General features: G+C 37.7%; 1 protein-coding gene across 1 annotated transcript; it reads left to right on the forward strand.

The window, feature by feature from the left end:
• Window positions 1–101,286: 101,286 nt before the first annotated feature.
• Window positions 101,287–476,787, forward strand: ZNF385D (zinc finger protein 385D; the record flags this gene model as incomplete). Its single annotated transcript, XM_083376165.1, has 9 exons — window positions 101,287–101,320; window positions 174,435–174,707; window positions 335,729–335,871; window positions 381,146–381,256; window positions 419,952–420,114; window positions 466,537–466,770; window positions 470,299–470,477; window positions 474,296–474,397; window positions 476,554–476,787. The coding sequence occupies exons 2-9, from the start codon at window positions 174,440–174,442 to the stop codon at window positions 476,785–476,787; spliced, it is 1,434 nt and encodes a 477-aa protein (XP_083232291.1). The 5' UTR covers window positions 101,287–101,320; window positions 174,435–174,439.
• Between the last annotated feature and the right edge of the window lie 67,880 nt (window positions 476,788–544,667).

The raw sequence follows: 544,667 nt of genomic DNA on the forward strand, positions 1-544,667 counted from the left end.
GAAGCTTGTTGGCTCCTTGGCAGCTCCTTGGCCAGTAGCAATTGCCAGTTGGATGTGAGCCCAGAGCATCCAATAAGCCATGCTTGGCTCCGCCTCATGTGGACTGCACTCGTGCACCTCGGTGCCCTGCAGCCAGGCTATCCCAGCTCTGCCATTTGCCCCCGTGCCGGTGGCATTGGCAGCAGCAACAGCAACCCTGTGCAGCAGGAGCCCCACTGCCCCTCTCCTCTCATCCAGCCTGGGAAGCTCACAAGCCTGGAAGGCAAGCCAGATGAAGCAGCTGCCTCAGAGCAACACCCACAAGCCTCATTCCCTGCCACCCTCCCACACCCACCATGAGCAACCAGGCCAAGGAGAGTGAGCACAGCAGTAGAAGCCTCAAGGAGGTAAATGTGGCTGGGTAACCCCTTGGGGAAGCAGGGCTTGGCTGGCTGCACCTACCTGGACATGCCCACCTAGCCGTGATATGTGGGCCACGCCCACCCAGCCATACCTACCTAATTACAGTGACACAGCCACGCCCACCCAGCCACACCACTCACTAGGCGACTGGGAATTCTAAGCCTTTGCGGGCAACCATAACCCTGATATGGCCCTTTAGTGAAATTGAGTTTGACACCCTTGATTTAGAGCATTCCACACTAAACCAAGTTTAATATACATTGTTAATACATATCTAAATCATTTAGCCAAGATATTATCAACTTATCATAGTTCATTAATCAGTTAATTGAAAGCAAATTAACTTTCTGAAACCATCTCAGTCTGCAGAGATGATGTTGGCTCAATTATGAAAAATTATGCTATTCTACTCAGGTACATGCTAAATGAATACAAGTCATAAGACAAGTATGGAGTACAAGGCAGATGGAAGTACTTTGATAACCACCCAATGTAATGTTTACATCAGAGAATTCCCCCCTCCCCCACCCACCTATTTCTTCAGAAACAAGATTTTAGGAAGGATCTGGGGATTCAGGTAGCCTAGCTGGAAATATTGAGTTATCGTCTTCTAACCATAACAATTCTTATTTTTTGAAATTTTTGGGATTTATTAAACTATTCTCATAACATGAATAAATAAAGATTGTACTTAATTCTTTACTTAGTTTATTTGTTCCTCCAAATGGTCTTCCCAAACATCTTTTTCATGGAGAAAAGGGAAAATAGAAGGAATATCATATCTGGTATTATCTGTTTCTCCAGTCAAAAAGGACACATTTATAGTATTTAAGGTTTTATTTAACTACATTAGGTAGTGCTAATAATAAGAAAAACATCCCCTTGGCAAAAAATATTCAGTATAGTATTTTGGATACTAATCACATAATGCTATAGCAATAAATGCTAAATTTTTAATAAGTTTTTTTTCCTGATGGATCTTTATAAATTTGCCAAATTATATAATATGAATTGTTCAGTTACATAATATACCCTTTGTCTTGGAACATACTTCCAAACAGTTAAAATGACTCTTTGGCCTGTCTAAAATAGCTACTGCTCCAATTTGCTCAGTTCACAAACAGATACATACATGTACAGATAAATATATGTTATATTAAACCTGAAAAATCTGTGTTCTGTAATATGCCTCAAGGTTAAGATAAACAATATCTCCTCTTGTCTGTGTTGATCTGGGCATGGGATGGTAGTTCTGTATATTGAGTAGTGGGCTTCAGTAGGCAAGAAGCAGACCAGCATAGTTACAACATTATTGACTCAAGTTGACTCAAACTAGAACTGGAGAACTGCAGGCAATTGCCTATAATTTATACTTTGAGCCCACAGGGCCTTAACCAATCACAATAATAATAATAATAATAATAATAATAATAATAATAATAATAATAATAATAATAATAATAATAATAATAATAATAATAATAATAATAATAATAATAAAAATAAGTTGGAAAGGACCTTGGAGGTCATCTAGTCCAACCCCCTGCTCAGGCAGGAAACCCTATACCATTTCGGACAAATGTCTGTCCAGTCTCTTCTTAAAAACTTCCACTGTTGGAGCATTCACAGCTTCTGGAGGCAGGTTGTTCCACTGATTAATTGTTTTAACTCTCAGGTATTTTCTCCTTAGTTCTAGGTTGCTTCTCTCCTTGATTAGTTTCCATCCATTGCTTCTTGACCTGCCTTCAGGTGCTTTGGAGAATAGCTTGAGTCCCTCCTCTTTGTGGCAGCCCCTGAGATATTGGAACACTGCTATCATGTCCCCCCTCGTCCTTCTCTTCATTAAACTAGACATACCCAATTCCAGCAGCTGTTCCTTATATGTTTTAGCCTCCAGTCCCCTAATCATCTTTGTTGCTCTTCTCTGTACTCTTTCTAGAGTCTCAACATCTTTTTTACATTGTGGTGACCAAAACTGAATGCATGTATTCCAGGTGTGGCCTTACCAAAGCATTGTAAAGTGGTATTAATTCTTCATGTGATCTTGATTCTATCCCTCTGTTAATGCAGCCTAGCACTGTGTTGGCTTTTTTGGCAGCTGCAGCACACTGTTGGCTCATATTTAAGTGATTGTCCACTAGGACTCCGAGATCCCTCTCACAGTTACTACTATTGAGCAAGGTACCCCCTTATACTATACCTGTACGTTTGGTTTTTCTTGTCTAAATGTAGAACCTTACTTTTTTCACCATTGAATTTCATTTTGTTAGATAGCACCCAGTGTTCAAGTCTGTCCAGATCCTCCTGTATCTTAAGCCTGTCTTCTGGAGTGTTGGCTGTTCCTGAATGTTCAAAGTTTCCTTCCAAAACTCCAAGTTGGAGTTAACAGTCAGGGTCATCTAGGTTAGTTTCATTTTAGCTTCACAAGAAGTTGGAGTTAAGTTAGTTTCACTTTAGCAGGGATTAACACAACTTTATATATATTCAATACATAACACTGTAAATCATTCCAATGTGAATTATGCAAAAAGAAAACAGTATTGCAATAACATTTTTAGAGGGTGAAATGTATAATTTACATTGTAATCCTGCTCATGAATGAACACAGTTACCTCAGAATACATGCATAAGTCTATATTGTACTGATGCTGATTAGAATTATTTATGCATCCAGTATGTTCTATATTTTAATTATTACTTCCTTTACATTCTCATTTGAATCAAAGTGCAGAATATACAACCTCTGTAAGATTGGTTAGAACTGTAGCAAAACAGACCTTCAATACTGGTAAAAAAGAAGCAAACTATTATTTCCAACAGCTCTGCTATAGCTGCAGGGAAAGAAGACATTATCCCTTTATTTATTTGCAGTTTTATATTCTTTTTTTTCTTGAAAAATCGATCTATGATAGTCATCCTTCTTTTTATTTCTGCCACAAGCTTGTGAAATATATTAGGTAAGAGACAATGACTAGCACAAATTCATCTCGTGAGAATAGATTTAGGTTCTGCTTCCCTATTAATCATGAGACCATCCTTGTTTTTTTGTTTTTTTAGGGATAATTACTTCCTTTGCTTCTGTGAAAGGCGCAGCAGCATTTGAATAAAAACATTGAAAAATTGACTGCCTCTGAATAATAGTATGAACTTTAATGTAATGTAATTTTGCTGAGTTATTTCATTTAAGTATAGTAATTTTAAAGATTTATTTAAAAACCCCCAAAGCTAAGAAATAAAGGTTTGACTGTTTGATATTGGTGTATCGAACCTTTTCTAATCATAATATTACAGAAGGGATTTCTTCAAAAAATAGCCTCACTGTTTACAGTAATTACATTAAACAATCATTATGAATAAACAAGCATACAGAAAACATCATATTGAAATAATTTAACAAGCTTTTGATATTATGGGTTACTATTTATTTCACATGCAGATGTTCAGTATAGTAGATAAGCGTATTTCCTATATTATTAATAATATTTTATGTTTTTGTAATAAAATACTACTATATTGCAATATAATTATACTGGAATATTTAAGTAAGATAATGAAATTTAAGAGCTGGTTAACAAAAAAGGCAGACACGCTATAAAATTTATCTCTTAAGATACTGTAATCTATTATTTATATATTTTTTAAAATACTTGTGCCATTAGCAATATAACAAACAAGCCCATTTTAGGTGATCTCTAATATGGATTCAGCAGCATTAAAAGGGAAGGGAAGTTTGTTATTAATTTAAGATGAATTGAGGTCTGTTTTAGAAAATGTTTAAAGCCAGAACAGGTACAAAATAATAATAATCCAAAATGATTAGGAGGCTGAAGCGCTTTCCAAATAAGGAAAGACTAAAACAGAGTGATTTTTAGCTTAGCAAATTAAAGTATCATCCAGTGAATCTAAATTGGGGATATTCAAAATCAATAAAAGAAAAAACTTCTGTTAACTAGTTATGGGTAATCTACTTTAGGGATGAGTAGATTGTAGTTCAGGCCTAGATCCCTAGGCATTGACTAAATTTCTTATATATGACCAAAGATCTACTATATATATAAATATGTAGATCTTTGGTCATTTGGGTTTTTTCCCACGTAGAATTGAAGGTATAAGAGCAACGTTTTGACGAAATCTCATCCGTCATCCTCAGGCTGGTGGCTTCAGCTTCGTTCTTCTGGGAGAAGAACAAACAGCCACTACCACACACTTCTCAAAGAAGAAAGAAGCTGAAGCCACCAGCCTGAGGATGACGGATGAGATTTCGTCAAAACGTTGCTCTTATACCTTCAATTCTATGTGGGAAAAAACCCAAATGACCAAAGATCTACATACAAACACCCGTGAAAACCTCAGAAAACATTCGCAACAGAGATATATTGTGGAGTGGAAAAAATGGATTGATTATATCCAGAATAAATATGGGACTAAAAAGTTTCACTTAGCATTTGAATAAGTATTGATGTGATACCTATATTGCTTGTAGTTATTTTATAAGAGTTAAAGTGCGATATATTTAATAGTTTATTGTTGTTTGCATATGGTAGACTATGATTGTTTGTACTTTTATACCTTGTATTTAGCTCTGGGAAGTCGGGGAGGGGGGAGGGGGAGGGAGGGAGGTGTTGGGGAGGGTTGGGAAGAGGGGATGGGGATGGGAGGGGTTTTGTTTTGTTGTGTTAAAAATAAAATGTACTGTAAAACTCTTCAATAAAAAAAGAGACATGCACAATTGTAGAAGTGTTTATTTTAATCATAGAAAAAATTAGAAATTTCATATACAGTACATTCATCTTCTTTAATCACACTGAAATAGTAGCAAATGAAACTTACCAGGTGATTATTCCATTATGCAGCAAGCTGCCCTGCCAATGGATGAAGTTTGAAATAGCATAGAGACAGGCACTTTATTGAATACTGACACAAACCCTTCATTCTAAGAGGAAATAAACAGATGCATTTTTTCACACCATATATTGTTAACACAAGAAGCTTAGCCAGACGTATGAAAAAGCAGATTTAAAGGCTCCTTCAAAAAATTCACATCTCCAAGACCCATGGATACACGAATCCTTGGAACTCTGAAACTGCCAACTTAAGTGTCTTGAGATACAGAAGACTTTTGCAGACACTATTCATACACTTTACACCTTGATTGTTCAATTTTTACCATGATTATATAATCTGGATATAATCTGAATATTTCTTAATATACAGATAGTGCTCAGGTTGTGGCCATTTGTTCAGTGACAATTTGAAGTTATGGTAACACTGAACAAATGGTAGTTATGCCCAGTCCCCAAAGTTCAGGTACCTGACCTGCCTGTTCTATGGCTGAAGGGGCAATTCAACTTCTCCCACCTGCCTATTCGCTTCCTCCTTATATCCTTTTAACTACCATACTGGTCCTGCCAGCCTGTTGGTCTTGCTGCCTTTGCCACCCTGGCTCTGCTGCTTTTGCTAGCCTTCCTGCCCTCAATTGACTTTCATCATCATCTTCCTGCCACAGCTGTGTCCTGGATCTTCGTGAGGCAACTTCTGGCCTTGTCAGGCCTTCTTCCCAAAGATTCTTCTCCAACTGTTCATGGTTTTGTTTAGACACATGCAACTTCATTTGGGCCTCTCAAGGATGCCAGGGCCAGTGAGTACAGGGCAGCAAAGCTGGCTGAATCGGCAGAGTGCAAGCCAGCCAAAAGGGTAAAGATGATGGGGAGAGATAGGCAGGTGGGGTAATTGAAGAAGAGGCAGTATCAATCTGTTACAAAACTTGGGGCTGGGAGAACCAAGCCAGGAGTGGCTTGGACAAGAGGGGTTCCTTAACTAATGATTAATAGGATTCAGTTACTCTCAAGATTGCTGTCACCAAGCAAAGTAGTCACATAATGTTATTTTTATGGCTGCATTGCTTAGTGATGAAACTTTCGGTTCAAAATGCCATTCAAGGACTACTTGTAAATAAACGATTACATTAAGTAGATATTACTTAAAATAGCTATATAATTGCAGTGTGATGCAATGTAGTATTTTTTCAGTTTGGTGGTACATTCACTCATCTTTAATTAATATGGCAAGTGGCTCTGGGCGGTGTCTTACAAAATATTGTAAACATGCTCAAAATTCATTGTTAGTTTTTATGATAGAATTATGGCAGTGTCCTAAAAATATTACACCTGACTGCTGGTTCACTATTAGATTTCATAAAATTAAAAATCGCAGTATTAGTCCACCTAGATATAGTACTGTGTGATCTAAAGCTAATTATACTGTACAAGCTAAAACTGATTGTTAAACAATAAGTGTTTCCAGGAAGGCTGCAGTATGCAATTAAGTGTTTCTAATTCTGCCAGGTGTGACCCTATGTTGCCAGTTCTCAGAATGAACTTAATTTGGTTTATAAAACATCTGTATTCAAGGCATTCAAGGACCCTGCAATCATGCCTAATAATCCCAAGAAGGTTTCTCTTACTTTGCTCCAGTCTTAAGGAGGAATATAGAAAACCAACAGATAAAAGTCAAATTTTGTATCCATCTGAATTGATGTTAATTATGATAGTTTTAATTTAAGATAATAAGATTTTTTTAACATGGATTTTAAACTTGGCCAAAGTCTTCTTACTGATTTATTTTCATCTGGGTACAATTATTATCCAATCACATGTCTAGAGATGCTGCCAAAGCTTCTGTGGCTGTATAGAAATCTGTTGACACTTCAGTGACAAATATGAATATTTATTGATGCCTGAAATATCAGATGATATTCCACAACTAGGCCCAAACTCCTGGTATCCACCTTGTGCCAAAAATCCCATAACCTGCTGAACTTGAATCCTGAGCAATGCATATCAGAGAAACCAATTTCACTCCTTAGGCTGGAGGAACAGGTTCAAATATCTTTCCATTTATGGATTTAAAGTAATAACTGGGTGCTGACACCTACTTACATGCCATGTGATCACAGCAGTAAAACAAGTAAAAAATATTCTTGTTTCTCAATCTGGCACTATGAAAACAAATAGGAATGTCTGTTGTTTAAAGCAACATGTCTTTTTTTTTTCTTCCTATTCTTTGCTTGCTGACCACACTTAATCATTGGTTTCTTTCAATATAATAAGCAGACTGTATTTCCATAGAATGTCTATGACTCTATATCCTAATATGGAAAAAGCCTAGGGAAACATGGATTTGATCAGTAGAATCAGATTTGTCTTTTCTTGGAAGGAACCTGGGTCATCTGTTGAATGTGGGATCCACTCTACTGTCTTTGAGAGATGATTTCCCCAGTGATATCCAGAAACACAATCAGCCTGACTAGTCCTTGCACCTTTGGTAGTTAATTCTCTTTCTTGCTGCTGACTTATAATGGCCTGTCATTCAGCTACTAAATCCTTGGTGGCCTATTTCAGCATGACATAATCTACGAAATGATGTGACAGAATATCAAATAATGTCTCCTTCCCTGCACTCTTTTATACTCTCAGTGCATTGATTTCTTTATGTCCTCCAGCAAGGAGTATTGCTTAATTGCTGCTGATGCTTTAGGCAGTGGAATCATCAAGAATTCTGAAGAGACTCCATCCACAATCACATAAATGCCAAAACTAAGACACCATACTCTTTATGTTATACATATCTGCCCACATACCATGGGATCCTTATTTTACTGCCAACCACATAAGTATATCTTTTCCCCCTTCATTCAGAACCTGAAAGAATCCGTTCTAAGTGTTTTCATAGGTTGGAATCTAGCAAAATTATTTGCCTTTTCTTCAGTTAAAACTTAAAGGTATGTGTGAGATCCAATTATTATTAAATATTGCAAATTTAAATTTATTCATGTTTTTAGTATTTATATTTATATTCTGTTTGGGATTTTAATTCATGTAAATTGTTGATTGTGAGTTTTCTTTTCTTGGGTTACATTTGCTCTTCAATAATGCAAAATTCTCAGAATGAACCTCAGTAAGAATCTGGTGTGGTGGTTAAGGTGCTACGAGACCCTTGAATTCTACTCCTTTATACACAGAAGTCTGGGTGACTTGTACCCAGTCAATTCTTTTTCAGTCCAACCCACTTTAATGAGTTATTGTGTGAAAAATAAGAGAGACAGTGTTATATGTTTTTTGACTTGTACAAAATAAATGTAATGAATCAAAAGATTTTATAATGAATCAAAAGATCTTATAATGAATCAAATGATTAATATCTGCTTGCATATTTAGAGATAATGGGAACTGTAATCCAAAATATTTGGGAGCTTACTTTGGGGATGATATACATTACAGGTAGTCCTCTGCTTATGATCACAAATTGAGCCCAACATTTATGTTGTTAAGTGAGACATTTGTTAAGTGAGTTTTTCCCATTTTATGACCTTTCTAGCCACAATTGTTAAGTGAATCATTGCAGTTGTTAAGTTAGTAACAGTTGTTAAATGAATCTGGCTTTCCCTTTGATTTTGCTTGTCAGAAGGTTGCAAATGCTGTTTACATGACCTCAGGACACTGCACTGAAATTGAAAGATAAAAAGGACAAGTATAAATATAGGAAAGAGGAGCACATAACTAAGGCAGAATATCAGCAAATAGCCCGTGCCTGCAGAGATGAAGTGAGGGAAGCTAAGGCTCAAAACAAACTAAGGCTTGCGACCAAAGTCAAAAATAACAAAAAATGCTTCTTTCAACATATAAAAAACAAGAAAAAAGTTAAGGAAATGATCGGTCCATTAGTGGGGGAAAGTGGCAAGAAGGTGACAAGCAATAGGGAGAAAGCAGAACTATTTAACTCATTTTTTGCATCTGTCTTTACACAAAGGGAAAAAACAGTCCAACCTACCAAAACCAGTGCCATAAAAAACAGAATAGAAATGCAAGTTAAAATAGGCAAAAAATGGTAAGTGAACACCTGTCCAGCCTAGACGAGTTCAAATCACCAGGACCAGATGGATTACACCCCAAAGTTCTCAAGGAACTGGCAGACATGATCTCAGAACCACTGAACTACATTTTTCAAACATCCTGGAGCAGTGGGGAACTACCAGAGGACTGGAAGAGAGCTGATGTAGTTCCCATCTTTAAAAAAGGGGAAAAAATAGATCCTGGAAACTACAGACCTATCAGCCTGACCTCAATACCTGGGAAGATTCTGGAAAAGATAATCAAACAACAAATCAGCGAACACCTAGATGCAAACAAAGTCATCACTAAAAGTCAACATGAGTTTGTCAAAAACAGATCATGCCAGACAAATCTTATCACATTCTTTGACCAAGTGACAAAATTAGTGGACCAGAGGAATGCTGTAGATATAATTTACTTGGACTTCTGTAAGGCATTTGATAAAGTAGATCACAACCTACTACTTGATAAGATAGAAAAATGTGGGTTAGATAGCATCACCACCAGATGGATTCGTAGCTGGCTGACAGGCCGTACTCAGCGTGTGGTCCTCAATGGAACTGCATCTACATGGAAGGAAGTATGTAGTGGGGTGCTCCAGGGCTCTGTTCTGGGCCCAGTGCTCTTCAATATCTTCATTAACGATTTGGATGAGGGGATAGATGGGGAACTCATCAAATTTGCAGATGACACCAAGCTGGCAGGAATAGCCAATACTCCAGAAGATAGGCTTAAAATACAGGAGGATCTGGACAGACTCGAACACTGGGCACTATCTAACAAAATGAAATTCAATGGTGAAAAAAGTAAGGTTCTACATTTAGGCAGGAAAAATCAAATGCACAGGTATAATATAGGTGGTACCTTGCTCAATAGTAGTAACTGTGAGGGATCTCGGAGTCCTAGTAGACAATCACTTCAATATGAGCCAGCAGTGTTGCCAAAAAAGCCAACACAGTGCTAGGCTGCATTAACAGAGGGATAGAATCAAGATCAAGTGAAGTACTAATACTACTTTACAATGCTTTGGTAAGGCCACACCTGCAATACTGCATCCAGTTTTGGTCACCACGATGTAAAAAAGATGTCAAGACTCTAGAGAGGGTACAGAGAAGAGCAACAAAGATGATTGGGGGACTGGAGGCTAAAACATATAGGGAACGGTTGCTGGAATTGGGTATGTGTAGTTTAACGAAGAGAAGAGTGAGGGGTGACATAATAGCAGTGTTCCAATATCTCAGGGGCTGCCACAAAGAAGAGGGAGTCAAGCTATTCTCCAAAGCACCTGAAAGCAGGACAAGAAGCAATGGATGGAAACTAGTCAAGGAGAGAAGCAACCTAGAACTAAGGAGAAACTTCCTGACAGCTAGAACAATTAACCAGTGGAACAACCTGCCTCCAGTGGTGGTGAATGCTCCAACACTGGAGGTTTTTAAGAAGAGACTGGACAGCCATTTGCCTGAAATGGTATAGGGTTTCCTGCCTGAGCAGGGGGTTGGACTAGATGACCTCCAAGGTCCCTTCCAAATTCTTCTTCTTCTTCTTCTTCTTCTTCTTCTTCTTCTTCTTCTTCTTCTTCTTCTTCTTCTTCTTCTTCTTCTTATTATTATTATTATTATTATTATTATTATTATTATTATTATTATTATTATTATTATTATCTCTCATAAATATGAACCAGTTATCAAGCATCCAAATGTTGTTCACATGACCATGGGGATGTTGCAATGGTCGTAAGTGTGAAAAATGGTCATAAATCACTTTTTTTCATTGCCATTGTAACTTTGAACCCTCACTAAATACCACTGAACAAACTCTTGTAAATTGAGGACTACCTGTATATGGTGATACTTGATATTACCCAAGATCTTTTGTGCTGTAAAAGGAGTTATATGTGCAGGCTAATTTTGAACAGACTAATTATTTTTTTTCCTATGCACGTGACATTTAAACTGCAAATTAAAATTCATGCAAAAGGAAAAATAAGTATAAGAAATAATAAAAAGAATGATAACGTAATAATAATAGTTAGTAGTACCTAAGCATGCCACAGTTGTGAGGAAATCAGTTACCACTGAAAAATCCAGTTGAATAAGCTTGACTCTTCAGGACCTACTTTTTAATTCTCTGAGACTTGCGTTGGTAGACTTACTCTGCTTTTTTCTTTCCATATGCAGCTCCATGGAATGCTTTATCTTATTGTCAGATTAATTATCCCCTTCCTGACTGCCTTGCACTGATTTAAGGAAATGCAATTTTATTTCAAGTAAATCATCCTCAGAGAATACAAGCATACTTTGAAATGTAGCTTTGAAAAGGTATTATTTTAATTTTTACCTTTTCAGCTATAAAATCATGTTGGCAATCTTGAATGCCTCATTCTTCAGGCAGCTTTTAATTTGAGGAAATGGGTAAAGAAATTTCATGATGCAACAATCAGTATAACAACTTGACATTTTTGAAGAACAATTCTAGAAGATCTGGGTTAACTCAAAATAAATTTGCCAATTTCACACCTGACTCAGCAGAATATCTGTATGCTGACATGGAACCAGGGTGACCCATGCATCAGATGCAACCCACCAGAAACTCCAGGAATAGGTGGAAAACCAACTTTTTTGCCAATTAATTATATTTTACTTTGTTGGCAATACAGTTCTTAAAGGAACAAAATCTGACTACTTAAACCTTGAAGTTTTAAAGTATTATCTATATACTTTAACCTAGACCTTTGAATGAATATACCTACTGGTGGGACATTTTAGGTGGCCAAGATGTTGCATTCCAGATTATTATATGCATAATTACAGGTAATCCTTGGTTAATTACAGTAATTGGAGCTGCTTATCAATGGAAATCTTGGCAGTCCCAGTTGTTGTCATTAACTATATTCCACTAGTTAGGTTGGGGAACCACCATGATCCAAGTTATTACCTGCTTGGTTCCATCCAGCTTGAGCCCCAGTAAGGTATGGGACTACCTCTGCTGCCTCTCTTTAACTCCCCTGACCTATCTATCTTCCCTCCATCTTTGTGCTTTTGGATGCCCACTGCCTGCTGCTACCAACTGCCTCACCTTTCAGCCCTACCCAATGCTGCTGTGGCCACTGCATAATGTGCCATTACTGTATTGGTTAGACCCTTCTTTTCACACTATCTTCTATCATCAAAAAAGGCCCTGGATGGGTATAAATGAAACTTTAGAAGGCAGGCAAACAAAGGCCCTAGCTGTCACAGGAACAAAGGAACTAACTGGACCATGAATGGAGACCATCGATAGTGTATGAGAGAAGTCCTAGCTGCATTGGCACAAAATAAGGTGATACAAAAGAAGGCTTCAATTATTACAGTAGTGGCTTGCAGTGTGGGGGGTATGATGGTAGTGGGCTGGGCACATGAGCCAGCTGGTAATAGTGGTTAGGTGGGGGTCCAAAAGGCAGTCATAAATGTGGATAAATCTGATGGCTCCTGAATTTTGTTAATGTGACTCTGGGGGCAGTGCAATGGCCAGAACTTTGAGGACGAGTGGTAAGTCCCTTCTTCAGGGCCCTCATAACTTTGAATGGTTGCTGAACAAGGGAGGACTACCCTATTCTGCCCTATTTGCACTTTCTTTTAGCTGCAATGTTTTTTCCTTATCAGCAGAGGGAGCTCTAACACTGAAAAAATGGTATGTTTTATTGTCACTGATAAAGGAAAAGACTGCAGATAATTTTATACAGCATTAATTTTGTTAGCAACCCCTACTAATAAAATAAAATAAATAAAACAGAAAAAACTCCAAACATTAGGTAAAAGGAAAGAATGAAAAGAAAATAAGGAAATGGAAAAGAAAGAAAATACAGATACAGTATCATATATATATATATATATATATATATATATATATATATATATATATATATATATATATATATATATATGTGTGTGTGTGTGTGTGTGTGTGTGTGTGTGTGTGTGTGTGTGTGTGTGTATGTATGTATGTATGTATGTATGTATGTATGTAAGTATGTATGTATGTATGTATGTATGTGTATATATTTTATTGGTATTTTTAACAACATAAATCAGTTGATTTCTATAATCTATATTCCATATGTTAATTTAATTTGATTTCCCCTTTCCCCAAAGTATCTTTCTCTGCAAAACATTAGATTAAGACAATTCTCATTATTTTGATAAACAACAATTAAGTATATAGTTTTTCCAATAATCCTATTTGTCATTTTAGTTGCCTGATCGTAAATCCTGTTACCGTGCTTATTTCAGCTTATTTCTCCCCCCAAATTCTAAATATTCTTACTAGTGACAATTTTCTCAACAATTAACTACATTTACATTGGTGGATTTAATTCTATTTTCTCCATATAAACCCTCTCATACTTTTATATTTCTTAATCAATAAGTAAAAAGGTAGAAAGAAAAAGAAAAAGAGGAGAGAGACAAAAAAGAGGAAAAAAAGAAGAAAGAAAAAAGAAAAGAGAAAAAAGACAAAAGCACTGAGATAAAAAAAATAACATACGACTTAAAATATGTATCCCTTCTAATTTAATATATATTTATTCCCTCAATTTCTTATTCTTTTTGATCATAGCTGAGAATGTATTTAATGTATTTAAACTTTAAGCATTCCATGCAGTAGATCTAATCATCTAATCCTTTAACTCTCATTCAAAACACATTTTTATGCTTTTCTTATTGTTATTCTTATTATTTAAATAACTAAAATGTTTGCTTTGTTTAAATCATTTCAAATTTTTTTACAGAAAGGAAAAAGGAAAAAAATATTGCATTAATTTTTAAAAAATCATCCCTCTAATAGGAATATATTCCAAAGTTTTTCCATTTCTTTAACCGTATTCAAACAAATGTTTCTTATTGTATTAGTTAACAAAAAAATTCATCTCTCTAAGAGTAATATATTCCATTTTTTCCATTTTTTAGCCATATTCAAACAAATGTTTCTTTTTTAAAGTATTCTCTCTGATAAGTCCCATCATCTATTTTCTTAATTTCCATTTTAATCTTTTTTCTCTGGCCATTGCCTTTCTTAATCAGTATGTTTTGCTGCATCATTTGTTTCCCTGTAAAGTATTTTTTCCTCATTCTTTTCCTTATCTTCAAAGTTGCTTGGACGTGTTGAAATATTTCCCATTTGAATTAAATCATGATGTTTTATTTTATACGGTCCTATCTTTAAGTCTCTATCCTCAGAATTATGTTCAGTCATCTCTACTGTATTTTCCTGGTAAATTTCTTGGAGTGAAATTAAGTTGGAAATAAGTTGATTCATACTCTCAAGGTTGTTCTGTATTTCTTTGTGGTTTAAAATCATTGTCCTTTGAAATTGTTGCCACTTATCATATGTTTCCTTTTGTAAAGTATTCATTGCTTCAGATTTGTTACTCTCACTTCGTTTACACAGTTGCATTTTTTAAGAACTTTGAGGGTCAGAGAAAAAAAATCCTCACCCACCAGGAGGTGTCAGCGTTTGCTCATTTTTCAGGTCTTTCTAGTCTTTTTTCTCTCTCTCTAAAGGGTAAGTTTTGCCGCTTCCGTTTCCGGTAACCAAAAGGAGGGAGTAAAATCCCCCTCCTTTTCCCCCCCAGAGATCTCTTATTTTGGGGACTTTCTTCTTCAGGAAAATAGGTAGGATAGAGAAAATCAATATTCTTACCCAGATTCAAGCATACTGTTTAAGATCTGCTTAGTTTAAAAGCTTATGGCTTCCGTTGTTTTCAGCTATGGCTGGACATGAAGTTAGCCAGCCTTTTCTTCTGTTGGTTTCTGGGAGGCTTCTCCTGGACCATTTGGAGAGACCGCCATATCTCCTAAGTCCCTGGGATTTCCTTCCTTCATTCCTCCCCTTCATGGTGAGTTCTGGCCCCTTAGGGTCCCCAACAAAAAGAAATTTCAGCCGAAGGGTTCGGCATTCCGAATCTTCTGACTGCTCTGCTGAAAAACAGGAACTGGAAACCAATAATTAAAATATTATAAAGCCATAGATATACTGGGACATTATATGCATATAAACAAGAGTCGGTTTTGATTGCTTGCCTACCATTTTGAAGCCACAACCAATCCTGTACACTTCTATATAGATTATTTTTTCAACAATAGGCCTACATTTAAACTTTAATATTTTTTCCTAATAGAAATGGAATAGGGTATTTGCTACAATGGTGATATTAAAATCCCCCTTTAACAAAGAGATTTATATATCTTGAAATATTTATATTGCTTATTATTAAATCAATTATATATCATTCTAAATATTTAAAAGCTTTATATTTTTTAATAAAAATTACATTTAATTAGAAACTGAGTTCTCTTATAATTATTATGAGTAGATATATACTAGAAATGTTGCAAGATTATAAAGTTATGGAGACTTTAATAAGTTTTTAATAATAGTTTTATCAAATATTATAATTAAACAGATAAAAACTACAAAATAATAAAAAATAGCGCAGAAAGGAGAAAATATTGGTAGAAAAAAATAAATATAAAATAATATAGCAAAGAAAAAGAAGTTACAAGGCAGTAACGTCCATCTCTATTATAAATCTAAATTTAACATTGTATTACCTTCTCATAAAATACAACAAATAATCTTTTCATCCCATATCTAATCTTTTATCTATAAACATATTTTAAACCTGATCAAGGTAAAATTGGTAATCACATGCCATTTTCTGGTTGGCCTAGTCTCCATGGATAAAGGAGGGATCATGAGATTATCCATTTGCATTCCATATAACTGCTCCTCATGAATAAACTGCATGAAATGGGATTTCTTCAGTCATGTTGTGTAATGTAATGTGAGAATGTCCTTCAAAGACCAAGGAAGGAGCAATGATGCTACCTAGGAAATGATTAGACGGACAAAGGGGGAGAAGCCAACAACTCAATAAAAGGCAGAGAAATTTTTTTTAGACAGAATCATCCCTATTTTATCTGGCTGTAAAAAGATATTAAGCCAGATATTTCTATTTTCAGATTTGCAAGGCTTTATTAATGTAGCTTTACAATAAAGTGTAATTTCCTGCCTGGTCTACTATGAGGCTGATAACTTGTGAATTAAGCAACTGACAATCAAGAATTTCTACCAATCTCATACCTGCACTGTAGCCTTATAGACATAAAGTTCTACTGGTCTTAATTTCTTAATCTTAATTTTGGAAATTGCTTGAATGGTTTTCATCTACTAAGAACCTTTCTATCAATATGTTTCATAGAAAGCACCAGGTGACTTTCTTTTAATACATAATAGTTATTCTGCATGAGAATATTTGGCATAAGAAATAGAAAGCCATACAATTTTCAGAGGTGCTTCATCATATAAATGCCATTTTGGAAAGTTTTCAAAGCGAGAAAGTTAGTGAGTTTTGATAATATACTCCTTGTTGAAAAGTACAAAAGAGCCTGAAGACCATATGGGTTAGCCTTTCTCAGCTGGAGTTCCATGAAAGGTTGTTGGGAATTTCACAAGAGATTGTTTATGCATTTATGTATGTCTGCTACTTGTTATTGCTGTAAATGTAAAATGTGGATTGTGAAAGTTAGAAGTGAATTATATTGTGAAGGTCTCATTATTGTGAAGGTCTCAAACTGCTATTTTTATGCTAAGGTTTTTGAGATGCAAATATTTATCTGTTCTTCCAAATAAAAAGATTGAAAAAGATTAATATAAGTGTTAGGCATATGATTAAGCGTACCTGGTTGGGTTGGAAATATATAAGCCATGATGTATGATATCACTTTAAATATGATGATTGGCCAAGGGTGTGTTTGCCTCCCAACGGCCATAAGAGGGAGCTAGGGACGTAGTTTCTCTCTCTCTCTGCTCTTGCTGTTTTTTCACTGTTAGTTACTCTGTTACTGCTATTGTTGGTTTGCTACTGTGTTAAACCTGAACAACTGTGTTTTGACCTTTGGACCGGTAAGAAGACTTTGTATTTGGAATACTCCTTGGACTGTTACTATAGTTTATCTGTTCTTTACACGTGTATGACCTGGACTGTTTATTCTTGACTTGTGCTACTCCTAAAAGTAAAGTATTCTGTTTTTCACACCTCAGTGTATCTGTGTGGTTACTGTGTGAACTTTGCTGCTCTCAGTACCCTTTTTGTCTGTGCAACTTCTTGTTAGTTCAAGGAGATCTCTGCACAATTCCTGACATTGTCAAAGATTTAGGTAATTTGAAGAGAAATCAGAATTTCAAGACTATTTGGGCAATTCTTTTCTTTGAGTCGAAGCTTTGTTTTGCAGTACGACTTTGATTCTTAGATAAACAGTACTAAATATTCTTTATAAGTCTTTCTCTTGAAAAGACTCTTTTTTTGTAAAGACTCTTTCATGACAGTAGTAGATAAATTGGAAGGTTGGGGGGGCGGGGGAGAGAAAAAAAGTAACATAAAAAAGGAGGATGGAATAAAGAAAAAAAAAGGAAAAAGCTCAGTTTTAATTCTTCTCATTACTGACTTTTTATTTCTGCAGATCTTCAAGGAATGCAGTCCTTGAAAGAAAAAAAAACCTGCATCTTTGTTACAAAAACATAAAAATAAATATTTAATATATAAAGGTAAAGGTTCCCCTGCACATGCATGCTAGTCGTTTCCAACTCTAGGGGCCGGTGCTCATCTCCGTTTTAAAGCTGAAGAGCCAGTGCTTGTCCGAGGACATCTCCGTGGTCATGTGGCCGGCATGACTAGATGCCAAAGGCGCACGGAACACTGTTACCTTCCCACCGTAGTGGTCCCTATTTTTCTACTTGCATTTTTACATGCTTTCGAACTGCTAGGTTGGCAGAAGCTGGGAAGAGTAACAGGTGCTCACTCTGTTACGCGGCACTCGGGATTCAACCCGCCAAACTGCCAACCATCTGATCGACAAGCTCAGCGTCCTAACCCACTGAGCCACCGCGTCCCTTTGTAATAGCTCTACTTGTATGCAAATAGACATACTGTAACAATAGCAAGCTGATTAAATATAATTCTTATTAAATTCACATCTCAATAAGTTGCTTTTGTTTTTATAGTTGTTTCTATGTTTAGCAAAGGGAAATTGGTTATTTGTTCTTTCTTTGCCAACTTTTATGGGCAAATGACTATACTGCTAAAACCCAGATGCTTGCAGTTTGACACCAGATAGTCTTTAATGCAATTAGTTGGATTGGGATTTAGCTTTCCACTAGAATTAATATTCTGGAACATTAGTTTGCTGCATGTTTGGGAAGTTTTGTGTTGCATATTCTTTTTGAATATAGCCATTTTTACACAAGCTTAGATTTAAAATGTAATTTTGTGAGTAAGTGATAGTGTGGGTAATCAACTGATAACAGCCCAAGATTAATGCCTAAAGAAAAAATACATATGTAGTATTTAAGCTTCATTAATATTCATAAAGCTTCCTGCAGTTATTTTGTATTAAAGGCTTTGAAGTTTTTTAGTGGAATCTAGTCTGGGGTGCTTTACTCCCCAGATTCAATAATTTATTTTCAGTTCTGAACAAACAATCCAAATTATTAGGATTTCTGCTTTCTTATTTTTTCAGACATATATGAAAAGTTTTCCTGGAACTGAAAATTTAATTTAATTTAATTAATTTTAAACAAATATCTAGATAACTGATTAGATTTTGTGGGTAGATAGATAAAACATTTGAATACCAGTACTGTTGCCTAGAAAAGTAAACAGGCATACCTAGGAGGTCATCAGGAACTGAACTTAGTTGAAATATTTTACTTTAGCTATAAGACATCTAAATTTTTCTTTACTTTTTAAATGTAAAACTTTACATTTTTAATGTAAAGGAATATTTTAATTAATGATGTCTAGGTAAGCTAATCTAGAACTATCTGAGCACAATACAATTTTCAAACATCTTCAGGGTTAAGATTTATTCTACTAATATTGTATACTTCTCCCTAAGTCACTTCAAATTTAGTCTCAGTATTTATAGCCACATTTCAATCCCTAGAATACAGATTTACTTGCATTTTTAATCTTATTGCCAATAATTCTTTTTTAAAAATTATTTCCCACGGAGTCTGGCAAAATGTGCTTATTAAAAATATGGTGAAATTGTATTGAATATTAAGCCTTTGGCAGCAAAAATACATCATTTTTAATTCTTAAGTTGTGCCTTAAGTACTTTTACATATAGAAATACTGTAATAAATGGCTTGACCTTGACATCTTCACAGTCTTACATCAATCTTTATTAACTTGGCATTCAAAAGATGAGTTACAATGTAAACTTTGGAATTGTCTCAGTTAAGATTGTTTTATCTAACCTGCTTAAATTGAAGAAATACCTGTGGATAATCTTTCTATACTTGCTTCTTTTAATAATACTCATTTTAAAATGACATAATAGTATTTTTCTCCACTCTTGTCAAACTTGATGGCAACTACAATAAAAAAAGGCAGTCCCACAAATCGCCCAGCCCTATGCCATTAATGACTTTGTATGATTATCAACAATGCCTACCGTGTTTCCCTGAAAATAAGGCCCGGTCCTATATTTTTTTGCCTCCAAAAGAGGCACCAGGTCTTATTTTCAGGTGTGTGTGTGTGTGTGTGTGTGTGTGTGTGGTGTCTTTTCCACTCACCTTACAGCGGCAGCACCAACAGCCCAGATGGCTCACTTCTTCTGCAGCTGAAAGAGTAGCTTCATTTTGCAGCTGAGAATGGAGCTTGGGCCTGCATTTCGCCATCAGAGGCCTTTCCAGAAGGCCTGTGCAGCCAAGAACCAAGCTATGGATTGAATCCATAGCTTAGTTCTCAGCTGTACAGGCCTTTGGGTAAGGCCTCTAACTGCAAAATGCGGGCCTGAGCTCCATTCTCAGCTGCAGAATGAAGCTGCTCCTTTGGCTGCAGAAGTGGGTCGGTGTGGCAAGTGTCAATTGATGGGAAGCCTGGCTGCAATATAATTTAGGCTTATATTAGGCCCACCCTCAAATAATTAGGCTTATATTAGGCCCACCCCCAAATATCAAGCTAGGGCTTATTTTCTTGGTAGGTCTTACTTTAGGGAAAACACAGTAGAATTGCACCTGGAAGCTTATAGGAAGCCAATGTTAGCTTACAAAAGGGTGGTATTACCTGGGTATATTGAATCAAATTCAGGTTTTGGATCCTCTTCAGGGCAGTGAAGAATGTATAGAATACTGTAGCAGTTTAAATGAAAAGTGACCAAGTCTTGTGTAACTTTTGACCTCAGAATGGAGGTCAAAACTCTTGTTAATTTATCCAGTGTTTCCATTCTGACATTTCTGGTCAAATCATTTCATCAGGGAGCAAGGTGAACAGAACAGAAAGAGGTGGATTTTGAAGCCTGCAGGAACTCTTTCAATAAGGTTGGCATGATAAGTGGAGAACCATTCGGACTTACTATCAATCAGTTCCATGTTTGTTTTTTTCTAAAGTTTTTGTCCTCTGTGTTTTGGTATGGATGTAGGCTCTTTAGTACTATGGAATTTAAACAGAAAAAAAAAATAAACTTTCGCTCCTAGAGAAAAGAAAAAGAGAAAGAGAAAAGAAAATGTATGCTGGAAAAGTAGCACCACAAAACTCACAGAGTAATTTTATACTTGCTAAGTATTCCCATAAAAGTACTGGAGCAAAGAAGATAATTTTTTTTGAATAGGAAGTAGTCAAGTGGAAAAAAGTAATCCTTTTGTAAATCAATAGTGTAATATCTAGAATTCAGCATGCAGAAAAATATGATATTAAAGCTCCACCAGAAATAGCCACAGTGACCTTGAACATGGGCACATGGAAGGTGAAAATATATTCCATACCAGTCAGCGACTTTGCAGCTGTTAGTGAAGATATCCTTTAGCTTTATAATGTACTTAGAAGCTAATCAATAAAGCTGACTTTGGGAAATACAATCCCTTTTCTCTCCCTAAAGAAGAAAAATGATAACAGTGTTATAGAAATTTAGATTTAACAGAGGAGATAGCCTGTTTTTCAAATGCTGTATCAATAAAAAGTACAGCAAAATGCATCTGTCTAGATAAAAGGGAACTATATTCTCTCATAATAATATATTTTTTTATTTATCTATCCATCTTTTTATTTGGCCTTCTGTCATTCAATAATCTTCTGCCAACCTAGCAGTTCGAAAGCACGTAAAAATGCAAGTAGGAAATTAGGGACCACTACGGTGGGAAGGTAACAGCGTTCTGTGCGCCTTTGGCGTCTAGTCATGCCGGCCACATGACCACGGAGACGTCCTCGGACAAGCGCTGGCTCTTCGGCTTTGAAACGGAGATGAGCACCGGCCCCTAGAGTTGGAAACGACTAGCACGCATGTGCGGGGGAACCTTTACCTTTACCTTTACCATTCAATAATAAATTGCTCAAAACTTAGGATTTGTAAACAAGGAAAAAGAATGTGTATATATGTATTTAAAAAAACTGACAGACAAATCTGTTAGTTTAAGGGAATGGTTAAAATTATAGTTATGTCTATATCTATGAAATTATCTCTATAAATGGATAACTTCATATTAAATGCTTTCATCTTTGTTTAAACATATGTGAAAGTTTGTTTCTCAAAATTTTCAAATTGAGTAATTCATATTTCATGTGAATCAATCATAAGGCTTTTAATTCCACCATTTTCTGATCTATAAAATCAGGATTTTACTTCATTTTCAAAGTGCTCTGTCCTTCTTCATTCACTGTGGTTTTATCTGTTTGAATTTGGCTATTCTCAAAATCTGTGTCTTTAAAATGATAAGCAACTCTATGTACCTATCTTTTTCAGTTCTTTGCTACTTTTTTCTAAGAGTCAGAATAAATTCAGCCAAAGATTAAGCTTTCAGTGGTTCTTCATCTTTGAAAAATTGCCTTCCTCCAAATTGGTAGAAGCTGGGCTCTTTTTTCAGTTTTTTTTGAAATTACACCCATATTTAAAATTCCTTTAAGGAGTTTTGCGGGGAGGGGTGAGGTGGGGTGGGGTGGGGTGGAGGAAGCAGTTTGCGAAGCAGCCAAAATGGGGGTATATAGAGGATGGGAGGTTCCCACCGAGAGAGCCAGCAGAGTTGTTGTCGAAGCGCGTCACACGCCTTTCCAACCACCAGAGAAGGGAGGAATAAGAAACACACACACACACACACACACACACACACCAGGAAATCGAGGAAGCTTGCGTAAGATCTGAAGGAGACACGATCGTGGGAAAGGCACCGAGCGTGCCGTGGAAAAAAAAGAAAGGGTGGACTTGGGCTCGGCTGGTTTCGCAACGGGAAATGGGAAATCCCCGCAAAAGATGCCGGGGTCGACAGCGTTTTTTCTACCCGGAACAAGCAAACACGCAGGCAACCCTGCACTATTCAGCTCAGTGAAGTTACGCTTGGTTAAAAAACAGATTTAATAATAATAATAATAAGAAGAAGTTGGGCTGATCAAATGTTTCAATAATGACTGAAGGAGAGCTGCTTATACCTTGGTCTTTGTGCTGGTGTCTTGACATGCCAGTGTTTTTATTTATTCCATTTATTCCATTTGATCAGCCCAAAGTACAAAAAAACAAACAAAAACAAGGTCTAGTTTCATGGTGATGAACGACCGGACTGCCAATCAATTAGTTACCAGACTTCATCAGTTCCAAAATCAAGATCACACCTGCAAGCTTTGTCAGTTGTCACTCGCGGCAGTACAAATACACTAGTACGGAAAGCTGCCGTTCACTTTCGGGGGGAGGAAAAAAAACACAACAACACCGCACGCTTTAAAAGATTGGAGTTTTGCAGCCTTTTTTCTCGGGCCCGTCCGCCACCTTTAACTTAAGGCGGCGCTCTCAATTTCCTGGTGTGTGTGTGTGTGTTTCTTTCTTATTCCTCCCTTCTCTGGTGGTTGGAAAGGCGTGTGACGCGCTTCGACAACAACTCTGCTGGCTCTCTCGGTGGGAACCTCCCATCCTCTATATACCCCCATTTCGGCTGCTTCGCAAACTGCTTCCTCCACCCCACCCCACCCCACCTCACCCCCCTTTTTCCAAACATTTTGTTTGCACCTCTGGGCCAAGCACGCAACTCCGAAAACGATCCCACCACTGGCAACTCCCTAGCACCGTAGGCAAAAACTAAAGTCGAAGCCACACCTGACAATCGGGGAGGGGAGGGGAGGGGGGAGGAAGGAGGAAGAAACCAGCGCACCCTTCGCCCTTTTATTGTCGCAATCGAAGAGGCAGGAGAATGCGGGGTGGGGACGGGAGAGAGAGAGAGAGAGAGAGTAGAAATCCCAATTTTCAGAGCCGAGAAGAGAAGCGCGGCTACAGCAGTCGCTAGAGTTCCCCCCAAGGGGGCGGAGAAAGAAGAACTCTCGGAGCGTTTCTTTCGTAAATACGCGCGCAGGCACACACTCGCCCAGCCGCGCACTTCGCCCAGCTTCTCGCGGGGAGTTTGCAAGCCCTTCGTTTCTCTTCAGGGCCGTCAGAAGGGCGAGCAAGTCTCTGCCCTGCCCTGCCCTGCTGTGGGGGTGGGGAGCCAAGCGGGCTTGACGTTCCTGGAAACGAGAAGGGCCTGCGGAGACTGACACCAACCCGAGTGCCCAAGCGGGTCTTCTCAGCATCAGGCAAAGTAGCTCACATGCAAAACAAGCCCGGCAGAGGAGCCGGAGCGGCTCCGTTGCTGGGGGTGCATCTCGGCCGGGGCCTTGGAGGATCAAGGCGGGCGTCTTTGCTCGCTGCTCCGGCTCCTCTGCCGGGCTTGTTTCGCATGTGATTCCGGGCCAGGTGCTGCTAAGGGCGAGCAGAGGCACCCGGGCCGGATCCTGCAAGGCCCCGGCCGAGACGCGACCCCAGCAGCGTCAGGCAAAGTAGCTCACATGCAAAACAAGCCCGGCAGGGGAGCCGGAGCAGCTCCGCTGCTGGGGGCGTGTCTCGGCCGGGCCTTGCAGGATCTGGGCCGGGCGCCTCTGCTCGCCACTCCGGCTCCTCTGCCGGGCTTTTTTCGCATGTGATTCCGGGCCAGGTGCTGCTGAGGGCGAGCAGAGGCGCCCGGGCGACCCCAGCAGCGTCAGGCAAAGTAGCTCGGCCGCGCGCAAGTCCTCGGTAAGTTCTTTTTTTTTGTTCACTGGAGTATAAGCCAAAGTGGATTTTTTCAGCCCAAAAGTGGGCTGAAAAATTCGGCTTATACTCAAGTATATACGGTATGTCTATAAAATGGCACAAAATGTTTTAAAACTGAAAATATTGAAGAAAGTGGAATGGAATCAGAAGTTAGCATAAACAATGTCAACAATGATGTTTGCTTCTACAATTAAATGGTGTCCAAAAGATGCCATAAAAGAAAGAGCAAGTGAGAAATGACTTTTATTTGACAAGATAAGATGACATAAAGAATAGATCTACAAATGATGGGCTATGAGAATGATATGGAAAAGGATATCTCACTAGACATACAAAAGAAATCAGAAGATGTTTTAAAAATCAAAATGAAAATGCAAACATAAATGAAGAGTAAACTGGAGAATTCTTTGCTGGTGATGACCTATAAAGCCCTAAATGGCTTGGGTCCGGGATATCTGAGGGAACACCTGCTGCTGGCATCAAGCTCCCTTCGTCCTGTGTGCTCCCACAGGGAGGGCCTTCTCAGGGTGCCGCCGGTAAAAGATTGCTGGCGGATAACACCCAGGGAGAGGGCCTTCTCTGTGGGTGCGCCTGCCCTCTGGAACCAGCTGCCTGCGGAGCTTAGGACTGCCCCCGACCTCCGTTCATTTCACTGGGACCTGAAGACCTGGCTCTTTGAGCTTTCCGGTCCAGGCTGAGAGTTTTAATCGGGGTTTTTTATATTTTTTCAGGGATTTAATTTAATCTTTTTAATCATTTTTAATTTTTGTATCAATGTTTTGTATCAATGTAAACCGCCCTGAGTCCTTCGGGAAAGGGCGGTATATAAATTCAATAATAATAAATTCAATAATAAAAAAAATCACTTAACAAATGTCTCTCTTAGTAACAGAAATTTTGGGCTTAATTGTGGTCATTAGGTAGAGGTTTATCTATATAATTTTTATTAAAACTTTTAAACAAGACAATAAAAACTAACATAAACTAATATAAAATAAGGAAGAAAAAATACCAATAAACAAAAAGTAAAACATGCAAGAAAAAAATTGAAAAAAGAAAGATATAAAAAAGTGGTTTGCAATGTTATTTGCAGCAATTATAAGTACAAATATATTTAACTTTTGTGCCTAAAATTAGATCCCATTGTACTTCTTTCTATAATCTATTATGTCAAATCATGAAAACTATGGATCACAAATTCATTTTTTTTCACTTTTGTATAAAATCCCCTAAAGCTTCCAGTCACCAGTACCTGGAGATAACATCTTTTATCTTATAAAAGAAGTCAATTTATTTATTTCATCAAAATTCATCAATTTAGCTAGAATAATTTGTAAAGAAAATATAACTAATGCATTATTTTGTCTCTTGCAGTATATATGAAAAATCCATCTTTACATCTTAATCATTCTTAGTGTCTGATATAGACCTGATAACCTGCAATAGTGTTATAGTACAAAATATGATGAAAATATCTCCAATAGCTTACAAGAGATTCTTAATTGTTTTTCAGTGCCAATAGTTAAATTTGTCTGGCAGTTATTGCTCTGAAAGGACAATTGTGTGGGATTGTATATTGAATATCACCTTCCCCATTTTGCTCTTCAGTTAAAGTAAATATATAAAGTAGCACGGATTATCTAAGGGAGCACCTGCTGCCAGCGTCAATTTTCCATCGTCCTGTGCGCTCCCACAGGGAGGGCCTCCTCAGGGTACCACCGGTCAAGGATTCCTGATGAGCGATCCCCAGGGGGAGGGCGTTCTCTGTGGGTGCGCCTGCCCTATGGAATCAACTGCCAACGGAACTCCGGACTGCCCCCGACCTTTGTTCATTTCACCGGGACCTAAAAACCTGGCTCTTTGAGCTATCTGGTCTGGACTGAGGGGTTTAATGTTTTTAAATTGTGATTTTAATTTTTGCGGCTAGACTTAATTTAATTTAATTTTAATTTTATATTGTATTGTTTTTAAATTTTGCCTTGTAAACCACCCTGAGTCCTTTGGGAGTAGGGCGGTATATAAACCGAATAAATAAATAAATAAATAAATAAATAAATAAATAAATAAATAAATAAATAAATAAATAAATAATGTTCTTTCTTCCAGTACTGCATACATTTCCTTGAATTTTTTCTTACTTTTTCCAAGTTGCCTTATATTTCTACTTTAGCTTATTTTTTTTCCAAATATTTAGTGCTGTTGAATGACAAGTCCATTATGGTAATACTTATATCTGCTAGAAGAGTATGAATAGGGGGCAGAAATTGAATTTCTTGCAGTTTTAAGGTAAAAATCAACTGAATCCATCAAATATTTTGACAGCCTGTTTTTTAAATGTTAAGTAGGCACATAGTCTGTCCAATTGTTACCCTAGTTTATTAGTAGGGATTATGTCTCAATTTACAGTAGTTATTATTTTTCCTGGCAGTACAATAGTCATAGAGATTCCTTAAATATTCTTTTTTTTATTATTTCACTTTGAATTGTCAAACTTTTATAAAACAATTCAGTGCTATTTATAGATGCCTACAGATGCCTTAACCATCCAAGCTACAGAAGAAAACATGATTTGTCATAAACTTAGCACTGATTTGGGATGATTTTCCACTTTCTCTAAACAAGGCACTTTGTATTCTTTGATTTGCTGTGTTCATTTTCATTTAAAGGCAAAGTTTTTGAGACAAACTACAATTAACAGGCTTAACTTTAGCAAGCAAATTAACAGGGAAAAATATTCAAATAAATAATCAAAATTAAATCTAGATGTATACACATTTCCCTTTAGATTTGAGTTTATTCTCATTTAGAAACAGTATGGAGCAAACAATCTGCATGCCATGTAAAATTGGCTTTTTATTTATTTTAAAATTGGCTATTTATTTATTTTAAAAGAATTTTAAAAGAATTTTCACAATATAGTTTATAAAATAAACAAAATATTATGACTTTCCCTCATTACAAATATATGGAGTGTAAATATTGAGGTCTTTTATTTAATAGAGTTTTAGTGCAATAGATTGATCAATTAACCTAATCAAAATTGTCATTCAGAGTCCAAACACCTTGAAAATAATTGTTACATGAATGAGCATATAGAAAAAGTAATAAATTTCTCACAATAAAGATATTAAAAGTTTATATTTGAGTAGTTTTTATATCCCCAATAAGCAGCAACCTAATAAACTTAAAAAGTAGCTAATATTCCCAACTGTAATATTTCACATTATGACTTACAAATTCTGGAATTTTAAGATGAGATATATGAGGATTAATTGATAAAAATGCTTATGGTGAGGATTAATGATAATTTAGACTGTATTTTGCTATCAATATTTCTACTGTACTATTGTGTCTACTTCTCTGAGAAAGGAAGTCCTTCTCAAAGCACATTGTTTAATATTCTCTACCTTTTTCACACAGTCAATCCTTAGAAGTTATTTAATAAGTCTTATTATTAAGTCTTTTTTGTTTTTGCTTTGGCAAGTCAAACATGTCTTACTTTGATATATGACATATAAGCCTGAACTAGGGTGAGGCCCTATCATGGGACAGCAATGAGGTGCTTATGATCAGATAGTGGTGATGAAATGTTTCAGAATGTACTGTGCGTGCAATTAATTCTGCAAATGTCTTGCTTTTAACAGTGTTGATTGTAGACAGGCTAGTTAGCTTCTTTATGTGAAATTCAGGAAGGAGATATTTTATTTTAATATTAGCTGGTGATGTGGCTATTTTTCTTCTTGATTGCTTTTAAGCTTCAGGACTTGCAAAGCTTCCTTTTTTAAAGCAATTCTGTACGTATTATTACTGACTATTGGTTTTTTTTGATAGACATACAATGTTTTCCTCTCAGTGTTTATAAGACAGTTCTTATGCCCCCTTTGCCTTATTCTGAGCACTTTTCAAACTGCTTGAAAAAAAATTCCAATCCGTTTCCTGTCTATTGGGGTATGATCACGTGAAGTACTAATACCACTCTACAACACTTTGGTAAGGCTACACCTGGAATACTGCATCCAGTTTTGGTCACCACGATGTAAAAAAGATGTCGAGACTCTAGAAAGGGTACAGAGAAGAGCAACAAAGATGATTAGGGGGCTGAAGGCTAAAACATATAGGGAACGGTTGCTGGAATTGGGTATGTGTAGTTTAATGAAGAGAAGGACGAGGGGGGACATGATAGCAGTGTTCCAATATCTCAGGGGCTGCCCCAAAGAAGAGGGAGCCAAGCTATTCTCCAAAGCACCTGAAAGCAGGACAAGAAGCAACAGATGGAAACTAGTCAAGGAGAGAAGCAACCTAGAACTAAGGAGAAACTTCCTGACAGTTAGAACAATTAACCAGTGGAACAACCTGCCTCCAGAGGTGGTGAATGCTCCAACACTGGAGGTTTTTAAGAAGAGACTGGACAGCCATTTGCCTGAAGTGGTATAAGGTTTCCTGCCTGAGCAAGGGGTTGGACTACATGACCTCCAAGGTCCCTTCCAACATTATTATTATTATTATTATTATTATTATTATTATTATTATTATTATTATTATTGTTGTTGTTGTTGTTGTTGTTATTATTATTATGTTTATGTTTATGTTTATGTTTATAACTCTGCATTGGTTTTTAGTTATTTCCCTCCCCTCTCTCCAAAACAGTAGAGAAGCAAAAAAATCCAAGAGATAGATCAAGCACCAGTGGAGAACTTAGTCCCTTGAGTATACAATAGTATCTAGCATCAAAAGATGACTTATTCTATCTACTGTTTTACATAATCAACCAATATCAGAATTAAAAAGAACTGCTGACTCTTTTTATTATGCAGCATGTTGCTATGATTATCTCTTGACAGTCAGGCTCTAAGTGAGAATTTCATGCTGTCAAGAATAGAAAAATTCAGTCCTACTGAATTTTTTCTATGTGATTCTCTCTTTTTCTTTCAGATCAAACAAAAATAAAGCATTTTATCATTTTCTGAATAAATGGGATATATATGTTTAATGGTTTGCAAACTGCAATAAGCTGTCCTGCTCTTTGTATAGTTTTGTCATAGCACATTGCACAAACTGCTGTTTATTGCTGGAAAAACTCTGCCAATATGCAGTAATCTGGGTGGTATTTTAAGAAATAATTCTGTATTTAGATAGACCATTTGAAAATGTACTGTTTACTCAAATTAAATTAGGACCTTTTCTCAAGTAAATGAGTGGGCTCCCATATTGTGCTAAATCTTATTTTTATTCCTGGGTTATGGAATAAATTCATTTGTTTAAAATGTATATGGATATGTATATACACACATACAATACCGCCCCCCAACACACGCAGAGTGAACCAGGATTTACAAATCATAGTGGTTGGGTTCATACCCAGTGTTAAATAGTAACCAAAGAAAACAATGCCACATGTGAATAAAAACAATAAATCTTCTTTAGGACTTGAAGATTTCAGATGAGAATTGATGGCACATTAGTTAGAATGCAGTATTGCAGGCTAACTCTGCCTACAGTCTGGAGCTTGATCCTGATGAGCTCAAGTTTGGCTCAGTTTTCCATCCTTCTGAGGTTGGTAAAATGAGGACCCAGATTGTTGGAGGAAATATGCTGACACTGTAAACCACTTAGAGAGGGCTGTTATATAAATCTAAGTGCTGTTGCTATTGCTATTCAAGGTATGTAAATTAAGAAATTAGTAATGGCCCCTAGGATTAAGTTCAGTCTTAACAAATAAGTTAACAAATGTCTGAAATTTGAATGTTTCTAGTTTAGACAGCATTAAAAAAGGATAAAACATCTTTATAGATAAATTTATCAGTAGCTAATAATTAATTGATCTTTTATGTAAGAAGTAGTCATCTTCAGAATACCATAGTCTGAAGATAAGCAAGATAGTTTGTCACCATATTACCCAATTATGAAAAATAGATTTATTTCTTCTTATGGTGGAAACAAAATTTCTAATAAAGGGACCCTTTGGTCTGTTTTAGCAAATCTCATTATATTTTTAATGTACTTTCTAAACAACTGATTCTGGGGGGCTGACTTTATAGTACAATGATTTGTTATCAGAACTAGATATCTGAGCAGAAATGCAGGCCCAACAAACTGTACAATCTAAACAGTGCAAAGTTGGCTTCTCACCAATTTAAAGTATCCCCTCTCTTGCTAAATTTTCAAATCATTGACATTTCAGCAGCCATTTCCTTTAATCCTCCAACTTTAAATTCAAAATGAATGTGCGCATCTTCTCTGCTTGAAAGGTATATATCTAAAATATATTGCTACTGATTTTTTTTCAGTAGTGTAGCTCCAACTATAACTTGAGCCAGAATATTTCTGTTGGCATCACCAAATACCATTATACTTTCTTCACATATAGTTGTCTACTCTACAACAAGCCTGGCTGCAGCCACCTTGCTCGTTCTAAGCTGCCATAGAATTGGTGGGGGTTATGGAAGATTTCTGCTAGTCTAAACATTTCACTGTCCTGTGGGAACCAAGGTTATTTCTGTTGGTTAGATGGGGTGCTTGAGCATTTGGTGGAAAGCCCGCCAAACTGTTATATTGGGGATTGTAGCTGATTGCATAGCAATGGGGTGGGACGTTTATCTTTGTAATAGTGTATCTCTTTGAAGGGGATTTCAGACTTGGTTTCACTTTTGATCGTGCTGATACTATGTAGCCAATAAACATGTTCTATGAGGAAACCTCTAGCCTCAGAGTTCTGATGTTTTGGTCTCGTCTATCAGAAACTTGAGGTTAATATTTTAAATTGTTGGAATCATAAGCTCTTTCAATTATACCATATTTGCTTGGTCAGAAGTTTTAAATAAATTATGCTTCCTTGAAATTTCTTTTCAAATGACATTTAGAAAACATTAACAATACATTTAAAAATGGCATAGGAATCTTATCTTCCAGAAAAGTCAGGTTTTAAAGTTAAAAAAAACCTAAACTGTTTTTGAAATGTTCCTCTAAGATACTCATCTGGGTAGCTCAGTAGGTGCAGAAGGGAGAAAGTGGCAGAGACTTATCAGCGATTCAGTTGGAGTGCTTTCATCTCTTGGCATTTTAGTTCAATGAGGCTCTGCGTTCAGCAGATGGATTGGTATTTAAGCTCCCAGTGCACCACAGAATATTGCTCTTTTTGTTGTGTTCAGTAAAAAATCCTGCGAGTTCCTCTTCAGAATGGCTCACTGGGACATGGCATCTAAAGAATGATCCAGTAATAAATGTTTAGAGTTCAGTATACAAAAGAAGCCACTTTTATTCACCTAATCTTCACTATTGTCTTAGTTTCCAGTCAGAAAAGACATCCAGTTTTGCTTTCTTTCTTTGCCAGGCTGTTGAGTGATATTTTGCTTGTACTGTTGCAATGGGAGTTTTGAAATGGATGCTAATGTGGTACAACTTTAGAATAAACAGAAAAAACATATATTGTCTGTATAACTTTTAATAAACTCATTACAAGTAGATGATTTACAAAAAATCACATCAATTCTGCAAAGAGAAAGACTATGTTACACTTCCAATCTTAATTATTATTATTCAATTATTAAGTAATTGAAGTAGGAAATGGACAATACTTTTTATTGCTGGATGCAGAATGCCAGATTATATTGATGTACAGAACTAGATTGTCAGTTGGACATATCTTCAACATATCTTCAACAGTGAGACTTTGCTTTTCATTATTCCTGAAGGGAGAAAACCAACTAAGAATGCATTTTGCATGTGTGCACGTGCACACACACACACACACACACACACACTATACTGTATATCTTTTTTCCTAATACTAAAGTGCACACACATATTAGTAATTAGTAACACTATCTACTAGAATCTGTTGTCTGATTCACTTTCCCATTGATAGGATGGCCTTGCAGAACAAATCAAGAAAAGTCTGCACTGAGACAGAAGAACTGAAGAAAGCAATTGTGTGGCATATAAACAATATTCTAAATTATAAACTTTCTATGCTTCAGTTTGTTTTTCAAAATTATGTTGGCATAATAGCTATTTTATGATGTGAGGGGGTAGACAGCCCAGAGAATAGCCGGTACTAGTACTGCTGTTGTCCTTTCTCTTTTAGCCTGGCACAGCAATATTGGTTACAAACGTTGAGCTGATACACAGCTAGGAGTGTTGGAACTGGTGTGTGGAAGACAGGGAAAAAGGTGTGTGTTTGTGTGCAGAAATAAAGTTACTAGAAGTAGCCTAAAGCAGCTAGAAAAAGATACTTTTCTCTCATAGTAGAATCACAAGGAGTAGTAGTTGGAAGAGCAATAGCTTGGAGGTGTAGCAGCATGAGGAAGGTTATCATTAGGGTGAGCAGTCAGTACTAGACTTTGAATGCTTGTATGTGTATTGCCTAGGGACATTGTTGTTGTTGGTTCACTTGTGTTTTGGAGCCCACTGACCTGGGCAGGAGTGGGCAATTAATTTTCCCAAGGGACCACATGAGAAACTGGCCTTTTATGGAGGACCGAACCAATAGCTCCCGGCTAAACTCTGCCTGCTGACCTGCACAGTGGCGTAGCGTGGGTTGTCAGCACCCGGGGCAAGGCAAGTAATTTGCGCCCCCTAACCCATGGATTTTAACACTCGAGTCTCTTCCACTAGATTAGTTAAAGAAACCCTTACCCCCTAAGCACATGTATTGTTTGTTATGAAAATACTGATGTAATTAAAGTAAAATGCATCTAATGCGCCCCTCCAGATGTTGCGTCCGGCCCCCCCTGCACCCCCCCATGCTACACCACTGGCTTAAAGGAATGCCAGGGACGACTATTGCTCCCCTTGTCGTGTGTTCATCAAAACCCTAAATAAAAAAAATTGGCGTGTGATGCACGCCTCCCTGAATAAAGGTGGGTCGGGGCGAATGAATCTCTGCCCCCCCACTTCCATTTGGATTGGTGCTTTGAGAGGGCTACCTTCGGGTCAGCGATTTTCAGAGTTCAGCCGCAAATACTCAAGGCTTTTGATGTGCGCAAAGTAGCTTCAGATTCCCTGGGGAAAAAGAAGCGAGCGGGGTGGGGTGGAGGGAAATAAAAAAAGGCGAGTAACTCATCCCTCGAAAACTTAACCCGCCGTTCCTTTTCCCCCGCCATGGCAGCCGCAGGTGCAGCGGGGATTAACCACGACGCGGAGCCACGTGGACACTGCGGCGTCCCACTCCGCCCCTCCCGCGAGTGGGTGGCTGATCTTCCGCGAGGCTCGTAAGCCGAGCCTTTGCCGGCTGCCTCCATCCCCAGCTTGGCTTCGCGCGCGATCGCGGAGCCGAAGCGGCAGAGCCCACTCGGGCCTTCCGAAGCGCCGTTGTTTTTTTTTTTTTGGCCCCGGGTGCGAATCCGGCACGGAAAGGGCAGCAGCGGCGCTGCTCTTCTCTTTGCCCTGTCCCAACGCGCCTTGGCCTGATCCCAACGGGGCATCGGCGGACAGAGAGGTGCCGGTGCCGGCGGCGGGATTGGACGCATTGCCGGGCTTGACCGGCTGCCGTCCCCCCACTACCACCGACCCTCGGCAAAGTGGAATCGTCCCCCTCCGGCGAGCTTAATGGGCGCCCCCCCAGATGTTGCGCCCAGTGCGGCCAGCCCCCCCTGCACCCCCCACGCTACGCCACTGGACCTGCAAGGCTTTCACATGGTCACTTTCTCATCAAAGGGTTTCTCTCCTTGCCCTCCTGTGGGTGCCAGCTATCTACTTGGAAGGAGTACATGGCAACTGCACAGAGCTGGGCCAGACTCAGCTTCTTCTCTCTCTCCCTGCAGCTAGCTTATTTATATTTGATTTCTAATTTCAAATTCACCTCATGTGGACCGGATAGGGAAAGTTAAAAGGACCAGATATGGCTCGAGGCCATAAACTGTCCAGGTCTAGACTTGGGTATACCTAAAAGATCCCATAACTGATGTTTTCAGGGATTTTGGAAAATTTAATCATACAAATCTGGATTTAGGCTAATTTAATATTTATTTACTTGCACAGTTAAAAAAACTATCTATTTCCATAGGAGTCAAAGCAATAAGATACATCTAATGAAAATAATACCAACAGCATATAACTAAAAGGCAATCCATACAATATTAGGCTTAAAAGGCTTGAAAGAAAAGCCAGGCTTAAGTGATTTAAGAAAGGTAATCAGATTTGGGTAGTTCTCAGCACCCCTGAATGAATGCAAAGCATAATTTGCAATTTTTAAACTATGTTTTCATATTTCATATAGCCAGCTGTACTAACAGGCTGAAGAACAGCTTTTATCCATGGGCTGTCAGGCTCTTGAATGGGAAATAATTTTATAATTTTATGTATGATTGACTTGCGAGGCTGGTGTGTTGTGCAATTAGCTCACATGGTGTAACAAGATGGTGGGTTTGTTGTCACTGTGAATTGTGGTGGGAGCACAAAGGGAGGCTCAGCCAATCTCAATGTATACATGGTTGTACTTTGACAATAAAGGTTCATTCATTGAAAAAATAGTTCTTGCTGGAGAATGGCTGGAGGATAATGAATCCTTTGCTAGAAGTTGATTCCTGCAACCTCTGGTTGTTCTGTAGCATGTACTATAACTGGATTTGTCACAAATACTACAGTACATTTCTTGCTATAGGAAGGTATCTACTTGGAGAGAATACATAAAACACTGTAATGTACTCTGGGCTTTTTTTAATGGGAAGGGATATGCAAATCTTTTTTACAAATTAATGAAACAATCAGCTTTATTACAGGGATTGTTGTTTGTTTATAATTTTTTTAAAAAGCAGCACAGCTGGTTATGTAAATAATATCCTGGACATTTGTTTGTATTCATTTGATAATTATATAATCGTCAGTGAATAGAAGAGCATCCTAATTTAAGACAGAAGTGAGAATTGTAAATTTTAGCTATAATTTTGATAAAATTAAAATGGTGTAATTAGATCATGTCTTTGAAATCATGCTTTAAAATAAAACACATTAAAGTGTAGAAGCTTAATTATTTCTAACTACATAGAAAGATATGTTTCTAAAACTACTGCTGTGCATTCCTAGGTAGATGATCACAGTATATATTGTGACAAACCATTACAAATAATTATATACTGAAAGAAAATTTAGCAGTAGACAAATGGCTGTCTAACAAGCCAGATTCTTCCTCCTTTCCCATCATCCTTCATATGGAATAAAAGTATACTGCATTTAGTAATTTGGGGAAATGGTTTTAATAGGCCATATTGCTATTATTCTATCTTCTGCTTTAGTGCATATGACTGAAAAATGGATTTAGGAGTTGTACTGCATTCATGAGAAATGGGAGTATATGTGGATTGGCTAAAGAAATCATGGAATGTACTTGTATAGATAGAACAGAAAAGCACATGCATGTGTGTGTTGATGAGAATATAATGTTATGCAGTAAAAAGGAAAAAAAAATCAAACACAATAAGGTAATATAAATAAATTATGTAGAAAATTAAGCACATCAGTGGGGCAGGAATGATACCTAATGAATGCAGTCTATCTTGGAGAAATCTGGCAGATTGCAAAGTAAACATGTCAATCATATAGTCATTGCTCACAATAGTTAATTCTGGACAGTAGGTCAGCTACAGGAACCCTTTGAATGTAAAGGCTTAGTAGGGCATGCTATTTCATCCAAAACCAGGTGGCTTTTGTTTTAGGTCAGTTATTGGAAGCATAAATATCTGATCTTGAGAAAATTAACAGCTTGTTTAAATATTTACCGTATTTTCCGGCGTATAAGACGACTTTTTAACCCCTGAAAATCACCTCAAAAGTTGGGGGGTCGTCTTATACGCCCAGTCGTCTTATACGCCGGAAAATCAGTGGGTGGCGTGTGGCGGGAGCCGGCAGGGCAGTCCTGCGCACGCACGCACTCCCCGGCTGCTCCTTAGCAGCTGGGGAGTGCGCGCTGTGCAGGACTGCCCTGCCTGCTCCCGCCCGACGCTCTTCCCTCTTGAGGCAGCATCGCTCCCCGGCTCCTAAGGAGTGCTCGGGGATGCTGCCTCAAGAGGGAAGAGCGTCGGACGGGAGCCGGCAGGGAAGTCCTGCACACACACGCGCACCAAAGGTATCCCAAAAAAATGCACCAAAGGTATCCCAAAAAATCCGCTTTTGGGATTTCCTTTTTTAAATCAATGTCATTAGGAATGCTAATGGCCCATCTGCCGCCTTTTTTTCTTGTGAATTCTTCTTTGTGGGCAACCCCGCTGGCTTTAGTTGCCCTGTCGAAACGCACATACACCAAGAAAGGAGCAGCAACCTCAGTGGCTCGCTGAGCAAACCGATGGATCTCGCCCAGTTATACTTTCCGCACTAGAAGCAGGTAAAGAGACGGCTCGTTCGTACGACCGTTACGCCTCTCGCGTGTCTTACGTGGGATCTTTCTTGCCCTCCTGTAGCAGGTCAGCCGTACAAACCCTCCGCTCCAGATTGCATCAGAAACATAACTCTACGGCCCGGTTCTGTCCCTAGACTTACGTACAGGCGGACCGGAAGCTGCGCCAAATGGCTGGCTCAACGGCGCCTGCGCGCTGTCACTTTTCGCACCCGGCTTTGCCTTGCATAGAGGGAGAGGCGCCTGTGCGCGCCTTGGGCCAAAGAAGGATTTTGGTACCGTGTAGGCCGGCTCTTTAGCCGGCCGCAGCAGCAGGTACTGGGGCTGGTGGTAGGTCAGCTTTGCGTGCCTGATTCGAGGGGCCGGCCTCGCCTAAGAGAGTGCGGCCGCTGGGCTGCCCCACCCTGCACCGAATGGGAGAAGTTCAAGGCCTGGGGGGGGAAGCAGGAGGGGCGCCGGCCATGGCGGGGTGGCGGCTGCCCTCTGGCGCTGCCTGCCGCCCGGGAAACGCTGCACCTCAGGGGCCGGCAGAAGCGTGGGAGCAGCGGGAGGGCCGGCGGGGCCAGTCGGGCCTTCGCTTCCTCTGCGACGGACAGGGAGGGCAGGGCATGTAAGTATTTTCCGGCGTATAAGACAAAAAACCTTGAAAAACTTCTTAAAAGTAGGGGGTCGTCTTATACGCTGGGTCGTCTTATACGCCGGAAAATACGGTATTGATGGCATTTATCTTCAATATATTATAGCAGAAATAAGCTCTTTGTTATACCCACATGGTCAGTCTTTGCCAACTTGTAAGGGCCACTCTTTAAATATGAGTTGTGTAGTCAGAGTTGTCAAAGGCCATGCTGGCTGAAAAATCCTGCAGTTTTCCATATCTGGAAGGCAGTCAAGTTGGAAAAATTTTGAATGATAACTCACAATTGGTTAGGCTGCTGGGAGTAAAATTCAAAAACATCAGCAGGACACAGACTTGTCTACCTGTTCACCAGAGCTATTGCGTCAATAGAGTCTTTTTAATTTACTGATGTACTTTTTAATTTACTGATATTGAAAAGCATTGTTATAACAGAAGAAATGAAGTCTTGTCATTCAGGCCATAGTTTTGGACTATGGTGAAAGTGATATAGTTATTTGGTTTATCATTGTACATTCTTTTGTGAAGACTGTTGAGAAGTATTTTGAGTTTCATATGGCAGAATGACTTCACCAGCATCTTACAGTCAGAAACTATTTCTCCCCTCCGAGCAAAAGACTGTTTATTCCAATACTTGATTTAAAAGTGAAACAAATCAGGAGAAAATGTCATTTATTTATATCAGATGTTAAATGGAATAAGCAACCTTCATAAAAATAGAAAGAAAATTCCTGGGTGATTTAATGGCCTTGGCTTGGAAACTACTTGGCAAAGAAAGAAAGCAACAGTTAGATTTAAAAAATAGAAGATTTGACCTATTAGAGGAAGCATCATATGTTTAAGTACTTGTTTGAATATGGTTAAAAATGGATGATATAATTAGACTCTTATAATGAAAGATATGATTTAGAATGAAAATAGCATTTTTTTCTCTTTTTTGATATGGGAAATATGAAAATAAGAGGATTGGTATGAAAATTTTTTAGCTACATAAATGTAATTAATATTAAGAAAATCATAACTGACAAAGATACTTTAAATATTGATGGGAAATTAAACATTAACAAGAGCACAAAAACAGGACATTGATTTATGAATTGATATTATTGTTATTTTGTATAATATTAGCAAAATATGATGAAGATGTTTATATCTAACTCTGTATATATCAATAGTACCAAGAATTTTAATTGTGTAATGAGGGGAAAGTGGAAAAAATATGGGGAAGAAAGGAGGATCAGGGAAAAAATACTGGATTGTGCAGTACTGAATAGACTTATTTTGAAGAAGTCAATGTTAAATATGTGAACCCAGACAACATGTTGTTTACTAAGCTCCAAAGGTTGTAATTCTTAAAAAATAATAAAACTTTTTTTAAAAAAATCCAGATACAGTAACAGACATGGAAGAGAATAATAAAAAGAGTGTAAGACAGTGGTAATGGCTTAGTTCATTGATTTTATTAATCTCTTTAGTACTTAGTCATGATTTGTTTAACTACAATAGTATTGATCTATAAACTTAATACTTAAATTAAACTCCAAGGTATAAGGGTGAGTTCCCACAATTTGAAAAACAGAACCAAAGAAGTCATATTATTATGTGCAAATCCAGTTGGAATGTTGCTTTTATGGTTTACATTGCTAATTGCATTATTAAAAATATAGCCTTAAAAAGTGACTTTTAGGAACCACATTAAGTTTCATGAGTGAAGTCATTAAAGCAGGCTGCTTCATTAATAGGAGCAATTGTTTCATGAAACCTTCTGAATTTTGAAGTCTGCACAACTCTGAAAATTTTATTTTCTTTTCATAACACAACTCACAGAAAAAGATAATTAATATTGAAAGAGCAAAATTCAGAAACCACAAAGCACAAAGAAGTATTTGTTGTGGTTCCCACAATAGAATGGCTTAATTATTTATTTAATAAATATTTTAATATCTGTATTTATCCAACATACTACATAAATATTCATAGTGGTCACATTTGCAAGAAACAGTGGATATATCATGGGTTTTATTGTGCATGCATTTTAAATTATTAAATAATACTTGAGGTATATGTGAAGGGATTATTTTGGGAAATAGTACAGACCAGCAATAAACAGACTGGTTTGTTGTTCTATCCTTGTACTTTTTAAAGGAGACTTTTATTAAAATAATAAAAAGTTACTTATTTTCTATTGCCCCTTTTAGTAAGCCTATGCTGCTTCATCCCCTTCATGGATTACTGCCTTGTGGTGGTGAAGGGGCTTGCATAATTCAATGAAGCTATGAGCTATGCTGTGCAGGGCCACCCAAGATGGACAGGTCATAGCAGAGAGTTCTGACAAAACGTGATCCACTGGAGAAAGAAATGGCAACCCACTCCAGTATCTTTGCCATGAAAATCCTATGGACAGTACCAAAAGGCAAAACGATATGATGGTGGAAGATGAGCCCCTCAGGTCAGAAGGCATCCAATATGCTACTGGGGAAGAGCAGAGGGCTAGTACTAGTAGTGCCAGAAAGAATGAAGCGGCTGGGCCAAAGCCGAAAGGACACTCAGCTGTGGATGTATCTGGTGGTGAAAGGAAGGTCCGATGCTATGTGGTCAAACAAGAGATGACAAGACTGAACATCGACATCTTAGAAATCAGCAAACTAAAACACTCTTTTTCAACAACCCAAGAGACGGCTCTACACATGGGCATCAGCAGACGGTCAACACAGAAATCAGATTGACTATGTGCTCTGCAGCCAAAGATGGAGAAGCTCTATACAGTCAGTAAAAACAAGACAAGGAGCTGACTGTGGCTCAGAACATGAGCTTCTTGTTGCAAAATTTAGGTTTAAACTGAAGAAAGTAGGGAAAAGCACTAGGCCACTCAGGTATGAACTAAAACATATCCCTGTTGGATATACAGTAGAGGTGACAAATAGATTTAAGGAATTAGATCTGACAGATAGAGTGCCTGAAGAACTATGGACAGAGGTTCGCAACATTGTACAACAGGTAGCAACCAAAACCATCCCAAAGAAAAAGAAATGCAAGAAAGCAAAATGGCTGTCTAAGGAAGCTTTACAAATAGCTGAGGAAAGGAGGGGAGTGAAAGGCAAGGGAGAAAAAGAAAGATACACCCAATTGAATGCAGAATTCCAGAGAATAGCTAGAAGAGATAAGAATGCCTTCTTAAATGAACAGTGCAAAGAAATAGAAGAAAATAATAGAATAGGGAGGACTAGAGATCTCTTCAAGAAAATTGGAGAGATGAAGGGAATGTTTCATGCAAAAATGGGCATGATACAGGACCAAAATGGCAGGGACCTAACAGAGGCAGAAGAGATTAAGAAGTGGCAAAATTACACAGAAGAACTATACAAGAATGAGCTTAATGTCCCTGATAACCACGATGAGGTGGTCACTGACCTCGAGCCAGACATCCTAGAACGTGAAATGAAGTGGGCCTGAGGAATGTTGAGCAACAACAAAACTAGTGGAGGTGACAGTATTCCAGCTGAGCTATTCAAAATCTTTAAAGACGATGCAGTAAAAGTGCTATACTCAATTTGCCAGCAAATTTGGAAAACTCATCAGTGGCCACAGGATTTGGAAAAGATTAGTTTACATTCCAATTCCAAAGAAAGGCAGTGCCAAAGAATATTCAAACTATCGCACCATTGCACTCATTTCACATGCTAGTAAAGTTATGCTTAAAAACCTACAAGCTAGACTCCAGCAGTATGTGGATCGAGAACTACCAGAAGTACAGGCAGGATTTCAAAGAGGCAGAGGAACTAGAGATCAAATTGCCAACATAAGCTGGATCATGGAAAAGCTAGGGAGTTCCAGAAAACATCTCCCGTATTTTTCGGACCATAAGATGCACCTGACCATAAGACGCACCCAGTTTTTAGAGCAGGAAAACAAGAAAAAAAATATTCTGAACCAAATAGTACCAGTATACTAAAATATTTATTATAATAAAGCAAAATACCATAATGTTTAACAGCGTAAACTCAACAGTGGTGTTAAGAACCATCATCATTTCCATTAACAAATGAGGAAAGACCTAGAGGCTCAAGCACTTTTCTAGTTTTCTGGAAACCCTAAAAACTCATCATCACTAGTGTCAGAATTTATGAAGCTCTGTTGCTCACAATCACCTATATCGCTTTCTTTGCTATTTTCATATATGACATTATCTTCAATTCCATCTAAGGCATTGCTAATGCCACATTTTTTGAGAGAGAGAGTGAAAGGAAGGAAGGAAGGAAGGAAGGAAGGAAGGAAGGAAGGAAGGAAGGGAGGGAGAGAAAGAGAGAGAGTGAAAGGAAGGAAGGAAGAAAGAAAGGAAGGAAGGAAGGAAGAGAGAGAAAGAGAGAGTGAAAGGAAGGAAGAAAGGAAGGAAGGAAGAGAGAGAGAGTGAAAGGAAGGAAGGAAGAAAGGAAGGAAGGAAGAGAGAGAGAATGAAAGGAAGGAAGGAAGGAAGGAAGGAAGAGAGAGAGTGAAAGGAAGGAAGGAAGGAAGGAAGAGAGAGAGAGAGAGAGTGGAAGGAAGAAAGGAAGGAAGGAAGGAAGGAAGGAAGAGAGAGTGAAAGGAAGAAAGGAAGGAAGGAAGGGAGAGAGAGAGAGTGAAAGGAAGAAAGAAAGAAAGAAAGAAAGAAAGAAAGAAAGAAAGAAAGAAAGAAAGAATCCGTCCTGCTCTTTTCCGCTGGGAGCCTGCAAACGTGTGAATTACCAGTAGCTCTCCTTGAACGCACACTTCTCCCGCGGTACGAGAACAACCCTCACAATTCTTTCTCTACACACCCTGCCCTTGCCGCATCGGGAACCTGTATTTCTATTGGCTGGTGGGCAGCTCAGCGTGCCGGCTTCCCCACCCTCACCCTCCACCCAGTGGGTTGCGTGTCTCGGTGCACGTGTATACGCAGCAGGGCTGCGTTGAGAGCCGAGGAAGGAGAGCCGAGGAATGTGGGGGGGGCGCGTAGTGCTCGGGGGAAAGGAAGAAAAGATACATTAGAAACAAAGAACTTATTTGCCGCCCTTCCCCCACCCCGCCAGGATGAGAAGTTGCTTTCTTGCAGGGGTTTTGAATGCACTTCAGCTGCTGGCCAAAATTTAAGGTACCAATAGTTTCTTTTCCCTGAATAGGTTTTCTAAGACGCCAAAGCAATTTCAAACAATTATTACTCTTGCAAATGGGAAATCACTTCTGATAAACTTCGCCGAGAAACCTGCAGGGACAAATCCTCACGGCTTTGCTGGGCAAGTCGCCAGCAATACGAAACTGGAGAATTATTGGGATTTGGCCTATGAGGTTTGGTTTAGCAAAAACTATTTCTTTAGCAGCGAAGTAAAAGGAAGAAAATGGGCATTCGTGGAGAGGGGCGGAGAATTCTGCATCTTCATTCAATCACATCTCCCCAATGGAGCTGATGGACGGCGTTGACTGAACGGGAGACAAGAGTTTTCGCTTACCTTTGGACCATAAGATGCACCTCGTTTCCCCCCCCACTTTTTTTGGGGAAAAAGTGCATCTTATGGTCCGAAAAATACGGTACTTCTTCTTCATTGACTATGCTAAAGCATTTGATTATGTGGACCACAACAAACTGGGGCAAGTTCTTAAAGAGATGGGCGTACCAGACCATCTTATTTGTCTCTTGAGAAACCTATATGCGGGTCAAGAAGCAACAGTGAGAACTGGACACGGAACCACTGATTGGTTCAAAAATGGGAAAGGAGTCCGGCAAGGCTGTATACTGTCGTTCTGCCTATTTAACTTATATGCAGAGCACATCATGAGAAAGGCAGGGCTAGGTGAATCAAAAGTTGGAATTAAGATTGCCAGGAGAAATATCAACAACCTAAGATATGCAGATGATACCACTCTAATGGCAGAAAGTGAAGAGGAACTAAAGAGCCTCTTGTTGCAGGTGAAGAAGGAGAATACAAAAGTTGGGTTGAAACTTAACATTAATAAAACCAAGATCATGGCATCCGGCCCTCTCAATTCCTGGCAAATAGATGGGGAAGAAATGGAAGTAGTGACAGATGTTATTTTCCTGGGCTCCAAGATCACCGCAGACAGGGACTGCAGCCAAGAAATTAAAAGACGCTTGCTCCTTGGGAGGAAAGCCATGGCAAATCTAGACAGCACACTAAAAAGCAGAGACATCACCCTGCCAACAAAAGTGCATATAGTCAAGGCTATGGTCTTCCCAGTTGCAATGTATGGCTGTGAAAGTTGGACCATTAGAAAGGCTGAGCACCAAAGAATTGAAGCCTTTGAACTATGGTGCTGGAGAAGACTCCTGCAAGTCCCTTGGACTGCAAGGCATTCAAACCGGTCAGTCCTAGAAGAGATCAACCCTGACTGCTCTTTAGAAGACCAGATCCTGAAGTTGAAACTCAAATACTTTGGCCACCTAATGAGAAAGAAGGACTCACTGGAGAAGAGCCTAATGCTGGGAAAGGTTGAGGGCAATAGAAGAAGGGGATGACAGAGAATAAGGTGGCTGGATGGAGTCACTGAAGCAGTAGACGTGAGTTTAAATGGACTCCAGAATATGGTAGAGGACAGGAAGGCCTGGAGGAACGTTGTGCATGGGGTTGCGATGGGTTGGACACGACTTTGCAACTAACAACAACAACAACAAATGCTGTCTTACATCTATAACATCTATGCACATTTTTTATTCCTAAATTCTCTACTCTTTTTTGTTGAGCTTACACTAGTCTTCAACTCTCATCCAGCCATCCTCAGGTGGGCTTCTGTTGCTGTCATTCTTCTGCTGTTCTAAACTGCTGCTAAACATTGGCTTGGCAGGTTGTTACTCTTTGCTAAGTTGAGAAAAGGAAGGAGCATTACCAGCTGCCGATCGGTTGTAGAGCTTCTCAGCGTTGCTGCTAGAGTGGTAAATGCTGGGCTCTGCTTTTCCTTTAAGCTGCTGATTTGATGAAGCCCACTGTAAGTCCTTCCTTTTTATTCTTTTGCACAACACAAATCTGCCAAAACAGTGTACACATCCCCACTCTGCTACTCAGCATTTCCTTTTTATAATTGGAAACCATGTGTGGCACAACAGAATAGAGGAATAGAATAGAATAATAACTTTATTGTCACTTTGAATGTACGCTAATCGGCATATATTAAAATGAAATTTTGTTGCATTCAGCTATCAAAGGGTCACCACCACTGATATACACTCTGCAGGCTGCCTTAAAAGAGCCTTGGTGGAGCAGTAGGCTAATGCCTCCTTAAGTAACACCAGCTGCCTGCAATTAGTGCAGGTTCGAGTCCCACCAGGCTCAAGGTTGACTCAGCCTTCCATCCTTCTGAGGTAGGTAAAATGAGGACCCAGATTGTTGGGGGCAATTAAGCTGACTTTGTAATAATGCCGCTTGGGGGGTGGGGGGTGAAAGCCCTAATAAGCAGGCATATACATAGAATGAAGGCTACTGCTAAGCTTGTAAGCCGCCCTGAGTCTTCGGAGAAGGGCAGGATATAAATGGAATTTTAAAAAAAAATCCCAGAGGAGATAAAGATAAGGGATGGAAGATCTTCTGTTGGCCACTGCAAGGCTTGCCCTCCACAGTAAACTGGCAGAAGAATAGGAAAAACAATATGACTATAGAATTTTCTGGACTCCAGGTTCTTTATAATTTGATGTTGGATGAACTAGCTAGAAGAAATTTTTAAAAAGAGGAATCTTATGAGCAGGTGAGAACGGAGCTGTTTGGGCTAGTGGGTAAGGTACCAAGCTAGAAAGAAAGAGACCCATGTTAGCATGAAAGCTGGCTTGGTGGCCTTGGGCCAATCACTGTCTCCCAGCCCAAAGAAAGCATGTTGAATATGTTCACTATCTTGACTTATTTGTAAAAAATAATAAAGATGGGATATAAACAAATAAATATAAAATAAACCAAGGGCCTAACTTCAGATCCAACAGCCCAAGATATAAAAGCTGTACAGGTTAGTGACCATTAATTGGGAGGAAGAGACCATCCCTGTGGAATGAAACATGCTAGGCAAAACTCAGAATGTTAAACAGTATTTTTTTTAAATGAAGTTGCAAACCATGGCCATGAAGGAATTGGATGGAAGACAATATCATTTGTTCTCATATTCAGGAAAGGATGGAGGGTCTGTACTGCCAACTGGGAATCAGGATCAAGAAAAACATTATTTCCTCAGGTAAGAAGTAATGAAAAAATTGCCTATAAGCAAAATTGTTCCAAAATGATTATCTTTGGCAAACAGTGCATTAAAATAGATTTCTATCATGCCTTATTTTCTGCAGATCAGTCGCTGACTATATAAGTGGAAAATCACTTCTAAAAGGAAATTGTGGCCAGAAAAGGCTTTTATGAAACATGGTTCTGAAAAGAAGATAGGCCTGTGATTTCTAAGCTAATGTTTCCTTTTATATCCCCTAAATATTGAAACATAAAAGTAGGTCAACAAGGTTATTTATATACTTCGCTCTTTAGGGTAATTTAAAATTTAAATTAATGTTTGTGACAAATGTTTGACATGCTATGATTTGGGTTTTTCCTTTTATAGTGAGCTAGTTAAATTTAGAATTGTTTAAATAAGCTGTTATACTAGCCTCGGGGCAAGTATTAGAACTTTTAGTCAGTATTTTTTATTCCTCTGCTCTTTGACTTGACATAGATACTTTATCACAAACAGGAGCACTGCAGTGTGAATTCCTGTTTCATTTACAGGATAGAATTAAACTTAAAATTTTTAAAATTTCCTTTTCATCTTTTTAATTCTCTATATGACTTATTCCCATTCTCGGAAACCATGGAAATATTAGAAAAAACTAGAAAAAATATCCTATTAATTGTAAACTAACGAAACTGCTACAACCACATGTGGTTGGCCGTGCTGGCTAGGAATACTGAGTTTGTTTTCTAGTCCATCTGGATAGCATCAAGATTTATTAGTATCTCTAAACCAGGGAACAAATTCAAACATTAGTTCTATAGTACATCCATCTCAAGGATACAAAAAAAAGTATTTGTTTCATTGATTGTACAAAGGCCTTTGATTGTCTTGATCATGTTAAGTTGTGGAAAGTGCTCAGAAAAAATGGGAATCCCAGAATCTCTTATTGTCCTTGTGAGAAAAATATACGTAGGTCAGGAAACCACAGTATGGACAGACTACAGTGAAACAGACTGGATCCAGATTGGCAAAGGAATGTGATAAGGTTGCATAATCTCCCAAAGTGCTATTAAGGGAAGCTGGATTGGAAAAAGGTGGATATAGTTTTAAAATTAGAGGAAGAAACCAAAATATTTTACACTATGCTGACAACACTGCTATGGTAATTGAAAAATTCAAAGACCTATAAGTCCCAGTACAAAAAGCATAGGGCACAGTGAAACAAATGGGACTAAAGCTAAATATAAAGAATACCAAACCAATGGCAACTAGTAGAACATCCAGGCTTAGAATTGACAATGAAGATATCAAAGTGTTGGATAGTTGATCCCTTCAGACATTCAAGACTCTGTTAATATAATGTTACAGTAGAGTTAGAGCTAGTACACCTGTTTGTGCTTTTTGACTGGGCTGCCTTGCACGGCTAATATCAATCTTGCAAGACTAAATGCAGTCTTTCCTTACTTTACTTTAACTCTCCCCAAAACCCGGGAGGTTTCCTTCCGAGATGCTTCTTCCTTTGAGTCAGTCTTGACTCCTGGTGACCACCTAGACAAGTCCGGGCAGTTTTCTTGGCAACATTTCAGAAGTATTTTGCCATTACCTTTTTCTTAAGACAAGACTGAACGATTGGTCCAAAGTCACTCACCTGACTTTAAGCCCAAGACAGAACTAAAACTTGGTTTACGGCTTTTAAGTCTGATGCCTCTAACCACTTTATCAAAAGTAGGTCTAAAATGAATAATACTTCAGTTGATATTGATATTTAGTAAAAAATATATTTTAAAGTTAGAGTTAATAATAAATTCATTTTGGATGGCAGCTTGCTGGAAACTTATTGAAATGTCATATTTTGCATTTTCACTTTGTTCCTTTTATTAACTTGTGAAGTTAACACTATTGCTTTTATGTACAGTATGTTGGAAAAAAGCTGTTTTATCCCTACCAGCCAGTTGATTTCCACCACTTCTTTTGCTGTGTATTAAATTTGAATATGCCATTTTTGATAATGATCACAATGCTTAATATGCTATTTCTCATGCCGCTTCAAATTATTAGCACCACATCAGATTATGAGTCCCAGGTAGCTTTTTGAAATAAACACATATAAAACAAAAGCAATGAAAATTTAATTTGAATGTAACTATGATTCTTTAAACATCTTCTTGTTTTGTTTAGAGTATTTTTTTAAATAGCAGGACTAACACACTTACAAATAAACATATGGGTGTATGCTATGCACAAATACAGGTATGCATAAGCTTATAAATGAAATCTCTAATGTGAAAGTGGCTGAGTACAAAGAAACATGTATTTTCCCCATCTTCATGAAGTTTTGCAAATAGGCTCTGGAGTTTCCAGTTAAATGCACAAGAAATAATAAACAATTATATTTTCTAAGATGATTTTCCCCATTTTTAGGAAGATGCACCTTTGGGGACTTTTGAAATCTGCAGTGTTTCCATGCAGAATTGCAATTTTTGAGGTGTGGGGAAAGTATATCTCAAATTAGGCCTTATCTGCTCTGCCAGGTAACCCCATCTCCACTCAGGGCCAGCAACTGCTTTTGGAGACTAGGAATGAATGATGCTGCCATAAACTCACCTGCCATGACTTCACATATATTTCTATGATAAAATTTAGAAAGCGTTGTTGACTCTATTTTATCATTAGGGTACCGTCAGCTAGACAATGTCGGCTGGCGAACCCCAGGGGAAGGGCCTTCTCTGTGGGAGCGCCAGTCCTATGGAATCAGCTCCCCCCTGAGCTTCGGATGACCCAAGATCTCCGGTCCTTTCGCCGCAGCCTCAAAACACTCCTTTTCCACCTGGCTGACCTGGACTGACAGGCATTTTAATTATGTTTACAATTTTTAATTTATTTTTAATTTTTAATTTTAATTTATTGCACAGATGACTTTAATTTTAATTTTATCTTAATTTCTGTTATATGTTATTGTTGTTAGCCGCCCTGAGTCCTTCGGGAGATAGGGCGGGATATAAGTCCCATTAATAAAAAATAAATTTATTTATTTATTTTATTTTATTTTTATTACATTTATATCCCGCCCTTCTCTGAAGACTCAGGGCGGCTTACAAGCTTAGCAGTAGCCTTCATTCTATGTATATGCCTGCTTATTAGGGCTTTCACACACACCCCAAGCGGCATTATTACAAAGTCAGCTTAATTGCCCCCAACAATCTGGGTCCTCATTTTACCTACCTCGGAAGGATGGAAGGCTGAGTCAACCTTGAGCCTGGTGGGATGCGAACCTGCACTAATTGCAGGCAGCATTAGCCCACTGCTCCACCAAGGATGGATAATAAATTAGCATGTCTATGGATATTCCCAGTCATCCAGGTCATGGTTTCCACAAAAGTGCTTTTTCGAAAGGAAACTGGACTTTGTTCTGACTGTCAGAACGGAAGAATCTTCTTGGATGAGAAGCGAAACATCTTCAATAAAAAACAAAGTATAGTTGCCTTTTGAAAAAGCACCTTTGAGATTATTATTAGCATATATTCTTGAAAATAAAGAATTATTGTAAAAATATTTTGATTGAAAACCAGTCTTTGTGATGCTGGAAAAAGTAATTTTATATACATGTAGGTCTAAATACATTTTTTTTGCTATTTTTTTCCCACCAAAAGAAAGTTTAATCACTTAGTTTTCCCCCATTTGTCTTCTCTTTTCAATTGGCCATACCTTCTTTTGTGCTTTTCCTGCTTTAGTTTACATTATTCAGGAAAGCAGTGTAAATTAAAGACACTTTTAATTTTTAAAACTAATGTTTCTGTATATATGTGTTTTTATTTTTGATGTAATCATACGGAAAGAGTTGGCAATATTTACACTGGAGAAACAGTAGATGAAGATAATGGAATTTGCTGAGATGGATAAATTGTTTTTGTTTATATTATAGAAAAGATAGTATCTACATCCTTAAAAAACTTTTAATTTAAAACAGAAAAAATATGAAATATTATAGAAATAAGAAAGTAATCAATTCATTCAATCATGGAATATGAAATACATTTATAATTGTATATATAACTGCTATAAAGAAGATTTGAACCCCACTTATTTGTATCTTTTTTCTTGCTTTACTATTTTTCTTTTTTTTCTTGTAAATTTTGGTCTTTTTGAGATCTTTCTTTTTATTTTTTCTACCTTATTGTATGCAATATAAGTTTGTATTCATTCTTAATTTTGCTCTTAAAACTTTTAATAAAATCATATATTGTGCTAAGCTTGTAAGCCGCCCTGAGTCTTCGGAGAAGGGCGGGATATGGAATTTAAAAAAATATATAGTATATGGAAGCTTTTGAGCAAGTCACTATGTATCCTATACTGGGAAATTGAAAAACATACATCTATCAGCCCACACTGGACCAGCATGGTAGACAGTATTTGTTTATACCACTTTAGAATGAAGTCAACATGAATACAAGACAGAATCAACTTCATGTGATATATATACGCCTTTAGAAAGAGACTAAAGACACTGGAAAGGGTGATTTGTATTTTAAAGTAATTAGAAAAGTTATGGTGATATGACTTGTTTAAAAGAGCTATTTTTAAAATGTATATTTTTTCTATCATTGTAACTTTTTTACAGATATTTTACTGGTTTTTAACTATAACAATCTCCAGTGCCTGGTGTACAGCGTGTTGTCTTGGTTTATATTTTAACAAGAAAAAAAGGCCAGTAATAATTAATTAACAGTCAATAATGATTAAATTTGATAATTCCATAACTAATATATTAATTAATAATACATTTCTTTGGTCTTCCTCTCCCATTTGTATTTTCCTTTTTCAACCTTAGCCAAAATATAATTCTTAATATTTTCAATATATAAATGATTAGGTACAGGCATTTTTAATATTTATACAAATAATAATAATCTCTCTATATAACATTTTTTCAAGCTTATATTATTCTCATAACCATCATCTCATTAGTTCAGCATACATCCTATTTTTATAATTTTTCTTTGCTTAGATTCCCTTATATTCAATCCAATTCTTATCAGTCATAATTTCTTCATTTTAGTCATCTCACTGTCTAAATTTTCCCATTTAGGTACATCATTCCAATATTTTATGTCATGCATTATAAAAATACTATACTTTTTATCTGTCTTATAATATCTATATATAACATCCTTTTTAATCAGTTTATATTTTATTTATATATTAATAAAAGTTACATCAACCTACTATTTTAACATTTAATATATTATAGAACATACTGTATTACTTAAATCTCATTATCCTTCTTGTTATAAGGCCCCTTTGTGTTAGAAATTCTGTTCTTTTAGCCATATTCAAACAAATGTTTATTCACGTAATAATCCATCTGGTAGAGGGCAAGTCAAATCTCTTGAATCTGTCTCTGATCTTCTTTTGTTAAGTAATTTTCCAAATTGATCTAATCTGTTTACCCAACAGTTCCTGTATTTTTACAAATGTTGTTGAGGATAAAAAAGATAAGATAAATTCTTTCTGTCCCCCAAACTTTAATAGTTCTCCTAATAATTCCATTTTTCTTATTGTATCAGAATCTTTTTTTTAATCCCATTTATATCCCGCCCTTCTCCGAAGACTCAGGGCGACTTACAATCTAAAGCACAAATCAATGTGCTTAGCAATAGCCTTCATTCTATGTTTATGCCTGCTTATTAGGGCTTTCGGCCCCCCTCCAAGTGGCATTATTACAAAGTCAGCTTATTGCCCCCAACAACCTGAGTCCTCATTTTACCTACCTCGGAAGGATGGAAGGCTGAGTCAACCTTGAGCCTGGTGGGACTCGAACCTGCACTAATTGCAGGCAGCTGGTGTTACTTAAGGAGGCAAATTCTAATTCTTTTCCTTTATTATTTCATCAATCTGATCATTCTCTTCTAGTTTGTAATCTGCTGTCTGATTTGTTTGTTCCTTTGTAGTTATTTCCTGGGTATCTTTTATTTATTTATTTATTTTTATTTTAATTCCATTTATATCCCGCCCTTCTCCGAACACTCAGGGCGGCTTACAAGCTTAGCAGTAGCCTTCATTCTAATTGTAGATTTAGAAATATGTTTATTTAAATCCTCAAAGTTGTTTCGAATTTCATCGTGGTTTGAATCTATTGTCATTCGTATTTGTCCTAACATTATGTATATTTCCTCTGGGAAAGTATTTATCTTGCCTTGAAGTATTGCTTCTGTAGGCCCTTGATTTTCCAAGCTAAGTCCTTCAGGAGAAAATATTGAATGTAGCATCCTGTCATTTTTTTTGAAATGTATGTGATATCCATGTTGCCTCCCCCCTTCAAATGATCTTTCATCAATGTTTTAATTCAAAAGTCAATTTATCAGTCAGTCACAATTACAGATTTAATATATTAAGCCACTTTAAATCCTTCCTGCAAATTCTCCTCTTGTAGATTAGCCAAAAAGCCAAGGTTTTTTTTCCATAAAAAATTCTTAGGGTTAAGCAACAGTCCAGGTGTTTTTTGGTTGTTTTTTCCCCTTTCAAATGCTTTTTAATATTATAGCTGGCACTTCCTTTGTTCCCAGCTGTCTTTAAGATTATTTGCAACTCAAAGGAACAACTTTTTCTTTGTTTCTGGGCATTCTGCCAATTTCTGGGTCCTTATTGTTAGTGTTCTATTCTCTGATTCTCCACTAGATGTCAGCAGTTATTTCTTTTTTCAGTTTTTCCTTCAATCAAAAAGTTATTTTTGTTATAGATATTTATAACTCTATCAGAAAATTTTTAGGGTATAATCTTGACAGTTTTTTAGTTCCTAGATTTGTCCAGACTGAAATATTTTAAATCAAATTTTAGGATATCTCTTTGCACCTTTTATGTTAATTCGCTGCTTCTATCTATAATGGAATGGGGATATAGTTCCCTCCCTTCACTTCTGGAGGTTTTCTTGCTTTGGGAATCGTTTCAAGGATTTAAATAGTAGATAGAAGAAAAAAGATCAGTACTCTCAACAATTCTAAGCACGCTGTTCACCGATGTTTAGGTTTGTGCTCTCAAGCAGCTTGGGCTAGATACCGATCTCATGCTAGCCTTCATCCTGTCAAGTTCAGAGGGCTTTCCCCAGATCAAATGAAGTGATTGCCATTGCTACGTGATCGACGGGGGCCCCCCTCCTTCACAGTAACCTTTCCAGGGCAACTTCGAATCCATCTAGGGTCTCCCAAGCAGGAAGAAACTACGCTGTGAGGAGCAGAGGACTGCTCTCGCATGGCCATGTGTTGCAGATGCAAAAACTGGAAGCCCTGTCATTGCAAATTTAAACTGCAAACATTTTTTGCTTCTAGTAAAAGGAATGTGAGAATATGCAATAAAAAGAACATTCATCCTTATAAATATCTCATTGATATATTCAGTGTTTCCCAATTATATTTTCATTCTATGCTTCTGAAAAATTCTCTGCCTGGTCACACTTGTTTCTAAGTAAATGGGATAGACTGGAGCTTTAGATAGCCAAGGCATCAATAATAATGATGTGAAATTCTTATATCCATCTTCTAGCAGCTTTTTTATCAATAGATAAAAAAATCCTAAGAGGAAATAAAGGATAAATGTCAGAAAGTTGAACAAATCTTTCTTCAGGTTCTGTAATAAATGGGAAACAGAATCAGCCCTTCGAGTCATAGGTGGTTATCCTGAATTATAAAGGCATTATCTTCATTACCGTCAAACTGTTTGGGGATTTTGGTTGGGTGTTAATATGAGTATTTTAAACTTCATTTGAGTGAAACAATTTCTGACTTGCACGATTCTGTTAATCTAGCCATACAATAAATAGAATTAGTTCATCTTGTCAGGCTTCCATCTGGTTTTACCTGGGAGGGATGTCAGGAAGTTAAAAGTGGAGGCAGGATTGATTTATAATATAATTTGCCAAGTTATTCTTTTTAAAATTATTATTTATTATTATATGCCACCAAATAATAAATAGTGATCTAATTTTCCTATTAATTTTATAATATAAAAATATACTAAAATTAATGAAATTCATCAGAAAACAGGCAGATCACTAAGGACCAATGGGATGGAGACATAAGCAACCACTAGAAATCAACAAGATCTGTTCCTCACATACAAAATGAAATATATGATATAATTTACACTTGCTCTCTTCACCTAGCAGGTGCCCTTTGGCTGAAGGAGGCATCCAACACAGTTACTATTTCTTTAAGGGACAAGTAAATACTATTCTGTCCCAGCCTATGTGAGTCCTTGTTAACTCACAAGGACAAACCCCTCTTTTAACAAGTAGGCTGGAACTGCAGGAAAACAAACCCCTTTTATTATTATTTACAGACCTGCAAACTGTCCCAAAAGCAAAGGCAAACAAAATACGATTCAAACGGAGAATTGTCCAAAGGCAAACAGAACACAATTCAAACAGAGAATTGTCCACAGGCAAGCCAGACAGAACATGATTCCAGGAAACTTGATTCCCTCACAACGGTTGCCTTCAGCAACCAGCACTGCCTTCAACTTTCCTTTTTATTATGCAGCCCCAAGGCATGGCTTCTTAATGCCTTCTCTTCTGTCTTTGGAACTGCCCCATTTGCCTCCCTCTGTCCAACTCTCATTGTCTGTCAGCGTTTGCGAATGTCTATGATGTCTTCCAGCTGTGAGTCCTCAGAGTCTGACTCAGCTTCCCAGCACAGCTGGGTCTCAGCCTGAGCACGAGTGGAGGGGCCAGGCTTGTCAGATTGTAAGCCCTGGAGCTCATCACAGCCTTCCTCTGACTCTGATGGCTCTGCAGGCCCCTCCTCTCCTCTGATTGCCCAGACTCAGCTACCGAGTCCACTGACTGGCAAGGAATCACAACAGATACATACATAAGGGCACAATGCTTAGTATATGCATATTTTCAAGCAAAAAACTATCCTGTTGGTGTTTTCTACTGCAGTTCTATTGCCACCAACAGCAGATGCCTAGGGCTGAAGGAGGCATCCAACACAGTTACTATTTCTCCAAGGGATAAGTGCCTGTTCCCAAAGCCATTCTATGAGCTTTGTGCTAAGGATTAACCTGTCATAGGTTCATTTTAATTGAAGGAACCATTGCTTGTTTTGCATGCAGCTGAATGAAAAAATAAAGTGTCAGGTCCCCAAACCCTTATTCTTTACCCTTCGTATGCATTCTACTTTTGGGGCCTGACATTCTGTTGTGGGAGAGGCAGCTTTGCACTAGCTTGGGGCAACTTTCGCTTTCTACTTTCTTGCCTCCATCCCTTTGAGAAAGGAATGTGTCTCCCTTATCTGGGAGATGGTTACAAAGAAATGAAACTGGAGAAGACCTTGAGATGCGTGCCAACTGTGCCAGTTGCCCGTTCTTCATACCACCTGTGGGCTGGCTGGATTTCAAATGGTCATTATGACTTTGGTGGGAGGAAGACTATTGCTTGTTTAACTATACCGTTTCAGTGGGCATTTCCTCAGATCTCACCTTGACTTCCCTACTGTCACTGACCCCTAATAAAAAGTATCCTTTTGAGACAATGCCAGTTTCAAGAGTTCTGCTTTCTTGGGTGGTTAGTTGAAATGGGTTCTTACATAAAGCTTATCTCTATATATTGATGGCGCTACACAACCATACTTTAGAATATGTTATGCTTAATTGTATAGAATGATAATATAAACAGTTGAATAATTGAATATACATTAGAATTTTAGGACTTGTTTGATTGTGATAAGCAAATAGCAAGGAGGAGACACAGTGTATTAATTTGTGTTCTTAGTTAATCTTTCAAGCAATCCAGATTAATGATACTTGTCTCAGTGGTATAAAGGTACTCTGTAATTATCTATATTAATCTTCTTCCATCTAACTCATCCTTTCTTCCCTCTCTCTCAATTAAAAAATTGCAACATTTCATTTGTTAAAGTCTCTGAAACAATGATGAAAGAAGTAAATTACTAAGTTCTCACTGATGCATATTCATAAGATATTTTTTTTGGGTGGTGGTGGTGGTGAATTGGTCCTAAAGATGTAATTATTCTTTTTGTAACAGAACACAATTCTAAATAAATATACAGAGAATGTATTCATTCACTTTTTAATGCTGCAGATCAGGAATATTTGCTGTAAGAAAATACTCCATTAACATTTCTGTTTTATTATTAAACAGTGGCCTTTCAAATTTTCTTCTAAATTAGAATAGTACAAACTAAATTTAAACAAAGCATGAAGATATTAACAATGTACATTATGTCCTTCTTTATTGTGTAATAGTCATCCTCCCACATATACATAGATATACACCAATGAATAATTCTTCTAAAAATGGAAAACAGAACTTCCAAATAAATACACAAAACTTCCTATTATTAAAAACTAGAGGCATAATCTCAAATCTCAAAGGTTCAGAATCTATCTCTGTATAAAGGATGCCATGATGGTTCATCTGTTAAAACACTGGGCTTTTCGGCTGGAAACCTGACATCCCAGTTTTGAAACTCAAGTGTCATACAGCACAGTGATTGTCCATCTCTGCCTAGCTTCTGCCTACCTAGCAGTTTGAAAGCAGGCAAATGCAAATAGATAAATATGTACCACTTTGGGGAGAGGAAACAGCATTCTGCAATATGTTGGCCATATGCAGTGCTTTTTTTGTGAAAGAAAAAGGTGCCGGAACTCACACATGTCATACAACCCACCTTTCCTACTATACAAGGTTCTATCCAAAAAAGGTGCCTGAACTCTGTTCTGAGCGTTCTATGAGAAAAAAAGCCCTGGCCATATGACCATGTAAGTGTCATTAGACAGCATGGGCTTCTAAACAGAGATGATCATTTCCCCCTATGGTTGATAACAACTAGTGGAGTAAAATCTGCACAGATGCCTTGCCTTACCTTGCCTTGCTTTGCCTTGCCTCTATAAATATGAATGAAAGTTTTTTACATACCCACTTCTAGATTAAGCTTAAAACCATGTTCATTAATATTTTTAATTTTTTGACCACTAGTAGACATAAATGGTTGAGTTCACATATAGCACTATGCACAAATCACAATTTACAAGCTATAGTTGTTAAATTTCTGTCATATGACAAGCTAAAACAACCAAAAGCTAATGCTTAGTATGTCTTGCAAACTAAGGTAAAGTTATTCTGAAATCATATTATCAGTATTAGATCAGTTTAAAGTTCATCTCTTTATTCATAGATGATTTTTTCCCCTCAGTTTGTCCAAATTCATTTTCAAGAGATTTGAAAACAAAAAACAACAAATCCAAGTAATTTTTCCCTACTATTATTTATAGCTAATATGTTTTTTTTTAATGGTGAACTTTTCAGATGGAACTGCTGAACATTTCAGCTGAATCATGTGCAGTATAAATCTCCTTTAGTATACATGATCTAGATCAGGGGTGTCAAACTGCCGGCCCATGGGCCGGACGTGTCATTAGGAAATCACGCCCACTCCATTGCTGGCAGTGGCGAAAAAGCTCCTATATGTTGCGCGACGTCATGTGACGTCGCGAGTTTGACATGTCTGATCTAGATAGTTAAAGGAGGAGATCCCTCATTTACATTTGTGAGCTTTTGAGTCAGATGAATAACAGAATAACAGAGTTGGAAGGGACCTTGGAGGTCATCTAGTCCAACCCTCTGGTCAGACAGGAAACCCTATACTATTTCAAACAAATGGTTGTCCAGTCTCTTCTTAAAAACTTCCAGTGTTGGAGCATTCACCACTTCTGGAGGCAGGTTGTTCCACTGGTTAATTGTTCTAACTGTCAGGAAGTTTCTCCTTAGTTCTAGGTTGCTTCTATCTTTGGTTAGTTTCCATCTGTTGCTTCTTGTCCTGCCTTCAAGTTTCTTGTCTTGCTTTCAGAACAAGAAACCTTCAGATCTAATGATAAATAGCCCAATATTTGAAATGGGTCAATGAAAAGAATAGATTAATGTTGTGTTTAGTACAAATAATTAATAAAAACATCAGTCAGTTGCATTTATCAATATTATATGATCTATCAATAAACAAATCTGACTTTAAACCATTTTATTTAAGATAATCTTTCAACATAGTTTTTTTTAATTACAGGGGAAGGGTGGAAAACTTGCGGCTATCATATTTATCAGGCAAACTTGAATTCCAGTCAGTATGCTGGCAAAGGCTCCTGGGAATTGTAATTCAGATTACTCCATCTCTTGCCATGGGGGGTGAGCTATTACCCCCCGTAGATAGGGCACGCAACTTGGGGGTCCTCCTAGACTCACAGCTCTCTTTAGAAGAGCATATTGGAGCTGTGACTAGGGGGGCCTTTGCCCAGGTTCGCCTGGTGCGCCAGTTGCGGCCCTATCTGGACTGGGATGCCTTGCATACAGTCACTCATGCACTCGTGACCTCTCATCTGGACTACTGTAATGCTCTCTACATGGGGCTGCCCTTGAAGACCACTTGGAGGCTCCAACTGGTGCAGAATGCAGCCGCGCGAGTTGTGTTGGGAGTCTCCCGATACTCCCATGTTACACCTTTGCTCGGCGAGCTGCATTGGCTGCCCGTTGCCCTCCGGGTGAGATTCAAGGTGTTGGTAATGACTTACAAAGCCCTACATGGCATGGGTCCGGATTACCTACAGCAACACCTGCGGCCGGCGTCAACTTCCCTCCGTCCAGTGCGCTCCCACAGAGAGGGCCTCCTCAGGGTGCCTCCGATCAAAGAATGTCGATTGGTGGCCCCTAGGGGGAGGGCGTTCTCTGTGGGCACGCCAGATCTGTGGAACCGCTTGCCGGTCGAGCTCCGGATGGCCCCCGACCTTCGCTCCTTCCGGCGGGATCTAAAAACTTATTTATTTGAGCAATCCGGCCTGGTTTGATGGGTTAAGGGTTGGGGTTTTAACATGGTTTTTAATTACTGTTTATATCGGGCACAATATTTAATTGTTTTTTAACTTTTGTACTTCGTCTTTTATATTTATTGCCCTGTACACCGCCCTGAGTCCTTCGGGAGAAGGGCGGTATAAAAATTTAATAAATATAAATAGATAAATATAAATATGGCATAATCTTAGATGATAGCAGGTTTCCTGCTTTAAACTCTTTAGAGCAATGCCATTAGATTTCCTCAACCTAGTTTCTTTCTAATGACCATGCTGGGCAGGAATTCTAGTAGCCACAATCAAAGTGATTGGATGGCTTCAGGTGGCTGAAGTTTTCAAAAGACAATATTATTATGCATTTTATAAAGCGGAATATAACTTCCAGAGAGATCTCCAATTTTTATTCTTCTCCTGGAGAATAAATTGTTCATAGTCTTATGAGAATTAGATGAATTGAGCAGCTTCTTTTGGAGTCCTCAACACAATAAGAAGCAACTCAGAATTCTAAATGGCATCTTTTTGGCTCTGCATAGTTACTAGTTCTAACCAAAGGAACACAAATCTAATTCATTTTTGTTTGCCAGAATTCGGACAAAAATCATATTGGGAATATCATGTATATGATATATATCAATCCACTTTGGGGGGAAAAAGAAACTGACCAAGATTTGAAATAGTGTGCATTATTAATACTAGCCTTATTTGCTTTAGGCCTAGAAGAAAACATCCTTGTAAAATTTAAGCAGAGATTATGGGACCTACATATTTATGGCCATAGAGATGAATTGCTCTCTCTCCTCCTAGACGCTCTCCTACTACTTATAGAAGATTCTGTATATACCACATAGAAGACTCTTATCTCTAGGTCATATAGATTTTCTCCTTGCTAGTATGACATTTGGCCAATATACCAATCTTCCCTACGTTCAGGAATGCTTTCGCTTGAATACAGAGGTAGAATCTATTTCACACATTTTTTTAAATGCCCAATCTATGTATGCTTGTGGTCAGAGCTCCCTCATTATTCTGATTAATTCCACTCATAATGAAGCAATTGAGATATTTTTATTCAATGACCAGTTTTGCTATCCCTTCCTTCTTAGGGCTGAGAGAAAGTGACTAGTACATGATCATCCAGCTAGCTTTTGCCTAAGACGTGACTAGAACTCACAGTCCCCTGAATTCTAGTTTGGTGTCCTAAACAATACAGCAAATTGGCTCTCAAATAAATGCTGCCCTCTTTTAAAAATTATCTCATAACTATTTCCTCCTGCAGGACTTCTGCAGTATATGGAAGAATAGTAATGCAAGAATGACTATCTGGAATATTAGCAAGGACAGCAAATTCAACCAGACTGATATTTATGTACATCTATATCTATAAGAAAGACTTTGTTTTGAAAAAAACAACAATACTTAAAAAAAAATCTTGTTAGGAGTCATCATTATGTGAGGAAAATATATGACACATTCTGCAAGAACATTCAAATTCCTTGACATTTTAAATAACAATAAATTGTTTACAGTCTATTTAAACTTATATTGCCTCTGTAAATAGCACATATTTCTTGCATAATTATGAAAATATGTCACAGGTAATTCTAGCAAGTATGGATTTTCATTTTCTTTTGTTGAAATCTTCAACAGTGACACAATTATAGACGATGCTTTCTGCTGCTGCATTTAGCATCCAAGGACAAACTGTCAGTTCAAATTGCCCATGTTGTCTGTAGAACAATAATAAGATGAAAAGGCTACTTGGATTCAAAATGTTTAAGTACACAGAATAAGTGCAGTTAAAGCTAAAGTTATAGATTAAAAGACAGTTGTTCTCTTTTTCTTTCTCCAAATTATGAAAGTTAATGAATTACTAGAAATGTATAAGGCAGTTAATTTAGATATAAATGCTGATCTCCCAGTCTTTCCTAATGCAACTACATGGATCTGTTTGTTAGAGAATTTTGGATAATTTAGGTTGAAGTGGATTTGTGGAATTGAAAAGTGGATTCAAAACAATTATTTTATATTTTGAGTTAAGACTTCAGATGGATTTTAATAATAATAATAATAATAATAATAATAATAATAATAATAATAATAATAATAATAAGTTGGAATGGACCTTGGAGGTCATCTAGTCCAACCCCCTGCTCAGGCAGGAAACCCTATACCATTTCAGGCAAATGGCTGTCCAGTCTTTTCTTAAAAACTTCCACTGTTGGAGCATTCACCACTTCTGGAAGCAGGTTGTTCCACTGGTTAGTTGTTCTAACTGTCAGGAAGTTTCTCCTTAGTTCTAGGTTGCTTCTCTCCTTGACTAGTTACCATCTGTTGCTTCTTGTCCTGCTTTCAGGTGCTTTGGAGAATAGCTTCACTCCCTCTTCTCTGTGGCAGCCCCTGAGATATTGGAACACTGCTATCATGTCACCCCTCACCCTTCTCTTCATTAAACTACACATACCCAATTCCAGCAACTGTTCCTTATATGTTTTAGCCTCCAGTCCCCCAATCATCTTTGTTGTTCTTCTCTGTACCCTTTCTAGAGTCTCAACATCTTTTTTACATTGTGGTGATGTATTTTGGGCAATATGGCTGCATATAGAAGCAATGAGATTTACTTATTTTATTTAGCATATGGCATATAATACCATGGAAATCTACAAATGCTAGACACAATGCAGTTTTTAAGGGGCGAATTAGCTTTATATGAGTTAACTAGAGGTGCTAGGCTCTTCTGGGCTCCTCTGCTAGTCACATCTTGCTTTGCCTTGTTTCACATTGCCTCACGTCCAGCTAGGTCCAGCCCCAGCTTCTGATCTCTGCACACACAAACACAGCTAGGTTTCCCCCACCAAAGTGGTACCCATATACTGTATCTATTTGCAATATTGCATGTTTTCAAACTGCTGGGTGGGCAGGAGCTAGGAAACAGGAGTGACAGGAGTTTACTCCGTCTTGCGAGACAGGCTTGAATCATTGGAGTGCAGACCACTTGTGGCCAAAATTCCAGCGTAATTAAGCTATGACGCCACCACGTTCCTGAAGCAATGAGAAGTTTCATGCTTCAATTTTGCTGTTTGTTCCTTTAAAAAAAATAAAAAAATAACATTCATTTTGTTCTAAGATCCTAACTAGTTTTCCATAAACCTTGTTCTGATTTGCTTTTAGCTTCCCTTGTCATCCTGATAATACTATTTTACAAACTTATTTTGATCCCAGGAAAATAAGTTTCTGCTTTTTATCTCTTTCTCAGAAGGTTTCAGAACTTGTTTCACATAATGTTTGCTTTTTATCTCACTGAACTCACTTTACTTTTACAAGGTGACAGATAGTGATATTCTTTTGTTGTTGTGTTTTTTCCTGTTTCATAGTTCTCTTCTTTTCTGCAGCCTCCCATAACTGTCTCTGCCAAGTCCCTTGTAATATTGGTCTTCTTTTGAGCTTCATGCTGGGTAATCTTTGACTCTCCAGATACTCCTGATATCTCAGTGAAATGAACCCTATCTGTAGGGAAACTTGCTCTTTCAGTCTTTTGATAAAAGCTTCTTTGTTTTGCAGTTGTCCACCTTGGAGCAGACTACCTTGAGAAGGGATTGATTCTCCACTGAAGGTATTTTTAAAAAGTCATGAAGGTGGGGTAATAGTTGATTCTATAATAATTATTTTCTGCTGCCAGTACTAATTTGTATTAAGCTCTCTCTCTCTCTCTCTGTATACATCAGCCTGATTAAATTTACTGCAAGTTCAACCCCTCAATTAAGGTAATGAACCTTAATCTACCAGATGAGCCCAGTGCATTTTGATAGATTATTTTGACTTTCCAGTCTAAGGCTGAGAGAGTAACTGGTGCAAATTCACCCTGTTGGCTTCTGTCCCTAACATAGCACTAAAATCTCTCTCTTTATAGATATGCTCTTAGTTCAATATTTTTCTCAGGCTCACTCTATAAGTGTGTGTGTATTTGTGTACATACATAAATACAGACATATGAAAGAACAGCTCTCTAATGAGTTCAGGCCACTTATGGAAGAAAACATTTTATTTGGGGTTGATTATTGTCTTAACTGCAGATTTCATGTGCTAATGCTGTAAGAACTATTCAGCTTTATCTATTATATCCATTTTTCATCTTGCTTTATTGACTTAATTTTGCCTTGGACTTATGTTTGTAGTAAAAGACAAGGCAATCTTGGAAAACATAAGGTTCACATTTTTGTACCTTTTTTTTTTAACCTGATCCAGCCTAACACTTCTGTGACAGTAAAAAAAAAAAGTTCTGTTTGTGCAAATCTTCTTTTGGAAAAGAGTTGCTGACCTGACTATATCCAGCTCTCTTTTCAGCAGATAGTGTTATCCTTGTTTTGGTCAGCATATTTTCAATAATATCTTATTCTGTAGAAATAACTAAATATCAGCCTGTTTCTAATTCCCAATCACTTGCAAAATATAAAATTTCAGGTCTTGGTTACAAATGCTATTTTAAAAAACTGATTGCTTAATACATACTTTTTTCTTCTATTTTTAACTCTCTAAGCCTCTTGCTTCTTCACATTTTAATGAAGGATCGTTTGAAAAAATGCTAACTCAGCCAATGTTAGAAAGTATACCAATAGCAACAAAAAGACTAAAAGTAAAGGACTACAAAGAAAGATTTGAAAAAATAAAATGAGAACTGAAGCTGGAATGAACAAACACAAGGGCCAAAGCAGATTTATTCACTTTCTTCTCAGTATAAAATACCATTAACTATTTATTTTAATTTTTACAAATAACTCAAGGCAGTGAACATATCCAACACACCATTCTCCTATTTTCCCCAAAATAACAACCTTGGTAATGAACTGGTTTTGTTCAATGATGCTACGCTATTAAAAGATTACTTACACACATTAGTGTCACGAAGTGCTTGGATTCAGTAAGACCTGTATGATCCATGACCTTTAAAAAAAAATTACATATGCCTCTTTTCTAAAACCATATTTCATGCAATATGTGCATTGTTTTCCTTGGGTTATAACCAAAGGTAAATTCTGCAGCATTGTCTTCTTAGTAAATATTATTCCATGATAACAATCTGCCAAGGAATCTGTCAATCATATCTTCCATGGAAACAAAATGAAAAGTCAATTAGTGCAAAAATGGCATAATTTCTGAGACATTTGTGGATTTATCTGATGTAGTGGCTTTTCTCTGGATAAGTATAAAATCTAAACCTATAGAATGTGAGTGAAATATCCCATAACAGGAAAGACTGTTTTCTTAAAAACAGTGAAGAAAATGACACAATTCATTGGGATAAGCTGAAGGATATAATCTTTACTTTCCAGTCACAAATATAAAAATTTATTTATTTATTTATTTATTTATTTATTTATTTATTTATTTATTTATTTATTTATTTATTTATTTTAATTCCATTTATATCCCGCCCTTCTCCGAAGACTCAGGGCGGCTTACAAGCTTAGCAGTAGCCTTCATTCTATGGATATGCCTGCTTGTTAGGGCTTTCACACACACCCCAAGCGGCATTATTACAAAGTCAGCTTAATTGCCCCCAACAATCTGGGTCCTCATTTTACCTACCTCGGAAGGATGGAAGGCTGAGTCAACCTTGAGCCTGGTGGGATGCGAACCTGCACTAATTGCAGGCAGCTGGTGTTACTTAAGGAGGCATTAGCCCACTGCTCCACCAAGGCTCTTGAGAAAGCTAAGCTTTAGTTAAAAAGCTATGTTTATGCAAAAATGTATGGATAAGCTTATAAGAAATACATTTAAGAAAAAAATGTGAAGTATTTGATTTCTAAAACTATGGGTGAAGAATTTATGAGTGTTGAAAAATACTAATGGAATAACTTCGTATATTAATTCACAATTAAAACCAAATTTATTATTGACATATGAACATGACAGATGTATACAGCTGAAGATGAAATACAGGGGAACTAAATTTATAATCCTTGGTCTTCATGTTGCAAATGAGGATAAAATGAAATTATTTAACCGTATAGACCAACTGACTATGTTTTCATATGAGAATTGGTGTTTGATGCGGGATTGTAACAGAATAGTTACCCCACAATTTGACAGAATGTCAGTCAAAAATTAACCAAGACAAATTACCAAACTCATCCTTTCATTTAATAGACTATTTCTCCCTAGTAAATATTTGGAAACAAATGTATAATATGTCTAGATAATATATCTATTTTTAAGAAAGACATAAATTATTTTCAAGAATAAAAAAGATTTTAAAAAAGATTTTAAAAGTTTAAAAGGTTTTAAGGTTTTACCTAAGACTTTTTCTGACCATCATCATCCTGTAAGTTTGCAAATTAAAAGAAAATTTACAACTTTTAGATGGAGATTAAATAAAGGGTTATTACATAAATCCTTGGTGATAGATGACTGTAAAAAAAATTAACTAAGTTTTTATGACAGTACTGTATTTTCCAGCGTACAAGATGACTTTTTAACCCATGAAAATCATCTCAAAAGTTGGGGGGTCATCTTATACGCCCAGTCGTCTTATATGCCGGAAAATAGTACATAAATCAATCGAGTGCCCCCGTTCTTGCAAAGCAACTTCAAGCCTCCTTAGTCCAGTCCCCCCTCCAACATGACTCTCCCTTCCCACCCCCAAGAGCCTCTCAGCCCCTTCCCCTCCCCCTTGCAAACGCCAGACCCCAGGAGCTCTTGCGTTTATTCCAAAGGGTGGGTGGAAGGAAAAGCCCCTTTCGGCTCCGGCTTGGCTGCAAGTCAGCGAGCCCGGGAAGGCACGCCCTCCCCTCTCACTGTGGAGGAAGCAGGGCAGGCTGGCATCTGGCGAGAGCCGGCAGGGCAGTCCTGCACACACGCACGCTCCCCCGGCTGCTAAGGAGCACTCCTTATCATGGTCCAAGATGAAAAACTTCTTTTCGACTGGGAGAAGTGCGAATCTGGTATTACACACCAGTCATGCAAGAACAGAAAGGCATCCAAAAAGAGAAGCCACCATCTGGTTGGTGATTCAATTATAAGGGATGTAAATTTAGGAAAGGACACAGAGAATTCAAAAGAGGTCAGGTGTCTTCCAGATGCTACTGCCAGTAGGGAGAAGAAGCGTATTTCTAAAATAATCAAGAATGCCAGCAAGGACTGTGATGTGGAGGTTATTGTACATCTTGGCACTAATGATCTGTCCCAAAAAGATGTACTGACAGACGTGATCTCAGAACCACTGAACTATATTTTTCAAAGATCCTGGAGCACTGGGGAACTACCAGAGGACTGGAAGAGAGCTGATATAATTCCCATCTTCAAAAAAGGAAAAAAAAAAGATCCTGGAAACTACAGACCTATCAGCCTGACCTCAATACCTGGGAAGATTCTGGAAAAGATAATCAAACAACAAATCAGCGAACACCTTGATGCAAACAAAGTCATCACTAAAAGTCAACATGGGTTTGTCAAAAACAAATCATGCCAGACAAATCTTATTGTATTCTTTGACCAAGTGACAAAATTAGTGGACCAGAGGAATGCTGTAGATATAATTTATTTGGACTTCTGTAAGGCATTTGATAAAGTAGATCACAACCTACTACTTGATAAGATAGAAAAATGTGGGTTAGTTATCATCACTGCCAGATGGATTCGTAGCTGGCTGACAGGCCATACTCAGCGTGTGGTCCTCAATGGAACTGCATCTACATGGAAGGAAGTGTGTAGTGGGGTGCCCCAGGGCTCTGTTCTGGGCTCAGTGCTCTTCAACATCTTCATCAATGATTTGGATGAGGGGATAGATGGGGAACTCATCAAATTTGCAGATGACACCAAGCTGGCAGGAATAGCCAATACTCCAGAAGATAGGCTTAAAATACAGGAGGATCTGGACAGACTCGAACACTGGGCGCTATCTAACAAAATGAAATTCAATGGTGAAAAAAGTAAGGTTCTATATTTAGGCAGAAAAAATCAAATGCATAGGTATAATATAGGTGGTACCTTGCTCAATAGTAGTAACTGTGAGAGGGATCTCGGAGTCCTAGTAGTCAATTACTTCAATATGAGCCAGCAGTGTGCTGCAGCTGCCAAAAAAGCCAACACAGTGCTAGGCTGCATTAACAGAGGGATAGAATCAAGATCACGTGAAGTATTAATATCACTTTAAAATGCCTTGGTAAGGCCACACTTGGAATACTGCATCCAGTTTTGTTCACCACGATGTAAAAAAGATGTTGAGACTCTAGAAAGGGTACAGAGAAGAACAACAAAGATGATTGGGGGACTGGAGGCTAAAACATATAGGGAACGGTTGCTGGATATGGGTATGTGTAGTTTAACGAAGAGAAGGGTGAGGGGTGACATGATAGCAGTGTTCCAGTATCTCAGGGGCTGCCACAAAGAAGAGGGAGTCAAGCTATTCTCCAAAGCACCTGAAAGCAGGACAAGAAGCAACGGATGGAAACTAGTCAAGGAGAGAAACAACCTAGAACTAAGGAAAAACTTCCTGACAGTTAGAACAATTAACTAGTGGAAAAACCTGCCTCCAGAAGTGGTGGATGCTCCAACACTGGAAGTTTTTAAGAAGAGACTGGACAGTCATTTGCCTGAAATGATATAGGGTTTCCTGCCTGAGCAGGGGGTTGGACTAGATGACCTCCAAGATCCCTTCCAACTTCTTCTTCTTCTTCTTCTTCTTCTTCTTCTTCTTCTTCTTCTTCTTCTTCTTCTTCTTCTTATTATTATTATTATTATTATTATTATTATTATTATTATTATTATTATTATTATTATTATTATTATATATTTAAATGCACTAAAAATAAGTTACAGAGGCACAAAGGCATAAAGTAACGTTACCTTGTAGGCTAATAATAACAGCTTATGTTTTTTCACTCCAAACTCTATCTGATTTGAAATTATTCAGTGTCAAAATTCATTGAACTGAAAGTTTAATAAATAAGATCAGAAAGCTGACCCATAATTTCTTTGTACTTTAAAATAATGCAAGCTATGGTCTTAATGTAGAAAAGAATCTGTTGAATTCAATGGGGCTTATAGCTGAGTAATTTCTGCTCAGCTATGCAACTCATCTCTTTGTCTACATGTCTTTGCTCTAGCATCTATTACTGTATGTTCAGTAAAAAAAACAGAAAAAAACACAACAGCCAAGCCAAAAGACTGGAGCATTGTTAGGAGCAGGAATTCTGTCCTGAATAGGCACCTCATTCTTGAGGCCTTTCCCCCCAAACATTAGTTAATTAATGTGGTAAGCATACATCCTGCACTGAATTGTTTAAAAGACTTGCTAATTGATAACTGTAGCTGTGTTCAAATATCTTAGGGCAGTGGTCCCCAATCTTTTGGGCACCAGGGACTGGTTCTATGGAGGGCATGATTTTGTGCACTGCCTGGATTCTGCACATGCGCAGATGGGGCTTTGCTTGCTTGTGTGGCCCAATTATGGGCAGGCTGCGGATGGGTACTGGTCTCGAGGTTGAGGGACTCCTATTTACGCTGAGCAATTTCTTTTTTCAGCCCTCAGTTACACTATTTTTGTTTCTTCCAAAACAGGAAAGCAATGAACACGGAAGGTTTGAGGATATATTTTTCATACCTTTTATTTTTATTAAAAATATTTTTAGGTGTATTCACAGTTTTCAGGGTAGAGGGGGACTTGAATACAAACAGATATGTTAGTAGAGGCTTATAAACCTATGTGGCACCTTTTATTCAAAATCAGTTCATTAGAAGAAATAGAACAAGGACATCATAATTTCTGAGAAGCAAATGTTCTTTTCCCCCATTATTAGGGGGGAAAAAGGGCAACAAATTTTTGAAAAGGAGGAATTTATCTGTGCTAGTTGCAGAGCAGAGATTCCATCCCAATATATGGAGGGATGGTGCCTGCATGATTGTCTGTAAAATCCAGTTTTCCATTCAGAGATCAGAGGAGAAACTGAACATGTAGAGATGGTGCTAGGATATCTTCCAAAGCATCTTAAGTTTGCAGTCTTTCTATAACTAGAAGAAATTTAGTTATTTTTAATCCTGTTTTCTCAGTACCCCATTTGACAAGTTCCTGCTATTTCAGTTCTCTGTATCTTAAATTATTTCAGACATACTGAAGTTAGCACCTAAAGGAAGTGAGGAAATGTTAATGTCCTTTAAATGTGTTGTTTTAGCTGTACACACAGAATGTGCATCTGTGTTTTGTTTCTTTCATTTCCAATTTTTCTTTATCTTTTAATTGAATGAATGCCTTCTTAAGCTAGAAAAAACTGCATAGTTATCCTACAGGAAATATTTATGTTTTCCATCAAATTTTTGTTTCTATGTTCTCACCATCATGCATAATGTTTTCTAACTTTAGACAAGTTCTTTAAAAGAAGGGCAAGTGGGGAGGAGTGCACATAAGGCTAAATATTTCTAACTATATTAAGCCAGTAATTATGTCTTACTTCCTCTGAAACAAGTTTTCAAAATAGTGTATAATAATTTACTTGAAAATATACTTTAGGTAATAAAAGGAAAGTGCAATTTTAAAATTAGCATATGTTTCCTAGCCACTCTGGTCTAATTTTTCATCGAAACTGTTGTGTATGTAAATAGTTGCAAACAGGGAAGATTGCAGATTGCAAAAGTAGTTGGGTTTTGAGCGGGAGATTCTGTTGCAATCATTGGTTGCGATAAACAAGAAGCGGGAAAATAGTCTCCAACGATTGGTTACAGTTCAAACAGTTCCACTATAAAAGGTTGCAACATTTGACAGTTGACAGTCGACTTTGTGTATTCAATAAACTCGTTCATTGTTAAATTACTCTGAGTCCTCGTCTATCAGAACCAAGCAATTGGCGACGAAGGTGGGATAGACAGAAGACCAGAGAATTGGCGGAATTGTCGCACAAAGGCGGCAAATTCGAAAACGTGTCAAAGTCAACCGAGCGGCCGCGGCAGAATAAGAAAAATTCTCCGAATGGCGCAGATTGGGTCATTGAAGGAATTCGACCCAAACTTCCCCGAAGATTGGGAAGAATACGTCGGACAAGTTGAAGGGTTCCTGCTAGTGAACGGAATCACAGACGACCGGAAAAAAGCGGCAGCATTACTGACGATTTGCGGCACACCGGTCTATCGAGTCGCTGTCGGACTGTGTCAACCGCAACCGGTCTCAAGCGTGCCGTATGCCGATCTCCTAGCCAAACTAAAGGTCCACTTTACACCTAGGAGATCCGAACTATTCTGGCGGCGCATCTTTGAGAAAAGAAACCAGAGGCCGGGAGAATCCATACAAAAATTTGTCGCTGCCGTCAGGGAAGCCGCAGTACGATGTAAATACGATAATCTTGAAATAAGAATTCGTGACCGTGTAGTACTGGGCTTGCGGGACGAGCAGCTACAAAACAGAATTATATCCAAACCCACTGGCGATTTGCAGGAGGTGATCGATGAACTTTTAACGTACGAATCAACCGGGTATCGCGACCCCCCCCGCAGTAGCATGGCAGCTTCGTCCGAGATCAACCAAGAGGGCTATGTGGACTGCGGGGAGGTGGACCAGCAGTGGGAAGAAGATATCGCTGAAGTCTCCAGGCGATTCGGAAAATTGGCGCCAAGACCACCCAGAAGCGAAGGGCCTGAACCTAACCGCCGTCAACAACCCGCAACTCCGCAAAGACAAGCGACAGGGCCACAACGACCATGGAGGGACACCGCAACCAGACCGCGCGACAATGAACCCCAGAACCGGTGCGGCAGCTGCGGCGGCAACCATCCCCGCGCATCTTGCCGATTCTGTACCGCAAAGTGCAGGGCGTGTGGGAAGACCGGCCACATCCAGGCCATCTGCAGGAGCCGTGCTCGTGACAACCGCCTTCACGAAGTCGATGTGTGGCCCGAAGGTAAGGTAACCCCTAACGTTAGTGGCAAGGAGACCCCTAAACCCTGGGTAAAAATTCCAAATTTAGGGGAGGTGGCGCGAGTCAACCGCAGGAAAATTGGGAAAAATAGCAATTTTCCAGAAGGAAAATTAAAAATCATAGTCCATCTGCAAGGGGTTCCTTGCAGAATGGAAATTGACTCAGGGGCTTCAGTGTCAATAATTTCCAGTGAAACCCTTGATAGGATTGAACAAATAAGTGGAAGAAAAATTCCACTTAGTTCAACAAAAATTCAATTAACTGATTTCCAAAAAAGCCCAATTAAAATAAAAGGGAAAATCAGTCTTCGCGTAGAATTTAAGGGATTTAAGGGGATTTTAGATTTAATAGTAACCGAGGGTCATAGGACTAGCCTAATTGGCATTAACTGGTTCCCTGCCCTGGGCATTTGGATCGGGGGAATAAATTCAATAATTAAAAATAAGACCCTCGAATCAGTCTGCAATGAATTTGCAGACGTATTCGACGGATCCCTTGGTAAATACAAAGGGCCCCCAATTAAATTTAATCTAGACCCCTCAGTAAAACCTATCAGGCTTAAGGCCCGCAGGGTGCCTTTCGCCCTGAAGGAAAAAATCGAGGCCAAGCTCGAGAGGCTTGTAGGCCAAGGCGTGTTAGAACCTGTTGAGGGTGGTTTGTGGGAAACGCTGATTGTCACACCCCTCAAACCCAATGGGGATGTGAGAATCTGCGCTGACTACAAAGCCACCCTGAACATTGGAATGAAAAAACATGCTTACCCGGTCCCGACGGTGAAGCAGGTCCTCGCCACGATCCAGGACGGCGCCATGTTTGCCAAGCTAGACTTGGCGCATGCGTACTTACAGTTGACTGTTTCTGAAGAGGCTGAAGAAGCACAGACAATTGTTACCCACAAGGGGGCGTTCCAAGTCCACAGACTGCAATTTGGCATTGCAGCAGCTCCAGGCATCTTTCAAGAAGTGATGGAGAGGACCTTAAAGGGCATACCAGGTGTATGCCCTTACTTTGATGATGTCTTGATAGCTGGAAAAAATGAAGAAATGCTAGTGGAGCGGCTGGAACAGGTATTGGGAAGATTTAGAAGGGCTGGTTTAAAACTAAAAAGGGAAAAATGTTGCACTGGGGTTAAGTCCACTGATTTCTTGGGGTTCAGGATAGACAAAAATGGAATCCATCCAACCCCTGAAAAAATAAAAGCAATTAAATTGGCTCCTGAGCCTAGGAACAAGGCTGAACTACAAGCCTTTCTTGGCTTAGTAAACTTCTACCATACATTTGTGCCCCACAAGGCTGCCATCGCAGAACCTCTCCATAGACTCTTAGATAAAAAGACTCCTTGGCAGTGGCAGAATAAACATAGAGTTAGTTTCCAAACTTTAAAGGACATTCTTTCCAGCCAATCAACTGTAACTCACTTCATAGAAAATAAACCAATTTACCTAGCGTGTGATGCTTCACCTTATGGTGTAGGGGCCGTGATCAGCCATTTAGACAACCAAGGAATACAAAGACCAATAGCATATTATTCCAGGACACTAACAAAGGCAGAGCGGAACTATGCTCAGATAGACAGGGAAGCATTAGCGATTGTGGCTGGAGTTAAAAAGTTCCACGACTACCTTTATGGTAGGAACTTTACCATACTGACTGACCACAAACCCCTGTTGGGACTGTTTACCACAGATAAACAGACTCCCCAAATCATGTCACCTAGGATGCTGAGATGGTCCATTTTCTTCTCAGCATACTCATTCTCTCTCCAATACAGACCGGGCAAGGACATGGGGCATGCAGATGCCCTTAGCAGACTGCCCTTAAACATCACTGAAAGTGACCCTGCCCCAGTGGGACAAATAATGTCCCTACAGGACATTCCTGACTTGCCTCTAACTGCTAAAGACATAGCTGTGGCAACAAATAATGACCACACTTTAAAGAGAGTAATGGCCTGGGTCCTGAGTGGGTGGCCAAACGCCAACCCGGATGAAAAATACATTCCCTATTTTAGAAGAAAAGATGAACTATCAGTTCATTTGGGATGCTTACTGTGGGGAAATCGTGTGGTTATTCCTGGAATCCACAGATCAGCTATTTTATTAGAATTACATGAAGGACACCCAGGAATAGTACGGATGAAGGTGTTGGCTAGGAGTCACTTGTGGTGGCCAGGACTGGACAACGACATTGAGGAATGTGTTGCCAATTGCCATTTATGCCAACGTTCTAGGCCAGAACAACAACACATCCGTACGCATAAGTGGGAGTTAGCTAGAAATCCTTGGTCCAGGATCCATATTGACTTTGCTGGACCTTTCCAAGGGTTAACATTTCTGGTGGTGGTTGATAGTTTCTCTAGATGGCTAGAGGTAGTACCAGTTAGTTCAGTAACTTCAGGAAGAACAATACAGGTATTAAGGGGCCTCTTTGCCACTCATGGGTTACCGGATGTCATCGTGTCTGATAATGGGCCACAATTCACATCTATTGAATTCCAGGATTTCCGCAAGGCCAACTCGATTAAGCACAAGACATCAGCACCCTTCCACCCATCCACCAACGGCTTGGCTGAACGAAATGTGAGGACCACGAAAGACGCCTTAAAAAGAATCATTCGGGGTGACTGGCATCAAAGACTGGCCGAATTTTTGCTGGCCCAACATACGACCCCATGCGCTGCTACAGGCAAAAGTCCAGCTGAAATGAGGTGGGGAAGGAGATTAACCACCAAATTGGACAGATTACACCCTGACAGACTTATACCAAGCGCTGAATTGGACATGCCAAATAGAACATTTAAAGTGGGGGATTTAATCTGGGCCAGGAACTATACCCAAGGGGACAAATGGATTCCAGGGGTGGTTACTGAAATCTTAGGTCCCCTGTCGTACATTATTGAGGGGGAAGGGAATAGGATCATTAAAAGACATCTAGATCAGCTGAGGAAGAGATCTAGTGGATGCTTGCCAGAAGATGGGGACCAAAGTATATTGGGGGGAAACAGTACATCCAGGTTCAGTAATAACAACATGCCAGAGAGTGAGGTAGAGGAAAGGCAAAATAATTCACCCCCTGGTACCCAACAACAACCATTTAGTCAATTTGACTGGGTAGTACCCCTGCGAGGTAGGCCAGTGACCACTGATCTTCAAGCACAAACAAATACACAAAACAGCAACAGGGAAACATCAGAGTCGGGTAGCCAAGAGCCCAGGTCCAACAGAGACAATCAGCCAAGCATAAATTCAGGAAAAGGGGTCCCTTGCAGCCAGAGCAATAGATACCCTTCTAGAATCCATAAGCCACCAAAATATCTAAAGGATTTTGTTCAGAAATAACAACAACTGGGGGGTAAGGGGTGTTGTGTATGTAAATAGTTGCAAACAGGGAAGATTGCAGATTGCAAAAGTAGTTGGGTTTTGAGCGGGAGATTCTGTTGCAATCATTGGTTGCGATAAACAAGAAGCGGGAAAATAGTCTCCAACGATTGGTTACAGTTCAAACAGTTCCACTATAAAAGGTTGCAACATTTGACAGTTGACAGTCGACTTTGTGTATTCAATAAACTCATTCATTGTTAAATTACTCTGAGTCCTCGTCTATCAGAACCAAACAGAAACAGTGTTCCATATATCAGACCATCTGAAAATATATGTTTATATTCAGTTACAAAATGTGTGTCTAGAGCTAGAGTTTATATCAAAAGCTCCTGTATGATTTGTAAAGCTATCTCCAGTGCATCTTTGCTTCTTCATCTGAAAGGAACGTGCTGAGTTACTAATTCAAGAAGAACCAAGTAATAAAACAATATATTCCCTCTGGGGAATTATCTCTGTCACTGTAACATAATATACTTGTGTGGTCATACTGCATTAACTAGCATCATCACTGTATTTAGTGATTATTGTGTAAATAAATTATTAGTTAACTCTAAGCAGAATATTAAGACCATTACATCGGATGGTGGGTTGTTAAAACTAGCATGCTGTTATGTAATTAAATGATGTAAAATAGTATTTGTTCTTTTCTTAACTTGGAGATATTAAATTCCAAAATAATGAATTAAAACAAAATAATTGGACAAAGTGAAAAAGTACAAATCTGTAATTTATTTTCACTTGTTGCTTACACAGAAATGTTCATGATATAATAATTGGAATCCTTAAAACTTAAAATTATTCTACTATCCACTTTGCAAATTACCTATTCTTAAAGAAATAAAATTGACTGAGAGAGCAATATATTTTTCTTAATCTCCTTGTTATGATAAGGCTGCCTCCAATTCTCTGTGCTTGATAATACTCCCGAGGTAGATACATTTTTTTTTCTAGCATGAATCTCTCCACACTTTCCCACAATGATTTGAGGAATACAACCTTCTTGCTTAACAATGGAAATTCTGGCCCCAATTGTGGTCATAAGTTGAGAAATACTTGTATTCTGCATGGCTTACATTGTTTCTTAGTTCAAGGTAAGCATACAGTTATGATTTTTCTGTGAAACAGATTAATATGCCCATTGTGTTACAATAGTATAATCTGAGGCATTTGTTTCAGGTGAGATAATTTAGACTCCATGGAAAATGTTATTTTTCACATGTCTATACTTCATTTTATTTTAACATGGTGGAACATGGCCTGCAAAGGCTAGGAGGCTTTTAGATGTTTGTTTCAGTTTCTAGACTCTATATTCATTATTTCTATATCTCTGTTTAAGAATTCACTGCCATGGGACTAGCCTAGGTTCAGACAAAATTGCTTATAATGGTTCTCACTGATGTTGTCCCATTGATTTAATTTGATCTCAAACATACCAAGCTTATCATATAGTAACCACCTTATGGCCCACATCAGCAACATCTGCAGGGAGGAAAATCAAATCAGCAAGATGGCAAGAAAAAAGCATCACCTATACGTTTAAAAGGGGAGGGTGATTGAATTGCAATCCACTCTCCATTTAGTCAATTTTGATTTTTCTGTTGCAAATACAATTGTTCACTGACCTCTCCTCAAAAAGCAAGACTGGCTGGAAAAAAGCTAAAATCCATGGCTGTTTCAGTCTACTGGAACAGATTTAATTCCTTTTATTTCAAGCAACTGTCGTAGTTTACCTTGACTGCATGCAACAAACATCATAATTACATAAATGCTTCAAATGCTTTTATGTATCATAATATCTGATGCAAGTACCTAAGTTGTGGTGCAGGTAACCTTAGTTTATGACGGCAACTGGTATTGGAATTGCCATCACTAAATGCCATAGTGATAAAATGCTATGTCATGAAACCATGTCCTTCAGTCCTGGCTGCTGTTGGTATGTAAGAACAAAATCAGTTGTTAAGCAAGGTCTGCATAGGATTTCTGACTTCCTGCTGGCTTCCCCATTGATTTTGATTGTGAGTGTCTGGCAGAAATCACAAGCACTTGACCAGAGGTACATTGTAATGACTAAAACCTGAAGGTTTGGTTGTAAGCACCACTTATTCAGTGCAAATTGTAAGTATGAATGGTCATTGATTGAATGACTGATAAACCACTTGTAATTGCACAATAAGGGAAGATCATCAAATTGAAGATATATTGAAATCTCCTATTCTTATTCTTGCTTTGTGTAAATTAACTTGTGATTACAGGCAATTATCTGGTTAAAATGGCAATTGAAATAATGAAAAATCAATGTCACGCAATGGAAATCATGCAGGATGATATGAAAAAGGTGAGAGGCAAGTAGGCCAGCAGGAGCTGCAGACAGGCAGTATATTGTGCAGGTGGGCAAAAAAGTAGTGGAAGCAGGAGTGACTTCTGGCTTTCCCATTGGTTTTGTTTGTGGGAAGCTGGTAGTAAACATTAGCAATTGCACAGTAATTTCAAGCTGGGCAGTAATCGCAATCATGTGGCAGTTACAACAGCTGTAATTTTGTGCATTGGTCATAAGTGCACTCATTCAGCATGTCATCTCTTTGAATATTCACCGAAAGAGTGAAGGACAACCTATTCCATTTTCAATATTACATATTAGGCTATATCCTAAGCAATGGGCTAAAAATAAAGACCAAATTATTAGGGCTGGGTAACTTTTCTGACTGAAAACAAAATTTTTTGTAGAGTACAGGAGAACTGAACCAAGTACCTCTCTCCAATCCTCTTAAAGTATACACATCCAAGAAAAGGTGGGCTACTTTAATGAATTGCAGACTGATACTACAGTCAGGTGTGATTCATCAGTGTTCATCATTCAGAGCCAACGTAAGTTTTAATTTTATTGCATGGCATTCATGCAGTCATTCATTATGTAGCCCAAGAAATTGTAATGGAAGTATTTTTATTAACTCTTCAACTGTTTTTTGTTATTAAATGTTACTTTTCATCATTTCTAAACTTTTTGATCCTCCATAGTGCTGTTTTGTTAATTTAATTTTCAGATTTTTAATTCCTCTGTAAATTATTAGCAACTATTGTTTGTCCAAATGTGCTAGGCTTAATAAAACTGCATAATTTTTCCTAAGAGTGCATTTCTGAGACAGTGCAATTCATACAGACACAATTATAAACCCAGTAAACACTTTCTCATTGCTGTCTATCATAAATGATTTTGTTTATTTCTGCTAGAAACTGACAAACTTCCACAACATCATTGTGGAAATGGAATAAAAACAGTATGTGAACAAGAACATGCAGTGCATATTTTTAGCACTATTTTAAATGTAGAGCAGGTATGGAAGAGCAACAGGAAGATGTATCGTGGCAATGTGCATTGTTTTTCAACTTTTTTTCCCCAGTTACAAGGGGTAAGACTATCCTAATGTAGTCCTTCGATTACCAGGTACAACTCTGCATCTTTATTAGCATGGGCTGGCAAGATCTTGTATGTGATATTCATCATCCCCATCCATTAATTTAGTTTTGTCTTTTTTCCATGAAAAATATTGTAGTTCGGTTCTCTGTTACTCCCTTTGAATTGCTTCATGATAAATGGGTTTATCACTCTGTTGTACAATACACTGTGCTGCCGAAATAGACCTACAAAAGTGGCATAATATAACTATCTTTCTAAAATAAAGCCAGCTGTATTTTATACGTGGGAAGAACCATGTAATAAATAACAATAACAAAAGAAGGTGCATTTGAAATCTGCATGAGGTTTTTATTTTCAGGGAACAAGAAGAAAAAAGTGAAACCTGAGCCAAGATGCTGCAATGATGGAAAGTATTTTACACACAAGATCAGAAGTAGATATGTGGTCAAAACCAGATGTCTTCTGACAGATCTATTTCATGTCATGCCTCTGTGGGCTCGACACTGACAGGTGGGGGGATGGGGACAAGGACAGTGGCTGGGGGCACCCAGATACAGCAGAAGAGGCCAGCAACAAAACCAATGGCAAAAGCCCTTCCCTCCCCCATTACCAGGATCGTCGAAGAAGAACCTGGCAGAACATGGTGGTGTGGCTGTTAGCACTGCAGTTGTCCTGCCAAACAGCTGATCAGCTCCACAGCCGGCCTGCTGGACAGCTGTTCGGCACAGGGAAGCACCAGGAAGCCAGAAGCGTCCCAATGAACAGATGATTGGTGCAAGGAACTTACGTGGAGCCGGAAGCCTGTAGTGCATCCTGCCTAGCTGCTCTTATCAACTCGCACACTGGATGCTGGTTAGGTGGGTGGGGGGCAATTGGGAAACTCATATGTAAGGCGCTGGGAGGCAATTGCTCCCAGCACTAACTTTGTTTTCTGTTTCTGTGACTAAACGCATACCAGAACCTTCCGTGATTAAAGCCAGCCACCCGTGAACGCAACGGCTTGTTTCTTGTTGGAGCGAGGGGTGTGGTAAGGACTTCTGACAAACAGCTCTCTGGCATTTTGCCATTTCTGTGGGGATTTTAAGAGTTAAATTGTCTCCTTGCACACCAGATCTAGAATAGTCTCTAATGCAGGTTTTTGAACTTGTTAACTTTCCTGTCTATATGCATGGCAAATCTGTTTACATTTTTTTTTTCATAGGGAGAAGGGTTCTGGAGAATATTCCTAAGGCAAAAGAAGAAAAGTGACTTAAATAATAAAAAAAGGATGGAACTGAAAAGTTATCTTTCTCTCATAACCATCCTTGACAGACTGGGTGATGTCAGGAGGACACGGATGGGATGAATAATACTTTGCGGCAGACAATTGAAAAGATATATAGAGATTAAATTTTGGAGGAATGATTACCAATTATATAATAAAATTATAATTTTCAAATTCCTCCCTCAAAATATCTTCTACTATTTTGCATTTGATTTTACTCTTACACTCTTTTTGAAGTAAACATAGAAATTAAATCTAGAAGGTGGCAATACAAGTGATCAGAGGTATAGAAAGTAAGTTCAATTCAATAATAAAATGAAAATCAATGCTGTTTTCAGATAATTAAAAACTGTTGTTAGCATATTTGGAATGTATAAAGTTAGTGAAGATTAATGTAGACACTCCCCCTGATTTCTTTTCTTGACATATTTTCCTTGGGGCCAGTGCAAAGTATTTTGTTGCTCCATAAAACATTTCTTGGAAAGGTCATCAGAAGATATTCTATAAACCTTGAGAAGAAATAGAGATACTGCTCTGGTACAAATTTCCATGAAAATGACATGAGCATAGGAAAAAAAATGAGTACAGATACACAAACTTTCAGTTATCACCTGGTAAAGTTTGAAAAGTTAATATTTTTCACAGAAGAAAAGAAAACATGATTTAAAAAAATATTTTGAAGGAGAGTTAAAGAGCAAAAAAGGATTCCTTAAATCTTGCAGAGATTTAAGTTATTCTACTCTCCTTAGGCGTGTTTTATATTTTCTGTTGATGGGTTGAATGCATAGGACAGGAGTAGAAAAATGGGTATCCTTTTAAAAGTTAGAAAAATTTAATGAAATTTAAAAAAATACTATATTACTGTTGGACAGTTTGATAGAAGTGATTTTGTTGAAAGGAAGATGAAAAAGTATAAGACAGAAAAAATGTTCTTTCCCTTCATTATTGTATGTTATTGTGATTTGTATTCAATTTAAAATATTATGTAGCTCATATTTCTACTTTGGCAGAAGCAATATGCTAAATTAGTGGCACTAATCTGTAACTATAATAAAATATATTAGTTGAAAAAAGCAATATTTTGACAGATACTGAATCTTTTACTACTTAGGTAACCACTTCTGATCTGTAAGCAGGTTTACTAGAGCTACACTTCTTTGGCTTAAGCATTCTGCTATCGTCTTCCATAGAGAAATTACATTTTTAGTGCTTCATGTACTCTTAGTAAGGGCACTTCAAATATTGCTTGTTGGTTTCCAGAGGTTCATTTCCACTCTTCTTTTCCTTTTAGGAAATATTAAAAGCCGTTTTTTTTTTAAAAAAGGGTAGATGCAGATGTAGGTCAGGCAACTGAAAAATCTGTAACATTAAAAAAGGAATAGGCTTTGAAAATTATTTCTGATTCTTTGGTTCTAGTTGCTCTCCATGGTCCTGAAACTTCAGCTTCTGCTGTATCAGAGAGAGTGGTTCTGAACCTGTTTTCTTTTTAATCCCATTTATATCCCGCCCTTCTCCGAAGACTCAGGGCGGCTTACAATCTAAGAAGCACAAATCAATGTGCTTAGCAATAGCCTTCATTCTATGTATATTCCTGCTTATTAGGGCTTTCGCCCCCCCCCCAGCGGCATTTTTAAAAAGTCAGTTTATTGTCCCCAACAATCTGGGTCCTCATTTTACCTACCTCAGAAGGATGGAAGGCTGAGTCAACCTTGAGCCTGGTGGGATGCGAACCTGCACTAATTGCAGGCAGCTGGTGTTACTTAAGGAGGCATTAGCCCACTGCTCCACCAAGGCTCTTGCAGCATTGAAGTTCATTGAATCTGAAGGGGCTCTGAGATTATTTTTTTTTTTTAAAGCTTGATTTTTTAAAATAGTATTACTGATATGGCTAGAAATTCCCAGAATGTTCCAAGCTTCATTTTTTTTGTGTTTTCATGCTTTGGAACTCTTGGAAAGGCATGGTAAGGGCAGGAAATTCATTACTGAGAACACCTTAAGGCTTGATTCATATAGCAGAATGCTGCAAAAACACGTCCGACCTTGAAGTGCTTGCTTCTAGGAATAAATAAATGTTTAGGGGACAAATGGGTTTTGCAAAATAGGTCTTTACTTTTATTCTGTGTGACATCATCCATTTAGGAGAAAAGGCAGAGGAGGGCTATGATTTTACATTGTATGGTATTGGCCACAGATGAGTCAGATAGAATAATGATCTGATTCACTGTCTAGTATCCTGAACTGTGCTTAATCATAAACCAAGGAGAGCAAGGGTGGGGGAGTCTCATAATTTTTTTTAGAAAATAGACTTGTCCTTCCAGAGATTTTGGGAATATGGTTGTTAAATGATGACATTTCTTAAGAGTGTGAATATACCATTTTCAACACTATTCCCACCCCTCATTTTAGGGCTGTAGGAAAGTGAAATTGAAGGGCAATAAGTATGTTAATTCTCCTGAAAAGTTAATATATCTATTTTCAGCCTTTGAAGTAAATAGACAAATAAAAAGAATGAAAAATTGTGCTTTTAAAATTTTACTTTTTCTCTTTTGTTGCTAAAATTTAGTGAATGGCATCAGGTACAGTCTAACTGCAGCAGAGTCTCCCATCAGTCACAGTTTACAGCCACAATGATTGTTAAGTTTGTTCACGTAAGTTGTCATTCATTCATTCATTCAAATTTCTGCACTGGTTATTTCACCTAGGTGATTCTGTGTGGTTTAAAATAAAAACAAAGATAAAAACAGAATGAAGAATAAGATCAAAATGAAGATGTTAAAATTAAAAGAGGCAGAAGAGCTGCCCTCAGTCCACCAGCCACTACCCAGGATTGCATTATCATTCTTGTCAATTGGCAGAGCCAGGTTTTAAAGTTCTTTTGGAAAGCCAGAAAAGTTGGGACCCTACCTCAGTTCTGGGCTATGATAAGGCAGGGACAACCTCAAGGAAAGCTTACTTTCTGGATCCTGTCAGTTGAAATTCTTTAATCTTAGGATTTCCAACACACCTTCCCCTCCGTGGTTAGGTAGACACATCATAGTTTAGGTGTACAAATGCAACCTTTTAATAGTTCTTCTTTCAGTAATGGCAGTTTTTCTTTTCAATAATACACTGTCAAATTCCCATACCTGTAGTTGTATTTATATGTAATGGCAGCTGTTTTTAATGTGGCCCAAACAAACCAATTTATTTAGTGAAAATAGTTGCATTGTTATGCTTTAAGGATATTTTTAGAAGACCATTGGGAATGAAAGTATGCTAGAAATTACCCTCATAATGTGCAATCTGCAACTGCTGAGTGACCCCAGCAAAAAATATAATTATTTTAAGATGTGGCAGATGAATATGTATGTTTATGCACTCCCACATACTCTAAAGTTCTTCTGGGAGATAAAATTGCAAATACAGCCATAACTGAGTAATCAAATCTCAAATATTTCCATAAGGGTCTATGTGCTTTGAAACTTATTTTTTAAACTACATTTTAAACTACATGCAAGAACAGCATGATCCTGCTATTCATCAAAGCTTTGATAGGTTGTTTCATTAAACTTAATACAATTCTTAAAGATTATTGTACTGTATATATGTAATCAAGTTGGTGCTGGCTCTTAGTGATGTAATAGATAGATCTCCATAAAATTATTTTAAAACCTGGATTTTTTTTAAAGATCAGTTACTTTAACAAATAAAAAAGGTACTTGTATAAAATCTGAATCACTTTTTTGAAATGAATTTCACATTTTAAATAAGTATATTTAAATAAATATATTATATTTATTTAAACCTTAATAAATATATTTCTTTAGTTTTTATATTATACTAACAAGGAAACTTATGCTATTTGTGCAAACCTTGGTATAAAAATAAAACAAATTTTTCCTTTGAATTTAATTTAATTTAATTTCTCTGAATCTGTTTTAACTAGTAAAAATTTTCAATATCTGCTCATTTTCTCAATCCATCCTAACTTTGTATTTGGATGGCTTCTCAGTAAGATATTGCATTTTAGATGTTTGTGGCTTTTTATAAAGTAAAATACCTAAAGATATTTTGTTAACTTAGCTGTTTTGTTTATTTCTAAGAAGCCTAATAAAAAGAAACATCTCACCAGGGCAAATAAATGGCTTTTTTATCGTTAATATCAGCATGCAAAACATATTCATTCAATTTTTTTCTTTCAAAGGGATTAATTTCTAGACAAATATAAAAAATGGAACCCTTATTGCTCAATCAGGATATTATCAAATATTAAAATTGACTTGTTTGATTAGAGATAAAGCAGTAAGTACTTTCACAGAAAACTGACTTATTGAATAGGAATATTTCTTTAAAGACTGGAAACTTCTTATTAACTGTGTTCTCACTAATTATTTTTGATGGGTATCATAAATGAAAATCTTTTGATATTTTGATGGAATGTATTTGTGGATTGCTTCTCTACATCCACCTTTTTTCTTTTTAAAAAAGATTTCTATTAGTTTCCATTCACCATTACAATTAAATAGATTTCTAGTGCTCCTATTTATCCTTAAATGCTACCTTATATTTAATTAGTTCTCAGTTCTTTTTTCTTTATAATAATGGGGAAATAATATCTGCCTTTTAATTCTACATTCTTTTAAAAAGTCCTTTCTGTGAAGCTCTGGGTTTCTGAGATACATTGAAGTTTTATGACGCTTATAATATATTAATGTATGCTTCTGAATAAAAGCAGACCAAACAATATTGATTTAGAAATGTCTTTGTATAGGATTTTCTTTTTCAGAGTAAAGAGTAAAGTTTCAGATTTTGAAACAAAGAATGAAGATTTATACTGGTTATGAGCCAACTGAATCAGTAGGAGAAGTTGTCCCAAGTTCGTTTGAGCAGATACACGTTATTTTTAAGTTAATAACTTCATCAGTCAATAAATACTTAATATTTTACAAAAGATTTCAGTGTTTATATCACATAATTGAAAATAATTGTATTGAAATCTATATATCCATTAGCCCCTTAAACACTTTCTTTTACCATGTGATTTGGAAACACTGAGAAGCTAATTTCCTTTTCCATTTAGTCTGGCACAAAGCTCTTGTAAGTGTGATTCTGCAACTTAGTCAAAAATAGAACTTTAATCTGCCAGCAAATTGTTAGTTTATTAATCAAATTATTGCATTACTCAAAGCTTACAATTTATATGTCAGTCATGCCCTTTATTTTGGTCACTGGCCAGTTTATATAACTTAAGAGAATAATAAAATAAAGTAAGATTCAATAAAATGGAACAAAAAAGATAAATTGAAGTCAACTGGCATAGACAAAATTGTCTTGGTTCATGTAATCCAAACTGAAGCTATCAACCCTAGATTTTAGTGAAAAGCTCTTCAAATGTAGTTACAATAACATGGAGATTAATAAATATTTGGTGACACTATAAGATAAGATAATGTGTTACTCTTGACAGCTAAAACACATTTACAATTTTAAAAGGCAGCATAGCCTGGAAATTGAGTTAATAAAAATGCAATAAATCTGTGCAATAGATCTGAGAAGGATTAACAGGGAAGAGATATCTAGTTGTTCTTTCAATGACTTCTAACTTACTGTAACAAAAATTTGAAGATATTTATTTATCCATTTTCTAGCAACAAATTTAAGTAATCGTAGTCCCACAAAAAATGCTCTTATAATATGTTAGTTCAAAACATGTTCTTTTTATTCATTTATATTAAGAAAATTAAAAAATATATAAGGGAATCTCTAAATAACTGAAACAACATTGTAATTCTTCTATTAATTTTTTAAATTACTAGAAAAAGTAACTGTTTAAACAAGATTGAAATATAAAGAAGAAAGTTATGTGTACCAGAAAGCAGCAAGTAAATATTGATATTCAAGAAAAAAAAACCCAACAACACTGGCAGCACAACATATGCCTTTAAACCTTTATCTGGTCTGAAGTCTTTAGTCTGATTAGTTAATATGAAAGAATAAAATTAATCTGAAGTATAATGCAGCAACAAAATTTAAATTGTACAATATCCATTTTTTTAGAAAGTTTAACTTTTGCTTAGATTCACTGAAGTATTCTATTATAAATCAACGTGTCAGGAGGGTTGATTATATCCATTCCCAGAATCGAAATGGAACTGTCAATTTGAATCAATAGGCAAGAACAATAATTCATACATTTCGCTTATAATGAATTAGATTCAAGCTCTCTTCAGAACACTGAAATAATTAGGACTATAGCTCATCTGATTTCAATGGGTGCTGTTTAATATGACTAACAGGGATCTAGTCATATAACTAAAGAATTGAGTGGTTTTAGTGATATATGATACTCAAAAAAGTGTGTCATTTCTTCCATTTGTGTTTTCAGACAAACATCCCTGGAATGTTTTAATATGGATGACGAACGCTTGGTGCTATCTGAGTTGGGTTGGGGTTTTTTGCATACATTTTATTATCCAAACTGTGTAATAGCATCAGTGCTAGCTAATATAGATTCTTGCATGAAAAGGGTTAGATTTCATGTCCAATATAGCCTCTTCCAAATCCATAACCTTGTAATTTCTCATCATACTTTTTTGACTGGAATTAATGTAGGAATTGTACTTGCTAATACATATGCTTTTTTTCCAATAGATTTTTTTTGTACAATATGTCTCAAGGTTAACTTGAACAGTTTTTCTTGGAAATGAATTTATCTATTTTAGTAAATGAAAAACAAATATATACTGATTTTTAAGATACAGAAGTAATACATTTTTTCCCTGTCTTGCTTTGTTTTGGGTGGTAGGAATGGAGAAGCTATATAGGCATATAGATCAAATAAATGCAAAAACCCTTTGTAGACAAGTAGGAAGAATACATGAGGATTTTGTTCTTCTTTAACTCCACTGGTTTTCTCCCTCCACCCCAATGTTAAGAGGCAAATGAGTAACATGGATATATTTACAACTCAATAGTCAGGGAATGACAAATGATAGTATAAATTTAAACGGCCTTTCTTCAAATATTTTTCACACATTTAACATTAGGAAAGATCGACATTTGTACTTTTGCAAACCAATGTATTTTCCAGAAAAGGGCTTAGAATGCAGAAATATATTTTGCTACCTGTGTGAAGGATTACGCTCTATAACAAATGATTCTTCAGATTGCTGAAGAATGAGATAGGCAGTATCTAAATAGATAGATAAATAAAATAAATTGTTTTAAAATACACTGATGTCAAATAACAAAAAAACAAAAAATGCCTTCTAAAATAACATAAAAACAAACAAGAAACTAAGTCAGTCTAAAACATATTAAACAGAAACAAAATTAAATGTAATGAAAAGAAGGATTAGGGGATGACATAATGGCAGCGGTCCAATATTGGAGGGGCTGCCACAGAGAAGAGAGATCAATTTATTCTCCAAAGCAGAATAAGAAGCAATGAATGGAAACTAATCAAGGGGAGAACTAATCTAGAACTAAGGAGAAATTTCCTGACAATTAGAAGAATTAATCAATGGAGTGACTTACCACTAGAAATTGTGGGTGCTCCAACAATTGAGATTTTAAAGAAGAGATTGGGCAAACATTTTTCTGTAATAGTATAGGGTTTCCTGCAATAAGCAATCTATCCTAGCAGAATTGAGTCCTTGAAATACTATTATTTAATTTTATTATGTTATTTATTTATTTATTAAATTTATTTGCTGCCTATCTCACTGTGGGGCTACTGTAGGTGGCTTATAATAATAAAAAGAAAGAAAATGAAAGGAATCTATAAAGAACGGAAGTAAAATAATAGAACAGTAAAATAAGCAATGAAAAAGCAACACAATGACAGTATGTTAATATAATAACCAAAATAACCAAACCAGAGCCTTGGTGGAGCAGTGGGCAAATGCCTCCTTAAGTAACACCAGCTGCCTGCAATTAGTGCAGGTTCGCATCCCACCAGGCTCAAGGTTGACTCAGCCTTCCATCCTTCCGAGGTAGGTAAAATGAGGACCCAGATTGTTGGGGGCAATTAAGCTGACTTTGTAATAATGCCGCTTGGGGGTGTGTGTGAAAGCCCTAATAAGCAGGCATATACATAGAATGAAGGCTACTGCTAAGCTTGTAAGCCGCCCTGAGTCTTCGGAGAAGGGCGGGATATAAATGGAATTAAAATAAAAAAAAAAGATGGATAGGTGGAGAGCAAACAGCAAGGGATGGGAGATTGAGTCTGCCATCAATCCAGCAGCCAGCTCAGTGTAGAACCCCGCCCCCCAAATAAATAAATAAATAAAAAATTGGTCTGTAGGCCAATTCCTCAATGTAGGGTTGAGTTTCTGGACTAAAAATGATTTGTAACCAATAATGTCTGGAAATCTGACAGCATCTACATGAGGTGGAAGTAAGTTTAGATGCAAGGATATATTGATGCATTAATAAAGACCCATTAGGCTTTCCTTATTTTTTAAAAGATATACTTCTACTTTCATTTTGTAAGCAACACCTGATTATTTTTTACTGAAGAACTGTGGCCATCATGCTTTCTGTTACAAATAATGGTTTAGAAAAATATAGACATGGGGATTATAAATAACTATTTTGCAAAAACAGGTTTCTATATATTTATATATACAGTTGAATTTGAATAAAGTTCAGCTGTGCTCATTCTAGAAAAATATAACCACAGCTAAAATTCTGTTGTATTCCAACAATCTGATTCAAAACTAATTGAAATGTTCTATATGAAATCCACTTAAAAAATTACCCATACTATAGTTTGTTTATTTTACATAATCTTGCCCTTCTCCCAAACATTTATGGGCTAATTACAAATAGTATTATGACTTATTTCATTAGTAATTCAAATTGTTGCCATGATATATTAAGAAAAATATATTTCCCAATTAGTTCAGGCACCATGTAGTTAGCAATTTAATAATACTAACAAAGCTATATTGTTTATTTCCGAATTTCTAAATTGCCAGAAGCATGGATGATGAATTAAATTATAAAATGTTAAAATATAAAGAAAGGAAGTGCATTTTAATAAGACTGTAACTCTCATTTTTAGTTTTATCCTTAGTTGGTCTTTAGATTAAAATATTGTACATGTAGTTTTTGGTTAAATATGCCTATAAGAGGAGACCCCTGTTTGCTGCTTTTATAGACCTTACAGCAGCATTTGATATGGTAAATAGAGACGTACTATGGAGTAAATTGACATCTCTTAAAATAGAACCCAGACTTCTGGCTTTGATTAAAGCCCTTTATACAAGTACCTGTTTGAGGGTGCGGTATGGGGTTAATGGGGCCCTGACTAACAGGATTCACACAAATAAAGGGATAAGGCAAGGGTGTATCCTGGCCCCATTATTATTTAATTTATACATCAATGACTTGCCAGGGTTAATGAAGGATACCATGGTACACATGCCGATGATCCTAAATACTTACTGTAACAGCTTGCTTTATGCTGATGATATGATTTTATTATCATACTCACAAGTAGGATTACGTAGGCTATTAAGAAGATTCAGCTCTTATTGCCAGGATAACTCCCTAATTATTAGCAAATCCAAATCGAAAATAATGGTGTTTGGAAGAAACCATCAGAGACATAAGTGGCAATTAGATGGTGAGCCAATTGAGCAGGTTAACACCTTTGTATATTTGGGAGTAACTTTTTCCAAGACTGGATCTTGGGCCTGCCATCATCAACGAAGTACATTTAGAGCAAAAGCCTGTTTGAATTTATTGCTTAAACTAAAGAACCATAGTTACCCAGGGTCCCTAGCTCCACTACTCAAAGTTTATAAGGCTAAGGTTACGACAATGCTCTTGTATGGAGCAGAAATTTGGGGTCTTTATTCAACCACAGCTTTAGAACAAACACAGTCCCAGCATCTGAGATGTATTTTGGGTGTAGACCCAAGAACATCTGCTGCAGCAGTTAGAGCTGAATTGGGAATTCATACAATTCAGGCATTATCTAAAATTAGAGCTTATAACTACTGGTGCAAAGTTAATGAAATGGAGACTGATAGACTCCCCAAATTATGCCTACTAGAGCAAATAAAACTGCAATCACAAATCTCCTGGATCACCAAACTAACAAATTTTGTAAGAAGCTGTGGCCTTCCTGTTTCTTGCATAACAGAAGAACAATCTAAAAAAAGAGTTGCCCAAAGAATTAAGGATATAGAAGCACAAACTGATATAGCTATCCTTAGTAAGGTGGGTAACTTGAAATGGCTGAGTAAATACAAATGTACTTTTCAAGTGGACAGTTATTTGAAGTTACAACTCCCAAAACATCTTAGGGAGATATTTACGAGAGCGAGATTCGAACAGCTTGATACAATGGTCAGATATGGGAGATTTCATGCTATACCGTACAATGAGCGTCTCTGCATTTGCGGAGCGGCAGAGGTAGAGGACCTGGCTCACATCCTATTTGACTGTTGTTTGTATAAGAGGGTGACAGACAGGTATCTTGGTCTATATACCAAACGAATGACCCATTGGGATCCCCATATCAAAATAACTTACCTTATGTCCGGCCAGAACTTGAAAAGAACATTCAACGTAGCACAGTATTTAAACAAAATGATCCAGTTAAGATCTGCATATGTGGGACTGATTGGGGTAGATTGTAAGGGCGACTCCGAAATATAATGTTACCATATTTTATCTATATCTTAAATTTGTATTTTATTACTATTTTACCTTAAATTGTATTTTAATTCCATTTTAAATTGTATTTTATCAAATTCCATTTCGGATTGTTTTTATCTAGTTTCGGTGACGGTTTGTTGCTGGAACTTTGTACTTTGATATGGCCCAAGGGCTAATCAATAAAGTTGTTGTTGTAGTTCTTGGTTTATTAAGGGCAGAATTGCCTTCCCCAAAGGCCATAAAGCATGATTTTACATGATCACGTTACTTAGCAACAGCAATCCGGGTAGTCTCAGTTGTGGATATGTGGATTGTTGAGCAAAAAGTGGCAAGGGACCAGCTAAGAAGTGGCCTGAGGGGGAGGGGGAGGCCAGGGAAGGTCTGCATGTGGATTGGGGAGCCAGTGGGGAGCCAGTGGGGAGCTGGTATAAGCCACACTTGAGTCACAGCCATGGAGAACTGGCATGAGGTGTCAGCCTTCCTAGGTAAACCAAAAATGAAATGTAACTAAATATACTTCACTGTAAGATTATATTAGCAGAAATTTACAAGTCTAAAGATACAAATTTCCCACCCTCCACTTTTAACTGCTTCTCCCTTTCTTCACGGTCAACCCTGCATGTAGCTCTGGATAAATTAGATTATTAGACTATAAAGCAATGTGATTTGAAAGCAGCAGATTTGTTGATACCTGAAAAAAAGACTGTTTGGTAATATACAATCTTTAGTTGAAAGCTTGATGAAATGATAATGGCTGTAGAAAATATGCAGATACACGTAGCTCTGGATAAATTAGATTCACAAAATGAATGTGATTTGAAAATAGCAGATCTCTTGGAAAGAAACAGGTTGCACAGATTTAGAACTAACTGAATTGATTTCATACTCCTCCCTGAAGGACAAGCCTGCATTCTTTTGCAATAGCAGAAACCTGATCAAGTGTAGAAGTGAAAAATTAGTTTTCCCTAGGATGATTAAAAGGGATGCTGTGGCTCAGTGGGTTAGGACACTGAGCTTGTCGATCAGAAGGTTGGCAGTTTGGCGGGTCGAATCCCAAGTACCGCGTAACAGAGTGAGCTCCTGTTACTTGTCCCAGCTTCTGCCAACCAAGCAGTTCGAAAGCACGTAAAAATGCAAGTAGAAAAATAGGGACCACTATGGTGGGAAGGTAACAGCGTTCTGTGCGCCTTTGGCATCTAGTCATGATGGCCACATGACCACAGAGATGTCCTCGGATAAGTGCTGCCTCTTTGGCTTTGAAACGGAGATGAGCACTGGCCCCTAGAGTTGGAAATGACTAGCACGCATGTGCGGGGGAACCTTTACCTTTACCTTTTAAGGATGATTAAAGATGTTGGGAAATGGATTTATCACACTTAATTTCATCTAGAGGGTTTTTTGTGGGAAAGATAAACCAGCTTTGGAAATTGAATTTATTACATTTAACCAAACAATAATTGATAATAGGTGGTATTAAGAAACAAACATGGATATTTAATCCAGGATGAAATGATATGAACTCTTGGGATGATTTGGGATAGATAAGATGCCGTGTTAAATTTCCTACAAGTTGATTACAGTAATAGAGGGCTTTGAAATTTTAATCTTGTTCTTTTTATTATTACTGTTCTTGTTATTTATTTATTTATTTATTTATTTAAATTCCATTTATATCCCGCCCTTCTCTGAAGACTCAGGGCAGCTTACAAACTTAGCAGTAGCCTTCATTCTATGTATATGCCTGCTTATTAGGGCTTATTACAAAGTCAGCTTAATTGCCCCCAACAATCTGTTAACTATTTTCTCATTAATAAAATATATAGATGATGGATTAATGATTTTCAAACACATTTAGTAGTTTAAAAGTTTTGGGGAACCTGTTTTTCAAGGAGTGTGAAAGTAATATTGTAGTAAAGTATTAATCAGCATTCAGCTGGGAGGTAATATGTGCATATGTGTCATTTTTTTCTTTTTTTAATGCACTTTTTCATGTCTTGTTTTTTTTTCAAAAATTTTTTTTTGAAGTTTTATATTTTAACTTTTTTTGAATAAAAATAGAACCAGAAAGCCTACCCAAATGTTTTAAATCAGGGGTCCCCAACCTATGGGCCACAGCCCGGGACTGGGCCATGGGCTCTTGGCCAGCAGGCTGCAGAAATGGCTGGCCGGTACATGCACACATGGGTGCACATTTCCCCCACTTGCGTTAGTGTCCACGGCCCTCTTTGTGCATGTGTGTGTAGCCCTGGGCATGCATTCACACGCACCAATTGTGAAGCTGCTCTCCTTCCCTCCAGTCCGGAACGGTTGGAAAGCTCTGTTTTAAATTATAAGTATTAATCTAATAAGCTAATAATAATATGCTAAGTTAATCTAATAAGCATTACAATTTTCTGTTGATTAGATATTGGTTATTTGTAAACTATTGTAGCATTGTAGCATTTGAAAGATGCAGGAATTAGAATACACTCTAAAAATAGTAAATATTAGACCTTTCATATATGCTATTCAATAACCTTGTTAATTTATACACAATATTACTTAGTATTGTGTGTAGCAGAAAGTTATTTCTGAATTAAAGTAAAGGTAAAGGTTCCCTCGCATATGCATGCTAGTCGTTCTGACTCTAGGGGCCAGTGCTCATCTCCATTTTAAAACCGAAGAGCCAGTGCTTGTCCGAGGACGTCTCCGTGGTCATGTGGCCGGCATGACTAGATGCCAAAGGCACACGGAATGCTGTTACCTTCCCACCGTAGTGGTCCCTATTTTTCTACTTGCATTTTTATGTGCTTTCGAACTGCTAGGTTGGCAGAAGCTGGGACGAGTAACAGGCACTCACTCTGTTACGCGGCACTTGGGATTCGACCTGCCAAACTGCCGACCTTCTGATCGACAAGCTCAGCGTCCTAACCCACTGAGCCACCATGTCCCTCCATTTCTGAATTAGTGAAATAGAAATGAAATAGGCAAGCCTATATTATACAGCTAGAATTACCTTTGTGCATACACAACAACTTTTGGAACAGATGTATAACTAATTTGAACAGGCTGCAAAATATTGCAGAATTTAAATAAGTTTGCTCGTGAAATCTATATCAATCTTCTACACTTTTGCATATATTAAACACAATTTTTCCTTAAGAATCTATATAGAATAAAATAGAACAGAACAGAACAGAATATTTTTTATTGGACAAATGTGAATGGACACACAAGGAATTTGGCTCTGGTGCATATTATTGTATGATACCAATAGGAGAAGGTAATAGGAAAGATGAGAAGGATAATAGTAATACAGCTGTACTATATGGGTAAATATTCTTAGAGATAAGAAAGTGATTTGGGAATTAGGTGTACAGCAAAGTGATAGCATAAGGCAGGATGTCAAACTAGCAACATCACGTGACCATGACGTGATGTATCACAACTTTTTTTCCATTGCTGGCAATGGGGTGGGCGCGGTTTTGGCATGACGCATCTGGCCCACTGGCCAGCAGTTTAACACCCCTGGCATAAGGGAACATACTTTCTCTGTGTCTGCTTTTTTTGGATTCAATGCCTTATAATAGTGCCCTGAAGAGTTGAAAGAATTTATGTCAAGGATGTAAGGAGTTTATTTTTAGTTTATGTTTTAATTTTAGTTTAGTTTATGTCTGGGATGTGAGGGGTCTGTAGAATCTATTTATTTATGCATTTAAGTCTTTGTCTTTCTACTCAAACAAGTAGTAGAAACTCTATTGACTGGCATCATATGTTGTGTGAATTCAGGCACTGTAATCCAAAAGATATGATTTACCAAGTTTGAGAAACACTGCTTTTCCTTCAAATATTTAACATAGAAAGGGGTTTGTGTGTGTGTGTGTGTGAAGCTGCTATTATCACAGAAAATCACTCTTACAATTTTAAAAAATATATGAAAGAACTAGCATTGGATTCCTAATCAGTGTTTTACATTCTACTGTATATGATTATCTTTCCATGTAGGCTCACATCACTGAAGCTATGTATTGCCTTCTAAGCAAAAATAAAATGAGGAAATCTGAAGGAATGTCACTGGAATTGAGTCTGATTACATCACCAAGGTATTCCAGCTTTGTATTTCCATGATTTTCTCATAATAGTGACAAACACATCAAACATTAGTAATCTCAGCAGGAGAAATTTGGATTTCTTTATCATCTTTGCAACTTTTTCTAATTTCATGTTTTGTAACGAGATACCATGAATTTCCAAAATATGTTTATGCTACATCTTTCCTTTTACAAAGCTTTCGTTAGATCACATTATAGACTAGATGAATTTCAGCAATGGCTCACATTTAAAAATTTGCCTTTATTTTAATGCAACCTATGTAGTTGTAAAGTTCTTCCTGATTCTTGAATGGGAGTAAACTGTGTACATATTTCACACTTTTAAATACAATTGAAACATTGTCCAAAACTTTAGACATCATTCTTGCATGTATTTTATAAGCCTAAGGATAAATTGCCAATTTACATTTCCTTCAAACGCTAAATGCTAACCTAGGAGTTTGCAAAACATTCCTCCTTATAGACTCTCATATTTTGTTTCCTCATACAGACTCTCATATTTTCAAAGAAATATTGAGTTTTGAAATGGTTTACAAATACACTGAGAACTTTTAATAGTCAACTTGTCGCTGTGGTGGGTTATTTGTAGCTGTATTCCCAGTAAGAATTTCATGCATTTCAAGGCTTCCTTTTAAAAAAAAAGGGCTAAAGTTAGAAACAGATAACATTCTCTTACATTAAGAGAAAATAAATCACAAACACAGGATGGATCCCTTTGAAATAGAAACTGATGAAGTGAAAGAACAATTTTTTGAAAAAGTTGTGAGGAACTGGAATATTAAAACTCTGAAATTAATCAAAGGTGATTTGCTATCAATGTTGTATATAATATACAAAGATGAATATAGTAGTAAAGTTCATATAAAATAATCATGTGTTAAAGATCACTAATTTGCAACGTGATTGAAAATAATATAAAATATAAACATATTTTCCTTCAAAGTATGCATCATAAGAAAATAAATTCATAAAATTCATAAGATTCATATTTTATGTTTCTATAATAATGGAGGTAGAAAAACATGGATTCAATCTGATATGAATTCTCTTAGTACTATTTATATGATTTTTTTTCCAAACAGGTGCTTTCTTTAGGGCAGTTTTATCCATAATATACCTTCACTTATTTATGGTAGTGGCAAAGGTGCGTTAGGCTATAAATAATGGCAGATGTAGTTCAATGCTCTTGAAAGACAGCAGTAGAGAGACTGAGGAAGGCTGCTCGCAGTGTTATAATTACACACTGAGTACTTTATTTGTAACATAAAGCAGAAGACTACTGTTTCCCTAGCCATAACATTTCATAATGTTGCCTGAAATTTCATTTCCATTTTACTGGCACACTTCTTTCTATATTTGAAAGAGTTCATGCTGCATCACGTGGGTGACTCCCACTTGAAAAATAAACATGATATGGCAAGGATAATACTATCTGCCATTTGATCTTATTTTGTCTCACACAATAATCCATATTGGTGATTAGGTTAGTCAGGATGATTTATCATGAAAATAATAACACACATGGGATTTTAAAAGAGTCGGTTTGGTGTAGCATTAGGCTACAAAACCAGAAGATGATTAGTTCTAATATTGACTGAGGCACAAAGTCAGGTGGAAGATTTTGGGTCAGTTGCTGTCTCTTATCTACAGGAAGAAGGAAAATCACTTCTGAAATCTTACCAAGAAAACTGCAAGGACTTGTTCAATGATCCTGAGTCAACACTGACTTCAAGGAGCCCTCACACATCCCCCTCACACACACACACAAAATCTTTCCACAATCTCTTCCAGATGAGGTTACTACTAACATAATCCCCAGCCAATATGCCATCAGATTGGAAAATGCTGATAAAAAAAATAATGTGGTTTTTTTCTTCTATTTTCTTTTACTCTGAGTACAACAAAGGCCAGGTTCAAAGAAGTAAGTTCATTCAAAGATGAAAATCTGCTCTCTATATATGACTGCAAACAACATAATTTTGTATTCTTTGTATGGATGCAATTTAATGCCAATTTCCTTCCTGAGCAGAAGAAACAATAACAATTTTTGGCAATATGAATGTACTGAAATAACAGTCAACCATACAAGCAGAAAACGTAATAATAAAGAAAATTATCAACTATGTCCATGTGCTTGCCACTTTGTTTTGATAGCATGCTACATTAAAATTAGGTATAATGTTTTACAGCTATTAGAAATGTGTTTATTTTACCAATATTAGTGTATTTTAAAAAAATTCCAATTTTAAAAATTAAAGTCACTGATGATCAATTAAGCTGATCTCAAAATATAGTTGAGTTATAAGCTGATTTAGAGGCAAGGGGATAAAATATTAATAGCATTTAAAGTAACCCTTCTATTCATTTCTTCTGTAAGTGCATCAAGTGGGGACAAAAATTCCCATAGATTAATGACACAATTTTCTGAAGATAAGGTATCAAGCCCCACATAGGGGGGCAAATCTAGGAAGCGAAATCATATGGATTTCAGAAAGACTTTTTTAATGGTAGTCTGAGGTAAAAAAACATAATCTTGAACATTGTAAGAGTGAGTGACTTATTAAGACAAAGTCTGTGAAATATTTCCTTCCTACAACTTTCATATTTGAGCTGTGTTGTTTCTCTGCCCCTAAATGCACCCTTTCTCCTTGTCTCCTTACAATCTCTTTTGCTATTGCATCGATAATATTATTGCATTTTCTAATATTATTTTATATATCATATTGTTGTTCAGATTTTATCTGTAAACCATTTAGAGCTAGACGGATTGGACCAGCATGAAAGCATGGGAAATAAACAATAAGGAAACAACATTTGACCTTTATTTCCCAACTTTATTAATAGCCATTAGAATAAAAAATAATACATTAGAAAAAAATAATAGCTTAGAAAATAGAAATACCTGACCTTCAAGTATCATACATTTTATGACTCAACTCCCTTTACTTATAGCAGGAATATTCAGTTAAACAAGAAATAAAGCAAATTCCAGGACCATTTGCATTCTCTCATATGTTTACAACTGGATGCTAAAAAAAATATCAAACCGCAATAAAAATATTTCTCATTTATGAATATTTATTACAAACACCAGCATTGAAAAGGAAGAGTCAAACAAAAAAACACACATTGAATTATTAAAACTTCCCATAAATGATATTTGCTTTTTAATAAAATTTATTATTTTGGGGGAATTTAATATTTGCTGCAATATTTTACTTCATATGTATTCTTCTCCCCTCCTCCATTTAGCTAGAGGTTGATTGTAGTGCTCATCATAACAGTAAATCAGAACTGACAATCATGTAGCCCTTGAAATTTTGTTGAACTCCCACGATCACTACCAATTGTCCGTGGCGCATGGCACTATTGGACTATAAATCATCTGGAGAAACTACAGTTCTATGCCCTGTTTTTATTTTATTTATTTTCACATTTCTGAACCACCTCTCTCCCTAAAGGACCCTGTTCTAGATAAAAAGACCCCATCAGAAGAAATCCTACACAGAATAATGGTTCCATGTTCTATGTCTCTCCTGTAAGAGACAGACAAGTAAAATTTTTATGAGATGAAAATATTTGAAAAGAAAAATGATAGCAAAACAGGTCAGTAAGAAGCTTCATTGATTTTTGTTTAAAATTCAGAATGATTCCACCAAAGGATATGCTGAACATAGTTTCACAAAAATAGTAATATGTAATTATATAAAATATATAATTTATAATATATGAAATGTAATATAAAAATAATACAACTTATTAATCTGTGTAGAAAAGGATTATTTAGGACATTTTGTTGGAGGTGTAAGAAAGGTAATGTTTCCTTAAAACATATGTTTTTATAATATCCTACATATTTTAAGTTTTGGGAGAAAGTAATGTAATATATATATACCTAGAACAGTGATGGTGAACCTTTTAGAGACCGAGTGCCCAAACTGCAATATGGATACAATGAAATATGGGACTCATTTTTTCAAAATATAGTAGATTAAAACATGTTATAGAACTGTATTAGAATCCCATCTTTATTATTTTTACAAATAACCTTAAAGCTGCGAACATATCCAACACACCTTCTCCTCCCATTTTCCCCACAACAACCCTGTGAAGTGGGTTGGGCTGAGAGAAAGAATGACTGATCCAAAGTCACCCAGCTGGCTTTTGTGGATAAGATAGGACTTGAACTTCTGATCTCCCACTTTCTAGTCTGGCACTCTAACCATTCAACCAAACTACTATTTTTATATGCATTATCTAAATATCCTTAACTTTATCTCTAAATAAAATTCTTTCTCTTTACACACACACACACACACACACACACACACACACAGAGAGAGAGAGAGAGAGAGAGAGAGAGAGAGAGAGAGAGAGAGAGAGAGAAAATGTATGAATATATATGTGTGTGTATATGTATTTGTGTATATCTATATTCACAATATACAGGTATATATTAAAATCATTTATTGTGTTATACATTATATTTTTTGTTAGGTTTTTTCACTCATTTTCAAGCACATACATTTTAAATTATGCATTATTTTTATGTTTTTATACTTTTTCTTTTATTATTTTAAAAGCAATACAAAATTATTTTTAAAAATGTAATTTTTTGTTTGGGATGAATTCTCAACTTCTAAACCTAAATTCTTATTTCCTCAGCTTGCATAAACCATTATTTTTCATCCTACTTTTTAACCGTCCTTCAAAATATCCAGCATTAACTGGATAAAAAGACTGACTTGCTATTTTTCCCCCCTTAGAATATTTATAACTTGTCTTCCAGTAGAAGCGTTTCCACAGTGCCAAGACTACATAGCTCAATAGGGTGATGGTTCTGCCAATTTGTGCCTAATATACTTTCCCTGACAGTAGCACAGCTTGATGTTAAATAACAGATGATATAGGAAAATCACATTAGGTTTATTGAAAATTTTATTTCATCCATGCATCCATTCTAAAATGTGGCTGCCTTTGAAGATGGTCCACAAACATTAGTTACTATGTGGCATCTAAAACTGAAATGAACTTTATTAGAATTAGTATTATGTCTTCTCCACTTCCAGTTTGTCCAGTTCATTACTAGTTACAATTCTAGTCTCTCTCCTCCGTTGCTTCTTGGTTTATTCCCAACACCACCGTTAGTTACAAAATTATCCATATCTTTGGATCTAGCAGCATATACTGTATAAGCCTTCTTAGATAATTAGACTGCTTAAACATAGTTATTTGGCTTCAGATTTAACTGTGTGCAGTTAGATTAAGTAAACATCCATAATTCTTTGTCCTGTGGCAGCTTATCCAGGTGTATCATGTTATAGAGGTGTTGGCTTTCCAGTAGATGGTGTGAGATACCGAGAAGAAAACAGATTATTTCCCCCAAAGTGAAGCTTCACAAATATTTCTATGCAGTTATAGGTGGTCAACATTTCTAATTATCCCCTTTTCCCTTCCCTTTCTACTTTCTGCCCTCACAATTGTATATTTTATCCCCTCTCACAGGAACCTTACCCAAACTTTTATGTTCTTAATAAAGATAGCCTTGAACCACAACACAATAATAAAGTCAACTATATTTAAAGTGCCACTGGACTCTTGGCTCTGTTCATGCAACGTGCTTAACCTACTCAGTCTTAATCTAGCCCAGACATGTCAAACACAAGGCCTGGGGGCCGGATCCGGCCCGTGAAGTGGTTTCATGTGTCCCATGAAGCCATCCTGGAAACAGTGAGGGAACGGCCCCCACTGCCTTGGCCCTGGCCCAGAGACCCTCCTTCTGCCAGAGACCCTCAGATCTGTCCCACTCCTGCCCAGGCCCCCATAGGCACCCTTGATGCGAACGATGTAGAGTTGGCCATGCCCACCCACTAGGCCATATGCACTTTACCCACGCCCACTCAGTAGGCCATGCCCACCCAGTAGGCCACACCCACCCGGCCCCCTGAGGGCAACCGCAATGCTGATGCGGCCCACAATGAAATTGAGTTTGACACCCCTGATCTAGCCAAATCTCTTTTTCTTTGGCAACACATAATCATACTGATTTTGGCAACACACATATCCTGTCTTTTTGCTCTAGGAAATAGTTAATATCTCATGAACCTTCATGTCAGTGTGAGTATTGGCAGATCTTTGTGATATTGTTAGTCTTTTCCCACTGGCCAGGGATGCAACAGTCAATGTTTCAGTGGTTTCTTCTTTACTGTCAAGCCTTGGCAATTAAATTTTGTCATGGAGACATTTGCTTTTCCAGCCATGTTTTTTTTCTCTCTCTAAGTCTTTTCTTACAAGACTATGTATAAAAACAGGTGAATTTATGTGGTAGAATAACGTCAATCAAATGCTTGACTGTATCTGTTAAGGGATAATTTTACCTCCTAGGAAGTGTGGTCAGCTGATCCAGCTGATGACTTCATCAGTTAACAGCAGTTTAACAAGCAAATACTGACTGTATCAAGCTAAATTGTGTTCCTTTAAAAAAACCCACTCCAAATAACCCAATTAGTCTATAGTCAGAAACTTCTTTTAAGGAAACATGCAATTAAATTATAGGAGTCTGTACGTCAATGATAGAAACTGCCTTTTAAAATCTTTTCTTCAATTATGCCATCTTTCTAAAATCTGCAGAGAGCCTCTATAATGTCTAGAAAAAAGTAAGAAAGTGCTAATGGAACGTTTTAGAAATTGATATTCTGGCAAATCATAAAGAACTAAAAGTTTGGCAAGGCAGGCTTAACTAGTAAAAGAGGTATAGCGTCTAAACGGATCTGCAATCTTTTGCTCATCTACTGTGTGATTAAATCTAGGACATTATATTTTTGATGATAATTTGCTTAGCAGAAACTGCATCTTTTCTCTGTAAAGCATAATTTCATGCTTTATTAGGCATGATTTTTTTAACTTTAAAATATAAACGATAGATTTGATTTTTTTTTAAATTAATAGGTTTTTTTAAAAAAGCTTTCACTAAGCAATTTAACTTTAGATGTATATTACCTGCAGGATGAACCACAATATCCAATGTACCATAAATGTGAAATTTAACAGTTCCTATACAGAGTCTTAAGCCTGGCTTGATATATCAGTAACTTTATGAATGCCTTTCCATATGCTATAAGAAAGGCTCACCAATATACCCTTGAATACATGGGATCACCCCTTGCCAAAAAATAAAGCTGAATAAAAGATAAGTGGGTCCTATGCATTTCAATGACTTAAGCTGAGAAATCCCAGCCCAACTGGAATGCATGAGCCTATCTGCTGAGAAATCTTGGTTTGTGGTGCCTACATTTTTTTGAGAAAGCCAGCTTTCAGAACAGTGAGCTGGGTCCTAATTCTTTTGGAAGATATAAAGTTTGAGTTTTGTTTCTGTATGTTACCCTGTAAGATAAGTGTGTCCTATGCATGGCAATGATTTAGGCTCATGCATTCCATTGGGAACTGGCCCCCAATTTGTGTGTGGGGAGAAAGGCAAGAAAGCCAAGATGGCAGCCATGAATGAAAGTCTCACTCCTTTTTACCTGCTGATAAACCTGCCCTCTTTATAAATACTTCTCAGAAGCTTTGTTTGGTAATTTGCATAACAAAATAATACTATCTCAAAGCAAGACAAGCAATTGGATGGGGAGAGCAAAAAGAATTGAAGTCCAACATATTTGAACGATGCAGATTTGGGAAGTCTCTCTTGCGCCAAATTCTGCGTTTCCAGAAGCGTTTCCTTATTTACTGACTAGTCGCCACGTCCTGTCCACATTAGCCAGTCCTCCGCGCGCTCTCTTTCTCTCTCGTGGCGAGGTGACATTCATTAGTTTCCCTTCCAGCCCCCGCCACGCGCCCGCTTTCCCTTGGCACGACACTGAATCTCTCTATTTTAGGCGGTGTTGCCTGGTTATTACTGCTTACTCGCACACGGCATCTCTTCCTGAGGGGTAGAAGAATCACTGCCCGCCAAAAAAAAATTTGGCGTGGGCGGCTGCCCCGCGACGGCGCTAGAAGAAAAAGAAAACATTTATCTTACTGAGGAGAAGCTGCAGAGCGGAGAAACTAGGGCTCTTCTCACCAGCCCGCCGTTTCTTGTCCAAGGTAGTTGGCTTTCTGTTCTCCCCTTAGACCCAGCCCGGCAGCTCGCTCTGTTTCTCTCGCGGTCGGCCGATGGCTGGCTAAGAGCGGCTGATTGGGCGCGCAGGGAGAGCCTCCGGTAGGATGAAGAACTCTCTTGGTAAGCTGGAGGGAGAAACTACTCGGAGCCAAATTTCAGGTTAGGAGTGGTAAGCAAGGGAGCCCCGGGGCTCCACTGATTCATTTCTCCCGGGGTTTGAAGCGGGAAACTGCTTCCTTCTCCTGCATGGAGAAGGACAGCCGTCAATAAGCAGACGTATTCAAGCAGCGTTTTACAGACTGTAGCCCCCTCTTGGAAAGGCGCAGAGGGGAATGGCGAGGGATACGGCGCTAGATTGGCCCGGTCAGATCAAAGTTTCCGAAACCAGGATCCCCTTTTGGAGTTGTTGCTGACTGACACGCATCTGCCCGGTTGGCAAGGCAAGAGGCAAAGTAACGAACCTTCGTTTTTCAAAGTCAGAAAGATTTATGAAAGCCACCAGTGGAGCGGCTCTCTGCTCCATTAAAAGGGTTACTTGCTGAAAGATTCCTTCTTTCCAGATGTTTAGGGGGACCTCCTTGAAATCAAAGACTTCCCGGAGCCATCCTGCTTATAAATCAATGTATTATAAATGTTTCATTGTGTTCACTTTTCTTTTTCTTTGAATTCCTCTCTCTTTGACTATTTACATCTCAAAACACTTCATATCCAATATGAAAGCTAATATATTTCATATTAGATAAAAATACACACACACACACACATACATACATACATACATACATACATACATACATACAGGACTCATATTTAACTGTCTAGCGTGTTCTGAAATGATTGGAAAACATTTTCTCTTTCCCATATTGTAAGGAGTAAGAAATATTCCACCATATTTTGCTATGGATTGAAGGTAAATTTCATTGGCAAGTGAAAAAAAAAATGCTGCAGAACCTGAGTCTGTAGCAGGAAAATATAACATTACGAATGGAATAACTAATTTTAATCTTTTTGTGAATTGCTGAACTATAGTTAATGACAGGAAAGGGTATCAGAGTTAAGTAACACTTTCCCATTTGTTCTTACACTCTTAAGGCAGGGTCAAGGTATATAAAATCTGTTAGTCTTTATCACCAGTTATTTGAGAGGAAAACCAGTTGACTGGCAGTCAGTTCAAATACAAATATCCTGTATCTAAAAACTATGAAGAGGTAACCTGTGTAGGGAGGAATTCCCCCGTTCAGGCTCTTCCAGTCGGGATTCTCACAAGCAGCGCAGAGGAGAACAAATAAGAAAGTGAAGCCAGCTCCTGGAAAGAGAGGTTTAATCAAGGAGATTAAAGCTGAGTGACAATTCAGCATGAATCCCCGGCTAGCTAGACAGAATGGTCTTCAAATGTAAGTTCTTATACCCTTTCACGGTTTCCAAAATTGTCATTTCTGATTTGTGAGTTTATAATTTGTCTTTTTTGATTTGTTGGTCAGTGTCTATTGCTGGGTTAATTTCTTTATCAATTATGTCTAAAAAAGTGTTAATCTTTGCTCCAGGAGGGATCCGGTGTGATTATTTTATTGTTGTGTATCTTTTAGTGTTTCTATTCTAATCCTGTCAATCCTAATTGCTGTTAGCCGGTTCTGCATTCCTGTGGTTTAGACTTGATACTTGGTAGCCAGTGTGTGTTAAGAGTTTGTTTGTTTAGCCTCAGGCTGCCCCTGAGTCAGACTATATACCTGTATTTGCCAAGGTATTTTCTCTTTGGGGTGAGGAGGTGGTGTCCTTTTCTCATCACCTGCATGTCTTATTTGGAACAGGGCTTTTTATTATTAACAAATAAAAAGCAAACAAATATTACTGTTTTTAAAAAAAGAAACAAGGAAAACATGGAGGATAAAATTTCCTGAATTCTTATCAATTCTGTAAAAATAGCCTTACTGTAGACTCAATGGCTAAGAAGAAAGTGGGTTGGGAGGAAACATTTAAAATGGAGGAGTTAGTAACTTTCCACATGCTGTCCAACTGCTCCTCCCACAGGGATACAGCAGGAAATTTATTTATTTATTTGGATTATTTTTCCTCTACAGCTCCTAGACCAGGGGTGTCAAACTGCCGGCCTGTGGGCCAGACGTGTCATGTGGAAGCTGCGCCCACCCCATTGCTGGCAATGGCAAAAATGTCCTGATACGTTGCGTGATGTTGCAAGTTTGACATGTCTGTCCTAGACAGATCTGGTCTATTTCCAAATCAAAACTTTCTTTTGTGGAGTCTTCTACTATACCAGACATGTCAAACTCACAACATCACATGATGTCATGCAACATATTGGAGCTTTTCTCTCCATTGCCGGCAATGGGGTGGTTGCGGTTTTGGGATGACGCATCCAGCCTGTGGGCCGGCAGTTTGACACCCCTGTACTGTACCATATATGATTCTATTCTGGTCAATTCTTGGTCACTTATCCTGCTGACATCAATGAACAGAGTCCTACTCCCTTTTCCTAATTCTTCCCAGAACTTCAATGATAGACTGAGGAATTCTAAAACAAAGGATATAACCCAAAATTTCATAATATCATTATGTTATAACATTTTATTATTTTATATTCTTTGTTTTAGAACGACACTTGTTTGGAGAGCCAGTTTGATGTAGTGGTAAAGGTATGGACAAGAAACCAGAAGATTGTGACTTCTAGTCATCCTTTAGGCAGAAAGCTGGATGAGTGATCTTGAGCCAGTCATTTTCTCTCAGCCCTAAGAGGTAGTGATAAACCACTTCTGAAATCTTGTCAAGTAAACTACAAGGACTAATCTAGGCAGTTACTGCCAAGAATCAAGACTGAATTAAAGGAACCAACCCCCCCACTCCTTATTAAAGTAGAAATAGAAAAAATACATTTTTTTTAAACTTTATAGCTGTATGTGACTTAAATCCTACTTTTTCTTCCAGAGAGCAAAGTAATGTGCATATCAGTTCAGGCTTTCATAGCTAGTATGAATTGGGAAGTTTTGGGCTCCAGGGCTCAATGACATTCTTAATGTTTTGCTGTCATTAAATCCTGGACCCAACACAATCAATTATACGAATCATTCATTGGTCCAGTTTTTCCCAGAACAGCCTTGGAGGCTGAGTTTAGAAAGAATAACTGTCCATAGTTAACCAGCCATGGCTAATGGTGGACTTAAATCTAAATATCTTTTAGATTCTAATTCTGTATCTCTCAGATTAATTTATCTCTTCCTCCTCCCCCTCCTCCTCTGCCTCCTCCTCCCTCAAGCTACTTTTTTCAAGCTATTTCTCCATCTGCCTCCTATCTGTAGTTATGGGATTCTTCCATAATGCTATCAGTGTGTATAAAACTATATATATATGGTGTTTTCCAGCACACACACACACACTAGAATAAAGACACATATCATCTTTCTTTATTGTTACTTATCAAAAGACTAAGGATTATTTTCATACAGATAATTACATTTTAATATTTATGTTATAAACATTCACATTTATGCTATGAAACTGCACTAAGTTTTAGGATGGATCGGGTTTCATATATAGCCAAATCACAGTTGTGGACTGGAAGCGATAGATCTCTCATATTTACAGAAACAGTGGTTTTACATTTGTTTTTCTCTCTTTTTGTAATACTCAGAAAAGATATCCTTTTGGCATAAACTGTTCCTTATTAATACAAATGCTACTGCTTAATAGGATTTGCATGAAGTCCTGGCTCTTTGAGCTTTCCGGCCCAGGCTGAGAGTTTTTAATTGGGGGTTTTATATTTTTCAGGGATCAAGTTTAATTATTTTTAATTGTTTTTAACTTTTGTATTGTATTGAGGTTTTTAAATACCTTGTAAACCGCCCTGAGTCCTACGGGAAAAGGGCGGTATATAAATTCAATAAACTTAATTTAACTTAACATTCTAGTGACTGTATGCAAGATTCTAACCAGGAGGGTATTGTTGGTTATAATGTGTGGATTCACTACCAAAAGATGAATACACAAGGGCAATTAAAATAAATCAGGATTCATTTATTAAATCCAGATATTTACTAGGTTGGAAGATTATCTCTCCACTTACCTCCCCCATTGCTTAGTTTAGGCATCATTAAGGGAAGATTATATATTAGAGAAAATGAGCTACATTTTTAAGTGATTTCAAGGATTGGGTGACTACTTAAGGCAAAAGCAGGAAATAATTATCAAACTGGGATCAGTGCAGCAAATTTGTTACCTTGCAGCTTATGCAAAGGAATAAAGCAGCATGCTAGTTTGGAAGATGAATAGGGCTAGCTTATCTAAGCAATATTTCTTCCTTGTCTTAATTAAAAAACTTACACTATCATAGAACAGTGTACAAACTTTTTGGTCCCAGGGACCCTACTGCTGGCTGCCTAGGTTGCAAATATGCACATTCATTCGTGTTTTCCCCTCCCTCCCTAAATTTCAGCAGGGCTTCTAGGCAACAGAGGAATAAGGCTTTTCCCTTCAACTTTGTAACACTAGTATCTCCTTGCAAAAGTAAAAGAAATCATAAACTGTTCCTGCAGCAATCATTCAGAGAATACATGGAAGATATAAATCTTCAGTAGGGTCTTACAATAGTGCGGATGATCTGTATTTTTCTAGGCACTTATGAACTTCAGTGGTGTTGGAAGAAAAGTCTTCATCATGGTTCCGTCCAAGCTGGGAATAAACATGGTGACTGCTTTAGGAAGAAGGTTGTAGTTTATTGAAGAGGAGAGCCAGACAAGAAGATGGTCTGGCAGAAGAGAGAGAGAGAAAAAGGGCTGAGCACATGTAGGGAGTGGGTTTTTATACCCTCTTGAGCCTTTTGTTTGGAGTGATTTCCTGTTTCTGTTTGAGGCTATTTCCTGTGTCATGTATTCTGAGCTGAATCTGGGTTTGCCCTTTGGCATCTGTGGGTTAATCCTATTATGTCCTGTCTTAGAGTTTGGGTGGGGTATGTAGATTTTAGATGTCTTTGTCTTCCTAAGCTTCTAGCTCCAACTTTCCTGGATTTACATCTGCATCTCTATAGAGCTGGTGCCTGCTGGGGGAGGGAAACCTGGGGCTATTAAGAAAACTGGGCATGCTTTCCTGCCTCTTCAAGATCCATTGAGGAAATATATTTTCATGCCCTTTTTAATATTTCCTTCTCTGGGGGCTGACTTCCCACAGTGGGAAAGTATTCCAGATGGCAGGTGCCAAAGGAAAAAAAAATACCTATGGATCTTGACCTATTCTGTAATATAAATGTTGCTGATCTCAGTGTGATACTAAAACCACTTTCTCAGGCATCCTTGTATGAAGTTGGTTAGCTTTTTAAATCAAAACCAAAACCAGGACATGGTGGATAATTGCCTCCATACTTAATTGATTGTCATCCCAGTTGTTTCAGCTATAAATTACTATGTACATAATCAGGTGCTCCACTCAACAGTTTGTTATACAGAGAGAACAAGTGATAGTAATTTAAATGTTTAATTTCTTAATTTAGGATTATTATTGTGTGGACAATTATTGGTAGGTTATCAACATGCTGTTAGAAGGAAATTCCATTTTCCAAGCTGGGTCATAAAACTTGTAGCTGGGCTTTTAGTTGCAGATCTTTTTGAGTATCTCCCATTAATGTTTAGCATATTTCCCATTAGCTTCTCTTGCCATATTATACGACTTATATGGATGATACTTGATCCTAAAATTTATGACTCTTCAAGAATAGGCAAACCTCTGCCTTGTAAAGAATAACATTTCTACTTCATCATGCAGACATGCTCTTTATACAAATTCCTTTTTTAAAAAAAATCCAAAATGGGGTACATTCGAGAAAATCATGATGTTAGACAGATAGCTTCATATGAATTGTTATGTAGTGTCATAATTTTCAGAAAACTATTAACAGGTTAAATATGTTTTATCACATTAGGTCTTTTGTTCAGCCATTTATCAAACAACCGTATCTATAATCCATCTTCCTATTACCAGATATACTGTAAGGGCAAATCTTCTTTAAGTTAAGCTCAGTGTCTGGTAACATCATAAACATTTAGTACTAAGTTACTTCAAGCATACTTAGTTTTGCAGTCCAGGGAATTCTGCCAATGTTTAAGGATAATTTCAATTGGATACCTCTGGATCTCATTATACTAACTCTCTGTTCCACTTAGTTTTAAGTACATAGAAAATGTAAACATTATTTGTTACTATTGCTACAGAAAGATATTACTATTAATGAAGACTTGTGCTCATGGCAGGTAATTTTTTTTCAACCAGAAGTCATCTAAGAAGGAATAATTACACAGTATAAAATTTTTATCTCTGCAATTGCAATATAAACAATAATACCAGAAATATGAAATACCATAAAATTGATTTCAATATGTTTCAGCAAGGAACTTCTGAGATATTAAAATTAAGTTGCATGCCTGTCAGTAAAATCATAGGCATGCTTACTTCAAAGCATTTTTCACTGGGCCAAATATAGCTTACTCCCTAGTCAGTTTATATTTGTTATTTGCTAAAGTAAATATAAAAATACTAGTAAGTGGAGATATATTATTTATTTCAAACATTCTTTGCATTAACCTGGCAAGATCTGACCTTAAAAAAGTATCTCTTAATATTTGTTTGTATAAACCTGAGTATTCAGAAGATGACTTCCTTGTGTGCCATTATTTTGTTGCTCTATTTAAGTTTCTCTCCTAGACTTTCTTCCAGTTACTTTTCCTTATCTTGCAGGCCTTTGTGACAAGATAATGAAAGGAAGGGAAGAAATTATTTACTTCTTGTCCTCTATCAATTTGACATCCAGGCTAATACTATAACATGACAGATATAAGTTGTTACAAGGTGGGTGTGGGGGAGGGACAATTTGTCTGATCTGCTGCTTTTGTACCTTACCACTGTTTCTGACACTGCCACCTGCAAGACTGAAATCGTGGTCAAATTTATTTGGCAGCTGAAGGTTGGCAGAAGAGGCTTAGAGGGTTCAATCATTTGCAAGGACAGTTATGGAGAGCAGCTACAAATACTTATAGTATCTGGCCTGTTTTTATATTTTTGAGGTAATATTGGTAATGCTGGTCTTTGTGAAACTAACAGAAAGATAATGTTTGTTTTTGTGAACTAAGAAGCTTAAAAGCTTTCCAGTAATGAACCCCTGGTATTTATTTACAAGCCAAATATTGTGTGTAATAAAATCAGAGCTATTCCTTCCTCAGCCCAACTTCTCTCTCCTATGTGAATTAAGCTCCTATGTGTCTTTGATCAAAGGAATTTCTGGTCTTTGCTACATAAAAGTTAGGCTTTCACAATATACCATAAATGTCTTATCCAATGTGATACTTGGTCCTGTCAATTAATATATTTTTGGAAATAAATCCATTTTTTTCAATAAATAAGAGTGGAGTGTTATTTCCGAGCAGGGCTTTTTTTCATCTTGTTAATCTTTTATTTATATAATTTTATTTATATATTTATTTATATAATTAAACTGAACACTCCAGAAGGTAGAGGTCAACTAGTAATTTATTGTGATCTAATGTGCTGGGCAGCAGCTCTTTGTGGTTGAGTAACAGGCTGTCTGAGGAACGGAAGGGTGGGACGATGGAAAGGGATCAACCCGCACTGCTGAGCAAGGCAAGAACTAGTTTGTTTTTCACTGACTTCTTGACCTTGGAAAGTAGAAATTGGACCCACATTCTGCGGCTCGCTTGCTGCCAGCTGCTCCAGCCAAGGGACCTCTAGAGGCTCTCTAGTCGGGCCCTCCCCAACAGGCGGGAAGATGATGGCGGGCTTCTACACACTGGAGGTGCCCACCAGTGGTTGGGGGGTGGGCCTGTTCCTGCCAGCCACAGCCCTGCTGCCGCCGCCCTGGACAGCTCGGCTGGAGAAGATGAAGTAACCCATGAATGCTTTCATGGTCTGTTGTACACACAGCAGCAGCGGATCACGCAAGAGCAGCCCCAGATGCACAACTCAGAGCTTTCCAAGTGGCTGGGTGCCACCTGGCAGCACCTCAATGCCACCCAGAAGCAGCCCTTCATTGACGACTCCAAGCGGCTCTGGATGCACCACATGCTCAATTACCCAGACTACAAGTAGCAGCCAGGGCGGAAGAGCCAGGCTGGCTGGGAGCCCAGAAGATACTCCCCTGCTTGCCTGCCAGGGCTGTTGGCACCCCTCGGATAGATGCCTGCCTGCGCCGGCTAGGCCAATGCACTCCACGGGACCACCAGCTGGGTGGGGCTGGCCCCGGGCAGTGGCTGCATGATGGGAGCTGTGGCAGCACCCTGCAGCAGCCTGGTTCTACAGCATGCCAAGCCCCCTGCCTTTGCCACCATGCCAAGGAAGCTGGACACTGGCCTTCAGCACCTGCTGGAGGACTTCCCAGACATTGTGGCTATTTATGGGCTGCAGGGCTGTGAGGTGTCTGACACAGCTACCCCAGGCTGCCTCCCTGAGCTCCCCTCCAGCCACCAGGTTTCAGCTGCACTGCCCACTTGGCCCCCTCTAGCAATGATGCCAGCTGCAGCTCCATGTCTGGGTTTCATCACACAAGGAAGGCACAGCCAGGAAAGACCAGTGTGGACATAGTTCGGAGATGCACACTAACCACCCTCCAGGTCCAGCACTGGGTAGGCCACCAGCCTGGCTGACAGGTGAGCACAAGGAAAGAGTGCACATGCACTCTGCAGAACCCACCTCCCACTCCTTGCCCTCTCTTACTTACCTAGTTGAGATGGTGTAGTTGGACAGCAGGGAGAGGTGCAAAGTTCCTGACAAGTAGCCTTCACTGCAGACAACTTGCCTGTGCAAAGTTTGCTGGCCGGGTCTTTTGGTGGGCTCAGCAGAAATTCATATTGGCTTTCAAAAGCCAATAGGAATTGCTGCACAGCTTGTTTAAAAGCTTTCCCCCCCAAAAAAAGATGCCAGAATGCCGTTCTGAGTGTTCTATGATAAAAAAAGCCCTGCTGACTTCTGGTTCCTGTTTTCCACCAAGCAGTCTCAAGATTCGGAATGCCGAACTCTTCAGCTGAAATTTCTTTTTGTTGGGGACCCTAAGGGGCTAGAACCCACCCTGAAGGGGTGGAATGAATGAAGGAAATCCCAGGGACTTAGGAGAGACATCAGTCTCCCTGAACAGTCCAGGAGAAGCCTCCCAGAAACCAACAGAAGAAAAGGCTGGCTAACTCCATATCCAGTCATAGTTGGAGACAACGGAAGTCATAAGCTTTTAAACTATAAGTGGATTTAAAACAGCATGCTTGAATCTGGGTAAGAATATTGATTTTCTCTATCCTACCTATTTTCCTGAAGAAGAAAGTCCCCAAAATAAGAGATCTCTGAAAAAAAGGAAGGGGATTTTACTTCCTCCTTTTGGTTACCAGAAGTGGTGAAACTTACCCTTTAGAGAGAGAGAAAAGACTAGAATGACCTGAAAAATGAGCAAACGCTGACACCTACTAGTGGGTGAGGATTCTTTTTTTCTCTGACCCTCAAAGTTCTTAGAAAATGCAGCTGTGTAAACAAAGTGAGAGCAACAAATCTGAAGCAATGAATACTTCACAAAAGGAAACATATGATAAGCAGCAACAATTTCAAAGGACAATAATTTTAAACTACAAAGAATACAGAACAACCTTGAGAGTATGAATCAACTTATCTCCAACTTGATTTCACTCCAAGAAATTTCCCAGGAAAATACAGTAGAGATGACTGAACTTAATTCTGAGGATAGAGACTTAAAGATAGAACCGTATAAAAAAAATGATTTAATTCAAATGGGAAATATTTCAACACATCCAAGCAACTTTGAAGGTAAGGAAAAGAATGAGAAAAAATACTTTACAGGGAAATGAATGATGCAGCAAAACATACTGATTAAGAAAGGCAATGGCCAGAGAAAAAAGATTAAAATGGAAATTAAGAAAATAGATGATGGGACTTATCAGAGAGAATACTTAAAAAAGAAACATTTGTTTGAATATGGCTAAAAATGGAAAAGCTTTGGAATATATTACTCTTAGAGAGATGAATTTTTTTCTCTTCTTTTTGTTAACAAATACAATAAGAAACATTTGTTTGAATACAGCTAAAGAAATGGAAAAACTTTGAAATATATTACTCTTAGAGGGATGAATTTTTTTAAAATTACTACAATATGTTTTTTTTCTTTTCCTTTCTGTAAAAAAAATAAGTTGAAATGATTTAAATAAAGCAAATGTTTTAGTTATTTAAATGTGACAATAATAAAAGCATAAAAATGTATTTTGAATGAGAGTTAAAGGATTAGATGATTAGATCTACTGAATGGAATGCTTAAAGTTTAAATAAATTAAATACATTCTCAGCTATGGTAAAAAAGAATAAGAAATTGAGGGAATAAATATATATTAAATTAGGAAGGATACATATTTTAAGTTATATGTTATTTTTGTATCTCAGTGCTTTTGTCTTTTTGTCTTTTTTCTTCTTTTTTCCTCTTTTTTGTCTCTCTCCTCTTTTTCTTTTTCTTTCTACCTTTTTACTTATTGATTAAGAAATATAAAAGTATGAGAGGGCTTATATGGGAAAAATAGAATTAAATCTACCAATGTAAATGTAGTTAATTGTTGAGAAAATTGTCACTAGTAAGAATATTTAGAATTTGGGGGGAGAAATAAGCTGAAATAAGCACGGTAACAGGATTTACGATAATGCAACTAAAATGACAAATAGGATTATTGGAAAAACTATATAATTAATCAAAATAATGAGAATTGTCTTAATCTAATGTTTTGCAAAGAAAGATACTTTGGGGAAAGGGGAAATCAAATGAAATTAACATATGGAATATAGATTATAGAAATCAATTGTTAAAGATTGTCTTATAAATGTTACCCAGACAACATACTGTTTACAAATTACTGAATGATTTTATGTTATGTTAAAAAATACCAATAAAATATATACAAAAAAAGCCCTGCTTCCAAGTAAGAATTCCAAGGATTAGTACATGAAATGCAAACTTTAAAATGTTTATTCTAAGATTATTAGATTCTACTTCATGACCACCACCAGCAAATACATACAGAAAATTGTAATTTGGTCATCTAGTGTCCAGTTTTTTTATATTTTGGTAATTCACACTTAAATCAAAACAAGTGTTATCATAAAGAATAATTAAAATTTTTAAAAATAATGCTTATCAATTAATTAGTGTCCTTTGGCTAACTAAAATTGTTGAAGTATAGTAAGTAATAACAGCAAATCTATTTTGTTCAAGATATAAGTGGAGATATACCGCTATTTTTTGTCTCCTTGTGGTCTTGAATAGTCCTTCAAAAACATATTTTAACATATTTTCAACTATGAAAATATTTTTCATATATTAATTTACATAGTTAAATTTAGATATATAGAATCCAATTTTAAATTCCTTAATAAGCTCTTTTACCTTTGTTACACTCAGGTAGTTTCAGATTCTGAACAATGGCAAGCTGGACATTATAGAAGTTTATTAATAAAAAATAAAATAAAAACTTATGAGATTCCCTTTACTCCAAAAAATGTGGCTACACACATCTCCAGTTTAAAACAATTTGTTCTACCTCTAGGACTGTGTGGTTTATATCCCTTTCTAAATTTATGATATGTAACATTTAGCACCAAAACCTCCCAATCCTGATAATATAGAAAGGGTCTGAAATGCTATTTTGCATTATTTATTTATTTATTTATTATTTATTTATTGATGGGATTTATATCCCGCCCTATCTCCCGAAGGACTCAGGGCAGCTAACAACAAAACATATAATAAGTACAGAAATTAAGATAAAAATAAAATTAAAATCATAAATTATAAAGTTCTTCCATAGATCTGTCATGATTGCAGGTTTTACTTTATCTGATAAGCATTTTTATTTAAAAATAAGCATCACCGTAACTTCTTAATTGGAATAAAAGTATACTGTAAGGTTTTTTTTAAAAGCAATTAAATGCCTATCTGCTTCCTAACTATAATGGTTTAGCTTTCTAATTAAAATTGAAGTTGCAGCAAACAGCATCAGCCACAGATGCTGTAATTCAACCAGTCTGGTGCTACACTATTCGTTTGAGTAGCCACTACTCTGAATTCTAAGGCCTATGATTAGATGAACGCCTGCACTAAAGCTGAATTTCGATACACTAAATCATAAACTCACTCATCTGATTTTGCCCTACATGTTCTTTCAATGCAGCCATCAATATTTGAATATTATAGTAATCATGGTAAACTATGAATAAAATGACCTAGCATGAAGGACGAAAGGAGTCAGTGCTTTCAACCTCACTTATCTGATTGAATTTTTTATGAATAAAATGTTACTTTTGAGGAAAGCCATGCTAATCCATTTACTAATCAAAGAATAATATGAATGCTTTTGCATTAGGCAATGAACTAAAAATAAAAAGTGCACTGTTATTATTTTTAGTTTATTATTTTTAATGTTAAACTTCAGGTAAGCATTTCAATTTTAATACAGCTCAAAATAAAAGTTGGCTTTGGTTAAGAATGCTTTCTTAGCATTCATTATTTCAAACATACTTGTTGGCCTACAGCAGGGGGTCAAACTGCCGGCCCACAGGCTGGATGCGTCATGTGGAAGCTGCACCATCCCCATTGCCGGCAATGGCAAAACTGTCCTGATACGATATGTCTGGCCTACAGAGAAAAAAAATGATGCCTATTTGTCCTATAATTAAATAATAATTGTTCTGGAAGCATTAAAAATAAAGCTATAAACAGAATTGTTTATTCAAGGGGTTATGGTTTATTGAAGGATAAAGTGAAATATGAAATGATGTATGTAGATGTATGTAGGGACGCAGTGGCTCAGTGGGTTAGGACGCTGAACTTGGCGATCAGAAGGTCGGCAGTTTGGCGAGTCGAATCCCGAGTGCCGCGTAACAGAGTGAGCGCCTGTTACTCGTCCCAGCTTCTGCCAACCTAGCAGTTTGAAAGCACTTTAAAATGCAAGTAGAAAAATAGGGACCGCTCCGGTGGGAAGGTAACAGCGTTCCGTGCACCTTTGGCATCTAGTCATGCCGGCCACATGACCACGGAGACGTCCTTGGACAAGTGCTGGCTCTTCGGCTTTGAAACGGAGATGAGCACCGGCCCCTAGAGTTGGAAATGACTAGCATGCATGTGCGGGGGAACCTTTACCTTTACCTTATGTTTAAAGCCAGAAAAGTAAGAAGAAAAAATGAGAGTGGGAAATTGCATATTTCTACATTTATTTTAGCACCAACATGTGCAATATTACTCTTTTGATTCTGAAGCAATAGCTCTTAGCGGAGTCTTTTCCTTCTTTACTACTATTAATTAATCTTCTTAATTGTGTTGTTCTTTTATATTGAACCTCACAAGAATCTTATTTTCTTTAAAATAAAGATATTATGCATTTTTCTGATATACCTGCTGGTCAGTACAATTTCAATGTTTATATGCCTACATATACTATTCATCCATCAGTTTTCTTTGCTGTTCAATGTCTGCATTATACAGTTAATATATTTCACTTGTTGTAAGTATTCAAAAAGATATAACAATTCCTTTTGGCTTGCTTTTGGGAAATTGAACTTTCCTGTATAGAATATAGGGTCTATAGCAGGGGTGTCAAACTCAATTTCATTGAGGGCCGCATCAGCATTGCGGTTGCCCTCAGGGGGCCGGGTGGGTATGGCCAGGGTGGGTGTGGCCTACTGGGTGGGCGTGGCTAGAGTGCGTATGGCCTACTGGGTGGGCATGGCCAGCTCTACATCGTTCGCATCAAGGGTGCCTATGGGGGCCTGGGCAGGAGTGGGACAGATCTGAGGGTCTCTGGCAGAAGGAGGGTCTCTGGGCCAGGGCCAAGGCAGAGGGGGCCGTTCCCTCACTGTTTCCAGGATGGCTTTGCGGGCCACATGAAACCACTTCGCGGGCCAGATCTGGCCCCCGGGCCTTGTGTTTGACATGTCTGGTCTATAGTATCTCAGAAAATAAAATAAAAAAGATTGTTCTCTTCATCCATTTCAGAAGAAAACAAAATAATATACTAATGAATATATATTATTTTATATCCATATATCCTTATATGAATACATTTTATATTTATTTATTTTATTTATTTTAATTCCATTTATATCCTGCCCTTCTCCGAAGACTCAGGGCGGCTTACAAGCTTAGCAGTAATATAAAGAACTCATAATATTTATCTTAAATTTTTGAAAGACTACTAACTGATATAAGATTATTTATGGCCAACAAATATTTATTTTACAAAATACTTTCTGATAGGGCCATATTTTCATAAGTAAACAGACTTGCTTTTTCTCTCTCTCTCTCTCTCTCTCTCTCTCTCTCTCTCTCTCTCTCTCTCTCTCTGTGTGTGTGTGTGTGTGTGTGTGTGTGTGCATTCAAATTTCTTTTTGCTGACAAAGAACTAAATTTGAATACACAAAATATTGCAGTAGCAACTTGAGCCCTGCTTAACACTCCTAGATTGGAGCTGCAAGGCAAAAGAAATCATAATAATAGAACTGCAGTATAGTTCTGACTGAAAAAAACTTACACACACACACACACACACACACACACACACACACACAGAATCTGTACGTATTTTGCAATATCCAATCTGGGTTGGTCACCGGGACCAGTGGTTTTGTCTTCTGAGCTTTCAGACTCATGGTGGAGCCTCTCTCTCTCTAGCAGAGTGTGTGCTATTCTGTGTGTGGTATTTATAGTGCCTGTTGTAAGTGTTGTGAACAGGCACTATAAATATCACACACAGAACAGCACACACTCTGCTAGAGAGAAATTCCCTGAAGATGGGCTCCAGCACAAGTCTGAAAACTCAGAAGACATAAACCCCTCTGTTTCCGGTCGTCAACCGAGATTGGATCCTGCAACATTGTCATGGGACACATATATTTGCCTTCCTTCATGTACTTGTTTTGTAAAAACAAGTATTAGGCTGAATTACCCATGTCAACTATATTTTGTGGATATACTATAGATGTCTTGGTTACATTTAGAATTAATGTACATATTGTTTGAAAGTATGCCCTGTGAGTAGAAGCTGGCCACCACCATCAAGAGTACTTTCCAGAAACATGCAGGAAAAAGGAAAACCAAACCTCTAACCAAACATGTCAAGGAAGCTTGAATAGGTGGCCAACTTGATCAGATGTCCATTGCAGAACACAATATTCTACAGAAAGACTTCAACTATAACACAGATGATGCCAATTAACTGGAATTCTTTGCAATGTTAAAAGGAGCATCTAAAATCACAGAGAGATCCAAGAAAATACCAGATAAACCATCATATCACAGACCGAAAAAGACCAGAACTCACAGCTGGGAACAGAACAGCCCTCAGAAACCTAAAAATAGAAAAAAAATTCAGACTATCTTCATCCTACCAACAGTCAAAGGCTGAACCATTGTTATCATGGACAGATCACAATAGAGAAAGAATTTTATTTTTTATTTTTATTTATTCATTATTAAATATATTTGATGCATCTCGCAACAAATAACTGTGCACCTTGAGAAGAATTACTAGAAGACCAAGAAACTTACATCCCAGTGAACATCAACTCAACAAAGAAACTAGACAACCAAATCAGGAAAATCAAGAAAGACCACCAAGAAGGACCAAATTACCAAGGAGAAACCGTGACAGATGAGAAGCAGTATACTCATCCTCTCACACTTCTATGGACACCACAAAATACACAAGCCTGACATGAGCACCAAATTGCAGTCAGAAGACATGATGAAAACTCTTTAATTTCACAATATACGAACAGACTTAAGTATAGTTTCAACTGGGAAACTGTTACTGCCCTAGACCAAGCCAAGCCCCCAAATGCTAGAGAATTCCTGGAAGTCTGGCACTCTGGGAAATTGGTCATCAATAGACATATAGACACAACCAACATCTACATACCATGCAAAAGAGACAATCAAAACCCCAAAAGAGGGAACGAAAACACAAAACAGCTCTCCACCTGTAATCAACACCTGGATGAGCACAAATTAATACCAAAATTAATACCAGACCAACACTCAAGAAGTAAACAATATTCCAATGAAGGAATTGCCATTCCAACCAAAAAACCATCAAGTCCATTCCCACCATCACTTGCAGGGCAAACCACTGGAATATAAATCGAGAGCAGACCCTACTGCCTACTAGCACTGATGATGTTACCTAGTTTGGTTAATGAAACATATGCAACCAAACAACCAGGTTCAGAGAACACCATTGACTCTTCAAGTGTACATAAGGTTTTTCAGAAGTGATTTGGCCTTGCCTCCTTCCAAAGGTTGAATAGAAAGTGACTAGTCCATTATCCAAATGACTTTAGGTCAAGGTGGGATTAACATTTGTAGGCTCTTGGCTTCTAACCTGAGAAGAGAGCCTATACCAAACCGGCTCTCCATGCTTACTTGTTATTAGATTTGTATCCCATCTTTCATTCAGGAGTTCAGGATGGCATACATAGTGTCCTTATCTCCATTCCTCTCTTCCCACAGCAATTCTCTGAAGTAGTTTGAACTGAGAAAGATTGATTGTTCCAAAGTCACCTGTGAAATTATGTACTTGAAAGTGGAGATGAACCAAAAGTGGAGATGAACCTTAAGCACTGCACCACACTTAACCTCTTTCAATATGCCATATCCTATAATAAAATTAATTTCTTTGTCTATCTTCTATCTTTGAATACAGTAGTGCTCCTACAATCATATATCAAACTATGCAGATTATGCAGATTTATGATTTATGAATGACACTAGCTGTGACTAGGGGGGCGTTCGCCCAGGTTTGCCTGGTGTGCCAGTTGCGGCCCTATCTAGACCGGGATGCCTTGCGTACGGTCACTCATGCGCTCGTGACCTCTCGTCTTGATTACTGCAATGCTCTCTACATGGGGCTACCCTTGAAGACCACTCGGAGGCTCCAACTGGTACAGAATGCAGCCGCGAGAGTTGTATTGGGAGTTTCCCGATACTCCCGTGTCACACCTTTGCTCCGCGAGCTGCATTGGTTACCAGTTGTCTTCCGGGTGAGGTTCAAGGTGTTGGTAATGACCTACAAAGCCCTTCATGGCATGGGTCCAGAATACCTTGGGGAGCACCTGCAGCCGGCGTCAACTTCCCTCCGCCCAGTACGCTCCCACAGAGAGGGCCTCCTCAGGGTGCCGCCGGTCAAAGAGTGCTGACTGGTGGCCCCCAGGGGGAGAGCGTTCTCTGTGGGTGCACCGGATTTATGGAACCATCTTCCGGTTGAGCTCCGGATGGCGCCCGATCTCCGCTCCTTCCGGCGCGACCTTAAAACCTATCTCTTTAAACAAGCGGGCCTGGCCTGATGGGACGGGTTGGGATTTTTATTAATAACTTCAATTTTAAATTTGTATTATTTATGGGCATTGTTTAATCATGTTTTAATAATCTTAATTTTAATTTTTGTATTTAACTTTTATGTATTGCCCTGTTCACCGCCCTGAGTCTCTTGAGAGAAGGGCGGTATATAAATTAAATTAATAAATAAATAAATAAATAATCTTTCCAACACCACTCAAATAAAAAACTAATAGTTTGGTTAATCCCCAGATTTTTTTAAAAAAATGTTTTAGGATGAATAATTTTAGTAATAATTTAGAAATCCATGATTTCCACAATAACCACATCATTAATATGAGTAGAAAATTAACAGGTTTGAAATTATGGAAATATAGCTTCAGTGGGAAATATAATGAAGTCTAAATTTTTGTAATAAATGATTAGTTCATTTTTCAATATTTTGCTGGAATATGTTTTTCAATTTTGAGTATTTTTACTCGGTAACATTTTCAATCTATCTTGGAATGCTCCAGGATTGAAATCCCTTTCCTAATGTCAGGCTTTATCTTTCATTCAGGCTTGCTATGTTATAAAAATGAATCAAGTTATCCATTAACTGAATTTAGAATGTCTGCACAAGTATTATATTTATTTCATCATGTAGCTAACATAATCGATTGGAATCTTGGTAATGTTAACCACTTTCTCAGATATATTTAATTTAGACTTTTCTTTGTGTTGTTTGGAATCACTGAAGGAAAACTTTACATTTGGATAAAATTTCATTTTTTACATTTTTGGCAAGAATAATTCCTCACTTGAATCTGGAGTAATTTCTCTTTTCTGGCAGGCTTTCCACAGTTGCATCTGGAAAAAGAAAGTGAGAGCCTTTGAAGAAAATAGCTGGACCAAAGTGTTTTAAAGTTGAGGAAGTTGTATCTATAGAAAATGAAAATGATCAAAGACATTCAGTACCTTGGAGAGATCCAAGAGAAATGCATATTATTGGAAAACAATGCCTACAAAAACCTTATATAAGCATTCGTCTTAACTGTCCACATTAAATTCTCTATCTTTCTTGGGAAATAGAGATACTTAAATGGACTCTTGGCATGGAATATGATATTCCATTTTTTCTTCATTATTGTTTCTTGGGTATGTTAAATATGATAGTGAATAAATACAACACAAAATATCTTCAAGGGGACAATGATGCTTTAATTCACAATTAAGTTAAAAGCAAAAGGAGAAGAAAGAGGAACGTTATTCTGGTTGTAAAAAATTGAATTATTCAGAGTGAGATCCTCCTATCATCAGATAACGAAGGTTAAAAGTAAAGGCCAAAAAGATAATAGTACAGTCCATACAACTATAGCTTTCTAAGAGACTATTACGATATATATACATGAGATTTCTATGTGAATAATTAAAAATAACTTGCATAGAAGTTGGTAAATGTTCATATCTGCAAATCAAATCATGCCAAAATTTAAAATGTAGGCCATTGGAATAGTTATACAAATATTTGGTATATATTTGTCAAGAATGTTATTTCAGTTTAATGACAACTCTCTTATTGGCAATGTTACTAGTATCAAAGAATAGAAAATATTGTGGAATAGCATGTCTTGCTTTTAATAAAGCTATCAAAACAAATATGTCTCATATTTTTGTCAGTTAAGCTGGTAAGTGTTGTTACTGTTATGTAGATGACTGATGGTTCATACAAAGAATATATATTTCTTCAATTATTCTTGCCTGCATTGTGATGAATTCTAGTATGACATTGTCATTCTTTTCCACTGTTTCTACAACTTTCACTTCTTCAACCACTTCATCCCTATTGGGCGTATCAAGTCCAGTATAGCTGATCCTCTAGTTCCTCCTCCATTTTTGTGGTGATAAAAGTTGTCAGCTACACAGGTCCAGAGCCTATTCAATCTCCTACTTGCTGCAGAGTTTGTTTTCCAGTTGATCTCATGGTAGTTAAAATACCCTATTACTACAGTGATATGTTTCCTGGACACCTCAGCTAACTGGTTTACAAAAAAGTCATCTATTTCCCCTATTTGATTGGGTAGCCAAATGTGAACCAATTGCCATGAGTCCATATTTTGATCATGTGGCCATGGGGATGCAGCAATGGTCATAAGTGTGAAAAATGTTCACTTTTTTCAGAGCTGTGTAACTAAATAAATAAATAAATACTGCTTGTAAGTTGAGGACAACTTGTATTCTTGCCTCCCCATTTACTTACATTGATTGCAGTGCACAAATTCCAAAGGGTTGGGGCTTAGCCATTATTGTGCCCATTTACAAAAAGGGCACCTGAGATGTGCCCGCTAATTATAGGCCTATCAGCATTACATATAATAAGTAAGCTCTTTGCTAGACAACAAACTAGTTGATTCCATTGACTTAGAGCATATATTGACAAATAATAAGAAAGTGAGCTTCAGGTCTGGACATTCTATTTATGAATACACCCTTATTTTTCAACATCTGGCTGAAAAATGTATATCCAAAACAATTTCATCACAATATATTGCATTCATTGATTTTTAGGTCTGCATTTGTTCTAATTTCCAAAGAAAGGCTATATACTGCTATTGATAGATGCTTAGTATTGATTATGCACAAACTTTATAAGAACTCCAGAAATTCAATGCAGTATGCAAAGCCACTACACCAATGTGATTCTACCCTACAGAGGAGTAAGGCAGCAATGTATTTTAGCTCCTCTGCTCTTTAATCTTTCTTTAAATCCACTTGTGGCCAAATTAAACCAATTAAAACATCATGCTCCAAAATTAGTTGACAGACATCTTTGTATGCAGATAATATAGTACTTTACCACAAATGAAAATTAGACTTAGATGAGCTCTAAATTGTCTGGTTAATTATTGATCCAAAGAAACTTTTAAAATCAACTATAGTAAAAGTAAGATCATGATTTTTGCAAAAAAGACCTAAATTGCATATTTGGAAGATAAATGGCCAGAACACCATGTAAGTTAAATCCATAGTTCTACTAAACACAGTGCACATGAAACTATACTATTCAAAACACTCAAAAAACAGTGGTTGCAATTCAATTCTTTTATTTCTCCGGAGGAACACACTATATTCCAGAAGTAGTGAAGCCATATTTAGCTAAGGCTTGTGCACAACTACACTTTGATGCTCAGCTGGGACCTCATTCTTCTGACTTCTGATGAAAAACTGATTAAGAAATTGTATAACTTTTTATTGAATTTGAAAATGGAAGACAAACAAGTAAAAGAAACAATTATAATATGGATATAATATAGAATTAGAGGAATGGCAAAAAATGGAAAGAAACTGTAAATTGACAATGGCAACTTTGTATAAAGAAAACTTATATAAAATGATTTACAGATGGCATCTTTCACCTGTCAGATTAGCAAAAATGTTTTAAAATATGTCTAGTAAATGTTGGAAATGTAATCATAATCCTGGTACATATTATCACTTGTGGTGGACATTTGTTAAAGCAAAAAAAAATTTGGACAAAAATACATACTTGGTTAGGAAAGATGTTAGGGAAATGCATAGACTTTACCTGAACTTTTTTTATTAAGTATAATTCCAGAAAAAAATGATAAAGTGCATATTTAACATTACATGTATTTACAACAGTAAGGATTGTATTTGCTCAGCACTGGAAAAATGAAAAAACACCATTGGACGAAGAGATAATAATAAAAACTGAACTGTGCTGAAATGAATAGACTTACATTGAGAATCAAAGAAAAAAAAAGATACAGAATATTTTCAAACATGGAACTTATTTTATCAATGGCTGGAAAAGTAGAATAGAGAGTAAGAACTTAACTTGTATTACTAAGCATAATAAATCAAATCAGACAACACATTGTTCATTAAGCACTAATGAATTGAATAATGGAAAATTAATAAAATACTATAAAAATAATAGCTGCTTTGAACCAAGATGGATGGCAAATAAATTAAATAAATAAAAAATAAATAAATATGGAACTTGTTGCAATGTTAATTTTTTAATGTACACCATCCAGAATAAATAAATTTAATTGTATGTTTAATTTTATGATTTATATTGTGCTGGCCATATTCACTTTCAACTTCAGTTTGATAGGCCTTTTTAATGTGATGGTGTACAATATATTAATATATTTAGAAGTAATTATAATATATTAGATAGCTACAGTCTCCATGCTATTTTTAAATCCTTGTTTTATTTATCTGTCTTATCTTAATTCTTTTTTCATGTTTTGTTTTGTATTAGTTTATATATATATATTGAAATATCCAATAAAAATAATTCAAAAGAATGATCTAATTTGATCATTACGTTTCTATCAAATTTTTGAGAAAGAACAATCCATTTTAGCAATTAATAATATAATATTCATTATATTAATTAATTATTACATATACACTGAGCGGTGGCTCAGTGGGTTAGGACGCTGAGCTTGTCGATCGGAAGGTCGGCAGTTTGGCGGGTCGAATCCCGAGTGCCGCGTAACAGAGTGAGCGCCTGTTACTCGTCCCAGCTTCTGCCAACCTAACAGTTCGAAAGCACGTAAAAATGCAAGTAGAAAAATAGGGACCACTCCGGTGGGAAGGTAACAGCGTTCCGTGCGCCTTTGGCGTCTAGTCATGCCGGCCACATGACCACGGAGATGTCCTCGGACAAGCGCTGGCTCTTCGGCTTTGAAACGGAGATGAGCACCGGCCCCTAGAGTTGGAAACGACTAGCACACGTGTGCGGGGGAACCTTTACCTTTACCTTTATATAATTAATATATATAAGATTAATATTATTTTATATATAATTACTATAATTACTATAGCTAATATATAATATAATTAATATTAATATAACTGTAAATTACTTTAGAATATTCTTATGTATGTATGAATAATAAAATATGGTGTAAAATTAATGTTATTCAACTGAAAATACCATTATTATGTATCTATTACCATGTTTAAATCTGCACTGTCTTAATTATACAATCCTTAACATTTCACTTCTTAGTCATATTTCACCAATAATTTATAAATAAAGCTTAGCAGGTGTTTTAAATTTAGTCACATATCTAAGCATTTGTTGGTGTTTCTCCATAGTTATTTTAATACTATATTAGTAACCTGAAGATATTGAAACCAGTCAGGTGGACTAAGCCACTGGGAAATAAGTCTTAAAATAGTTATATTTCTCATATTAATAATAAACTATCACAATCTATTTCAATTGTCTTTACGAGTATATTACTTGTTCCCTCATTGTGAAGACAAACATTTATTAGTGAAATAAGATGATAGATAGATAGATAGATAGATAGATGATAGACAGACAGACAGACAGACAGACACAGACAGACAGACATAAACCTGATCTACAGATATTTTCTTTTGAGATTAAAGAAGAAAAGGGATCTATTTTAACCATTTCCTTTGCACTATGGTTTTGCCTCATTATCTCTGCAGTGCTCATCCTGTGAGGTTCTGTAGTATTTTGGAATCTTCATTAACTAGTTCACATAAAATATTGATTTTACTTTTCATAGAAAAGACCGGACCGTTTGTTTCCATTTTCGGCTTGACAAACACCTCCAACACGTTCAGGTGATACATCATTACCCTTTAGATAATAATTACCTTTATTCTGCAATAAACAATCTCAATCTACATCTTAAGTTGACTTAGATATTCATCATCCCTAGTATTAGTGCTTCTATTTAATTGTATTTTATTTTTGTGAACAAATAGGCAACCACACATGCATATCTAAATATCTTATCAGAATTTTATATAAAAATATATCTAAAATATCTCTTCATCCTGGTTTTTAGTTAAGTTATCAAAACCCATTATAAAATTCTATTTTGCCTGTAGAGTTCTTTTTAATCAACTTAAGTTGTTCAAATTTTCATTTTAGACCACTGAACAATAAATTCACTAAGCATGACAAGCTAAACAATGTTTTATTTGTATTCATGATACTAAATGATCTGTAGTCTTTCTGAGCCCGATTTCTAATTGCCCTAGTTTAATTTTTAATTTTTATAAATCAGAAGGTACTAAGACTTGGTGTCATAAAATAATAATAATTTATTAAAAGTGTGTGCTACCCAAATCCCAATGACTTTTATAATATCAATAATACCTGTACCTCTGTAGAACAATGCAAATATACAATGGCATGTACAGCAACTAGCAATGATCAGTCAGAGTATGTGTGTGATGATACAATATATGCTGCAATTATATTCTTGCATCAGAATTTCTGATATCAATATATAAGTCATAGTCTTCCTGTGATTTCACCATCATGCATATGTTATCATTTGTCTCCTTGACCTTTCATGAATGCCATAGTTTTCATTGCAGTACTTGCAATGAAACAATACTTACAAACTTACAAACAATACTTGCTGGGGATGGTGTTATAAAATATGTGTATGCTTCTTGAAACCAAAAATATTTGCCATTAATCCCTTACTTAAAAGAAGTAATAATAATGCAATAAAAATATGATTAAAAATAATGCTTTTGCCATGCACGCTGACAATCTGATGATGATATGGCTTTCAATTTTTTTTGAAAAGTTTAATGCTTTTTGTTTACTCAATTATACTAATGTGAACTTTAAAATGTTTTGAAATACATATATATCTTTTCTCAACATATATGCATTATCTATCAAGCACATATGTAAAATTGTTCCAGACCCTGCTGTTTTCATTCTCTATCTGAATCGTTCTATTTCTATTTCTTCTATTTGAAAATGTTTTTACAAATTTATTATTTTGAAACATAAAATGTAATATGAATATAATATGCACATAGAGTTTTATAATTTTTTTAAAAAATAAATAATATCAGTATTTCATTTTTTTAAAGTATGAAGTATATTAGAAACTGATGCTTTAAGTAGGATGAACATTAGAAACAGGTTTCACCATTTTACTATGTCTTTTGCCTTTATGTTGTATGCTGCTGTCTGGGATTGTCTTGAACTATTAAAGGAATATAAATAAATATAAATAGAGAATAATATACTGCTCAAAAAAATAAAGGGAACACAAGATAAGACATCCTACTATTAAATACAGTACATTGTGTTGTTTAAGTGTTCCCTTTATTTTTTTGAGCAGTATATATTAAGTGACAAGCAATGTACCGTGGAGTTACCCATGCAAGAGATGTCTGTTCCCTATTCACAATTAGGATTGTTGGCAGGCATTGTCTACTCTTACTGTTCTTGCCAAATCCTATTTTTGTGGGGTGTTTCTATACAGTTCCATTTATATTACATTGCTTAACATATCCAAAGAAGTAGCTCTAAGTGGAATGGAGCTGCAAATGAAATAATGAAATGTGCCCTATCTACTCATAAAGGATTGATCACACTCTTAAGAAACCTATTTTGCAAACAGAAATTTGATCCTTATAAAAAATGGTTACAATAATGGACAATAATTTCTGCAATATCTGACAAAGTATAGTCAATAATGAGGTAAATCAAAGACCATTAGTTTTAAAAATCCAAATGTCAAAAGAATAGATATTTCCTTAAGTAATGAAGTATTTGTGATAGTGCTTGAAGAAACTGTTATAATTAATAAGCACTAGTGCATGAGGCTTATTTTGTTAAGTATAATATTCTCTTTATAGGAGTTATTGCATGTAATAATTAACTTGATTACAGGATTCTGAAGAGGGGAAAAGTTCCAAAGTAATCAAAGCATCCTCTGCAACTCATAAGCTTTAATCATTATTTTTTCACTTACAAATTACAGGTGCTTTATTCTGAAAATACCTAAGTTTGATTAATATTTAGAAGTGTTCTTTAATTTCATTCAAACCACTCACCAGATCTTTATTATAAAATTATTATACAATTTGTTATGCATTTTTTTCTTTTTGATTAGTGACATAGTTATCACCAAATTGAATGAAGCACTCCATTTATACTGTATTCACTACTAGCATATATTCCCTTTGTCTTTTTCCCTGTAATTCCTATCCTGCTTCTCTCCCATCAGCCCATATCTCAGGTATTTTTTCTTCACCCACATCCCCATGATCAAGGCTTTCAGACTGGTAGAACTAGCAGATTGGTCAGCTGCAGTAGAAGCCCATTGGCCTTTTATCTTGAAAGGAAAAAAAGTCATTGGCTTAAAATGATTATTTTCACTGACAATAGCAACAAACCATAAGTTTCAATTTCCTTCTCTTGTCTTTTAAACTTCAAATATCACACTCTGTGCGTGCATTTAAATGTCCAGATCTGTGAGGAATGTGTGCATGTATACATAGATGTCAATAAAAAAATAGTGGTTCAAGATATTGGGCACAATGGCTCCACACATTAGGTATACTCTTGGGATCCAAAAGGCTGCGATTTCAGTAGAGAAACTTGATAGATCTTCCTAACTTTGGAACATAAATTGTATACTATACTGTGCATTTATGCAGGTATGTTAACGTTATTTATCTGAAACTTGGTGCCTTACCATATCTTGTTCAAATTACTTGAAATAAAGAATAAGACTATTGCCTTAGATGGTTCATGTGCATATATATTAAATTAAATCAAGGAAGCACAGTATATTTATTTTGATGCTTATTTATATGTTGATAATCATATTAGAAAAATATTTGAGTGGGAGACAAGGAGAAATTCTATTTTAAAGAAGTTGCTTTACAGTCTAGTTTTTGAACATCCAAATATATTTTTAAAAATATTTTCACAATCAACATAGTTCCACCCTATTAGACACTCTAAATTAATGATGCTACTGATTAATCTGCTATAATCAATATTATATCATATCTAATATAATAATATAGTACTACACAATACAATACAATACAATATAATATGCCATTAAACCATGGTAATTTAAAGTATAGAAAGCCCCCCACATTTTATTAATACGGTGAGTTCCATCATAATAAAAATGACTCATTTCCATTCTACCAAAGAGTCAGAACCATAAATTTACTTTGAAATAATGATAATGGCAAGCCAAGTGATGTTAACATTAATTTGGTAGGGTTCTGCTGTTATTGATATAGCAACAGTTACTGTTTAATTCTAATGCAGAAAAATTGCCTGCAGTTAAATAATACATTTCTGTTAGCAATTATTTAACACAACCCTGAATTACAAATACATTTACATAATTATTTGTATCTTGTAGAGGGTACTTACAGAGAATGTAATTGGAAGTAGGAAAAAAATGAATTAAAATAAATGAAATGTTTGTATTATAGGAGCATTGATATTTTAAAATCTTTATATGCACATATAAATGTAGAAGCTGCTGTTTTAAATATAAAGTGAATATATGTAACTTTAGCAATATTGTTTTGGAGCTTTCTATTGCATGAAAATAAACATGTGAAGATATTTTTAAGAGTGATCAATACTAAGGAAACACAGTCTTTAGATTTCAGCAGGGTTACCTTGCTTGGTAAGCTATAGTTGTTAAAACAATAACAGTTCTTTTGCAATTATTAAGGGTAAAAGAACCCTGTTTTCATTCATCTAAGTTTACTTAATGTAAGTTGGAACATTTTTTTAATTGATTACATTGGTTTTGCCAGAACCTAGCTAACTATCTTTAGTTTAGAAACTATCTAAACTGAAGTAAGAATAAAAGACTTATTTAGTGCTTTTTATAATTATTTCATTTTTATGCTAAGATTTATATTTCATGAGGTCTGTGCAACTAGCTGAAAATTGATAAATTCAGGTATTATGTTATATGATAAGAAGGCACAAAGGCTCAGCAGTTAAAGATCCTGAACTTATTAGTTGGAAAGCTGCCAGATTAATAGATGCAACTTTGGGTTCTCAACCCAAGTGGTGTGTATAGGGTAAGCTCCCATTCTTGCCTCAGGTCCTGCCCATCTAGCAGTTTGAAAACATGCAAATGCAAGTAGATTAATAGGAACAGCATTCTGTGTGCGCCTTTCCTATATAGCTAGGCTGGCCACATGTCCTCAGAAAATGTCTTTGGACAACGCTGGAGTTACTCAACCAAGAAATGGAGAAGAACACTGAGCCTTAGGGTTGGACATGACTAGATAGGGAAGTCTTTACCTTTATTATATGTTATCAGTAATCAGAAAATCTTCAGATTTGATTATAGAGAAAGAAAATAATTGGTAGCTTTCTTCCATTAGAATAATTCACCTGATGATCTTCTTGAATCTTAGGTTCCTTATGCAAGATGGGAGGTTCAACACAATAAAAAATGATTATTATATGGGAAAAATAAGGTCAGAATCAGTATTTGATATTAGGAATAAACCTGCCACATCTTTGCTGCAAAAATCCAGATACAGAAAACTATGCTGTTTGTAAACTTGGCAGTAAATGAAACAATGTTTACAAAACAAATAAATAAAATTATGTATATATAGTGAAAGCAAGCATTCAGTTATTACAATGGTTGAATGTTCTGTTACTGAGATTTATTGTTACATTTCAGTTTATTTTCTGAATGCCTTAATAATCCCTTATAATAAAATATGATATGTGTTCAGTAAAAATTATAGTACATGAATTTAAATAGATTTATTTCCAAGAATCATTTAAACCTGTTGCTGCCTTATCTGGGTTGCAAAAGTCTGAATAGCTATCGGATAACAAAAAATAGTGGGAAAAAGGTAATTATCTCTTTATTGTCTGAATTTTTCAAATTCAGATAAGGTAGTCATAATTTACTAATAATCCTTATTCCAATCCTTATTCCTTATTCCAAATCATGTCACCTATATCAGCTTTTCTCAATATCCTCTCCTGGCTATTTTGGAGTATTATCATAATTTCCACGCCATGCTTCATTGAGTAAATCTAATGTACAATAATAATTTGGGAGGTTCCCTGCAAAAACTGAAACATTTTATCTAGCCAGTCTAAGTGAATTTAACATATCAAAATTTATTATTTAGATCAGACATGTCAAACTCGTGACGTCACATGACGTCGTGCAGCGTATCAGGATAGTTTTGCCATTGCCAGCAATGGGGTGGGTGTGGCTTCTGGATAATGTGTCCAGCCTGCAGGCCGGCAGTTTGACACCTCTGATTTAGATGTTTGTAACCAAAGTTATAAATTAATATCGTAACTATAAAATCACATATATCTTTCTACTATTATTCTTGACTTCTTTGATCTAAATTAACACTATTAATATTAAAGGTCATGTCAATCTCCTTAGGCCAATATCATGAAATTCTAATCTTTCCCTGACATTGCTGATTGTTTCAGTACATCATGCAACATTTTTATAATTAATGTTTCTTGTGGATAAATTTTGCAATTTTGTGGTTATGTGTGGAGCTAGGGTAAAATTTTACACCTGTATTTCATATTTTGGGAAGGTTAAGATCAGAATAGTGATAGGGGAGTTTATAAATAGAATTGGGTTTTGTCTTACAGACATTTAACATATCAATATCTGTTCTTATTTTTTTTTCTCCTAAGTATAGCAGAAAAGTAAAATCTGTCATGTTGTTTCCAAATGTTGGTAGTACATGCACCCTATACTTCCTATTTTGTGACTGTTAAAAATTAAGACAATGCTTAAAAATCAATTTTATGACCAGTCCTTGCAGTTAGAAGCATTGTAGCATCTCCACTGTTATGTGATCAAAATTTGAACAATTTGCAGTCAGCTTCCAACAATTCAATAGAGTCAATAGAGAAGCCAGTAGTAAAACCACAAATTGTGGTCACAAATTGTGTGTCTTGTTTAATCACTGTGAATGACCATGAAGGGAATGAGGTCATATGTTCATCCCAGTCATGAGATGTCTTGCTTAATTACCATGTTGCTTAGTAATGGAGTTACAAGTCTCAACTGTGGTGGTTAAATTAGGACTACCTGTATTGTAGATCTTTTAAAATTTCCAACAAGATCATTGTTATTAGTATTCTGTCTAGTAATTCTGTCTTCCTGAGCAATGTTAGCAAATAGAACTTGAGAATTTTTTTGTTATTAAATATATAATCTTACTTTTAAGAGACTATACCAAAGCTTCTATCTGGATCTTTCTCTCAAGACAATAATAGTATTATGGTAAGATGAAATACTGTTGTCATAACTAGAATTCAAAGCTTCTATTGCAATAAAAAATGCAAAATAAAAGAAACTCACAATTGCAAATTTTTTTGAGCTAAGCTATTTTAGTTACCAGCTAATTATACTGGAAATAAAAGGTAGACATTTAAATCTATGCAGCAGACCAATGACTATATTTCCGTTTTGCTTATTCCACAAAGCTATTGTAAAGATAAAATGAGAAGGGAAATAACAAAGAACTCTCTTAAGGTTCTTGGAGAAAAATAAAATATATCTTTTAATTAGGTTGCATTGATACAGCATACTTGAGGGTCTTTTCCCATGTCTGTCATAACCGTTTGTTTTGTTGCTATTGCCTGTAAAATTTGTTTTATGGCAAATGCAGTCATAATAGAAGTTCCTTGTCATGTATCATTTGTCTGTATAATGTACTGTTGTCAGGTTTGTTTTGGCAACTGGCTGGAATGTTTATTTCAGAATATATATGCGCACTCCCTCCCTACCAAGAAGCCCTTCAAAATTGTCTTTTGAATGCAAGGCGTTGTTTTCCTCTCCAAGTTCCAAAAGAACTTACACACCCTGAAGTCTCCTTAGAATGTTTAATATGAAAACAGATCTGGCAATTTTCCCTCAGAGCATTTGTTATTTCATGCTGACACTTTAAGCTTTCATACATTTTCAGATTAGCGCACTAAACTAAAATACGAATTGCAAACATTTCTGACTTTGTGCTATCAATTTGTGTGACTAGCAGAATCAAGAAGATGATATGAATGAAATGGGTTTTTTTTCATTTTAAGTATTTTTATAGAAATCTCTGCTAGCTGTCAAATTGTGATTGAGGCGATTGTCTTCCAAGGTCATAGCTATATTTTATGCCTGTCAGAATGTTATAGTGGCAGAAAAAACAGATTTGTATACATGGGGTAAAGTGGGAAACAATGCTTGGTTAGTACAGGTTGTGATTAAGCACTCATAAATACGCTTCAACTTGTGTATGTTATGTTTCCACCAATGAACTAGAAACTAAATATGGTTTATTTTTATGTAACAGGATTGGAAATAAGTAAGAAATAAGTAAGTAAGTAAGTTTCAACCACAGACCATATTAATATACTATAAAATAATAAAACAACAGTAGAACAGTAAGGTTATAAAATGAAGAACTTTAATTACAATTGTTAGATGTTAATAAAACCAGAGGTACATCTAAGAATTTAAGTATTTTTTCTGAGTTTAAATGTATGTATCTGCATACAGGAGTTTCAAGGAAACTTATGACAGTTGGAGACTTATGCTTTATCTGGGAACAACTACAGCTTAGACCTGGTATTGTCCTATATACATTTATAAAAGCTCAGCTGTATTCCATTCTATCGCAGTGACCTGTCAATACCAGTTATTATTGCATATAGTAATGATATAATCATTCACAGAGTGGAGAACAAAACTTTCCCATATGATCTCAACTGAATTGTATTAGGTTTTCAGTTAAAAGAAGAACCTGAATAAAAAAGTATATTCTTCTCTGATTGAGAAACCAGAACATTTATTTATAATAATTGCCTCAAATCTCCCGTTTAGTTCATTGTAGGTATCAGGTAAGATTAAGGATTTTTCAGCACGTTGTCCCAGCTATGATATTGGGAGGTTTATGATTACTCTTTCACACTTAAAAGGGCTTGACAACAAAGAAAACTATTTTCTCATTTGTCAACTAAATGAATAAAGATTTATTTTCAAGCTAAAAGGAATTTTTAACATTAGCAACTATATCAGACAAATCCTGACTGAAGTAACTTAAAAGCAGATAGTGTGGACATTAGTATCAGGTTTGAGTCTGTGATCCAAAATAGCTACCACTGATTCTTTTCTGTGGAATTAATTAATTAAGTAATTGCCTTAATTAATTAATGTGCCTTTTGTTGCCTGAAATAGACAAGACCTTACATGGTTAAATGCTGAAACATTTGCCTCATAATCACATTCCTGTGATTGAAAAATTAGTCTTTCTGATGCTGGAAAAAGTAAGTTTATATACATTTTATATAAAAATGGCCTAAGTACACCTTTGGCACTTTTCACTGTAGTTTTTGTTGTGGATTTCCAGATTAACAGTTGGTGTGTCCTCCTTACCAATTGTCTTTGTTCTCCTTTGCTTGTTGAAATAGTTGGTGACCCCATATTTTCTATCACTTGTGCGGAAATAAGAATGCTGGTGTGGCATCTGGATGCTTTCCATATGGAGAAAAAAAACAAGAAATAAGATAGGAAAGATAGGAAAGCACTGAAGCTGCAAATTTCTCCAGTTTAATTTAGTCACCATTGTAGATGTCTTTTTTATTTTTGAAACATATTGCAGACTCATGGATCTTTCAGTATCCGATTGGTTTGAATCCAGGAGGACATTCTAATCTGAAAAATATTTACGAAAGCTTAAACAAACATCATTTGATTACAGATATAACAAATGCAGAATAAAAAGAGGTGTTGTCCCCAAAACTCGGTCTTAGCTTGGTGTTGAAGCCAACTGATCACCAAATACCAGAAGTGGAACAAAAAGACTTTTTTTTTTAATACCAAGGTGAAAGTAGCCCTGTCTTTGAAAGCTACCAAGTTTTACAGCAGTTTTTATAATCAAAGGTGATCCACATACACCCCTTCACCCTCCCAACATACCCCTTTGACCTCCCCCTAATAATACATGCATAACATATAATATTGGTTGGTTACCTGGATTGCAGCCTCCTAAAGCTTTCTTGCTTGCTATGCAAAATAGCTAATTGTCATGCCAACTACTGCCCACTTCAGGTCACGTGTATCTTGCAAAGCTTCTAGTTTCCTGTGCCAGCTATGTGGTTTTGGGTTTTCTTGTAAGTGAGCTATTCATGTACCCAATATCCTGGCTAAATGGTTTCTGACAGGTGAACCTGTGAATCTGCCTCGCTTCATTGCTCCTGTAGCCCTCCTAACTCCCCTTCCCACTCCCCCCACCCCCACAGCCCACCTCATAATGCTATTAACTGTTAGCAAGCTTGTGCTGCAAATCCCCTATGAGCAGAAAGAAAAAGTTGTTTAATTGTCTAAGAATAAATGCTTCGCTCACAATTCATCTTCCCCACTCTCATATCCATCACACCCACACCTGGGTCCTATTTCCATATATGATCCTTCTTCTGATCCACAGTGCCTCATCTGCACATATATTATTTCATCTGACCCTTCAAGGAGTGTGATTTTTCTTTTAGTTCCCCCACTAGTCTTGAAACTAGACAATGTAGATGCTGCCAACAGGTATTCAGTAAATCCAAGACTGGTTTTATCAACTACAGGATCAGAGAGAAATTAGTTGAAGTTATTTCTGAATAGCATGATTTTTTATATGAATGTATATAGTTGTCTTATAATACTAAATAGTTATTTCATCCAGCTCAGCCTTCACGAACTTAGTGACTCCAAACTTTATTTCCTCTAATTCAGAATTAACATAGTATTTGGACTTGTTATTTGGAGTTTTTGAGAACTGAAGTTCAATACTTTTATATTTCCATACTAGATAATTGTATATTAAATTTGGATAGTCAGGATAGAACCTGAAAATCATATGGTGTCTACGTGAGTTGTAATCCTTACCATAATTCTCTTCCTCCTCCTCCTTTTTAAACTCTTACTTGCTTTTTATGTTTACACTATTCAACCATACAGGAGAGGATATACTATTGCTATAGAATAAACAATCCCTCCCATGTTTGATATACCGTTAATCTGTGCATCAATTCAAATATATTACTTTTTCATGGCATTCATACATAAATTTTATTCTATTGGCAATGTCCATATAATGCAGGGGTGTCAAACTCAATTTCACTGAGGGCCGCATCAGCATTGCGGTTGCCCTCAAGGGGCCGGGTGGGTGTAGCCTGGGTGGGCGTGGCCTACTGGGTGGGCGTGGCCAGAGTGCATATGGCCTACTGGGTGGGCGTGGCCAGCTTTACATCAAGGGTGCCTATGGGGGCCTGGGCAGGAGTGGGACAGATCTGAGGGTCTCTGGCAGAAGGAGGGTCTCTGGGCCAGGGCCAAGGCAGTGGGGGCCGTTCCCTCACTGTTTCCAGGATGGCTTCACGGGCCGCATGAAACCACTTCGCGGGCCGGATCCGGCCCCCGGGCCTTGTGTTTGACATGTCTGATATAATGTATGCAGCATTCTCACAAACCTGCATCATTCTGGCATTTTCCCTCTTGAAAACAGAGGACTAATTAATTGCAGGATTAATTAGCAGCAAGAATATTCCACAAGAGCCACCTATGTCTACAGAGGGAAAAGAATTTTTTTTGCTAAAGAATTTTTTTTAGCCACAAATACAAGGTCAGTATAAAATAAGGCCGACATGCCCTTATCTGCAAATCTTGCAGCAATTTTATATTTTGTGTTCAGTTGAATTTAGTAATTTTAATTCATTCAAGTATGTTTGAAACTTTGCTGAGACCTTCTGAAGATTACATTAAATCGATCTTCTAGCTCTCCCTAAATTGCATTTTTATTGATTTTATGAAATAACTTTTAAGTTGCTGAATACTTGAGGAAACAGTATCTCTAGACTTTTCTATATTGTTATGAGTTTCTACAAGTGCAACTATTAGAGTATACTTTACTATACTATAGCATTATAGTAAAGCCAGCGAGTGAATTATGTAGTTTGTAACAGGCATTATGTAAATAAAAGCTCCTTGAATCTTTTTTTGGTTAAAGTGTCACAATTATTCAAAGATATTTGTTTAGTTGTAAAGAAACAGAAAATTCTGTTCAAGTTGAATAGATTAGGAAGCAGCAAGAAAGATGAAACTTTTTCTAATGAATGAGACAAATGTAATTTTAACACTATAAAATTTTAATTTATTGGGCTCTTTTTTGAAAGAGTGAGATTTTGTTTTATCATTTATTTGTTGTTGAAGGAAAAGTCTTCATCGTGGTTCAGTCCAAGCCTGGAATAAACAACATGGTGACTGCTTTAGAAAGAAGGTTACAGTTTATTGAAGAGAAGAGCCAGATAGAAAGATCGCTCTGGAAGAAAAGAGAGAGAGCACATGTAGGAAGTGGGTTTTTATACCCTCTGGAGCCTTTTGTTTGGAGTTGTTCCTGTGGCATGCACTTTGACCTGAGTCTGAGTGTGCCTTTCTGGTATTCTGATGGTGGTGGGTTAATCCTATTATGTCTCAAAGGTCATATCCTGCTTCCCTGGGGCTGTGGCTGCTGACTCTTAGATTTTTGGTGTTGATTCTAGGGATCTTTCTTCCTAATCCCAGTTTCCTGACTCCAGTCTTTCTGACAAGATTATCATCTGCATTTCTACAGAGGGAGAGGGAGACCTGGGGCTATTAAGAAAACTGGGCATGCTTTTCTGCCTCTTTAAGTTCCTTTGAGGATTGGGCGGGGGTGACTTCCCACATTTTATACGTCCTTGAGCACTAGATATAAAAATTCATGTCATGTACCAGGGAAGTCATGCGATAGTGGTGAAGCTTCTTTAGTGAAACTTCTTTTATAGTTTGATGTTTTTGCTCCGAGATCTTCAGATCAAAGCTTCATAAACAGAAAAGATTATAGGAGAGATATATGCATTTTGTTCTCTTTCTCTTTCAATGGGCAAGTCCATTTTGAACATTGCTAGGGTGTTTGCAGATTTTGGGGAAAAAAAGTCAAGATGGAAGCTACAGAGTGATTTAAATAAATGAAACTACATTTACTATAAAAACTGTGGCTTGAAATGGTTTAGAATTAGTGCCTTTTTATGCCAGTGCTACAAATTGAACAGTTTTGGCCAATTACCAGTTCCCTATTTGATCAGTATGTACTCTGCTGATCACTTATAAAGCCAAAAGTACACCTTGTAATATAAATGGATTTAGCTTTGGCTATAAGCCACATTTGCTTTCACTACAGAATTTCATTGAAAAACTTGTAAATCTATGTAATTATTACTGAAAGAAGAGCTCATGGAATTCATTATTTGGTTAAAAATGTTTTAATGGCATATTATGTTGCCAACTATTGAATCCTTACCAAATGTTAAATTGTTCTAGTTGGCCCTGAGTCTTCGGAGAAGGGCGGGATATAAATGGAATTAAATAAATAAAATAAATAAAATAAAATAAAATTAAGAAAAATAATGATTGTTTAAAATAGCATTCATTTCTACAAACAACATGCAAGATGTTATCCCTTCCTATGTGTGAAGTATATCTTCCTTTAGCTTTGTTATATCCTGTTCCTTCTTATCTATTACATCCATCAAAAGGTAGAACTGTTCAAATATTTGGCAAATTCATGTAAGGAAAACTTCCAAGTACTTCCAACTTACTTGGTATGAAAACTATTTCCCACACTGATAAGGAGATTGGCAAAGATTAAAATCATGAGCAGATGCAGTTTGTTTTCCTCCTGCTCCCCCCCCCTCTGCCCCACATTCACAGGCACACCAAGCTTCCATTTCTTTTCTAGAGCACTAAAAAGATTTTGCTGGAATGTATATTACCAGTCCTTTTGAAAATAAAGCCGTTCCTGGAATTCTTGTGTTGTACAATGATTTATCTTTTAAATATAAAACATATCTAATGGGTTTGTTTAGGTTTTTTTGGATAATTATTTGCTAAAGGGATTGGAAGAAGGAATAGTCCCGACACTTGCATTTTATAGATGCTAGAAAAGAATATTATGATACGATTTATATCTGAATCCTTGGCTTGCAGAAATTATATTGTGATTCAAAATAGCAATAGCATTTAGGCTTATATATTGTCCCACAGTGCTTTATAGCACTCTCTGGGCAGGTTACTAACCTCGGAAGGCTAAGTCAATCCTGAGCTCCTTCAGGATCCAGGCTATGGACAGAATTTGCCTGCAACCCTGCACTTTAACCATTGTGCCACCAGAGCTCCACTGAGGTGTATATTCTTGGAACTAACAAAACTGTTGGAATCCTCTGTAAAAGACTGCAGATGCATTGCATTCATATGGCAAAATGTATTCCTGGCAAAAGATTGGCAGCTAATCTTTGGCAGAAATATTGAAAGACATTACTAATCCTCTTCAAATTGTTCAGGCCTATGATTTACAGTTTTTAAGGAGATTTTACTTTATATGGGCATATTAAATAGTGATCTAGGACAGGGCTTTTCAACCTTTTACCCATTGTACCACTTTTAGGATAAGGCAATATCCGAGTACCACCATTCGCCCAGCAAGGTGTCAAAAACCTGACACCCCCCCCCCCTAAAAAAAGGAAAAAAAAATGATAAAATACAGGTAGGCCTCGACTTACAACAATTTGCTTAGTGACTGTTTTAAGTGACAGCGGCACTAAAAAAAAGTGACTTATAACCATTTTTCACACCTATGACTGTTGCAGCATCCCCAGGGTCATGTGATTTACATTCGGATGCTTGGCAACTGATTCATACTTATGATGGGCACAATGTCCCAGGTTCATGTGATCACCTTTTGCAACTATTTGACAAGCGAAGTCAATGGCCGGGGGGGGGGCAGCTCATCACTCAGGTTGCAGGGTGGCTGTGTGGGGGAATCCATGGGTCTCTGGTGGAGGAGGGTGGGACTGGGGTGGGTTCCTTCCTTCCCTCCCTCTCTCCCATTGTCCTTTCCTTCCTTCTTTCCTTCCTTTCTTCCCTCCCTCTTTGTCCCTTCCTTCCTTCCCTCCCACTGTCCATACCTTTCTTCTTTCTTTCCTTTCTTCTTCCTTCCCTCCCTCTTTGTCCCTTCCTTCCATCCTCCCTCCCTCCCTCCCTTTCCTTCCTTCCTTCCCTCTTTGTCCCTTCCTTCCTTCCCTCCCATTGTCCCTACCTTTCTTCTTTCCTTCCTTTCTTCCTTCCTTCCCTCCCTCTTTGTCCCTTCCTTTTGCAAGCACGAAATCTTGCACGGGAATTGCAGCCAGAGATTTCTCCCCCCCCCACACACACTCTTTCCCTGGCTTGCCCCGCATCTGGAGTTTCCTCATTTCTTCTTTCCTTCCTTCCTTTCTTCCTTCCTTCCCTCCCTCTTTCTCCCTTCCTTCCTTCCTTCCTTCCCTCTTTGTCCCTTCCTTCCTCCCGCCGGAAGCTATCTGTGGACTGGACCCTGTTGGTGGCTGGCTTTTTGGAGTTGCCAGCTGATCAGCAGCCTTGACTGTGGCCTCCCGGGCACACAGTGTTGCGCCCGTGCACCTGTCTTGCTGCGTTGACCCGCTGGGAGCTCTCCGTGGACTGGAGCCCATCATTGGAGGTCGGGGCCAGTTGTACAGAGTTGCCAAAAGTGGGGGGGAGAGGGAGTCAGGCAGGTGGCTTGTGGTGGGTGGCTTCGTTCCGATGGCTTCGCCTGGCGTGCATCAGCAAAACAAATGTGGGCCTCGATTCCCACCTACTGCCGTGGGATGAGTCCTCAGGGAAGGCATGTGCCATCTGCCTGGAGCATTGGCGCTCATGGCCATGAAGCGAGCAGTCTCAAACAACTAACTGCTGAAGGCTCTGTCCCCTTCAGGCTCGTGGTTGCTTCTGAAGTTAGAAGAGGGGGGGTAGATGACATGGATCCCTCATGAGAAGAATTCAATCCGGTTGATGCACAATGAGTCCCTGGGGAGGACGGGGCTTTGCTGTGTGCCTGTGCTCTTCGCGCACCCTCGGTAGGGTTCCTGCAGGCCACTGCCAAGCACCATGTTTTCCGGCAGCAAGTGAGCTGGGAAGGAGTGGAGCAGGGGGGAGGGGGGGAGGAAGGCGATGCCGCGTACCACCAGCCAGGTGCTTGCGTACCATCAGTGGTACGCGTACCACTGGTTGAAAAGCCCTGATCTAGGATATATAACTAAATCATAACATACAATCACATTTGTTCCAGTTCCTCAAGGATATTTATCAGGCACAGTGTTATTATGGCATCTTGCTGTTTTCATTAAAATGAAGAAAGGTTTTCTTTCACAAAATCTTTGATGCCCAGGATCTAACCAGTGAATTGGTGGAAGCTGAACACACCTTTCTAAAGATTTTGGAAATGAAAGATAAATATACTGACTAGATTTCTCAGATATGCCATACATAAATATGGGAACCAGATTAACTAGGTCCTTCTGTGGATAAAATCCAGACAGAGCATTATCTGGGCTTTGTTGATTAACCCCACTGCAATCTGAGCTGTTATTGTTTACAGTTGGTTTGAAGAACAGCTGCAAGCAGCACAGGAGAGAAAAAGTTTATGCACTGTGGGAAATTGCTGTTATATACCTGAGTCAAGAAATTAAAAAAATATTTTTTCAAATATAGAAAACTTTCTGTATTTTAATTAAGTTGATTAACACATTTGTTTCATATTAATAATGGAATCAGGTCCCTTTTGCTTAAGGTATTTTTTCTAGCAAGCTTGTCTATAAATGCTTTTTTAAAGAGTTGGTCAAATAAATTAAGAAATGTATAATCTTTTATATCTACAGGGCGTGTAAATGTAGATGCATATCAATTAAAAATAAATGTTTATTCTAATGCAGAATTACTACAAAAAGAGCAAATGAATCCACCCCAATTTATATTTAATCTTCAGTTAGGCTTTTTTTTCTTTTATATTTTTTTTCGTGAACCTGGAAAAGTCAACCATTACTTTTACATCACTTATATTAGGAAAAGTTTTTAAAATAAATGTGAATTTATGACCATTTTTTTAACCAATGTAGAAATAATGCATACCTTATGTATATTGAGAATTGACCTGGACTAGAAGCAGACTTATATTTCCATTTCTAATAAAAACTCACTGTATTTTTCTTTGCTCTGATTCTGATGTCACTCAAGTTTTGCTTCTGTTGCAGATGGATTTTTCTATAGTTGAAATGACAAAAGGAAATACCCCAACCAAATATTGGGAAGTAAAGGGAAAAAAGGCACGAGAAAGCACATGCTGTGACATTTGATATAATGCTGAATGCTTTCTTTGGGACACAAACACTTTCTTTCTTTTATATTTCCAAACTTCATTTCACAACCTCCTGTCATAAATTTTAAAGAAATTTAGAGAAAAGGTTAGATTGATGCAGGACAATAATTTTTTTTTTAAAAAATCAAGTAATATAACATCCTGTGTTTCTAATATATTATCAAAAATACTGTTGTTTTTCTGTTAATCTATTGATGTCACACCTAGACTATTCTCATATTCAGATTATTACTAATTTTAATATCAGTTCCAGCAGAAACTAAAACATGTTTGAATTTAAATTGCTCTCATTTTTTCTGTTGTTTAAAATATGAGGATATTTATGTCATCCTTAAAATTATGTGATTCAATTCTGATATAATAAAATAGGTATAATAAGTCATAAAGACTAAGTCTAAAGTTTAGGCACTGTATAAATCTACCAGTTCCTTAAGAAGCATTCCTAAATTGCCCCAAATATAAAAAATGGAAGCATGTGTTTTCCATATGGAATCAGATATTTTAAAAATAGCTAGAGGAAATGTAAAAATAATGATGAAAATTAAGCTTTAGGCCAGATGTTCAAAAATATTTTTCTGTTCTCAGTGGCCTTTAGTATCTCAATCATTTTTTTTAGCCTACATTTACAAGCGATGTGTTGTACTGTACAAGACACAGTTGGGAACTCAAGCTTCATGGAAACTGATGCTGCAAGAAATGTTGCATTTTTGAAAGAAACCTAGCAATACTAATTGTTTGACTAGTTATAACAGTTCAGTATTGTTGTGCTTCCCTCAAAAATTTAAAACATTCCATTACATCTTAGTAAGTTTACTTGAAGCCAACTGTTCCTATCATTAATAGTCTAAAAATCTACCTTATACCTTCAGATATTTGGCTGATGGTATTAGGTTTTACATAGCATGTTACATATCATCTTGAATTTGCTCAAAATATGGTAATAGAGAAATGTTAAAAATGATAATAGAGAATTGTCAAGTATCAAAAGGTGGTAGTGCAAAATATTAAAGCAAATGGCTAAGGTGAAGTAGGAGAGGAGAATCATTTTTAAAGGTATTAGGACAAGGAGAAGAAGGCCAGCACCACAACTTTTTCACTCTTCACCTGCAAAAATAAAATGAGCGAAATGCATTGCTTTCTTAACAATAGAGATTTTAAACCATTGTACTGACCCAGACTTAAGAGAGACATAAAAGCACTTGACTCTGGAAAGTGGTTTCTTTATATCTCCCTATAAGGATTGACAATACCAGAGAGTAATTGGAACAATTTCTTTTTGCTAGACTTACAAAAAAAAAGCTGTTTAAAGAACTGAAGAAACTTACTAGAACTGGATCAATAACCGTTTGAATAGATTAAAGAGCAAGACTGTTGTATGTAAAAAGAAGAAACACATAATCAGTTTATTTAGCCAGGGTTAAAATGGGACATGTTAATATTTTGGGTGGTTTTTTAAGATTTGCTGATATCTGGATTTGAAAAAAAAATGTGTATTGAATTTGTTTAAATTTAATATGGTGCATAAGCTTTCCCCCTTACACTTTCCCCTAATATATCCTAATGTGATCCTAAACTTTTAAATTGGCTTGGTATTGATTGGTCTTTTTATTTAAAGTACTATACAGAAGTTTTGTGAACTTGTTCTTTTTAAAATATTCCTCTTTGTTATGTTAAATTTTACTTTTTTGTTTATGCTAAGATACTGGGATTTCTTTATATTTGCTGAATGTGATTTGTTTATAGTGAAGAGTTGGGATATGAAATATTTAGCTGAAAAGGATATGTTACTGTTTGGATGGTTTTTTTTGAATTGTTCACATTTGGAATGGAAAAATATGTAGTGCATTTGTTAATGTGGTGTTTGAAGCCTTGAAGTAAGTGATATTTGTGTGCCTGTCTTTTTAAAGGACAAATGGGGCTTCTTTATTATGTTAAATTTTAACTAGAATATATTAAATGGGGTTTTGCTTATAGCTAAGAGTTGAGATGTGGAATGTTGAGTTTTATATATGTTAATTAATGTTATTATATTTAGAATTCAATTTGGAGGTTTTGCTGATAACCAGATTAGAGAAAATGTATTTATTGGATTTGCCTATGGCTTAAACGATGAGTTATGGGATGAAGAATTTTATATGTTAATTAAAAGTGGGTAAAGATATGCAATTGTTTATACTTGTCATAACGAGGGTAGGAAGTTACTTTCTTAAGGAGATGGGATTTCTCTCCTTTTTTTCTTTTTTTAAATTATCTTTTCTTAAAAAGTGACTAAGGAGCCTCTTGTCTGAGATGTTTTCTGAAGTTACACTTCTGCCACAGACACAGCCCTCTGACTACTGAAATTTTGATAGGAGTTCTTCCCGCTATCTCTCATTCCCCACTACCTGCACAGATAAGGATCAAAAGCCCAATTTAATATCCCTCCTTATTTTCAAAGCAATCTAGTGAAGTAAAGCAATCCTCTTTCATCTAATGCTAAAGATCTCCAGCAATCTTTATTTTAGAGTAGGACAGGGGTGTCAAACTCAATTTCATTGAGGGCCGCATCAGCATTGCGGTTGCCCTCAGGGGGCTGGGTGGGTATGGCTAGGGTGGGCGTGGCCTACTGGGTAGGCATGGCTAGAGTGAGTATGGCCTACGGGGTGGGCGTGGCCAGCTCTACATCATTGGCATAAAGCGTGCCTATGGGGGCCCGGGCAGGAGTGGGACAGATTTGAGGGTCTCTGGCAGAAGGAGGGTCTCTGGGCCAGGGCCAAGGCAGTGGGGGCTGTTCCCTCACTGTTTCCAGGATGGCTTCACGGGCCGCATGAAACCACTTCGCGGGCCGGATGTTCCCCCCCGGGCCTTGTGTTTGACATGTCTGGAGTAGGACATCAAACCATGCAGAAATGCTCACTATTCTTCACCAAACAAAATTGCTGAAGCCTGATCCTTTCTTCTGTACTTTCTTGAAAAGCTTGCATATTTTTTTTCCAAAAATAGGAAATGAGAAACTGCTGAATATGAAAGCAACTTTGTTACAAACCACTAAATGAAAGAACAGTTTCTCAGTGAAAAACTTGGGGAGACTTATTTAGTGGCCAGAGGTAAAGGAACATGCCTAAATCTGCAAACATGCCCAAACTATATTTCTGGTCACATCTTCAGAAGGTAACATTTGTTGCTGAAGTCCTGTTGAGGAAGTCTTTACCACATACACATAGACATGTTCTCTCTCTCCCTCTCCCTCTCATAACACCACCAGTTCTTGAATATATTTATAACCATCTTCCGGTTGAGCTCCGGATGTCGCCCGACCTCTGCTCCTTCCGGCGTGATCTAAAGACTCTTCGAACAAGCTGGCCTGGCCTGATGGGATGGGGTTGGGTTTTATTAATGTGTTTTAACCTATTTTAATGTGTTTTAACTAATTGTAAGAATTGTGGGCATTCTGTTTAATTCTCTTTTAATTTTTGTATTTTTGTATTTTGTATTTTGACTTTTAACAAGTACTGCCCTGTTCACCGCCCTGAGTCCTTCGGGAGAAGGCGGTATACAAATAAAATTAATAAATAATAAATAAATAAATTTACTATATTATACAGTATTCCTTTTAGATAAACTGGATACAGAATCCTTTAAAGTACCCATTACTTTTTGAGGCAGAATATAATAAAATGTATAGAAAAAATGTATCTCTTTATGATGAACATGGGGCAAATTTTAAGCAGACACTTGAGGAGTTTCTGTGTAAAATAACAGGACTGGAAGAAAGAAGAATTACGTTACAATCAACTAACTGGGGTTGATATACAAATGTAGAAAGAAGCTTAAGATATTAACTTGTTTATATTTTCTATAATAAAAAATATAGTCTTATTTCAGTAAAGCAGAACTAAGTTTCTTCAAAGGATCATTATTGAATAGTGAACTGTGTCAATGGTCAAACTCTTATTTGTCCTAATATGCAAACTTAAAATTCTTGTCATTTAATTTGCATTCTATACCTTAGAAACTGTTTTTATTTATTTATTTATTTATTTGATTTATATACCGCCCTTCTCCCGAAGGACTCAGGGCAGTGTACAGGGCAATAAAAATAAGAATACAGGATACAAGATTTAAAGTTAAATGATTGTGCCCAATGTAGTAGGTTAGTTAAAATAATGTTAAAACCCAAACCCATCAGGCCAGGCCGGCTTGTTCGAATAGATAAGTTTTTAGATCATGCCAGAAGGAGCGAAGGTCGGGGGCCACCTTGGAAACTGAAACACGTTTTTTAAATGTCCTGGTACATTGTGATACCTACTTTTCTTAAAAATAGGCCACAAAGTTCTTGCATATCACTGAGTAATGTTTAATGAGCACTTCAACACTTTTTTTTTAAAAAAAGTAATCTTAAGGAAGACATCAAAATGGCCAAAATGTAGGAGCATTTTTGTAATAGAATATTGTTCTTTGTCTTCAAATACAATGTTTACATTTGTATAATGTTCAAAATACATAAATACATAAAGAGTAGCAATCCTGGATCTCCAGCAGAGTCCTTGATAGAAGAAAAATGCCTAGTGAAATAAAGTCCTTGTTTTTGGTTTACAAGACTAGTTCTAAATTTCTTGCATTTGTCTCTGATTTATTGTTTAAATAATGCAGAAAGACAACTAAGAAAATCTATTTTATGTGTCTTATTCTGAAACTCCTATATTATCATTATTTTTGTACTGAAAAAATACTATTCTAACCATTTTTTTGCCCTCAGTCAAGGACAAAACACATAATACATAGTTTGGGCACATTTCATGGGATGAATATTCTGGCAATAGTTTTTTTTTTAATTTTAATTCCATTTATATCCCGCCCTTCTCCGAAGGCTCAGGGCGGCTTACAAGCTTAGCAGTAGCCTTCATTCTATGTATATGCCTGCTTATTAGGGCTTTCACACACACCCCAAGCGGCATTATTACAAAGTCAGCTTAATTGCCCCCAACAATCTGGGTCCTCATTTTACCTACCTCGGAAGGATGGAAGGCTGAGTCAAACTTGAGCCTGGTGGGATGCGAACCTGCACTAATTGCAGGCAGCTGGTGTTACTTAAGGAGGCATTAGCCCACTGTTCCACCAAGGCTGATGACTGACAGTTCAAGGGCTTCCTAAAGCTTAACAGGGACAGACAAGGTGAATCCTGGGGGGGGAGGGGAGATTTTTTACTGACCTTGGAAGAATGGAAGGCTGAGCCAACCTTGAGCCGGCTCCTAATGTAAACAACATGCCCAAGATGGAGGAGGCGCTCGGCTGAGCTCTGCGAGCTCCAGCTGACAGGCGTCCCCTGGGAGCCCCTCACAAGCCTTATGGCTTGCTGAGATGGGATTGGGGTTTGCCGAGGGGCAGTGTGGCAACGCGGAGGCCAGCAGCGGTCTTTTTGGATTTGTGCTGTTTGAGCGACCGGCTGCTGGCTGCTGGCCCTGCTACCTACCGGCTGCTTCCTCCCGCTGTTTTCTACTCTCTCCGGAGCGTTCGGGCTGCTCATATCTGGCGTGGCGCTCCCTGCTGCTTTCGGGCCGTCCGGGCCACTTTGGTTGTTTTCGGGCCAGCTCGGGCTGATGAGGAGGACGGCCGGCGGTGAGGAGTGTGCCTGTGAGGCCCGTTGGGCTGTCCGGTCGGCGGCGGTGATGATGGCGGCGGCGGCGTGGGCGTCGGCCTTGACGCGGGTAGCAGCCTGCGCGACGGTTTTTTGGGCCGCGCTCGGCGGTGATGGCGATGGCGACGGCGGCCCGGATTTGGCGGCGACGGTGACGACGATATGCTCCGGACGCTCGGGAATTCACCAGCTGGCTTTAGGGCCATTTTTGTTTGTGCCGGCGTTTCTGAGATTGTCGCCCCGTTCGCGGGGGCCGGCTGCTGACTCTGGTGCCTTTGGGCTTTTGATCTTTTCGCCGGCGGCGGGACTCCCATGTGGCCCCAAGCTGCCTTGGCCCGCTTTGGTGGTGGTGTCGCCCTCGGGCCGTTTTGGCGGTGGAGAGGGCGACTATTATTACTCACCTTGGCGACGATGGTTGACCTATACCCTTGCTTCAGGCCGCCTCTTATGGCGACGGCGTCTTCGGACCGCTTGGGTGGCGAAGAGGACGACCGGGAGTTATCTTACCGGAGCAAGGACAACATGGGGCTCCTGCATCGTGTATCATCTTTGGACTGCTCTTGCAGTGACGCCGGTGATTCAGACTATTTTTATTCTGGCCTGCCTACCCTCCTTGCCTTGGACACACTTTTTACCATCTGCCTGCCTATCCTCTCCCCTCTCCCTTTGGACTTTCGACATACCTGGATATCGGCCACGGTGGGAGAGTGGCTGGACTTCTACATTTGCAAACTCATAGAGGTGGGAGCTCTATGGGGTTTGCCTACCCAGAGGATACCTGGTCCACCCCCAGGAACGGAGTCTCTACCCGTTGTGAGAGAACGGGCTGCAGCCTGTCTTGGGGGCCACCCAACTGAGTGGCAGTGAAGTTGGGTGGGGATCCAGACTTCTGTCATGTTCAATCCTCCCATGGACAACTAAGGGATGCCTATCCTGGACTGTTTGGACTTTTTTTTTATACTTATGCGGCAATATACGAGCACGCGTTTGTACGCCCTCAGGGGTGCCCCCCTCTCCTGGGTGCGACCTGCCTCCTTAAACGTTGATAACCTTGATGACGGGCCCGAGTTTTGGGTCTCTGAGAGATGGCTGGGCAGGGGCAGGGGCTGTCCATGTAAATCTAGAAAGCCTCTGATTATTTTTTTATCCAAATTTTTTATAGGGCTAGGGAGCGGGGTGGGAGATAGCGGTTGTTTGGCTATGGGGGGTGGCCGATCTACCATGGTTCAGACCAGCTTTGGGTCTGATAGCACGGGGGGAGAACGGGGTGGCGTTGTCGCCGGGGCTCATGAGCGGGTTGTGGGATTATCAATTCCCACGACGGGGAATGGCAGCAGGCGGATAGACAGGGGGCCGTATCGCTACCGGGAGGGCCGTCCCCGCTATTTGCAAGCGGTGAGGCGCTCCGACCCTCTGCTTCTTCCCCGAGATCCCGGGAGCGAGGATGTGCAGCCTCCTGAGCTCCGGCTGGTGTACCTGAATGCCAGGTCCGTGGTTAATAAAGCTCCCCTCGTTAGGGATTTAGTTGAGGGTGAGCATGCGGACCTGGCTTGCATCACGGAGACTTGGTTGGGCCTAGAGGATGGGGTCCCTTTGGTTGACCTCTGCCCACCAGGCTTCCGGGTGCTACACCGGCCACGAGCTCATGGTAGGGGTGGGGGAGTGGCGGTTACCATTAGGGAGACCTTATGTCCGCGGGAGACCACCGTTTCTCAGATAGTCGGGTGTGAGTCTCTCTTTATGAGATTTGGTCCTGGGGCGCAGTTGGGCTTGCTGCTGGTGTACATTTCGCCTAGTCGCACAGCGGCAGCCCTGCCCGAGCTGCTCGATATCCTCTCAGGCTTGGTGGTTGAGTTTCCCAAACTTATAGTTTTGGGAGACTTCAACCTACCATCCCTGGGAGGTTCATCTGAGCTAGCTCGGGAGTTCATGGCTTCCATGGCGGCCATGGACCTGACGCAAGTAATTTCAGAGCCAACTCATGAGGGAGGCCACACCCTTGACCTGATTTTTTTATCTTGACGGTGGTTGGATGATCTAGGTGGGGGCTCTCCATTTATTATGCCCCTGTCATGGACCGATCATCATCTCCTGCGGCTGGTCTTCCGTTTTGCCACCCCCCGCCGTGGGGGCACGGAGCCAATTAGATGGTACCGCCCCAGACGCTTAATGGATCCTGATAGATTCCAGGCAGCGCTGGGGTCCCCACCTGCCTCCATTGCTCACAGCTCGGCGGATGCCTTAGTGGAAGCCTGGGAAAGGGCAGCCACTGAGGCACTTGACTGGGTTGTACCCTTGCGGCCCCTGACCTGGCGCAGATCCCAGCGAGCTCCATGGTTTTCCGTGGAGCTCTGGGAGATGAAGCGTCGGAAACGGGGCCTAGAGAGCTGCTGGAGGTCTAGCCAATACGAACCCGACCGGTTGTGGTTAAGAACCTATATTAGGTCTTATCTCGCAGCGATGAGGGTGGCGAGGTGCAATTACTTCTCCACCCTCATCGCGTCCGCAGATAATCGCCCGGCCGCCTTGTTTAGGGTGACTCGCTCACTTCTTAATCAGGAGGTGAGGGAGGATCCCTTGCAGGGTCGTGCCGAGGAATTTAGTCAACATCTGTCGGATAAAATCGCTCGGATTCGGACCGGTTTGGACTCCAGCTGGGCAGAGTCAGGCGATCAGGACGCGGGCGGTCTTGTCAATGTTACCTGGGAAGAGTTTGATTCTGTGACCCCTGATGAAGTGGACAGGATTATGGGGAGGCTGAGCTCCTCCACATGTTTGTTGGACCCGTGCCCTTCCTGGCTGGTTTATGCAGCTAGGGAGAGGACACGAGGCTGGCTCCAGGCGGTTATATCTGCTTCTTTGAGTGAGGGTTATTTCCCCACCGTCTTGAAGGAGGCGGTGGTGAGACCTCTCCTCAAGAAGCCTGCCTTGGACCCAGCTGTTTTGAACAACTTTCGTCCAGTCTCCAACCTTCGCTTTCTTGCGAAGGTTGTCGAGAGTGTGGTGGCGCATCAGCTCCCTCTGGTCCTGGATGAAGCGGATTATCTGGACCCCTACCAATCGGGTTTCAGGCCCGGGTACAGCACGGAGACGGCATTGGTCGCTCTGGTGAATGATCTCTGGAGGGCTCGGGATAGGGGATATTCCTCTGTCCTAGTCCTATTAGACCTCTCGGCGGCTTTCGATACCATCGACCATGGTATCCTGCTGCGGCGTCTCAGGGGATTGGGAGTGGGAGGCACAGTTCTTCAGTGGTTCTCCTCCTATCTCCTGGGACGCTCGCAGTCGGTGTTGGCAGGGGGGCAGAGATCGGCCCCTAGGTCTCTCGTTTGTGGAGTTCCTCAGGGGTCGGTTCTCTCGCCTCTCCTGTTCAACATCTACATGAAACCGCTGGGTGAGATCATTCGTGGTTTTGGAGTTGGGTATCATCAATATGCTGATGATACCCAACTTTTCTTTTCGACCCCAAACCACCCCAGTGATGCCCTCGCTGTGATGTCCCGTTGCCTGGAGGCGGTTCGGGTCTGGATGGGGAGGAACAGACTTCAACTCAACCCTGACAAGACTGAGTGGCTGTACATTCCGGCATCCCGGGACATTCAAAATGTTCCATCTCTTTCTATGGGGGGTGAGCTCTTACCCCCCGTGGATAGGGCTCGCAACTTGGGAGTCCTCCTAGATTCACGGCTTACCCTGGAAGATCATATAGTGGCCGTGACTAGGGGGGCTTTCGCCCAGGTTCGCCTGGTGCGCCAGTTGCGGCCCTATCTGAACCGGGATGCCCTGTGTACGGTCACTCATGCGCTCGTGACCTCTTGCCTTGACTACTGTAATGCTCTCTACATGGGGCTTCCCTTGAAGACCACTCGGAGGCTCCAACTGGTACAGAATGCGGCCGCGAGAGTTGTCTTGGGAGTTTCCCGGTACTCCCATGTTACACCTTTGCTCCACGAGCTGCATTGGTTACCAGTTGTCTTTCGGGTGAGGTTCAAGGTTTTGGTTATGATCTTTAAGTCCCTACATGGCATGGGTCCGGGATACCTCAGGGACCACCTGCTGCCGGCATCAACTCCCCTCCGCCCTGTGCGTTCCCACAGAGAGGGCCTCCTCAGGGTGCCGCCAGTCAAGGAATGCCGACTGGTGGCCCCCAGGGGGAGGGCCTTCTCTGTGGGCGCTCCGGCATTATGGAACCAACTGCCGGTGGAGCTCCGGACGGCATCAGACCTCCGAACTTTCCGTCGTGGCCTGAAGACCCACCTATTTGAAATAGCTGGTCTGGCCTGACGGGGGATTATGGGTTTTAATTTGTCGTTTTAGATTTGTATTACTGTTTTTAACTGGGCATGGGTTTAATCTTTTTTAATTTTTGTATTGTCTTTTTTATATATGCCCTGTGAACCGCCCTGAGTCCCTACCAAGGAGAAGGGCGGTATACAAATTAAATAAAACTTGAAACTTGAAACTTGAGATCATTCCTCAAGAGAGATGACATCACAGAGAAGGCACACTTCTTAGGTCTCATCAGATGACATTGTTTTGTCCCACTCTTCTGGCAAGTGTGGGACAGGCTGAAACCATTGAATATAGGTAGTATTTTTGTCATTAATTTCTTCAACACTGTTTTTCACATGTGTCAGAATATTAGTATTGGTTGCATAAAAATGATTTATGATGGCAGAGCCATTGTAGGAATATTCTCCAAATTGATTTTTATCTTAAGCAAATGAGGCAAGGGAAAGCCTGATATGTTACAGTCACACTGATGTGTTCTCTGGAGTCTTATTCTCACACCTCTTATTTTAATTTAGACTGCCCTCTATACATTCCTTGAGCAAGGAACAACTTGTGTGGTCTTTTTCTCTCTTTCCTGATGAGGCCTTTCAAGAGTTACAATATTTGAATTTTTAAACTATGATATCCCTTGATCTCCCTATAAGTAATCAATGAGTTCTTTTTTTTCGGTGACTTTGTTTTTGGGGTGACTCTAATTTTTGGTGACCCTATACCAGTTGGTTGGATTCATAACTCATGTCAAATTAAAACAGTTATTTCAACACTGCTTGCAGAAATATGATCACTGTTGTTTAAAAATAATAGTTTATGGTTTAGCATTACTTCAAAATTTAGGCACTTTTATTTAACAAGCCCCAGATAAAACTGAATTATGGGAATACCATGATATGAAAAGCTAGATCATAAGTAGATGCATTGTTTTATGTAGATGTGCAGCAGGCAGATGGTATAAGACATGAATAAATAACAAATGTTCTTGATTAATATTAACCCATTTTGCTCCTGCTATCAGGAAAACAGTATGGACATGAATGTGAACTCAGTTATCTGGTGATCTTTATTTTCCTACAAAAGACATATATATATAAACCAGTTGTATATATCTGTCTGTCTGGAACAGTATAGGTGGAAGATGGAACAGTTCTGCTTCATCCAGTTTTGGTCACCACATTACAAAAAAAATGTTGACACTGATGGATCTGGGCTGCTGAAAATTTTCTCTGCAACAAAACAAAAATCTTAAATTATCCATATGTACTCTGGACAGCTGTGATGTTTTTGTGAATAGATGGCAGAAACTGATATATTTGCAGTCTCTTCTCTTGCAAACAGCTGGGAGCCACAGGATTATCCTGAGCTGAGAGTTATTAATTAAGCATTTTATAGTCTCAAAATTTTATCACACCTCATTTTTTTACTCACTGGAGTTTACTTTAAAAAAAAACACCCAAACCCCTTCTTGTTAAAGATTGAAATACTTGAGAACTGCAACTCTAGTTGCATTTTCTAGGTGAATTCTTTAATCTATTAAGAAAGGAAAATACAAGTTTAAAATTTTGTAAGAATTTTCTTTTTGGAATATACAGCAAAGGAATGATTTCAAATGATTACTGTTGGCTTTAGAAAGTTTTAAATAAATTAAGAGTTCATGTGGATTTGATTTAAGACTCTGAACATAATGGGAATTATCCTTTGCCTTCTGAAAATTCTCTTGTTTATATTTGGAAACTAATAAGATGACTTTGAAGGTTGGGCATTAGAAGGCAGCAGATGCCTAATTTAAAAAGAAATATTTACTAAATGGATGCAGAAAGTCTTGGAGTTATTAACTCTATACTGGCATTAGAAGGTGTTATTGAAGAGGAACAAACTCCAACTGATAATGTTATGCACAGGAATCTTCTCAACTAACCTGGATAAGGTTACAAAAAGTCAGTGGAAGGTGTGTGTGCATGAATTTGCTTAATTGTTTTATGATTATGTAAGGACTCTAAACTGATGCCTCATTTAATTCCTTTCCCTGATTCTCCTATACAAGTGGATCTAAAAATAAAAAAATAACATACAAATTATAAAGACTAATGTGGATGATTTTTTTATTGGATTTACATAAGGAATTTGCTAGAAATGCTATACTGGAATTTGCTAGAATTGCTATAATGGAACTACAAAAGAGGTCTGACAAAGGTGACAAGAATTTTGATAAAAGAGATAAAGAGAGTATGAGAAAGCAAATGTTAGAACTTGCCTTAAGGAATTTAAAGACTGTTGGGAGAATTAAGAAAGAATATAAAATCTGATTATTTGATCAAGATTAAAATAATGGCTTGCTAGTAATGTTTCATTGTTTTTCTCTGGACTGGCAATTTGAAGACAGGAAATATGAAGAATTTGTTTAAGTAGAAATGGAGATATAAATTTTAAAAAGAATTCAAAATGTGTTTGGTAAATAAATTCTGTAATACTTACGTTGTTATTTCTGATAATACTTATTGAACTTCTGCTGATTAATATGGAGATATGAGATTTTAGAGATGGGCTTATAAAAATGGGATGAAGTATGGGATGAAGAGGTGATTGATTGTATTTTAAGATAAGTTGTTAATGTTGATTATACTTGTTGGGATTGAAGAAGGTGTCTTTTTCTATTTGTCTGTTTTCTTTTTCTGCATTTTTAATTTTTTTTAAAGAAGTATTTCTTAAAAGGTAATTCTGTAGTCTTATAAAAAAAATAAAAAGGAAGGTAGCAAAGGGTATATTTAACTCACTGATTACAAACATGGTTTATCAAAAACATGCAGAATCTTGAAAGGTTCAATTAGAAGAATCAATAAGGAAAAGTTTATCACAACCTTAATCATTGTGAGCCGATGTTCCTTATATTTTGTACTCTTCTATGAATTTAAGTTACGGTGTCATGTCACTTCTTTTATTGTATTGTTCTCATAAGATGACTTTTTAATTATCTCTAGATAAACAAGCATTTAGTTTCCAAAGAATTAATACAGCCATAATTTATACTAATGCTTAGATATCCAGGATTCAAAGAAACACATACCTGGATATTCTAAACAAGGAATTATATTTATGCTGAAATCTTGAGTACAGGTAGTCCTCAACTTACAACTATTTATTTAATAGCTATTCAAAGTTACAGTGGCACTGAAAAAAGGTGATTTATAGCAAGTATTCACAGTATCTGATGGTCACAAGATCAAAATTTGCTTGGCAATTGGCATGCATTTCCAATGGTTGAAGTGACCTAGGGTAATGTGATCACATTTCCAACTTTCCCAGCCAACTTTCAACAAGAAAAATCAATGATGCAGATTGTATTCATTTAACAACTGTGTGATTTATTTTATAACTGTGGCAATTCACTTAACAATGGCAAAAAAGGTATAAAATCAGGTGCAACACCCTTACCAACTGCTTTGTTTATCAATGGAAAATCTGGCCTCAATTGTGAGAGACTGTGGCTGCTAAATTTTACAGACATGTACATATAAAAAACTGAAATATGAATGAATCAATATAATAGCCTTGAGCTACATAATTTTTACCTAAAGGCTACTAATAATTAGTGGTAATAGTTGTTCTACTATGACTACGTTTGTCTCCTCCACCAGTTCTTCTTTTGAACACTGGTTTGCTTCCTCATAATTTTTGTCTTTAAAATTTAAAAATGTCAAGTGTTGACTTCAAATTTTAAAGGTTTTAGAAAGATGAATAGATGGAAAATACATTTGGTTTGTCTTGAGAAATCTTGCTTGTTTTATTTTGGGGTATACCTCAGCCTTTATCTCAATCACTTTAACATGATCGGAAGAAACTAACCCATCTCTTTCAAAAAATAATAATAGTTTTTTTAGTGGCAAGAGAAATTAATTCCACATCATCCAAGTACCATATCAGATTTTTTCATAGTCTGCTTCTCAGTTGAAACCCAGCTGCAATTGTCATACTGAGATATTGTGCATTTCAGTATTTTTATCATTGCTAAATGTTCCCTTATGATTTACACATCCAGCTGTGTGAAAAGCATGTGCTATTAGGAGACAGGAAGTGGAGGAGGGTTTCTTAAAATAATATAGTGGGAACGAGAGGGAATGAGAAAAATATTTTTAAAAAGGGAAGAAAGATGTAATTGTTGGTATGCAACTCCTAATGTATTCAGTTCCATGTTTAATAATTGTTTCAACACTTTTTCAGTTTAATTCTTATGTAAAATCATAGAGAGATATAATTTTAGCCTTCTTTTGCAACTTGACGTAGATTGTTGTTTTTTTTAATTTTCACAAGCAGACTAAGTATGTGAAAATAGTTACCCTGATAACTTTGATGCTGAATCAATAGAGACTGCTCAGGAATATACACTGAGAATACAATGAAATATATAATTATTCATAAAATGAACCAAAGTACTTCTTTTAAAAATAAATAGTTTTATGTATGTATAAACATTGGTCTGTTTCAGCCACACGCAAATACAGCTTTGCGGGGTGAAGTAACTACTGCAAATTATAAACCACCATATTATATAAACCAAGTTGGAGTGGGATTGGGGAAGAGAGGTGGGTGATGCTGCAGCATCTCTGCAATCAGTTATAATAATAATAATAATAATAATAATAATAATAATAATAATAATAATAATAATAAGAAGAAGAAGAAGAAGAAGAAGAAGAAGAAGAAGAAGAAGAAGAAGAAGAAGAAGAAGAAGAAGAAGAAGAAGAAGTTGGAAGGGACCTTGGAGGTCATCTAGTCCAACCCCCTGCTAAGGCAGGAAACCCTATACCATTTCAGACAAATGGCTGTCCAGTCTCTTCTTAAAAACCTCCAGTGTTGGAGCATTCACCACCTCTGGAGGCACGTTGTTCCACTGGTTAGTTGTTCTAACTGTCAGGAAGTTTCTCCTTAGTTCTAGGTTGCTTTTCTCCTTGACTAGTTTCCACCTGTTGCTTCTTGTCCTGCTTTCAGATGCCTTGGAGAATAGCTTGGCTCCCTCTTCTTTGTGGCAGCCCCTGAGATATTGGGACACTGCTATCATGTCACCCCTCACCCTTCTCTTCATTAAACTACACATACCCAATTCCAGCAACCCGTTCCCTATATGTTTTAGCCTCCAGTCCCCCAATCATGTTTGTTGCTCTTCTCTGTACTCTTTCTAGAGTCTCAACATCTTTTTTACATCGTGGTGACCAAAACTGGATGCAGTATTCCAGGTGTGGCCTTACCAAGGCATTGTAAAGTGGTATTAGTACTTCATGTGATCTTGATTCTATCCCTCTGTTAATGCAACATAGCACTGTGTTGGCTTTTTTGGCAGCTGCAGCACACTGCTGGCTCATATTGAAGTGATTGTCTACTAGGACTCCGAGATCCCTCTCACAGTTACTACTATCGAGCAAGGTACCACCTATACTATACCTGTGCATTTGATTTTTCCTGCCTAAATGCAAAACCTTACTTTTTTCACCATTGAATTTCATTTTGTTAGATAGTGCCCAGTGTTTGAGTCTGTCCAGATCCTCCTGTATCTTAACCCTATCTTCTGGAGTATTGGCTATTCCTGGCAGCTTGGTGTCATCTGCAAATTTGATGAGTTCCCCATCTATCCCCTCATCCAAATCATTGATGAAGATGTTGAAGAGCACTGGGCCCAGAACAGAGCCCTGGGGCACCCCACTACACACTTCCTTCCATGTAGATGCAGTTCCATTGAGGACCACATGCTGAGTACGGCCTGTCAGCCAGCTACGAATCCATCTGGTGGTGATGCTATCTAACCCACATTTTTCTATCTTATCAAGTAGTAGGTTGTGATCTACTTTATCAAATGCCTTACCGAAATCCAAGTAAATTAAATCTGCAGCATTCCTCTGGTCCACTAGTTTTGTCACTTGGTCAAAGAATACAATAAGGTTTGTCTTGCACGATCTGTTTTTGACAAACCCATGTTGGCTTTTAGTGATAACTTTGTTCTCATCAAGGTGTTCACTGATTTGTTGTTTGATTATCTTTTCCAGAATCTTCCCAGGTATTGAGGTCAGGCTGATAGGTCTGTAATTTCATGGATCTATTTTTTTCCTTTTTTGAAGATGGGAACTACATAAGCTCTTTTCCAGTCCTCTGGTAGTTCCCCAGTGCTCCAGGATCTTTGAAAAATATAGTTCAGTGGTTCTGAGATCACGTCTGCCAGTTCCTTGAGTACTTTGGGGTGTAATCCATCTGGTCCTGGTGATTTGAACTCGTCTAGGCTGGACAAGTGCTCACTTACCATTTTCTTGCCTATCTTAACTTGCGTTTCTATTCTGTTTTTGATGGCACTGGTTTTGGTAGGTTGGACTGTTTTTTTCCCTTTGTGTAAAGACAGATGCAAAAAACGAGTTAAATAGTTCTGCTTTCTCCCTGTTGCTTGTCACCTTCTTGCCACTTTCCCCCACTAATGGACCAATCATTTCCTTAACTTTTTTATTGTTTCTTATATGTTGAAAGAAGCTTTTTTTGTTATTTTTGACTTTGGTCGCAAGCCTTAGTTCACTTTGAGCCTTAGCTTCCCTCACTTCATCTTTGCAGGCACGGGCTGTTTGCTGATATTCTGCCTTAGTTATGTGCCCCTCTTTCCACTTCCTATACTTGTCCTTTTTATCTTTCAGTTTATCAGAGAGTTCTTTATGCAGCCATGCTGGTTTCTTTTGAGAGCTTTTATTTTTCTTCTTTGTTGGTATTGTGCTAGACTGGACCTTTATTATCTCACTTTTCAAAATTTCCCAAGCTTCTTGAGTTGTTTTCCCCTTTAGGATTCTCATCCATGGAATTCTTCCCAAGGTCTCTCTAAGTTTATTGAAATTAGCTCTTTTAAAGTCCAAGACTCTAGTTTGGCTGTATTCTATTGCTTGTGCTTCCATAATGTTGAATTCCAATATTGCATGATCACTTCCCCCCCAAGGTTCCTGTGGCTTTGACACCTTCTATCATTTCATCTCTGTTAGTGAGAATTAAATCCAATATGGCTAATCCCCTAGTTCCCTTCTCTACTTTTTGGGAGAGAAAGTTGTCTGCTTGGTTTGTGAGGAATCTGTTAGATCTTCCACTTGGTGCAGAATTTGTCTCCCAGTTGATATCAGGGTAATTAAAGTCCCCCATTACTATTGTGATGCGCTTCCTACATACCTTAGTTAACTGACTAGCAAAAAGTTCATATATTTCCTCTGTTTGGTTGGGCGGTCTATAGTATACACCTATGGCAATGTCATTTTTCCCCCTTTTATATTGCTGCCAGACTAGAACTCTCAGTTTAACTTATTTTTGTAATTTGGTATTTAGTAAATTTGAGTGTTCCATACATTCAATATAGAGATTCTGGGAATTCACTTATCTTCTGTTAGAATTTGAAGACTGAATAAAGTGTGTTGGGAAGGTGGGGAATGCTAGAAAACAAGGAGTCTTAGTATCTATCTTGGGCAACTCATGGCTTATAAGCAAGCCTTGTTTACCAAAAAAAGAATGACCTGAATAGAAATAAAATAATATAAATTTGGCATAGAAAGAATGATCTGCAATGAGTGACCAGGTAAGAATTGGAAATTTGATTGTTACACTGGGAAAATAGTGATTTTGAGCAGAATCACTGGGAGAGAAGAGGATTTGTCTTTTACACCTCTTCATCTATAAAAGAATAACAATAATAAAATTGGAAGGGACTGTGGATGTCTTCTAGTCCAATCCCTGCTCAGGCAGGAAACCTTATTCCATTTCAGACAAATGGTTGTCCAGTCTCTTCTTAAAAATTGTTCTTGGAGCATTCACAGTTTCTGGAGGCAAGTTGTTCCACTGATTAATTGTTCTAACTGTCAGGAAATTTCTCCTTAGTTCTAGTTTGTTTCTCTCCTTGATTAGTTTTCATCATTGCTTTTCGTCCTGCCTTCAAGTGCTTTAGAGAATATGTTGTCTCCCTCTTGAGAGATATTGGAACACTGCTATTGGAATATTGCTATTATGTCAACCGTGATCCTTCTTTTCCTTAATTTAGACATATCCAATTCCAGCAACCATTCTTTATGTATTTTAGCCTCCAGGCCCCTAATCATCTTTGTTGCTCTTCTCTGCACACTTTCTACAGTCTCGATATCTGTGAGAACCCATACCTATAGACCCCATATTCTCTTTCTATTTCTTTCGTGACCAAATTCTCACTCTTTTCTCTTCCTGGGTTCTGCCATACTCCTGGAGGGGAGGGGGGAGTGCTTGCAGGTTATTGCCTTGACTTCCTCTATTGCTGCAATGTAACACTTTGCTTTCCTGCATCATTTCTCTCTGAACTTTCTTCTCCCTTGATGTCAGCTAGTAGAGGCGGGAGGAAGAAAGGAATGTAACCTCTGGCAACTGGTTTATCTCTGCGCTCACCACATGAACATCGCTGCTAGAAACCGGAGCCGGCCTGATGTTATCTCCCATTTCCCATGACAGACCTAACACCTGGGGATTGGCCGATTTGAATTGACCGGATGAACTATGGGGAAGGGTTTTGCTTGGGGCATTTTAACCTATCGATCTGCACGGGAAACCTTCACATCCTGTCTAGTATGCCTGCTATCACCTTCTCCTAATAAAAGTTCCTTTTGGAAGAATCTGCTTTCAGCAGTTCTGCTTTCTTGGGATGAGGTTTTGAAGTGGGCCCTGACAATATCTTTCTTATGCTGTGGTAATCAAAGCTGGATGCAATATTCCAAGTGTGGTCTTACCAAGGCATTAAGGGGTATTAACATTTCATGTAATCTTGATTCTATCCCTCTGTTAATGCAACCTAGGACGGCATTGGCTTTTCTGGCAGCAGTAGCACACTGCTGGCTCATATTTAGAATGGAATAGAGCTGGAAGGTACCTTGGAGGTCTTCTAGTCTAGCCCCCTGCTCAAGCAGGAGAACCTATACCACCTCAGACAAGTGACTGTCCAGTTTCTTTTTAAAAACCTCCAGTGATGGAGCATCCATGATTTCTGAAGGCCAGCTGTTCCACTGGTTAATTGTCCTCACTGTTAGGAACTTTCTTCTTAATTCCAGGTTGCTCCTCTCTTCAATCTGTTTCCAACTATTGTTTCTTGTCCTGCCCTCTGATGCTTTGTAGAATAATTTGACCCCTTCGTCTTTGTGGCAGCCTCTCAAATATTGGGCGGGAGCCGGCAGGGCAGTCCCTCTTCCCTCTTGAGGCAGCATCGCTCCCCGGCTCCTAAGGAGTCCTCAGGGATGCTGCCTCAAGAGGGAAGAGCATCGGGCAGGAGCCGTGCAGGACTGCCCTGCCGGCTCCCGCCCGACGCTCTTCCCTCTTGAGGCAGCATCCCCGAGGACTCCTTAGGAGCCGGGGAGCGATGCTGCCTCAAGAGGGAAGAGCGTCGGGCGGGAGCCGGCAGGGCAGTCCTGCACACACGCGCACTCCCCGGCTGCTAAGGAGTGGTCCTTAACAGCCAGGGAGCGCGCGTGTGCGCAGGACTGCCCTGCCAGCTCCCGCCAGACGCCAGCCTGCCCTGCTTCCTCCACAGTGAGAGGGGAGGGCGTGCCTTCCCGGGCTCGCTGATTTTCCGGCATATAAGACGACTGGGCATATAAGACGACCCCCCAACTTTTGAGATGATTTTCATGGGTTAAAAAGTCATCTTATACGCCGGAAAATACGGTATACCTACAGTAAAGCACAAGGCTTCTGCAAACTTAATACTACATCCAAGCCAAGAGAACATTTTAAAATGCTGATTTTAGAGAACATTTGCCTTTTTTCAGACAAACTAATATCCTTTGGCAAGCACATCTAGTTGGAAAAGGAGAGCAAGATGAAGATTAGAGTGCTTTGTATTGTCTCTTCCGGGACTACTACAGCGACAGAGGATAAACTTGATATTATAATTTTATTTATTTTTATTTTAATTCCATTTATATCCCGCCCTTCTCCGAAGACTCAGGGCGGCTTACAAGCTTAGCAGTAGGGAACAAAGGGTGATCATTCCTAAGATTGTGCATTCAACTCTTCCCATTTTGTCAGCCTCTGGATGTAGGCCAGAACAGGAAACAGAAGCCACAGGTTTGGCCAAATTATTATTTTAATTATTATATTAATGTAACAGAATCTTGAAAATACTTTAAGGGTTTCCCCTTTTCCCCCTTTTCTGTTCTCTAATACTTTTTTCTGTTTCCCAGGCTTAAAGAATGCTGCTTAAGCTGCTTAATTTCTCCAAGATAATCTCTATAATGATTACATAACATTGCAGAGCCATGGAGTAAAACTGTGCTATTCCTTAATTAGCAATGTGGTTAATCTGTGTTTCAATAACTCATCAATGTTTCATTGGAATATCTTTTCAGAAACAATCAAAAGTAATTTTTGTACAGGTCCAATTAAGTTGTCATTGTCCTCTATACCATTAACTTCAAGTATTAGTTATTGAATTTATTAATTTATTATTAATTATAGCTTCATTTTTGGATTTCTGAAATACAGGAACCTGATACCTTGAAAATGTCAATTTGCAATGCTATTAGCCCCTTGAAAAAACTCAATTTGCAATGCTATGTTCTGCATATCTAGTAAGTATAGTACAATTATGGTTTAGTATGTTCTATAAAGCTAAGCAGTTGAGTTAATTCAAGCCATAATTAACTGGATTGCTTACAAGTAGGAAATGAAAAAAATGATTATTTCCTATCATGTATTTATTAGATTTGTATCCTGCCTTTCATTTAGGACAGGGGTAGGCAACCTTGGCTCTTTTTATGACTCGTGGACTTCAACTCCCAGTAAAAGAGCCAAGGTTGCCTACCCCTGATTTAGGAAGTCAAGGCATGCTTAATATTTGGCACTCCCATATTTTCCCAACAACAAACAGGGTGTGAGATAGATTGGTCTGGGACAAAACAGAACAGAAGTTACCTAGTGAGCGTCTGTGCTAATCTGTTTCAGTTCAAGTCCAGTGCTTTCACCACTATGCCACACCATTGTTAATTGCAACAGATTTATGGAGATAACACTGAATATTCAAAACTAATATCTTGTGAGGCATCATGATTGATGCTAAATTGTTGCAATTTTAACTTTTGTACATTGCTCAGAGTTACTTTTGGAAAATGCCCAATCATACTCATTGAGTCCATCATCCTGGGGGTGGGATGTTGAAGAAGTTTTCTCTCTCTAGTTCTCTCTCTACCTTGGTTTCAAGAAAATGAACTGGTTCACGAGAGGAATTCACTTCCACACAAGATCTTTCCTACTGTCTTAAAACCAGTTCACATGGTATCAATAGGCTTTGAGAATTGAGATTTTATTCCTCCTAACTTTGCTTCTGTTTATTTGCAATTACATCAAAACTGGGGAAAGGAGATTTTTCCTGTTTTGAAATGATGCAGTTCTGCATAGTCTGGTTAGCTGTTTCTTTTTGATGGTGTCCTTTGCTTCACACTGCTTCCTGGATTCAAAACAATTATTGTATTTTGTCTCTCACTGTCACTATCAATTTCCTTACCCTGAAAACTCTTGCTGATCTGTAGACATTGTCTGGCATTTTCTCCCCCCCCCATGGTTAGAGCTGTTAATATCTGATTTCAAAAATTTAAAGAAACTGCCATGAAAATTTCCTGGGGCAGAATGAAGCTCTCTTTCTTAGTAATCACTCAGATTTCCTGGACCATCTAGGAATGAGGTTATTCTGGTAATTCCAGAAGATAGCATCTTAGGGAATGTGCATAGTGTGCCCTTTTTCAGTCTACTAGATAGCAAAATGACATACAGATTGGTGATCTGTGCATATTCTTAAGCATTTCAAAGTCAGAAGAAATGAAAATAATTACAGGTCCTCACTGTTTTGTGAGGAAAGGTGACATGTAAAAGTGCTCCAAATATCCCTGATGGACAAAAATTGGTAATGACAGCTTAGTTGCAGAACAATTTCTCAGAAAGATAGAACTGACTTCATCTTTATGGTCCTTTGGATAAAGGTGAAGACTTCTTTATTCCCTTTATTAAAAAATATGCTTTGTGATTTGGGCCTTTGAATTTACATTTTGTTCTTGTATTTTTATGTTTTATTTGCTTTATGAACCAAAGAGTTGTGTTAAAACATCAAACGACAATAAATTTATTTACTTGATTTCTAACCTGCCTTTGGCACAGGAACTCAGAAACATGTATTATGGACTGCTCTAAATTTCCTCATAAGAGCAACCCAGTGTGAGCAAAAGAGGCTGTCCCCAAGCCACTTAATGAACTTCCATGTCTCCCACATCTCCCTCATGTTAGTTCAACACCACAACAATTGATTTGCTTCTCTGAGCTGCAGTTCTCTAATTATTTTCTCACTCTGAGAGCAATATTTGCTTCAGTCAATATTTCAGGGAAACATTTTAAAAGCTACTTGCCATGAATTCACCATTTGTTATTCTCACGAAGCTTGAATCATAATGTTTAATTCTATCAAATTCAGGGAATTGTTTCTCAGTTTCTTACTCATGAGGCAACTCTTTACTTTTCCACAGAGTGCAAGCTTAGTGAGGCATACTGGAAGAGTTTACTGATTCGGCTAGATGAGGCATAGCAGCTTGAAAGAATGTGCGCACTCAGCAGGACCAGCCTTAGCACTCCACAGAGTGTAAGCATGGAATAACACTTCATTATAGCAATAGCTTCGAGGCATTTCTTCATGTTTTTGTTTCTGTTCACTAGGAAAAAGCAGACTGTAAAATCTTCAGAAGAGTAGCAAATAACTATGATTTCTATTTTTAGATACATAAAAAGAAAGGAAAACATTTTTCATTATTTTTTCCATAATTTTAAACATTGTTAATTTAAAGCACACATAACTGAAGTTATACTATTTTCATTTATAATCCTTGTAAGCAGTGCTTTTTTTGTAAAAGAAAAAGGTGCCGGAACTCACACATGTCATACAACCCGCCTTGCCTACCCTACAAGGTTCCATCCCAAAAAGGTGCCGGAACTCCGTTCTGAGCGTTCTATGACAAAAAAAGCCCTGCTTGTAAGGAGGATCATAGTCAGTGGATGTTCAAGTAATGGAATAATTAGGACTTGGGAATATATTTTTAGGAAGAAGAAAAAATGTTCTTAAACTTTACTGAAAAAATACCAAAAATTGGTTGTGGAAATTCTCTATTATGTATGAAGCACTTTATGATGCCGATGCTAAATAAAGCAGTATCATGTGCTTCACCCTAACCAAAATCTATCACATTGAATTTGTAATGGCTATATTTATAACATTTAGGGCCTAACATTTTTTTGGTGTTATTCATCAAATTAGCTCTTTCTTCTCAGATACAATAAAGGTCATATAACAAAAAAATGTAATCAAATGGATTGAATTTTCTATTTTCACTACGTATTGAGACAAAAATTAAATAACTGATGGATTTTCTTAATCAAAAATTAAAGTTATGCTGGCGTATTGCAATTATTAAATGTTATATATCCTTTGATTTCTAAAAAAATCCTTAGATGTAAGACTATTCCAAACTACTGCTTTATTGTTGTTATACCAAATTGACAAATAGGTATGTATTACTAACTAATATGTAGTGTTGACTGGTCTTAGTTCTTGCTACAGAACTCATTTATGTTTTTATACCATTATTACAATAGGGCTTCATTTTTCATAATGATGAATAAATTGTTGAACCATGGACTGTATAGGTTTAAAATACTTGGTAATTAGTAAAAGGCAAAACATTATTAAAATGAATTAATAATTCATTGTTGATGATTTAATGGCCTGTTACAAGACATACAGTAAAAAGTTTTTAAAAAGAACAAAAAATTTTCTATTATTTGTACCAGTGTAGGTAATATATAAGTTAGTATGTAGCAATAGTTATTTATGACATGATATTTCAATAGTTGTGAAAGAATAATTACTAGTAATTTTTTGCTATTGGTTGATTTCCCCCCCAATAGAATAACCCACTGAACATAATGTCACTTGTTATGAGAAACATACAGAGTTAGTCCATGAATCTATTTAAATGCACATTTTAAAATATCAGTGTATTCTTAATACATATCTAGGGAATAATTTAGCAAAAGCTCATGTTTATGATAAAGACAAGCTTCTTAAAAGGTTGTCTAGATAAGTATGTGCATGCATGCATATCTGTGTGTATATGTGTGTATATGTGTGTTATTCATTAATATAATTAATTACATTAATCGTTAGATAGTTATTGATAGTATAATCAATTCTGAACAAAAGTAGTTATTGTGTACTATCCTTCTGGAATTGTGGCTTTTTTCTTTGACAAATGGAAATTTAGCAGTAAAGATTTTTTCCAAAATTGATTATTAAAGTGGTAAGCTTTTCTTCATGATTATATCTTGAAAAGCTTCATAATTTATTTTTTCATACCTTACTGCTTTTAAGGGCATCAGAACTGAGGCAATGAAATGTTCACAGTCTTAGAAGGAAATTGACTTTGAATGCAAAAAGAAAACAGACTTTTAAACATTGTTCTTGTTTAATTATTTCAGAAGTAGGTTTACAGTTTACAGTGTAAATAATCATATTAAATGATAAACAAATTTGAAGTATTTTATTACATTCATTGGACTTCAGCTTAATGCATAGTTTATTGAGATTTCAGTTCTAGTTTCTAGATTTCAGCCTGGACATTTCAAAATTTTGGAAAAAAAACTTTGCCTTGGGGCTTTGCAGGCAATAAGCGAGACGGAAGGTTGCAAACAGGAACATGCAAACAGGAGCAGAACTGAAACAGTGGCTGCTGTGCAGCTACTTATACAGTTTTCCACTAGGCGGCAGCCAATAGGTTTAAAGGAACCCATTTCTGCCCCAAATCAACCAATGATCTTCTTGGAGACAGCAAATCTGGCTTAATCATTGACCATTACACAGACACACCATTGAGCAACCTTTAAGCAGCATTCAAACAGACACATTAATCAGTACAAGTAAAAATCCCAATACATTGCAGTCAGTTTTCCTTCTTTTCAATACAAGAAGCACATAACTAAATGGAAAGAATGAGTTCATCTATCATTGTGGATTTACTGGCCTAGAATTGACTTAATTCACCTCCTTAATGACAGTGGCTGCTAAGTTTATTTCACTAAGCAGCTGCAATAATTAATTGACTCTGAGGATTATTTTCCAATTCTACAATACATAAACAAGACTGAAAAGCAAAAATAGTTGACAAGTCAAAAAGCAAAAAAAAATTACATAAGAAAATATTCCTGAGCAAAAAAAAATGTAAAATCTAAATGCTCCTAGACATGAAGCATCCCTTTCAAAGTCACATATCCCTCAATCCTTCATTGAGAAAATAACAGGACTGTATTGCTTTCCTAAATGCTATTTAATTGTTGGGTTTTTCAATTCTCATTCATTTTCTTGGACGGATATATACTTTTATGCTCTTTCTTTTTGTACTGGCATTTATATGTGTATGTGTTAATGAAGATGCAGATGTGTATATGTATGAATATGTATACATATACCCACACATACACATTCTTATAGAAATTCATTTTTCTATTTAAGACTCTTCTAGTATACAATCTGTTCATTGATCTAAACATTCCAACTACTATTATAAACATCTGTTTTGCACAGCAAATGTAATACAAAGCTTTTATAAGATAGAAGGGTTTTGATAATTGCCATAAATTATTTTTATGTTTACCACAAACTATTAGCTATAGAAAGAATTTAATGAAAGAGCTTAATATAATACTGCAAAATATTAATTGTGTAGAAAGCATCTAATGTAATACAGTTTTTCATTCTCAGTATTAATCAGGCATAACATGAAGAAAGCATTACAAATTTTTATAATTGTGAATAAGGGAAAAGCTGTATTAACTGATTACTGTACCACCAAAAGACAGTAAAATATAGGGGGATGATAGGACACCTCATTTCTAGCAATGTAAAGATTGGCTTAATCAGTGATGATTTTACAAAGTACGGTTCAGGTGGTACTTTTAAATGCACATCTGAAAGCAAGTGTGAATTTGTTTTTCCAGTGGCAATTATTCTTGAGTAACTCTGCAGGATTATGTTTAAACCTTAATGAATAGAAAAGAGGAGCTGTGCTTAGCCTTGCATAAGAACCACAATCCCCCCCCCCCCGAAATAGCAAACACAGCCTAATGTCTGACATACCATGTCGCAGAAGACAGAACAATGCCTCAAACCTATTTGGATCAGGCAGGGAAGCAGCTGTATAAACATCCACATAAGGTGAATATATTGACCTGCCTGTTTTATTTCTTATAAATGTCACAAGGTTTATGTGGAGATAAGAGACATTCTTGAAAACAGATGTTTCTGGTGGTTGACATTTTTGCATTGCAGCAATTCAGATTTTAATTTATTTTTGTAATTAGAATACTTTTTTAAAAAAAAAGTTAGTTAAGATAGGGACCTTAGCAAAGATGTGTTCTTATTACATAGGAACTTGTGAAAAGGCAATAGTGCTTAGTAAGTTATTTTTGCAGGAATCCAGGATTAAACCTGGTAAATAAACAAAGTTTTAATAGTTACCAATGATCTAATGTAGAGAATACTGTACAGTTCTATTTAATCTATTAACCTGAAATAAGAATAATTTCATAAAGTTTAATTTTCAGTTCTTTCAATGCATGAAATGATTGTAAACCAAAAGAGAAATAAAGATATTTTGTATTCTTTCAATCTTGTTAGTTTATATTTTTCAGCTTACTCAATTTATTAACACAGGTAAAATATTTAAGCAAGTACTTGCAAAACCAGTGGCATTTGTGAGCAACACAGAAGTTTAAAAATAAAATGGTTTCAACTGAATAACAATAAAAGAATTAGCCAAGCCAAACTGCACGTAGGCACTGGATTCCAGGAGGCTTGGCTATAAGGTATACAAGACAAAATGGTGGTCAGGGGAAGTTTGAATCAATGTAACCAGGGGGAGGGATGATGTATTCTGGCTAGTCGTCTCAGACAAGATTGTGCCCTCTGAAGTCCTTTCAAACTGGACCGAAGGGGAGGGGACAGGGGCGTTGCGATACAAGTGTATATAATGTTATGAGTTTGAATGTTTGTGTGTGGTCTCTGGTTTAGAACTTTCTGTTGAAGCTTCTCTCAGAGATCCACTGCACTTTGCAAACTGCTTTTTCTATTTTCTGCAGAATAAACTCTTTTCTTACCAATCCAATTTTGTTGGTGTTTTAATCATGTTTCCAACACTCTGGAGCACCATTAGCTACACAAAGCCTTTTGCTTTCATCATATTTCTCACAAAAGATGCCAATAAAAATTAATTTGACATGAGGGAATTTATTAAATTTATTGACAATATAAACATTAAATCCTATTAATATAAATGTAAAACTTTCATTGAATGAAATTGGGTTTATCTCTATCCATGGGTTGTTAGTTGTTGTTGCTTTTTTTTGCATAATTCAAGAGTTCAGGCCACAAATACAAAATTAGTGATCTCCAGATGGTTAGATATTGCAAACCACTGACCATCCAACAGATTTTCTATCTGCTCTACAGATTCCATTTTCTGTCAGCAAAATTATAATTGCAGTTTTAGAATTCTGTTGACAATACTTTAGAGTATATATGTATATAGTGACAGGAAAAACTAGTTTTGCTGAGTTTCTTCAAGTTTCTTCAAATTACTCTGGAGTTTGTACTAGGAAATGGAAATCCTACATCTTTAGTTGGTTGTATCTATTCTAAGTGAGTTATCATTAGTAAGACTGAGACCTGTTTACTTTATTAGAACTTTTGAGTACTTGCCAAAAATGTAGAAAAAGCTTGCATTTGCTAAAAATATAATTTTTGTGCCAAATATTTATTCAGAACAATCATCTTTCACTTTAATGTATATACATTCATTTCCTTTTAGTCATATTCCATGCTCATATCTTCTGATACCATGTAGGGTCCCAAAGTGCTAGAGAAGTTAGAAATAGTGACACTCTCAAAGATACTAACCAACAACTTACTTATCATCTTCTTCCTTAATAGTAATCAGGTCAAACTGATTAAGAGCTTGGCAAATTTAAAAAGTTTTGTTATGTCTGCCAAGGTTCAGGCATGGCTTGTTGTAGGAAAAGTTTGAGAAGTTTGCCAGTATAATAGACTTAGTTCTAAGTGAAAGTATACAGAGTCAAGCAGGAAAATATTTTTGGAATTAAAAAACAGTAATTGGTCTGTCTTTGTGTTTACCCTCTGTTTGATAAAACCTGTTATGAAAAGGCTGCTCATTGGAATCTCCTACATATTTTCAGGTGCTAGGAGAAAGCAATGAAGGTAAAACCAATATATCCCTCAATGGTTACTGAGGATAGAATGAGTGTACAGTAAGTGGAGCAGAGTGTTGGTTGATAAAATAATGAAGGGGGGAGGCTCAGGGGAAAACATCTCTTTTTTGATAGTTACTGAGGCTGATCATTCCTGCCTAGTGCTAGATGGTTTGTCAACCTATCTCTTATTGTAGTTCTGATATGCTTGTAAAAACACTTTCTTATAAGCATATCTGACACTCCAATTATACATTTAGAAATGTAAAAACTATTTCTCACAAAAGGATTTACAGAATCATATTCTTTTTATGTGGACAGAGATCTGAACATCAATCTTTGGTAGAGAACTCTTTTATAAATTATACCACATCCTGGAGGAGGTTTTTATGCAAACCACAGTTAATAAGGGCTATAACGTTGCCCTTTTAATCTTGAGATGACTATATGATATCCAACATTTCCCTATTCCCTCCTGAGCTGAAGTGGATACTATAATATCCTCTGATACAATCTCAAAAGTCAATTGTGGATTGTCCTTTCATCTAAACTAGTCCATGTGTGCCAAAAACAGAGTGTGCACCATCTTCAAATATGGAAACAGACATGGAAAAACAAAGAAAGCCTACCAAAAGAACTCCATACTCAGAAGAGGTTTCCAACCTCAAATTGGTGTGCTAAAGGACACGAATGGACAGATAGTAACCAATTTAAAAGAAAACCAAGAATGATGAAAGGACTGTACTTAAATTCAGCAAAAAACTATAACTAAACTGTCAGGAAATCTGAAGAATGACATAGTGGCCAAAAGAAATTCTTCTTTGCCATCAGAATGCATAGATTTTATGCTGCATAGAGTAAATTTAATTTAATTTAATTTAATTTAATTTAATTTAATTTAATAATTTAATTTCTATACCGCCCTTCTCCTGAAGGACTCAGGGCAGTGAACAGGGCAATACACAATAAAAATCGAATACAAAAATTAAAAAATCATTAAACATCATGCCCATAAAATCAATACATATTAAAGTTAAAACTAGTTTTAAAAACCCAACCCCATCCCGTCAGACCAGGCCAGCATGTTCGAAAAAGAATGTTTTAAGATCGCGCCGGAAGGAGCGAAGGTCGGGGGCCGTCCGGAGCTCAACCGGTAAGTGGTTCCAGAAGTCTGGCGCACCCACAGAGAACGCTCTCCCCCTAGGGGTCACCAATCGGCATTCTTTGATCGGCGGCACCCTGAGGAGGCCCTCTCTGTGGGAGCGCACTGGACGGAGGGAAGTTAACGCTGGTCGCAGGTGTTGCCATAGGTAATCCAGACCCATGCTATGAAGGGCTTTGTAAGTCATAACTAACACGTTGAACCTCACCCGGAGAGCAACCGGTAGCCGATAATCCATATTAAGAATTTGAATCCATCTTAGAATTTTGTATATTGTGTCATCAATATGCAATATACAATTTATTAATGCAATCATATGAATCTGTATAACCACCAGTGTTTATGCACACTTTTATTTAACTCATGTTAGTCACAATATATGCACAACTTATACTGTGTAGTATCTGATTTCTGAACTGAAGTTCAAAAATATTGGTATAGGTGTAAACCGGTATAGATAAAACATTATTATGAGCAGTGCTTTTTTTGTAAAAGAAAAAGGTGCAGGAACTCACACATGTCATACAACCCGCCTTGCCTACCCTACAAGGTTCCATCCCAAAAAGGTGCCGGAACTCCGTTCTGAGCGTTCTATGAGAAAAGAAGCCCTGATTATGAGTACTTATTCATAGAAGTATTTTATAACTTTAAATTCATGCTGCTCTCTAGTGGAGAATATTTTCAGTACAGATGTATTGAACCTGGAAAATATAAATTATAGCATGTTGTGATGCTACTGGCATTATTTCATTATATTTATTTAATGTTTTGTTCTTTCATGCCCCTTTCCTTTGATTTTGTAATCATTACTTTTAAAATCTTTTATTAGCTGTTAGTGGGAGAATCCCTGATCGTTTCCATGCAGTTATTCTTTAGTATTTCACTGTTCCCTATTTTTTTTTATTTTGTAAATTCTTGGGAGAAGAAGAAGAACCTGCCCATAAAACTCTGGATAACATCATGTTGACTAACCCCAATAGCATCATTTATATATAATCTCAGGAATACTCTGCTAAAATTACAATTGTACAGATAAATTGTTTGAGTGGCTTTTCTCAGGTAATATTCTGTCAATTAGCAGTATATGTCTTGTCCACTTACCTTACCTTTCAAATACTCTTCCAGAAAAAATGGTATCTTCTGGAAATTTTATTGGGTGTGTCAATATTTCATATTATTTTCAACACTAGGATAGGATGAAAACTGGAGCAGTAATTATTTTTGTGATAATGATAAGAGTACAGTTTTCTTGAAACTTCAGGGAGTGACTCAGTTATTTCAGCTGTTTATATTTTTGGAAGTAATGTCATCTCATTATGTTCTTAGTAGGTTAAACTATCCTAGAAAAATACAACACCAAGTTACATAATTATTTAGAGATCAAATAATGCTAACAAGAGGAAACCAACTTCCTATCCCTTCTTTTAAACTTAATGTATATTGTGTTTGGTACAAATGATTTTGCACATTCTATTCACTGCTCGAACACCAGAAAATAAAATCTAGGAAATAGGCTCAAACGTATTAGGGATAAATGTTAAAGCTTGACAAACACATGACCATCTACAGGCATTGCACTGTAACTTTCTGATCTATCTCAGTGATGATTAGTAACAGTTCTACTAATGAAAGCAATTCTCCATGGACATGATAGAGATTGGACTTGCTTCACCAGTGACCAAAGATCCTTCCAGCAAATTAGTCATTAATTAGTATCCACATTTGTCAAAAAGGACAATGTGTTCCTTAAGACTGTCATATAAATTCAGTGTGCATCACTGGGCACAATTATTTAACTGGGCATAATTTCCCAATTTTAGATACATTTTAGGTAACTTGTTTAAAAGATAATCAAGCACAGCAAAACACTTTGCTTGTGGCAGACTTTTATTATGTGTTATATTTATTTTATCAGAAAACTTGTAAATGAAAAGATTATGGACATATAAGCTCATCAAACAAGGATCAGAAAAGGAGGGGGAGAAGTAATTTCAATTCTGTTTCTTTTCTTAATGTCTGTATAACTTTCAATTTATGTTTGTTTTGCTTTATCCCAAAGAATTATAACTTAAGTTATTTTCAAAACTCTTCTCAGCTTGTGTAATCTTTTATTGCTTCTCATAGTATTTTAAATGTTCAAAACTGATACTAATCCATTCGACATTTAAAGATACCGATATGAAATAGCTTCTAAATTTACAGCAATTCATTAGCAGATGGATGAAGACAGTCCATTTTAAATTTGAGTTTAATTGTTTAAAATTACCACATTCTGAAATTTTTATTTTTGGGGAATATTGGAAGATGTGAAATTACAGCAACATATGATTATGTTTTAAGGAGCCTGACCATGTTGCTTTAAGTATTTCTATTTGGTACAAGGCATTAAGTGTGTTTTTTTGGATTCAGAATTTTTAAAATGTAATTATTTTAAATTTGAGGCATTTTTCTACAAGTGAGGTTGATGATTAAGAATGATGGCCCTCATGAAAATTCCAAATACCAGAATCTATTGTAATGAAGAAGCTAAAGCTTAGTACATTGTTTTGTGAAAAGTATTAAAATGTTATCAGTTTCTATACTTTGAACATTAATTTAAAAGAGGGACTTAAAAACAAAATCAAGATAATATGTCAGAAGGCTAGAAACTAGGAGTCCATGAGTTTTTGTCCTACCTTAGGCATAAGAACTGACTAGGTGACTTTAGGCCAAACTGTCTCTAAACCCAGGCCACCTCATAGGGTTCCTGTTGTGGAGAAAATAAGAGGAAAAAAGAGTTCACTAACTTTCATTATTTTAAAATTGATAAAGGTGGGATAAAAATAAAAATATTTATAAATATTTATAATCTTTAAAATTATAAATATTTACAGATATTTTTACTTTTACTTTTTATTTATTTTTATGAATTTTAAATTGAAATTTTAAAAAATCGCAATCTGTTAAATTATAAATATTTGTAAATATTTTATTTTTATTTACTTTATTTTTTTATCCCACCTTTATTAATATTTAAATAATATTTTTTTTAAACAAATCTACCTTTCAGATGAAGGTTCAGTTCTGGCTCTTAGCAAATAACATTTATTTATTTATTAATAATAAGAATACTTATTACAAAAAAATAAAGAATTCAGGCATTTCATGTTATCAAGTTTTCCTCTAACTTCTACAATTGATTCCTTTACTGTAGTGGGATAAATGGAGTGGGGCATATAATGAATTCCACTGATTCAAATTACTGATCAGAGGAACCTTTTAAAATTTCTCCTATCAAAATTTTCTTTTTAACTATTTTCTTTTGACTATTAACTATTGACTTTATGTATTTAAACACTTTATTTAAACCTTTTAAATATAGAATCATTCAACAATGTGATTCCTTAGCTGCATCAAAAATTAAATAAAATTTAATTTTATTAAATTTAATAAAATTTTACTTCACCAGCAATAGATAAATATACATAGAAAATAAAATGTGGATGTGTGAGTGTGAAAGTTGTAATATACAAACTCTTGTAAAACAGACTACAGAGATAGAATAGAATAGAGCTGGAAGGGACCTTGGAGGTCTTCTAGTCCAGCCCCCTGCTCCAGCTGGAGAACCTAATCCATCTCAAGATAAGTGACTGTCCAGTCTCTTCTTAAAAACCTCCAGTGATGGAGCACCCACAATTTCTGAAGACAAGCTGTTCCACTGGTTAATTGTCCTCACTGTTAGGAAATTTCTCCTTAATTCCATGTTGCTTCTCTCTTTGATCAGTTTCCAACCATTGTTTCTTGTCCTGCCCTGTGGTGCTTTGGAGAATAATGTGACCACCTTTTGTTTGTGGCAACCTCTTAAATACTGGAATATTGCTATCATCATAATTCACATTACAATCATTAGCATTGCTTTCAAAATAAAGTAACCAAGATAAATTTATACACATTTTTTACAAAGCTAAACAGATACTCCTTTATTTCTTCAGTGAACTACAAAAAGGATATTGTACTAGGCAGTGGTGTGATTCAAATATTTGAACAACTGATTCTCTCTATGGATGCCACTTCCAGAAGTGGGCCTGGGCAACAAAAAATAGCCAAACTAGTGCAAACTGGGTGAATCCCACCACTGGTATTAGGGCCATGCAATTTAGAAGGAGGTTGTTAAGTGTGTTTCTACACACCTCTTAGAGACGGAGTTTTCTCGCTGGCACAGAAAGCAAGCCACATTGAAAATGTTTAGAAGACATTTCAAAGTACTCTGTAAGTAAAGGCATCCCATTTAATTTTCTTCCCTTACAATCTATGATGTGTTTTCATACACTTGTATTTTCTAAACCCACTTATATGATTTTCATTACCACATGAGATGGTGTGTAGTGGCTTTAAATGAGATGATATGCAGTGGGTTTAAATGCAGCCCTTCTGCTTTTTACAGGTTGACATTCAGGATGCATATCACTCATAGTTCTTTCTTATGTTTATTTTAGAAACAATGAAGAAGCCTGGGAGTCCTACTTCATCCCAAGACAATATATCTTATACTTCAGATTTCATGTGCTTTCATGAAAGTGATGCAGAATTAACACCCAAAGACAGCGAGAAAGACAAAGGGAGGGAGAAGAAACACATCAGTTTTACTTTATGCAATGTATGCAACATTCAACTGAATTCTGCTGCTCAGGCACAAATCCATTATCATGGGAAATCACACCAGAAAAGATTGAAACATTTGAGCAAAGGAAACCTAAAAAACAGTTTGGGTGAGTTTTTAAGTATATTCCGTTGTGTTTAAATCTATAATGTATAACTTTCCCGTAGTCTACTTTTGGGAAGAGAATAGTCTGATGTCTTGACTAATATCTTTGATTACTTATCAATGCAATGCAAAATAATGGTTCCATTATTGGTAAATGATTAATATTTTATTTTTCAGACAATAAAACTTAGAGTGTCAATGATTTTTCATTATAGTAGAATGAGCTTACCTATTTTTTTTCACTGAGTTTACTTGAAGTTATGAAATTTGGAAAAGGATTTGGGAATTTTTTACCTTTTTAAATCTGAACAACACCACAACCATACAGTTGAAGTGAGACTCTTGTTTGAAAACTATCTAGAAGTTTAAGTTAATACAAAGCTTCACAGCTTCTACTAGTAAAAGAAGTCAAATATTTTATTTTCCTAAGATATGCACAGGCTAGTAAAAATCTCAGTATACAGTATTCAGTGAAGACCCAAAGATTTGTTTTGCAATATTTTAACTGATATAAAACCCAGACATGCAAACCCTTTTTCTCTTCATACATTTACAGAGATATTTTCACAGTGGAAGGGGAAGTCTAAGGATATATATACCAGTTATCAAGGTGTCAGTTACAGCACAGATGAAAATGGACATTTCTATATACTGTATTATTAAGTTGCCATACTGTTATGGCAGAATAGGAAACTGCATTTATTTAGCAACTGTTTGAGTTTACAGTGTCATTGCAAAAAGTGGCTTACAGCTCATTCTTATCCTTACAACCATAGCACTGTGTCCACGCCCAACAGTTTAGTTTATTAATATAAATTATTCATAGTTTTTCCCTAGGATGAATTTGAAAAATATCTAAGTCAAATAATCATTTTAGTATGAAATTCAGAAAAGAGTTTATTGCAATATAACAAGGCCAAAAGTATGCTTCTTGTTTAAATGTTATTAACATTTTCATTCTACTTTGTATAAGTCCTAAAGAATTGTGACTAGCAGCTGTCAGGCCTCCATTAATGGAAGGATACCATTATTGATGTGTAGAAATTATTTAGATAGCAAGGCTGGAATGCAAAGAATGTAAATATACAGCTTGCAGGATGAGGGTGTATGAAAAACAGAAGTCCAAGATGCTCCAGATATAAAGAAGAGTGCTCCAAAAAATGTAATGGATTGAAATAAATTCTGTAATAGTTCTGTGGCCTGCACAGTGATTGTCATTTGTGGCTAATCCCACTATACAGACCAGGTTGACTAGGTAGACAATTAAATCGACACCAAGGAAGATTAAAACTACAGTACTTTTACTGTACAGAAATTTTTATAACAGAATCTTATAAATATGATTGTGCTTGTCCTCTTCCATGTAATGGTTCAGTGTATCACGGAGGAATAAGTTTGAGCCACTTCCAAATGTTATCTGGATGTCTGACCTTAAAATATGCACTTAAAAAAATCCTTACTGTCCATATCTGTCTTACAGGTTTATTTTCTTTACTCTTTACATCATTGAAAGTGCTACTATTCCTAAATTTCAATTTTAAAAAGTTTGCTTATGATATGCTTGTCCTAATGTTTGGAAATCTCCAGTTTGTAGTCTCTAATGTAAAAGCATCTATCCATTCCACAACTGACATTAAGGAAGCAAATTTGATGAAATATTCCTTCTGAATTGTTTCCTGAAACTAAAGCAAAAAACAGGCCCAGCTGTTTTTAAGTCACCCTGAAAATACTCACTGAATTTTTAAAATGTGTAATACTGTTTGATAAATGATAAATTCTTTTACCTGCAAATTTGCAATGTTAATTTTGCTTAGAAAACAACATGAAAAACAATGAATGCTGAAAGTGACTTTCTTTTTTAAAATATCGGTATTGTCATATTCATAGGGACGCGGTGACTCAGTGGGTTAGGACGCTGAGCTTGTCGATCAGATGGTCACAGTTTGGCGGGTCGAATCCCGCCAAATCAAATGGGAGGAGGGGTGCCTCCGTCTTGGAAAACTGCTTTTATTTCTTTGATTCCGAAGGAAGATCAGGATGTCACCCAAGCAAAAAATTATAGACCAATATCACTTTTGAATACAGACTACAAGATATTTGCTAAGGTTTTAGCTAACAGATTAATGAGGGTACTGCAACAAGTAATTCATGGTGACCAAACTGGGTTTATAAGTGGTAGACAAATGAAGAACAACGTGAGGCATATAGTTGACTTGTTGGAATTTCTGGAAAGAAACAATCAGATCCCTGCAGCGTTGATCTTTTTGGATGCTGAAAAAGCCTTTGATCAATTGGATTGGCAATTTTTGTTGAAAGTATTAGATAAAATGAATTTTGGGGATAAATTCTTACAACCAATTAGGGCACTATATCAAAAGCAAACAGCCCGTATAATAGTAAATAATAGTCTGACCGAAGTATGTAACATTGAAAAGAGCACAAGGCAGGGGTGCCCGTTGTCACCTTTATTATTTGTTTTAACATTGGAGATATTACTGATTAAAATACGGGATTCGGAAAAAATTAGGGGAATTCAAATAAGAGATCAGGATTATAGACTGAGGGCGTTTGCAGATGATCTGGTTGTTACGGTGACCCAGCCAGAAAATTCAGTTGTAGAATTGATGGAGATAATAATGCAATATGGGAAAGTTTCTGGATTCAAGGATAACATAAAAAAACTAAAATGTTGTCTAAGAATATGACAGTATCACAAAAGGCTGCTTTAGAAGGGCTAACGGGATTTGAAATTGTCAAAAGGGTTAAATATTTGGGGGTATATTTGTCACCCTCAAATGCAAAGCTATATAAAATAATTATGAAAAGCTATGGGGAAAAGTTCAAAAAGAATTGGAAAAAACTACAATTGTCTTTATTGGGAAGAATTGCAGCAGTGAAAATGAATGTTTTGCCGAAATTTCTATTTTTATTTCAAATGATACCTATTCTTAAAAAGGATTCAAACTTGGAGGAATGGCAAAAGAGTATTAATAAATTTGTCTGGGCAGGGAAAAGGCCACGAGTTAAATTTAAGATTATGCAGGACACGCATGAGAGAGGTGGTCTTAAAATGCCTAATCTTAAACTATACTATGAAGCTGCTGCTTTGTCAGCGATAAGTGATTGGATTAATTTAACACAAGTGAGATTATTAAATCTTGAAGGTCATGATTTTCTATTTGGTTGGCATGCATACCTATTGTATGATAAGAAGGTGGATAATACGTTCAAGGTGCATATTTTAAGACATGCTCTGTTGCGAGTTTGGAAAAAGTATAGACATAAGCTAAATTATAAGATACCCTTATAGGCAATACCGAAACATGCAATAGAAAACATAAGTGTTGGGTTTAAACATGATGTGACTACATATAAGGAAATTTTAAGTTTGGAAAGGAATGTATGGTATTTGAAGCCGTATAATATCTTACGAGAAGGAAAGATTGTTCAAACTTGGTTTCAGTATGGGCAATTACAGGCCAGGTGGAAAGAAGATCAGAAAATTGGTTTTTCAATGACTGATGAAAATTTGGTAAAGCAAATTAGAGATCAAGGTCAAGCACATATCAAAAGGATATATCTTGCACTGATAGAAATTGATTCAGAGACAGAACTTGTTAAAGACTGTATGATAAAGTGGGCACAGAATTTTCAAGAAGTTATTACAATGGATACTTGGGAAAAGATTTGGGTGAGAAATGTAAAATTTACACAAGCTCAAAATTTAAGAGAGAACTTTTATAAAATGTTTTATAGGTGGCATTTAGATCCTAAAAAACTAGCAAGTATGTATCTGAACTGCCAGCCTAAATGTTGGAGGTGTGGTGGTGAAGATTTCATACATGGTGGACCTGTAAAAAGGTTAAATCATTTTGGATTAAAATTTGGTGGAATATGCAGAAGATATTTAAGAAAAGGATAAAGTTTTGTCCGCAATTGTTTTTACTGGGCATTACTACTGACACTACTGTTGTGGACACTAAGTTGATGTTGAATTTAATTACGGCAGCGGGACTTTTAGTAGGGCAATATTGGAAGAAGGAAGAACTGCCGACTATAGAAGAATGGACTTTAAAAGTTTCCAACCTGGCAGAAATGGCAAAGATCTCAGCGTACTTGAAAGACCATTCGCAACAGAGATATATTGTGGAGTGGAAAAAATGGATTGATTACATCCAGAATAAATATGGGACTAAAAAGTTTCACTTAGCATTTGAATAAGTATTGATGTGATATTTATATTGCTTGTAGTTATTTTATAAGAGTTAAAGTGCGACAGACTTAATAGCTATTGTTGTTTGCATATGGTAGATTATGATTGTTTTTACTGTTATACCTTGTATTTAGCTCTGGGAAGTCGGGGAGGGGGGAGGGGGAGGGAGGGAGGTGTTGGGGAGGGTTGGGAAGAGGGGAGGGGGTTGGGAGGGGTTTTGTTTTGCTTTGTTAAAAATAAAATGTACTGTAAAACTTTTCAATAAAAAAAAAGAATCTCACCCGGAAGTCAACTGGGAGCCAATGCAGCTCGTGGAGCAGAGGTGTAACATGGGAGTATCAGGAAACTCCCAACACAACTCTCGCGGCTGCATTCTGTACCAGTTGGAGCCTCCGAGTGATATGATACTTTCCCATACTTTCTTCTTCAACAAATATTTTGTCTTCCTTACGACAATTTTCTTCCCTCTATAATCACAAGAAGTAAATTGATGCTCTTAAGTTCATACCTTGAAGTTCATATCTGAAGCAACACTTTGAACTTGGATCTTCCTATACCTGATACTCTATGTTAAACTGCTTTTATATATTAAAATCTTCTAAATTATATATATGTGTGTTATATATTATATATAAATATTATGTGTGTGTGTGTGTGTGTGTAATTTAGGAGATTTTAATATATTAGCTATTGTATATATCATATCAAAGACCAGTGAATATAATTTGAGCACATTAAATTTTACTATATTAACATCAGTCTAGAGTTTTTAAAATAAACCCTAGAGGAAGGATCTACAATTTATTTCTAAATAACTATTTTTTTATTTTAGGTCCCTTTGAGTCAGTCTTGAATTTAAATCCCTTATTTCAGGAATCCAAACTAAGCAAAAGTTTTGATTTGTACATGTCTCAGCTAATATTTATTCATTTATCTTTCTGATGGAAAGGGAACTCAGAATTAAAATTATTAATTTATATGATTTGGCCTTATTGTGTTATTGTCACATTAAAGCTGTGGTAGGTATATCCATTTTGATTTTTAATCAATATTTCTATGTAAATGTAGGTGTTCTTTAACTATAGTCCCAATATTCTGATTCTATTCAGAAATTGTTGATTGCTTATGTGCCATCATTCTGATGTCAGCTCTTAAATGACTGCAAAGATAGATTTTCCTCCATGATGATTGGTCCTAACTTGGTCATTCACCTCTTCCAAATGTGCACCACCTACACCTGTAATTTAATTTAATCCATTCACTTTTCAGTTTTCTAGCAATATAGTCACTTGTTCTGGATTTGTTTATTATTTATTTATTTATTTATTTATTTATTTATTTATTTATTTATTTATTTATTTATTTATTTATTTATTTATTTGATTTGTATACCGCCCTTCTCCCTAAGGACTCAGGGCGGTGTACAGTGACATAAATAACAGAATGCACAAATACAGATATTGAAAACAAATTAAACCCTAATTTTGCCCAAATGCAGAAGATAGTTACCTTAAAACAATAATTACAACAGAACCCGTCAGACCAGACTGGATTGCTCAAACAGATATGTTTTTAGGTCGCGTCGGAAGGAGCGAAGGTTGGGAGCCATCCGGAGCTCAACCGGTAAACGGTTCCATAGGTCAGGTGCGCCCACAGAGAACGCCCTCCCTCTGGGAGCCACCAGATGGCATTCTCCCAACGGTGGAACCCTTAGGAGGCCCTCTCTGTGGTAGCACACTGGACGGAGGGACGTTGACGCTGGCAGCAGGTGACACTGTTCTATAATAATCTGCTATATATTGGGTTTTTTTCTCCCAAGATGGCAATATAGTATTTAAGGTATTAGACAGCAAGAAGCACTAGTTCATTCTCATCATCCGAATCTCACTGGGTAGTTTTTAGTTAGGATTGAGTCAGACTTCTAGTCCTGCTGTTGTAACAAGCAAACTTCTTGAATTCCTAAATGAAATATGGCATATATATGAATAACATCTAAAGTTATATTATTTCATCAACACCATTGTATGTACAGGTAATCATTGTACAACTGCCTATTTGGCAGCCATTTTAAGTTACAACATATTCTTAAAAGCTACTTATAATATGATTTCAAAATTACAATGTCAGCAGCCCCTCCTGCAGTCACATGTTCACATTTTGGGTGCTGGGCAATCAGCTCACTTTTATGGCCATTTGCATCCTATGGTCACATGACTGCAATGTTTAGCTGTTATTATTGGTTTCCAGCATTTACATCTGACTTCCAGCAAAAAAAAAACTACCTCCCCATTAGGTAAAATGGATTGGCTTAATGACCATGCGATTTGCTTAATAACCATGACATTCACTTAACAACTGCTACAGAAAATGTTGGGGACATGCTGACCTGATTAATGACTGCGAAGACTTATGTCCATACTTCTTATTTTGCTCATATCATTATGCTCATAAACTGTAGTTTTTTTAATGAATTCAACACAGTAACATTATTTTAAAAAGAGACACAATTAAAAACATTTATGAGAGATAGCTGTCTAGTGTTTCTTTGATGTGGCGAAGATGAGCTCTTAACATCTATCAAAATGATTGAACTGTAAAAGTGCCCAATGTTTTGTGTAACATTGAGCTAGAATTTGTGTTAATCCAGTATCTGTTCCGCACTTTGAGTAATAAAGAGCAAGTCAGGATTTTTTTTCCTGGGTGACACCTTTTAGATTTGAAACGTACCACCTTCTCCTTTCAAGGATTAATTCCTCCAATCTCTTTATATAATTTAATTTATTTTATATTGATCATTCCCATTGCAATTCTCTGAACTCTTCTTGTTTGTATGGCTCCTTCAGAATATGATCGACATAATAAAGTAGCATGATTGTTTGGTTCTGATAGACGACGACTCAGAGTAGTTTAACAATGAACGAGTTTATTGAATACACAAAAGTCAACTGTCAACTGTCAAATGTTGCAACCTTTTATAGGGGTAGTGTTTGAACTGTAACCAATCAACGGAGTCTATTTTCCCGCTTCTAGTTTATTGCATCCAATGATTGCACCTGAATCTCCCGCTCAAAACCCTGCTATAATGCAATCTGCTAATTCCCTTGTTAGCAACTATTTACATACACAACACCCCTTACCCCCCAGTTGTTGTTATTTCTGTACAAAATCCTTTAAATATTTTGGTGGCCTATGTATTCTAGAAGGGTATCTATTACTCTGGCTGCTAGGGACCCCTCTTTCTGATTGACTGCTTGGCTGATTGTCTCTGTTGGACCTGGGCTCTTGGTTACCAGACTCTGATGTTTCCCTGTTGCTGTTTTGTGTATTAGTTTGTGTTTGAAGATCAGCGGTCAATGGCCTACTTCGCAGGGGTACCTCCCAGTCAATTTGACTAAATTGTTGTTGTTGGGTACCAGGGGATGAGTTATTTTGCCTTTCCTCTACCTCACTCTCTGGCATGTTGTTATCACTGAACCTGTATGTACTGTTTCCCCCAAATATACTTTGGTCCCCATCTACTGGCAAGCATCCACTAGATCTCTTCCTCAGCTGATCTATGTGTCTTTTGCTGATCCTATTCCCTTCCCCCTCAATAGTGTACGTCAGGGGACCTAATATTTCAGTAACCACCCCTGGAATCCATTTGTCCCCTTGGGCATAGTTCCTGGCCCAGATTAAATCCCCCACTTTAAATGTTCTATTTGGAATGTCCAATTCAGCACTTGGTAGAAGTCTGTCAGGGTGTAATCTGTCCAATTTGGTGGTTAGTCTCCTTCCCCACCTCATTTCAGCTGGACTTTTGCCTGTAGCAGAACATGGGGTCGTATGTTGGGCCAGCAAGAATTCGGCCAGTCTTTGATGCCAGTCGCCACGAATGATTCTTTTTAAGGCGTCTTTCGTGGTCCTCACATTTCGTTCAGCCAAGCCGTTGGTGGATGGGTGGAAGGGTGCTGATGTCTTGTGTTTAATCGAGTTGGCCTTGAGGAAATCCTGAAATTCAATAGATGTGAATTGTGGCCCATTATCAGACACGATTACATCCGGTAACCCATGAGTGGCAAAGAGGCCCCTTAATACCTGTATTGTTCTTCCTGAAGTTACTGAACTGACTGGTACTACCTCTAGCCATCTAGAGAAGCTGTCAACCACTACCAGAAATGTTAACCCTTGGAAAGGTCCAGCAAAGTCAATATGAATCCTGGACCAAGGATTTCTAGCTAACTCCCACTTATGCGTACGGATGTGTTGTTGTTCTGGCCTAGAACGTTGGCACAAATGGCAATTGGCAACACATTCCTCAATGTCGTTGTCCAGTCCTGGCCACCACAAGTGACTCCTAGCCAACGCCTTCATCCGTACTATTCCTGGGTGTCCTTCATGTAATTCTAATAAAATAGCTGATCTGTGGATTCCAGGAATAACCACACGATTTCCCCACAGTAAGCATCCCAAATGAACTGACAGTTCATCTTTTCTTCTAAAATAGGGAATGTATTTTGCATCCGGGTTGGCGTTTGGCCACCCACTCAGGACCCAGGCCATTATTCTCTTTAAAGTGTGGTCATTATTTGTTGCCACAGCTATGTCTTTAGCAGTTAGAGGCCAATCAGGAATGTCCTGTAGGGACATTATTTGTCCCACAGGGGCAGGGTCTTCCTCCGTGATGTTTAAGGGCAGTCTGCTAAGGGTGTCAGCATGTCCCATGTCCTTGCCCGGTCTGTATTGGAGGGAAAATGAGTATGCTGAGAGGAAAATGGACCACCTCAGCATTCTGGGCGACATGATTTGGGGAGTCTGTTTATCCGTGGTAAACAGTCCCAACAGGGGTTTGTGGTCAGTCAGTATGGTAAAGTTCCTACCATAAAGGTAGTCATGGAACTTTTTTACTCCTGCCACAATTGCTAATGCCTCCCTGTCTATCTGAGCATAATTCCGCTCTGCCTTGGTTAGTGTCCGGGAATAATATGCAATTGGTCTTTGTATTCCTTGGTTGTCTAAGTGGCTGATCACAGCCCCTACACCATAGGGCGAAGCATCGCACGCTAGGTAAATTGGTTTATTTTCTATAAAGTGGGTTACAGTTGATTGGCTGGAAAGAATGTCCTTTAAAGTTTGGAAACTAACTCTATGTTTGTTCAGCCACTGCCAAGGAGTCTTCTTATCTAAGAGTCTGTGGAGGGGTTCTGCAATGGCAGCCTTGTGTGGCACAAACGTATGGTAGAAGTTTACCAAGCCAAGGAAGGCCTGTAGTTCAGCCTTGTTCCTTGGTTCAGGGGCCCATTTAATTGCTTTAATTTTGTCAGGGGTAGGGTGGATTCCATTTTTGTCAATCCTGAACCCCAAAAAATCAGTGGACTTAACCCCAATGCTACATTTTTCCTTTTTTAGTTTCAATCCAGCCCTCCTAAATCTGCCCAATACCTGTTCCAGCCGCTCTACTAACATTTCCTCATTTTTTCCAGCTATCAAGACATCTTCAAAGTAAGGGCATACTCCAGGTATGCCCTTTAAGGTCCTCTCCATCACTTCTTGAAAGATGCCTGGAGCTGCTGCAATACCAAATTGCAGTCTGTGGACTTGGAACGCCCCCTTGTGGGTAACAATCGTCTGTGCTTCTGCAGCCTCTTCAGAAACAGTCAATTGTAAGTACGCATGCGCCAAGTCTAGCTTGGCAAACATGGCGCCGTCCTGGATCGTGGCGAGGACCTGCTTCACCGTCGGGACCGGGTAAGCGTGTTTTTTCATTCCAATGTTCAGGGTGGCCTTGTAGTCAGCGCAGATTCTCACATCCCCATTGGGTTTGAGGGGTGTGACAATCGGCGTTTCCCACAAACCACCCTCAACAGGTTCTAATACACCTTGGCCTACAAGCCTGTCGAGCTCGGCCTCGATTTTTTCCTTCAAGGCGAAAGGTACCCTTCGGGCCTTAAGCCTGATTGGTTTTACTGAGGGGTCTAGGTTAAATTTAATTGGGGGCCCTTTGTATTTACCCAGAGATCCATCGAATACGTCTGCAAATTCATTGCAGACTGATTCGAGGGTCTTATTTTTAATTACTGAATTTATTCCCCCGATCCAAATGCCCAGGGCAGGGAACCAGTTAAGGCCAATTAGACTAGTCCTATGTCCCTCAGTAACTATTAATTCTAAGACCCCCTTAAATCCCTTAAATTTAACGCTAAGGCTAATCTTTCCTTTTATTTTTATGGGGCTTTTTTGGAAGTCAGTTAATTGAATGTTTGTTGAACTAAGTGGAATTTTTCTTCCACTTATTTGTTCAATCCTCTCAAGGGTTTCACTGGAAATTATTGACACTGAAGCCCCTGAGTCTATTTCCATTCTGCAAGGAACCCTTTGCAGATGGACTATGATTTTTAATTTTCCTTCTGGAAAATTGCAACCTTTCCCATTTCTCCTGCGGTTGACACGCGCCACCTCCCCTAGATTTGGAATTTTAACCCAGGGTTTAGGGGTCTCCTTGCCACTGAAATAAGGGGTTACCTTAACCTCGGGCCACACATCGACTTCGTGAAGGCGGTTGTCGCGAGCACGGCTCCTACAGATGGCCTGGATGTGGCCGGTCTTTCCGCACGCCCTGCACTTTGCGGTACGGAATCAGCAAGAGGCGCGGGGATGGTTGCCTCCGCAGCTGCCACACCGGTTCTGGTTGTCGTTGTCGCACGGTCTGGTTGCGGTGTCCCTCCATGGTCGTTGTGCCCCCATCGCTTGTCTTTGCGGAGTTGCGGGTTGTTGATGGCGGTTAGGTTCAGGCCCTTCACTTCTGGGTGGTCTTGGCGTCAATTTCCCAAATCGCCTAGAGACTTCAGCAATATCTTCTACCCACTGCTGGTCCGCCTCCCCGCAGTCCACATAGCCCTCTTGGTTGATCTCGGATGCCACTGCCATGCTGCTGCGGGGGGGGTCGCGATACCCAGTGGATTCGTACGTTAAAAGTTCATCGATCACTTCCTGCAGATCGCCAGTGGGTTTGGCGATTATTCTGTTTTGTAGCTGCTCGTCACGCAAGCCCAGTACTACTTGGTCCCGAATTCTTATTTCTAAATTGTCGTATTTACATCGTACTGCGGCTTCCCTGACGGCAGCGACAAATTTTTGTATGGATTCTCCCGGTCTCTGGTTCCTCTTCTCAAAGATGCGCCGCCAGAAGAGTTCGGATCTCCTAGGTGTAAAGTGGACCTTTAGTTTGGCTAGGAGGTCGGCATAAGGCACGCTTGAGACCGGTTGCGGTTGACACAGTCCGACAGCGATTCGATAGACCGGTGTGCTGCAAATCGTCAATAATGCTGCCGCCTTTTTCCGGTCGTCTGTGATTCCGTTCACTAACAGGAACCCTTCGACTTGTCCGATGTATTCTTCCCAATCCTCGGGGAAGTTTGGGTCGAATTCCTTCAGTGACCCAATTTGCGCCATTCGGAGAATTTTTCTTATTCTGCCGCGGCCGCTCGGTTGACTGTGACTCGTTTCTGAATTTGCCGCCTTTGCGCGACAATTCCGCCAATTCTCTGGTCTTCTGTCTATCCCACCCTCGTCGCCAATTGTTTGGTTCTGATAGACGACAACTCAGAGTAGTTTAACAATGAACGAGTTTATTGAATACACAAAAGTCAACTGTCAACTGTCAAATGTTGCAACCTTTTATAGGGGTAGTGTTTGAACTGTAACCAATCAACGGAGTCTATTTTCCCGCTTCTAGTTTATTGCATCCAATGATTGCACCTGAATCTCCCGCTCAAAACCCTGCTATAATGCAATCTGCTAATTCCCTTGTTAGCAACTATTTACATACACAACAATGATAACCATATATAATTTGGAAACATACGATTTTTAATATCATTGAATTATGTACTTGTGTGTTTTGTTGTTAGATCATGTTATTAACTCACATTTTAAAATCAGAATAGACTCAACTATTATTCCAATAACCTTTTCTTACAAGCCAGGTATACTTGTTCTTATTACTTGTGTATTTGATTTGTTCTCTAACTGACGAACTTTGTTGTTAAATTTTATTCTGCTACTTTCTGCTATTTATCTTATCTATCATCACTGTGAATTTATTTATTTTCCTGGATATTAGTTATTCCAAATCATTTTCTTTCATCTGCAACTTGTATAAATATTTCCTCTGTCCTGTAATGGAAACCATTAGTAAAAGTGTAAAAAAAGTATAAGATCCAGGACTGAACCTTACAACATTTGATTTAATATCATACTTTAATTTGATGAAGACTCTTGGAATATGAGGTTGTTAATCAGAATGCCATTAAGCAATTTGCTTATCGGAATGTCATTGAGTATTTTATTGAATGCTTTTATTAAAAAAGAAATGCTCTTTTTAAACCCATGCTGACATATGGTAAATAATTCAGTTTTCAAGTTGACTACAAGTTGATTACTTATTAACAACTGTAGAATCTTCCTAGGTATTAATATCAGACAGATTATAGTTCCTTAGATCTTGTCTTATTCCACATTTCAATATGTGCAATGTTATCTTGTACTTACTCCATTTCTCGTGATTTGTCAAAGATAATACATAAGAATCTGTCAGAACATCAGAAACTTTCATCAATGAATTTAGAAACTGAAACCTTTTCAGAATGAATAATAGATAGATAGATAGATAGATAGATAGATAGATAGATAGATAGATAGATAGATACAGAGCATCAGTTATTTTTATATCATTGTTACTAACAGGCCTTTGGTACACATAACTCATGATTATAATGTAAAATGAATGCAGGTATGCTGGTAGCATGAGCTTTGATACTTTAATTACTAGATAGGATAAGGAAAAATAAAATCCACATCACATGGATTCCTTCTACAGAGCAATTTGGCAGGATTGATAAATGAAGGACTTTTGAAGGGTATTTTTATGCTGATATCTGTGTCTTAGGATATCATCACTCTATGAAAATGAAACAATAATTGAAAGAAAGCTTTGCATACACTTCATAAATATACATGAATTGTGACTTTACAATGAAATAAGTATTTTGCTTCTGCTAAACATTAGTTTCTTACTACTGCTTTCCTTCAGTGGTTTGTAGCAACTGAATTCTCTGCACTCACTCTCTAAAGCTCCAGTCCTGCATAATTTATTGAAACATTTTAGTGTTGATTATTTTGACTCTGAAACATACCAGGTGATGAGCATTTCTGTTTAGACTGTTTCATTTTACTGAAAAAACAATTTGTGTCTGCAGCTCATGAGAAATATTGGGGGTAGATTTTTAGGTAATGCATTTATACATTTTCAGCAAAAATCTCTTGCTAAAAACTTAATGAACTCAGTTTTACATCCAGGGAAAGATTTTCTTGAGACTTGCTGGTGCAGCTAGGTCTTATAGATAACGTAATGTAACATAACATAACATAAACTCAGTTATGATGATGCCCACCTTAGCATAAGAGTGGGACAAGAAGAGTCCACAATGTAGGCTTTGTCATGCAGAAAAGCTCTCCAAATTTAATTCATAGCCAACGAAACCTATAACATGGCTTCTCTGCTAGATCTCCAGTAGGAGATATAGGAATATAGCCAGCCGTACCAACAGGCTGAAAAATAGCTTTTATCCGTGGGCTGTTAGGCTTTTAAATGGGACATAATCTTATGCAGAATTTTTTATTTTATTTATTTTCATTCAATTTATATCCCGCCCTTCTCCGAAGACTCAGGGCGGCTTACAAACTTAGCAGTAGCCTTCATTCTATGTATATGCCTGCTTATTAGGGCTTTCACACACACCCCAAGCGGCATTATTACAAAGTCAGCTTAATTGCCCCCAACAGTCTGGGTCCTCATTTTACCTACCTCGGAAGGATGGAAGGCAGAGTCAACCTTGAGCCTGGTGGGATGAGAACCTGCACTAATTGCAGGCAGCTGGTGTTACTTAAGGAGGCATTAGCCCACTGCTTAGCCCATTAGCCCACTGCTCCACCAAGGCTCAAGGCTCAAGAATTGACTTGTGTGTGGTGTAGTTGGTTCACATAGTGTGGTGGGATGGAGGGTTTGTTGTCACTGTGTGTTGGGGGGAGAGAGCACAGGGGAAGGCTCAGCTAATCTCAATGTACACATGTTGTACTTTGACAATAAAGGTTTATTATTATTATTATTATTATTGGAATGGATTGATGAAATCCAGCAGAGGCAGTCCCTAAAGTAAGCCAGTTTTATACCATGAAGAGCTTTAAAAATCAACAGTAGCATCCTGGATTGGACTCAGGATATTGGTAATCAATGCAGCAAAGATTTAATGTGTATTCTATCACAGACAGACATAATCGTTCACACTGCTGCATTTTGCACTGGTTGAAGTTTCTGGATAGTGTTAATTTTTTACTTTTTCTGTATTGCCTGTTGTAGGAATGAAAAGGTTTAGAATATGTGGTTTAGAAGGAACAATTTTATACTTCAAAATCTGTTATTTAAGTTTTCACTTGGAAAGATGAAAATATGTCATCTTACGATGCGTATTCTGTTTATCTTTAGGTCCATGAAAGAAATGTAATTCTGTATAATTTCCTATTTATGAACTGCTAAGCATAGTCATAGCCCTATTTTCTTCTTTTGTTTACTTCTATAGACAGCTTTTTGAATCCCTTAAAACCCTGTCTAAAATGTGGCATTTTAGAATCCAAGATTTTAATAAAAGGTTTTTGTAAAATATAGGGTGACCTTAACATTGTGGAATTTGGAATATGAACTGTTGAACTGAAACTGTTAACAGTTAAGCCAAGCACGTTAAATTTCTTCTTTCAAGTCAATAAAGACTTGTTTATAATAGCATTATAATTCAATTCCTGGCAAATAGATGGGGAAGAAATGGAGGTAGTAACAGATTTTATTTTCCTGGGCTCCAAGATCACTGCAGATGGGGACTGTGGCCAAGAAATTAAAAGACGCTTGCTCCTCGGGAGGAAAGCCATGGCAAATCTAGACAGCACACTAAAAAGCAGAGACATCACTCTGTCAACAAAAGTGCATATAGTCAAGGCTATGGTCTTCCCAGTTGCAATGTATGGCAGTGAAAGTTGGACCATTAAAAAGGCTGAGCGCCAAAGAATTGAGGCCTTTGAACTGTGGTGCTGGAGAAGACTCCTGCGAGTCCCTTGGACTGCAAGGCGATCAAACTGGTCAGTCCTAGAGGAGATCAACCCTGACTGCTCTTTAGAAGGCCAGATCCTGAAGCTAAAACTCAAATACTTTGGCCACCTAATGAGAAGGAGAAGAGCCTAATGCTGGGAAAGATTGAGGGCAATAGAAGAAGGGGACGACAGAGAATGAGGTGGCTGGATGGAGTCACTGAAGCAGTAGGCGTGAGCTTAAATGGACTCCAGAAGATGGTAGAGGACAGGAAGGCCTGGAGGAATGTTGTCCATAGGGTCATGATGGGTCGGACACGACTTCACAGCTAACAACAACAACAATAGCATTAGTTGCACAAAACAATTACGACTAAGAAATTTTTATTTGACTTTTGGCATCTGAAGAGTTCCTAAGCTTTCTATTTTTTAAAAAAAGAATCATTATATTCTTCTAGATCTAGACATAATAAAGTTTGAAAGATGGCTTTAACACTGCATTTGGACAGTTGCTGTTGAAGCAAAGGAGTAAAGAGCAACTGAATCACCACAACCGTTTATGTGCAATCTTATCTGCAGTTAAAAATTTTTTTATTGCTTTTATAGTGATACTAACCTTTGCAGTCTTTGCATCCTATCTTTTACCACTACCACATTTTTACAAGGCTGTGGTAATAATCTTGATTTTTCCCCCAGTAAAATATGTATATATCTTTACTTTAAAAATTACTAATCAAATCAAAAATTACTAATCAAATTACTAAAGAGGAAGCATTTGCACTTATTTTTCAACTTAGTTCATTAATTAAACCTATTGCATAGGTTTTCTGAAAGAGTTGACAAGAGACAAACTCTTACAGGTCCATGCATATTTCAGAATTAAATGAAATAGCAGATGGAAAATGATCACTGTCATTTAGATACCACATTGTATCCTGACAGTTGGTAGAGGGGATTTATGCTTGGCCAACATTTTTGCTTTGGCAAGATATTGGTTAAGGTAAGAATAGCTGGATGAGGTGTTCTTTCAAAAATCTAGTTAGCTAGCAAGCATGGTTGCTCATCTTGGACAGGAATATCTACAAATGTGTTCATGTAAAAGTTAAATAGTATTTATAACTAAAAGGAAATTATGGCCAAGTTTTAATTAGACTCTTTGTAAATATTGTTACTCTTTAAGAAGGTCCTTTTCTTTAATTTGGAACAAATGCAAATGACACTATTGTGAATCTGCTCAAAATACTACTTAGTACTTGAGATTACTGTGTTGATTTTTCTCTGTATCACTTCAGATTGCATTTCTCTCATTTTTGTTTGAATTAAATCTGCACATTTACTTATGAACATATATAAATGCACTTCAGTGGGTTCCATTTTATAAAAATTATAATTTTTCCATTTAAATAGCATGGAAAGCAATTTAAAATATTAAATTATTATTAATAGTTTAATTATTATTAAATTATAATTAAATTATTAATTATATCTCTAAATTAGATCTTGGGGTTCCAAAATTTCAAATGATTCATTAATGAAATAAAGGAAATAGAGCTATTCAATTCTTTAAACAAGTTAACAAGTGGAATATTGGTCTATTTGCTTTTATGCCTTTTTGTTTAGTCAGTCAATTATTCATACATCACAAAGATAGTAGACTTCTATAATCAGCCAATAGAGAATCTAGATTTTGAGATTCTTAATTTTTATCCTTGCCAATGAGGAACTAATAATCCATTTTGGAAAACAAATCTAGTAGGCCATTAATAGCAGCTTAATAATAATGCACTTAAATGCTCTGATAGATTATATCCCAGAGTTCTGAAGGAGCTGGCAGATATTATCTCAGAAACATTGCACCATATCTTTCAAAAATCCTGGAGAAGTACCTAAGGATTGGAAAATGTAGTTCCCATCTTCAAGAAAGGGAAAAAAGCAGACCCAGGAAACTACAGACCAATCAATCTAACAGTAATACCTGGGAAGATCCTGGAAAAGATAATCAAAAAACAGACCTGCAAACAAATAGAAGCAAACAAAGTTATAACTAGTAGCTAGCACAGGTTTGTTAAAAACAGATCATGCTAAACCAATCTTATTTCATTCTTTGATAAAAAAAGTGACTAAATTAGTAGACCAGAGAAATGCCGTTGATGTAGTATACTTAGATTTCAGTAAGGCATTTAACAAAGTAGACCACAACCAACTTCTTGCTAAGATAGAAAAAGGCAGAATAGAGTTCTGGTTTGTGTCGCAGGGGAATGGGACACAGGAAGGCAGGGCTCTGCCTTCTGTGCCCTATTTTGCCCTGGTTGGTGCCCTAAAAAGGGCCTAAAATCACCCCGAAGAGGCAGAGAAGAGGAGGGGTGCCTTGTTGATCATAGAGACATGGCGGTCTTTCCATTTGATCCAAGGAATGCCCTCCAAACTGGCAGGGGAAAGACCGGCTACATTCCTGTGACTGACAACCAAAGAGGAAAAAAGCACTACTTAATACATTGTAAACAGCATGTCTGGAACTGGGTGAGGATATTGATCCTTTACAATTTTACAACTAAATTTCCTGGGAAAGGCTCTCAAGAAGTGAAGAGCCTCTGCATGTATATTGATGCAGAATTTTAATTTTATGGGGGACAGAAACATACAATATTCAAGTGGAAGTAACATAAAGGTACAGTTTTGATAAAGTTGAGAAATGAGATAACTGTTAAGATTTTCTCTTTGAAAAAAGAAAAACAAACAAACATTGAGGCAAAATATAAGAAATCAATGCTTTGTTTTAATAGTGGAAAATGGACTTTGAATGGCATCTAGTGGAGGATTTGTGTATAGCACTATAATTTACTCTGCTTGATGATTCCTACCCTGAGAGAACAACTGGCAGTAAAGGAAAATATTTTGGCATACTTATCATCCTGACCTTCTTGGATTATAAATACTTACTGAGCTTGGACTTTTAACTTCATGAGCTAGTGGGAAAGAAAGAAAAAATGACTTTGGACTATGCCAGGCTGCGAGAGACCTTTGAGCTGTTTTCAGAGAGGTAGAACATTTTGAACACTTTGAATATTGTGGATTACAACCTTGTCTGATTGACAGTTTTTGGGATTCTTGAGACAAGGGAGTACTATAAAATATTGCCTTCCGAATTGAATCTATACTTTGAAATATATTGTATTACAAAGGATACATATAAAGACCAGAAAACCAATCTCCAGGAGTGATGTCTCAAGAAAAAACAAACACCTTCCAGAAAGAAATATATTCTATGCTACAACTAATCCACCAAACATCTGTTGAATGCAAAGAGGATATAAAAAGAAATCATAATGAGACTAAAACAATCTAGACAATATAAATGAGCAAATGTCCAAGTTAAATCTATAACTAGAAAGCTCCCAGATAACAACCACAAGGTATGAACAAATAATCCACAAATCATGAAACAGAGGCAATGGATTTAGAGATGGAAGAGATTAAAGACTTAGCCATAACAACATAAATGCAAAAGACCTTTTACCCCTTAGGTCTGCAAAATATATCTGGTGGCAAAGAAACAGATTTTTAAAAAAGGAATACAGAGCTAAGGGAAATGTCACAACTTGAGAGACAGGAAATGAAAAGAGAAATGGGGGGGATAAAGGAACTGGGAGTTGTTTAAGGAATATAAATGGGCAGAATTCCCCACAAAAAATACCCTCCCCAAATTGTTTTCCTCATGCCAAGCAATTTTCACAAAAATAGAAAGAAAATTCCTGAGCGATCTAATTGCCCTGGGTCGGAAAGCAACTTGGCAAAGAAAGAAAGCGAGAGTCAGATTTAAAAAACAGAAGACTTGACCTTCTCGAGGGGGCATTATATGTTTAAATACTTTTTAAAATAAGATTAAAAGAATGGAAGACTTAGACATGATCAGACTTTTATAATGAAAGATATGATTTAGAAGTAAGATAGCTTTTTTCTTTTCTTTGATATGGGAAATATGAAGGTAACAGGAGGATTGATTTGAATAAAACTTTCAGCTATATAAATGTAATTAATACTGAGGAAATCTTAATTGATAAAGATATTTCAAATACTGATAGGAAATCAAACTTTAATAAGAGTACAAAAAACAGGATATTGATTAATGATTAATAATATTGACATTATTGAGTTATGAATTGATATTATTGTTATTTGTATGATATTAGTAAAATATGATGAAGATGCTTATATCTAACTTTGTACACATTAACAGTACCAAAAATTGTAATGGTGCAATGAAGGGAAAATGGAAAAAATATGGAGAAGAAAGGAGGATCAGGGAAAAAATATTGGATTGTATAGTATTGAATAGATTTATATTGAAAAAGTTAATGTTAAATATTTGAACCCAGACAACATGTTGTTTATTAAGCACTAAAGACTGTATTTTTTAAAAAAAATATAAAATTTTTATAAAAGAAAGAAAGAGGCGGAATAGACAACAACATCCAGATGGATTTGTAGCTGGTTGACAAACCATACTCAATGAGTAGTCCTCAATGGTACTTCATCCATATGGAGAGAAGTAAGCAGTGGGGTACCACAAAGCTCCATCTTAGATCCAGTACTCTTCAACATCTGAGATGAGGGAATAGAAGGGGAACTCATCAGATTTGTAGATGACACTAAACTGGCTGGAATAGCCAACACCCCAGAAGACAAGCTCAGGATCCAAAAAGATCTTGAGAAACTTGAACAATGGGCCCTATTGAACAAAATGAACTTTAATGTGGAGAAAAGCAACAATTAACATCTAGGCATATATATATATATATATATATATATATATATATATATATATATATATATATATATATATATATATATATATATATATATATATATATATATATCAAAGGTATAAGTACAGATTAGGCAAAATGTGGCTCAAAAACAGTAACTGTGAGAGGGACCGGGGAGTCTTAGTGGATGATCACTTGACTATGAGCCATCAGTGTGCAGCAGCAGCCAAAAAAGCTAATACAATCCTGAGTTGCATAAACAAAGGCATAGAATCAAGATCATATGAAGTATTAGTAGCACTTTATAAAACCCTAGTAAGGCTACACCTGGAATACTGCAAACAATTTTGGTCACCATAATACAAAAAAGTTGAGACTTTGGAAAAAATGATCAAAGGCCTGGAGACTAAAACATATGAAGACTTGGGTTTGGCTAGTCTAAAGAAAAGAAGAAATAGGGGTGACATGATAGCAGTATTCCAGTATTTGAGGTGCTGCCACAGAAAAGAGGGGATCAAATTATTCTCCAAAGCACCAGAAGGCAGGATAAGAAACAATGGTTGGAAATTGATCAAAGAGAGAAGCAACCTGGAATTAAGGAGAAACTTCCTAACAGTGAGGACAATTAAACAGTGGAAGAGCTTGCCTTCAGAAATTGTGGCCACTCCATCACTGGAGATTTTTAAAAAGAGGCTAGACTGTCATCTGAGTGAAATGGAATAAGTTCTCCTGCTTCAGCAGGGGGCTCGACTAGAAGACCTCCATGGTCCCTTCCATCTATTCTATTCTATTCTATTCTATTCTATTCTATTCTATTCTATTCTATTCTATTCTATTCTATTCTATTCTATTCTATTCTATTCTATTCTATTCTAGTATGTTTAGGTGTGTGTCATGTATGTGTTTCACATTGAGAGCAGGCAACTAAATTTCATTTTTGATGTGTGCCATTGTGCCCACAATAAAAAGATGACAATAAAACTTCTCTCTTCTCTTCTCTTCTCTTCTCTTCTCTTCTCTTCTCTTCTCTTCTCTTCTCTTCTCTTCTCTTCTCTTCTCTTCTCTTCTCTTCTCTCCTATTCTATTCTATTGTTATGTATAGACCTTAAAGTATTATTTTAAATCATTTATGATTATGATAATAAACTACTGTATAACCCCAGGCTTCCTCATGAAATAATGTTCCATGTTGATTTTTGTTATAAAAGCAAATTCTTTGATTTAGATCACAATCAGATTTTTTTCTTATACAAAGAAAACTGTTTTTAATTTAGTTTATCCTTTGCAAAATATGTAAACTTGAGTATTAAGTCATGGCCAAAAGCTGTGTAAATGATGAAGTACATTGCATAGACATTTTGCCACTATACATTTTTCTTGCTTTTCCTACTTTCATAGGAAAAATAATAAAAGTTTTGATGATCTTATAACTTTAATGGGTACAAATAATATGAATTTATATTTCCAATCATACTGAAGGGTTACTAACAGCATGCATATTTTTTATTAAACATTAATTCATTGAACTTTATCTTCTAACCTCAGCTGAATATCTTGCGGATTTCCAGATATGTTATATTAAGTTAGCAAGAGACTGAAACAAGAGACAAATCTATCTGCTTTCTAACAGGTGGCTGCTTAACTGTTCTGTTTTATAGGCTCTTTTTAAACAAGTTTATGAGATGAAACTTGGTGCTCGGTTGTCCTTATTATGAAGTAATCTATTTACCATTGCAATTAAGTGAACTAATCCATGATTAAGAAAAATGAAAAGCATTTGGGATGTGCAGTGAGCAAGGAGTTTAGGAATGAATCTGAAAAGCTACAAAAAAAACAAACCCAAAAACCCAACAACAACCTTGGTGGAGCAGTGGGCTAAAGCCTCCTTAAGTAACACCAGCTGCCTGCAATTATTGCAGGTTCGAGTCCCACCAGGCTCAAGGTTGACTCAGCCTTCCATCCTTCCGAGGTAGGTAAAATGAGGACCCAGATTGTTGGGGGCAATAAACTGACTTTGTAATAATGCCGCTTGGGTGTGTGTGTGAAAGCCCTAATAAGCAGGCATATACATAGAATGAAGGCTACTGCTAAGCTTGTAAGCCACCCTGAGTCTTCGGAGAAGGGCGGGATATAAATGGAATTAAAATAAAAATAAATAAATAAATAAAAGATACCCAGGAAATAACTACAAAGGAACAAACAAATCAGACAGCAGATTACAAACTAGAAGAGAATGATCAGATTGATGAAATAATAAAGGAAAAGAATTAGAATTTGCCTCCTTAAGTAACACCAGCTGCCTGCAATTAGTGCAGGTTCGAGTCCCACCAGGCTCAAGGTTGACTCAGCCTTCCATCCTTCCAAGGTAGGTAAAATGAGGACCCAGATTGTTGGGGGCAATAAGCTGACTTTGTAATAATGCCGCTGGGGTGTGTATGAAAGCCCTAATAAGCAGGCATATACATAGAATGAAGGCTATTGCTAAGCACATTGATTTGTGCTTCTTAGATTGTAAGCCGCCCTGAGTCTTCGGAGAAGGGCGGGATATAAATGGGATTTTTAAAAAAACACCAAAACCCTCACATGCCTCCTTGTAATATTTAGCAATGGATGTATATTTAGAAATAAAAACTTAATTTGTTGTTATTTTATGCATTCACAACTATATTTTAGTACTTTTTTTAAAAAAAAAACCTAGATATATCACTTGAATTACAGGTATTTGTTTTGGTAGGTTACTCTTAACAGGAAAATATTTTCCTCAGAGAAGATTCTTCTCATTTCAGCAGGTACGTCCATATGTGTTGTTACATATATGTTGCATATATGTTGTTAGGTACAGAATATATAAACTGGTGATGTGCTGGAAAATGTTTAATTGCTGTACTGCTATCTATGGACCTGTTGATTGGGAATAAGGCATGACACCTTAATTCTGCTCTCAGGGGCTTGCAAATTTCTTGTGAGTCAAATGAGTTGTACTACTGAATATAGGTCTGGGGTGACTAAATGTTTAAGATATTTCCTTAACATTTACAGTGGAAGTTCAATTATTCCTAACTGTAATATAAAAAGAAAGTTTTTCAAATCAACAATTCTGGATTTTCTACATTGTGAAAGGCTTTGTTCATTTTATATAGATACACAGAGTTTTTTTAAAAAGAGCTTGATAGCGATCATAGTTTTAAAAGTCCCTTTATATAAAATGTAATATTTTATATTAAAGAAAAAGGTACTAATCTGGCTGTTTTCTCTTTCATTAGCTTCCTATATGTTATGTATTGAGATAAATTGCTTGTAAATTGTTGAGTAATGGTTAATGGCTGTTACTGTTTAAACTCCAGACTCCTTGTCTCCAGAATTGTTAGTTTGCATTTTAGGCGGGAATTACTGTTTTAATTTCATTGACTGCCGACTAGTGGCAGTCCGTATAAATAGAAGCTAAGCAGCAGTTAGTGCTGCTTCTGTTGTACTGAATAAATGTGTTGCTGTTTCACCATTATGTCTTGTCAATGCCTCACTGATCCTGAAACATAACAGTGGTGATGAAGGTGGGATTTGCTGCTAAGAAGAAGAGAGCCAGAAGTCACTAGGGGTGAGGCCAGGCATCAGAGCCCTGGCAGGAACTACGTTCCCCCCTTCCATCTGCCAGCAAGCCATGCTGGAGACAACCATGTCCTAAGGACCCATCCTAGGACCAGCAGAGAAGCCTTTGCAGCACAAGGCACTATTTGCAACCAGCCACAATATATAGTCTAGCCCCTAGGAGGCAGCCAATGGGTTTGAACCCACTCTTGCCAGCTGGGGCTAGCCAATTGCAGGACCGGAGACAGCCAGTCTGGGTTGCTGGAGAGCCGTTGGCTGCTCCAGCAACACACGTGGTGTATCACCACAAGCCCAGTACATAACAGTTTCATTATTTCTTCAATCACTTTTCCTCAAGTGACTGGACAATGAAATGCTTGAATCCTGTATTTTTTTTAAGTGCTTAGCTATTAGCTGGCTAAGGTGAAGAAAGGAAAAATGATAAAAGATGCTGCCACTGAATTTGAACCACCAGAAATGCTAGGCAAACATTTTACTATTACAATATAAACAATAAAGACAAAGGGCTTAGAAGCTGTTAGACAGGCAATTATCTTTTCAGAAGGACTTTCCTTCCTCTGTGAAAAAACCAGTTAATTGTTGGTGTTAGAAAGGAAGTAAAACGCTCTAGGGTAAACAGACAAGAGCTCTTGAAATGACATGAAAGGAAAGGACCACTTTCAAACTGCAGCAAGAAAATGCACCTGGAGACTGAATGTGTGGGAAGAGATAAATAAAGGTTGACCCCCCCCAAAAAAAGAGTTTGTTGTCTTGTTTTGACAATTTATACTGAGACTTGACATATTGAAATTAAAAAAAAAATTCACTGTTGTCTTTAGTTCAATATTATGGGTGACAATTAAGTTCCAACTATGAACCACAAACCTGAGTAGCATTTATTTTTTTTATTAAATCACAAGTCACTGGATTTCATTTTTTTTCTTTTAAGGTATTTTCAAGGTAACAGCATTCCGTGTGCCTTTGGCATCTAGTCATGCCAGCCACATGACCATGGAGACATTCTCGGACAAGCGCTGGCTCTTCGGCTTTGAAACGGAGATGAGCACCGGCCCCTAGAGCTGGAAACGACTAGCACGCATGTGCGGGGAAACCTTTACCTTTACCTTTATTTTCAAGCAAGTTGTATTCTGTGCTGAACAGCCCTTCTGCCCCCTGAATGTAGTGGTTGAACAACTTACCCTGGCTAGTTCCATATATAAGTCAACTCAGCACCTTATAATAAAATTGTGCAAGATGTTCTTGTTATAAGTTCCCTGTCTTCCAGGTACTCAGATTTTCTTTCCTTTTTTTTGTTTACAGATACAATAAAATGCAGAGGAATTCCTTAACTCCTTAACTTTCTTGCCAAGCTGCTCGTAGTCTGTTCATATTGTTTTTAGGTCCATTGTCATGTCAGTCATTCCCATGGGAAGGAGAAGAAAGGGATAGTAATTTATTTTAGGTTCTCAGCCACAGAACTGGTTCTTGCTCCAGGAAGACAACATACCCTGGATTGATTATCTAGTCTATACATAGCTGACTCTGTTCCCCCAAGAACTGAGTCTCTTATCGCCAATACTTCCCTTTTTTTTTCTCTGGGGAAGTCTGGCTACTTTTCTCCCTATTGCAAGAAAACTTGATGATGTCCAGGTGTCTGCCTGCTTCTTCTGTGGCGGGGGGGAGGGAGGCTATGAAATTGGTTGCTCAGTTCCAGTGGGGCTGCACTGGACTGGGCTCAACTAGATAGCAAGGGCATTGCTCTTGGTTATTTTTTTTCTTCTTCTATGACTGACTTGTTTCCATCAGTCTTTCTCTAAAGATTCATATATAGCAGGGGTGTCAGACTGTTGGTCCATGGGCCAGTTGCATCATGCAGAGGCCACACCCACCCCAGCTTTGGCAATGCAAAAAAAGTCACTATACGTCGTGACATATCACGTGATGCAGCGAGTTTGACACCCATTATATAAAGCATCACTTCTTCCAGTAGTTGTTTGTTCCTCATTATGTTCAGTTTAGATATAGTTTTCTTGTTTAGGTTGGAGTTTCTCATTTTGTAGGCTGAGTCTCAGAGTGGCTAGAGTTCCCTCTAGAGCCTTACTTTTTCTTCCAGTAATTCGTTTGTCTTCATTTGGTATGTGTACTGTATAATTTGGTTCCTCCATGAGCCTAAGCACTTACATGGAACATATTTTTGCAAATCATAACAGTAACAGTCTCTGTTTCCATTACTGTGGGGTTTTTTGCTAGTTCATTTAAGGATTAAATTTTAAAAAAAATTGATCTCTTTTTTGGATTATTTCTTTGGGGGGATAGTCCTAAAAGAGCTACATTACTTTTACATTTTCTGATTTATTAAGGATCCATTTTTCTAAATGCTTGACCTTGAAATATATACAAATATACTTTCATCTATCTGTATGATGTTAGCATGATTATGAAAGCTGCATTAGGTTGAAGATTTCAAAACCTCATGATCTTAATTCTGCCATTATATTGTTGAGTGTTGATTTTTTTTCCACCATCTATTCTATCGGAAGAAAAAAAAATGTAAACTCTCTTTCCCACCCTACCCCATCCTTTGCTGCAATGGAGCATGACAAAGTAGCAACTTTTCATATTTGATACTGTAGGAAGTCAGCATCCACCCACCCTAGAAAAGGAAATATTTGGGGAGATATTAAAAAAGGCAGAATATTATATTTCTCCAAAGGAATAATAGAAGAAAAAAAATCTTAAAAGTCGTTTCTTTCCAAGTTTCCCTAGGTGGAAACTGAGCAGGCCAGCTCTGTAGAAATGCAGATTTGATAATCCTATTCAGAAAGACTGGGCCACCTATTCATAAGCAAAATGCTTTCAGCCACTGCCCCAGAGAAGATTTGAGCTGATAGGATTAAAAAAACCAAAGACTCCCAAGGAGAGAAGATGATCTTTAGGACATAATAGGATTAACCCACCACCACCATTAGAATATCAAAAGCTCAGGTCAAAGTACATGACACAGGGAAAGGAACAACCTCAAACAAGAACAACTCCAAACACAAACCCCCCAAATGGTATAAAAACCTATGCACTCCCAGCTCCATTTTGTCAGCACCCCAGAAACATGCTGCTGTCCTTTGTTTACAGATCTGTGAAGGTTGTAAATATGAGGTTTGGTCATAGAATTACTTTTTCATCACTGTGGTAACTGCGAACAGTTGCTTAACTAGGCATTTCTAAATGAAGACTACCTGTATCATTTTGAAATTTCCTGCGCATGCATTTCAGATTTTATTTCCGTAGTTCAGTAACATTTCATATACATAATATGAATAAAATGTTTTAAAAACTTATTTTTATATAAAAATGGTTGTTGGGTTAGTTTTTATTAAAAATAGTCTGAAATAAAATCAGTCATGGCCAACTTAACTGTATAGTCTCATACATAATTATTGTAATATTTGTATTGACACTAATAAAATCTTCCATGTAATTGGATAATGGATTGCCAGCTTAACTTCAGTGGGAGTAAGCTACTGTTATGTCTGGATGCAATTGATAATTTTCTCATAATGGTCCTGTATTTAAGTCTATCATTTTTGTTGTGATGACAGATCTCTAGAAATAAAATACAAAGTCTCAGAAAGAATGTGATACTATTTAAGAAGTCAAGATTTTGGATATTATTTTTAAACTAATTTTGGGGGTTGGAACTCTGCCCTTTAAGTCATCTACTTTTTTTCCTGAAACAAATATATGGATGCTGTCATAGAGCTTTGTTTTCCTTTTACAGCATTTAATAGGAACTAACTTTATATTCAAGAAAACAAATGTAAATTAGTTTTGGCTCCGTTACAATTGTGAATCCAGCCTTTTCTCTTAGGAGAGGAATAATGTATTCTATATACACAATTCATCAATCAGTTAAAGGCAAAAACTATCTAAGTTCTAGATGTCATATAATTCATAGTTCATGGAAGCAACTTATACTTGACATTTTTAACAAAAATGCTTATATAGCTACATCATCATTTCAAGTTTATTTTTTTAAAAAAATATTTTTTATACTTATATGAAATAAAACTTCTAAGCATTGAAAATATTTTTTATTAAATTGCTAAAACAGGTAATTCAATAAAAATGGGTAAGAACTATATCACAAGATTAATTGTTGTATGGAATTGGAAAATAAAAGAATTCTCTTTCTTTACAAATTTTAACAATGTACTCTGACTTTCCTTTGAATAATTCGAATTACTGTATATGATGAAGTGAACAATCCTGTATAAAGACTTGGTGGCAGTGCAGTTTCTAGAGTTTATTCATAATCTTTATTATTCATAATCTTCTTAAATGGAAGTATTACACATATCATTCCTTTTCCATACTGAAACTTGCAGTCCTAAATATACTTCTTTGGGAGTATGATAGGAGTTGTGTTGCTAAATATGTAAGAATGGCTCTGCTAATTATATTGCTGCTGCCACACACTTGTACTATTTGCAAAACAGCTGATAGTTGTAGTAATGTCAAAGCTTACCTCTGCTTTCAACTGGCTTTCAAAGTTGCAGGAAAAACTTTGTCTCTTATGTCTGAATAAGGACTCAAGGCTAGTTCCCCACTTAACCCTTCCTTCTTACCTGTCTGGGAGTTTCCTAATACTTGCCCTTTTGGATGGATGTGCTAGGTTAGTTAGCAAGAAGCTAATAATGTTTGTATTTACATTTCTTGCATAGGAAGAGATTACAAGAGAGTAAGGAGGCATACAATAAGGAATATACCCTGTTTTTTGTTCTTAGCCTGCTCCAGTACATTTCTTTCAGTGTGTATTCTGCATTGTGTGTCTGTTTCCTCTCATGTAAGACCTTCCTCTCCAATCTCTCTATTCAGTGAGGGTGAGGAAAAAAGATAAATTAGGGTCAGACACAGGACAATATGTACTAACTGTAACAGTGATCACATAACTGAGGGATGCTGCAAAAGGTCTAAATGCATGCTTAGTTTTTCAGCACCCTCCTAATTTCAGTCGCTGCACAAGATAGTCAATAAGTGAAGTCTACCTGTATTGTATTTGATTGTATTACTAATTTACTAGTTTTTATATTTTAGGAAAGAAAATGTAGCCATTGTAACATACCACTGTCACATGTATTTTGCATTTTACTCATACAGTCATATTAGATTGCTCAATTTTTTACTTAGGGAAAAACTACAGAAAACATTTTTTCTGCACACAACATGTCAGAAATTAGAGAGAAAGTTGCTGCCAAGAGTGTTATTTTGTAGAACACGGTTGTGTTTATTTGTAAGTCTATGTATATTTTTAGACTTGACTGAGATTTTGAGATTTTAAACATATCAATCTATAAATAATGTAGCAATGAAGAGCTTTTAAGACCTTTTTATATTAGTGCTGGCATATCTAACTTTGGATGTGATTTCTTTCTAGGCCAAAGTCTTAAATCAGCACTTTGTTTTTGATGAGCTATCACTGCATTAATTGATTAACATATTAGTTTGATTAATCCTGCTGATTCATACTAGTTCACGTATTAGTTTTCTTCACTGTTAAATGCAAAATCAATTACAACGTGATTTTGCAATAGTCAAAGCAACTTCACTTTTGCTTTGTTACAGCAACTTTGCTTTTACTTTGCTACTAGACAGCTGCATCAAGTTTTTTTTTTATCTCAGCTTCTTCATCCAGAAAAATCTGCACCATTTCCATTGTTGAAACCATTGAACTCTAACTATAAAAATGTGGTAAATCATGTTCATACATGTGTAATACTATTGCTGCAAGAAATAAATATTAGATTTCTTGCATTCTTTAAGCATGAACACAATACTTGTGAAAGTCTCTGACCCCATTTCCGCTACTATTCTTCCACACTGTTCAGATGGATAATTACTCTGACATTATCGTTTCCCATTCCAACTGTGGTCTCTAAAACAGGAATGATTGGTTGAGATTAGAGTCAGCATACATCACATATTCATACATAACCGTACAATATTATAAAATAATATAAATCATAAATATAATACGATAAAATTTTATTTATAAAATAAAATAATCAATAAAATAGAAATATAATAATAGAAATATTTTCCACTGTCTATTGGAAGTCTGATTATTATTATTTTTTGTTGTTAGCTGCGAAGTCGTGTCCGACCCATCGCGACCCCATGGACAACGTTCCTCCAGGCCTTCCTGTCCTCTACCATCTTCTGGAGTCCATTTAAGCTCACGCCTACTGCTTCAGTGACTCCATCCAGCCACCTTATTCTCTGACGTCCCCTTCTTCTATTGCCCTCGATCTTTCCCAGCATTAGGCTCTTCTCCAGTGAGTCCTTCCTTCTCATTAGGTGGCCAAAGTATTTGAGTTTTAGCTTCAGGATCTGGCCTTCTAAAGAGCAGTCAGGGTTGATCTCCTCTAGGACTGACCAGTTTGATCGCCTTGCAGTCCAAGGCACTTGCAGGAGTCTCCTCCAGCACCACAGTTCAAAGGCCTCAATTCTTTGGCACTCAGCCTTTTTTATGGTCCAGCTTTCACTGCCATACATTGCAACTGGGAAGACCATGGCCTTGACTATATGCACTTTTGTTGACAGGGTTATGTTTCTGCTTTTTAGTGTGCTGTCTAGATTTGCCATGGCTTTCCTCCCGAGGAGCAAGCGTCTTTTAATTTCTTGGCTACAGTCCCCATCTGCAGTGATCTTGGAGTCCAGGAAAATAAAATCTGTCACTACCTCCATTTCTTCCCCATCTATTTTTAGATGCATGAATTAGACCAGATGTGTACTCCCTAAGATCAGAAATATGCTGGGCTTTTCACTACTTCACTGAACCCAGCTACTGTGTCTATTCTCGGCATGATGTGATAAAGATACAAGCATACGTTATGTGATGACAGTTGATTTTTTTCCTGGATTCATGAAAAGTATTTTTAATTCATAATTTGCAGTCGTGTTTTACCTTCTTTTTCTCTTATACAAATACATAACAATTTAATTTTTTGCAAGCAAATAATCTCAGCTAATCTCAATGTACACATGTTGTACTTTGACAATAAAGGTTTATTATTATTAAAAGTATCCATAATATTCTAGAGATCTATTATGTGCTTAATCTGTTTGTAACAATCCTGCTGGACTGAGACCATAATAAAGTTACTTTTTTTAACTGATTTCATTTTTTAGTAATACCAAAAATAAAGTTTTATCATTCTTAAAATAAGCATATACTTATATTTTGTATTTACTATAATCAATGCTGCTTTGGTAAAATGTTTGTAAAATAATTTGTCATACTGAGAGGAGGAACTGACATTTGGTCTAGGGGAAACCTTGGTTAAAATAGGAAATGCTGCTTTGGCAGCAATAAAAGCAAGTATGGTGAGTGAAGAGTATTTTGCAGAGATCATGAATATTGTCACTAGGAATTTATAAATGTAGACACAGGAGATGAGACAGTACTTTTCCTGAATGATGTGTTGATTGTTTATTTGACATTGGAATGTCTATTGGTATATACAATACTGCAGTGCAGTTCTGTAATCAGTTCAGCTTGTTTCTTGAAATAAACTTCAGGACAAATAGGGCCTTGAAATCTATGTAAATATTTCCAGATTATTCTGAGTTGAAGCAAGATGAAAATCAGCACAGACTGAGCAAAATAGACTATTACACAATGCTGCAAGTATTAAATATGAACTGGCCTACAGATTTATGCATTCAAGGCTATACAGTAATAAGCCACATGCTGTTCAGATGAAAACTAGGATTACAAGCTTCAATTAATTAATCAGTATAATTAATTGAACAAATCTTTACTTATGTATTAAATATCTTTTTGGTTAATCAGTGGAACTGATAGCAAATACAAATTCCTACAGTTTGCAGAAAAATAGCAGTTTCCTTCTGTTTTTTAAAATAACAATTATTTAGATTGGTTTATATTTCTAATAATTCTTAAGCAAGACAGTACAGTATTCACAGAGGTCTTGCGCAACATAATACTGCTGATAACAGAAGTTGCTTGTCATATAATTATTTTTATTTTATTGCTTTCTGTCTCTGTACCCTATACTTATTTATATATACATTATTATTTCCTTTTCTCTAGTGGTGAATCTATTTTAATGAATAGTATATATACATTTACCTTAATTTGCAAAGTACTTAAAAGAAAAATTAGTGTTTTAAAATTACTTTTTAATTGGAAACTATTTTGCATTTATCTCCATGAAGTATTTTGCAGTTCCCTACACCACAATACATATTTTAAAGAAAACCAAGTATTTCGACCCCAAACCACCCCAGTGATGCCCTCGCTCTGATGTCCCGTTGCCTGGAGGCGGTTCGGGTCTGGATGGGGAGGAACAGACTTCAACTCAACCCTGACAAGACTGAGTGGCTGTACATTCCGGCTTCCCGGGACATCTGGGATGTTCCACCTCTTTCTATGGGGGGTGAGCTTTTACCCCCTGTGGATAGGGCTCGCAACTTGGGAGTCCTCCTAGATTCACGACTCACTCTGGAGGATCACATAGTGGCCGTGACTAGGGGGGCTTTCGCCCAGGTTCGCCTGGTGCGCCAGTTGTGACCCTATCTGGACCGGGAGGCCTTATGTACGGTCACTCATGCGCTCGTGACCTCTCGCCTAGACTACTGTAACGCTCTCTACATGGGACTTCCCTTGAAGACTACTCGGAGGCTCCAACTGGTACAGAATGCGGCCGCGAGAGTTGTCTTGGGAGTTTCCCGGTACTCCCATGTTACACCTTTGCTCCGTGAGCTGCATTGGTTGCCAGTTGTCTTCCGGGTAAGGTTCAAGGTTTTGGTTATGATCTTTAAGTCCCTACATGGCATGGGTCCACGATACCTCGAGGACCACCTGCTGCCGGCGTCGACTCCCCTCCGCCCTGTGCGCGCCCACAGAGAGGGCCTCCTCAGGGTGCCTCCTGTCAAGGAATGTCGACTGGTGGCCCCCAGGGGGAGGGCCTTCTCTGTGGGTGCTCTGGCGTTATGGAACCAACTGCCGGTAGAGCTCCGGATGGCATCAGACCTCCGATCCTTCCGTCGCGGGTTGAAGACCCATTTATTTGAACTAGCGGGTCTGGCCTGATGGGGGTACATGGGTTTTTTATATAGGCTTGTTTTATTATTGGTTTTAACTTGGGCATTGATTTAATTGTTTTTTAATGTTTGTATTGTTATTTATATTTATGCCCTGTGAACCGCCCTGAGTCCCCTTGGGAGAAAGGCGGTATAAAAATCTCAATAAATTAAATTAAATTAAATAAAATAAAACTGCAATAATTTAATATTAATTTCAAGCAACTCTATGACTCAACATATTGCTTCTGTTGTGGAAAAAGGAATCTTAGAGATATGGAAAAGTAACTAGTGGGTAAAGGAAGAAAGAAGAGATAAAACATTGTTCCAGTTAGAGAAGAAATGGGTTAGATCATTTTTTGAGATGATGGCTACAGAAATAAAACAAATAAATTTAGAGTAATGACTGAAAAGTAATAGAAATGAATACCTTCATTGAAGCCCTGCTGATAATAATTCAAACTTTAATCAGAATTTAATCAGACTACTGCAATGTGTTCTTTGGAGGGCTGCCTTGGATATAACCTGGAAGCCACAGGTTGTCCAAAATGTAAAGGCTAGCTGGAACAATACAAATGAAGTCCACATGAAATCAAAGCAACACACATAAAAAGAGCACACTTGGGCACTTGCAGGGAACATTTTGACTTTTCTTGGACCCTACTGATAAGTCTCCTATTGTTTTGTTTGAATTGCATTGTTATTGTTTTTTTTATTTGCTATTCAGAACTCTTTTGTAGTAAGGTGGCCTAGCAACGCTGTACACTGAAAAAAGTGAACACATTTAAGGACAATATTATAAAAGGGCAGGTACAAAAACAATATATTTAGAGCAAAGAAAATTAGCAGAGATACAAATGGAAAACTATGAGAAGGAAGTATAAGGCAAAGAAAGAAAGAGGGGGGGAGAGAGAGAGAGTTGAAGAAGCCAAACACTTGTGATATGTTTTCTATCTCTGCAGCAGGAGAAAAGAACAAATAATTAGAGAGTAAGCAAAGGGATGGAAGGAAAGAAACAGGGTTGTTTTTTTTTGTCTTCCAGCATCTTATTCATCAGGCATTTTCCTGTCTTCTGAAATAGGAAACACAAGCACCAAGAAGAGATTGCTTGGTACTATATATGCCCAAAAGCCAGGGGAAAAGGCTGGCAGACAGTTGGTAAAGCACAACTCTGGACTGGGACTGGAGGAGCTGAAAGGAGCTGCAGATTTAAATGGAAAAAGAAAAGAAAGAGATTTCAATTCTGGTAAGGTGAAGACTATGGCTGGGGACTGCAAAGACGAAGGAACACATGTCTAGCCTGGAAAAAAATTGGGCTGAGTAATCTGTTTTACAGTCATTGTCCAGAAGTTTCAGTAATTAAAATAATTAAACCATTTCTGTTTTAAGTAAACTACAAACACAGTATTGATATCCAGGCCACCAAATGATCAAGGTCTGTCTGTTATACCATTTAGCTCAAAATAGCTCTGGAGCTCTTTGTCAGTAAAACTAGTCCCCATTATTCTATCACTGATCGAGTTATTATGTTTGTATGATACTCTTTCCCACCATGCCAATTGAATTAAACATGCTGTGTTAATGCAACGGAAAGGGAATTGAATGTGGTTGCCTGATGTGCAAGGATTGTGACATAAATCTTATAATTCAAATAATAAAACACTAGTGAGCCACTGTGCCATTGTGGTCAAGATATTGGACTGGAAGAATGGAAATATAGGCTCCAATTCATTCAGCCTACCTCACAGGGTTATAGAACATCAGAAAAAATGTTACAAATGATTAAAAACTGTTCAACAATGGTACAGACTGGAGTTCTTTATTGGACTATTTAAACAACCTGATGGTCCTCTTTCACAGTTGATGTAATATAGGTAGCCCTTGTCTTACATTCACAATGGAGCCCATGATTTTAATGTAGATCAATTCATTATAAGTCAAGGCACCACATGAAGAGATTTGATTTTACAATGTTTTTATAATCAGAAACAGCAAAAAACACCAGAAATTGGCAAAAATGTGTTACGCTGTGGTCACATGACTGTGGTACACTGTAACCAGTTGTAAATGAGAGCTGGTTGCCAAGTGCCCAAAATGCAATCACATGATAGCAGAAGATGACAGCAGTCATATCTTCCAGGACAGGTTATTTGGGGAGTCTGTTGTAACTTTGAACTTTGAATTAAATGACTATTGTAACTGGAGGACTACTTGTAATGGTTTCCTGCATTGAATGGATCTTAAACTAGAATATCTTCAAGGTCCACCTAACTCTAAAATAAATTATATGATTTTGAGATTTAAAAATTACAAATAATAACCTTTTACAAAATAACAATTTTGTGAACAACTTGTTACATTCTTTGGTGCTGTGTATTTCTCAAATAGAAGTTTTTATAATAAAAAATTCTTATTATATTCAAGTTTAAAATCTTTGGTCATATTAATTTAACATGGTCATTATTATCAAGTTGCCAAGCTTTTGCATTGCACACCTACCTAGTAGCTAATTAAGTATGAAGTAGTTGCATTACAATTAGTTGTCCTAACATAATTCCAAAAATCTCATTGCTACATAATTAGCATTTACCACTAAAAAGATAATTAATGGTTGTAATAATACAATTAGCTTAAAATAGCAAATCCAACTTAAGATTTAAAAATCTTAAGGTCGTAATTGCTTCCCTGAAAATGCCTTGCCTTGAACTTTTCTCCCTCCATCTGCGATTGGATTCAAGACTTTCTCAGGGACCAGTTACAAACAGTGAAGATTGGGTCTGCTTTGTCCACCCCCCTGAAGCTTTGCACCCGCTCACCACAGGGCTGCATGCTTAGCCCCTACCTATACTCTTTGTATACATATGACTGCATATCATCCGACCCATCTACTGAGATAATCAAGTTCGCAGATGATACCACCGTGGTGGGTCTTATTACAGGTGGGGATGAGACAGCATAGAGGGTGGAGGTACAAAAACTATCCATATGGTGTTGTAACAACAACTTGCACCTGAACATCGGCAAGACGAAAGAGATGGTGCTAGACTTCTGGAGGAAAAAGGAGGAACCTGCCCCACTTTACATCGGGGAGGACTGTGTGGAGAGAGTTTCCTCCTTTAAATTTCTGGGAGTCTACCTCTGCAAAGATCTGACCTGGAAAGCTAATACAACTCAGGTGACCAGAAAGGCCCAACAGAGACTTCACTTTCTCAGGGTCTTGCAGCAGAACAGGGTAGAACAGTGGCTTATGACCCTCTTTTACTGGTCTACTATAGAGAGCATCCTCTTGTATGGCATTGTGGTTTGGTATGCTGGTCTGACAGCTGCGGATAGGAAGGCATTACAGAGGGTGGTGAGCACAGCACAAGACATTGTGGGCTGTCCCTTGACACCACTGGATGACATCGCCAGGGCTCGTTGCCTTGGAAGAGTGAGGAAAATTCTCAGGGATGACTCACACCCTGGACAGTATCTCTTTACTCTCCTATCATCAGGTAGGAGATATAGGAGTATAGCCAGCCGTACCAAAAGGCTGAAGAATAGCTTTTATCCATGGGCTCTTAGATTTTTGAACGGGAAATAATTTTATAAACTTTTATGCATGATTGACTTGCAAGGCCGGTGCATTGTGCAATTAGTTCACTTGGTAATAAGATGGAGGGTTTGTGTCACTGTAAGTTGGGGATGGGAGCATGAAGGGAGGCTCAGCCAAACTCAATGGTTGTACTTTGACAATAAAGGTTCATTCATTTTGATAAAGAGGAATGTGTGGGAGTACTTCAACTGAGAGCAAGCATATAATGAAGTTGATTGAAATAAGTTCAAAAGTTAGTGAAGCACAAGCAGACCTATACAGATAGCAAAACCTAGCTTCATACAAAGCTATTTTCACAAGCTAGGCATTCATAGTGGGGAAAGAATAAATTTGACTATGTTAATTCATTACTTCTGTCTATATTATTATGATGATAGCATGTCATAACCTACTATCTCTTGCAGAATCTACAGTATTTTATCGCACTTTGTTGCATTATTTTGGACAAAATTGAACCACACAGCCTCCTGCTGTGAGCAGCCAGAAGCAGCTGCAAAAGAATTCAGGTAGCGGCATGACAGGTGTCAGGGAGTGGGAGGCCTGGCTGCGGCAGTGCTAAGTAAGGTGGGTGCTGGGTGCATGGGGCAGCTCCACCCCCTCCTCCTTTGCCCTAGCTTGATTTTTATGTCTGTGCTTTATCCCAAAAGTAGGGCTTATTTTGGAGGAGGGCTTATATTAGGCACACCCGTAAAAATCAAGCTAGGGCTTATTTTCAGGATAGTCTTATTTTCGGGGAAACACAGTAGTAATTGAGGAAAATCTGACCAATTTAGAATACAGCAATTTGAAAATTTTATTTCTTGTATTTGCTTCTGTTAAATTATCAAATAATGCATTCAGCAAAATATAAATGGAACATGTTTCCTTTATAAGTTTTACTTTTACAAAAGTAATTTTTTTTTGTAATTTTTAAAGCATTTTTAAAATAAATATTTTTATTGGCTTTTCAGCTGTTAGAGCTTAAACATTACTTTCTGTGGAAATACATTCACAATAAATCTCAATTAGGTTTTTCCGTAACTGAATTTGTATTAGAGACCAGAATAGTATTTTTATTAATATAATATTGTTTGGTAGAAGCTCAGTCCAATCAGGAAATTTTAAACAGTATTTTTATTTAATTGCACAATCTTTACCACCTTAGTACATATGAGGAACAATGAAAAAACATGATACTGTATTCTTAGAAAAGATACTGTAGGATTATACAATTGTAAAATATATTTATTCAACCTAATTTTACCTAGTTTGTCTGAATTAGACAATAATGTAATTTTTAAAATTATCTTGTGACTAAGGGTGAACATGACTAGATGACCTCCAGGGTCCCTTCCATCATCATCATCATCATCATCATCATCATCATCATCATCATCATCATCATCATTATTGTTTATCCTTATTTATATTGCATACTGGTTATTATGTAACATTTGTAATAATGAGTTACCTTGGATAAGTTATGATATATTTTAATAAGTGTTATCAGTATTTTATGAAATACAAACAAACACACAGTTTCTTTATATAAGGAGTGATTGTGTGTAGTAATATAACTAAATGCCTAGCAGCTTTCTTACAATCATGAGACTAAGAAAAGCAACCAAGCTGTAAATCTGATCAAACTTCATGAAAGACCATATAATGCCAACTGATTACTTCTGGACTTCAATTAATGTGCTTAAGAATAAAAATAATGCAATAGCAAGTCTAATTTTAACAACTACAGATGGGAAAAATCTTAACAGATGGATCATTATGAAATGTGAATGATCCTTATGAATTAATACCATGATCACAAGAGGAAAAGTCCAGTATAATAATCTCTGTGAATTAGATTAAGATTTTCAAACTAAATGTCAAAAGCCAAAAGTTAAAAAGTTAACATTAGATTAATAGAGAAACTATATAATAGGGAGATCCTCTTTTGTGTGTATGCATATTTAATTGTATTAGAAGGATTTGTTGATTTTTTACTGACATCTTCAAAAGGAGAATAGCAATGTCCTCAATACACTTAGCCCCCAAATGATTTATTTTCAATTTGAGTATTCAGTGTTAAACATTATTGTTCCTAAACTGATTTTTGTCAGGTTTGTTTCATTGATATTTCACATTAAAGTTTAATGTCTTAATGCTGCCAGGTGAGTGGATGATCACATAATTTGAACAAGTAAGTTCAGATGCATATTTTTTTTGGAACCACACAGCTACTATGATTAGTTACTGTGTTTCTTTAAGGAGTCACTGACAGATAAAATTATTTTCCCTATGAATCTGCACACAGGTTAAAAGAATCATCTCAGAATGGTTTCCCTTAACATCTTAATAGTTGCACATTTCTTATTACTGCCAGCATGTATGTATTTAAAGTATCTATAATTTCTTACAATCTCTAAGATCACTTAGTATAAAGTTAAAACCAAAATAATAAGCATGACATGGGAAAAAATCATCACAAATACCAGCATGAAGAGATCATTGGAATAGTATTCATTTTATTCATTTCCTAAACAGAAGCAAGGTAGGAGCTGCGTGGAAGAGAATATTCCACAATTTGGGGAATATTGGGGTCAATTTCCTAGTCCTTATCCATTATTTTCTCAAAGAGGGAGAATTTTCAACAGGCCCTCTCTGCATTCTCCAAGTGGATAATAGATTCCATTCTGGAAAGTATTGCTTAATATTTTCCAGTGCACAGCGTTTAAAGATGATAACCAGTCCAGAAACCTACTGCTAACAAGTGCACTGATTTTTAGTATTGTTAGTATTGTTATAATTTGAAAGTTATGGGATTGATCCCTCAGTTTCTGGTTGATTCTAGAAAACTAGATCCTAGAAATCTACAAGCCTGAGAAGAAACACAAATCATAAGCATCATTCCTCAGGGAAAATGAATCGTAATCTACAGTCATTAGAAAGGGTGAAGATATTATTGTGCTCAGGCATTTATGGATAAGCAGCAATTCTTTCTTGGTAATATTATAATCTGATTTTTTTTTGCCTCATAACGTCCACGCAACAAATTAAGACTTCCCATGGCACCTCTAGTTTGATCCAGTGATAGCGAATAAATCGCATATTGTTGACACCTCACCCAAATTTCTCAGTAATTTCATATAAATATTATAAAGAATGGAGAAGAATAGTGAATGACTAGGGCCTCTATACTGCAGTACACATGAGTTTGAGCACTTTCTATATGACAACTGACTGGGACCAAACAGGAGCTGAATCATCATAACATGGTGTGTTCAGGTCCCAACTCTTGTAGGAAAACGAGAAGTATACAGAGGTTAATGGCATCAAATATTTCTCAGAGATCTAATATGAGCAACAAGGATGCATTTCTCCCCAATTGAGACAAACTGACAAGATCATAGAGAAAAAAATGACAAATTTCTGTTCCTAGATCAAACTTAACAATATGACTAGAAAGGCTACACTGTTGCTATTGTAAGATCCTCTAAATGATTCACTACTGTCTTCTCAACAAGTTTGCCAAGAAAAAAAAGGTTAGAGACCAGCAAAATTAGCACACATGTCTGAATTCAGAGAGTACTTCTTCAGGAAATGTTACATTACTAATTCCTTTGAGGCAAAGGAAATTACATGCTCTCTCAGATAAGTGTTAAGTATCTTCAATATCTAACTGCTTATGTCTCATTTGGTTGCCCAGAAGAGTCTGGGGTGGTCAAGAACAGATGGCAGAAGTCACTTTACAGAAAACTCTACCCCGTTCTTCAAGTTTTAAAAGTGCTGCAAATTGTCACATGGTACGCAAAATGCTATCTTGACCACTATCTGCTAACCAATCCAGAATAAAACCTGAAAATTATTTGGTGTGCTTTGTTCTGCTCATCTTTCCCTAAAGCAATTGGGATAATTTTGAACAGGGCCACCAGCCCATCTGCTTATTTTAGTTGCAATAAGCATAGAAAATAATTCACTGCTCTTATCACTAATATTTTCTGTCAACACAGAGTTCATTAAACAACATACCGTAGTCATTTTGGGTAAATGATTAGGCAGAAGCTCCATGTCCCTACCAAATGACCATTACATTCCTCCATATTCATTAATATATTGTGTAATCACATTTACTTTTATATAATCCATGAAAATGGATTCTGCTGAGCTTTACAAGATGTCAAAACAATTGGCATACCCATTTGCATTCGGTTAAGTATTTATAGGATTTAATGGGCTTGATTCTTTTGTCCAGTTTTAGCTTCCTTGATTACCTTAATAGCAGGTAATTTTAACATCTCCTATGGTAGTGTTCCTTAGCAACAGAAGAATTAGTAAGACATTAATTCTAATTGGGGCAATTTAATTTTTAAATCTAAAGGAAAAGTGAGGCACTTTTCTAAACAGAATTAATTTTAACTTTTCTCCTAAAATATGCAGCTGGTTTTGATGTCACCATTTTATAAACAAATAAAATGTACATCTTTTGCTTCCTCACATTCTTTTCTATTGCTAGCACAAAACTTCTCATTTATAAAAGAAACCTTTCTTTCAGAACAAATAGCAGCTGAGCCAATGTCTGTTAAAGTGATAGAGACAGAAAAAAAAATCATGTTTCCCTCCAGTTTCTTTTGTCCGTAACCATTGCCTTTTCTTTCTGTTCTATTCTCATACTGTATTCTGTTTACCAGCTTTCTCTCTACTTATTTGATTAGCAGTCTTTATTATTCCTACCTTCCCTTCTGCCTATTATAATTATATTTCTGCTGCCTCTATATTGCCACCTGAGGTATTTCTTTCCCACCCTCAAGAAAACATAAGAGAAAACAGTATGAGGCAGAGCTTAACATCATTCTGTTCTGAGGTTTGTTGAACTTTCAAGGCACTTAAGAATATAAAGAGTTCCTTAACAAGCAGTTTCTTTTCCACTATAAAAGATCTTGGGAATTCTATATATATTTGCGGGTTGTCTAGGTCTGAGTAAGTGAAGTCTTGGACTTGTTTGAAGAACTGACGAATTGAGGACAGTTTAATTTGGAATGGGATATAAGAAGCCCCAGGGCAAAGAAAAGTAAACACAGAAAATATCATATTGAAGCTTATCCTCAAATTTGTACGAATATAAAACAACTGTGGAATTATATATAAGTAAGAGAATATTCTGTCACAACTATTTATAGATCTGCTGATTTTAGCTGAAGTTTAAAATTATACATTTCATAGGTATGTACCTGTCACGTCTTATTTAGTCAGATACCTCTGTACTTGAAACAAATATTATATCCTACGAACTTGTGTGTTCTTGTTTGTCAGAGACCTGGCCTAGTTAATGAGAATGTTAAACTGGCTTGGTTCCAGAGGAAGAGACATCTTTTCTGATCTAAAACTTCAGTGAAGATAGTCATACAGGGTACTACATGTTCATAAATATGTATTGGGTTGCATAGAAAGATGCCAGAACTAATCAGGATTCCTATGAAGCTGATATTAATCCTGATACTAATTTCCTCCTTTTATGTACTGAGGAGGAGGAGAAATGAGGATGTATTCTTGAGCTAGAAGGGGAAAATTGCGGAATTGTTATCATTTGCACCTGATTGTACGTTTTTGTCGTTGTTTTTAATCTACAGTGGCATTGGTCCATCCATGAGCATTTACTTCTTTTCTTTCTGCTGGTGAACTTGGGAAAAAAATGCAAAAGAGGATAGTTAAAAGTGACAAGAGAAGAGAGAGTATTTCTACTGCAGTAGTCAATTGGGCTGGGGCAGTTTATTTACAAGAAATTGAAGTGGGACAAACTAGACAGCACTGCCTGAACTAGCACAAGATAGAAATAACTGATTTTCAAATAAAAACTAACAATATGGGTAGAAGTGTAGTCAGTTATTGGAGTAGGAGTAAAGACAGTCATGCATTATTAGTTTCTGGAAAGGATGTAATCTGGCCTTTTTATTTCCTTTTTAGCTTTTTTATTGTTTCTTTTGAATGGTGTATAAATGTGGTTTATCCCTATATGTTTATTGATGGCAAACTGTCTGAAAGCCAAGATGCCAGGAATTCCCTAGTATTTTTGGATTTATCTTGGTTTAGGATGCTTAAAGTTTCTCAGTTGAAACTCTGGTCAACTCTATTCATGAGTCTATGAGATTAAGGAGTTTTCTTTGTGTCTTCTGACTGTTGGTTAGTGTTAATTCAATCTGCTAGTCTTCTGCCATCTGTCTTACATAGTGGCTGTTACAGTCCTTACACTGTGTGTTAGATAACTCTATTTTTTGTTCTTGGGCTACTAGGTCTTTGGTTTACTAAAGATGTATTGGAGGGCTTTAATTAATTTGTGTGCTAATGGGTAATCATAATAGTTTTTGATTGTTTCTGAGATGTTTTTGATGTACAGCAGTGTTATCTTTTTCATAGCTTGGGTTGGTGGTGTTATAGTTTGTTGACTAAACAGAACTTTTTGAGGCAGAGAGCATCAGGGAGCAAAGCCTACACTCATTAGCACTGATATTGCTACCTGGTCAAGTAATGAAATGTCTGCAAGCAAACCACCAAGCTAGGGAGCGCACCAGGGTCTCCATAGTTCAACCCAGAGCTACATATATTGTCTTCTATTATACATATGGGTAGCGAACACTTCACAAATCACTCAAATGAAAAAAAAATGCATGTGGTCAAACCTCCTGCAAGGAACAAATATTCTTTTTGCACAAATACCTTAAAACAGCATGCTCTGCCTATCAGGGTCAGATACAAACCTCCAATAAATTGCACAGCTGGATGTAAATAGCTCATGAACTAAATATATTCTCTTTTATTGAAATAAAATAGGCAATGCAGCATTTTAATTCAGAGAATTTCAGAAAATATATCTTACAATGTCTTCATTACATTATGCAATTTTAAAGTAAACAGCTGTGGAATTCTGTGGGTGTTAACTTCTCCACCAGAGGGAGCCCACATTCCATGAAAACATGTTGAGAACACTGGTAAACATCTATTTAAAATATGTCTTTATGTTACAAAATTTGTTTTAGATCTTAATGTGACTCTTTTCATTTTTTACAGTTAAAAAAATACCGATATTCAATCCAATTTTTAGTACAGGAAAAGAATGTTCCTTTTAAACTTAATGTTCCATTTTGTAAAAAAAAAAGCTATCTGCAAAGAATTCTCTCCCTCTCTCTCTCCCTCTCTCTCCCTCTCCCTCTCTCTCTCTCTCTCTCTCTCTCTCTCTCTCTCTCTCTCTCTCTCTCTCTCTCTGTGTGTGTGTGTGTGTGTGTGCCTCCATTAGTGGAAAACTGGAAATTATTTTGCAGATTAGTACTGCCTTGACTCCAAAGCAAAACATACTTTTTTCAATTATTCAAGATTTTTCAGAAAGTTATTTGACTTTATAGATTTGATATAAATTAACTATAAAGAGATATTCAGATAGCGTTAGTCCAACTTGTAGACCAGAGCAGGAAACAAATGCCATATAGGTCAAGACTACTTTCGTTGTAACAGCTATAGTAAAAGAATATTGCAAGTCTAAATGTACTTTCTTTCTTCCTCCCTTTATGTTCATATGAAATCGGGAAGGTGTTTTCTCATTTTCTTGGCCCAGGCTGAGATCCCTACTAACCTGAATAGCTTGATACTTGCCCTTCTTCCTGCCTTTCTAGGCCATTTCCTATGCCTTCTACAGATATATAATTTCTGATTTAGTTTCATTTGGAATCATTTTACAATAATTTGAGATATAAAAATTATTTCACGGTGGCATTTCTCCTAATTCTTTTTTAATTATTTCTCATTTCATGGGTTACTTGGTAGATTATTGGTCTTTTTCCCCCCTTTATGCTGTATACTTGGACCAATTTTTAATAATATGGCCTAAAAGTTAAATTCAACAGGACTTCATACTGACATTAGTTTGGGCAAGATAGGTTATTGCAGAGAGATAATTCAATGTGGTGAAATAAGACACAATATCTCAAACCTTTTAATGAATGAAGATATCTAAATGTTCAATATAAGTTGGAAGATGTAGGTCTATATTGAGAATACAGCTTAGTTTCGACAGAAATTTGAGATTTGATGTATCATATTATTTTGTTAGGGACGAGGTGGCTCAGTGGGTTAGGACCCTGAGTTTGTCGAACAGAAGGTCGGCAGTTTGGTGGGTCAAATTCCTAGTGCCGCGTAACAGAGTGAGCGCCTGTTATTCGTCCCAGCTTTTGCCAACCTAGCAGTTCAAAAGCACTTAAAAATGCAAGTAGAAAAATAGGGACCACTAACGGTGGGAAGGTAACAGCGTTCCGTGCACCTTTGGCGTCTAGTCATGCCGGCCACATGACCATGGAGACGTCCTTGGACAAGCGCTGGCTCTTCAGCTTTGAAATGGAGATGAGCACCAGCCCCTAGAGTTGGAAACGACTAGCACGCATGTGCAGGGGAACCTTTACCTTTACCTTACCTTATTATTTTGTTATAATTGTATGATAACTCTTTAGTTTGACATAGTAGTACAGTATTGAATTTTAAACATCTAAATTAGATCAAAAATAAAACATATAGGTACTAGATTTAACCTTGTGGGTATTGAATAGTAAATTACATAGGCATCAAATCATTCTCGATTCCAGTTATAATTGGATTATCTTTGAATTATTTTTGGAATATTGAAGAAAATATATAACTATCTCCTAGAAATAAGAGAGAAGGAATAAAAAAATAGCACTACAAAATTTTATGTGCATATTCCAGAATATCATGTTCCCCAGAGAGACTTAGAGAGTTGGCTTAGACATAAGGTTTTTGTTCAAAGATCAGATGGACACTGTGGCTTTGGTCAAATCCATCTTGTACCCCAATTTTAGTCTTGCAACTCGGTTTTCTCTCATCTATATATCCACAATATGCTCTACAGAGGCTGTCCTTAAAGGCCACTTGGAAACTACAGCTGGTCCAGAATGCAGTGACATGAATAATTATGGGCATAGGTTGATATGTTGATGTAACATTGCTGCTTATGAATTGGTGCAATTCAAGGTCACTAGTTGGGACCTACAAAGCCTATAAAGCCATTCGTGGCAGAGGGCTTGGTTATTTGTACAAACAATCGATTGTAACAGGATCAGACAGGGTGGATCTGTTTTGGTTCCCTTCAATTAAGCGGTGTCATAAGGCTGGACCTATAAAAATGCCTTTTCTCTTATTGTGCCTGCCCTTTAGAAGAAAATTCCCTCCTTCCCAACTGATGTTGCCTTGACCCTCCATGCCTTTTGGATAGCCTTCAAGACTCAGATATTCAATATTGTGTACATTCCTAAGAAGATTATGATTTACTTTCTTTTCTTAGAAAAATAATTCACAGTTTTATAACAGTTGGAGTTATAAAATAAACCCTGACGAAAACCTGCCAAGAAAGCAATTCCAAACAGAAAAAAAGAATTTATATGCTATTTCCTAATCTGCTGACTCATAACATTCAGGGTGAGGAGTTCCAGCATCTGTGGCATTTTCTTACCAATAAAAGTCTTTCACATTGACACTAATGAGAGGGAAACCAACTATGTGAACTTTCATCTGGCAATTGCTGAAGGCTTGATTAGTAGGCATGTGAATCAAATAAGGCAATCTCTGGAACATTAGCCACAGTTATGTGCTCAGATATCTGATAAAATTATGAACAGTTATGTCTCCAGCAAGGGATAGGGTGGGAAGTGACAATGCATTCTGACATTGTAATATAGATTTTACCTCTTCCGTTGTTATATAATATATTATGATGCTAATATAAACCATGGAGCTTGTTTCATGTTGCACAATTCCATCATTTTGGTATCAGTGGGATTAGGAATCAATACCTATATTGGTGGATCCACTTCCACCTCTCCAACTAGCTTTTGATAGACAGTTGAGAAGAAAAACAGAATAGAAACACAAGTTAAGATAGGCAAGAAAATGGTAAGTGAGCACCTGACTAGCCTAGACGAGTTCAACTCACCAGGACCATATGGACTACACCCCAAGGTTCTCAAGGAACTGGCAGATGTGATCTCAGAACCACTGAACTATATTTTTCAAAGATCCTGGAGCACTGGGGAACTACCAGAGGACTGGAAAAGAGCTTATGTAGTTCCCATCTTCAAAAAAGGAAAAAAATAGATCCATGAAATTACAGACCTATCAGCCTGACCTCAATACCTGGGAAGATTCTGGAAAAGATAATCAAACAATGAATCAGTGAGCACCTAGAGGCAAACAAAGTCATTACTAAAAGCCAACATGAGTTTGTCAAAAACAGATCATGCCAGACAAATCTTTTTGCATTCTTTGACCAAGTGACAAAATTAGTGGATCAGAGGAATGCTGTGGATATAATTTACTTGGACTTCAGTAAGGCATTTGGACTTCAGTAAGGTATTTGATAAAGTAGATCACAAACTACTACTTGATAAGATAGACAAATGTGGCTTAGATAGCATCACCACCAGATAGATTCGTAGCTGGCTGACCGGCCATACTCAGTGTGTGGTCCTCAATGGAACTGCATCTACATGGAGGGAAGTGTGTAGTGGGGTGCCCCAGGCTCTGTTCTGGGCCCAGTGCTGTACAACATCTTCATCAACAATTTTGATGAGGGGATAGATGGGGAACTCATCAAATTTGCAGATGACACTAAGCTGGCAGGAATAGCCAACTCTCCAGAAGACAAGCTTAAGATACAGGAGGATCTAGACAGACTTGAACACTGGGCACTATCTAACAAAATGAAATTCAATGGTGAAAAAAGTAAGGTTCTACATTTAGGCAAGAAAAACCAAATGTACAGGTATAGTATATGGGGTACCTTGCTCAATAGTAGCAACTGTGAGAGGGATCTCGGAGTCCTAGTGGACAGTCACTTAAATATGAGCCAGCACTGTGCTGCAGCTGCCAAAAAAAGCCAACACAGTGCTAGGCTGCATTAACAGAGGGATAGAATCAAGATCACATGAAGTATTAATACCACTTCACAATGCCTTGGTAAGGCCACACTTGGAATACTGCATCCAGTTTTGGTCACCACGATGTAAAAACGATGTTGAGACTCTGGAAAGAGTACAGAGAAGAGCAACAAAGATGATTAGAGGTCTGGAGGCTAAAACATATAAGGAATGGCTGCTGGAATTGGGTATGTCTAGTTTAATGAAGAGAAGGGTGAGGGGTGACATGATAGCAGTGTTCCAATATCTCAGGGGCTGCCACAAAGAAGAGGGAGTCAAGCTATTCTCCAAAGCACCTGAAAGCAAGACAAGAAGAATGGATGGAAACTAACCAAAGAGAGAAGCAACCTAGTGTTATGTATGCAGGCATCTGCATAACAACAGCCATCAGGGGGCGTTGGCCTCGACAGTTTCGGCGGGAAACCTAGGGCCAACCCCATTGGCTGTTAGCTTACCTGGCCAGGTATATAAGGAGGCCAGGTAGCCCTCATTCCCCAGTTCACTTCCCCTTCCAATAAAGAGCTGAACTCACACACCGGCTGGCGTCTCTCTTGCGTCGGACCCACTACACAATAGTGGCGACGAAGGTGGGATTGCTGCCGACCAAGAGCTGAAGTCACTGGGGAAACGCTCCGCGAGCTGAAGGGAAAGGCATTTTTCATTCTTCCCCCCACGACCGCCAGCCGAACTGGCAACGCCAAGTGCCACATCCACGACCAACTGCCGCCATGGCTAGAGCTGGACAACCCCGCGAATTCAAGACCCGCCGCCCCGAAACCTGGACCCGTTACCTGGCTCACATTGAACTGTACATGCGGTTCAATCAGATATCGGAGGACGGTGCAAAGGCAGCCGCCCTGCTCTGCCTTGGGGGACCAGCGCTGCTGGAAGTCGCCGTGAACCTGTTCCCCCAGGAGGCCATCAACACCGTCGCGTACCGAGACCTCGTGGCCAGGCTCAACGCACATTTCAGGCCCCGGCGCTCCAAGATGGCCGCACGGTCACAATTCGAGAAAAGGGACCAGTGTCCCGACGAGACCGGTGCCGACTTCCTCGCCGCCCTGTGGGAAGCTGCTGTCGCTTGCAGGTTCACAAATTTGGAGGAGCGACTACGGGACCGGCTGATTTGCGGCCTACGCGACAGGCGGTTGCAGGAGCGCCTGTTCGAAAGAGAGGAGGTCTCTCTCCAGGAAGCCAAGGACGCCGTCCTAGCACACGAAGCAGCCTGCGGGGCCGTCCATGCCTGCCAGGGAACCCGGCCCGGCAACCAGGCAACCAGCGTCCACCAGCAAGGGGCCACAGAGGAGGACAACCTGAGCATCGACCTCCTCCAGCAGAAGTCGATCCCCGGCCAGCGAGCCAGACGCCCAGACAGGCCCAGGCCTCCCAGCAACACCGCCGTTCCCCAGAGGTGCGCAGGGTGTGGTGGGAACCACATGCGCAGCCTCTGAAAGTTCCGGTCCGCCACGTGCCGGGCCTGCAAGAAAACAGGCCACATAGCCGCCGTCTGCCATAGCCGCCGCCCCTGGGAGGAGATCCATGAGCTGCAGCCGGAGGAACCGCCGTTCGTAGGTACTGGGGCCCCCACGAAAACAAAAATTGGCTATGTCGAGAGCCGGCTAGCCATTAACCACACAGGTAGCCGCCGGCTGCTCAAACCCAAAATTAGATTAGCAATCCGTTTGCAAGGCGTCCCTTGCAGCATGGAGCTTGACTCCGGATCAGCGGTCTCGATTATTTCAGACAAGACCCTTAACCACATAATTAGCCGGAGCAAGCAACGGATTAAATTACGGCCTACTAAATTAACCCTGACCGATTTTCAGAATTCGCCGGTCAAGGTGAAGGGGGAGGGCACCATTTCAGTGGGGTTTAAGGGTCGTGAAGGGCACCTGGACGTTGTAGTGGTAGAGGGCCGCAGAGCCAGCCTGGTCGGGCTGGACTGGTTTGAGGCCCTGGGAATCTCAGTATCCGGGATCCATCGGATCCAGGGGGACTCTGTTGAGGCCGTTTGCCGGGAGTTCGCCGACGTCTTCGACGGGTCATTAAGCAAGTACACCGGGGCCCCCATATCGTTCAAGCTTAACTCGAACGTCTCCCCCTTTAGGGTCCGGCTGCGGCGAGTCCCATTTGCGCTCAAACACAAAATCGAGCGCGAACTAGAAAAGTTGGTGGCCCAGGGAATCTTAGAGCCCATAGATGGAGGGGAGTGGGAAACCCCCATCGTGACCCCCCTCAAATCCAATGGGGAAATAAGGATCTGCACCAACTATAAGTGCTCGGTGAACCGCGCCCTAAACCCGCATGCTTACCCGGTTCCTGCGGTCAGCCACGTTCTCGCTTCCCTCCAAGGCGGCGCCATCTTTGCAAGGCTCGATCTTGCACAGGCGTACCAGCAACTCACGGTCACTAAGGAAACAGCTGACATCCAAACCATAGTAACCCATAGGGGGGCGTTCCGGGTGAACAGGCTGCAGTTTGGAGTCAGCGTTGCTCCCGGCATTTTCCAGGAGGTTATGGAAAAGACACTCAAGGGCATTCCAGGAGTCTGCCCCTATTTTGATGACATCCTGATCGCAGGAGCATCAGCAGAGGAACTGGCAGGGAGGCTTAGGGAAGTGCTGGCAAGACTGCGCACAGCTGGCCTCAAACTCAAAAAGGAAAAGTGCAGCATAGGCGTTCCTTCCACAGAATTTTTGGGGTTCAGAGTAGACACCAGGGGAATCCACCCCACAGAATCCAAGGTGAGACCCATCAAACTAGCACCCACACCCAAGAACAAAGCAGAGCTGCAGGCATTCCTGGGTCTGCTGAATTTCTACCATACATTCCTCCCACACAAGGCAGCCATCGCTGAACCGCTCCACAGGCTGCTAGACAAACAGGCAACATGGGCCTGGACGGCCACCCATGATCAGAGCTTCAAGGCCCTGAAGGCATTGCTGTCGGACAAGTCCACAGTAACCCATTTCATCGAGTCCAAGCCCATTTGTATCGCCTGCGATGCATCCCCTTATGGTGTGGGCGCTGTCCTAAGCCACCTTGAGCCCAACGGGGCACAAGTCCCCATAGCATACTATTCTAGGACACTGTCTGGAGCAGAAAGAAACTACGCCCAAATAGACAAAGAAGCCCTGGCAATCGTGGCAGGAATCAAGAAATTCCACGATTACGTATATGGCAGGGAGTTCACTGTCTTCACGGACCACAAACCACTCCTGGGCCTGTTCACCACAGACAGGCAAACCCCCCAGATTCTGTCCCCCAGGATGCTCCGGTGGTCCATCTTCCTTGCAGCATACAATTGCAAGCTGGTGCACAAGCCAGGGATGGAGATGGGCCACGCAGACGGTCTAAGTAGGCTCCCCTTAGACACACACGACCCAGACCCAGCACCAGCCACACAGATCCTAGCCCTGCAGGAACTACCTGAGTGTCCAGTTCTTGCCAAGGACATTGCCAGCCACATAGCCACAGACAACATCATGGGCAGGGTGCACTCATGGGTTTGCACAGGGTGGCAGGACAAATCCCCGGGACCAGAGTTTCAGGCCTATTTCATTAGACGCGATGAAATCTCTACACACAAGGGGTGCCTCCTTTGGGGTAGCAGGGCCATCATTCCACCTGCACTACGCGCCAGGGTATTGGACTCCTTACACGAAGGGCACCCGGGGATGGTCAGGATGAAGGCACTGGCTAGGAGCTACCTCTGGTGGCCTGGGTTGGACAAGGAGGTTGAGGATCGGGTCAAGGCCTGTTATACGTGCCAGAGATCCAGGCCAGAAGTGCCACATGCACCGGTACACCGGTCGGAGGCCACACACATGCCATGGTCCCGCATTCACATTGACTATGCGGGGCCATTCCAGGGTCAACTATTTTTAGTAGTGGTGGACAGTCACTCCAAGTGGTTAGAGGTAGTCCCTGTCCCCAACATGACCTCGGGGAGGACAATCCAGGTGCTCAGAGCTCTCTTTGCCACACACGGCCTCCCCCACGTAATTGTGTCTGATAATGGGCCTCAGTTTACTGCTGCTGATTTCCAGGCGTTCTTGAAGGCGAACTGGATTAGGCACGCCACCTCTGCGCCTTTCCATCCATCTACCAATGGGCAGGCCGAACGGATGGTAAGGACGACCAAAGACGCACTCCGGCGCATCATCAGCGGGGACTGGCACCACAGACTGGCCAAATTTTTACTAGCCCAACACACAACACCATGCGTGGCTACCGGCAAGAGCCCAGCAGAACTGCGATGGGGACGGCGCCTCATCACCAAGCTGGACCGCCTACACCCAGACCGGGTAGCAGCCGAAACCGGAAGGGCAACATCACCATCATCGCCAGCATCACTACCATCACCATTGCCATCATCACCCACACACAGGGTCCTCAACCTGGGGGACCTGGTCTGGGCAAGGAACTATGGGGCTGGACATCCTTGGGTTCCGGGGACAGTGGTTGGGAAAACAGGACCCCTTTCGTACATTGTAGGGGTGGAGGGGGACAGACGCATAAGGCGACACATCGATCAGCTCAGAGGAAGAGTCCCTGAGCACGTCACACACGCCCCTTAGCGCGTCACACACGTCTCTGAACTCAACACACACGATCAACAGGAGGACCACACTCCAGGAGGGGTCAACCCAGCTGAGGACGTCACAGGGCAGGGACTAGAGGAGGAGGACTTCCTGATGCCGGCTCCTTGCAGCCTGGCACAAAGGCCTCAGGAACCCATGGTCCAAGCCCAGGGGCCAAGCACACCCAGACGATCCACCCGTCCACACAGGACACCAGCCTACCTGTCGGACTATGTGTGCAAGTGACCCTCACACAAGGACACCACTGTTTTTTTTATATATATATACTCATAGTTATAGTAGTTGCATGTTGTTGTTATGTGAGTCTTCTCTAAGGGGGGAGGGGTGTTATGTATGCAGGCATCTGCATAGCAACAGGCTTCAGGGGGCGTTGGCCTGGACAGTTTCGGCGGGAAACCTAGGGCCAACCCCATTGGCTGTTAGCTTACCTGGCCAGGTAGCCCTCATTCCCCAGTTCACTTCCCCTTCCAATAAAGAGCTGAACTCACACACCGGCTGGCGTCTCTCTTGCGTCGGACCCACTACACAATACCTAGAACTAAGGAAAAACTTCCTGACAGTTAGAACAATTAACCAGTGGAACAACCTGCCTCCAGAAGCTGTGAATGCTCCAACACTGTAAGTTTTTAAGAAGAGACTGGCCAGCCATTTGTCTGAAATGGTATAAGGTTTGCTGCCTGAGCAGGAGGTTGGACTAGATGACCTCCAAGGTCCCTTCCAACTTTATTACTGTTATGATTACATAGCCCAACACTTAGCTGAAATTAAGTTTTAATTTCACAATTGTAGCTCTGAATAGGCTGAAAAGACTCTTTTTCAATATATCTCATGACATTATTTCAGATTTTGTTTCTTTGCACCTTTTTAATCTTTGTTTATAGGGTTTTTGAAGTAGAAATATTTATTTTCTATCTGAATAAGGGTAGTGGAAGCATTAAACACTATGGCTGCTTTATTGCTAATCTGTCTGTACATTCTGATGTTGTCATTAAAGGAAAAAAAATTAGCCATTGCTGATAACATCATACATTATTTTGGTCTTATGTAACAGAAACCATAGTCTGGCATAAGAGGGAAAGTAATTTCTATAAAGTTTAATTGAGATATGCATTGGTTAAGTGCTAGAAAATCAGGTGGGAGAAAACTGACAAAAAATCAAGTGCTTAATGTTGAGCTACAGTAGAACAAACACTGGAATTCAGCCAATCAGAAAATGCAGAGAACAGTACCAAAGAGGAAAATTTGGAAAGTTGCCATACAGGAAGAAATGGTAATGTGAACAGACAGCACAGAAGTGGGTCAAGTGGTGCATTTTTATATCTTTCTGGGGTGGTTATTACACACTAATGTAGAGAGATCATTCATGAGCATGTAGCTATTCAGGAGAGACATATATGCTAATGAGAAAATGTTAACTATTGGAATACGTCCAGCATATAAAGAGAGCATCCCCGCCATAGGAGTGGACAGATCGAATGTTTAGCACCTGGTTCTTTCTGTTTCAAGTAAAAGAGATTGCCTAATGGGCCTTTCACCTACAAGGGTTTTATGTCTGCATTTACTCAGCTGTCTTTAGCTCAATTGCACCAAGTACAGACGTGAAACAATGCGGTGTTTGTTTTTCACCATGGTTCATTAGCATGGTTCTTGGGCTTCCTTTCTATGATAATAGACCTCTCTTTTGTTTTATTTTTAGTATCTTAGAACGATTTATAGGCCAAACACATAGAGATACTTCTAATTAATCTTATCTTGAATGCCATGTTTTGGAGCATTAGAGGATACAAAGAGGAAAGATTGTGAGACAGTGGTGTGATGTATGGGCAAGAACACAAAAGGATAACAGGATAATGAAGGAACATAAGTCTGAAAGTGATATGTGAGTAGATTAATACAAGAGAGAAAACATCTCTAACATTCACATTTTATAGCTGTCTAATAAAGGATATTTTCAAAACTTTTAGTAAGCGGTGGTATCAAGAGAGGGCGAGAGCAGATAATTGTTACGCTTGTTTTTTTTATATCAAAACTTCTGGTTATGCATGGGTCATGACTCAATTCAAAAGGAAAGTACTAAGTCCGACATAACAAAAGAAACAACTTGAAATCCAGGTCTAAGTATAAATGTAAGGGCTGTCTCATATCTCACTAATTGCTGCATGAAGAAGCCAAGCTAACTTTAGCAACAGGATATCCTCACGTCATTGTCTTGGTGCATTCCACCCTAAACCTGGAGATAACCTAAATTCATTTTACTTTATTTTTATCCTCAGATATTTTACTCTATGCACTATAAGTGAATTGCGCAATCATTAACTGAATCTGGATTTCCCCATTGACTTTACATCAATGGAAGTTGGCTGGGAAGGTAAAAAATAGTTATCACATGACTCCCTGGGATGCTGCAACTGTCATAAATACATGCTGGTTGCCAAGTGTCCCAATTTTTATCATGTGACCATTGGAAAGCTATAACTATCATAATTGTAAGAATCAGTTGTAAGTCACTTTTCCAGAACCATCATTACTTAGAATGGTTGCTAAATGAATGGTTGTAAGTTAAGGTTTACCTGTGTGTGCATGACAAGTGCTGTTGCCTTCCATCCAGGACCCTGAATCCTGCTTCTCCCCTTGACGGATTGTTCCAGAGTCTTATTGCTGCTGCTGCGGCTGCACAACAAGTTTCTCTGTTGCGAAATGTGATATGTCACAAGCAAGGATAGTTTCTGCCTAGAGAAGGCCTTCCTTAAGTGAGGAAGGCTCCTGCAGCACAAAACGTGCAGCTGTCTCTTTGCCTCAGCACTACTTTCACTTTTTGTCTTGAAGGAGATTATGTCTATAGAAATATGGATAAAATTCAAAATAGCTCTTGCTAACGTGAGGGTTATCAGAAGTGATCTTTTAACCGAGAGTCCCAGATTTCTTCAGTATTTATGTTTAGGTCAGAAGACATTCTGTGTATATTCAATACCAAAATATGTAATATGTAAAAGCATATATTAATCCACCATAATTTCTCCAATTTAATTTTGGTATTAATTCATCTTAAATTATTGCTCACTACTCATGAGTAAAGGGACTTTATGTAAGTCTATAAAATTCTCCGCTGTGTTTTTCCCCCAAATTAATTGGCCTGATTTAAAATAACTACTTATAGTTGTGGGACACATTATACCAAACAGCCTTCGTGAAGTAGGTTTTATATTATTGCACTAATGATTTTGAATTACACTCCATTAATTCAATTAACCAATGTTGGAATGATGATTCTTATTGCTCGCCAAGCTGGAAGGATTTTCAGCAAGGGTTCTGTCATGCAACTGTTTTATCTGTTTGGTTGACAGCATAACAAGGATCCTTATCACATCTACAGAACACATAATTCTCAGATAACCGAATAGACAAGATTAAGATTTTCAACTTCAATTTTTCAATTCAATGTGAATTGGGAGGTCAATTCCAACATTTTCCTTCCCTGTGTCATGACATACACATAAATAGATAATGAGTGGAATTTGCATTCAATGTTTCAATTTCATCTCTATGGATACCGGTGCTTATCTGAAAAGGATTGCCTTCTCTAAATTTACCATTTGACTCAAATAGAGTTCAACTAGATTGACAGTTTTGATTCCTAGAAACTCTTAATATTTAAACAGATCCATTTACCTGTATTAAAGTCATTAAACTTTTGTTTCCAATAAAAGAACATGTTTCCAAGAGAGGAAAACATTTATAAAATTAATAAGAGAGAATACATATATAGTTCAAATTTAAACTGTTGAGGTCTTGGCCCTCTCAGAGCTTGCTTGTTTGCTTGTAGATATTTTGTTTTCTGATCAGCACTTCAGCACTGAAGATATTACCTAGATAACAAAATATCTACAAACGAGCTCTGAGAGCAACAAAATTCCACAGAAATTAATACTTCTGGCTAAACTGAATATTTCTCCAGGAGAAGATCATTTTCAGAAGATGATCAGAAGTGATCTAAGCAAATTAAGGATTATATTCATCATTTTATTGTATTAATGAAATCTACTGTGATTTGATATTTATGTATTCCTATTTATATCATACTAGTGACATAAACTTTCTGAATGCATTGTTTCCATACCATATGTATGTACATGTTTCATATGTATTGTTTATTTAAACTGCACCTTATAAATATTACATTGCATATTTTTAAGGCCTCATTCTTATTTGTATTTTCTTTATGCTTTTTGTATACATTTACAATTGGCATTTATAGTTTAATGTACTGTTGTCTGTATGCTTATCATAATCTATTTTTGAGTCAAAGTCATGCAGGTGAAATAATTTAAGTAAACACTAAAATCAAGCTATGTTTGTAGCATGTGTGTGTGTGTGTATTCTTATATAAGCCTTATAATTTATTTTTTCTCCATTTTCCAGAACAATTATCCTTAATTTAAATCTCACAATGGTGCTGTGGATTAGATATATATACTAAATTGCAATGACTATAGAAACAATATGCTAAAGTATGTTGACTATAATCATTTTGTGAACAGGTCCCAGGAGGGTTCTTTGATAATCTTGTGCTCTTATAACTAGGCAAGTATAATTGCAAAGTGTATAAAGAATATTTATATAACTTATTAAAATTTTCACGTATCAGGCCACACAATCTGTTCCTAACATGGTTTTCTGCCACCAGTTTGGTGTGACCACATTTGTAACTCATTCTTTTTTACCCTATGAGATTGACCTCACTGATCTAAACTGATGACTTTCTTTCACCTAGGAGTTGGAAAATTGATAATGTTATTGAAACAATATGTTGATATATTGGTCCTGTTCAGGGCTTTTTTTCTCATAGAACGCTCAGAACGGAGTTCCAGCACCTTTTTTGGATAGAACCTTATAGGGTAGCAAGGTGGGTTGTATGACATATGTGAGTTCTGGCACCTTTTTCTTTTACAAAAAAAGCACTGGTACTGTTATAAAGATGCCAAGTCATTAAGGAAAATGATTACTAAACAGCTCTCTCTCTCTCTCTCTCTCTCTCTCTGTGTGTGTGTGTGTGTGTGTGAGAGAGAGAGAGAGAGAGAGAGAGAGAGAGAGAGAGAGAGAAAGAAGAGAGAGAAGAGAGAGAAAGAGAGAGAGAGAGAGAGAGAGAGAGAGAGAGAGAGAGAGAGAGAGAGAGAGAGAGAGAGAGAGTATACAAAGATTGCTGATTCCTGCTGTCTCATTCAGATAAACTTTTCCCCTCTTGCAGACCAAAGAAATTGCTTAAGCAGGCTATCCCTTCCGGAGCTGCTTTTCTCCACATATGAAATATAGCTAAATGCAGCAGATGAGCAGTCTATACTTTGAAATACCTTTTCCTTGTAAACCATCTATCTACGGCTCCCTATATTGCCTTTCCTCTTTAAACTTCTCTTTCTGACAATTTTATCAACTTCATCCAGCCTATTTTTTCTTGGATTTTTCTTTCCTCTTTGCTTATTAATCCTTCTATCATATATTTGTTTTGTGATCTGAATTGTATTTATTTTGTCAATATGTCCAAATGCCCTCAACTCACTTCTTTCATGTTGGGCACTCACTTTGTATTCCATCCACATTCATCCATCAGCCATTCAATTCCTGACCTCCATCTTTTCTTGTTTTACCCCACACCTCATTTCCATTAGATTCTACTTCCTCTTATGCTTCTCCAGTGATCCCTAACTCACAATTCCATGCAACAAAATGCATATATACAGAGCTAGTTTCGCCTCTTTGCAAGTAGTACTTGACTTACAACCACAATTGACACCAAAATTTCTGTTGTTAAGTGTGACATTTGTTAAGTCAGTTTGGCCCCATTTTATGACCTGTATTGCCACAATTGTTAAGTGAATCACTGCAGTTGTTAACTTAATAAAAATAGTTGTTAAATGAATCTGATTGCACCATTGAATTTGCTTGTCAGAAGGTCACATGATCACATGACCTTGGGAACAGCAATGGTCATAAGTTGCTGATTTTGATCTATGATTTGCAATTGTCACTCTATTTTTTCCTCTCAAATATGAATAGTTTACACACACACACATACACACATACATATTCAGACCCATATTTCTTTTTATATCATGCAGACTGACATTGGTGCAAATAATTTTGACTCTTTTCAAACAATGCAGCATTATCTGTATTTTATAAGTAGGGTTTTTAAGAGCTTGGACTGCCATTTGTCTGAAATTGTGTAGGATAGTGTATCGTGCTTGAGCAGAGGGTTGGACTAGAAGAGATCCAGGTCCCTTCCAAATATGTTATTCTGTATCTGCACTATACTTCCATGTAAGATACCAATTTGTTCCTTTCAAGATAAAATGACATGCATGTCTGAACAAAATTACGGAAACCACTCCAGTTACAGATTCTACACTTATTCTTCTATAAAATGTTGTTCTTCTCCCCCCCATACAATTTTGTGCCTAATTTTCCCTTTAACTCTTAGAAATCTTATAAATCTTCTTAGAAAATATATCAAAAGACCCATGCAAGCATTCGGCTGAAACTATGTACCGGTATTTTTAAATATAGTCAGTGCTATTCTGACATCCTGATTATGATAGCTTAAGTTTCCTGTTGAAGTAAAAGAAGGCGGATAATATATTAAATAACAGAAATGGAGTTTCTGTTGAGTTGTGTGGCCTTATAAATTTAAATTAAGAATAAATAAAGACATAAATTAGTTTGCATAATTTAGATAAATAAACATTTTTTTCAAACTGTTCTGATTATGTGAATTCTCTTAAAAAAGAATGTGTATTTAAGTAAGGGATGTTTTTGTTTGCTATTAATATATTAAGTGATGAGTATTTCACTATACTTATCTGAAATATCTAGGTAATTTAAATTACCTAATTATAGTGATGGTTTTTAAGTCCTTACATGGCATGGGTCCGGAATACCTCGGGGACCACCTGCTGCCGGCGTCGACTCCCCTCCGCCCCGCGCGTTCCCACAGAGAGGGCCTCCTCAGGGTGCCTCCAGTCAGAGAATGTCGGCTGGTGGGGGAGGGCCTTCTCTGTGGGCGCTCCGGCTTTGTGGAATCAGCTGCCGGTTGAGCTCCGGATGGCACCGGATCTCCGCTCCTTCCGGCGCTGGTTAAAGACCCATTTATTTGAACAAGCTGGCCTGGCCTGATGGGGAATTATTTAAGGTTTTAATACTTATATATATTTTTTATTGTTTTTTATTGTGGGTAATAATTTAATTCTTTTTTAACTTTTGTATTTTTGTAGTTTTAAGATATGCCCTGTTCACCGCCCTGAGTCCTTCGGGAGAAGGGCGGTATAAAAATTTAATTAAATAAATAAATAAAATAAATAAATACAAATCCACTACTTAATGCTGAAAGTAACTATATATTTTTGATCTGCTAACTTGGCTTCTCCTAAAAATTGCTTGGCTGGGGGTTAATCTATCTCTATACCATTTACCATTTACCTTTCAAAATGCTATCTACCTCCTGCTACTCCACTTCGCCTTAACAATACATTTCACAAGAGCTAAACTGACTGATCATACCAGAGCACCTTGCAAGATTTCACTTTCTTGAAACAGCTCTGTTCCAGTTAATTAAGATAAACAATTTAAGATATACAATAATTCAAGATCAAATTAAGATGTGAAATAATGAAGTTCAGAATATGCTTTTAAAAAGGAAGGACAAAAACAAATCTGAAAGTGAACATTTCAGAGATAAAATATTCCAGCCATTATTTATGAAGAATATTCATATAGATTTGGTATAAATCAGTGCAGTGATTTTTAGGAGCCATTATTTTGCATTTGGCTATTAATGGAGTGGAATGAATGGACCAAAAGAGATTGTGAGGATAATGATATTTTCATTGACAAAAATGAAACAGAACAGAAACAAAAATGATTTTTAACAATATATTGTTTACAATCATGCATGCACTTAGAAAGATCAAAACAAGAAATTGATTATTAAATAATAAATTAATGGAAATTCTAATAAAATTCTAATAAATTCTAATAAAATTCTAATAAAATTGAATACAGGTAGTCGTCACCTTATAACCACAATTGAGCCTAAAATTTCTGTTGCTAAGCAAAACAGTTGTTAAATGAGTTTTGCCCCATTTTATAACCTTTCTTGCCAGAGTTGTTAAGTTAGTAACTCAGTTAAGTGAATCTGGCTTTCCCTTTTACTTTGCTTGTCAGAAGTTTGCAAAAGATGATCACATGACCCCAGGACACTGCAGTTGTCATACATATGAGTCAGTTGCCAAGCATTTGAATTTTGATCACATAACCATGGGGATGGTGCAAAGGTCATGTGAAAACTGTTGTAAGTCACTTTTTCACTGCCATTGTAACTTTGAAAGATCAATAAATGAACTGTTGGAAGTTGAGGACCACATACATTTGTTTACATATTGTCCTTACACAAAATAGAAGCTTGGAATATATTGAGAAAGGAATGGGGAAACCAATGGAATGGGGAAATAAAAGACTAAAAAATTGGAAAAATTCAAGTATATCAAATAATATTAAAAAAAACCCTTAGTTCTTAAGAGATGGAAGTGTTTTCTGCATAACCATATAGAAAGAGAAATTGGGAAACAATGAAATGTCATGACCACAATCATAAATATATATATTAAAATCTTTCTTCCTTATTCGTCATGTACTATCTATCCAAACGTGTTTGCTATCAGTTGATACAACTTAATGGCATAATAATCAATTAGCCTATCCAAAAGGCTCTGACTGGGGTGGTCAATCTCAAGACTGGCTGTGATTTCAGAATGGACTGTTCCCTGAATTCAGTAGTCCTCTCCCTTTCTCCAAATCTACTTGTCATAGGTATTATCAAAGCAAGTGTTAAAATATACTTTTAAAGCAAAATAAATAAAAAACCCCTCAACCCTTAGTTTTTTGGATATTGCACTTTTCTCTTCCCAATATGCTGAGCTCCCAAACTTTATCAGCATTGGAACCGTATGGATGATTTTGAATTGCATAATGAGTTGGACTATACTGTAAAACTCATAAAGGATTATTACACTGGTAAATTGAAAATAGCGGTGGGATGCAAAAACATAGCTGATGCACTGATCAGCTTTTGATGACTAATGGGACAGTGGCAGTGATGAAGCTGGAGATGTTGATGATACTTAATTTATTGAGGGTTTTTTTAAAAAAAAACAACTGGTAGTTGCACAAGACTTCTTGTCGGGACTCATGCCATATGTTGTGTAGACTTGGGTAGACATTTCCATTCTATCGTGGGTAAGTTACCTTGAATTAAACATTGAATAACCTATTTTGCATTAGGTCTGGCATTTGTGTCAAATTGAACCACAGATCTAATACAATAATATTTAAGTAAAGTTTTCCCTGTCAGTCATGTCGAACTCTAGGGCATGGCGCTCATCTCTGTTTCTTGGTTGATAGAGCCAGCATTGTCTAAAGACAATTTCCATGATCATGTGACCAGCATAGCTATATGCCAAAAGCACACAGAACGCTATTACCTTCGCACCAAAGTGATACCTATTAATCTACTTGCATTTACCTGCTTTCAAACTGCTAATTGGTCAGGAACTGGGGCAAGTAACAGGAGCTCACCCTTTATAATAATAATAATAATAATAATAATAATAATAATAATAATAATAATAATAATAATAATAATAATAAGTTGGAAGGGACCTTGGAGGTCATCTAGTCCAACCCCCTGCTAAGGCAGGAAACCCTATACCATTTCAGACAAATGGCTGGCCAGTCTCTTCTTAAAAACTTCCAGTGTTCGAGCATTCACCACTTCTGGAGGCAGGTTGTTCCACTGGTTAGTTGTTCTAACTGTCAGGAAGTTTCTCCTTAGTTCTAGGTTGCTTCTCTCCTTGACTAGTTTCCATCCGTTGCTTCTTGTCCTGCTTTCAGGTGCTTTGGAGAATAGCTTGACTCCCTCTTCTTTGTGGTAGCCCCTGAGATATTGGAACACTGCTATCATGTCACCCCTCACCCTTCTCTTCATTAAACTACACATACCCAATTCCAGCAACTGTTCCCTGTATGTTTTAGCCTCCAGTCCCCCAATCATTTTTGTTGCTCTTCTCTGTACTCTTTCTAGAGTCTCGGCATCTTTTTTACATCGTGGTGACCAAAACTGGATGCAGTATTCCAGGTGTGGCCTTACCAAGGCATTGTGAAGTGGTATTTGTGCAACACTTATGTCTCAAACCCCGACTGTCAGCTTTCCAGCTGACAAGCTCAGGGTCTTTAACCACTGAGCCATTGCACTCCCTTTCTAAAGTATCCCAAAGGTGCTTTTTCAGGAAGCAACTGGACATTCTTGTTTTTTCTTTGAAGACATTTTGCTTCTCATCCAGGAAGCTTCTTCAGGTGGGGAATGGAAGGATTTATCTTGCTCATAGATGGCTGGTCATTTGCATTCTTTCAGAGTTGTTGGGGACATTTGGAGGTTTATCTGTGTCCTCAGGGCCACCTGAGTGTTGCAAATGGGTGTGGAGCCTTTTTAGCTGCAGGATGTTTTCTGCCCTATGTCTCTTCACTGTTGAAGATAGATGCAGACTGTTGGGAATGAGTCTGTATTGTCTGAATCTCAAACTGAGGCACAAATGGTTCCTGTAGTTTGCAATGTTTCCTGGAAATCCATTCATACTCTCGCACCATTCAAAGAATGTTCATCCTAAAGTGCATAGCTAAAAGTCTATGGAATCAGATCTGAAGAAGCTTCTTGGATGAGAAGTGAACCATTTTAAAAGAAAAACAAGAAAGTCCAGTTGCCTCCTGAAAAAGCACCTTTGGGACAACCATACCTGGATGATTGAGAATCACTATAGACATTTCTAAAGTATAAGGATGATTAAATAGTAGGAAAATAAAAATGGCATGACTGAATTCCTGTAAAAGTCTGTGAATTGGGCAACGGTGGTATAAATTTAAGTGCCTACTTTGGGAAGACAAATCATAAATAAAGTAAATTAAAATAAATGAGGTATCTCATAAAACACTATGTTACTATTACTATCATTTTGACAACTTTGGGTTTTGTCAAGGACTTGAAATCTTATAAAATAGTTTCAGAAACAGTGAATATTTCTTATTGAAACATGGGACCTTGTGCTCAATATTTTCAGGAACTTAACGTAAGCAATATACTGCTTAGGTAATCACGAACCACTTTCTGTTTTATGGCCAGAACAGATGGCTGTCCTGCATTAGCATGGGAAGGCAGGAATATTTCAGTGCATGAAAGCATTGGAACACCGTATGCATTGCAGATGTTTGGTGAGGATTGCATTTTCTCTTCTATGCACCATTAAGTAGCTTAATAAATAAGTGATTCTTTGGTAAAATTACAGGTTTGCTACTCATTTTGATGCACAGCAGCATTAGATCACCAGCATTCTAAACAATGGAAGAAGGATTCTTCTAAGAATCCAATGGTGTGGGGAGGAAAGAGGGAAAAGAAAAAGTTGGAGGAACTTTTAAAAAAAATAGTGGCTGCCTATTAGCCCTGGAAGGTAGTCTAAACAAGAAGGTCTTTTGTTGTGTCCGGTCTCGGACGGCGAGTGATCACGCGGAGACAGTCTGCGGTTAACTGTTTATTCAGGTACACGTGGCCGAACTGGCCTTACCTGCCCGGTCGCCTCTATATGTATGCCCGGCACCCAGGCGCTGGCCAACGCGCGGCCTCAGATCTCCCGCGCTGGCCCTGGTCACCCAACCCAGTGGTCACCCAACCCAGTGTCCAGGAATTCCCGCCACACTGGTTGGCCAATCAGGTGGCCGGACAGGTGTATACCTAACATCTTTATTGTAAAATTGTTGTTGTTGTTCAGCCACTAAGTCATGTCCAACTCTTTGCGACCCTCCCCCCCACATGCCAGGCCCCCTGTCCTTACTGTCTCTAGAGTTTGCCTAAATTCATGTTCATTGCATTGATGACATTATCTAATCATCTTATCCTCTGCCATTCCTCTCTACTTTTGCATTCAATTTAGTATGATGTGATGGGATATAGTCAACAGATTGCTAGGATTAACTGGTTGCTGTATCTTCCAGGGTTCAGATGTTAGGTCATTGTCCATATGATAAATAAATAAATAAATTTGCCTTCAGTTACATTAACAGTATCTTACAAGACTGAAAGTATTTTTCCCTTCCTTTGCAGAAAAGTAGAAAGGGTATCTTCTGAAACATTCTCTGGGCTGAGATCTCTTTTACACTCTGGTTGTCCTGTCTATGGCTCTCCCTCCTATCTCCCAAAGTCATTCCCACATATCATTACATAGCTCTGCATAAAATGAATTGATTTCAGTCTAATAGTAATTTCAATTGTTTTTCCAGATCCTCAAATCTGTAATATCTGATAATGAGAAATCAGTGTTTCAGGAATAAGGTTCATATATTTCCTATATATACTGTATTGTTACAGAATGCATTTATTTTTTTCTGGAGCCATCTCCCAGAATATCATCATACAGAATACAGTATAATATAACAAAACAAGTTATGACAGGGAATAACAGAATTTATGCACTCAGTATATCTCTGGGGGTGAAACAACCACTTTTCAGAACTAAGAATCTTATGTGGCAAGAGAAATGCAATTTTTTAAAAAAATAACTTTCCCCAATTATGTGGAGACAGATGACCATGATATCATCTCATGACGATAACATAGTGGGCGGAAGAGGGGTGATAATGGGATAAGATTGAATATTCACTTTTTATTTCCCGTACTGTGGAGCTCAGATGTTCTAAATGCTATTCAATATATTAAATTTTGATAGACATAACCCACATATTTTTTTTTAAAAAAATCTTTCATCCTTAAAGTTATATTGTATAATATAGGCATATTTTTTTAAAAAAATCCTGATTCTAGAAGCCTTATGGTATACAAATTAATTAGACAGATGATTAAACTATTTGTGATTTTGAATCAGTCCCAATAAAATATCATTTGTAGATTCTGCATTTTTCTTATAAAGCAAAACAGCTTCATTTCTTTATACTGGAGGTCTATATAATAATAATAATAATAATAATAATAATAATAATAATAATAATAATAATAATAATGATGATGATGATGATGATGATGATGATGATGATGATGGTGATGATGTTGGAAGGGACCTTGGAGGTCATCTAGTCCAACCCCCTGCTCAGGCAGGAAGCTCTATACCAGGGGTAGGCGACCTCAGCTCTTTGATGACTCATGGACTTCAACTCCCAGAATTCCTGACTCAGGAATTCTGGGAGTTGAAGTCCATGAGTCATCAAAGAGCCGAGGTTGCCTACCCCTGCCCTATACCATTTCAGACAAATGGCTGGCCAGTCTCTTCTTAAAAACTTCCAGTGTTCGAGCATTCACCACTTCTGGAGGCAGGTTGTTCCACTGGTTAATTGTTCTAACTGTCAGGAAGTTTCTCCTTAGTTCTAGGTTGCTTCTCTCCTTGATTAGTTTCCATCCATTGCTTCTTGTCCTGCTTTCAGGTGCTTTGGAGAATAGCTTGACTCCCTCTTCTTTGTGGTAGCCCCTGAGATATTGGAACACTGCTATCATGTCACCCCTCACCCTTCTCTTTCTTAAACTACACATACCCAATTCCAGCAACTGTTCCCTATATGTTTTAGCCTCCAGTCCCCCAATCATCTTTGTTGCTCTTCTCTGTACTCTTTCTAGAGTCTCGACATCTTTTTTACATCGTGGTGACCAAAACTGGATGCAGTGTTCCAGGTGTGGCCTTACAAAGGCATTGTAAAGTGGTATTAGTACTTCACGTGATCTTGATTCTATCCCTCTGTTAATGCAGCCTAACACTGTGTTGGCTCTTTTGGCAGCTGCAGCACACTGCTGGCTCATATTGAAGTGATTGTCCACTAGGACTCCAAGATCTCTCTCACAGTTACTACTATTGAGCAAGGTACCACCTATACTATACCTGTGCATTTGATTTTTCCTGCCTAAATGTAGAACCTTACTTTTTTCACCATTGAATTTCATTTTGTTAGATAGTACCCAGTGTTTGAGTCTGTCCAGATCCTCCTGTATCTTAAGCCTATCTTCTGGAGTATTGGCTATTCCTGCCAGCTTGGTGTCGTCTGCAAATTTGATGAGTTCCCCATCTATCCCCTCATCCAAATCGTTGATGAAGATGTTGAAGAGCACTGGGCCCAGAACAGAGCCCTGGGGCACCCCACTACACACTTCCTTCCATGTAGATGCAGTTCCATTGAGGACCACACGCTGAGTACGGCCTGTCAGCCAGCTACAAATCCATCTGGTGGTGATGCTATCTAACCCACATTTTTCTATCTTATCAAGTAGTAGGTTGTGATCTACTTTATCAAATGCCTTACTGAAGTCCAAGTAAATTATATCTACAGCATTCCTCTGGTCCACTAGTTTTGTCAACAAGGTAAAACTATATAGATTAGTTTATTTATAGTAAACATTATACTGCTTCTTCCAATAATAGAAACAAGCAAATAATTCAGTATTGTGCTGTTACTCAATTAATACAAACTCTAGTTTTGTAAAATGATAGTTTTCTTTATTTAAATACATTTCTGACATTCGAAATGTTTCTTTTTTTATATAGTATAGGGAGCTGATGTTTTTCTGACATATTTTGAAATCTGTTTTATATATAAAAAGGAATGAATTAATGATGAATAATTTCATTTCTTAAGTTATTAATCCATCAAGAGTAGAAACAAATATATACTATTATTTGCCCTTCCTAAATGAGGGAATTACTTTGTTGGGTCAGCATAGTATGAAAGGGAAAGAAAATTTGTTTTTGTAAAAATAGGCTATAATTTATGAAGCTATTTTTGTGTTATCAAAAAAAGGAAAGAAAATCATATTTGAATATTTTTACTCATGCATGATACTATAAGGCATGAATTTATTTATTTATTATTCAAGACAAATTGGAATTTATACCTCTAGGGCAAGTAACATAATGTAATGTCAGCTTGCTGAACTGCTATAGTTTGGAGGGATTCATATAAATTGCTGACTCGCCCAGTGCGCTCCCACAGGGAGGGTCTGCTCAGGGTTCCGCCGGTGAGAGATTGCCGGCGGGTGACACCCAGGGATAGGGCCTTCTCAGTGGGGGCGCCTGCCCTCTGGAACCAGCTGCCAGTGGAGCTGAGGACTGCCCCCGACCTCCGATCATTCCGCCGGGGCCTGAAGACCTGGCTTTTTCAGCTCTCGGGCCCAGACTGAGGAAGAATTTTTAATTTGGGGTTTTTTAACTGACTACAGGGTTAATTTAATACTTTTTAATTTGTTCTTAATTTTTGTATTTTGGATTTTTAATTCCCTGTAAACCGCCCTGAGTCCTCAGGGAATAGGGCGGTATATAAATATAACTAAATAAATAAATAAATAATACCACTTCCAGACTATCACACAGTATTATTTCTTGAATAGAAATGTCTACACTGAAGCTTCCAAATGTAATACTGTAGTGCAAGAAAGAAAATGCAGGATTATCTTGTGATACAAAGGATCTCAAAATAAAACTGTAATTTCTTCAATCTCCACAATAATTGATTGATGATAAACATGGGAATGAACATTCAGTCCATTCCAAGACATATCTGTATTCATATTTTCAAACATAGAAATAAAAAATATTAGCAAAATAATGAAACAGATGAAAGATTTTAAAAGTTATATTACAGTCTGCTGGATAGGATGTCAAGTCCCCTCAAAGAAGCAGACAGGGACACTAATCTAATTTTTCAAAATATGCAATTGCTATTTTGTTTTTTTTTTCTTCTTACAAGAAATTCAGCAAGTAACTGTAAAAAGGGGGATGAAAAGGCAGATTTGAAGCATTCGATTGCTAGAAACATATTTAGGAAATATTGTATTATTTTGAATGAATTAAACTCCCCAGGGCCAGATGAACTGCATTTGAGGTACTAAAGAAATCGAGCAACTTCAGTGTGTGTGTGTGTGTGTGTGTGTGTGTGTGTGTGTGTGTGTACACACACACACATACACACACACACACACACACACACACACTGTATGTATACACACACACACACATTTAAGAAAACTTGGAAAATTAATTAGCTGCTCAAGGACTATGAAGGGCAAATATTGAGTTTATAATCAAGAGGGAAGAAATGATGGCTCTAGATTAGGGATGTCAAACTGCCAGCCCGCAGTCCGGATGTGTTATGATGACACCGCGTCCACCCCATTGCTGGCAATGGAAAAAAAGTTGCGATATGTCACGCCATGCCACATGATGTTGTGAGTTTGACACCCCTGCTCTAGATCTAGAAATACAAAAGTTGACCTGACATTAATACTTGAGAAGATTCTATAGCAGATTATAAGGAGATCAGTGTATAAACCCTGTGAAAGTGAAGCAGTGATTAAGACTAATTTGCAAAAACAAAACCTTGCCAGATTAACTTATTTCATTTTTCAATCAAATAACCTTCTTAGTACAATATTAAAAAAAAGGCTTTGGTCTTATTTTCATTTACATTAAAATGAGTGTCACTAAGACCTTGAGATTATATTTTCCTAATGTTTGTCCACCATCAAGATCCGACCCCAAAATTTATTATAATATAAAACAATTACAGAGGAGGAGGATCTTTAGGGGAAATTTTCTTGATTCTGAAATGGAAAATCTAAGCACTGATAATGAAGTATTGGCCATGATGGCTTGAGGAAGAGAAAGATTCTGCAATTGCTATTGTAGTTTAGCTACTTCTATTGCATTGTCCTACCTCTGAAACCAAGGAGAAATTTCTTCCATCATAGTTCTTTACATTCTAGAGACAGCCAGAAATACCACCATGAGAATTAGCATGTCCCACAGACTTAGAACATAGGATCCTGGTAAAAAGAGAGATCTTCCTGATAATGAGAATGCAGTTCTAATGTTTCATCTTTTGTTTGTTTTCTGTGTAGTTTGTAGAATTGTTTTGACTAGGGCTCTTGACTAAAATGAAGAATGAATTGCTTATACTATTTCTGAAATAGTCTCTTAATATTAAGTGCTGTTAACTGTCCAAGAGAGCCAGTGTGGTGTAGCAGTTAAAACATCAGGCTAGATACTGGGATATTATAGTCATTCTAGTCATTTTCTCTCTCAGCCTTTATTGAATTCAAAGGAAATAATTAGTCCTGTTATAATGGGAAAAACAGTAGTCATTTTGGCAAATGAGACTGTTTCCTTTTCTTTCAATTATAGTAGTGTTTTATTTCTCATACTAATTCCTCTGATTAATGCCAGTATTCAAGGAGATCAATCATTTTGGAAAAAAACCAACAAAAAATTGATTGGCTGGTCAGGGAGCTAATCTTACCATGTATGTATATTCTAGGGCAATTGATGGTTGTTTTCTTGTTGGCTTGTGACAGTGAATGAGAGGAGAAATAACACTGGAAAATCTACTAATTATGATCCTGAAACATTTGGTATTAAGAATTCTAAATGCATTGTTGTTGAGGCAGAGTGAGACCTGGTTGTGGAGAACCTGAAATTTACATTAATAGTGTAGTGTTACCCCCTCAAGGGCCTCCAAAGCCCAGGTCCTCCTAGCCCTCCCCCTTCAGTCTTGCTTACAGCTGCGCCCTCAAATAGTGGCAACAATGTTCTTTTAGCGAGAGCTCATGTGGAGTGGAGAGATGACAGGTTCTCATCGTCGAGGGATTCACAGGAACAAGATGACCTACCCCAACCACAACAGTCAGTGCATGACAATACTTAGCAGCCCCAGGCAGTTGTGGCAATAATAGTCAATAGTTTATAGTAGCCGTTTGGGATGCAAAAGGGGTGGGGAAATCCTCTGGCTCCAGGCAGCAATGGGGAACGCAAATGAGGGCGGTTGACACTCCGCAGCCACAGCTCACTCCACAGAAGCAGCTCCCCACAGTGTCCACACTCACACTGGTGGTAGTAAGCAAAGTTCAGATGGCTGCTGGTCTCCGAAACCACAGCAACCAGCCTCTCCTTTCCTTCTGTCGATGCTCATAGTCCCAGGTCTCTCTATGGCAATTCCCCCTCCCCACTTCCTTTATTGTTAAAATCTGAGTCTAACACTCCAGCAAACTTTCTCTCTGCCCACTCTCTCTCTTCCCTCCACTCAGGATATTCTCCCCTTGCGAAAGAAGCAATAAAACTCTGCTTTCTCATTCTTTCTTTCTTTCCTTCTCCTTTAGAGAGAGGGAATCAGCTAAAACCCTCAAACTCCTCTTTGACTTCACCTGGTCTGTCCCTGTCCCAACCCCCTCCCCCTTTCTCCTTTTCCTTTTCTCTTCTCTCCCCCCCCATCCATGCCCGCCGTGCCCAAACCGGCCGCAACTGCCCAAACTTCCAATTCCCTCTTTCCAGGCAGGCTCCCACAAAGCCTCTCAGCCAGCTCTGCTACAATAGTTCTCTTTTCAAAGATGGGAGGAAGGTACATTAAAGTAACTGTCTGGATAAACCTTTATAGTCTTTGATTTTGTTATTTTTATATGTAGGAGGGTTTTCTTACCCCTCTGAATGTTTCAGGTCCCTTTAATTATGTTTTTGAAACTCTGTAATATACTTTTCCATGTGTTACAAACAAACTTTATGGTCTTAATATGGTTAGAGAATGGATTCATAGAAAGACACCCCAATAATAATTTTAACTTTAACTGAACAGCTATCCAAAGTAATGTTCTGTAATTTCTCGTTAGCTTTCTTCTAATTATACTTTTCACTTTTTATAATGGAGAATTTGGTCTAATTTGGAGTTTGCTTCTCCCTTTCCCAACTTCTCTTTTATGATTTGCTACTGATGATATATTGAAATCTGAACTACTATACTAAAACTATCAATCAAACTAAGATGTCTTTCTTTTTTCATTTAGTTACTTCTATATCAAATATATAAACATGCTTGAAGATACTCAATTTATTTCCAGAATATAAGAAAATACAAGTACACAAGCTGATATATTTTCAAAATATATCAGCTAGTATTTATAAACAGATTAATTCCATTAGTTGTTTACTATTCCTTGCACTCTTTATATACCTGTCTATACATTTAATCTAATAATAAGGGGGCAACTATGTAAATTAGATAAATATATAAACAAATAACCCCACTGAATAGACCAGACATATAACTGTAAATATGTTTCTTGTCTGCTGTAACACTGAAGTCTTTAAACGTTTTACGTGATTTATTAGAAATGTTAGTAATGATTTTATGCTTTTGAAGTGGCTCACAGTTTTCTGCTTAAGTGCACTGAAAAAGAGGTAGACTACTTACTTTGAATTTCAGGCTGTACAATACAGAAATATGTCAGCAGCAATGATAACAAATCAAGTTCTATATGGAAGAGTTGTAATTGAATCTTCCAAACAAACGGCTTCATTTGTGACTCTGTGCCATGATGTTTCACCTGTTCCCTTTTTTATATAGTGAGTACAGAACTTGAATAGGCTCCTTTCATATCAGAACACTTAGAGGGGAAAAGAAATTATCACCTGACATTTTTCATAGCCAAAAAAATGGTTCTGTGATGGGTTGAAAACCCTTAGTATTTGCTGTGATGTCAAGCTTCTGACAAGATAAATGATCACTGAATTCACCCCCTACAATACACACATTTTCTTGTTTTATTACTTCTGTATTTACTATGAATGGAATAGTGCTATGAAAAGCATTTGAAAGGGGTTTTCACATAGCATACTATGCAAGCAACTGCATCATTGGAAAGGGATTTTTCACACAATATACTATGCAAGCAGCTACATCACATGGAAGACTTCTGTGGCTACTTTGAAGCCCAATTTTAGCTTTATGCTTTCATGAATGTATGTACAGTCATTTTGCTTCATTGGTAGACTCAGTGAAAAGGTTGCTTGTGCCCACAGATCACATTCAGATAATTGGAGACAGCCTTTGAGGTTGTCACATGACTGTTTTCAAGATTTTGAAGAGGTCTGCTGTGTTTGCACTATCGTGCTTGGCAAAATATTCCATATGTACACATTGCACAAGTCTACCATGGATAATCATTTCGGTGTCCTATTGGTCTGTGGGAAGGAGAGGATTTATAAATTGTATTGGATGAGTTGTTTTGATACACGATTATCCAAAATGGTCCTAGGATTTTTAAAATGATTATACCCATTTTTGAGACAGGTAAATAAGAATTTTTTAAAATAATAAGATTACCATATTTCAACTTAAAAAAAAAACACTTGAGAAGTGACCATCCAATTCACCATTGCTGTTGTTTTTGTTAGTTGTGAAGTCATGTCTGACCCATCACGACCCCATGGACATCGTTCTTCCAGGCCTTCCTGTCCTCTACCATCTTCTGGACTCTATTTAGGCTCACACCTACTGCTTCAGTGTCTCCATCCAGCCACCTCATTCTCTGTCGTCCCCTTCTTCTCTTGCCCTCAATCTTTCCCAGTATTAGGCTCTTCTCCAGTGAGTCCTTCCTTCTCATTAGGTGGCCAAAGTATTTGAGTTTCAACTTCAGGATCTGGCCTTCTAAAGAGCAGTCAGGGTTGATCTCCTCTAGGACTGACCGGTTTGGTCGCCTTGCAGTCCAAGGGACTTGCAGGAATCTTCTCCAGCACCATAGTTCAAAGGCTTCAATTTTTTGGTGCTCAGCCTTTCTTATGGTCCAGCTTTCACTGCCATACATTGCAACTGGAAAGACCATAGCCTTGAATATACGCACTTTTGTTGGCAGGGTGATGTCTCTGCTTTTTAGTGTGCTGTCTAGATTTGCCATGGCTTTCCTCCCCAGGAGCAAGCGTCTTTTAATTTCTTGGCTGCAGTCCCCATCTGTGGTGATCTCAGAGCCCAGGAAAATAACATCTGTCACTACCTCCATTTCTTCCCCATCTATTTGCCAGGAATTGAGAGGGCCGGACGCCATGATCTTGGTTTTCTTAATGTTGAGTTTCAACACAACTTTTGCACTCTCTTTCTTCACTCACAACAAGAGGCTCTTTAGTTCCTCTTCACTTTCTGCCATTAGAATGGTATCATCTGCATATCTTAGGTTATTTCTCCTGGCAATCTTAATTCCAACTTTTGATTCATCTAGCCCTGCCTTTCCCATGATGCATATTTAATTGCATATAAGTTAAACAGGCAGGGTGACAGTATACAGCCTTGCCGGACTCCTTTCCCAATTTTGAACCAGTCAGTGGTTCCCTGTCCAGTTTTCACTGTTGCTTCTTGACCCGTGTATAGATTTCTCAAGAGACAATTTTCTTGAAGAGATCTCTGGTCCTCCCTATTCTATTGTTTTCTTCTATTTCTTTACACTGTTCATTTAAGAAGGCATTCTTATCTCTTCTAGCTATTCTCTTGATTTCTGTATTTAATTGGATGTATCTTTCTTTTTCTCCCTTGCCTTCCACTTCCCTCCTTTCCTCAGCTATTTGTAAAGCTTCCTCAGACAGCCATTTTGCTTTCTTGCATTTCTTTTTCTTTGGGATGGTTTTAGTTGCTGCTTCTTGTACAATGTTGCAAACCTCCATCCATAGTTCTTCAGGCACTCTGTCTATCAGATATAATTCCTTAAATCTATTTGTCACCTCTACTGTATATTCATCAGGGATATGATTTAGTTCATACCTGAGTGGCCTAGTGTTTTTCCCTACTTTCTTCAGTTTAAGCCTAAATTATGCAACAAGAAGGTCATGGTCTGAGCCACAGTCAACTTCTGGTCTTGTTTTTACTGACTGTATAGAGCTTCTCCATCTTTGGCTGCAGAGCACATAGTCAATCTGATTTCTGTGTTGGCTGTATGGTGATGTCCATGTGTAGAGCCGTCTCTTGGGTTATTGGAAAAGAGTGTTTGCTATGACCATCGTATTCTCTTGACAAAATTCTATCAGCCTATGCCCTGTTTCATTTTGTACTCCAAGACCAAACTTGCCTGTTATTCCAGTTATCTTTTGGCTTCCTACTTTAGCATTCCAATCCTCCATGATGATAAGGACAACATTTTTTGGTGTTAGTTCTTGAGTATGAAGTATGTAGTTGTTTCCAAACAGAAGTTGTGTATAAGAATATATTAATATTTGAGTTAAAGTTGGGTAGCTAATAAATGAATGAAAGGCTGTTCAAGATACTGTTTAAAGGCAAATTATTTAATATGCCTTTAGAATCAAAGACATATAAAAGTCTTTTAAGTTTCTACTTATTCAACATCTGAAAGAGACATAGAATTTTGTTTTAAAAAAAACCCCATGGTTTTTTTTAATTTAAAAAGTTTTACAATACATTTTAACTTTAATCCCCCCCTCCCCCACCCCTATCCAACCCTCCCTATCCCTCTCCCCCACTCCCTCCCCCCCCGACTTCCCAGAGCTAAATACAGGGCATAAAATCAAAAAACAAACATAAACACCCCTATGTTATCAACAATAAACTATAAATTCTATCTCTCTCTAGCTCATATAAAATGAATACAAACAATATTAACATTACAAATAAAGTAGAGAAAAAAAGAGGAAAACAGAAAAAGAGCTTTACTCAGAATAAATTTTCTTAATCCCAGTCCTTATTCATATTAATTTCAAAAAAGAAAAAACAAAAAAAAACACAAAAAAAACCTTTCACCTGCTATTTGCATTCTCCCACCTTTCTCTAATTTCCAAACAAATTCTCAGTTACACGCCAAAAGCGCCTATCTCTGTTAATAATCTCCAACCAAACTAAACTACGATCAAAAATAGTTCTTGCATGTATCACGCCAAATGTCTCGCAGTTCCAAATCATCCTTAAGTTCAAATAAAAGTTCAAATACAAAGAATATATATATAAAAAAGATTTAGGCAATCTCTAAGACAACTTGTTGTTAATTAGGAGCTTACATACCCATTCTTAGTTCAACACATACTTTAAGTCCATTACCCTAATATACTTTTCTAGCAAGCAATCTTAAATTGTGTAAAATATTAACAAAAAAAAGAAAAAAAGAAAAAAAACCTTCTTTCTCCTCTATAATAATTTTACTCCATTGACATTCTAATCTAAAAATTAATCAGCAATCTTAACGCCCCAAAACTTTTGGAGCACCTCTGTCATGACCCCCAAAACTTCTTTAGACCGCTCCTCTCTCACATCTTCACTGTAAGCACGCTTTGGAGATTCCATAACTTTCTGCTGATCTTGCTCTTGCTCTCGTCTCGCTCTTCTTAGGGCGGCACGCGTCATCTTCTGGCCTCCTGCAGCAACCGATGAAACTGTGACTTGATCCCCTCCAACACCATTGTCCTCTGTCTGTCTATCTGTAACATCTTGAGGCTTTCCCCCACCGTATCCTTTTGCAGCTTCCAAAAATGATAGGGGGGTTGCTTTTAACACATTACTATAAAAATCACGTGCCTGAGCCACAGTAACCAAACGATGTCTTTTACCTTCATACGTCACCACCAATCCAACTGGAATCTCCCATCTAAACTTAATATCACGTTTCTTAAGTTCCTGTACCAGAAATGCAAAATCTTTCCTTCTCCTTAGGATCTTCGGAGGGATCTCTTTTAAAACCAAAACTTCTTGCTCAGCCACTACCAAATTAGTATCATAAGCAGCTTGAATAACTTCATCTCTCATTACTCTCTTTGTAAAATAGACCACCACATCTCTGGGTAACTTCCTCTGTCTTGCAATCCATGAATTTACACGAAAAACTTTGTCCATATTTCCCTCAATTTCAGATGCTGACTGGCCCAGTACCCCTTCCAGAGCCTCAGAAATCAGCTGCTTTAAATCTTCTTTACCATTCTCCTTTAAACCCCTAATTCTAATAGCATACTGCATCTGATTATACTGAACAAGGCTCAATTCTTTGTCCATTTTATCCCTTATATTTTCATTTTCTAATACCTTTGCTTCTAATATAGAGTTCTTTTGACTGAGATCCTCCACTTTTATATCCAGCTGTAGCACACATTCAGCTACGGATTCAACCTTAGACAAAATGTCCACCCTCATTGCTCTCAGCTTCTCTTCTATCTTCTTCTCCAATTTCTCCATTTTCTCCTCCATTTTCTCCTCCAGCTTTTTCAACTTTTCATCCATCATATCAGACATCAATTGTGCATGCTTTCCAAGAGCGTCTTGTAAATCCTTAAGCGTCAATGCCGGGGGAGATGCAGGAGGAAGCAAAGCTTGCAGTGAGGTCTCTTGCACCAGGGAAGACCCCGCATTCCGAAGAGCTTTAGAAGTTTTAGCCGCCATCTTCCCCCACTTTCACTTATTACTCACTTTCACTTTGAAGCTATAAAATCCATTGAGCTAGAGAGTAAAAATAAAGAGTCCACTTCACCTTGACCTCCTGTACCGCTTTGCCTGCTTCTTGATAATCAAAAGTATTTCCATTTGGCAGGGGTGGTTGCTAACGCCTGGCTCTGCTCCAATAATCCCAGAGCAGAGGCGCTGCGCAGCTCGGAGCAACCCAGGCTTCGGGGGGGGGCTCATCCTTCAGCCGCTCAAGCTCTCAGCTCAGGCGGCCCCAGAGAGCTCAACCCCTACCTGGGGCCTCACCCCCTTCTCTTCTCCTGAGGAGGGGGCTTCAAATCCATCTAAACAGCTGATCGGCGCTGTTTACGATGGAAAAACACAGCTGCGGAGCGGACAGCCCTAAAACGGCTGTCTTCGGCGTCGCGTCGCCACCGGAAGTCGACCCCATGGTTTTAAACATCAAAATTGTGCTGTAATTTTGTAAAAATTTACAGTACGATTTTGGTGATTAAAACTGTGTTGGCACTGAGCAAATGTATCTTGTCCTGGATTTTAACCCTGTGCTCATGTTCGTATGTTCTGATTTTAATGGGGATACAGAAGTATTTGAGAGGTTGTTTAAATGTGTGTTTGTAAATCACTTTCTAATACGATATAGCTTAAAATTGGACACTGAAACGTGCTATTTGTGCTTTTGTCAGAGATATTCATTAAGCACCTGCATCTCTTATACAAAAAAGTTGCTATGAACTTTGGAGAAATGTGAAAATCTGAAAACTCGCTATGAATTTGAGATAAGTATGCTGAAAAAGGTTAAATGTTTAATTGTTATTTACTGAATTTAGAGACAGTTTTAGTCTTTACAGTTGGAAAAAAGTATGTATAGGGAGTAGAAAATACAAAATTTTGAACAAAATTGTACTAAAATATCTGAGTGTAAAAGATATAATCTTGTGTTAGGACATATGCATAACAGAATGCCTTCTGTGTTCTCTAATGTGATATGAGGTGAAAGTAAAAGCCATGTATGTTAGCTGTACAAGTAACATTTTTGTGCAACTGTTCAACATAGGAAAAGAAGAATTATCCATGACTTCGGGTTATTTTCAGCATCAGATTCTATCATTAGACTTTATATAAATATGATTTAACAATGTATGAGGGAACTGATGAGTATCAGGCATCAAATAAAGCCCTGTCAAAGAGCTTAGTACTGATTAGGTATGGCAGCCATTGACTTGGCAAATCTCAAAGTGAAAATTTCAGGCAATCAATACTTCTTTTAATCACTCCGAGTCTGCTAGCAGACAATACACTTCCTTCTAGGGAAAAGCTTTGACATCTGCCAATACAACAAATGCTATCACTTTGGAAAAACAGGTCAAAATAATTATAGGAGGGAAGACTGAATTAGTAAAATAAACTGGGAATACATATCTTTTTATCTCTGTAGACAGCTTCCCACAACCAAAAAAATAAAAATAAGGGGAGACGCTCTCTAAGATGCTGTTTAGGGTGACCCACTCCCTTCTAAATCAAGGGACAGGGGAAAATCCCTTGCGGGGACGGGCCGAGGAGTTTAGTCAGCATCTGCTGGACAAGATTGCTCAGATTCGGACCGGCCTGGGCACCGATTGGGAAGTATCTGACGAGGAGGAAGCGATAGGTCTGGCCGATATTATCTGGGAGGAGTTTGACCCTGTGACTCTGGATGAAGTGGTCAGGATCATGGGTAGATTAAGTGCCGCCACGTGTTTACTGGACCCATGTCCCTCCTGGCTGGTTTATGTGGCTTGGGAGGTTACACAAGGCTGGCTCCAGGCAGTGATCAATGCTTCTTTGAGTGAAGGGTTCTTCCCTGCCACCTTGAAGGAGGCGGTGGTGAGACACCTCCTCAAGAAACCTGCTCTGGACCCAGCTATTTTAAATAATTTTCGTCCTGTCTCCAACCTTTGCTTTCTTGCCAAGGTTGTTGAGAGCATGGTGGCATGGCAGCTCCCGTTGGTCCTGGAGGAAACTGAGTATCTGGATCCATACCAATCGGGTTTCAGGCCTTGGTACAGCATGGAGACGGCATTGGTCGTGCTGGTGGATGATCTCTGGTAGGCTCGGGATAGGGGTTATTCCTCTATCCTGGTCCTATTAGATCTCTCAGTGGCTTTTGATACCATTGACCATGGTATCTTGCTGCGACGTCTCCAGGGGTTGGGAGTGGGAGGCACCGTCTTACGGTGGTTCTCCTCCTACCTCTTGGGCAGTTCACAGATGGTGTTGGCAGGAGGACAGAGGTCAACCCCAAGGCACCTTGATTGTGGGGTGCCTCAGGGTTTGGTCCTCTCTCCCCTCCTGTTCAACACCTACATGAAGTCACTGGGTGAGATGATACGTGGTTTTGGAGTGAGGTATCATCAATATGCTGATGATACCCAGCTTTTTATCTCCACTCCGAACCAACCCAGTGTTGCCCTCGACGTGATGTCCCGTTGCCTGGAAGTGGTATGGATCTGGATGGAGAAGAACAGGCTCCAACTCAACCCAGCCAAGACCGAGTGGCTCTACGTATCGGCATCTCGTGTTGTCCAAGATTCATCATCTTTGGTTATGGGGGGAGAGGTGTTGCCTCCCATTGATAGGGCACACAACTTGGGCATCCTCCTGGATGCACGACTCAATTTAGAAGACCATATAGGGGTTGTGGCCAGGGGGGCATTTGCCCAGGTTTGCCTGGTGTGCCAGTTGCACCCCTATCTGGACCGTGATTCCTTACGTACGGTCACTCGTTCACTCATTACCTCCTGTGTAGATTACTGCAATGCTCTCTACATGGGGCTGCCCTTGAAGGCCACCCAGAGGCTTCAGCTGGTGCAGAATGTGGCCGTGCGGGTTGTGATGGGAGCATCCCAATACTCCCATATTACACCCCTCCTGCGTGAGCTGCATTGGTTGCCGGTTGCCCTCCGGGTGAGGTTCAAGGTGCTTGTTCTTACTTATAAAGCCCTACATGGCTTAGGTCCGGGATATTTGCAGGACCGTCTGCTGCCAGGAATGACTTCCCAACACCCTGTGCGCTCACACAGAGAGGGTCTCCTCAGGGTGCCGTCGGCCAGACAATGTTGGGTGGCAACCCCCAGGGGGAGGGCCTTCTCTGTCGGGGCACCTGCCCTTTGGAATCAGCTCCCCCGAGAACTTCGGATGGCCCCAGATCTCCGGTCCTTTCGTCGTGACCTAAAGACATACCTTTTCCAACTGGCCGACCTGGACTGACGTTGGGGGTTTTAATTATGTTTTTAATTTTTACTGGTTTTTAGTGGGGCTTTGTAAAATTTAATTTCTTTTAATATTTGTATTTATTGTTTTTATTGTTGTTTTTATTGTTGTTAGCTGCTCTATGTCCTTCAGGAGATAGGGCGGCATATAAGTCCATAATTAAATTAAATTAATTAAATTAAATAATTAAATTAAATTAAATTAAATTGATTCAGAGGTTTTTTTGTTTCCCTCAAAGTGCCTAATGCATTATTTCCTTCATTCTCAAACCAGAAAGAGATAAAGACATTCTTGAATATGCCACTGTTGTTCTTCCATAAGGTCTCATTTAGTTGCAGGTAGTAATGCATGTGCCATTTGAAGATATGTTTACAAAGGCAGGAAAATTTCCACATGGAGACAGAATGGTAATTGATCTTCTCTATGTTGCTATGCAGAAGCAATGTTTAGGGCAGATGTGTCCTGCAGTTCATGTGGTGTGATGAAGCACTTACCATAAGACCAAATTCAAAGGTTTGATTGATTGGTCATTTCAATTTTCTTCTATTTCTGAACAGAACTGGGTGCCTACTGATGAAGGCAGAAAAGTAAATGCAACTGATGTGATGTCTTCAGGTTTGATCTGGGCAACTGTGGTCCAGGGACAGGAGGGGGAGAGTGATTTTTATTTTTTATTTTTATTGAAAAGTTTTAAAAATACAGTTTTCCTTTAAAAAACCCCCTTCCCCCTCCCTCCTCCCCTCCCTACCTCCCCTCTTCCCCCCCTCCCCCCTCCCTCCTCCCCCCCCCTCCCCCCAACCCCCCTCCCCCCCGGACTTCCCAGAGCTAAATACAAGTTATATATATATATATAAAAAAGCAATCATAAACAACCATATACTAACAACTATAAATTCTAAAATCCATCACTCTCTAACTTATATAGGATCAAACAAAACTTAGCATTATTAAATATATATAGAAGACAAAATAAAAAAAGAAAAAAGAAAACGAAAGAAGACTTATTCAAATGCTAGATAAAACTTCTTGACCCTATACTTATTCTGGATAAACTCAATCCATTTTCTCCATTCCATAATATAATGTTCTTGCGAGTAATCTTTCAAATAGGCCGAAATCTTCGCCATCTCTGCCAAGTCGGAAACCTTTAAAATCCACTCTTGTATAGTCGGCAGTTCCTCTTTCTTCCAATATTGACCTATCAAAAGTCTTGCTGCCGTAACTAAATTCAACATCAACTTAGAGTCCACAACTGTAGCGTCAACAATTATTCCCAACAAAAAAAATTGCGGACAAAACTTTATCCTCCGTTTAAAAATCTTCTGCATATTCCACCAGACTTTTATCCAAAAAGCCTTGACCTTTTTACATGTCCACCATATGTGAAAATATGTTGCCTCTTCATCACCACACCTCCAACATTTTGGCTGATAATTCGGATACATACTTGCAAGCTTTTTAGGATCTAGATGCCATCTATAAAACATTTTGTAAAAGTTCTCTCTTAGACTTTGAGCTTGAGTGAATTTTACATTCCTCACCCAGATCTTTTCCCACGTGTCCATTGTAATAACTTCCTGAATGTTTTGGGCCCATTTTATCATACAATCCTTAACAAGCTCTGTTTCTGAATCGATCTCTATCAATGCAAGATATATCCGTTTAATATGTGCTGGTCCTTGATTTCTAATTTGCTTTATCAAATTTTCATCAGTCGTTGCAAATCCATTTTTTTGGTCTTCTTTCCACCTGGCCTGTAACTGAATATATTGAAACCAAGTCTGAACAACCTTCTCTTCTCGCAAGAAACTATATGATTTCAAGCACCAAATATTCCTTTCCAAACTTAAAATTTCCTTATAAGTAGTCTCATCATGTTTGAAACCAGCATGTATATTTTCTATTGCGTGTTTTGGGATTGCCCACAATGGTATCTTGCTGCTTAACTTATGTCTATACTTCTTCCAAACTCTCAGCAATGCCTGTCTTAAAATATGCATCCTAAACACAGTATCTACCTTCTTATCATACAACAAATATGCATGCCAGCCAAACAACAGATCATGGCCCTCAAGATTTAATAACCTCGATTGTGTCAAATTAATCCAATCACTTATTCCTACTAGTGCAGCAGCTTCATAATATAATTTAAAATTAGGCATTTTAAGGCCACCTCTCTCACGAGTATCCTGCATAATCTTGAGTTTAACTCGTGGCTTTTTCCCTGCCCACACAAATTTATTGATACCACGCTGCCATTCCTCCAAGTTAGAGTCTTTCTTAAGAATCGGTATCATTTGAAATAAGAATAAAAATTTGGGCAGGACATTCATTTTCACTGCTGCAATCCGTCCCAACAAAGACAATTGCAATTTTTCCCAACTCTCCAGTTCTTTTTGAATTTTCCCCCATAACTTTTCATAATTATTTTTATATAGCTTTGTATTAGAGGGCGACAAAATCACCCCCAAATATTTAACCCTTTTAACAATCTCAAATCCAGTTAATCCTTCTAGGAGAGCCTTCTGCGAAACTGTCATATTTCTAGCCAAAATTTTAGTTTTCTGTATATTTACTTTAAATCCAGAAACCTTCCCATATTGTGTTATTATCTCCATCAGGTCCACAACAGAGTTCTCTGGCTGGGTCACTGTAACAACCAGATCATCTGCAAATGCTCTCAATCTGTAATCCTGATCTCCAACTTGTATCCCCTTAATTTTTTCCGAATTCCGAATCTTAACCAATAATATCTCTAATGTTAATACAAATAACAAGGGCGATAGCGGACACCCTTGCCTTGTGCCCTTCTCAATATTACATACTGTTGTCAAACTATTGTTAACTATAATTCGGGCAGTTTGTTTTTGGTATAATGCCCTAATCGGTTGTAAAAAAATTTCCCCAAAATCCATTTTGTCTAAAACTTTCAACAAAAATTGCCAGTTCAATTGATCAAAAGCCTTTTCAGCATCTAAAAAGATTAGCGCAGCAGAGATCTGGTTGTGCCTTTCCAAAAACTCTAACACATCAACTATATGTCTCACATTAGTTTTCATTTGTCTTCCACTAATAAACCCCGTTTGGTCCCCATGAATCACCTGTTGCAGAACCCTCATCAGTCTATTAGCCAAAACCTTAGCAAATATCTTATAATCTGTATTTAAAAGCGATATCGGTCTGTAATTTTTAACTAAAGTAGCATCCTGGTCTTCCTTCGGAATCAAAGAGATAAAAGCTGTTCTCCAAGACGGGGGCACCTTTCCCCCCCTCTGGATTGTCTGGAACAGTTCCTTTAACGGTTTTATCATCTCTAATTGTAAGTTTTTATAATAGGCCGCAGTCAAGCCATCAGTGCCTGGTGCTTTATCCACCTTCAGTTCCTTAATAGCTGTAAAAATTTCTTCTTCCGTAATCAGTTGGTTAATCCCCTCTTTTTGTACTTGCGTAAGAACCGGGATGCTAGCCTTCTCCAAATACGTATCAATATCTTTTGCATTAATGTCCTCTTTAGTATATAATTTCAAGTAAAAATCCACAAAGGCATCCTTAATAAGATTCTGTTGATATACAACCCTTCCTTTATACTCAATCTTATCTATATTAGATGCCCTTTGTTTTTTCCTCAGTCTATAAGCCAACCATCTGCCTGGCTTATTAGCGTTGCAAAAAGTATTATGCCTAGCAAACCGCAGATTGGTCGCCACTTGATCAGCTATTAATTTATCAAATTGTCCTCGTAACAGTCTAATAGCCTCCTTGATCTGGGTTCTTAAAAATTTTGATCTGGGTTCAAAATCAAAGCCTTTTCTTTTTCCTTTATTTCATTCTCCAGTTCTTTCCTTCTAGTTTCCACTGCACGTCTATGTCTATTATTCATATATATCAACACCCCTCTCATATAGGCCTTGCTAGCATCCCAAACCATATCCATAGAGGTACCCTTATTCATATTCATCTCAAAAAAATCCTTCATCCGCTGTTTGCATTCTTCCACATTTCTCTGATTTCTAAACAAATTCTCATTTATGCGCCATGAGCGTCTATCTCCTCTTTCCTTATCAATCTCCAACCACACTGGACTGTGATCAGAGATAATTCTTGCGCAGATTTTCACCTTTTTAGTTCTCAAAAGAAAATCATTAGTCAACAAAATAAAATCAATCCTCGAAAAAGATTGGTGTCTATCAGAATAAAATGTATAATCCTTCTCCTGCAGATGTCTCTCACGCCAAATATCTCGCAATTTTTATTTTATTTTTATTGGAAGAAATTATTTTATATTTATAAATTTCCCAAATTTTAAAGTGAGAAGTTACATATTTCTTTCCCTCTCTCTTTCTTCTTTGTTTTGCCTTTTCTTTCCTGTTGTCCATTAGTTTAATTTAATTTAATAATTTAATAATTTAATTTGTATACCGCCCTTCTCCCAAAGGACTCAGGGCGGTGAACAGGGCAATACATAATAAAAAGCAGAATACAAAAATTAAAAAGGGATTAAACCATAATGCCCGTAATAATTAATACATATTAAAAATTAAAATTAATTATAAAATTAATTATAAAAATCCCAATCCCATCCCGTCAGACCAGGCCAGCTTGTTCAAAAAAGAAGGTTTTAAGATCGCACCAGAAGGAGCGAAGGTCGGGGGCCATCCGGAGCTCGACCGGTAAGCTATTCCAAAGGTCTGGCGCGCCCACAGAGAACGCTCTCCCCCTGGGGGCCACCAATCAGCATTCTTTGATCGGAGGCACCCTGAGGAGGCCCTCTCTGTGGGAGCGCACTGGACGGAGGGAAGTTGACGCCGGCCGCAGGTGTTGCCGTAGGTAATCCGGACCCATGCCATGAAGGGCTTTGTAAGTCATCACTAACACCTTGAAGTTGCTTTTCCAGCCTGGACCCCAGTAGAAGATTCACAGGCTCCCTTGTCTCTCACTCACTTTCTTTTTAACCTTTGCCATTTCCTTCTTCTTTTATTTCCTATTAATTCTTTACTTCTTCACACTGAGCCCATCAGAATGTTCTCAGGTTTGGCTCCTTGACAAGAAAATCTCCTCCTCTTCCCCCACCCCTTCTTTCACCTTCTCTCTTTCCCCACTGCTCAATCATTCCTTTCACTTATTGTCCAGGAGAAGGTCCACAGACTTAAGTCTAGCTTCCAAATGCTTCCTCTCCTGGCTTACCCCTTTGCAAACACATTTTGTTGATGCATTTTCTTGGTGTGGGAGACAGTCAGTTAGTTGTGATTTCAGAGTTAATCTTTTGGGTCTTGTTCAACCATTTAGTTTCAGTGCCCATTGGGAATTAAACATGTTTTAAAATATCTTATTTAAGATGTCTGTGGAGTATTCTCTAACCTCTAAAGATAGGATTTCTGCAAAACGTGGAGACTGGTTTTGGCAGATACAGTCTGATTCTGATTATGCGTATCTTTAAGAAATTAAAAGTGTCACATATACCTTTCTTACAAATACATTCCCTAAAGTCTCTTAAGAAGAGCCTTAATGTCAGCTATTTTTATAGTAAATAATCTCCACCCAAAAGAAAGATATAGTGGATTTTAAAAAGAAGAATCTTATAAAAAAAGTATTCCATGCCTACATCTGCTTGCATTTTCCTTTTTTTTCAGGTGCAAAAATGGCATTGAGAATTGTAGTTCTAATCTTGTAGTTTAAACCATTTTTATCATGTATATGTAAATATATTACTGTGCTACAGTCTGGCTATACAGTAAAGATATACATGAATGTATTTTCAGCATATGCATTTTTCCTTTCCTGGCTGGAAAGAGATTAGAAAGTTCCATTTCTGTTCTTTCCCCTGTTCATAGTTTTATTTCATATAAAACAGGATAAATACTACTTCATTTTAAATTCAGCCATGATGTCTAGTTCTTAAAAAAAACAATAGCTTCAGTTCCAGATTTGAATAAATCAGAAATTGGCAGTCATTGAAAGGGGAAGAAACCACAATTAAGCAGGAAGGATAAATAAGCAGGAAAAATAAATTGAAAGTATGCTTGTACAGTTTATTTAAATGAACTTGAATCTGGCTACTTTATAAACAAACTGGGAGTAGTAGTGATAAAATGATCTATTTGGCTCCATTTATTGCTAAAACTTGTCAATGATATTAGTTTATTATTTTCATTTCTTAAAAAAAATGCAGATTATGTTAGTTACTTCTGAGCATAATTATAAATCAGAATTTCTTATCCCAACTGCCATATTTCTCACCAACCTTCCAAATATCTTTTCTTAGCTTTGAAAGTAACAGGCAAAGAAAATAAGAACTTCAGCTGAGAGGCCATGTATATTGAAATAATAAATAATTAATTCACTTAGTATGCTTAATTCCTCCAATCCTTATGCTTGGCAGAGATTTGAGAAAATATCAATTCTGTAGGGTCACCGGTGGATAGTGTAAAAAAAGCTTAAATGCCTATGTTTAAAATTCCATAAGAAAATGGAGAGATAATAGCAAAAAAGAGATGACAGTAATATATTAGATATGTATTATAAAGATATATGTAACACACAGAGACACACATACACATACACATACACACACACAAGTGATACTATTAAAATACTAGGAAAGATATAAGCAGTTCAGTTATCAGAATGAAAAAAAATCCTTTCCATCTCTCTATCATGTTTATTCAATCATCATCAAGTTTAAGTTATTTTCTCTTAATCAAGAAAAAGTTATTGTTTACTTACTTTAAATTTGTAGAAGATCAAACAATATTAATTTTATAACAGAAAAATGTCAAAAAGAGATTCCTGAAGCTATTTAACAAACAATATTTACAGTCACCTCTGTTCATCAACTTACTATTGATATGCTTCTTTCTCATTTTAAAAGATAGCACTGCTTCTAAGAAATCAAATACTTTTTGAAATAATCAGCTGCTTCTGGCCGCGGGACATACATGTAGCAGAATCCAAATGTACCTTTTTTTTTTTGCTTTTTGGATGAACTATACTTCATATTTGTCAGCTGTTGGAGCCAGAGCAGCTGTAATGTTCAAGTGGATGCTATTTTCAGCATGGCCACATCCAGCTGGCTGATCAAAATTTCCACTTTCCATCCCAAATAATCCTTCATTTTTCTTGTTTATCAAAGGTATTCTTTTTTCTCGTTTTATAGCAAGGATTTAACTAACAATAGGTATCACTGCAAAAATGGTTTGGCTTTCCTGGAAAAAAAGAAAACCTTTTAGGACTGATTTGAACATTTTTTAATTCCTTGAAATTGGCTACTAGTTCTTATTATTTTAAAAAAAATCAGGATTACTGTTCTATTGAGATTAGTTGCCCATAGACAGTTCACATCAGATAAATTGATCTGAAAAGCAGTTTTTTAAAAAAAATGTTTTGACTGCTGCCTAAGCTTTCTAAAGTTTAAGAACAAAAAGGATGTGATAATACACATGGTTTGGTGAAAATATATAACATGCAATGTCTCTGATGTAGTTTCTTCCAGATTTACTAAAATAATTATTTTTCTATATATTTAAAGAACTGGAAGGTAGATGGAGATATGTCTTGCTTGAATGGCTGTAAAATGTTCTCTTTTACTTGTACTATGCAAGAGAAATAAATGGGGAGAAAATTCATTGCTATAGACTGTAATAATTTTTATGCACAAATGGGGAGAAAAGTGAAATTTTGGCTAATAAACTTCTCTAATAAAATCTAAATTAAAAAAACAATAACAAAGTATAATATGAAAAATATCAAGCATTCTAAATGTAAATGAGATTCAAACCTGCACTTTTATTGATAAATGCAATGAGAATTCTTTTATTTGGAATTATATTTTTGAACTCCAAATAATTTCAGTATTACCATCAAGCAATTTGGCATAAAGCCAACTATCAACCAAGAGAAACCTGTCTTAGATTTTCTATCTGGTTTTCTAGTCAGCATTCTTTGCAAAAAAACAACAACAACAACCTTTAAGCACTATAAACATAAAATGTTCCCATTCAAACTCTATCCAAAGAAATGGTAATATGGAATGGTAATAATGGGTTTCTAACAAAGATTAATAAATGCTATGTGTAACAAAGCAAAGTTATCAAAATGCAAATATTTCAAACAAAGGAGAATTTAACAATTGCTCCGATAAGCTTTTCACTCAAAATGTATTGTGGACATTGTCTAGCTTACATACAGTAATTAAATTCAAACCTGAAAAGTTCTCTCCCCCACCAAAGGATGTTATTATAAACATGATTTAATGCAGTTATAAATCTGGAAATGCTGAGTATTTAAAGAACACACCAGTATTTATTACATGGTTGCATGGATAATTATTATTCCTTTTTTGTAAACTTCATCATTAAAGATTTTTCATTTATGGCTTAAACAATATAGGAGCTTTTCAATTATATACCGTAACCTTGAAAAAAGGAAATTGAAACTGTGCCATAAAATATCTGATATGATGGAGGTTTACCTTTAGTGAAATCTGGGCTGAAACCAAAAGTAAAGGATTTGGGTTTTGTTTGTTTTTTGCAAAATGAGTCAAATATATAATATAATGTTGTGGGCTACAAATTCCATTGGGAAACCTATGAGATTTATTTATTTATTTGCTTGTTTAGTGATGTTTATATGCCAATGCATTCTAAAAGAACTGTGATTTAATAGGTATGTTTGAGCTTGGTTCTATCAATCAAGCTTTAATAACCGAAGTCCCTAGATTTTATAATTAAAAAGCAGCCTAATTGATAGGTCTATGTGGCCTATTTCTATAGCTGTAAGGAGAGTTATGGAAGATTCATTAACTTCTAAGTCCATAGCAGTCACAAAGAACCACCAAGTATTTGTCTTTTTTAATCTATTTTATTTATCTATTTATTAGATTTTTATCCCACTATTATTTTATAAGTAACTCAACACACCAAATATACATAATAATCTTTCCTCCTTCTATTTTGTCCAGAATAACAACCTTGACAAGAAAGAGGCCAATCAGTACTCAAACAGTGGGACTAGAATTCACACTCCTAATTTATAGCTCTAATTACTGATCACATAGAACTTTCAACCCATCAAAACTACTTTGCTGTTTTATACCATAAGCCTTGTTCTGCTACCTCAATTCTGCGCTAAATAGAAATCTCATCCTTGCTTTTGAAAAGGAGATTGCATGGTATAGTTCATTGGGATGGCAACATGCTGTTATGTATACTATATTTAGGCCTCTATACCTGGTCCTTATGGCCAGTTACACCATAGGATGAGCTGAGCACCAAGCCAAGTATCTTCTCTAGTGATGACACAGACTGAATTGAATACTGTTCTAATGTTAAATATCCATTTCAAGTTCCGAGAGATTTGTACAACTAAAAAATTTGAAGGACTATACTGCTGATACTGTGCTATCGAATATGGTAAGAGATGATAAAATAAAAGGATTCCTCCTAAAATCCATTCTCATCTCTACACTACAGATCAACCAATATAATACAGCACAGCAACACTCCTTTCTTGAAAACAGGATTTTTTGAACAGCAAAAAAACTTACAACTGGCTCAAATAACCTATGATTTATCTCAATGAAAAGCATCAGCAGTAGCTTCATTTGACTGGTGAGAAGACTAATGTTTATCCATGACTGTATATGCAATTTAGCCTGAAGATGGTGTGTACTCAATCATCATCTCAACTCATCACTCAACTTCAGTGTGGAAAGGTGAAGGTCTTTGACTGAATGGTGCTGTTTCCTTAGTTTTTTTTTTATATTATCAGAAGTTACCCAGAAATGTGGTTTGCTCTCTTTCAATAGATGAAATCAGAGGGTGATAGCCAAAGAAAGAAACCATACTTCAGATTACTGCATTGAGTAGGGAATTGTTTGTAAATGGCCTTTTCCAAATCTAAGTTTCCTTGAATTCCTAGCAGATAAGCTAGGAATTTTCATTATAAAAGCTTAGCAGTTCCTATAAATTATAGAAAAGAAAAATGTAAAAAGGACTTGGCTATCTTTTACTGAACAAATGCTACAGGTAGCAATGTTGGGAGCCCTTAACTTGTTGGGGATCCTAAGTATTACAAAATAGACTAAGTAATACATAATTTGTTTTCCATTTCATAACAGAAGGAAATTGTCACCAGTCACATGTTCAGCAGTCATAATCAAAGCTTTGGGGTGGGCAACATGGGAAGAAAATTTCAGGGGCAGAAAGTTGTTTATTTTTGTGAAAAAAGCATGGTCAAAGAAAATAGTTTGGTTATGAGGAAGCAAGTTGTTTGTCAGGTTACCTTATCAATTATTTGTTATTTGCACATTTTGTTGTCCACTTTATCCAGTTCAAATTCTACATCACTCTAGCCATTTTATGCATCTGATGAAATGGCTGCAGCTCATGAAGCTTACGTTTCTTCATAAAAAATGTTAGTCAGAAAAGGTGCTTTCAGAATTCTGATTATTTGTCAGAAGGCTAACATGGTATTTTTTGATCCCGTGTTCACTTTTGAGTTCCCTGTTCTTAGATGACAGAATGCAGATTTGGAGTAAGTAACGATATACAAGGGACGCGGTGGCTCAGTGGATTAGGACGCTGAGCTTGTCGATCAGAAGATTGGCAGTTTGGCGGGTCGAATCCCAAGTGCCACGTAGCAGAGTGAGTGCCTGTTACTCGTCCCAGCTTCTGCCAACCTAGCAGTTCGAAAGCACGTAAAAATGCAAGTAGAAAAATAAGGACCACTACGGTGGGCAGGTAACAGCATTCTATGCGCCTTTGGCATCTAGTCATGCCAGCCATACTGGAGGACTTTCTGAGCTATTTGGTTTGAGTGGATTATTCAGAATCATATATTAATATAGGCTTTTTATCTGGTAAGATAATTTCAATTTAAAATATTTATTCTTAATATAAAAACTGTCCTTTGGTATAAAGAGCCTTGGTGGAGCAGTGGGCTAATGCCTCCTTAAGTAACACCAGCTGCCTGCAATTAGTGCAGGTTCGCATCCCACCAGGCTCAAGGTTGACTCAGCCTTCCATCCTTCCAAGGTAGGTAAAATGAGGACCCAGATTGTTGGGGGCAATAAGCTGACTTTGTAATAATGCCGCTTGGGGTGTGTGTGAAAGCCCTAATAAGCAGGCATGTACATAGAATGAAGGCTACTGCTAAGCTTGTAAGCCGCCCTGAGTCTTCGGAGAAGGGCGGGATATAAATGGAATTAAAATAAATAAAATAAATAAATAAATAATTTGATTGTTGACCATGTCAATAATTTTAAGAATCCAAAACTCTAATTTTCAACTTTTAGTTTTTAACCATGAATTGGATGTCCTTCCCTGTTAATTCTCTCTTAAATCCCTTTCTAATCTTAGGATAGTTGGTGGAGTAGTGGGCTAATGCCTCCTTAAGTAACACCAGCTGCCTGCAATTAGTGCAGGTTTGAGTCCCACCAGGCTCAAGGTTCCATCCTTCTGAGGTAGGTAAAATGAGGACCCAGATTGTTGGGGGCAATAAGCTGACTTTGTAAAAATGCCACTTGGGCCCCCCCAAAAGCCCTAATAAGCAGGCATATACATAGAATGAAGGCTATTGCTAAGCACATTGATTTGTGCTTCTTAGATTGTAAGCCGCCCTGAGTCTTCGGAGAAGGGCGGGATATAAATGGGATAAAAAATAAATTAAAAAAGCAGTTTGGTATGTTATTTCCTATAAAAGTCTGGGAGCTAAAATTTGAAGTATAGTTTCGTATTATAAGCAACTCTTTTAATAATCGTTATGCTAAATTTCAGCTAGAATCAATCACTGATAGCCTAATCCTAATTTAATTGATGATGGTATATAGATTTATTATTATTTATTTTAAGAATTTGTAAGAAAGAAAAATCATGGGTTTACTTTCCTAAGGCTCATCTTTCTTTCTTTCTTTCTTTCTTTCTTTTATGGGGAGGCTTCACTTTTTAAGTCACATATTTTGTTATTGGCTGAGTTCTTAAGAATTCATTTTAAAACAAGTTCAATTCTAAGAAAATGTACACTTAGATTTCAGGGCTGTATAAAAGGATAGCAGTAGCAGGTTTAAACAAAGTCTTACTCCACTTCTTCTTTAGTGGATTTTCTCCTAAGATGGAGAAAGAACCCAACAGGATGGCTTTCCTTCTTAAAGGCTTAACTGTGGATAGTAACTGTCTGAAACAATTTCCCAGGGCATTTTGATCAGGAATTCTGGGAGATATAGTTCTGGCATGTACAAGAGCATCATATGTGGAAGCCTGGTCTAATCTCCTACAATTAAGTTTTCAATAAGAAAATCAGAAATACAAATTCTTTTTGTTTAGTAACCATGGGACCTTGTTGGTTTTTTAAAGTAAATGTCAGACCAGGGCAATCTAAGCATTAATACCAGGGGAGAATTTCATCTCATTTCTGTTACGTACCTCTAGATTGCCTCTTGGCTGCTAGCTATGTTCTAAATATGACTGACCTTAAGTAGAATGTTGCCTGGGATACTTAACAGTAGTATAAGAGAGTTCTTCACATCTGCTATTTCTTACATAAGGCAAAGCATCACCACAAATTTTCCTAAAGATACTGCAGTATAAAAAAGCTTTTGGACATGAAATTAAGATATTAATATTTTGAAATTATATCTAGGACTTGAATTTGTCCTTTTTTGGAATTATTTTTTTCCTTTCAATGTACAGTTAGACCTGAATGCTTATATTTACGCTATTGTATCATGTGTCCTTGTTTTTATATCATGATTTTATTGATTGAATTACTGCAGTTTGGTTAAATTTTTCCCATGCAAATATTTTTCCTTTGACTGATACACTTGGGATACTTAATTAACATAGAGGGTAGTCTGACAAAGTTATGTAAATGACAAGGAGAGAATTAGAATAAAAACTATTTCAGATGTAATTACATCATTTGTTGCTCTCAAACAAGCTTTCTTTGCTATGGTGAGAATACTCTTTGATGAAAGATATATTTCCTACACAGAAGTTACACTTGTACAGCAAGAGCCAGAAAAACTCAAGTAACTAAATTATGTAGAATACCCACATGGGAGAAAGTAAACTCTCTCACTTAAAGCACAGGCTTTGCATTCAGAGAATTTAGTGTCATATAAAATCCCAGGAAGTTGCCATTGGAATTTAAGATCCAGTTTTAGTCCCTGCTAGTTAGTCAAGGCCTTCTAAAATATGCATGTAGTTGTATTCAAACAGTCATGAAGTGCTTCTTTGTGGAGGACAGATGGTTTATCTCCTTCCAAGAAGCCATCTTTGGATGCAACAATATTATAAAATTCATCCAGTTTCCTCAGATTTGGGGAAGATTGTTGAAAATGTAGTAGGTTTCCAGCTTCAGCAAGCTATGGAGGAAACAGATTTTTTGGACCCTTTCCAAATAATCCAGTTGAATTTCAGGTAGGTTATAGAACTGAGTACCATGTGCACTTGTGAATAACCTCTGAGGGACTCATAGTTAGGTTGGGTTCATCCATCCTGGCTCTTCTGGATTTGTAATAGTTTTTACTACATTGATCATGTTCTGGATTGACTCAGGGATTTAAATGGGAGTGGGATTTCTAGTGGCTTACCTCCTTCCTCAAGGATCCAGTTTCATTCAATACTAGTGGCAGGGTAAAAAGTCTAGCTCTAGACTTTGATATTAAACATCTATTCAACCTCTACATAAAGTTACATGGTGAGGTTTTATCAGTTCACTGATGATGCTGTCTGTGTGCTGACATTTGTACAAATTATGGTCACATAATTTGCCCTGTGCCAGTAGATGTGAGGATATCTGTGGGGAAGAACCATGACTCAACCCTAATTGCTCTGGTTTTGGGGTTGGCATTTGGGCTCCCAGGACATGAAGACTTTGGCTTTGGATGGAATACCATTCATTAAGAATTGTGATGGCTCAGACCATGAGGAATAACTGGCTCCGGGGACATCTGAGAGGGACTATGTGGTGTACCAGGGGGATATGGAAGGCTCTGTGACAGAATTGGATGGTGAAAGGAAAGTCATGCCAGGAAGTTGGAGAAGATGATGGCAAGATAAACAGCCAGCTGAAGATGCTTGGTTGCAGCCAGTTAGCAGAGATGAGGAAGTTGCCACCCTATCCAATCTCAGGTCATGCATAGCTAAGTGGAGGAAGGTGCAATGGAGGTTAGCAAGGCTACTTGCGAGGAGGAATTGCTCCCTCCTAATGAGGCACACTATCTATCTTGGTGCTTGGAAATCTAGTGGTTGTTGGAAAAATCTTTCATTTATGAATGCTTTGTTTCATTGCCTTGAACTTACTGAGGCTGTGTTGCTGTCACCATGCTTGCACACATTGAAGTCATGTTGCTGTTATAGTATCTTGCACCCACTGAGGTCATGTTGCCTTAATTGAGACTTGGACTCATCAAAGCCAAGTTACTTTCCCATGCCTGGAGTCTGGAGAGTTGTGGTTGTTTTCATTAGACTTGCAATCAACAAGGACATAGTTGATGTACAATCTCAGGATTTTCCTGAATTCCTGATTCTTGTTCAAGCAGCAGGTGGTAGTTGTGACTATAAAGGACTTTGCACAAATTCATCTTGGGCATGTGTTTCTAGAGGGCTCTGCTCATAATCATGCATCCCTTAGTCACTTCCTGATTGTATTATTGTAATACTATCCTTGAAATGGATTTGGAAGCTTCAGCTGTTCCAGAAAACAGTGCCACATGCAGTTTTGGGTGCGTTGTCGTTTGCTTTTAAACACCATTGTTGAATAAGCTTATTGGAACCCAGTATTCCAAGGAAAACTCAAGGTATCACTTATCACCCTTAAAGTCCTGCACAGTGCAGAACCAGATCATTTGTGGGACCACCTATTTCCAGTAGTTCCATCTTGTACTATCAGATCCAGCGAGGTGTGTAGATTCTCAGTCTACACAAATGTTATCTTGCCCTCTGTGTTGTAGTGCTTGCCCTTTGAAACAGTCTTCCATATGAGATCCAGATGGCCTTAACTTTATTAGTCACAAAAGCTGCATAAGTCTTCTCTTTCCTCAGTCATTAGGATAGGATATTAGTGGACCCCAATATACAATATTTTGTAATATCTTAATTATATAGTGATTATTATTGTTAATTATATTTTGAAGTGTTTTATATTAGTTGTATTAGTTTTTATTTATTAGTTATGTAATTTGAGAATTGTCCAATTATTAATTTAAATTGATGGCAATAATTATAATATAATAATAATTCAGCAGCTATATGACCTGCTGTGCTTGCTGAGCTAGAATCCTGCTTTTATTGACAAAACTCACTAAACTGAAATTGGAATTATTATTGTAGTCCATAATAAGCCAAATAATGTCATGAAAATGGCAATTTGTACTCTGGATGTAGATCAATAGCATTCACAAGCAACTTGTTCCTGAAGAAAAGAAAGCTTTATACAGTCAAGGGTATAAATGCAGAGATATATACAAATAACATGCAATCTCTTTTAAAGAAAAAAAGAGAGAAGCTAAGAAGAAATAGAAAAAAACCACTGAGTTCCCACTCTATATTAATTAATGGTTTTTTAAACTGATGGTTAGCTACATATGTTGCAATAACTCAATCACATTAAGCTATAGGAAGGTATCAGGAGGCTAGATGCAAATGTTGGTAACACATTCTTGAAAGTGGGGAATGCCTTGAAAACTGCCTTCCCTCTTCAATGATTCATCCCGTGACTTAGCTGTTTGAGTAATAACTAGTCTTGCCTCCACCTTCTCTTGCAGTAAGAATCTAGTGGGGCTTCAGGTGTAGAAACTCTAAATGAAGTAGATTCCTTGGGCCCTGTTCATTGAACATTCAAGCCTGAGGTGGAAACTTACAGTAATTGGTTGTTTCTGGGGATGATCTATAACAAGGAATAGAATTTAGGAGTGCAACACATCTAATCCTACTGAATTTCTCATTTGCCTTCTGAAGTGGAATACATGCTGGATTGTAGATGCAGGTGAAAATTTTATTCACTGGAAAAGTTAGCCTACATTGTAGAAATTGTGATAGATATTCAGATACCACATTGTATTAGTTCCATCAGAAATTTCCATCTGAGTCCACATGGTCTGCTACCACCAGGGCTTTTTTTCTCATAGAGCACTCAGAATGGAGTTCCGGCACCTTTTTTGGATGGAACCTTGTAGGGTATGCAAGGCGGGTTGTATGATGTGTGTGAGTTCCGGCACCTTTTTCTTTTACAAAAAAAGCACTGGCTACCACTATAAATAGACAATGAGTTCCAGGAGAAATAAACTGTTTGTTTCCTGTAATATTAGATTTCTCCAGTGCCAGTTGCCATACAATAGGACACAGCATTTTCAGCTTCATCAAACTCTTCTCTGAAAGATTTGGCCATTAACCTTTGTAAGCTGTTCGTCCCATTGAGTAAATGAGGAAGGGGACAGTAAGACCGCATCTGATGCCCTCTTATGGGTGAGGAACTATAGAGAAAGTTAGGTTTGATCTTGGGAGAGTGTGAAAGAGCCACCCTCACTACTTCTACTATTACTTCTACTATTTCTTCTACTACTACTTCCAACTATTTTTACTGTGGAAAGAAGACTCAAACTTACACAATTTTAAATACTTAATTTCTACTCTCTAATTTTGAATATTGCTTTTGCAATACAAGTAAAATGGAACCAAACAATGTATAAGGTTGCAATTCTATTACTGCTTATAATATAGCCTGACTGAACTCACTGGGTTTATTTATAAATAGAAATGAGTAAGATTTCATTCAGTAAACTAATTTCACATATGATTTTTCATTTTAATGAACATCTGCCTTTCAACAGCTATCCAGAATAGCTTAAACTTAAATTTTTAATAAAGCTTAAAATAAAACTAAGACGTTAAAATAAAACTAAGTCACTGACAGAATATGAAATCATATACTACAAAATATACAGTATATAGTATATACAGTATACAAAATATACTGTTAAAGAAATAACACAGTTAAAACAGTCACTAAGCAGTATGAAAGCTACATGCTGAATACTAAAACCCTGGGAAAATAGGAGTAGCCTAGCCTCGGGAGTGACATAAAAACAGGAGAACATTCTGTGGTTGACCTGTCAGCACTGTAGGACCTTTTTTCAGTCATCATCCACAATTCAGATGATTCATGTATTTGGAGAATGATTTGTGCTGCCTAATCTTAAGGCAATGTCCTCCAACTTGTGTGCCTTTCATAATTACATTCCAAATGGGCATTGTTCACTATGATTCAGAATGATAGCAATTTTAATCCAACGTATCTAGAAGAAAGTACAGTAGGCTGTTCTAAAGCAGAAGCTATCTTTACATCTAGACAGCTATTTGCAGAGGTTAACAATCCTATGCATGTCTGCTTACAATATATTGTAATCAGTTTGGGGATATTTGCTTCCAGAAGACTAGAGATAAGGTTACAGTTTTGATCACTTTGAAATGTGACTTTAAAATCTGCACATATCAAACAGCTTATCTGTTTTATGAATGACACTTCATATAGCATAAATATCCTAAATAATATTAGCAGCAATGACAGTTCATAATTCTTAAGTTTATAATAATGCAATGTCATATTTTTCTATCTGTAAGCATTTCTGAATCACTTGGGAGAGTTAAATGATGGTATAACCTACCACTATTTTTAATCTGCAGTATGTATTGGCCAGTGATCTGTCCCACAGAGATAATATTTCCCTGCATTAGAGAAGCATAAGAAAACTTAAATCCATTAATGATTTTTGAAGTCTCTCATGCTGCAAGCTACAATGAAGGTCATATTTGACAGACTGGCAAATATTTGCCTCATGTAAAATACAGCATGTATATATAGTGATAATATTATAGCCATGTAAATAAAATTAGGAGACAAATTGTATGATCATCTCCCTTACTTGTTTATACACAAGCATGAAGCCATGAGATTTTCTCTATCTCATTTTACTTATGTGGCAAGGACATCTCTATGCATTTTATAATTGATAATAAATCTTTCCCCGATACATGTTATTAGAATATTAACTAGAATGGATAAAGTAGAGAACATTATAAACTTTTTTCTTTTCCCTCTGCCAATGAATTCTTGTATACCACTAAAATTGGAAACAGTTTTTACTTTAACAACTCAGTCCAAATTTGGAGACTACAACCATTTTTTGCTTGTACATTCATCCCCAAAGTAGGAGAGGTCTTGTTACAAACTAACACAAAATTATCTCACTATGGATTTTATATATCAAAAATAAAATAACAATTCCTTACATCTTTCAATATTAGTTACTTTAAGAGTTCTCCAATCTCTTCTTGAAGCTTCAAATATTTTGAAGGATATATGTGAACTGATATTGAACTGATAAAGTCTGCAAAGACTAAAACTTGCAAAGACTCTTTGCATCAAAGGTGAATCTTTGTTTACTTTTTGGAAGTGCATCTGAAACAGATTCTGAAAAGCTATTTCCAACAGAGAAAGGGCCAGTTGATCAGATAGCAGCCAAACTAATGAAAAGCATCATGGAAGTGACAGGAAGATTAATTAAGTCCCTCCAGTTGTATTCACAGGCGACTGTGCAGAGTTCCTTTGGGTAATGCTGCAGTTAAGTAGCATTCATAGTGACAAATATTGCAGAGGTCTGGAACTGACACTTCTGATTCAAGTGTAAAAACAAAGCAAAACATCACATTTAGTAATTATTTTTAATTTTGTCCAATGAGGATAGAAAAAAATAGTGATAAAACTCTTACGCTTTGTTGAAAATACATAGAAGTACACAACACATCTGTTAAACAGCAGGTTGTTCAGCTGGCTTTTTATTTTCAGGGAGGAAGTCAGCAAGCTGCTGTCATGCTATTACAAACTAGTTATGGACCACACAGTTGGTTCCAGAATTTATTGGGTTGATGGAAACCATCCCCTTTGTAATTTCAGGCAGGACTGCTCTATGGAACAGGCGTTATAGTATGAGGTAGTTTAATCTTCCAAAATCTCTTTTTCTGAGCATTTCAGCTTTGAGATTACATTCCTTTAAAGTTTCTTTGGTTTTTCCTGTTCTTCAGTAATCACTAATATTTCTACAAATGCAGATTGATTTGGAGTATTTTATTCAACTTTATTACACCATATCAGGAAGGGAGTAAAACAAGACACACCATGGTCTGGAGTGGAATAGTGGGAAGAGGAATAGATTTAGGATAGCCTATGCTAGGGTATATCTGTTATGTTGTAGGTATATCTGTTATGTTGTAGGAACTACAAAGATCTGAACTTTGACTGGATTTTTTGGCAATTTTGATGTCAGGCCTAGCCCAGAAAACAATCCAGTAACTCTGGATAATCCTTCACAGATACCTTACATCACAGTTGCTTGAACACACTTTGATGAAGGCTTGCACTAATCTACCATTTAAAGTGGTTACACAAAATAATCAGATTTTCCCTTGTCCCTAGAATTGCCAACTGTTTGCTTTATTTTGTGTCTGTCTCTGGCAGTTTCAGTAGCTGCAAAAAGGTTCTACACAAGTACCAATTGAGATCGCAAGATGATGAAAATTGCCTTGTAGAATGCAAATAGTACCGTGTTTCCCCGAAAATAAGACTGGGTCTTTTTTTTGGCCTTCAAAAGAGGCACCAGGCCTTATTTTCATGGTAGGCCTTACCTCACCTCCACCACTGACAGCACTACCCAGCCAGTCCACTTCTTCTGGGGTCGAAGTTCTACAGCTGCATTCGGGCCTGCATTTTGCAGTCAGGCCTTTCCAGAAGGCATAAGCAGCTGAGTACTGAGCTATGGATTCAGTCTATAGCTTGGTGCTCAGTTGCTAAGGTCTTGTAGAACTGAGCTATGGATTGAATCCATAGCTCAGTTCTTGGCTGTGCAGGCCTTCCGGAAAGCCCTGCATCTGAGAAATGCAGACCTGGCTGCAGAAGAGGCCTCAGAAGAAGAGGTGGGTTGGCAAGGAGAGGCCTGGCTGCAAGGTAAGTGGGTGTGGGGTGGGTGGAGCAGCTCTACACACCAACCCCCACCCTAGCTTGATTTTTAGGTGTATGCCTTGCCCCCAAACTGGGGCTTATTTTTGGGATAGGGCTTATATTAGGCCCACCCCCAAAAATCAAGCTAGGGCTTATTGTTGGTGTAGGCCTTACTTTTGGGGAAACGTGGTATTACTATTTCATACCTGCTTCATATAGAGTGTAAAGAGGTTTGTTGAACTGAATCAAAGCCAATTCGATCAAACTTATAAGTCTAACGTATATCTAAAGAATATTTTTAGTAACTAACAATACAATTATTATCTTCACCCAAATGGTCAACTCTTCTGAACAGTTTTAAACCACAAATAGTTGCTTTTTAAACAATTCATTGTTTGAAAGTCTAACATGATATTTTTTTAATTTTCTTTTAATCCCATTTATATCCCGCCCTTCTCCAAAGACTCAGGGCGGCTTACAATCTAAAGCACAAATCAATGTGCTTAGCAATAGCCTTCACTCTATGTATATGCCTGCTTATTAGGGCTTTTGCCCCCCCCTCCCAAGCGGCATTATTACAAAGTCAGCTTATTGCCCCCAACAATCTGGGTGCTCATTTTACCTACCTCGGAAGGATGGAAGGCTGAGTCAACCTTGAGCCTGGTGGGACACGAACCTGCACTAATTGCAGGCAGCTGGTGTTACTTAAGGAGGCATCAGCCCACTGCTCCACCAAGGCATCAGCCCACTGCTCCACCAATTAGACTGTGTTTATAATGCAAAAAGCAGGACAATCTAATTCAGGAGAAAGCAATCATCCAAATCTTCTGAAATACATTTCTAGTTTTCCCAACTGGTGTTGTCTATTTGTGAGGAATATGGACAGTTGTAACACCTAAAGGACCTCAAGTTCCCTCTTAAAGTCTATTCTGCTCCCCATCATATTGTAGTTATAACTACAGAAGAGGAAGCACTGAACTACTATAAAATATTCTGTATAATTTTTCTCTATTTCAATAAAAGTAACTCTAAGAGGAAAATAATTTGAATCTGAATTGCAGGATATGGTGAAAGAATTAGGTTGTATTTCAGTCTGAATAGAAAGATGAGGCAATGTCTTGTTGTTGGGGGAAAAATGAAAATCTTCATATAATGTAGCTTACCTTTAAGCTTAATTAACTATCCCTGGTTAAGCTATAAAAAGCTTAATAAATATTATGTAAATGTGTGCAAAAGAAATCTGAGTATGGTCTTTTAATGGAAGTACAATCTTTTAGGCCTATGTGGATTGGATATGATCTGCCTTGATGAGATGTTTTGCCCTTCCGTTGAAATTGACAAGTGTAGATATGTGTTTCTCTTCTTTGATGACTGGGATCATCTCCTTATTTTCCAATGCAGCTTTTCCATTTCTAGAAACAGGTAGCACTTCACTATTTTGTTACAGCAACCCTATGATAAGCAATGTGCCCATTCAAAAATCCAGCCCTATGATGTTTTATGCAACTGCTGATCTAAAAAGGAAATATGAATTTAGAGGAATATGGAGATAACCTTGATGAAAATTGCAGAAGCTTTTATGGATAAATAAAAGAAAGTTCTGGGAAAGGGGAAGGAATGAGAGGAAAAACTCAAAATAACCTTGCTTTGACTCTACTTGGTATAAAAGGAGAAGCAAACTCTGACAGGTTTCCATGATTTTGTTATTAAATCTTACAACAATAAAGTAACTTTGGACATTGCTGGAACAATGTATCTGGTTGTCTTGCTCTGTGTTTCTGCCTTGTCAGGTTTCTTGCCTTGGACGTCATTTGGACCTCTTTGTGCCTTGGCCTCATGCCTTGGCCCAGGGACTGATTCAAGCCTTTGGCATTCTTGCCTTGTTAAATGCTTTTCCTCTGGCTTCGGCCTAGCTTCAGGGATTGAGACCACTCCGCTGGCTCCTCAGGGTCTCCAGTGGAACCCTGGGGTGGGGGAGGAGAGCATGGACTTTTGTTATTCAAAAACTGTATATTTGGCTTGGGCAGCACAATAAAGACTTTTAACCTACTGTCTCTGTGTGTGTGGGGGGGCGGGGCAGCACAGTAATGTCTGTGATATCTGAATCCTAACCATCATTTTCCTTGAAGAGATGATAATGAGGGTTATTTTTTAAAAGTTATGAGATTGTGAGTTCAAGTTCTACCTCAGCCATGAAAGCCAGCTTGGTGACTTTTGACTCTGTGTGTGTGTGTGTGTGTGTGTGTGTGTGTGTGTATTCTTAATAATTTCACAGGCATATTTACTTAAAGTATAAAATCTTTGAACACCGGGATGGATTAAAAAACAGTCATTTATTGCTAATAATCAATATTATTACAGATAGGGAGGAGAAAGATAAAAAAAGGGACCGGATTACAAGGGAAGTGATGCGAGACAGTCAGAACAATCACGATTGGCTAGAGCAAGGTCCATCACGTGGCCAATGAGCAGAGCGTGGAACCAAACAGGCTTACCAAAGGTTTTTCAAACCTTCAATGCTTTCTCTGATGACACTGGCAGAGGACCAGCGAAAGCTTAGATTAGGTAGATATGCTTTAAACGGTTACTTTTTATTGCTTATTATGATCTTTTAGCAATAAACAACTGTTTTTTATGCATCCCGGTGTTCAAAGATTTTATACTTTAAATGTGTGTTTGTGTGTGTGTGTGTGAGTGTTATTAATGTGTGTGTGTTATTTGCCCAGCTTCGCCTAGTGCGCCAGTTGCGGCCCTATCTGGACCGAGATGCCCTACGCACAGTTACCCATGCGCTCGTGACCTCCCGGCTAGACTACTGCAATGCTCTCTACATGGGGCTGCCCTTGAGGACCACTTGGAGGCTTCAACTGGTGCAGAATGCAGTCGCATGAGTTGTTATGGGAGTTTCCCGATACTCCCGTGTAACACCTCTTCTCTGTGAGCTGCATTGGCTTCCGGTTGCCCTCCGGGTAAGATTCAAGGTGCTGGTAATGACCTATAAAGCCCTAAATGGCTTGGGTCCAGTTTATCTAAGGGAACACCTGCTGCCAGCATCAACTGCCCATCGTCCTGTGCGCTCCCACAGGGAGGGCCTTCTCAGGGTACCGCCGGTTAAGGAATGCCGGCGGGTTATCCCCAGGGCAAGGGCGTTCTCTATGGGCGCACCGGCCCTATGGAACCAACTTCCCACGGAACTCAGGACTGCCCCCGACCTTCGCTCATTTCACCGGGACTTGAAAACCTGGTTCTTCGAGCTCTTTGGCGCAGACTGAGGGGTTTTAATTTAATTTAATTTAATTGGGTTTTAGTTTAACTTCAGGGACTGTAATTTAATTAATAGTTTTAACTGATTTTAATTTTGTATGCTATTTATTTTAATTTTCCCTGTAAACCACCCTGAGTCCTACGGGAATAGGGCGGTATATAAATTTAAATAATAAATAAATAAATAAATAAATAAATAAATAAATAAATAAATAAATAAATAAATAATAATAGTAAATTAGTCATTAATTTCCTCAGCATATTTGTATTTTGTATTTATTTTGTCCTGCTTAAGCTTGAACACATCTTTAAAGTTTATATAGAAGAATGTTTGCTGGTCCTTTCTCAAACTGCAGGACTGCATTAATCCCGATATCTCATACAGTGAGAAATTAATTTTCCACATTATATTTTATTATAATTTATTAACTAGAGCAGCAAAATTAGAAGTAAGGTCTAGGATCTACATGGTCCCATACCACTGAAATGAGATTAACATTGAGATTCATGCACTGTATTAACCTGTTATTTGTTTAACCATTTTTTGCTGAATAACTCATACTTAAATCATCCTGGAATTCTGGAAGTCGAAGTTGAAGTCCCCAAAGATTAGCATTGCCAAGACTGAGAAAAATTGGGTTAGGATCTAAATTAAGATGCAGTAGCGCTGGCTCTTCGGCTTTGAAACAGAGATGAGCACCGGCCCCTAGAGTCGGAAACGACTAGCACGCATGTGCAGGGGAACCTTTACCTTTACCTTTTTAGCTAGAAATATTTGAAAAAGTCCAAAGCTGTACCATATAGGAAAAGTGAGCAGAAACAAGCAAAATATTTAACTTGAAGTAGACTAGAAGCAGAACAACTACCTTAGGATCTAGCATTGCCCTTTGGCTACAATTTTTCAGTGTTTGTATACTATTTCAATTTATTTTTTTTACTATTTGGTTTATAAACTACAGAGAAATATTGCTTCTACTCTGCAACCAGGAATATTTTTATGGTCTGCAAATAATATGGGTGGAATCAAGTGTATAGAGATAACCTCTACTATATGCCTTTCTATTTTTACATATACAGCAAACAGAGTTGCTCCAATTGTCATTGAATTATAATTTAAAATTATATTACTTACAGTATGCTAATATTTCTGTCACATGGCAATTTAGTCAATGAATAACCTCTTGTCTGGCAGCAAGACTATGATAATGATTCTAGAATAATAATTTTGCTCTCTCCTGCTTAGGGCTGTGAGATCCTTGTAGGTCAGACATGTCAAACTCAAGACATCACATGACATCGCACGACATATTGGAGCTTTTTCCCCATTGCGGGCAATGGGGTCGGTGCAGTTTTCTGATGACGTGTCTGGCCCATGGGCCAGCAGTTTGACACCCCTGTTGTAGATCATCTGTTCTTTAAAGCAAAGAAAATATATTTGTTAAGAATAAATTGGAATCAGTGGTATGGGTCCTTTAATTCATTCATACAGTTCTTAAATCAGATTCTTAGATTTTTGCCATTTATTTCTTTTTTAAAGTTCTTAACCTTATAGTTAATTTTTCTTTTATTTAACAACAAAAGTAAATTCACCAGGTGGCTTTTCAAATTTGTTGCTTTGAAGATCTCTAATGTCTTTATATAAACAGATATTTTCCAAAAGTAATTACAAAGTCAGAGAGTGAACTCGGTGTCCTTTAAAAGGCTTTGATGAAATTAAGAGCATGATGTTTCCTTTTATCTCTTGGCACTCAAATGTATTTGAAACTGCTGTCTTGTAATCTACTTTTGATGAAGAGCTGTCCAGACCACAAGTAGGTGATCTTTCATCCTCTCTTTATTCAGAGAGGTTCTGTGGAGCCTGTCTACTTGCCAGTCTTAGCCATGGTTGTCATCTCTGCTCATTCAGAGACATCTTAGTTCACCATTCATCATGAAGAAGCTAACTGCATTTACAATTTTATACCAAGATGATGCCACTGTTTCACTAGCATTTAATTTTTTTTAAAAAAAATCTCATTTGATAGAGTAGTAGATACCATATCAGCTTCTCTCTTCTATTCCTGAAATATTTCAGTACAATCAAATAAATGAGCTATAAATATTACACATTTATTTTGCTTACTGAATATGTAAATCCTGCATTGTTCTTCCTGTTTGATGCCTGTGTTCCATTCACTATTGAGTTAAACAATAAAATTTCTTTAAGCAAGGCTTGATTTACAGGTTCTTGTAAAAATTTTAAAAACAAGTTTTAAGTGTACTACATTTGTCATCTTTTTGATGCACTGGCTATTTAGTCGTGTTTTCTTCCTTTCTGCTTTTATCAATTAACCGGATTGTATTAATTAGTAGTAATTGCTTTTGTTTATTTATAACTTTAAGTCTAGTTAATATAAATGAAGTAATTAGAAAAATGAAGGTGAAGTATTAAATCCTATTTAACAGATAAAAACACTTTGGTATATTTCCTTTTCTTGTTTTTTTCTTTATCTAAAATGAGCATTGCTACTCAAAGAATTTACATTGATTTTATTGTAAAACAATGTCCTATAGACCCACAGGCAATGTAGCCTTCCACATGCAGTCTTATTAGTTTGCATCAAAATCTGACCTAGGGCATTTCTTCTTAAAAGTAAAAGTGCGTGTTAATAATTGTGTCTCTGATCTCAGTACTCAGATGCCAGTTGTAATAATGTCTCAGATCGTGTGTGAACTGGCTGGATACATTGCATTTGTCTTCTGACAAGAAAACGAAATAATGATAATCTCCTAATAATGTCACATGGGCATGTCAATAACCTTGTGATAAAAGGTTCAAACCATTTTTAATCGTGATAAACTTTCTCTCTTCTTTTTATTAATTGCAAATACATGGTCTCAGATTGGTAATAGGAATCTATTCATAATATCCTGTTCAAAAGACTTCAGTGGCTACTGTGCTGTCAATATTTTTATCTCATATAGAAATAGAACAAGGAGGGGAGATAATAACTGATTATATCAAGAATTTTAAATATTTTTCTGTGAGCATCTAAAGATCTCAAAAGTATCCTACGAAGGTATCCTATGAGAATGAACTTTTTCTGACTGTAGCCAAATAACAGCACCCACATATAATATTGCTTACAGATATTTGCAAAGTACAAATTACTTAGGAGAGGAACCCTAAATTTCTTAAGAGTGAGTAAGCTTGATAGACAAAGCTTGTTGAAGGTAGGATAAAATATCCTGGAAAAGAACAAACATATTTGTTTGTGTTTTTGTATTAATTGTGGGTCTCCATTGTCTTATGGTAGTTGGGACTGTGCAGCCTTGCAGGAAGGCAGGGCAATTCCAAAATGTGCAGAATGCCATGGTACTGTTGAATGAAGTCCAAGCTGGGAATAAACAAAATGGAGACTGCTTTAGAAAGAAGGTTGTAGTTTATTGAAGAGCAGAGCCAGACAGAAGTGTGGCTCTGGGAAAACTGACTACATGTTGCTGGGAGTGGTGGGTTTTTATACCTTCTGGGGCTCTTGAGGTTGTTTCCTGTTCCTGTTTGAGGCTTTGTATTTTCTGTGTCATGTACTTTGACCTGAGTCTCAGTGTGCCCTTTTTGTATTGGTGAGTTAATTCTATTATGTCCCCAAAGGTCATGTCTTTTAGAGTTTGGGTGGGGTATGTAGATTTTAGAGGTCTTTGTCTTCCTAATCTCATAGCTTCTAGCTTTCTGGCCCCAATCTTCCTGAATGATTACATCTGCATTTCTAAAAGCAGGTTTCTGCTGAGTTTTCTGGCTTGGGAGGAGGGAGAAGTTTCTGCCTTTTAAAGATCTTCTCCATTATTCCTTTGGAGAAATATATGCTGCCTTTTTAATATTTCCCAAAATATTTCTTTCTCTGGATTCTTCCCACGGAACCTTCACTCAGTTTGCTTTCATTTATTTTTAGAATTGATGTACCTCCTCTGTCTGCTTGATTCTTTCTAGAACAACCTTCTCCCAACCTGACCGTGTGGCTTTTCCACTATGTAGGCTTTAAATAATGGGTGTTGTAAAAACACATCTAAAAAGTGCCAAGTCAAGGAAGAATGTATTAAGTGTCTGACCATAAGAGTGAAGCACCTCACTGGCAGGTGCCAGTCTCAACTCTTGTTTCCTAATGTGTATCTCTGCCTTCTGCTTTCAGGCTTCCCCTCGAGGCTGGCTGTCAGGCTGGTTTAGCCAGAATGCTGCCCTCTGCTTGGTCTTCTCCATGGTGAAGAGCAGCTAAAGTTGCTCCTCCTTGTGAAATGGAAGATATTGTTTCCGTGGCCATACTTGATGCCAGTTGTGGGGCTGGGCGGGGAGATGCAGAGATCATGTGGGGTTACGAAGTGGCTTAATCAGGGCCATCGGCTTCTACCCTGAGTCTCCAGTTCCCACTTTCCCCAATCCTCAAAAAAAGAAAGAAAGAGCGGCGTCCAAATAGCCCGCGCTCTATCAGTAGTACTCCCGGTCCTGATGTCACAGCAAGGACATCACAAGGAGGAGTCAGATTACACTAAGACTGGGCAGTGCAGCAGGCAGCGGGTGTCGGCGCTAAACCAGAGCTGGATTGTATCGGGGAAAAGTCTGTCTTTCAAGCCCTGAGCCAAGGAGGCTCACGCCGCTCGCTTTCGGAGGCTTGGAAATTTCCACATCATGTAGGATGAGACAGGCTCGCTCTGCTTCGCGCGGCAGCAGCAGCTCGGCGCGGGAGCTAATGCTGAGCAGCACCCGGTGGAGGAAGCTGGAGTGCCCAATTAATGAGAACCATAATGTATTTTGGTAAGTCTCTTTCTACTCCGGCTTCCTTCTTTCGCGACGGACGTCAGCGGTAACCTGGGAGAGGGTTTTGAGCTCTTACCTTCCTTTCTGTGGCTGTGCCTAGACTTCGACCTCGAGAAGGACAGTGGAGGCATTTCTCTGTCCTCTGAGAGCAAAAGAGACGTCGGTTTTCTCGGGAAACATGCTTTTCTTTCTTTGCCGGTGGTAGCGTTGCTGCAGAGGGAACGACGGGCAGTCCCCGTGCCACCCCCGCCCTTCTACTTTCAGAGAAAACCTGGGTGCCAGCTGCTGTCGCAGGGGTGGCGAAGCGTGGGAAGTTGGAAGCAAACTTAATGCCATAAGGCACAACCGGGCGTCGCTGCTCTATTAAGGATTCGCTGCGCTCTCTGTAAACTCTTCCACCTTCCTACTTTACAGAGCTTTTACAGAGAAGAAGCGCTGCTTTCTTGCACAGCTCTGGATTTGTCTTGAGTATATTATTTTTCCCCTTCCTGCCGTGTTCCCAGTGAAGGGGAAGATCTCATCAGCAAAGCAACGACCTGCTAGTCGTGATAAGTGGTGCGTGTAAAAAAAAAAAAGCTTTCCGAAGTCTGGGAGCAGTTCAGCAGTTTAGGCATACTTTAGATGTGATGAAGCCTTTCTTCAGCTTCTCAATTGAAGATGGGTTGGCTGCATTTATTCCGAGAATATGCTGGAGCTAGGAAATCTTTTTTTTTTTTTACTTTAAATACGTGTGGCAGACAGATAGACAAAGTAAGTGTATTAGAGTGCTCCAACAAGGAGAGCTCTCTTGGAGGCAAAGGATACAGCATAATAAAATTACAGCTTATCACTCTGATATGTAGGAAAGGAAGTAATGTATTTAAAAGGTAAAAGGGGAATATTTTACCTTCTTTTGGCTCAGTAGCTTAGTGTTTTAGCAAGAATTCAGTGCTGCTAATTGATATGCAGTGATATATATATATACAGCGTTGAGAAAGAGGAACTCCTGAGGTTGTAGCTACAGATTTCTTTCATTAAATATTAAATCCAAAGTTGACTTGAACTTCTGGAGGTAGGTCTTTGATGGTTTTCTGGTCAGCTAATATCAATTTGCCTTGGTTTGTAGTCGTAGGTTGGTTATGGGAATAGCATGATTCATACAGCATTTTTTCTTTCACTTTTTTTTTTGCTAAAGGATTGCACTATCCTGAGGATATCCAGCAGTGAGAATGATGTACTATCTTCAGAAAACTTTAAAATTTCTGGAAAGCCTCTGCTACAAGTGAGGAGTGTTCTGTTGTATCATCCTCAAAGGAGAATTGGGAAACCAGTGGGAAGCTACAATGCTTGTTCAGGCTTTTGTGTGAAGCTGTCAGATCAGTGTTTTCAGAGATTTGTAAGAAATTAAGTGCAACCCAAAGTATTTAGTCACCATGCAGTAAACAGAAGGGAGGTTATAGTGCTATGCTATGCAAGTTGACACTTGCTGATGAGCTGTGAGAATTTGCTGTAATCAACTCACATTACTTTCTTTTCTCGAAATGTCCCCTTTAAAATTGGTAGAATGTAATGTGCTGCCAGCTGAGCTTTCAGAATAGATTCTCAGTACTAAGCTATGCAATACTTTTGCATTTGATCTTGGCAAAGACCTGTGATCTATGTTATGTCTGATCACAGCTGCAGGATCACTATTACTAGGTATAAGTCCAGTGTTCTCCAACAAATAAAATGTACCATTGGCAATGTTTCCATTTATGTATATTCAGGGTTCAAAGGCTTAATATTTCTGCATTGTGGCATGAAGTCTTTCTAAACTCTTAAACCGACATAATGTCAGGTATATGTGCATTAATTTGAATATGAATTTATGATCATTTCCTTACTTTAAACACATTTATGTTTCCTAAATTGGCTCAACTAATTTGTGAGGAAATATGCATGCCTAGCAATTTTTTTTCCATACAAATTGGGAGATCCCATATATCTTTTTCCAAGTACCAAACATGTTCAGAATACTGTCTGACATCCCTATTTTTCTCTAGCTATTTTGGTAACTATGCCACTCACGCTTTCAAAAGGCTAAAATTTATCATCTCACTTCCCTATTAGAAATCGTGTAGAATAAAATAGACTTACCTAGGGATAATTTTGACTAGAGCAAAGTATAAACATAGAACATTGCCATTTTATTTAAAGAAATAAGATATAAAGAAATGGATAACTGTGGTTAAGAAAATGGCAGTTAAAGTTTGCATTGTTAATACAGGTATTTCATACTAAGTACAGTAGTATTCCATTTAGAATAGGTTTCAACCTTTTTGAAAATTTTATTAATTTGCTAAAAGATAATTTTATGTAAAATTAATTTTATATATGTATGTAAAATTTTAACATAACTTATATATGAATGTTTCCTTCACTTCTACGGGCCTTTTCTGTCTTCCCCCCAAAAGCTATAAATTATGCCTAAGGATAAAATAACTTTTTCTGCTTAGCTTTTTGCTAAATTCTGGCATCAAATTGTCATCTCTAAAGCAGCAGTTTTCTTATTTCTATGATCATCATGAGTAGATAGATTTGCTATGCATTAAGAAGAATAACATTTTATTTTTTATTCCTTGGATATATGAACTGACAACATTTAGATGCCACATTTAGTAATGTGGGGAATATAATTCTCTAATTTCAGTACCATTATTAATTCTGCTCAGCTCACTGAGATTGGCAACTTGAATGTTGGGGTACTTGTTTGATGACACTGACAAGTTTTTTTTTATAGAAAGTGTCCAACTTTTTCTATACAATTAAATGTTGCATCTAGATAGCATTTAGGTTGCATCAGCCTCACTGAATACAATACTTAACAATTTTATTAAGAATGTGTTGGGAAATTAGGATTCTGTCTTATCCCTTAATTTTTTTCTCCTTTGGATAGGTAACAGACAGCCCCCTGAGGTCTCAGAGAGAGAAGGATCTTTTCTATATCAACATTACTGTCATCCTCTATGTTAATATAGGAGGGAAGAAACAAACATAGAGTAGTACTAGCAAGCCATATCATAGCAAAGTATTATTATTATTATTATTATTATTATTATTATTATTATTATTATTATTACTACTACTACTACTACTACTGTTGTTACTTTTACTATTAGTATAAGAATGAAACTAAATAAACTAAAATTATCTTTATTGCCAAAGGGTATTTGCTGTGTACCTTCTCAATATAGTTAAGACAAAAAGTCTGCTTTTGGTGTTCTGGAGATGTTACAAGGGTCTCTCTTCATCATTGTGCAGGCAATTCTGCATAACAAAAAGATACAATTAGGACTAATTGTTCATCTGCTTCTAATAGGTAATCTTGAATTTAAAAGGTCTGAGATAAAATTTAGAGTACAACTTTCTCTTGGAGTTCAGTAGATATTATTAAAATATATGTATCCCAGTCAGCTTCAACCAGAAAAAAGTACCTGCTTGCTTATGCAAGGCCATTATCATTTTGTGGTGAATAGCTTTTTTGAACTGAATGCAACAGACTACCTTGTACTCAGAAATAGGAAGGAGAAAGGAATTTTGACAGGGTTTAGAATCCAGGAGAGTGCTACCTCCATGATTGCAGTCAGAATACATGCTTATGTTGCAATTACATGATTGTGCATGCTTAAGAAACCCAGTAATCTACATAGTGAAATAGCAATACATATATTGCTCAGATTACTTTGCTTTGTAGACATATTCTTCTAAAAAAAAGCTACAAAAAGAAAAAAACCCTTTTGTTTGGATAACACATTTTCTTTAGAGTTTTGCTGCTCTATTGTTATATGGAGTGATTCTCTGTTACTCTCATTTTTAGCCCTGTGTTTTACAACATTATGCTTAATATATCTGGATCTATTCTGTTTTGAAAGGCTGTAATCTTTTGTAAATAGTAGAGACAGAGAAATTTGTCACATTCTTCCACACAGCTTATTTCGGGGCCCACTTCCCTCTCCCTTCTAGTGAACACAATTGTGGAAATGCTCTTGTCATCTTTATATTCTTTCTTTGAGTATAACTTTTTACTTCTGCCATAGTTATATGAAGGAGAAATTGATAATGGATGAGTCTAAAATAAAATAAAATGTCCTTCGTTCCTGAACCTCAGAGACACATAAAAAAAATGTAAACTGAAAATGGGAAATAAATCACTTGGCAATTTATAGGAAGTACTTCTGCATTTCTAGTTTGTTAACAAGCTACAACATACATTGGGAAAAATTCTACACAGTGAAGTCTGTATGAATGAATCACAGCAAATCCTTAAGAGAGCACATTAAAAATAAAATGCTTTTATACACTATTTATACTGAGCTGTTCCCTGTGTAGTATTTTACAATCAATGTGTGCAATATAATGTATTTAATACATAATGGATGCTGATTGCAACAGAGGAATGTTTCTCAGAATCATCATTATAGAATTTTGAAATTCCAAAATATCTTTTACTGTGGCTGCATTTGTTGCAAAGTATAGTATACATTTTTGAATCTGGGAATGTACAAATGTATAAATGAGTGAGGGTATTACAAGGAATACTAATCTGTATTGCATTATTAAAAATCCCTATTATAGCTTCTGTTTAAAACAGAATGTCTATTTGCAGACATTTTAAGAACTATTATTATTAAAGAGATGTTCTAATATTGGGGGACTCCAAGAAACCTTTCTGAAGCTGTATAATCTCTTAATATCCACCTCAACAGTTTTACACCTCATGAGAGAAAATACACCATTATGGTTTTGAATGATATATTATATAGAAGAAAATATTTGAAATGAAGTAGTGTATGTTCATCGCACTGCATAAAATATTTTGTCCAAGTCACACTGAATTCTTACCCTATCTATCTCTATTGCTGATTGTGATGCAAAACTATTTTACATTACAATAGTTAATAATATTAATATAATGCATGGTGTGCGTATGGTATTTCTTCTTAGAACTAAAATCTTTTCATCTGCGTTATTTCAGTAAACCTTATAATAACAATCACTTTCAAAGTGATCAGAATGATTACTAATTATGCAGTTGTACCTTTGAAACTGGATGCTTTAACATTATTCCTGATTTGCTAAAGCTTGCCTCTTCGTAACATGTCTTCTTAGACAAGGAAGATCAGATTATTCAAAACAGAAGTAAGAATCAGAAAAAATTTCAGAGGTTTCTGGCAGTAGAGACTATAGAGATATATTGGGATTCAGTTATAATGGCCACTAGGCTTGCTTAATGCAGAACTGAGTTTATATGTTCTGTTTATAGTTAACAGTTACACTTTGTTCTTTAAACAATACACTTCAAGCCGAGACAGGTTCGTAAGAGATTATAATAACAATATCTGAAGGTAACATAAAGAAGACTCATGCTATACCTCTTTAGTTTCATGCACCTAAAGGAAAAAGGAAAATACTCTCCATAAACATTAGAAAGGAAAAGAAAACAATTTTGAGCTTCTATAAAATACTTATAGTACTTAGGAATAGGACTTAGATTTATATACTGCTTCACAGTGCTTTACAGCAGAGATCCCCAACCTTTTGGGCAGCAGGGACTGGTTCAATGGAGAGTGGTTTTTCCATGGACTGATGGTGCGTGGTTTTGTGTGCTGCCTGGATCCCACGGATGGGGCTTTGCTTGTTTGTGTGGATCGGTTGCTGGCATGCCATGGCCCAGTACTGGTCCATTGACTGGGGGTTGGGGACCCCTGCTGTACAGCCCTCTCTAAGTGATTTATATAGTTAGCATATTGCCTCCCAAAATCTGGCTCATATTTACCACCCTTGAAAGAATGGAAGGCTGAGTCAATCTTGAGCCAATAAGAATTGAACTGCCAAACTGGTGGCAGCCGGCAGTCAGCAGAAGTAGCCTGCAGTATTGCATTCTAACCACTGCTCTTATACATATATCTCATCAGAGACAATTTGAAGTCATATACACCTTATAAAATTCAACATAGCTTATTTTGCATTGATTTTCAATTTTTTAAGGAAGCAATTGTGTTCTTAGTACAATTCTTGATCCTTTGGCTTCTCCAAGATCTTCAGATTGATAAATATGCCATTAAAGTCTCATGATTTATGAATAGAATATTCATATTTGTAAATAATTTTGCAGCAAGATTATAGAATAGACACTGATCTAGTAAATTTAATGGATAGAAAAGGAAGTTTTAATTTTGTGTGCACATGACTAATTGAGTCCAGGAGCCCATACTAATCATTATACATATGGAACTCTATGTTTTTTTAATTTATTGTGGATTATGCAGGTAGTCCTTGACTTACAACAGTTATTTAATGACTGTTCAAGGTTACAATGGCACTGAAAAAAGAGATTATAACCATTTTTCACACTTATGACCTTTGTAACATCACCATGATCGTGTGAACAAAATTCAGCTGATTGGCAACTGATTCATACTTCTGACTGTTGCTGTGTCCCAAGGTCATGTGATCACCTATTGCAACCTTCTGATAAACAAAATCAATGGGGAAGATTCAGTTAACAATTGTTACTAACTTATCAACTGTAGTGATTCAATTAACAACTGTGGCAAGAAAGTTTGTAAAATGGGGCAAAACTCACTTAACAAATGCCTCATTTAACTACAGAAACTTTGGGCTGAATTGTGGTTATAGATCGAGGATTACCTATATTCCATTATTCTGACAAAATACACTGAGAGGAACACCAATTTGCTTAGAATTTTAATCTTAAAGTATTTTATACTAGGTCATTGAAGTGAATGGGAATTATATTGGTCTTGCTAATACCCATTTCCCCAAAAATAAGACCCTGTCTTTTTTTTTTTTGCCTGCAAAGAGAGGCACCAGACTTATTTTCTGGGGGGCGTCTTTTCTACTCTCCTCACAGCAGTGACACTGACAGCCCTGCCCTCCCAGCCCATTTCTTCTGCGGCTGAAGAAGCAACTTCATTCTGGAGCTGAGAATGGAGTTCTGGCCTGCATTTTTCAGCCAGAGGCCTTTCCAGAAGGCCTCTGCAGCCAAGAAGCGAGCTGCAGATTGAATCCGGAAAGGCCTCTGACTGCAAAAAGCAGGCTGGGGGATACTGCAGAAGATGTGAGCCAGTGAGGAGAGGCAAGTGTCAATTCATGGGAGGCCTGATAAATGGGTGTGGGGATCGTGAGGCAGCTCCACCCCTTCACCCCCACCCTAGCTTGATTTTTAGGCATGTGCCTCACCCCAAAACTAGGGCTTATTTTTTGGGTAGGGCTTATATTAGGCCCACCCCCCCCCAAAATCAAGTAAGGGCTTATTTCCAGGGTAGGTCTTACTTTGAGGAAACAGTAGGAAAGATTATTACAAATAATTTAGAATAAAATTCATGGTTGCAACAAAATTTTAGAGATGAATGGCAGCACTAAAAATATGATGTGATGTGGAAAACTAAACATCTTCAGGAAAAAAAAGTAAACTGTGTATGAATAGTAACTCTGTTTCATTGTGTCATTAGGTTATTATATAGAAGATGGAGTATATGATAACCTAGATCACAATTTCAGATATTTATTAGATCAAAGATTTACTCAATGTATTATATGTAATTAAGTGAATCCATAATATTGCTTAAGAAATGTTAGTTTTACCTATCGCATAGTAATTTTACGTTGTTTTATATGCCAGAAATTAATTATTCATCTTTTGTACAATCAAAGTCCAACTTTTAACTACCCACTCAAGTGTTTTAATGCTTGGACCAGTTTAGAAAGTTTGCTATTCTTTGCACTGAAGCTTCCTCTTGTCCAATTTTGATATTAGACAAAACCAAACTGGCAGCCAAGAATATGAATCTGAAAGCGTGAAGAACTTTCTATATAATAATTTGAAGCTTTGGTTTGCAATACATAAATAGCAAAGTCCTTCAAGTTCCATAGAATTCAGTTAAAACAAGATTATCTAAATTCTGTTTCTTATCTGAAAGCTTCTAAAATGAAACTTTAAGTGTCCTTAACCCTAACCCTTCCCTAATTCTGCAGGATTTCTTTTCTGGGTCATTGACAACTAGTAAATAACCAATTGTACACCATAGTGTTGTGTACCATATTTACTTGCTGCTTTTCTTCCAGATTGAGAGGAAAAATATGTCATCTTTGTATTAGGCAATCAGATTTATATGTGATTTATATCCATTAAGGACTATTGTGTCTCTATTTGTAATGATAATACTAAAATGATATTTTGTAGGTAGACAAAAAGAAATATTCTCCAACAATGGAGAATCTACCATATTTCCTATTGTTCCCACTTCAAAGTAAAATACCACTTCCAATTTCACTTTTTGCAGCATTTCTCCTTACATATACTGGTGAGATTTGCACTGTGACTGTAATATTTGAACATTACATTTAATAATTAACATAATTACATATTGAAAATATTGTAAAATAATATTTTGCAGTTTCATATGATACATTTTCTGTTTCTTAAATGTCTTTAAATATGTGTCAGTGTTGTGTGATGTGGCTTATGTATTCATGGAAGATACTGAAATATACTTTTCACTAATTATGTTTATTGCCTTACAATATCACAGTTTGAAGAATAATAGTTATGTCAAGATCTTTTATTAGAAAGTGTGTGTTTGTATGTGCATACTAAAATGTTTCCTTTAACAATGTTAGATTTAAAAATTAAAAAAGAATGAGAAATCAAATGAGTGAGTGAATGAATGAATAAACAATAAAAACAATGTGAAGAAAAGCAGTTTTACACTTAGGCAGGAAAAATCAAAGGTTTACGTACAGATTAAATGAGACCTGTCTCACAAACAGCAACTGTGAAAGGGACATTGGAGTCCTAGTGGACAATCACTTGACTATGAGCCAGCAGTGTGCAGCAGCAGCCAAAAAAGCTAATACAAATCCTGGGTTATATGAACAAAGGCATCGAATCAAGATCACACAAAGTATTAGTATTGCTTTATAAAACCCTAGTAAGACCACACCTGGAATATTGCAACCAATTTTGGTCACCATACTACAAAAAAGATGTTGATACCTTGGAAAAAGTTCACAGAAGAACAAGTAAAATGATCAAAGGCCTGGAGACTAAAATATATGAAGAACGGTTGCAGGACTTGGGTTTGGCTAGTCTAAAGAAAAGAAGAAACGGGTGATATGAGAGCAGTATTCCAGTATCTGAGGGGCTCTCACAAAGAAGAGGGTGTCAAACTATTCTCCAAAGCACCACAGGGCAGGACAAAATACAATGGTTGGAGGTCTTCTAGTCCAGCTACCTGCTCAAGCAGGAGAACCTATACCATGACCAAAGAGAGAAGCAACCTGGAATTAAGGAGAAACTTCTTACCAGTGAGGACAATCATCCAGTGTAACAGCTTGCCTTCAGAAGTTGTGGGCACTCCATCCCTGGAGATTTTAAAGAAGAGACATCTAGACAGTCACTTGTCTGAAATGGTAGAGGTTCTCTATTCTATTTCTTCAAACAGGTTTGGCTACACTAACAGAGTATATAACTTTCCGAACCACACCCACTTCTAAAGATTTCATAATAACTTCCTAGCTATATTCACACACAGTGGCCACCATAGTAATTTTGTTTAAAACCAATTCAAAGAACATAACTGAAATATATAGACGGCAATATGTGTTTGAAAGTTCCAAATTCAGAATATCTGAATGGCAGATATTGGGGGGGGGGAACCCCAACCAATTGTTTGTGTAATACCCATAAGTTCTCTGTCAGAGACATCTGGCTGACTGGTATGATAAATCAGTGATAATGAATTAGATTTTGATTACCTGTTGGTCACCATGTAAGATTTGTTCTGATGCTGTTCTATTGTTCTGATGCTGTATACAGACAGTTATTATGTAAAAGTGATCCACCAATTGCCACATTCATGATGATCCCTGGTTAATTATATATCATATGAAACACAAAATAAAAGACAAAGACCATGGGCAATGTTTTCATAAATTGTATGATAAGAGAGTGATCACTTCAAAAATTCACTTGTGAAACAATCTGTGTGTCAATAAAGTGATGATATATGAGTGGTATAAGTATGACATGCAGTTTATAACTGTTATTAAAGCTTAATATAATTGTTATTAAAGTTTAGCAATCCTCTAGTCCTCTTGATTGGGATAATATCCTTTCAGATAAAAGTATTTGATTTTTTTCTGCCTTATTCCAAACTAGTTCATGTAAATAATCTTCCCCAGTTTATTCTATTAATACTCTTTATCTAATTTCTGGGACAGATTTAAATTCCTGTGGAGCTCCTAATCACTTCTGAGACTGAAATCATTCAGTTGAATTATCGGGTCTCTAAGCATTTGTCCCTCAAAGCTATATTCTAACAATTTAAAGTAGTCTGTATAAAAATGAGACCATTTCGGCTGATGCATTTGTGACAATTGGCTCTGTTTACTGCGATTAGGAGCGGGAAAATGTGGACGTAAGTTATCAGGCTCAGCTTGAATTGTCTTATGATTATCTTTATACCTTCAAGTCTTTTGGTTTTTAAGGATAATGCTGATGATAGCTATTGTGCTATCTGTTAAAAATAAGCATAGGGCTATGGTCTTTTGGGGCGCTTTGGCATAGAAATATTTTGTTTTATTTTTATAATGGATATTAAAGTTGGTTCATACATTTATGGACATGAAATTTAAGATCACATTTGTTTATTTGACATTGAGAGGGCAAAGTTCTCTCTTTTTTTGTATAAGTAATCAGACCATAGGTGTATAGGGGTTTTTCTTCAATTGTTGACCTTGCTTACTCTTGAGCATAGTAACTCATGAGGATGCGAAGAGATAATGGTTGTGTTTTCCAATACTGTTATCCTTGCTCATAGTAAGGATCAATATTTTAAAAAGAGTTTTGACAAGACCTTTGGTTATAAATGCAGAAGGAAAACTGGCAAGCAACTTATCTTGGCAGAGCATTCAAGATCAGTGCTTTGTCACTACTTTCTTTTGCTTAAGCCAAGTCATTTTTCAGAACTATCTAAGGCTCTGTCATCTTTACAAGCATTGTCATTTAGCAAATGACAGTCTGTGTTTGCACATGGAAACCAATTCAGTCACTTTCTGTTAACAGCATATATTTATCTAAAGCATTTAGTATGTCACTGATTTGACTATTATACAAAAAGCATAAAAAAGATCTATTATTATTATTAATAAGTGCTGCATTCAAAAGCAGAGACATTTTTAAGGGTGTGGTTACATATGCTTTACCTGATGTCCAGAATCTTTAGAACAACCAAAGGTTTTGCAGATACAGCTCTCATGAATCTGTGTACTCTTCTATTTTACAAAATTCCAGGAAGATACAAATTCAGTATAATATAATTATGCAAAAGACAATTCCAATAATATTTTTTTAATGTAGTAAAAAAAGAGCCCAGGATAAAGCTAATGTTGATGTGAGACAGAGGAAAGCAAGAAGGACCAAGCAGAAAAGGCCTAAGCCCCCCCCCCCGACACAAATTTCCTCTGTCTCTATTTTTGGGAGCTATTTCAGGAGGGGTGGGTGATAGGGACAACATGCAACAGTTCTTTTCTCTGCCTATCTCTGCTCCAAAGAAAATTCATATGATGTGTAAGTAAATTAGTAAAAATTTATTTCAATCTATGATCCCTGAGCAAATGTATGCATCTCAGGTGGTTGTTGTTCTAGAGGGCAGATGTGGTGACAGAGATGACATTGCCTAACTGGTGGGACTTGATGAAAGCTGAATCTGTTCGATTGCTAGGGATATTGCAATTTGTTTTGTTTTTATTGCTTTTGGAAATATGTATGCTAAGCCTAATATACTTAAACACCATTGCCACTTCAATGTCTTTTTTGCAAATGTACATAGCAGGATATGTAGAACAAAATGGTGATTTTTCTACACATGCTAGTGACAGACCCTGTCAGTATTCAACAGCTGTGTGCACATCTCAAAAGTGCTCTCAAAGTATAATTTAGTTGTCAGATGTCTATAGTACAGAAATTGTGATGCTTCTTATCTGATACGGTATATATCTTGAGCCAAGAAATAATTCTGCAGCTGTCCATGTACTCTTGGAAGTAGACAAACCAAATTTGTACATTTAAAAAGATTCTATATCCAGTCAGCCTCAAATACACACACACACACACACACATATATACACACACACACACACACATATACATATATATATACACACATACATACACACAAACATGCTTGGTCATTATAATGTGGCATGATAACCATGGCACATTATATTTATTCCAAAAAGTGGACATATGTAGTATGCAAGTTGCACAAACGTTAATGGTATTTGATTTTAGGCTATTTGTGAGAATAAATTTGGTATTGCTTTTAGTCTACTTCCTATGTATTTGCATTTAAATTAACATAAATGAGGTAACTATTATTTTATTGCATTTTAGTGCTTGCAATCTATTGTGTAAGTTCATATATGATTAACGTTTATATTATAAAATATCAGAAACATTGAACTTCGCTTCCAGTTTGTGATTTCGGCACTGGTGGATATGTGGGGAGATCTCTCCCTCCACCATCCGGTTTTCTCCCACTGGGGGACCCTGAGGAGGGTCAGAAGTCACCTTGGAGGGGCAATAAATGTGAAGAAGACCCCCAGTGATCACAGAAGGGTGGCAGCCCTCCCATTTGATCTGGGGCAGCTCTTCAAACTGATGGGGAAAAGATTGACCATTTATGGCCCATCATTAAGCTGTTGACAGCTGAGGCCAAACTTACTACCAAGCACCTTGAAAGCAATGTGGAAAATTGAATGAGGTTTTATCTTCTCTCTACCCCAAGCGACTTTTCCTGTTAAAAGCATTTTTGAAAATTTATCCCCTTCTGAGAACAGAGGGAAAGGAACTCCATTACCCCACCCTCTAAAATGGCGGCTCCTGCTTACTCTGGGGAAATAAAGCTTTGAAAAGATTAATGTACCACAGTTGGATATCTGTCATCTGATTGGAATTTGGGGACCCAAAAAGTTCCTATTCTCACTGGAATCTGCTATTCTGCTTTACTTTTAAAAAGAGCTTAAACTGGATAAGAATCTAGCCCGGGATCTGAAAAAGACTCTAAATGCTATTGGGGACATCTTGTGGCAAAGCTCGGTACAGCAATTTTACTAACTGACACAGAGACGTGTTTACTGCCCAGATCTGACCTTGGTATTACCTTTGAGAGACTTAATTTTGAGAGAGCAGCTGGGTAATGCAATTGGTAGGAATGTTGGAGGTGAACACTTACTGAGTCTCACTTAATAAATAGCCTTCACTAGAAAGACTGTTTCTAACTATGTCAGAAATGGAGGAGGATCAACAATAGATCTCGGATACGCTACTTATACTTGAAATCATCTTTGCAAATATTGATAAACTTAAAGCTAATCTGAAAGGCAAAGGTGCCAGCTTACGTCCAGAAGGTGAAACCCTGATTAAAGCTAGTGACTAACTCAAAAAACAACGGGAGTGGAACAAGTGGATGCCAAGGCTTTACAGAACAACAAGCATAATCTATTGAAAATCCAGATAATGAAACAATTTCAAAACTGGAAACGACTTTATACAAACCAGAAGAAATTTGAGGAAAAAAAGATCCGATCAAATTGCAGACAACTATATTAGAACAAACACAGGGATCTGGGATATGAGGCCGACAGCTTAATGATTATAAATGGGCCAGATTTTTCAGAAATTTGGCTTTGAGATGGTCTCCTTTAATTCAAATAATATATACAAGAATGAAGGGAGATCAATTTGATTATTTGAAAACATTGGTATGGCAAAAGAAGAAATCTAGAATTAGGTTGAAAAACTGGGGCCTTTTGATTTAATAGAGAGGACCCTAAACTGTTAGTTAATGGCTTAAATGGAGATCTTGAGACAAAGGGAAGTTTGAATATTAGATTTAAAATAGTTGGAAAATAGCAAAAAATAAGGGATTAATCTGCTGAATATTGGAGATTTAGAGGTACAAGGGAAATGTAAACTAATTATTAGAAAATAGGTTTGAATTATTGATTAGCCCAGAGAATATAATCAAGGTGGTAATGTATTAGGGTGTGAAGTAGAAAATGTTTATGGAATAGAATAAGAATATAGTTAAGTAACTAATACGTGTATTTTAGATATTATAATTTTCATGAAATGATATAAAGGAAATTTGGGTTACCTGAAAGTTAAATACTACGGATAATAAAAAAAATAAATTGGAAATATGTAATTAAAAATTAAACCTAGGTAAAATTTAACAACAGGATATTGGTTATTTATTGAGATTTATTAAGATATGTATAAGCAAAAAATGTATAATTGCGATAATGAAGTTTATATTGTTTTGATACAATTAGTAATCTGTTAGCCTAAATATGAAACAGCAAATGTTAAGGGAAACAGAAGAAATATTTGATGATCTAACCTGAGATACCTACCAAAGATTGTATTACTGAATTATTGTTTAACCCAGTTACCATATTGCCTTCTAAATACTTATATGTAAAACTGGAAAATCAATAAAATATTTTTTTAAAAAAAGAAACATTGAACTCTAAACCACGTTGTAGCTTTGATTATTCTTCAAGAGCTTTTTTTAATGATATATGAAAATATATGAGCACCAACAATAGAGAAATACTTATACTTCAATGATAAGATTTGAAAAGTGGTCTCAATCAATTTTCTGAGGTCTAACAATCAAAAGATCTTTGAACTAAATTTCATTTTTGATTTGCACCATTGTGCTCACAGTAAAAAAAATGACAAAAAAGATTATCTTATCTTATTGCTATGAATCCTACTTTATATCCTCAGATATCTAAAATTGACTTGTGCTAGAATTCCTTCCATAAGACACATAACAGATTCCACCAGTTCAAAGTTGGGAGGAATATAAAATATTTTAAAAATACTATTTTTTCCAGCTGATGAAATTTTCCACTTGTATTAAATTATATTTTAATTGGCCTTATTTGGTACTTATTGGCCAGAAAGGATTTTGTTTAAGATATACATGAGTTGTGTGTGTGTGTGTGTGTTAGCAATAGCACTTAGACTTATATATCACTTCACAGGACTTTACAGCCTTGTCTAAGTGATTTAAAAAGTCAGCATATTGCTCCCAACAATCTAGATCCTCATTTTAATGACCTTGGAGGAATGGAAGGCTGAGTCAACCGTGAGCGAGTGAGACTTGAACTGCCAAACTGCTGGCAGCTGGGAGACAGCAGAAGTAGCCTGAAGCACTGCATTCTAACCATTGCATTGCCAGGGCTCTTTGGCCAATGCAACGTAGTACTTAAGATGAAAAATAATGAATGGGAAAACCCAGGTTCACCCCCCCACACACACACATCTCACTCTGTGCATGGAAGTTCTCTTCTAAGCCCAATCAATCTCTCAGTACTGCTGAAGAGAAACACTTTACATTTGATGAAGTAATATGCAATTCACTTAATAAAAGGTACTATTAGATGCCCCCCAGTGGCGTAGCGTGGGTTGTCAGCACCCGGGGCAAGGCAAGTAATTTGCGTCCGCTAACCACACTGCACGCCTGGCACACCCCCCTCCACAGTGGGCGGCGACCCGGCGGCTCAGATCGGATTTACACAGCCAGCACTGCAGTGAGAGAGAGTGAGTGAGCCAGGCAGGGGCAGAGAGCTGCGAGTGTGAGCGCGCCCCCCCAGATGTTGTGCCCGGTGCGGCCACCCCCCCTGCACCCCCCACGCTATGCCACTGATGCCCTCTGATTTTTTGCTACCATGGACTGACATACCCTTTCTTCTTCTGCAGGAGGAGGTCATTTTCTTTTTTCTTTTTAATTTGTATGACGTATATGATTCTTCTTTTTCAGTTCAATTGTAAACAAAAGTAAATGGCCTTAGATATAGTGCTTATCCACTCTGCTCATGCCCATATAGAAAGCATTATCAAGAAAAACATTTTTTTAAATAATTTAAGTTATTTTGTACTTTCTTCTACCTAGTGACAGGAATTCACGATTCAGTAATGTCAAGTTCGGGATGCATGAGAAGGGTTTTGAAGAATGCTCGGAAATGAAAGCTAATTCAAAATACGGTTGACAGGTACTAAATTTGGTCATTTAGTACATATCTTATTGGCTTCTAATTAGACCCAATGGAAATGGGTGATTGTAAACTTTAAGACTGAAGCCCACTAGGTCTTCAAATGGGATTAAGACCTCATAGAACATATTTATAATGAACGTTTATACAGCAACCTGCCAACTCTATACCTATTAGATGACAATATTGATTATTTGCCCCACAAATCTATTCATTCTGATATTTTCTTTAGCTCTATTATTTCATGAATTTCCATAAAATTACAATGCTAAATAACAACTTTTCAGTCTTTTTTTGGCACCAGACTAATGACATTCATTGCCAGCTGGATCTTTTGAGAATTTTAATAAATTTGTGATGTTTACTATTTATTATTAAAACGTACTTATTTGTAGAAATTTAGATAGCTTACTATTTTATGGCTTATCTGAGTTGGTATACTTGTCCTTAATGTTGGCAAAATTGTGAGAGATACAAATTTTAATTATAGAGAAACCTTAGTTCAAAAGCAACATGTGTTCTTCCTTCTTATTTTCTGATACAGAATACACATATACAATAGTTGCACTAGTTTTAAGATATACCCTAGTTATTTATATAATCTTTATAAGTCAAGAGAGTCCTTTATTGCAACTCTTTCCATAGAATAAAAAAGATAAATAGATATTTCTAATAATGTTTTAGAAAGTGTGGATTAGTTTTAAGAATTGGGTAGGGGGTTCTTTTTTTCATTGTATCATTAGGTGGAATTTTAATAGTTTCATTTGCTCCCTTTATTATTGCTGCTATTTATGCAACATTATATTGGTATGACATCAGGTTTCCATTAGTGGCAGAAAATTTCAGCCTATCAAGATTTTAGCCTAGCATTCATCCTGGATTAGAAAATAGGAATGCAGAGAATGTAAATGTGTAACAGGCAACTGTTTTCAGCTGACAAGTCTTTGGAAGGGGCAGGGGGAATGCGGTCATAAAGGAAGACTAGGTGTACAGTATAGGAAAAGAGCACGCAGGATATGAAACAGGTCTGAATATACATTCTGTACCATTTCTGCTGTCTTCTTAGAGACTCAAATGTCTATTACGGCTGCTATAATATACTATTGTAGACATTTAATTCCTAGCTAACTCTGAACATTCATAGTGGAATAAGGCAACAGAACATAATAAACAACATATTCTTGAAGAACTGAGTATGTCTCATTGGATTATAAATCTCCATGATTGTTGCGATTGGTCATATTCATTTGTGTCATAATGATGACTTGCACTCCAACATCATCTGTAACATTATAAATTCCCCCCCTAGGGTAAATGTGGAAAGGGAAGCAAATGAAGACTAATTCCTAACTGTAGATATGAGATATCTTTCCTGCTTGAAAAATTAACAGTCCTATGAAGTGCTTATTGTATATTAACAGTTATGGTTGAAGATAATAGTAGCACTTAGATTTATATACTTCATAGTGTTTTACAGCCTTCTCTAAGCAATTTAAAGAGTCAGCATATTGCCCCCAACAATCTGGGTCCTCATTTTATTGACCTTGGAAGGATGGATGGCTGAGTCAACCTTGAGTCAGTTAGGATCGAACTCCTGGCAATGGACAGAGTTAACTTGAAATACAGCATTCTAACCACTATACCACCAGGGGTCCTGTGGTACAGTTGTTTTTGGAAAGGCTGTAACTCCCCCCCCCATCTCTGCTTGTGCTCAGATACTATGGAAATGTAACTGAAGAATGCATTAGAAAAGGAAATGAACAGGATGAAAATTCTGAAAGATTGATGTCACAATGGAAGACACAGCTTCTAGTCAATGTTGATAGACTGGGAGAAGTTTATATCAAGAGAAGAATCTTTCAAGGAGATTCATTATCATGACTATTGGGAGTGTGGTGGCTCATGTGGTTAGGATGCAAGGCTGATAGTTGGCAGGCTTACATTTCAGACTTGGTTGCTGGCATGACATAGGGTCAGCACCTGTCATATGCTCTAACTCCTGCCAACCCAGCAGTTTGAAAGCAGGTAACTGCAAGTAGATAAATGGGTACCATTTTGGTAGGCAACATAATGAGGACATAAAAATATGGCCCAGGCAATAGTGATGTCACCATTCAATCCTTTGGCACTCCCGACATGACTAGCTATTGTTTGTCATTGCACTGATTCTTCTGTCAGCAGTGCTGAATAACTCAGACCATGGCTACCATGAAAAGTATCTCCCAGGCTCTCCTGTCTCCTTTACTTTGACAATCTGAAGCTGTTTGAAAAACACTGAAATAGAATTCCTGCTCAACACTGTCTGCATATACAGCCAAGATGTTGCAGTGGAGTTTGGACTAGACAAATGTGCCATCCTCACTATCAAATGGGGAAAAATAGTGAAAACTGAAGGAATCAAGATGCCTTATTGAAATAATATCAAATATCTTAAAGTCTTAAAGATCTTAAAGTCCAAATTCAGTTGGAGAAATACTATCAAGGCAATTAACACCTTGGCAATCTCAGTTATCAGATACCAATCTGGAACACTGGAATGGCTCAAGCAGAACTAAAAGCCCTAGATAGAAATATCAGAAGAATAATGACAATAAATCATGCCCTTCACCCATGCAGCGATGTTGACAAACTCTACTTAGCAAAGAAAATAGGTGGATATGGAATGTTGAAAATATACAGTTGAAGAAGAATAAACGAGCATTGGAAGAATATCTGAAGGACAGTAAAGAAGATGTATTGAAGTTAAAGCACCAGGAAAAATTACTGAAACTTAACTGGCCTGCAATAAAGAACAAGTAAAGAACAGAAAAGAGACTTGGCAAGACAAAATATTACATGGCCAGTACATACAAAAAATAGCATGCAATGCAGATAACAACAAGACCTGACAATGACTAAGAGCAGGAAAATGAAGAAAAAGCAAGGAAATAATTCTGGTTGCACAAGAGCAAAACTTAAGAAGAAATACATACAAGAACAGTGTTGAAAAGGTATGAACAGACACCAAAGGCTACCTCTGCAAAGAAGCTGAAGAAACAATGGGCCACCTTGCTAGTTGCTGCAAGAAGATTGCCCATACTGACTACAAGCAAAGGCATGTCAAATTAGCAGCAATGTAGGCACTGGAAGATCTGCAAGAAATACCACTTTTTTAAAAAATCCATTTATATCCTGCCCTTCTACGAAGACTCAGGGTGGCTTACAATTTAAAGCACAAATCAATGTGCTTAGCAATAGCCTTCATTCTGTGTATATGCCTGCTTATTAGGGCTTTCGCACACACCCCCAAGCGGCATTATTACAAAGTCAGCTTATTGCCCCCAACAATCTGGGTCCTCATTTTACCTACCTTGGAAGGATGGAAGGCTGAGTCAACCTTGAGCCTGGTGGGATGCGAACCTGCACTAATTGCAGGCAGCTGGTGTTACTTAAGGAGGCATTAGCCCACTGCTCCACCAAGGCACTTGCCTACAAGCAAGAACTGGTAGGACTATAAAATAGAGGAAGTAATAGAAAATAAAGAACCTAAAGTGTTCTGAGACTTTAGAATTCAGACAGACAATCACCTACCATGTTACATTCCAAACAAGAGTGTCTGGAGAATGGCCACGGCAGTACCTGAAAACAGCAGAATAGAAAAGAAAGAATTGGAGAAAATAACAAAATACAAAGACCTGTGAATAAAAATGGAATGACTGTCACAAAAAAACCCCCAAAGGTAATACCACCAGTAATAGACACTTTTAGTATAATCCCAAAACAATTGGAGTATCACTAGCACACCATCAGCATTGTCCAAATCACCATTTATCAGTTGGAAAAGGCAGCTTTACTTGGACTCGTTAGGAGGATGAAAATAACAGAATATCAGAGTTGGAAGGGACCTTGGAGCTCTTCTAGTCCAAACCCCTACTCAAGCAGAAAACCCTATACCATTTCAGACAAATGATTGTCTGAAAACAGCCAGTGTTGGAGCACCTAGCACTTCTGAAGGCAAATCATTCCACTGATTAATTGTTGTAACTGTCAGGTAATTTCTCCTTAGTTGTAGGTTAGTTTTCTCTCTGATTAATTTCTATCAATTGCTTCTTGTTCTGTCTTCAGGTGCTTTGGAGAATAGCTTTGGAGAATAGGTTGATCCCTTCTTCATTGTTGCAGCCCCTTAAATATTGGAACGCTGCTATCTCATCACCCGTGGTCCTTCTTTTCATTAAACTAGACATACCCAATTCCTACAACCTTTCTTCAGTCCCTAATAATCTTTGCTGCACTTCTCTACACTCTTTCTAGAGCCTCAACTTCTTTTTTATATTGTGGTGACCAAAATAAATATTCCAATATTCCAAGTGTGGACTTAGCAAGGTATTATAAAGTGCTATTAACACTTCACGTGATCTTGATTCTATCCTTCTGCTAATGCAGCTTAGGACTATTTGCTTTTTTGGCAACTGCAACACATTGCTGACTCGTATTTAAATAATTGTCCACTAGGACTCTAAGATGCTTTCTCACAGTTACTACTAGGGCTAGGTACCACCTATTCTATACCTGTGCATTTGGTTTTTCTTGCCTCATTGTAAAATTTTATTTTTCTCTACTTGAATTTCATTTTGTTAGCTAAGGCCCAGTGTTTATGTCTGTCAAGATCCATCTGTATCTTGAGCCTATCTTCTGGAATATTGGCTATTCCTGCTAGCTTGGTGACATTTGTGCATTTGATGAGCTCCCCTTCTACTCCCTTGTCCAAGTCATTGATGAAGATACTGGGCCTAAGACAGAGCCTTGAAGTATCCCATTGCATACTTCCCTACATGTTGATTCAGTTTCAATAAGGACTACACATTAAGTGCAGATGGTTAGCCAGTTACAATTCCATCTGGTGATGGTGCTATTTAACCCACATGTTTCTATCTTATCAAGTAGTGGTTTGTGGTCAACTTTATCAAATGCCTTACTGAAGTCCAATCCAAACTATATCCATAGCATTTTGCTGATCCACTAATTTTTCTCTTTGTCAAATAATACAATAAGGTTTTCCTGTCATGATCTGTTTTTTACAAATCATATTGGCTTCTGGTTATGACTTTGTTTTGTGTTTGTAGATTTGTTGCTTGATTATCTTTTCCAGAATTTTTTGAGATATTGACATCAGGCTGATAAATCTGTAGTTTCTTGGATCCATTTTTCTCCCTTTTTTGAAGATGGGAAGTAATCAGCCCTTTTCCAGTTGTCTGGTGGTTCCCTGATGCTGAAGGATCTTTGAAAGATATAGTTCAGTGGTTCTGAGATCTTTTCTGACAATTCCTTCAGAACCTTAGGGTGTAAATCCATCTAGTCCAAGGGTGTCAAACTGCTGGCCCGTGGGCTGGACATGTTGTCAGGAAACCACGCCTACCCCATTGCCGGCAATGGCGAAAAAGGTCTGATACGTTGCATGATGTCAAGTGACAGCACGAGTTTGACATGTCTGATCTAGTCCTAGTGATCTGAATGTTTAGAGTGGATAGAATCCATCTAGTCCAAGGGTGTCAAACTGCTGGCCCGTGGGCTGGACATGTCGTCAGGAAACCACGCCTACCCCATTGCCGGCAATGGCGAAAAAGGTCTGATACGTTGCATGATGTCAAGTGACAGCACGAGTTTGACATGTCTGATCTAGTCCTAGTGATCTGAATGTTTAGAGTGGATAGGTGTTCTCTTACCATTTTCTTGCTTGACTTGCACTCCTAATCTGCATTTTACAGTTTGTTTTTTTATAGGTTGGTCCATTTTTTCCTTTTGTGAAAAGGCAAATGCAAAAAAATGAGTTAAGCAGTTCTGTTTTCTCCCTGCTGCTTGTAACCTCCTTGCCATTTTGTCCCATTAATGGATCAATCATTTCTTTGACTGTTTTCTTGTTTACGTGTTGGAAAGAAGCTTTTTTTTCCCTGTTATTTTTTACTTTTGTTGCAAGTGTTGGTTCATTTTGGGCCTTAGCTTTCCTGACTTCATGCCAAATCCACTCTAAAAATCTGGCTGACTATGTAACTAACTATTATAATTTAAAATTGGTGTGAAAGGGGGAACTATGCTACCTCAAAACCCACATTAGTTATTGTCTAGTCTGTGCTTAACAGTATAAATATTAATGAAGTTTGTAAAAGCAAGCCATGTGGAGCTGTTAAACATATAAATATTTTGCAAACAATGCAATTGTGAAATCTGCTTAGCCTTAGGTGGATTCAGTTTTTCCTTTGTAAGTAATAATTGAAAGCAAAATAAAGCAATGTTGATGGAACATACATTGCTGTATCTTTAGACATGATTTATTTAAATATTGCAATCAATGCTTTCTTTGGCTCTCAATTAAATGGCTCTCTTCATGTAATAAATTAACAATGTTGCTATTTAAACCCCAATGAAAAACAAATGTTTAATTGTTTTGGAGTAGTCAGGAGGCATGATCGTTCTAAATATAATTGGATGTTCAGATATTCAAAAAAGGGTCAAAGTCATATTTATTTTAAATTACAAAGAAAAAGATTAATTACAAAAATAGTCTGGATTTAAACAATTCGAGATAAAATACAGTAAAATCTTTCACTGCAGGAGTGAATGTCTTCTTACTTAAAGTTGGATTTTCCTTTCATTTGAAATCAATAAGGGAGAAATTTAAGGATATGCTTGACTTTCCTTTTGTAATGAAAGGGCTGTATATAATTCTTCTCTATTTGGAAAAAAAGAAAGTCTAATACAACTAGACAAGTACTCTCCAGGGTCTCTGTAAATAATAGAAATGAATAAAATGTAGTAAAGTAATTATAATATATGTTCAGATATCTTCTATAAAAACAAAACATATAAAGGTCTAATCCTAGTAAAACATGATATATAAGCAAATAGTAAGGTAACACATTTTAAGAGTCAATATCTGCCCAGAGCTCTATGCATATAATTATGTTGAGTCAAATGTAGCTGTAATAATACAATTTGTACAGTACAGTATTGTTGAAGTGTTCTCTGTGCGAATCCAGATTTTGTGATTTGTAAACAATGTTTTTCTGCTTTAATATAATCTATTAAGGCAATTGTATTAACAGTTTTAAGAAAACTGCGATAACAGTAAATATGAACACATAACTGCAATGCAGTATTTTCTGTGAAATTAATGATGTGCACTTCTGAGTAAGGATGATTAGGACTGGAGTAATAAAATGTGTTAGCAGTAAAACAGATGCTGTGCAATGTAAGCAGAAGGAGAGCTGTGCAATGATTCAATTAAAAAATAATTCCATCAAATGTATCTCTTCAAATTAATCTTCTGATTGAATTGCTGATTCAGTATATCAAATAGAATTGAATACCTAGAAATCAGTTTGACAGTTCTAGAACTTCTGCAATGTCCATTCACCTTGTAAATCAAATTGACAATCAAAATTGAAATGATTCAGTTTCTTGATCTGAATTGAAAATACTAATGGATGTAATTATATGAATTTAACAATGATTCTAATAGAATCCTGGATGATTTGCTTAACTCTTTGCAGAAGATCTAAGATTAAAATTCTAAAACTCTAAAACTCCTCACCTGGAAGCATGGCTGATAAGAAATATTTGAAATGAAATAACCTGAAATGACTGGTGATAGGAAATATCTATTTCTGAAGTAGTTATTTACTTCCTCTCTGGAGCTATAGCCAATAAACATTCTCTTTTCCATTTTTCTCCCAAGAACATAGTAAGGTGAGAAAGATTTACAGTAACTGGCCTAAAACCACTCAGTAAAAGCTTCTGAATGAATAGAAAGATAGGTGAAAGGACTAAAGAAAGCATGTCTAAAATTAAATCTGAGGACTGAATTGTGTGGTGTGTGTATATATGTGTGTAAAATATGGCCTGGACGTATTGCTGTATCTTTTTCAAATAGATGATAGATAGATAGATAGATAGATAGATAGATAGATAGATAGATAGATAGATAGATGGATAGATAGATATTGTTCTGATTTTGAAATTAGGGACAAGGTGGCTCAGTGGGTTAGGACGCTGAGCTTGTCGATCAGAAGGTCAGCAGTTTGGTAGGTCGAATCCCAAGTGCTGCATAACAGAGTGAGTGCCTGTTACTCATCCCAGCTTCTGCCAACCTAGCACGTAAAAATGCAAGAAGAAAAATAAGGACCACTATGGTGGGAAGGTAACAGTGTTCCGTGCGCCTTTGGCATCTAGTCATGCCTGCCACATGACCACAGAGACATCCTCAGACAAGCGCTGGCTCTTCGGCTTTGAAACGGAGATGAGCACCAGCCCCTAGAGGTGGAAATGACTAGCATGCATGTGCGGGGGAACCTTTACCTTATTGTCGCCTTCTTGCTTAGTTTTCATGTGGTAGTCTCTTTTAAAAAAACATGAAAAAGTAGCATTATCAAGAGAATATTTACTAGAACCTTCAAAGGAATACTATTGCTAAGCTGCTCTTTTCAAAATTAATCATGGATTAGGTGTGAGTGCATAAGGAATTTTGCTTGACACACTGGTAGAACTGGCTTTCACAAAGTAGGCTACCAAGTTTTGGTTACAATACTATGTACTTTGTTACCATCTGATGACGGCATGATGCAGTTAAAAATGCTGAAGTTGCCAGCCCAGGTTCAAGGCCTGAGTGCCACATGACTGGATGAGCTCCCATGCCCCTGCTCCTGCAAACCTAACAGTTGAAAAACATGTAAATGAAAATAGATAAATAGGTACCACTTTGGTGGGAAGATAATAGCATTTCCTGTGCTTCAACATATAGACATGCTGTCCACATCATCATGGAAGTGTCTTCGGATAAGACTGGCTCTCTTGGCTAGGAAACATAGATGAACACTATGCCCTAGAGTTGCACAAGACTGGACAGGGGAAGCCTTTACCTTTAATGCCAATCTGGATTTTTGCAGTCCAAACAGAGTAGCCTGAGTAAATATTTGGTTAACTATTGCTTATAATTATTAGAGAAATTGTAAAAGGAGAGATAGTTGATTATGGTTGTATATATGTTTATCTAAGTCCAGTTTGGCATTATTTATTTATTTACTTGTTAAATTTCTAAATAACTATCCCTACAAGGAGACTTTGCATAGCTTATAAATCATAGAAATAAGTTGTTGGAAGTTGAATTCCAGGCTTGTCCTTCCAGCTAGAAAATGTCGCCATAGCAGAAATAAAGAGATCGAAGCCAGCTGCTTGAAAGGAAGGTTGGTTTATTCAGAAGCAAAGTGACAGTGTTCAGTTCTGGGACTGCTGATAAAAGGATCTGATAAGTGAATAATTTTTTATGTGATACTGGGACTTTGAGAGTTAAATATCTGGGTACACTGTACCATAGAATTGAATGTGTGTCTTTTACTTGTGATGGTTCTGACAGATGAAACTCTTCAAAAGAACTTCGAGGCATTGTTTACCTTAAAGAATCTTTTATTCAAGCAGCATAAAGTCGGCACCACATAGTTAAAGCCAAAAACTGGCACAAAGTAGCAAAGCACAATTCCGTCCTCCAACTAACAGTCATAAATCACATTCCCCAATTAGCTTGAAACGTGGACTCTCTCCACAGCTCTCCAGCCCACCAAACCGTTATCAACTCTGGGCTCAGTTACCTTGGTTTCCCATGACTTGAAATTGTTGTTATGACTAACTGGACTCTCATCCGCATCCCCCCCCTCCCAGCATCAATCAGCTCTAAAAGCGAAAGAGAAAAATGAATGCATTTCCATCTGTTGTCAAAACAATAACAACCGATGTTAGCGGCATTGACATTACTATTCTAATTATAGTGGGTTGGCTCCTATTGTGGTTGAGGGGTCCTGTCCTGCCCTTCAGATTAAGTAGGGGAATGTAGATTTAAGTGTTACTGTTTACGTTTTAATCCTTTTAGTCTTTGGCTTCTTGTGAAGGCAACATTCTGTTTAGGCATTGGCTGGTGGAGTTTCTCCTCCTGAATGGAACTATTCCAGATACTTGGTATCCACTCTCAATAAGCGCTTCATTTATGTGAATGTATAAGAGTATATCATTCATGGATACTTGACTTGACGGTGCAAAAACCCACTTTGGGTTGCTTTCTTAGTCAGTGAAAGAGTACAACTTGATTTTTATTTTGTGGGAAGTTTTTCTGTTTCTTGGGGTGGTTTTCTTCCCACCTGATTTCCTTTGGGGCAGGGGTCCCTACAATATGAAAACTAGTTAAAAGAATAAAATGAATTGACATTAAAATATTGTTAAAAACTGCACTAAAATCATGCCTACAAGAACCAAGAGGTAGATGGGATGTGGATTACATATTCTTACTCAGTGGTGGGATTCAAATAATTTAACAACTGATTCTCTGCAGGGAGGGAGGCAGGGGGCAGATGGGGGACTGCTCTCATGAGGCAAGTGGGGGTGGCAGGAGCCACCCCATGTATCCTACAACTGCTTACCATGCCATAGGCCCCCCACAGCCAGATCTACCATGCCCTGACACCCATCACCCCTCGCCTATTCGGTTGTGACTTCTCCCATTTTCTCCTTCTTCCACCTCCTTTGAACAGCCCTTCACTCCCATTGCTAATTTTTCAGTCCCGGAGTTTTGTCCAGAGCCTATGCAGAGTGTCTTTGGAAATGGAGTCTTGCAGTATTTGGATGGGGTGGGAACCATTCCCTTCGCTTTGGGACTGGCTTCAAAATGGGCTGGAAGGAGTGGCCTGAGGACTCCACTCTGGCTTTGTAGCAAGGAAGGGGATTGGAGTTACATGTATGCACACTAGTCTGGCATCTTTCCCCCCCTCCTTGTGCTGGATTTTCGATGCCATACTATTTAAATTTCTTTAAAGTTTACTTGATGCAGAATGGGCAAACTTTAAAGATAGTTAAATTGTATGGTAGCGAAAATCTAGTACTGAGGGAAAAAACGCTGGTTTTTTTAAGATGCCAGACTAGCATGCATTAATGTGCCTCCAATTCCCTTGCTTGCTGCAAAGCCAGGTTGGAGTCCTTGGGTCGCTCCTTCCAGCCCATTTCAGAGCCGGTCCAAAAGCGATTGCTGTGGGATTTCACTTCCAAAGACCCTCTGAACAGGCTCTGGACAAACCGAGATCAGGGCTGAAAAAGCAGCAATGAGAGCTGTTCAAAGGAGCAGGAAGAAGGAGAAAGTGGGAGAAGCCCAAGGGAGACCTCCTCCATCACCTTGAAAGCACCGATTGAAGCTGACATCCTGTTTCATGCCCAAGGGAGACCTTCTCCATCATCCTGCAAGTGGATGCGGTGGGGGAAGGAGGGAGACAGGCAGGCGATCCAGATGTGCTGCACAGTGGTAGCAAGCAGAGGCAAAGACTTCCCCTGCCTACCTCCTCTTGCTGCCACTATGCAGCAGGTCTGGATCACCTCTTTCTTTCCCCCTTTGTCTCCACTTGCAGGTTAATGGAGGAGGTCTCCCTCGGGCATGGACCGGGTGTCAGCTTCAGTGGGTGTTTTCAGGGTGACAAAGGAGGTCTCCCTTGGGCTTTCCCCACTTTCACCTTTTTCTTCCTCCTTTGAACAGCCCTTTGCTCCCAATTGCTGCTTTTTCAGTCCCGGATATCAGTTTATCTGGAGCCTGTGCAGAAGGTCTTTGGAAACGAAGCCCTGCAGCAATCGGGTTTGGTGGGAACCTTTCCCTTCGCTTTTGGACTGGCTCCAAAATGGCATTCACATGCCTCCAATCCCAATCTTTGCAGCAAGCAAAGGGGTTGGAGGAATGTGAATGCACACTAGTCTGACATCTCAAGAAACAGTGTTTCTTTCCCCCCTCACTCCTGGATTTTCACTGCCAGACTGTTTAACTTTTTAAAAGTTTACTTGATGCAGAATGGGAAGGATCCTCATTCTGCATCAAGTAAACTTTCAAGAAAGTTAAACAGTCTGGCAGCAAAAATCCTTCCCCGTATGTAAGACCAGGTTTTTCCCCCCTGCTCCTGGATTTTTGCTGCCAGACTGTTTAACCGCCCTGAGTCTTCGGAGAAGGGCGGGATATAAATGGAATTAAAATAAATAAATAAATAAATAAACTTTCTTTAAAGTTCCTTCCCATTCTGCATCAAGTAAACTTTAAAGAAAGTTAAATAGTCTGACAGCAAGAATCCAGGAGTGGGGAAAAAAACCTGGTTTGTTGAGACGCCAGACTAATGTGCATTTATGTGCCTCCAATTCCCTTGCTTACTGCAAAGTCAGATTACAGCAAGCAAGGGACTGGAGGCATGAGAATGCATGCTAGTCTGGCCATTTTGGAGCCGGTTCCCCAAACTCAAGAAAAAAATTAGATATCAGTTCTACCGAACCAGTGTAAACCAGCTGAATCCCACCACTGTTCTTATTCAATCAGCCATCTCCATTATCCTAATGTTCAGATTATTACCCAAATGTGTAACCTCTTTCTGCTCAACAGTATTGTGTGAGAGCTGAGATCAAAAAGTTAGGTTTTTAGTTAGCCATTCTTTATGGATGCTGAACCTGATCTTTGAAATAAAATTCTCTATAATGAGGGTTCTGCAACAGGTGATTAATGGGGATCAAACTGGGTTTATTAGTGGTAGGCAAATGAAAAATAACGTGAGGCATATAGTTGATGTGTTGGAATTTTTGGAAAGGAACAACCAGATCCCTGCGGCGCTAATTTTTTTAGATGCTGAAAAAGCCTTTGATCAATTGAATTGGCAATTTTTGATGAAAGTTTTAGATAAAATGAATTTTGGGGATAAATTTCTGCAACCAATTAGGGCATTATATCAAAAACAAACAGCCCGAATAATAGTTAATAATAGCTTGTCAGAAGCATGTAATATCGAGAAGGGTACAAGGCAAGGGTGCCCGTTATCGCCTTTGTTATTTGTGTTAACATTGGAGATATTACTGGTAAAAATACAGAACTCGGAAAGAATTAAGGGTATACAAATTAGAGATCAGGATTATAGATTGAGAGCGTTCGCAGACGATCTGGTTGTTACAGTGACCCAGCCGGAGAGCTCTGTTGTGGACCTGATGGAGATAATAATGCAATATGGGAAGGTTTCTGGATTTAAAGTTAATGTACAAAAAACTAAAATTCTGGCTAAAAACATGACAGCATCGCAAAAGGCCCTTTTAGAAGGGTTAACTGGATTTGAGTTTGTTAAAAGGGTTAAATATTTGGGGGTGCTTTTGTCGCCCTCTAATACAAAACTATATAAAAATAACTATGAAAAATTATGGGGAAAAATCCAAAAAGAAATGGAGAGTTGGGAAAAACTGCAATTGTCTTTGTTGGGGCGAATCGCAGCAGTGAAAATGAATGTCCTGCCTAAATTTTTATTTTTATTTCAAATGATACCGGTTCTTAAGAAAGATTCTAATCTGGAGGAATGGCAGAGAGGTATCAATAAATTTGTCTGGGCAGGGAAAAGGCCACGAGTTAAACTTAAGATTATGCAGGATACTCGTGAAAGAGGTGGTCTTAAAATGCCTAATCTTAAATTATATTATGAAGCTGCTGCGTTAGCAGGTATAAGTGATTGGATTAATTTGACACAAGAGAGATTATTAAATCTTGAGGGCCATGATTTGCTGTTTGGCTGGCATGCATATTTGTTGTATGATAAGAAGGTAGATAATGTGTTTAGAGTGCATATTTTAAGACAGGCATTGCTGAGAGTTTGGAAGAAGTATAGACATAAGCTAGACTGTAAGATACCATTGTGGGCAATTCCAAAACACGCAATAGAAAATATAAATGTTGGTTTTAAACATGATGTGACTACGTATAAAGAGATTTTAAGCTTGGAAAGAAATGTCTGGTGTCTGAAACCATATAGCCTCTTGCGAGATGAGAAGATTGTTCAAACTTGGTTTCAATATATTCAGCTACGGGCCAGGTGGAAAGAAGACCAGAAAATTGGTTTTACAATGACTGATGAAAATCTGATAAAGCAAATTAGAAATCAGGGATCAGCACATATTAAACGGATATATCTTGCATTGATAGAGATTGACTCAGAAACAGAACTTGTTAAGGACTGTATGATAAAATGGGCCCAAAATATTCAAGAAGTTATTACAATGGATACGTGGGAAAAGATTTGGGTGAGGAACGTAAAATTTACACAAGCTCAAAATTTAAGAGAGAACTTTTATAAAATGTTTTATAGATGTCATCTAGATCCTAAAAAGCTTGCAAGTATGTATCCGAATTATCAGCCAAAATGTTGGAGGTGTGGTGATGAAGATGCAACATATTTTCACGTATGGTGGACTTGCAAAAAGGTTAAGGCCTTCTGGATAAAAATTTGGTGGAATATGCAGAAGATTTTCAAGCAAAGGATAAAGTTTTGTCCGCAACTTTTTTTGTTGGGAATAATTACAGATGCTACGGTTGTGGACACTAAGTTGATGTTGAATTTAATTACGGCAGCAAGACTCTTAATAGGTCAGTATTGGAAGAAAGAGGAACTGCCGACTATAGAAGAATGGACTTTAAAGGTTTCTGACCTGGCAGAGATGGCAAAGATTTCGGCTTATTTGAAAGATCACTCGCAAGAACGTTATATTATGGAATGGAGAAAATGGATTGAGTATATCCAGAACAAATACAGGACTAAAAAGTTTCATGTAGCATTTGAATAAGTCTTCCTTTTCTTTTTCTTTTTTCCCCTTTTTTTCTCTCTATATATTTAATATTATTAGTGTTTGTATTATCCTATATGAGCCAGAGAGTGATAGATTTTAGAGTTTATGGTTGTTAGTATATGGATGTTTATGATTGTTTTTTTTTATACCTTGTACTTAGCTCTGGGAAGTCGGGGGGGGGGAGGGGGAGAGGGGTAGGGAGGGAGGGAGAGGGGAGGGGGAGGGGGACTGTTAAAGATAAAATGTATGTTAAAACTTTTCAATAAAAAAAAATCTCTATAATGTTGGCCTTTTTTTTTAACAATGGAAGATGTTGATATCTTCATTGAATTCTATACCATTACTCCAAAAGGATGTTTAGGCCCTTTTAGACTATATTGAATTTCGGGCTTAGGATAGAAACAACATTTGGTTTCTTTGATGATGACCTTCTTGGTCTTATTGGACTTCTTAGATGTATTCAATACTATCAACTAACGTATCCCTTTAGCCCTCTTGTGGGCTAGTGTTAGTTAGGGATACTATAATGTTGGTCCTATTTTTTTTTTCCTTCACCAGGCAGTTAGGGAAATGAGGTCAGCCAGGTTAGTATTCAAAGTTAAGGTGCACAGGGTTCTATGTTCTCTTCTTAGCAGCTTCATCTTCATAAAATAGCTAGGATAAGTGAAATATGGTTTAGGGTAATATATAGTCAATATGTGATGAAGTACAGCTTCACTCATGGAATTCATCTCGTCCTATTAATAATTATATCTTGCTGTCTATTATTATTAACTCTACTGCTCAAATTTACTTGTATGTTAATATTTGTTTAATATCAAAGCAAGACGTTATAATATGGACCAATTGTTTTTCTATTTATCATTATTGTATTTTTTTCATTTTTCAAAATACAGTGTATTTATGTAGGACATCTAAAAGCCTTCTTATTTTAATAGAAGCATTTCAACTCTAAGGTTTTGTAGCCAATCTGTAATGCATATTAAGCAACTAGTATAAACATACAGTTTGGTGTTGCCACTCCCACTGAACCTTTTGGGTAGATTCTTGGACTTTATTATAACTCAAGGAGAGATTATATAAAATTAAAATTATATAAAATCAAATGGACTGTTTTTATCAGCCATTTAACATTTTGCCTTCACATCTTAGTAGAATCATTTTAAACAAAAAGTTAACATTTTCAACTCTCTCCAGTCAAGATATTTGGCACTGTACCTGTGCAAGTTGGGAAATAAGTGTTCTTGAAAAAAAATATTAGTTATTTTTTATGTTGAACCCAATAATTTTATTCTGAGTACTGTTTTTCTTCTTCAGATAAGTTCCATGTTATCTGAGTCTTGATCTTACTAATACAATATCTAGAAAATGAATTGCACTCCTGTATAGATTCCATTCCAGTTCTAAAGATTCTTGGAAGCTAGTAAATTCTATAGCTGTTTCTGGACAATATTTAAGAAGTAATGAGTGAAATAATTTCTTTTGATATTATAGATTTGAAAGACTAGTATATAAGGAAGCAAATAAACAATATGTTTGTATTTGTCTGTGTTTGTGCATGTGTATGTGTTACTTTGCTGAAAATTTCTGGGCTACCATTAGAAGGCAGCAAAGAATTTGATGTTTCCGTATCTCTTTGCTGCGGTCATTAGGATTTTTGCCACTCAGATCTGGATGGTCCTAGTCTGTCTCTAATAGGTGGGTAAATATTATACATAATGTATATTATGTGATGAGATTATTGATCTGCAACTGTAAGATTATAAAAAATTAATTTAAGCCCCTTTCTATCGACGCATGTTATCATGGAACTCATGGGAACAGGACTTCAAATAACAGTGCTAAAATAAGCAATAGTAGGAACTAATTATTGCTCAATCCCATTTGGCATAACCTCAGTGGCAGGGACTTGCATCAAGATTGTACAGGAAACATAGCTATTCTTTCATTTCTCTTTGGTTTCCCTTAACACTTCGCTTGCTGATGTACAGATTACATTTAAAATAAATCATATAAAGTAAACCATAGAATAAATTTTCACTTTCAAGAAGAAAGTGAACACAACTTCTGATTTAAGAGGTTCTTCTGTAAAATATTTAAGAGCTTTTGAGGGAAAATATCTGGTAGTACACTCTTTTGAGATTTTTAAAAACAAAACGGTAAACATTCCTTCTTTTGTTCCAAACACAGCGTATTGTTCTATGGGAAACAATTCTACTTTGTAAAGTAAAAGGAAAGCATAGCTCTTCTTTATCTTCCTTCAGAGATGATATCATGGTAAGATGGCATATAAAAGCAATCTGTATGGTTGAACCTAATTGATTTTATTCCCCTAAAAAATAAAATACCTCATCTTTTCAAATATATTGATGAAGAAATACATTGAACTCCAATTTGATGCTGTTTAGTATGTCATTTGAAATTCAGGCAGAGGTTTATAGCTCCACCATGATTTAATAATGCATTACTATTAGATAGTATCACTTTCTTACATCTGAAGATGATTGGTATATGAAAACACAGATACAGGCTAAAAATGGTGTATGTATTTTCCCCCTAGTTTTTAACATTGGATATAATCAAGTATTGTATGCTTTGTTAAAGCACAGCATTAGCTGGATACTGTTTACATATAAAACTATTCATTTAGACCAGAGGTCTCCAACCTTTTTGGTTTGACAGCCTGGAAAGGAAGGTAGGCATCACTATGTATGTGCACACAAATGGGCTGCACATGTGCACCTGCAAAAATGACCCACATGTGCACAAACAAATGGGCCACGTGCATGTGCACATAAAAATGGCTGCATGGGAGAGCATATGCATGTGCAAACAGGGCTGTATGGGCGTGAGTGCTACAAATTGGGTGGTGCTAGTGCTGGCAGGATGTTCAGGGCAGTGCTAGTGCTGGTGGTTTTCTCAGGGGCAGGGCGGCACTAGGGCTGGCAGGATGCTCCGGACAGAGCTAGTGCTGGTGGGACACTATGGGGCAGGCAGAGCTAGTGCTCGTGGGACGCTATGGGCAGCACTAGTGCCAGTGGGATGCTCTGGGGCAGTGTGGTGTGAGCACCATCAGAAGCTCGGGGCGACACTAGTGCTGGTGGGATGTTCAGAGGCGGGGCAGCACTAGCGCCGGTGAGATGCTCGGGATGGTGCTAGTGCTTGTGGGACACTATGGGGCAGACCAAGCTAGTGCTGTCAGATGCTATGGGTGTCACTGGTGCCAGTGGGACACTCTGGGACAGTACAGTGCTAGCACTGGTGGGATGATCGGGGTAGCGCTAGTGCTGGTTGGACCCTTGGGGTGGTGCAATGCTAGAAGAATGATCAGGGTGGCACTAATGCCGGTGGGATGCTCAGAGGCGGGGCAGTGCTAGAACCAGTGGGATGCTCGGGGCAGCATTAGTGCAGGTGGGATGCTTGGGGAGGTGTGGTGTGAGTGCCAGCAAGAAGCTCAGGGCGACACTAGTGCTGGTGGGATGTTCAGAGGTGGGGTAGCACTAGCACGGCAGGATGCTCGGGGCGGCGCTGGTGGGACTCGGGGTGGGGGTGGCACTAATGCTGGCAGGATGCTCTGTGCATGAACTGATCATCCCTTCATGTGGCCTGGTGGCCAAGCAGCCGCGGCTTGGTAGTGGGCCGTGGCCTACAGGTTGGGAACTCCTGATTTAGACTTTCAATTTATAATAATATACCTAATATATTAGTTGCACTGCACTTAGAATTAAGCAACAAGATTACTGAAAGTTAACCAGTTTCTTTGATGAAGGAAAAACCATGAAAGCATCATCATTTTCCATGAAAACAATTAGTTTGTCAAGCTAATAATATTAAATGATTTGTAGAAACACTTTTAGGCAGTATCATATTGGTTAAGTATATGCTATGAGATTTTTTTGACATATCCTGTCTCAGGAATCCTGATTTGCATCCAAACCTCAAATTGGAATAATTAAAAAAACATAGATGTTAGCCTTGATGAAATAACAGGAACAAATGAGATACTTTAACAAAAGTAATCCAGTACTTTTAAAAATGTAGATTTACAATTCATATCCCATAAAATAATGAAAAACGTATATCCTGTGACAATATATTTAATACCATCAAACAACATTTTGGAAGGGGCTTGAAAAATGGATAAAAATGACAAATCCGGTTTAAATATTTGGCTAATGGGGTAACCAACCATAATTATTTGTTAAACCTGTTTGCTCTTTGACTCTAAATAACTCTGGGCAGTATATTAATGTCATTGTCAGAACCCATATTCCTAAGAAGCTCTTTCTACTTTTGATTCTAAACTCCATACTTTCTATTCCTCATGGTTCTGTCATACTCCTGGAAGGGAGGGGGGAAGATGCTGCAGATTGCTTCTTTGTTTTTCTCTATTTCTACAATGTAAATCTTTCACTATCTCTGCATACACACTCTTTGAACTGTTCCTCCCTTGATGTCAACTAGAAAGGTGGGGAGGAAAGAATGTGCCTCTGAGCATCTGGCTTATCTCCTGTGCGGAAGGGAAGGTGTGAAGACCCAACAAACACCTCTATAACTTTGAGATGGACTGGCGTTATCAGAATTTTCCCACAATGGACTTAACACCTGGGGATTGGCCCATTTGAACTGACCAGATGAACTATTGGGGTGGGGTTTGCTTGGGACTCCTTTACTTATTGATCTGAGCAGGAAACCCTCAGATCCTGTCTATTATGCCTGCTATCGGCTTCTCCTAATAAAAGTTCCTTTTGGAAGAAACTGCTTCCACAAGTTCTGCTTTCTTGTATAGGGATTGATGTTAAAAATATATGAGCATACACATCAACACATGTGTTCATGTGTTCATTAGTGTTTCTTATTATCTTTATTGTTCAATCTGTATACCTTCCTTCCTCTGTACACCGCCCCGAGTCCCTCGGGAGAAGGGCGGTTTATAAAAACTAATAAATAAATAAATAAATAAATAAACACATACATACATTATGAAATACAAAATTCTCAATTTAATTAGGACAAATAGTTCTATTAACAGTAGATTTAAACAAATGCAAAGAATGAACAAAATCCAATGTCCCTAAATAAAATTTACTCTTCCCTCTTAAATTTCAAAGATTTCTAGTGTAGCTGATCTGAAGAACTGTTGGTAGTCATATGAGTTGCATCACTGAAGATGAAAATAACTCCTTCTCCAATGAGAGCTATTCCATGAAGGACAGCATAATGCTGCATTTCATTAGTGTATTTGAATCTTCAAAATAAAGATTGGAAAACACATTTGAAAGAAGCATTCTGATAAGATAGTGGCTTCCAAAAATTAATCCTGCAGTTGACAGGAAAGAGTTTAGAAATGAGCACATCTGATAGGATCAATAGATTCCAAAGAAGCAAATTAATCTTCTTATCTGGTTCAAACATAGCAGAAAAATGACTTATGTAGTTACCCAAGATTATAATAGACTGCTATCAAGGAAAGATACAGATAGAATTTTTCAGCTTAATACTGAAATATAATATACTACTGTTTGCAATATTGAAGCAATATTGAGCACCCATGAACATTCAAAATAAGGTGAAGTTTCCAGGTTCAGTTGTTCATTGATATTTGCTTAGAATGTCACAAAACTGAATATTTGAGTGAATATTAAATAGTATTTTAATTAAAATATTTCCAAAAATCTATTATTTTTATTGTTATTAACTTTGTGTAGAATTGAAATAGCTTATGTGTATATATGAGATACATATAGAGACACAGACAGAGATGTTACATATAACATTAAGTGTTTCCGACTGTCAAAGCTATTCTGTGCAAATATCTTGTGCACAACGTTTCAGAATCCAAATGTCCTGGTGAATATTTTAATGGAATTCTGAAGCTGTAGTGTAAAAAGCAACCAAGGCACTTAAGATGAAATCTAAAATTGTGTTAATAATTTAATTTAATAAATGAATTTCTTATTATTATTATTACCCTTCTTTCATATTAAAAAGTAAAATTCTGCAATACACTTGACTTCATCTAAGGTAATGGCATACAATCACAGAATATCTTGTAACAATTCATAACTTCACCTACTACCGTCACCCTTATACTTCTCTATACCTAATGTATAGTCAGAATGCTTTCTGGAATAGCATTCCTTGTTTCCCTAATGTAGCATCAAGCTAAAGTAAAAGAATCATTGGGAGTTACAAAAGAGTTTCAGTGTTATCAGGTCTATTATATTGTAATAAAAAAAATCAACCTACGTTGCACTGAAAGATCAAGGCAATGTTGCTTAATCAAATATTTTTGCACTTTCCAGGCATAAAAGTAATCCAGAACTCATAGAAAAACATATTTTTTCTCCCGGAAGAATAAATCTGCCCTACTGTGAGTGTGATGTTACAAAATCTAATGGATGGTGTTTTGGTTACTATTGTTATGAAAGCTGAAAACAAGCATATAAAGAACAAAATGCTTTCATTTAAAACATGCAAAATGATTGAGTTTATTTAGCAGTTTAAAGACATCACTTCTCCTTGGCAAAGACATTTCTATGATTATATAGTTCTTAGATGCAACTTGCCATAAGAGTTATCTGCTCTGGCATGTGGAGCAACACAGACTATCTTTAGGGGAGAGAGTAATGGGAGCTTTTATTATTGGTGGATATAAATCATAATATTCTGCCATTCCAATCTATATTTGTTAAACTGAATTATTCTTAGACCAAGAATATAATAGAATAGAAACAGAATAATTCTGCTTCCAACTGTTCATATTATGGGTTGGCAATTGATTCTGGTGAAGAGTACACTTGAACTTAATAAATGCCAAAGTAATAAATAAGGATCCAATAATAAGCCTCTCTTAAATCTTTGTAAAGATTTTTCTTTTAGCCAGGTGGAGGGGGTACGTATTTTCCATGCTGATTGCATTCAGATATTTAAAATCTACGCATAATCTAAGACACCCATCTTTCTTTTCCTTGGAAGAGCACAGGAGCGGCCACAAGTGATTTGGCAGGCTGAATGAAACCCCAAGCCAAGTTTTCATCAATGTACTCTCTCAGTTCTTTCATCTCTATGGGTGTCATAGAGTAATTTTTGGTTTTGGGAGCTTGGCACTGGGCAAAGTTTCAATAACACAGTCCATGGCCCGGTGTGGGGGGAGGATGTCACATTCCTTCTCACTAAATGCTTCCAGAAAATCATAGTATTCTGTAGGGACCAGTTGAATCCCTGGCAGTTTTTTTTTGGCTACAGTCTTTAAGGTCTTGCAGGGCTTCCCTTGAATCTCACTGATGGCCAATGTCTTTGTTTTATCGTCAGTGGCAGGTGGGAGGGGTCCTGTCCCCAGTCTTAACTTCCACATTCCCTCCTCCCACCAGATGTTAGGATGCCATTTATCGAGTCATGCTAGCCCCAAAATTACTGCTTCGGTCATCTTCAGAACTACCATAAAACGGATGATTTCCCAGTGCCAATACATTTCCAAATGCACAGGTTCGATTAGGTACATGGCAGGGGCACCTCCGATGAGGGACCCATTGACCTGCTCAAACCGCATGGGCAGGAGCAATAGCTTGGCTCGGATACCCAGTTTGAGTACAGTGGGTAAGTTAATTAAGCACTGGGTGCACCCTGAGTCTATTAGGATGTTCAAATTCATGTGAGCCCCTGTTTTGTACACTACCAGTCTGGTGGGAGTGGCAAAAGAGGGAATGGGCTGACTCAACATGGAGTCGTCCTCACCTTCCTCCTCACTATTGTATGTTGCCGGCATCTGCTGTAGCTCGGATTGGGGTTTGGCTTCGAGCTTGGTGGGAGGGGAGGCTTCAACACCCAGGCCTTAATGTGCTCCCTTAGTTTTCTCTCTTCCTCCTCTGGGAGCTTTCTTCATGGTTTTGCAGCAGTGACTGGCATGCTCCTGGGTTGAGGGTGAGGAGCTGAGCACTCCACAGCACAGCGCTTGATTGGAGCCCGGCTGATGCTTGGAAGATATTGGTGGCTGCAGAGGCTTGGGGATGTTGCCCATAGAGGCATTTTTCTTGGATGCACAGCATCTTGGTTTCGGTGGTGCTTGACTTTTGGGGGCGGTCCAGCACCACCACCATACAGTACCACTCATGCAATAGGTTAGGAAGATCTCAAATGATGCAGGCTTGAACCAAGTCATGATGTAGCCCCTGTTTGAAGTAGCTGATCAGTGACCACTCAGGCCACTGCCCTAGCCAGTTAGCAACTCTCCTGATGTACTCCTTTGCAGGGCGACCTCTTTGCTTCAGGCAGTGGATTTCTTTCCCAGCCAGCAGGACTTAGGATTTGACTTCAAACTGACACCTCAGTTGCTCCATGAATAGATTAATGTTGTGCAATTCAGGAGTCCCTTCAACATGGAGGTTGGTCACCCAGTCGGCTGCTTCTACCTCTAAATTTTCTGCCACAGCATCCACCATCATAGCCCCAACCAGGTAAGCATAAATGTAGCAATCTAAATGAGCCCACACATGGTTTAAGAAGAAGTTCAGCTTCTCAAGATCCCCATCAAAGGTGGGCTTGATGGGAGGCAGTTCAAACCTTGGCAGAGCTGCCTGCACCTGCTGCTGGGCTTGGGCAGCTTGCTGGGCTTGGGTGGCTTGCTGGCCCAGGGGATGGGGCTGAACCACTGTCTGGACTTCTCTTAGCTGGGCTCTAGGACTGGCATCCCGAGGTCATGGCAACAAACTGGGATACATGGCTTGGTATCACAGCTGGTTGGGGGGTGGGCAAAGTAAGGACTCCAGCAGTTGGGGGGCAAGAGATGGGTAGTTTTTGGCATTTCTCTCCACAGCACCCACCTCTTGGGCAACAGGAATCGTATCCTTCACCCTCCAGATGGCCGAACTTCTCCTTCAGCTATTTGAGCGATGGGCTGTGGACTATGGTCTGAAATCTCCACTCTCTGGAGTCATCCCATCAACTCCTTTCCTTTCTTGCCATCTGCAGATGAATAACCCTGGGATGGCAGCAATAAGAGCTCCTCTCCAGCGGTTACAGGAGTTCTCCTGCACTGAGGGGCAGCCTTGGCTTGGAAGAGGTCTGCTAGGGCTGTAGCTCCTTCCTGTGGTAATAGCTTCCCAGGTTGGATCACCCTGGTCTTCGGCCAAGCCCCTGCCAGTGATGCTCCTTGGTGACTGGAGTGCCAGCCTGTGCTCCGACAGCCTAAGTCCTGTTGCGGCTAGCAGCAGTTTCAATTTTCTCCTCCATCTTGAGTCTTCACTGAGTCTTTACCACTCTCCCAAAAGTGAGTGGGTATGCAGTCAGCGCTCAGCACCCCAAGAAAACAAAGTTTTAAGAGACTTGGTTTAATGTCATGGTTTCAACAGACAGAGAGGAATAAAGCAGAACTCTGGGGCTTGAGAATTCCTCAAAGAACATGTTTATTAGTTACAAAGTATTGGCACATCAAAAGTGAAACCAAGTCTGGAGACAAATGCAACAATTCCCCAATACAAAGTTAAGAAATCCCACCCTTAAAGCTATGCAAGCAACTACGTTCCCCAATGCATCTTCTTGGTGAGCTTTTTACGCAATGCCCAGCCTGCAGTCTTGGGAACAGCTGATGACCTTGGTTCCTATGGAATAAAAGTTTATTTAGACTAGCGAAGCACCTGGCACCCCTCCCTCCATTCTGTGTATCAACTGAAAATGAATAGGGAAAATGGCTACAGCCATGCACATTTTTTGAGTTGACAGTAAACACAGCCGGTTGCCCCCTTGGGAAAGGCTGGACTGGATGCTTGCCCTTCACTGCCCAGGGCTCCGGGCAGCCTGCATCACTGGGGGTCCTCTGCATGGCCTAAGAGGGACAGCAAGGCTTCTCTGATGGAGAAAGGTATGGTGCTTGTCCTGGTCTCACCTTCCTTGGCTGGAGACAATGGATCCTCCAGCCCCATCTGGGCCACCATATATGCCTCCCTGACATGAGCAATGTTGAGATGGCCACGCTCACCTCAGCCCTGCTCCCCCACCTTCCCAAGGTCAACCACAACCCTGATGCAGCCCTCAATGAAATCGAGTTTGACACCCCTGGTTTAGAGCATTGTAGAAATCTAGATGGGACATCAAATGGAAATGAGTATCAGGCAGAAGAACTTGATTGGCTGACTTCATCTATGAAAAACAGCATTCTACTTTGTAACTAACTGGTTCTTATTATGTTTACATTCAATTATTGTACTTGAGTACTGGATTTATCAATTATTTGGTCTATATGGCCAACATTCTCATCACTCATTACAGTGTCTTAAATGCTCCTCAGGTCAATTTAGCTGATATTTAACCAGCTGATGAATGACTGTCTGGTTCTCTAAAATAAACGTTGACTCCATGTGTTATTCTTTTATTGTCTTTCCTTCCATTTTCTAAAGGTCAGATTCAATTTCCACTTCCACAAGTGTTGTAACTCACAATATTCCAAGGAAGTCAGTGTACAGTGTGAAATAAATATGAGCTATAAATTAATCTGCTTGATTTATTAGAAAGATGTTTCCTTATCACTAAAATTTGTCAGGCATTTTACAAAGTAACTGAAAAGTAGTAAGAAAGAGCTGCCAACTGATTTCCTACCAAAAGTCAGAGAACTGATGATTTAGTATACTATATCAAGTTAACAGCTGAAATGAAGCCTCAGTTGAGATATTTTCTCACAGAATTTTAATATAGGTAGATTTGCTTAAAAAAACGGCCTATTTAGCAACTATTTGATTTTATGATAATTCTGAAAGACTAACTTTGTAATCCATCCTGGTGCTTATGACTAGTAACATCCTTGTGATCACATGATCACCATTGAACTGGTGGGTGTTTATAACCATCACATTGTCAACATGATCACCATTTGTATGTTTTACAGCTAGTTTCCAACAAGCAAATGGAGTTAATGGAGAAACCAAGAGTAAAATCATAACTTATAATCACATAAGTTAACTTAACCACAGCAAAAGTGAGGTTATAAGTGCATTGCAATCCTGCGATGCTTCATTTAACTGCCGTGTCACTTAATGATGGAGTTGCTGCTCCTAATTTGGGTTGTTAATAAAAGATTATCTGTATTGTGCAAATGATTTGATTTGGATTCAAGGTATCTGTTATGTATTGGGCTTAATTGTAACACCACGTGATAAGCTGGAGCTAGCTAACGGCTCCCAGCAACTCAGACACCCTGTCTCCAGTGCTGCTATTGGCTGCCTCTAGGTGGCAATGGGTTGCTTTAAACCTATTGGCTCCCACCTAGGGGCCAGGCTATAAATTGCTGCAGGCTGCAGCTCAGTTCCTCAGTTCAGATCCTTCAAGCAAATAAACATGACCATTGCTAAACTCACTTGCCTCATCTTCATTCCTGCGTAACAAGCTCACTACACAATACTGGCGACAAGGATGGGATCCTGCTTCTCCAAAGGAGCTGAAAGTCACTAGGGGAGAGGCAGCGCATGCCTGGTGGGAAAGGCATTTCCCCCCCCTACGGTCAGCTAGCCAGACACGCTAGCGACCACGCGTTCAGTGCATCAGTCCCTGGGCATCAAAGAAACAGGATCAGAAGATGCAGGAACCAGCCAAGAAGACATGAAGAATGCCCAAGGTGAGAACGGCTGTGAGAGTTCGACATCAAGCGACCAGAAGGATGGCCATTGTACCTGTCCCAGGTCAAAAACTATCTCTGGGCAAACCAGGTTGCAGAGGATGGACTGAAGACTGCCATGCTGCTCTCTGTGTACAGCCCAGCAACATTCGATCTGGCTGAAAACCTGTTCGCACCAATGCCACTGGAATCGGTCTCCTACGCTGATCTAAAGAAGAAGCTTGGAGAACACTTCCAACTGAAGATGTCAGTGATTGCTTGGTGCTACGCCTTCGAACAACGAACATAGCAGCCCAGTGAGACCATGTTGGAGTATATCGCGGCCTTGAGGCAGGCTGCATGCCTGTGTAAATTTTCAAACATCGAAGAGCGACTTCGAGATCAGCTCATCTGCGGCCTATGAAATCGAGAGCTGCAGCAAAAACTTTTTGCTAGAGCAAACCTGTCATTCACTGAAGCCCAGGACGAAGTCATGGCAGACAAAGCCGACGGGGGTGCTGTCCAAACAATCCGGGCTGCCAAAACAATGCATCATGAAGAAGCCGTCCACCTCGAGGACACCAAACACACAGAGGAATCAGAAGATGAAGATGCTGACGTCGACAAGCTGCACAGACAGCCTGACACACAGCACCATAGCAGCAAGCAACAAGAGACTTCTTACAAGGCAGATCTCTTACCTAGATGTCCAGGTAGTGGCAGCTGCCACCAATGCATGGACTGCAGGTTCCGGTCAGCCACGTGTTGGGCCTGCGGCAAAACCAGCCACATTGCAGCAATATGCAGAGCTCACCAAAAGGACTGGCCATTGAAGCGCCAGTCGGAAGATCCAACCAGGAGAAGTACCAGGGCTCCAGGGCCGTTCACTGTGGGGTTTTGTGCAAGCCGCAGAAGTGTCTGCCGTATCGGAGCCCGACGCCCCCTCAGACCCAAATTTAAACTTCAGGTAGAGCTACAAGGCGTCCCCTGTAAAATGGAGTTGGACACAGGCTCAGCCGTTTCTATCATTTCTCTGGACACATTTAATTTCGTGTGCAGCCGCAGTAGAAAATGGGCCAAGCTAAGGCCCTCTGACATAATTTTAACAGATTTTCAAAATGCTAAAGTCACAGTCAAGGATGAAGCTACTTTGGCCATTAAATTCAAGGGATTTTTTTGGCACCTGGATGTCGTAGTAGTAGGGGGCCAGAGAACGAGTCTAATCAGACTCGATTGGTTTGATGCATTAAGCAGCCAAGTAACCGGTATCATCCGTACACAAGCCACGAATCTAACATCAGTTTGCGAGGACTTTGCAGACGTATTTGATTCAGCCCCATTTCCTGAGAGCAAATCTCATCAGACATGCAACATCTACCCCATTTCACCTGTCCAGTAATGGTCAAGCTGAATGTATGGTAAGGACCACAAAGGAGTCACTAAAACGCATAGTAACTGGGGACTGGCATCACAGATTGGCAGATTTTTTACTTTGCCAGCATTCCATGCCCTGCACTGCTACTGGGAAAAGCCCAGCAGAACTACGTTGGGGGAGATGCCTGATCACTAAACTGGACAGGTTGCATCCAGATAGAGTGGCAGCAGAAGCCTCTCAACCAAAACCCCTAAGGGGGCTGGAAGTGGGTGATGGGGTGTGGGCTAGAAACTATGGGCATGGGAATCTGTGGGTTCCTGGAAAAATCACTAAATCATCTGGTCCCATCTCTTATGAAGTGGGGCTGGAGGGAGGGCAAATTGTCAGATGCCACATTGACCAACTAAGAAAGCGGTTTCCAGAATGGCCACTAAGCAAGGATTGTGTCATAAGTCCCTCCCAAGGTACCCAAACTGGCAACCAAGCCAGCCCAGGCATAGACTCTGAAGACTCTCACAGCACAAGCAATGAGGAGTTGGCCGTAGAGGAGGGGAGTCCGGAAGTGCAACATGGATCCCCTGATGGAGCAAGCCAACCTGACTTTCACAACTGCTGTGCCAACTCTGCTGAACTGTCTGACTCTGGGGTGGGCCAACCTGGAGAGGCCAGCCAGAGAGCCCCAAATCCTTCTGGCTCAAGTACATCAAAGGACACTGGTCTGCCCAGCCCAGTGGGTAAGCTGGTAGATCAGAAAGTGACTGAACCCCTGAGGCATTCCACCAAGGCACGTAATCCTCCTGCTTATTTAGCAGATTATATAGTAAAATAAAGGAACTATAATGTTATATGTACTTGTGATCATTGTTGACTATGAGACTGTACTAAAACAATGATGGAGCTATAATGTCGTTAACTGTCTTATTGTATTGTTAATGGGAACCTATTCATACTATTGTTAAATCTTGTGATTTGTTATTTTCACGCTTATTGTTGCTGTGATGTTTGTTCATTCTTGTCAAGGTAAAAAATCACCTTTGTAGAGGGCGACGGACCGTGCTTCAGAGAATGCATGATACACTTGTAGGAAGGCAAGAAAAACACGACGCATAATCTTACTAAATACCTTTTACTTACAAAATATAAAAACTAAATATATATTATACAGAGCTAGCTAGCTTCATCCTAACGTAACAGACAGTAACAGCAAAGTGAAGAAAAAACAATACAGATAATAACTCTGGGAACTTCTTCTAGACATGCGCACTAAACAGACTGAAACCATAACATAGCTAGTCATATGGGATTCACTATGGTTACCAGATAAGTTATCACAACAGGTGCAGAGAACAGGGGAAATGTACAGTTAGAAATGAACTTTTCTGGCGAACAAAAAAAAACGTGCAGTGACATTCCCCTTCTTTCGTCAGCAAAGTGAAGACTCAGGTAAGGCACATCTTCTCACGCAGATACTCATGCTGGGCTGTAGGAAGTGGTTTGTTCAGCATGTCAGCAATTTGATCACGTGTAGGCACATACTGTAACGTCACAAAACCTTGTTTAACCAGTTGCCTTATGTTTTGATATCGGATGTCAATGTGTCTGGACCTTGAACCTGTAAAACGTGTTTCAGAAATATAAACCACAGATTCATTATCTTCCATCACTGTGATTGGTCGAATCGGATGTGTCCAGATATCTGTGATTAAAGCATCAAACCAGGTTAAAGAATTGCATGCATCAGACACACAAGCATACTCAGCTTCTGTAGAGGAACAAGAAACAAGATTCTGTTTACGCACATGCCAGTAAACAGGACATCCATTTAAAAACATCATGTAACCTGATGTACTTTTCCGTGACTTCTTATCACTCGCCCAATCTGAATCTGCAAAACAACATAACTCTGCATAGTCAGTATGTGTGGGTTCCAACAACAACTTCATGTCTTTGGTGTGTTTTAGATACCTCAATAATTTTTTAACACATGTCCAATGAAACTGTTTTGCCTTGCCTACGTGTCGTGATAAAAGATTAACACTAAGTGCAATGTCGGGTCTAGTCCAACTACTAATATACAGCAGCGACCCAATGACTGAGCGATATAGTGTTTGATCTTCGAACTCAGGACTTGGTTCATGTGCCAAAATATGAAAGTCAGTTTGCATGGGTATACTCACAGGCTTAGCGTCCTCCATGTTACAGTGATGTAACAGTTGTTCAATCTTCTCTCCTTGTGTGAGACTAAACCCCTTCTGAGTTTTGGCAATTTGAACACCTAAATAAGTGTTAATACATCCTAAACACTTCAACGTGAAAAACTTTTGTAAAGCTTTAGCAAAAACCTCACTCATCTGCTTATTTGGACCAATATAAACAATATCATCGACATAAACAAGAATTATCTCATACCTATTACCGGATCTTTTGGTAAACACGCATTCATCTGTTTCGGACTTAATAAAGCCCATTGAATTTAGTTTCTCAGAAAGACATAAGTACCACATTAAACCAGACTGTTTCAGACCATAAAGACTTTTGTGTAGAAACCAGGTATCCCCTTCTTGCTGTCTGAAACCTGGAGGACCTTTGACGTAGATGTCTTCATCAAGATCAGCGTGAAGATAAGCCGTTTCAACATCGAACTGGAAAACTTCCAGGCCAAGGATAGTTGCAGTGGCTAAAGCAATTTTCACACTTTCAGTCCGCACTGTGGGTGAGTATGTATTTGTATAGTCCTCAGGATAACGTTGAGCAAAACCCTGGGCTACGAGTCTGGCCTTGTACAACGACTCACCATTCGGCTTCTTTTTGATCCTGTAGACCCATCGAGTACCAATAACTTTCTTGTTTGCTGGAGGGCTTGCAGGCGTAAACACTTGAAGTTTCTTTAGACTGTCCATTTCAGCCTGCATTGCCTCAAACCATTTATCTTGTTCTGATTCAGGGGGATGTTTGATCTGTGTGAACTTCTCAGGTGGAAGTGTAACATTACAAATCAAAGGTACAGGTGTTTTTGTTACTTGCCACGAATACCGTTTTGGAGGGATTCCCTTTGTGGACCTCTTGGAACGCCTCGGGCCAACCGTCCATTCTTCTTCCATGTCGTCCTCGTCTTCATCATCGTCGCCAGCAGCAACATCGGCGGCTTGCGAAGACGGAACAGTAGGTTGAGAAGAACTCGTGGAAGGAACATTATCCTGTGCATCTTGAGCATCAGGTTGCGTGGCATCAGCAACATCATCTCTAGGAAAATAAACTCCAGGATCGTTAGAATGAATCCTGGACCAGTCAGCATCTTCCTCAAAAGTAGCAGATTGTGAAACCACAATAACATGATGAGAGTCAATGTATTTGCTCCATTTTGAATTATCATCAATGCCCATAAATCTCATCCTTTTTGCTGCAGGACCCCCTTTCTTTCTTTGGGCTAAAGGAATATTCACCATAGCATAGGAACCAAAAATATGGAGATGTGAGAGATCAGGCTTGTGTCCATACAACATGAAATAAGGGGTCTGATTTATCACACTACTCCAAGTACGGTTGATGATATGGTTAGCATATTTGATAGCTTCACCCCAGTATGGAAGACTGAGGTTAGCATCTTCAAGGAGGCAACGCATCATGGTTTGCAAAACCCCATTTCTGCGTTCTGCCACCCCATTTTCAGCTGGAGTATAAGGAGCAGATGTCTGATGTACTATCCCATTCTTACGCATCCAGTCCTGGAAACGCTGAGACATGAATTCAGCACCGCGATCACTCTGGATTCTGGCAATGTTGACCTCGAATTGGGTATAGACAAGACTAGCAAAGTCTTTAAAGATCTGAAAGGTCTCAGATTTTTCTTTCATAGGATATACATATCCATATCTAGAATAATTGTCAACGATTGTCAAGAAATATCTTTTACCACCAAGTGTTGGTGCAAAAGGACCAACTATGTCAGTGTGTACCAAATCAAAAATGCGTGTTGACAGGCGTGTAGCGCGTTTTGGAATTGCTGCTGCCTTGGATTTGGCTTTCTTGCAGACAGCACAGTCCAAAAACACCTTACACCCCTTTAGATCCAAACCTCTTGCGAACTCTGGCATCTTCTTCAGAACACGGAAACTGGCATGACCCAATCTTCTGTGCCACTTATGGATACACCTGGAATGCAAAGGTTTACCTGTTAGTGCATTCTCAACTTTAGCATTTTTATTAGGAACCCCAGGCTTGCTGTGAGCAACCTGTGTCTTTTTTGTATTTTTATTATCTTTAGGAACCTTTGGAGTAGCAACAGGATCTCTCTCTGGGACGTCTCTCTCTGGGCCTGTGCTTTTTGGAACGTGTATACTTGCCTGCTCTTGCTGCTTAGGCTTTGGTTTTAAATAATAAACACCACCAATCAACATGGTTTCAGCAACAATATCTCCGTCTTTGACTATATAACTTGCTTTTTCAAGATGGTGGACCTGAAAATGAGAAAACCTAGACAAATGACTCTGACTAAGCAAATTACTACTGGCAGACGGAACATAGTAAACATTTGGAATGAGAGCATCAAGCTCTTCAATGTAGACAGTTCCTTTTCCCATGACCTGAACAGGATGATTGGAAAAAGAGTAAAGTTCACGAAGTTCAGGTTCAGGCTCGTGCATCTCAGTGTAAAGCTCTTTTCTGTAGGTAACATGTAATGCTGCTCCACTGTCCAAAGTCCAAAGAAGTCGTCTGTCGTACTCTGGTTGAGGCTGTGGATCGTTGGTCACAACCAATGTGACAAGTGGAGCTTGTGGATCACGCCTGGAACCACGACCACGACCTTGTCGTCCGCCTCTACCTCTGCCTCCTCTGGAATCTGTTCCTCTGGGCTGGTATGTGACGGGCGCTGGAACTCGTTGGGGACAATCCCGGGTGGCATGTCCCACACGATTGCAGATGTAGCATCTTGGCATTCTTGGAACGTAGGTCCTTCCACGGAAGGCACGCCTCGCTGAAGCTTTTGATGCAGGTGGTTCCCTTAAATGTGGCGCAGCTTGCATAACTGCCTCTTCTTCGGCTAAGATCCTGCATACATGATCCACTGTGCGTTGAGCAATAGGCACTTGATTAATCTTGGAAATAGCATCTTTCCACTCATGATTCAAAGAATTGATGATAATGCTGATCATTTGAAAATCATCAATAGGATAGCCTTTTTCACCCAGTTCTTTTCTAATACCTTTCATTTTAGTCAAATGTGCTCCAATATGTTCACCAGGTTTTAATCTGGAACCATGGAACTCAGACAAAAGCAAACATGTAGACTCAATTGATGTAGGCCGATAACATGCCTCTAACTGAGTCCAAATTTGTTGGGCAGTTGCATCTTGTGAAAACGTGAGCTGCAATTCAATGTCCATTGACATCAATAATGTTGTGCATGCTCTATTATCCAAGTCCCATATGTCAGGAGTCCATGGCTGGGCAGGAGGATTAAACACCATCATGTGAGTACCTTCTCTGCGTAACAAAAGTCCAACCTCACTGACCCATGCCCTGTAATTCTGTCCTGACTTCTTTAATTTTGAATCACCAGCCAGTGGTACAATGGAAGGTGTTTGATGAGGAAAATACAATTGAGGTACTGGCTGTGCAGGTTGTGCAATCCGACCATAACCTGCAGGGGGCACCAGTGGCGTCTGTGCCTGGACATGCGGCAGTTGCATTGAAGCTGCCGGTAGTCTTGGTGCTGGCTGTGACTGTCTTTGAGCTGCTATTCCACCCTGGCCAGCAGGAGGCGCTGGCGCTGGGACTGGTGCATTAGCATAACCTGCAGATGACTCTGGCCTTCGCATATAAGAACCCGGTGGCAATTGCATGTGGGCTACATATGGCTGTGCTCTGCCAGGTAGAGGGGCTTGCATAGAAGCAATATTAACAGGAGAAGCAATAGTAACAGGAATCCTAGCACCATCAGGGACTGGAGCCTCAGATGATGGCAGAAATCTTGTATCTCTGAGCAAAGACTCCTCCATAGACAATTGCGAGAGTGAGAGCTCCAATTCATGTCTTAATGCAGCTTCACCAGTAGATGGTGCTATAACATTTGCTTCAGGCATCACTGTGGCTCTGTATGTCCTTTGGGACAGCCCATAATCATGTGACACAGGAGCCTCCGGTTCCCATTCGTCTTGCATGACACTCAATGATGGGCGTGACTTTAGCTTTGGGAAAGAAGGAGGCAATATGGCTTCTCCTTGTGGGTGTGGCAATATGGCCGGTTCATGCTCATAATTCCTCTCATATTGCTGAACCATTGACACATATTTCTTTGCCTGCTGCAAACGCCTTTCAAAAACCCCAATTTGTTCACAGTAGCCTTGCATAGCCCTATCTCGCATAGTTTGCTTGGGGCTTGAAGGAGCAGAAGGAATTTTCTTCGGCTGGACTTTAAGTTTCGCTCCAAGCCTTTGAAATTCATCTTGAGCCCCTGGAGTGTGAACATTCTCAAAAGCAGCTGCCAGGGAGCTTGGAAAAGTAGAAAAAGGAGTGACTGACCTTGCATCGTGGACAGGAGCAGGCGCGTCTTCTCCAAGGCGTGTGGCCGAAGCTATCGGAGTTCTTAAGGTCGAAGGGAGATGCCCAACAGACAAACTCCTTTCCAGCCGTGGCTTCCTTCCTGACATGTTTCAGCAGTTAATCACCGCTGCCTCACTAGCACTAACTAACTGATAACAGCCGCAGAAACATGCTTCTCCAAAAACATAAATCGAACCATCCTCTGCTACCAAAATGTCAAGGTAAAAAATCACCTTTGTAGAGGGCGACGGACCGTGCTTCAGAGAATGCATGATACACTTGTAGGAAGGCAAGAAAAACACGACGCATAATCTTACTAAATACCTTTTACTTACAAAATATAAAAACTAAATATATATTATACAGAGCTAGCTAGCTTCATCCTAACGTAACAGACAGTAACAGCAAAGTGAAGAAAAAACAATACAGATAATAACTCTGGGAACTTCTTCTAGACATGCGCACTAAACAGACTGAAACCATAACATAGCTAGTCATATGGGATTCACTATGGTTACCAGATAAGTTATCACAACAGGTGCAGAGAACAGGGGAAATGTACAGTTAGAAATGAACTTTTCTGGCGAACAAAAAAAAACGTGCAGTGACAATTCTAAGACGGTTAGGGTTCAAGGTATCTGTTATGTATTGGGCTTAATTGTAACATGACGTGGTAAGCTGGAGCTAGCTAATGGCTCCCAGCACCTCAGACACCCCATCCCCAGTGCTGCTATTGGCTGCCCTTAGGTGGCAATGGGTTTCTTTAAACCTATTGGCTGCCGCCTTGGGGCCAGGCTATAAATTGCTGCAGGCTGCAGCTCAGTTCCTCAGTTCAGATCCTGCAAGAAAATAAACATGACCATTGCTGAACTCACTCGCCTCGACTTCATTCCTGTGCAACAAACTCACTACACAATAGTATCTCCCCTGCCAGATTTGCTAAAGAAAGAATTTGCTATCTATATATGAAAGCCTAAAGTTTATTATCCTTGCTTTTTCAAATGATTATTTGTCACAGTGAGAATGATTGTGTATCTAACTACTCTGAGATACTGTGAGCTATGCCTATGTCATTTCTTTGGTTTTCTTCTTGACTCTTACCACCAGGTTGTTATAATCTTCTGCCTGTCAGATTAAAAGAATACAGTCAAAGTTTAAGAATTTCTTGATCTTTTAAAAAAAAATTATTTAGTGCCTATGTTGATGATCTAGAGAACCAAAATAGAGAACCATTTTTATCCAATACTTCTAGGTTTTCAGACTATTGAATGTGTTGCAGTCAGTCATAAGGAGTTAGTAACAAATGTTGATCCATCTCAAAGAGACTTCTCCTTATTAAAATTCAAGAGAAGTATGGCTTCATTTCAATATGTCTTTCCTACTGTTATCGGGAAAGCAAAGATCAGTATTTGCCAAATGTTTTGAAAATTCTGTCTAGTACTTTAGAGAATGCTTCATTTCTAGATTGTTCACCAAAATCAGTCACTGAAATTAATTATAAAGCCCGCTTATGAATGCTCTGGATAAATACATGAATTAATTTATTAAGAGTAAAAAGAAAATCTTTAAGTGTTGCAAACAGAAATGGTTTTTCATTATATGGAGTAAATTGAAAATGTATTTCTATATTTTTCTCCATTCATATTATAATAGGCAGTCTTTGATCAATAAAATCATACTTCATGACTAATTTTCATATTACTTTTGCCTGTAGGCATGCTTTAGGATACTTGCCAGAGGCTATTTGAAACAAATTGGCAAAACCACAATTTTAAACAGTAACTTTCAGCTCACATTTTTGAAAGAAGGAAATTAAAGGCACCAATGTGGGCTTATCCATTATAGTGGTAGGGCTGCATAAGTCCTCTTTTCTCTTTTTTTTTTATAAAGCAAATGTTTCTGACTTCTTTTTTCTTCTGAGAAGGATGAGTTGTTCACCTTTCTCCCAACAGCCAATCTCTAATTCAGTAATTTCACTCTGCCACTAGTACTGACAACTATGTCCTAAATAAGTGGATAAAAAGTACTATACCACAATAAGGATTGTGGCAAATTATCCCTCCTTCAGATGAATTCCTCAGCTTTATAGACTAAAGTGAAGCAAAGATTATGAGCAAAATGTTATGCAATACTGCTTAAAAAGGCCCAATGTGACATAAATATTTAAAGAACCAGGTGTGTATTTGGACTGTTTTCTTAAAGATTGTGTAGGACTTATGCAAAAGTATTTTAAGTTTTGCTTCATAGCTTAGATTAAAGTTCTAAATTTCCTTGCAAACCTAATCATGTAATTTGTCATTCATTCCCTTAATCATGTAATATAAGTGCTATTTTGGCTGTGTTGTATCTTATTCTATGCTCTAGGCCAGGGGTCCCCAACCTGGAACACTACTGGCCACTGGGCCCTGGAACAGGCTGGTCAGTGTGCACACATATGTGCATGCAGTCACCCCTATTTGCACTAGTGCCACCACCGCTAAGGAAATGGGGTGCTGTGTGGTGAAAATGGGACACCATGTGGTAAAACAGGGCACCACATGGCAAAAACGGGGCACTGTGTGGTGAAAATGGAGTGGTGCTAGCACCCACACAGCAAAAATGGGGTGATGCTAGCGAGTGTCACATGGGCGCTAGCACCATCCCATTTGCTTCGCACGTGCTTGCAACCCCATTTATGTATGTGTGCATGTGTGCATGTAAAATTCTTCTCCCTTCCTTTCCCTCTGGTCCACCAACTGAGAAAGGTTGGAGATCTCTGCTCTAGGCATATTCATGGAATAGAAAAAAATGATTAGAAAGAAGGCAGTATTATCATGGATTATCCCTTAAAAGGCCAGAATAAAACAAAAGAAGAAACTAGGAAAATGTTTCTCTGATTGTTATCAATATCAATTTATATTAATGACACTTCCAAAATAATTGTATCATCAATGTGGCTGGAAGTTAATTGACAAAGATTCTTAGTTTGTACAAGTAATATTTTCAATCAATAGAACCTCAAAAGAATTATTATTCTAAAAAAAACTTGGCTGATTTTACAGCAGACAAGGGTTTACACTGGAGATGTGCTTCACACTCTGAGCAATCTGGAAATCAACACAACAGTTGAAAAGCAAGTGGAAGAAATAATTGTTTACTGCTAGGCTTCCTAAAACAATGGGACTGATAAAGGTTTCTTATTGATTTGGTTTTAATATCTGCTGCCCAAATTAGAATGCAACTAAATTGATTTTGCATGATTTCATTTGTTCTTTTCTTTTTCCTTATATAGGAGGTACATGCCAGAGCCCTGTTCTTCCAGCCCTGGTACGACCTTCAGTCCCCTCCTTGCCGCCATCATTGGATCTCAAACCCTTTCTTCCATTCTCACTGGACACTGCTGCAGCCGTCAATCTCTTCCCCAACTTCAGTGCAGTAAGTACCATAGTGAAGTTTTAGCTCCACGTCGTATACCTCCATTTACTTATTAGCAAATCAAAGAATATCTTCATACAAATGTGTGCACACGTAGACACAAACATATGCATGTGCACACACAAAATCAGCTGCAATTAGTCTCAGTGATGAAGTTATCTAGTTTGGATAATAAAACGTCTACAAGAAAAAAACCAAGCTCAGAGAGCACCAAGAATCCCTCATTTCAACCCCGAACTACAAATATTCTCCTTTGTTTATGTCAAATTAGTTATCAGAGTAATTATAACTAATGAAAGAACGCATCAGATCCATTATTTCGAAGTAGTGAATTACAAATTAATATTTAGCTGCTTTTTCCATGGGTTCTAAATAAAAACTCAGAATAAATATTTAAATTATTTATAGTGACATAAACTAAACTGATCAGTTTCTCAGTATAATATTGAGAAACTGCTTTGAATCCCTTTTTAACAAGGATACTAAAAAGGGCTGAGCTCTCTCATGAATCACTGTATTTGTTTATTACATTCTTAAACTGCCTAGTAGTTGCATTTCTTTGGTTTAATTAAGCCTATAGAACTTAATGACGACAAAATACCACATCAGAATCACTAACCAGAATGACAACAAAATGGCAAATGTACCAGGGACAACAGGGAAAACATAAAAAGCACTGAAAAGTGTTGCTGAAATGTTGGGAGATATTTTTTGTTGTTGTTTAAAAAAAAACCCTCCACTTAGTGCCTCAAAAGAACATTAAATGGATATCAGACGATTCTCCCCGATGAAGGCATTCCATAGAAAGAAGAATATAGAAAAAAACCCACATGTTAAACTCCTCAATGAAAGCAGAAATCTTGATTTAGGATACAGCCATATCTTCTGAATGTGGGGAAGATATAATGGACTAGATCAGGGGTGTCAAACTCAATTTCATTGAGGGCCGCATCAGCATTGCAGTTGCCCTCAGGGGGCCGGGTGGGTATGGCCTGGGTGGGCGTGGCCTACTGGGTGGGCGTGGCTAGAGTGCATATGGCCTACTGGGTGGGCGTGGCTAGAATGCCTAAGGCCTACTGGGTGGGCGTGGCCAGCTCTACATGGTGCACATCAAGGGTGCCTATGGGTGCCTGGGCAGGAGTGGGACAGATCTGAGGGTCTCTGGCAGAAGGAGGGTCTCTGGGGTCAGGGCCAAGGCAGTGGGGGCCGTTCCCTCAATGTTTCCAGGATGGCTTCGCGGGCCACATGAAACCACTTCGCGGGCCGGATCTGGCCCCCGGGCCTTGTGTTTGACATGTCTGGACTAGATCTTGTTCCTCATACATAAAGAAATTGCATGATCCTCCTTTCCCCTCCCAAAGCACATAAGGCATTAACATTCTTTTCAAAGGAAAATTGTGTAAACCATATTGTAAGGGTACTTACATTTGGAAATGAAACTTGACTTGTAGGAATTTTTCTTATGTAGGTATATACTGTACTTCTAACAAATGGAATTTCCATTTATTTATCTTGTTACAAGTAGTCCTAGTTTAATGACCACAATTGAGACCAGTAACCTGGAGGGTGAGTAGAGCAGTTTCTAAGTGACATGTCATGATTTTACTTTGCTTTGCTTTACACACATGCTATGCTTTAAATCCAAGAATTGGTTGCAAGGTTAATTTTTTCTTATCACTGTTGTAACTGTAAATGGTTGGTGAATGAGGACTACCTATATATATCAAGAAACTCAGCACTTGGAAACATTATTCTGCCAAATTGTACTCATTTTGTACTACAGTGCTGGTATCTATTGAAACTCTGAAGGGCTGTTTGACCACAGATACTGGTGTTGTTCTGAGGAGCTGGCAAAGTTTTTATGATTTTCTGACTGCAATACAGTTGGTAGAAAAGAATCTATATTGTAGCATAGTTATTATAAAAGACACACAGACACGTAGCAGCATAATATCTTAAGGATCCAGAATGTCTTAAGCACCCGGAAACTTAAGCTGAAATAGTATTCATATTTATTTAGGATGAAATGTTACTGAAGTCATTGAATTTGCAACATTGAGCTGCAATTTCACACACAGCTAGGAGTAAGTCTGCTGAAATCAGCTGGGCCTTGTTTATGAATATTCATCAATAGTATTATCTTTTTAACTGGTTGTTCCGTATCTTACCAGATGGATCATGTTAAGGAAAGAGGCACAGAAATCAAACAAAGCTGTGTAATTGCAAAACACATATGCTCCATATAACTGTTTTCATTTTGTGAAAAAATAACTTGGACAGCTCTTACATTCATTTCATGAACACCCATTGTCTGCTTTCTTCTACTTGAGTTTAATTAAGAAGCACAATTAACTATGTAAATATTTGTATAGTTAACAAATGCAATTTTGACATTATTTTGACTTTTAAGAGTTTATAAATACTCTCCTTCTGGTTTTTTCCCTACTGTCTGGGTAACAAATTAATTTATATTGAGAAGAAAAAAACCCAGAATCGTTACATTTGTTGAATTTAAATTTGCAAGGCTAGGTTTAAGCTTTATACTTTTTGAGGTACAGATAGTCCTCAAGTGGACTATCTGTACCTTGGTGGAGCAGTGGGCTAATGCCTCCTTAAGTAACACCAGCTGCCTGCAATTAGTGCAGGTTCGCATCCCACCAGGCTCAAGGTTGACTCAGCTTTCCATCCTTCCAAGGTAGGTAAAATGAGGACCCAGATTGTAGGTAAAATGAGGACCCTAATAAGCAGGCATATACATAGAATGAAGGCTACTGCTAAGCTTGTAAGCCGCCCTGAGTCTTCGGAGAAGGGCGGGATATAAATGGAATTAAAAAAAATAAAATAAAAAAGTTACGACTACAATTGAACCCAACATTTCTATTGCTAAGCAAAAAAGTTGTTAAATAAGTCATGTTCATTTTACAACCTCTTTTTCCATGGTTGTAAAGTATTTTTAAGCAAACCACTGAAGATGTTAAGTGAATCATTCAGTTGTTAAGCAAATCTGGCTCCCTCCGCCCCCTTGACTTTGCTTGTGATGAGCTCCCTAAGAAGGTTGCAGGTGAAAATTCTGGGACCTTGGACTGCTGCAACCATTGTAATATATTACAGTTGCCGAACACCCAAGTTTTGATCAATGATTGTAGGGATACTGCAGTGGTCATAAATGTGAAAACTGATCAGAAATCACTTTTTTCCAGTGCTTTTGTAACTTTGAACATTGATTAAACAAATAGTTATAAGTTCAGAACTAACTGTATGATTATCATAACTATATGTAGTATTCTCCCTTTTAAAAAAATATCCAAGCTTTGAGTCATAGACTGTTCATATTATGCATGTTAAAATGAAAAGAAAAAGAGCAGACAGTAGGTACAATAACAATATAAAATTGGCATCCTGTGAGTCACTAATTTAAAAATGGCATTAAAAATAGAACTGAATTTTTGGTGATGCTAATTCCATGCTATCTAGTTCATGCTCATTCTAATGCATGTTTAATGTTAATAGCAACAACAAAATAGCAACAATAAAAGGGAAATATGTATTGCAGTAGTTTATAGAGTTGGAAAACAAAATGTAGAAAACTAAGACATCAAGATATCATTTTGGATATCTCTAGTTTTTTCATTTTTCCATAATTTATTGCATATATTTTTCTTATATCATGGAGACTTTACAAAATAATTACCATTCTTCCTCCACTGCATCAGCTGGACATATGAAAGATAGAAATTTCATATTAAATTATTACTACATGCTACAAAAGAGAAGACATCTCAGGAAAATACACAGCTTCTGAATAGCAGCATTAAATCTCACATGCTATGGCAAATAGCACGTAGACACAGGAAAGTAAGATGCCATAAATACCAATGGCATTTTTACATTGTAGCCTAGTTTTTCTTTTCATGATAATCATGTTGAAACTTGGGTTTATACCCAATAAATTTATACTGTGCTGTGTCATTATTAGATCCCTGGAAATCTCATTTCAATGTCAGTTTCATGTTTCCATTAACATATAATTTTATTTTAAGCAGTAAAGTTTTCCTACAATCCTTGCTGAGAAAAAATGACTAATATTACTCAGTAACCTGTGTTCCAAATGCTTTGTTTATTCTGTTAAAATATTTATATAATCTACCTCATGTAATTTTGATTTCAGGACAGCATACACTAAAAAAACAATAAAGCAAGCTAAATTCAAAAAATCGGTTTAAATGTATCATACTGTTATGAATTTTGCTTTTTGAAATTTGATCTCTGATGGACTAAAGGTACAGACTTCTTACAATGGTAGCAATAATGAGATTTTGCTTGGTAATGTGACCTTTGTTTTCTAATGTAGTTTTCTTACATGCTATACTATACTGAGTTCCATTTACTACCCATTTCTATTCCTGAGTTAGCTAAAGTGTTCAGTAAACACATATTTTGCCTAAGAAAGGCTAGAGCATTTCTACATGTTCCTCCCTGTTTGACAAACCTTTAGGGACATGTCATATCAACTGGAACATTATCAGCCTAAGGAAAGATAGGCTGTAGGTTAGATTTGACTTAACAGGACAGTTTGATAAGGACATACTTTTAATGTTTCTCAAAAGAGTTCATGTCCTTTTAAAAAGATTTTATGAAGAATTGTGCGACTTACAAGTAAATTTATATACAGGAATTAATTCTCATACATGTATAAATCAAATACATAATTTATAGAAATATCTAATTTTGCAATTTTGCCATTTCAACAAGAAGCATAAGTTATAATTAACTGGAAAATTTGTTCTGGTCATTTGAACAGTTAAAAATAAAATCAAAGAAATAATATGTAAAAGATTATTATGTAACTTATACAATTACCAAAACATCTTCTAAAAGTAGCTTATATTATCATGTATTTTCTTCTGGTGAGGTAGGAGGAGTTCTAAAAGCTAAATGCCATTATCTAAGGAGTACAAAAAACAGAGCCCACCATGTTTGCCTCAGGCTCAGCTGGCTGCATTTTTTTAAAAACTAACTACTGATTTTATCCACTATATTTTCTAACTGTGTGACCATTTTAAATTATGTTCACAAAAGGCAGGTAGTACTGGGTATTTTGAAAGAACAATTTAAAGTAGCCAAGAAATCAGCATCCTTGGCTGCTTGTAAATGGCAGTCTAGCCAACATTTACTTCTTTTAAAGTCATCACAGGAAATGTATCACCAGATTCCCTAATCCATTCACCATTATGTGTCAAAGCTGTCCTATGGAGTACAAGCCAAGCATCCTCCCAACATTCACTCCACTCAGTATTTTATGGATCTGTGTTATTCCTTGACTCTTCTCTCTATTAGTCCGCTCATTTACCCACTTCCCACACTCTTCAAGTAGTTCCCTTATGGGGCAAACAGTAGCGCAAGATACCTTATATCCTGAATTCCTATTGACATAGAGAGAAATTGTGCTACCTCTGAGACTTGGTATGTCATGAAGGATAAATCAGCTTAGGGTGTTATAGATGACTACTTCTCTAGGTTGAGTGCCAAATTCCACCAATATTATATGATGAAGATTATCTTCTCTGGCAGAGAAGGGAATTGTAAAGAGGGGAGTGACATCATGCCCTTATATTAAGAGTCAACTTTAAAAGCCAGGCACATTACTTCTAGGCCCTAGCCCAGGCTTGGTCCTGGAAACCCTGATATGAACCAAGAGCTTTTTTCATCTATTCCTTGATGCCATCATCTGAAGATAAAACATCAGAAGACAAATACAAGTGTTCATGAACTTTAAGACTCAGTGAGACAATAGATTATTCTGAACTAATCTGCTAAGGAAACCAGAGGTGATGAGGGCCAATTGTGCTCAGTTGGAGCTTGAAACTTATAATATTTAGGTAACAACCTGGGTATGACAAAGCAATTGGAACATCCTTGACTGTAAGGTCTGTTTTGATTTCCAGCTTATCAAGCTCCTTGTCAGAGAAATTCCTGAATTTTTTATGTTTCTTTATCACTTTACTTTACTGGTTTTTGCTGAGCTTGCTTTTAGTGCTGTCACAGCAGGTGATCCCATTGTGGGATCTACTTGGTTATTTGTTATTTAATTTTAATATTTACCAGCTTTAGTCAGAAGTGGTTTAGCTATAAAATACTTTTGAACATATACTGAGCCCAGGAATTTGTGATTAATATTAAACCCCATGCCACAAAATTTGAAAATCTATTTCTTGCTTTCTCTAAAACTTTTTCTTTCAGTTATTAAATATGGGGTGAAAAACTGTTCATATTGTTAGACAATAGTCAGAAACACTACTCTTTTGTTGTAAATCATCCAGAGATCTGCTGATAAAACTCAATGGATTTTCTGCCACCCAGGAATTAGAGAATAGATGTTGTGTTATTTTAATAGAGTCTGAAAACAGAGAGTAAGTTGTTTGGACTAGCTCAGTGCTTCCTAAACCTAGGTAAATTACCCCAAACTAGGTAAGGGTCCCCCCCCTTTGGGTAATGACATATGAAGCAAGTACTCCATAACAACAGGACATTTAAATTTATTTAATGTGTTTTACGTATCCTGGGTAAAAAGAATCCTCTGATAAGTAATTTTGGGTAATGAAGTAAAAACTTCAGAAAGTACTGCACAAAGCTACTGAGGAGATTGTGCTTGCCCTCAGGGTTCTCAAATCAATATCAAATGAAAATCATGGGGTGAGCAATAATCATAATAAAATGGCTGTAGGGATAATGTAAGCCATGAGATACCTTGCATAGCAGCAATTGAAGTAACTTTTAATGATTTTTTTCTCATCTGATTGCATTAAGTAGAGTTTTATGAAGCATTATAAAAAAAACAGCATGCTAATTAGCAATCTGGTTAGCAGAACATTTGTAGGTGCTATGTACTTAATTGTAGAGTGCACGTATCCCCTGAAGTTATATTTTGAAAGAAATGTTAACAACTCAGTCATTTAAGCTGTAAATAGCTCTGTGAACACCCTAAAGACGTTTTAAGTCCATGGGTTCAATAATAGTGTAACTAATTTTTTGAGAGAAGGCGTTTTAAAAAATTGTTCAACTGAACTGATCTCTTTTTATAAAAGTAAATCATTAGACTTTTTTTTCAAAAAGTCATATCATTGAAGCATATGTGTGTGCATATATATTAATTAGAGATGGGAAAGAGAACATATGTTTCATGTTTGCTAACTTTCCACTTTATTTATTTCCAAAGTCAGATATTCAATGTGCAAATATTTTCATATAGATAGCAGTTAGAATTCACATATTAAACTGATATATATATATATATTCAGTTAATGTTTCCCAATGCAAAACTTTCACTTATCCCATAAAGTCTTGTGTAAATAGGTCATGAATATATCCATCACATTCTATTATTTATTTATTTTATTTTATTTTATTAGACTTATATACCGCCCTTTCCCGAAGGACTCAGGACTCATTAGCAAGATGTTTATCATTGCACTGATTCTTCTGTCAACAATACTGAATAACTCAGTATTGGTCATGGCTATCAGGTCATAGCTATCCCACATCAAAAACATCTGCTAGGCTATCCCACATCCTTTACGTGGATGATCTGAAGCTGTACGGAAAAACATAATCTGAAATAGAATCGTTCAACAGTGTCCATATATACAGCCAAAATATTGCAATGAATTTTGGATTGGATAAATATGCTACCCTCACCCTCAAATGAGGAAATAGTGAAAACTGAAGGAATCAAGATGCCATATGAAATAATATCAAAACTTTGGATGAAGTCAATCACTACAAATGTTGGGCATCCTTCAAAAATGTTGTTTTCCTCTACCCAGATTTCAATTCTGTTCAAAAGGTACCTAGCATATATTTTTGCTACAATGTCAATCAGGCTGATGGGCCTGTAATTACTAGGATCCTTTTTATTCCCTTTTTTTATATATGGGGACAACTGTTGCCATCTTCCACCCATCTGGTATATGGCAGGTGTTATTTATGTGTGTAAAAAGACCTGCTAATACAGGGCCCCACCAATTAGGAAACTTCTTGAATAATTCTGCTGGTAAAAAATCCTCACCTGGGGCTTTATTGCTCTTTAAGCTTTTAATGATGGACTGTATCTCCTTTTCTGATACTGGAGTGTTGTTGATGTTGTTAACTTGAAGGATGCCCAACATTTGTAGTGATTGACTTCATCCAGAGTTTTGATATTATTTCATATGGCATCTTGATTCCTTCAGTTTTCACTATTTCCTCATTTGAGGGTGAGGGTGGCATATTTATCCAATCCAAATTTCATTGCAATATTTTGGCTGTATATATGGACACTGTTGAACGATTCTATTTCAGATTATGTTTTTCCGTACAGCTTCAGATCATCCATGTAAAGGATGTGGGATAGCCTAGCAGATGTCTTTGATGTGGGATAGCTATGACCTGATAGCCATGACCAATACTGAGTTATTCAGTATTGTTGACAGAGGAATCAAAAGCAAGCAGGTTTTAGACAAAACAGATCTACTATTGATAACTGCTTTGTCTTGAACCATCTAATTGCCAAATATGCCTATAAGAGGAGACCCCTGTTTGCTGCTTTCATAAACCTTACAGCAGCATTTGATATGGTAAATAGTGAAGCACTATGGAGTAAATTGACATCTCTTAAAATAAAACCCAGACTCCTGGCTTTGATTAAAGCCCTTTACACAAGTACCTATTTGAGGGTGCAGTATGGGGTCAAACAAGATTCACACAAATAAAGGGATAAGGCAAGGGTGTATCCTGGCCCCATTATTATTATTTAGTTTATACATCAATGACTTGCCAGGGTTAATGAAGAATCCCATAGTACACATGCCAATGATCCTAAATACTTACTGTAACAGCTTGCTTTATGCTGATGATATGATTTTATCATACTCACAAGTAGGATTATGTAGGCTATTAAGAAGATTCAGCTCTTATTGCCAGGATAACTCCCTAATCATTAGCAAATCTAAATAAAAAATAATGGTGTTTGGAAGACACCATCAGAGACATAAGTGGCAATTAGATGGTGAACCAATTGAGCAGGTTAACACCTTTGTATATTTGGGCGTAACTTTTTCCAAGACTAGATCTTGGGCCTGCCATCATCAATGGAGTACATTTAGAGCAAAAGCCTGTTTGAATTTACTGCTCAAACTAAAGAACCATAGTTACCCAGGGTCGCTAGCCCCATTAATTAAGGTTTATAAGGCTAAGGTTACCACAATGCTCTTGTATGGAGCAGAAATTTGGGGTCTTTACTCAACCACAGTCCTAGAACAAACACAGTCCCAGCATTTGGGATGTATTTTGGGTGTAGATCCAAGAACATCTGCTGCAGCAGTTAGAGCTGAATTGGGAATTCATACAATTCATGCATTATCTAAAATTAGAGGTTATAACTACTGGTGCAAAGTTAATGAAATGGAGACTGATAGACTCCCCAAGTAATGCCTACTAGAGCAAATAAAACTACAATCACAAATCTCCTGGATCACCAAACTAACAAATTTTGTAAGAAGCTGTGGCCTTCCTGTCTCTTGCATAAAAGGAGAACAACCCAAAAAGAGTTGCCCAAAGAATTAAGGATATAGAAGCACAAACTGATATAGCTATCCTTGGTAAGGTGGGTAACTTGAAATGGCTGAGTAAATACAAACGTACTTTTCAAGTAGACAGTTATTTGAAGTTACAACTGCCAAAACATCTTAGGGAGATATTTACACGAGTGAGATTCAAATAGCTTGACACAATGGACAGATATGGGAGATTTCATGCTATACCCTAAAATGAGCATCTCTGCATTTGCAGAGCGGCAGAGGTAGAAGACCTGGTTCACATCCTATTTGACTGTTGCCTGTATAAGAGGGTGAGAGACAGGTATCTTGGTCTATATACCAAACAAATGACCCATTGGGATCCCCATATCAAAACAACTTACCTTTTGTCCAGCCAGAACTTGAAAATAACATTTAACACAGCATAGTACTTAAACAAAATGGTTCGGTTGAGATCTGCATATGTGGGACTGACTGGGATAGATTGCAAGGACGACTCCAAAATATACTTTTATCATATTTTATCTATATCTTAAACTATTGTACACTATTACAATTTCATTTTAGATTGTATTTTATTCCTATTTCATTTTAAATCGTAGTTTATTCTAATTTATATTCTTATAACTTATATTCTGCAATGTTACCTTTGAAACCACCAGATTACCAATTCCAGGTCCTTGAGTAGAACTTGATAGATGAATAAAAATGCCAAATCCAAATAAATATCTGACTGTGTAATGAACCATAATAATAAAATTGAAAGCTATTAAAAATACCAGAAATACTAGCTTCTTTTTAAATATATAAAAATGATAATTTATTTAGAATAGAATAGAATAGAATAGAATAGAATAGAATAGAATAGAATAGAATAGAATAGAATAGAATAGAATAGAATAGAATAGAATAGAATAGAATAGAATAGAATAGAAGGGACCTTTGAGGTCTTCTAGTCCAGCCTCCTGCTCAAGCAGAACCTATACCATCTCAGACAGGTAAATGTCCAGTCTCTTCTTAAAAATCTCCAGTGATGGAACACCCACAATTTCTGGGGGTAAATTGTTCCACTGGTTGATTGTCCTCACTGTCAGGAAGTTTCTCCTTAATTCCAGGTTGCTTCTCTCTTTGATCAGTTTCCAACCATTGTTTCTCATCCTTCCCTCTGGTGCTTTGGTGAACAATCTGGCCCCCTCTGCCTTGGGGAAGCCCCTCAGATACTGGAATACTGCTATCATGTCTCCCCTATTTTTTCTTTTGACTAGCCATGCCCAAGTCCTGCTGCCGTTCTTTGTATGTTTTAGTCTCCAAGCTTTTGATCATCTTAGTTGCTCTTTTCTGAATTTTTCCAAGCTCTCAACATCTTTTTTGTGACATGGTGACCAAAATTGGCTGCAGTATTCCAGGTGTGGTCTTACTAGGCTTTTATAAAGCAGTACTAATACTTCATGTGATCTTGATTCTATGCCTCTTGTTTATACAACCCATTGTATTATCTTTTTTGGTTGCTGCTGCACACTGTGGCTCATAGTCAAGTGATAGTCCACTAGAACTCCAAGGTCCCTATCACAGTTACTGTTTTTAAGCCAGGTCTCACCCAATCTGTACTTGTACCTTTGGTTTGTCCTGCCTAAATATAAGGCTTTGCTTTTTTCCACATTGAAACTCATTTTGTTGAATAGGGGCCATTGTTCAAGTTTGTCAAGATCTTTTTGGATCCTGAGTTTGTCTTCTTGGGTGTTGGCTACTCCTGTCAGTTTGGTGTCATCTGCAAATTTGATGAGATCCCCTTCAATTCCCTCATCTAAGTCAGATGAAGATATTGAAGAGTATTGGACCTAAGATGGAACCTTGTGGTATCCCATTGCTTACTTCTCTCCATGTGGATGTAGTGCCATTGAGGATTACTTGTTGAGTATGGTTTGTTAGCCAGCTACAGATCCATCTGGTGGTAGTGTTGTTTATTCCACCTTTTCCTAGCTTACCAAGGGGTAGATTGTGGTCTACCTTGTCAAGTATCTTACTGAAATCTAAGAATACTATGTTCACTGTGTTTCACTGGTCTATCGAAGAATGAGATAAGATTGGTTTGGCATAATCTGTTTTTAAGAAACCCGTGCTGGCTACTAGTTATAACTTTGTTTGCTTCTAGTTGTTCGCAGATCTGTTTTTTGATTATATTTTCTAGGATCTTCCCAGGTATTGATGTTAAACTGATTGGTCTGTAGTTTCCTGGGTTCATTTTTTTCCTTTCTTGAAGATGGGGACTACACCAGCCCTTTTCCAATCCTCAGTACTTCCCCAATTCTTCAGGATTTATAAAATTTATTGGCCACCTATTTTGCCATATGGTAACTCTGTGCAGCTTACAGGCATTAAAATATGACTATGCATATACATTAAAATATAAATAAATTAAAATCAAACATTAACATCTAATGAAAGTATTAGAAACGAATGCATTATACAATTGAACATTTACAAAAGTGAATATTGGTCCAGATAACCAATAAGCATCTCATCAACTCATTATTCAACTGTCAAGTATTTTGCATTTTTCCCCTTTTTCTTTCCTGCCATTTTTAAATCCTATAGATTAAAATTCTTACTTCTGTTTTCTTGTAGTCTCTTTGGCTCTTCTCTTGAAGTTCTCTGTAATCTTTGTTGTTGTTAGCTGCAAAGTCACATCCGACCCATCGCGACCCCATGGACAACGTTCCTCCAGGACTTCCTGTCCTCTACCATCTTCTGGAGTCCATTTAAGCTCATGCCTACTGCTTCAGTGACTCCATCCAGCCACCTCATTCTCTGTCATCCCCTTCTTCTCTTGCTCTCAATCTTTCCCAGCATTAGGCTCTTCTCCAGTGAGTCCTTCCTTCTCATTAGGTGGCCAAAGTATTTGAGTTTCAGTATCTGGCCTTCTAAAGAGCACTCAGGATTGATCTCCTCCAGGACTGACTGATTTGATCACTTTGCAGTCCAAGGACTTGCAGGAGTCTTCTCCAGCACCCTAGTTCAAAGGCCTCAATTCTTTGGCACTCAGCCTTTCTTATGGTCCAATTTTCACAGCCATACATTACAACTGGGAAGACCATAGCCTTGACTATACGCACTTTTGTTGGCAGGGTGATGTCTCTGCTTTTTAGTGTGCTGTCTAGATTTCCATGGCAAGCCCCTTCACCATGACAAGGCAGTAATCCATGAAGGAGCTGTAATCTTTATCTAAGTCCATTTGTACTTTCTATGAAGTAATTTCATTAATTCTCTTTATTTTAATTTAAAAGGATAATACACATCTCCCTTTGGATATATTATTTTATTTTTAAATCATCATCCAATTCCACTTGCAGATCTAGTATTTATATCTATTTTTTGTAAGTTGTAATGTTTAAATCCTTTTAAAATCCCTTTTAGTTCAAACAATTTTGTTAATCCTCAGTAACAATTTATTCCAGTAAAGTTTTAAAGAATTACAGATGAAAGGTTTCCTTTAAAGTACCCATCATGTACTTTAGTAATCAATTTTCAAAATTCCTACAAATGTATTTTTGCTTGAATTGTACAACAATTGTAAAAACAGGTAATATCCTAGTTGATCTTCATAAGTAAAATAAACCTTTGTAAATTTATTTTCAACCTTGAGACAAAATCATTGTAAAGAACTTGTAGTCATTATTCAATTAAAAACATTGCTTAATAATTTCTTATTAAAATCAGGTTCTGGACCTGTTTAGATATTAATGTTATTTTGGCTTCATTTCAGTGGTCCGAAACTTTCCTTTCTATAGAATAATCTTCATCATTTGTTGTAAAGGTTATAAAAGCTGGTCCTCAGATTATTTATAAAAAGAAACTGGCAGATCATCTACACCCTAGTCCTTTTTATAACTATATAAACTTCCTTTATTGTTATAGGTTGTGATGGTGTGTGCGAAAGACCTTGGGAGACAGGACCAAGAGATGCTCCAAGGGGCAAAAAGCTGAGAATGTTCCCTAGTTTCTTAGGTTCTAAAGGAGACGTGGGGAGGGACGGGAGAGATGTATTTTTATACTTGCCAGATTTTGTCAATGTAGCTTTGCAATAAGGCAGAATTATCTTATCTGGTTTTCATTCCTATCTGGTTTCCTACACAAGGCCCATATAGGTTCAGAATCTCTGGATTTCTTTATATATTTTCTGATTAATTTGCAGCCATTTTCTAATTAATAGCAGCCATGGCACAATGGGAAGTAAGATTGACTAGTCTTTTTCTGTATATTCAATGTCCCATGGGCACTCATTTTGAATGCAAAACATTCCTGGAGGATTAATTAAATGAAGTGCTCTTCAAATTTGTCAACTTTTGATGAATAAAAATGCTTAAAATACATTTTAATAAAGCATTTATGTAATATATTAATCAGCTGAAATTTACAGCTTTTGTCTTAATGGAGCTGGGCTAGAAGAGATCAGTGGTTATTTTATTCTGTACAGTCTATGGCATAATAAGCATCACTCTTTGAATCTCCAGTTTAAATATGTAGGTTGCTATTAACCTGTTCTTAAAAGGCAGCAATTAGTCAAAAGTAATCACTTGAACAAATGACTTAATTGCCTTAGACAGAAAGAGTGAATTAATGAAAATTGGAATGAGAGAGGATTGTGGGAAGTCATAGTGTCTTGTCAACACATACATTGTTTCTAATCAAAAATATTCAGGCTTTATTAGAAAGAAGAATCTTACTTTGGCCTTACAATTTAATATGGATAAATTATTATTACTTCATGTTTAAAACATTTATATGTCTGGGGGGACTCCCAAGAAAGAATTAAAACAATATCAATGATAAAACAACACAAAAATATAATAAAACTGTTAAAACCATAACATTGAAAATAAAAACCGGGCAATGTTAAGCTTCTGACATGCAATTACATGCAACTATGGTTATATTAAAACCCAGTTGCAATATCTTAAAGTTTCTTATTGCTATGGACAATGAGAGGGCTAAAAATTATCACTAAGGGAAAAAGTAGATCCAGAAAAATTCAGAAATACCTACTCAGGTATGAATATTCAAGATGGTTGAAAATTTTGTTTGGCTATAATTTACTTTAGGAAGCAAATATGTTTAAATTACAGATAAAAGTTATGTTACTTTTCAATTTACAAATGTATTTGTTTTTTTAAAAGAGCAGTAAAATAGCATATTTTATTGTAAAATGTATAGAAAAATGTACATTTAGCAATACAATGCAATAAAATGGAAAGCCTATTGTGACTGATTGATTATGTGCTATCAAGTCATTTTTTTTACTTCCAAGAGATCACAGAGATAAATTTACTCCATTATGATCTATCCCTAATCTAATCTCTCAGGTCTTCCAACCTGCACTCATCACCGCTGAAACTGAGTCTGTCCAGCAGGTTGTTGGGTGTCCTCTTCTGTATTTATTTATTTATTTATTTATTTATTTATTTATTTATTTATTTATTTATTTATTTAGATTTATATAGCGCCCTTTCCCGAAGGACTCAGGGCGGTTTACAGGGCATTTAAAAGAGAGTCAATACAAACGTTAAAACAAATTAAAAAAGATTAAATAAAACCCTGAAAACAGTAAAAACCCAATTAAAATTAAAATTAAAATTAAAAAAAAATTCTGTTTAATTAGAGACAGGCCTTCTCATTTGAGTTTGGTCATTTATGTGAGTGACAATTCTGAAATGATTTGTTTACTTAGCTGTCCACCATATTCTTTATAATAGTCTGCTTGAACACAAAAATTAAAAGATACATTTCCTATCTGCTTTTTTTAAATTCCAACTTTCATACCTATGGGATGTCAGAGGGCTTGCACAATTCTAATCTTTGACAAGTCTGATATCTCCAAGATAAAAGTGCTACCAATTTTAGGATAACTTATATAGTAAGCATTTTATGTATTGTTTTTGGAAATGGGAGATTAACACAAGGAATGGACAGAATGGATTTACAAATACCGTAGTTATTTTATTTTAAGCATTTGAATTTTTTCAGTACACAAACTATAAAGTTGATGATGCTCTGTATGTGAGTGTATGTGTGCATTGAGAAAGTATGTAACATTTAAAAACAGAATCACAGAAGAGTAGAGCTGTTTGTTTCAGATCTAGTTAATCATTCAACAACTAAAGTGTTTGTTAGGGATACAAATGGTGAGCATGCCAAAGATTGATCAGATACATATTGATTGCTGTGCTCTGGGGTCAGAAAGCCAAAAATCTTGGAAACCCACCTTGATCCTGTCTCTGTGGAGATTCTCAGTCATCCAGGTCATGGTTGTCCCAAAGGTGCTTTTTCAAAAGGAAACTGGACATTGTTTTTCCTTAAAGATGTTCCACTTCTCATCCCAAAAGCTTCTTCAGTTCTTCAGTCCACTTGCTTTTGAAAAAGCATATTTTGGACCACCTCAGTCCTCATATGAGAAGGGATTGTCTTTCATAAGTAGCTGTAATGTAGAATAAGCCTTTTCTAAGGATTGTATGTAGTACCTTAGGCCAACTTTTTCTAAACTGCACTCTCCAGAAGTGTTGGATTACAATCCAAATAATTATCAGTGTTAATGCATGGGAGACCTCTGATGAAAAGAACTGGGGAGAGCTGCCTTGGGGTTTTATCCAGGACAGTCACATAGCTAGTTGAATGGAAACATTCTTTTATTTAAATTTGTTTAATTCATATTATTTGACCACTTTATACCATCTTTCCAGACTGCTGAAACAACAATGAATGTATCACATTTCTATAAGTCATTGGCAATTCTCAGGCTGTTATCAATATTTCATTATTTTAGCAAGATGGCTGCTGTTGAGCACAGCAATATGGAATTGGTGAAGTATGGAGTCCAAGATGTACCGTAATTTCTCTTGTGAGTGTGTGCATGTGTGAAGGAGCAAAATATATATATATATATATATATATATATATATATATATATATATATATATATATGTGTGTGTGTGTGTGTGTGTGTGTGTGTGTGTGTGTGTGTGTGTGTGTGTGTAATGTTTGTTAAGCATTCAGAATACACTTGCTTGGTCCCAGACTCGGACAAATCTTATTTCTTGTTTCAGCCTAGCCCAAGGCCATCTACAGGCAGGGTATGGCTGACTGATGAGAACAAATAAGTTTGAAATGATCATATCAGTCTCACTTTATTCTTTGTTAGCAAGCCAAAAAAATTTACATACATACATACAAAGATGCTTCAATATTATATTCTCCATTCCCTCTTCAAGATGCATACATAGATTTAAATGTATGTTCATTATGTTCAATAATTTACCTTGCAGCAATTCTAACTGTGTTGTAAGTTTTATAATTAGTGTTTTTAAAGTATATTTTTAAAATTAAAGACTTTTACCAGTTTATAACAGTATATATTAGCATACAATCTATCTGAAATATCTGGGACATGGACACCAGATATGTAGTGAGACATAATTTATTCTATAGAATAACTGAAAGATGGCTATCTATATTGCTTCAGGGGTCTAAGGGCTCAAGACAGTATTCTACTTTTCTCACAATAGTCCTGCAACTACCCCAAACTGAACTTCCATGGCTAAAAAAGATTTTCAGGCTAGTTCTCCAGGTCCCAATCCAACCCTTTAATCATACATCACACTGGTTTATATAATATATTTTCTGTGTAGTATTAAAAAAATGGCTTAAATGCTTCATTAGTTTTTCATATGACATATCTTTAATGATCATAAACAACAACTTAACAAGAAATATAGGACATTATTTCATTATTAATATCACAAAAATAACTAATACAAATTTTACATGTCTTAAAGCTCACTTACTGCTTCCATCTCTTGTTCACCAATGGATTGCCATTGTGTACACACACACACACACACACACACACACACACATATCCTATACTCTTTTTATTCCATTAATATATGTAAATAAATAGATTAGATATAATGTTAATATTTTATTACTGTGGTTTCTAAGTTTCTAAATTATTTTGAAGCTTGGAGAGAGGAAAATAATAATCGTGCAGCATTATAGAAAGCAAGTTTGTTATATCTCAGAAAAGATGGCACTCACATAAGATCATTCCATTTTATTACTTTGAAATGCAAATAATAGGAGTTTCTAAATTAGTATTTCTACAAAATATTTTATGTATTTTAGTAATGTTATTCCAGATATGATTCAAACATTATTTTAGGAGCTGATCAGATAACAAGATTATAGCTTTAATGTTTGATGCTTATAGGAGGAAGAAAATGAACTGCTACTTTAAATTAAAGTCAGATCGCTATGACTTCATTGCTACATTTGAAGCCTTGAAATGAATCATACTCATTTGAGAGTCTTACTGATTTCTACAAGCTCATTTAGAAAGGTTTGCCATTCTATTTCATCTTAAACTTAGGTAGAGATCATTGTGCTGTAAAAACCCTATATTATTAATTCTATACAAAATTCTTTTAATTGCTATTAATGTTATTAGGTAAAGGTAAAGGTTCCCCTGCACATGCATGCTAGTCGTTTCTGACTCTAGGGGCCAGTGCTCATCTCCGTTTCAAAGCCGAAGAGCCAGCGCTTGTCCAAGGACATCTCCGTGGTCATGTGGCCGGCATGACTAGACAGCAAAGGTGCACGGAATGCTGTTACCTTCCCACTGTAGTGGTCCCTATTTTTCTACTTGCATTTTTATGTGCTTTTGAACTACTAGGTTGGCAGAAGCTGGGACGAGTAACAGGCGCTCACTCTGTTACGCGGCACTCGGGATTCGACCCACCAAACTGCCAACCTTCTGATCGACAAGCTCAGCGTCCTAACCCACTGAGCCACCGTGTCCCTATTAATGTTATTACAGTAAGTTAAAAGAGGATCTAGTGTAATAATTGAGAATGCTGAATGGTGATTGAAGGTTATCCTGCTTGAAGTGCAGCAGATAACAATAGATACAAAAAAAAAACATAACAAAAAAAAAGAAAGGATTTGTGGATTTTAAATCCTTGAAGGCTAGGCATATATTGAATAAAGTGCCTACCATGTTCTGTAGAGCAAATAATATCTTAGAGGAATTCTATTGGCATTAAGAACCGACAATGACAAAGTAAACCGAAAGAATGTTGCCTTATCTAATCACAGCATAGTTATCCAACAGACCACAGCAAAAGAACAGTATGGTATTGAAGATGTAAGGTGACATGAAATAGAAAATATCCAAAGGATGGATAAAAGAAAGACTATTTTGAAGTGCAGCAGGCAATACGTATAAAGAAATAAAGTTAAAAGTTAAAAAAAGAAAAAGATCAACAAATAGTCTAATGTTTCTTAGCCTGATATCCTCTACGTATTTTGGAAAAGAAAACCCATTATTCATAATTCATTATCTTAGATACCGGCTGAAAAGGCTACTTTTAAAATATGGTAAATTGTTTGATTGTTTAATTCTAAGTTATATGACTCAGAATCAGTTTGCTTGGCTTCATATTGTTCATTTTATTCTTCTTTCCTAGTTGTCTAATTTTAAGGAACATGCTTTCAAATAAAATTTTAAACAAAAAGTCATTTTCTCTTCTATACAATTAGATGTTATATAATATGGATATTCTTGTGTTGGCGTAGTTTCTGCTTTGATTAGTGGTGGCTACTAGAGAGCTGTTTAAAATTAGAAATTATCAAAATGGAACTATAATTTCTAGAACATACACCCAACAGAGGTTCAGAGCGTATATTATTAGAGTCTGCAGAATAAGTTTCAACAAAGGCAATAACTCACATAATTTAGGGTTACTGGGTAACTTCAAATACCCAGACTTACATTTTGAGTTGTTATGTTTTTATCATGTGGATAATGAACTAATTCTATTTTATTGTAAGGCTATATTAACAGAATCTTGCAAGTCTGAGAGTACAAGCTTCCTGCTGCTACATTTAACTGTTTGATTCATTAGGGTTTCTTCTTCCTATTTTTTCCCTCAGGATGTAAAGCCACTGGGGACTCCTTCCTCTCTTTTCTGATAGTTTCCTAAGCAGCTTCTCTTTCCCTCAGTTGTCAAGGTCACCCACACATTCTGTTTCTCTCCCTCCCTTTCTTTCTATTTCCCTCCTCTCCCTCCCCATTCATCCAGTGGTGGGATTCAGCCAGTTTGCACAATTTTGGCAGAATCAGTAGCTAATTTTTTGTTGCCCAGGCCCAGAATGGACTTATGGAGCAGCATCCACACAGAGAACCAGTTGTTCACATATTTCAGGGGTGTCAAACTCAATTTCATTGAGGGCCGCATCAGCATTGCAGTTGCCCTCAGGGGGCCGGGTGGGTATGGCCTGGGTGGGCATGGCCTACTGGGTGGGCATGGCTAGAGTGTGTATGGCCTACTGGGTGGGCGTGGCCAGCTCTCGTTCGCATCAAAGGTGCCTATGGGGGCCTGGGCAGGAGTGGGACAGATCTGAGGGTCTCTGGCAGGAGGAGGGTCTCTGGGCTGAGGCCAAGGCAGTGGGGGCCATTCCCTCACTGTTTCCAGGATGGCTTTGTGGGCCACATGAAACCACTTCACGGGCCGGATTCGGCCCCTGGGCCTTGTGTTTGACATGTCTGACATATTTGAATCCCACCACTGCATCCATCTATCTACCTATCTCTTATCTCTTATCTATCTATCTATCTATCTATCTATCTATCTATCTATCTATCTATCTATCTATCTATCTATCTATCTAGTGCTTTTTTTTGTAAAAGAAAAAGGTGCCGGAACTCACACATCTCATACAACCCGCCTTGCCTACCCTACAAGGTTCCATCCAAAAAAGGTGCCGGAACTCCGTTCTCAGCGTTCTATGACAAAAAAGCCATCTATCTATCTATCTATCTATCTATCTATCTATCTATCTATCTATCTATCTAAAAATATTTCTGTAGATCTAGTGTAGCAAATAAAATTGAAAACAATAGAAACTTTCAACTAATTCTGCTGACTGCCAGACATTTGGTCCTCAGCGGCTCAAGGTTGATTCAGACTTCCATCCTTCTAGGGACCCAGATTGTTGGGGGCAATATGCTGACTCTGTAAACCACTTAGAAAGGGATGTAAAACCCTGGGAAGTGGTATATAAGTTTAATTGTTATTGCTATTGGTAATGTATAATATCATTAAGGAGATTTATCATCCAATCTCAATCCAAGGCATGGGGAAAAAGTAAAATTATATATTTAATTTTATCAAATTGTATACATGAATAACGGCTAGAAACTTACTTCATTAGAAATACTGCAATTATGGTGAGACTTGTCAATGAGAAGAGAAAAAAAGATTTGTCTTATGGCAGTATTATTATTACATAAAGGTAAAGGTTCCCCCGCACATACGTGCTAGTCGTTTCCGACTCTAGGGGCCGGTGCTCATCTCCGTTTCAAAGCTGAAGAGCCAGCGCTTGTCTGAGGACGTCTCCGTGGTCATGTGGCTGGCATGACTAGACGCCAAAGGCGCACGGAACGCTGTTACCTTCCCACCGTAGCGGTCCCTATTTTTCTACTTGCATTTTTACGTGCTTTCGAACTGCTAGGTTGGCAGAAGCTGGGACGAGTAACAGGCGCTCAACTCTGTTACACGGCACTCAGGATTTGACCCGCCAAACTGCCGACCTTCTGATCGACAAGCTCAGCGTCCTAACCCACTGAGCCACCGCGTCCCTCATTATTACATACTAATGCATTAAGATCTATTTCTATGGTTTCACAGAAACTAAGAGTACTTAACTTATTATATATCTTAATTATCTCACTCATTTCTTTGTCAGACCTTACAATTCTTTTATGAATGGTTATTGCCAAGGATAATCATAGCACAAATATTTTGCATTTTACTAGAGGTAGTTTGCTACCTCTTCCTTGAGTCAGATCCATGCATAACTACAAACATACAGTATACACTTAGATTTTCTTATCAGTGATTTATAGAATCATCAAGCCATTATGGTGGGAATATAAAGCTAGTCTAAAATAGTGATTCCCTATTCCATTTCATACTATGTCTAAGGAAAATTTTCAAGTGCCAGAATAATTTTATAGTTTATATACAGTACATTTACTTACAAAATTAATTATTATTAGTTTAATAAATGTTTAACAATTATACAATGATTTGTAATATATTATTTTTGTAAATGCTTAGATTAAAAAGTGTACAATAAAAGCTGAAAAAAATCCTACTTCAAAACAAACATCTTTCCATATGCATCTGCTTAGTCTGTTCATTGTTTTATTGAAAGAACAACTTTTAATCTAATTTTATTCTGTGTAATCTTCACAGGCGAAAATATGAAATTATTCTACTTGTTGAACTTATCTCAAAATTGCACAAGTAGAGCTTTGAAAATATTTATGTTTACAAAGAGAATAAAAAATCTTAAGTAAGATAACAACAGTTTTTCAGATAGAAAATAATGTTCTATGCTTAGAATAAAGAACCAAGCAATTGTTATAGTTCTGAATATATTGACTCAAGAAAAATGAAAGAATAAATATGAAATTTTCAATAATAAGCATAGAATAAATATTCAAAATAATACAAAATATGTACTTTTCTAGCAATTAAAAATATTGATGAAAACTAATAGATTTTTAAGGTAATTCATGTTTAAGGTAATTCATGTTTACACTGCTTGTACTTCTGCCACTTTTAAAGTAATGTAAAATCCTCTTCGGTTAAATAGTAATTGTAATTATATAGCCCTTATAATCTCTAATAGTTCCTCAATCTTATCTACATTTTAAACAGACTTAAAGGTACAAAAGTACAAATTATGGTTACAAAGATTAGGAATTAAAATTGAATGTTGCGTGCATGGAACAACTGCTCAATTTTCAAAGTTGAGAATGCCATGCTCATTTTATCTACAGAAGATCCGTAAGTACATTTAAGTAGAGAATTAAGCAGTATTATGAAATCATATCATATCATATCATATCATATCATATCATATCATATCCCCTATTTTTTCTCTCTTTTTCTCTTAAAAATGCATAAAGAGAGTGACAATTTCAGAGCTTGCCCCTCATTTTCTCCTTGAAGTGTTTTGAAAAATGGCAGACTAGAAACAACATAAACACTTGTCAATAAACTAACAAAAATCTACTCAATTTGTTTAGTGTGGTATAAGTAAAACTACTTTACATTGTTGATTATTGTTTTTTAGAAGCAAACAAGAGAAGCTTGCTAAAAATAGTGAAAATATAAAAAATAAAGCAATCATAGGAAAGTCTGATTTTGAAGGCTGTCATACAAATGTTTAATATATAATTTGCTTCTGATACTTTAATTACTAGTATAACTTTTGCAAAAAGCACTACTATTAGGAATATTTCTAAAGCAAAAGATAAAGATCAATAAAGTTTTATATTTGTCCTTATTACTATAGGACTATGAAAGTACAATCTCAGCTTTCTCTTTGGTCTCTTATCTTTATTTAAAAATAAAGGTAGTTGGGATTTGGATCATGCCTTTCAAAAAATATAAATTCGAAACAAATGTAAAAGCAATTGACATAAGAAATGTTTATGATACACTTTAATTGATTATTTTATATATTTTGGGGCATAAATCTTAGAATGTTAGGTTTGAAAGAGACCATCAAGCAGGGCTTTTTTTTGTCATAGAACGCTCAGAATGCACCTTTTTTGGATGGAACCTTGTAGGGTAGGCAAGGCGGGTTGTATGACATGTGTGAGTTCCGGCACCTTTTTCTTTTACAAAAAAAGCACTGCCATCAAGTATAAGCTAATGCACAGTGAAGGAATTCAAAACATCCCTAATAGATGGCTGTTTGCCTCGGTTTGAAGTTATTCACTAGTTATTGATTGCACTATGCTGCTGGGAAGCTTTTTATACTATTTGACCATAATCTGTCTCAAAGGTGCTTTTTTCAAAAGGTAACTGGATTGTTTTTTGAGGAAGAGGAAGACCTTTTGATTCTCATCCAAGAAGCTTCAATTGATAGAGCTTCTTGGATGAGAAGTGAAACATTTTTTTCCTCAAAAAACAATCCAGTTACCTTTTGAAAAAAGCACTTTCGTGACAACTGTGACATGGATGAATGAAAATCTCCATAGACATTTGACCATAATCTGTCTTCTTAAAAAGTTACATATGGTCCATCTTCTGTTTTCTAAGAATAGAAAAAATGACCTTCCTCTACTCTGAGAATCTTAATATTCCACTCTTAACTCTTCTTTTACTTAGACTAAACATAAATAATGTAGTCTGTAGTTCTATAATAATCTTTGTAGTTCTTTTTTAAACTTATTCCAATTTATCTGATTCCTTCCTAAAATACCATAGAGTATAAACTGAATATAAAGTTCCAGATAGAATCTAATCAGTGCAGGACACAGTAGAATATTGCCTTATAATAATAATTTGGAAGCTGTAAGTAGTGCTTGACTTATGGGCAGAGTTGGGATTAGAATTTTTGTTGCTAAGCAAAGCAGTTGTTAAGTGAGTTGTGCCTGGTTTTACAATCTTGTTTAGCTATTTTCAAGTGAATCACTCCAGTTGTTAAGTGAATCATATGGTTGTTAATGAATCTAAGGTTAGGGTTAGGGCTTTTCAGAAGCCTACTGGGGGGCTGCAAATGGCGAACCCATGATCCCAGGATGGTACAACCATCATAAACACATGCCAAATGCCCAAATTTTGATCATATGCCCATGGGAATGTTGCATTGGTTGTAAGCAGGAGAACTCATAAGCCACTCTTTTCAGTGCGTTTGTAATTTCAAACAATTGCTAAAACAAATAGTTATAAGTCAATGACAACCTGTGCATTTGTTGTAATCCGTGAGAATCTCTTGAGAGATGGGACATTGTTTGGACATATTTCACTCAGGCTAGGAGAGTTATTAAAGAAAGGCTTTCAGACATGAAAGAGGACTCATCTCAAATTCTGTCCAATCATATTAGGCGGAAACCAGCCAACAACATCAATGCACTCATCTCTCCACCACAGCAAAAATAGTTCTTTAGACTCAGATATAATATTCTACCCTCAGCACTTTTATATGGGAGATTTAATAAAAACCCTCATGATTAGACAAATCTGCCCCTGTGGTGATAGATTAGTTGTATGTAATAACTACATATTACAATACTATTCCTTCTACAATGATATCTGAAACAGGCTTATTTTCTCTCTCTTGCTACATGCAGCAAATCATTTTGAGGAATATGAATTTCCTCTTATCAGACAAAAGAATAGTATTATCACATACAATGTAGTGAAATTCTGTATAGCTCCTATGAATGTATGCAAAGGGCTATTGTGTGTGACTGGGATCCTTATACTTTATATGTCTGTGGATAGATTGTTGGTTTGTTTTCTTTGTTATTTTGGAGGGCTGTATTTAGTTCAAATATAATGATGATGATGATGATGATGATGATGATGATAATAATATAATAATAATAATAATAATAATAATAATAATAATAATGATGATGATGATGATGATGATGATGATGATGATGATGATGATGTTGGAAGGAACCTTTAAGGTTATCATGTTGTGTTTTATCTGATCCCTGACCAAAATAAATTATAGATCTGTCCATCCATTCCCTAGGTAGCTTCTCAAGGCAGCAAGTCTACCATATCTTGAAGGCTTCTCTTTGTGTTTGTGATTTTTTTTAAATGTTCTAATTTTAAAGCTTTGATATTTTAAAGAATCATACTGCCTCAGTATACTAATTTTTTAGTTGCTATTTATTCTGTAATGATTAAGAATTTATGTTTATATTAAATATAACAATATATTGTGTGTATATTTAAGAAATTTTGTCCGCTGCTATGTGATTTTATTAGTTGAATGACATTTTTGTAATATTTTCAATGGATGAATAAATTGATGACTTGCTTAAACAGATTTTTAATAAATATGGGGTCATCATACTTGAGTGAAGCTGAGACTAAGAATATATTTGAACAGTTCAAATGAAAGGAAAAAATGCATACAATCTAAAGAAAAATAAAAAATAGTATCAAAAATAAATAAAAAATCTGAGTTATCTTTCATTTTAAAAGTAAATGCAACCAGACTCATTAGGTTCAGATGTAAGGGGAGACTGTTGCTATTGTTGGCATCTAAAATAGTTTTTAAGTCCAGAATGTTTATAAAGGTATATTTAATACATTTTAGAATATTGTTTAGGTATTACTCATCCTTAATACCAAAGAATCTTGCTTTTGTAATACTGAGAACCTATTGTAAAAATGCCAAATAACATATATGTCATAGCAGATTCATCATATATTTGTTTATAAAAATATCATTTAATTAATGAAAGGGGGAAAGCAGGAATGATGGCTTCTGGTGCAGACAATCCTGCAACACTCATGGCAGTGTTTTCACTTGAAAGATCAGTGAGTGCCAAGGCTTGCCAGCTTCAGCAAGTGCCATAAGATTCACCACAGTGCATGCACAATAAAACTGTTACCCTTGAGCCCAGTTAATGAACACTAAAGGTCTTTACCTCAGTGATTGATCAATGCTATGGGCAAGCTACCTGGTCTGCAAATATTTTGGCCTTGGAGAAAGGATTAAATAGAATTTTCTCCTGCATCATGTATCCAAAATGACTTAAGACACCCCCCCACTCCCCTCACCCGCCAAAGTGACTTCAGTGAGTCAGATCAAATCTGGGAGCCTTTTTATTTCGGAGAAGGAAATTAGATTGCTTCTAAGTACTCAAAATGCTTTGATTAAATAAATTTTAGTTACATCTCCAAGTCATGTCACAGTCATATATCTTTTCCAATCATCAAATAAAGAACTACCAAGTCAGAAATTGATTTTTCTGCTCCCTTTTTTAAAATAGGAACTTCTAAAAGAATGAAATTGAGTCTGCAAGAATGACAATAAATCCAGGTAGGATAAGGTAACTGAACAATAATACAAGATTACATACATACTTAATCAAGTCACCTTGAATTATATATTAAAAAAGTATGTGAGCAAGAGACGTTTGGAAGAACGACTTTCCAATCCCACTTCCTTCATGCATTTGTATATTCAGGCACAACTTTACTCACAAACATCAAAGCCAGTGTTGCAGTGGCCTGTGATAATTGACCCATACCTTGGTGTTTTTAAGCATATGGCAAGTTCCAGTTTCACTTTAAACAGGCTTTTAGCTTACAAAAGCAAATGCTATGATAGAGTGGGGCAGGGTGAATGTAGCAGGAGAAGTAATAGCAAAAGGTATACAGATGGGGAAGCAAAGGCTGTGTCTGGAGATTAGCAACTAGTAAGGTAGAGGTAAAGGTTCCCCCACACATGCGTGCTAGTCGTTTCCAACTCTAGGGGTCGGTACTCATCTCCATTTCAAAGCCGAAGAGCCAGCATTTGTCCGAGGATGGGCACTCGGGATTGAACCCACCAAACTGCCGACCTTCTGATCGACAAGCTCAGCGTCCTAACCCACTGAGCTACGGCGTCCCTACCTAACAGCTACGAGATGGGAATCCATTATTGCTACTGAAGCAATATCTTTTGTCCTGAGATGGTGAAAGTCCTCTTGTGTGCTTGTAATAATAACAACTATTACAAGCACACAAGAGGACTTTCACCATCTCAGGACAAAAGATATTGCTTCAGTAGCAATAATGGATTCCCATCTCGTATTTTGTCATTGGAAGGATTCTTGGTTTAATCAGAGACTCTCATTCTGGGATTCTTTCAAGCCATGTGCTATAAGATAAAGAGAAGGAAACCAAAAATAGAACTACTTCATGCCTTGGGAGTTTTTGAAGTTTCTCTGATCTGATTGGGAAATAGTGTTTTCCATTTTTTTGTTACCCAAGCTTTGTTGTACACACAATTTTGGTATCTTCAGTGGCAATTGGGAAGATAAAACAACAGAGGCTGGGATTTTCCTACCTCCTGTTGGTTGCATCCTATTTTCTCTGGATAATGCTTACCTTCTATAATCTGTTGCTGTTTTTTGGTGTGATTTATACACATTTCTACTTATAAAATACATTGGCAGTATCATTCTGGGTTAATGGATTTACTTCGTTTGCATATTATAATTTTTCAGCATGGAATAAATTGCAGGAACCGCTCATTATTTAGGACACCCAAATCAGAAGTGACTATAAGTATAGCATAAGCCTAATTGTTGCGGCTGTCCGATTTCATTAACATCACTTGTTGCTAAGTTACTGGCAAATCTCTTTTCTCTATGTCTATAGAGATCCCCCAGAGCAAGATTAGCCATTTTATAGAGCAGATATTGAAAAACTCTTAACATGTTAATTCAAAATTTGATAGAAGTAGTGCAGAATGCAGAAGACCTCTGAAAGTCAAAACAAGCTGCTCACAATTTTCGCAATACAGTATCATTCACTTGCCTTTAGTAAGAAATTTCTAAGTGGATAAAATACTGAGAAGGTAGAGCTTAAAATTCAAAAGAGATGCAGAAATTGCTCACATGGTATATTCCGCAATAATTGCAGTAATACAATAACTCTTAGTTCTTGGTACATTCTGCATATGTTGGTATTGCTATGCTATTGTCACATGAAATGGAGTCAACAAAGGCAAAAGGTACTTCTGATACTACTTTTTTTGCATCTGCAATTAAAAATAAATGTGTGTGTGTGGACATGGTATGCAGTGAGTAAAAATGATGACTTTGAAGAAAGATTTGCCATCGAGGCAATAATTAAATAAATGTAACAGAGATGAGCACCGGCCCCTAGAGTCGGAAACGACTAGCATGCGTGTGCGGGGGAACCTTTACCTTTACCTTTTTAACCTTAATCCAATCTAGGAAAGTGGTTTATGAAATGCCTCAGATAGCCTGCCATCTCCCTAATTCTCATGAAGATAAAAGTAGAGAGAAAGGGAAACACCTTCATACTTGTAAGATTCTGCCTCTACACTTCTTTTTTAAAAAATAAAATAAAAATAGGTTTACAACTTGATGGTGTCTGGTTCTTAATCTGATTGTCAGCCTTACATGGCTGACAATGCATGGAGACTATTTTCAATGTAATAAAAATATTGTTGCATATTTTCTGTGCAATTTGCTCTAGAAGTACTAGAAATAAATATGCATCTGCAGTTAATTCAAACAACTAGTTTTGTTTTCAGTACAAAGAAGCTTCAGAAAATCTCATGAAAAGAAACAATAAGATTTTTTTTAACATTATTTTTCCGTGCTTGGTAGTAATTGTATTAAACTGAAGTTTGATTTTTTTAATTTGACATAAAGAGAATTTATCTAAAACTGGACTGGACTGAGGGATTGGGATTTTAGATCCTAAATTTAAAAAAAAATAAATTTTAGAATGTGTTTATTGTTTAGGGCTATTTGATTTAATCTCATTTTAATTTTTATACATTGTGTGTTGTTTATAGCGTTTTAATTGCCCTGTACACCACCCCGAGTCCCTTCGGAGAGGGGCGGTATATAAATCCAAATAAAATAAAATAAATAAATAAAAATAAAACTATTTGGTTAAAGGGAAGAAGAATATGTGATTTTTCAGAATTCTTTAAAAATTGTATGCTGTCCTTGGTTACAGCATAGAATTTCTCATCTGTTGTTTGGTTATTGTAAATCTGAAACCAGGCTGCAACTTATTCTTGTCTTGCAGCACCAATATATGTATATCTTCTCTGAGTAGTCTAAGCTGTGATTAATAGTACAGCTACACTATCCTTAATTACAGTTTATATAAGTCAGCTTTTGTATAAAAATGAAAAATATAACTCAGGTTAAAATCAATGAATATGAAGACCTGTACTCAGTGGCGTAGTGTGAGGGGTGCAGGGGGGGGCCGGCCGCACCGGGCGCAACATCTGGGGGGGCACGCTCGTACTCGCAGCTCTCTGCCCCTGCCTGGCTCACTCACTCTCTCTCACTGCAGTGCTGGCTGTGTGAATCCGATCCGAGCCACCGGGTCGCCGCCCACTGTGGAGGGGTGTGTGCAAATTACTTGCCTTGCCCCAGGTGCTGACAACCCACGCTACGCCACTGCCTGTACTTAAAAGAAAAACTAATGATAAGAGTCATTGCTATATCATTGGAGAACCTATAAAATTTCTATAGACTTAGCTGGGGTAATTTTGGGTCAATTACTAACTTTCAATCTAACCCTGTTTTATAGGATTGTCAGGAAAATAAAATTAAAATGGGAAACCTAGATCCATAGTTAAGCAATTATACCTAATACTTTCAGTGGAATTAGAACTACAGTATGTTATATGTATTCTGCCATTACAGTATACAATTGTGAATTTATTGAAAGAAAAATGTGTGCATGACACACATGTACATATATCCATATATGTAATTGTTGATAAATAGGACAACATAATAAACTATGGCAAGTGAAGGAGAGTAATTTTTTTGCAACTAGGATTCATGATATGTAAAAATCATCATCACACTAGAAAAAACAATGATGCCATTAGGAGGGGAAAGTAATCAAGAGTGTCATCCATAAAAAAAAAGTCCTAACATGCAGCAAGAAAGAAAGAAAGGCTGAGTGCCAAAGAATTGAAACCTTTGAACTATGGTGCTGGAGAAGATTCCTGCAAGTCCCTTTGAGTGCAAGGCGATCAAACCAGTCAGTCCTAGAGGAGATCAACCCTGACTGCTCTTTAGAAGGCCAGATCCTGAAGCTAAAACTCAAATACTTTGGCCACCTAATGAGAAGGAAGGACTCCCTGGAGAAGAGCTTAATGCTGGGAAAGGTTGAGGGCAATAGAAGAAAGGGACGACAGAGAATGAGGTGGCTGGATGGAGTCACTGAAGCAGTAGGCATGAGCTTAAAGGGACTCCAGAAGATGGTAGAGGACAGGAAGGCCTGGAGGAACGTTGTCCATAGGGTCGCGATGGGTCGGACACGACTTCGCAACTAACAACAACAACAACAACAACATGCAGCAAAGCTGACTAATCCACTCCTTAAGTAAATAAATATTCATTGCCCTCTGAAAAACAGGTAGGCTATAGGATTATTAAATTTTGAGTCACAAAAAATCTAACCACACAGCTGGAAAAACTTGTCCAAATACTTAACTAATAGACTGACTGAACTGAATAAACACAAGCAATTGCTTTTCTTGCTACTAATCTCATATCTTTATCAAATACATGGCTGTATATATTATCTTTCACAAGGAAACAGGGTTACAATGCCTATTTTAATCATTTTAAGCATACTGACATTTTTAAATAAAGTATTGGATGGGCACTATAAAATAGAACAAGGATAGGAATTGCCTTTCATTGAAAAACAGAGTCACTTTGGTTTAGTGGTTAAGGCATCAAGCATGAGATTGTGACTTAGTTATTACATTTTTCAGGATCATAGATTTTCCCCAAGTACAAATGATATTCAACTAAAATAACCTTGACTGTTAATTATCCATAGTGCATAGGCCAAGGATTGGTACATGCTGAATTTTATTATTGCTAATTGCTGTGACACCTCAAAACAAAGTTGGAAAATTGCATTAATATTCTGAAGTCTCTTGCTTCTGAATTCAAGTATAAAAGCAATATCATTAAACTACAAGAGAGCATTAACAACTTAAGCAATTTCTTTTTTCCCCCCAGTGGTTTCTTCTTGGATAGTTGTTTGATTACAGCACCAAATAAACAATCAGGGAAGAAACAGTCCTGTCATCAAGAATCATCAAGAAAAAACAAATCCCAACAAGATTGACAGGGCAGGTTATGGAATATATAACTTCATTCTCCAATAAGCTGATGCTATTATCTAGCTTTATAAAGAAATGTCAGCTGTAAAAAAAAAACCAAGTTCAAGAAAAACCGAGAACTAGTTTCTATTCTCTATTAATATTTTTAAATGTAACACAGAGAGAATGAGAAATATAATTGCCAGTATGAATTGCTGATAATATAGCCCTTCCTTTTTGAAGAAAGGAACACTGGAACATTCCTTCCATATACATCTTTCCATACTTATACAGCAGTCTGAAGAGAAACATTGATGTCTGAAATGGGAATGCCTTCTATTCAAGCAAGATCCTGATGCAGAAAATGAATTTGAACTTTGTATTTATTGAAAGTGTTATTTATTGAGTCCCGATGGCAACTATATTGAGCACACCTTCCAGAAGATGCCAATGATAAACCATTTTTATAGCATTGCTCTGAAAACTACATGGCTACAGTCTCATAAGTTCATCTCCACTTGAGGGTGTCCTTATTTTGTTTTAATTCTCTTCAAATACTTCCAAAGAAATATATTTTAGCACTACTTATGCTCCATATATGTTTACATATAAGAGAGAGAAAAGATGTTATAATCAAAAACTGGTTACAGTTTGTTTGTTTATTTGATTTTCATCCTGCCTTTCATTTAGTAGCTCAAGGCTTGCTCCTCTGGTGTTTCCTCACACATAATCCTGTGAAGTAGGTTTAGTTGAGATAACTCAACTAATCACCCAGATTAGCTCAAAATCACCCATTTAACTTCTTTGGCTGAATGGGGGCCTAGGATTTGGTCTTACCCTAATCTAACATCTTAATAACTACAGAATATTGGGGAAGAAAATTTGGATGTGATATAATGGTCCATAAATAAGGCAGGGCAATTGAACAATAAAAATAAGGTAGCTTAGTGGAAAACCAAGTCATGGATAAAACAGGAATGCTTGCCTTAGTTATTTTTTTTCTTAATAAAGATTGTACTTATTCATTATGTCAGGTAAGCTTATTGTTTATTATTTAAATTTCATCACATGACACAATTTGTATTTGATTTGTACACAGAAATGCAGAGAAACAAATATGAATTTGCAGCTGTGATATCACAACAGACAGAATTTATGCTAATATATTTACCATAGAAATGTTGGCGTGGGGCCGTGGCCTAAAGGTGTAGATGCTGACTTCCCACTTGGAAGATTGAGAGATCAGTCCTAAGCAGCAGCAGATGTTTCTCAAACAGGGTGCAAAGAGAAAATATCTATGTTGGCATCAGGAAGGGCATTTGGCCGGTAAATGTTCAACTCCATTCAGTCACCCTGATTCCACCCCAAATAAAGGAATTAAAGGTAGTAAAATGAAAAAAAAACCCATAGAATCCTGGGATAATGGCGAAAGACCCAATACACTTTTGGATAAAACAAAAAATAGGATAGTGGTTGCAATTATTAGGGGTGAAAGAGATAAAATCTATAAAAAATAAATGGAGTAAATTATCATTTTTTAAAATGTTATTCAAAGTTATATAGTAAATGTATCTAATGAAGATACATTAATAAAATAAATGTATCTTCTTAAATAAAATTAAACATTTTATTCATTCCACTATTTGAGGTTGAGATTAAACAAATAATATTAAAATGGCAAATGGTAAAACACTTTGATTAGATAGATTCTCTATTGAGTCGTATGAAACATTTATAGAATTTTCAGTACCAAACCTTTGTCAAGTATATAAAAATATATTTGATAAGAGAATTCTATCACTTGTATTTTAATCAGGTTTATATTACAGTTATACAAAAATCAGATAAAGATCATATTCAATGTGCTAATTATCATTCAATTTCATTGATTAATAACATATTATTGAATCATCCTAATGTAAATGGTAATAGAATGTTTTCTCCTACTTTTCTATGATTCAGAGTGACTAGATAATTCAACTTTCACCATTTTAATATTTGCATGGAAGCCTCGGCCTACGCAATTAAGCAACATAGAACTATGGAGTACATAACTCAGTTGAACACGTATGGGTTTTATTTATAGATAATATTCTTTTGTTTGTTTCCATCCCAGTGTTGATATGAAAGACAAATGCATTTCATAAAATAACAGAATTCTCTACTAACTGGTCCAAATTGGAATTGATTCTAGTAAATGAACTGAGTTATCTATCTATTTAAGGAATATTAATTCTGTATTTGTGCTGAATCCATTAAATATTTAGGTATGTGTATACCAAAAGATATAACTCAGTTAGTAACATGCAGTTTAAATAAAATATAGGGAGGTTTCTTTAGGTATAGATAGGAATTATTTAATCTTACTTTGGGAAAAAGTAAATGCTCTCCAAATGAATATTATTCCAGATGAGAGGAATTCTATTTTATTCTATATATAGGGAAATATTTTCAGAAAATAAATTCTTTGTTTATAAAATTTTTATAGAGTTCTAAGATTGTTTTTACAGAAAATACAATTATCAACTAAGAGAAGATTTATCTCAAAGGTGCTTTTTTCATGAGGCAACTGGATTTTCTTGTTTTTCTTTGAAGACGGTTTGCTATTCATCCAAGAAGTTTCTTCAGCTCTGACTGGATGGTGGGGGAATGGAAGTAGACATTCCTTGCAGACAGCTGGTCATTTGCATTCTTTTAGTGAGTCTTTGAAGCCCCTGGGAGCTTATCTTTGTTATCAGGATCCCCTGAGTAGTGCAAATGGGTGTGAGCCTTCTTGGAACTGTTGAAAGGACTGTGTTTTAGACTGAAGATAGATGATGTTGTATCCCTCTCCTTCTGTTGAGAGAGGATTGTTCAATTTTCGCATAGATGGCCTCTTTGATCCCTCTTTTAAACCAGTGGTCCTCTCTGTCCAAAATGTGGACTATGCTATCTTCAGAAGAGTGGCCTTTGCCTTTTAAATGCAGATGGACTGCTGAATCTTGTCCTGATGGGTTTGTTCTCCTATGCATTTATGAAGTGGATATACAGGCATGCATACATACATACATACATACATACACACACACATATACACATATATACACATACATACACAAACACACACACATTGTAGAAATGAAATTGTTTACTGTTATGACATCATATTTTTTCTTTGTTGTATTTCTTTTACTTTTTGTCAAAGCATTTTTGTGTGTTTTGTTTCTTTGATTTTATATCTGTCACCATCATTATAGTGTTTGCTTCTTTTTTGTTATTAATTAAAAAGCAATAAAATAAATTAAAAATTAAAAAATTGCATGGCACAAATGGCTTACCTTTTTGTATTTTTGCTGGACAATTCATCCATAAGCCTGAACAATTATTATACTTGGAGTTACATGTTGTCTCTTTCGACTACCCAAGAAGGTACGTGAAATAGCTTGTAGGGAATCCTGGGACTATGCATACTTTTTTTCCCCCTGATCCTCCATCCTACCATATTTCAACAAAATTGCTAGAATCCGTAATTTTTTTCCAGGTAAATATTAAACTGCCTTTAAATTATCTTGCATTATACAATCAAAAAACTATTTGCTCTCTTAATCTTGATGTTCATATTTCTCTGTAGTAATGGAAACAAAGGGGAGATGGGAAAAAAACTTAACCCAAACCTGTAGCTTTCCATAAATCTTTATTTAGACAAAGATACAACAGCTGAATATTCCCCATTCACATTTAGTTTGATTAAATTAGATGGTGAAGCATTTCCTTAAATGATATGTGAATAGCAGTCTTGATATAGCCATAATCTTGATAATAAATTTTGTGATTTAATGAAGTACAAGACACAGTATTTCTACAATTAAAAACATTGTAAGAAATATGCATTCAACTTCAAATGAAAACCAAAAAAAATAAGTACATGATCATATTCATAGGAACATTTTTCATTTACACAAATATTAAAATAATAACTAGGTTAAATCACATAGAAAGTTTTTATAGGATCTCTTTCTTGGACCTTCAGTTATCAGTTGAAGTTGACATTTCCCACAAAAGTTCATTCATGGTAAAAATAATGTGTTACAGTGATATCTTTAAATGTCAGATTTTGCTATTATCAGTGCTTGTCTTTTATTGTTCTTATACCCATTATATCCTTTAGTATCATATGTAGAACATTCTACATAGATCATTGTCCAATGCAAGTTGGGCCTATTCCTTTTGTATATTTTTCTCCTTACAAATTATAATTTTTTTAACCAAATAATGCTGATTAGTAAATGATAGAAACAAAGATTGCCAGAGACACTCCATTAATTTCATTTACCTTAATAGCACTTAGATCTTAGCTTGCTGTACAGCTGTATTCAGATTGGATTATAAATGTAATTTTTTGCATCATTAACTTTCTTGATTAATCTAAGACAGCAAAAGCATAATTATAGAAATCCAAGACTTTGAGCATGCTGGTTAATGATATAGATTTTCTGTCCTCTATTTATATTATTCTAAGTACCACAGATTAAAAAAAGCCAGATATTCATTCTTTCTTGACAATTATCATGCATCATGTTGTAACCCTTTTTTATTCCCCCCCACCCAACCTCCTCATGGCCTAATACCATGCCCAGCTTTTAACAAGGGCAATTACTAGATATTTTGCACAGTAATAGACCACTATTAGCAGTATGCTCAGGCTGCTCAAGGAGCATTAATGCTACAACCAATTAGATGCTTCTTAAGAAAACATGTGCTATGCAATTGTCAGGGAATCAATTGTCCTCCAAGTATGAACAAAGTCAGTAATTTTTTGTCACTTAACATTTGAGATGCTCCAGTTGAATACCTAGCTTGAAGATACTCCAGACTCACAAAAATTTCATACTCTAGTCTGAAATGTTTGCATTTGATAAACTGACAAGAAAAAAGGGCAGACTTTCAAAGACACCTTGTTGTGCATTCTTGAGTCTATCCATTCATTAGATCCTGGACCTAAATCCTTTATAATTTTGAAGAATATTATCTATGAATTGTATTCAGAAACAGTTTCATGGATTGCTATGTGTTAATCACTCTTTATTAGGTCTTCCAAAGTGTTTTTACAGTCTATGTACCTGCAATAATGGAATACAGGCATATACAAATCTATTAAGGTTTTAGAAATGTTCATTTTTTTGTGTGATAAAATATAGTGGTGTGCTTTTCATAACATGTGTACTGCACTGGATATCTTTGGCCATTCATATAAGATGTAATAGTTGATTAGAGCCTACATTCATAAAATCTTTCCGTGTTTCTCAGATTAAATCTATTAGGAGATTCAAATTAATATGCATTCAGCAAGGGAAGCTGAAATGGAGGGAGATTGCCAGGAACGGAAATTGGCTGATCTCACGCTCCTACAATCTCCCTCGCTTGGTTTCAGCTTCCCTTGCTACAAGAGAAGCAGGCTGAAATGAAGCAAGGGAGATTGCAGCAGCGCGAGATCGTGTTCCTGGCAATCTCCCTCGCTCCGTTTCAGCCTGCTTTCTCTTGTAGCAAGGGAAGCTGAAACTGAGTGAGGGAGATTGCAGGAGTGCAAGATCGGCGTTTCTCAGCACGTGGTGATTCATGCTCCTGGCAATCTCCCTTGCTTTCCACTTGCGGAGGTTGGGGCTGGCCATACGGCTCACCTTCGGACCATAAGACGCACCCTCATTTCCCCCCCCACTTTTTTTTTGGGGGGAAGTGCGTCTTATGGTCCGAAAAATACGGTAACATTAAAATGAGATGTTATCTATATTATATGGAATCTCTGACTGCTTTCATTAGATTAGCAGGCTGAGATGATGTTCTGTAGCTTAGTCTACAGTTATTAATAGCTAAACTTAGTGGATATAAAAAACAATCTAGTTTTTCTCCATTTGTTTATCACTGGCTTAAAAAAAACCCCTTAATATTGCCTTACTGTTTCTGAATTTTAATAACAATGTTTCCTTTAGGGTCCAGTTATATAGAAATTAATGAGATCTATAAACCATATTCGAACTCCTGCAAGGATACTCTGTTAGTTTGCCATTAATGATTAAAGCCAATCCTGTCATTAAGAAGCTATTATTATAGCTGTTCTGTCATTAAAATAACTATTTCTGACTATTTGTCCAAGCATTATTATATAATGTGTAATGTCATAGGTTTTGCCACTTGAAGTAAGCATGGTATTTGTTTGTCAACTAGCAATCAGTTTTAAGAAATATTAATGTGTTCTTATTGCAACCCGGTAACAGCTATGACTATAACTTTGATGTTTTGGACAAAAAAGCTATGATCTGTAATGCAGTGTTATTAGCATGTCTAAATCACTCCTTAAAGTAAGCAGCAAACAAGACAAACAGTTATGAAGAGTTATCTGTTTTGTTTGGGAGCAAGTGTGTAAATGTGTTAGGGTTGTTCAAGGCATTTTGAAAGACATGCTTTGCAATACACAGGAGTGTGAAGAAAGCATCTTTTAAAAAAATAATTAACCAAGCATATTATTTGCAAGGATCATGCAGATGCTTCAGAAGCTGCTTCTGACTGTATCTGCATTCATGGCTGTCTGTGCATATTTTTGAGAGAAGTGATTTATCAGATCACTTAATTGGACATGGTGGCTCAGTGGGTTAGGACGCTGAGCTTGTCGATCAGAAGGTCGGCAGTTTGGCAGGTCGAATCCCGAGTGCCGCGTAACAGAGTGAGCGCCTGTTACTCGTCCCAGCTTCTGCCAACCTAGCAGTTCGAAAGTACGTAAAAATGCAAGTAGAAAAATAGGGACCACTACGTTGGGAAGGTAACAGTACTCCGTGCACCTTTGGCGTCTACTCATGCCGGCCACATGACCACGGAGACGTCCTCAGACAAGTGCTGGCTCTTCGGCTTTGAAACGGAGATGAGCACCGGCCCCTAGAGTAGGAAACGACTAGCATGCATGTGCAGGGGAACCTTTACCTTTACCTTTTTACCCTAACCACAGGGTAACAGTATAACCATTGCTTGCATTGCAATCTATACATTGAAATTTTTTTCAGTAAAATGAAATGAGCAACCTAAAAGAAAACAAAACAAAAAAGCCCTAGTGAGTTTGTTTTTGTTGGTAGTCAACTTTCTGTGAATCCAGCTTTTCACAGTACAAATGTCTCTGAAGTTCTCTAAAGTCAAATTTGAATTCTCAGCACAACTGAAATGGATGATTACAAGTGGACCCTAAGTGGCGACTTCTATGATTGGAAGAGCCATAGACATTTTACCTTTTCCTGTTGATTTTGGATAGATGGAGAGTACATCACTGATTCTGGACGTTCATTTTAGCCACAGCATTATAAATTTATCCTAGCTTTTAGGTGTCCTCTATCAGCAATTCTAGGATATTGATACTGGGATTAGACATACCTTTGTTATTATTGTCTCACATTAAAATGTCTTGATGTTACTTCATTTTCATCATTTTTTTCACTAAAAATTAAGCATTTTTCCTGTGACATGCTACTCACTGCTTAGAATCTCTTGCTTTGTAGTGCCTCATGATTGAATTAACAGTTGTATGAGATTCTGTTTATCCTTTTCAAACTCATTTTGTCAAGTCACTCTTAAGATCCTTTGCAGTACAAAAGGATCTTGCCATCCTCAGAAAAATCTGTTTTTATGAAGAATGGCATATATCTCATAATTCAGAGAAAGATTTTAATGTGTTTAGGAATATTTTCGGTATTGCCTATAGCAAATCTTTAGCATTGCATAACATAACTTTTCTCGATTTTTGCCAAGACTTCATAAGCATTTGCAATTTCCACACATTCTTACTAACATTCCAGGAGAACTGCAGTTAATTAGTTGATATGCTGTTCTTTTGTTTTTCATTGTGTAAACAACACGTCCTTCAGGTAGTTAAAGGCCTATTGTTAATATATAGGCTTCTGGTATGAAGCTGTCAAAATATAATAGTTGGAATTATGGTTGGCATCTTGGTAAATTTTAAGAAGTACGAGGTATTAGTGGATGTCAGCGTTCCAAGTAAACCAGATCAAGAAACAGATGCTGCCTAAGCTTCAAACTACCTTCATTAGAATATCTTCAGTAATAGAATGTTGCGAATTTAAATATGCTTCCCCTTCTCCCTTTTAACTTCATGTAAAGTTGGGGATGCTGAACATAGGTGTTTTTGTAAATATCTTCATATGGGCTTAAACCAGTGGTGGGATTCAGCTGGTTCGCACCACTTCAGCAGAACCGGTAGCTAATTTTTTGTTGCTCAGGCCCAGAATGGACTTCCGGAAGTGGCATCCACACAGAGAACCAGTTGTTCACATATTTGAATCCCACCACTGGATTAAACTATGTTGGCTGTTTATTCCTTTGGCAATAGATCTTCACTATTTTCTTCAAGGACATGCTCTATGAATAGTGGGTATATCCACAATAGTGGGTATATCCACAATACTAGTGTGACAATGGGAAGTTTTTGGTTCTTTTTCAGCTTGTCTATTTGTAAATGTTTCAACTAGGTAACACAACATGATGATGTTACCTGGTTGGGTAATGAAACATTTGTAAACAAACAACTGAACTCAGAGAGCACCAACAATTCCACAGTTCAACTCTGAGGTACAGATATTGTTTTCTATTAGAGTGTGAAAATCTGAATCTGGCCATGAGGGTAACAGAATAAAATCAAGTATTTGCAATTCAGAGTAATCATCCACATTTTCTTACCCAAATACACATTTTAAAGAAAGAGAATAACCCTTCCATTTTTTTGATGGATATACTGTATAAAGACATTTTCCTATTGTCAAAGTTGAGGGCAGAAGTTCATCTACCACTGCCAAATCCCAAATCTGTGGGCACGCCTGCCCTATGGAATCAACTGCCAACGGAACTCCGGACTGCCCCCGACCTTCGTTCATTTTGCCGGGACCTAAAAACCTGGCTCTTTGAACTATCTGGTCTGGACTGAGGGGTTTAATGTTTTTAAATTGTGATTTAATTTTTGCGGCTAGACTTAATTTAATTTTATTTTCATTTTATATTGGATTATTTTTAAATTTTGCCTTGTAAACCGCCCTGAGTCCTTTGGGAATAGGGCGGTATATAAACCGAATAAATAAATAAATAAATAAATAAATAAATAAATAAATAAATAAATTTACTTTTAGATGGTGGAAACAACTCATCACCTTCAAAAGAAGATGGAAGACCTACCATAAACTTAATATCTGGAAATGTATTAAGTCATTCTTTATCGAAAGACAGCCAAAAACTGTAAAATGGTACAGTATTAGAGACAGAGTGTTACCATCTTCCAACATTTCTTTGATAAAAAAATATTTTCTCAACTTGGATGACCTGTTTACAATGCATGAAAATGGATATATGAATGGAATAATTTTCATGTTATGAATTATATTAATTATATACAGTATAAATTACAGTATAAATTGTATAAATCATGATTAATTATAGTTAAGGTAGCATATATTAATCTTCATCCTTTAACTCCCTTTTCTTATACAACATCTTTAGAGTTTTCATTGTCCCTGGGTTTCTAGAAGCCACTGTTTCTTAACCCTGAAAATGTTAGGCTGCTCTACCACTATCATTTCTGGCCTTCCCCTTAGACAAGCAATAAGCATCCACAAAACCTTTCCAAAGTTAATTAGTGCTATTCAGTATCATTTCCTTTACTTTTAGCATTACTTTCCTATTCAACAAAGTGTACCCACCCATTTTGGGTCATGCTAAAACTAATGATCACGGTGTTTGAATGACGTCTTGCTTATTAGTTGGTTTAAATAATTACCTAATGGCAGTGTCCATGCTCCTTCTTTGCTATTAAGTATGATTTTATCAGTGTCATGATATAGAAACCTCATGCATCTTACCCAAACTTTCCAGGAGCTTGTACAATTCCAACTGTGCATAAGCTAAATAAAATGAATAAATGAAAATTAATACATTATTCTGCATTTATTTGGTAGACTATTGGTAAGAGTGGGAAATAAAGGTTACTTAATAAATACTTCACATTGATTCAACATATGAAGCACCAGACATCTGTACATGAATTACAATAGGTCCTCAAAAGTCAAGGTTATGCTGCATCTGATATTTCCTGAAGCAGGTTGCAGTCAAAATCTCCTGATTCCTTTGAACCTAGTAGTTTCTCTTTTTGACGGTAGACATGAATGCTACATGTGTCTACTACAAAAATATGATTTAATCAGTCTGTTTCTATTGGTGAACAAGAAACTGTATAAACTTTGTCATCTGCAAATAATTTATTAACATTTGGGGAAATGCACCAGTATTTTGAATTCACTAAAGTGAATTTACTGAGAATAGGGCAGTCATAACGAAAAGCATCTGATAATCCAAAGGCTGTTGAAATGCTGTTCATGACAGAAGAGCCAACCTAAAACCATTGCCAACGTGCTTATCACATTCCCTCCAATTGAATGCTGAATAATCCACATTTTTGCTGTAAGTCAGGGGTGTCAAACTGCTGGCCTGTGGATTACATCATGTGGAGGCTGCGTCCACCCCAGCTCCAGCAATGAGAAAAAATATAACAACCTCCTGAATCTTATCTGCAGTACTAAATTAGGGACCATTTCAGTTTAAACACCATTCCTGCCTTAGCAGCATACTTCATCAGGAATTTTGGTCTCTTATCAGACACCATAGTTTTAAGATCATAAAACTTGTAATCAGGGGATGTCCCAGATGTCAACCTTTATAGATGTCAATTTTTACATTGAAGAAATGGGAAAAATACCCTTGCTGCCCTCAAAAATGAGCAGTTTACCCCTCCAAGTCAATAGTTTAACTTGGATCATTTTATCAATCATCTATCTATGAACTATGTATCCATCATATATGCTAGAGTTGTGAGTAATAAAAGTACATCCAACAAACCCTTAATTTATACGTTTTTCACAAACTGAGCCAAGCATTCAATCTCCTTACATTGCAGTCACCTAAATGTCTATGGAAATACTCAGTCATTCAGATCATGGTTGTGCCAAAGGTCCTTTGGGTACATTGCAGTTACCTATATAAAAAAACTGACAAGTGGACAAAGAAAATTAAAGACAGGAGTTAAAGACAGGATAAAGAAATCAAACTAAATCTAGATCTAATTCACACCAAGATCACTTATTATACCTGTTTGTACTTTTCTGTAGTTATAAATTATCCTTTTTCTAGCTTGTCTTTTTTCCCCTTAACCTTTAATGTTTTATCTCTGTCTGTGAGGATCTCAATTTTATCTAATTTTAATTGTCTCAGTCTTTCTCTTCTTGATTCATACACTCTTTCTTCATTTATTCTTCCCTTCTCACTCTTCACCGGTACATGTTAACACAGGTATAAGTTCAGTGGTGGGATTCAGCTGGTTCGCACCTGTTCAGTAGAACTGGTAGCTAATTTCTTTTGAGTTTGGAGAACCGGTTGATGCGTGGCAGAAACACCACCTCCTCCCACCCACCTTCTTTCCAGCCCCAACGCGGTCCTCCATCACTTCCTCCACCACCGTGAGCAATCCCACAAACAAAAGAGGTTTATGGGACTAAAACAAAGTCCAATCAATCAATTCCAACTTTACGAAGTATATATTTTTCCCCGCTAGAAGTTGGAACTGATTGATTGAACTATTTTTTTTTTAGTCCCACAAACGTTTGTTTCTGAGACTGCACATGGTGGCAGAGGAAATGATGGAGGAGATGGAAAAAAAGGTTAGAAAAGAAATGGTTTGGGAAGCGAGGGCATGTGGGTGGTAATGGGTAGGGCAAGATCTCCAACTCTGCGGCAGCAGAGAAATGCTTTCCAGCTCCGGCGCTCCTAACTCCCACTTCGGTGGCTGTGAGGGCAGAGCTGCAAGGAGGGCTTGGAAGGGGAGTGAAAGGGGAAAGGGTGGGTGGGCAGGTGAGGGGGGAATCTTCTGAAGCAGACCAGAGGAGAAAACGAAAAGCAGCCCCCGCCTCACCTGCCACCAGCAGTTCAGAGAAGCTGCCTCTGAGCTGGCTGGCCAGCCGGCTGGCAGCTGAGGAGGCGCTGCAGTGAGTCATGCCCAGGAAAAGGAGAGCATGTGAGGCTGGGACAGTGGGTAGGGAAACCAGCCATGCTTGAATGCATCTGGCCACATGGGACCTCGGTGAGTTAGCAGGCAGCTGGTTGAAGAAAGGGACGGTTGCAGTTCTGCCTGCTTTATTACACGGCAGTCTATTAACAGGCAGCCCACTCCATTTCATTAAAAAAAAACTTTTTTAATTTTTTTTTTAATGAAATGGAGCGGGCTGCCTGTTAATAGCCTGCCCCCTAATAAAGCAGGTAGAACACTGACCGTCCTCTCTTCAGCCACCCACTCTCTAACTTTGGTTCCATAGGAAGAAGGCAGGTATCAAATGGCAGCTTACTATTTTTTCTCCAACTGCCTGTGTCCAGTGTTAGAACTGATAGCTTTCAGGAAGACCGTGTGGTCGGGGAAGATACCACTTGTAACCAAAAACATTAGAGGTGCTGTCCTGCATCATGGCAAACTGGCCACAGAGCCCTACTGGCGTGGGTGGAGATGGCCCTGGGATGGGCAGAAGGGAGCCCTTGCCCGACCCGGGCACCATATACTTGGCAGCTCTGATGCAGGTGGCTGCTGCTGCTGCTCCAAGCCCCTTGACCCACTGGCCATGCAGGGAAGCAGGAGGCAGCAGTGGTGGTGATCCCTGCATCACCTGGCCTGGCCAGCAGCAGCTCTGGAAGTGAAGCTGTGCCACCTGTCCTTGCGCTGGTAGGGGCAGCAGCTGGTGGGGGCAGTGGCTAGTTGGGTCCTGGAAGATGCTGTGCTGTGGAAGGGGGATGGTATGCTTCCGGTCAGGCCTGGTGATGCAGGGATCACTGCCTCCTCCTCCTCCTTCTGCTTCCCTGCATGGCTGGCAAATGGTACACTACAGCACCTGGGCAATGTGTGGGGCTGGGAAGGAGGAGGCAGCAGTGGCAATCCCTGCATTGCCAGGCCTGGCCAGCAGCATGCCATCTCCGTTTTGCAGTGCAGCATCTGATGGGACGGTGGTGGTGAGGGGCCTGGGGCATGTGCAGGACAATATGGAGTGACAGCAGCAAGGGGTGGGCATGCACCAGAGCCTGCCTTCCCCCGTCGTTGCCCCACCAGCACAAGGATGGGCAGCACAGCTTCACTTCTGAAGATGCTACCAGCCAGGCCTGGTGATGTAGGTATCACCACCTCCACCTCCTACTTCCCTGTGTGGCTGGCTGGTCGAGGGGCTTGGAGCAGCAGCCACCCCCACCCCCAGCAGATTCTCCAAGAGGACAAGGGCCATGTCAGGTGAGGAGCCACTTTCGGCCATCCCTGCGCTATCTCTGCCTGCACCGATAGAGCTGTGCAATGGAAGGGAGATGGCGGCTGCTCTGATTTTTTCTCCCTCCCGGCTGCTTCCCCACCAGCCCCCTACCTGGCACCACTTCTATGCAATTCTACATGACTGCGGTGTGGATGACAGGCTTAGCCAGAGGAGGCATGGTTTTCCCCTGGAGAGGCGTCCCAGCCCTCCCGTCCCCCTAACCATACCCCATCATCTTCCCCCAACCAGGACCTACTGACCCCCTACCCTCCTGCACCCACCCAATTCTGAGACTCCTGCAGCCCCCTGACCATTCCCCCTCACCCCAGCTTGGACCTCCATCAATTCTGCAACCAGGAGCTCCTGCCCCCCTGCTGGGATCTCCTGCCCCCACCTCAGGCGACCTCCTGAGCAGCCCACCCCAACCAAGGGCAGAGGGAAGGTGAGGCAGAGAACTAGTTTTTAAATTATTTGAAACCCACCACTATATAAGCACATATGCATAGATATAAACATACCTATCTATGTACAAACATATACAAAAAGCATAGGCTCCATATTTGGGAAGTGCACAGATTTAATTTAATCTTGTTAATCATGGTAGATTAATGCCTAGAAAACAACTTTTCCCCCTTCTTATTGCAGATGGATCCAATTCAAAAAGCTGTAATAAATCATACATTTGGGGTTCCTCTTCCTCACAGAAGAAAGCAAATCATATCATGCAACATATGCCAATTGAGATTTAATTCAGATGTAAGTAAATACGTTATATCTTCTTTAACATGCATGCATTAAATACATGTATTTTTATAATTAAAGTTCTGTGATAGCATGTTCCATTAGAATAATGGATATATTGTATGTGATTTCTTGATATCTTTTGTCCCAATTTTTATTTGTGGATTACTTTTCTGAGATTTGAAGTTTTTCTGTTGTTTTATGCACATATATTGTTGCCTTATCATTCCAAGTGGAATGATGACTATTTGATCCTTTTTGCAACTACAGTCCTTAAACATTCGATGTTCATCTTTAGAAAACTGGGATCTATACTTGTGACTGTTTATGCTTAGTTTTGCGCATCTTCTATTGTAGTTGCTTAAATTTTAGTAATAATATAATTTGACTATTTATTACTAAAATCTAGTCTTCAAACTCACTTTTAGTGGCAAGTACAATCCTTCATGGACTGTTGTATATCAAAACATGTCATTCTGTTTGTGAATAAATTCATGACACACCTATTTCCTGTGGTTTAAAGTCTAATATCACATCCATCTTTCTTCAGATTTAGTGAATATAAATTTGTGCTGGGAGGAAAAGAAATATTAAAATACATAGCAGAAAATGTAATCTTTTGTGCTTGTTATCTCCAGTGCAAGCTCTGAAGTAAATAATAAATACACAATTCATTAACATGCCATGATAGTACTATATGTTATACTTTTATTATAGAGACTCCTTGTTATGTTAGTACCTTATCTTACTCATTTGCTTTTACTTTTGCTTTGTATGTTTAAATTTTGCTGGTCATTGACTCAATAAAAAATTATTGCATGTTACAGTTCATTATTATATTGCTGTAAAATTATTTTGATTTAATTATTGTAAACATTTTTAAGAGTTGCCTAAAATATTATTAAGAGATGTTTTTTGAGATATATTTCAATGAAATTGGAAAATATATCTATATTAGTTGAGCAACATATTATATCCCCAAAATATGTTGCTCAACAGTAGGATATACACTATTAAAGAAAAAGAAATATTAACACAAAGCTTTTTTTTTTAAAAAAAGATAGACAATATGAAAGGCAATTATTAAACAAGGGAAACACAGAACAATCCTGCTTATTTTTACTTTTCATTTTTCCTTCATTCCCACCAATCCTTGAAGTTTACATTCCCACAAAATTTTTTATAATAATAAGCTCCATTCATTTGAGATTAAAAAAATGATTAGGTTTAGGATTACAGTTAAATTGGAAGACTTCCCTGTTCATGGAAGAAAGTCCTCATTTCTTTGATTAATAAACAAAGAAAAACTTGCAGCAGTCTTAAGTCACAGACTTATTTTCAAAATAAAACTGTTCATAGCAATCCTTAATAAGATAATAAGTGGATTAGTGATTGAAGTGATCAGACTGGATTTGTTCTGAAGATGTACATGATAAATAAATTAGACACATTTCAATATTATCATCAAAATAAAGGTTTTTTTTGGAAAAAAATTAAAAAGTTTTGCAATTTTTTTGATGCAGAAAAAGCTTTTGATAATTTGAAATTACATGTCATACTGCAATTTTGAAAAAGATTGATTGAATGCAACAAGAGAGATGCAAAAATGGTTTCAATGGAATAAGAATATTTGCTGTAAATATACTAACAATAAATTGGAATAGGATGTTTTCTTTCTACATTACTCTATATTACTGATCATTAAATTGGATATTTTTTTAAACTGGAAATGTAATGAGCAGGTCAAGTCATTTTTCATGCATGGTGGCAGTGCTGTAAGGATCAGCAATTGTGAAAAAAAATTCATATTATAATGAAACAAATTTTGAAAGTTAAATTCTTATTACAACTTGCAATATTTTAATTGACTAAACCATACATTTTCCCCATAGTATACAGGTAGTCCTTGACTTACAGCAGTTCATTTAGTGACCATTCAAAGTTAAAATGTCACTTGGAAAAATGACTTATGACCTTTTTCACACTTACAACCATTGCAGTATAGTCATGATCACATGACCAAAATTCAGATGTTTGGCAATTGACTCATGTTTATGACAGTTGCAATGTGACTACTGTTTGCAAGCAAAGTCAATGGGGAAGCCATATTCATTTAACAACCATGTCACTAACCCAGGGGTCAGCAACCTGAAACAGTGAAAGAGCCACTCGGAACTGGTTCCCTCACAAAAGGAAAAACTGGGAGCCGCAAAAAATGTGTGCACATGCGCGTACATGTGCGCATGCGCAGAACAGGATTTGACTGAAGAGTGGAGCCAAGGCGAGATATGCACCTACCCTGCATATTTGAATTGATTGGTTAAACTTTTTTAGTCCCACTTTTTTTTTTTTTGGACTGCACATGGCAGAGGACTGGGAGCCGCAGGAGACGGCTGAAAGAGCCCCATGCGGCTCCGGAGCCGCGGGTTGCAGACCTGTGCACTAACCTAACAACTGCTATGATTCACTTAACAATTGTGGCATGAAAGGTCATAAAATGGAAAAAGTGACCTAAAAATGTCTCACTTAGAACATAAATTTTGGGCTCAAAATTTAATTTGAGGACCATATGTTCTGCATTAGTTTTTATTCATTTTAATTATATACTTTTAATTGAGAAGGTTTTTTTTCTTGGAAGAATGGTGTGTGGAAGTATATTTTGATGATTTGAAAAACTTTGTATCTTAAAAGTAAATTCAATGTAGAATTCAATTCTGATTTAAAATTGTTTAATGGGCTTTATTTATAACATACTTGAAACTTGTTTTTTTTCTTAACTTCAGCCTTAATAGAAAAATAGATTTCTGGTATTTATTCCGTTTATTATAGCTTATAATTCTAATTGGAGATATATCTTATGTTACCATTGGTTTTCAATATGTATCCCTTAATAGTAATTCTTAGGGTTATTTTGAAGTGACATAATACATATTATAAATTATAGGTAATTAATATTAGATTAGAAAACTATAATTTCCCTTATATTTTGGAGTCCATGTTTATTTGTTTCCTATTACATGTATTTTACTCTTTTATTCTTTTTACCTATTTTCCCTGTCAATATTTTTCTTCCAAATGTTTAATTAAAAAAGGACAAATAAATATACTCCATTCATCTGAAAGTCTTTGTTGATTTAAAATATGGGTTTCCCAAGTCCCACCCCCTTTTCTCTCTGTCATCATTTTTTGTGCCTGAGGTACAATTCCAAAACATCTGGAACATCACTTGAACACCATTGGCAGTAACAAAATCACCATCAGTCAATTGCAAAAGACACCTTTAATTGCAACAGGTTACATCATTCAACAGTACCATTGATATTATTAAATATCATTCTGCCTAACCCAGATCCTCAGGAAGGACTGGATAAAAAAACAAAATCCAATATAAACATCTTGATGATTACATAACTAACATAATAAATTTATTAAATTTGTATGCATTGCAACTTTTGATGATTCTGGGTAGCTCCCAATGATCAAAGAAATTATAATAAAAATAAATAAAAGATAAAAATAAAAATTGCAAATGCAATGAAAAAAGGAATCTCATTCCCAGCAAGTAGCTATTTTGTACTCCAACATGAGATAGAATAGATGATAGACTTATGTGAGAAATAATAAACTAGATTTAATCTGAAGTTTAACTGATGTCGTATCTATCTAATTACCAAAATATTTCTCAGGCATAATAAAAATTGCCTGTGGTCAGAGTTATTTCTGATTAGAGTAGCATATAAGCCCCGCAAACAAATAAATACATTTCCAGATTGTCCTAGGTGATCTGTGAGTTGTACAATATTGGTTATTTATAGTAACATGTTGCATTAATGTTTCACATTTCAAAAGCTAAGAAAATCAATATGGATTTTTGCAGATAATGTTTAAAGCAATGTCAGCAACTTGTAATTCTATTATCAAGTATAAATATAAGAATTTCAGCTTTTACAAAAGTTATAAAAGGATGGATGATACACGTAACTGAACAAATATGATTATGATATATGTTCACTTCAAAATAACACTATTTACTTTCATGATATTAACCTTTTTAGTTATTTTATTTCTATTAGATATAATCAGAAAAATCCCTCCCTCCTCCCTCCCTCTCTTCCTTCCGGAAACCAGGAATATCTGCCTCAACTGATGAATCCCTTTAAGGGATCCTGAAAAAGAATTACTGTAAAGTTTGCTATGTCCTTCCAGCTATATGGTAGCAACTAGAATTTGATCTCAGGGAGTTAAGATCTGGTTATAACTGAATAGATGTTCAGCTAAAAACATCAAAACTGCAGGCAAGATTGGAAATTGAAGAAACAACTCAGGAAAGGGCAGTGACCAATTATTTATGTACTGTTGCCAAAAAACCACTCAACTGAAAGGAGATCTTACCTCAAGTTACACTTTCCTACAACAGTTGTCCCTCTGCAGTATTCTAGTCTTTTTTGTTTCAGAATTGTTTCCTGTAGCTGAACTTCTAGGAAGTCAGAATTACATTTTATTTATTTATTTTAATTGCATTTATATCCCGCCCTTCTCTGAAGACTCAGGGCGGCTTACAAGCTTAGCAGACATGAATACTTTAGGTTTTCTTGCCCAGCAAGGCAGACATTCTCCCACTCTACCACACACTGTTGGTGGTATTGTACAAACATAGAGCTGTAGGTAGTTTTGTTACCAACCTGCCTTTTACGTGAGAAAGATTTTAGGGAGAAATTCTCTAAAACAATACATTCAAATAAGGAATTATTCTAAAGAGGAGTTTATTTAGGAAAACTGATAAAACAAAGGAGGTAATAATCTTATTGAGAATTTTTTTAAAAAAACACCAATAAAATCAGTCTAGCAACCTCTATTGCCAGTGGACTGGTTAAGAAGAAACTTGTAATTCAAAATATATGTACATTACACTGTGGAAATATCTAACAGAGACCACTGTTTAGATTCAGTTACGAAGGTACACACACCTGCTATATTTGTAGAAAAGCTGGTCTCTTAGCGCTGCTTTGCTCATGCTAATATATAACTTTATCATCTTAATTATCATACTACAAGTATCCTTGAACTCTAATGGAAAAGGACAGTTCAACTGGGCAAAACATTGTTTCAAAGTAGGTTTGCTTTTTTAAAAAAAGTAAGATGTAGCACATTGAAATTTCCGGCAAAATGCCATCTTAGAACATCTGTTATTATAAATTTTGCCCTAGGATTCAGATTTGGTGATGATTGTTTTATAGGAAAACTGAACTAAATTAAAACATATAAGGAACAGTTGCTAGAATTGGGTATGTCTAGTTTAATGAAGAGAAGGACGAAGGGTGACATGATAGCAGTGTTCCAATATTCCAGAGGGAGTCAAGCTATTTTCCAAAGCACCTGAAGGCAGGACAAGAAGCAATGGATAGAAACTAACCAAAGAGAGAAGCAACATAGGACTAAGGAGAAATTTCCTGACACTTAGAACAATTAATTAGGGAAACAACCTGCTTCCAGAAGCTGTGGAAGATTTTAAGAAGAGACTGGACAGACATTTGTCTGAAATGATAAAGGGTTTCCTGCCTGAGCAGAGGGTTGGACTAGATGACCTCCAAAGTCCCTTCCAACATCATCATCACTATTATTATTATTATTATTATTATTATTATTATTATTATTATTATTATTATTATTATTCCAAGTATTGCTCCTTAAAGTAAAGCAAGGCACAGTGCAAAGAGAAGGACACTTAGAATATTTTAAGGTGCATGATCATCATTTTTCAACTCCCAAAGGCCTCATATTATGGTGGTGGAATTGGTGGTAGAATTGCCAATTTCTTGCAATAATAATAAATGCATTCAAAATAGGTATATTTTGTACCTATCCTATCCCAACTTATGAAAGAATAAAAAATGACCCACTATTTTTAGATAAAATTCCCAAGTTATCAGGTCCTTCAGAGGTCTAAAAAATGTCATAAAATATCTACTTCCAAACATTGCCTAATCATTCAAAAAGCAAGTAATTACAGAAAAAAACTATGTTAACTCTCTTGTTTTAAACAAAATAGTTGCCATTTTGTATGCCAAGTATATAAGCTTATATTATAAAGCATAGATTACATGGGGTATATTTTAAAGATAAAACTTTATAAAAGTCATTTAAGCTGATCAGATTTCTTGGCTACGAGAATGTTTCTTTATGAAAGCAGTAATAATAAAAGTTTATGGGAAAAGGAGGATATAAAATATCATAAGTGAAAGAACATTGGCAAGAGCACAACTTTTTCCAAAGCCCTCATCATTTCTTAAAGCTATGATGGAAGTTCAACCCTGTTAACTTGAATGTCTCACTTGGCCTCTGGAAGTGTAAACTGCAAAATCTATTATTGGAGTAGAAGGAACAATGGTGTATCCATTAGCAGGACAGCTCCAGTGAGAGAGTTGAACAAATAATTTAACAGACATAGTATCCAGCGCTTATGCCTGTAGGTGTGCTATGAAGCTTAAATGTCTATAGTGCTAAAATTTTGAAATAAAGAATCTTTTATGCCATATCATTAACTCAGTCAGTGCACAACAGTCTGATCCTGATCTATATGAAGGATCCTGTTCATTTATGCATGAAAAGGAAGTGATTTATAAGATCAGTTTTTGACCAGATAAGGAAGATATGAAATACATTAATGCTCAGTTTCCATTTCAGAACTGTTTATGTTGAAAACAGAGGAGAAACTAGAGGAAAATAATGTGTGCTTCTTTTTCACATATGCATCTGAGCATGATACACTAATGACATTTTAATGTATTTTAAGTTCATGCCTGTTTCTTGTTTCCTTATTTTCTTTTACACTGAAAAAATGCAAAATAATTCTGCAATTATTTCAAATTTTGCAAGCAGACAAAACATTTTATTTTAAATTCAGTGTGGCTACAAAACTGTGTAAGATAAAGTTGGAACTAATTGTTAAATCCTAGAGATAATTTTTATGGAAGAAATGAGCAAAAATTATTTTTATACCTGGATTAGGAAAATGCTTTCAGAACTAATTCATTTCAGAAAAGATAACTTTTGACAAAGGAACTGTTTTAGCAAAGAAACTGTTTTCCAATTATAAATTCCCAGGAAAAGTAAAGCACAAGAATCCAAAATCATTTATATTGTTTTACATTGCTTTGTAGAAGCTTGTGAAACTTCAGACCATTTGTATGTCTGTTTCTTTCTTCTTATACAAGGAAAAGATTAGTACTTAAGCATCAAGTAATACACAGCTGATATTTGCTGGCAGAGAGATCGCAACCCTTGCAGAAGGATTTATTGAGTAAATGAGCGTTCACGTTTTGCCTACAAAAATGAAATTTGCATCAAGATTTGTCACTGCAGCACTGATTTTGCAGTTCACGCTAAATAAATAAATGTGCCACTGAAAGCTACACATTTGCATGCCTGCAACAGAGAGAGAGAGAGAGAGAGAGAGAGAGAGAGAGAGAGAGAGAGAGAGAGAGAGAGACCTATGTAACCAGTTTTTGAAAAATAGTTTAAATTTGCAAATATACCTGTCTTACTTCTTAACAATGTATACAAATTAATACAATATTGACTCTCATTATAACAACCAAAGGAGAAGAGAAGAGAAGAGAAGAGAAGAGAAGAGAAGAGAAGAGAAGAGAAAAGAAGAGAAGATAGAAAAGAAAAGAGTATTTACTAGAAATGTCCCAAACAGGAATATTAAGGATAAGGAAATATCCATATTTCCAAGATTTTGCTACTGAGCTAAACCGTAAAACCTCACATTGCATTATAAACTTAGCTATTACAAAAAAGAAAAGAAAAGACATACTAGAAGTGCTATGAAGTGGTAAAGATAGTGGAAGTGTCTAGATGAGTTGATTCTCTGAAAACTGATAAAGTTAGAACTTTACTGTAGGACAGAAAACTAGGAACTTTGATTATTTATCGCAGAGGTATAAATAATATCAACATAATGGCATATGGCAAAAGAATAGAAAATAAACTAAGCTCTATACCAATATTACTCTTGACCACAATGTCATACTTTTCCTAGGAGAATGGAAACAAGTTCTGTTTTATTATTAGTCATATTACAATTTAAGTACTTAAATAAAGTAAAGCTGTATATCCTTATTCAAAAAAATAAGAAAACAAAGTTGAGCAACACGTTTTTGTTTTTGTTTTGTTTTTGCTGTATCACACATATAGAATTTTTAGAAAATAGAATGGGATAGAGAAATAGAGCATTATTGCATCATAAACACATAATTTTCATAAGGGAGACTCCATAAAATGATTAAATTCTATCTTAAATTACATAGTTTCCTTGCAGTGTAAAACAACCAGATTGAAAACAATGTGTATTCTTTAATGAGAACTATGACAGAGATAATGCAACTACAGGGACACATTTATTAATTGGAATTACTTACCCAAGTAATCTTCACAGTTTTCAAATAGTCATAAACTGGTTTCTCTTTGGTAACTGACCCTAATAAAAAGTAGAGCTTTTAAACTATCAGGTCTTAACTGCTAGAGAATACTATTCTTGAAGGACTTTTCTTATTTTATTAATCTGGTTTGTGCATGTAATATTTGTTTCCTCACACCTTTCTCAAAATCTGACAACTTTCAGGCTGAAGATTAAAGACAAAGCTTTCTTTATTCTGTTGCTGCTCCTTTAAAACATTGTAGATATTTCTCTTTTCCTTGAAAGTCCAAGTTAGTTAATGAATGCATAGCGAGATATATAAATGATAGATAAATAGACAAAGACATAAAAATAAGAGATAATTTTAAGCAAAAACTCAAGCAGTGTAATATATTATAACTGACTATTATTATTTTGTAATACTTTATACTTATTTACAGGGATTGTATTTTATTTTTAAACAAGGAACTTGGGAATCATATCAAGAACTACTTTCTAATATTACAAAAAAAAAACCTTTTAATGTAAACTTTTGTCAATTTTCCAGAGTTTGGTCTATTAGAGGTTTCTATAATTAATGCAGGACAGGATCCAAGGAACTGTCATAATTGTTTCATGAGCCCAAGTGAGGTTTTGGAGACCTTTCCCATGAGCAACAGCTGCATGGATTCTTGATTTTTATATCTCAAAAAGTTCAAAATATTTCTTCCATTATGGATTGAAGGCTTGTTTTTCAAACATAAAGAGATATTCCACTGGACTAGCATTAGTCTTCTTGCTGACCTACACAAACTACCAGACCTGCAGATTTCAGTAGTGGGTTAAACCTATTCATAAGCTCCTGGGACACAACATGAAGGGTGCAGAATAAACTGCAGATAAACAGGTTCACCATGGAAGACAATCAGCAAATCCCATGTCCTTTTTGATCAATAATGAGAAAAAAAAATAGAAGTATAGTATTCTAGGAAGAGTACAGAGAAGAGCAACAAAGATGATTAGGGGACTGAAGTCTAAAAAATATAAGGAATGGTTGCTGGAATTGGGTATGTCTAGTTTAACGAAGAAAAGGATGAGGGGTGACATGATAGCAGTGTTCCAATATCTCAGGGGTTGCCACAAAGAAGAGGGAGTCAAGCTATTCTCTAAAGCATCTAAAGGTAAGACAAGAAGCAATGGATGGAAACTAATCAAAGAGAAGAGCAGCCTAGAATTAAGGAGAAATTTCCTGACAGTTAGAACAATTAATCAGTGGAACAACCTGCCTCCAGAAGCTGTGAATGCTCCAACACTGGAAGTTTTTAAGAAGAGACTGGACAACAGTTTGTCTGAAATGGTATAGGGTTTCCTGCCTGAGCAGGCAGTTGGACTAGATGACCTCCAAGGTTCTTTCCAACATTATTATTATTATTATTATTATTATTATTATTATTATTATTATTATTATTATTATTATTATTATTATTATTATTAATAATAATAATAATAATAATAATAATAATAATAATACTTTTATTCATTAAACGTGAACCTCAGTCAACTGAACATTCAAATTGACTGGCACTAATGGTTGACACGGGTTGCTGCCAACATCCTAAGTATAAACCAGGTATCTCCTTAACATGTAAGTTGTTCCCAGTAGCACAGTGTTTTGTAGCTTTGCTGGAGTTATTGCAGGAAGCTGCAGGAAGCTGCAATTTCTTGATGTATTTTGCAAAGTTTTTGGACATAGTTCCCAGTGCCCTGATGACAATGGGTATCACTGGTTGCCTCCGGGGCTCCAGGGCTGGTCGTGCGAATACCTATTCCCACGACGTTAGGGAATGGCAGCAGGTGCAGGAGCAGAGGGCCGTATCGTCCTCAGGGAAGGCCTCTCCGCTGCTTAAAAGTGGTGGGGCACTCCGACCCTTTGGCTCCACCCCAGGGCTCTGGGAGTGAGGATGTGCAGCCTCCTGAGCTCCGGCTGGTGTACTTGAATGCCAGGTCTGTCGCTAATAAAGCTCCTCTCGTCCGTGATTTGGTCGAGGGTGAGCAGGCGGACCTGGCTTGCATCACGGAGACTTGGTTGGGCCCAGAGGGAGGGATTCCTCTGGTTGACCTTTGCCCACCAGGTTTCCGTGTGCTACACCGGCCTCGGGCTCAGGGTAGGGGTGGGGGTGTGGCTGTTGTTATGAGGGAGACCTTATGTCCGCGGGAGGCCACCATTCCCCAGATAGTCAGGTGTGAGTCTCTCTTTTTGAGATGCGGCCCTGGTGCGCAGTTGGGCTTGCTGCTGGTGTACCTTTCGCCTAGTCACATAGCAGCAGCCCTGCCTGAGCTTCTCGATGTCCTCTCTGGGTTGGTGATTGAGTTCCCGAAACTTATAGTTTTGGGGGACTTCAATCTACCATCGCTGGGAGGATCATCTGAGTCGCCTCTCCTGTTCAACATCTATATGAAACCACTGGGTGAGATCATTCGTGGTTTTGGAGTTGGGTATCATCAGTATGCTGATGATACCCAGCTTTTCCTTTCGACCCCAAACCACCCCAGTGATGCCCTCAATGTGATGTCCCGTTGCCTGGAGGCGGTTCGCGTCTGGATGGGGAGGAACAGACTTCAACTCAACCCCGACAAGACTGAGTGGCTCTGCATACCTTTATCCCGGGTTTATTCGGACATTCCACCTCTCACTATGGGGGGGTGAATTATTACCCCCCGTAGATAGGACTCGCAACTTGGGAGTCCTCCTAGATTCACGGCTCACCCTGGAAGACCATATAGGAGCTGTGACTAGGGGCGCTTTCGCCCAGGTTCGCCTGGTGCGCCAGTTGCGGCCCTATCTAAGCCGGGATGATCTGTGCACGGTCACTCATGCGCTCGTGACCTCTCGACTAGACTACTGCAACGCTCTCTACATGGGGCTGCCCTTGAGGACCACCCGGAAGCTCCAACTGGTACAGAATGCAGCCGCGAGAGTTGTGTTGGGAGTCTCCCGATACTCCCATGTTACACCTCTGCTCCGTGAGCTGCATTGGTTGCCAGTTGTCTTCCGGGTGAGATTCAAGGTACTAGTGATGGTATTCAAAGCCCTACATGGCAGGGGTCCGGAGTACTTGAGGGAACACCTGCTGCCGGCATCGACTTCCCTCCGCCCTGTGCGTTCCCACAGAGAGGGCCTCTTCAGGGTGCCACCGGTCAGAGAATGTTGACTGGTGGCCCCCAGGGGGAGATCCTTCTCTGTGGGCGCCCCAGAGCTATGGAACCTGCTACCGGTTGAGCTCCGGACGGCACCCGGCCTTCGCTCCTTTCGCCGCGAGCTAAAAACATACTTTTTTGAACAAGCTGGCCTGGCCTGATGAGGGGATTGGGGGGGGGTTTGCTATTGTTATTTTATTGGTTTTAAGATGTATTTTAGTATGTGGGCATTTATTTAATCTAGTTTTAACTTTTGTAATTTGTATTTTTATTCTTGCCCTGTTCACCGCCCTGAGTCCTTCGGGAGAAGGGCGGTATAGAAATATTATTAAATAAATAAATAAATGTTTCATCCATAATCGTGCAGTTTCTGTGGCCAGGTCGTGGTACTTAATAATTTTTTCCAGTTCTTTTTCTTCGACTCTGGCATCTCCTGGTACAGCTATATCAATCAACTGTATGCTTTGGTTCTCTATGACTGTGATATCTGGCATGTTGTGTTCCAAATGGCAATCTGTTTGTATTCAGAAGTCCCACAAGATCTTCACTTTCTCATTCTCGACAACTTTTTCCACCCTATGTTCCCATGACTTTTCGGACACAGGCCAGTCATATTTTTTACACAATGCCCATTGGATTAGTTTAGCAACTCGGTCATGTCTAGCTTTGTAATCAGTTTGCGCATCTTGGCTGCACTCACATATTAAATGTGTTCAGTTTTTTAAAAGGCCTCTTGTATCCTGAAATATTTTGAGGCCATTCTGAAGGTAGATTTCTGAAAGAAAAAGAACAATGTTTGTTACTGTGTCAGAATTGTTTGTGATCTCTGCAAGACAATAGGTGGTTCTTCAACCTGTTGGGTATTAAATATGCCAATTTATATTTTCCTAACTGAATATTGATTTTGCAGAGAGAAGTTGGGGTCTTTTTCATAAAGTAGCAGAAGGAAGACATACTGCAAAAAGCCATCAGCCTAATGAGGCAAGAAGCATTAGCTCTAACTTATAGTAACAAAATTTTGCAAGTTTGGAAATATCTCTACTTCCCCCACCTTGTCTTTGCAATCCAAAAAAGCTAGGGAGGGTCCCTTTTGAGGCATTTGCCATACCCCCATTCCTTCAGTAGTGCAGCTGCCTCTTATCTGACTGTTGCCTAGTCTATGGCTCTTCTTCCTGTCTCTAAAATTATTCCCATATACTAATAAAAAACAGGGGTATAAATTGAACTCTCTAGACCCTAAGACTCCGCCCCCCCAACATTCCAACTTTTGTAATCAATTAAAGAGATAACAGTGATATTCCAGGGAGCATATCTCTTCTGGTTCCTGGGGTTGCTTTTAAAAGAAATGCCACAATGGCAACTTTGGGCACTCACTTGGGAATAGAGGGACACTAGCAGTTTCTATCATCTCTTCTATCATTTGTTTACATTTGTGTACATGCACAGCTAATACTTTTGCTGGGACTATTAGGGACACAAAGAGGCTGTATGTGGCACACAAGTGCAGCTATTTGGGGGCACCCTTCCAAGCAGCCATGGGATAAGCCTTGCAAAGGATGAGACTGCTTAAAGCTTCAAAGAAAAGTGTTTTTCAGGGCTATAAAATATAAGTGAGAAGCCTAAAACATAGGTTCTTTTAAAAAAAAATCCCATTTATATCCCGCCCTTCTCCGAAGACTCAGGGCGGCTTACAATCTAAGAAGCACAAATCAATGGGCTTAGCACATTGAACCTAAGACCATTTTCCACACTGAATCATACAACATTTCAGTGGTTTTTTAGGTTTTTCCAGGGAGCCTTTGCAGGATGCTTCCGTATGAGATTAGTATTCTGCTGGGAAGATGAGACTAAAACACAAACATGTATGGCATACAATGCGTATTACAGCCTTTTTGAACATTTATCTATCCAGATTTCATAGTACAAATCTCAATATTCCTGAGCACTAAGATCATACATAGTCTGATGATTTAGTAATATTTATATTAATATTATTACATCATTGTAATAAGTTAATATGAGCAAAGTTTGTATTATTGCTCCAATACTAGATAATGCTATGAATCATTAATGTAGATACAGATGTAATTTTCTCCTCAATAAGCTTCTCAGAATGATCTTAAACCACAATGTAGTGTTCTAAGACATTATGGGCTTAGAAAACTGAAGAGTTTCATCAGGCAGAAGTTGTGAGAACTTAAATGACAGTCCCCCCATTTATTGAAATTCTTCTGACTCCCGAAAATTAACAAGGAGTTAATTCTCCTAGTTAATGGACCATAATTGGGATGATAAGGGCTAGGAGCATTTCAATCTAGTATTAAACCAATTATCTTAGTGTATTAATGTTTGCTAAACAATCCAATATGAAGGCTTATAAATCAGTAGGAATAGGAATGAAGTTCCTTGTGTGCATAATTATAGCCCTATTTTATAGATAATTCAGCTTACTAAGAGGCCATAATTCAAGACATTAGCAAATTTCAACTATTTGAAATAATGGCATTTAAATATAGTTAAATTATAGTCTACTCATCTCCTTACTCGTATATGCAGTATGATTTAGTTGCCATTTCCATGAATTCTTATAGTATTTCAATTATTGAAAACACAAAACTCAATCTGATTTGAACAGGGAATGTACAGAATAGGGAAGCAATTGGATAGTTTACTAAAGATAGGAAAGGACATTTTCAGGATAAATCCTGTATTAAAATGCTTTTGCTGTTAAATCAGTTGTTTTTAACTGACTGAATTACCTTTGCTACTGAAGGATATTTAACAAGTTGTTAGTTGTAAAGTCGTGTCCAACCCATCGTGACCTCATGGACAACGTTCCTCCAGGCCTTACTGTCCTCTACCATCTTTTGGAGTCCATTTAAGCTCAGACCTACTGCTTCAGTGACTCCATCCAGCCACCTCATTCTCTGTCGTCCCCTTCTTCTCTTGCCCTCAACCTTTCCCAGCATTAGGCTCTTCTTCAGTGAGTCCTTCCTTCTCATTAGGTGGCCAAAGTATTTGAGTTTCAACTTCAGGATCTGGTCTTCTAAAGAGCAGTCAGGGTTGATCTCCTGTAGGACTGACCGGTTTGATCGTCTTGCATTCCAAGCGACTTGCAGGAGTCTTCTCCAGCACCATAGTTCAAAGGCTTCAATTCTTTGGCGCTCAGCCTTTCTTATTTTATTTTTTATTTATTTTAATTCTATTTATATCCCGCCCTCCTCCGAAGACTCAGGGCGGCTTACAAGCTTAGCAGTAGCCTTCATTCTATGTATATGCCTGCTTATTAGGGCTTTCACACACACCCCAAGCGGCATTATTACAAAGTCAACTTAATTGCCCCCAACAATCTGGGTCCTCCTTATGGTCCAATATTTAACTTAGGGGTTAGTAATATTTCCTAAAGACTGCCTTCATTTATTGATAATTCATCTTCATCAACAGTACTCAAAGAGAGGGAACTCTATGAGAGAAAAGCCTCACATAGTCCCTCTTCTTGGAAATGCACATTATAAAAAGTAAAACTCAAGTTAATTCTATTCATTTTTCTTAACTATTATATAGCTTCACTAGAGCACTCTTAATTCCTGACAGATTTTTCAAAATATAGTCAATTACTCTGCCTTGATCTGAGCATCTTAAGTCATTCCTCATCTGTTTTTCTTCTTAACTGATAGTGTTGAAAAATTAAAGGTGGGTCAGAAGAAATTACTGCCACCAGTTGCACAGTCAGGAGCCCTAGCTTCCTATCTCCAGGGAGCCGCAAATATAGCCTGCTCAATCTGATTCATGAGTGGTCAACATCATAGATATTGAATGTGCCTGCAGTGCTGCCCAATACATTGGACACTAAATACAAGTTGGAGTAGTGCCCCATCTTGTGGAAATTGCACAGGCATTTCCTCCAGAAATTATGTCACAATTATATTCCATATTTTAAGAGGCAAAGTTCAAAGACTCTTAACAACATAGTGTTTTATTTCAGCAATATTACCGGCACATCACATTAGTTGATTATTAAGTTGATTAGTAACATAACATTCAGTCCTATTATACATTATTGAAACTGGAGAGAGCTGCAACTCTTTCAGTCTCCACTGACATTTATGATTGTAGTAATTAGTAGCATATAACAATTACAGCATAATCCCTTATTGTATATGTATATGTATCAGTTTTATTGAAGAAACTGTATGAATCAAATTTACTCTAAACTATAAGGACAACTATGAGCTATATAAATTAATAATATTCTTTAAGGCCATCTACATTCAACAGAATTTATTTCACAGATACTCAAAGTTTACTCTGAATACAACATGAAAATGGCACTAAATTCTTAGTTTGGAGCTATGCTTTATTTCAGCATGGCACTTTTTGTTTATTTTAGTTTCTGATTTGATGTGGGTTGCAAATAAAATTAAAAGACTAAAATTGCCATAGGGGAATTACTTTCCCCTGAATAGAACCCCCAAAAGTCAGTTTTAAGTGAATTCCCTAGGGCTGTCAGAAATAGTTTTTCGGCAAGAATAAGCATGAAAGTGTGTATTCATAATGTTGACCTATACTCTTAAATAACAGATAGATGTTTAAAAATGACTTTTAAACTGTGTGCATGTTGTTCTATTGGATTTCTAAACATGTAAGCTTTCAGTTAGAGGAATAATGAATTTTTTTCTTGATTATATGTATTTTGCTTTGTTGTAAACATTAAATTCTTTTTATACTTGCAATGAAGTACTGAGGGCTACACTGAGAATGAATTTATCTTTTCTTTAAGACTGTTTATTTTCCTTTGGATCAGTGGTCTTGTCATGATAATTAACTTTTTTCCCTACTGATCTAGAGGCTAGTTCTGTGTGCTAATCAGCTCATCAACATGCATTATATTAAATCCAAAGAACACAGAAAATTGTCCTTCTGTTTATAGTCTTGATTATCAAAAATTTCTTACATCCATTATCTAGTTTTGTTTTTATTTTAACCATAAATCTTGCAAAAATAATTTTACTTCTACTTAGATGAATATGAATGCTAATATTCTAGCTAATATCATTTTTCATTTTGTTGTACAAGTATTCAGTAATTATTTTCAGACAGTTTGCAAATGATGCTGTTGCTAAAAAGAAGGAGCTAACTTTCTTTTTGTGAGTTGAATTTAGTGAGCTGAATCATTAGAGGATGATTAAGGTGTAGACTTTTGTGTTTCTTTAATACGTTTACTTGTTTTATGTTGTTTTATAATTACTGTTTTTAATCTTTTTGTAAGCCACTCAAAGTTGTTTAAGATGGGTGGCCATCTAAATCTTTTAAACAAATAAAATGAAATAAAATAAATAAAATCTGCTGATTAAATTAAAATGCATGATCCTTAGGAATAAAAAAACACATTAAGCTCTGTCTCCTGCTTTACATATTTTATATGAAGAAGAGTTTTTGAAAACCTAAAGAACTGCACACTGCTTTTAGGCTTAATAAATATATTCTCAGGTTTTTGCTTCTGGATTTGCTTAAAGTAAAATGTTCCATTTTAAGTACTGTAATAAAAATTCTTGAAAGATCAAAAGAACATGAAGATAGTTTCTTCATTTATAAATATGTACAAGTGTCTTCACCTATTATTGTTGTTGTTAGTTGCGAACCCGTGTCTGATCCATCACGACCCCATGGACAATGTTCCTCCAGACCTTCCTGTCCTCTACCATATTCTGGAGTCCATTTAAGCTCATACCTACTGCTTCAGTGACTCCATCCAGCCACCTGTTGTCCCCTTCTTCTATTGCCCTCAGCCTTTCCCAGCATTAGGCTCTTCTCCTTCTCATTAGGTGGCCAAAGTATTTGAGTTTCAACTTCAGGATCTGGCCTATTAAAGAGCAGTCAGGGTTGATCTCCTCTAGGACTGAGCAGTTTGATTGCCTTGCAGTCCAAGGGACTCGCAGGAGTCTTCTCCAGCACCATAGTTCAAAGGCCTCAATTCTTTGGCGCTCAGCCTTTCTTATGGTCCAACTTTCACTGTCATACATTACAAATGGGAAGACCATAGCCTTGATTATATGCACTTTTGTTGGCAGGGTGATGTCTCTGCTTTTTAGTGTGCTGTTTAGATTTGCCATGGTTTTCCTCCCCAGGAGCAAGCGTCTTTTAATTTCTTGGCTGCAGTCCCCATCTGTGGTGATCTTGGAGCCCAGGAAAATAAAATCTGTCACTGCCTCCATTTCTTCCCCATCTATTTGCCAGGAATTGAGAGGGCCGGATGCCATGATCTTGGTTTTCTTAATGTTAAGTTTCAACCCAACTTTTGCACTCTCCTTCACCCACAACAAGAGGCTCTTTAGTTCCTCTTCACTTTCTGCCATTAGAGTGGTATCATCTGCATATCTTAGGTTGTTGATATTTCTCCCAGCAATCTTAATTCCAACTTTTGATTCATCTAGCCCTGCCTTTCTCATGATGTGCTCTGCATATAAGTTAAACAGGCAGGGCAACAGTATACTGCCTTTGCTGGACTCCTTTCCCAATTTTGAACCAATCAGTGGTTCTGTGTCCAGTTTTCACTGTTGCTTCTTGACCCGTGTATAGATTTCTCAAGAGACAAATAAGATGGTTGGGTACTCCCATCTCTCTAAGAACTTGTCACAGTTTGTTGTGATCCACACAATCAAATGCTTTAGCATAGTCAATGAAGCAGAAGTAGATGTTTTTCTGGAACTCCATATCTTTCTCCATGATCCAGTGTATGTTGGCAATTTGATCTCTAGTTTCTCTGCCTCTTCGAAATCCTGCCTGTACTTCTGTTAATTTTCGATCCACATACTGCTGGAGTCTAGCTTGTAAGATTTTAAGCATAACTTTACTAGCATGTGAAATGAGTGAAATGGTGCGATAGTTTGAACATTCTTTGGCGCTGCCTTTCTTTGGAATTGGAATGTAAAACTGATCTTTTCCAATCCTGTGGCCACTGTTGAGTTTTCCAAATTTGCTGGCAAATTGAGTGTAGCACGTTCACTGCATCGTCTTTTAAGATTTTGAATAACTCAGCTGGAATACTGTCATCTCCACTAGCTTTGTTGTTGCTCAGCTTTTCTAAGGCCCACTTCACTTCACATTCTAGGATGTCTAGCTTGAGGTCAGTGACCACCTCATCATGGTTATTAGGGACGTTAAGCTCATTTTTGTATAGTTCTTCTGTGTAATTTTTCCACCTCTTCTTAATCTCTTCTGCCTCTGTTAGGTCCCTGCCATTTTGGTCCTTTATCATGCCCATTTTTGCATGAAACGTTCCCTTCATTTCTCCAATTTTCTTGAAGAGATCTCTGATCCTCCCCATTACATTGTTTTCTTCTATTTCTTTGTACTGTTCATTTAAGAAGGCATTCTTATCTCTTCTAGCTATTCTCTGGAATTCTGCATTCTATTGGATGTACCTTTCTTTTTCTCCCTTGCCTTTCGCTTCCCTTCTTTCCTCAGCTATTTGCAAAGCTTCCTCAGACAGCCATTTTGCTTTCTTGCATTTCTTTTTCTTTGGGATGGTTTTAGTTGCTACCTCTTGTACAATGTTGTGAACCTCCGTCCATAGTTCTTCAGGCACTCTGTCTATCAGATCTAACTCCTTAAATCTATTTGTCACCTCTACTGTATATTTGTCAGGGATATGATTTAGTTCATACCTGAGAAGCCTAGTGATTTTCCCTACTTTCTTCAGTTTAAGCCTAAATTTTGCAATGAGAAGCTCATGGTCAGAGCCACAGTCAGCTCCTGGTCTTGTTTTTATTGACTGTATAGAGCTTATCCATCTTTGGCTGCAGAGCACATAGTCAATCTGATTTCTTTGTTGACCGTCTGGTGATGTCCATGTGTAGAGCTGTCTGTTGGGTTGTTGGATAAGAGTTTTTTCTATGACCATCATATTTTCTTGACAAAATTCTATCAACCTATGCCATCCTTCATTTTGTACTCCAAGGCTAAACTTGCCTGTTATTTTGGTTATCTTTTGGCTTCCTACTTTAGCATTCCAATCCCCCATGATAATAAGGACATCACTTTTTGGTGTTGATTCTATAAGGTGCTTTAGGGCTTCATAGAACTGGTCAATTTCATCCTCTTCAGCACTGGTGGTTGGGGCATAGACTTGTACTACTGTGATATTGAATGGTTTGCCTTGGATTCGAACTGAGATCATTCTGTCATTTTGGGGATTGTATCCCAGTATTGTTTTTCCTATTCTTTTATTGACTATGAAGGCTACTCCATTTCTTCTGATGGATTCTTGTCTGCAGTAGTATACCTGATGGTCAGCTGAATTAAATTCACTTATTCCTGTCCATTTCCTAAGATGTCGATGTTCAGTCTTGTCATTTCTTGTTTAACCACATCCAGCTTGCCTTGATTCATGGATCTTACATTCCAGGTTCCTATGGAGAAAAAACCTTTACAGCATCGGACTTTCCTTTCACCACCAGATACATCCACAGCTGAGCGTCCTTTTGGCTTTGGCCCAGTTGCTTCATTCTTTCTGGCGCTACTAGTACTAACCCTCTGCTCTTCCCCAGTAGCATATTGGACGCCTTCTGACCTGAAGGGCTCATCTTCCAGTGTCATATCTTTTTGCCTTTTGGTACTGTCCATGGGGTTTCCATGGCAAAAATACTGTAGTGGGCTGCCATTTCCTTCTCCAGTGGATCACATTTTGTCAGAACTCTCTGCTATGACCTTTCCGTCTTGGGTGGCCCTGCATGGCATAGATCATACCTTCATTGAATTATGCAACCCCCTTCACCATGACAAGGCAGTAATCCATGAAGGGGCCACCTATGATTAGTGCACCCATATTTCATTTAGAAAGACATTTCTGTATTTCATTTCTGAATTTAGAACTCAAATGTTCTAATCTGATATTTTATTCAGCAATACATAGGGAAAAGGATGGAAAGCTGAGGCTGAACTCAGGAGAAGATGAAGTAATGGCAGCAGTAGCCACTGTGGATAAATCACTACCATATCTTTTCCTTCTCATTTCCATTAGGTTTATTTTCTTCTTCTGTTTCTCAGTTCACCCACTCCCTCTCTTGTAAGAGGAATCAACAATCTTTGTAGTCTCTCTCTCCCTCCCCCCCAGAGGTTTCTTACAAGACATATAGCATGTTTCAGAAAGTAGTAGTTCTATTCCATAAACTGTTTTATATCACAGCTTTGCTATATTAATAGCTTTTGAACAATGTTTGATAGATTATATTATATGTAATGTATAGCTATATGTATTGCAACTTGGTAACTTCCCTTAGAAGACTTCTGCCAGTGTTGTACTGAGAACTGTACATTTTGTATGTCAAAGGATATTATATCATTTATTGTTAAAAAGCATTTTTTGTTTAAGTTGAAATATTAGTTGAAATATTATATATGCTTATAATCCTACCTGATTTATCTGTTATGTAGCAATTATGGCTTCCTTCCTCAAAACAACATTTTATAAATAAATTACACAAAGTAAAAATAAAAAAGGTTAAAGACACATTACATTTTCCCATATAAATATTTAATTAATAAAATTTAATTTTTCTGCTGACTAAATTTGAGAAAAGTGATCATTATAGCCTCAGAGAATGCCATCAAAACAAAAACTTTTATATTTCTGTTAGGTTTCCATATTTCAGTGTATGAATCATGTATTATAAAAAAATCCTGGCAAGTGTGCTTGTGTGCGTGAGTATAGTTAGAATAGTTGATATATACAGAAGTATGTGTATTTTTTATAAATATTTATATTTTAGGAAATTAAAATAACAGCTGTATTTCAGACCTAAATAAAGACTAAATTATGATGTGAATCATAATGATACGGAATTCTGAATCACTCCATCAGAATTGCTAAGCACATTGGTTTGTGCTTAAATTGTAAGCCGCCCTGAGTCTTCGGAGAAGGGTGGGATATAAATGGGATTAAAAATAGATGGATCTAATCAGTGGTCGGATTCAGCCAGTTTGTGCCACTTTGGCAGAACCAGTAATTTTTTGTTGCCCAGGCACAGAAGCGGCATCCACATAGAGAATCAGTTGTTAACATATTTGAATCCCACTACTGGGTCTAATACATTCTCTTCTGATTCAAAACTCTCCATGAAGCCCCAGACAAGGTCTATTTTTCTAGAATTCTGGAAAAGAGAGACTTTTGAATAATTTATATAAAATACTACAGTATGCTGGGAAATGCAAGGAAATATTACATATTGTGTCCACAAGACCTGTTCTTAAATGAGAATACTTTGACTATTAATGTTTACCTCAATCACAGTGTCTTCTTGGGGGGACAGTGGTAGGCAAAAATCTTTAGTTGCATTATCAACATCTCAACAATGTTAAGTCTCCCATCCTTAATATTTTGTAGATTGTTTAGATTAACTGATTGGTTTAACAAATGCTTTATTTTATGAAAGTTACAGTGAATTAATATTTTATACATCTATTCATTTCATAATACTCTGCATTATGTTTAGCAAAAGGCATCATTGCTTATGACCATCCTTTTCTGTTATAAATATCATTAATTTATCATTTTGAAATTCACTGCAGACATTAACTTCTTTGAATGTTTCAAGGACTTATGATGGGTCCTTGGCATTCCAGATATTACATTACATCACTGTGGTCATGTGATTGCAATTTCCTGCATTCTCTGACAGCTTCCTATAAGTAAAGTCAATGGTTAAGCTGGCAGAAAGTCACAAATCATGGCCCCAGGAAGTTTTTGCTTAATGAATACTGCATAACAATGACATCTGGAAGTGTCATTGCTAAGTAACACAGTCATGTGACATTGTGCTTTACAACTGCATTGCTTAGTGGTGGCATCTGGTTCTGATGAAAAACAAATGTAGTTTAATAAACAAAATTTGTCCAATTTTAGAAAATAGATGGGCAAAGTTCTGGAGACTGCAGTGAAATCTAGTGTGGATAATTTTCTTTCTAGAGCAGCAGAACCTGCCCTCAAAGTATTGTGTGAGCTCTAGATACCTCTTTCATGTTGCAATTTAAAAGTGCTCCTTCATTTTTATTTTATTTTTTTAATCCCATTTATATCCCGCCCTTCCCCGAAGACTCAGGGAGGCTTACAATTTAAGCACATCATTTGCATAAAGATGTTTTTTCTTTTCTCTATTACTTTTCTAAAGAACTGCCTGTTTTTATTGCTATTTATGTGTCAATAAATAAATAACTTTCTGGTAGCTCTAAATACCTGTGTTTATTGTAACTATAAATAGATACAAAACAATAGTAGAAGAGATTACCTAAATTAGGTTTGTGGCTAAAGGAGCAAAAACTGTACATTCTTCACCAGCTACTGCACTAGCTATTCTTTTCTAACATGCTTCAGTGTTTACTATGTTCATATCTTGGAAACAGTTATCATTACTGAGAAATAAAAAATAGAAAAATACATACTATATCTTATATTAGGAAAAATAATCTGCAAAATTATGCATAGAATTCGTCCTTGACATATGTCTACAGTTGAACATGGAATTATGGTTGTAATTTGTTGCAGGCATAAACTGAGCCATCGCCTAACTGGACATGATCTTTTAGCATTTTTTGCAATGGTGAACACCATATTTTTTTTAGGTAAATGCTGCAATCATTAAGTGAATCCATTTTATCCAGTGGGTGGTTTTTTTTGCAAGAAACTGGAAATAAATACTGGAAACTGGCAAAAAATAATATTCACAAATTATAGTTATGTGACCATAAAGGTAAAGGTAAAGGTTCCCCCGCACATGCGTGCTAGTCGTTTCCGACTCTAGGGGGCGGTGCTCATCTCCGTTTCCAAGCCGAAGAGCCAGCGCTTGTCTGAGGACGTCTCCGTGGTCATGTGGCCGGCATGACTAGATGCCAAAGGCACACGGAACGCTGTTACCTTCCCACCGTAGTGGTCCCTATTTTTCTAATTGCATTTTTATGTGCTTTCGAACTGCTAGGTTGGCAGAAGCTGGGACAAGTAACAGGCGTTCACTCTGCTATGCGGCACTTGGGATTCGACCCGCCAAACTGCCGACCTTCCGATCGACAAGTTCAGCGTCCTAACCCACTGAGCCACCGCATCCCTTATGTGACCATAAGACACTGCAAATGAGTATAAAATGTTAGCCAGTTACCAAGTGCCCCAAATGTGTCATGAACTGTAGGACATGGGAAGCCATCATAACTTCAAAATTGGGTTATAAGTAACTTTTGGCAGATTTATCATAATTTTGAACAGTTGCTAGGTAACTGATCATGTCAAAGATAAACCATACTAAGAAGATAGTATAAAAGAGTATATTAATGTGTGTGGAACTGGATATGATATTTCATGAAGGCATGAAATGAATAAAGAATACTTATGATTGAGAAAATGGAAACTAGATAAAATGGAAATTAATAGATTTGTCCATTATTTGTCCATTATTTGTATCCGACCATATTCACTTTTAACAAGAGAAATAGATCTCAAGAAATCATTGTAGGAATTTGTTTATTAGTGATTTGCATATATTGCTTGTCTATTTGTTGGAGTCATCTCTCTTTCTTTTAAAGGTTTGATGAATTCATAATTTAAACACATAAAACATACTTCAATTTTCAAGTAGGTAAAATGATCAGAGCTAAAGGCTTCCCCTGTCCAGCCATCACCAACTCAAGGGGCAGTGCTCATCTCCATTTCTTAGCTGAAGCAACCAGTGTTGACTGAAGACATTTCTGTGGTAACATGGCTGGCATGACTATAGACTGAGTTGCATAGAATGCTGTTACTTTCCCACTGAAATGTTATCTATTTGCATGCTTTTGAATTGCTAGGTGGACAGGAGCTGGAGCAAGTAATGGAATCTCACCCGATTGTGTGGTGCTCTGGTTTCAAACTTGCCCAGTATCTTTGCTGAACCATTGCACCCCTCAAACTGATAATAGTTGCAGTTGTGTGTTGTGGCCCTTTTTAGCAAATGTTTGTTAAACTGTTGCATGTTTAGGGATGATTTCATTTTCCAAGTGAGGATTACTGGACTGACATTTAGGGCTTTTAAACTGGGCTGTAATTTCTGGCATTATATATTTTCTTCTTATGAATTCTGAACAGAAATAGTTAAAACTTTCTTTTATTAATTTGCAATTCTAACCTAGTTTATTGTATTTTTTAATATTGCTTGTGCACAGAATAAAAACAGTCAACTGTTCAACAGAAAGCACTTTATTAAATTTAATTTTTTGTTAATGTTTGTTTATTTTTTATTTATGATTAAATTTCTCTAAAACCCATCTTGTTGAGACAACTCTAGGTGACTTACAGTCACTCAATAAAAGTACCATATAAAACATTAAAACAATAAATAAAGACCATACCTTTAAAATTCAATTAAAATTCAATTGACCAAGATGAAGAATAAGAGAACAAAGTTGTGTATGAGGAGGAGGTGGGTCTGTCTAATCTGTTAACCGTCTCCAACATGTACTTCTCCATTGGGTCCAAGGAAAATTAGTAGAACTAGATCTTCAAGCCCTTTCATGAGGCCAAAAGGTGAGTATGGATCTTACCGCTTAATAATAGGTAAGAGAAGTGGTCTATTGGTGGAGCCTTGGTGGAGCAGTGGGCTAATGCCTCCTTAAGTAACACCAGCTGCCTGCAATTAGTGCAGGTTCGCATCCCACCAGGTTCAAGGTTGACTCAGCCTTCCATCCTTCCGAGGTAGGTAAAATGAGGACCCAGATTGTTGGGGGAAATTAAGCTGACTTTGTAATAATGCCGCTTGCGGGGGTGTGTGAAAGCCCTAATAAGCAGGCATATACATAGAATGAAGGCTACTGCTAAGCTTGTAAGCCGCCCTGAGTCTTCGGAGAAGGGCGGGATATAAATGGAATTAAAATAAAATAAATATTGTCACCCTTTGGAGAAAAGGAATTGTATGCAGCAGTGAATGTATGTGTACATGTATGAGTATGTAATTTAGAATCCACAAGGTAAGCAAGGTTCTTCTACAGGTTGCAAGAGAAGAACTTATTTCCCAATTTTAATTGCTTCCCATTTTAGAACATCTCTTTTCAGAATGGAACATCTGGGTAAAACTGAAGTTCGTTAAACTTCGTTCTATTTCCAGCCATAGCATTATAAGACCAGTACTAAACTTATGCAATGAACATACATTAAGAGAAGAATGTTGGCATGGCTGGATTGCTGTTCTGTTGCAGCTGAATGAACAATCTCACTGAAGATTTTAATTGGAGAACGGCTTACCCTCCTGGCAAATTCACCCTAGAAAGCCATTGACTTAGTTTGTCTCCTTTAAGTCTTTGCCTGAACTGATTCTATGCCTAAAGAACTCCATTGTTCTTATACATGAGTAAGTAAGAAGTCTGAAGGTGATAATACATCTGTGAGCTAGAAAGGGAAGTACAATATCTGGTTCATCTTGGGAACATAATATAAGTAATGTTCATTACTTAGTTAGAAACATATTTGGCAGTAATCCCCCAGAGAAGTAAGTGAGAAAAAACAGGCAGATATGGGGTGGGGAAGCAACTAAATGCAGCTAAAAACTAAAGCATCATGACTGAAAAATATAAAAACACTATGGCCTTTTTAAAAAGTCTTGATTTTTATACTGCTTTTCCAATTTATATATATGATATTTGGGGAAAACTGTGATACCATTGAAAGTAATTTAATTTTAATTTAATTTAATAATATTTCTATACCGCCCTTCTCCCTGAGGACTCAGGGCGGTTCACAGGGCAAAAGTGAAATACAAAATACAAACATTAAAAAGAAATTAAATGATTGCCCAAGTTAAAACAATTGATATACAATTATAAAACCCCAAAGATAAAATTAAGAATGCAAAAAATAAAAACAACCCACCAATCCCCATCAGGCTAGGCCGGCTTGTACAAACAAAAACGTCTTGAGATCGCAACGAAAGGAGCGAAGATCGGGCACCATCCGGAGCTCTACCGGTAACTGATTCCACAGCTCCGGAGTGCCCACAGAGAAGGATCTCCCCCTGGGGGCCACCAATCGACATTCTCTGATCGGTGGCACCCTGAGGAGGCCCTCTCTGTGGGAACGCACAGGGCGCAGGGAGCTTGATGCCGGCAGCAGATGTTCCCTGAGGTACTCCGGCCCCATGCCCTGGAGGGCTTTGAACACCATTACCAGTACCTTGAATCTCACCCGGAAGGCAACTGGCAACCAATGCAGCTCACGGAGCAAAGGTGTAACGTGGGAGTATCGGGAGACTCCCAACACAACTCTCGCGGCTGCATTCTGTACCAGTTGGAGCTTCCGGGTGGTCCTCAAGGGCAGCCCCATGTAGAGAGCATTGCAGTAGTCCAGACGAGAGGCCACGAGCGCATGAGTGACCGTGCATAAATCATCCCGGCTAAGATAGGGCCGCAACTGGCGCACCAGGCGAACCTGGGCGAAAGCCCCCCTAGTCACAGCTCCTATATGGTCTTCCAAGGTGAGCCGTGAATCTAGGAGGACTCCCAAGTTGTGAGCCCTATCTACAGGGGGTAATAGTTCACCCCCCCTAGCAAGAGGTGGAATGTCCGAATAAACCCGGGATGAAGATATGCAAAGCCACTCAGTCTTGTCGGGGTTGAGTTGAAGTCTGTTCCTCCCCATCCAGACCCGAACCGCCTCCAGGCAACGGGACATCACATTGAGGGCATCACTGGGGTGGTTTGGGGTCGAAAGGAAAAGTTGGGTATCATCAGCGTACTGATGATACCCAACTCCAAAACCACGAATGATCTCACCCAGCGGTTTCATGTAGATGTTGAACAGGAGAGGCGAGAGGACCGACCCCTGAGGAACACCACAAACGAGAGACCTCGCGGTCGACCTCTGCCCTCCTGCCAACACCGACTGCGAACGTCCCTGGAGATAGGAGGAGAACCACTGTAAGACCGTGCCTCCCACTCCCAGTCCCCTGAGACGCCGCAGCAAGATACCATGGTCGATGGTATCGAAAGCCGCCGAGAGGTCTAATAGGACTAGAACAGAGGAATATCCCCTGTCCCGAGCCCTCCAGAGATCATTCACCAGCGCGACCAATGCCGTCTCCGTGCTGTGCCCGGGCCTGAAACCCGATTGGTACGGGTCTAGATAATCCGCTTCATCCAGGACCAGAGGGAGCTGATGCGCCACCACACTCTCAACAACCTTCGCAAGAAAGCGAAGGTTGGAGACAGGACGAAAGTTGTTCAATACAGCTGGGTCCAAGGCAGGCTTCTTCAGGAGAGGCCTCACCACCGCCTCTTTCAAGACGGCGGGGAAGCTACCCTCACTCAAAGAAGCCGATATAACTGCCTGGAACCAGCTGCGTGTCCTCTCCTGGGCTGCATAGACCAGCCAGGAAGGGCACGGGTCCAATAAACATGTGGTGGTGCTCAGCCTCCCCATGATCCTGTCCACTTCCTCCGGAGTCACAGAATCAAACTCATCCCAGGTGGTATCGACAAGACCGCCCGTGTCCTGATCGCCAGACTCTGCCCAGTCAGAGTCCAGACCGGTCCGAATCCGAGCGATTTTGTCCGACAGATGCTGGTTAAACTCCTCGGCACGACCCTGCAAGGGATCCTCCCTCACCTCCTGATTTAGGAGGGAGCGAGTCACCCTGAACAGGGCGGCCGGGCAATTATCTGCGGACGCGATAAGGGTGGCGAAGTGGTTAGACCTTGCCTCCCTTATCGCAGCGAGATAAGACCTAATGTGGGCTCTTAGTCACAATCGGTCAGATTCGGATCGGCTGGATCTCCAACCGCTCTCTAGCCCAAATTGTTCCTTAAGACTATTTTGCCTTTTAAATTCAGGGTCACAGAATTTAATAAAATCTGTAAGAGAGCCTTCACTTTCACATAAAGAACAATCATAAGTAATTATTTCTGGTATACCTTCCTGGGCAAAATTGTTTTACTTCTATACTGTTGTAACTTTAGTTTTAATGAAATGTTAATCCAATAGTTAAATAAGTACCTCAAGAAGAGTTGTATTCTTTAGCTAAATGAATTGCAAGTAAAAATTATATTTTATGGCTTTCTGCTTGCCATGAGATGCTAACAAGTTTTAAAAAATGAAAAATACATTAAAAATCACATATAAACTCATTCAGCACAGAATCAATAAGTTATATAATATAAGTTAATACATTCTATCTATATAGAATATATTAATTGTGCAGCTTCCTGGCCTATTGCATAAGAAATAAATAGCCTGTCCACTAACGTTAATGAGAGAAGTCTACAAATATCAGGCTTCCGGCTTTGCACAGTAGCGTAGCAGCTGACGGATCATGGGTCTCTGCACCCTATGGCCAATTTTTGCCTGCTAGAAATTGGGCCTGAAGTTGCCCCGTAGAGGCAACAAAGAAGGAAGGAAGTCCTGCTGATTGTGGAGAGATGGTGGTCAAGCTGATTGGTTCTAGAAACCAGCAGGAGAAAGGCTAGCTTAACCTCAGAGTCTAGCCCAAGCTACAAGCAGCTGAAGCTCAAAAGCACTATAAGCTGACTGTAAACAACTTGTTTGGAATTGTAAAAACAGTGATTTTCTCTTTTCTATTTGAAAATTGATTTCCTGGAAAAAAGAAAAGAAATAAAGACCCCAAGAAGCAAGAAGCCTCCAAAAGTGAGAAGGAGGGGACCTTTGCTCCACCCTTCTACAGATAGAAGCAGCAAATTAAACTTTTCAGGGGGGACAGAAATATACTGAAATGAAATGAATATAAGACTTAATTTGGATAAGTTTGAAATTGGTGGAATCTGATAAGATTTTCCTTTTAAACCATGAAAAAAGAAGAAAACAATTGTCTATTACTGAAAAATGAACTGGTGCTGACATCTAGTGGTGGATGAAAATATACAACAGTAGTTGCTCTATTACAAGACCTGGCAAAGCCCTGGAAAAGATAACTTGTTTTTGGTGACCTTCAATGCCTTAATAACAGAGAACATTTGTGACTAAAAAAAGAAAGAAAACATTTTGGGCTATCTATAAAGTGAGAATTATAAACTTTTTAAAAAATGATCTTTCTGGATTGCAAATGCCAACTCAACTGTGACTCTAAAGCAGAGAAAGGAAAACCCTGATTTTTGGCTATCATGGAAAACCAGAGATCTGCAGAAAGAATATACCAAGAAAAAACAAATAATTTCCAGAAGGAGATCTATGCTATGTTGCACCTAATTCAAACAACAATGATCTCAAACCATGAGGAATTTAAAAATAACTTTGAAAATATGTCAACATATCTCCAATTTAACTTTACAACAGAAAAATTCTCAGAAAATAAAAATTGAGAGCAAGCAGAAAAAACAGACAACTGAATACAAGTCAGAGGAGAGCGATTTCAAGATGGAACTTAACAATAGAAGGGAATATTACTTAACCCAGATGGAAAGAAACTTACAGGAAATACTGGACATGGAAAAGATAACCTGTACTCTAAGATCATAAAATAAGTTTGAGGACAAGAAAAAAGATCTGACAAAATGGATTCTGCCAGGAGAACTACGAGAACTTGAGAGACAAAAAAAATGATAAATGAAATCAAGAAATAATGAAAGGAAAAGATTTTCAATGAATATGAAGGGGTGAAAGCTTCCTATAAAAACATCTTACCTCTTTTGCCTTTTGTACCTGCAACAACATTTACAAGATTGTGGGAAGATTCTTTGATTCAGCAAAGCATAATGATCAAGAAATGTTTGGCAAAAAAAAAAGGCTAAAGTGAGAATTAAGAAATTAGATGATGGGATTTACCAGAGGGAATATTTAAAAATTAAACATCTGTTTGAATATGGTTAAAGAAATAGAAAGATTTTGGATATAAGTCTAGATTAGTTTAAGCGGCATGAACCCCTCAAGTAACATAGTATTTTTTTCTTTCTTTTTTCCTTTGTGTTTTGTTTTTTTTAAAATGAGAAATATAAAAATGTTAGGCTGGTTTATATAAAAGAAATATTTTCTCTGTTTTTTCTTCTTTGTTTTAATATATGAGAAATGTAAAAGTGATGGGATGGCTTGTATGAGAAAAAAGACTTAAGTACTTAAGTGTAACTAATTTCGAGAAAATCTTAACCAGTAAGAAAGTTTTGAATATTGTGGGGAAAACAAATTTAAATAAGAATTTTGTAAACAGGATCTATAGCATCAAGAACAATTCATCAAATCCAGGATACATTTTCCTCATTAAAGACCAGTTAAATCAAGAATTAGTCAAGCACTGTTTAAACAGAGGATAGTTCACAGACTCTACCTACTATAAGTCTGATGTTTAAGATACCATGAATCATTTGTTACCGAGAAGGTTGTGCCCCATAATAAAAGATGTGTGGATCTTTTGGATGACATTTCACTGACTTAATTTAGATTTATCATTCTTGAATCTCCATACTTAATAGTCCGGGTGGGGGAATTGGAATGTTAACTTGATGGCCTTTTTTATGAATCCCACATAATTTTGGATTCTATTTTTATATGCTTGGTGCCATTGTTTTTTTTCTGATTTGGAGGTTTAGACGAATAGTTCTTAAATTCAAACTTTAGCAAAGCTGTTATTTTGATTTTATAGACAAAAGGAATGGTTTCCCTGGCAACAGATACTACGGTAAAACACTTCAGTTGGCAACACTATTCTTACCCACTCAAGCTTCTTTTAGCTATTCTTCAAGCAAGGAATAAATAGATAATAATCAGTAGGAAATACTCAGTTAATCCAAGAGGAGAAGCTAAGGATAGGTAAGTATATTCATTTTTTGGTCCAGCCAGAACTATTGAAAAGATTTCCACTTTATTGTGGGTTTGGAATTTCATGGTTTCAAACTGGACTGTTGTTCAATTTTAGCCCAAAATAGAAAAGATAAACTGCACTTCTTTTTCCTTTACGGGTTTTTTTAGCATGTCATTCCCTCTCTATAAATTTCTGCATGCACATTCTTGTTTGCAGGTCATATCACTGTCCTTTTTTATGATGTGTGCAGAGAAAATCTATGTGGTCTGTAGGAAATGACCTGATGGCACAATGAATCAATCAAAAAGTTTTTGAAGATTTATCTAGCAACAATTTGGTTGATCTTTCTTGTACTTTCCCCAGTTTTTAGGATATATTTAGGATGGAACTCTCTTAATTTACTCATTAACAAAAAAATCATTTTTGATGGTATTCGTTGTTGATTGATTGTTTGTTTAATTTGTATGCTCCCTAAATTCCAAATAACACTGCTTCAATTGATTTTTAATATCCTTGGTTTTGAGTTAGTTTTATGTTTTATCTTTTTCTTGCAAACCATCAGTAAGGATGAGCAGATCTTTGAAGGGACACTTTGCTGTATCAACAGTAGCAGTGAAACATTGTTCCAAAGCATATTTTTTTTTATTTTAATTCCATTTATATCCCGCCCTTCTCCGAAGACTCAGGGCGGCTTACAAGCTTAGCAGTAGCCTTCATTCTATGTATATGCCTGCTTATTAGGGCTTTCACACACACCCCAAGTGGCATTATTACAAAGTCAGCTTAATTGCCCCCAACAATCTGGGTCCTCATTTTTTTACCTACCTCGGAAGGATGGAAGGCTGAGTCAACCTTGAGCCTGGTGGGATGCGAACCTGCACTAATTGCAGGCAGCTGGTGTTACTTAAGGAGGCATTAGCCCACTGCTCCACCAAGGCTCTTTTGACCTGTTAATCCATCCCTCTTCTAATTAGAAAGTGGCTGCTGCATTTTGCTTTCCTGACAAATGTACCTTTTCCACATGCAGTATATATGTACAGGAGCCATTACTATTAGAACAAAAAACCATATTAAGGCAACAGGTTCTCCCCTTCTCCCTTTAAAACAGAATGTGGGCATTATGTGTAGTAGCAGTTACAGAATAGTAAAAGGAAAATCTATGGATTTTTTTTTCAAAATATGCGCTGACAAATATGTTCCATGTTGAGGCCACATGCCATTAAGTTGTCCAGATGATATATCTGGAAGGCTTCTTAAGTAGACATTTAAATCAGCTCCCATGTCTACTGCAATAATTAACAAAGTGTAATCGACATTGTAGCATGTATTAATTTTTTAAAGAACATATTTGCATGATTTATTTTAAAAGATTAATGTAATTGATTTAATATATACCTAATTTGATATCCTAGGCTTTTACATTTACTATTTAAATATAATTTTAAGACGATGGTCATATCATGTCATGTTATATTATGTTATAATGTTATATTATGATATGATATGATGATATATTTTTCTTGATTTATTCATCTTGATGTTCTTGATGATAGAGTTTTGTAAGATAAACTGATAAACAGTGTTTAACTTTATAAATATGTGACTCAAGATTGCTGATGAGTGATTTGAGAACAATTATAACTAGCAGTGGTTTTTTTGTAAAAGAAAAAGGTGCCAGAACTCACACAGGTCATACAACCTGCCTTGCCTACCCTACAAGGTTCCATCCAAAAAAGGTGCCAGAACTCCATTCTGGGCGTTCTATGAGAAAAAAAGCCCTGATAACTAGTAATTGACAATGACTTGTGACTGGTAAAATGCTATTGCAAGTTGTTCAAAATTATTAGTTTTTCTTTGTTTTTTCTGGTGAGAGTTAGGAGATTCTCATAGGAAATTTGCCACCAGGTGGATTAGTTATAAAAGTGTATAGGTGTGTGTACGTGTGTGTGTGTGTGCGTGTGTGTGTGCGCGTGTGTGTATGAATTCTTCTAAATGAATCCTTTTCATTTTTCAAATTCCTAACATGAATTGTAAAAGAGGGTAGAAAATAGCACTTTCATATATAAGGATACATTTTTCAAATCAGACATGATACCTAGTTTTTGTACCACTTCGCACATTTTTCTTTTTATTCTTCAGACAACAATAATAAGATAAATTTATCTGTGTGATAATTAACAGATTACTATAATCAAGGATTTTTACTGCTGAATGAAAATATAAATCTAAATCTTTATGCACACAACCACTTCATCATATAAAGCTCTAAATAAAGCCATATCAATTGCAGTCTTACCAGAAGAAATGAATTTTATGTTTACAAAATATAAAGACTATATTTTTTAAAAAAAATATTAAGCCTACTGAAATCAGTGTGAAAGATTACATTCATTTCAATGAGGCTGTATTAATTAGTAAGGCTAATATATGCATTCCATCATACATTCATTTGTCTGTGACCATGGTAGAGAAATATTTTTTTTTAAATTTTCTCTAAATTAAATATACTTAAAAACACAGCATTAAAGATTCATTCTATAGAGTTACTGAAGCAGGTGACTATATTATGGATGCTCTCTGCTCCTGATCTTCCAGGAAGAATCAGGAATGAGGCATGTAGCAACATCTTAGCTTTTCTATTCATATGAAGGCTGCTAAAATATCCAGTAAATTTTGAATTTTGCAACTGTGATACTGGCAGTATTACACATTCTCATGAAATCTAAATATTGTTGAAAAGAAAGAAAATCTTGCCTAGATTGCAGAATACAGTATTGACTGTTGTTGTTTGGCTGGCTATGGGAAATACCCAAAGTCTAATATTAAAACATGCAGGAACAGGGTAAATATTCAGTGAATAAATCATTAGGTGTTACTTTATTTTTGCAGCAAAGAAAATCATCATGGCACAAATGCCTTTAAGATGCCAAGTAAATGCTAGCATTGTAAACTTATTACATGTTTAAAGTCTATGTTATTTTTCATTGCACTATTTATTTTCTACCATTATTTTCTCAAGGCTTGTCATATTATGTATGTTTCCTAGACAAAAAGTATAATCAGTTTTTGGGCTCTTTCATGGTTTTGAATCATGGTTTGCATTTGGGTTTAGACTGTGGCTCCAATTTTTTTTTTTGCATGACATTCCTACATAATTTGCATTTTTGATCTGTCTATTGTTAACCCTTATGTTTCAAAGGTATGAAATTTTATGATGAAGCCTTCAAAAAAAAAACCTCAGAAAAAAATAGCCAAGCATATATACTATAACTACTTTGCATATATGCCAACAACACCAATAAGTTTAGGAATATTTTAAACTGTTATTCTATTCCTTATGGAATGGACTGTAATAGATTTTTGTCAATTTCCAGTTGCATTCTAGAAAGGATAAGTAGTTTAGCTTGATTTTTAACTGATTAAACAGTTGGCCAGTCTCTCTTTCTCACATTAAATTGCCCATGCTAATTGCCTTAAAGCAACTTTCTTTATCTTTGTATCAAAAATGTATAATTTGCAGACTGAAATGTTAGGACAAAGAATGTTAACTTCTTTGTAAATAGCAAGAATAAATAAAATTCCAGTATGTTAAAAATTGTTTATAATCTATCAGTTTGCTCAGGGATCTTGATTTTATATATTAGAGAAATGGAACTCTAATTTAGTTCATTGTGATTTAACCTTACACGTTTATTTGAAATATCATTGGTCACAATTCCCCTAGCTTTCCGGAGACCTTAAAAAGCCTGTTCTTCCCACAAACACTGGGATAGTGTGATGCTGCATCACAGGAAAGTTAACTATTTAGGTGTTCGGAAGTGTCGTTTGGGGGGCATCAGGAGTTTTTCTGATTATATTGTATTTTTGCCATTGTTATTGCTTTTTGAAAGCTGCCTAGAGTTGTGCTGCATAGGAAGAGCAACTGTAGAAATCTTTTAAATAAATAACTACTTTACTTGATAGCCTTTCTCAATAAAAGATAGTGAATATAATGTCTGTGAAAAGTTGAAGACTTGAAATTAGAAAAAGTAAACTAACTTTGTATGTAGTTTCTGAGTCAATAAACATTATCAAAATGTTGTCCCAATGAAATTTTTTTAAAATATATTGGTAAAGCACAAAAACGTACATGGCAACGATGACATAAATATGCAAGAGATACTTTCATTTTATTTATGCCATCCTACCTTAACACTGGTTTTTCAATTTAACAGTAATTAACATTATATGTTCACATTTGGCTTATAGTATGTCTCATAAAGTTTTGTGTTGTATGAAAATTGTAAAGGTGCATGATTGTGCTATGTTTGAGTTGTTTCTAATGATTAACTTCACTGTCCAGTGTTCTTTCAATAAGGGTACCTACAATAATACCAAAGCAGATTTAGAGAAAGGGAAATTTATATGAATTTATTTAAATTTATATAAATTTATTTATATTTATATATGTACTAGCTATATGTACTTAAATAGTTTTCTATTAGAGGCATCACAAATTTTTTAGCCATATAAACCCAGACATAGTGGGTTTTCTATATATTAGCAAAATTAAATATTATGATAAAATGTTGTTTTGGTACATATGCACAGATATACAGCATATATTTCAATTTGGACTTGCAAATTAATTTCTTTAACCTACTTGTATCCCAGCTATTAGTAAACAGAGCAATTATGTAGGAGGAAAAGCTCAGTGATTACAGTATGATTCCAATCCCATGTTAGCGTTAATATGTAAGGGGTGACAAGCTTGAACTTTTTTAAAAAATGTGCAAATGTAGTGGAGACTATTTATTAGGGCTCTGAAAAGCATTTAGACAAGATACTTTGCAAAACATGTCGACATGAATAAAGCATTATCTCTGATTCATTAATACACTTGATTTTTGCATGATTTGTCTAATTGCTATAAGGGATGTTTTCCAAAATTCTCAATCTTGATGTATGCAATATTCCTGCTAGGCTCAGCAGCAAAGTGGTGTGACTAGGCATGCACATGGACAAACCTAAGCAGGACATTCTTCAGACAAACCTTGAATGATTTCAAATAATTTGGCTGCTTTAACATTTGAAGTAGTGCTTCATTCACCCCGCTACATTTCCAGAAGTGCTTTTCTTTAATGCATTGTATAGCCCTACTGCCTATCAATCTTAGTATTAACTAGTTCTCTTATTATTTTATAGGTTGGGGCTGTTAGATCAGCCTTTCCCATGTTGGTATTGCTCAAATGTTACAGAATTCCTAATCAGCCTGACCAAAAGATAGAAAATCCTGGAAGTTATAGTTCTAACTAATTTTGAGGGTACCAACTGGGGGATAATGTATTAGAACACTGAGTTCAAATGCATCATTAAGAAGACACATTCCCCTTGAAAATAGTATTCTCTAAGAATTTTCTAAGCTGGAATAATTCACAATAATTCCTTAGTATCCATTTGATATGTCTTTTCCACTTCTGCAATTAATACTGCAGACTGATATAGGATCAAGCCTTAGCAATATTATTAGTAAACCCCCTACCCCCAAAAAATTGGGAATCAGCTATGCATACAGCAGTCTTTAAAGTCTGCACTAGATTGATGGAATAAGAAACTCAGTGTTCTCATTTTTCACATTTGAGTAAAGGCTTAACATTTGTGTTAAGCCTTTGAGCATTCATAGGATAGGTTAAGTGGAGAAGGCAAGTAAAAAAAAGTATAATTACATCATGATTGAAAAGCTACAATCTACATGCATTATAAATTGGGATGTATCATGACATCACCACATGCATACCATCATTTTGGCATAAACCTAATTTTCTATTGATGCTTATAATAGGCCAACAGACAAATACAAAATTTCAGTCAGTGCTATCTAAATGCTGTGAATTTGAAAGCATGCACAAGAAAATAAAGTAAATTCTTCAACAGCTCATGAACACTTATAGGAAAATAACATAAGCATAATTTCTAAATTCAGAATTTTGCCATTTCTTAACAACAGAGGCCCACTGGGTTTCTGGTTGTGCTTCCCAAACTGTAGCATAATACCAGGGACTGTATTTTTTTAATGTAGATGCTGCACCTATAAAAGTAATTTAACCAGGTTATGATTTCACATATAAAAAACCACTTGAAATAAAATAGTTTATACTGCTGAAATGATGTGACCCAGTTAACAGTGTTTTTATATCAACATAGAAAAAGTAAGGTTGGATGAAAAATTACTGGCTTTGTCCATTTTTGGAAGGCATTTTCTCCAATAGAAGGTTTCTGCTGGCAGTATTTGGTGATTCCCTCTTCTCTATAGCCAGTTTTATCCTCTGATCTCCTTTACTCTGGATAACATGATTAAATTATGAAGTAGCTTTCCAGATGAAACAAATGACTTCTGGGGAATTGTGGATTGCATAAAGACCATTTTCCACTTTCATTGTTGAGAGAATCCTCTGTTGGTCTAAGCAAAGTCTAAATCCAGTCCAGTGATTGCAACTGTTGACTGACTGAACTAAAATCCCAGCTGAGGCTCTGTTAGAATGCTAATAATGAACTGAAGTGAATGCAGATGGCTGCTTTATATGATAAATATCATGGGAATAGTCTTACAGAAGGTTCTTATTTAGCAAAGCTAATTGGAATTGGAAGTTCTGTTGTTAAACAGTGGGTCATAATTTGAAAAAGCATTTGATCATGTCACTTAGCAATGGCAGTTGCCATTCTTAAACAAGGATTGTGAAGGTCATTAAACAAGGACCTCATGTGACCATGACTTCAGATTTCCTACCATCTTCCCCATTGATTTTACTTGTAGGAAACTCACAAGTTCAACCAATTAGTCCAAGTAGTACTTTAATTTCACCAAACATTTTCAACACAGATAATTAGTCATATCAATTGCAATGGGAAGGAAAAACAATAGTCTTTAATTTTGGACAATATAATATAGCCTTTGAGTAAATGATGGTTGTCTTCTTCATAAAAAGAGATGACTGCAATTCTCCTTCTCTTGCTTGGTGTCTATGAAAAAATTCCATGGCTGCAGTTGAAATTAAATTTTCACTGAATGTATGTCTTTGTAAAATTAGTTTCAAAGAAAATTAGATTCCATTTTTCCTCAGAGAGGAGAAATTTCCTGCTGCCAAATTTTGAATGTATTTTCTGATTTAAGAAAGGAAGATAGTCTACCTGAAATCTATAATATTCCTGTTTCACTGTTTCTAAAGGATCATTTTAGAAAGATATCTTCAGTTTGGTCATTATCTTGGTATGGAAAATGGTACCCATTATTGAAAGGTGGTCTGTATTTGTACTAATACAGAGAATGCCATTTTAGAAATGAGCCTGATTGCATGGTTCATTTTGTTCTCCTTTGTAGAGCCAGGCTGCGGCCCACTACAAAGGCACTAAACATGCCAAGAAGCTCAAAGCACTGGAAGCCATGAAAAATAAGCAGAAATGTGTAACTACCAAGGACAGCGCAAAGACTATCTTCACTTCCATCACTACCAATACCATCAATACCAACTCTGACAAAACAGGTTAAGCGATTATTTCTGTTGTGATTGATTTCTTTTATTCTTTTCCCCTTGTTGACTGCCATGTCTGTTGGGTTATGTGCTTGCCATTCTGATTCATGCTTGAGCCATCATTCTGTATAATATTGATTTATTTCTTCTTCCCAATATATTTACAAGGGGAAGGTAATCATGGCAAGTTTTGTAACTGATTTCTCTTGTGCAAAAAGATGTTTGTCATCATGTCAGGCATGAATGCGTATATTTTAAGATGAGTAATATCTATTGCCAGCAAACAATTAAAATTGCTCAGAGCCTTGTAGTCTAGGTCAGAACTGTCTCCCTCTTTGCAGCTTTCTATGACTATTTTTACTACCAACATAGGGAATAAAACAACTAGTTTCATCCAGAAGCCTCTTTTGTAAGCATTTTGTCAAAGCTTTATTGTCACATATTATTATTCCAAAAGGTATTGCATGATTTCAAATTGGATAATTGCCATGTAACCTCCACCCACTTTATAAACAGGTAAGTGTGACCAAAATGCATTATTCTTATATTTCAGTTGCACAGATTGAAAAACAGTATCTATGTTTAAAATTATTGATCAAAATCAGATTATATTTTTTTCTCTCTCTACTTCTCCTAGTAATAAAAACATTGCCAGTAGCTACTAAGTTGTTGGGACTTCGGTCACCTTGTATTTAAAATCTGAACCACTATCTGGGAAACTTTATAAATAGTATTATTCAGTATTTTATGTAAAAGAACTGATCTTGTCCTTTTCTGGTCTACCGTAGTGTTTGTAGTATGCAAGGTCCATACATCTGAGTGAGATGGGCAACATACAAGTTTAATAAATAAAGATAAATAAAGTACATAAAAATGGTCAAGATGTATTTGCACCTGAGTGATATAAAACAAGTAAATGATTTACTTTTGCACTATGGTCTCTTGATAAAAAGGGGTTCTTTGAACTGCTGCTAACCATATTTTTTCGTTAGGCATCAGTGTGGAAGTTCTGCCTTTGCTTATGGCCTTTGCTTATGACCAACTGCTCTTTTAATTAGTATTCATTATTAAGGAAACAGGAATTTTATACTAAACTGAATTGGCTCTTGCTGGAAGAACTACCCCTAAGATATATTGGTATGGCTTTCCCTTCACACAAAATTTAAATGGAGACAGCCTTCCTTCTTTTTTAATTAATGCATATAAAATGGATGAAGAATGCTTTACACCAGGGGTGTCAAACTCACAATTGTCAAATCATGTGTCCTGACGTATTGCGATTTTTTTGCCATTGCCAGCAATGGGGTGGGCACGGTTTTGCTATGATGCATCCGGCTGCTGACCGGCAATTTGATACCCCTGCTTTACACTGATTAGCCTTATAGCAACTTTCTATACAGTCTTAAACAGACAGTAGGGCAGAGGGGTGGAGTCAGGGAGATGCTTAATGTATTTGTAACAATGACTAGATTTGAATCTTGATTGTTATGTGTGTGTTTTTAAGTCCCTCAATTGACTAGTTTTCACTCAAAGTAGACTTACACTTTGTAAAACATACAGTTACAATTGTAGGTACTGCATAGTTGTGGCAGTTGGATAAAGGTTAATATGGAGCTCATTACTCTGGAGAAAAGACACATGTGGTTCAGGCCTCTGGATTCAGACATCACTGTCCCATTGTTATTTGAAGCCAAGTGACTTCCAGCGAGGGATAACTATATTATTATTAAACAGCATAAAATGAAATTTACTATGAAATAAAGAATACATACATGTGTAGACAAAATATGAAAATCCATATAGAACCATATAGATGCAATATGGAAATCCATGATATAAGGCAGTTTGATGTAAAATACGTGTGTTAGACAGCAAAGATAATACAATATTTATAAGAGTATTGTTTGACAATTGTATACTCATTTAAGATAGTAATTTAAATTAGTACATTTAAGGTAATTTAATATGGAACTTTTAAAATACTGATGTTATATCTGATGAATGTTTAATTCAGAAACCATTTTCAGTAATTCAGTAATTCAATAAATCTTTTATAATATAACAATGGGTTATATTACAATTTGGGGAGCCGAGTGACCTGTACTCATGCAAGGTCACAGGGGTATATAAGCAAAACTTTAATCTGGCTTTTAACATTTGTAAATGCAAAAGTCTTGGCTTATAAACTTGTGCTAGTATCATACACAAGTATTATTTTACACAAGTACATCATGGTGCTTGTGGCATTCTCCTCATGTCATCATGGCTTCTGCTGATTGTAGATACCAGCACTTGAGAACCTAATAATGCATTCTGAGACTCAAGAATCAGGTTAATCAATGAACTTGGAGCTATTGTTCTGAATAGGTAAAAATATATTTTATGCATCAAATCATTTTTGTCAGCTGTTTCTTACTTTTTACATTCTATTGTAAAGATTCTTTTTGTTTGAACTGCTTGAATTGTTTGACTTTAAAGTCTAGCACAGGGGTGTCAAGCTGCTGGCCCAGGGGCGTCATGGCAAAACCGTGCCCACCCCATTGCTGTCATGTGACATTGAGAGTTTGACACCCCTGGTCTAGCAGAATAGAATTTGTACAAATTAGAAAATATACATGATCAAAACCATGTATATTATTGTGGAAACTACTTTACTAAAGGATATGCATTTTCTTTAGAATCATATGCATATTTACTTTTATTCTTTTGAAAGAAATATTTCATTTATTTTTTTATGACTTTATAAAAGCATTTTCAAAAGATTAGTATGTGAAATAAAGAAAACTAGGAAAAGGGCATATTAACATCATTTCAGTATATTGCGTACAAATTATGATTAAATAATGGAAAAATATGTCAGAACAACATGTTGGTCAAAATGTGATTTGGAACATTAAGAAAACATTAAGAAAACTTCTAGACTACAATATGAAGAGGCACTGAGACCTGCATAAGAGGAATTGAGAAAACTTGTTAAGTTGCTCCATTGTTAGCTGGAATCTGGTTCCCAAGCTAACCCATTATCTTTTTTCTCCATTCTTCTGTATTTTCTTTTCATTTTTTCATATATATTCTAGAGATTTGATCAATAGGAATTTAGGAAACATGCACATGCGACTGATATAGATACTTGTAGATCTTTGTTTTAGGGTGTATTCTATCTAGGATTACCTTAAATTGTTTGATATAATCTCTACAACCAAAGCTTGTTTCCTAATTTTATAAGGGTTGATTTAGAGACGTTATGTGTTTATTCTTTCATTGTCACTAAAGGAACTTCCTGTGCAGGTAATATAATTATTTCCTTATTGATAGTTATCATATGATAAAGGTTTCTCAAGCTGAACATTTCTGAACATTTTCATTCTTTTCCTTCTCAATCTCTCTCTCTCTCTCTCTCTCTCTCTCTCTCTCTCTCTCTCTCTCTCTCTCTCTCTCTCTCTCTCTCTCTCTGTGTGTGTGTGTGTGTGTGTGTGTGTGTGTCTGTGTCTGTGTCTGTGTATTCTCTTTTTAATTCTCAAAAAATCCACCTAGGTCTAACATTCCTGGAAGTAAATTACTGTGGAGCTTATTGTTATGTAACATGTTTAGTGTCATATTGTTAAATGCACTTTATGCAATTTTAACGTTATGTGTAAAATTAAATTGTGCCAAAACTGATTACTTCTAAATTCAGTTAATTTATTTTTTATGAATCCATTATTAAACTTCCTTCCAAAAAGATAGTCTTAGGTTATATTGCAAACAGCTTTTTTCACTGAAAAGAAAATGAAATTGCAGGGCAGAACAATTATATTCAAAATGAAAATCTTATCTAGCTTTTTAGATTTTTTAATTCCTCCTTTATTATTCTCATAAATAACTCAGGATGGTGAATATACCTAATACTTCTTCCTCTTCCTATTTTTCCCACAACAGCAGCACTGTGAATTGAGCTGAAGGTGATGGTTTCAAATTCACCTAGACCCTTGTTCTTTGCTATTTATTTCAGATATTTTACATTCTTAAGCTAATGATTAAAATGTTCTTTCATTCAAGATTGAAGGCAAACTCACCTAGCATTTTCATACTTGTTATTTCCAAGGCCTTTAATAGTTTTGAGGGAGTTAATGAACAATTCCAGAAAGTGATCAAAAAGTGAAATTTGCCAAACTTAGTGCATCAGTTGTGAACAAGACAGGTAAATCCGATTGTCTCCCAGCACTCAGACCCATGTCCTGTAGTCTTCTTACAAAAAACAGTATTCTTGACCACATGTGAGTGATCTGCTACCCTCTGCTTATCCATAAAGATTCCAAATAACCAGACTACTCGGTGGCTCCTTGATCTTTGCTACAGTCAATGATGCAACAAGTGCATCATATTTTAAATGGGGAAAAAGTAAGGATTTGGGCAAGATTTAATATATCTTTTTAAAGCAATGATTCCATTAATGTCAGTTAAAGGTCCTTTGCTTAGCCAGAAAGTAATTACTGGACAATTCCATCCAGAGTGTTTATGAATGCTGTTAACAGACCTTTCCAAAATTATGTTAATCAACTGATAGCTCAGTTGTACTGTTAAGGATTTCCTACCTTCTGGATACAAGTCAATCTGATTCCAAGTTCTCTTATTGTTTAACATGAATCAATTAATTTCTTTAATTTCCTTAAGTTTACAATGGCCACTGCTCTTTTCTTTTCTCTTTGCTGGTATGTTACAAATGGATTTCATGGTACTCTTATCTTTTTCCATTACAGTTGAGGGATGTTTTATGATTGTCAGCTGCTTTGTGACCTAAAACTGAATGGCATGTCATAAAAGACATTTTTTTTAAAAAAGAATGCTGGTTTCCATATTGTTTTTAATTTTTTGCAGTATATGTCAGAACATTTGTTTTAAAATAATAGGATGGCACTTGTCTAAAAGCCTTATTGTCTTATATTTCTGTTCTTTTCTGAAATAATTTTATTCCCATAACAATTGACATTTGCCCATGTTGATTGCCATTGCAGAATATATGAAATATATTGCTGACATTTTCAAACTTATGTACTTGGAAGAACATTTATCTTCCTTGACAGTGTCATCATGTTCTGTGAATGGACAGTGAAAATCTCACTACATTGTGATTGGCAGTGCTCATTTTACAGTATCTGAAGTTGACCCCTATCATTTCTATTTCACCCAAGAATATCACATGGGTAAAAAGAGGCATCATTAGAATAAAGATGACAAATGATGAGCTCATTTCAGCAGTTGTTCTTTGAGTCCTTTTTCACATGCTCTAGATCAGGGGTGTCAAACTGCTGGCACGTGGGCCGGATGCGTCTTGGTCTCAAAGTGTTTTTCCTGGCTGTGCCAGAATAGCATAGTGGTGAGACCATTTCCTTTGAACTGGGAAACCAGGGTTTAAGTCCAAAACTGTTCCTTTTTTCTATGCTCTAATATACTTCTAATTCTTTTATTGCTATTGAAAGTGAAGGAGGCTGCCAAAGAAAAGTAATTTGAAGAAGCATATATAATAGCTAAGTTCCTTCCCAATGATTTGCCACTAATCAGCTCTTGAGAGCCTAACTTAAGAATAGATCTGAGCAAAGACTCATTTAATTCCCAATTTTCCAGACAGTACTGGTTGATTGGGTTTTTATGAATTCAAGCCCAATGAATCAGATTGGGATAGATTTCTCTTATCTGTCAGAATAAAGACAAAAGAAAGGAAAAAATAATTTTCTTGCAACTGCTCTTCCTTTGTTTTCTACAACATGAAAATAAAATAAGAAAAGTTGAGAGAGTGTTCCATAATTTATTATACATAATAATTTATGTATAATTCCAATTTATATTTAACTCCAAAATTTGGAGAGATGGATAAAAACTAAGACCAACCATAGTTTCTACTAACATTCTTATTGTGTGAGTGCATTATAAAGCATTTATCATTATCAGAACAGGTTTTTATGATGAATATTAATGTAGGAGGCTGTCTAAGTGAAATACATTATAGTGTACTATATGAAGTACACTATCACTTATTTCTATGAAGTTAATGAAAAATCTTCATTAATTCATTAAAATATTCATTAATTCAATATTTAATATTAATTCAATATTCATGTGAAATTTGAACCTTCCGGAAAGAAGATTTGGAAGATGTTGTTCATTTATGTGTCTTATTCATAAACAATTAGTTCATAATTCTCAGGTAATCAATTATATAGATGTTGAAATTAAGTAAATAATTTTTGTTCAGATGAAATAAGAATTTAAAAAGAATCTTGCACAACAGCAAAAGTTATACAGATTTTTAAAGAAGTACTTGGATAAAGTTTTGAGCAAACCAACTTTTCAAAATTACTTTGCAAAGTACTGCACAGAGCCTATATTCTTGTAAAATGGAAACCAAATAGTTTTGTTGCTTCACTTCACTTCTTTTTTCTGCAGCTTTCTCAGAGTAGCATCCACCACTTCCATTAGCCAAGTAGATACCTGCAAACAGAATGGCAAGTGATGAAATGTGCATAGCTTGCTCAAAATACAAACCACATACCTTACATAAAAAAATATAATGCCGCAAAGCTGGATCTTCCACTGTGACATCACGAGATTATGCATATTACAGATAAATCAGACTCATTTCACAAATGAGGGTAAAAAAACATGCAGTTGATGCATACTCCCCTCTATTTGTAATTGTACTCAACAAAGAAAGCATTTAATTATAAATGCTTTTAGAAGCCTACCAGATGTATTCCAGGGTCCTGGGATAGCTATGAATAAGAGTCGGTCCTAAGTAACCACTATGATGAGTCTGCATCTATTAGTGAACCATCTCAGCCTTGTAAATATGAAGCCAACAGCAGTTAATGGTGGATTTCTTGGAAACTAGAAAATGGTATTGAAATGCTCTCTTGATATAGAACATAGAATCACATGCTATGTTTTTTTTTATTCCACCCATAATGTGTTTATGCAGTTATGGGTTCACTTGTTCTGTTGATGCTTCTCTGTCAGTCAGACTCTATTTGGTTTTAATATTTTCACCTATTCTTTACATAGACAGAGTTTACATCTCTTCAGAGTTTACAGTCTATGGAAAATCCCATGATAAAAACCTTATATTTTCATTCTATTGCTGATTTGCTGGAAACATCATGCAACTTTTATATTCTCCCTGAACTGCTTACAAAGCTATTTATTTTTTTCTCTTTCTTTTTTTATTGTTCTCAGCCCTGAATCTGTCTACTTTTGCCCTACATTGGCAGCAGCATTATATTCTAATTTGTGTATTTCCTCAGATATACTAAACCAAGGGATTTTAACATTTTAGTCATTTATTGTACTAATTAAAAATACAAACTAAATACTAAAGCCATCTACCATAAACCCATTAGAAAGCAGTGTCCAGATGGCAAATAAATATTGAATATTTTCATAAATAGACTCATACGTAGCTGATTTTGAACAGTTTATTTACCTAATGCAATCAAACCACAGAAGAGTGAAATAATTTCTAAAATAATAAGATTATATTTAGTGGGATTATTCTTTGCTAGTTGAAGGAACTCAGTAGATGTAACACAATATGCATCTATCACAAGTCTATGTTAGTCTGTTGGATGCTTTTCTGGAACAGTTTACATATTTTTTTAGCCAGTGCCTTGTATGAAATAATTCTTGTGGTCCCCATGGCTACTTATACTTATGTTTTTATAATCAAAACTGAGAGCACTAAAACTATTTCTGGCCTTTGGAACAAAGATACTATAATGAGCTCTGCTGAAACACTGCACAATAGTTGCTTCAATAACAATTCTTCATATACAATTAAATCCATTGCTTGCTGATGCCAGTGTCACTACATTTACACAAAAAATAATATTGTGGTCCTGCCAGTTGCTTTTAAAAGACACTTTTCTTCCTGTGGATTTTTTCAAGCATAAATTATTAGTAAAGTTTGAGGAGGAACTCCTACTCATTGAATGCCTTAACTCACAGATTAAGTTTATTGAAAGCAATGCTCACATATTTACATTTCATTATTGCAATGTTTAGTTTTATAAAGTTTTCTCCTGTGTTTTCCTGAAATATATATTCAGAAGTTAGACACTGCCTTTAGCATATAATACATTATTTGAAATCATTTGATTGCAGTTGTTTGCAATGAATATGTTTATTTTCTGTCAATATATTTTGCCTCATAACTAGAGAGGGAAACAAAATACTATTTTTCTTTAGATACAAATATATAATTAAAGTTCTATCTTCTAAAACTGATTCTGGAATCTAATTAAAATTAGGCTTAGCTATGTAATGCCAACTGAAATAAGGCTTATCCTTTCACAGAAATAGATAGTGCCTTGATGATTAATTATAGATAATTAAATTTAAAAAGTGCCCAAATATGTTAATGTTCTACCAACACATCTTTATATTATCTGTACCAATTAAACAGAGCTTTCTCCAGTTTTGCTGTTCAGCACAAAGAGAAGAAGAAGAAGAAGGAGAAGGAGAAGGAGAAGGAGAAGAAGAAGAAGAAGAAGAAGAAGAAGAAGAAGAAGAAGAAGAAGAAGAAGAAGAAGAAGAAGAAGAAGAAGAAGAAGAAGAAGAAGAAGAAGAAGTTTGCATACTAAATCCTTTAAAGATAGAAATTTATTTCACGTCTGTTCTGGATAGAAATAACCTGCCTTGTGTGATCTATTTTTTCAGTTGACCATTGCATTGCATTACACAATGGCTTGAAGTCTGGAAAGTTCATTGAATTGACTCTAGATAGATTCATGCTGTAGAGAATTGATACAAGATGGGCTGTGGCTGTAGAGAGTACATCTCAGTAGAGAAAAAACATGACACTGACTCCTATATTTGATTTATTTATTACAATTATTGTATTCTTTGAGGGGAAAGAATATTCCACAAAAGAGGCAAAGCAACAAAGAAGCAGTGGTTGGAAGCCGCATCAACTTAACTTTGAGAAAGTCATTAAAAAGATCTTCCTGAGCTTCCATGTCAAGTAGATCAGCAATGATTGGAAAAGACATGTCTGGAACTAGTTCAGAACCAACTATAATAAACAAATCAGCTGGCAGGGTGACTGCTTGAAGAATATCATTTTGTTTGAATTGTTCATTTCACTTTAGTCATCCCATCCAAAAGTCATCTATGGTATTTATCTGTAAAATGAAATCTTCAATTAAGCATCTGAGAATTATCTCTCATGTCGTTTTGGCACAAGGGAAAATTTTTTAATGTGATTTATTTCTAGAACTACCGAGCTTCTATGTTTTATCTTTGACGACATTTTTCATGGTTAATATTAAGATTTGGCAATTGTACACTATGTTGGAATTTTCTGCTGAAAGATGCAACTTGGTAGGTTGTCATCACAATACTAAAATTATATGTTAGTCTGCCATATTTGCAAGCATTATGCCCAGGATAAAATAGAACAACTGTATTACTGGTCAAATTCTTCAGCTAAATGCCAAAATAGTCTTTTGCTTCCTCTATTTTTATTTCACATTTTCAAACATAAATATCCTTCCCCATTAGAAATACACGTCTTTGTCATCTAATTATGACATTTCTCTACTAAAATATTGTCAAGATTTATTGTCATTTTACTGAGAAAGGTAATAAAATAATAGCTTTTATTTCTTCAGTTCCAATTCATATCAATGGCATTGTATTTAATATGTAATATGTCAATGGCACCAGTTTCTGCAAAGCTTTCCAGTGGCTGTTCAATTCAAACTGATAAAATTAGAATTATGATACATTGCAATTGAAGTCACAATAAAGTTTAGAGATGCTTCCGATTATCAGAAAATAGGTCTGTGCAATGTTTCAGTTCATTTTAAAAAGCTGCTATGTAGCATGTGGCAACTGTGAGCATAATGCTGTCTGCAACCCTTTAAAGCTGCCTCTTTTCCTGGGATAACATGATTGCCCTCTCTGGCTGCTTTAAATAGTTGCAAAAAAGTACACTGTTTGTGTCTCTTTCTGCTCCAAAATGCCATTTGGAACCTAAAGCACTATCTGTTGGAGATTAGGGTGAGGATTTATTAAATTTATATGCCGCCCTTCTCCCCAAGGACTCAGGGCAGCTCACAACAAAAATGAAAAAAGAATTAAACAATGAATATAAGAAATACGGGACAATTTACACAATAAAAGCCAAATTAAAAACCATGGTCAGTCCAGGCCCGCTTGTTGGAACAACCATGTCTTCAGGTCACGGCGGAAGGATCGAAGGTCAGGGGTCATCCGCAGCTCCAGAGGCAGTTCATTCCAGAGGGTCGGCGTGCCCACAGAGAAGGCTCTCCCCCTGGGGGTTGCCAGCCGGCATTGCCTGGATGACAGAACCCTGAGGAGGCCGACTCTGTAGGAGCGAACTGGGTGATGGGAGGTTGACATTGGCAGCAGGTGGTCTCGCAAGTACCCCGGGTCTAAGCCATGTAGGGCTTTAAAGGTAATTACCAGCACCTTGAATCGTACCCAGAGGGCAACCGGAAGCCAATGCAGCTCGCGCAGGAGAGGTGTAACATGGCAGTATCGAGATACTCCCATAAGCACCCGCGCAGCCGCATTTTGCACCAGCTGAAGCCTCCGGGTGCACTTCAAGGGCAGCCCCATGTAGAGAGCATTGCAGTAATCCAGGCGAGAAGTGACAAGGGCGTGGGTGACCGTGCATAGGGCATCTTGGTCCAAAAAGGGGCACAACTGGCACACCAGGTGAACCTGTGCAAAGGCCCCCCTGGTCATGGCGGTTAGATGATCTTCCAGATTAAGCCGTGAATCCAGGAGGACACCCAAGTTGTGGGCCCTTTCTGAGGAGGGCAAAAGCTCTCCCCCCATCAAAAGAGATGGAACATGTTGGACAATGCAAGATGCTGGTATCCACAGCCACTCGGTCTTAGAGGGGTTCAGCCTGAGCCTGTTCCTTCCCATCCAGACCCGCACCACCTCCAGGCACCGGGACATCACATCAAGGGCATCACTGGGTTGGCTCGGGATGGAGATAAACAACTGGGTTTCATCCGCATATTGGTGATACCTCACCCCAAAGCCACGGATGATCTCAGCCAGTGGCTTCATATAGATGTTAAACAGGAGGGGGGAGAGAACCGACCCCTGAGGTACCCCACAGGAAAGGGGCCTTGGGGTAGATCTCTGCCCCCCTGCCACTACAAACTGCGAACGGCCCGAGAGGTAGGAGGAGAACACCGTAAAACAATGCTTCCCACTCCCAACCCCTCGAGCCATCGCAGCAGGATACCATGGTCGATGGTATCAAAAGCCGCTGAGAGGTCAAGTAGGACGAGGACAGAGGAGCAACCCCTGGTAGATGACCAGAGATCATCTACCAGTGCGACCAATGCCGTTTCTGTGCTGTAACTGGGTCTGAAACAGGACTGGTACGGGTCCAGATAGTCCGCTTCATCCAGGAAATGCGGAAGCTGACGCGCCACAACACTCAACAACCTTAGCTACAAAGCGAAGGTTGGAGACAGGACGATAGTTATTTAATGAGGCTGGGTCCAGAGCAGCCTTCTTGAGGAGGGGTTGTAGTGCTCAGTCTACACATAATACTGTCCACATCATCCAAAGACACAGAGATGCCTTTGGTGCATGCATTCAGTAAAATCCTGGAAAGAATGCCAACTTGTAAATTGTTTAGGAGAAGTAAGACCAGAAAAGGATACATTTCTTGAAATAGGTCATGATTTTGGCAATGGTTATGAAGAAATTATTCCTATTTCAAGAAATGTAGAAGCTTTTTTGGTTTTTCTTTGCTTATTGAACCTTACACGTTTGCATTCTGAGCTGAATAAGGAAATAGCAGAACTGTTCAATAAAAGATGGAACAATACATTTCAGATGTTTGAACTATTCTTCTCATAACCCTTGGCCATTATCCATTTTGCTGAGGAAAAACATCTAGAGGGAGTGACTTCTGCTGGGAGAGTTGTATCAAAAATACCAGATGGCAAATATAACAGATCAATTAATGTTCTGGTCCTTTTGTACACTCATGATACTTCAATGCACATGCAAAAGGGACATTGATAACGCACTTGCAACAGCATTTAGACAAACACAAAATACATAAAAGCATTTCATCTACTCCCAAATATCAACAGTTACTTACAGAAAAGCATAGGATAGACAGGTAGTAAAATCTGCAGCATATAATTTATGAAGACTTGTTCATTGCACTTGTTATGCTTTTTCTATAGCTGTTTCTTTTCTGAAGCATACTGTATATAATTTTAAATTTACTAGAAAAAGTCTACGAAATTTAAAATGCTACAAAGAATGAGAAATGTAGGAGACATTAAGAAATTTAAATGATTTTATATAAACATTGTTGAAATAAACTTAATAAATAAAATTAATAAAATTGTAACCATAGTGAAACCTGATAAACTGGCTGAAGATAGTGGATTTCTGATTTAAATGTATCAAGAGCATTATATTAGAGAAGCTAAGAATTTCAAATTTAGGAAAGTCAAATCTCCATAAGAAAATCATTATTTTATGCTGGAATAGATATTCTGCTTTTATTAATTAACATGCAATAGTATAACATTCTCTCCATTTTCTGTCTTAATTTGCTATCAAAGGTACTTGGCAAAGAGCAAACAAAGGTAAGAATTTTATGATGATACAATTATACATAGGGATAAGATGAGAATTCAAAGCAAAGAAGTTGAATTGTTTAAACAATAGAGACAGTCAGTGGTAGGATTCAAATATGTGAACAACCGGTTCTCTGTGTGGATGCCGCTTCCGGAAGTACATTCTGGGTCTGGGCAACAAAAAATTAGCTACCGTTTCTGCTGAAGTGGTGTGAACCAGCTGAATCCCACCACTGGAGACAGTTCATTTCAAGAAGGCTCCTACCTTGATTCTGTTCCCATTTTATTAGCCACCATTATTCCAAATAATACCAAATGGTGGACTAGTCCAAAATATGGATGCATAAAAGGAATTATCTTTTTTGTTCTTCCTTGATCCTTTACACCCACTATTTTAAGAGAGAAAATTGTTTAAATGTTGAGTTAATGTGCCACTGAGTTATTGATACATTTAAATCTAATGGATCAAGATGGGACAGAAGAACAAAAGCTATTTAGGATTAACAAAGAAATAGCTTCATGAAACACAGCCCTGTGTGTGGGTTATACTGAACAATCCTTTGTGGTGGTGGCAATAGAGTTCAAAACGTGAGTTTGCTAGAAATGATACAGTATGGATAAGATGTAAACAGACAGAACAAAGATCTGGTTTTGACTGAAGAAATAATCTATCTGAGACCTACTAAAAGTACTGGTTCTTTATCCAAATTATAATTCCTACAAAAGCATATCTACTGGAGGTGAGGTTTTTGAATATTGTTGAGCATATCCAATTTTAAATACCCACCTACTTCAACTTATTATTGCATGCCTAATAACATAATGAGTTCTAGAGAGTAATTTATAATCTTGAAATGAAATACACCTCCAAGTAATTGTTCTAAAACAGACTAGGTATTACATTATTTCAGTAGGATACTTTCAAAATATATCAAATGAATAATCTGAATATAAAAATACTTCATTTAATTTAGATAGTGCTCTTATTGTCCTGAAACCTATCTATCATGCTCAAATTCTGTTGCAGCATTTACTTTAAATAGGGAAGAGAGAAAATATTCCTTTAATTTCTGCATTATGCTTATAAAATCTGATAAATACTTTGTGCTCCAATTATTCCCAAGCCTTTTTCCTCTTAAAAAATTATTTGGTAAATTAGGGCATAAACTACTAAACTAAACTAAATTAGTAGCTGGTTTCAAACATGTACTTATATACCTTATTTCCTGGCTAATTGGGAAAATATAGGTCTCCACATTTTTGTAAGAATGCCATAAACAAGTAGGAGGGAGGGAGGGAGGGAGGGAAGGAAGGAAGGAAGGAAGGAAGGAAGGAAGGAAGGAAGGAAGGAAGGAAGGAAGGAAGGAAGGAAGGAAGGAAGGAAAGAAACTGCATATCTATCCTTCATAATCACATAATAGAAACTGCCTTTATAGAATTATCTTGGTTAATAATTTGTGGTTCAGAAGCCTTCCAAAACTTGTATATTATTTAACTGTAGCTAACTGAGCTGAGTCTTGTAATAGACACAGTTATTTCACTCACAAAAAATCATTTTAGATTGTATTACAGACATTAATCCACTTGTAATATTTTGAAACTATGCAAGGGGTCATGTTGTATCTGCATGAAATATGAATTTAAAATGTGAAAAATTAATATGAGAATTAGGTAGGATTTCTACTTTGTAAAAGAGAGCACAGCTGTGGCTCATTAGAAAGTTGAAGGGACATCTGGAATCCATTAAAAGCAAAATGGAAGGTGGAAGTCTCTTTTCCATTTACAGCTGAAAATATTTATTACTTAACATATACATTTTGTTTAATAAAAGATCTACAGACCATTAACTCCATTTGTTGGTTATTATTTCACATGTCTTGAATAGTGTGTGAATCAGCATGACCTCATTAAAGACAATTTCTACTTTGCTTTCCATCACTCTTCCTTGGAAGCAAAGCATGCCTACAAGGTAACAATGAATGTGTCTGCTATTCAGAACACATGTTCATAATTGCTTAATAAGAATAAATTAGTCCTTATTACCTTTAAGTATCCATAATAATAAATAGTGAGAGCTGGAAATTTTGTTTGTTTTTCACATCATATGTTTGGGTGAAGATCATAATGTGATTTCAATCCACAACCAAACAACCACTTTAAATCAACTTTATGAGGAAAATAGTCCTACTTACTATTCACCAGCAGACAGAGTTTGAAGGGTTTCATTTTTACTGGAATTCATCAGGTACCCATCACCATTGTAATCAGTTACAGATCTTGTTCAATCCAACCTAGCAGAAAAAGAAAGAATGCATACATTGCTTAGTATTTGCTTTATGTTAGTACAGTACATAGTCTTGAAGGCCTCATTTTATGGCACTGCTGTAGAAATAAATGGATTGAAGGAATAACTTTTCAGGAATTGCTCATCATGCAAAGAGCCTACTTGTTATTAGTTAATTCAGAACGTATGTGTGTGTGTAACAAGCTTTTTAATAACTGTATGATCTTTTAATATTTACTTCTGTGATTGAGCCCATCTGCTATTTTGTTCAAAAAAAATAAAAATAAATCATATGACCAACAGGGGCTCTTTTCTGAGAAACTTGCACAGACTTATATACATACCTAAATATATGTGTATACTGCACTAGTTCTCTAGAAAGGTTGGATAAAATTATATTTAAGAATTAAATGAATTAAAATGGAAGTTAATATTTCAAGAATCATTTACAACTGAGGAAGCATTTTAGGAAGATTACCAGTTTTCTAAAAGCAGAGAGCTTCCATTTTTATGCACATAATGGTTATGCACATAATAGTCCTTTGAAACCTTATTCCACAGACACTTCTAATCACTTAACTGAACTAACACTTGATCTATAAAATACATGTTTTAATAAATCTGAAAGAAAGTACTATAAGGGAATGTTCCTACCTCTAGATCTAATTTACTGAATTGAAGCCAGGATTAGTAAAAGTAAACAGATGATTTGGCATCTAAAGCTTCCCTTATGTAATAACCAATAGAAAAAATAGATTTGCTGCTGCCAATAGAAGAGGAATGAGGGAGCAAAATCTTACACTTCTCCTTTCTGACCTGACCAATGCTATTTGATAGAGTTTGAATGCTCTGTTGCAACTCTTTTAGGCCAAGGCTTTTCAACCTTTTCAGAGATCGTACCACTTTTAGGATATGGCAGTATTCAATTACCACCAGTCACTTAGCAGATGGGCATGGCCTGCTCAACACCACTCACTGGACACAACTGACTTGAAACAGCTGGGTTGGAATGGAACAAGTCGCACCAGCTAACTCGATGTGGGGACAACTCGGAGCTCCATAAACTTCTTGCCTCCCCAAGCTGCTAGCAGCCAAGCATATACATGCGTACACACACACACACACACACACACACACATTGCATTCCAGGTTTGTGGACTTTTATCCACAAAGGAAGGAGAGGGCTTTCTCCCCAAGCCCAGGCAAGATTGGCAATTTGCTAGCTCAGATGTGGATACAAGTCTCCAAGCTTGGAATCTCTCCCTCTCTCTCTCTCTCTCTCTCTCTCTGTGTGTGTGTGTGTGTATAGCACGGTAAACAGATGTTCTTTTCCCAATCCCAGACATCATTGGTGTTTCCCTGTCTGGTGCCCCCTCCCAGCAAAGCAGGAGGTGGAGGACATTTGCAGGAAGCAGTTTCCTCTGGAGAGCAAGAGGAGGTGGTGGGGAGCAGCACTCCCAGGTCCTGCACAAGGGAGGCTGGCCCTTCTCGAAAGGGAATTCCCATTTCCAATCATGCATGGTAAGGATGCTGGCTTCTTGGGGCAGCCTTCCCTCACACATCTCCCCTGCCACCTCCTTGTCCTCCTCTCCAGAGATATGCAGAGGAGACAGAGATCTGGAGGGCAAGGTGCAGCCTCCATATTGGCCACTTCTACCTCTCCAAGCTCTCCTCGATTAAACACACATTATATATAAAATAAAACACAGCCAAAAAGAAAACATAGTTAAATCACTAATTACAGCTCTTCACATATTTTCTGGAAAAAAATATTGGTAGGTGGGCTGCCTTTTGGCCTGCTGGATTTGGTTTTTTCCTTTGATTGCAGGCTGGGCTGGGCCAGCCCCTCTCTGTCTCCAAGGCAGCCTCAGGCCAAATGTAAACATCCCACGGGCATGTCTATTTTATATCCTCTCCTTTCTCCCCTTCCTCCTTCTTTTGTCTTCAGTGTAACTGCAACTGACTCCTTTCCCCAGGCTGTGCACAGCTTCAGCGGATCCTGGGTGCCCAGCAGAGCCCTAGTAATACCATGGCTCCAGCTGGGTCTCCCACAGGTTTGTGCTGCATTGCTGTCGCTTCAGCTCATCCTCATGCTACACTTTTACACTTTTTTAACACGTTTTTTACAGTGCTTTTCAACTCATTGTAAGCGTACCACCTACCAGATGCTGACGTACCACCAGTGGTACATGTACCATCAGTTGAAAAGCCCTGCTCTAGACTGCCTGAAGAAGAAGCTACAGTTGTGGCTAGAAGCAAGAATTAAAAATATTTTCAAAATAAATATTTTTCCAAAACTTTGTTTCAAAATATTTTTCATAAACTATACTCCTCATTCATATCCATATGTTTCATGGATATCACAGTATCACTGATGTTTCAACTGTTACAAATATTTCTTAGGTGTACTGTAGTTACCCACTTTGGACAAATATAATACTGTTAATCATCTTGAGGGCACTGAATCAAGACGTGTTCTTAGTATCCTAGTTTGAGTATAGCTACTAATTTAAAATAAGGACATCTGCCATCAGTCTTGCAAGAATAGTATGCTTTTGTATTTCCACATAAATTTGATGAGTTTTCTTAAATGTTTCTTGAAAATATTGTGACTGATCATTTTTCTTACTATTTTGGATAGAAATACAGATTAAATCCTTTAATTCACTCTCATAAAGAAATAAGTAGAACATAGATGTATATAGCAAAGAAATGGCTATGAAAACTGAATCTCATGTATGTTATACTTTCTGATCTCCTCTTGTTTTTAATATATTTAAGTAATAGCTTAAAATGATAAAATGATTATCATACACACACACACACACACACACACACACACTGTTCATGATTGGAATTGAAAAGCTGCAGCTATAAAATTATTAGTACTAAAGACTAGGTATTAAGTTGATCAATCTTGATATGAATAAATTTGGGTATTTAACAGCTAGTCAACCTAAGATGGAACAAGAATTGGTTGGAATAAAATCTTCCTATTCATAATTCTCTGGATGAAATGGACATAGATGTAAGTGATAGTTTCTAAAAATTGGACACTTTAGAATTCCAGGTTATTCTAGCTAATTTTTCAATGGATAACATATTACTATGAAAGTTTGGCAGAAATAAACACTTCCAGATGTTAAAAGCAGACAGATAAATGGAGTGAAACTACTTTAGTACATATGAAAGAGATATATGAAATCTAAGCTATAGTATTGTTCAAACAATTCTTACAGTAAATCTTCATTGATAAAAACTTGATAGGAATATGTACTTGACATCCAGAATAATAAAGCAAAAAAGCAAAACACAAAATATAGATAAATGAAAAACCATTAGGTTATTTGTATATGAAGGTATCAAAAATTCTTAATCTGTCTTCCCCCCCCTTTTTTTTTGTAGTTTCTGTTGCTTACTTTCACCCTATATGTTTATAAGTGAGTTCCCTGGGTGGGAAAGGGACAGAGCCTTAAGTAGTCTTAGAAATAAGACAATCAACCAACTTTAGATACTTTAAAATTAATTAAAATTACATTAATTTCACTAGGAAACATTTAAGGAATCTTCCACTACTGTGTAGAAATAACATGAAATTAAACATGGCTCAATTTTAATAGACCAGCAATAGATGATATCCCTTGTTACTTGCCAAATTACCTGCTGTAGCAATATTTATTTAAAACCATTAATTAAAAAAAGAACGTTACATGAAAGATTTGCCTGCTTCTATGGGAAGTTGCAATATTATATCAGGAATACTATGGCTTCCTGATCTGTATATAGATTTTGCATAAAGACCATTCTCTGATTTTCATTTTCCTAACGACATTTCACACCTTCACCTGGTGTGAGTATACAGGTCTTTCTATATTCAATGAAGCCCATATTGACTTCTTTTTTTGTATTATTCATGTTTCTCAATTATCCATCATGTAGCAGTGATATTGTCTCATGTTCTTCAGACTTTTCTAAAATGTGGTTAAATATCTGGTATATTGTTGCCAAGTCTGGCTTTATTCTACACTGGATGATCTTTGCCATTACTTTGCTAGTATGTGACATTAAGGATATTGTGTGATAGTTTGTACACACCTTTTCTTTTATATTGGTATGTAGATAGGCCTCCCCCTTCATGGATTACTGCCTTGTCGTGTCGAAGGGGTTTGCGTAATTCAATGAAGCTATGAGCTATGCCGTGCAGGGCCACCCAAGACGGACAGGTCATAGCAGAGAGTTCTGACAAAATGTGATCCACTGGAAAAGGAAATGGCAACCCACTCCAGTATCTTTGCCATGAAAACCCTATGGACAGTACCAAAAGGCAAAACGATATGATGTTGGAAGATGAGCCCCTCAGGTCGGAAGGCGTCCAATATGCTACTGGGGAAGAGCAGAGGGCTAGTACTAGTAGCGCCAGAAAGAATGAAGCGACTGGGCCAAAGCCGAAAGGACGCTCAGCTGTGGATGTGTCTGGTGGTGAAAGGAAAGTCCGATGCTGTAAAGATTTTTTCTCCATAGGAACCTGGAATGTAAGGTCCATGAATCAAGGAAAGCTGGACGTGGTCAAACAAGAGATGACAAGACTGAACATCGATATCTTAGGTATCAGCGAACTAAAATGGACAGGAATGGGTGAATTTAATTCAGATGACCATCAGGTATACTACTGTGGGCAAGAATCCCTCAGAAGAAATAGAGTAGCCTTCATAGCCAATAAAAAAGTAGGAAAAGCAATACTGGGATACAACCCTCAAAATGACAGAATGATCTCAGTTCGAATCCAAGGCAAACCATTCAATATCACAGTAGTCCAAGTATATGCCCCAACCACCGGTCCTGAAGAGGATGAAATTGACCGGTTCTATGAAGCCCTACAGCACCTTATAGAACTAACACCCAAAAATGATGTCCTCATCATCATGGGGGATTGGAATGCTAAAGTAGGAAGCCAAAAGATAACTGGAATAACAGGCAAGTTTGGCCTTGGAGTACAAAATGAAGCAGGGCACAGGCTGATAGAATTTTGTCAAGAGAATACGATGGTCATAGCAAACACTCTTTTCCAACAACCCAAGAGACGGCTCTACACATGGACATCACCAGACGGTCAACACAGAAATCAGATTGACTATGTGCTCTGCAGCCAAAGATGGAGAAGCTCTATACAATCAGTAAAAACAAGACCAGGAGCTGACTGTGGCTCAGACCATGAGCTTCTCATTGCAAAGTTTAGGCTTAAACTGAAGAAAGTAGGGAAAAGCACTAGGCCACTCAGGTATGAATTAAATCATATCCCGGCTGAATATACAGTAGAGGTGACAAATAGATTTAAGGAATTAGATTTGATAGACAGAGTGCCTGAAGAACTATGGACAGAGGTTCGCAACATTGTACAACAGGTAGCATCCAAAACCATCCCAAAGAAAAAGAAATGCAAGAAAGCAAAATGGCTGTCTGAGGAAGCTTTGCAAATAGCTGAGGAAAGGAGGAAAGCGAAAGGCAAGGGAGAAAAAGAAAGATATGCCCAATTGAATGCAGAATTCCAGAGAATAGCTAGAAGAGATAAGAATGCCTTCTTAAATGAACAGTGCAAAGAAATAGAAGAAAACAACAGAATAGGGCGGACGAGAGATCTTTTCAAGAAAATTGGATTGATGAAGGGAACGTTTAATGCAAAAATGGGCATGATAAAGGACCAAAACGGGAGGGACCTAACAGAGGCAAAAGAGATTAAGAAGAGGTGGAAAAATTACACAGAAGAACTATACAAGAACGAGCTTAACGTCCATGATAATCACAATGAGGTGGTCACTGACCTCGAGCCAGACATCCTAGAATGTGAAGTGAAGTGGGCCTTAGAAAAGCTGAGCAACAACAAAGCTAGTGGAGGTGACAGTATCCCAGCTGAGCTATTGAAAATCTTAAAAGACGATGCAGTAAAAGTGCTACACTCAATTTGCCAGCAAATTTGGAAAACTCAACAGTGGCCACAGGATTGGAAAAGATCAGTTTACATTCCAATTCCAAAGAAAGGCAGTGCCAAAGAATGTTCAAACTATCACACCATTGCACTCATTTCTCATGCTAGTAAAGTTATGCTTAAAATCCTACAAGCGAGACTCCAGCAATATGTGGATCGAGAACTACCAGAAGTACAGGCAGGATTTCGAAGAGGCAGAGGAACCAGAGATCAAATTGCCAACATACGCTGGATCATGGAGAAAGCTAGAGAGTTCCAGAAAAACATCTACTTCTGCTTCATTGATTATGCTAAAGCCTTCGATTGTGTGGATCATAACAAACTGTGGCTAGTTCTTAAAGAGATGGGCATACCAGACCATCTTATTTGTCTCTTGAGAAATCTATATGCGGGCCAAGAAGCAACAGTGAGAACTGGACACGGAACCACTGATTGGTTCAAAATTGGGAAAGGAGTCCGGCAAGGCTGTATACTGTCGCCCTGCCTATTTAACTTATATGCAGAGCACTTCATGAGAAAGGCAGGGCTAGATGAATCAAAAGTTGGAATTAAGATTGCCGGAAGAAATATCAACAACCTAAGATATGCAGATGATACCACTCTAATGGCAGAAAGTGAAGAAGAACTAAAGAGCCTCTTGTTGCGGATGAAGAAGGAGAGTGCAAAAGTTGGGTTGAAACTAAACATTAAGAAAACCAAGATCATGGCATCTGGCCCCCTCAATTCCTGGCAAATAGATGGGGAAGAAATGACAGATTTTATTTTCCTGGGCTCCAAGATCACTGCAGATGGAGACTGTAGCCAAGAAATTAAAAGACGCTTGCTCCTCGGGAGGAAAGCCATGACAAATCTAGACAGCACACTAAAAAGCAGAGACATCACCCTGTCAACAAAAGTGCGTATAGTCAAGGCTATGGTCTTCCCAGTTGCAATGTATGGCAGTGAAAGTTGGACCATAAGAAAGGCCGAGCGCCAAAGAATTGAGGCCTTTGAACTCTGGTGCTGGAGAATACTCCTGCGAGTCCCTTGGACTGCAAGGCGATCGAACCGGTCAGTCCTAGAGGAGATCAACCCTGACTGCTCTTTAGAAGGCCAGATCCTGAAGCTAAAACTCAAATACTTTGGCCACCTAATGAGAAGGAAGGACTCACTGGAGAAGAGCCTAATGCTGGGAAAGATTGAGGGCAAGAGAAGAAGGGGACGACAGAGAATGAGGTGGCTGGATGGAGTCACTGAAGCAGTAGGCGTGAGCTTAAATGGACTCCAGAAGATGGTAGAGGACAGGAAGGCCTGGAGGAACATTGTCCATAGGGTCGCGATGGGTCGGACACGACTTCGCAGCTAAGAACAAAAGATAGGCCTCTTCCAATCCATGGGCTGCTGTTTTGTTTTTCAGATTAGTTGGCACAGTTTAGTTAGAATCTTTTCTGATTAGCCCTCTATTTTTTCTGATGTTTCTGTAAGTATTCTATCAATTCCTATAGTTTCCAACTTCGTGATGAACAAAGTACTGATCTAACTTCATCATTAGAAGTAATTTTAAGCAGAGTATCTTCCAAAAGTAAGAATTATAAAGAGTTGTAATTTTTCTACTGTAAAAAATTCAGTATACTCCTTCATCTTTGATTAGTAACTGTCTGTCCAATGCTGTCCATTTGCATACCAATTTGAAGTTGAAACTTCCTTGAGTTCAGAGTTATTATGAAATGTTATTTGTCTTTCTATGTCTGTTTCCCTCTTCAGTATATTTACAAATGTTGTTATAAGCAGTGCTTTTTTTGTAAAATAAAAAGGTGCCAGAACTCGCACAGGTCATACAACCCGCCTTGCCTACCCTACAAGTTTCCATCCAAAAAAGGTGCCGGAACTCCGTTCTGAGCGTTCTATGAGAAAAAAAGCCCTGGTTATAAGACTGCTTCTTGTCTCTTCCAATAGCTTTCCAAAATTGTTCATTAATTTCATTCTGAGATTTTTCTTCTTTCTTCTTTCTGCTCTTGCAGGTTCTTTGTTTTTTTTCCCTGTCCTCTGTTTTGCTTTCTGCCATCTAGATTGCTTTCTTCAGAGTTTAAAACAAACTTTTTCCTCTCTTTGTGTATTACAGTATTCAATTGGTTTTAACTGGTTTTAATTGCTTTGTGCTTTAATTGTGTATGTGACACCTAAAGTCACATGTTTGAAATGGAAAGCAACATAAATTTAATAAAAAAATAATTAATAAATTCTGATTTAGCTTTCCAATCCTCAACCAGAAGAAGCATAGCTTTGTTGCATGTTCTTTCAATTGCAATTAAACTTGACCATAAATAAAGTTGATTAATCTCTTCTTCTTCTGCCTTGGTAATTGGCATACAAAAGGGTGGTCTATAAAGTCTAATTGATACTATTTGGTCATTGCATTGTAGCGCAGTACTGCTCTTGCTATAGCCTTTCTAACTATTAAAGCAATACTATTCCTTCTTTGAGATTTCAAGTGGTAAACAGTGTACTCTTCTGACTGAAAGTCCTGGCCTATCTCAGTTTGCTAGTGCTCAAGATGTAAATTTGTAGTTGTTTCATTTCATCTTTCAGTCCATTGAGCTTCCCATGTTCATGCTTCTTTCATTCCATATTCCCACTGTATGTTTATCTTTTCTTTGAGAAAAGCTAGAGATTTTCAGATTTTATTTTCCTGCATGGAGCATCAGGAACTAAATGTTCTGAATGCTTACATCTAACTTTATAATAAATACCATTAGTATTCAAAAAAATCTTTATAGCATATAAAGATATAGCATAATCTGTAGCATTTTTAGTGCCACAAACTTGAGAAACCTATTAGTTGGCAGTACAGGTGAAACTTGGAAAATTAGAATATCGTGCAAAAGTTCATTTATTTCAGTAATGCAACTTAAAAGGGGAATCTAATATATGAGATAGACTCATTACATGCAAAGCAAGATAGTTCAAGACGTGATTTGTCATAATTGTGGTGATTATGGCTTACAGCTCATGAAAACCCCAAATCCACAGTCTCAGAAAATTAGAATATTACATGCAATCAATAAACCAAGGAGTGTACATAGAACAATATTGGACCTCTGAAAAGTATAAGCATGCATATGTACTCAGTACTTGGTTTGGGCCCCTTTTGCAGCAATTGCTGCCTCAATGCGGCATGGCATGGAAGCTGTCAGCCTGTGGCACTGCTGAGGTGTTATGGAAGACCAGGATGCTTCAATAGCGACCTTCAGCTCTTCTGCATTGTTTGGTCTCATGTCTCTCATCTTTCTCTTGGCAATGCCCCATAGATTCTCTATGGGGTTCAGGTCAGGCGAGTTTGCTGGCCAATCAAGCACAGTAATCCCATGGTCATTGAACCAGGTTTTGGTGCTTTTGGCAGTGTGGGCAGGTGCCAAGTCCTGCTGGAAAATGAAGTCAGCATCCCCATAAAGCTCGTCTGCGGAAGGAAGCATGAAGTGCTCCAAAATATCCTGGTAGATGGCTGTGTTGACCCTGGACTTCATGAAGCACAGTGGACCAACACCAGCAGATGACATGGCTCCCCAAATCAACACAGACTGTGGAAACTTCACACTGGACTTCAAGCATCTTGCAGTGTGTGCCTCTCCATTCTTCCTCCAGACTCTGGGTCCTTGGTTTCCAAATGAGATGCAAAAGTTGCTCTCATCAGAAAAGAGGACTTTGGACCACTGAGCAACAGACCAGGTCTGTTTTTCTTTAGCCCAGGTAAGACGCTTCTGACATTGTTTGTTATTCAGGAGCGGCTTGACAAGAGGAATATGACATTTGAAGCACATGTCCAGGATCGGTCTCTGTGTGGTGGCTCTTGATACACTGACTCCACCCTCAGTCCACTCCTTGTGAAAGTCCCCAACACTTTTGAATGGCCTTTTCCTGACAATCCTCTCCAGGCTGTGGTCATACCTGCTGCTTGTGCACCTTTTTCTTCCACACTTTTCCCTTCCACATAACTTTCTATTAATGTGCTTTGATACAGCACTTTGGGAACATGCAACTTCTTTTGCAATTACCTTTTGAGGCTTTCCCTCCTTAGGGAGGGTGTCAGTGATGGTTTTCTGCACAACTGTCAGGTCAGCAGTCTTCCCCATGATTGTGATTCCTACTGAACCAGACTGAGAGACCATTTAAAGGCTCAGGAACCCTTTGCAGGTGTTATGGCTTAATTAGATGATTAGAGTGGGACACTTTGAGCCTAGAATATTGCACCTTTTCACAATATTCCAATTTTCTGAGATTGTGGATTTGGGGGTTTTCATGAGCTGTAAGCCATAATCATCACAATTATGACAAATCACGGCTTGAACTATCTTGCTTTGCATGTAATGAGTCTATCTCATATATTAGTTTCCCCTTTTAAGTTGCATTACTGAAATAAATGAACGTTTGCACAATATTTTAATTTTGCGAGTTTCACCTGTATATGATCAATCATTTTATATTTTCTATCCATGTGGTTTTCCTGGTAAAAGTATAGAGATGATTTACTACTGTGTTTCCCCCAAAATAAGACCCGGTCTTTTTTTCTTTTTTCTTTTGCCTCCAAAAGAACCACCAGGTCTTATTTTGGTGGAGTGTCTTCTCCACTCACCTCATAGTGGCAGCACTGTCAGTCCTACCCAACTGGCTCACTTCTGTGGCTGAAGAAGCAGCTTCATTTTAGAGCTGAGAATGGAGCTTTAGCCTGCACTTTGCAGTCAGAGGCCTTCTGGAAAGTCTCTGTAGCCGAGAACAGTGCTCGGTTTTCAGCTGTAGAGGCCTTCCAGAAAGGCCTCTGACTGCGAAATGCAGGCCAGAGCTCCATTCTCAGCTCTAGAATGAAGCTGCTTCAGTGGGGCAAGTGTCGATCCATGGGACGCCTGGCTGCAATGGTAAGCTCCACCTCCCTCACCCCGCCCTACCTCATTCCAAAAATAGTTGGAGTGGGGATAGGTCTTACTTTTTGGGAAACACAGTATTGCCTTCTCCTATGATGCCTTTACCATTGTCACTAAAGTGATAATTCATCTTCAGTATCTTTCTATGTCATTTCTGCCTTATATAGGTGCCTACTTGCTTTAGTTGTGCATCTTAGATGGGCTTTGAACTGTGATATAATTGATTTAATTAATGCAATTTTGGTCAGAACTCTGTATTATTATTTTAATTGCTTATGGTGGGGTCAATTAAATCATTAAATCAATATTTATTAAGATTTGCATAATCATCTAATTCAGTGTTTTTTAAACTTGGGAACTTTAAGATGTGTGGACTTCAACTTCCATGTTGGCTGGGGACTTCTGATAATTGGACATACCTTAAAATTGCCAAATTTGGAAAACACTGATCTAATTCAACAGAAGTATTTAGTTATAATCTTCAGAAATGCCTCTGATATACATTTGTGCAATAAACAAGTAGAAAATGATACATTTGATATGCTTTTATTAAGAATAAATGTAGTTAGAAGAACAAGAGTTGTGTGTGTAGAAAGGCTGATTGAGGCAGAAACTTTAAACTATTTTATTATTTTATTATAGAAATTTTATATAGCTGCCTACTCACTCATGGCAACTCTAGGCAGTTTATAGACAAAAAACAATGTAGAAGAAATAAAAATAATAAAATAACACACACACACACATTCAAACTACGGTAACTATTTAATGGGCTCCATCCCACAATGGGTTCCCCAGGTCAGCTGGCGGAGCCAGTATAATTTCTGGAAGGATAATTTTCCAGAAGGAGGTGTTCACCTCACTCCAAAACTAGTTGGAGTGCAGGTAGGTCTTACTTTTGGGGAAACACAGTATTCTCTTCTCCTATGCAGACAAGGCTCTTATCCTGTATCTTCTTAGGGGATGGTACATTCCTTGGTTCCCCACTCTAGTGGGTCAGATGGATGTGACCAGAAATAAATGTTTCCTCAGATAACCTGGTCCCAAGCCATGAAGGGCTTTAAAGGTGACAGCCAGCACCTTGAATTGCACCTGGAAGTAAATTGGCAACCAATGCAGCTCCCACAGGAGAGGTGACATGTGCACATTGAGGTCTGCACAAAACCATGTGGGCCACTGCATTTTGAACCAACTGGACCTTCCAGATGTTTTTCAAGGGCAGCATTGTTCTAAATCAGGCCAGATACGTCATGCCGAAACTGCGCCCACTCCATTGCTGGCAATGGGGAAAAAGCTGCGATACATTGCACAACATCACATAACGTCGTGAGTTTGACATGCCTGCTCTAAATAGTCAAGACAGGAGGTGACTAGAGCATGAGTGATTATGAATAGGAATTGTTGGTCCAGGAAAGGGCCTAGTTGGTTGTCATCTTCTTTTGGAAGAAGTTGATTGCTTATCTTTTAGCCATTGCATATTTAACATAGATTTAACAGAGGAAGTGCTCTTCAGCATGGAAACAGAAATATGCAAGAGAATTTCATGGATAAAATTTTGCTTTGGTGGCTTCTCAAAGGAAACAGATGCCAAAACAGAAAGAGGACTATCATTAATTAGATGTCCTAATTCAGGTGTGTCAACCTCAATTTCATTGAGGGCTGCATCAGCATTGCAGTTGCCCTCAGGGGGCTGGGTGGGTATGGCCTGGGTGGGCGTGGCCTACTGGGTGGGTGTGGCTAGAGTGCGTATGGCCTACTGGGTGGGCGTGGCCAGCTCTACATCGTTGGCATCAAGGGTGCCTATGGGGCCCTGGGCAGGAGTGGGACAGATCTGAGGGTCTTTGGCAGAAGGAGGGTCTCTGGGCCAGGGCCAAGGCAGTGGGGGCCGTTCCCTCACTGTTTCCAGGATGGCTTCACGGGCCGCATGAAACCACTTCGCGGGCCGGATCTGGCCCCCGGGCCTTGTGTTTGACATGTCTGTCCTAATTGTTTTAAACACTTTTTAAGATATTGCTTTATCCTTTTTATCTGCTTTATGTGTTTGGGATTTGTAAGACACTTAGAGCGAAGTGGTCAACAGTATAACAATAATTATAGTAATAGTAATAATAATTTGAAAATGAGATAATATACCCACTGAAGAGCATGATTCTTTATCAAACTAATACAATATTTGTATTAACGTATTTATCAAGCATTCTTTATCAAATAATACAGTATTCTTTATCGAAATAATACGACATTACCTATATTTTAAAATTGTTTTAAAGAAGAAAAGTTTAAATTCATTTTTCAAAGTGAGATGGGTGACCTATAAATTTAATAAAGACCATAGAGACATAGCTAATTGTCTGGGTAAAATGCTAAAAGATTTGTACTTTCTTCTTTCTCTTTGTTTTTGTTCATACTATTATATGTTTGACATATATTGCTGGATTTTTTTTGCAAAACGCAACAGTAGTGTCTTCCATAGTTATTTTCTTGTGAAATATTTACTCTCAGGTTGTTTAAAGCACAGAGGTGATTCTGACATTATTTCAATCAAATGTAGTAAAAATATTGTTCTGTCAGTTGAATTATTTCTCATGAAATAATGATTTTATAGACTTGTGCTAAAATAAAGTATTTGGATATTTAAATTTTTATAAATTCTAGACTTTGCTACCCGCTGGCAGAGGTTTTTAGGCTGCATTAAACAGAGTAATTCTCATGATACCTATTATATTTCATTTTAATTTTTCCCTTCTATCTGGTTGACATTTGAAACATCTGCCAGAGCTTCAGATCCACACTACAAGAACTGATGCCAAATACGATGCTTTCCAGTTCATTCATAATTACTGATGTACAGAGAGCAGAAGATCTAGTCTCCTGAGAAGTACATTGATAAAATTTTGATTAAACATCATGCGTTATGTTATCATTTGTGCAGTTTGCATGCTAATCAATTGCACATTGGTTCCTTTACAACGTAATTTCTTATTGAAAAGCTGAGATCACAAACCAGTCAAAAGGAATTTGCATCATGCTGCCAAAGTAGCACAGTAAGAGAAAGTGATATTGGAATCAACTTTTACAGAATATCTGGAAAATGTATCAAACCTTAAGAAAGAAAGTCCTTTAAAGAACCCTAGCTTCCTCCGATTCTGTAAGACTGTTACTGATAGGTGCAATGTAATATTTTGACTATATGCCTATAGAATTTTAATAGCGGAAAATATTGTATTGATCTATTTGTTTAGCAGAATAAAATCATGTATTGTAAAAAGAATATGAAAGAAGCTAAATGAAAATTAAATTAAAGTAATTAATAAGGCTGATGTTGGTGTTATGAAGTACTTACGAAGCATGCTGGGAGCAAAATAATTTTAAATCAAAATTGAATTGAGTCATTCTTGAAAACTGACTCAAATATCCTAGTTGGATATGCCTCAGATATATTAGGTGACAGTTCTGACATTTTCAGCCAGGAAGTCCAGGGACCATGCTGACAAGAAGTAATAGCTGAATTGTAATGTATGTAATGTAGCAGATGTCATATTCTTTGCAAATATTGAGCATCTCAGATTTCATGGTAAATCCATGCTGTTTGGGAGGAGGTGTACTGAAAAGAATGATAATATATCTTACAAATACAGCAAAAGAACTATTCAGCATTGTTCAGTTTTTAGCATTCAAGTTCAATTTTGCAATTTATATTAAATGGCTATTTTTTGTGTGTTTAGATATGGAGTCCCCAACCTGTGGCCCATGACAGAATTACAACTGGGCCATGGAAATGGCTGGCGAATGCATGTGTGCATGCATTCTCCATTTGCTTGAGCAACAGGCACACATGCACAGTGTTCGTGCAAATGGAGCTGGGCGTGTATGTGTGTGTGCTTGACGGCCACTTGAGCAAACCATGCCCTCGTCCCCCGCTGGTCCGCAAAGCCGGAAACCTTGGGCAACTTTGGTTTGGATGACCAATGAGGAATAACTTTGCCTGAACTTTAAATGTGCTTGTTATTTCAGTATAAGAATCAATACTGGAACAGTAGAATACATCTAAAATCATTATAGGAATGTTCACAATGTTGAATTTTTAAAAGCAAATTCCACAAGAACTGTCTCTCCTTAATGACAATCTTTGCATGACAAGAATAAACTCAGAGCATAAGATCAGGGAAGGAATGGTTAATGTCTGGAAGGTGAAGAAATAGTTAAACAGTCATAAACACTGAGAATGCAGAATGATGTAGTGAATGCAGCTTTGCGTCAGTTAAGACTATATTTGGAAAAATGCTTCTAAAAGGAGCTCATTATGACTTACAATCAAATATTACATGAACAGCCAAGCTAATGACCTAGTCACAATATTTTATATAAAGTTCAATATAAAGAATAGCATCTTGAAGGTGCTAAAAAAATGCTTCCGGGTGAGGTTCAAGGTCTTAGTGATGGTTTTTAAGCCCTTACATGGCATGGGTCCGGAATACCTCGGGGATCACCTGCTGCCGGCGTCAACTCCCCTCCGCCCTGTGCGTTCCCACAGAGAGGGCCTCCTCAGGGTGCCTCCGGTCAGAGAATGCCGGCTGGTGGCCCCCAGGGGGAGGGCCTTCTCTGTGGGCACCCCGGCTTTGTGGAATCAACTGCCGGTTGAGCTCCGGATGGCACCGGATCTCCGCTCCTTCCGGCGCGGGTTAAAGACCCACCTATTTGAACAAGCTGGCCTGGCCTGATGGGGAGTTATTTGGGTTTTAAATATTTGTATATTTTATTGTTTTATCTTGGGCATTAATTTAATTCTATTTTAACTTTTGTAGTTTTGTATTTTTATTATATGCCCTGTTCACCGCCCTGAGTCCTTCGGGAGAAGGGCGGTATAAAAATTTAATAAAACTAAAACTAAACTAAACTAAAATGTGTTTTTAAACATGAAATTTCATCGAACAGAAGTCATTTTTCTAACAAAAAACAACTGAGACTAGATGCATAGACTTTTTTTAAAAAATCATTTTTTTCACTAAAGATTTACAAGATATCTGATTTATTTAATGTACCTAATTTATTACAATTAAATACTAATGTGAAATATCTCAGCATGTCTGCTTAATCTATTGATAAGGTTAAAACATCCTTTCCAAGACTGAGATATTCATTCCTGTATCTGATAAGTTGTTTTAGCCATATTTGGAGATTCTCACTATAAGTGCCCATAAATCAGCAGAATTAGCAATTCTCTTTTTTAATGAATATATCATATAAAGTGGTCACACAACTATAACATATGGCTGAACTTTTATTACCTTCTATCCATTCTAAATTAAAACTTCATTTCAAATGGTCTAAGCATTTCCAAGCTGTTGTAATGGATATGAACATAAGGTTTGTAGGGGATAAGAGGAGAAAGCAAGTGAGCAGAAAACTTACATATCTGAACTAATAATTTACTCTGGATTCTTAATTGTGAAGAATGGTTTTCCTATGTCTAGTGTATAAATCATAAGATCATCAGTGGCTCCCTTAGTTTTTATTATTGCTCTCCGTTTTCATTTACAGTATTTATTAGGCTGTTAGAGATATAATAGTCTTGGCAGAAATCTTAGATAGGGTTTATGGGCATAGGTATAGCCCATACTACTTTTTTTTCTCCTCATGGGCATTTACAATTTTAAAATCTCTTCATGAGACCCTCATATCATTGGTAATTATCACAGTTTTTTTTCTCCACAGTCTCAATTATTAGCATTGGAGGAAATTCATACTGAGATATTATTCCCTCTCATTATCTCCAATGCTCCAGGTTTTCTTGGAGATCAACTGGACTCCCAGATCATCAAGTCACACATAGCAAACAAAAGGTGACCAGGGAATGGAAAAATAGGAAGTGGTGGATTTCACTTCTTCTTATTGATACTTCAGGGTCAGTGCAGAACTAGTATTAGGAAACTGATGTGTGACAACAGGGACAAGAAACAGAATATCCACAGGCTTATTTATATCACCATATACATTTTTGACAAAAAAATAAATAAAAATAAAGATAACATGCTTTCCACTATTGTATTGCTTATAACCCCCTAAAAGACTGTTTCTGTGTATCTTTGTGGGACTGCTATAAATCTCATTATATGAAAAAACCCATAACTTTTGTTATAGTAAACCAGTGAGGTCAATTTTTTTGCCTATGGACAAACTATTTCTTTCCATATCACTTTAGAAGAGTGCTTCTTTTATGTAGTAATTTACAAGCATGCATTTGATAAGCTAGCTGCAACTTTTAGCAATTGTGTTTTCCTTGTCATATGTATAAAGACATCATCACCTTGGTGTTTTGTGTATGTGCATATCTATGTGACATTAACACTAATATACAATCAAAACACTAGTAGAGATTTTTGTTCTTTCCCTTAAATGTAACTTATCAGATTTATCTTGTATCACGAAGTTGCTAGAAATCACAAAGCTGCTAACAAAAGGTCAGTCTGGTACTTAACCTTGTGCTTAACCTTGAAGTCAAGAGTCCAAATTGAAAATGTGTTATTTTCCCAGAAAAGCTTGGATACAAATCAATGTAATTCAGACTGCTCTTGATTGTAAGCTCTACTTTTGAAGTTCAAATTATTGTCTTTTGTTCTCATTGTAAAACTGATTTTCCCCCTCTGCACTACACAAGTCTTATTAATTAGATAGCAAGAGCACAAGCTTATGCTGAAAACATTTCATACTCTCAAAGCTCCTGGAATAGAAAATCTTTCATTCATAGTTTCTGAAAGCAGTTTCTATTTCTGCCCCAATGAGGAGAAATCTATATTATGCCTTGAAAGGACAGCTTCCAAATCTAGTCAAAAATCAAGGTTACTTAAAATAGATGCAGAATGAATCGATTCTTCTCCTCTGTCCTTATTCATTTGTGCTTCTCCTCGGTTAGACAACATTTATCTAGTTTCTAAATGTAGAACTGCCTCAGACCTTCTTACGTTGCTCTTTTTCCAACAGCCCTTTACCTCGTGAGGTTGTTCCTGCCAGTTTCATTCAATTAATTTCAGCAAGAATGTAGGCTTTTCATTTTGCAGTTAATTTCTTTCAGGATTGATGAACTGTGCATTGAAATGGAGAGACTGACAATTGGAACAGAGTGCAAATTTCATTCCAAAGCTTTGTACCTCCAATTAATAAAAAACAAGCCACTTCAGGACATAGGCAAATCAGGCTTAACTGAAACTGATGTAGTGGATTATTATTTTTTCTTTTTGCTTTATAAAACATTAGCCTCTATTCAACCCCAACATTTGTAACTTTCTCCTTGATTTTTCCAGTACTATGGCCACAAAATAAGCTGGTTTATCTGAAAAGTGAATCTGGATTCCAATACTTCCTGAACCAAGTCTTTACCATGTATGGTTTTACATGTAATATCCAATACAATGGATTAAATGCCAAATGTTCCTTTTTTGAATGGAAGAACTCTTTCTGTCTGCAAATACTATTGCTATCCAGTGACATTGCTGACAAAATCATAGCAGAAGACTTTATAACTTCCTTTCCCTGAAGCCTGCTGTGACTCTTTCTACACAGCTTCAGGGGATATCCCAACTCTTCAGAATATATTTGTAGAGTGTTGCCAGGATATGGAATAATGTAGTATGCAGCAATTGCTACATCCAGCCTCTATTGTTGGAGAGTGACTCACAAGTGAAGTTCTCTTCACAGCAACTCTGTTAGTTTTTTACTTCTGTCACCTCCTCAACATACTGATACAAATTGCATTGTGATTATAAAAAAAAATCAGGAACATAAAGATTCTAAATATTCTTAAAATCACACTCATGTGGCTTGTTAACATATTTATACTTGAAGACAGAAAAGCTTCTTTTTATATGTTTCTATTATAGACTCGGAGGGACGCGGTGGCTCAGTGGGTTAGGAGGTTAGGACGCTGAGCCTGTCGATCAGAAGATCGGCAGTTTGGTGGGTTGAATCCCGAGTGCCGTGTAGCAGAGTGAGCACCTGTTACTCGTCCCAGCTTCTGCCAACCTAGCAGTTCGAAAGCACGTAAAAATGCAAGTAGAAAAATAGGGACCACTACGGTGGGAAGGTAACATCGTTCCATGCGCCTTTGGCGTCTAGTCATGTCGGCCACATGACCACAGAGATGTCCTTGGACAAGCGCTGGCTCTTCGGCTTTGAAACGGAGATGAGCCCCTAGAGTCGGAAACGACTAGCACACATGTGCGGGGGAACCTTTACCTTTACCTTATTATAGACTCAATGGCTCTGCAGAACAATCTGTTATAATCTAAAAATAAAGTGGGTCACAGAATAAAAATCAATATATTTATCAAATAAAGGTTTTCTACCTTTGTTCTGCACTGTTATTTTCCCTGTTTTTTGTGGTTAGTATTTTTTTGGGAAAATTAACATTTATTTTTCCACTATCAAAAATTTTCTATGTTTAGTTATCCACTCACTTAAACAAAAAAGAAAGAAAAGCAAGAAAGCTGAATGCTCATTATTATATTTCTAGGCAGAGAATTATGGAAAGCTAACTGTTTGTTAGCAGGAGGAACTAAAAATTTGTGGAGGGTACACTAGGAACAAATGCCTTTAGAACACAGGTGTCAAACTCACCATGTCACGTGACGTGTCGTGATGTACCATGACTCTTTTTGCATTGCCGGCAATAGGGTGGGCATGGCTTTGGTATGATGAAACCAGCCCGCAGGCCGGCAGTTTGACAACCCTGCTTTAGAAGTATGTTTCTGCATAAGAAAGTTGAGCTTGTCATTTCCAGCATGAATGAGCTATAATTTCAAGAGTAGAGAGCTGGTTCATAATCACTTTGGACACCTGTGTGTTTCATCATATTTTATAGTAAGAGCTCACACCCATAGCTTAACTGGTTACAAATATCATTCTTAAGTGCTTTAAACAGTTCACTTGAAGCATCCAGTTTGGCAGATAGTATCATGGGTTCCTTGGTGATTTTTAAGTGGCTGATTTCCTTCCCAGTGTAAAACAGGATAACCCCAGGATAGAGGACTTTTATTGAATAATGCAGAATTTCTTCCATTCAGCCTGCTTCTCTCCCATCTTTCACTTCCCATCCCACTCCCACCCCAGGTTTTCCACAGCTTTTGCAGATTTTGATGATGGAAATAGCTATTCTTAGAGCCATCAAGTATTGTCTTTCCTACAGTCTTCTGCAGATTTTCCTGAGTGTTCCTGATTTTTTAATGGTCCATTTACCAGGATTTCAGGAATTAGAAAGGTTCAGGGATGCAGATTGCTTTCTCAAAGAACCTGTTTTGTAATTCTTGGTGCTCTCTGAGTTTGATTGTTTGCTTGCAGATGTTTCGTTAAAAGATAGGCAATATCAGTGCCAGTTACTTAGTTGGGTAATGAAGTGCCTGGAAAGAAATCTGCCAGATGAGAGATCACCAAGATCATCACTCCACAGTTCAACCCTAAATGCAGTATGGCTCTTCTCTTCTATTGGATACTCTTGCTCACAGGACAACTGCTGGACCAATTGGAAGTTCAGCACTGCTGCTGTGACAAGAGCAACCACACTACAGAAGAGTGCTCTGTGGCTAAGATTTGTGTTTTTGGGAAATTTGGCTATGCTTCCACCTTCAAATTCTTGGCAGTAGGTTGGGCTTCCATGTACATTTTGGGAGAAAGGACAGAGAACTGTCCAAGCACTAAACTCTTCCTCATTGATTCAGCATCATACTATAGCTTCTTTAAAGGTGATGCCAGAAAAGCATGCTGACTGTTTGAGGCCTGGGCTCTTGTTAAGAGTGCCCCAGATAGGGATTATTCTGCACATTCTCAGACTCACTCACTCCTCTCCAACTTGGATAACATTTTAAAGAGCTACTAGATATACACTGATTGTACTCTATGTAGGGCCATCCCATTAGTTTTAGCATGCATAAATGTTCTGAATTTATGTTTGCCACTTTGTTCAAGATTTTCTCTTTTATAGATTTCCCAAGCACTCTGTTTAAATTAAGATGAGGCATGTTAATAAAACTTTTGCAAATACAAAGTCTTCTTCCTCACTAGATGCTGACATTTCAGATATCCTAGCAATATCAGTGGTTGGGGCAGTACCAAAGCAAAGCAGTGATACTTGCAAGAATGAATAATTGCTACAGATCATTACAATGAAAACAGCTTGCCAACTTCACAAAAACTAATTTCTTTCATGGATGCAATAAATGTATTTCTGATTTACTTCCAAGATCTGAATCCCCTCAAACTTTTCTCAGCAGTAGAAGTAGCACATTGCTAGCAACAATAATACATTTTTTTCTGAATTGTAAAAGTGAAGATGACTTTGAATTTGAGAATTATTTATTGATGTAATAGGTTAAAATTATGGCTAAATCCAACTATGAGCAAAAAAAATCCATTCTTATTTGTAGCTACTTGGAGATGTGCAAAAAGAAGGCTTTATCTTAAACAGCATTTTACAATGACTGTATCATTAACTCAGTCAGCACTTTAAGGTGTAATGATGCTATTTAGCCAGCTTTCTCTGCTGATATCAGTAAGTTGCATAAGCAAAATACAGTTGGCAACCACCCAATACACATATACTTGGTGTCAAGAATAGTTTCTATGAGGAAAGAGACTGTTCTATCCCCCTTTTTATGTATTTCATAGTACATACGCTATCACCATTTCTGGGATTTAACAACAAATCTCAACATGGTGACATAAGAATCCGGGCTTAAGAGCTGCACCTTTAGAAATGATACACTATTTCAGATCTTCCTTTTTTGTCTCCTTCAGGAACCATGTGAACATGTCTATCCAGTCTTGCAAACGGATAAGGTAACACTCCAGACTAGGCAAAAAGTTGAAATCAATTCTTTTTGTATTCAGGATATTTCTAAAAGAACCCAGCAAAGAAAAGTAAAAAATAATAATCAGTGATTAAATTATTACAAGCCACCTTTATTTTGCCATCTAAAATATATTATTTGGATCTAGTCATACATTTTAAGAATCCTAACTTTTGGCAACAATTAACAGGTAATCCCATAGAATGCCACAATAGGATTTAATCTCTGTTTTCCACTAATTGCTTCAAATAAAACATGTTTATCAAAAGGGGGACTTCCAGAAGAAGCTCCTAAAGATGTTCAGTTGGATGGCTGAGTGAACAACAGCTCATAGAAAAATCAGCTTAGCTTTGGTGTAAATGTGTTCAAGAGTTATTTAGTAAATGGTGAAATAAAGCTTAATCATAAATTGCATTATTACCACATGAGATCTACACTGGCTGTTAGATAAAAAAAATGTCTTGGGAGTTTTTTCTGAAAGCTTCCACAGTTGGAGTAGGGAATGCTTTTTTAACAATAAAAATGCCTTTTATTAAAATTTGAGGTTTATCCTCCTCAAACTGGCAATTACAGTGGCACCTTGGTATTTCACTGCTTCAAAATTCATCAGATTTGGTACTTGATGCATTTTGATATGAAAATGTTGTCCAGATACTCATAGTCTCTTCGGTATTCAACACACTGCAAAAGGAAGAAGGGAACCACTGCAGAGAGCAGACAGAAAGATGGGCATACTGGGAAGGTTGCTGATATAGGAAAAAGGACAGACCGAAGTTTTTCCTAGCCAAATTTTAGACAGATTTTACATAGGAATTATTATACTGAAAAGCTTCTTGTTAAATTTACTTGTTCAGCTCAATATACTATATCCACCTAACGTCAATTATTACAGAAGCACTCTTATAACTTATATTTGGGGTAATATACTGTACATGATTTTAAAGAAACAAACATTGCCACCACTTAAAATTACTTTAAAGTTGACATCTTAAAGATTGAAGAAAAGAGAATTATTCTGAAACAATTTGTTCCTATCCTAGCTGACATGAAGACTTTAGTATGAATCTGTAATACGTCAAGCTCATAGAATGCAGAATTACCCCAAGACTAATAATTAGAAATATGTTCAGGTTCAGTAACTCAGGCTTATGATTTTGTGCACATACAATATATCAAGTCAGAAACATAGAAGACAGGCCAGTATTTTATAGAAATAGAATGGTATTTTTCTTAATGTTTATACACATATATACATATACGTAAAATATAGCAATAAAAAGGTAAAGGTAAAGGTTCCCCCGCACATGCGTGCTAGTCGTTTCCGACTCTAGGGGCCAGTGCTCATCTCCGTTTCAAAGCCAAAAAGCCAGCGCTTGTCCGAGGACGTCTCCGTAGTCATGTGGCCGGCATGACTAGATGCCAAAGGCAAAATGTTAATAATAACTAATAATAATTAGTAAATAATAACTACACCAGGGGCCCATAATGTTATATCTTCCTATATTTCACAGATTTTCTGTTTTCCTTGTGAGTTTTGATGGCTCATTTAACATTTCCCCAAGAGAAAGTTATCAGGAAGCAAAATATTAGTCAATTGTAGATGATGTGTCATAGTTTCAATTGCTGTTTTTCCTTTAAAAGCCTCAGTTTTTCATATTTTATATATTTATTTATTTATTTATTTATTTATTTATTTATTTATTTATTTATTTTATTATTTATATACCGCCCTCTCCTGAAGGACTCAGGGCGGTTTACAGGGTGATTAAAAAACCAAGATACAAAAGTTAAAAACAAATTTAAAAAAATTATATTTGTCCCTGCATAAATAAAACCCCAGTTAAAATAAGATTAATCCTCAGCCTGGGCCAGAGAGCTCGAAGAGCCAGGTCTTCAGGTCCTGGCGGAATGAACGGAGGTTGGGGGCAGTCCTCAGCTCCACTGGCAGCTGGTTCCAAAGGGCAGGTGCCCCCACTGAGGCGGCCCTATCCCTGGGTGTCGTCCGCCGGCAATCTCTTACCGGTGGCACCCTGAGAAGACCCTCCCTGTGGGAGCACACTGGACGAAGGGAACTTGATGCTGGCAGCAGGTGTTCCCTCAGATATCCCGGACCCAAGCCATTTAGGGCTTTATAGGTCATCACCAGCACCTTGAATCTCACCCGGAGGGTAACCGGAAGCCAATGCAGCTCGCGGAGTAGAGGTATTACATGGGAATATAGGGAAACCCCCATCACAACTCGCGCGGCCGCATTCTGCACCAGCTGAAGCCTCCGAGTGGTCCTCAAGGGCAGCCCCATGTAGAGAGCGTTGCAGTAGTCTAAGCGGGAGGTCACGAGCACATGAGTGACTGTGCATAGGGCATCTCAGTCCAGGTAGGGTCGCAACTGGCGCACCAGGCGAACCTGGGCAAAAGCCCCCCTGGTCACGGCTCCTATATGGTCTTCAAAATTGAGTCGTGAATCCAGGAGGACGCCCAAGTTGCGAGCCCTATCAACGGGGGGTAACACCTCACCCCCCCATCATTAGAGATGGAATAGTCTGGTTAACCCGAGATGCCGATATGCACAGCCACTCAGTCTTGGCGGGATTGAGACAAAGCCTGTTTCTCCCCATCCAGACCTGGACCGCCTCCAGGCACTGGGACATCACGGCGAGGGCATCGCTGGGTTGGTTCAGGGTGGAAAGAAAAAGTTGGGTATCATCAGCGTACTGATGATACCCCACCCCGAAACCACAAATTATCTCACCCAGTGGCTTCATATAGATGTTGAACAGGAGGGGCAAGAGAACCGACCCCTGAGGGACTCCACAAATGAGAGGCCTCGGGGCGGATCTCTGCCCTACCATCAACACCAACTGTGAATGGCCCAGGAGATAGGAGGAGAACCACCGTAAAAACGGTGCCTCCCACTCCCAACCCCCTGAGACGCCGCAGTAGGATACCATGGTCGATGGTATCAAAAGCCGCTGAGAGATCTAATAGGACCAGGACAGAGGAGCAACCCCTGTCCCAAGCCCTCCAGAGATCATTCACCAGCGTGACCAATGCCGTCTCCGTGCTGTATCCGGGCCTGAAACCTGATTGGTACGGGTCCAGATAATCAGTTTCCTCCAGGAACAGAGGAAGCTGATGCGCCACCACACTCTCAACAACCTTCGCCAAAAAGCGAAGGTTGGAGACTGGACAATAGTTATTTAAAACAGCCGGGTCCAGGGCAGGCTTCTTGAGGAGGGGTCTCACCACCGCCTCCTTCAAGGTGGCAGGGAAGACACCCTCCTTCAAAGAAGCAGTTATTACTGCATGGAACCAGCCTCGTGTCCCCTCCCGGGCCGCATAAGCTAGCCAGGAGGGGCACGGATCCAACAAACAGGTGGTGGTGCTCAGCCTCCCCATGATCCTGTACACATCATCAGGGGAAACAGGATCGAACTCAGTCCAGATAACATGCTCAAGACCGTCCGATTCCTCCACATCAGACTGCCCAGTCAGAGTCCAAACCGGTCCGGATCTGAGCGATTTTGTCTGCCAGATATATGGCAAAGTTGTTATTTTATTTGCCTTGTACACAAAATGTAACATGAAAGACTGCTGCCTTTTTCTCTGCTTTGGAATGAGAGTGGCATTCCTAGAGCAGCAAACAGCCAATCATGTGTTTATCTTTATTAATGAGAAGAGAGTTATATAAGCAGAATGAAATTTCTAATCTGCCAAAAATGAAAGATTTGGAATATCCTTCTCAGTCAAAACATTATTCTACATCTATTTACTTCTTCTTAGACTCCTCCAAGAGAATGAGCATTTTTCAGAATGATTTTAAAAAGTATATATAATGTTTCCATATGTGTAAAGTATGTATTATTGAATTGATAGATTAATCAATTTAATAATTTTTATAATGACCTTATGAATACATTTATGTTATTGCATAGCTTCATGCTATGAGCCAGCTGAAGCTATTCCTGAGCAAGGAGGCTCTGCTCAGTCATGATTCCTTAATCACCTCCCATTACTACAACATGCTTTACATGGGGAGGTGCCCTTGAAGAATATTTGGAAGCATCAGATGATGCAAAATTCAGTCACAGCAGGAGTTATGGGTTCCTGTAATTCAGCACGTGTGACACTCCTGCTCAACAAGCTGTATTGATTGCCAATACGCTTCCTTGTGCAATTCAAGGTGCCAGTATTTACCTTTAAAGCCCTTCATTGCTTGGGGTTAGGTTATTTACAGGACTGCTATATCCAGCTTCCCATTAGAGCCAGCAGCAGAAGCGTGCTCTAGATTCCATCTGTTATCATCATCTAGTAAGACCCCAGAACAGAGAATTTTTTGTTTTTATGCCCTCTGGAACATCATTCCTCCCCCACAAGACAGCATCTACCTGGCTGTTCTTTCACAAAGGCCAGTTGCATACTTATTTTGCCTTTAATCCTGGGGAAGTCCATTTTTTTGTTGCATGTATCACTGTTGTGTGTGATTGGTTGGTTATTTTTCCCAACTGCTATTTATGTTATTTATATTGAAGTTTATATTATATTGAAGTTTATTGGTATAAACCAGGGGTCGGCAACCTAAAAAAGAAAAAGAGCCACTGGGAACCGGTTCCATCACAAATTAAAAAAAGAGGGAGCCGCGTGCGTGTGTCCATGCACGCGCATGCGCAAAAAGGTTTTTTGCGCATGCGCGGACGCACGCGGCTGCCATTTTTAAAAAAATGAGATGGAACCGGTTCCCGGTTGCCCGATGGCGACGGCCCGTCTGCAAAGCTGCCGCTTTCGGCAGCTTTGCAGACGGGCCGTGGCAGCTTCCGCAAAGAGCGGCGCCCCTGCCCATTCCGAGAGGTGCGCGCGCACCTCTCCGAACGACCGGAGGTGCGCGCGTACCTCCGCGCGAATGGGCAGCGGTGCCGCTCTTTCAGGAAGCCCGCCGCGGCCCGTCTGTGAAGCTGCCGAAAGCGGCAGCTTAGCAAACGGGCCGCGGCAGCTTCCGCAAAGAGCGGCGCCCCTGCCCATTCCGATAGGTGCGCGCGCACCTCTCCGAACGACCGGAGTTGCGCGCGCACCTCCCCAAACCTTTGGGGAGGTGCGCGCATACCTCCGTGCGAAGGGGCAGCAGCGCCGCTCTTTCAGGAAGCTGCCGAAAGCGAAGGGGCAGCGGCGCCGCTCTTTCAGGAAGCTGCCGAAAGCGAAGGGGCAGCGGCGCCGCTCTTTCAGGAAGCTGCCGAAAGCGGCAGCTTCCTGAAAGAGCGGCACCGCTGCCCGTTCTCCGAACGACCGGAGTTGCGCACGCACCTCCCCAAACCTTTGGGGAGGTGCGCGCGTACCTCCGTGCGAAGGGGCAGCAGCGCCGCTCTTTCAGGAAGCTGCCGAAAGCGGCAGCTTCCTGAAAGAGCGGCACCGCTGCCCGTTCTCCGAACGACCGGAGTTGCGCGCGCACCTCCCCAAACCTTTGGGGAGGTGCGCGCGTACCTCCGTGCGAAGGGGCAGCAGCGCCGCTCTTTCAGGAAGCTGCCGAAAGCGAAGGGGCAGCGGCGCCGCTCTTTCAGGAAGCTGCCGAAAGCGGCAGCTTCCTGAAAGAGCGGCACCGCTGCCCGTTCTCCGAACGACCGGAGTTGCGCGCGCACCTCCCCAAACCTTTGGGGAGGTGCGCGCGTACCTCCGTGCGAAGGGGCAGCAGCGCCGCTCTTTCAGGAAGCTGCCGAAAGCGAAGGGGCAGCGGCGCCGCTCTTTCAGGAAGCTGCTGAAAGCGGCAGCTTCCTGAAAGAGCGGCACCGCTGCCCGTTCTCCGAACGACCGGAGTTGCGCGCGCACCTCCCCAAACCTTTGGGGAGGTGCGCGCGTACCTCCGTGCGAAGGGGCAGCAGCGCCGCTCTTTCAGGAAGCTGCCGAAAGCGAAGGGGCAGCGGCGCCGCTCTTTCAGGAAGCTGCCGAAAGCGGCAGCTTCCTGAAAGAGCGGCACCGCTGCCCGTTCGCGCGGAGGTACGCGCGCACCTCCCCAAAGGTTTGGGGAGGTGCGCGCGCACCTCCGGTCGTTCGGAGAGGTGCGCGCGCACCTCTCGGAATGGGCAGGGGCGCCGCTCTTTGCGGAAGCTGCCGCGGCCCGTCTGCTAAGCTGCCGCTTTCGGCAGCTTCACAGACGGGCCGAGGCGGGCTTCCTGAAAGAGCGGCACCGCTGCCCATTCGCGCGGAGGTACGCGCGCACCTCTCCAAAGGTTTGGGGAGGTGCGCGCGCACCTCCGCCCATTCGGGGAGGTGCGCGTGCACCTCTCCAAACGGGCGGTGCCACTCTCCATTTGGAGAGGTGCGCGCGCACCACTGCCCGTTGGAAGAGGTGCGCGCGCACCGGGCGGCTGGGAGCCGCAAGAGACGGCTCAAAGAGCCGCATGCGGCTCCGGAGCCGCAGGTTGCCGACCTGTGGTATAAACTTTATATTTTATTGAGGTTTATTGGTATAAACTTCAATATATTGGAAGTGTTATATATGGAGGGGGTCATTGACACATATTTTGAAAGCCTGTTCTGCAATTATCCTGCTTTCTTCTTGGCCCTCTTTTTTAAATTCAAGTGCTGCTTGAAACAAAAGTAACTTTTTAATCCCCTTTCCCAGTCTTTAAATGCAGGTGTATCTGGTGTGGTAATGTTTAAAAATACTGTTAGGAGTTAGTAACATTTCTCTTCATATTAAGAAAAGACTAGAAGTTTAGAATTCATTTTCAGCTAGCCTGTTTGTTTTTCATTCTTGCTTGCTAAACAAAGCAGAAAGGAAGGACATTCATGGAGCTTCAAAGCTTCTCTTGCTGTGAAAGTCTTAGACTTTGATTCCCATCTCAGAGTCATGTGCAAGCCAGTCAAGGTCTAGTCTTGCAACTGCTTACCGTAGCAGGGCCATAAAGTCATGGCACCAGGTTTTGATAAAAACTTTGGAATTGATGTTTGTGAGGAGCTTCTGCACACAACCTAGCAACCTAGCTTCTGTGGAAACTGGATTCCAATGGGCTATCTCTGCTGTCGATATTAAGGAGCTCCTTACAGTTTATGAGAGATTTGAATATTATTTTGCTTGATATGTTATGCTTTGTTTGCTTGAGCTAGTAAAGCTTAAAATCTCTTTATTTACTGGAGTCTTCATTGTCTCTGGATCCAAAAGAACCAATTGCCTGGGCACCTGATCACTATCCTGATACTTGGCAAAACAGCATCCAAACCATGTCTTGATGTAACCGGTGATTTGAAGTGTTAAAGAACACCATCTAGAATTAATCAAATGATAAAAGGATGAAGAAAGGCAGTAGGAGAATTAAAGAAAGGAATAAATTGTCTCTTCCCTCTCTTTTTCCTATACTTTCATCTTTTTCCCTCAGCATATGATTGATTGTTCTAATTATATTTCATGATTATATCTTCTGTCTATAGAGTTAATTTTTGTTTCACCTCTAAAATTCTTACAGCTAATTGTCTCCCTAAATGGAGAGATAACTTACACTTAAATTACGTTGGAATTGTAGAACTAAACATTTCAGAAGGTGAATTATGGAATGAAGGAAGAAGAATATATTCTAGACTTTATAAATAACAGGTAAACATTTTATAAGATAGCTGTCTCATTTGTTTCTTCGCCGAAATATTGGCGGTGAACTTATATTATTTCAGTGAGGGATGGATTTCTCAGGTTTTGTTTCAAGAGCTCAAATTTAGAGATGGGACACTCTTGCCCATTTCTGAAAGTGAAATGTTAGAATGATTCATGAGTGGGCTGAAATTTTTTTTCCCTTTCAGTTTTTTTGTTCTATTTTGTTCTATGTTTATTTTTTCTTTCTTTTAAGACACAGGTTGTATGGTGTTCAAGTATTCTGGTTGCAAAAGCAGAACTAACAGCCCCTGGGAAGAAATAATAATGAAAATAATAATAGATCAGCTGCCAATACAGTGTGTCTGAAATTATTTTAAAAGTTACTTAGGAACTTGTCTAAAGCAGGGAAGATTGACACTAAAATTAAAGGGCAGAAGCGAAATTCTAAGAGTAATTTTTGAGACTAAAACTGTGATTGGAGTAGATGTGGCGGCTCCTATGTATTCTTAAGGTCTTCTTAATTTCATGCACTGCAATTCCACCAAGTTGTATTTGTTAGTTTAAAGGTCCTGGAAGAAAAGAATTACAGTAAATTGAAGAATTGGCTTTGTTGAACATTATTTATCTTTTTCTTTGTACCGTTTTCTCCATCTAAGTAAATCTGCAAAGAAAAAAATATATGTATTTGTTGCCTTCTTTCATGTGAAACTTCCTTTGCATTAAGTCCTTTATCTGGATGCCCATCAAAGAAGCAAAGGTAAAGAACATTTTCTTTTAATGGTGATTCCTCATATTAAGGATTTATTCCCCTAAGGCTGCTGATGTTACAAAAGTTTATTAGCTTTTAGCCCCAAGTAGCCTTTTTATTACAGTTCAGTATTTCTTTGCTGACCCTATTTGAATTTATTATTTATTTTTCTTGACAGTAATCTTTATTTTTGCAGAAGGACGAGTTGGAAGTTTTCATTTATTTCAAGTAAAATAAATTATATGTCAGTGAGCTGGTGTGGAAGGATTGATTAAGCACTTATCCTTAATGTGCTTTCCCTCCCTGTGCTTTCACTGCTGCTGCTTCAAAAGCCACAAAAACTATCCATCCACAAATTTAACAATATGTTAATTTGTTTGGACCAGATAGCTTGACATTTGATTTGGGGAAGCAATTTATAGGATCTATCATGAAGTTTTTAAATACTACACAATATGATATCTACGAGGCAAATCCATTGTATCATTAAAAGGGGAAATGCAGGGTTTCTTGGCAGTCTGTAATATTTTTTGCAAAGAATTTGTGCAATTAAGAGGACAGGGTTTGCTTTCATGAACACTATTTTCTTGTCTAGATAGAGACCCAACCCACAGATTGTATAATCTTCCAGAGAGGCTAGGCAAATAATATTTGAACATTTAATGTCTTTGCCAAGCTTTCCAGGACAGTAAATTGGAATCTGCAGCATGACACTTGATTTTTTCTTATATATTAGTATTATAAAATATTACATGTTTGTATAGAACACACGCATTTACAAAATTTGTTTCATTTTCTGACATAAATTATTTACATGTTGGCTTATCTCCTAAGAAAGAATGACCAGGAAAAAGCCTTTTGAATGAATTTATTATGTTCAGCAACATTTTATGAAAGGCTCTTTGACTGAAATAGATTAATGGCAAGTATTATTCACTCGGCATTCGTTTTCTATTTTATGATCAATCTTAATGCAAGTGGCTGAACATAAGCTACCAGCAATATTTCCCCCATTTCCTAATTCCCAGCAACCCTGCCACTGAATGATTAACAAGCAGTCATGTTGCATGACTAGGGACAGTGGATTGTAGTTGTTATTATTTTATGTTTATACAGATAAAATGACAGTAACAGAATTATAGAGTTGCAAGTGACCTTGGAGATCTTCTAGTCCAACCCCCTGCTCAGGCAGGAAGGGCTATACCATTTCAGACAACTGGTTGTCGAATCTCTTCTTAAAAACCTCCAGTGTTGGAGCACCCACAATTTCGAGAGGCAATAATTCCACCAATAATTTTTTTTTCTAACTGACCGAATCTAGTAAAGTCTAAAGATCTCTATTAAAGTCCATATTGTTATGATACTACATGGAAGGGTTTTTTTCCAGTTTAAACCACTTCTCATGACAAGTTTCTTATTACACCCAATGTTTGCAGAATTGTAATGAAGAAATAATTGTTTAACTTATTTTTTTGTTTCAATCTGTAAAACAGATAGTACAACAGAAGCACCAGCAATATCAACATCTCCAGCTATTGAAATTCGGAAGAACAGTGTAACAATGACTGAAATCACCTCAAAAATTGAAAAAATTCCCTCCACTGCCACCAGCAGTGGTGTGGGCTCCTTAGGAGAGACAGAAGAAGAAAAGGCTAAACGGTTGCTTTATTGTTCACTATGCAAAGTTGCTGTCAACTCTGCCTCCCAGCTGGAGGCACACAACAGTGGTAAGATTGAGCTTTTCAGATGGCTTGCAGAAGAGAAAGCTAGAAATTCCATGAATTTATTAACAATTAAATGACAAGAAAAGAAAACCATTATAAAAAAGGAAAGTAGAACCTTTTGATCCATAGATGTAATCAGTTTCCTTCTTCAAATACCAGTTTTCAATCCTGCTGAAGCATTTGATTGCATGAACTGAATACTGTTTTAGAGGAAAGGAAAGCAGAAGCTAATAGGGCTGGATGTATAACGTTAAGCAGAATTTGAAAGAGGCACTTAATGTTTGCATTGCTGCATTAGAAAAAAACAATTGGCTAAATATAAGCATACATAGATGAACACACACACATACACATCTTAATCAAAATTGTTCTTTTCCATTCTTCAGCACTGACACCTTTCATCAAATGACATATCTTAGATTAATTGATTTCACAACCACTTAGAAACTTTTAAGGAGGTAGTATGAACAATCTAACTAGATGTAAAAAACGTATCTATTTGAGCAATCTGACCTGGTCTGATGGGTTAGGGTTGGAGTTTTAATACGTCTTAATTATTGTTTTAACCATGGGCATTTATTTAATCACTTTCAACTTTTGTATCCTGTTTTGTATTTATTGCCCTGTGCACCGCCCTGAGTCCTTCGGGAGAAGGGCGGTATAAAAATATAATAAATAAATAAATAAAATAAATATATTCTAAAACATAACTGAAAATCTTTAAAGGAAAAACATCTCTCATATTCAAACTGTAGTTTCTCCTTTTCTCTTGGACTTGGGTTCTTCCAACTATTTTATCTAATACTGTTAAGCTACAATCCAATTCAGCTGATTCAGTGAAAGCAATGCAACTTGCAAGCTGAGTATTAGAACAATAAAACTAATAAAACCAATATAATAAAAATGTCAATAATACAATTTAGCCTTTAAACCCACCATTTATTTTACTCATTCAAATATTCAAGCTAATATAATATAGCTAATAACTAGAAGTATTTCTTTCACTTATGTATTTGAGGTTATTTTATGCGGTCAGCCATTTTTCATTCGTCAAATTTAGACTGAATTTATTATAGCATCATTATTTTCTTTTTCCATTTTTCAATCTTGTTATTTTTATTTTGTACATAGTTTTCTAGATGTTTATAGGGCCCACAAATAATCCTTCTTGATTTTTTCATATTTTATGTATTCTATATATGTATTTGTTAGATTTATATCCTGCCTTTTCTCCAGAAGCTCAAGGAGGCATATATAGCATTCATTCCTCTGATTTTCCCCTCAGAGCATCTTATAAATTAGGTTAGATTGGGCTGAGTTTGACTGGCCAAATTCAGTGAGCTTTCTAGCTGAGGTGAACCTGTAAATGGGTCTTCTTAGTTCTAGTTTTATATTGGCATCATCTGTATTCAGTCATTAAGACACTGTATCAAACTCCTGTATTCTTCTTCAATTTTTTTTTAAACTGTGAGAAAAATTGCTTTTGCTTTTATATTCAGTATTCAATGACAAATATGTAGCATGTATCTGAAGTATAACTTTCTCTACATCACATCTTGGTTTCTTTTCCCAAGGGTATGAATTTATCAGTGCAGGTTTTGAAGTAGAAACTGTTTAAAAACAGATGCTGCAGATTCATTGTTGTATTATTCAGTACCACCTTGTGTTGCCACATTTCATTTCAATGAATGTACCATTCTATTTGGAAAGTAATTCTTGATGCATGTCTTTCATTACCTTGATACCCTTCCCCCCACTTGTAATATATCAGTGGAAATGTTAAACATGACAAAATTAGTTAAATTGGTCCAAATCATATGAAATATCTTGTTTTAAAATTACCATTCATTTGTCATGTATACAAAACAGGTACTTTTGTGAATGGTGTTTTATAAATTTAGATAACACTAGATGCATGTACTTAGAAGACTTCTTTGTAGGTTTTATCTCATTTATATAAATAATTGTTCATATATATATATATATTTATTTAATATTAAATTTGATTTGCAAACAGTGAGCATATTAATATTGCTTTCAACTTTTAATATGTTAAAATCTATCATAGCATTTATTAAATATCTATGACCATAACTATTTATATGGTTTTTGATGTTTTCAGAATCAATATTAGATTACATTGGATAACTTTTCCTTCTCTGAGGAAGGAAAAGTTGTGATTTTTTTAAATCATGTTTTATTGCATGGGTTTTTTTTGCAAAGAATGAATGATATCACATATATACACAGTGTTTTTATTTCAGTGGCTTGTTCACATTATCTGTAATCTCTGAAAATTGTTTTACACTCAGTCTGATTGGTTAAATAAGCTGAAAAAGCGATCTGTTTGGGATCTGGAATTGGCAAATTGGGAAATCCCCAATGGCATAATCTTTATAAGTATGAATATTGCTTTGGGATTCACAAGGATTTTGTGTACTTACTGCCTAACTCTTGTAAAATGTTTGGAATAATAATTAGTGTTTAAATTGTCATAACATATACTAACTTTGCATTCCCCTCTTTAAAAATGAAAAATATAAAGATACATGGAGTCCTGGGAATTTTCCTCTGTTGAAGAAACAGTGGCAAGAAACAGAATAGACTTTTATTGTAAATATTTTAGTTTTTAGAAGCAATATTTTTTCTGGTAATGACTTCTAGAAATAAACCATACATTCTTTTTAAAAAGGGTGATTTTGTTGCCATTTAGTTTTCATTCCTCCCAATGGAGTGTGTGCACTGTCAAAAAGGTATTTTGATATAGTGCCAATTCCTTCACTAGCAGCAGGTTTTCAAAATTACTATTAATAATCCAATTAGAATATGTGGCAATGATTCAAACCAATGTCCGAATGATTTTATCTTTTTGTGGGAGGACATGTTTAATTGGCAGCTGGTGATCAAAATAAAGTCTCCACTTAAATTCTCACATACTTTACTACAGACTGATTGCAGCTTCTTTAGCATAAAAGTTGAGGAAAGGATAACCTGGGGCCCATTAGTTATATGTGACTTTGGGCAAATTAAAATTGTATCACCAGTGTATGGAAATAAATAACTAAATTATGGAACCATAACGTCCCAGATTTTTATATGAAATTAAAATTACTTAGGTAGCATTGCTGTATAGACAATATTAATATGATTACAATATTAATATTGGTATAGGGTTTCCTGCCTGAGCAGGGGGTTGGACTAGATGACCTCCAATATCCCTTTCAACATCATCATCATCATCATCATCATCATCATCATCATCATTATTAATCAAATCAATCTGGAGAATTACAGATGGGTGCATAAAAAATTTACCAGGGATAGAACCTGAGGTATAGCTAGAACAAACTTCCCATTCTTTAAATTCCTTAAATATGAGAACTTTTTAACATTCTTGGCTATGTCTATAGTGCTAAAGAATCCTGAAAATTAAAATCCCCACATATTGGAGAAAGGTAATCCAGAGGAAGATGAAAGATTTATTCAAATATTTTTTCTAAGATTATTATTTTATATGTTTGACATCTTTAGGCACAAAGCACAAAACTATGCTAGAAGCCCGTAATGGGAGTGGAACCATCAAAGCCTTTCCCAGGACAGGTGTCAAAGGAAAAGGACCTATCAATAAAGGAAATACAGGACTTCAGAACAAAACATTTCACTGTGAAATTTGTGATGTGCACGTGAACTCTGAGACACAACTTAAACAGGTACTAAGGTTTGGCAATGTATGCCTTTTGTTGCTCCGAAGTTCCATAAGTTCAAGGTTCTTAGGTAGGGATCAGTAAAGCTGCCAATTTTTAAGATATTATGGGGGCCATTGATGTGATTATAATCATGCTCTGCAATTTGTCAAGAATGACTGGTACTTTCCAGTTTTGCTGTAATTTCTGCAACAATATTGTAATTCTAGGAGATTCTTACATTGACGCAGATGCCCACAGTATTTTCAACTATAGAAATGAAAGGTAACACATCTGAGTGCCTCCAGACTATGTCTCCATATGTTAAAACATTATGGTGTGTGAATCAATCATATGATTCTTTGATTTCTTACCAACAGGACAGAGTAGTGCAAACTAGAGAGATGGACATTTCAACCAAACCTGCTGCTCGGTTCAGCAAGGTATCACATCTCTGAAAAGTGTATCATGTACATTTCACATCCCTTTCCACCCTTCTGAACAGACGGCACATTTGCTGGATTGCTTCCAAAGCCACAAGGCATGCTTCTAAACAGTTTGCACAGCCATGCCATATGGTTCATGATGATTTTGTGGATGATAATTTGTTTTGCTGAATTATATTTTCGTTAAACTGTCATATATTGGCAATTATTTCAACTTAAATTATTCTAGAATGACATAGTGTACCCTTGTGTTCTGTTATTTTACTTGCCCCATGTCTTTTGCAGACAAATTGATATTTTGATGAATATAAATTGTTCTATAAACAGATTCTTCTCTAGACAAGAAGTATCAAATTAGGCCCAGTAAGCTATACTCTTCCCCCTCAAAATTAGAAATCCTATGAACCTTACAATGTTATTTTATAGATGTTCTCATATCTGTAATCACATTGTGTGTGTGTGTGTGTATAATCTGAGAGAGCATTGTCTTGAGGGAAGACTAACTTAGTCTGTGGGAATAGTATATAGAGTAGTTATTTTGTTCAAAATCAATGAAACACACTTTAAAGTAAGCTTTCCCAAAGCAGCTTACCACACAATTTAAAACATGTTTATGCAGTAACCTCTTACTGGCAGACACTGCCCATAGATCAGGGCATGGCATTCACATGGCCAGATTGCAAAGATAGTAGCTAAAAAAGAGCAAAAGAAGAAGATACTATCCCATGTTTGTTTGTGTGTCTGAACTTTATAATCATGCTACTGACATAGATTCCAGTTTGTGGATTTGTTGTTCTAAAATGGTGGGTTATTTCGCTGTGGGATGAGGTGGTACAGATAAATTGTTTGTCCTACAGATGCAAGTGCCATAGAGAACAATTTAAGGCAAGTGCTATTTATTTGCATAGATAAAATTCAGTAGTTAAGAGTTCAAGGCAGTTTGTAGTACATAGCCCACTGTTCAAGTGTTACATAAGGGTTTCTTATAGGAAGCATAAATCACCTAATCTAAGGGAAATAGGTTCGAGCCTTTAACAACTGAACAAAAAGAGGACATTTTAATGAAACATTTGTTCTGCAGGAAGAGCATTCTATATCTTCTTAAATAATGTACTTTTCATTAAAGTTATTATTGTAAGATATCTGACATCATTACATAAGCCCATCTTTTTAAAAATGCCTGTTTTATTACTGATCTATCAATTATTGATGTTGAAGATTGTGCCACTTCAGGATGTATTCCTTGTACAATAGTTTACAAAATATACTGGACTGTTGCATAACCTATTCATGGCTACAAGTGCCAATGGATTGCTTTTGATTATATTCCCCATTGTGTGTCTGCTTACTCTCTTGTAATCCCTTCCTCACTAATAAATGCAAATATAAATTAGTTTATTATTTCCCTTCTTTTTAATTATTCCAATGATGTGGCAGCCAGGGAAGCTGAGGCAAAATCTTTAGGAGACAAACAAAAGCAGACGTGAAATGAGTTAGTCATTCAGTTACAGGCAGGCAAGCAGCTACCTCACCTCTTTGGCGATTACTCCAAAGGTGAGGGAAGGGGTGGGGAATGGGAAAAAGCAAAGTACAGTAGCAATCATATAATTTCCCACTTAGCAACCACTTTGCTTAGCAATAGAGCTGCCAGTTCTAATTGAAGTCATTAAGTTAGAAGTCCCTGTATTAGATTAATGAGATTATTTATCAATGAGCTGATCATATATACAGATTCTCAGTCATCCAGGTCATGGTTGTCCCAAAGGTGCTTTTTCAGGAGGCAACTAGAATTTCTTGTTTTTCTTTGAAGATGTTTTGCTTCTCATCCAAGAGCTTCTTCAGCATTGACTGGATGGTGGGTAACGGAAGGATTTATATTCCTTATAGACAGCTGGTCATTTGCATTGTTTTAGAGAGTCATTGATGCCACCTGGAAGCTTATCTGTGTTATCAAGGTCATATGATTAGTCCAAGTGGATGTGGAGCCTTCTTGGCTGCAGGATGTTTTCTGCCCTGTGTCCCTTCACTGTTGAAGACAGGTGCAGGGTGTTGGGGATGAGTCTATGTTGTCTGCATCTCAAACTGAAGAACAAATGGTTCCTGTTTTTTTGAAATCCATTCATACTCTTACACCCTTTGAAGGGTGTTCATCCCAAAGTGCATAGCTAAATGTCTATGGAGATTCTCAGTCATCCTGGTCATGGTTGTTCCATAAATCCTTTCAATCCCCACCACCCTGTCAGAGTTGAATAAGCTTCTTGGATGAGAAGCAAAACTCTAGTTGCTTCCTGAAAAAGCACCTTTGAGATAACTTGGATGACTGAGAATCTCCATAGACATTTAGCTATGCACTTATGGATGAGCACCTTTCGAAGGAATATGAATGGATTTCCAGAAAACATTGTAGACTACAGAAACCATTTGCACTTCAATTTCAGATGCAGACAACACAGACTCATGCACAACAGTCTATGCTTGTCTTCAACAGTAAAGGGACACAAGGCAGAAAACATCCTGCAGTCAAGAAGCCTGCAATTAGGAGCCTTGGTGGAGCAGTGGGCTAATGCCTCCTTAAGTAACACCAGCTGCCTGCAATTAGTGCAGGTTCACATCCCACCAGGCTCAAGGTTGACTCAGCCTTCCATCCTTCCGAGGTAGGTAAAATGAGGACCCAGATTGTTGGGGGCAATTAAGCTGACTTTGTAATAATGCCGCTTGGGGTGTGTGTGAAAGCCCTAATAAGCAGGCATATACATAGAATGAAGGCTAATGCTAAGCTTGTAAGCCGCCCTGAGTCTCCGGAGAAGGGCGGGATATAAATGGAATTTAAAAAAAAAGAAGGTTCCAGACACATTTGCACTATTGAGGTCACCCTGAGGACACAGATAAGCCTCCAGGTGGCATCAATGACTCTCTAAAAGAATGCAAATGACCAGCTGTCTGCAAGATATATAAATCCTTCCATTCCCCACCATCCATTCAGAGCTAAAGAAGCTTCTTGGATGTGAAGCAAAACATCTTCAAAGAAAAACAAGAAAAAGCACCTTTGGGACAATGAGCTGATCCTAAGTTCCCAGATAGTTTTCCATTTAAGATATTTACAAAACCAGACCTTGTTAATTTTATATGGCCCACAACCTATGTGTTTATGATTTCAGATCAACCAGAAAAATAGATGAATAGATATATGATAAAAATCTATTCATCTATTTTTCTGGTTTATTTGAACCAGTTTTTATTTATGGTTAAAAAAATAGATAAAAAGATTTATCATTCTGCATGGTTTTAAAATAGGACAAATTATGTTTTTTTCAAGTTGGCCAAAATTATTGTGTTGAATTCAGTGAATACTGTCATTTGAAGAAAAGTAGTAATAAAGACTGTTTTGCTTTCAAACAGCACATAAGCAGTAGAAGGCACAAAGACAGAGCTGCTGGGAAACCTCCAAAACCCAAATACAGTCCCTATAACAAACTCCAAAAAGGAACACACCCACTTGGGGTAAGCAAGTTTTGGACATATAGTATTATTGATAATATAATTTGAACCACAATTATAATAGTATTATGGAGACTCCATCTCTCTAGGTTAACTGATAACCCTTGAATAATCTTACATTTCTTGATTGAAAATAAGCCACATCATAAGCTAACCATTCCTCATCTTTCCCAAATTATATATATTTTTTCTTATGAAAAGGAAACTAACCAGAAAAAAAGAGGGAAGGGGCAATGGAAAATGATGTTTCAAGATAAAATATCCACCTGACTGTTGAGCTTTTCAAAGCATTCATTTGGAAACTCCAACAATCTAATTAATTTGGGCAAGGGGTATTCAAAGCTTATCCATCCCTGATATGGAGAATGCAAAATAAAGAGAGAGAGCTGGAGTGGTTGAATAACCAGAATATAGTATTTGGATGAAAACTCACCACTCACATAAGAGACTGCTAATGATAGCACGCATATGTTCTAATCAGAATTATGTTCCACTGAATTAGAGTGTTTACTCCAAGTAAATGATTTCACAACCAGGAAACTGATTTGTTTGGTGTGCTGCTGTCTTTCCTTTGCATAGTCCTTTTTATGATACTGAAATTTTGCTCATATTTCTGTTGAAGAATGTTATTGAAAAATCAGATAAATAAAAAGAAATCAGTGTAATCATGGTTAACTATAAGAATAGGGTATGCAATTGTTTTTTCAGCAGAAGGCCAAATTCACTGTGTACTAAAAAAAAATAGCCAGAGGTGAAACAAATTGGGAGGAGTCAGAATAAAAACTCTATTTTATTAACTATAACTACTTAATAAAGGATAAGGGACTATGGACCATGTGTTTTGGAAAGTGGGAATGAATCTTAATGTTTCACCTGAGGTCACATCTATATCACAAAGCAAGTGAAGCCCATGTCCATCACTCAGGATTGTTTTCCACTTTGTATAAGTGAAGCCAAGTGGCCCAGCTTGCTTCATGACTTTGCTTCAAGGGAGTGCATTGCTTATTAATACCTATCTATCTATCTAAAGAAGCAAGGCCTCTTTAAGGAAAGGGTGGAAGAGTCAGGATCAGAAAAAGGAAAGAAGGCGAGGTTGTCAGAATACAAGCTAACTTGAGGGCTAATCCACATGGAGCCCCATTTCCATCTGTCCTGTTTGCCATCGTTCACTCCCTAGAGACTAAAATGGACAATGTGAAATTTGAGCGGGCCCCGAACAAGGAGTATATATCGGAGGTGGTGACCCTTTGAGAGCTGTATGCAACGAAATTTCATTTTGATGTATGCCGATTGGTGTACATTCAAAGTGACAATAAAGTTATCATCATCATCTATCATCTATCTATCTATCTATCTATCTATCTATCTATCTATCTATCATCTATCTATCTATCTATCTATCTATCTATCAATTTTTATTCAACCTTTATTATTTTTTGTAAATAATTCATGGTGATGAACATATAGAATATTCCTTCCTATTTCACCCACAACAAAAAGTCTATGAAGTGGGTTGGGCTGAGAGGGAGCGACTGACCCAAGATCATCCAACTGGCTTTCATGCCTAAGGCAGGATTAGAATTTACAATCTCCTGGTTTATAGCCTAGTGACTAAACTGGCTTCACTGAAAGCTTCATTGAAGCAATCCCTTCTGAAATTTCATTTGCTCCTAATAGAATTCTCATTCCATATATTATTCCCTTTGGTCACATAAAAAGTTCTATTTGGGAACATGATGGGACCTTGCCTTTTGCACTTTTGATGTTAAAAAGCAGCTTGTTTGCAAAAAAGTTAATAGGGAAATGGAGAGATATATATTGGGACAATTGAAAATAAACAGTGCGTATTCTTTGCTTCTCTCAAATGAGAACCTTTTCATAGCAATTTAGAACATGCTTTGTCCAGTATAAAATCTGTAAATATTAATTATCAGAGTATACTGAGTTTCTGATTCCTTATATATATTAGGCCTCTTTTCTGTTACTCTTGTTTACTTACTCATTTTTAAAATATTTTATTTTCCTTTAAGAGCTTTGATTTATGTTTCCTTTTGCAATATAATCAAGTATGTTAGATATTTTTATCATAAAAATTAATCTTCAGTGTTTGTGATTTCCAAGAAGTAACATTCTTTGTTATGTTTTCCCTCCTTTTTCAGGTCAAACTTGTATTTTCAAAAGAAGCTGCAAAACCAGTAGCTCCACGGATACTACCCAACCCACTGGCAGCTGCAGCAGCAGCTGCTGCTGTGGCTGTAAATTCCCCTTTCAGTCTTCGAACAGCCCCACCAGCTACACTTTTTCAGACTTCTGCACTTCCTCCATCACTTCTTCGACCCGCCCCTGGACCTATACGGACGAGCCACACACCTGTCCTGTTTGCTCCATATTGAACTCCATCAATGAATTAAATGTACTGCAATAATTTTTCAGAACGAAAGCAAACGAGGACAATGACCTATGCAGTGTTAATTTATTGTGATTATATATATATATATATATATATATATATATATATATATATATATATATACACACACACACACACACACATACACACACACACACACAAACGTATTGATAGAGATCTTAATCAAGAAGGGAAAGTGGCTGCATATTCTTCCAATGAGAATCTTACAAGTTATCCTGCAACATTGATTGATTATGTGTGTGTGTGTGTGTTTGTGTGTATGTAAAATGAATATTCATATATAGTAAAAATATGTGTATGTATACAAATACAAATACACATACACACACATACTAGTATTGAAGCAATTTTGATTGTGCTTTTTGGCACAGATCTTGCCTACAGAAACTTTATCGTTTATGAACAACTAAACAGAACTAAACTAAACAGAACAACTAAAGGGCATTAACTGGTTTCAATGTACATAAAATAATTCTTAGAATAAAAGGGGAAAAGGAGCAGAAGTACTAGGAACACTAGTACACTTAACCAATTCTCCTGCCAAGTCAGCATTTCCTGGATATCTGATAAAAATAGATAAAATAGATAAAATACTGCAATGTTCACAAACTGAGAAGACATAATTGACATCTTCCTTCTTTGGCAAGTTTCAACAATATTTGTAAGCCTAGAAAGGAATTTTTGGCTGTCAATTGCACACGTTCCCCCTGGGATAAACCCTATTCAACACAACAGAATGTACAATGGAGTAGACAAACAAATTAAGGCAATGGCAAGCATGTCTGCTTTGTTGCCAAGTAAAGCAAATTGGTAAACCAAACTATATAGTTGCCAGGAGATGAGCATGACTCAAGAGATTTTATTTACAGTAGATGTGGATAAGATTGCAATATTGGCTTCTCCCTGGAATTCAAGACTTTTTAATCAGTTATATCCCCATTTCAGTAGAAACTCTAATCCTGAAAGCCATTAGCTGGACATTTCGTTCTGAAGGTTTGCCTACCCATCTTGCCTCTTTGCTTCATCACAAGTGACATTTAACATTTCCCTGTACTTTAAATGTACTTGTAATATTAAAGAAATTGGATCTGAATGTTCAGGACAGAAGAAAAAGTTCTACTAGAGATATATGTTCTTGCGTGCTCAACCTGATTAGAATTGGGAGACCCAATGTGGTATCTTTGTTATCTGTATCAACCAAACAAAGTACAGGCAGGAGAAATTGATCTTAGTCCATAGTCCAGGAGGTAAAGGAATCAGGGTCCATAACGAATGATGTAACCTGGCAGTGTTAAGGCAGGGATATCTGTATCAACACTGCAATTACGGTATCTTAAATAGCCCAATAATGATCTGAGCTCCTAACAGGTCACAGATTTCCTTTTCCTTGAGCCAACTCTCAATGCTAGCAGTTGCTTTTCACATCACTGAAATGCCATGTCTCACCTACTCCACTTTCTGGAATTGCAGTTTTGCCAAAGTAAAAGAATATTTTGAAATATTCTATGGGAAAAAGTAATATATCTAAAATCAACTTTAAGATGGATAACAGAAGATATTAGATATTTCAGCAGATTGTGGTAAAATGGTGATTAGACAATGAATAGGATATAGGATTGGTTATAGAACAAACAAACAAAAGGAACACAGAACATAAAAGATTTGTGAAGAAGTTTGTTTATGCCATATAGAGGTCGTGGTAATAATAAAGTACATTGCTACTGCTGGGATCTAATATAAATCTAAGTTATATTTTATCAGAAAGCCATACTATGTGGACAAATGCAACCCATGAACCAGAAACTTTGCATCTGTCTTATTATCATAATCTTTTACCCTTTATGTCATCTTACAGACCTACTGAAAGGAAAGTCTTTTTGATATGGGATTGTAACCTTATAGCTGTACGTTCACTGTGAGGCATTAAAAACATGAAATATTGGAAATCTATAGAGCTATATTGTATATATGTTAGAATTCAAAATAATTTATGAAGAGAAAACTATATAAAATAATTAAATTGACCCATTCATTTTTAGAAAAGGGTTATGAAACAGTTGGCAAGAAGTAGCAGAGAGGATGGGAAAGAAATGCACCTCTTCTGAATCTCTGATATTGCTGCTAACATTTTCTTGGAGAAATTAAATGGTCAGCTGCTCATTCAGAAGCAGCCATTCTGTTTTACAGCTATGATATTCACAGGTAGATTTTAGCAAATAGACCACATTTTAAGTTGGAGAATGGAAACTTAAAGATTATTCATGAAATACTAGCTGTATAAAAGCAATCTTCACAAATTTGCCACATTCCTGTGTTGTATAGTATCAGTACTTGTTATTTTTATTTTCTGTAATTGTTAGCATACACAAATAAACACCCCATTTAGTTCACTAGGCCAGGCAACACTTCAGCTTTAAAAGGAAAATAATTAAGGAGGAACACTCTCCTTGAATCAGTCTGCTACTCATTAAAACAGCTGTGTCTGTTTCTGGGATCATGCAGCTATATTTTCACAACCACTGGGTTGTTGCTGTTCTTAGCACTTGTCCCATTTATTTGGCAGAGTAAGCTTGTTTTGCATTACATTCACTGCAGTCCAGATATTGATTTAGGAGACAAAGGGTACTCTGAGGCTTCTAAACTGGTGTCTGTGCCAATGGCAGCCTATTAATCACTACACCTCATGCCAACCCTTTGAAGTAGCCCAGACAAAAAGCACCAATTAAGAGTAACCCTACTTAATATTACCTTTGTTGTAAGGTTGCAGGAAGTCTGAAGGGATCTTTATCCTCCGTTATTTTATATTTCTAAAACTACAGAGTCCTTTCTGAGATGTTTTCATCACCCTCACCCATCATCCTTCCAATTCATATTTTATTAATAGGAACACTGCCTAGGCTCCTGCTTTTCTTTCTGTCTCCCAACCTTATTCCCTAATATCATTATACTATACTAGTTTCATTTGCAGTTTGCTATGTGATACTAAGAAAAGGCTTGAAGAATTGTTGACAAATATCACATATATAGCTTTAATTTTTCTTTCCAAATCTGAAACTGCATACCCCTAGTTAGTAGCGTGGTTTCAGAAAAGTTGGTCTCTGTGTTTGTGTGTGCGTGCGCACATGTGCACATCTCTCTCTCTGTGTGTGTGTGTGTGTGTGTGTGTGTGTGTGTGGATTCTTTTAAGTCTAGGTGGAAAAGTAAAAGAACTTAAGTTCCTGTGGGATTTCCAGATTCAGACAGAGGCAGATACTGGCTAATCAATCAGATGGTAGTAGACAAAGACCAGAAGGCAGCAGTGGTGATAGATATCACTGCCAATTGACAGCAACATCAAGAAAAAGGAGTATGACAAACTGGAAAAGTACCAGGGCCTGAATGAGGAACTGGGGTGAATGTGGAAAGTAAAAGCCAAAGTGGTCCCAATAGTGGTAGGAGCATTTGTAGAAGGATTTCTTCCATTCTTAGTAGAGCATGGAGATCACCTCTTACATTGTTATAGAGCAGGGATGTGAAACTAGCCACATCACGTGATGTGTCATGACATATCATGACTTTTGTTCCCTTGCCAGAGCTGGGGTGGGCGCAGCTTCCACGTGATGCATCCGGCCCATGGGCCAGCAGTTTGACACCCCTATTATAGAGGAACTCCCAGTCCTCTGGAGCAGATTTTTGTAAGTTGAAAGGCTGTAGGAGAAAGAAGGAGATAAGAGAACAGATCATTCCATGAGCAGATTTCTATAGCCGAAATTCTGTATCCAATCCAAATATGTGCCTCCGAACTTCAAAGTGACATGCATTTCTTAAATTCTTATTTTCCAAGAGAGCTCCAACCGATTTATTTATAAATATTTCACTTATGTTATTTGCAACTGTTTGTGCTTTGAAGTTAAGTTTATCAGTCTTATACCACATATAGAATATGAAGTCAAGGATGTCTGTTTATTATGTGTTTTTTATGTTCTTTCTTTAGGAAGGTTGTTCAAGATTGTAATAATAAGTTTAACATTATATTTAAAAATTCATTTTCCAGGTTGCTGAATTAGTCAGTGGTCAGATTTATTGCTATGGAATAATATTGAAATTTTATTTTTGGAAATAAACCTGTAAGAAAAAAAAATCTATGAATTTTGAATACACATACCTGCCTTTGATCACATTAATTCACACAGAGACAGGGAATGTGTAAGCTTCAAGATGTTGAATTGTGTCTCTCGTAATATCTCATCGCTATATTGGCCGGGGTCAATGAGAAATGAAGGTATTCAACATTTGGAGGAAGATTGTAATTAGTGTAACTAGATCTGGACTGTAAAACTCTTACAAACCACTTAATGTAATTAATTGATACAAAAATTCTTAACTTTTTGCTTCCAGCTAGTGATTGCCTAGCTCAGGGGTCAGCAACCTGAAACAGTGAAAGAGCCACTCGGAACCGGTTCCCTCACAAAAGGAAAAACTGGGAGCCGCAAAAACTGTGTGCGCATGCGCATACATGCGCGCATGTGCAGAACGGGGTTTGACTGAAGAGTGGAGCCAAGGCAAGATATGCACCTACCCTGCATATTTGAATCGATTGGTTGAACTTTTTTAGTCCCACTTTTTTTTGGGGGGGATTGCACATGGCAGAGGACTGGGAGCCGCAGGGTTGCAGACCTGTGGCCTAGCTGGAAGCAATTTGTCATGTCAAATTGGCAGCCTGCGGGCCAGATGTGTCATGTGCAGGCCACGTCCACTCCGGCTCCACAAAGGCAAAAATATGTCAGGATCTGTAACATGGCATGATCAAGTTCGACACCCATGGTCTAGATTTTTGCAGGTCAAATAATCACATATTTATCCTTAAATTAAACCATTCAAATAAGACCACAGCACAACCTTCTCCAAGCTTCTAGTTGTCTCAATTTTTCAGTTTTCAATATAGCTAGTTAAAAGTGCAGTCATTTGGAAGATATCACATTATGGAATGGCCTTGAAGATTCATCTGAATCTAAAATTGAATTTAATCTTAATGTATAGAAATGCTCACTACAAAAGTAGTTACCATATATCTCTAAATACTTTCCAAGTGTCAGTAGGAATATGAAACAGGAGATACTATTAATGTGTATGGTGGTTATATATAGTAATTATAGAAATATTTTCTTTATAGAAATTGTTGGGATGACACCTCTATGACCATTTTAGAATGCATTCCAATAATTTATTTCAACTTTTTTGGTGCAATAAGGATAACAACTGCTGGTGTGTGTATATATGTGTCAAAGTTTTTTTTTTCCAGGTTAAGATATCTAAAGTTTTTGTAAACCCACAGAGCCTTTGTTTGTGGCCATAAAAAGAGTTTCTGAAAACAAAGCCATAATGTGAGTAGATAGTCCCAGAAATGATTTTTCTTACATGAAATAATATGCAAAACTGAGAAGCGAAATGACTGGGAAGAAGGCCTAGAAGGCCCTGGAACATGCCTTTTCTTATTAAAAAATATAGCTAAAATAATAATATAAATAATAATATAATACTTTGGCCTGTGGTGTTTATGGAGGCACAGTAAGAATGGCACAGATATTTGCTCTGAATAAGGAGGCATTCCTACTCTTCTTATCAGCTGCTCTATACTCTTTTATGTTGTTTGAATTTTTTTCTTTTTATCATCACAGTGCTATATGCAAACATGAATCTCTTCTATAAAATTCTTTCCTTGACCTCAGCTCTGTAAGCAACAAACAATCCTTTCTATGTCTCTTGCTCACTACCTAATAAAGGATGAAGCCTAAATGTGAAAAATGTGTGAAACATTTTTGTATGCTTTCCAGACCTACCACGTACAAAATGCTAATTATCTGCTAGGGACAAACAGAAGACCATTCACTAGGATTCTTATTGGCTCCAATATTGAACTTGGATAAAATAGGGCAGCCCAAATCTAAAGTAGCATAGCTGTTTCTGTATATTTGGCAGAATTCTCCACTTAAATTGAGGCATATTGTTCTTTTAATGGATACAAATGAAAAGATAAACAACAGTAGCATCTGGGTAAGAAATTAATAGAAGGCAGAATCTTTGTAAAATTAGAAGAACTAAGAAAAGTGGATGTTCAACAAATGCTACAAAGTGACAGGATTAAAAAATAATAATTTCTGCCTGAGTGAACCTTGATTATATGCTGTTGCTGTGGCATTCAGTTCCTTTTTGATTACCAGTCACTGATGGGGGAGGGGGATAACTCCTGGGAGATCTTATATTGAAAACATATACACACTGCATCTCATTTGGGGTGTTGCTTGCATGGACATTGGTAGTGTGGCTTCTAACTTCATCCTCCTATGTTTAAGAGATTGATCAGATACAAGTTATTTTTACAGAAGCAGATAGGCATACAATTAAACCATAAGGTTCTAATACAAAGGAGGAACATGGAGGATCTGCAGTTACTGGGATCACCTATTTAAGACCCTGAAGAAAAATATGCAAGTAGTCCTCAACTTACTATTGGTCATTTAACGATCGCAGTCACAACAGCTTCAGAATGGTGCTTCACAGTCCATAAAAAACTTTTGGCATCATATAATGTCATACCAGCATTCCTCCTTCCATCACATGACTGCATTTCACACTTGGCAATCTGTTTGCATTTATGACTGGTTGCCAAGTATCCTGTGATCATGTGATCACCATTTGCAATTTTCTCTGCTGGCTTCCCCAATAAGTCAATGGGGAATTCCTGCAGGGAAGGTTGCAAGTGGAGGAGACATTGAAATTGAGCTCCATTCCCCCAGTGCATCAAAGGATTTTCCTTTCCCTGCCATTCACTAGAAGAATGGAACTCAAATCCGTTGAAAATGCTAGCAAGCAACAGCATTCTGAAACTTTTAGATGTTGGTGTTTGCTACCATTTTAGCAAACACCATTGTTTCTACCCTTCCAGAAGCTAGTGAACACCAACATTCTCACAATCAATGGAATGGGAGAGGGCCAGTTGTAGTGGGAGGCCTGGGTTCTCTTTGCACCTCACCATACCCAGCAAGTTTGGCCCTCTCTCCTCTACTCCGTTAAATGATTGCACAATCACTTAATAACCACAACTGGGAGATCTGGGATTGTGGTTGTTAAGTAAAGCAATCATATAGCATTTCACTTAACAACCTCTTCACTGAGTGACTGAGATTCATAGAACCATAGGCGGGTTACCCTGTGATGACTATTAACATCATTACATTAACATCATTACAAGCTCTATGTATCAAGGAATATTTAGCTGGAAAACAAAGTAACAACAGATAATATGGTAATATCTTCCCATAATATCATTCCTGTTTCTATAGACCATAGATTTCTAAGATGGCTCTTGTATCCTCTTCTGGAATTCATAATCTCATTGGATTATTTTAAAAATGGGAAAGCAAAAGGCTTGATCTACTCCCCACCCCTCAAATGCTGAAAAAGAAAAATAATGTTGTTTTGTGAGTTCATTTTATTAAGAACATTTTGTCTTTCAAGGATTGGAGCTGATCTATAACAATTTCCACGCATAAGAGACGAAATAGGTTTGATTTAGTCAATTACTGCCCAATTAGTTTCTTGAATGTGGTGAGTAAATTACAAATGGAACTACTTGTTTTGGAAATTACCTGGATTAATCAAACAGCATTTGAAGAAGACAGATCAATACATTACCTGTCTATTTTATATTTTTAGTATATACTAGACCTCCTTGTGGTACAGTATTACTTTGATTGATTTAAAATGTCAATACTTGATTAAAAGTCACACCAAACCTATGAGTAAGATCTGGTGGAAACCGGCTCACTTATACATTTGTGTGATGGTACTTAAATTTAAATATACCATAAATTATCTCCCTGAAAGTCATATATAGCACGGTATATGATTTTGAAAATCTAATACCAGAAAATGCATAGAGGTGAGAGTATTTTGGTTGTAGCATTTATCTATATACTATAATTCCAGATGTTAGCTGCAAAGTCATGTCCAACATATCGCGACCCCATGGACAACATTCCTCCAGGCTTTCCTGTCCTCTACCATCTTCTGGAGTCCACTTAAGCTCACGCCTACTGCTTCAGTGACTCCATCCAGCCACCTCATTCTCTGTCGTCCCCTTCTTCTCTTACCCTCAGTCTTTCCCAGCATTAGGCTCTTCTTCAGTGAGTCCTTCCTTCTCATTAGGTGGCCAAAGTATTTGAGTTTTAGCTTCAGGATCTGGCCTTCTAAAGAGCAGTCAGGGTTGATCTCCTCTAGGAGTGACCGGTTTGATTGCCTTGCAGTCCAAGCGACTTGCAGGAGTCTTCTCCAGCACATAGTTCAAAGGGTTAAATTCTTTGGCGCTCAACCTTTCTTATGGTCCAACTTTTACTTCCATACATTGCAACTGGGAAGACCATAGCCTTGACTATATGCACTTTTGTTGACAGGGTGATGTCTCTGCTTTTTAGTGTGCTGCCTAGATTTGCCATGGCTTTCCTCCTCAGGAGCAAGCATCTTTTAATTTCTTGGCTGCACTCACAATCTGCAGTGATCTTGGAGCCCAGAAAAATAAAATCTGTCACTACCTCCATTTCTTCCCCATCTATTTGCCAGGAATTGAGAGGGCCGGATGCCATGATCTTGGTTTTCTTACTGTTAAGTTTCAACCCAACTTTTGCACTCTCCTTCTTCACCCGCAACAAGAGGCTCTTTAGTTCCTCTTCACTTTCTGCCATTAGAGCGGTATCATCTGCATATCTTAGGTTGTTGATATTTCTTCTGGCAATCTTAATTCCAACTTTTGATTCATCTAGCCCTGCCTTTCTCATGATGTGCTCTGCATATAGGTTAAATAGGCAGGGCGACAGTATACAGTCTTGCCGGACTCCTTTCCCAGTTTTGAACCAATCAGTGCTTCCATGTCCAGTTCTTATTGTTGCTTCTTGACTTGCATATAGGTTTCTCAAGAGACAAATAAGATGGTACTCCTATCTCTTTTAAGAACTTGCCACAGTTTGTTGTGATCCACACAATCAAATGCTTTAGTATAGTCAATGAAGCAGAAGTAGATTTTTTCCGGAACTCCCTAGCTTTCTCCATGATCCAGCGTATGTTGGCAATTTGATCTCTAGTTCCTCTGCCTCTTCGAAATCCTGACTGTACTTCTGGTAGTTCTCAATCCACAGACTGCTGGAGTCTAGCTTGTAGGATTTTAAGCATAGCTTTACTAGCATGAGAAATGAGTGCAATGGTGCAATAGTTTAAACATTCTTTGGCACTGCCTTTCTTTGGAATTGGAATGTAAACTGATCTTTTCCAATCCTGTGGCCACTGTTGAGTTTTCCAAATTTGCTGGCAAATTGAGTGTAGCACTTTTATTGCATTGTCTTTTAAGATTTTGAATAGCTCAGCTGGAATACTGTCACCTCCACTAGCTTTGTTGTTGCTCAGCTTTTCTAAGGCCCACTTCACTTCACATTCTAGGTTGTTTGGCTCAAGGTCAGTGACCACCTCATTGTGGTTATCAGGGATGTTAAGCTCATTCTTGTACAGTTCTTCTGTGTAATTTTTACACCTCTTCTTAATCTCTTCTGCCTCTGTTAGGTCCCTGCCATTTTGGTCCTTTATCATGCCCATTTTTGCATGAAACATTCCCTTCATTTCTCCAATTTTCTTGAAGAGATCTCTGGTCCTCCCTATTCTATTGTTTTCTTCTATTTCTTTGCAATGTTCATTTAAGAAGGCATTCTTATCTCTTCTAGCTATTCTCTGGAATTCTGCACTCAATTGGGTGTATCTTTCTTTTTCTCCCTTGCCTTTCACTTCCCTTCTTTCCTCAGCTATTTGCAAAGCTTCCTCAGACAGCCATTTTGCTTTCTTGCATTTCTTTTTCTTTGGGATAGTTTTAGTTGCTACCTCTTGTACAATGTTGTGAACCTCCGTCCATAGTTCTTCAGGCACTCTGTCTATCAGATCTAACTCCTTAAATCTATTTGTCACCTCTACTGTATATTCATCAGGGATATGATTTAGTTCATATCTGAGTGGTCTAGTGTCTTTCCCTACTTTCCTCAGTTTAACCCTAAATTTTGCAACAAGAAGCTCATGGTCTGAGTCACGGTCAACTCCTGGTCTTGTTTTTACTGACTGTATAGAGCTTCTCCATCTTTGGCTGCAGAGCACATATTCAATCTGATTTCTGTGTTGACTGTCTGGTGATGTCCATGTGTAGAGCCGTCTCTTGAGTTGTTGAAAAAAGAGTGTTTGCTATGACCATCGTATTCTCTTGACAAAATTCTGTCAGCCTGTGCCCTGCTTCATTTTGTACTCCAAGGCCAAACCTGCCTGTTATCTTTTGGCTTCCTACTTTAGCATTCCAATCCCCCATGATGATAAAGACATCATTGTTTGGTGTTAGTTCTATAAGGTGCTTTAGGGCTTCAGAGAACCTGTCAATTTCATCCTCTTTAGCATTGGCGATTGGGCCATATACCTGAACTACTGTGATATTGAATGATTTGCCTTGGATTCGAACTGAGATCATTCTGTCATTTTGGGGATTGTATCCCATTATTGCTTTTCCTACTCTTTTATTGACTGTGAAGGCTACTCCATTTCTTCTGAGGGATTCTTGCCTGCAGTAGTATCCCTGATGGTCATCTGAATTAAATTCACCCATTCATGTCCATTTTAGTTCACTGATTCCTAAGATGTTGATATTCAGTCTTGTCATCTCTTGTTTGACCACATCGAGCTTGCCTTGATTCATGGATCTTACATTCCAGGTTCCTATGGAGAAAAAATCTTTATAGCATTGGACTTTCCTTTCACCACCAGATACATCCACAGCTGAATGTCCTTCCAGCTTTGGCCCAGTCGCTTCATTCTTTCTGACACTACTAGTACTAGCCCTCTGCTCTTCCCCAGTAGCATATTGGACACCTTCCGACCTGAGGGGTTCATCTTCCAGCGTCGTATTGTTTTGCCTTTTGGTACTGTCCATGGGGTTTTCATGGCAAAGATACTGGAGTGGGTTGCCATTTCCTTCTCCAGTGGATCACGTTTTGTCAGAACTCTCTTTATCTGTAAAAGTTTAATGTCACTTCTCACCTACAATTTATGAATATAAAATAGCTATAATGCATCTGCCCTTACTACTTCACCAATTGGTTTAAGAATAATTTGAATCTTTACTAAATTTTTGTGATAAAGAAAAGCTATTATCTATCTGAGAATCAATTTTGGCTTTGAAGCCATTGCTATAGATAGAATATAACCACTGCAGTATATCTTTCTTATAAATAGAAGAAACCTACTATGTTGGTTGAACTTTTATTGGTCTTTTAAAAGGTGTTCTAATTCTGCAAACTTTAGGAAAGGTAAAGGTTCCCTCGCACACACGTGCTAGTCATTTCCGACTCTAGGGGCCAGTGTTCATCTCCGTTTCAAAGCCGAAGAGCCAGTGCTTGTTCGAGGATGTCTCCGTGGTCATGTGGCCAGCATGACTGGACACCAAAGGCGCACGGAATGCTGTTACCTTCCCACCGTAGTGGTCCCTATTTTTCTACTTGCATTTTTACATGCTTTCGAACTGCTAGGTTGGCAGAAGCTGGGACGAGTAACAGGCGCTCACTCTGTTACGCGGCACCCGGATTCGACCTGCCAAACTGCCCACCTTCTGATCGACAGGCTCAGTGTCCTAACCCACTGAGCCACCACGTCCCTTATCTGCAAACTTTGGAGGCATTTAAATGGAAACTTAATACAGCAAGTCACTTTTTTAACTATTGCAGACTAACTTGCTTTTCCTGCAGACCTATATATATTTAACTAACATAGAACATTTTAAAGTTTTTAAACAACAAAAGCAAATGTAATATCAAAGTGGGAGATAGGAAAGCTAGTGATATTATTGTTGCTACTATTCATGATGTTGTTTTCTATTACTGCATTGTTTTCAAAGCATCAGCTCTGATGTAATAATTCCCCATAATAAAGAGATTAAAAACCCAGATAATGGCAGCTGTGGATTTTGGTCCTTTAAGGTCAAATTGGCAGATGCTGCATTTCAAAGAAATAAAAATTGAATCAGGAAAGGCCATCTTACAGCTATCTGTTGCAAAAAGAAAAGTCAGAAAATAAAGGTTAACATTTTATTTTATTTTTAGCATTGATATTGTAATAATATTTTATATAAACACATAATCACTCAAATATTAGAGATGTAGAATTCCTCTTTAAAAGTATTCCTCCATCTCAGAGTTAATAATGCAGTATATACTGTAGGTACAGGTGAAAAATTAAATAGAATAAATTCTGATTCTATATCTAAGCTTTCAATCAATTTATGCCCCAAATGTATAAGGAGAAATAAATTTAAATTAGATCAGGTGTGGGTAATTTATTTTCTAAAGGAGCTGCTTGAGAAACTGAGCCCATGAGGGAGAGCCGCTGCTACCATCCCCTGCCATGGACCAGCTCCCCACTGATGCTGACACCTCCTCTCTGCTGATGTCCTGCCCCCTGCCCATTCGACCCTTCCACTGATGCCACCCTGCCCTGCCAATACCACCCTCTCCCCTGCCCCCCAGCACCTCTATACTATGGGTCGGACAAGGACAGCCGAAGGGCCAGATGTGGCCTGTAAGCCATAAAATGCCCAGGTCATTGAAATATTCATCATACCTTAGTGCTGCCATACAATAGTGCTGCCACTATTGTTAGATTAGATCCAGGGTTTTCCACATAACAGTTTTAGTATGCTGTCTCTGTAGTCCCTGCAAACCAGTTGGAAAGTTTAAGAAAACCATTTCCAGATTTCAATCCCTTTCTTCACTTTCATCACTGTGGTGCCTTGTGTTGGTCCCATTTGCTGCAGTGAATGGAGTCCATTACTTATTTATCTCTTCAGGAGGGAGGGAGGGAGAGAGAGAGAGAGAGAGAGAGAATATTGGCTTTATGGGCTAAAAAGGGAAAGAGACATAACTCATGTCAAATTCACTTTAAAAACAAATAGGTTCATTTTTTTCATAATTTCACCAGTGTGGAATTGTTGTAAAAAACAACAACCAAACAACTCAGCAGCCTGGGTTTTCTTTATCATTCAATACAGTAGATAAAGTAAATATCTCTAATCTCTAAATAAAATAGTCATGGAAAAAGCCCTGACCAATAAGTAGAAAGAGACAGCCTTCTGGGTACAGGGCAGCGTAGCCAACTGGACTGGAGGTGTTTGAAACGAAGCTCAGCAAACAGAGAAGTCTACAAGGGCAGAATTCCAAATGTTTTTAAGTATATTGCATCTATTATGGCTGCCATCTTGACCTTTTTGACCATATCCTGCTGACCCCTCTGTCAGTAAGCAAACCGGGTAGCACTACTAACTGGCATAATTCAGAAAACACTAACTCTGATACATAGAAGTAAAATAAAGTAAATGAAGGTTGTCTTCTTGGATGGGCTGATTCTAGGAAGAAAATGATGCAGTGTAGTTCTGCCCTCACCACAAGTTGGAAAGCAGGTCATTTAAGTTCAAGTCCAGCACTAGTCAGGAAAGCCAACTAGTGGCTTTGAGTGAGTCACTTTCTCTCAGCCCATCCCACCTCATATGGTTGTTGTTTTGGGGAAAATAGGTGGAGGAAGTTGTGTTGGATATGTTTGCTGACTTATTTTAATAATAACAGATAAGATATAAACAAGTAAATAAAGGATAATTTAATTATTCCTGACTTAAGCATGATTATGCCTGGCTGCATCTCATGTTACTATTAAACAAGGTGGTGAAGTACCATTTGAAGCTTCTTTATTAAATATAAGTTGCTTCAATTTCTCCTTTTTCAAAGCTTAATGATATTCAATATTTTCCTTAATGTTCAAATGGCCTTAGCTGTAAACTCATTTGTAAAAGCTCCAGCTTTTTTCTTTATTCTTTTTCAGACAATTAATTTTCCAGCCATAAGCTGTATATGGGATATACATGAGTACATCAAGACTCTTGGCTCAAATCCTATGAGACCACTAGGTAGAACAAAGAGTGTATTATATTACAAGGTGTCATAATTATTGAATGTCTTGGTCATGAATTTTGCATGCTTGTGGATGTTAAGTTAATCTCTCTTAGAAGTCATTTACAAGGGAAAGAAGTTAATAATACAAATAATATTGATGCTATAAAAATGGCATAATAGTGAATGCAGTAACACATATACAATTTTGACTACATTTTTCTTTGCATTTTACTTTCCATAGTAACATTCATTACTGTTGAACCAATGAGCTAACCAGTCCTATTGATCAAGGTGACTCTCACATTTCAAGTTAGCCAAAGGAGCAGTCGAAAAATGTGTTTAAAATTGAAATGTCTTTAAAAGAGACCATGATTTATGAAGCATTAGGAGTCATCCAAGTTTATTCCTTTGGGGAAAAAACACACACGAAGAGCATAACCTCTGGTAGACATTATATATTAAGCATGTGACTTACCATTCCTTCTGCAATCTTGATTAAGTTTAAAATGGTAATTTCTTCACTGACAATTCATTTAAGATGTTATTGTATTTACAAAATGAATACTTTCTAGGCTGCAGATTTTATCAGAGTAGCATGTTTTACTCTAACCTATGTGCATTGATTGGAAAAAAGTGTTTAATGCTTATATATAGTGTTTAAATACTGGAATATGCCTAAATTGGTAGGAGTCTGTATATTTTTTAATATGGTCTCCACATATTAAATGTTAGAAATCAAATCTGGGATAAATGTACTTTCATTTATAACTTAATATTCCTTAGCAAGTTCACAGTGGTGTTTATTACTGTTGATTCCCATACTGATTTTTTTTTAAATTGAGAAACCTGAAAGCCAGACTAATTGGAAGAAATATTCTTGTGATGACACCACTATTTTGTTTGCTTGACCATGTGATTCAACCAAATCAGCTTCATAGCTTCCCCATCTTGTCAAATAAGCTGTCCTTTGAGTGCCGAAAACCCCCCAGTATAAATAAATAAAGAAAGAAAGAACAAGGTTCTTGTATTTTTAGCACTTTGAACTTTTAGTATTTTATGTAGATAAAGTAAATTTGTCATAGAAAAATACTAGCCTTTTAAAAACTAGAGATGCTTCTATATTTTCTTGGGCATAAGATAATTAGACAAAAATATTTACCTCCTAAATTTCTGTGTCACTCTTCACTTAAAACTTTAATCTTTGATCTATTATCCCCCCCAAATTGAACAATCAGACCATGCATTTTAACTATTGTTTCTATTCTATGTTTTAATTCTTGTTTTGAAGGTTTATTTTATATTTTTATGTTTCTAAGTCAATCTATAAAAATGTGATTTTAAAAATAAAACCAATAAGGTGGTGTTTCCACAGGGAAAGAAGAAAAAAAATATTATCAAAGCTGTAACTGTGCAGATAAAGTCCTTTCCATGTTGTCACACATATGAAACATATAAAAAGGGGGCAGGCCTTTGATCATGTGTTGTACCTATCTTCTTGATTTTTGTGATATTGCCTATCCCCTAGAGCAGAGGTATCAAACTGCTGGCCTGTGGGCCAGATGCGTCATGCGGAAGCCGCGCCCACCCCATTGCCGGCAATGGCAAAACCGTCCCAATACGTTAGTCACGTGATGTCATGAGTTTGACATGTTTGCCCTAGAGTTACTTCAGGAATAAGCTTATGCATTCCTTTCTTCTGTCTGAAGACCATTATTAAGCCACTTCAGCCAACTGGCTTCAAATTCATGGAAAGATAGCATATTCACTATTGAATATTATTGTCTGTACTTCCAGTGAGGTACATTAATGCTTGTACATTTTTGTGCTTCCAGTGTCAAAATAATTTGAGAGGTATTATGTTAGTAGTGATAAGGAAGAGGCACCCTTAGCTTTTCCTTTTCAGACAATAAAATATAGGGGTCAATCCAATCCTTTCTACCGATCCTGACAAAAGAAATCACATTATAAAGTTCTTACATTTATACTGATGTACAAGCAACAACTAAGAGAAGAATGGCCTTCAGTACAGTTGTTTAGTTTGATGGAATTCTTAGTGCATTGCCACTTACAAGAGAATAACAGCTTTGATTCAAACTGTGTTTCATACTGGTTTACAGAATTAAAAGCTTGGTGAGACCAAGTAGGTTTTAAAATGTTTAAAATGTTTTGGCTAAAAAAAGGGAAAGCTTCTGTTTCCTTGTGAATGAGGCCAAAGCAATTTTTATTCTTGACTTTTTAAATTAACATCAAATGCAGCATGGTTAGAGTCACCTAAACAAATACACTGAGTAGTTGGTAAAATATGCAGTTGTTCTCATCTCCAAAATAGTTATAATTTAGGTATTTTGACAGACAAAATAATTATAGTTGAAGTCTTTCTAAACTCTTGGGTCTCATCTGTTGGTCTAATTTAGCTGGAATAGCTGCAATCCTTTAATTAAACTAAATTAAGATAATATTTTCATAATTTTGGAATTTCTTTAGAAGACAAAGCCAGGTCTATTGATATTCAGTAAAATGCCTTCGAAGTTGCTTGGACAAAGCTGTTCTGGCAGTTATTTATGTTATTTCCAAGGAGGCATTAAAGTTATTTAACCTGATTAAATACTTAGAACATAAATGAAAAAAAGAAACACCAATTTTTGCTGTAAAATATTTAAAATTTCAATAACAAGTTCATCAACATTTTTTCTTTCCCTTTGTTCTGTCAATGTATGAATTTGGCCTTTATTTAGAAGCTTTAGATGGCTAAGTAATGAAAAGATGCTGAAGTCTTATCTTTTTAGTAAGAATTACCCTTCAGAGAAGGGATTACCAAGAGCCTCCACCATTTAACAATGGTTGAAAAACTCCACTCTATTTACTGTTCCATTAGCTTGAAAGGTCAGAAATAGGATCTCTTTGAGTGTATTGGGTAAGGAACTAATGCAATGGATCTGTAGAGTCCTGAATTCCATCTCTCATGGAAACCCCTCCGCCCATAAGAAATTCTCTCCCATTGCAGTTTATAAGGAGGAAAGCTTTAAAAAAATTTTAAAAAGTATTCCCCACTTACAGGCAATCTGTTTATGATTTGGATCAATTTCACTGAATTTTGAGTGTCATAGATTCAAAGAATGACATTAAATTTAATTCCCCTCATACTGCAAAAGCATTTTAGTCATTTATAAACCATTGCAAGATATTATGTCAGCAGCAATGGGCAATCCATCAAGACATGGTTGCCAAAAGGAAGTCAATGCAACTATTCTTTTTATGTATAAGTTAAGCATCCATATTCTATGTACCCATTACTGTTGTGCAGTAAAATTACAGTTCAACATCAGGATGATCTCTCATGCTCATTTATGTATCAGTCTGCTGTAATTTAAGAAGAGAGTTTTTCCTCTTCATGTTGGCAGGAAGCATCTCACACTTTTAAGTGCTTTGGTTTCTGTGTATTCTGCTGAACAATACATTGTTCAACTTTTTTTCCCCATAGACTTGAACTAAACTAAAAAAAGATTCTTCTCTTTCTGTGCAACTTTTTTTTAAAAGTTGCACAGAAAGAGAAGAAAAACTTTTAGTTTAGTCCAAGTCTATGAATAAACAGATCAGACAATATTTCCTTATGATGCAATTTCTTGGCATTTCCTATTACAGCTCTTGAACTGGCTCTTTTAAAATGTCTATGCAACTGATATTTTATGGTATTAAACAAAGAAATAAACACCTCCTTTTATGTTCTGTCAAATTCCTTCCATGTTTTGTCTGAACAAAAACATGCATTACTAAATGCAGGATATTGGGTAATAACAGCAAATTGCTTGCAGAAGATACGCACATGTTCCCTTTTTTTTCTTAGGTATAGTCTATGTCCAATGTAAGATTGGAGAGTTTTATGATAGACAACTGAAAAATCTTAGTCCATACCATAGTTGTGAGAATGCTTGGCTATAATCATCCTTGGCTCTCATGAATAATTAGCTAATGCAATTACTTTAAGAGGATCCTCTTTGCTGCTTCCAACAACCTTAAATGATCTGGAGAAAATCATAGTAAATCAAGGTATTGGCTTCTCTTGTAAGCACCCACCAAATAAGATCTTGGTTAATGACCAAGCTCTAAAAGCAAGTTGTCATTCTTACATCTTTGATTTTTCTCTCTCATCCGAATCAAATAAAGCATAAACTAATCTGTTTCCAAAGATTGCCTGTTTTCACTCTTTTTTATTTTCTTTACAGCCATTCTATTGGAGAAGTTTTATGATTGATTTTCACTGGCAGCTAAAGGGAAATTGAATATATAGATGGAATAAATGAAATAAGGTACTGTACACAAATGATAGGTGATCATAAATATTAAATTTAGAAATTCAAATATATTTCAATTGAATTTCCAAATTGGATTTCTGAATCAAACTTGACAAATCAATTTGAACTGCTGAATCAAGCTGAATGCCTCCTAGTTGATTAAGATGATTTGGCTGCCTCTAAATCAGTTCAGGCAATTCAGATAACTTCTATGAATGCAGAATGATCAAACTGAATCAGATCAATTTTTCTAAGACAAATAAGAAATGCAGATCAGCTTAGATCACAAATTTAAATGAAATGGGTGGTTCAACTATCATTACACCTAATTTACATATACAGTCTATCACAGACAAAATATGCTACTAGCATGGCCAAGCCCTATGTTATATGTGTTGAAAAAATGTGTACCATTTAAATTGACATTAATGATGGTGGATATGTATACTGAACACTGACCTTGTCACTTCCCATGACAATTAATTACAGTATTAAAACTGAGCATTATGGTTAAATGCAAATAGTGTAGAATACATATAGATAATTCATCAGCCATACATACATGCAGATAAATGTAATATAAGCAGAATTATTAGAGGAAGTACTGTGTAATTTTTTTGACATTTTAATAGTACAGGATAGGTGCTTTGTTCTAGAAGGCTACAATTCAGTTCTTAGGTATGGTTTGAAGCAATATTTCATGCAGCAGGACATGAAATATTGGTACCTCACTTTAGACATGGGTACAACTAGATGATCAAAGCCTGCCCTTTTTTAATATGCATGCAACGTACATTATGCAATTTAATATGTAATAGGGCCTTGATTACCTGCTTGCACGTATCATTCTGAAGAAAAGAATCATAATTGCAGATGACCTGCTTTCATATTTCCAATGTAGACAAATTATTTACCATTTGCAAATTCTGAGAATTTATTTTGAGTACCAGAACTAACTGGATCTCAGATGTCAACTTCTGTTTACTTCTACGGTTCCATACCCTTTCAGCTGTATGATTCCTGGGGCTAAAACTGCTAAGTGGAAATAAAAACCTTGATCAACTATCTGTAAAGCATTCAGTCTGTCAGTAAATCCATATCTGCTTCCTCCTCACAAATTTTAGATCTCAAGGTTTTATCAGATTGTCAAATTGTCTTCTGAGACCATTTGCCAAATATATGAATGATAGTAATGTGTTCAGAAGATATTTTGACTGATGTGTACTTTTATAACAGAAATCATTTCAAGAAAGAAAATTGTATAAATATTCCAAATTAGGTTAGTAAATAGGCAAACATTTACAATAGTTCCCCAGTCTGGATTATAAACCACCACAAAATCACACTTGGTTAAATACTGCAAAGATGATTATTTTGATGAGATCATGGGAATTTCTCAATGAGTGGCTTGCATTACGGAGACCTGGTTGGGCCCAGAGGGTGGTGATCTTTGCCCACCAGGTTTCCGGGTGCTGCACTGGCCTTGGGCTCAGGGTAGGGGCGGGGGAGTGGTGGTAGTTGTAAGGGAGACCCTTTGTCCGCGGGAGGCCACCGTTGTCCAAATAGCCGGGTGTGAATCCCTCCTCCTGAGATGTGGCCCTAGGGCTCAGTTGGGCTTGCTGCTGGTGTACCTTTCGCCTAGTCGTGCAGCAGCAGCCCTGCCTGAGCTTCTCAATATCCTCTCGGGGCTGGTGATTGAGTTCCCCAAATTTTTGATTTTGGGTGACTTTAATCTACCATCCCTGGGAGGATCATCTGAGTTAGCTCAGGAGTTCATGGCTTCCATGACAGCCATGGACCTGATGCAAGTAATCCAGGGCCCGACTCATGTGGGGGGCCACACGCTCGATTTGGTTTTTCTATCTGGACAGTGGTTAGGTGATCTTGGTGGGGGTTCTCCAAGTGTTATGCCCCTGTCATGGACCGATCATCATCTCCTGCGGTTGGTCTTCCATTTTGCCACTTCCCGTCGTGGGGTTGTTGAACCAATGAGATGGTTCCGCCCTAGGCGCTTAATGGACCCTGAGAGGTTCCAGGCAGCGCTTGGGTCCCCACCTGCCTCCTTTGCTCACAGCTTGGCCGATGCCTTAGTGGAAGCCTGGGAAAAAGCAGCCACGGAGGCACTAGACCGAGTTGTACCCCTGCGACCCCTGACCCGGTGCAGATCCCAGTGGGCTTCATGGTTCTCCGTGGAGCTCCAGGAGATGAAGCGTCGGTTTGAATCTGACTGATCGCGACTAAGGTCCTTTACAAGGTCTTATCTCGTGGCGATGAGGATGGCAAGGTCTAACTACTTTGCCACCCTCATCGTGTCCGCAGATAACCGTCCGGCCGCCCTGTTTAGGGTGACCCGCTCCCTCCTTAATCATGAGGTGAGGTAGGAGCCCTTGCAGGGTCGTGCCGAGGAGATTAGCCAACATCTGTCGGACAAAATCGCTCGGATTCGGACCAGTTTGGACTCTGACTGGGCAGAGTCTGACGATCAGGACATGGGCGGTCTTGTTGATGTTATCTGGGAGGAGTTCGATCCTGTGACTCTGGATGATGTGGACAGGATCATGGGAAAGCTGAGCTCCACTACATGTTTATTTGGACCCGTGCCCCTCCTGGCTGGTTTATGCAGCTCGGGATGGGACACGAGGCTGGCTCCACGTAGTGATAACTGCTTCCTTGAGTGAGGGTAGTTTCTCCGCCGCCTTGAAGGAGGCGGTAGTGAGACCTCTCCTCAAGAAGCCTGCCTTGGACCCAACTGTATTAAACAAATTCCGTCCGGTCTCCAACCTTCGCTTTCTTGTGAAGGTTGTTGAGAACGTGGTGGTGCATCAGCTCCCTTTGTTCCTGGAGGAAGCTGACTATCTGGACCCATACCAATCGGGTTTCAGGCCCGGGCACAGCACGGAGACGGCATTGGTCGCTCTGGTGAATGATCTCTGAAGGGCTCGGGACAAGGGTTGTTCCTCTGTCCTAGTTCTATTAGACCTCTCAGCGGCTTTTGATACCATCGACCATGGTATCTTGCTGCGGCGTCTCAGGGGATTGGGAGTGGGAGACACGGTCCTTCAGTGGTTCTCCGCCTACCTCCTGGGACGTTCACAGTCGGTGTTGGCAGGGGGACAGAGGTCGACCTCGAGGCCTCTCGTTTGTGGAATTCCTCAGGGGTCGGTCCTCTCGCCTCTCCTGTTCAACATCTATATGAAGCCTCTGGGTGAGATCATTTGTGGTTTTGGAGTTGGTTATCATCAGTATGCTGATGATACCCAGCTTTTTATTTCGACCCCAAACCACCCCAGTGATGCCCTCGATGTGATGTCCCGTTGCCTGGAGGCGGTCTGGGTCGGGATGGGGAGGAACAGGCTTGCCGGCATCTCGGGAAATTCAGATCATTCCATCTCTTATTATGGGGGGTGAGTTATTACCCCCCATAGATAGGGCTCGCTACTTGGGAGTCCTCCTAGATTCACAGCTTTCCTTAGAAGATCATATAGTAACTGTGACTAGGGGGGCCTTCACCCAGGTTCGCCTGGTGCGCCAGTTGCGGCCCTATCTAGACCGGGATGCCTTGTGTACAGTCACTCATGCGCTCGTGACCTCTTGTTTAGACTACTGCAATGCTCTCTACATGGGGCTGCCCTTGAGGACCACTCGGAGGCTCCAACTGGTGCAGAATGCAGCCGCGCGAGTTGTGTTGGGGGTCTCCCGATACTCCCATGTTACACCTTTGCTCCGTGAGCTGCATTGGCTTCCAGTTGCCTTCCGGGTGAGATTCAAGGTGCTGGTAATGACCTATAAAGCCCTACATGGCATGGGTCCGGAGTACCTAAGGGAGCACCTGCGGCCGGCGTCAACTTCCCTCCACCCAGTGTGCTCCCACAGAGAGGGCCTCCTCAGAGTGCCACCGGTCAGACAATGCAGATTGATGGCCCCCAGGGGGAGGGTGTTCTCTGTGGGCACACCAGACCTTTGGAACCATTTACCGGTTGAGCTCTGGATGGCTGCCGACCTGCGCTCCTTCCGACGTGATCTAAAAACTTATTTATTTGATGGGTTTGGGGTTTTAATTACTGTTTTAATTAATTTATTGTATTCGGGCACAATTGTTTAATTTGTTTTTAACTTTTGTATTTTGTATTTTTGGTATTTATTGCCCTGTACACCGCCCTGAGTCCTTCGGGAGAAGGGCGATGTACAAATAAAATAAATAAATAAATAAATAAATAAATAAATAAATAAATAAACATATGGATTCCTCCAAAGTTCTTTTTCTTTTTTTTTCAAAACACTGAAACTCATTTCAAACCTGGATATAAATTGTAATTTAAAGCTTGAGGAATATAAGAAAACCTGAAGACTGTCAACATAATGTGAAAGAAAAGGCTGTTAAGAGCAACATAGTTGTCATTCTGTCACTAATCTAGCATTTTTTTTCACATCAAGATTGATTATGCCATCATTTAGAGTGCTTAATTTTTGAATTGTGGCAAGCAACAATTATTACATGCATTTGTTGGCATCATGTCTGTCAAGGAAAGACAATGATTGTCAGTTACCTAGGAAACCAAATTATTATATGCAAGAGGGAATTATACAACCCTGTTTGCAAGATAGTGAAATATTGTTTTGATATTGGTTATGATAACCTTCACTTTATGTCTATTAATTTAATACCCAGGTTGGCCTATGCATAAGTGAATCCTAAGAACGTTTGCTTGCTTGCTTATATTTCTTTAATTATTTACTCATACATTTATGACAAATTTCTATACAGAATAAAGTATAAATAAAACAGAACAAAAATCATATATCAATTCCTTATTTTAGTTTATTTAAACAGAACACTGTTTCATTGCAAGATTATCCATTCTGAAATAGAAAAAAACTAATCTAGAATAGGATGATGTTTTTCTCTCATCTAAATTGGTATTTTTTCCTATATTCCAATTGAAAGGAAACATAGCAAGTAAGCCAAACTTTTTACTCTTTTAGGGTTAGAGGCGTCTACAGGGATGCTCCCAAAAATCAAAATGGAATCTGAGCTCACACAATCACCATGCGCACACACAGTGGCAGGATGCTGACTGTACATGTGTGGCTGCTGTAATAATTTTTTCCCATAGACATCCATGGCCAAGGTTCTCATTATTGTTGTATTATTATTATTATATTATTATTATTATTATTATTATTATTATTATTATTATTATTATTATTATTATTATTATTATTATTATTATTATTATTATTAACTTTTACATATTATCATTCGGCTATGATGGTGGCTTATTGGGAAACCACCATTGACTCAGTTCCTTCATGCTGAACTATTAATAATTCCTATAAACCACAACAGAGGAGTTAATACAACACGCTTACTAGGATCTGCTACAATGTCTGAGCCCAGCAGGTGTACCTGTAAAATATTATGGCAGATTTTGCTTTCAGCAATTTTAAGCTAAGTAATAAGTATATATTTGTGGGTTGTTATTATAATTCTAATTTCTGCCTTTCTTGGGCCCAAACTACAGACAATCTTAATCCATTTTCCAGTAGTTTTATTTAAAAGGAAAGATTAAGGCACAAACCTCCCTGTTGCTGCCCTCTGAATATATCAACTTCTGAAATGAACCCGGCTGAAGAGGGGAAGTAGTATTGCTATTTGTATTGCTAGGACACCCAGCAGTCCTGTGGGAACCAAGGTCATTCTCACAAGTGCTGGAAGGATGAGCGAAGATGAATTGAGAAGCCTGCCAATTGCTTTTATTGGGCAGCATGATCTATAGCATAGTTGTTGTTGTTGTTAGCTGCGAAGTCATGTCCGACCCATCACGACCCTATGGACAATGTTCCTCCAGGCCTTCCTGTCCTCTACCATCTTCTGGAGTCCATTTAAGCTCATGCCTACTGCTTCAGTGACTCCATCCAGCCATCTCATTCTCTGTCGTCCCCTTCTTCTATTGCCCTCAATCTTTCCCAGCATTAGGCCCTTCTCCAGTGAGTCCTTCCTTCTCATTAGGTGGCCAAAGTATTTGAGTTTTAGCTTCAGGATCTGGCCTTTTAAAGAGCAGTCAGGGTTGATCTCCTCTAGGACTGACCGGTTTGATCGTCTTGCAGTCCAAGGGACTTGCAGGAATCTTCTCCAGAATCATAGTTCAAAAGCCTCAATTCTTTGGTGCTCAGCCTTTTTTATGGTCCAACTTTCACTGCCATATATTGCAACTGGGAAGACCATAGCCTTGACTATATGCACTTTTGCTGACAAGGTGATGTCTCTGCTTTTTAGTGTGCTGTCTAGATTTGCTATGGCTTTCCTCCTCAGGAGCAAGCGTCTTTTAATTTCTTGGCTACAGTCCCCATCTGCAGTGATCTTGGAACCCAGGAAAATAACATGTCACTACCTCCATTTCTTCCCCATCTATTTGCCAGGAATTGAGAGGGCTGGATGCCATGATCTTGGTTTTCTTAATGTTAAGTTTCAATCCAGGTTTTGCACTCTCCTTCTTCACCCGCAGCAAGAGGCTCTTTAGTTCTTCTTCACATTCTGCCATTAGAGTGGTATCATCTGCATATCTTAGGTTGTTGATATTTCTTCCGGCAATCTTACTTCCAACTTTTGATTCATCTAGCCCTGCCTTTCTCATGATGTCCTCTGCATATAAGTTAAATAGGAAGGGCAACAGTATACAGCCTTGCCGGACTCCTTTCCCAATTTTGAACCAATCAGTGGTTCTGTGTCCAGTTCTCACTGTTGCTTCTTGACCCGCATATAGGTTTCTCAAGTGACAAATAAGATGGTCTCATACTCCCATCTGTTTAAGAACTTGCCACAGTTTGTTGTGATCCACACAATCAAAGGCTTTAGCATAGTCAATGAAGCAGAAGTAGATGTTTTTCTGGAACTCCCTTGCTTTTTCCATGATCAAGCGTATGTTGGCAATTTGATCTCTAGTTCCTCTGCCTCTTCGAAATCCTGCCTGTACTTCTGGTAGTTCTCGATCCACATACTGCTGGAGTCTAGCTTGTAGGATTTTAAGCATAACTTTACTAGCATGAGAAATGAGTGTAATGGTGCAATAGTTTGAACATTCTTTGGCACTGCCTTTCTTTGGAATTGGAATGTAAACTGATCTTTTCCAATCCTGTGGCCACTGTTGAGTTTTCCAAATTTGCTGGCAAATTTACTGCATGGTCTTTTAAGATTTTGAATAGCTCAGCTGGATTATTGTCACCTCCACTAGCTTTGTTGTTGCTCAGCTTTTCTAAGGCCCACTTATGTTGTACACAAGTATGTTAAGGAATGAAGATTGAACTAACTCATATTTCATCTCTTGTTTCCCTCCTTCCATCAGTGGGTTTATATATTTACATGGAAATCTCCTTTCTTTTTTGATCTCCACAACAGTCCTATACAATTGACTATGATGAGAAAGGGAATTTCTATTCCTTGTGTGGAGACTGAAGTGAATCTTAGATTGCCAAGATTGAGAAATATTGGTCTAGGTGCTCCCAATGTAATTCTCCCAGTACTATTCTGACAGCTTAATTCCTACAAGTTTGGCTCCAGGTAGGCTTAGAGTAAACTGGTTTAAAAGATTGAGACCATAATATTTGATCAAGTTCTTTGTAGTTATTTTTTTCTCTGAACTGAAAATGGCAGCATTAAGGAAACCTTTAAAAAGATGTGATTAATGTAACATTTAGCTTGACATTTATGTGCTAAAAAAATTGACAATGTTCCAAAGCTTCTTGCGTCAATCACTTCAGAAACTCAAAATCTGATGTCTGTGAGCAGACTAATAAACTACAGGTAGTCCCAACTTTTGACCACAACTGGGACTGTATTTCTTAAGTAATTTGCAGTCATATGTTGAGTTACTAATTTTTTACAGTGGCCGTAAGTTGAATTACCCAATTATTAAGCAAATCACATGGTCATTAGATGAATCACATGGTTGTAAGGTGAATCACATGTTGTTAAATTAATTACACTTTCCCTAATGGTGTTCTTTAACTGGAGATAGACAAAAAAGTTGCAAATCACAATGGCATGACAACAGCAATGTTTGAAAATGTGAGTGAATTGTCAAATGCCCTATTGAGAGTATGTGATCATGGGATGGGAGTGGGAGCAGTTGTTTGTAATAATCATAAGTGCAAATTTAGATTATACACGACTTTTTGTAAGGCAAACCATCATGAAATGAATGGTCATAAATTAAGTATTACCTATATTTGAAAAATTCTTCTATACACACAGAGTCCAGATATATGATTTTATAAAATGATAATAATATAGAAGTGTTTTTATTTGGTGTGTATAGTACACAATATTTTTCCATAACAACCCTGTGAGGAAGATATGAACAAAAAGGCCAAAAGCCATCAACTGAATTTCCATGACTAAGTTAAACTAAAACCTGATGCTGCACAGTTAGTTGTTTGATTATCTGCTGAGCACATAGCCTAGGTATATGGTTTAAAAGTGTGTTTGTAGGGGTGATTTACAACTTCAGTCAATCAACTAGGGGGTAAAGCTCCCTTCTACAGCTAACAGTCAATGCCAGGCTATATTCTTTAGAAAGAGAACAAACATCTGGAAGTTAATGAACGAGGAAGCATTTCAAGGGAAATGAGCAGGAGAAGAAACAAGCCACCCTCTAACTATGTTAAAAGATGGATCTGACTAAGTTGAAAGAATGGATCTGAAATATAGATCTGATTGAAAGATAGATTTGAGTAAGAAGTGGGGTCTTTTAAGATATGTGCTATTTGTCAGCTTTGCAAGGTAGACCAAATAGAAAGCAAAGTCAGATGGATTTATTATACGTTAGCAGAGTCTTGTAAATCTGAAAATATTTCCTCCTGTCTCAAAGTCATTCGCATATACCATTACAGCCATGGTCATCCTACTAGAAGACTATGCTCACTATAAGAAACTTTGGAGTAGTTTTCTTTTTCTTTATGTCTCACCAAGGAAGATAGATTGCACAAAGGTCCCCCTGAACTCCCAATATCTGAAAGAGTTCTGTCACTCAGACTAATAAAAGACTATTCAAGATTGAGCAAAATTAGAACTCTCTCCTGATATTGGACTGAGGTGACTGTTCTATGACCCAGAGAAACACAAGAAATTTACTGTTTTTATGATCTAGGTATCCAAGAAATTGCAGAACAGTTATCAACTGATCAACATCTATTCCTACCTATAGACATGGAGAGAAAAAAAAGAGTTGCTAGACAAAGATGAATATTTAAAATGGGTAAAACTATACAGCCCTGAGTAAGGGAACTAGGAATCTTAATAGCGTTTTGAATCCATCTACTCTACTTATGTTTGGGAAAGAAGACCAGAGTCTTGAAAATGAACAACTGGCTGATAGAAGATGACATAGACAAGAGAGATTTGAATTCCTCTAGGGTGACATTTTCAGCCTAGTGCTATTCAATATCTTTATAAATAGACTAGATGATGAAATGAAAGGAATGCTTAATAAATTTGCAGGCTAAGGTGAATCTAATTATTTAAAAAATAAAATTGTTCTTCGGAATGACCTAGACATCCTATTAGGCAAAATCCAACAGGATAATATTACATTGTAATGTGCAATGTCCTGCATCTGATTAGGACTGGAGAGACTTAGCTTGGAGGCAATCCATATGAAAAGGATCTAAATGTCCTAAGGAACACAGCTGAACATAAATAAGCAATATGATGCAGCAGCTAAAATGGTCAGAACAGTCTGGGGCTGCATTAATAAAAGCACTGTGATCACTGCCAAAAATTATTTCATACAATATCTAAAAATAAGTCTAATATCAAAATTAATCTGGAAACTAATTATAGACTCTAATTCTTGCATAAAAATAATCTTTATTTAAATTTTAACTTTCTCTTAAAAACACTCAAAAATTATAAAATCATATGATTTAAGTCATAAAGCTAAGCACTGGCTGCTTTAGATTAGTTAGAATTCTTAAATATTTGTTATTTTGACTGATTATTATTATCATGGGTGTTTATTAATTTAATTCTCTTAATAATTTCCAAAGCACCAAACTGATAAATTTCTTTACACTTTGATCCAATTTGAAGTTACTTGTAGTCTAGAGGAATGTTTTTCATTTTTGCTTAATGTTTTATAAATCCTTACCTAAACTCTACAGTTCATAAATGTCTCTATTTCTTTCTTTAATTTCCACCTCTTTTCATTTTTGACTATCTTTTAAAATAACATTAAAATGGAAGCATTGTATCCAGATCACAGGAAATAATAGTTCCAAGGTGCTTTGCTTTTGAAGAACTCTGTCTTCAGACAGAGAAGTTTTAAGGAATTCAGAAAAAAAGCTATCAGAAAGTTTAAAAATGTGGAGAGCAACATATATAAAAAATGGAGAATGGAACATTTACCTTACAAAAGGAGAACGGAACATTTACCTTACAAACAAAAAGGGTATATATAATGCTCAAAAAAATAAAGGGAACACTTAAACAACACAATGTACTGTATTTAATAGTAGGATGTCTTATCTTGTGTTCCATTTATTTTTTTGAGCAGTATATATAGGGTCTAAAAGATTACGTTCAAGAAAGTGAACCTGTTTATTCATTAAAGTATGTTTAAAAGATAAAGAAAGGAGATTAGAAAACATTTTCTTATTCTAAAGGTTGTTAAGTAGCAGAACAATATCTAGAACAGCAATGAACTGACTCTTTCCTTGGAAGTGGTCAAAAGGAGGTAGACTGCTTGTCAGAATGATTTAATGGATTCCCGCAACAATTTGGACTAAATTTCTTCCAATTCATACATTTATTCTATGACTATTGCATGAACATAAGCAGTATGCTCATAATTCACTAAATTTGTAAGATTTATATTTGAACATCTTGGAATAACTGGGATCAGCTCCTATTTTGATGGAGAAGCACAATTAAATTTCCTTTTCACAATATTTGTTAAGTAGTTGCATGTTGAGATATGTCATTGCATGTTCAAAATATATGTTATCTATTAAAGCAGTGGCAAATCTGCACTTACCCTTTGGATTTCAGCCTAGGGTCAATCTATTTGAAATATTGCCAAATTATATAACCCATTACATTTATTGGAAGTTTAAATCTTTTAAGTTTAAAATCTTGTTAATTTTTTTTCTTAGGATTTAAAAAATGCTATAGGGAATGGTAGACTAAAATAACTAGACTATATTTTATTTTGTCATTATTATCTCTTTTCATTCTATGCATTTCTACTCAAAAAATATTAAATTTCCTATTTGCCTTTAAGATACTCACTCCCCCAAAATCCCACCCTAATCTGGCAGCAGGCTAATAGTAATCTTAAAAAAAAATCCTGCTTGTCAGAGACCTGTTGGCCATTGATCACAATGAGTCCTGGAGATATCTGAAGGAGGGTTATCAAATATTATTTTTGAAATGTCTTTACAAAGACAAGAGTGAGACCGTAGGCAAAGGTTCATAAGTTTATTCGGTTCAGCTCCGGGCAGCTGACTGTCAAAACAATCCCGGCTTATATAGTGAACTGTCAAACATTACAACCAATCAGGTAACAGTAACTTTCCCGCCGCTTGGTCAGCGGCCAATCGGCAGCGGCATTCTGACAGCCCGACGGCTGTCGGGGAATTCCTCTCAGCTGAGCGCTTGGCTCAGTTCGGAGGACCAGATTGTGGACTGCGGATTTGACAGTTCCGGGAACTGTCAAATCCGGCGCGTGCGTGTTTGGTCCCGGCAGCTCGTTTGACAGCTGTCATCGGTAATGGCAGCCGGCGGGGCGGCGCGCATGCGCTGTTGCTTTTGGCAGCCATTTGACAGCTGTCAACTGTCAAAAGTCTGCCGGGCCGGTGCTTTATTTGCTGTTTGGAATCCCCGGGTTTCCTGATATGATTCACCCCCTTTCCCCCCCCTGAACGGGTGCATTATTTGTAACAACAGTTGAACTTTTAAAACAAGTATTGTTAACTGGGTTTCTGACAGTCAGCGCGTTTCCCTCCCATTCAAAGTCTGCGAGGTATGCTGGGGGTCTTCTGGCTCGGCTGGACCGTCGGAGGCAGGGGGTGCTTCCTTCGGATTGTGCTGCTGGTGGAGTTGTTTCTGGGGGGATTTCGGCAGTCGGTTGCGGGTCCTGGGGAAGGGGAAGTTCGATGGGTCCGGGGGTGTCGGATGGCGCAGGCTCCTCCAGGGTTGGTTGCAGAGTGGGGTTGGGGGGTGACCTGGGTCGGAGCTGATCTGCGTGCCTGCGTTGTGTAAGTCCTGTCCCTGTGTCCACTATGTAAGACAACGGTCCTGTTTGGTCCAGGATAACCCCTTGAACCCATTTATCCCTTCCCCCATAATCCCGAGACCAGACATTTTGACCCCTGGAGAATGTTTTTGGCTGGCCGATGGGGGTCATTTCAGCTGCGGGTCTGTCAGGGTGGAGTCTGTCGAGCCTTGTCACCAGGCGGCGGCCCCATCGTAATTCAGCAGGACTTTTGCCGGCGGAGGAGCAGGGCGTAGCGTGATGGGCTAAAAGAAATTGTGCCAGGCGACGGTGCCAGTTCCCCGTGATGATTCTTTTGAGGGCGTCTTTGGTGGTCCTCACCATAACTTCCGCAAGGCCGTTGGACGATGGGTGGAAGGGAGCCGACATTGAGTGCCTAATACAATTGCTCCTCGTGAAGATCTGAAAGTCATGAGAAGTAAATTGTGGGCCATTGTCTGATATTATAACGTCGGGGAGACCGTGTGTTGCGAAGATTCCCCTGAGGGCTTGGATGGTTGCAGTGGATGTTGTGCTGTGAACCGGGAGAACCTCCAGCCACTTGGAATAACTGTCCACTACTATAAGGAAGACCTGCCCTTGGAAAGGTCCAGCATAATCAATGTGGATGCGGGACCAGGGGTTTTTTGTGAGTTCCCATTTGTGGATCGGGGCTCTGGATTGGAGCGGGCGGGATTCCTGGCACAAATATCAGCCAGCGATGTGTTTCTCTATGTCTTGGTCTATTCCTGGCCACCAAACGTAGCTGCGGGCTAGGGCTTTTGTTTTTACGATGCCTGGGTGGCCCTCATGTAACGTGTGCAGTACCTTAGGTGTGTGTTTGGGTGGCACGATTACCCTGCAACCCCAGAGTAAGCATCCCAGGTGAGAGGTTAATTCATTTTGCCTTGAAAAATATGGCTGGAATTCTGTTCCTGGACAGGAGGATTGCCAGCCAGTATGTACCCATGCTAACACTCTGCTAAGCGTTTTGTCTTGGGATGTTGCGGCAGCGATATCGTTCGCTGTTAGTGGGCATTCCATGAGTTCTTGAATTGCTAAGATGTTGCTTGCTGGGGCTGGGTCTGGTTCCGTGTGGGGTAAGGGCAGTCTGCTGAGACCGTCAGCGTGACACATTTGGTGTCCCGGCTTGTATACTAATTGGTAGGAATATGCTGCGAGGAATGTTGTCCAGCGCAGCATCCTGGGGGACAAAATTTGGGGGGTTCGGCGGTCCCAGGTGAACAATCCTAGCAGTGGCTTGTGATCTGTGTAAATCACAAAAGGGCGGCCATAAAGGTAGTCGTGAAATTTTTTTATTCCCGCCACTATTGCCAGGGCTTCCTTATCTATCTGGGCATAATTTCTTTCTGTTTTGGACAGAGTTCTGGAATAATAGGCCACCGGGGCTTGAGTGCCGTCGCTGTCTAAATGGCTTAATACTGCCCCGATCCCGTATGGGGATGCGTCGCAGGCTATGCAGAGAGGTTTGTCCTCTCTATAGTGGGAGATGGTGGCGTTGCTGGATAGCATTTGTTTGAGTGCTTTGAAACTGTTGCCATGGACTGATGTCCACTCCCAGGCTGCCCCTTTGTCGAGCAATCTATGGAGAGGCTCTGAGATGGTTGCCTTTCCAGGTAGGAAGGCGTGATAAAAATTCAAAAGCCCGAGGAAAGCCTGGAGCTCTGTTTTATTTTTGGGTGTGGGGGCGGCTTTGATTGCGAGAATTTTAGAGTTAGTGGTGTGGATTCCTTGCGAATCAATTTTGTAGCCCAAAAAATCTGCGGATGGGACGCCTATGGAACATTTTTCTCTTTTGAGTTTTAACCCCGCTTTCCGAAATCTGGATAGTACCTCTTGCAGTCTGGTTGCTAAGTTGTTTTCTGATTCCCCTGCGATGAGCACGTCATCGAAATAGGGGCAGACCCCTGGGATTCCCTTTAAGGTTTTTTCCATGACTTCCTGGAAGATACCAGGAGCCACTGAAATACCGAATTGAAGGCAGTTTACCTTAAAGGCGCCGCGGTGTGTAACAATGGTTTGAGCCTCAGCTGTTTCTTGGGTGACGGGAAGCTGAAGGAAAGCGTGCGCCAGGTCGAGTTTGGCGAATATTGAACCAGAACCTATTTCAGAAAGCACGTCCCTAACTGCGGGGACTGGGTATGCATGGGGATTTAATGCGCGGTTCAGAGTTGCCTTATAATCTGTGCATATTCTCACGTCCCCATTTGGTTTAACTGGTGTCACGATGGGTGTCTCCCAGGTTCCCCCATCTGTTGGTTCTAGGACCCCGAGGCTGACTAAGCGATCTAATTCGGCCTCGATTTTTTGTTTCAGCGCGAAGGGGACCCTTCTTGCCTTAATGCGGATGGGACCCACCTCAGGTTTTAGTTTGAGGTCGATAGGGGTGCCGGTATATTTGCCAAGCGTTCCGTCGAAGACATCGGCGAACGCTTGGCAGACCTGTTCTAGGGTTTGGGACTGTATGCGGTTGGTGCCCTCTAGGCGGATGCCCAGAGCCTCGAACCAGTCTAAACCGATGAGGCTGGTTCTGGGTGCCTCTGTGATCTGTACTGTTAAGTGCCCAAGGAATTTTTTGTATTCTACTTTTAATTGTGCTTGTCCCTTTAATTGGATAGCGGCCCCCTGGAAGTCTGCAAGGAGAATTTTGGAGGGCTGTAGGGAAATACGGCGTCTGCTTTTAAACCCAATTTTTTTGAGGGTGTCCCATGACATTATCGAAACGGAGGACCCGGAGTCGACCTCCATTTCACAAGGCACCCCTTGAATCTTAACCCAGATCTTAATCTTGGGCTGTAAATGGTGGATGGTCGAGATTTTTTGTTTGGCCCGAATGGACAGCACTGAGGGCTGGGGATTTTCTTTGGCGGGGGAAGGGACCTTGGACCTACCTGCCGGAATTTCCTCAAGCTCGTGGAGGGTTTCCCGGTTCAAGCTGCGGCACGCGGAGCAAATGTGCCCGGTCTTCCCACATCCATGGCACTTGGCATTTCTAAAACGGCATGTGGCTCTGGCATGAGCCCCGCCACAGCTGGCACACTTCGGTTTGGGGCCGGTGGAGGTGGGTCTTTGGCCTGGACCGGCTGGTTTGAATGGCCTGCGGTTCCTTCCATGGTCGGCGCTCATTTTGTTGAAGCGGGACATGTCGTCGACGCCGGTGTAGGTTTCTGGTTGCTCGTTGTCCGGCTCCCAGGTGTGGTGGACTGACCCGGCTGGGCTGCTTCTGAACACAGGGGAGCCCTCGCGGTGGCTGTCTTCGTAGGCCATGATCTCTAGTATGAGTTGAGCAAGGTCCATCGTGGCCTTGGCTACCAATTTCCGCTGGAGCCGGTCGTTGGAGAGACCGGCGATAACCTGGTCTCTGATGCGGTCTTGCAGGTCTGGAAATTGGCACCTGCGGGCGGCGTGACGTACCCCCGCGACGAAGGCTGTGGACGTTTTGCCGGGTTGCTGGCGGCGGCGGGCAAAGTGGAGGTGCCAATACAGCTCAGACCGACGGGGCATGAAGTGCTTGCTGAGGCAGTCGGTCAACACAGCGTAGGGGACGGTTGCGACGGGGTCTGGGCTGCAGAGCCCTACAGCGATGTCGTAAACAGCGGGCCCGCTGAGACAGAGAAGGGCTGCGGCTTTGTGGCGGTCCTCCGTTATCTTGTTGACAACGAGGTAGCCTTCAATTTGCCCCCAGTGCGACTCCCATCCCTCGGGATGGCGGACGTCGAATTCTCTGACGTGACCTAAATTTGCCATGGTCTGGGTCCACAGTACTGTTCAAGCTGCAGAAGGGTTCCTTTGCCCTCAAAGTGGCTTCAGCAGTGACTTGTCAGCGAGAGGGATCGGAACTCCTTCGCGGTGTGACTTAGCTCAGCAGGCAGCTCTATAGTACCGGTATCCCACCTTCGTCGCCAGGTGAAATGTCTTTACAAAGACAAGAGTGAGACCGTAGGCAAAGGTTCATAAGTTTATTCGGTTCAGCTCCGGGCAGCTGACTGTCAAAACAATCCCGGCTTATATAGTGAACTGTCAAACATTACAACCAATCAGGTAACAGTAACTTTCCCGCCGCTTGGTCAGCGGCCAATCGGCAGCGGCATTCTGACAGCCCGACGGCTGTCGGGGAATTCCTCTCAGCTGAGCGCTTGGCTCAGTTCGGAGGACCAGATTGTGGACTGCGGATTTGACAGTTCCGGGAACTGTCAAATCCGGCGCGTGCGTGTTTGGTCCCGGCAGCTCGTTTGACAGCTGTCATCGGTAATGGCGGCCGGCGGGGCGGCGCGCATGCGCTGTTGCTTTTGGCAGCCATTTGACAGCTGTCAACTGTCAAAAGTCTGCCGGGCCGGTGCTTTATTTGCTGTTTGGAATCCCCGGGTTTCCTGATATGATTCAATTTTTATTTCTTTTTCCCACCAAATTCCATTATTAGTCAACCAATATTACTTCATTTGCAGCATAATTACAACACTGTGGTATAGTTTCCTCTGACACAGATCAATAAACTGCAATAATGCAGCTGTCTAAAGAATTTTTAGAAGCCCATATAAGTAAGAATCTGAAATTGAGACAGAACTATTACCAGAAGAGAAAAGGGAGTTAATATAAAAATAAAGCAAAATTAATAATGTAGAAGACATAGATTTTATAGGTTTTTTGAAAAATGTATTTTTCTAGTTCCTATAAATGATAGTGAACTAAATACTGTAACTGGAAATGCAATATGTTTTCTAAGTAAACATTATAAAGATGTTCTAATGTGGTCAACATAACTTGCTTTAAAAAAAGACAGATCTCCAACTTAATCACAACTGAAACATTCAGACATCAGTTGTGGGAAGCCATTATGGAATTACAAACACTAAAAAGGCAATAGTTACAGGATGATTTTATAATTGTTAACAGTCTTGAAGCAAAATTATATAGCAATGTTGATCTTTACATTCAGATTAAAGAATTTGTTTTTTAATTTGAATGTAACCTATTTCTGGGTTGTGTAAGTAGAACCTAGTCTATAGTTTCTCCTTTGGAAAGAAGATAAAAATTTCAAAGAATCCTCAGAGGCAATTAGTTTTACATAGATACAGACTGACACATATGAACTGTAGGATGAAAACCTATTTTGTTGAATGTTTCTTGAAAAAAAATCATCATTTTTAATGCAATATAAACTGGACAAAATTCAGCAACTCATTGCTTTCATGGTAGCAACTCTGTAAAAAATCTTCAGGTTATGGAAAGGCTTAAAGAACAATTCTACTTTTGCAAAACTAAAGCAGCAGCACGGGAGTAGGTTCCTTTCAATCTAAGCTCCCCCTGGCCTTTTGGAGTGTTATACATCTGGGATTGGCAGCAGCAAAAATTCCATCATGATCTTTCGAGAATACACATGTTATATGTTACACACTGCTCATTATTTATTTTATCTAAAAGTACATCATTAAAAAGCTTTTAAAGTTATAAAAATAAAAGTAGATACCTAAACACATATCTACATTATGTATATTTGTGCTTGAATGGTATGGCTTTTCATTTCTTCTGATGTCTTTCTATTTATGTTCTTTTAACAAAGTGAAACTACAGATTTTTCTTCAATGGTAGGGCATTTTGACAGGCAGGCATGTCAAAATCAGTGGTGGGATTCAAATACCTTACCATCCGAGTGGATGCAGGCCTGGGCCTCCGAGGCCTAGAATGGACAACTGAAAGTGACATTAATGCACTTCCTGTGGGCTGTTCTAGGCCTGGAAGGCCTCTTCCAGGCTTCTGAGGCCTAGAACAGACTTCCAGAAGTGACATCAATGCACTTCCAGTGAGCTGTTTTAGGCCTGGAAAATCTCCACCAGGCCTCCAAGGCCTAGAATGGACTTCCAGAAGCAGCATGGGTTCAGCTGGTTCTCAAAACTCAACAAAATTTAACTACCGGTTTTTGCGAACTGGCTGAATCCCACTATTGCTCAAAATCACTCAAGACCACAGTCTGAAGAAAAGCAGGCTACCTTCTACTGATTGTTCTGCACTGCAAGTCTAGTAGCAACAGGAAATAAAATATTTAAAGCAACCCAAAATAACTATTCAAAGCTAAATTAGACATAAGAGCCTACTCATGTCTTCCAGTTTATATGTGACATATAAAACAATAGCAGAAATAACAAAAGAATCTCCACAAGGTAATATTCCTCACCACGAGTTCTTCAGGACCCATTACTTTCCCCAATCAAAACTACTCATCCACTCTTGCATGAAATATATTTTGAATAATATTTAAGAAAGACCCTGAAAAATCTTTGCAGGGCTATCCTTACCTTTCATTAGTCTTTTGAAATTTAAAATATGTTTATTTTTAATTTTCCTATAGCACTCCACAAATTGTTCCTAGAAGTCCTCAACTTACAACAGCAATTGGGATCAGATTTCCAATCAAAAATTGTTATGGGTGTAAGTTGAGGCATCCACATGACATTTTTGCAATGGTCCTTAATTGAACACTGGAATTTTAAATAAAACCCATTCTTCTGAATGAGCTCTTTTTTTGCTGGAAACCAGTGAAAATCAGCATATCACAATCACCTGAAATGCGGTCAGGTGACTGTATCTGTGTCTGTCTGTCTGTCTGTCTGTCTCCCTGTATGGGTGTTTTGTGGAATGACATTTTACAACAGCTAGAAATGCTTTTCAACTGATCATAAGTTGAGAACTACTTGTAAATTTAAAAAGTCCTACAAATAACTCTAAATATCCTATAGATCTGAAAGATATATGTTGTGTAGTGGGTTCTTGTAGACAATGACTAGACCAGGGGTCAGCAACCTGAAACAGTGAAAGAGCCACTTGGAACCGGTTCCCTCACAAAAGGAAAAACTGGGAGCCGCAAAAAATGTGTGCACATGCGCGTACATACGCACATGCGCAGAACAGGATTTGACTGAAGAGTGGAGCCAAGGCAAGATATGCACCTACCCTGCATATTTGAATTGATTGAACTTTTTAGTCCCACTTTTTTTTGGGGACTGCACATGGCAGAGGACGGAGCCGCGGGAGATGGCTGAAAGAGCCGCATGCGGCTCCGGAGCCGCGGGTTGCAGACCTGTGGACTAGACCAAACTGATGCGACATGACTTATTGCAAGAATAAAAGAACTGAACTGAACCGACAGACTGACAGATATTTATACATGCTGCCACTAGGCAGTGACCAATCAGATTCAAAGCTGCTTTTCCCACTCAAATATGAACTTTAATCTCCCTCCAAAACAGTTGGAGATATATTTAAATAAAAACACATAAATGGTCAATATCAATACATAACAATATCCATTTTATCTTTTATAGAACAAACGTAATCCTTCCAAAGCCTACAAAACATCAATGTTTAGACCTGAACCATTTTTAATTTTAGATCCTATTTCCCCAAGTGGGTCTATCCAATATTTTTGCCTCAAAATAGAAATGCTCTTTAAAAGGAAATGAAGAAGTGCTTAAATCTTGTTCTCTATCAATAGCTGGAGTTATTCAGGGATTCAGTCAGCCTTGATTCATTTTCCTCCAAAGTGTTAGCCTTTTGAAGTGAGCAATCTGTCTCAGGTCATAAAGCTGAACTTCCATCTTCTGCTTTCTGGGGTGGGATTGGGTGGTGAGATAAAAAGATGGCAGAAGCAGCAAGAGGTACAAGTATTGCCCCTTTTCTATATGTATGCTATCCATATATGTATAAAGGGATAGAGCTGGAGGCACAAATCTCTTTCCACTATGCCTTTTTTTATAATTTACCCTCTCCACACTACACAGCCTGGAAGAATCAACTGAACCAATAGGGACCAAAACTGGGGACTCAGGCCAATAACTAGCCTCTGAACTGGCCTGAGTCCCCAGCTGTTGGAGAAATTATCTTTCAGGTTCTCTGTTTCATTCTTTGTTTCCAAGAACAATTGTGTCTATGCAGAAAGTATTTCCATTAACCACATGTGTTTATGAGTATATATAAATGCTACTTATATTTTTCTGTCTCTTTGATATAAGAAGTCTTAGCACTTCTGGCTTTCTTTATTGCAGCATAAGGTTTTATTTATTTTTTCCTCTTTCTGCATTCTTCTTCTATAACAACACTGCTTTTTGCTGAACTCCTGCTCTTGCTGAATTGAATGTACTCCTCTTTGTATACCCTCTCACTGAATAATGTCTAAATTCTAATTGACTTTTAATTACTTTTTATTTGATTGCTTTATATGCCATTAGTCTTAAATATTCTCTGTGCTAAATTTCTTATGGAGTGTGAGCTATTAAACGTTTGATTGCTTTGTCCACTATTAGCCTTGAATTTTACTTAATAAATTGCACTGATTGATTTTTAATTATAGTTTTATTTTTGGATTTCTAAAACACATATGTCTATTTAATAACTTATAGTTTTAGTGAATAGGACGTCAGACATATCCCATTATAATAGCTTGGTGAAATGTTCATCATGTCATCTTTGTGTAGAGATACAGTTATATAATTCAAGTGTCAAAAAGTTAACCATTAACAAATGAAACACCTTTTCATTTTCCCCTTTAAAACCAATACAAATTACTATATGGAGAAAATTGCAATTATTAGTTTAAGTAATACTAGTTATTTTCAATAGAGTGAGTCAAAGTGGAAAATACTGATGTTTCAGGAACTTCTTGGGGGACTTTCCACTGCTAGAACCTGACTGCGCAACTGTTTCAATTATAACATATTCATATCTTTTATTTTTTTTTAATTGGTAGTCTATTAAGGTAAGAGATTAATGACAAATACAGAGTGATTGCATTTCCTTCTTTCTTATTGTTGGAAGTTGATGGGAAGCGTTGGCCTTTGAACAATATCTATAGCAACAAAGGAAATCCCCTAGAAAAGTGCTTCTCAATCTTAGCAACTTTAAGATGTGTAGACTTTAACTTCCAAAATTTCCCAGGCAGACTGTTAGAGACATGAATGCAAGTGTGAGTGTTAATGTGTATGTATAGTAGCCTCAGTGGCCCCTATGCATAGCTTGATTTGCTACAATCCTATTACTTGCCATAGTTTGTGAGCAGTACCTGACAAAGGATAATGTTTTATTTATATCAAGCAAGATGTGCAGATTAGTGCTCAAACATTATTGCAGTACTGAAGGGCATATGGCCCTTGACAGTGATGAAATTAGGTATCATAAAAACAAGCTAAATATGATAATGGGAACTTGGCCTTATAGGTATTTTTATTTCTGGGTTTTACAGGTAATCTGATAGCCCTTCCATTCATTTCTTGAGCTACAATCTCAGATGACTTTTTAATAGAAAGCAGGAGAAGAATGTGTTAAAAGCTGTTGGCAGAGATAGTCTAAACAGTTATGTAACCTATGGTGTAATAATTAATGTTTCCTTATTTTGGGGGGAAAATGTTTTGTCAGTGGATTGGAATGCTTACAGCTGTGCACGTTCCTCCCAGTTATTCTATTTCTAACTAAAACAACATAATTGTGGGTGTTGGCAAAACTTTCTTTTTAAAACTATGCTTCCAGATGCAGGACAGGAGGCAATATAGACTGCTGCAGGAATTTATGCATTCCATACGTTACATAGCATGCTCCACAAAAAGATCATTTAAGTTACCATAACTCCCTTTTATTCAAGGGAAGCATATTTGGGAATCTGATATGTGATAATTGAAAAATGTTTTTGCCTGAAAAATGAGATGTAACTAACTGGCTACTTTATATTACAAAACTGCAAATTTTCTTCTGAAATCAACATCTTTTCCTTCTTCACTATTTATGGCTTTTCTCTGCTGTTCTGTTAATTATATTGCTCAAAAAGATACTACTTCTTCTTCACTGTGTCCAGTATGTCAGAAGTAATATAATGAGATTTATGGTATCACAACATCCTACAGCCTATAGCATTTGTCATTGATGATAAAAGAACAGCTCTCTAATTTTAAAAAGGTGATAATACTTCAAGACTTTTCTCCTAAATGTTTGAATCTTACATCCTGGAAAACTGATGAAAGGAAACACTATCTAAAGAGTGAAAATGTTTTTCACAACTATTGCTTCTTGGCTCAATTCACCACCAAGTGACCGCATTTGGAGAATATATCTAGTACATTAGAAAATTATAGATTTGGTTTGGTAAGATTCTGGCCATGAGGTATAAGCAAACAAAAGATTGGATTTGACTGGATTTTGCTATCTTGTCTCTGGGCCTGACATTACTATTGTGAGGGTTGACTGTTTATGAAACTAATATGTTAGCTTGCATACCTACATGTTGATAGCTGCTTGTAAAGCACTTGTGTTCAGGTGCATTACTATCAACTGTACTTTTTCAACATGAACTTTTTAGAATTACCATCCAGAAATAGTAGAACTATGATTTAGCGCAATATATGTGTTGTGTATTCACACGTTATGTGTTATGTTATGTTATCATGTTCTAAGTTATGAGGTAAAACCTTCGGCAGCTTTTGACAGCTGTCAAAAGCTGCCGGAAGCAACTGCACAAGCGTAACCGCTTGACAGCTCTTGGCTGTCAAGAACCGCCGGTTACTGCGCAGGGGCGAGTTAACTTGACTGCTCTGGGCTGTCAAAGCTCACCATCGCCGATTGGCCCGCAAGGACAAGCAGGAAACTGGCACAGCCCTGATTGGTCGCTGACCGGCCAGCTGGGGGTATAAATAGATGGCATTGTGAGACTGTTCCTTGCCCGGTTCTGACAATAAAAGGCTTTCCGTTAGCCAGCTGTCTCGCGTGCTTCTTCAGCTGACAGAGCGATATCTCTGTGGAAGTTTTAAAAGATGTTTTGATGCCAGAAGTTGTTGAGTTATTTAATATTTGAAAAATATGTTTGCACATTCAGTTGTTTGCTATCTTCTGCCATATTGAAAAATACAGAGTTGCACAAAGAGGTAAAATAACTTGTTAGGCTGTAACTTTATTCCATTTATCTGAGAGTGAGTCTCATTAAATTCGGGATGGTTTACTTTAGAGTAAAGATTTTGTAAAGATTTTGTTTTGTAAATATAAGAAATTGAAACTTGACAAGAGAGTTAAAGCAAAATAGGGAATTTTAAACTGCCAAGTTTCTGACATAATGTTCATCATCTCTAGTCTGAAACATACAAAAAAGAAGCTGGCTTTTGGGGAAAGAAAGAAAAGAAGAACAAATGGTGGACTGATTTTTTAGTGGTGCAATTGGATTGCCAAAGAGACACAAAGCATTTATTTCATCTAAGTCTTTGGAAACCATGAGAACAAAATATATAGGATGTAAGAATTAAACATATATGCTGCCCATCTCATCAGTCTGGGGATATTCCTCATATGACATCCAACTACAGTGAACCAGAAGTCTGTGTTATCCTGAAAATAGCTATCTGGTTTTTCAGATTAGGGAAATAACTGTATTAACAAACATTATTTAATATGGAAAACCTTATCATAAGAAAGAGAATATTTTTAAAATGCTCTTAGCATATGTTTAAAAAATGTGACTATTTTAACTTCTCATAAAATTATATCTACAATCAAAGAATAATTCATATTGTTTTGAAAATAGAATTGAATGATATGTGGATATTTTAGAATGTCATCAATGATTTGGATGAGGGCATAATAATAATAATAATAATAATAATAATAATAATAATAATAATAATAATAATAATAATAATAAACCTTTATTGTCAAAGTACAACATGTGTACATTGAGATTAGCTGAGCCTCCCCCTGTGCTCTCTCCCCCCAACACACAGTGACAACAAACCCTCCATCCCACCACACTGGCCTCCCAAGTCAATTCTGCATAAGATTATGTCCCATTTAAAAGCCTAACAGCCCACGGATAAAAGCTATTTTTCAGCCTGTTGGTACGGCTGGCTATATTCCTATATCTCCTACCGGATGGTAGGAGAGTAAAGAGATACCGTTCAGGGTGTGAGTCATCCCTGAGAATCTTCCTCACTCTTCCAAGGCAATAGATGGGGAACTCATCAGATTTGCAGACGACACCAAGCTGGCAGGAATAGCCAACACTCCAGAAGATACAGGAGGATCTTGACAGACTTGAACATTGGGTGCTATCTAACAAAATGAAATTCAATGGTGAAAAAAGTAAGGCTCTATATTTAGGCAAGAAAAAACAAATGCACAGGTATAGTATAGGAGGTACCTTGCTCAATAGTAGTAACTGTGAGAAGGATCTCACAGTCCTAGTGGACGATCACTTAAATATGAGCCAGCAATGTGCTGCAGCTGCCAAAGAAGCCAACACAGTGCTAGGCTGCATTAAGAGAGGAAAAGAATCAAAATCATGTGAACTGTTAATACAACTTTATAACGCATCCAATTTTGGTCACCACAATGTAAAAAAGATGTTGAGACTCTGGAAAGAGTACAGAGAAAAGCAGCAAAGCTGATTAGAGGACTGGAGGGTAAAACATATAAAGAACAGTTGCTGGAATTGGGTATGTCTAGTTTAATGAAGGAAAGGACTAGGTGTGACATGATAGCAATGCTTCAATATCTCAGAGGTTGCCACAAAGAAGAAGAAGTAAAACTATTCTCCACAGCACCTGAAGGCAGGACAAGAAGCAATGGATGGAAACTAATCAAAGAGAAAAGCAACCTAGAACTAAGGAGAAATTTTCTGACATTTAGAACAACTTGCCTCCAGAAGCTGTGAATGCTCCAACACTTGAAGTTTTTAAGAAGGGACTGGACATTTGTCTGAAATGGTATAGGTTTTTTTTGCCTGAGCAGGTGGTTGGGCTACAAGATCTCCAAGATCCCTTCCAACTCAATTATTATTATTGTTATTGTTGTTGTTGTTGTTATTATTATTATTATTATTATTATTATTATTATTATTATTATTATTATTATATAAAACGTTTATTCATAAACATGAAACTCAGTTAACTGAACACTCAAATTGACTGGCACTAATGGTTGACACGGGTTGCTGCCAGCATCCTAGGTATCAACCAGGTATCTCCTTAAAATGTAAGATGTTCCGAGTAGCACAGTTTTTTGTAGCTTTGCTGGAGTTATTGCAGGAAGCTGCAATTTCTTGATGTATTTTGCAAAGTTTTTGGACATAGTTCCCAGTGCCCTGATGACAATGGGTATTACTGCTACACGTTTCATCCATAATCGCGCTGTTTCGATGGCCAGGTCACGGTATTTTGTAATTTTTTCCAGTTCTTTTTCTTCTACTGTGGCATCTTCTGGTACAGCGGTATCAATCAACTGTACAATTCAGTTCTCTATGACTGCGATATCTGGCGTGTTGTGTTGCAAATGGTGATCTGTCTGTATTCAGAAGTCCCACAAGATCTTCACCCTCTCATTCTCGACAACTTTTTCCACCCTATGTTCCCACGACTTTTTGGACATAGGCAAGTCGTATTTTTTACACAATGCCCATTGGATTAGTTTAGCAACTCGGTCATGTCTAGCTTTGTAATCAGTTTGCACGATTTTGCTGCACTCACATATTAAATGTGAAACAGTTTCAACTTTGTCATTGCAAAGTTGGCAATTTGGATTAGATCTTTGTGAGAGGCATTTGCCCATTCATTTTTTAAAAAATCTTTTTCTTTCTTTTTCTCTATGCTTCTTATCATTTTTTGTCTCTCCAGTTCTAGTGTTTTTCCTGGCATCTCTGCAGTCCATTTTGTCCAATCTTTTTTCTTATCCTCAAAATTGTTTTGTGGTGTTAAAGTATAGGTTTTCTTTTCCAAATCCAGTATTTCTTGTAATTTTTTCCAGTTGGGTTAAATCATACTTCTTTGTTTTCTTAGGTTCCATCTTTAAGTCTCTATCCTCAAATTTGTATTCAGTTGTCTGTTTTATCTGTTCCTTCTCTGTTGTTGTTTCCTTGGATTTTCTTTGTTGTAAAGTTAAATTGGAGATTAATTGGTTTATATTTCCAAAGTTATTTTGGGTTTCTTTGTTGTTTGAAATAATTTTTATTTGAATTAGTTGCAACATATCCTATGTCTCCTCTTGAAAAGTATTTTTTTTTTCTTGATAGGTTCTTTCTATAAATCTCTGGTTTTCCATGATGACCAAATTTTCTTTTCTCTGCAAATACCTTTGGGGTCAGAGTTAAATAGATACTTGTAATCCAGAAAGTTCAAAAAAGTTTTTTTTTGTTCCCTGAAGTTTGTAAGTCTCACTTAGTCTGCAGCCCAGATTGTTTTCTTTTTGTCACAGCTCTTCTCTATTGTTAGAGCTTTGAAAGTCACAAGTAGAGATTAGTTTTTTCCAGATTTTGCCAAGTCCTGCATGAAAGCCATAGCTGTCATAGTCTTCATCCACCACTAGATGTCAGCACTGGTTTATTTTTCAAATTTTGAAAATGAACAAATTACCTTTAATATGAGAATCTTAACCATTCAGTAACTTCAAACTTATCCAAATTTAGGTTTTATAGTAATTTCATTTCATTTCAATACAATTTGGTCCTCCATAAAAGGCTTAATTCACCACTTCCATTAATAAAAGGGTGGAGCAAAAATCCCCCTCCTTCACTTTCAGAGGTTTTTTGCTTCTTGGGATTTTTTTTCCTTCAGGAAAGTTGATAAGTAGGATAGAGAAAATCAAAGTTTTTACTCAGACTCAAACGTGCTGTTTACAATCAGCTTAAAATAGTGCTTTTGACTTTGGTGGCTTGCAGCTTGGGCTAGACTCTGAAGTTAGGCTAGCCTTTTTGCTGTTGGTTTCTGGAAGGCTTCTCCTGGACCGATTGGGTCGACCGCCATCCCTTCGAGGTCCCTGGCACTTCCTACCTTCTTTGCCACTTCTTTGGAGTGGCTTCTGGCCCATATAGGATCCCTTAACAGGAAGAAACTCAGTCGAAGGGCACGGAGTCCTGAGCCCCTCGACTGCTGTGCTGCTCTGCAGGACCGAAAGTGACCTCAAGCAGCTAGGCAATTTGTCCCCCACCTGCTATTGTCTAGTGGCATATTTTAGAAATATATACTATGTTCACTAAGAGCAAAGTAATTTGATTGAATTAAGTTTTGTAAGCTTGGGCTGCTTTCTTTTATCATGCTGATGAAATCAGCTTTGTCTTCTTGGTTTGCCTTGAAGGAGAAACATCTACAGTTTTATAAAATTAGCTCTGCAATTTCCCTCTGTGCAATTTTGAAATGGGAATAACAGCACCATTTCTATCAGACTGTATTGGACATACTCTCAGAATCTTTAGGCAGCATGGAAAACAATTGCCTTTTAAACAATACCTGTGGGCTCTGTTATTTTCTGTGACTTGCCATCTTTTCCCCCTGGGATGACTTTAAAGTCTTAAATGGTACTTATTCTTGGTTATGCTGAAAAGTGCACTGCAAACCACTAAGAAGACTTAGAAGGGATATAATGATACACAAAAGGAATATAAAGGGAAATAAGGCAGAAAGATAAAGAGTTGAACAAGCCATGGAGAGCTTTCAAAGAAGGGACAAGGAAATGGAAATTCATGCAGACAGTGACGTATATGCAATATTGTAGATGAAAAAGCCTATGCCATCTTTAATCTTTTTTTTCAGTTTCATCTACCAAATGATTTTAAAAATGTTGCATATCTAGAATTTTGCATTCAAGAGAAACTAGAAAAAATGGGCATAAATTTACTCAGACAAATAAAAATATCATGGTCCATTATCCAAATAGAGCTATCAATATTAAACATATTATTAAGATGATAGTGATAATACTGCCAAAAGAAAGGAACCTTTCATAGCAGCAAGAAACAAACAGGCAACAAAACAATGGGAAGAATGCTTAAGAAGAAAAGGCTGCTAATCAGATTTTAGTTCTCATTTAGAGTACTGATAAAAAATTAAATTCAACATTGTTTTGTAGAATTAAGAACACAATCAGTGTAAGTATGGTTGCAACATATTGCATTAGAAGGAGAAATGGAGGGCTGAGAAACAGAATCAACCACTTATGCTAACATCTGCATTTCATGCTTTTAGCTTGGAATATTAACAAGGCTAAAATCATGACATGAGCACCACATTCTGTTTTGCGGTTCTAAATTAAATCCACTAAGATTCTGGAAGAATAATCAAGTGTGAGACATTGCAGATAAGGATTAAAAACTCATTAAAACTCTCTTCCCAGAATGCACAGTAGAAAGTTACATGTCATGTCTGCACAAACTAGCACATTAACACTTTCTGTGTAGTAAGGCACAAGTGAAAACAGAAAATATTTTGAAATGATGGCATAATTTAGAATTGTGTCTAAGATTAGCATGGCTGCTGACAAGCTGAACACCCGTTATTTGGTTCAGAATAGAAGATTATGTTTCCTCTCATGAGAAGATTTTTTTTTATTTTTCTTCCTTCTTGTTTTCCTTTTTGTACATGAGGTAATATGATGGATACAGCAGAATAATTCACACTGAAAGTAATGGAGTGAAGCTGTCCAGTTCATTACTTTTGTATACATCGTTTTTTCCTGCCACTTCTCAGAGAAGCCAAAACAAATGTATCACTTTTATCTAAAAGAACAAAAAAGAAAGGAAATTTACCAATTAAATCAAATCAAATCCTGGCAGCTTTACCTTTTGCACTATATTAATAATAATTGTGTATTTTGTGACTGTGTTTACACACACACACACACACACACACACACACACATATCCCTTTGAGCATTAGTTAGACACCACAGAAAAGGCTGGTATCAAGCACTGATAATTGCCATTGCCATTTTCTTAGCTGAGAAATAGTGTACTCATGATTTTATCTCAGACCCAAAGTCTGGAGCTACATAGCCCAGGATTTCCCAAATAATTAGGCATAAACCTGATGATGAGTGGATCAATGCTGTGAGAGGGACAGACACAATTAAAGCTACCAAGTCACAGTCCTCCCTCCTCAGTGATGAATGGAAAATGCCAGGAGTGTATGCTGAAGACAAATGGAGACCTCTTGATCTACTTGAGCCAAGTTTATTGATCTGCACAGGAGGCAGAATATAAGGTCTTAGATTTACATCTAAGAGGACAGTATGATCCCTTAATGATGCAGCTTGTCTGAATCTGTGTTTGCAGCAAATTAGCATTTGTACTTCTAATTTGTTTAGTCAGCAAGCCTTGAGTAACTGTCAAGGTCAACAAGGGCTGACTTCCTCCTCTGTATACATAAGCTTTGAGTTTGCAGTTACTGTCCCTTAGTAAGCCATTTGTATTTTTATTCTCAAGCATTATGCTATGCATTAAAGTCTTTCTGAAGCCATTTTGTTAATTTTATTAATTAAAATTAATTATGTCATCCTTCAATAACAAGACTACATAGTCCCAAAAGGATCACCCAAATAAAAGTTATCCAATTGCCAAGCTAAAACAAGAAAATATCTGTATAGCACAACAGCTATATAAGAAGATACTACAGCAGATGATCACTTCACTGACAATGGAAAAACCATAATTTTACACTATGTGTAAACCACTCCTGTATTTCAAGAAGAGAACTGTGTGGATAGACAATATAAAGTGATTGACAATATAGCACTGAAGATGTTATCTAATCTGGTAAGAAAACATCTGCAAGCAAACAACCATACTCAGAGAACATCAAGGATTCTGAGTTACATTGTACATTATATGCATAATTCTGTATTTATTTATTTATTTTTGTCATATTTCTGTGGTGTATATCAGAGGTGGTGACCCTTTGAAAACTGTATGCAACACAATTTCATTTTAATGTATGTCGATTAGTGTACATTCAAAGTGACAATAAAGTTATTATTCTATTCTATTCTATTCTATTCTATTCTATTCTATTCTATTCTATTCTATTCTATTCTATTCTATTCTATTCTATTCTATTCTATTCTATTCTATTCTATTCTATTCTATTCTACATATATAGTATTCTCTTCTATTGAAACAGTCTGGTCAGAATATGGCAAAACAGGCTGGGAAAGAAGTGAGACAAGGATGTATATTTTTTATTTATTCAACCTATTGCTGTTAGGGAACAATTCAATACATATCTAGGTGGTAGCTCTGAATTTGAACTTACCTAATAATACGCAATCAATTCAAAATATGTAACTACAGCTACTCAGTATATTTATTCTTTTATCAGCATTGTCAAAAAGAGTTTGATTAATTTTTTTGTATGGACCTATTAGAAGCTCATGCTTGTTCCATAAGTTTATTTATTTATTTATTTTATTAATGGGACTTATATCCCGCCCTATCTCCCGAAGGACTCAGGGCGGCTAACAACAACAAAATTAAAGGTCTCTGTACAATAAATTAAAATTAAAAATTAAAATAAATTAAAGATTAGAGTTAAAATTGTAAACATAATTAAAATCCCTGTCAGTCCAGGTCAGCCAGGTGGAAAAGGAGTGTTTTGAGGCCGCAGCAAAAGGACTGGAGATCTTGGGCCATCCGAAGCTCAGGGGGGAGCTGGTTCCACAGGGCTGGCGCTCCCACAGAGAAGGCTCTTCCCCTGGGGATTGCAAGCCGACATTGTCTAGCCGACGGTACCCTGAGGAGGCCCTCTCTGGGCGATGGGAATTTGTTCCCGGAAGCAGATGGTCCTGCAAGTATCCCGGGCCTAAGCCATGTAGGGCTTTAAAGGTAAGTACCAGCACCTAAAATCTCACCCGGAGGGCAACCGGTAACCAATGCAGCTCACGCAGGAGGGGTGTAATATGGGAGTATCGGGGTGCTCCCATCACTACCCATGCAGCTGCACTCTGCACCAGCTGAAGCCTCCAGGTGGTCTTCAAGGGCAGCCCCATGTAGAGAGCATTGCAGTAGTCTATACGGGAGATAACGAGTGCGTGGGTGACTGCATGTAGGGCATCTCGGTCCAGAAAGGGGCGCAACTGGTGTACCAGGCGAATCTGGGCAAATGCCCCCCTTGCGACCAATATTTATTTATTTATTTATTTAGTTACATTTATATACCGCCCTATTCCCTGAGGACTCAGGGCGGTTTACAGGGAATTAAAAAATCCACCATACAAAAGTTAAAAAAACAAATTAAAAAATATTAAATTGACCCTGTATACTTAAAACCCCAGTTAAAAATTTCTCCTCAGCCTGGGCCTGAGAGCTCAAAGAGCCAGGTCTTCAGGCCCCGGCGGAATGATCGGAGGTCGGGGGCAGTCCTCAGCTCCACCGGCAGCTGGTTCCAGAGGGCAGGCGCTCCCACTGAGAAGGTCCTATCCCTGGGTGTCACCCAGGGATAATCTCTCACCGGCGGCACCCTGAGCAGACCCTCCCTGTGGGAGCGCACTGGGCGAAGGGCGTTTGATGCCGGCAGCAGGTGTTCCCTCAAATAGCCCGGACCCAGGCCATGTAGGGCTTTATAGGTAATAACCAGCACCTTGAATTTCACCCGGAGGGCAACTGGAAGCCAATGCAGCTTGCGGAGTAGAGCTGTTACATGGGAGTATCGGGAGACCCCCATTACAACTTGCGCGGCCGCATTCTGCACCAGTTGAAGCCTCCGAGTGGTCTTCAAGGGCAGCCCCATGTAGAGAGCGTTACAGTAGTCCAAACGGGAGGTAACAAGCGCATGAGTAACTGTGCGTAGGGCATCTCGGTCCAGATAGGGACGCAACTGGAGCACCAGGCGAACCTGTGCAAAAGCCCCCCTGGTCACGGCTCCTATGTGGTCTTCAAAATTGAGCCGTGAGTCCAGGAGGACGCCCAGGTTGCGAGCCCTATCAACGGGGGGTAACACCTCACCCCCCATCGTTAGAGGTGGAATAAGTTGGTTAACCCGAGATGCCGATATGCACAGCCACTCAGTCTTGGCAGGATTGAGACGAAGCCTGTTTCTCCCCATCCAGACCTGAACCGCCTCCAGGCACCGGGACATCACGGAGAGGGCATCGCTGGGTTGGTTAGGGGTGGAAAGAAAAAGTTGGGTATCATCAGCGTACTGGTGATACCCCACCCCGAAACCACGAATGATCTCGCCCAGCGGCTTCATATAGATGTTGAACAGGAGAGGCGAGAGGACCGACCCCTGAGGAACTCCACAAATGAGAGACCTCAGGGCGGATCTCTGCCCTCCTGTCAACACCGACTGCGAGCGGCCCTGGAGGTAGGAGGAGAACCACCGTAGAACGGTGCCTCCCACTCCCAACCCCCTGAGACGCCGCAGCAGGATACCATGGTCGATGGTATCGAAAGCCGCTGAGAGATCTAATAGGACCAGGACAGAGGAGCAACCCCTGTCCCTAGCCCTCCAGAGATCATTCACCAGCGCGACCAATGCCGTCTCCGTGCTGTGTCCGGGCCTGAAGCCCGATTGGTACGGGTCCAGATAATCAGTTTCCTCCAGGAACAGAGGGAGCTGATGCGCCACCACACTCTCAACAATATGATCTTCAAAACTGAGTCGTGAATCCAGGAGGACGCCTAGATTGCATGCTCTATCAATGGGAGGTAACATCTCTCCTCCTATAATCAAAGATGGAACCTCTTGGACTAAACGAGATGTCGGTACGTAAAGCCAGTCAGTTTTGGCCGGGTTGAGCCGGAGCCTGTTCTTTCCCATCCAAATCTGTACCACTTCCAGGCAACGAGACATCACATCAAGGGCATCACTGGGTTGGTTCGGGGTGGAGATGAAAAGCTTGGTATCATCAGCATATTGATGATACTTCACCCCGAAGCCATGGATGATCTCTCCCAGCAGCTTCATATAGATGTTGAACAGGAGGGGCAAGAGCACCGACCCCTGAGGCACCCCACAACTAAGGGGCCTAGGGGTTGACCTCTGCCCCCCTGCCAACACCGTCTGCAAATGGCCCAAGAGGTAGGAGGAGAACCATCACAGAACGGTGCCTCCCACTCCCAACTCCTCAAGATGACGCAGCAAGATACCATGGTCGATGTTATCAAAAGCCACTAAGAGATCTAATAGGACCAGGACAGAGGAATAACCCCTATCTCGGGCCCGCCAGAGATCATTCACCAGTGCGACCAATGCCGTCTCCGTGCTATACCCGGGCCTGAAACCTGATTGGTACGGATCCAGATACCAAGCGAAGGTTGGAGACAGGACAGAAGTTGTTTAAAATAGCTGGATCCAATGCAGGTTTTTTAAGGAGTGAAGTACCCTTCACTCAGTAAGGCATTGATAACTGCTAGGAGCCAGCCTCGTGTAACCTCCCGAGACGCATAGACCAGCCACAAGGGACACGGGTCCAACAAACACGTGGCGGCACTTAATTTCCCCATGATCCTGTCCACTTCATCTGGAGTCACAGGATCAAACTCTTCCCAAATGTTCTCGACCAAACTCATCGTTTTCCTCTCGTTAGATACTGCCCAGTCAGAGTCCAGACCAGCCCGAATCTGAGCAATTTTGTCCACCAGATATTTACTAAATTCCTCGGCCCATCCTCGTAAGGGGTCCTCTCCCGTCCCTTGATTTAAAAGGGAGCGGACCACTCTAAACAGGGCGGCCGGGCGGTTATCTGCGGACGCAATGAGGGTGGTGAAGTAAGCGCACTTTGCCACCTCCATTGCCACAAGATAAGATCTGGAAAAGGATCTTAACTGTGTTCGGTCAGACTCAGACCGACTGGTTCTCCAAATACTCTCTAGGCCCCTTCTCCGGTGTTTCATCTCCCGCAGGTCCTTGGAGAACCAAGGAGCGAGTCTGGACCTGCGTCGGGTCAGAGGACGCAAAGGTACAACACGGTTGAGAGCCTCTGAAGCAGCCTGTTGCCAGGCATTAACTAAGGACTTGACCGGGCTGTGGGAGAGGGAGGTAGGGATCAATCCAAGCGCCATCTGGAACTTATCTGTGTCCATCAGGTCCATCAGAAAGTTACTCTTTCAATACACATATAATACACACAAAAACATTCAAGGTTGGTATAAGAATTAAATTTAATGTAAATTTGGAATGAGGGATAGGCAGTGCTTTTTTTGTAAAAGAAAAAGGTGCCGGAACTCACACAAGTCATACAACTCACCTTGCCTACTCTACAAGGTTCCATCCAAAAAAGGTGCCGGAACTCCGTTCTGAGTGTTCTATGAGGAAAAAAAGCCCTAGGGATAGGTCTGGAAAATCATTTCCCCCTTCCTGATTCTAGAAAAGGGCAACCAAAATTTGAAAAAGTCACTTTTAAAAGAAAATGCCTGATTTCCCCCTCCAAACACAACTCTAATCTTCCTTCTGCTCTAAAAAACCCCTATCCTGGAAAGGGCTATTGAAATAAAATTGAATAGGAATTGGTTAAGAGCTATGATATAATACTATATTGCAATGGTCCCCAATCTCTCCAGCTCTGTGGACCGGCAGCAGTTGGGGCACGGAGAGGGAATGGTTTTGTGTATTTGCCGCTTGACAAATGGAGCTTTGTGTGCTCACCTTCTGCTTGCACAGCCCACTTCCCAACAGACTGTGAACTGGTACTAGCCCTGCTATGTAGTACAATACATTGCACTGAAGGTATCTTAAGCAAGGAAGAATAAGTAAAGAGAACTCACAAATTTCTATTTTAAATGCTTTTAATTACTTAAAAAATCAAGATCCAAATCATCCCATTTTCTAGCTGAAATCCTTAGAAAATTTGTGACCCTTCCCTTCTCCCTCTAGAGAGGATTTCCTGTTTCCCAAGCTTTCACCCCATACTCTTTAATTGTGTGAATGCATACACTTTTCTTCTGCTTTGACTCTTCCCCCCCCTACCACCAGCATTTAACAGCAGGAGAAAATAGTATACACTGTTTTCAAGATCTCCTTTCCAACATTCCCTTAAGGATTCCTTTCATCACTTTATCCTAACTTTTAATCCTTCTGTTCTTATTCTCCCATGCTGCCTGAATTTTTCTCAAGGAAAACTTGCTCCCCTCGTTTGATAGTTCCCAGCAGACTAAACTAATCAAAAGCCTGAGACATCAAACACCATTCAAGCCTGCCAGCCAAAGTTCTTCATTCTAGCTAAGCTTCTATTTTCAATTTTTTTCTATTTGAGCCCTACTCAGTGAGCACTTATTTTATGCTTTATCTAATTTGCATGCTAGCATCCATTTTTTATTTATTTGCTAGGTATTTTATTAATTTGCATTGGGATTACCAAGTAAAATTGTTAGGATGTAACTTTTCAATAGATCAAATAGCAGGATTTGTCCTACAGAGATACACTGTCAAGTTTTTTTCAGCGGATGTGTTTTAGGAGGCTTCCAGTTGCTCTACAGTTCTGTCCACTTTTGTCCTAAGTGTTTACAAACAGTATTCAACTTACGACTGGTTGGTACTTACAACCCAGTTCCAAAGTTCCAATAACTGTTCTTCCCACACAGCAATTGACTAATTTCAGATGCTCAGCAACTGCTGCACATTTACAACTATTTACAGTGTCCCATAGTAACATGAGTAACAGAGTGAGTGCCTGTTACTCGTCCCAGCTTCTGCCAACCTAGCAGTTCGAAAGCACGTAAAAATGCAAGTAGAAAAATAGGGACCACCACGGTGGGAAGGTAACAGTGTTCCGTGCGCCTTTGGCATCTAGTCATGCCGGCCACATGACCACAGAGACGTCCTCGGACAAGCGCTGGCTCTTCGGCTTTGAAACGGAGATGAGCACCGGCCAGTGGCGTAGCGTGGGTTGTCAGCACCCGGGGCAAGGCAACCGGAAGCGGAAATAGAGGGGCGGGCGGGCGGTGATGTCACGGCACTGCTGAAAAGATGCGCCCCGCAGCGGCGTAGACTTTCCAAGAAGAGTCACGCGCATGCGGGATGCTTCCGGGTCCCTCTCGAGGGCGGCTGGGCGGGGCTCCGACCTGCAAGAGCCGCTGCATTCAAGCTCGCACGTGAGCCCCTCTAAATAAAGCCACGCATGCGCACAAAGCTAGGCCGGCCGGCCAGCGGGTCCGTCTTCGCTCGGCCAAACCTGCCAGGGCGCCTGCGGGGCGCTTGCAGTTGGCCTGAGCCTGGGCGGAGAGTTGGCCGCTTCTATTTATTTTATTCAGTTTATGTGGCCGCCCATCTCACCTGCCGGACTCATTTCGCTTTGCAAGAAAGAGCAGCTCGAGAGCAGAGCCAAGCCAACTCTGTGCAGCCCTTGGGGCTCCCTGAGCAGCTCAGTGTGAGCGCACCCCCCCAGATGTTGCGCCCGGTGCGGCCGGCCCCCCCTGCACCCCCCACGCTACGCCACTGGCACCGGCCCCTAGAGTCAGAAACGACTAGCACGCATGTGCGGGGGAACCTTTACCTTTACCTTTATAGTAACATGAACACATTTTATAATATTTTTTGCCAAAAACTGGCATTTATTTCAGCAAAACTGACCCATAGCACACAAGGGGTTCACTTCATGACTGCAGTGGTCACTTAATGGTTGTCAGAATAAAGGTTATAAAATTGTGGCAGTCACGCAACTACCTGCTTTTATGAACATCACCACTTACAACGTTAATAGGCAGGCTCCCTTATAGTCATAAGTCAAGGACTATCCATATATCAGTTGAAAATGAGTCGCTATTTCTGATAGATGGTTGCTATGCTAAACGAACTACTTAGTTCGAAAGAGTATTTGTGGGGATCTAAAGTTTTACCTTGCAAACATCCCAAAACAATAGCAGTGGTTCCTGCACTGATAGACTCACCAAGGGACAGTGAAGCACGAAGGATCATTCAAATAGGTCTCTGAAAAACTCAAATTGTTTTCACATCCTGCCAAATCATACCCAAGAGTTTCTGCATTTCTCCAGATATTTGCTTTCCTTTTCAAGAGATGATTTTCCGGTGCCTTCTTCTTCTCCACCAAGACAAACCAGAGGAAGAAATTTTCAAAGTGGTCTGAATGAGGGAAGTCTTTGTTGGAATAAAGGGCTCGTTTTTGTTCTCCACTGGCAACAACTGGAATGGCAGGGCTTCCAATGTAGGGTCCATAAGTTTTTTTTTCCTGGAGCAGGAGATAAACCTGCCTATTATAAAGCCAAGCAAATAAACTTCTTTCTTAAAAAAGAGAAATCATTTCTCTTAAGCTAATTGCATATTACAAAGGTCAACTATAAACCTGGAGTAATGCATCAGGGAAGCTTTTTCAAACACAAGGAGAACTGATTAGAAATGCAGAGCAAACTCTGAAATATCTTTAATATTGTTTAGTTGGCAGAAAATCTGAACAGTGTAAATAATAAGAATTTATCAGGTTTAAATATTTACAATAAAATAAAATATGCAGAGTTTCTAGAAGGTAAATATGGATTACATATTATCCATTGAACTTAATTTTCATCATCCTTATGTTTTGGTTTTTCCAAACTTAGTTGTAGACAGGGGATAGGATTTTTGTCTCATAGTTTCTTCCTTGAAATCTAATTCCAGGTTTGTTATATTTTAAGAAATAATGTTAAGTTGTTAATGTTCATTATATTTCCTGGAGATGAAGGGAGAGGATTCTTTTTCTATCTTTCTTTTCCTGTTCTACATTTTATTTTATTTTTAATTTTGCAGTATATTTATTTTGAGGTTGTATAAGTTTTACCTTTTGCAAAATAATCTTTAATAAAATTATTGAAAAAAATGTGATTATGATTCCAGAGTAGAAAGTCTTTGATTGGTTTCAAAGGCGAGACATTTAAAATGGGGACTTTTTTTAACATTACTGTTGGCAAAATGGAGCACAGTGTTTGCAGTCTTATGAGTCAAGAAGCTGAATTCCTTTATTTTATTTCATTTTTATCCTGTTGTAGTTAGTTTTATAAATAAATCAAGGAGGCATACATGCCTAAAATTCTTTTCTCCTCCTATTTTCCTTACAAAAACAGCTCTGTAAGGTGGGTTAGAGATAGTGACTGCCCCAAAGTCACCTGGATGACTTTCAGCCTGAGGTAGGACTAGAACTTATGGTCTCCTGGTTTCTAGCAGGTGCCTTAACTACTGTGTCAAACTGGCTGTTCATTCTAGATTACTGAAACCTGGAAGCAGGAACCAAAATATTTGAACATCCTAACTTGGACACTGCCAAAGGCAATGATTTTTGAATGTGTGCTTGAGTATAATGGTTCCTCTGAAGAAAGTAACTACCTTAGTTTTATTATAATCAGTGACAAGTTTTTTCTTTGTATCATTGATCAAGAGCACAAAGGCATCATGTCAGGCTCCTTTTATTTTGAATGGACTGTTTATCATCAGCATGTAAAAATAAAAAAAAGTCTGTTACCTAATATGGGTTTTATAATTGGATTCACTTTTGGGATAGTCACTCACTTCAGGACTAGAAAACAAAATGGTGCCATTAATAAGCTCACAATGAGAAGGATTGGGGAGCACAATTTTAAGTATGGCATTCTGTTGTAAGGAACAGTGATCTTCAGGGAAAGATGTGTGAATATCTATAGCAGGGAAAATACTACATCTGAACTTCATTACTGCTGCCTAAGAGCCAGAATGTAATGAGACTGTACTCAAATGTGAAGGTGACAAAGATTGTTCCATGGATTGTTCCTTGCTTCTAAAATTTCCACTTTTGTTTTATTTGGCAATATTTTGACTGAGTCATATTGCTGGTTTTCTTTCTGTAAAATGTTAATGGAAGATTTGTCTATAGACTCATTAGGACATTCTGTACTTTCAGTTGTCAGGGTAACCCTAGCAGTTGCGGTGCTGATAACAAAATTATTTGGTTTCTTAGGAGAGGAGACTTTGCCCCTGGGACTATATTTCAGGGCAGTAGTTAATGGTTTAATATCAGCATCTTAAAACCTTGGGTTAGACATAGTTGGAAAGAAACTAGAATTCTACTCATTTTAAAAGCACTAGAGGGATCACTAATGGCTAAGCTTTAGCAGAATTCTATAGCTTGAGACATGTGACCATGTAGCAGTCAGCTTAGGGAATAAGTTATGCCTATTCTTGAAACCCATACCCCTTGTTCTTTTTAACAATCAGCATTCTTTGTGATGATAACAAAAGTTGTGCCTTTCTAGAACTCTGGGTCTGAACTAAGACTAAGACGCTCATCTTTATGACTGGATGTTACCCCCAGGCATGGAGGTACACCTACTATATGGCCACTTCTCTTTACTGAGTGCAGGTGGAGAGAGAGAAAGGCTGTATTAATCTTCCATTTATGACCTTCATAGTGCATCTGGTGAGCTAAAGTGTGACACAGAACACTGACTTTACTATCTAGTTTTATCATAATGATAAATAGTTCTTGAAAGATTAAAGATTAAATTTATAGTTTCAGCTATGAACTGACAGTGATTTGTCATCAAATCAGCAGAGTCTGCTCCAAGAGCAGGTTAGCATGGACTTGCTTGCTTTTTAACGAAAGAATTACATTGTGCCAAAGATGCAAAATGCAGAGTTCTCTGAATCAGGCAGCTATCGCTGATGTAATAGATCAGATTTGTTACTCAATATGAGAGATTTGTCACCATTTGTTTTTATGAGATTTTTGTTGATAAGAAGTCCTTTACATCTGATTGTTTAGAAATTTCCATGGACTCTGCAATTAAAAGCTAGATCTGGAACACATCTTTTTCTCAATTTATGCAGAGGGAGACATGAAGGAGCAAAAAAAGATATAATTTGCTTAATCTCCTTCATGTCAGCTACAGAAGGGTATACTCAATAAGCCTTGAGAGATAGCAATAGCAATAGTACCTAAACTTATATACTGCTTCATAGTGCTTTATAGCCTCTCTAAGCAGTTACAGGGTAAGCATATTGTCCCCAAAAATAAAAGTAGAGGATATAAAATAAAAAAAATAATTACCATAGGCTTCTTATGGGCAAAAGGAGAGCCATTATGACCAGGTATGAAAAGAATTGGGACACTATAGCAGGAGATTGATAAAGTTAAAACTATCTGCTAAGCTGTACAACTGTAGGAAAGTAGGTAAATAGTCAAACCACAAGAGGCAATATCTGATGGGAAATCGATGTCATAATAATACAGTGTTCTGGCCAATTTATATGAAGAACAGAGACAATGAAAGTCACATGGCAGCTACAGCCAATAAAGTGGCCAAGGATAAAGGATTAACTAGAACATTTCTATCTCAGTGTGAATTCCTCATCTTCTCTGCTATCCTTACTAGTATTTGATTAATCTAGAGATAAGCTGATGAATAAGAATGTGTTGTGTATCCTTTAAGCAAATAAAGTTGCAATATTGCTTTGAGACAAATTTTTATTGTGCTCTCTGTTTCTTTGCTGCAATATTTATTCATTTTGATATTTCCATCGAAAAACTATAAATGAACTCAACATCAGATTTTTTTCCATCCCCTTCTACTGACCAGACCTAGGCCCTAAGAAGCCTTAGCAGTATATAGTTGTCAGAAAGGAAGCAAGAGTTTATCAATATAAGTATCAGTGGAGATCCATTTTCTAATAAGCCAGTAGTTGAACAGAAATGAAAACTGAAGTTGCCCCCTTTGCTATCTTGGAAAAAGAAGCTTTTTCTAGGCTTTTCTTTGAAAAGCCCATTGCTTTAGCTCTATCAGGGCTGTGTCATCTTGAATGAATAAGCCATAAAATATGAAGTCCAAATCTACACTTGCCTTTTATGGTGACAAAAAATTATATAGTAAGGACAGGAAGGCAGGAGCTGTTAGGGGAAAAAATGACAGCCAAAATATCAAATGGTAAGGCTGCATGTGAGTCTCTACAAAAAATTAGTCCTGATTCCAATCTTAGCAAGGAATTATTCAAACATCACAAAACAAGACTTTTAGAAATGTAGACTAAACAACATCAAGAGAGCTTAAATTATAAATTTGTGTGCCATATACAAATTTGCTATAACATTTTCTCTGAATAGTTTCATTGTGGTTGGAACATAAATTATCACCACTAGAATTTCAATAATTCACAATAGCCTTTGCAATTTTGTGGGCTTGCTCTTATATCAAGACTGAAGACTTGAAAAGAAAGCTTTTATATTTACATATATTGATTGTGTGTGTGTGTGTGTGTGTGTGTGTGTGTGCCACTGGTTTTACAAGAACATAGTGAAGATAGTGAAAATTAAGAGTTCATTTGCCATCTTTTAGCACAACAATTTCCTGATAGCTCTGGTATGAATGCAATTATAATTTAATTTAATTTAATTTAGAGTGAACTTTAAGAAAAAATAGATAGAGAATACATAATATATAAATGCTATACTTTACACCATTATTAATAATGGGATTGTAAAGAGTAATTGAGCAACTGCAGTAGAATCTGACTACTCCACTAAGTGGAAGAAATCAGTAGAATCTATCCCAGAGATTCCTTTGAATAGAAAGGTCACTTTTTTGTTCTATAGAAGAAACAGTTGCAAAAGAGCTGCCAATGGCTGAAATATCTTAAAAGCCCAGAGATGGTGCCTTCTGTGTTTTCTTTAAATTCTGAAGCAAGCATAAATAATATATGTTGCTCACCATACAAGAGAAGGGCAAACTAACTATATTCATTGTTTTATCTATGGAATATATAACCATAATAAGGATGTCTTTCTTGACGTTCAGTTGTTTCATATTCAAGTTCCAAAAAAATAGATGATGATGAAATGATTTGCAAATTGGGATAGGTATTTTAAAAGATCTGTAAAATATGTCTGTCTTCATAATTTGAGAGTTCTAATTCATATATTATTAAGAGAGATGCTATTTCCAATAATCTTCCTGATTGGATATATAATCATTGAAAGGCATCTACCTTATGGTTGCCTTCTCCTTCTCTCTCCTTTCCCCCCTCTCCTTTCTTTCTCCTTTCTCCCTTTTAAAGAAGCATCAGCAGTCTTGCTCACTTATTATTTACCTGACAGAATACAACATATCTTTTCCCTACTGAACGACAGCAACATTGATGCATATCCAAGGTTTTTGGAGGAGAAACTGATTAACAATAATTGAACACTTTAAATAGATGATAATAAATGCAAGACCAAAGGCTTATTTTCATTCAGAACTTTAGTGGATATGAGATATGTTCACAAATCAGTAAAGAACTTTAATTGGAGATAGTGGTACAGAATTGAAAAAAGCCGCAGGAAGGAAGATCTCCCATGAAGAAAAATCAAGCTAAAAGAGAGGGAATCTTTCTTTGCCCTGACAAACTCCACTTTTAACAATGCATGTTGTATAGCACAGTGTTATTAAAATTTTTCTCTACTAACTCTCTGGGAATGTAACTATTTTAGTGTCATGTTGATGAACTAACGTACAGTTAATATTTTCAACAGTGAATTTATATTGTGGCTTTGAATGAATTGTCCTGGCAACACTGGATTTCTTTTGATTAAATAAAAAGCATAATTATCAAACTGAGAAGTTTGGGCTAAACATTAACAGGGTGATAATGTTCAGTGCTATATCAGATTTGCAATTTTATTTTCTGAAATAAAATCAAACTCATCTTGCATAAAAGTAAATCCAATTTGATACTTGAGCACTTATTTCTGTGCAAACATAGAAAAAGATATTAGCTGCACTCTGTTACTATTTCTGCTGCTATTATTAATTCCTGAGACTTTTCAGTATATACAATTCTGCACAAACTCTGTGGAAAATAGCTGGTTTTATTTCCATCATCCCAAGTTGCTTAGAACTTTGGGCTGACATGATGAACAGCTAAAATTCAACTATATTTGAAAATTATATTATTATAATTTATTTATTTAAAATATATTGTAAATAAAGACATGCAGGGCACAGTTCCTTGCAGGGGAAGTCTTCTCACAATTGTCTAAAGGGTATATATCTATGAGAGCTACTTTATTATTTAATTAGGACATCTGTGCCCCATCGGGTCATCATTTCAGATATGTTTCCATATCTTAATAGAATGACCATGGATCAGCAAAAAAGCAGTGGGAGCAGGAGAGACTTCCTGCATCAGAATTCCTTCCTTCCTTCCTTCCTTCCTTCCTTCCTTCCTTCCTTCCTTCCTTCCTTCCTTCCTTCCTTCCTTCCTTCCTTCCTTCCTTCAAGTATCTTTCAGCTATACAGTCCCAGATATTGAATGTATTTGTTATTAAGTACTTTACTGTGACATTTATACTGAATCAAGAAGCATATTATGTGAGCTAATATTGGTTGAGTCACCCACTTCTAATAATTCAGTTCAAAGCATTTGCCCTGAAATCAAGAGATATACATTATACTGTATGATGGAGTAAACATCTAGTCAGGATAGCAGTAGGGAAAAGATCTGAAAATAAAACAACACTTGGCTTTCTAAAGAAGGAAAAGAAGGAAAGAGAGCTGTATCCCTGCTTCGCGTGTTCATTTTTTTAAATGTAATTTTAACAATTCCCTTCTATTGATTGCAATGCATACCAGTATTAGGGCAGAGGTATTGGGGTGAGATAGGATCAAGTGAAAATGAATTTATCTATTTTATCCTTCCTTTATTATTAAGCATTTATTATGCAAGCCCTGCTCTTTTACATGTACATGTGATGTACGAAAGGGTGGAGCTTCCATTGCAATTATGCAGTGCTTCTTTCACTATTTTGGTAAAAGCATTCAAACCTGTGGAGCTCTGTGTTGCAGGCAAGTTTCTATCTATCTATTCCTGTTCTACAGAATTGCCTGAAATATTAATGACCTTTCAGAATACTCTTAAATGCCTGGAGTGTTTGTTCAAGTTGCAGGAACCTCAGAGTAAACTGTCAAAATGTAATTTATGAAAAGAAAATCCAAGTTGTTCTTCCAGAAGTAATCATACTGTGCTTAAAAAAAGCCATGAAATATCCACCATTTTCAAGTAGAGGTTATAATAACAAAGATAACAATAGCAATAGCACTTGGACATATACCATCCCATAGTGGTTTACTGTCTGGTCTAAGTTGTTTACAGGATCAGAATATTGCCCCAACAATCTGGATCCTCATTTTACCATCTTGGAAGGATAGAAGGCTGAGTCAACCTTGAGTTGGTCAGGATTGAACTCCTGGCAGTAGGCAGAGTTAGCCTGCAGTGATAATTCTGGCATAGGGTGAAGATGCAAAACCCAATATAGGATGAGGAAAGCAACCCATCTGCACCAATATAGTACATGAGATTTCAGATCTGACGTAATATTATTCTCATGAAATTGTCATGAAATGAATTTTTGAGAGTGGCTAAATAGCAATGGAAAGGCACTGAACTTTGTAAACTTGTTCTGATTTATTGCCACAATTTCATCATCAAACAATCCTTAAAATCAGTAATAGCATTGATGCAAAGTCCAATCTCAATGAGTGATTATGTAAAGACAAATAGAAATTCAATTACATTCTGTATATATCAGGATTATATTCCACTACAAATCTTCATGACCTTTTCTTTGTTTATGCTCCTTTTCCTTTCTGTCATATATATGCCTTATGTTTAATTCTATAAACATATTATTTAAAATAATCTGGCTAAATTTGCCTGAGCTCCAAAGTTAAACAGGGCCAGTCTCCTCCCTGTGAGGAGACATCAGCAGGATAACCTATAGGTATCATATTTTCATGAAAAACAATAAAGGGCAAACCTGAAAAGACACAAATCCAAAATATGTTTGCATAGATAAAAAAAAGTTTTTGACAATAATTTAGCTTTATAAAGAAAAATTTAAGAGCAAAACCAAGAAAATAAAAAATAATAATAAATTCAGTAAATCCAAAGCCCTGGTGGCACAGTGATTGAAAAGCAATATTGCAGACAAATACTGTCTACAGCCTGGAATTTGACCCTGACAGGCCTCAGGGTTGACTCAGCCTTCCATCCTTCCAAGCTGCATAAAATGACAGCACAGATTGTTGGGGGCAATATTGAAATAATGCTTACATTCTAAACCATCCAAAGAGTGATGTTGGGGTGGTATATATTGGGGTGGTATATAAGCTTAAATGCTATTGCAAATGCTAAAGCAGACTTGTGCCTTTCATGGTTTGTTGGCCACATCTGGCTTGTGGAAGGTCCCATTCTGGCCTGTGGCATTGACTGCTTCAACAGTGGGAGATAGGGCAGCAGCAGAGACAGGGCAGCAGGATGATGTAAGTGGAGAGGGTGGGATTGTATTGGCAGAGGATTGGGGTGTGGTGGAGCGGTGGGGGGAATATGAGGAGCAGCAGCAGCACAATAGTCCCAGCTTCTTATGTGGCTCCTTGAGAAAATTAACTGCACAACCCTGACCTAAAGTATAGCTTTCTGAAACAGAGGACGGTCCTTTAAAGTAGATGATGTATAGTCACTATACTTATGGCTACAGCAAAAATAAAAAACCAACTAAAAAACCCCCAGTGGTGAACCATTTAGATAATGCATCCAATGATGCTGATGGGCATATCCATGAAACAACTTGAAAGCCCTAATAAGCAGGCATATACATAGAATGAAGGCTACTGCTAAGCTTGTAAGCCGCCCTGAGTCTTCGGAGAAGGGCGGGATATAAATGGGATTAAAATAAAATAAAATAAATAAACTAGAAGTCAAGTTTGATTGAAATGATCTCCATTATTAAAAGTAATGGGGTTTAAGTCAACAAGGTTTGGTAAAGGTTTGGTAAAGACTGGGGTACAACTTTATGTGAGTCCATTCTCCTATTTTTATTTTTTTGGAGAGCAATAAAGTCATACTTTATGAAACAACAGTAAATTATCTGAAAGAAATAATGACATCTCACTATTCTTTCCAAGTAGATAATGACAAAACATTTTTATAAAATATTTTGACTCTTTGTTTTAACTCTGCTTCAAAGGGCTTCCATCACCTGTAATAGCCTACACATGCAATTATCTGAGCCTACGACAGCCAATGCATTTTCATCTACACTTTCACAAGCTGCAAGCACTAAAACTTGATTACAGCCACTCAGCTACATCTTCCTTTGACTCCTCATAGCTTCATTTAACCTCTTTTTATCTTCTCAAGGACACTGTGCCTTAAAAAATGTAGTATTTTAGTTAGGAAGTGGTGCTGTCTCATGTATACTACAGTTATTTAAGCTAAGATTATTGTATTTTTAAATGAAATCATTGACTTAAGGAGGAAGGCCTAATTTACTTTATCAATGTGTAATTTTATTCATTAATATCAATTAATGCTGCTGTTCTTCAGAAATAATGGATTAAAAGGGAAGGAAGAATTCAGGAGCAAATGCTGAGCATAGAATTTGTTTAGGTAGAATGCACTCAAGGACATATTTCTTAGAGCCTGCTAGGTTCTCTGCCCCAAATTGGCCTTAATTTTTTTTAATAAAATTTTATTAATTTTCCAATATTACAATGGTATCTTTAAAAAGCAACGTGGTGTCTGGGATACAATAGTTCCATTTCAGACAAATACATATTATTACAAATCTCCAAGTTGTTAAAACTAATATTTCCTCTCTCTTGTTTCCTTTAATACATATTATCTCTTATCTAAATTAACATACTACTTCTCATTGCTAACCATCAGTCATTTAATAGTTTCCTTATATTTATCAATACTTTAGTATATGTTATATTTTAACATTCCATCTTTAAAACATCAAAACACCTTATATATTTTTTCCAGCTTTAATTTTACATTAATATTAAAATTAAATGTTTAAAGTTTCTCTTTTTCATATTTCTAGATAACCTCCTTTTCCTTTACACAATTTTCTCTGATACCTAATAATGTAAATACACTTCTTATTTATCTCATTTTCATATCGACAAGTTAGTAGTACAATATAAGAATGGTAGTCATTAAGATACCAGTTGCAGGCAGGAGAAAAAGATGGAGGACAATATAATATTCTTATTTCTCATTTATAGTTTCCACATATTGAAAATTAACCAAAATTTCTCCCGTTTCAACATTTAATACATCCTTTCATGTTACTCTATCCAAGTATATTAGTTACATTGTATCATTCTTAACATATATACATATTAATCCATTTCATTTAAAGAGCTCAATATTTCAATGTTAGTATTCATAAATCTGCATTTTTTTAATTAGTCAGTATTTTTATCTACTCATCAAAACAATCTCTCATAATACAAGTACAATCCTGTCTATTTTGATATTATCTATTTCAGGCCTCTTAAGTATGTCCATATTTCTTCAATCTTATTCTTGCTTTCTTCCTTTGCCATGTCATTTTTCGCTTTTTTGCCTCAGGGTCATCAAAGCATTCTTGTATTGTTATATCACATTGAAGTAGTCCTTCAGTCTCCATTTTTGAAGGATTGAGGGGTCTGTTAACAGTGCCAAATCTTCTCGTTATTTTCACCTCTTGATATTATTGTCCTGGGCTGAATAAATTTTGTTCCACCTTCTCATTTTGGTCTTCAAAAATCTGTGGTTGTCGAATAGTTAATTCTTTGGCCAATGTATTTTATTCTTCTGTTAAGTTCTGTCCTGATAAAATATTAGTTGTAGTCACAATTTGAACTTGTTTCTTCAAGATGTTTTCTAATTCTTTTCCAAAAGCTCTTATTTCATCGCCAGCTGTAAAAAGGAATTGATAAGTTTGGTAAAATATTTCCCACATAGCATAGATTTGTTTTTGAAACTCTTCCATGGTGGAGTTTTACATCAGGTATTCAAGGTTAATCTTATCTTAAATGTTTTCTTAATTTTTTTAAAAAAAGAAAATCAGATTGCAATTTCAGGTTTAGCTACTGGGTGTCCCCCAAGTGCTTTGAAAGTTCTTTTCTTTTAGTCCATTTCTTTTTTCAACTTTTTTTTTTAAAAACCAAAACACCCCTGAGCTTGCTCACTGCTTGTTTGAAGGGAGGGTTGAATTCCCACAGGGGGGAAGGTACTTAGCAGCTTATTTAGGTGAAAAGAAGAAGATTAAGGTATAAGAGAGGAATCTTACCCCCGTCTCTTCCATGCTGCTTTAATTTTGCCTGATGGTAAGCTTGACTTCGGCTGTCTGCAGCCTAGTAACTGGCCATTATTACTATGGCCCGTCTTTCATCCACCGGTACGAAGGGAATGCAGGCACTAACAGGGGTGTTGCAGCTCCCCTGCATTTCTGCAAAAGCCCCTTCTTACTGGTTGCCCCTCCAGGGCAACTCTTCGGCCCTTTTAGGACCCCCCAGAGATGCGAAACTGGATGTGGAAGATGAGAGCCATCCTCCAGACGTCCATGTCGGCTGGCTTGGCAAACCGGAAGTCTGGCCTTTATTTTTATTATAGTTAAAAGAGGAGGAGGTGTGTGTGTGTGTGTGTGTGAGAGAGAGAGAGAGAGAGAGAGAGAGAGAGGCCATGCTCTAATATTATCTTATTTGTAAAGGTGCTTGAATGCTTCTCTCATATAGGTTCTATAAACTTTTAAATAGTAACTAAATAAAATGATGGTGCCACTTAGAATTAGCCCTCATGTCCACAAAAGTAATTGGGAAAGCTAACACAATTGAAAAATCCCAAGAGGCAAAAAAAGTAGAATAGTTTGTTGTTTCCCCAGTTTGCTTTATTTCATTTAGGTGCTGTCTGACTGGCCACACAGATTTTATAATGGGATAATGGTAAAAGAAACTAGGTTGGATTCTTTAAATGGAAGAAGCTTTCTAAAGTCAAAGTTGAATGAATCTAAGTAAGATTGATTTTTTATGTCATCTATCTCTTTTCGTTCTGAATGAGATGAAAGTTTACTACTGCTTCAAAAAAAAATCTCCCATGAAAAAAACATCTAGAAGAGAAAAAAGATTGGAAAGCCATAAATCAACAAACTTGCCACTCTTCTAAACCTTAATTAGAATGAATCTTTATCTTAGGCTATATGTCATATTTATAGTTTTGTCTCTACCTTCAATCTGATAAAGAAAAGTATTTTGGGGGTTGTTTGAAATTAAGCATTAGTCTGTTGTTCTAATTCATTTTGGTATCATCTATGTCATTTGTGTCATGTTTTGAGGAGGAAGTCATTCTTGGTATGTACACAATCTTTATTTCTTTTTTTTAATCAGAAATCAAGTTTCTATTCGTGAAACTTTTTTGGCAAATGCAGGCATTGTGAGTTATCTTAACAATACAATCCAAACTCATTCTAATTTTTTCAGTTGCCCTCCTAATTAAGTAATTTTAGCTTTCCATTATATAATTTAACATGGATTTGATGCAGTCCTGGTTGGAATCATAACCTTGTTATTACCCAATTTTCAATCTCTTCCATGAATTTCCTTATTCCACATTTGCAGGTATCATTTCCTGAGATGTAATTCCTGAAAAGAATCACTTCCTATCACCTAATTCTAACAAAATTATGAGACTTGAAAGGTTAGAGGAGGAGAATAGAGCAAATATTGATCTCAATAATTATACAACAGCATCCAAACTGGGAATCTGAGAATTATGGGGACTGTAGCTCATCTCATCTCAGGGCACC

The sequence above is a fragment of the Vipera ursinii genome, assembly GCF_947247035.1.
Source record: "Vipera ursinii genome assembly, chromosome: Z".
NCBI lineage: Eukaryota > Metazoa > Chordata > Lepidosauria > Squamata > Viperidae > Vipera > Vipera ursinii.